Source organism: Mauremys mutica, chromosome 5, assembly GCF_020497125.1.
Source record: "Mauremys mutica isolate MM-2020 ecotype Southern chromosome 5, ASM2049712v1, whole genome shotgun sequence".
NCBI classification, from domain to species: Eukaryota; Metazoa; Chordata; order Testudines; family Geoemydidae; genus Mauremys; species Mauremys mutica.
In genome coordinates this window covers 67,301,678-67,878,393 of record NC_059076.1, presented here as the reverse complement: position 1 = coordinate 67,878,393, position 576,716 = coordinate 67,301,678, and the positions used below count along the sequence as shown (strand labels likewise).

Below are 576,716 nucleotides of genomic sequence, written 5' to 3'. Positions count from 1 at the left end.
GGATGACAGGGGATGGATCACTCGATAAATTGCCCAGTTCTACTCATTCTTTCTGAAGCATCTGACACTGGTCACTGTTAGAAGAGAGGACACTGGGTTTAGATGAACCATTGGTCTGACCAATATAGCCATTCTTATGTTTTTAAGGATTAAAGTTTTTTAATTAAAAATTGGAAAAGAAAAGGTCTGTGTTGCATTCTTTCTCTCTTATTTTTTATAGGTTGTCTACTTAGGCCCTCATCCTGCAAAGATTTCTGCATGTGTTTAACTTTAGGCACTGTGTGTATTTCCATTTAAGTCAATGGGACTCCTCGCAGTGGACAGAGTTGAACATATGCATAAGTCTTTGCAGGATTGGAGTCTTAGATTATAGTCTCTTTGAGGCAAGGACCTAGCTTCTTATATACCTGTTAAACAACTAGAACACTTGAATATTCTGTAAATAATAATAAGAAATAGAAAGTCTTTCTATTGGTTCTATATATGAAACTCCCATAGTGTTTGTCAGTAAAAGTCTTTACTGGCTAATCCGTATTCAGGATGTCTACCATTAATCTTTTTTATTAAATTGTTAAGAATTAACACTTTTGTCTCACCCATGAGTTACCTCCTCCTTCACACACCAACATCAGAGGTGCTAGTTCTTGCAATAATTAACAATTAGTCTTCTGTTTGCCTGAAATAAACATAGTCAGGGAGAAGTATTACTGCTCTGGGACCTTGTGGAAAGGAAATAGACTTTGGTGCAGGATTTAAGTACTTTGTTATTGACGTTCTCTATTCCCTAATAAAACAAACTGAAGAGAGGGAGAACTCATAGGATTAATGAAAGGGGACACTGATTCAGCGTACAACAAACCAAGCTGCGTAACAGGCTGAGAGCCAGCAAGTTATGTACTACAAGAGAGTCCTAACCAGGACTGTGTTACCAAATCCTTTCTTCTTAGCAAGTACAGCTACCCATTAGAAAGAAAAGGAAACAAATTAGACATCACAAAGGCACAGAGGACAAAACCAATTAACTCATTTCAGAGAATACATATATTCTCTGTCATTTGATATATTAGTCATGATATTATCCAGTCATTACTCAGTGGGAGATTCTTGAGGACAATTGCCAGCCCCTACATTTCATCCCCTCGCTACCCCTAAAGCAGAAAGCCTATGGAAGAGCTTCCATGAGAATGGTGTAGTGAAGAAAATGGGACATGCTAAAGAGGCATTTATGATAAGGTTTAATTATCATATAACTGAACATTTTCCACACCTGACGTACCTTTGCTACTCTTATATGCTACTTACCAGAGCAGCTACTGGAGTTCTCTATATTAAGTAACCCACTTTAAAAAATGAAAGTCAGCAGCTGAAATCCAGTAACAGTTACTATGAACTAAGACTCTTTACCATCAGGTGGTGAACTCTATAAAATCAGTAAGGGGGTTTAGTACAATTTCCCCCCACATCATGAAGCCTGTTATTACAATGCCCATCTTTGTTTACACTCCTAGCATATTAAGCTAAGGACTGATTGGCCAAAGCGAATGAATACTCCTTTCATCCCTATGGGTAGCCCTTGTCAGGATTGAAGCATATTGATGGGCCTCCAGGAAAAGCTTGCAGTTCAGTTGCCAATGTTATAAAATAAATAGGATCCACCAGACCCAAAGGCTGTCAAATCCAACATGTCACACTAGCATTTAATTTATATATTGCCTCACTATGTCCTTGTGCTCCTCTGCCTCTCTGTATTAATTTGTCTTGTTTTATACTTTTATCGTAGGCTCTTGTGGCAAGGACCTCCTCTTCGTATTGTGTTTGTAGAGCACCTACCACAATGGGGTCCTGGTCTATGACTAGGGCTGCTAAGCACTACCACAATACAAACAATGATAGAAGTAGAGAGGTTATTTTACCTCTACATTTGGCACTGGAGCGACCACCATGTGGAGGTGACAAAGGCATGGATGACTGTAGATCCATTTCACAGTTCTCTCTAGAGCATCCAAGTCCTCTGTACACAAAGAAAAAAAAAGTACAATTCCACCAAGGAGCTGATGGTTCCGTGTCCTGCGGCTGTTTTCTATACATTCTGGTATTTTTCTCATAGTGCATTGTTAGATACGTACCAGAAGCCACTGGAATTCTGGGACTTGGAGTCATGCCTCCTCTCCTCATGTAAATGTTTAACAGCGAGAGTAATTAATCATTGGAACAACTTACCACGTGACATGGTGGATTCTCCCTCATGGACTATTGTTAAATCGAAATTGGATGTTTTTCTAAAAGATCTGCTCTATAAATTATTTTGGGGAAATTCTATGGCCTGTGTTATACAGGAGGTCAGACTAGATGATCACAATTCTCCCTTCTGGACTTGGAATCTATGAATCTGTTAATGTTGGTAGTCTGGAAAGGTCTATAATGCTAGTATGTTTCAAAACTCTTGCCTGTTTTCTTGCTCCCAGGAGCAGTATGGACATGAATGGTGTTTGCAGTGTTCTAGCTCTGTTGGTCCTAGAATCTGAGAGAAAAAAGGCAGGTGAAGTAATATATTTTATTGGACCAACTTTTGGTGGAAGGGACAAGCTGGGAAAGGTGGTATGATTCCCCTGTCATTTTGGAAGGCCCAGAAAGAAAGAGCTACAAGGCATGGAGTTTGAAGAATTGTGTCATGTGACCACTGACCATTTTAATTTTAAAAAATGACAGTGCAAATAAACCCCTGGCTAGAGAAGCCCTTAGTTGTATATGCAGACAAGAGAGCCAGTGTAAAAATGATTTTAATGTGGCTAGACAGATACATTTTTATTATGATTATTATTTTTTCAAGAGCTGACATTGCCAAAAAAGCTCATTTGGGGCACTCTCAAAGTACTTTCGCAAGTAATGACATTTAAATGGCCTCTGACATTTTTTTAGGATAAATTATTGAGGTGGGTTTTTTTCATGAAAAGTAGCAAAAACCCTTCTTTTCATACGCAGCAATGATCAAGAATTTTCACTCACCATAAAACATATCAAAATAATGGATGGCATTTCCAGTAAAGAAAATTAATTTAAACAAATCGTTGAAATGCATAACTTTCTGCAGAGAAACTTTTGTAGACATTCAGCTTATTTAATGCCTGCAAGGACAACCATAGTATGCATTGTTTGGGGATGGTTTTTTTCCCCCTATTTATTCCTTTGAAAGGAAGCAAACTTCTAATGCTAGATCTGAGAAGTTCTTCTTTTCTATATCTGCATTCAAAACAATTCTCATTTGATTTTTAGCTGGCCTACTAGTAGCAGTCAATTATTGTTAATCAGTACAACTATCTTTATACATCTAACATGTCATCTCTGGCGCATTCTGTATTTGGGAACATGAATATATATAGGACTGTCCATTTATTTATTAAATTTATTTATTGCCAAAATTCTTCAGCAAGTAAAACATTGTGGTGGCATGAATTCTTTCTATCTTGAATGTACAGAGCACAAATAAGGATGGAATGAGGAAATGCTAGTACCTTTCTGTTTCTATAAATTTGGTTTATTTTTCAGAATCTTCCTTACTGCATGAAGCACCAATAAAACACAGTATTAAAAATCTAATCCTATTCTGAGATTCCGAACTACATCTCCCTATAGTAATAGAAATACAAACAACAACAAAACTCATCCATGCTAACTCATTTAGTCCCTGACGGTAGCAATTTTATGTATTAAAGCTGAAGATTTTATTGAGCTCAAAACCATCAGACAGATCTCCACCTTAGGTGTTATAAAACTGAAACATCTCAATTTTTCAATGGCTGATTTTTTTTTCCTCTAATCAAATACAATTATTATTAATACCCTACAGCCATTGAGTAATCTCATCCCCAAACTAATGATCTTTTGGTCATCACACCTGTATTCTAGTTTTTCAAAAGCCTTCAACTAACATCACAGGATTAGAAGCAACATTTAATTTTATTATTCAGTTTAGCTCAGATTTAGATTGTATAAACTTCAATGCATAGACCTGGATATTCATTTGTCTTTTAAGTCTCATGCGCTGTCATGGTGGCAAATACATAATAATGGTAACTTGTTATTTTAAGAATTAAGTATTATATCTGATTAATTTTTGATGCACAACATCAGCAAATACTGCCCTGGGCATCTAAAAGAGGGTCCACATTGAATCTGTACTTATGTGTCTCTGATTAATTCTTTTATCTATGCTTGAACCATTACTTGTCACAATGCTTTACAGAGCTACTTTAAATGAAGCACATACAGTACCTCTGTTCTAAAGGCACACCTCTGTCGAAGTCATGATTTCATTAATTTTGGCTCCATCTATGTAGTACTTTTTGCAGCTTTAGAGTAGCTTCTATAACCTTGATATGAATTTTACTGAGACAATGAGAGAGAGAAAACATCACAGTGACATAGAATTGTTCTTTCTAGCTTTCTGCAGCATGTAATAAATGTCTATATGAATCAAAATAAGTTACTACTCAACATAACAAGTTTAGTTGACTGTTACCCAAAAGAGATTTGGAAATAATGGGCTCAATTCTGCAGTTATGAGAGAGGGTATGCAAGGACTTACAAGAAGCAAAGAGGGGTAGAAGTACAATGATAAAATCCTTTGCACCAGCTACTCGACAGACAATAATTTTGCAATAGTGTATAGAGCATCTAAATTCAGCTGACCACTGATAGCCAAATTATGGGGTCCTATTCCCTTTCTGCAGGATATCAGTAACTCCCATTGAAGCTGATGGAAGTTACTTTCATCCCTGATTTAAGTTATGCTAATTTAAATCCAGAGTCTATTTAGATTCACTTTGCAGCATTGTCTACAAATCATTCCCTCATGAGGGAAAGGTTTGGGAGGCTGTAGAGCAAGGATGAGGGGAGAGATCTAGTTATCTCAGTCCCACAGAGCTTGGGAATTTATGAGCTAGAGACTCTCAGATCCACAGAGAAAGAGGACACTTTTTCCTGGTCTTCCTCTGCCATGACGGTATGGCTCCTGAAGATGTCATTCTGCTATTGGTTAGGTCAACCAGTGGCTACTTAGTGGCAGCTGTGGAAAGGACCTACAGAGATTTCATACAGTGAGTTCAGACTGGCTTGTGAATGTGAGGTTGAGAGAGCAAGAGTAAAAATGAGTGAGACAAAGCCAGACGGGTGTCTGTTCTATTCAGAATTGAGTCCATAATGATATGTTGTGGCTGGGTATACTAAGAGAAAGTAGGCCTTTCTAAGATAAGTCAGCCTCTAAACTAGTCTCAAATGGGTGCAGCAGTGCTCTGAACAAGTTACTATTTCAGGATTGTTGTGAGTTTGTTTTATGTGCTACAGTTTGCTGATATACCTGTGTTCTGCCTTCTATATTTCCCTATTTGTTTTCATCTTGGAATCCCCACTTTGTTTTTCTTAGAGACAAAGTAACTAACTTCGTGCCTTTTCTGAGATACTGGTTTCCTTCCTCTCAGTGATCAATATTGCCTGTGGATGGCTCATATGCATTAGGACAATTGAGATCACATATGATTTTATGGTTGACTGGAGTCTCTACATGGCAGCTTACGTGATGTATGCTTCCTGTAGTAGCCAAAAGCCAAAGCGAGTGTTTGAGTATTTGGATGCCCAGCTCAGCCACATAAGCTGAAACATGTGACATATGTACAGTGGTCCTGCATGTGTTTCTTTCATTCCTCGCAATGGTGGCTAATGTTCGACAGTTCGAATACAAAAGCATGCATCTCTTGCTACAGCAGCAAAAAGTATGCCTCTGGCACCTTTCATTTCAGCAACCTGTCAGTCACTGATCTGTATGCCATGCAGGTCACTGCACATCTTACCTACATTCCCCACTTGTAGTAAGTACCAAATTCTGGTACTGATTTACATTCATCTGACTGAACTGAGTTTGCACTGAAGTAGCAACACTGGCTCCAATGTTTTGATATGAATTTTGAAATCACTCAGTCTCCTTTCATTACTTCCTCTGAAATCTCTTGAAAGAACAAACACAATAGCCATAACATTCTTTGACTTCAGTGTGCTGTTCTGACTCCACAAACAGGAAGTAGATTCTTTTTCATCATTTATATAAGTAAATATAACTGATTAAAACAAGGAAAGGGGAGGGGGGGCAGATTAGCTTCTCCCAAGAAAAATCCAGTGAGAGGGAGCTGCCTGGGGAGAAAAATTCTGCAAGATGAAACTGGTGGAGACAGTCCTTTATAAATCATTTCCTCGAAAGGGTGTATGTGAAGGGACATCATGTGAGAGAAGGGGAAAGGACTTCCAGAGCCACATCCTCTTCTGCTTCCTCTCTCACTTTGTAGCACACTCCTTCTGGAACAGTGCTGCCATTGGGTGGGGCCCCTAGTGGAAATTCAGAAGGTTTGCAGGAGATGGTGCCAATTGGCTCCTCCCCTTGGGACCCAAAAGCATGCAAAGCACCTTCTATGCAAAGCCACAGCAGAGGGGACTTCCACAAGAATCAAGGGAAAGGAAGCTGTGTACACCACTCAGTCACAGAAAGCCTCATGTAAGGGTGCTCTCCTCACATGGATCCCTGGGGAGTGAACAGGAGCATTGAATTAGTTCTGTTATTGACATGAGATTTAAGCAGAAAAAATCAGCCTGGTTTTAGGAGGGTCTTGATTATATCTCCCTTTCCAGGTTACAGTGGCCAGCCTCTACCACAGTTTGTGCAGTATCTTGTACAGGGGCGGCTCCAGGCCCCAGCACGCCAAGCGCGTGCTTGGAGCAGCAAGCCGCGGGGGGCACTCTGCTGGCGCTGCGAGGGCGGCAGGCAGGCTGCCTTTGGCGGCTTGCCTGCGGAGGGTCCGCTGGTCCCATGGCTTCGGCGGACCTCCTGCAGGTGTGCCTGTGGAGGGTCCACTGGTCCCACGGCTTCAGAGGACCTCCCAAAGCCGCGGGACCAGCAGACCCTCTGCAGGCAAGCTGCCGAAGGCAGCCTGCCTGCCGTGCTTGGGGCGGCAAAATGCCTAGAGCTTCCCCTGATCCTGTAAGAGATAGTCATTAATAAGATGTTACTTAGCAATGCTTAGGATACAGCTTACCATAAAAGCTGTCTCAACCTCTCCCAACTATCTTTAATGGAAATTAATAGATCTTCTTCTCCAAACACTTGGGGACTGTGGCCAAATTCACTCTGGTTGGTACAGGATGATGTCAATTACATGTACCAGCCTGGGCCTCTGGGCCCAAAGGAGGGGGAAGCAGCTATAGAAATAGGAACCTTGCCAGTTTAGACTACTGATGGGGATCCAGTGGAACAGTGTATCAACAAGCTGCCCTTGCCATGTCACCTATTCAACAAAGCTTCCTATTTTCTAGGCTTCTCTGGTCCTCTGACAGACCTGCCAGGGCTCAAATATAACATCCCCAATAATAGACTTCCTGCCTATCAGGGTCTTTGCCAAGGTCTATGCCATCTTCAACCATCACAACTTCTAATCTGATTCCAATCCATGTACTGATGAATGACAAGGTGACAGGGTAATTTTGTAGTTACCTTCCTTGAACAATAAGTATAACACACATGACTATTGTTAAAGAAAAGGTTTTTAACTTATACTAAATATAAGTTATATATATAATGGTGCAAGAAATAACAATGAATAAATACTATACTGTCTTTATCTAAGGTAATTCAATGAGCTAGATATAGATACATCTTATTGATAATTAAAGGTTTGATCATACTGTAATAAACTCTCATTGAATCCAATAGGAGCAGTATCAAACCTTTTTTTTTTTTTTTTTTTGCTGACTGAAAAGCAGGCTGGCCTAGAGGAGAACAAATCTAAACCATCAACTAAAATAAGGCTCAAGTCCCCTTAGTAACAACTTCAGAGGAAGGACTACCAACATAGGAGAAATTACTGTTGGCAAAATAAGGACCATGACAATGTGAAGTGTAAGCATTTAAGCAGAGGAATAGTACAGCACTTGAAATCATTTATCTGTACAGCACTACATGTTGTAATGAGACATGCATTATTTATTTTTCTGACTCCAGAAAGGTAACCATGTTTTCTATGCCAGGTTATGATTCAGAACTTGGATGCTATTGTTTCCATTGAAAGCAATAATAGCAGCTGGAGAGAGTTATATTTTCTAGTGTTCCAAGAACACGGCTACAGTAAGTTTTATGGGCGTTTAATGAATGTCACAATTGTTTCTGCTTGTTTTCTCCTTTTTGCTGAAAGCTACGTGGGGAGAAAAGTGCTTTTTCCTCCATTGGGTGGTGAAGAGGAGGAAAATTTTAATTTATCTGGGTCTTTCAGTTAAGTACATTCTTGGGTATTCGAGTATATTTTCTGAAAAATATATAGTTGCATAGTTTTAAAATCTCTTTATATTGTACAGGCACTAAGGTAATAGAGTGATATAATACAGCCCAAACCTTTATTGAGCACCTTTTGTATCAAAGGCATTTTGAATTATTTTTCATAGTCAGATCTTTTCTTTTATGGCCTGAAAAGCATGGATGGGAAGACAGATCTACCAGTATGGCTCCTGACCCACTGCTGCTCCATTGCATCGTTTTCTCTTGTAAGTGAATCCAGACACAAAGGGAATTTAGAAGGCCAAAAACATGCCAAAACCGAGAACAGCCCAGTCTTCTCCATGGGTGTAACCCTAGCTCGAAGGCATTGCTGTAAGTTGTGCTCCATCACTTATAAGCATACATCATTCACAGTACAGAAAAGCCATAGTGGTGCAGTTACTGCAATTTTTGGCACCAGTAACTTATAATGCTATAATCATGGTAAACCCTGTTGGAGTTCAAGAGAAACGTGCAGCATAGAAGAATTGACTAGTACCTCTGGCCATGCACTCTTAATTCATGCAGTGCGGGGCTCCCTTTCCACAGCTCTCGTCCTATGGCTATTCGGCTTTTATAGTATGGGAAAATATTGCATAGCTGTCTCTCTCTTTTATGCAGTCATCTCCTGACACTTCTATTAAATTTTGGCTCGTTCAGTTTCCTTCTGCTAGGAATGTCTGGAAGCATATGGAGCACAGTGAAAATCCCTAAGAGCTATTTTTTCCAGTTAAAATGTGTAGTTAAAAATAAAACTTTCAGGAATGCTGGCAATAAAACCTTCCACCTCTTTAGTCTTTATAACCCTCACCCACCTTCCTGCCCGTCCCCCTCCCACAGTACTCTCTATGCTGGTGCCAACTCCTACAACACTCTCCAAATTACAAGCTCTTGATTTTATTCATTTAGGGCCACATTTTGGAAATTAATTGAAGTCAATGAGATTGCAGGTGCTCAGAATTGTGAATGTCAGGCCACTTGCAGTTAGAAAACTAAATATGGAATTTGGAGCCTAACTTTAGCCATCCAGGTTTGAAAATTTTAGCCTTTGGTGCTACTATAAATTACACCCAGAAAAACCTAGAGCCACAGATGCAGATTGGGTAAACGCATGCACAATTATAAAATTTAACCATAAAATTCAAGAGATAATATTTAAAAATTGAGTTTTTAGATGCCTTCTGTATAACTATAATGCAAGAGCTGTGTTATAAACTAGCTCAAAGATATTGAATCATAAACTTATTTCTTTCTAGAATCCCAGACTTCTTCTACATTGGGCTATAGTTTTGTTTTTACATACCGACTGTTCAAACAACACATCATACAATACAGTGACTGTTGAATTTTACTTAACTAAAATGTGCAGAGTGCTTTCACAATGTAAAATATTCTATAATTATTATGGATTATATTATTTTTATCACATTTCTATTTTTAGTGAGACCTAAACAAGTAGACTAACAAAATTTGGCATTTTCTAGCAAATATAGCATATCCTGCTTTGAGCAGGGGGTAGAACTACATGACCTCCTGAGATCTCTTCCAACCCTAATCTTCTATGATTTAGACCAATAGAGTCCAGAGAATCTAAAATTTAAAGATTGGAAGTCAAAAAAGTAGCTGGTTCCAGTACTAGGAAAATCTTTAAAACTACATGGTCACCTAGAAATAAACTACCTTACTGTTTAATTAATCTTTTCAAGTGAAATGATATTGTTGTCCTCAGTTATGAAACTCATTTTATGTGGATAGAGACCATTAGAATTCTGAGATAAAATCTCTTTTAGAGTAAGTGGTAAACTATGCATTTCAAAGTATTATCCTAATGTGTTTTTACTTTGGGGGAATAAATGATCAAACACGTGTCAATAGTTTTGATCTATGCAGTTCAGGTAAAATGACACATTTTGGAAGTACTATACTTTTTAGAAAAGTGTCTAAATCTGGGTTTAGTTCCTTCAGTACTTCCTATTTTGGCTTTCAATTTGTCATACAAATCTGATGGCACAATAGGTTGTACCAAGTACCCATTCCTCAAAGTCTGAAAAATGATCTGTTGTCTGCAGCATTTGCAAGAGTGTTGAATTTTGTTTGCTCTGTAACTTTTATCTTCATACATACCATAAATGTGCTTACAATATGACCTCATGTTGGCATCTAATCCTGGGAGATCAACAGTCATCTAATTCTAATGCAGATCTGCAGAACATTTCATCTTTCAGCATGTATTCATATATAATTTTCCCCTCTGTATCTCACTAATTTTTTCACTTCTGTGGATTACAGTTTTGAGTCTATTTGGTAGTGGTTGGAATTCCTTAATTACAGACTGCCAGACTGCAAACCTCAAGGATTTTATTTTGCACAAAATCACAGTAATATCAAAAATATTCTTAACTTAAAGATTTCCTTTAAACAGATGTAGAGTTGTAATAGTTCACCACAGATCATGCAGGTCAGTATAGCACTGCAGGGTATAAGAATGGAGCCCCATAAGATCCCTACCTAGACAAAAAATATGGCACCAAACGGTTAAGTTAATATTTTATTGTCATAATAGGTCAAATTCTCATCTAAGGCCATGTCTACACTACAAAGTTGCATTGACTTCACGTAAGTCGACACCGAGCCTCCGATTTAAGTCGATCTTGCGTGTCCACACTACACTCACTGTGTTAGCAGAGTGCATCCTCACTATCAGGGCTTGCATTGATGCACAGAGTACTGTACTGTGGGTAGCTATCCCACAATGCATATAGCCGAGTGAAATTTTGGGTTGGGCTTGCAATGCCTTATGGGACCATGGCATTAGCCTCCCATGATGCACTTACCTCCCTCCCTGAAATCAACGGCAAACAAACTAAGTCTTTTTTGTGCCTTTTTTCATAAGCCTAGGTTACCCGTGTGGTCGCCATAGAACGATAAGCATGGACCCCACTCAGCTGTACACTGTTGTTGTGAGCATTACAAACATCTTGTGCCTTATCTTGAAGTATTTACACAGTCAATACAGGAGCTGCCACATGGAACAATGTGATGCCATGCAAGCAGCCCTGCTGGAAGACATAAAGCTGAGCAATTTGCAGTTGCTGGCAGAGTCACACATCACCTTGACACGTCTGAGTGCCATTTCTGGGCCTGGGAAACAAGCACTGACTGGTGGGACCACATCATTATGCAGCTATAGGATGACAAGCAGTGGCTGTAGAACTTTCAGATGTGTAAGGCCACTTTCCAGGAACTGTGTGAAGAGGCTTACATGCAGCCTTACTAAAATGAGAGCTTTTCTAACAGTGGAGATGCAAGTGGAAGCTTGCAATGCCAGACTGCTATCGCTCAGTGGGGCATCAATTTGGAGTGGATAAATTTACCATGGGATCTGTAGTGATCCAAGTTTGCAGGGCCATCAACAGACTTTTGTTAAGAAAGGTAGCGACTCTGGACAACGTGCAGGACATAGTGGATGGTTTTGCCAAGATGGGGTTCCCTAACTGCGGTGGGGCAATAGACGGAACGCATATCCCTGTCTTGGCACCAGACCCCTTTGCCAAAGAGTACATAAACCAAAAGGAGTACTTCTCAATGGTGTTGCAAGCGCTGGTAGATCACAGGGCCATTTCACTGACATCAGTGTGGAATGGTTGGGAAGCACGCATCTTTAGGAACACAGATCTGTTCAGAAAGCTGCAAGAAGAGACTTTCTTTCCAGACTGCAAAATAACCATTGGTGATGTTGAAATGCCAATCATGATCCTGGGAGACCCAGCCTAACCCTTGTTCCCATGGCTCATGAAGCCGTACACAGGCAGCCTGGACAGCAGTAAGGACCAGTTCAACCATAGGCTGAGCAAGTGCAGAATGATGGTGGAATGTGGCTTTGGATGTTAAAAGGTCACTAGCATTAATTGCTCACTAGGTTAGACCTCAGTGAAAGCAATATCCCACATTGTTATTGCTGCCTGCTATGTGCTCCCTAATATAGAATCACAGAATATCAGGGTTGGAAGGGACCTCAGGAGGTCATCTAGTCCAACCCTCTACTCAAAGCAGGACCAATCCCCAACTAAATCATCCCAGCCAGAGCTTTGTCAAGCCTGACCTTAAAAACCTCCCTCGGTAACCGATTCCAGTGCTTCACCACCCTTCTAGTGAAAAAGTTTTTCTTAATAACCAACCTAAACCTCCCCCACCGCAACTTGAGACCATTACTCCTTCTTCTGTAATCTGCTACCACTGAGAACAGGGTAAATCCATCCTCTTTGGAACCCCCTTTCAGGCAGTTGAAAGCAGCTATCAAATCCCCCTTCATTTTTCTCTTCTGCAGACTAAATAATCCCAGTTTCCTCAGTTTCTCTTCATAAATCATGTACTCCAGCCCTGTTGCAGTGCAGGCGTGCGTGGACAGAGCTCGACCATCAATATGATTTAAAGCAGAGTCATTTTATTTCTCTCCAGCATACATCTTTATACACTTAAAGCAAGCAATCAAGCAATTGCTAATTGGTTAATAAGATACAAACAAGCACAGCTGTAACTTCATTGGCTATTTAACATCCTGGCCAACCCTTTAATTTATTATTCTGTTATTGCCTCCCAGCAGATAAGAACGAGCCTCATCCTTGAGACTTGCATGTCAGTTTCCCACACTCTTATGCAAAACAATCCGACACTTCCCCCCTTTTCTCATAATAAAAAAAAGGAAGGCACAGCAAAACATTTTCAACTTATAGCATCACATTACTACAATCTATTACACAGCAAAACTAAAAGCAAATCTAAACACCAGCTGCCTAACTAAACCGTAACAATATCTTCCGCAGTGCCCTACTTTTACCTATACATCCCTCCTCCAGGTAACACAAGTGGCCCAAGGGGCCAGGAGGGTTCTGCCAATGTGCAAACACCCACAAAGCAGGTTTCCAATAAGGGCTTCCACTGCAGCAACATGGGGCAGCAAGCAGAAGGCCATTGTATTTATGGCACTCTGCGCCAAAATCAGCCAAGGCCGGACCCACTTCGCCGGAATCCACCTGGCTTACTGTCTTCCCATTTCCCATGCACCGTATCTGATCCAGTTAGGCCACCTGGCCTTTGCCTCGCTCTGGCAGTTCCCTACTTTCTCATAACAACATTATCTCATCCCTCTGTTCTCGTAATCACGCAGCTGTAATTTTCCACCAAGGCAGCATAGGGAAATTCTCCCCTCTATTCCAAAAACACATAAAAAAATAACAATAACCAATTAAACAAAACAAAACTAAAAGCCAAATAATACTTCCTCAATCTATAAGGCTTATCCATAACCATGCAATTCATAAATAATTACATGGTACATTAAATGCTATACAGCTAACACCAATTTTCTTTAATATCTAAAAAACAAAAACAAAACTACCCCTACTGGGCAATTAATCATTACTTAAAATATACCAAAACCCTATATAGCTAGCAGGCAAAACAAAAAAATTACTTCATCAGGTAAATCATTTACATTAATACAATTGCTTCCTAGCTTACTCCTAAAATTCAAAGCTAATCACAGCTTAAAATTTCTTACTATTAGCTTCTAATTTTTAACACTAAAAAAAAACACATCACCACTTATATGCCCTTAGCCTAATACAATTACAATTACATAGCACAATATACAATCTTCAACTAATGCAACAAAATATTCATGGCCAAACAATTGCAAACTAATTTCTTGCCTAAATTTATTTACAAACATTTCAAAACACCAAAAACTTTTCTCTAAGCATTTTTACAAAATTCAACCTTTATTCCCTCTGGCAACCATAGAGTTAAACTTTTAATCTCGCTACGCCCTCAAGAGTTTTTCAGCCAGCTTTCCAAGCCTTATCTATTGCCTGTCCGCTTGGGCCCGATCCTTTTTTCCTCTCCAAATACGCTGTCTATTATAATATAGGCCACATCTAATATCAAGCAGTCTACAACGGCCAATAATCAGCACATAACACAAAATTAACAAAAAGTCTAAACAGACTAACAAAAAACACTTTACATAAAAATTCTTAGGGTCACATAAATTCAAAGCCATTCTCCCAAATTACCTAAATTTATGCCTAAACAATCCACAATTCCCCCCTTGAGAATACTCAACAAACCTTTTGGCTGAGTTTTCTCAAACTTGAAAAACAACAAACAATTAAACTCTAAAAAGCTGGGGTAAATAATTTCACATTCATCCTCCCCATGAACCCGGCAGGGTTCGATATGTAAAAGCCCTCACCCCCCAACTCAACCGGTTTACATACTGGGGAGGGGCACTGCAAATATTTACACTTTTACTTAAACAGTGTCTAAATATATTTTTACAACTCCAAATCAAATGGTACTCCTAATATATCTGTAAGGGCAGTGGGCTATCCTGGTGCTCAAAATCACTCCGAATGGCCATCAGCTGGCCATTCAAAAATTCAAACATACTAGCTCCCACGGCAATGCTTTCTCAGCCTCAATAAAATAAGAACATATCATTTACAATCCAATTAGGGTGGGCTATACATACTGAAGGATTTATCCAAAACACAGGGCGCAGCCTGTAGAATAAACCCCGAAATTCAATTAATACCACAGTTCCAAACATAAGTCCCACAAATTTCGTCCTGCCAGTGTGTAATTCTTTGTTTCTTCACCAGGGTCAGTTCTCAATGTCTTTTTAATCAGAAATTTCTGGACTTTGGCAATATCAACAACATAAGTGTTTTTTCTTGTTTTCCACCACCGGCATGGTTCAGCTTCTACGGGGGAAATTTACCAGAACATCATCCCGTAGTAATTTTGCTTCTTTCAAAAAACAACAAAAAAAAATTCCAAATAACACAGTGGGGGCTGCCAAGGGACACCTTGTCCCTTTTTCATGCTGTCCAAAAACACAATAGGACTAAAAAATTACATAGGCCAATCATCAGTAGAAAAATTCTTCTGATGTGGAGGGGTCTTTCTGCAGTAAAAATCATGGGTCCAAGCAGTCAATCTTTTTTGTAGCGTTTCTTTACCCATAAGAAAAAAAAATCTAACACATTCCGGTAGTGCCAGGCCGAATTTTACAGCTATTCCAGCGGCCTGGGCACAGTCAAGCCCCCCCCTTTCTCTTGGCCGTTCGCCAAGTCTTAGTTGCAAGCAATGTCCTTGGCTGGGCCAAAAAAAAAAGGAATGAGCTTTCTTGCCTTGTTAACTCATGCTGTTCCTTTTCCTTCCCTGCTTGGCTTCTTTTAATCTGTAAATCCTGTGTCAGCTATTGCTGCTCATACCGGAGAAGCATAATGGTTTTCCCAGCACTGTCCCAGGCTCAAACCAGCCAGCGTAGGATGCCTTCTCCGGGCTTCTGTAGGTCCGAACGACCTCCGGGGCCACGGCACAAGCCTCTACCTGCGCCGTGCACTCCAACGTCTTCCCGTCCAGGGCTCGCTTCCAGCGGAGCACCTCCTCGTCCTGTGCCTGAAGGCCAGTCAGGAGGAGCCTCCACAACTCCCCCTCTCTTCTTAATAAGTGAATCAGTGCAGCAGGGAAGATCTTTTCCCTTTGTCGGTTCATAATGTGCAAATAAAACTTCTATATTATCTTGCGGTACTCATATCTGAGCTTGGGTGCGCCTCTCTTTTCGGACGCTCGCCCCTGAGCTCAGGCGCGCGTCTCTGTTGGACGCCCGGGGGCGTCTCCGGCACTCTCCCCTGCGGCTCCCAGCCGCTCACCGCGTCTCTGTTGGACGCCCGGGGGCTTCTCCGGCACTCTCCCCTGCGGCTCCCAGCCGCTCACCGCGTCTCTGTTGGACGCCCGGGGGCTTCTCCGGCACTCTCCCCTGCGGCTCCCAGCCGCCCGCCTCTGGGCTCAGGCTCCTGGCCGTTCGCCTCTGGGCTCAAGCTCCCGACACTATCATCACTCGATACGAGTCACGTCGGATAAGCACTCCCCGCCTCTGGGCTCAGGCTCCTGGCCGTTCGCCTCTGGGCTCAGGGTTTCTCCGCCTGGGTCAGGCCACCGACACTTTCATTCGATACGAATCACGTCGGGGTCACCATTTGTTGCAGCGCAGGCGTGCGTGGACAGAGCTCGACCATCAATATGATTTAAAGCAGAGTCATTTTATTTCTCTCCAGCATACATCTTTATACACTTAAAGCAAGCAATCAAGCAATTGCTAATTGGTTAATAAGATACAAACAAGCACAGCTGTAACTTCATTGGCTATTTAACATCCTGGCCAACCCTTTAATTTATTATTCTGTTATTGCCTCCCAGCAGATAAGAACGAGCCTCATCCTTGAGACTTGCATGTCAGTTTCCCACACTCTTATGCAAAACAATCCGACACAGCCCCCTCATCATTTTTGTTGCCCTCCGCTGGACTCTTTCCAATTTTTCCACATCCTTCTTGTAGTGTGGGGCCCAAAACTGGACACAATACTCCAGATGAGGCCTCACCAATGTTGAATAGAGGGGAATGATTACTTCCCTCGATCTGCTGGAAATGCTCCTACTTATACAGCCCAAAATGCCGTTAGCCTTCCTGACAACAAGGGCACATTGTTGACTCATATCCAGTTTCTCATCCACTGTAATCCTTAGTTCCTTTTCTGCAGAACTGCTGCCTAGCCATTCGGTCCCTAGTCTGTAGCAGTCCATGGGATTCTTCCATCCTAAGTGCAGGACTCTTGAACCTCATCAGATTTTTTTTGGCCCAATCCTCCAATTTGTCTAGGTCCCTCTGAATCCTATCCCTACCCTCCAGCATATCTACCCCTCCTCCCAGTTTACGCAAACTTGCTGAGGGCGCAATCCATGCCAGCCTCTAGATCAGAGGTAGGCAACCTATGGCACATGTGCCAAAGGCGGCACACGAGCTGATTTTCAGTGGCACTCACACTGCCTGGGTCCTGGCCACTGGTCTGTGGGGCTCTGCATTTTAATTTAATTTTAAATGAAGCTTCTCAAACATTTTAAAGACCTTATTTACTTTACATACAACAATAGTTTAGTTATATATTATAGACATAGAAACAGACCTTCTAAAAATGTTAAAATGTATTACTGGCACATGAAACCTTAGAGTGAATAAATGAAGACTCAGCACACCACTTCCGAAAGGTTGCCAACCCCTGCTCTAGATCATTATGAAGATATTGAGCAAAACCGGCCCCAGGACCGACCTTTGGGGCACTCCGCTTGATACTGGCTGCCAGCTAGACATGGAGCCTTTGATCACTACCCATTGAGCCCAATGATCTAGCCAGCTTTCTATGCACTCTATAGTCCATTTACCCAGCCCATACTTCTTTAACTTGCTGGAAATAATACTGTGGGAGACTGTATCAAAAGCTTTGCTAAAGTCAAGGAATCCACTGCTTTCCCCCTCATCTACAGAGCCAGTTATCTCATCATAGAAGGCAGTTAGGTTAGTCAGGTATGACTTGCCCCATGCTGACTGTTCCTGATCATTTTCCTCTCCTCTAAGTGCTTCAAAATTGATTCCTTGTGTACCTGCTCCATGATTTTTCCAGGGACTGAGGTGAGGCTGACTGGCCTGTAGTTCCCCAGATCCTCCTCCTTCCCTTTTTTAAAGATGGGAACTACATTAGCCTTTTTCCAGTCATCCAGGACCTCCCCTGATTGCCATGAATTTTCAAAGATAATGGCCAATGGCTCTGCAATCACATTCGCCAACTCCTTTAGCACCCTTGGATACAGTGCATCTGGCCACATGGACTTGTCCTCATCCAACTTTTCTAAGTAGTCCTGAACCACTTCTTTTGCCACAGAAGGCTGGTCTCCTCCCCATACTGTGCTGATCAGTGCAGTAGTCTGGGAGATGACCTTGTTTCTGAAGACAGAGGCAAAAAAAGCATTGAATACATTAGCTTTTTCCACATCCTCTGTCACTACATTGTCTTCCCCATTCAGTAAGGAGCCCACACTTTCCCTCACCTTCTTCTTGTTGCTTACACACCTGTAGAAACCCTTCTTGTTACTCTTAAGATCCCTTGCTAGCTGCAACTCCAAGTGTGATTTGACCTTCCTGATTTCACTCCTGCATGCCTGAGAAATATTTTTATACTCCTCCCTAGTCATTTGTCTAATCTTCCGCTTCTTGTAAACTTCTTTTTTGTGTTTAAGGTCAGCAAGGATTTCACTGTTAAGCCAAGCTGGTCGCCTGCCATATTTACTATTCTTGCTACACATTGGGATGGTTTGTTCCTGCAACATCAATAAGAATTCTTTAAAATACAGCCAGCTTTCCTGGACTCCTTTCCCCCTCATGTTATTTTCCTTGGGGATCCTGCCCATCAGTTCCCTGAGGGAGTCAAAGTCTGCTTTTCTGAAGTCCAGGGTCCTTGTTCTGCTGCTCTTCTTTCTTCCTTGTGTCAGGATCCTGAACTCGACCGTCTCATGGTCACTGCCTCCCAGGTTCCAATCTGTGGAGAACAAAGGGAGAAAAGTTTTCTCCCTATCCATGAAACAAAGGGAGAAAAGTTTTTGCTGGGGTGTGGGGTTTAGGCAGATTGCCTGGCAGCCAATTTTGAGCAGCCAGACACCAGGGCAATAAGAAGAGCACAGTGAAGGGCTATGCATCTCGGTGAGGCTTTGAAAACCAGTTTCAGCAATGAGACAGAGTAATGTGACACTTATCTGTGTTGTTCCTTACCAAGCTGTCCCCTCCATTGTATAGTCTCCCCTGTAAACTCCACCCCTACCAACCACCCTGTGTTGAAAGAATAAAGAACCTTTTCTCTTCAGTCCGTTAAGTTTTATCATGCACACAAACACACAGAGATAGCAAACAAAAGTAAGATAACCTGGGGCAAAAGGGCTGATAACACTGTGGGGGGAGAAACAAGGAAAGCTGGCTTACAGATGCACTGTGTAGAGGTGCAGACTCACCCCTGCAACACCTCCTGCTGGTGACTTCTGGGAATTAGCTCAATTTCCAGCATGGAGCACCCTCTGCAGGCCGGTGATCCACCTGTCCTCTGGCCCCCGTGTCCCTCCCTGGACCCCGGTGCCTTTTTCCCTGGAGTGCTGCCCCCTGGCAGTAACCCCTCAGTCTTAGGGTCTCCCCTCCCCAGGGGAACCCCTAACCCACTATCCCCACTTTGCCCCAGTTTTGGCTACTGCCCAGTCTCCATCTAGCCCCCGTTCACTGGGGCAGACTGCAGTGTCAGCCACTCATCATACGCAAAGGGGTTTGGACCTGCTGCCTTTGCCTACCCCTTGGGCTGCCCCCTGCAATCCCCAGTACTTCTTGGCCTTATGCTAGGCCGCAGCCTGGGGCTTTCCAGGATGGAGCTCCCCAGTTCCTCTGCCTTTCCCCAGCCCTGCTCCACTCAGGTACCCTGTGTCTAGCTCCCTGCAGCCAGGCCCTTCTCCCTCTACAGGCAGAGGGAGACTGACTGGGCTCCTGGCTCACTGCCTCTTATAGGGGTCGGCTGGGCCTGACTGGGGCTTGGCCCCAGCTGCAGTCACTTCCCCCAGTCAGCCCAGGCTTTTAGAGTTGCAGCCCTCTTCAGGGCTGCTTTTAAACCCCTCAGGACAGGAGCGGATAACCACCCCGCTACACACTGCAATAACAATCAAAGGTGTGGGAATGGGTGCCTTCTGGTCCTTGTACCCTCCCCTGGTGTTGAGTGCAAGGGACACCAAATTTACCCCCGCCCCCCACCGCCTCATACGACATTTGGGGGTGGAGGATTTAGACCTGGGCAATGATGGCAGCAGGTTCAGCATAAACTGCAGAGGAATTCTAGCATCCAGCTGCCTTTCTTTAATCTCAACCAGATGCCTCAATGTGTCTGATTGCGCCTTCATAATCCACAGCATCTCTTCCTGCATGGCACGCTCTTGTTCCCTGCATGATCTCTTGTCCTCCCTGTCCCTGTCCAGGTTCTCGGATAGTGTAATTCTCCATGCTCTGAGTTCCATCTTGTCACTCTCGGTGTTGCATTAGTTCACTGAACATGTCTTCCCGAGTCTTCATTTTCTACCTTCTAATCTGGGAAGGTCTCTATCCCGATGTAGAGGATACGCTGACAGACAAGATTTCAGCTGCAAGGAATTCAAAGCACAAGGATAGATTGATAGTGCATACATTGTTTCTGGTGAAAGCAGGGGCGGCTCTAGGATTTCCGCTGCCCCAAGCACGGCAGCATGCCGGTCCACGCCTGCGGATGCTCCACCGGAGCCGCGGGAGCAGCGGCCCCTCCGCAGGCACATCTGCGGGAGGTCCGCCGGAGCTGCCTGCCGCCCTCCCGCTGGGACGCCGCCCCAAGCGCGCGCTTGGTGCGCTGGGGTCTGGAGTCGGCCCTGGGTGAAAGGTAAATTTTTCTTTAAAAAATCCCTCAATACATTTCACTGCAAGCCACAATGTAATCACAACCACTGGCTATTGCAAGAGTCGGTTTGCTGCTCCAGCCATGGTGAGTAAGGCCAGAGGCATGGGCAAGAGATCTGCTGCTGCTGCTTTGGTGAAGACATCCTTGAGATCACAGGTTGGAACTTGAGAAAAGTCCCCTTTCCCCTAGCAACCTGGATGGTGCTTGAAGAGAGGCACCAGTGTAAAGCCCCATAAATAGTTTGTTTTTTATAAAAGTGGCACTTGGTTGTGGGGGAAGGGATACAAACAGGAAGCTGTCATGTCCCCCTCCCTTTTTTTTTTTTTTAAACACAATGCTGGTTGCAATACACGGTGATCCCTTCCAACCAAATCCCTGGTACGTTTGGGAGGGCATGGTTGTGAAACCCAGATTTCACCAAACGGGGAGAATTACTTGTTGAATTGTTTGAGGTTTAAGGGCCAGTATTGAAAACTTCCCCTGTTTCCCCTAGGTGACCCTATGCGATATCACTCTCCTGAGGGTATCTGAGGCAAGCAAATGCTGCAAGTGTCTGAGTACTTATGCTGCAATGCTGTGTGCTGCAATGATGCCAGCAGAGTTAATAATGTAGTGGCCCAGGAAAGTGTCCTGCTGTGATGGACGAAATAAGGCAGCCCTTTCCAGAAACCTCCTTCAAAGGATTGCAGAGTAGTTCCATGAATAGAGCCCTGCATGGATACAAATTTATATCCATGGATGCCGATATAAATTGGAACCGCAGGGCTCTCTCGCAAACCGCAGCAGTGACAGGAGCAGAACGTGGGACTGCCATTCCCAAGAGCCTGCGTCCTACACGGGCAGCTCCTCTGGTATAGCTGTACCATTCCAGCTCTGCCGCTGCCCACCCCCTTCCATGCAGCCCTCTGCATCTACTGTTTGGAGGAGGAGGAGCTGTCAGGATGAGGCACTGGCTCCTGGGAGCGGTGGCCCCACGTTCTGCTTCTTTCACTGATGCAGTTCCCAGGAGAGCCCTGCGGTTCAGCGGATATCGATTTATATCCACGGATATAAATTTGTATCTGTGCAGGGCTCTATACATGAAAGCTTCCTAGAGATCTCACTGGAGGATTCAGAGGTCATCCCCGTGCACATAAACAGTCGTTTTCGGAGAGCACCTCTGTGTATCTGGAGTGGCCACCGATACCCACTACGCCTATTTTTTTGTTCAGATTAAACATAAAAAATAATAGCATGTAACCTCTACAGTTTGATTGGAAATGTATACTTGCCAGGGCTGCCTTCTCTGGCATCTTGCTCCACTGCCAATTGGTCCTGTGAAGGGATGGGCTCCAGGGTTAAAAACAGTTCTTGGCTGTCAGGGAGAATGGATCCTTCTCTTGCCTTCCTCACATTCTCCTCCTCTTCTTCAACAATGTCCTCTTCGTTGTTGCTCAAGGCCATCTGTGGCTCTTGGGAGGTATCCACAGACTGTTTTGTGGTAGTGGTGGCATCGCCGCCAAAAATCATATGCAGTTCGTCATAAAGACCGCATATTTGTGGGGCAAATGACTGTTCACCTCCCTTGTCTTCTGATACACTTGCCAAAGCTCCTTAATTTTCACACAGCACTGCTGCGTGTCCTGGGTGTAGCCCTTCTCCCCCATGTCCCACACAATCTTGACCTAGATGTCAGCATTTCTTCTGCTGGATTGGAGCTCTGCCTACACAGACATTTCTCCGTACACTGTAATAAGATCCACTACCTCCTGTGTACTCCATGCTGGAGCGTACTTGCGGCCCTGAGTCTCCATGATCAGCTGTGCTGTCGAGCTCTCCACGATGATCAAACAGGAAATGAAAATTGAAAAGTCCCTGGGGCTTTAACAGGGGAGCAACTTTTTTCCTGTGTACCTGGCTGACATGCATTGCAGGTGAAAATGCTCTCCAGAGCAGTCACAGCAGAGCACTGTGGGACATCTCCTGGAGGCCAATTCATTCGAATTACACTACACAGTGTCTAAACTATCCCCATGTCGACCCATGGATGTCGATCAAGCACTATGTCTGTTGCAGAGGTGGAGTACAGAAGTCGACTTTACAAGCCACTTAGGGTGGAAGGGACTCAGTAGTGTATACACATACATTATTAGATCGACTTAACGTGGCTTATGTCGACCTAAGTTTGTAGTGTAGACCAGGCCTAAGTTGTATCAAAACACTCAGTGGAGACTGCCTCAGGTTATGTAAGAAGAAAATTTGTCTTAATTACTCCAAAGCAGGCCTTTTAGATGACCGATCATGTTTAAATGGTGTCCATACATCTTTAAACCATGATCTTTGTGAATCCATGGATCCTAAAGGGAACTGCAATGGCATAACTTTTTAGAGGCGAATCAAAACTAAAGCTTACTTTAATATGTGCTTGCTATTTGACCAAGAGTTTCCTTTTAGTTTGGTTACTGTTTCAGTATTGTAGCTAGAAAGTTAGATTTTATCTCCATTTGCAGTACATAACTACTACAACCACACTCTTAAACTTTCTATCCTCTCTTTTTAACCTTGTCCCTCCTTTTGAAGTGCTGTCTAAAGGTGTTAATGACATCCCCAAAATCTATGGCCTTTTGTTTATCCATGGTGCAAATACACTATGGATTGTAGCAATGTAAACTTTCCTACAATGCTCTGCCAAAGTAACTCAAAACTGCCCAGGAGACTCCAATTTTCCATAAGCAGGGAATGAATTCTCCTTACCTACTCAGTATTTGAGTTCCCTGCTAGCACTGTAAACAAGACTATAATGTTTTAGACTGACATCTTATCATATTTCACCCACTTTAACTAAGAAAGACTAAGACTAAGATTGGAGGTGTCACCACGAGAATGGAATTGCTGAACTTTAACTGCTGCGCCTTTCAAAGAGGTTGCTTCACTTCAGTCATTAGTGATGTAATACCTACATGCCTATTGCATGGAATCAGAAAGTTTTTCAAGCTGTTTGGGATCCTTCAGGATTAAGGATGCTGTATAAACATTAATAAGGGCTGCCATTGTGTCCAGACCTTGCATAGGCATCAGGTGAGTGGGATGTAGCCATTATTTTAAATTGAATGAATTGGCAAATTACAGTGAGTCTGGCTTCTGTTTAAAGGATGGAGATTTGGAGGCTCTAGGATCACACAAAGAATGAGGACAGAAACCACAAACGCAATTACAAGTAAAAAATCTTGTTTGTATTATAAGCTAAAAGTTTACACTCATATACCCATTTACACAACCTGAGATAATAGATGCACTAGCCAACGCCATATCCATACTCACATACCCAAAGATTTCATAGGGTCGAGTGGATCTCTCAACAGGTGGCCATCGAGAGGGGTGGTTCCTGCTGGTGTGGTCCCAATGAGGTCTTCCATGGGCATTCCTTGCTTTGGATCTTTCCACTTTTACCCAACCATGGAACCTCTTTTATACTGGTGCTCTGCCCACACCTAACACCTTATGCATCTGCATGAAGATTTCAACCCTCTTTTCCTTATCTGTACTTCCATACCCAATGAACATCGAGGTTCCCCATTTTTATAGGTTGTTTCTTACTTCCCCTTATTCTCATTAGCAGCTGTGCACAACGTGTCCATGGTAACCTGCATTCAAAGCAGGACATTCCATGATGTTACAATCAGGTGTTTTGTGGTTTTGGACAGTACTTTGAGGTCTATTACAGTCTAATTTTCCATAACATCATCTATTGGTGCATCTTTTACAATAATCTGCTAACCTTATTGGTATGGGGTTATTCCTAGGTCACCCACTCATGTCAAGTGTTCTAAAGCCTATAGCCTAGTATGGCTAAGATAAAACATTACAGGCCTCAGCCTGTAGTCCTTGCATTACAGCCAGACTTTACGTATATACCTAATTCACAGTTATCACTCCTAAACACTTGTCAGTCTTATACGTCTATAATCCTACAATTTAAATCTATTTAGCATACATATGCTATCTCATATATAATCAATGAGTTGACCATAACACTAAATAACACAACAATAATTGATGATATGGCCAAATACAATCAAGCACTTAGTAAGTTATTATCTTTGGAGCCATTATATGTTCTTTGGTTTCTATTTTAAAAGCATAAGGATTTAAATGCAGAATTGTACTACCAAAATTACTTTTTCTCTTGAGACTCATTCAGCAGTAATTCATTTAAACAGGAAATGCTACCACATCAAACCTTTTTAAAATCAATGTTATGTTTAACTCCCGTATTAATTGAGATACCACTGCCCAGATTTCCCCATGTTTTTAAGGAGTGAAGATGTGCACATACTTGTTAAATCTTGAGTTAAGAAAACAGCTTTGGATCTCCAAGAGGTCTCTGAAATTGCTATTTTTCACTATACAGCTAAGCCAAGCCATTAAACATTGACTGCTGTTGCGGCTATTTGAGAGTGAAAGTTGAATGAATTCATAATAAAAGTAATTTTATCTGGATGTGGAGAAAATGGAAATTATTAAGTGAAGAGTAATGAACACTTTGCCATCTGAAGATGGATGATAAGCAACAATAGTCAATACCCCATTAGCAAGTCCATTATAACCTTGGAATAGAAACATACTTTATTTTAAAGCTCATGCTGAAATAAATTTGTTAGTCTCTAAGGTGCCACAAGTTCTCCTGTTCTTTTTGCGGATACAGACTAACACGGCTGCTACTCTGAAACCATACTTTATTTTAGAAACCTAAAACAATTGTAAGTGAATGTTAACAGCTGAATAAATGTATACGCTAATCTATGGTTACAGAAGTTAGTTAAATTAGTCATACCACTATTCCTATTGGGAAAAAAAAAGTTAGTGAGTCATTATCAAAACCACTATCAAACCTGTCATTACAACTCTATGCACTGTTATGGTTAATGTTGCATTAGCATTTCCTTTACAAATCTCTGTTTTAAGAGGTTTCAAATTCAGTCATAAGGCTGAAACTTTGCACTGGAAGCTGCAGATCTGCAGCACATTTTTAATAGCAGTTTTAAAAAAATGTTAAATAGCTCCTATAAAAAATTATAGTGCAAAAACAGTAGTAATTAATCAATAATGTCTTCTAGGTCAGGCATTTCCTGGCAGTTAAGGTCACTCAGGGCCTTAACCTGATCACTCATTAACTTCCAGGAAATGCCCAACCCATACATCATTCTATTGCTATTGCAGACTGTGAAATTATAAGAATATAAAGAGATTGTGAAAAACTGGCCTTTTTTGTATAGAAAATTTAAATGTTTTCAGTGCAATTGCCATGCATATGGTGTTCTATACAGAATGCTGATATGTATCTTGCAGTTAAAGTTAAATGTATTAACCAACAAGAGAGCTGGACTACATTCTTGTCAGTCCACTAGATTTACAGTGCCTGATTTAGATCTCACATACACCACCCTAATTCTACTGATTTAGACTGAGTTACTTCCAATTTACAATGGTGTAATTGATCTGAACAATGTCCCTGGTAATCTTTATCATTATCTAGGCTCAAAGTCCCCTGTGCATATTAACAAAATGTAAATAAAACACTTCACAGAAGCAGAACATCCTGCCATCCATCACCATCCCCAGTTATTATACAATAATTTGCACTAAGCGCTATATCCATCCCATCCACACACAGTTTATGTATTCTGGCAGGCTACTCTTGCCTCTGGGCTGGATTAGCAGCTGCAGTGCCTCTGTACCACTTGCATTTAGGATCACTGGGTTCACATAAATGTGGATCCCATAGCCCTTTCTTTTCCCTGGCCTACCCCAATCACAGCCTTCTGCACTATTCTATATGGGCCCAGTGCAGAGACATTTTCTACAGTATGCTAGGAGTAGTCACCCTTCCACAGCTTTTTTGCTTGTAGCCCCCCCTACACAGCCCTTATCTGGGATGTAAATAGTGCATTGGGGGTTATGCTAATTTGTAAGCAAATTCTATCGCTCATTGCACAGGGGGAAAACAATACACCCCCAACAGGATGATCAAGAAAGACGCCTGTGATAGGATCCTCATGAAGAGGTCTTCTTTGTAGCTTCCTCTTGAGGGTTTTACCTTGTGATAGGGGATCTGGCCGCTTGTTTCATGAGCCAAAATATATAACCAAATTCTGCATCCTCTCACATACTCACAAAAGTGAGCTGGGAAGTAGATAACCTATGCACAGTGATTTCATGAGTGCCCTTGCCTTATTCCGGAAGATACATAGTAAGTGAGGCAGAGCATACACACACATGTATGGAGGATGGAGTTAAAACTATGTATTCAGCTTTAACTTTGGCTTTTCCTAATTTAGCTTAACTGTGCAAACTGTAATATTCGTACAAAGTGTTTCAGTGAAATACTGAACGTTATATGGGAGCACCAACTCCAGTACAGTTCAGGTTGAGCCGCACTTTCTATTTAAAGGACAATTTATCTAAGTGTTATAAAATTCTCATGCTTGCTGAGATTGTCTTGAAATTTACAGTGCCCCATGAGGTTGCAGGATAGTTTTAGTAGTCCAAATCTGGAGTCATTTCAGCAAGATACAGGCCCCTGGGGGGTGGGGGGACAGCATTTTACAAAATCACTAGGTCTTTATATCTTGATTTGTAGACAGCTGGGGCTCAAACCAAGGCTCTAATCATCCCCCACGCGATCTGAGTCATTCAACATGTTTCTTAGCTAGTGCACAGCACTCACTGCCCCTTTGGGAAAGCAACATTGGCTTGTGAGTGTTTGGCATGTGCTTTTCCAGAGAACCAGACTTCCTTATATAACATTGCCAATGAGATGGTTATGCTCATGTGCAGCAAGACAAGGATTTGAAGGCAGCCCATTGTCCCATTACTTAGATGTTTCAAGGGGACACGCTGTGGTATTTGAACCTGAGCTATATACATGTACTGTAAGTTTGAAACATATCTTTGGTAGAAATCTGAGATTGATCTGTGGCCAGGTTGCTATCATCTGCCTCTGTTGTGGGTTGTTTTGGGTTTTCCCCCCTTTACTTTTGGGAAATGTACCTTACTAATTTGTACAGCTAATTGAAAGGGCATACTAAATGTTTTCTGAAAGCTTTGCAGATATGAGAGAATGATTGCTGGCCCTGTTGCTACTTTTCCACCTTGGGCATTATTATAGCAGAGCTTCTGCATTGATTAACTAGAGGGAAGCTGAAACAGTTAAGATAATTGAGCAATGGACCTGAGTGTGCTTATGGCCAAGGGGATCCTGATTAGAGCTAGGTCAATAATGGATTTCTCGCTTCACTAGCAATTTAAAAAAAAATGGTTCCAGGTCAAACTGAAAACATTGTTTCAAAATATTTCAGAGAATTCAAGGGTACAAAATAAACTGAGTAAAACCAAAATGTTTGGACATTACTGATTCAAAAAAATTCAATTCAAAACATTTTGGTAATGTTGAAATGAAATATTTTCATTTTCAGGCATTTTGCCAAAGCAAGCAAAGGATTCACAAAACAGCTGGAGGAGAAGGAGGTGTCTCCCTTGTAAGTGTTAGACCAATGGTTAAGACACTCACATAGTATATGGGAGAACCAGGTTTGATTTCCCCCTCTCTGGTATGTAGAAGGGATTTGCACTTACACTTTCCACAATTCAGGAGTGTGTGCTAGACACTGGGCTATTCTCATGTAGGTCTTTCTCAGTCTCTCCTCTTGAAGCTGTTCCACTGTGTATAGATACTGGAGTCCAACATCCTAGATGAGTGCCTTAATTACTAGTCTAGAGATTCATCCTCTCTCATGTCCGTCTGTTTGAGTTTTGCTAAAACAACATTCAGGAAGGGCATGAGATGATCAGGCAGCCTTAGCTCTGCATTAACAAAGATTTTTTTCAGTGAATATTTATACAGAAGGAAAGCTAAAGATATAGCTCTGAGCTGCAGGAATGCAGCTTACGTATTATTTCCTATACCAAATTTCCAGACTTTTTTTTTCAAATAGTTAAAAATAGTCTTAGCTAGGCCTGAATATTATGTGTCAGCTTTTGCCCAGGAGTAAGCAAGTTCTGACAGTCAAGTTATCAATCAGTGAAAAGAGAAGATCCTAATGGAAATTTTTACAGATGCTTATGTGAATAGCAGAATGAATGGTCCTGAAGTATATTACTTAGATATACTGTATAAACTTTTTTGAAATTTATGGCTAGCACTGTCAGAGGGAAATGGGTGAATGAATGGAGTAACATTTTATCACAGCCACAGAGAAGCAATAATTAACACTTCCCAATGTAAATAAAAATGAGTGATTATTTCCTGATTTGGAGATATATTAAGAACATTATTTATTACAGAACTTTTTGCAAAAACTTATTTACATTCATTCTAGGGAAAAGGTCACATTAGCTACCAGACCCCCAACGTAATCTTGACTCACCTTTGTAGTGTAGACAAATTCTTGATGGTTCAAGTGCTGTAGACAGAAGTGGCAGCAATCTAGGATATTTTATTTGTTTAACATGGCAAGAAGGGTTGGGACCTGCAGGAGGCAAAAATGAAGAAATGCCAGCTCCCTGGGCAATTCTCACATTACCTCCAAAAATAAATAAATAAATAAATAAATAAAAACAAAAAAGATCTGCATTGGCAATCAGACAAATTTCCTGGCCATGAAAGATGAGGTCAGTGTATTAAATGTCCTCATTTCTATTGGTCTAATTTGAATGGCTTGTGGGTGAACTACAGAGATTACAGCATAGGTTTAAATGATTCTGCATTATTTCCACATTTAAGAATTATCTACCATTCTTAGCAATGGTCTAGGTTTTGAGAGCAAGAATTGATGTTACTATCATTAGTTAGGTATCTTGCCTAGTATCTAGAGATCATTCTGTTCAGTCAGAGCTGTGATTAGATTCTACTTCCTGCTCAACAACAGAAGCAAGAATATATCAAGTGACAGACTAAAGGGGAGTCTGTCCTGCACCATGTTAGAATTTCCTAACATACTCAGAGCCATTGATGCACTGATCTGCATATACACCTCTACCTCGATACAACGCGACCTGATATAACACAAATTCGGATATAACGCGGTAAAGCAGTGCTCCGGTGGAGCGGGGCTGAGCACTCCAGTGGATCAAAGCACGTTCAATATAACGCGGTTTCACCTATAACAGGGTAAGATTTTTTGGCTCCTGAGGACAGCGTTATATCGAGGTAGAAGTGTTCTCTCTAAAGGATCTTGCAGCATCAGTAAAATTGGCCACAAAAAGGGAGATTTTTTTCATTTTAGTAAAAGAAAGGGGAAATCCAATTTTTTTCACTGATTTTTACATTATAGGTAGCTGTAGTTTAAGAACAGTTTTCACCAGTTTAGCCACACACACGGTTGTTTGCAATTTTTAAAAAATCCCTCCTGCTACCAAGGTGACATGAAGAGGAGTGAGGCTATTAGACCGAGCTTTTTCTTAACTATTCCAACTGGTCTACTATTGCTGGTACAGCTGCACTGGAAATAGCAGTGTTAGAAACTCTAACATAGACAAAGAGCCAGCATTTTTACTATCACGTCTTTTAACACTGCTCATAACCAGTCCATATGCCATGATGGTAAAAATGCCAGTAGCCACCAATGTCCTTTCTCCACTAGAGCTTCCACAAGGGGAGCTACATTAGTGGGAAATTTCAAGGGAAAAAATGAGTGTGTTAAATAAGTGATTAAATGAGTTAAAAACTCAATGCAATCCGGGGCTAAGATTACAGTCAGTTACTAGAATATTTCAGTAATTCATAACTGCTTGGCAAGCTGAGGTCTCTCATGCCTTGAAACTTTCTTGCTTTAAATCTGTTCAAAGTTTCTTAAGGTATTTTAGTAGAATATTTTATTGGGGGAAAAAATCATTCAATCTTCAGCTATGGAAGCTGATTTTGATTCTATCGAATACAATAATAATTTCATTGTTTGCTTTTCTTATTTTGCTTTTATCCCATTTACAGCTTCTGCCATCATTGTGGAAACATGCATCTTGAGTATACATATGTCAAACTCCATAATCAGGAAAACCGCTCTTACATAACAGAAACAATAAGCACAAAAAACAAGAGTAAACCCATAGCCTTTTCTCCACCCAATTCACACAGGAAAACTATCAAAATAAATAGATCTCTCATAACACAAAGAAGTAAATATGTTCTATACTGTGTAATATGAGAACTTGCATTCCTTAGCATACTGAGTCATGGAGGCAATAATACAAATAAGCATGTATGTCTGCTCACAGGGAGAAGTTAGCTAGTAAAGGATAAGATCCTCAGTGGGTAAAAATTGGCAAGGCTTCATAGGAGATAAGCAGATTTGAGTCAAATGAGGATCTGGCACAAAGCCTTTTGTTATCTTTACCCACACTATATCAAATGAATCAATTTAGGTGTATGTTCTACTGGAGAATTAAATAGTATACACGAGAAAGAACTGCTGTCTTTCTGTGTTTCATATTATATACAACTCTGCTTTACAGCACTAGGAAATTTTCAAGGGGTGGGTCAAGATCAATGTAATTATCTAGAAGGCATTACTGAAATAGATTTTAAAACCTTTGATGTAATTGCTTGCTGAGTTTGCCATTAGAGCAGCTCCATCCTTTTTGACTCATTGAGGGCCATTAGTTGCTCAAGTTTTACTAAGTCTGCCAAGTTATCCATAGTATCTGAAGATAGACAGATGCTCTCTGTTTCATTTAACTAATATAGCACATTCAGAATCAAACAAATATTAAAACATAATGCTAGCAGGAAGGTGAGAGGGAAGCAACACAGTTAATCTATTTGCGTTAGCGCTTGGCCTTATTTTCATTGGAGTCATCAATGTGAACTCACACTGGAGAGCCTAGAAACAGTTTAGTTTGGCTCTCTTGAGGAGAAAACATCCCCCAGTTCCTCCATTCCCCTAGCCATTCAGGAGACTCTCTGATGAGAAAAAGACAAGCTCCTCTCCCTTCTCTGGAAGAGGACAATATGTTCTCTTTCCAAGTGTCTGCTGCCTTTATGTCTTCCCCTATTTAGTCAGCACAGATCTTAGCTCTATCTCCCAACCACCTAATAAGCCACAGCTGCCATCTCGTCTCAACAAGTAAGGCAGATGAGGTGGTCTCTAAGGACTGCTTTCTGCAGGGTGAAGGGCTTTATTTCCTTCCTGCCTCACAGGGACATACTCCTTGTGATACCGATAGGAATTAAAAATCACCACTCCATAGGGAATAATGACAGTTGCCATGCTAGCAGCATCCACAGGAACCATTAATATAGCAAACCAAGTTCTTAGCAATGAACGCAATGTCCTTAAAAAATTCCATTGAAAAACTGAAGAGATCAAGACATAGGTCAAGTAATCTGAAAGAAGATGAAGAAAATAGAGAAAACTTGGAACAGGAGTAAAATAAATGAACGGATTTGAAGCACCAGGCTCATTTTGCATATCCAGAAGACTGGAGAAGGGCTAATGTAGTGCCCATCTTTAAAAAGCGGGGAAAGGAGGAGCCAAGGAACTATAGACCAGTCAGCCTGACTTCAATACCCGGGATGCAACTAGAGCAATGGATAAAGCATTCAATTTGCAAATACCTGGAGGATGAACTGCTAATCACGAGCAGCTAGCATGGCTTTACCAAGAACAAATCATGCCAAACCAGCTTGATTCCCTTCTTTGACAGGGTAACTGACTTGGTGGATAGGGGGAATGTGGTGGACATAATATACCTGGACTTCAGCAAGATTTTTGACACAATCCCACATGACATACTGATAAATAAGCTAGAGAAATGTAGGCTCGACATAACTACAATTAAGTGAATACATAATTGGTTAAACAACCACAGACTATTAACGGAATGATGGAGGTCTCATGTGGGATTTCCCAAGGATCTGTTCTGGGTTCAGTGTTGTTTAACATCTTTATTAGTGACCTAAATGTAGGTATAGAGAGCATACTGATCAAGTTTGCAGATGACGCAAGGCAAGGGGTGGGAGGTGCCAATACTTTGGAGGATATAGCTAAAATTCAGAGGGATCTTGATAAACTGGAGAACTGGGCTATAGACAACAAAATGAAATTCAACAAAGACAAATGTAAGGTGCTACACTTAGGGAAGAAAAAACAAATGCACAAATACAGAAAGGGGGAAAACTTGCTTGGCAGCAGCATTGCTGAGAAGGATCTGGGAGTTGTGGTGGATCACAACCTCTACATGAGTCATCAATGCGTTACTGTTGCAAAAAAAAGCAAATGCAATTTTAGGTTGCATTAACAGAGGCAGGGCATGCAAGTCATGGAAAGTGACAGTACCACTCTACTCAGTGCTGGTTAGGCCTCAGCTGAAGTACTGTCCAATTTTGGTCACCAATGTATAGAAAGGATGTAGAGAAACTGGAAAGGATCCAGAGGTGAATGACACAGCTGATCAAAGGGATGGAATGCAAGCCATATGAGCAAAGGCTGAAGGAACTGGGTATGTTTAGTTTGGAAAAGAGGAGATTAAAGGTGGATGCGATAGCTGTCTTCAAATACTTGAAAGGCTGTCATAAAAAAGATGGAGAAAAGGTGTTCTCTTTTGCCATAGAGGGCAGGACAAGAGGCAATGGGTTCAAACTACAACATAGCAGATTTAGTTTAAATCTCAGGAAAAAATTCCTAACTTTAAGAACAGTAGAACAATAGAACAGACTGCCCAAGGAGGTCATGAATCTTCTTCAGAAGGAGGCTGGATAGCCATCTGTCTTGGATGGTTTAGACACAACAAATCCCGCATCTTGGCTGAAGGTTGTACTAGATTATCCTTATGGTCTCTTCTAACCCTATGATCTCTGCTTCTGCTCATAACTAGATAATTCTGGGGAAAAAAAGTAAATTCCATATGCCATTAGATAAAATTTATGGATTGACCTAGTCAGTTACTGAAGATACATGACCACTGAAATCAATAACATTCACATGAACTTGAATGGTTGCAGGATTGAGGGATGGAAATTTGGCCCTTTAAATTTTAAGGAAGTAAGGAGGCAAAAAAAAAAAAGCCAAGTTAAAGAAAAAAATACGCTACTTAACATATTACTAGTTTTTTATTATGGGCCAAATTCTCCCCATCAATGCACACATGCAACTCTTAGTGTCTATTTTTGAAGTACTTATTTATATTTCAAATGACACTGGGGCTAAAGGAAGCCCTATATTATGGAGTTAACTAGTCTAAGGATGATCATATCCTTTAAACTTGGCATTCAAAGCATTAAGATAAACTTTGACATTACTGGTGGAAGTGAATAAAGTGCCTTTGTGCAATTCAAATCCATGTAGGAATCTCAAAAATGTATATTCCCCAGATGTGTTAGCCGAGCTAAGATCCATCTTCTGGTCATCGGCATAATTTACATTCATTTAAATTTAATACATTTGAAAACTAAATTAAATTTAATTAATAAGGCAGGTGTGAAAAAAATCCCATTAAGTACCCAAAATATATAGTGTTGAGTTCCTCTGCAAGACACTGAGAGCTCTCAATTCTCACTGAACTCAGTGACAATTGAAGGTGCTCAGCACCTGTATGATGAGCCTTATGTTTTATACTGTAAGGACAACTATTGCACACAGTTTGTGTCAATTGCTAGTTTCCTCTACTGCTCCTAGTTTCTCTCCACCTTCATGTGTCTGCTCTCAAAGACAGGAGAGAACTACAGATAGTCACAGTAATTTCACATCTAAGTAAAGCTGCAAACAGATTTGCACCTCAAAAGAACAACTTTGGCTTATATGCAAAATTTAATATTCTCAATTTAACATCAGAGTTTTCTTAAAGGATGATATTACAGATGCTGTACAGTTTTTCAAAAGTCCCTTGATTATTTCATGTTAAAAGTCTGAAACCAATCCCAAACTAATTTAGCTAATAGTGAAAGTGCAGGGGAAGTATGATGCAATTTTTAATATAAATTCTGGTTATAAATTTCCCTGTTGTTTTAACATTAATAAATAATTTGTTAATAAATACTATCCAATCATTTCCCCCTCTTTGGACAACTTTACAAAGGTTTCCATTTTATTTCCCAATACTGAGCAAAGATGTTGACTTGCACAGCTCAAAAAAGTAATAATCCTATTTATTTACTTATTTCTATTGCTAAAGATATTAAGACAGGATATCTTAGTCTAATTCTGTTTTCACACCAGTTTTGCCTCATGCGACTATGGTCTGCAACAGAGTTACTCCTGATTTACACTGCTGAAAGAGACAAATCGGGCTCAATTTTCTTGGGAGGATGTCTGCTCCTATCCTTTATTCCTCACCGATGACATAGCCTATGCTGTAATGTCACAGTTGCATCCATAGCAGCTAATTTTCCTCACAATCAGTCTGGCTTAATATAATATTTTCTGTATTCTTCTCTCATCCTTTATTACTAAGAATTACTTTTAAACAGATTGTTCTTCTCAGTTTTCCAGAAAGAAAATTAGTTCTAGCAAAAAGAAAACAAAAAAATTAGCAACACACAGTAAACAACAATGATCTTAGGACATAATTAACACCAGTCAAAATATTAAATAGCAATGTTTCTGTTCATTAGTAACAAATGGTCTTGTTAACTGACCTGACTTTTAAATAACATTGGCAGAAAGGTGGTGATAAAAAATTCAAAGATGATATGACTTACAAGAGTAACCTACATAAAATCTAATACTTAATAGAGTCCTTGAACTCCAAAGAGTGAATAATGTGACAAGGTCAAGAATGGATTTGGGAACAACAAGGATAAGTATCCAAAAGGAGAAATATTTTCTTCATTGGATTCTTATTTATCTCTGTCAATGACCGTCAGAAAAGGACTCTCTGCTCCTGTGAAGTGACTAAAGACTTGGTGTGAAATCTTTACTCAGTGAAGTCAATGGAGTTTGCCATTGACTTCAATGGAGTTAATATTTCAATCTCACGTCTCCCTTCATTTTAAGCTATCAGGTTTTTTATTACTGCTTTTTGTATTTTTAACCTTTGTTTTCTTTGTTCTCAAGCCAGAGGACCAAATTTTGCTCTCACTAGCTCCAGGCATAAATCCATTGAATTCAAATGCTTTTTATGGATTTACACCAAAGTAACAGAGCAGAACTTGGCCCCTGGCATTCTATGGGAACATAAAGGTTTGAAGTTATTTCCAAGCACAGATTAACTTGATGGTATTGTACCTTTCAGATGTGCTACAGTGTAAATCCTGCTTTCATGAATTTCAAACCATTACACATCCAGAAATTCTGAACTCTTTCTGGCAAATGCCAATTAACAAGACACTCCTGACTTCATTGTTGTTTCCCTGTCCTGGAAACGTAACAAGTCTGTTCTGCAAACTGTCTCTTATACTGAGATTTCTGTCCCTTTCCCTTACCCTCTTTTATTCTTCCTTCTTCTTTCACAGGAGACGTTCCTTTCACATGTTCATTTTAAACATGGCTCTGTTTTTACCATTGTGTTTCCCACAGCAATTTATTGTCATTCTAGAAATGTGGCCAAGGATGGATTTTCCTTTCCTTGTGTCTCTTTTTCAGATCTCAGATCAGTTCAAACTACTCAGAAGATCTTTTGTTGTGAAAGGGAGTCTCAAGACAACAATTGAAAAATCAAATTCAGCAATACATATGAATGGTTGATCAGTTAAAAAAAAACATGTAACACAAGGACAAATATTGTGGGTTTAGTGCTAGATTGTGGCTTTTCCAGAAGCATTGTGTATTGGGCAACATATAGATGCACCACCCTAGGAGAACTGCAGGGAGGGAACTGCACATTGAAGATGCTCAGTTTCCTAAATGCTTCCCTCCTTGCTCTGTGGGAGAGGTCTATATCAACAGGAAATTAGGACACCTTCCTTGTTAGCTCAGTTTTACTAGTCAGTATGTTGTAGAGTGGGAGGCTCCAGCCACGTCCCACCTACTCCTCACTCACCTAGTCAAGATCTGGTTAGCACATATAGGAGCATAGCAGGCAAGGGATAATCTAGCCTTAATCAATTAATGTTTATGAAGCTTTTGACAATCCTGAATCTAGCATGTAGCATTATATTTAATATACCAACAACAATGATCTACTAATGTTATTATGTATTATGTCTAACATAGGACCCAATTTTGTCACCATAACTCATGTTAAGTTGCTACTTGTTAACTCCACAAGTTGTCCTACTGACATCGAAAGGACTATTCAGAGTAAAGCTCTACTTAGTGTGAGGCCATGTCTACACTAGAGACCTTACAGTAGACAGCTGTATCAATACAGCTGCACCACTGTAAGATCTCCTGTGTAGCTGCTCTTTGTTGGCAGGAGAGAGCTCTCTCTTCAGCATAATTAAACCACCCAGAACAAGCGGTGGGGATGATGAACCAGAGGAGGAAAGTCCAAGTGTCTAGCAGTTAAGAATTTAGGATCAGGGGATTTGGGGAGACTCAGGACTGGAAGGGCTCTTGGTGTCACTCTCCAGGAAGTAACTAGGCTAGTGGAAGCTATGGTGAGATGTTATGCTTGTGGGCAGGCTATGGCATCAGGGCTCTGAGCCTTAGCAGCACAGTGTTAAGGCACCCAAAGTTACAAGGCACTCTTTACTGGTCATAGCCCCCTAAAAAGAAATCCCACCTCCAACAGCGTGAGCTCCCCATCCCATGCTCACACAAGAATTGGATTTGTAGCATGTTTTGCAGATCAGCAGATTTGGACTATTTGTACCAGAGTGCTGGGAAGGAAGAGGAAGGCACACAGTGCTCTATCACCTAGTTATTAAATAACAGGAACATGACATGAGTTGTTAAAGATTTGGTTAAAGATGAAAAACTGTTGTAGGGAAAATGAACAAACATTTCAGTTGGCCTACATCAATATCATCATCATCAAATGCACATATTCTATGAAAGACTGTTGCACCAGCCAGAGTGACTATGCTTAATGACATTGCATCAAGCATCTTAGAGTGAAGGTGTGGCTCAATCCTGCAGATACACAAGTCTCCATGGTGGCACTGTGAACGACACCAGGTAAGATCAAGATACCCTTTTTTGTGTTGTGATGGAGACTTTGAGAGCACAGTGTGCTGGGATGTTTTTGTCCTTCCATGCAACATAGCCGAAGAGAACATAACAATGCTGTTGAATGTAATGAGTGCTTGGAGGAATGCCAGATCGCTCTGGGATTATGACATTTTGCACAAAGTCAAAGCACTTTATGCTCAGGATTTGGCACTGACAGCACATAGACGGTCCAGACTTCAGACCTGTATAATAATACAGGTATTACAGAGATTTGATAGATCATTAACTTTGTTTCTACATAGAGATGTTTTTGCATCCATAAGCAAGACATGGGCTTCATGCAGGAGGCAGCAAGACCCATTCATCAGAGGTCATCTGGTTTGTTGTGACCATTTGAACTCTGCTTTGAGCCTAGGTATATAAACTCATTAACACTCTCCATGGTGTTCATCTCCATCTGCACCAGGGATTGTGGTGGCCCATGTCTGAGATTCTGGACCTTGGTCTTCTGCCATGAGGCATTCAACCCCACTGTGTGGGCAGCATCGTGGAAACCTTGAAGGATCAGGCAGAAATTGTCTGGCTTCCCCACAAGCAAGGCAGTGTTGTCAGAACAGTTATGGTCAGTAAACACTTCTTGATTGTGATGTCTGGAATGGCAAGTCCTAATATCCAGCTGATAACGCAACAGAACAGTGGCCTACCCTGGGATTATACAGCTGAAACGCGAGGGGAAAAAAAACAGCTGAGAAATTATTTTGGTTGCATGTACTTATTTCATCAAGAGGTAACATCTGAACCAAAAAAACCTCCTTGAAATTGGCACCCCATATAAGGCAGCATAAAAGGAAGTGAAGTTGTAGACTGACTCATGCACTAAAGTGTGTCTCACAGGAGGGCTCTTGGAATACTGAGCAGCACTGTTTGAACTCAGCTGTTGTAAAAGTGTCTAGAACTAAAGTCTGTACAAGGTCAGGCTGTCTAAAAAAAAAGTGATAAAAAGATCAACTGCAACAAGAGCAGCTTACCAACAAAAACCAAATCAAAAAGAACACTGGCCCAAAGAGTAACAGCATGTCAAGACTTGGGTGTGTCAGAAGCTCATCACCACTGTATGAGTTTACAGTACTAATGATAGGTCATATAATGTATGCTTCACAGAACTGCATCCCCCCTCCCCTCCCATATTTATAGCATGACAATTTGTAGTGTACATGGTCCTAGAGCTTCAGTCCCGGGTTCTGTGTACAGCCAGCTGGGAATTTTTTGACAGAAAATTTCAGTTTCTACATAACTTTTGTCAGAAATATTTCTTAGGTCTGGGATGGAATTTCTGGCAAGATAGAGCCCATCCCAGAAGAGTCTGGTGGTTAGGGCACCTGAGATGTGGCAGATCTAGTTTCATGTCCTTGCTCTGCTGATGAGGAATAAAAACAAATCTTGAAAAATATGAATTTTTTCACAAAACAGAATTCTTGTTTTCCAGTCCTCAATATGGGTTTCTCCAAGGATAAATAGTAAAATCATGCATATTTTTACTTTAGACCCTCCAATAGCATGAAATAAAAATGATCACAAATTATTGGAGACACAAGGTGGGTGAGTAATATCTTTTTTGGACCAACTTCTGTTGGTGAGAGCGACAAATGCTCTTCTTCCAAAATCCAATGATGTGTCAATGAAAGCACCCTGTCTTGGTTCCCCTCTTAGTTCTCAAATCAATTCATACATTCCCAGGAGATTTAGTATAATGTTTCCCCACTTGGGGCTAATTTAGTAAGACCTTAGAGAGCAATCAGAGTTCCTTTGCCCCTTTCAGACTCAAACCTTGAAGAGGACCTCTGTGTAAGCTCAAAAGCTTGTCTCCCTCACCAACAGAAATTGGTCCAATAAAAGATATTACCTCTTCCACCTTGTCTCTCCAATATCCTGGGACTGACACGACTACAGCAACACTACATATCACAATTTGTGTCCTATTTGGAAAATGGCCACTTTGTACTGGACACAAAGATTTACTGCACAGATTCAGGGTTAGAGCCTCAGTTTATGTAAATCAGCATAGTTCTATTGACCTCTGATTGACATCAAAAGAGCTATTTTATTCCAGCTGAGGATCTGGCCCTCTGTTTATTGACTGAATGTGGGGTGTGTTCTGAGCAAGGGAGCAAAAAAAAAAAAACCTAACTGTTAATCAAAAATCAGTAGAACAAGAGAGACATGGTAACAAGTAAATGAATAATTTCCCTTCAACTTCATGTTGAATAGGTTGGAGTATTTTCCTCATTCCAGAATCAGTCTGTATTAAATCAGATAATTTGTAGGATGTCCCTGATGTACAATACAGTACAGTAACAACTATAAAATAATCTCATATTCCTTATTCCATAGTGATTACAATTTGAATAATCAGGAGCATATACCTCTAGTAGTTAACATTCATGTTTGAATATCATTTAAGAAAAATTGACGAGTTTGGGCTAAATTAAGGACAAATCTAGTTATGTTAAAAGTCTATCCCAGGAGGCTTAGTAGGTTATAATCAAACAAAAAAAGGAAAAATCTTGATTTCAGAAGCTGCATTGTAAGAATTCCAAAAAATCATTCTTGTGTGTCATTTATCTTCAGTACTAAACAAAGACTCCTCTTTCAGAAAGTTTTCCATCAAATGTCAGATCTGTACTTTTACTAAAATCAGACAAAAATATAACTGAATATAACTCATTTTAATGAGAAATTAAGGTCAATAAAGATGGATATTACAGTTCCAATATTAACTGAAAAATTAGTAAGATTCAAAAAAGTGACCCTTGCTAATAGTGAGAATTTATTGTTTATACATTGCTTAAACATCTCAGTCACTGTTTCAATGTGCAAGGAGCTGTAAAAGCTACATTGTGAATGGCCAAGTTGGTGAAGCTTATTCCTGAATTGAGGAGTAAAATTCTTAATTACAGCAAACCTACTGGGAGTGGCATCTGTGCTGCCAACATAATGCCTGTGCTCACAAGTATCATGTGTTCTTCCCTCAGTGCTGATTACAAATGAAATTGCTTTGGGTCACAGCAGAATAGATGGAGCCATTCCTCAGTAATCAGAAGTTCAGATTACCAAAGAAGTATACAAAGAAGCTGTCCATCTTTTCATCATCTTTAGCCCTGTTGTAGGCTGAAGTCCCAAAGCATGCCCCATGATGTGGCAATGCAGACACTCTGTCTCAGTTCCCCTCTTGGTTCTCAAATCAACTCTCACATCCACAGGAGATTTAACATAATTAATGTTCCGCCACTTGGGGCTAATTTAGTAAGCCCTCAGAAAACAGAGTTCCTTTGTCCCTTTCAAACTCAAATCCTTAAGTCCTCAAGTCTTCAAATTTACCCTTGTTTCAGGTCCTCAGGCTCTGGCTCTCTCTCTCAGCTCCTTATGTGCAGGAAACTTCCGCCAGTTCCACTCTGACTGGTTGGCTTCTCTGGGAAAACTTTCCCCCAGGTTTCTCCTTAGCCCAGTCCCTAAGCTCAAACTCCTTCTGGCATTGGACAGGGACTCCACAGGCCTTCTTCTTGGGATCGTGCATGAATGCAGGCAAGCTTCCCCAGCTCACCATAATCCTGGCTTTACCTTAGTAGAACCCTCATACAGGACTTTTCTAACTCTAGGCTCAACTTTACCTGTAAGTAACATTTAGTTGTCATGTGAGTCAGGCACTTTGCCCCCATTCACAGTCTTCCTCTCTTTCCTCTTGTGTTTTCAGGCTTCCATTCAAGGGCAGTATTTGGTAAGCATTCTTTTTCCATTCTCAGCACATGACACAGCCACTGATGCCTTCTTCTGTAGATTTGTGAGAGGATGCCTTGTCCAGTAATTTTTCTGACTTCATTTGTCTTCCTATCTCTATGTTATTCCCAATATTCTTCTCAGACATTTCTGGTGAAATGCATCTAACTTTCACATATCTTTCTTAGTAAGTTGCCATCTCTCACTGCTATATGTTGTGATGGCAATAACAATTGCTTTGTACATATTCAGTTTTGTCTTGAGGAAAATGTTTTTGAGTTGCCAGATGTTTCTGAATCTTCCAAATGCAGCATTTGCCTTCCAGATTCTTCTTCTTATTTCTTCAGAATTAGGATCATCTTGGCTGATGGTACTTTCAAGATATTGTCCACCTTCTCCAGTTTCTCTTCAATTTTTATTTCTGTCCCTATAGTCCCAATTAACATGACTTTACATTTCTTTGCATTGTATCTCAAACCTGTCTTCTCCATTACTTCTTTTACTTGGTTTGTGCATTTTTATAGTCCATTGACATCTTCATTGATAAGAGCGATGTCATCTGCAAAGTCTAGATGAAATAGCCTTGAACTGTTTCATTTTAGGCCATATGTATCACTGTCACACTGTTTTAATCCATAGTAGATGAGTAGCATAAACAAAAAGGGACAGGATGCACCCCTCAAACTACCTGTTTATAAATGGATCATGCCTTAGAACACTGTTTAAAAAAAATTAAAATATGGAGATATACCTATCTCAGAACTGGAAGGGACCCTGAAAGGTCATCAAGTCCAGTCCCCCTGCCTTCACTAGCAGGACCAAGTACTGATTTTTTTGCCCCAGATCCCTAAGTGGCCCCTTCCAGGATTGAACTCACAACCCTAAGTTTAGCAAACCAATGCTCAAACCACTGAGCTATGCCTCCACCAAACTCCCACTTCCCTTAAAGGGGACTGACTATATAGAATCATTCTCCCAGTCTTTCCCTGGACCAAGAACTATTCATTCCCATTCATAGTGGAAATCCATAGTCATTCACAATAGCTAGTTCAAATCCCTTCTCCACATCCAGGAGAAGAGAGATTGAAACCATGTCTCCCCCATCCTAGGTGAACGCCCTAACCATTGGGCTAAAAGCTATAAGGAGGGAGACTTCACTACCACCACCTCCTCCTTTTTCCTATAGTTAAAATGCCTGAAATCCAAATAAAATATTTTGAGTAGAATCAAACTGAACACTTTACTCAACCCAACTTGAAATGCTTTCTGATTTCTTGATTTGCTGAAAATTTTCAAAAAACAATTGTTTTCAATTCAACCCAGAAAACCCTCTTTTTTTTTAAATTGCCAACAAACCAAAAAAAGCCATTATTTGTTATCGCTAGTCATCAGTATGCTGAAGGCACTGTAATCCATACATCCTGACTTAGCCTCTTAACGGTTTCAAAATGCAATGAACACAGGGAGAATAGTTGTACCCTACAAGAGAGAGCCCCCCCCGCCCCCCACTATCTGGGATTTCTCCAAAATAAAGCAGTGGAGCCACTCAACAACTACCACCTGCAGACGTCACCAAAACCTCATGCAAACTCAAAACCTTTCCAGTTTGTGTACACACACAAAGAAATACCCTTTGATAATACCAAGAACTGTAAGAGTGAAGCAGGACTGCCTTTAGGACAAAATTTTCTACCTGGCATCCAGCCTAAGTAAAATGGCTAAGTACTGGAGAACTCAATGGTTAAAGGGGGTATAGGAATCCTTCACTCATACAGGCCCCAGGGCAGCAGCAGGTCTACTCCAGCTTAGTGATAAGAATACCGTCTGGTCTGCAGTCTTAGTAACGTCCCCAATGGGGTGGAAGTGTAGGAAAGGGATGAAGGCCCCATATTAGAAGCCAGCTATACACAGAGAATTGAAGTGTCTTAGATATTGTTTGAGGCCAAGTTAAGAACTGTAGCATTGCTGTAGGAAAGGGATACGTTTCTCCAGGTATCACTGAGATGGTTCTGGCTTCCTGCATCTCAGGGCCAGCCTCAGCCCAGACATGAATTAGAGCTGTTTCCAGGCAGTTCTAACTTTTGTCACTGATGCAGGGCTGTTAATGGGCTCCATGCCAGTGAAGGATTGTCATGGCAAAACAGCCCCTCTCCCATTCACCTCCTTCTGTCCCCAACATGCTTCCTATATCAGGAAAGTGAGTGACAGAAACGCGGTGCCTGAATGTAACACTGATACCCTATACTATGGAAATTCTCTGCTGGGCATTTGCAACTAGATTTTGCCTCCTTTATGCTACCTGTGCCATTCTGTGGGCTCTGCTTGGAAACCAACATGTGAAGCTGATGATTTTACTAATTCATGATTCGTATCTCATCTACACTTTTTGGAGAAGTTGATTGACAAGGTTGCAAGCTCTGTCAGTTTCTTGAGGCCTCAGATAGCTGAGGAGTGTGTGTCTGTGCATGGACATCTTTCTGAGAGAACCCCAAGAATGGTGGTGAACAATTGCCCATCTGCTCAAGGCTCTCTTGTGTGAGGCACTAATGGGGTCCCTTTTGTCACCACTCTTCACTGAGTATGTGAGGCTGTTAGGAAGGCTGTGATGTGTTAAATATGCTAATGAGACCCAGCTTCGCATCACCATTATGTCTGACCCAATTTCTAAAATGAGAATAATAATAATAATAATAATAATAATAATATTCTCTTGTAACCATCCTTCATTTGTTTTGTTGGTTTTAAATTATAAACTCTTTTGAGCAGGAACATTCTATTATGATGAGTATGTACAGCAGCTAGTACAACAAGGTCCTAATCTTGGTCGGGGCCTATAAACATGACTGTAAAACAAATAATAAATAATAATGATAATGAATTCACAACCGCCACATCATTGTGGCGGTTGTGAATTCACATAGGCTCACTGTGATTCCCTTTCTCCTGCCGCAACTTACCCCTTCCACCCATCCCCAAAAACTTGAAAACAGAACTGAGTTGGCCTTTATAGCCTAGTGAAATTTTGTCCAATCGAATCTGAGTGCACCAAATCATAATCTCACCATGTGACAACTGGCCTTAAAGCTGTAACGTGCTTCAGATTTCAATACTGACAATTCAAAACAATCAGGTTTTGCTGTGGTTCCTTTTGTTTAGTTTTTAAACAGTCAAGGAAGTTGTAATGTGCAGCACAATCAAGAGAAAATATAAATTCAGCAACGATCCTATCATGCTATCAACAAGACCTTTCCTGCTATCAGCAAGAACTTTCCTGCACACTCCAAATTAAAACAGCCTTGAGATTTAAATATTTTCTCCTGTGCTGATTACCATCAGCTTCCTTAGCCTTAGATGAAAAGAACCATAGTGCAATTATTACCCCAGGATCAGGAACAGGCAAAGTGAAACAAAGCAGTTTTAAAGGAAGAATAAGCATTAGTATCACAATAGCCAACCAATCTCAGCTTTCCATCTGTTAACCATTGTTGAACAATTAAACAAAACCTGCTGAGTTCATCAAAGAGAGAAGTACTTCACTGCTACTTCGACCTCCGGATCACTGTGAATCTAATCACAACAGGGAAACGAAAGAACGATTTAATGAATTAGTAGGAAAAGGGACAACTGTTCGCTCATTTTTTCTCTCTCTAGTGGCATGTAAATCTGAATAAAATACAATAGAATCTTGGTGTTAGCCTAAGAATTGGAAGCAGAGAGTGTACACAGTGTCAGATTTAATTGTTAATGGTTTAGATAATTACAGTATATACTTGTTCATCAGCCGAATTTTTTTAGTAAAAAAGGAAAGCACCAGAGAAGGGAGTCGGCTTATGAACGGATATAGAGAGGGAGAGGTGGGACACAGCCCCTCCCCCCAACAGAGGGAGCAAGGAGAGGCAGCATAGCCAACAGACCCAGAAGGGAAGAGGCGGGGCCAGAGTCTCTCTGCTTCTGGCCACGCTGCTTTCCCCCCAGCCTCCGAAGCAGCTGCAGCTCCGGGGCTGGCAGGCTGCAGCCATGCTGCTCGGCCCTGCCCCCCAGAGCACGCTGCAGCCATGCCGCCCGGTCCAGCCTGCTGGAACATACTGTGGTCGCGCTGCCCAGCCTGCCGGAGCAGCTCCAGCCACGCCAGAGACATCCTCCCCTGGTCCTCCCCAGATAGGGTGGGAAGGGATGGGATGGGGATAGTGTGGGGGTACTGGGCTAGGGGTTGGGTCATGTGGGGGGTGGTCACAGGGGTTACTCCCCTGACCCCCAGCTTCTCCCCCCAAAAAACATTTCCCCACCAGTTGCTGTCCCAGCCCATCAGGGTAAGCAGCTGGTGCATCAGGACACTTAGGTTTACTTCTGTGCCTGCTGACACTCAAGGCAAACAAACCATCTCAGCCCAGCAGCGGCTTATCCTGATGGCTCGGGAGCCAAAGTTTACTGACCGTCTTATGAATGCGTCATAAAAATTTTCCATTTTTACTTATCCATCTTGGGAGAGTCGGCTTATAAACGAACCGGCTTATGATCGAGTATATATGGTACATACAAAATAAGCAGCAGCATATATGATTGCATTATCAAGTATATGTAACCATGACGGGCATGCTACTCTAGATATAGAATAATCTAATTTACTGTAACTATAAAATTGAATTATATTCATGCTAGTTCCCCTGTCGGGCTATATAGTATGATGTTTATTATTTTTTCCTTGTTAGTTCCAAAATATAGCTCTCTCCTTTCAGGGGTGGCTCCAGGCACCAGCGCAGCAAGCACGTGCCTGGGGCAGCAAGCCATGGGGGGCAGCCTGCGGGTTGCCATGAGGGCAGCAGTCAGGCAGCCTTTGGCAGCTGGTTCGCCGGTCCCGCGGCTTCGGCGGTAATTTGGCGGCAGGTACACCAAAGGTGCAGGACCAGTGGAGCTCCCGCAGGCATGCCACCGAATCCGCATTACCAGCGGACCTCCCGCAGGCGCGCCGCCGAAAGCCGCCTGACTGCCATGCTTGGGGACGCAAAATACATAGAGCAGCCCCTGCTCCTTTATACAGACAGTCTGATTTATTCATCTTTTGAAAAAAAAAACATTGGTGGGGGGAATATCTATTTCTGGAAAGTTTCAGAAAAAGTTTTAACCTCTGACAAATAGCTGTTAATATTGCATGAGGTTTCATAGTCCCATCTAGTGGTCAGAAAACACCACCACTGCATGGAAAAGACATATACAGTACAACAGCAATAGTCCCAACAGAATGGCAGATTTATTATCTGTTTAAACACAACGGTCATATAATTATTTCCAATGCTAGCTCAAGGCCCACTAGGATCTTGGCAAACATCAACCTAAACATTCGATGTTAAGCATCAGTCATATGCTGAGCATGCCCATTCCCAGTAGTACCTCTCTAGAAACTGATGCATTCCTTCTCTACACTGGACTCAGCTAAGGAATACTATTATTTTGTAGCTGACTTTGCTTCTTGAGAATATTTTCTTGTAGTAAATACCATTCTGTAATGGTATTCTGTAAAGTGCCAGGTGAAAGTAGCAGCATAAACAGAATTTTACAGATATTGTGGGACATATTAAGATTGATATAGTCTTAAAACCAAACAAGATAATTCTATTTTCCTCTCCTAAAGCAACATCTGTCTCTGACTCCACTGCATAGACTTTTGAGACAGGCTGATTCCTACTGTTAGAATGGGTGGTTTCTTCCATATTGGTATGTGCTTTTATTGCCAAGATAAATAGTACTTAAAATTATTTAAGATATTCAATGTTTCAACATTCAAAATTTGCTAAAAAATAACCAGGAAAATGGTAACACATTATTAATGTGGAAAAATAATTCTCAGAAACTCCCATTTCAATAAGCTAATGTTACATATTACTTCCTAACTGCATGTACACAAAGTGATTGGCTGCCATGCCATAGCACGGCTTCCCTATAGGAAGGATAAATTCATGGTGGCTAAGTCCATAAAAGCTAGGATGGGTAAGAATGGTGTCCCTAGCCTCTGTTCGTCAGAGGATGGACATGGGTGGCAGGAGAGAGATCACTAAACAAGAACATTGATTTTAATCATTTTAGGCTAGAGTTTTACTTTACACATGGTGCTAAAAGCAAGGGATGGTGCATAAACTGCATCCTCTCAGAAGTAAGACTACTAGGTGGCTTGATTCAGCAACACACTTCTGAGTCACAGTTACTCAGTTACCTATACTAGCAGCAAATTACAATGTGCCCTGCACCAGCTCAACTGCACTGGCTGGTAAATAGAGCTAAGGCTGCACCCATTCCCTGCCTATTCATGCTTGTTTTCTGCTCACCTGTTCTGAGGACAGAATGCTCACTCACTCCTGCATGCCCAAACCCAAGGTCCTAGTAATCCACTCCTGCTTATTCACTTTGTGAGAGTGTATGGTCCAAGTCACAATCTAACCAGTTGTTAAAAGTCTAATTCAATTACTTTTGTAATGTAACGGTTTCCTTCACAACTTTCAGCATAAGGTGTCTCTTTGAACCATGAAAATGCAGAATGAACATCAATTATTTTTGAAAATTATATTTATTTCATATTACACTATGGATTTGCTCAGTAAGAGAACAGGGAAATGTTAAATGCATAACATACACTGCAAAATAAAAAAGAGTGGTATATTTTACCTCAGAGACCTCTACCACCTTCCTAAGTGCCAACTCATTTTGATCTCACACTCAAGGCATCTGGAAGGAAGGTTGTGCCCAGGAGACAAGCCTGTTCTCTATTCCAGTCAAAACTGAATGCAAATATTTCATGCACTGACAACATGCAGAGGCTCTTTAACATAAGAACATAAAAATGGGCAAATGGAGTCAGACCAATGGTCCATCTAGCCCAATATCCTGTTTTCTGACAGTGGCCAGTTCCAGATGCCTCAGAGGGAATGACTAGAACAAGGCAACCATCAAGTCATTCATCCCATATTTTCCAGTCCCAGTTTCTGGCAGTCAGAGGTTTAGGGACACCCAGAGCATGGGTTGCAACCCTGACCATCTTGGCTAACAGCCACTGGTGGACCTATCCTCCATGAACTTATCTAATTCTTTTTTCAACCCAGTTATGTTTCTGGCCTTCACAACATCCCCTATGTGATACCTGTGTATCCAGTTACAATAAGTCCTAAATGAAATAAAAGACCCAAAGCACAGTCACAACCAGCTTTGTTGTCAAGTCAGCTGACTTGAGCTTGTGGGGCTCAGGCTGTGAGGATAAAAATTGCTATGTAGACATTCGGGCTCGGGCTGGAGCCCTGAGTCTGGGACCCTCCCCCTTCACTGATTCCCAGAACTGAGACCAAACATCTACAAAGCAATTTTACAACTCCACAGCCTGAGCCCCACGAGCTCAAGTCAGCTGACCCAGGCTAGCCATGGGTGTTTAACTGCTGCATAGACATACCCTTACAGACTGGAATACTTACTTTTTGGAAATACATTACTCATTAGGAAATAGCTTTTAAAAATTCTGTCTCTTATTTAGATATTCCGCATCAAAACATAATTGAAAGATTAAAGTAGTAGAAGACATGAATAAAAGCTGCAGAATGCACATTAAGCTTTAATACACTCTAGGTTCATCAAAGACTTGGAACTGACGTGCATAACTGAAATTACATTTAGGTCAGGGAGATTACTGTATTATTATATTGGCTAGCCAAATTGTATCGAGTCAGAGAGAGACTAGTGTCTGAAGTTACATTACACAAGAAGCACAAATTTATTCTACAACTCCCTCATTTATTTAGCTTCCTCTGACATATCAAAGCAAACTTGACTGAAATTTTTATTCAGCTGTATTCAGAATACAATTGTAATTTTTTAAAAAGAAAGATAATCTGTCTGGGAAAAAATACTCTGGCACATTGCACAGAATAAAGAAACCCAGAATGTCTGCTGGTAAAAAGATACTGGTAATGACCTATATTAGTTGCAGACAAATGCTGGAATGTTTATTACAGAACATTAAAACCTGACATACATGTCAAGAGTTAAGTCAAGGACTATTTATCTATATTGAACTAACATAGTTTGACTATAAGATGGACACATTAATGAGATATATTTAGCTGATTAAGGCTTTGGGGGTTGCACATTGGAGTGGGATGTATTTTTCACCTTCTTGTGAATAAATCATGTCCATAAAGTAGTAGTATGGCTTCTTTGGAAATGTGGTTTAACATCTCTGATGCTGGATGCATTATTTTTAAAGGCCACTGCTTTACTTTACCTGTGCCATGCCAATTAATATAGTAATTGAATATATCAGTAAGTGTACTACTGGGGTCTTCTCTTCTTTTTTCTGGAAAGAGATGTTCTCAGTAACACATGCACCAGCAAGAGTGGATTGATCTATTGCTATTGTTGATAGAACCAGCACCTTGGCTTTGCAAATCCCATGACCACAGATTTTCCCAAACACACCATCCTTGTGGTCTTAACTGAACTGTTCATCCAACTGCACTCGATAGCTGTGTTTACACTATGGAATTCTACCAAAAAAAATTCCAGCAGCTCTAACACTGGATGAATATTGATCAATGTTAGCACTGGTAAGACCCATTGTGTACACATCACACTGATGGCTTACAGCATTTTTACCAGCTTGTTAATTCTACCCACTGGAAAGCAAGCTTGATTGACATGCTGGTAAACATAGACCTGTCCACAGGAGCCTTAGTTACATTCCTGTTGCACCGCAGATTGAAAATTGATTGGAATTTTTCTATAAAATTCCTTGGAGTAGTCAAGAACAATTTTACGGAAACAGTTCCACTGAGTAAAATACTGTCATGAGTTCCATGTGACCACACATGGGATAATTATTATTATTCTGCTTTTGTTTACAGTTTGTACAAGCAAAGTACAGGAATATCAATAAAAACAGCAAAGCATGGTTTACAGCCCTCTGAGCTTTAGAGCGCAGCTGTGTCTCATTATAAAGTCTGATTTTTTTCTGTTCTATTTTAGCACATCATTGTTTTTACCCCATCCACTAGAAAATCATTTGTGTTGTCACCATATGCTATATTTGTCAATCAATGTTAGGTACAGGCATCAATGAAAACCACCCTATATGCAGATAATATTGTCTTGCCTTTAGTCTGCCTACATCATGCAGCTCAAAAAAAGTACTCATTCTAAGCATCAGTTAGCATGGATAGGTTTTTCAGAACCAAGTCATCTAACCTTGCTGGAACAAATCTAATTGTCATTGATGCCGACAACAGTGTCAGCAGCCAGAACCCCAATTATGTTAGGATTCCTAACTCTGCTATCTGCTGAACCAGTGTTGTTAACAATGGGAACATGTTCAAAAAGTTTTTCTGGTGTAGACAGGGATTGTGTTTTATCACCCATATGCTCAATAAATAATAGCAATTCCTTAGGATTTGAAGGAACTTCTGCCCTTCAGACAAAAAGTGATGAAAGCGTTCCATCAGATGAATCAACAGCATTGATTGCCCAAATTTCTCACTTCAGCAACCACTATTGGGCTGGAATGGTCTGTAGTGAATGTTAACCCTTTCAAATGGATTTTTTTGTGAACAATTCCAATGGAAGTTTTTTATAAGAAGTCTGTCTGTTTCACCCTATATCTTAGCCACAGTGTTAATTTATGACCCATGAACTTCCACAGCTAACATGGCTATTTCAGTTTTGGTCCTCTTTAACTTACAGGTGGGCTGATTTAGCTGAATGAACTCTAACCCCTCAGAAAGGCAAACATATCCTCTGTGCATCTATTATACTAATCTTCCCTGATATGTTTCTTTGATTCTCCTCTTCTCTTACCTCCCCGTACATCTCCCATTTTCTGTGTTTTCTACTCCCTCCTCCTCCTTCCCATTCTCTCCCCCGATTTATTTGTCCCATGCCCTTCCTATTCTTAATCCACTAATTCCTCCCTATTTCTCCAATTCACTTACTATTTTTTGTCTCCCTTCCCTGCTGCCATTTTCCACCCAAACTTCAACTGCTCTGGTAGCTCTATTGGTAAAGCGGAAAAAAAAAACTTACAAGATTCTTGCTCTCTAAAAAAATGTTGACATCCTCACATAGCTAACTGAGAGGGGAATGAAATGATATAGAGAAAAAAAGGCACCTGCATCATACTGTACCATGTACGTGCAGCCCAGTTCTAATTAAGGTATAATTTACCTGATAACCCAAAACAACTCCTTTGGAGAGACTGTGGTTCCTTGAGTAAGTACATCTTCAATTTGCATACTAATCTTGAGAACTCATAGTAATTACCCAATAGACTTTAATGGCTCCTTCCCAGCTGTTATGTTCTATCATTCACTGTAAATCTGTCTTTTGGCAGTTTTTAAACATGAATTTTTGACCTAAAAGACAATGAAGATTCTTGAGCAGTTGTTTATAAATTACTATGTAAATCATTCTAAGTGCACATGTTTTTGAACTCACTGTAATAGCTCCATCAAAATGACTGTGGTCTGTAGTGCTAATCAGTCTACTGGGTTTAACACACACATTGTATGCACTACAAATTGTTATTTATGATCTCAGAAATCAAAATAAAGTAGCCTTTATAAATAAAATTATCTTTGGAGCTACATCCTCATATGCTATGTTCTTTTGGAACTAGTTTTTGATTGTTTTTTTTTACCAAGTTGTAAACCATGTATAAATAGGATTGATAATGGAACTATCAAGCAAAGAGAGACAGACTTGTGATTAAGGCCCTGTATGAGAACTCTAGCATTGTGGGATCCATTCTTGGTTCTGCTATATACATCTTGTGTGACCTTGGACAAGTCACTTAGAGAAATGAGGTGCAGAGGGACTCTCTCTAAAATGTGAGTACTAATACTTCCTTTCTTATTCCAGGCCTGTCTTGTTTATTTAGACTGTAAGCTCTTGAGGCAAGGACAGTCTCTTACTACATATATACACAAGGGGGACCTGATCTTGTTTGGGGGCTCTTAGTACTATTATAATAGAAATAAAGAATAATAATATAAATGCTGACACATCTATCCTGTTGTTCAATTTGTCCATTTAAGTAGCTCAACTTTTTCTCAAGTGGCAGTTTATATAGGAAAAGTTAAGCCCATACACTGTATAAAAATTACCAGCCAAAAAAAATCAGTTCTCTAAGGCTCAAATCCTTTTATTTAATTCAATTATAATTGAAACTGTTAACATAACTAGGATTAAATGAATACCAGGATTAAATGAATAAAAAAATATCCATTTATCGATGTTCTTTGAAATCTCTCTCTCACACACACACACAGAGGCAAGCTCCCCCATCCTGAGTATAAATTTGGCAATTGTGTAACAAGCAGCAAATGTCCCCAGAAATCATTAAGGTACTGAAGAATTCACATTCTAGCAATCTAATTCTGATCCCACCCCAGTGTAAATCAGAAGTAACTCCACTGAAGTAAATGGAATTAACACCAGTGTAAGAGGTCGAAATTGGGCTGTTGGGTTCCAACCCTTGTTTTGGTAGCTCAAACACAATGACCTGAGCTCTGGGATCTGTCAAACCATGCCATTTTAGGTGGAAAAATTGGAATAGATGCACATACCTAAATATGGTAGTAAATACCTTGAGACAGAATATCCCTGGCCCTAGTATGGTTTTCAGAGTGCAAGGAGACTCCCCTTTTGAGTATCCTGCAGGATGGCTAGGCAAATCACTGTCATTGTGCTTGGGAAGGGCAGGGACTTCTGTGCATTGCTTGGGGCTCACATCATCATAAAGGGGTGGACATGAGGCTGGGCCATGCCACCCTCTTAATGCACCAGCCTGGAGAGTGAGTCTAACAGACTATCTAAACGATTGATGAAGGCAGCAAAGTTCACTGTGTATCCGTGACTTGGGAAAGGATTGTCTCTGAGGCACATTCCTTCCCTGAGTTCCCACGGAAACAGACTTGCATCTGAAGAAGTGGGTATTCACCCACGAAAGCTCATGCTGCAAAACGTCTGTTAGTCTATAAGGTGCCACAGGATTCTTTGCTGCTTCTACAGAACCAGACTAACAGGCTACCCCTCTGATACTTGACACGGAAACAGTGCAATTCCAATGCAGGTTTGTAGTAAAGGTCACAATCTAGACCTTTATTTTTGGCCATTTTCCCACTATATCATATCATTATATAGATGAAGTGTTCTATCTCTAGCCTGGCCTTTTGTACATGTGAAACATTTGAGACTGACACAATTATCTAACCAAAATGATTGCAGCATATCCTGTATAAGCAAGGGTCATTGTAGTGTTGCCAGGTCTCGTGATTTCATTGCAAGTTTCATGAGGTTTGAGGTTTATCTCCAGGCTCTCGCTCCTGCTGGAGTCATCTAATTACCTGACGATCTGAACTTTCATTTAAAAACAAAATAAGTTTCTAGATCTCATGGTTGTGCAGAAAAGCCACATTTATAATTTATTTTAAATATATGGGTTTTTAAGCCAGTCTAATGATTTCTGAGCTCTTGGGGTCGGCAAAACTGTCACTGTTTTGTGTTGTCCTGTACACAGCATACTTCCCAGTGCCAGAGCCAGGCTCCTTCTCCTCAAGTCTCTCTCAGCGTGGTGGAGCAATGCATTCTAGCTGCCCATCCTCTATGTTCCTTCACAATATTTTTCAATTTTTGGTTTCTTTTTTTATACTCTTGCCCATTTGTCACTCAGCCATGGCTTTCATCATATCTCTCTTCTGCATCACAGCATCTGTCCTCCTCCTCCCCACCCCCTGCCACCCAATGGCTCCATTTCACTATCTTTGTTGCCCTCACCCCTCTTCAGCACCACCTGCTTCTCTCCGTGGTCCATTCTGAGCTCCCCGCTTTGCACCCCACTGAAACTGCTCTCACCAAAGTCTCTAATCATAGAGTCAAAGAACTGTAGGTCTGGAATTGTTTACTGCAGGTCTTCTTGCAGCTTTCTTTGAAGCATCTGGTACTAATCACTGTTGAAGACAAAATACTGGGTTAAATGGAACACTTGTCTTATCCAGTATTGCAATTCCTATGTTTCTTTCTCCAACCCACATATAGTCCTGCTTCCCCCTACAGTTACAAGTTTTCAACCTTTCTTAAATAAATTGTGGGAGGACCTCTCTCTTGCCTAAGCTTTTTCACTTGGTATTTTTCTTTAAAGTTATTTGCCACCTAGTTTAGCGGCATTCTTGACCACTGCTGTTTATTTCACCTCGCATCCTCACTCACACATTCCACTTCCCTTCTTCTGACTTTCTTTTTCCATCTGATAGAGTCCAGTGTTATTTCTGGATTGCGTTCTATGAACCTCTTTGCAAGACTTTATTTTTTTCTGATAGTTGGTACATACAAAAGAAGAATATTTTAGCCAACATAAAAAGTACAAAAATGATAAGGATTCTTACAGGATTCTTCTTTTGCCTTCAAAGGAGTTTTCTGCTCAGAATACTCTCATTCTTATACGAACAGTCTCTCTTTATCCCCTAACAAGTCCAGGGACAAATTAATTTTAGTTAACAGTTAAAACCACATTAATCCATATTTCACCAGTTTTAAGCATACAATTCCACAAAGGAAAAAAAAGTATAAAGTTCAAGAGACTCCTAGAGTTGTTTCTCAGCAGGGCTGCATGACACTCACCTCTCATTAGTGCCTCCTGTTATCTGGGTGTGGTGCTGTAATCTTCTTTTTCACTCCTGGCACCCCCTGTAGATTGTCAATTTCATTAGGTGGGTCTTCAGTGGCTCAGATCGCCAGCCAAGTCACACAGTCAATATGAACAAACACCTTCCGAGGTAACAAAAGTTCAACACACAGTCTGCCCTTAATAGGATCTTCAGCAATCAGCACTGTCTCTGGGCCCTTTAAATCTAGCCCCTTTCTCAAACCTTTAGTAAAGAGTCAAACTGCAACTGTTGGTCTACCCTCACCATGGTCTTCAACCCTGCCCTTTAAGTCTTGCCCTTCACTTGGACTTCCCAACAGAGCCTTTCCCTACCACTTGGGGCTTAGGCCACTTCTCTAGTGGCAGGTGTGTCATAAATAAACAGATCAGGGTTACGGTCTCTTTTACCTGTAAAGGGTTAACATGCAGTACCTGATGACCACCTGACCAGAGAACCAATCAGAGACAACATAATTTCAAATCTCTGTGGAGGGAAGCCCACCAGCAGGCCCTAGGATTAGCAAGAGCTAACCCACCTGTTCCAGCCAACCCTAACAATCCTTCTCCAGGCACTGTTCTCCATCCCAAGAAATTTCCCACCTACATGGCAGGTGAGGACACTCAGGCCTTCTTGAAAAATTTTAAAAGGACCTGCCATGGGTACAGCATCCCTGAAGACCAGTACAAGGACTGGTCAGGAAAGTGGACTTTTGCTGTCTATGACAATTATTCCATCCCCATGCTACTGGGGGAAGACTTGGCCAACCATGTGCAGCTGGCCAAGAGGGGGGGAGTGGTCACCCGCAGCCAGGCCAAACAAGCAGGCACTCCCATCCCTGTTCCTGAGCCATCCACCAGGACCCTGTCTGTGTTACCAGAGACCCAGACAGAGGTGGTGGAACCGGATCTCATGCCAACAACTACAGCAGCCATAGTACATCCAGTCCCAGGACCGGAACTGGAAAAGCAACCAGCGGCAGAACCAGCGCCAGCACTGATGCCAGCGCTTACAACTCCACCGCCAGAGGGCGCCAGCGGGCCTGAACTGGCAGAAGCAGCAGACAACTCTACCCAAGAGGCTCAGCCAGAGCCTGAAATATCACCTTGTGCACCAGCAGAGAGCGGTTCACAGTCAACGGAAACAACCTCATCACCTACATCGCTTCCAGAGGGACCCAGCCCAAGTCCACAGTCTACGAAGGAACTGGTGTCTCCAGCTTCAAGGAAACAGTTCCAGACTGAGCAGGAAGCCAATGACAGCCTTAAGACAGCTTGGGTGGCGGCACGGAGCAACCCACCGCCTCTCAGCTCTTCTAATCGATCCCAGTTTGTTGTAAAACAAGGACTTTTATATAAGGACATTCTTTCTGGTGGACACCAGAAAGGCCAGAATCCTCAAAAACAGTTGGTAGTTCCAACTAAGTACCGGTACAAGCTCTTAAGCTTGGGCCATGACATCCCAGTGGGCATTCTGGGGTCAACAAAGCAAAAACAGGTTAAAAAAGTCCTTCCACTGGGAGGGGATGGGCAAGGACGTTGCCAGGTATGTCTGGTCAAATGCATAAAAAGTGTTGTTCAATGTCAAATACCTTGTTGTTTACATACTTAGTAGTATATGTAATAGTGCATGTGTTTTGTTAATCTGTTTATTTTAAAGTTCTAGAAGGAAATCACCGCCAGTGTGGTTCCCCCACTGTCTGCAATTTGGGGGGCGTGTCATAAATAAACAGATCAGGATTACGGTCTCTTTTACCTGTAAAGGGTTAACATGCAGTACCTGATGACCACCTGACCAGAGAACCAATCAGAGACAACATAATTTCAAATCTCTGTGGAGGGAAGCCTTTGTCTGTGTTCTTTGTGAGAGCTCTCTTTGGATCTAAGAGAGGACAGTCATGTCTCCAAGTTCTCCTGGAGTAGTTTCTACTAGTTAATAGTGAGTATTAATTAGAAAGGTGAATTAGTCTTATAATTTGATTTCTACATTTGCAATTGTGTGTTTGCTAAAGGAAATTCTTTATTCCTGTTTGCTGTTACTTTGCTTTCACTGAGAAAGAAAGGGGGAGGGGGGATTCTCTCCAGAGATTGATAAGTTTAGACCCTGTATGGTTCTATCTTGGTTACAGAGACAGTGACTTTTCTTTTTATTCTTTAATAAATTCTTTTCTTTTCTATTAAGGACTTGTTTGGTCTTTCCTTGGGTGGATTCTCAGGGAAAGAGAAGGGGGAGGTATCCCTCTGCAGTTAGATCCCGGTGTCTCTCCTAGGAAAAGGGAGGGGGGAGGAAGCAGGGGGGAGTGGTTTATTTCTCCTGGGTGTAAGAACTCCATGGATTTGGGGCTCGTGGAATCCCCTAGGATTTTGGGGAAGGACTGTGTCTCAATCCACATATCTGATTGAGTGGTGGCAGCTTACTAGATCTAAACTAGGATTTTAGTTTAGAGGGAAACCAAGTCAGGTCCCCACATTGGAGCCCAACAGCTCCAAGTGGGGGTGAGACCTATGACAAGGTGAACCTGGGCGCATTCTCCAGTCCAGGTGTCAACCCAGGGTGCTATAAACACCAGCCACTTTGGGCTGCTCCTAATAGCTGCTGCTGCATTCCCTGGGCTGCTTCCCGCTCAGTCCCATCACCTTCACCAGTTGCCTTAGATTACCTTGATTACCCCTGAAGTTCCCTGTGTGAGTTGGGTCTCTCCCAGGCCTCTTTGCCTGAAGCGTTTTGTAGTCTTCCAGCCCCCTCTCACCCTGTTCTGGTCCCAGCCAGCAACTGACCTGCTCAGGCCCTGTAGCTCCTTTTAACTGAAATGTTGAGCTCTGATTGGCTGCTTCCCTGCAGCCTTTCTAGGCAGGCCTGGAGGAACCACCTTCACTGCTCCTTTCCTGGGGCATGAGGTGATAGGACCATGAGGCCTTCAGCAGGGGGCCACAAAGGGCCTGATTCACCCATCACAGGCTGTGATTGAGGTGAATGGAGGAAAAACAGGAAAAAAATCATATTTACAGATCAACAGGTTGGGCTGGATCATCTATTCCTTTTAAAAGTATCTTATTCTTATGATCAATGCACTGAAACGTCAATAAACAGCAGTAGATTTGCCAGTAGAAAATGAACAGTATACATTAATCGACTTAAGAAAAAATTACCTTCACCACAATGATTAGTAATGTTTCTTTAACATGCCTTTTTACCTAGTAGTTCATTTAAATATTAAATTTAATGCTGACAAAAAAGTATGGACTTTAAATGTGAGGAAGTTGTGTGTATGGAGTGGGTGCAACTGGCTTAATTATTCCCTATGAAAGGAAATAAAATGAAACCTTGCTACAGTATATTATACAAGTTGATCATAAAATAAAATTGACAAGATGCAAAAATTGTATAAATCCTACGACCACAATGCACTGTCATTTGTTACCAGCTACAGCTTTTACTTATTAATATTTCTGGGTCTTTATAAGGTAATACCCACCTTTATTCTTCCACTTTTTAGAGAAATGATCTTCATACTACAAAATGATCTTCATCACCTGTAAAGAGTATGAAATAGCTTAGATAACAGGGGAGCTGGGATGTCTGATACAATGAGAGGACCAAAAAAAAAGTCTTATGATAAATATTTCCCCCAACTTTACTTACCACCAACGTCAAATCTGCCAGGGACTATGAGCGCTGATAATGTCCTTTCAGATCTTTACCAGATTTCTTGTCACTGATCTACTAGATATGAGATGTTCCCATCTGAGACTGGAAGTCATATTGCACTCAGACTACTTACTTGTCTTGGTCACCATTTGGTTTTTAATGTTATGGGTGTAAGGAATAGTATCACTACACAATGTATCTACATGACAGAGCAAGTATGTTTATCACAGGAGCACTCTCTGAATTACTTATGAGAGAGCATGGAGAGCACTAAGCAAATATGAATTTTTGGACCTCTATTCTACTATGAAGGTGGTCTAGTTGTTAAAGCTGCTGTACACTGACTATACAGCATGGACAAGAGACAGAAGAAGTGGTAAAGTATGTTTAAGTTAAAGAGAATTGAACTTAAATTCTGAAATCTAAACCACTTTTAAGCTTTATCAATAATATTCCTGTTCCTTTCATTCAAGGTAATAGAAAATGAGAGGCAGGACTTAAAAGATTCAGCGCAGAGGCTCAGGGAAGATAAACATCCATAAGTTCAGAGGTTTATCCAGAAATTGTCTGAGCTTATCCAAACCTCATTTTTCTAGAAATCAGGCTGGGAATCTTGGAAGTTCAGGCTTTCCTCCAAGATCTCCAGTACTGCCTACTGTCAGCCAGTTTGGAAATACAACACGAGCACCAGTATATTGGTACTTCTGCTTTTACTCCTGACTGAAACCTGAAATAATTGTAAAAAGATAATCATAGTCATACTTATCACATCAAAAGAGCGTCTCATCTTCAATGTAGAGGCGAATGATAACTAATATCACCTCTGTAAGTTAAACAAGTGTTCTTATCCGCATTTTGCAAATTTTTCATCACAATTTAAAATAGAAAGAATTTCTCTGTACCAGCTCATGTGCAGAAATATCTGCTTTGATTCAGTGGGTGAATGGAAGGATGAATGACTGGATGTACAATATTAGCACACTTCTCAAAGAGGTTCCTAAATCGCATAGAATTAGCAACAAATCTACATTTAGTGATACTTAAGCTTGTGGTAGGACACACCCCATCCACCCCAAACCTTAAAAGCGTGGTAATAAGAAATGAAGGGGAAAGACATATGCATTTCTTTCCACTTTCATATTGCCTACAACACAGTTGATAACACACTCCAGTTCTCTATAAGGCTGTCACTTCCATCGCCAACAGATACCCACAAGCAATATATACCACGGTTTCAACAAATTTTCTCTCTAACAAAAAGCCTTAACAGTGACTTCAGACTTTTTATATCCATTATATCAACAGATCAGTATATCTGACTGTCACGTATTCCATGCACGTATTCCATGGTGAGTTTCATATCCTGCACTTCGTGGCCTCTCATCTTCCAGAAATGAGGCAGCCTCTTTCCTGTTGCACTCACCCCTATACTATTTATCCACCTAACCCTCTCACTCCATCTCCAGACTGCTTCTATCTAAATGCCAGTCACTAGCTTCTTTACCTAGTGCTCCCACCTCCAAACATTGTCTCCACTCATCTCACCTTGGTCTCCCCATTCTTTCTCCAGTTGTATTCTTGTGTACAAATGATAGCCTTTTGAACCCTTTCTCCTACTGCTCAGCCCTGTTTCCTCACAATCAGTCCACTTTAAGCCTTCCCATTCTTTCCTTTCCAAAGTAGACCCTCTTTCTGGCAGCTGCTCCATCACTTCCCACCCAATTCTTGCTCAACTTACTCTCTTATCTCTGAAAACCATAAAAAGTAATCTTATGTAACATGCCATCTCTTTTTAGAATTCAGTAATAAGGGGGTTAAACCATTCCTACCAACTCTCCCTTATTCACTTCCAGGAACTCAACAATACAGTATGTTAACTTCAGTATTGTTCTAACCAAGAGATGTACAGCTAATAGTCTGTGTATCTTCAAGGTACGTGGTCTAATGGTTCCTTTTACAGAATATACAAACACTTCTAGTGTAAATCTACTTTTCAAGCCAATAGTCTGAAAGGTTGAGCAATTTACTGTATGTTGCCCTCTTACAGTTCAGTGCTGGGGAAATTAATTTAATCTTGTCCAGTCTTGAAGCAAGTGTTTGACTAAATGCAATTAGTTTCCTGATACATGAACAAAGCCAGAACAAGATTTAATTACATTTGGAGAAACATGATCTAATGCATAAGGCTGATTTTCTTCCAGTATCTAAGGGACTTTGCCAGAATCATTATAGGTAAATCACCCAACATACTAGAGTAATTGCTCTTATATTTCTTTTCAAAGATACAATATGTTTTCTAGAGTGTTTTCAAATTTAGCTGCTGGATAACTATGAAAATTTTTGTGGAACCCCTTTTGTGAAAAAGTTTCTATATAATATGACTATCAGCATAGTATTTGCCAGACTGAGCAGATCAATAGTTCTAGTTAATCTTGTCTCTGACAGTGGACAGTACTATATGCTTCAAATGAAGATGAAAAAGATGCTATAATGGATAATTATGGAATATCCTGTTAATACAGAAAACTTCTTTCTACCCCCATCATTTAGGATTTTGTTTATTTCACTGAAACAAGAGGGATTATATCCTTTCTAATTATCTATCTAATGTAACTATAGATGTCCTCATTATTACTATAAATGTCTAATCCTTTTTGAACCCCACTGAGCTCATGGCTTCAATTATATTCTGTGGCAGTAAATTCCACGGGTTAATTATGTGTTGTGGGGAAAAATCTCTTTCTGAGTTTTATATTTATTGCCTTTCAATTTCATTGAATTTGTTCTTTTAATATGAGAAAGGAAAAAGAGGAGTGCCAAATCTATCTTCTCTGTATCATTATTTTATATAACTATCATATCCCCTTTTATTTGTTTCTTGTCTAAACAGTCCAAATCACTCTTTATTAGTTTAGTCTCTCTCCTTGCTTCTAACCATTTTTATTCCACTTCTATGCCTGCCATAGTTTATGCTTCTTTAAATTAAAGGTTAGTCTACACTAGAAGTGCTACATCTGGTGAAGATGCTTTATGCCAATGGGAGAGCTCTCTCCTGTCAGCATAATTACTCCATCTCTGTGAGAGGCAGAAGCTTTGTCAATGGAGAGCGTTTCCTGCCAGCATAGTACTGGTGTGGACAGTGCTTAGGTCATTGTAACTTGCATCACTCAGGGGGTGGCTTTTTCACACCCCTGAATGATGTAAGTTATATCAATTTAAGCAGTAATGTGGACCTGCCCTTAGTTTCACTAGGATTGGATTTCCATGTGCTGAAGGATAACATTTTGACTCAAATAACCTTTTGAACTTTGTCATATATAAGTGTAATTGTTTTATCATTAGAATTTCTATACCCAAAACAGAACACAAAACAAATCACATACAAGTAAAACTATCTAATCCACAATAATTTAGTAATTTGAAAATTAGCTACATAGTAATATTATATAAATCTAGTCAAAAAATGGTACTGACAATTTGGAAGAGGATAAAATGGCAAAATGTAGTCAAGTACCCAGGACTAAGGATTTCAAGATTAGAACTAGAAAGGTAGTATGTTAATAGTGAGAGATTCCTCTTATTTAGATTATAGTTATTAAAGGATCAACATTGCAATCTAAATACAATGGGCCAAAATAATCCCTTTAACTTCATTGACTTCAACAGAACTTGATTAAGTGGAGTTATACTAGGAATACATTAGGTCCAATATTTTTTGGTCATAGTTTTTCATTAATATAAATGCAAACTCAAGAGAATGAGCTGAAAACTCTAGACCTGGCTGAAGTGTCTTAGTGTAAATATACAGAAGCATTTATTTTGGTCAAAATATTCTGGTTTTCCAAGGGAAAAAACAAACTGAAAATTATTTCTTTTTGCAAAATGTTTGTGGTTTCAATAAAAAAAATTGCTTTCAATTTCTGGTAACTCAAAAATATTACAGAAAGCCAAAAAATTGTCCTGAAAATGGTTTTAGAAAACTGATTTTTTTTCATGGGAAATTTCAAACATCCAATTTCCCTCACACCCACCAAAAAAAAAAGAAAAAAAAAGGGCGGGGGGCATTTTTTCACCAGCCCTATTCTAAATTATCTCTCATGGAGTTTTTCCTATTATCTCTCAACAAAGGATATAAGGCATAAAGGAAAAACAACCTTATTCTTTACAGCAAGAATTCATATCTTAGGAATTCAAACATGCTCTCTGACTATTTTTGGCCTGTATCTTCTCCCACTGAAATCAATGGGGGCATGAACAGGACTCTTGTGCCATTTATATAACAGTAATTGGTCATAACATACCATGGTAGGTAACAGGAATACTATGTTTTCATTATTGCACAGTTTGGCTTTCTCCCAGAGACAGCCTGCCTATAGTGTCATATTGATTATATACCCAGCCTATTAATCTATTGAGCTTCCCCTTCCTAAGGTATCTTGATAAACAACTATTCTTTATATATTACAATTTAAAAAAATCAAGCATCCTCTATCCTTCCCATATGATTTAGTCTCTCAAATTATTGAGTATTTCCCATTCTGTGCCAGAAAAGTAGCAGACAAAAGTTCCAAAGTCAGTCTGCATTCTTTCTTTCCCTTAAATTATTTTAGTGCAGCTTTGTATTCTAGACAAAGTTTTGTTCTCCAACCATTCATGAGCAGTGAAGGCCAAGATGTCACTCTTTCAAAAGATTTATGAGTTGAATGAACAGAAGCTGACTGAATGGAAGAAATGGATAGGCCATTCTGGCAGATATGTCTTGGAAGAAAATCAAAGCAAAAAATAAAATAAAGCAATATTTTGGAAACCAAGAACCAATATTTTGAGAGACTAAATTGTTTGGGAAGCAGAGATGACACCTGATTTTATTAATTTAGAGAAAGGAAGGCTTACACAGAAAAATTGATTGGCTAGGTCAGGTGATGCATGTATTAGCTCATCTTTGCCACATTCACCTGTCATTTGCATTTTGTCAGTGTCTCAAAATCAATAATATTATTGCACTTTGCACTTAATGTAACACTTACTTAAGACTCTTAAACAGATTTAATAAAGATGGTCATGTATAATTACCTGAAATTTACCCAGGAGAAAAATAAGGATAAAGTCTGTGATTAGAACACAGTGGGCAGATTCTCAGATGGTGTGAATTCTCATAGCACCATATTATTTTTCAATAAAAAAGAGTTTTGAACAAAAAAAATTGACTAGCTTTATTTAGAACAAATCTGAGAACATACCATGAAAGCAGCCTTTTACCACTGAGAATTCAATTCTTGCTGGCTGTGTCTGAATAATACAATCTGGAAAGCATGGTGCATCTATGGAGCTATGAGAATTTCCACCAGCTGAGGATCTGCCCCTGGTGTCTAGGTCCCCTGATCTAACTACAAGACAGAAAAAGAACCAGATTTAGATAAATGAGTAGATGCACTGAGACAACACTGGGAGGCAGATCATCAGCTGGTGTAAATTCCCATAGCTCCATGAAAACGCCAATATTTTTGTGTGCTCAGACACAGCAAAAAAAATGAATTTCATTCTTTGACGAAATAATAACTTTGGTTGATAAAGGTAACTGCACAGATATAATATACTTAGACTTTTGTAAAGCATTTGACTTAGAACCACACAACATTCTGATTTAAAAAATTGGCACTAAACAATATCAATAAAACACATGCCAAATGGATTAAGAGCTGGTTTACTGACAGATCTCAAGGTCATGTCAATAAGGAAACCTCATCAAAGAGGGGTGATTCCAGAGGGGTTCTGCAGGGATCAGTGTTAGGCCCAACATTATCCAACATTTTCATCAATCATCTTGAAGAAAATATAAAACTGCTGCTGATAAAATTTGCAAATGTCACAAGGATTGGCAGAGTGGTAAACAGTGAGGAGGACAGGACAGTCAAAAAGAGCAATCTGGATCACTTGATAACCTCGGCCCACTGAAACAAAACATATTTTAATAAAACCAAATGCCAAGTTATACATCTAGGAACAAGGAACTCAGACCATCTCTACAAAATTGTATCCTGGAAAGCAGTGACTCTGAAAAGGATTTAGAGGTCAGGGCAGATAAGCAACTCAACATGAGCTCCCACTGTGATGCTGTGGTGAAAAAAAGCTAATGCAATCCTTGGGAAGGAATGAGCAGGAGTAGGGAGGTGATTTTACCTACGTATCCAGCATTGGTGAGACGAATAGTATAATGCTGTCACAGTTCAGGGGCAAGTTCCACCTGTGATTTCTCTTCCAATCTTCCATGGGTACTCTCTCCAAATGACAGACCTCTACCTGGACTTCACCCTCATTTACACTGGATCACCAGGCTACCAAATTCTCTGTTTCACCAATCATTCTATCATGATTACAGGGAAACTGTACCTTGGACCCCTTTGCAGTTCCTAATGGGGCCACCCCTCAGGTGGAACCCTGCAGTTCTACCAATCTTTGACTGGATGCCAGGGTGGCAGCCCCCATTTTCAATTAACATGACAGGCCCAGCTGAATTTGGCATCTACAAGAAACTTCTCTCCCGAAGCCTGTGATCAGCAGCTGATTAAAGTGACTCAAAACAGCTCCTTCTAAACATATTCTCTGTTCACCCAAGAGTATATAACAAGCAGCGGAAAGGTTAAAGCCACAAAAGATCTGAACACCTGGGTCTTAGCTACAGCTTATATTTCTCTCAAAGTCTGGGCAAACCTAGCTACCACAAACCCATCCCGTCAGGCCTCTGTCTATGCCTGACCACCTTCCACGAACAGCGTCTGACAACTGAACACCCTTTCCTCTCTTTAAAAAAAAAAAAAAAAGAGAAAAAGTTTTTAAACCTGTGAGTGCCCTTTTGATCTCAGGCCCTCAATCTTTGCAAACCAGGTGTGTAACTTTGCCTGGAAGCAACATCTTCCCTTGTAGTGGCCAAGTTATTGTTAACTTAAATGCCATGAAACTGTTTATGCACAGATGTCTTTGACCATTCTTGTGTTTCCTGCTTGCTGTTCTTAACATCCCCTTTAGGTAGTAAGACAGAACAATATCAATAAGGTAAACTGAGGCACAGATAATAGTCATAAAAAATAATACAGATTGTGACACTACACCCCATATTCATCATAGTAATATTATTATATATGATTATGGCATAATTATGATGCATTTTGTACAAGATGGGTCATGTAAGGTGTAATTGGAAAAGTTATGATTTGCTGAATATGATTATCCTATATGCATGTATCATTTTTGTATCTGAAGTTATTAATATTGACTATGGATCTGTATTTCAAATGTGCTTACTCTGGAAAACACCCACAGATAGCCTTTCAGGTACAACAAGAAAGAAGCCAGACAGTAGCTAATGGCTCATCAACAAAGATAATAGTCTGTGGAATAGCTTAGCCTTCCTGTAAACCTTTTGTCCAGCCTGTAAGTAATGACTGCTGTGACTCTTCAAGGGCATGTGACCAGACCACATGACTCTGAACTCCAGTTTGGGTAGCTGTATTTTTCCACAAAGTGGTCTGGCAACTAAGTTGGAAACCAAGCATTCCCGCCATTTGGAAAAGCTATATAAGGCAGGGAGTGACCTCATCTGTTGTTCTTCACTTCCCCACAACTCAACACCTCAAAGAAGCTCTGAAATAAAAGGACTTGGAATGCGGGTGGGGAACCCAAGCTGCAAAGCAAATGCAGCTTGTGTCTTGAGAATTTGCAAGCCTACTTGTATCATCAGTCAGGGTGAGAAATTGCTAATTCATATCCAATCTTTTCTAATACTTTAGGCTTAGTTTTCAGTTTTGTTTATTTATTAGGTAATCTGCTTTGATCTGTTTGCTATCACTTATCACTTAAAAGCTATCTTTTTGTAGTTAATAAACTTGGTTTTGCTTTATCTAAACCAGTCTACCTTTGAGTGAAGTATCTGGGGGAAAATCTCAGCTTGGTTAACACAAGCATATTGTGCATATTCTCCCACATCAAGGGGAGGGCAACTTTATGAGCTTACATTGTACAGGTCCCTGGCGGTGCAAGACAGTACAATTCTGGGAATATACTCCAGCAAGGGTGCAGGGTGGAGGATCTGGGAAATTGGCTGTTGTCTCCTGCCTGTCTTTGAGTAAGGCAGGAAAGGCCAGCCCAGCTGGGAGGTTAAAAGGGCACAGTGGTTCCCACAGCTCTCAAACTGCACCCCAGGGTTGACAGCCCATCAAACAAATATCACCATGTTCTCCACAGTTATGTACAGTTCTGGTGTTCATATTTTTAAAAGGATGTTGAATGATTGGAAACGATACAGAAAGATCCAAAAAGATTATTCAAAGGCTAGAGAAAATGCCTTATAGTGAGAAATCTGAAGGGCTCAGTCTATTTACCTTATCAAAAGGAAGACTGAAAGGTGACTTTATTACAATGTATAAGTATCTTCATGGGAAGAAAATACTGGGCACTGAAGGGCATAACAAGAACTGATGATTGAAAGATAAAGGCAGACAAATTTAAATGAGAAATTATGCATACGTTTTTAACAGTGAGAGTGGCTAACCATTGGAGGTTTCTCGGGTCCAGGATGGCATTTCTGGTCAATACCAAATATATCTCACATCCCAGGTAAATGACCTATGTGTGAGGCTATTGGCAGGGGTGCTGGATGGCTCTCTCATTTTTTCACAGAAATTTTCAAAACATCTTGGTTTCATCCCAATAGGAAACAGGGAAAAAAATGAAATCTCAAAAAGTTTCACACCTTGGAAAACTATTTCCTACACATCTCTAGTGGCTAGGTGCTTTACTTCATTAGTATTTATTATTGGATTGTTACATTGATTGATTGCTGCATTTTCCCCCTTTTCCTTAATGCTACTAGTATTTCTCTTAAGCTAATGAAAAAATATGCAAGCTGGTGCATTCATCTTTTTCTTCTGGAGGAAAAAAAAGGAGGGGATACATTAATTTTTATTAAAAAATAAAGGTTTTAGCATGGTAAGAGACTAAAAGAATGGTGCTTTGTTCTAATATAAAGCTCGATTAATGAGACTCTTGTAACTGTTTTCAGTATACTGTGGTTCAAACCACAAATCTTCAAAAAAAAATTAACTAAGTTTCTAAAAATCATGATGTCTGGGTCTTTAACTGCCCCTTCCTACTCAAGATGTAAGGCCTGATTCTGAACTCACTTACACTAGTGTAAATCAAGAGTAACTTCACTGAAGTCAACCCAGTATAAATCATTATCTGTCCTAGATTGTCTCAGTACTCCATTTAACACAGAAAAATAAAACACAAATTAACTGATATTGACATTCAAATTAATTGATATTTGGAAGAGATTACATACCCTTGGAACTGATTTTAGATTTTATTCCCACAGGCATTCTTCATACTCCAGACTTGCTTTTTCTTTAAACTGATATTTCTCAGACTGAAAATGAAAGTAATTGTGATAAATGCTACATAGCATTACTATATTTGACTATGGTGATGTCTCATATGTAACTTATCCCATGATCCAATTAGTTTTCCATTGACATTTATAATTAAATCATACTGAGTTTGAGGAATTATTCAGCATCCAATTCTTCAACACTGACTCATATTAAATAGCAGTTACTCATGTGAGTGGCCTCATTCAAGTCCATGGAAATACTCGTGTGAGAAAGTGTTAATATATGAGTAAAGAATGAAGAATCATTTAATGCATATATGCTCTAAATGTTATACATGTCATCTTGACAATATAGGAAGTAATTAAATACTTCTCAGATGAAACCAGATTTTCAACTCTGGGACGACAAAACAACAGAAAAGCACTAAAAATTAGCTAACTAGGATATAGCTCTATTAGACAACAATAAGCTTGGACCCTTCCATACAACTAGCTTAACTGATTCAGGGGTAAAGTTATTTTTCTCTTGTTGAAATTTAACACATTCTTAATTAAATGTATTAGTTTACAAGAAAATCAGGAAGAGCTATGTGTAAACTCAAAAGCTTTTCTCTCTCACCAACAGAAGCTGGTCCAATAAAAGATATTACTTCATCCACCTTGTCTCTCTAATATCCTGGGGCCAGCACAGCTACACTGTATACATAATATAATCAATAAGATTTTAGCTTTTAGCTTATGCAATTAAGGAGCATGATGGAACTAATTATTGTACTTAAACAGAGAAATAAGCTGCAAATTTATCTTTCATATATTAGGACTGCTTTCTTAGAATTTTATTCATAGTTATATTCTGTGGATTCCACACCCACTCAATTAACTTTTGAGGACTATTTACAGACAATTTAGGTTGGGATTTTCCACTGAAATTCTATAAGATTTAGGTGCCTGATTCCCTTAGAACTTGGAAAATCCCAGCTGGAATTACATATTATGAGCCAACCTGAGTAACACAACTGACTTCAACTGGAATTTCACCAGAATTTAAATTGGCTCTTGACCCGAGTAGAATCAGTTCATGCTACCATCACTCAGATTCTAAGCAGCTCCCTCCAAATAAAAGTATGCAGACCAAATGGGACCAGGAACAATACCATAACACATCATCTCTTACACTACTAATTAGCTTGACCAGATGTCTCGCTCAATCATTAATTGTCTTCATCCCAGTAGGATACAGCTACAGGTATAGCTCTCAAAACCTTGCATACCAGCAGAGATGCTTGGATCTTATTATCCAATATACTTTTTAAAGCTCAGCTTTTTATTTTCAGATATGGCAAAGTTTAGCTTTGGTGCCTAAAATACAGAGAACAAAGGGCTGGCCTCCTGATCCTATACCATAGAAGTCAATGGGAGTTTTGCTCAGCCTGTAGGATCAGAAGGTGAAAAACAATAGCCACTAGACCATAAACAAGGTACATTCATTGACAGTTGGTCCTTTTATATTAGAGATATGGCAAGTTTGTTCTCTTGCTTTTTGCAATGGTTATTGAACCTCTAGCAGCGGGTATAACAGACTAACTGACAATTGTAGCCTGATTTGGGGTGGATTAGTAGGGTCAGTGGAATTTATCCACTTAATTTAGTTTTATTTAATAATTAATTTTCTAATTAATTAATAATGTTAGTAACAATTAATAGATATTAATAATATGGGTATGGTATGCCAATATGTGTGATTAGAAGATAAGAGTTCATCTTAAATCAGGCTTTGCAGAATTTATACAAGAAGATTGGGGTATATGACAGGAACTTACACTGAGACAAAATTAGTCAATCAAGACCTTTTATTTAAAATCAATGAAACAAGAAGTAAATGCAAAAATGTTAAAAGCAGTTTGAGATTACAAAGTTACAAATATCACAGTTCTATAAGAAATATACCTATGATAATAAACAGTTCTACATTCACTAGTGCAGTAGCACTAGGGTGTTTTTCACACCTCTGATAGATAGAGGAAGTGATGAAAATGGTTATGAGTTAAACCCTCTATAAACTAGATGCTTTAGAGGTAAAGCAGAAATTAGATTCTTTTATACTTACAACTTTGAAAAGAAATAACACCACGATTTATCAGTAGTTGTCAGCTTTCGTAGGTGTAGGCAGGGTGAGACGATGGAGAAGAGAAAGATGGATGTATCGCCTGCCTAATGGTGGATTGTCACCCTTTTTATAGGGAGAAATCCTTCCTCCTATGCCCAAATTTGTCTTTCCCCCATGGAAATGTTAGGGTACCTATTCTCATAGGCTAACCTTTTATGTGCATATTAGTGACAAATATGTACGCAATTTGTGGTGTATGTGTTAAATTTGTGGGCAGGAATCCCCACTTTTCACCCTATCTAGGTGAAAGGTCTTCAGACATTCAAAAGGTCCCCAGACATTTGCGTAGCTTTATATTCTATTATTACTTTTCTGAGTAAGGGTCCTAAAGGTTGCTTTCAGCGTCACGCAGGAAATTGGCCAGGGTGTCTGGCCTGGATATCTGTAGGTATCTTGCATTTCAGCTATTGCAAATAATTCTATATCTATAAAGACTACACACTTATATCAAAAAGACATTTTATACAGACCAACAGATTAATCCTCAGGGCTACACAATCAAGAGTGATGGGATCATTGACAGCACAAAAAAATTGCTGCATATACCAATGAAATATTATTTCTCTTATCTCCCAGCTCCTATATTCCCTGCATTAATTAATTCTCCTGACAAATCTGGATAATTCTATGGTTATAAAATTAATTACAGCAAATCTGAAGCTATGCTATTAGCATTCTCCAAACAACTAAAAGACAAAATTTCTGTTTTCCATTTTGATGTAGCCTTTTGGGACACAAATACTTGGAAATTCCTAACATATCTTATCTCTTCACACAAAACTTTCTCTGTATCCTTGTAAAAAGTTTAAGCACCAAGGCAGATGTTCTTCACAATGCTAGGCCATATTAACACAATTAAAATGAGCTAACCCTCCCCAGACTACATAACTTATTTTTATGCTATCCACAATTATTTCCTTTCTTAAAATGCTACATTATTTATTTTCGGTGTGTTTGGGAAGACAAACTCAGGAATATGCTTTAAAAACTTGTTGAGTTGAGATTCCCTAACTTTTAGTTGCTTTATCAAGGTACCCAGCCTCATGCCTTAGTTTATTAGATGGCAAAACCCAAATCCATTGCCTCAGGGTAAATAGAGGAGGGGCATCTAGGTGCATTTAGTCCAAAAATGTGTCCCGCAAAAGAACTCCCTTTAAAGTCAATGGAAAGACTTCTGTTTTCTTCATGATGTAGCCTCATAGCTTCAGAGATTATTCTATAAAGTGCAGACATGATTAAGTTAAAAAGTACTCTGAGGATTTGGAGATCTGTCCAGTTCAGAGCTGGTATTAAAGATAAAATAATCTCAAATATATCTCAAAAATAAACTACCCCTCTGTAGGATATCAGTTTTATAGTGCAACTGATAAAAGTTTGGTCCACACACTAAAAATGAATGATTTATTATTCTTTTCTCAGTTTATCTAATTCTTACATGAGAACAGCCATATTGGGTCAGACTAAAGGTCCATCTAGGCCAGTATCTTGTCTTCCAACGGTGGCCAATGCCAGGTGCCCCAGAGGGAATGAACACAGCAGGTAATCATCAAGTGATCTATTCCCTATTGCCCATTCCCAGCTTCTGGCAAACAGATGCTAGGGACACCATGCCTGCCCATCCTGGCCAATAGCCATTGATGGACCTATCCTCCATGAACTTAGCTAGTTTTTTTTTTAACCATGCTATAGTCTTGGCCTTCACAACATCCTCTGGCAAGGAGTTCCACAGGTTGACTATGCGTTCTGTGAAAAAATGCTTCCTTTTGTTTGTTTTAAACCTGCTGCCTATTAATTTCATTTGGTGACCCCTAGTTCTTGTGTTATGAGATGGAGTAAATAACACTTCCTTATGTACTTTCTCCACACCAGTCACGATTTTATAGATCTCTATCATATCTCCCCTTAGTTGTCTCTTTTCCATGCTGAAAAATCCCAGTCTTATTAATCTCTACTCATATAGCAGCCATTCCATACCCCTAATCATTTTTGTTGCCCTTTTCTGAACCTTTTCCAATTCCAATATATCTTTTTTGAGATGAGGCGAACACATCTGCATGCATATTCAAGATGTGGTCATACTATGGATTTATATAGAGGCAATATGATATTTTCTGTCTTATCTATCACTTTCTTAATGATTCCCAACATTGTGTTTCCTTTTTTGACTGCCACTGCACATTAAGTGGATGTTTTCAGAGAACTATCCACAATGACTCCAAGATCTTTCTTGAGTGAAAACAGCTAATTTAGACCCCATCATTTTATGTTTTATGTGCATTACCTTGCATTTATCAACATTGAATTTCATCTGCCATTTTGTTGCCCAGTCACCCAGTTTTGTGAGATCCTTTTATGCTCTTTGCAGTCTGCTTAACTTAACTATCTTGAATAGTTTTGTATAATCTTCAAATCTTGCCATCTCACTGTTTACCCCTTTTTCCAGATCATTTATGAATATGTTGAATAGGATTGGTCCCAGTGCAGACCCCTAGGGTACACCACTATTTACCTCTCTCTATTCTGAAAACTGACCGTTTATTCCTACACTTTGTTTCCTATCGTTTAACCAGCTACCAATCCATGAGAGGACCTTCCCTCTTATCCCATGACAGCTTACTTTGCTTAAAAGCCTTTGGTGCAGGACCCTGTCAAAGGATTTCTGAAAATCTAAGTATACTATATCCACTGGATCCCCCTTGTCCACATCCTTGTTGACCCCCTCAAATAATTCTAGTAGATTGGTGAGGCATGATTTCCCTTTACAAAAAAATGTCGATTCTTCCTCAAAAAATTATATTCATCTATGTGTCTGACAATTTTGTTCTTTATTATAGTTTCAACCAGTTTGCCTGGTATCAAAGTCAGGCTTACTGGCCTTTAATTGCCAGGATCACCTCTGGAGCACCTTTTAAAAATTGGCATCATGTTAGCTACCTTCCAGTCATTTTGAACAAAAGCTGATTTAAATAATACATTACAAAATACAATTAGTAGTTCTGCAATTTCACATTTTGAGTTCCTTCAGAACTCTTGGGTGAATACCATCTTGTCCTGGTGACTTATTACTGTTTAATTTATCAATTTGTTCCAAAACCATCTCTAATGACACCTGAATCTGGGACAGTTCCTCAGATTTATCACCTAAAAAGAATGGCTCAGGTTTGGGAATCTCCCCCACATCTTCTTTCATTACTTTTGAATTTTTCAAGAGGAAATGTTTCATTCCTGAAATAGCATTTTACATATCTACACATAAAGAACTATGTTATATAGAAGGGGAAAACTAATCTGAGTGCTAGTAAAAGAAAATTCTTCCCAATCAGAATATACTGGCTTGATGGAAATGTGTTTAAAAATGTATCTGGAAAAAAGTACAAAGCATTACTGAGTATGTTACCAAGCAACCACTCTAATCCAACTAATACTGGATATCCAATTAATGATGCTATGTAACAAAAATCTCACTGATATACAATAATGTGCTACTTCTTGTAATCTCATAAGAGATTCAATACAAAATCCAATTTCAGCTGCACCTAACAGCAGATAAAACTGAAAAATTCACACCAAATGGATGGGGTATTTGCTGGGAGAATTGAGAACACAGAGGTGCTTTACTGAAGTCTTGAATTTGAGATAAAGTTATGCATCAGAGGTATTACTGAGTTTACAATAACTATACAGTACCAGAGACATGAATTCTTGAATCCTCACTAGTATAATCTAAAGTAATTTCCTTAAATGACTGTACAATGAATCTAACTCCCATGATTAAATGAACAACGGCTAAAGAATATAATGTCCATGCTGGAAATGGAAAAAATGCTGCTTTGTGAATGATTAAATGAAAAAGTTTAATGATATTTGGAAATCAGCTACGAAGGAACATAGTATAAGGAAGAGTTAAGAAACATAACAGGACAATAAAATGAGCGTCCCACAGGTTATCCTGGAGATGTAGGTGAAATCCTGACCCCACTGAAGTCAATGGCAAAACTCAGAAACTTCAATGGAACCAGGCTTTCATTGATAATGGATATCCATACCAGGGATTGCTGTCTTTGGACCAGAAAGAACAAAAGATTGATGCTATAGTGCAGTGGTTAGGACACTCACCTACCATGTGAGAGATCAAATTCAACTACAATGACTATTTAAGTATTTTATACAAAGTGGAACAGCTTCAACAGGAGAGATTAAGAGAAACCAACGCTCATAGCCCAGTGGTTAGGGCACCCAAGTGGGAGACCTGGGTTCAAGTCCCCACTCTGCATCAGGCAGACTGGTGATTTGAACCTCAGTCTCCGATATTCCCTGTGAATATAAGGAGAGATCCCAGAACCACCATTCCAACTGTGCATGTGGCCCAATCCAGAAGACATGCTCTAAGATGGCCTCTGAGCATATGTACACTTTGGGTTCTGCAGACAAGAGAACACCTAGTGGTGAATCCTACTGGGGCTTGCTCAGGTGCCGAGCTGCTTGTTGGTGTCAGAATGAGGCAGGTTTGTGCAAGCCCAACAGCAGAAATTTAGGCATGCAAGGAACTTTACCAGTGGAAATTTAGTCACCTAGGGAATTTAAGGCAGCAGCTAAGCAGCGGTTTGTAGGATCTAATTTTGGACTTTGGCACCTAAAGTGGAAAATAAACACCTAAGTACGACTTGTGAATCCCACACAAAGAGAGGCTACAGTGGCTGTCTGAGCACCTTCAGGCCTGGTGGACACACACAATTGCACCGATGTAAGCTATTTTGGTTAGATTTGGGAAGGGGGATTACCAAAATAGTTATACCTGTACAAAGCTTCACAGTGTCACCCATTTTCTTGAGGTATATCTCTGCCTCTTATCGCTAATTAGCAAATTGCACTGTTTGGAGGAAGTCTCTTCCATCTCATTAACAAATTCTTTTTAAAGCAGAAATATTTTCTTTTCTAAGCCTGAGAGCCTAATTGTTAACATCATGTTCATAAGATTTCTTTGGAAAAATTCTAAAGCTTCCCTCATTTACTTTCCCAATTGGAAAAAAAATTCTAAACTTGACAACCATACTGAAGAGTTTTCCTAAATAAACCAAACTACATTTTGGTAGTTGAGATGAGATGAGGATGGCCTTTTCCAGATAAGTGAAAAGGAACATTGTTTGCCCCAAATCTCCTTGTAAAAAACACTCTATATGATCTTTTATCACGTTTATCTGCAGCGTGCCTTGATCTGCAATGAGTCATTAGAGGTCAAACCTAATTCTTAAGTTCTAAGCATGAAAAAGTTCAAGAACTCATAGTACAAACAAAAATTAGAGGAAGTTGAAACATCTATTGAAAGAAATGGGGAAGGTGTGAGAAAACAAAATCAGGTTGTGAAAAGTGTCCCAAGATCATTTATGAGTTAAGACTGCAGTGCTGGGAGAGTAGGAAATCACACTCTTTCTGCTTTGGGGGTGAAAAACAGTATTGAGAAACACTCACATCCAATCACATAGTTCAGATACTGAGGCAAAGATCAAACTAATATTTTGCACAAAACAGGCCAGCTTGTATTGGGACAGTTCTATTTAGTGCAAGAAAAAGTGGGAGATATATCACAGGACCATAACACAGCACATGGTAATGTTGGTGCTTTCCACTAGAAGTAATTCTTCTTCTTCTTCTTCTTCTTCTTATTCACTCCCTGTGGAGCCTAAGGCGCCAACCACTCTCCTCCATTCATTTTGTTCTTGAGCGAGACAGCAGATTTCATCCCACTTCATTCCCATATCTTTCATTTCCTCTTCAATGGTCCTTCGCCACGTCCCCAATGGTCTACCTCTCCTCCTTCTTCCTTGTGGTGTCCATCGTAGGGCAATATGAGGGTGTCTGTCAGCATCCATTCTCAACACATGCCCCAGCCACCTCCATCTTCGTTGTTTGGCTTCATCCACTATATTGTTGATGCCCGTTAATCGGCTCACTTCAACATTGGTGATACGCTGCGGCCAATGTATGTTAAGAATTCGCCTAAGATACCTTCCTTCAAAGCCCTGAAGCCGACTTTCTATCTTCTTGTTGGTCCTCCATGTTTCCGCCACATAGAGCAACACAGAGCAGACGTTCGACCTGTAGATCTCTACCTTGGTTTTCATTTGCAAGATGGCTGACCTCCAAATATTCTGAAGTCTATAGAATGCATTTGCTGCAAGACCGATTCTGGTAGATATCTCCTTCTGAATATTGCCATCAGCCGATATGTAACTACCAAGATATTTGAAGTCATTCACCTCCTCCAATTCTACGTCACATAACACTGTCTTCGTCGAGCTGGCTGTTTTTACTTTCATTATTTTGCTCTTACCGGCATGGATATTAAGTCCTATGCACCTTGCTACTCTACCTACTCTATCAGTCTTCTCTTGGAGGTCCGTCTGAGAGCTTGAAATCAGGGCGATGTCATCCGCAAAGTCACAGTCTTCAATATGACCAGAGGGTCCCCATGCGATCCCTCTTGGCCTATCTTCAGTGGCTTTCCGCATTACCCAATCTATGACCACAAGAAATAGAATGGGCGAAATAACACACCCTTGTCTAACTCCCGTTCTCACATGGAACCACTCGCTCTGCTGTCCTTCATGGCGAACACAACACTTATTGCCGGCATACATATCTTTGAAGATGTTAATCACTTTCGAAGGGAATCCATATATTTTTAAGATATTCCAGTTATAATAGTGATATAAAATACTATTCTCTGTTACCATAAGGACAGGCATTATGTAGTAGGGCATTAGATGGAGACTCAGGGTACCTTGGTTCGTTTCCTGGCTCTACTATTGACCTTCTATGTGACCTGGAGTGAGTCACTTCATCTCTCCAGGCTTCCATTTCCTCTGCCACTCTGTCAGTTTTGCCTATTTAAATGGTTAGTCCTTCAGAGCAGAGACTGTCTTGTTCAATATGAGCAAACAATGCCCAGCACAATGGGGCTCTGATCGCATATGGGGCTTCTGTGTGATACTGTAATAAAAGTTAACAATAGTAATAGCCTAACATTGGACCAAATCCTGAGCCCTTCTACCTAAACTAAACCAAAACTATTTTAATGGTTCAGAGTCTCCACTTGTCCATCTTGGGTTTACCGTTACATTCTTAGTCAATTTGTTAGATTTTTCTGGGCTTGTACTATTCAAATCTTGAGAGTTCCTGAGCTTCCCCAGTTCGGAGGCATGTAATGAATGGTGGGGCTCCCACTAACCAGAGATCATGCACGATGATATTAAAGCAAATAATTCAGACCTGACAGCCAGGCAGCCCTACTGCTGAAAGTCTGTCTGACTTCCGTCTTGACCCCAATGGAAATAATGATGTTGGGGTCATGTTGGGGACAGAACATTGTGGGAGGAAAAGACAAGGAGAAGACGACAATGACTGGGACTGTACTAAGAGGAAAATGATGAAGTCAGAACTTATAAAGAATGGCTTTCAGAGAAGACAGATGGATTTGTTTGAGAGAGAAGAAGAAAGAAAGCAGCATGCATCACAAAGGAGAGGAAACGAGAAAGAATTCAAGAAGTTCAGCTAAGAAGGAATAATCCTCAGGTCAGCATCCAAGTAGATTCTTTGAACTGCTGAACAATTTGAGGTGTGAAGCCTCCACTACTCAGATCAACAGCAATGCTGTGAAGGCTTTCCCTGAACCCCAGCCCTGTCTGGCTGGGCATGGGCAAAGAGGAAATGCTACCCTCTCCACTTCCCAGAGCCCTAAGAGTGGGCAGGAAATCTCAACCCTATTTTCTGCTGCCAGCTCTCTACCATTACTAGGAGAGGACATGTGCTGCTGCTGCAGAGATACAGGAGGCCCAAACAGAGCCTGAGTTCAAGTCAGGGACTGGCCTAAGGGGCAGCCCATGTTTGTGTGGTGCCTCTGACCCTGCATGTAAGAATTGGCCACTACCCAAAGGAAAGGAATTGCCTTAGTTAGGGGGAAAGGAACTATGGCTGAAGGGGCAGATGAGACTGTAACTGACAGTGGAAGAGTTCCTTTTAGGCATCATTAGGCATTAATGTCATATCACCACTGACGTCTTGTTGTTTTCCTCCAATGAAATTGGGGTTTGCCTGTACTAATAAAGGAATTGGGATAAATCTGAGTGATTTTTGGGTCAATTCCGGACTCTCCAAAGGTTGTAAGAATTTTAAACAACCTACCAAAAGGGGAGCTCCCACCATAGACATTTACTCTTCAATACAGCAGATGGAAACTATATCTGTATACTAACACTAGCCTATAGCATTTTGAAATGTATGCTTGACAATATCAGGGTTGGTTTTACAATGTCAAAAGTCCCACTTGTGACTCAGAGATCCCTCCATGCTGTTTTGTCACTGGCATTACCACCAAGAAACCATTCCTCATTCAAGACAAGAGAGAGGCTGTATGTTTTGTTAAATGGTAGAATCATCTTGACATACACGTATTACTGATTAGTTCACATTTTGAAGTCTTGCTCCTGCATAATTTTATTTATTTATTTTCTTGCCCCCGTCCCATGACACAGGTCAAGTTACAAAAGTTTAATAATACCCCTGTCCCATGACAGAGGTCAGCATCCACTGATTCCAGAGGCTGCTGTTAAAAGAAACGAAACAAAAAGGCTGCCTCAGACAGAAGGAGAAGCAGAGAAGCGCTATTGGTGCTATTTCAGATTTTGTTGGGTGGGGGAAACTTTAACCATAGTTCCAGAGCCTACTTAGGCACTTGAAAACTCGAGGTTTTTGTTTGTTTGTTTTCCAGATAATAACTTAGAAATTAGCTGATAGAGCACTTTAGTCTTCTTGATATTAAAAGTGAAACCAAGACATGCGTAAGCATCAGCAAACACATTCAAGATAGTTTGAAGATCTTTCTCAGACTGGGCAAAGATTGTATTGTCATCAGCATGCTGAAGTTCCACAATAGATGTTGTGGAAATCTTACTCTTGGCTTTCAGCCTGCTAAGGCTGAACAGCTTTCCATCCATTCTGTAAATGATTTCAACACCAGCTGTAAACTTCCCAGCAATTAGGTAAAGAATGATGGCAATAAAAACCACAAACATGGTTGGAGCAACGATACAGCCCTGTTTGACTCCTGTTTGTACTTTGAAAGGTTCACTCTGGGAGCCAGTGCTGCTCAGAATAGTCACTTTCATGTTAGCATGAAGCAATTTTAGGACATTGATGTATTTATCAGGACATCCAATCTTAGAAAGTACAATCCAGAGGGCACGAGCGATTCACTGAATCAAAGGCTTTAGTTAGATCAATAAAAGCCATGTACAGTGGTCGGTTTTGCTCCCAACACTTTTCTTGCAGCTGTCGTGCTGTGAAGATCATATCCAGAGTTCCACGACATGGTCAGAAACTCTGGTAAAATTTCTTCTGACAGGAGCAGAAGGCGGGTTGCAGGGATCCGCTCCAGAACTTTGCCTGCAATGGCTAGGAGGTAGATACCATGATAATTTGCACAATCCACTTTATCCCCTTTCTTGAAGAGGGTGACAATCAGGGCATCCTTCATTTCACTGGGTATCTTCTCCTTTATCCAGATTTTAAGGATAAGCAGGTAAAACAGCCAAATTAGCTCTGGTCCACCATCTTTAAAGATTTCAGTGGGGATCCCATCTAGACCTGCTGCCTTGTTGTTCTTCATCTGCTTGGTGGCATTGTGTACCTCATACAAATTGGGAGGGGCTCTGAGCTCATCCCTAAATGGTCATTGAGGGATTTGCTCAAGGACTTCATCTGCAACCATAGAATTACGGTTAAGGAGATCTTCAAAATATTCTTTCCAGTGAGAATTGATGGCTTCGATGTACTTCAAAAGTGTGGTTCGATCCTTAGAGCAAAGAGGATTCATACCATGACAAATTGGTCCATAAACAGCCTTGGTGGCACTAAAGAAACCACATGTATTGTGGATGTCTGCTAGATGTTGGAGTTCTTGTGCTTTCTCAGTCCATTTGTTCTTAAGTTACCTGGCTTTACGTTGGACTTCCACCCTCGCCTTGGCATGGGCTTTTCTCTTTCTATTACAATTATTGTTGTTCTGCCAAGCACGAAATGCCATTATCTTCTCACTGATGTGTTGCTCAATTTCAGCATCATTCTCATCAAACCAGTCCTGATGTTTTCTGGTTTGGTAGCCTATGGTTTCCTCACAGGCATTGATGATTACTGCTTTCAACTGGCTCCAATGTTCCTCAATTTCTTTCGGAAACTCTGATGGGAGCTTTTCTTCTAAGACTGCTTGGAAGTGGACATGCTTAATAGGATCCTTCAAATCTTGAACCTTCAACTTGTGCCTGACCTGCTTTCTTTGCAGGCTCCATTTTGAGAGTGTTCTTAATTTTCATTGTAGATCGAATAAGGCGGTGATCAGTCCAACAGTCATCAGCACTTGTCATTGCTTTTGTGAGAAGTACATCACTACAATCTTGGGAACAAATTATGATGCAGTCGAGGAGATACCAGTGCTTTGACCGTGGGTGTCTCCAAGATGTTTTGAACTTTTCCTTTTGTCGGAAAAGAGTGTTTGTAATAATAAGTTCACGTTCAGCACACTTGGTCAGGAGCAGAATTCCATTTGAATTGCTTTTGTCAACTCCTTCTTTCCTGATTGTTCCTTTCCACAGGTCTGAGTGTCATCCAACACGTGCATTGAAATCCCCCAAAAGGATGATCTTATCTTCTGTACAGGTCTCCGAAAAAATGGTTTCCAACTGAGAATAAAAATCTTCCTTTACATTCTCATCGGCATCCAGTATTGGTCTATAGGTGCTCGCAATAGTTGCCTGTTGATTTTTGGTGAGTCTCAATCCGAGTGTCATAAACGACTCATTGATGCCAACTGGTACCTCAAAGAGGCACCTTACGAGCTTGTTCTTTATAGCAAAGCCATATAAAGGGGTTCATCTATAGATTTTCCCTTCCAGTAGGTGTATCCTCCTTTCTCCTCTCTCACCTGCCCTTCATCAGCTCTTCTAGTTTCAGACAAAGCAGCAATATTGATGTTAAACTGACTCAATTCACAAGCAATAATGGCTGTACGTCACTCTGGTCGGTCGCTGTTTGAGCTGTCCATCAGGGTACATACATTCCAAGTTCCAAAGTTGAAAAGTTTCTTACATTTGTTACATATAGCATTCCTATATAAAGAAAGAAAATTAAATAAATATTAGACCCACTCAGCTCTAATACTAACATGCTCTGACATCTTGTGTCAAGTTACTGAAGGGACTCTGGTTAAATTTAAAATTTTAATGTATATTCCTACTTTGTTACTAACTCTTGAATACAACAATTAAAACAATTGTAGAAAAAAAATAGATTACTCTCTATCATTCTTTTTGCAGCTCACCAAGCTTGGAATAGATCATTTAACTTTTGGAAACATCCTACTAGGGCAAGGCCCCGTGAGTTCATACTGCACCTGCCTATGAGTTTTACCCCACTACAAATAATGGACTAGAAACTGACTTTAAACAGGAGGGAAAGTGATGCTTTAAAGTCACTTTCACAGTATTGTCAACCCCAAATATTCAAAAATCATGAATCAGGCTCACAGAAAATCATGAGGTTGGCTTTAAAATCATGAGATTATGTAAAAATAATAGATTTTATGTTCTTTTTATTTGCCTTCTGTTTTTTTGAGCCTTTAGGGTGCACTAGCTTCAAAATGTGATCCCTTCTCCACAGCCACGAGGGCTAGAAACGTAAAGAAAAATGAAGAATGAAGGCTGAAATCATCACATATCCACTTGACTGCAGGAGCTGGGGCTTTAAGGAAAACAATTATCATGAGGCTCATGACAAAATCATAAGAGTTGGCAACACTGCTTTCACTTCTGTTTAAAGGCTAGTTACTTTACAAAAGTAAACAAACACAACACTGCAGTGATTGAGATGTGGTTCTCACAGGAGAATTTTTAAAAACCAAACACCAAGAAAATTTGACATTTTAAAGTTGAAAACAAAATTGACATTTGTGGTATATCAGGGTCACAGTAGGCAGGAAAGGAAAATAAACAGGCACAATAGCTCTGGGGATCTCTTCCTTTTAATAAAAGTTGGAGGGTCAAATCTTCTAGTCCTTAATCAAGTAAAACTTCTATTGCCATCAGCGCCTCCACTCATAGATATTAATATGTGCTCAATAACTATATACTTCATATTTAAAAATCTGAGCCAGGCTATGCATTTTATACACCAGGATTTTCTGGTATATTCTGAACAGTGCTGAGCACACAGATGGGGCCCAGTGAATAATACAAATCATGACAATAATTGTCAACTTTATAGATGCAATTTCTGTTCTTTGTTCTGGAATTGGCCTGAATACAGCTGAAAACCTAAGAATCTGAGGCATAAACACATCTGATATTCATATGACACTTTCTCATTCCTTCCTTTTCTCAAACTCAGAACAAAAAATGACAAAACAAAATGGTTTTCAGTTAAAATGTAAAATTTCACAGCGGCCATTGCTATACAACCCAGCCCGGGGCAGAACATGCCACCTCTAGGCGGTTAAGTGATCTCCTCTCACCTGACTTTCATTCTTTCTTTCTTCTGCTCTTGCACCAACAGTCTTTGTCACCTGATTGTGTCACAACTTGCTTCCCTGTAATAGGTAATAAAGGTAATAATTGGAGATATACCAATCTCCTAGAACTGGAAGGGACCTTGAAAGGTCATCGAGTCCAGCCCCCTGCCTTCACTAGCAGGACCAATTTTTGCCCCAGATCCCTAAGTGGCCTCCTCAAGGATTGAACTCACAACCCTGGGTTTAGCAGGCCAATGCTCAAACCACTGAGCTATCCCTGTAGCGTGATTATTGTGCAGCAAAGGGATTTGAGTTACTGCAAAAATGGCACACATTCACTGCAAGGGAATAGGACATTCAGCTAACTATGATTAAGTACTATTTGTATTAACCCTTTCAATATTGGGATCCAGCCCATTGTCTTCAAGTTTTACTCGAATAAGGACTTCAGAACTTGGGCTATTGAAATTAACCACGAGAATCGACCGACTGTATGTAGATATTTCACCTATACTAGTTCTCAATATAGTTTAGACCAAGGTTCATCCTTTTTCTTGTTATTGGCTGATTTCTTATCCAAAAACCTGCTCACTCTGCATTGTGAATATTTGGCCTCGAGTAGAAATAGAGTGAACTTTTGCATATTTATAACACAAATTCAGAATACACATTCATAATTCAATATGTTACAAGATATCAAAATAAGTAAACTTAGACTGAATGCCTTCAAGAGAACTATGCCATGAAAAATTATAGAATGTGGTTACCAACCTAATTAATTTATTTCCATATAATTGTCAGATGATATTGGACACTGTAGCCAAATTATCTAAAGTATTTGCTTCTAGTAATTGTATCTGCATTTTGTTTTTCCATTTCTCTTTCAGTTTCTTTTGTTTATTTTCTTCTTCTATCACCTGTTTTCATTTTCCTTCAGGCATTACCAGTTTTCCTTCATCTGTCTTTCTGTTTCAAACTTTTATAAGTGTATAGCAGGTTGTTAGTCATCAACTGTAATTAGAAATAGCAGCAGACAGCCAAATTCACTCACATTTAATGAGGCACAGAACACTCCTGTTAGGGAAGGAACTGGAGTTTACAGCATGACCTACTTTCTCCTTCACCATTATTCAGGTGCACTTCTCTTTACCATTTACACAGATTATTTCTGGCTAAATAATCACTCCCCTTCAGTTCTAAAGAAGATACTTAATAGCTTCTTATCATGAAAGAACATTTTAAGCTAGTCCATAAGTCTTCTTGCAACCTACATTAATAGTTTCTAATGCATCTTTTGAGGGCTTATTTAAAAGATGTTCTGGTGAAATAAAGAAATCTACTAATTTGATTTAACAATTAGAGTAGCCAGATGTATTTTGGCAAAAAGGTTTTGGGAAAAAGGTTTTAATGCCCATAATTTTTGTTCATCCTCAAGAAAAACTAAACCTCACTCTTGCAAGTTCTGGTGAGCTAGATGGTTGAAAATCTATATTTAATTCACTTCAAATCCTCGAAAGGTGCTGATATGGCCTGTCAAAATTCCCTCACTCAAAATATCCGTAGTCTAAAGCCATGCAAAAAATATATAACAGGAAGTGTGTTGCAATACTGCCACTCAGTGGTGACGGTGGATGAAAGAAATGACAAGAAGATGGAGGACAGGTATCTGGGTCCTTTTGATATTCATACTCACATTTGGGAGGCTGATATTCAAATGTATCCAAGTAGCATGATTTTAAATTCCATAAAGTCCAATGGATCTTAGAAAGAGGATGATAGTGCAGTGAGAGAGTTTAAAAAGAGCTTATTACAGGATGTATGAAGTAACCATTTCTCTACATCAAATATGAGCCCATGTTTTACCCCAGGTCTATACTATTAAAGCCACTTAATAGAGTTGCTCGGCAACATTTGACAAAAAGTTAGAAAGCAGTAAGAAAATGGGGAAAAGTAGGTTTTTCCATATTTCCTTCGTTTTCAAATTTTCCTGAGAGAAAATCATAATTTGCTGACTGGACAATTTTGAACCAGGATTTTTCCTATGAAAATTCCCATAGGAAAAATTCCAATTTTCCATCCTGCCATAATCAAAGAAAAATCATAAAATCAGTCTGAAAACTTGTGTAGATCACAGAGCACAGATTTAATTTGAACACGAAAAGAAATCACTTAGACCAAATTCTGCACCAGCTGCAGATTCCAGATGATTTATGATGATTTAATGTACAGTACATTGAATAGTCTAGTCTTGAGGTGACAAAGGTACAGCTGATAGCTGCAAGGTCTAAGAGAAAGTGGTAGCAGTCTCCTAACTATCCCCAGATGGGAAAAAAAGCTGACTCGGTTGTAGCTGATACCTACTCTTCTAACAGCATGTAAGAGTCTCACCAGATGCAAACCTGAACAAAAGGCAGAAGCATACACCTTCACTCAAAGGGGAAGAAATTGCTTCCATTGTCTCTTCTACTTCTTTCAGCCAACCACCACCACCTGAGTTTTAAATGAACTTAAGCTCAGCCATGCCCCAATTTCTCCCAGTTACTGAGTAACGCAATCAGTGGCTACAGGTGGGTCAGTAGAGATAGAGATTTAAATCTTGATGCTGTAACCCATGTTTCATCACACAAACATGAGAGCAGCTACAATGAAACGTAACCGATTCCTCATTTTCAAAGGAAAAATGTGTGGCAGATTCCATCCTCTCCTAGTTAATTTGGGCAAAGTAAAGAATAAACCAAATCATGTTTATATGTTATTTGTGTGCATGTTTACACCCACATGTAAAATCAGGAAAATACTGTTTTAACTACGATGCATCTGTAAGGCTGTAATAGGAAAAAGACCTTTACTGAAGGATTAAAATTTGAAATCCCACATGCACAAATGGTAGGAATACACCATAATTTCTATTTGGACCTTTTGATAGATGACCCTTTCTCTTTCCCCCTAGGCTTCTGTCACATAGGCACTGTCAAGTACATTGTAAGCCTTCAGGCCTTAATTCCTCTCTTGTACTATATACCTCCCCATCCCCTGAGCCATTAAATAGCTCCAGGGCTATGCCTCCAGGGTACTTATCTTATTGCTAACTTTTTTTTCCTCTTCAATATTCTAAAAGCCAGATGGTGAGGGTAACATTCTTTTCCTTGGATTTAATCTGCTTGGATAGGAATAACCTTCAGTCTGGATGATTTTTAACAGTAAATAATGAATTTATTCAGTGCTACAGACAAACCAGACTGACTTCTAGACAGAATCAACAACTATTTCAAAACCTGCCCATAGTTACAAAGCATTTGCAAATCAGCCTGGCTGCAATGAACAGCTATAAAATGCCGAACTGTCATTTCAAATGCAATACACCGCCGATGCTCCTGACAATGCAAATGAAGGCATTTTTACCTCTAATATTATTACTAATATTTCTGTTAGGGCCCTCACAGCCTTAAGACCCATATCCACTCAAGACAAAGGGGTATGTCAATTCCCAATGTGCCTGCAGATTTAGCCCCACTGTCTGGACAGCCACCAGACCGCCAGGAGACACTAGATGGAGAATCCAAATAATGAGTTCAGTAAAACATCTTGCGTTCATCTCAAATGAAGTATAGTTTACTAGAAGAGAGAGCTTCACGGGAGTCAGATTTAGTTTTTGCCCATATGGAAAGATGACAATGCAAACGTCAAATGGAAAGCTGCAGACAAAGCCAAATGTTACACTGCAACAGACCTGCAGAACTGCAATTGTCATCATGTAAAAAGTCACTCACATTGCAAATGGAAACCTGGCTAAGAGTAGTTACCTGAGCCAGGAGCTTGGTGCAGCACTTACAATGGAGAGTGAATGTTACTAGGCAGCTGGTCTATTAAGCAATATACTTAAAGGGCAGGATTCTAGTAAGCTTGTATAACTTCCCGTGATGCTCTATACGTTTTGACCAGGGAGCTGCTTTTCTCTTGTTATTTAGTAAGTCTACTTCTGTACCAGGCCAACCTGTCCTCTGAATATGTCAATCTACTATGACTTTCAGGATACTCAGACAATATATTTGCCTACAAGTAAATAAAGCAAACAATTGAGCTTGTGTAGTTACTAAGAACTGCCTCGCAGGAACAGCTTTCACCTTCCGGATTTCCAGCTCTATCCAGGCAGCATGGCATCCCCTCCTCTATAATCCACACCACCTCATATCTGAAGTTATGAGCACACACATGGCCACCCAACTCACAGGTGCAGTTGCAAAAATTTCACACATATGTTAGTGTCCTGAGGTGCACATTTACCGCAGGTGGTGCCTCCTCCCAGCTGTTCTGGAGATTAGCTCTTTTCCAGGTCTAACGCCTCCCCCTTGCAGACTCTCCACCTGTTGTCCTCAATCTCACTCTGCAGCCCCTCTCTCACTTCAGGAGCTGCAACTTTCTCTTCACTCGGCTCTCTGACCAGGTCACTATGTGGTGTCCCCTTCCAGGATATAGTGTCTCACTTGACCTGCTGTCCAGGCAATGCCACTCTGTCAGTGGCTGATGGGGGAACCCAGGCCTGCTCACATCTCTGGGTTCCAGCTCAGGGACCCTACAACATGCAGCCAAGGTCTGTTCAGTCCTCAACCTGGCTGCTCACTCCCTGAGCTGCTTCCTATTATCCTCCCACAGGCTCACTTCTCCACCCTTCTCTCTTCAGGTACAGATTTCCCTCAAGGACAGTCTCCCAGGCTCCCACTCTTTCCCTGAGTTCCCCCCATTCCTCTATAATGCACAGAAGGTGGCTGCAGACTTCCTCACTGCCCATTTCTTACCAGCTTCCTGGCTTTGTACTAGCCTAACCCACACCTGCTAAGCTGAGCTTCATCTTCCAATCAAGGGCTGCTTCTCCAGCCTAAGCCCCTCATGTGTGGCCTATTACACTACTTGGCCCTTTCTCAGCTTCCTTACTCTTTCAGGGCTGCTGTGCGGTGAAGACCCCATCAAAATTAGGTACCACAATTTCACACAACTCATACCTAGCATCTTTGTAAATCTACCCAATACTACTTACTTAAAAAATGCAAAAGAATATCTGGGCAAAATTCTGGTTTTGTTTGCTCTGTGGTTTCACTGCACTGGGTGGCTGGCTGGCACGCAGAGAAGTCAAGCAGGGAGACTCCACAGTTCCCTGTGCAATGCATAAACGGGGATTGTAGCATTGTGGACCATGAAGGCAGACCAGTCATAAAAACATCTTTCAGTCACAAAACAATTTTATCTTAGGTGGTTTCTAACTATTTCCATGACAAGATGAATATTTTACTTAACAAGATGGCATGGATATACCCAAGGAATCAGGATACATGACATGGATATTTTTAGATTGACCATAAACTGACAAGGTTTGAATTGAAGGACAGAAATTTGCAGGCAATGAATACAGAATGACTCCTAGATTGTGTGTTGAATTCTGTATATTCCATCTTTGCCATTTAAGCTTAATCCTCTGAAAAATGGAGGAGTGGCTTAGAATTGGGTTACAAGCACCTAGACTCGCTGTAGCCAGAAGTTGAGAATAAGGCTGGATCAGTGCGTCCTTTCAAAATAAATTGGGAATCATAGAGTATATTCTGCAGCTGAGATTTTGCCTGCCGTACATAAACTTTAAAGATGCTAGAGCATTTTTCTTAAGAGAAAGGGTTTGCCCCAATGTTCTCTCAATACCCTATAGTGCCTTTGTTGTGCAGGTATCACTCTCCACTCCAGAAAAGGCTGAATTTTACTGGTACCCAAATGGTTATAGCTTGCAAAGTGAGTGAAAGGTAATTGTAAATGTAAATAATATATCATGATATAAGCTGTAATAAGTTCTGAAATTTTCCTTTACAGAGCCATCAAAATTGAAAGATGAATAATATTGACTTGAATTGTTTTTACAACCTTATATGGGAGTTTATAATCCCATCAAGATTTTTCTCCCATCTCTTTGATTTAGTGTAAAGAAGGTTCTCATGGCACAACTTTAGAAGAATGTGATAAGAAAGTTTTTAAAAATATTCTTTCCCTTTCCAAGAGATTTGTCAGAATTACAATCACAACTACTTGCTGGAAGCATTTTAAAAAGCCCATTGCATGTGTATTACAAGATATAGGCTTGCCATTTTGTTGAGATTTTATAGATTATATAGAATCATATTCATGACTCCTGGAATATATGACTTCTAGAATAGTTTACAAAACAATCAGTTTCCTATATTATCAACCTTTATGCCAAGTTAGAATTTTCCCTTACATAGTATCATATCTATTATGAAAGTTTCAGGAAAAGCAGATCTCATCTTCACATCCTACAATCTTCATGTATCTTGCCAGAAGACACTGCAGTAGAGTATGATGATTTTGGCCTTGAATTCCAACCCTAAAAGGAGACTGAGACACACTATCAAATAAACCTGAATGACTAGGCTTTATCAGACTTTATCTGTTTTAAAAAGTCAGCATAATTTTCAAATGCAGGCCAGCAAAATCAAGATGAAATCTGTATAATGCCCACAAACAGGACAGTGTATTATTCTTTCTCATACAGATACCTGTATTCCTTAGATTTATAGTGTAATTTATAGAAATGAAAAATGCAACCCATCCTCACACATAAAATACATTTCATTCCCCAACATATGTAGTTTTAAAACAAACCAATAGGAAAAACCACTCCATTTCACCTACAAAAGTGAACCAAGCTATTGTTTACATATACTTTTGATTGCATATTATCAGTGTCCCTATGCTCCCTCTATGCACCAAGTCCATGAACATGCATAGATAGCATGGTGACCACATTTTTCTTGCCTCTAGTCACAAAAAAATGTGTCTAAGAATACTGTAGAGGATTCCATGTTTCCAGTTTTCTGTGGAAACTATTTATCCAAAAATGAAGCAGATACAACTGGAAATCTATGAGATATTTGTCTGCGTCAGAATGACATTTGAAAGGTATATAATGTAGCACTTAACTTACCCTTAATCTTGTCACTAATGTATGTCTACATTATGAAATTAGGTCGATTTTATAGAAGTCGATTTTTTAGAATTCGATTTTAGACAGTCTATTGCGTATGTCCACACTAAGCACATTAAGTCAATGGAGTGCATCCTCACTACCATGGCTAGCATCAACTTACAGAGCATTGCACTGTGGGTAGCTATCCCATAGTTCCCGCAGTCTCTGCTGCCCATTGGAATTCTGGGTTAAGCTCCCAAAGCCTGATGAGGCAAAAACTTTGTTGCGGGTGGTTTTGGTTACATGTCGTGAGGCCCCCCCCTCCTTCTGTGAAAGCAACGGCAGATAATCATTTCGTGTCTTTTCTTGGGGGTCCCTTCTGCCGGACCTGGTCAGCCTGCTGCCTGCCTGGATGATCAGAACCCCAGGCAGGCAGCGGGCTGAGCGGGGCTGACGGATGGATCCTGGCTCAGCCCACTGCTGGTCTGGGGCTCCGTCCACCAGCTCCTGCCAGACGGGGTCCTGCTCAGCTGGCAGACCTCGGTGAGGTTGATCAGGGTCCCTGGACAGACATGGCTATCCTCCTCTTACAGCACCGAATGGGAGTGACCCCAGGTCATTCTCTTCTTTAAGTTTCATCTCATGGAGTTTCAGTCCTGCCTGGAATATCATGTGAGCTGGAGGCTTCTGCCTCAGGCTGCTCTCCCAGCTGGCATTACCACACGGTTGCACCTACCCCAGCCTGCCCCTTGCTCCCATGGCTCATGAAGCCTGGACAGTAGTAAGGAGCAGTTCAACTCATGGAATGACAAATCCAGAACAAAGGATTGCACTCTATGGGCCACATTAAGATTATTTCAGAGTCCTAGATAGCATTTAGTCTCTATAAATGGCTTCGTGAAAATTTTCCCCCACCCCTAACAAAAATGTTAATTTATCAGAGCAGCTGAAAGGGTAAGTAACCCGGGACTATAACTTAGAGAGAGCATCCATATTATTTAACTCATAACTGATATAATTCAAAGTAAAATGTCACAGCATGGTCTGTTCTAAGACAAAAAATGCAGGAGGGGAGTCAGAAAAAGGAACAGTGACCTGTTTTAAACCTGGGATGTTTTGCGTGTTAGGTAAATGTGATAACCACTACACTACAGGGCTTCTTTTTTTTTGCCACAGACTTTGCCAAATGCACAGGAATGTTTTCTCTAGCTACAGAAGCTACCTAATGCAATCTATGGCCTTCCTGCTCACAAAGCAGTCATGCCCCCGCCCAAGGCTGACACAGCACAGAGTGCATGTGACACAGCAACCTGGCTCAGGCAGGATCGCTAGTGAAGCATGACACTTTTGCCGTTAAGCAAACACAGCAATTCTTTCCTGGCCTCTGCCACTGAATGCCTCCATGCATTATGCTGTGCCCTATCAGTACAGGAGGACTGCATGAGCTCGGAAAACATGTCATTGCAAGTGCGTTTTTTTTGCCTTCTAATCTGTGATAACCTCAGGGACAGAGATGATAGGGAAAGCGTAGAAACATTCTGGGGGGACTGCATGGTCACCTGTGCTGCTGAGTTTGTCATGCTGGCCAAACAGGAAATGAAATTCAGAAGTTCCCGGGGCTTTTCCTGTGTACCTGGCTAGTGCATCTGAATTCAAAGTGCTGTCCAGAGCTGCCACAATGGAGCACTCTGGAATAGCTCCTGGAGGCCAATACCATTGAATTGCGTCCACACTACCCAAATTCGACCTGGCAATGTTGATTTCAGTGCTAATGCCCTCGTTGGGGAGGAGTACAGAAATCAATTTTAAGAGCCCTTTAAGTCGACAAAAATGGCTTCATCGGTTGATGGGTGTAGGGTTAAATCAATCTAATGCTGCTAAATTTGACCTAAACTCATAGTGTAGACCAGGGCTAAGTCTACGTAATGTAATTATCAGATCTAAAAGAATATATTCAGTAGCTGCCATTTTTCCCAATGATAATAATGGCTCAAGATACCCTCCGTTTCTTTTTATTCAAAGTAGAATTTTTAGAAGTGTCTAAATAACTTAGGATCCCAAAGTCCCATTTTCAAAAGTGACTTATGTATTGGAGATAGGCTTCTAACATGTTTAGGCACATTTTGAAAATCCTATTAGGTGCTAGATTTTTACAAATATGAAGGTACTTAACTCCCAGTGATTTTAATGCAAGTTAGACACCTAAATACCATTAAAATCTGTCCCTTAGGAGCCTAATCTCACTGAAAGTCAATGGGTCTTAAGTTCCTAAATGCCCAACTCACTTTTAAAAGTGGGACTTAAGAGCTTTTGAAAATTTTACCCTAGATTTCATGACAAAACTTCCACATGTCACAACAGTAGAATATAGTGAGCATGTAATTCACCCCTCTAAATGTAACTGATTTTACCTGGGTAATTCATGAGAATAATAGACAAGTCAATGATTACTTAGAAGCAAGTTGCCTCACAATAATAAAACAATAAATAACAGTTAAAAACAATAATACTTCATCCAGGTATTTCATTCCAAAATATCATTCTTTTTTATCTCATAATACCGAGCCAAATTTATCCCTGATGCTATGCCATTATAGTCATAGTGTTATAGTATATTAGAGATGAAATTGGCTCATTGGGTCTGATATTAAGCAGCAGCTTCTGTCTTTACAGGTTAATTATGGGCAGGTATGAGTCATAGCACTTACATATCTAACTAATTTGCAGGCACAATCAGGCAGATGTATATTGCTTTCCATTAGGCCTGCAGAAGTTATTACTATTATGTATTATTTGTATTGCAACAACACCCAAAGGCCTCAATCTGGATCAGCCCCCATTGTGCTAGGCACAAAAAGACCTGGTTCCAGTCCAAAGAGCTTACAAACTATAAAGAATAAGTTGAAAAGCAAAACCCCTCTGTATTAGGGCTGTGGTGGCAAATATGATCAGAGTTGGATGTGGATGGGTGTCCTGGACCTCTGCCTAATAGGTCAAAAACTAGGAGCTAGTGTTGGTAGTTATACTGAGTATTTGTCCCCAGTTGTTTCTTTCTGGAAAGAAATTTTGGTCTTGAGTGGGGTGCAGAATATATACCAGATGACCATGCAAATTACTAGTACATAACAAAAAAATAAACAAATAATTCTAACATAGACTACACCCTCGCCTCAAGATACTTGTCTAGGAATACCATAATTATAATGATGATGTATAATTATCTGTATAATCAGTTTGGATAATTTGCTACTCTATTAAGATGACACTTAGGTCATCTGGCCAGTTTTATCCCTAAATTTATTTTTTTCTAAAACAAGATAGAAGTGTTTTCATGGTTTTTTTTTTAATTCCAATGAAAATAGTCTTTTATTGCATGTAAACATTCTTCTGCATTGTTCGCACTCCAGACACTGCAGCCTGGGGCTAGCTTGAGACCCAGAAAGTGACACAGACTAGAAGATTATTAGAAACAAAGTGAAATTGGCTGGAGCGTTATTCATTGTCCAAGATAAATGTAGTGTAAAAAATGGGGGGGAAAATAAACAGCACTGGTGGAGACGAGCAAATTAGATTTTTAATCTTTCAGTTGGACTAATCTGAGGGGTGATTAGGAACACTGGTAAGGAAATGGATTTTGCAAAATATGACAGTGTCATTAAGTTCTAAATATGCTTTCCTAAAAATTTTTCACAGTCCCTCCCAACCAACAGGAAAAGACAGAGAAAATGCTAGTTGAGACTGCTAGCAGATCAACAAATATAGAAAGTAGTTCAACAAGGTCATGCCCATCTTCTCATGATGTGTTTTCTTCAATCAGCAACAGGAAAGTTCAAGATTTTTGTTTTTCAACACAGGTTGTATTCGTCAAATGTGGTACATTTCACACAATTGCCTCATAATTTCAATGGTTTGTGCTGCAGTCAGGCAAATATAGAAAGTGGGATACTGGAGGAAAGAGAGAATGGCCTGGTTCTCGAGCAAAAGAGGCTTAAATGTAATTACCTACAGTATTTTTATAGCTAGTGATTAGAGATTTAACACCTTTATTTGGAATAATATTTTGGGCAGAATGTGTGACTGAACAGAATGTGGGAAGACAAATAGTTATGGGTCTAGGAACTAGACTAGGACTCAGGAGACGTGGGTTAAATTCCCACCTCTGGAACAGAATTCCCATGTGACCTTGAGCTAATCACTTACGCCTGGCTCAAAGCCTATTGAGGTCAATGGGAAGATTTCAATTGACTTCAATGGGCATTGGATCAGGCCCTTGCTTTGGAAATGGGGGATAATACTTCCTTCTCTCACAGGGTGCTGTGGTGATAAAATGCTTGTGAGGTTGCTCAGATGCTGTAGCACAATGATAAGGGGCCATCAAGTACCTGGTTAGACAGATAGCTAAGGTACACAAGAGAGTGATGCCAGCTGGGATAAATTTAGCATAGATTCTATTGGCTAATCTAGAAAGAGGCTCTTCTTAAAATGCATTTGATAAACTGCTTCCTGCAATCTCTGAGGGCCACTGGTTACATCTCAGTTGTATTAATGCATTGGACACTCATGGTGACTCAATAATTTGTACTAAGATGCACTCTGTCCAGCTGCCAGCTACACGACAAGTCTGGTAATTGACCAATAGACTCTACCGCATAGCCACCTTTTTGTGGACATAATAAACAGGGGGTCATCATCTTCACCCAACTCCTCAAAAAGGAGAAAATGTAAGTAAGCAAGATAATAACCTCCAGTGTACTGATGATACAAATTTACCACAACAAGGAAAACAGAAAGATTACAGACTGACTTGTTAACCTGGTAAATTTGTGGAACTATATTTTGGATAGTAATTGACTCACTGAAGCAGATACACAGTATGCCAAACTCTCCCTGCAGTATTCATCCAGAAAGTCTCTTTTGGAATCTGCTATATGCAGACAGACCCCTGAGCCTGTCCAGACCCCCACTGCAGTCAATGGGGCTGGAGCAACTTGCCGAAGTGGAATCTTAATTTGCAACTGGAAAGGCACGTTAAAGGCTCTCTTCTAGTCATTTAAAATAATGAAAGAATTTTAAACATTCCACTAATCAACAAAAATACCTACAAAGAAAACTTTACTTACCATACATCTCTAATTAACATGTATCAATTCAAGCAAGGCTGAACAAAATTTTTACTTAAAAAAAAAAGGAGAATTCAAATGCAGTCAGACATATGCTATTCCTGTTTGGAGAGGTCAGTTAAATGCCAAACGTGTGACTAACTAAAAGCTGAGTACATATTATTTAACATTTAATAGTTATACCCTGTAAGCTGACATATATTATATCTAACTGATGTACTTCATAACCACCATAGAAAGAGAGGTAATAAAATATTTACTAAACAACCATGGTACATTAGTTATAACTAGTTTTTTAAAAATACACTTACAGAAATAGCATGAATTGGAACTAGATTCCTCTTATTTAGGCATGTTTTGATGTGAATGAATAAAGCATCAGCAGATAAAATACCTACTAAAGCTCTGGGATACACATTGAAGCTTGACAGAATATTACCATATGAATGAATTAGAAAAAAAATACTGTATATTTAAAAGATTTTTTTATCTTTGTCTAGTAATGTCTGATACTACATGAGTTGAGTTCACAACAGTACATGAGTTCCTTTGAGATCTACTTCATAAAAATAAAATTGCACATTTTGAAAGCTTTGGTGTAGCTTCTGGCAGATAGACTGTAAACTCAACAGAGTTCATCACAGGCCACCTGATGTCTGCTGAATAGTGGCTAATAATAAAATAAGTACATGAAAGACAGTGTCTCCAGTGCTTTTCTACTTGAAAATCCCCTGCTGAATCATAAAAAGTGTGTGTTTTATAGGCACAAATCCTTCTTTACAGTATATATACACACCATGCAAATCATTCTACCTACTATAAGAGAGCCAGACTCTGATATCTTCACTGATGGTGAATAACACCTTATTTCTCAAGTGGTCCCATTGAAGTAAATGGAACTATTCATGGAACAAGATGATACTCGAACATGAAGTAAGAATCTCAGAATCTGGCCCAAAATAAATAATATAGCTGAAAGCAACCCCAACATTAGATATTTATGTAAGCCAATAAAAAACAGCAATAACAAAACAAGGTACAGTGTAAATTACTGTACTGGTGTAATGGTAATCAGATTTTAATCAAGTAATTAAAATATGGTTCCAAAGGCTATTCAGTGTATTTACATTTATCTCTAAATGGGTTTTTTTTCCACACTGACTTTTTGACAAAGGAACCAGTCTATTGTGCTTTTATGAATTTATTAAAAGCATAAGCAAACAGATATGTTTCTAGAGGATAATAGGGTAATACGTAATAGGCAATATGGATTTGTCAAGAACAAATCATGCCAAACCAACCTACTGGCCTAGTGGATAGAGGGGGAGCTTTAGTCATGATATATCTTTATTTTAGTAAGGCTTTTGACACAGTGCTGTCGCAATCCGATACATAGTTATGGCTCTGTATGGCCAATTGTCGGTCCACGGCCATCTTGTCCTGTTAAAAGGACAAGGCAGCCTCCATCTTGGACCAGGTTCTTGTTGTATAGGAGAGGGCAGAGACTCAATCCTGCCCAGCAACACTGGCTGTGTATGTTCTCCTGTTGTTTTTTCTCTCCTGCTGGGCCATCTAAAGGTCAGGCTAGTTCTGTGTGTGAAGGCCTGATTCTGCCCGGCAACCTGTTTTTTTTGGGTCGGTCGTCTGGAGGTCAGGTTAATTCTGCCCAGCGACTCACTTTCCCGCTCTTTTTGGACCCAGTCATCTAAGGGTCAAGTTTGTTTACTTGTCAACTCCAGTGTGCCGTGTGCAAATCCTGCCGACGTGGGGTGGCAACAGCTCGAAGCCTGAAGGGAGGAGGGACCAGGGAGCCAATCAGATGCTGACACGAGGGAGTGAGACCTTTCTATAAAACTAGGTTTCCCCCCAAAATTTGTGTGGAGTATCCGCGTGTTAGCTGAAGGACCTGATCAACCCTTCGGCCAGGGTCTCCTCCCGGTAAAGTGCACTCGTGTCGTATCGTTTGGATTCGTTGTCGTTTGGACCCGATCCCTGTCAGCTCGTCATGCTTCTGGTGTCTGTTCTGCTGGTCAGCTGCGCCTGGAGTGCGGTATTTGCTTTTTAATATCTGACAGTTAGCTTATCTAGCCTCTTATTTTTTCCCCTCCCTAACTTGGTACCAAATATCTACTCAGGATATCAGGATTGTATTAATGAGCTCAGAATTACACAATTGCTTAGCTAGTTTGTATAATTGTTCTGTTTGTTATTAAATTGTTAATTGCAAACTGTTTTATGTGTGTGAATCACTGCTCTGTCTTTGTCCGGAGTGAATGAATTTGGGAGCTGTCTCCACCTGGAGATTAGCTGACCAAGGGGTTCCTGTCCCCGCGGTCTGAATGAGTCAAATCTGCCCAGCTGCAGCCGCACCACACTCTGGGTTACCCTTAGTGTGAAAGCAAGGGTGGCTGAGGCAGTGGCCCATGGGTCTCTGTTCTGTGTTGCACCGGGCACCGCCCTGACAAACCCGATTCCCATCTTGTGTGATTGGTGTGTCTGCCTGTTTGGTGTGGTGTGGTGAGCAGTATAAAGTGTATTATTACTGTGTTTTGGGGTGTGTTTGTAATCTTGATACCATCCCAGCCAAAGTTGCCTACTCCCCCAGCCCAAGTTGTAATTATCCCCCAAATAAACGCAGCCACTTGGCTTTTCACTGTTATTCTGGTCCTGCCTGTTTTTCCTCACTCAATACCAAGCTTAACGGACCACAATCTATTTCGGACAAGTGCCATATGACATTCTCATAAACAAACTAGGGAAATGTGGTCTGGATCAGTGGTTCTCAAAGCCAGTCCGCTGCTTGTTCAGGGAAAGCCCCTGGCAGCCTGGGCTGGTTTGTTTACCTGCCGCATCTGCAGGTTCGGCCGATTGCAGCTCCCACTGGCTGCGGTTCGCTGCTCCAGGCCAATGGGGAGTGCGGGAAGGGCGGCCAGCACATCCCTCGGCCCGCACCACTTCCCGCAGCTCCCATTTGCCTGGAGCGGCGAACCGCAGCCAGTGGGAGCTGTGATTGGCCGAACCTATGGACATGGCAGGTAAACAAACCATCCCGGACCGCCAGAGGCTTTCCCCCAACAAGCAGCAGCCTGACTTTGAGAAGCACTGGTCTAGATGATATTACTAAAAGGTGGGTGCATACCTGATTGAAAAAACATATTCAGGCAGTAGTTATCAATGATTTACTGTCAAACTAGGAGGACAAATCTAGTGTGATAGCACAGGAGTCTGGGTCTGGTACTAGTCAATACTTTCATTAATGAGTTGGATAATGAAGTGGATAACATGATTATAAATTTAGCAGATGACACCAAGCTGGAAGGATTTTGTAAGCACTTTGGAGGACAGGATTGCAATTCAAAATGGCATTGACAAACTAGACAATTGCTCTTAAATCAACAGGATTAAATTCAATAAAGACAAGTGCAAAGGAAGAAAAAAACCAAATGTACAGCTACAGAATGGAGAATGATTGGCTGAAATGGATCTGGGGGTTATAATGGATCACAAATCGAATATGAGCCAACACTGTTATGCAATTGCAAAAAGGCTTAATATCATTGGGGTTTTTAATAGTAGTACCATATGTTAAATACAAGAGGTAATTGTTCCACTGTATTCTGCTTCAGCTGAAGTGCAGTGTCCAGTTTTGGGTGCCACACTTTAAAAAAAGGTGTGGACAAATTGGAGACAGTCCAGAGGAGAGCTTAAAAAAATGAAAAGGTTTAGAAAACCTGACATATGAGGATACATTGAAAAAAGTGGGCATGCTTAATCATGAGAAAAGAAGACTGATAGCGGTCCTGACAACAGCCTTCAAATATGTTAAGGACTGTTATGAAGAGGACAGTGATTAATTATTCTCCATCTCTATTAAAGTTAGGACAAGTAGTAATCGGCCTAATCTGCAACAGGTTAGGTTATAATTATCTAGATTATAGGTTAGATATTAGGAAGAACTTTCTAACTATAAGAATAGTTAAGCACTGGAATAGACTTCCAAGGGAGATTGTGGATTCCCCATCATTGGAGGTTTTTATAAGCAGGTTGGACACACACCTGTTAGAGATGGTCTAGGTTACTTGGTCCTGCCTTAAGGCAGGGGGCTGGACTAGATGACCTCTCAAGATCCCTTCCAGCCCTACATTTCTATGATTCTGTGAAGCCAAGCAAATATGTCACTAATTTTACTTCTAATTACCCTAAATTAATTAAATATAACACAATGCAATGATGACATCAAGGTTACAATTGAAATTTGATGGATAGATCAATGGTTCAGTTTATCGGCTCACCAAATACTACAGTGAGTAAGTAAATCAGTTTATAAGGTTAACAGGAATTATTTCAATACTTTACAGGAAAATTAAGAAGAAAGTATTTCTTTTAATATAATCAGTTGGACTAAGAGTCTGCCAAAAACAAAAGGTTGACTTTTACCTTTGTTTTAAGGAAGCACAACTCTGAAAAGGATTTTTTCATAGCTTCCCACTTTGATGATCCTTCTAAATTTTCTCTGAACATAAAACCTATGTTATATTTTATTTACTTATTTACCAGCTTAGGCCTGGTTTACGCTAGAAAATTAGGTTGGTATAATTACGTCGCTCAGGGGTATGAAAATTCCACATCCCTGAACAGTTAAACCAAACTAACCCCCAGTATAGACAGTGCTAGGTCAATGGCAGAATTTTCCCATCAACCTAGCTACCACCTCTCGAGAAGGTGGAGTTTCTATATCAATGGGAGAAGCCCTCCCATCAGTGTAGGTGACATCTTCACTGAAGCAGTACAGCAGTGCCACTGTAGCGTTTTAAGTGTAGACAAGCCTTTATTCTCTTTTCCATACCAACACGTCTTCCACTATGTTTCCAACTATAACTCTTACTACTTGCTCTATTTTTTGCCTTCTCCTACTGTACCCCTCTCCACCTTCTATTGCCTAGCTTGACTTATACCTTCCCACAATGCATCTCATCATTCTCCTACTTCTCTGCCTCCATTATTTTACCCATCCCTTTCTCCCTTTCCCCCTTACCTTCCATTTCCAATGACCTCCTCACATAAATGCCACTTCTCCATCACCTCTTTTCTCCCCCTGCCCTTGATTTAATCATGCTTCCTCCTAAAAAAAAAACCCCCACTCTAGAGGGGCTTAGGCAGGCTCGTCCCTCTCCGGGACAGCGGGGGACCACTCCGCCTCGTTATGTCCTCACCGTTGCTGACATGGAATCAGTCCAGTTGTGGGAGTCTCTCACTGGGGTGACTGAGGAGATACCACAAAACAGTTATTCATGCCCAACCGTGGAGTGAGTGCCAGTGGGGCAGCAGATCAGGCCTGCGGGCAAGGCTGAGCAACAGTTCTACAATTACCAATCCCAGGCCCTAGCTCAGGGCGGTCAACAGTGAGGCAAATGCTCAGGCCCTTAGGCAAGGGTGGAGCAGCAGTTTATATATTTGACAGGCCCAGGCCCTGTGCCAGGGCGGGGCCACAAAGAGTCTAAGGCTCAAGCCCTAAGGCAGGGGCTGAGCTCAGAAAGGTTAACAACAAGCCCAGGCTCTTGGCTCTGAAGGGCCTGGGAAAGGGGAAGACTGCCACCCAGGAATGGGATGGCAGGGGGGACGCAGGCCCACCCACTCCACTGTGTCCCAGTCCAAGGCCCTAGCAGCAGCAAAAGGCCTACTGCAGAGTCAGTGGGGATCCTGGCCGCAACACACTGACATTGGCACTGGCAGTGCTGCAGCCAGACTAGGGTTGGCTGCCCCTGGGCCACTTCCTAACTCCTCCTCTAGAGGTACCTGAGTCAGGACAGTGTCCTCAGGGGTGTAACAAAGTGTCATTTGGTGGGACACTACTGAAAGTATCAATTCAGGACAAATTGCTTAGAGCAGGGCAGTCACAGCCCACGGTTGGGGGTCCTTCACTACTAAGGCACACCAAATCAGCCAAACAGAGAGGACTTCTGATTAGCGAGTAGGGTAAAACCGAAGTCATACAAGCAATTCCCTTTGACACTCCAATTTCCCAGTATCACCACCAGCACCACTCATTATGAGGATGAATGGTTATGAAAACCAATACCCCAGTTAAAAAAAAAAAAAGTTCTCCTAAGTTATCCACAAATCATGCTGTTCCCAATCCTTTAGAATCTAAAATCTAAAGGTTTATTCATAAAAAGAAAGAAATATAGATAAGAGTTAAAATTGTTTAATGGAATCAAATACATACAACAATTGCAAAGTTCTCAGTTCAGGCTTGTTTCAGACTTGATGGGATTATTGCTGATTTAAACCAATCAAGTTTCTGGAGTACAAACATCCCACCTTGGATGGGTTGTTCAGTCCTTTGTTCAGAGCTTCAGCTTCAAGCACAGTTCCTCCAGAGGTCTGTAGCAGATTGAAGACAAAATGGAGGGGTTTCCAGGGCCTTTTATATCCTCTGCCATGTGGAAGGACCCCTTTGTTCTTACTGTGAAAAATCACAGCAGCAAGATGGAGTTTGGAGTCACATGGGCAAGTCATATGTCCATGCATGACTCAGTTTGCAGGCGGCAGCTGTTGCTCACATGCTACCTTGAACATTCCCAGGAAGGCTCCTTAGATGTGGATTGCAATGTCCGAAGGCCCATTGTCAGTTAACTGTTTCTTGATTGGGCATTTATTCAGAATAGTCCTTTCTCAAGAAGCTGATCAAATGCTTCACTGATGCTACTTAGAATCAAACACCTTGAGATACAAGTATGTAGCCAATATTCATGACTTCAAATACAAAAATGATACACACATACAGACAGCATAATCATAACCAGAAAATTACAACCTTTTTCATAAACACCTTACTTGACCTCCTTTGTACAAGATTTGGTGCAACTATAGGACCTTGGTTGCAATGATCTATACGGTCACAGTTCATGTCAATAAAGTCACAGGGGGATCAAGCACCATGGGGTCCTCAAGATCTCTGGCAAGGAGTAGGCTTGGCTCCTCTGGGTAACTGGTGAGGGGCAGGCTTGACAGTTCCTCCGGACTCTGGTCAGCACCAGACGTTAGTCGGCTGGGCCAGTCTTCGGGTCCACCGCCAGTTGCCAGGGTCTCCCAGCCAGGAGCTAGGCCAGAGGCATCTGGCCTCTCCAGCAGCAGTGCGCTGAGTGAGCTCTGGGCCCAGGCTTTTCTACTTCCTGTCCTGCCTGACCCTCTGGGGGGCAGGCTCAGAGCTCTCTGGCGCTGCCCACTCTGGTGTCTGCAGGGGGTCATCCTCCTAATTACATCCACACACTAATATGTCAACTATAGGTCTACCTATAAAAACATGCAGACCTTTATGAGATATGCACAGCCAAGACAACTTGCCACATCCTCTTGTATCCCCTTGCCCTCTCCTTCCTCCATTTCATTTCTTCCTTGTTTTGTTTATTTTTAGGACTAGAATGTTGCTTATTTGTTACAGTTCTGGGAAGGTGGCAGTTCAGAGCCACACACTTCTAGGAGGAGTACTGAAGAGGCTATGGGTCAGGCAGGTGCTGCTCCGTGGGTATATGGGGTGCATACTCTGCACAAGCTGTAAGAATGGCATAGAGTGCTCCTCTTAGCTCACCATCTCATCTCAGGTAAGTTTTTCTCTGTGGATTTGGGGCCAGCTGGGGGTTCCTCTTATGCAAAAAAATAAAAATAAAAAATACCCAGACAGCTGGGTATTGGAGCAGGGCAAAGTAGCTAAAGCCAGAGGCAAGAATCTGGGAGAAGCATAGCTCAGCAAATGGAGTCAGAATATTGGCTTGCTCATGCATGTTTTACACTTCAGAATGAATCATTTTATATTACACATTTGAGAAGAGAATTTCATGCACCCTTCATGTCATACAATCATAATCATGCTTAATGGACTGAATTACATTGTAATCCTGCACACCACAGAAATTCAAATGTTTAAATCGCATGTGCAAAATTTGGTAGGGGCTTTCAGCCATGGGCTTCTGAAATATCATTGGCATTTTTTCTGCCTCTCTGACTCTCACAATAAAGGAAACTTGTGTAGGTTTTGGGCTCAATGAAGCCTTCACTTCTTGTTTGTTTTTAAAAAGGATGCATTGCTATAAGAATTCTTGCTGTCAGAATAAGAGGTTTAAATATAAGATAAAATAAAAATAATTATTTCAGTATTGTATGGTGGCAAATAATTAAGCCCATAGTCAGTTGGTTAGTGGAATCGGAGCCACCGAAATGAGAGACCAGCTTGCTTATATTCTAAACACAACAAACACAAACATAAGACCTTTGAAGAGTGTGTGGACCAACACTTCCCTATTGGTGGATTTCCTGGTTTTATCTACCTGTAAAATCAATAATCACTTGGGTTAGACTTACTGGGCCAGAACCTGACCTGCAGCCAAGGAGCAATCAGCACAGATCAAGAGAAGAATTGCAAAAGTTGACTTGAAAGGCCACCTTTACATTCCCCTGATCTCAGAGTCACTCTACACTGGCCAGGCTCTGGTGTACATTAGAGCAGGCTAGAGGCTGCTCTAATGTACACCAGCTGCCATCAGCTCAAAGGGGCCATTTCAGCAACTGGCAATAAGCTGGGCATAAAGGAGTTCCCTGGCTTTTTCCCCAGCCATACCCCCTATGCCACTAGCCAGGAGCAGTGGGGGGTGGCATAGAGGCTACTAAAGTGGCTTTATACCACCTCTATGGTAGGAAAAGTCTCCAATGACTAGCTAAGTTAGCTTCAGGGCAGCTTTGCTCTGCCAGCTTTAGACTTGCAAAACTGTCCCAAGGCATACAAAAATCAGGCCTATTTATTTTGCCTTATAAAACCCCATATAAGACATGAGCCAAACAGGAGTCCACATCATTTTATTGAGGATTTACCATTGCTCAACATTTTATAGATGACATCTGGCCAAGTTACATCTTACTGCATGACTCTGATAGCATAACATTTAATTTCCATTGTTATATGTAACTAGGGTTAGCATTTATAGCTTCTGTCTCCTGAAACCACATGTTGTAATGAGAATCTAATGTCCCTTATATAAACACCATGACAAAATGTCACCAATGAGACATGGCTGGCAAAACTTTGTAGTACATGATGTGTTTGACAAGATGGAAGCTTTGTAACCTATGCAACCATAGCACATCAGTGAATTGTTGTGTGAATTAGAGTTACAGTCTAACTTCCAATTTATCAGCTACATAGGACCAAATTTTCAAACTTAGACCCACGCATGCTCAAGTTAGATATTTGCACACATTCGTTGGTCATGCAGAAATATCCAAGTAATCGTAAAGACCCAGATTTTCAAAATTAAGATCTTTTAAAATCCTCTCACATTTTCATTGAAATTTGCTGACACACAGTGATATCAGTCCTGCCAGATATCACAGAAGTGTGACTGGCTGTATTTGTATACTACAAATTACAGTTGGTCCAAGTACAGAAAACAAAGACTTTGTGCACTTGGTTATTCATAAAGTTAAATGATGGAAATAGGCTTCTTTGGATGATGAAGTGGTTTCTTAAGCAGATTTTGAGGGGAAGACTTGGTTAGGTATCTTAGTTTGGGAGAAGTTATAAATGAGAAAAGAAAAAAGCTTCCAAAAATTTGTGCAACTCAAGAACTTTTTGACAAATATCTTAAAAATGACAAACTGGTCCAATGCATGTAAATCATTAGGCTTCTCAAATAAGAGAATCTGCATGCCAAGGTAAGAGCGTTATCAAAGTAATCTATTAGTTAACATAACACCAAGAGAGTCTGGAATAGATATTTGGAAAAGTCATGTATGTAATACTATAGAAAGTGCCTAATATATGATATGCAGAAATATACATATACTTGTGCTGAGACAAAAAAAAAGAGACATTTTTAAAAACCATGTTGTGATGCTTGACATTATCCAGTACATATTTGCATGCCAAGAATGACTATTTTATAATAGAGTATTTTTCAGGATAGTAGTTCCCATATAAAAATTATTTGTATGTCACTAATTCAGATTGCTCCTATATGGAGAAAGCCAGGGAACATCTGATGACTCGTAGAAAGCAGCATGCCCCAATCAGCATAACAGCTGGAAATGGAGAGGTTGACAAAGCGAGGAAAGAATCACAATAAGATATATTTCCTTCAGCAAGAAATTTCTTTAGGATTAAGCAATCGAAAGTAGAAGTCTCAGTGGTAAGTAGAATCTTAGGAATAGATGAATAGCAGCATTTTATCAGCTCAGCCAAATTCAGTGGGAGTACTTGAAAAACCAATGCCAGCTTGAGAGATATTACCAGATATTGGTAGTATCCCCCTTCTAAGTATAGGGAATCTCTCTGAAACCGGAATCTCTCTAAAACTGGAATTTTAAGTGTACTTGTTGTACTATAAAACTTTCCTGAGTTCACTAACATCAAATATCAGTTGATCAGCAAATATACAGATTGAAACTTAACTGGTCTTTTTACACTCATATCACATTCATGCAGCTCTTTATCAGTATCTCTCTTCTGTAGCACCCATAGTACTAGGGGGTAGCATCCACATGCTCCTCTAACTCACTCTGAGGCCCACCCTAGGTCCAAAGGGTTCTTTGTGCTCTTTGTATTGATGGTAGATCTCAGCCCTTAGCTTGCTGGCCTTCTAGAGCTGCACTAGGTTTTAAATGTACAGTGCCCCTATACATGAGTATATAGCACCTATATTCTCTGGAACATTAACAACTTCTATACTTAAAAGAAAGCAAGGACAAACCAGTCACAAGAAGGAACAAACACTTTACTAGGGGAAAAGAATAAGCTTCATTTGCATGTACAGGTGAGGGTGGGAACCAGGTAAAGGAAAAGGCAGCAAAATGTCAAGGGATTAGAATTATTATTATTGTATTACAGTAGCATCTACAAGCCCCAACTGAGATTGGTGGCCTGACTCTACTAAGGTAGCCTTCTTGTAGCAAGAGTCATTCACTGACTCTTGTAGCAATTACTTTTTCATAGTTTCATTAGTCTATCTTAACTGAGAATGCTCTCGGCAGAAGATTAATACTGCGCCTTTCAGGATATTAAGTTTCAGTTTGCAATGTAATTTTAGTGTTTATACTGTTTTACAAAGTAGTGACTAGAAGGATATCTAGCCATTTTGCAAATCCTTTCTTCTGATGGTGTAGGTAAAGATGGGTGAAATATTTGGCTTGAACATTTTTACTAATAAAATTTATATAGTTGAGCAAATAATTCACAATGAATAATTTGACAAATTTAGGTTCCTTTGCTTCCAGAATATCAGTTCACAGATCATCAGTTCTTCACATTTATTCAACAGTCTTTTTCTAGAAGTATTTTTTTCAGGATTGATTGGTCCTGAACATTTTACTGTGAATAGTCCATATTCAAAATTCATGTGGTGATGGCTATTTATCAATGCTCAGATAAGTGGCATGGCATTGTTTCTGTTTGTCTCACTGCATTAATGTAACTCCAATATAAGGAGGTCAGCTTAAAGAAAATATCACAGCCTGGAGTTCTTCTATTATGAGGATTTGAAGGCTCCTGTAAGAGTTTTAAACTGATCCAAGTATGCCTAAGGCAACGTGTGTTCATGCTCAATTGAATTTAAATATGCAAGCCTTATATGGATCTCTGTTGCCCAGTTCTGCAGCCAATGGAGCTAGAGTGGGACAGAGTCCTCCATTCATGAATAAATCACACCGCCATACCACACCGCACTGTCTTTTTCTTATATAACTTATGACCCACGTTATGAGGTTGGTGAATCCAAGTACACCTATATGACCGCTCTTAATTGCATGAGGTTTCCCTACTGCATTATTACTATTATTTTATTATTATATTTGTACTGCAATAGCAGCTAGAAGGAACAATCCGGGATCATGACACTATTGTGCTAGGCCCTGTAGACAAGTATAAGAAAATAAAGACAGTGCCCACCCCAAAGAATATGCAGCCTCAACTTTGCCAAGATTTATGCACACATGTGCTTAATTTCAAGCAGATGAGTATTATCAGTGACTTCAAAGTAAGTATTTTAAGTAAATATTGTTAAATTCTTCCCTTTTTTTGAACATATGACATTTGGAATGATGTAGAGAAATTACTTGATGTAGCTTTCTGGGCTTCCTGCCCCTCAAACCCAACTACCCTAACATGATGTATAAAGTAGCCAGTTCTTCCTCATTCACTGACTCATGTTATCTGGGGGAATAAATGGAAAGGGCTGCAATTTGAATCAGGCTATCCCTGGCTGCATTCTGAAAATCCTCTTTGAGGATCGCAGCACCTAGATACAATGACAGGAGCTTTGTGAGAATCTGAGACAGTGAAAGTAATGAGATGGAGGAGACAGTTCGCTTTCCCCTTTTCCCCCCAAGAGGACTAGCAAGAAGGAATTGTTTCTATCCTTGCCATCACAGACTACTACATCTATAATTGTGATGATTAGCTGATGGGGCAGTGATACCATAAAGGTGTGTGGCTGGCAAGAGGTGCTGAAGGCTAGATAGTGATGAGCTGGCAACCCCACAGTAGCATGTAATAGGACAGCGGGATTCAGGAAACTGGGAAGTTTACCATGGACTTCAGTGCAGCCAGGATTCCACCCTTTGTGAAAAGAGAGGATTGAAGAGGCCTCTGTGACATTAGAATCTCCAGTAACCTTTATGGAATTGTTTGTAGAGTTGCTTAGTTTCATTAGTCTTTCGGTTTTTCAGATGTGGAATACCAGATGGTATTTGTGTTTCTACCATGTACAGAGAAAATCTAGATGTTGAAGAGAGCTATTTTTCCTTCCTTTTAAAGGAGCAAATCCAAAATGAACATGTGATAAATAAAACTATCATGCAGACTCCACAGTCTGGAGTATCTTTCTGCCAAAAGATGCCTATAAATCTAATTTCAGAGACCTAAACAAATTGCGTGATAATGAAGATACACAAGTCTTCACCATGAGATGAGTTAAATATCTAAATATAAGAATTTTTAAAATGTACAATTAGAAATGAAGGATATCTATACATCTTCATGCCTTCTACTGTAGATGACACAAGGTGTCAAAACCACAACACTGAGATTGTGATAGCATCAGCAGAAATAATCGTAAACTACCTAGGGCAGGGTATGTCTTCTTCATTACTCGTACAGTGCTTACCTTCTTTATTCATTTATGCATCTGACGAAGTGGGTATTCACCCACGAAAGCTCAGCCTACAATACATCTGTTAGTCTATAAGGTGCCACAGGACTCTTTGCTGCTTTTACCTTCTTTATTGTGATTCATAGGAACTACCATAATAGAAATACATAATAATGAGTAATTAACCCATCAGCTATCCGTCCAATTCTACAAACAATAGCATCCTCTTTGACCAAAAGGGGTTCAGTCAAGGCTGGATTAATTTGGTGATACTTATAATTAGGCTACACATCTTGCTAATTGTTTAACTTGATTTCTCCACCACAGTAATTTAAGTTTTTAGCAAAATTTCAAGAGCCTTAATATTTTTTTGTAGTGAAAGATGCAAAGTCCCCTTCTGTTGAACCTTCTGTTCAAGCTTTTGAAGAAGAGGAGGTGCTGCTCCTGTCTTCTTTCCCCCAACTTCCTGAAAGGATCACATGGTCTCATTGACTTAACATAGACTGAGGGATGAAGGAAACTCTTGAGTTCTGCTCTCACTTCTGCCAACTTTTAATAATAGTTGGCATTGATCTAAATAAAAATTCACGTGGTTTTTGACATATGCATATTTAGTTTAAAAAGTGCAGCTTTTTGTGCACATAATTTTTATCACAATAAGGGAAATATTAATTGCCTCAATTGCTTTAAAAATAGAGGGGTTTAGAGAATGAATATGAATAATTAGACTTTAAAGAAACTTCCAGAGAATCTCATGTCTTTATAATGTTCCTCTGATTTTTACTTGAATTCTTTTCCTCTTGTATGAGTATTTTGCCATTCCTTTTAAAGGAATGAATCAACTAGAATAATGTATCTTTGCATAGAAACAAGAAATAATAATGCTGCTAGGTTACTCTTTTTTCCCCCCAGCTTATGTTTTACTGTATAGTTTATGTTTATGATTTACTGCAAACTCCTCCCCTCCAAATTGATATTAAGTTTTAACTTCTAACTTATGTTAAAATTAATTTTGTATTTTCAAAACTATAACAGTTTCTGGTTTAGATATTTTCTCTAGTTTTATAGAATGTTAATAAGACAGTTCTACTCAGAGTGCACTTTATTTTTTCACTAATAGACTGTTTTCTATTATTCCAAAATAAACACACACAAATATCTTAACCACCATCATTGTTCCTTGGTGCTTTTATTTTGATACGGAAAAGGGTGCTCCCTACCCCTTTTTTTCTCTGCTATATTGATTATCTTCAGTATTTCTTGTCTAAAGTACTGTCATGGCCTCTGTTTTACAATGGTGTATTTCAAAAGAAGACTGACCTCTTATGACCCCATCAGAAGCATAGATATAACTGGATTGTACGCGAAGAGCTGATTTCTATTACAATGAACACAAAGAAAGTAATTTCAAAGGGAGGAAAAAATATTAGCTATTTAAACTCTCAGTCTTTTCACTCCCTAATGCATAGCTCTCGCAGGTGGGTTTGAGCCATCAGAAGGGAATCAGTTAGTCTGGGCAGAGGCAGACTCCTGATTCAATGGGAGAACTATTCAGTAGTCAGGGGAAGCACTGACCACCTGCATTAGTATGCTTGGCCCTGGCACTGCAACCCTAATTCTCGCCCAGTGCAGCGGGGAAGCCAGGTGGGGGGAGGGGAGGCACTAGAGTGTGAACCTGCCCCACATTCACCACATAGCAGTCCCACAGGGCTGGGCCCAGATCCCCACTCCAGAAGTTGTCACCTGGTGCACAGGGTCGCAGCACCACTCAGGCTTGGCCATCAGGACAGAGGGGCGGTCAGGCCAAATTTTAGTAAGGATCACTGTGCCACTCAGGTTTGGCACCCCTGGTTTCATGATTTCTCTTGCTGAAATTGAACCTATGAACACACACTAAAGCCATCGCTGCAGTTAGGTGACCCTTAAATTGTTCCTTGTTGAGGCTGACCATTTTTATTCAACAAAGCCTCCTGCCTCTTCCCTGTCACTGTCCAATGGATCTACTAGTGTCTCCTCTCCTATTAACCTTCCAAAATAATCTTGCCAATCCATTTCTTGAGCTCCACCACCACAATGGTCCCCCTCTGCCCCCCATCCCCAACCTTGCAAGCACCATGGCAGTCTCTCTGCTTGGTCCCAACTACTTAAATCCATATCTCACATGCCATGCACTGCCCTCAGGCATACACAGCCACAGAACGGAAACACTTAGGTTACCAAAGGAACTGTGCACTTGCAGGTTTCATTGATTTCAATGCTCAGTATCTCTGAAAAATCAGACCACTTCTTTTTGGTGAATATGGATTTAGGTGCCAGATCTTAGGTACCCAAAACAAGTCTAAAAATATTGACCTCTATTTTAATTACATTAAAAATAAGAAAAAAAGAAAAGGGGGAGTTTGTTGGGAAATGAGTTAAAAGGCAAATGCATTATTTACTACAGTGTATTTCTTTGTATAACCATTTCAGCACCTTATGTGTGGCTGAAATAGGTCCAGAGAAGCTAAATGACTGCATGGCTTCCCCTCGAATGGTTTACTGTTCTTTTAAATTTACCATGCTGTATTACAAGAACTGGTCCCTGAGTGAACTGGCATGTCACATCACTCTATTGATTATAACGTTCTATGGGGGGAGGGGGATGTTCTTTATTCATTGGCAAATGTTTAATTTAAACATAATGCTCTTTGTAACTGAGGTTGTGTTGTTTCTTGTGATTTTGCAGTAACTATGGTAACTACTCATTTTTGTACTGAATAAAAGAGTGTTATAAATCCGTGCAACTTGGTGGCACATAAATTAAGATTGCCTCCAGGAACGAGCATGCCAGAGTTCAGAGTTTTCCCACTTAGTTTTAAATTGACACTTTCATTCTTGATGAAGAAAGTGCCTGTCTCAGCTCAGGAAAAATAGATTTGTCCCAACTAGGTAGAAAAGGTCATTCAGTTCACTGCACAAAACACAGGTGCTGATGGCTAGCAACCGAGGATTGAGTCAGTGAGGCTGAGAAAAGAAAATATCAGAATTACCTTTTAAAAAAATGATGGCAGTAATACCAGCCAAAAAAAAAAAAAAAGAGGGGAGGAGGGAGTTAAAGGTGAAACCAGAGATGAAATTTACCTGCTTTCTGTAGAGAACAATCTAACTCCTAGTAATAAGAACACATTTTGACAGCTGAGGTGTAGATTGTTGTTTGTAGAATAATTGAAACTATCAGTGCCATCCCCTCGTCAATGCAGCCTTATTCCTTATGGTACATTTTCTAGTGCCTAGTCCAGTCCAGAATAAAATCTCAAGAGATGGAGCTTTCATGACTTCCTTTGAGAAACCATGTTTGCAGTGTAGTTTTAGCAATGTTGCTCCCAGGAAATTAGAGAGACAAGGTGGGTGAGTTAATACCTTTTATTGAACTAACTTCTGTTGATGAGAGAGACAAGCTTTTGAACTACACAGAGCACTTCTTATTCCACAGTTTAAAATATCTCAGTCAGTTTTTCTCCCCGAGGTTCAGACTAAATTTTCCCTCTCTTAATTTCATTCTATTATTCCTACTTTTATTAGTTTTCGAAAAGGGACAGAATTTCATTTGAGGTCAAATTTTGCAAAACTTTACAATTTTCCTTTTGCCTTTTTCTCCTATGCATGTGTCACCTTACTGCAAGTAAGTCTTTATTTCAAATATATCCAAACTATCTGGGCCTGATTCTGATCTCTCACCTGTGCTGTACTGGTGCAATTCCATTGATGTCAATGGAGTTACTCAGTCTATACAAGTGTGAATGAAAGGAGAAACAGGTTTATGTCTAACTGATATAATAATACATGTAATACATCTCGATTTCTTTTTTTATTTCACAAAAGCTTATGAACATAGGAATTGCCAAATTATCAGAATTTCTAAAATCCAAACTACAGCTTATCTCTAAATTTTACCTTTTTGTACCACCTGAAATAATTCTTTTTTCTTCTTAGGCTGCAACTTGTGTATAAGTATTGGCAGCATTGGCACCTTGCAGGTTTATCCCTTCAACCTCTGAAAGGCACTATCATGTACTTTCCTGCTCTCAGTCATGTCTTATCCAAGCTACTCATGTTTAGCCCTACTAATATTTCCTCTTAACCCTATGATTCTGATTCTACTACATATGCATATCAGCAATTCCTATTAACTTCAGTGGCAGCTGCTTTCACATAGGGATTGCATAACTGAGTCTATTTCAGCTTTACTAACAGTACTTTTCAAAATAATGCCTGAATAAATATCAGTGTTTTGGTTTACTTTTCTCCAGATTTACCATATTCGTTGTATTGGATGGCCCCCATCTCTCTTTTTTTTTTTTTTTTAAACAGTACAAACATTTTGGTCTGTTGAAGAAATTCTTTCTGGAGAATAGCTCTAAACACCTCTGACAGAAATAGTAACAGCATTATTCACTCTTATTAGAGATGGCACTAGCTATTGTGTGATAGGGACCATACATCCTCATGTATATCAGAGAAATCTTTCAACAAACCAATTTCGCTTCTTTATATCTCTGTGTTTTAGATTCTTACATAATTGGTCAGTGTTGGTGCATTAGTAATAGGCCACAGAAAGGTGAATACCCCCCAAGAGATTTATAGGAAGACTAATGATGAATTAAAGCTAGTTTGGACAAAGCTGCCAATTCATGCACCGTGCTCTCAGGGAGCATTCTGGTTTTAGCAGGTTTGTTGCAGAGTCAGATCACTGCTTCAGTAGTACTCTTTTGCAAAGAGTACTCTTTTGCAAAGAGTACAAATCAGGCAAAGCTTAGTGGAGATAATGCCAGATCAAAGCAATATTCCCTGCTCTGATTCACAAGAAGATGCCAAAACTGGGAAAATTCCAGGTGATGCTGATGCCAAGATCTTTCCCTTCAGTATGCCTAGGGTGGCAAAGAATGATGAAGAACCTGATAAAAATACAAGTTCCCCTCACAGGAACTCATCACAAGAGGAAAAATAGGTGTAAGAGACTGAAGGATGGAAAGAGAGGAGGAAGTGTAGAAATGCAGAGAGAGAATATAAAATCATAGTATAAAAGGGAGGACTGCACTTGTGTCTCCCATCTCCCTATCTGTCAAAATATTCCCATTCACTCTGATACCCCTTCATAACCATACACTATGACCTTCCCTTTTTCCTCCATTCATGGGGCAAGCATCCTGGTTTTTCAACCTAGTATTCTATGCCCAAGGCTGGTGAGAAGGGGTGCAGGGAACCTCATTTTGTCTCCTCACTGCTTTGTGTCTGTGCAGGGGCCAGCCACAAACCCACTAGTCTGAACAAGGACCACATGAACTGCAAGACTCCCACATGGGACAGATTAGAGAGAAAGAGTAGGACCTTCACAGCACAGGAAGTAGCACATACATCCTGCACCCCAGAAACATGTGGCAATGGTCCCATTCCAGCATATACTCACCTAGATTTGACCAGAATGCCTTTGGAGATTCATGCTTCTGCATGACCCATCTATAGCTTCTATCAATCTATTTTGTGGTTTTCTGCTGGCAGTCATCACCACAGTGTCTGAGCACAGTGCAAGCTGTGACTGAAAAACTAATTAAAGCCCTTCATGTCAATTGTTACCTTAATGTAACAGGGGGAAAAACAGCTACAGTTTTAAGGCTTGCAAGTGTTATTTATGCAACTGGTCGAGGGACAGTAATGTTACATGCAGCCCAGTATGTTTTTATATTTGGAGAAGCAATGTGAACAATAAGATACAGCACAAATAGGAGGAGGAGGAAGACACAATCCAAAGCACTGAGGAGTCAGGAAGAATGAAAGGAAAGACTGATTAATACCTGGCCTAATGATCCATCAGGGGAGGTGTCATTGGGAGAAAGGATACAGGAGGGATGTGAAAGAAGCATTTAGGCATTCCAGATATCTCTGAGAGGACTAAAACTGTCAGCATATTCATAGACATAGATTAGATACTCTATTTATTTTTCTAATTGTATCCATTAGGAGTTTGGATTTACATATTCTAAACCATAAATTTGCTTCTGACTGTCAATTTCTTGCATGAATGCAATTTTACATGACAGGAAATAAATATCTGGAATACTCCTGGACTTCTGAGGATACTCTGATCTGCACATGTAAGACTCCCATTAACACTAGCAAACGTAAAGAGGAACAGTGAGAAAGGAATACAGCCCTTTATATTTTTCATTTACTGTTTCTGGCAGCCCACGCTGTCACTTCGAATTTGAGGGGGGGAAATTAAGCTAAACCACAGTTTAAACAAAAAAAGAAAAACCGAAGCAGGATCTATGGACTCATGTCTATGCAAAAACTGTCTGTGATCCATGGCATCAATACTTGATCCGATCAGCTATTTTATTATGCTGAACGCTGTAAAGACCTATAGGTCAGGTATAGGAATGTTTGCCTTGCATTTTATTGAGAGGTAAAACTAACTGAATTTTATACTTAATCATCCCCAAATCCCAGGCTCTCTCTGCTGATCTCTGTTTTGATTTAAAATAAAATTCATTTTATGGTTTTCTGTATGACATTTATTTCAGACTTGATTTAGAGACTTATGACAGGGATATAGCTTTTCTTGCTGATCACTGCAGCAATTTTGGTCCCTGTGGTGATTTCCACAATGTTGCAAGTGGGAAGAAATACTCCTATAAAATCATATGACATCCCTACTTCAGAAGCCAAAACATATGTTCTAAGACTGAGATGTCTGAGTTCAGTATCAGGAATGAGAAAAGCCCAGGAGGTTCTGGACTTTGCAGTATTCTGAGGAACCGACACCATGTTTCAATTCAGTGCTGCTTAATTTTGGAACATAGAGTATTTGTCGACACAACAATGAAATGATCACCACCACTATGGAATCAGGCAGAGCAGCTGGGTAATTCACCAAGTTTACAGTTTCACTTGTAGAGACTAAATTTGACATCTGATTGCAACCACAACTAAAAATGATTTCCTCTGGTGAAAATTGGTCTACACACCACTGCATTACACTAGAACTGCACCCAGTATTCAAGGTATGGGCATACCATGGAATTATATAGTGGTATTATATTTTATGTCTTATTATTTATCCCTTTCCTAAGGGTCCCTAACCTTCTGTTAGCTTTTTTGACTGCCACTGCAGCACACTGAGTAGATGTTTTAAGAGAACTATACACGCTGATTCCAAGATCGCTTTCTTGAGTGGTAACAACTAATTTAAACCCCATCATTTTGTATGTGTAGTTGGGATTATGTTTTCTAATGTGCATTACTTTGCATTTATCAACATTGAATTTCATCTGCCATTTTCTTGCCCTGTCACCCAGTTTAGTGAGTTCCCTTTGTAACTCTGCTTTGGACTTAACTGTCTTGAGGAATTTTGTATCATCTGCAATTACAATTGTTTCATGTTCTTTATGTCATATGAAAATGAAATGGAGCATTAATCACTTATACATTAATGAATATAGAACTCTCATATTTTAATGGGTCAGTGGAAAAAATTACCTTCTTTAGCAGTTTTGCTTTGGAAAGCACTTCCCAAGTAATTAACTTCAAACAACTGATTTTATTCTATTAATGTGGTTCTGACAACCTAATGCTGCTTCCACACTCAGTTTCCAGAATATTTCACATAGAAATGAGCTGAACAGCAGTGTGAAACATGCTCACCTAGAACTGCTGAACTGTTTGGCACTTCTTTAATCACAGAGCAAAATCACAGTGCCAGAAACCTTTATTTATTTCATGTTTCACATTATGGGAAAAAATCCTAATTCGCTGTCTCTTACCCATACAAAAAGAATAATGTAATAGAAAGTAGCCTTTATATAGTGTTGTACGTCTTCAAACACTTTACAAAACATTAATCTGCAACACTCTGTTAAGGTAGGAAAGTATGTATTATTATGCACTTTTTAGATGTATCTATCTTAGATGGTAACTTATATAGCCTCCATTACCTTAACACTTCACAATCTTTAATGCATTTACCCTTACAACACCTCTGTGAGGTAGGGAAGTACTATTATCCTCATTGTACAGGTAGAGAACTAAAACACAGAAACTAAATTACTTGCTGTCTTGGGATTCTCTGCTCACCACTGGGCTGCTCCCTCATGGCTACATCGGGGAAGCAAGCGCTCCTCTGGTCTGTTGCCACCTTACACCATTCGCTCACCCCATAGTCTGCCTATCTCTCTGTATCATGGGGTGCTCTCTCTCTTCAGGACTCAGCCCTCCAACTAAGTCACTATATAGTCCCCTTCCAGGGTTACCAAAATCCCTCTGGACCAGCTGTCCGGTTGGCATCTCCTACAATCCTGTGCCACTTCCCAGTGGCTGGTAAGAGAACCCGGGCCTACCCACTACTTTGGATTCCAGCCCATGGACCCAACAATCAGCAACTAAAATCTGCACAATCTCTAACCTCACTGCTCCTTCCCTGAGCTGCTTCCTGTTCTGCCTCCCACAGGCTTTCTCCTCCACCATTCTGGGTAAAGCCTTCCCTCGGAGCCAGGATCCCAGGGCTTCTCTCTTTCCCTGAGTTTCCTCCTCCTTCTTCTGCAAGGTCAGAGAGTGACTACTGGCTTTCACACTGCACCCCTTTTCTGCTGCAAACTTCCTGGCTTTATATCTTAGCCAGCTTCTCCCCCCGCTGCGCTTTAGCTGCCATTAGTCATTTTCAGTCAAGCCAGACTCTAGACCAGCTGCCACCCAATAGGCTAATTGGCCCTATCCACATCCCTTTAACCCCTTCAGGGCTAGCGTGAGGTGAGCACCCAATCACAGTTGCCCAAGGACACACATAAATAAATTCAATGACAAAAAACATTAACTCAGAGAGAAGGTTGGTGGTATGTCATCCCCTTGCAAAACACTGAGTTGAGCAAAACTCAAATGTCTCAAAACCAGGAAATGCACAGTTAAGGTTGCCTATGCAATCTTAACTCTGCCCTCTTTCAGCAGGGCCCCATTATACCCAGTTAATATACATACCTTTACTCTGCCAAACCTTCATTTTGTATTATCTGCAAATATTACTGATAATATTTGCAGATAACACAAAAATTGAGGGAATGGTATGTAATTAAGAGGATAGGTCACTGACACAGAACAATCTGAATCACTTGGTAAATCTGTGTGCAAACAAACAATATGTATTTTAATATGGCTAAATGTAAATGTATATATGTAGGAACAAAGAACCTAGGCCATACTAACAGGATGGGAGACTCTATCCTGGAAAATTGTGATCGAAAAAGATTTGGAGGTCATGGTGAAAAATCAGCTGACTATGAGCTCCCAGTGTGACACCGTGGCCAAAAAAGGCTAATGTGATCTTTGGATGCATAAACAGCGGATGCTCAAGTAGGAATAGAGAGGTTGTTTTGCCTCTATATTTGGCACTGGTGCATCCACAAAGCACAGAAAATTCTAAGTTTAAGTCTCCCCGAAAGTATTCACATATCTAATTTTTTCTTCCCACAAATACTTAGATTACATTCCCCCAAAACTGTTATTGCCACCCATGACTTACAAATTGTAAAAACATCCAGCCTCAGTCCAAAATTCCTTTTTCTTAGTTGGAAACTTGTGATTTATTCTTAATTCCCTTAATTGAAAGATTCGTTCACAGTAGTCAATCTCAATGAGATCTGGGATTCATCCAGTCATTAATACCTCTCAATTTAATGATATAAGGCAGCAGAGGAAAATTGTTTTGTGTGGAGGTGTCATTTTAACTTGGAAAACCCTCTATGATCCAAATTTGGGGTCATATGGCTAACCACTCCATGAGGCACACCAAGATTCAAAGCAATCCAATTAACCATTTGGATTTTGGAACACTTATAAGAGTGTAGCTTTAAGCCTATAGAAAGGCAGGAATGGAAACCCTCTAGCCAATTTTCTGTATTGGCACATGTGCATTATAAAAAAATTACATAGTCTTAAAACCATCATCAGTTTGAGTTCCCTAAAGATTTAGTGGATGCCATGCACTACCTTTGGTAAAACTCAGCAGATTGAGACCATTTTGACCCACATCACATCAGTAGTTAGATCTCTAGCTCTGCACAAAAAACCCAGCTAGAAATTTTTTGAAAATTTTTTTTTTCAGGGCTTATATCTCCACAACCCCATGCTCAAATGACCTGAAATTTGGATTCCTAATCCTAACCAGCACCTGGCTGAGGCACACCAAATTTCAAAAGCATTGGACTAAGGAAGTCAATTTTAGAGGACTTAAAATACTCAGACTTTAAACAGAAGTCATGGCACAACCTTAACTATAGCGGCGCTGCTGCCCCACTACAATAACGGTCAGATCATATTAAAAATTGAAAAACTCTTCACACACAAGATGCTTTGTAAAGACTTGCAGTTCTATTTTTTTTTAATATGGAAAAAATAGCAATAGTAATTAAAACCTTTATTGATCTCTCTGAGAGATAAATTCCTTAATCCTTGAATCATTTGCTGTTATTTTATAGTAGCTCAGAAAAATTTTAAATATCTGCTAGGCCATGTCATTGTACAGCATGATATACAATGGAATATGTAAACTGCTCAGAAAGAGTAATACAAATATCTAGCAGTTTATAATGAAAATATATGTTGTTAAGAACAAAATCAGGGCCAGCTGTTCAGTACAGAAAACAAGTAGTGTGACTCTCAAGGGAGGGGACTAAAGAGGACCAGATACTGGTCTCACTCCAGATTTAGATCAATGTAAATAACTCCACAGACTCCAACTTGTAATAGTTTAACTGAGATCAATGTCCAAACTTATATGATTTGACTTTCAGTTTGTGCTGTATTCCAAAGCAGCATAATTAAATTTTGGTTTCGGCTTAGTCCAATTATATATCAAAAGACTTAACAACACACCTATATATTGCACAAACCTTAAATCCAAGGAGAAGACAAGTTGAAAAAATTGAAATGAAATGTGAAATGCCAAAATTATACCAAGAAAAACAAAATAATAAAAAGTGTTGTAGTAAGTGATCAAAAGCCAGACTGGCTCCTTGATGTTCTTATCATCCTACTGTATAGATCTTTTTCCTGGGTAATTCTGACCCTTAGTTTGCAGCCCCTAGAAAAGTTCAGCTGGGAGAAACAGAATTGAAGATGACTTTTTAAAAGCTCATCACCAAAAGCACTATATAAATAATGCACACAGAAAACCCCACAGAAGCTGTGGTTCCTTTCTAATGCCTCAATTTCAGAAGTAGTCTCATTATTTCTGTCTCATTCAGCACAATCTATTAAGCATCGGTATCAAAGATTCTTGTGTCAAAGGCTTTGTACTTTTTCCTTTAAGAAAAAACAAAACTGTTCATACAAAGACTTTGACTAGGTAACTTGTTTCATATATAACACACAGTATGTTTATTCTAGAAAGTCTAACATAGAAAGAACCTTAAAAAGAAGACAGAATCTACCACCACTGGAACTTCAGGAATGTTCAGTTCCAGATCAGAACTTCCCACTTGCCACTCAGACAGTAAGTAGGGGAGCACAAAATACAGTTTGGTTACCTTCTGTTCTATATGGCAAAATTTTATTCTACAAACATTGGCTAATTACATGCATTCATAGAAATAGTTCATTCATTAACTCTAGGACATTATCAGATAAGACAGGTAAAAAGACATATAGTCAGAGATTTTCAGAAAACCCTTCCAACACAAGCCTAATGTACTTGCACACCATTCTTATTCAAAGATTGTCTCTTAATATGTTTGTACAGTGCTAAAACAATGAGGTTCAAACCTCATTTGTGCTACTGAACACAGTAACTAAAAATAATGGCCCCGCAATTCACTTCTACCATGCTATGACGAAACATTTTTTTTATATTAATGATCTTTTTCTGTGAGTATTCCAAACTGAAAGTTTCTTCTTCAGCAGCAGTTGATTAATAATATTCTACTCAGGGGCGGCTCTAGAAATTCCGCCGCCCCAAGCAGGGCGGCGCGCTGCGCCGCCCTTCCCCGGTCCCGTGGCCGGGGCAGAAGTACTCCGGTGGAGCATCCGCAGGCATGCCTGTGGGAGCTCCGTCCGAGCCGCGGGACCAGCGCACCCGCCGCATCCATGCCGGCGGGAGCTCAAGCGGAGCCGCGGGAAGAGGGGACCCTCTGCAGTCGTGCCTGCGGCAAGTCCGCTCGTCCCGGGGCTCCGGTGGACCTCCCGCAGGCATGACTGCGGAAGGTCCGCCGGAGCCAAATGCCGCCCTGCCAGGACAATGCCGCCCCACGCGCCTGCTTGGCGCGCTGGGGTCTGGAGCCGGCCCTGATTCTACTTCGGAGAATCCCACAAAAAATTGCCTGTTTCAAGATGGCTGCCATCTATTTTTACTCAGAGAGGCTGAGGCCACAGGCTGCACTTGGCAAAAATAGCCAGTCCTTTCATTTTCCCTTTCCTCTCTGCATCCTGGCAACATAGTGTGCTATCTTCTTTCCTGAGAGCAGTTTGACTAGACTCCCATTGAGAATAATATGAGATGATGGAATTTTGTAAGAAGGCAATTCATGAGTTTCTCATACTGAGAAAATGTTATGCTTCAGTCTCTATTGACAGATAATCTTTCAGTTAGGACAAATGACAAAAAATATAATTAAACAAATATTTATTTTCAAAAACTATTATTTGCACCAGATCGACTCAACTGGAGGGGTGGAAACTAGGGGTGTATATGTGTGCAGGGGAATGTAGGAAGGAATATAAGAGGGAAGGAGAAGCTAGAGTATATGCTCTGACTGCTTTGTATGTTCGGATGATGCAAAGAAAGAACAAATCCAGCGTGACTGGGCAGTACATTCTGGCTGCTTTGCACCACTATAGAATGGCATAAAGCAGTCGCAGCATTCCAGTTAATCTGACAATAACAATATTAAAAATATTCCAGAGATATTTCTTATCTGCAGATAATTAGAAATATTACATGGTAGCATTCTCCTTGGATTTCTTGTTTAACATTTCTATACAAAATTCTTAATTAATTAAAAAAAAAAAGAAAAAGAAAATTCCACACGGAAAGTATGGGGGGACGAAATCCAATCTGCCTTTAATAGTCAATGTAATCTAATCTGTGAATACAAATGCTAAAATGCATGAATCAAAATCATGTGGTTATTGCATGGTATCACTGTATGGCAGAGCTAAGGCTGTCTGAGGTTCTCTAAATGTTCATTTCCATACCCTAACATGTTTTGATTTCTTTTGCATTTAATCTTAAATCTCAGTTCCCTCAGTTCATAATGCTCATTCATTAGACAATTTCAAAATATCTGTACTATATTTTACCCTAACTGAATGATATTTACTCTTAACTTCAACTCCATCTTAGCACAGCTTTTTGTCTCAGAATTAATAAAGTGGGTTATTTATTTCTTTAGCACCAACAGTGTTCTCAGTGCTGTGTACAATGCACAACAATAAACACCACCCCTACCGCAATGAGCTTTCATTCTAAAGGATAGACAAACCGAAGACAGCACACACTCGGAAACCCCAAGCCAGGAAAAACAGTATTTGGTTTGGTTGGTGGGCATATAACTCCAATAACTGTGAAGGATTGATCATAAAAACCCCAGATGCCTCCTTCCACACTTTCTATGTCACTGGAAACCCCTTTCATTTCTGTGACAGTCTCTCACTGCACCCTTAGTGTTTCCAAGTAAACACACACAAGATTACTTCAATCTAGATACCTGCTTGCAATTTATAGGCCATGAAATAGCACAGTTTGCACACATCACTGAATCTCTGGGGTGCTACTTGTCCTGTTGACTGATCCATAAAGTTTGCATTAGTCAACATTTCTCCAGCTACATTATTGGCACCAACTAATACTAAAAGAGATGTGGGAGCTATTCTAGAATTCAAGGAAGCTCTAACAGCTGGAGCACAATCTAGGATTCACATATGAGGCCTTTGTCCATGCCAGGCTACTGGTTTCAAATGCTCCTCGCCGACATTCTAATAGTAAAGATAGAATTTCTTTCAGTGACCATCAGAAATAAGATGCGGACTGTGCCTTTAAGTCTGCAAAACAAAAATACTAAATGTATTGAGAATCAACTCAATAATATTTAAGAGCCTGCAGCTCAAACAGGAGAATCAATATCTTTATAAACATTTTTAGACATTATTCTCCATACAGTGAATGATGCAATGAGAACATCAAGTCATTCATCATCATACTCTTCTCCATAGAAGGCCTGACTCTGCCACCATTACTCTCATGAGTAGAGGACTACCTGTCTCTGTGAGTAACCCCAGTGAAATCAGTGGTGGCCTAACCTGGCGCTAAATGATCTGATGCCAGAACTGTGTGGCACTCAAATGATTAATTTTTCTCCTACAGACTAGCGTAAATGAAAATGGTCTCATTCCCCATGCTGAATTTTTTGATTGAAAGCCATAAATGTTGCCTTAGGCATGCTTGAGTCCATTTAAGTCCTTCAGAGGAGCCTTCAAATCCTCAAAATATAGCACTAGACTGAGGCATCTTACTACTGAATTTAAAGATTTTTTTTTAAAATCAGGTTGTTTATTTTAATAAGTCTATTGAGATGTGGGTTCAGAAAAATTATATTGATCCAGGCTTTAGCAGTTCATAACAGTTATAAATTGATAGTTTTATTACAGAAGCAGACTTGTACCCTGACATAAAAAGGTACTTTGGAGGGTGGGGGACTGTGGAATGTAAATTAAGAACACTGAATATCTCAAAAGTAGAAAAGCACACAATGCAGAAAACATAATGTCTCTTTCCCGGTTTCTTAATATCTGTAGAAGGAAGCCTTTTCTTTTCCTAATATAATTTGAGAAAATAAATAGAACAGCTGACTAGTAGCCTACTGGCACTTTTCTCTTATTAGATTTAATACTTACCAAAGAAATTATTACACAGCCACTCCAAAGATAAGACAGAAAACATATCACTTGGTCTCAAATTCCACATGAGGCTCGTCTTCAGAATATGCATTTGGTTTTAGTTTTTCTTCAATGACCTTTTCAGAAGTCTCTTGCAGAGATTACATCCCGGAACAGGAAAATTTAATCGTCATGAATGCTCCTCTGTAAAATTGAGATAATAAAATTTCCCCCTTTTGGTAAGCGTTTGAGATCTACAGATTAAAAAATAAACATTATAAGGGCATGAACTTTCAAGGTGCTGAGTGACTCCTGGAGATACTGAATATCTTGTGAATTTGGGAGAAGTTGAATGTACTCAGCGCTTTCGGTAGCTGCTCAGCACTTTGCAAGATTGAGCCCCAATTGTTAATTATGTTTAACTTTTTATCATTATTAACATGAATTTTCCGTACAAGTATTCAGAAATTATAACTTTATAACACTCATTTGTGTTTGATCAGTCTATTTTTATCTATTTATTTTGTTCAAATTCCAAATGCTTTTAAATCTTATTCTACCATAAATTCAACTCCTGTTATTTTCAAGTAATTTAGTACTGACTAAGGATGCTGGAAAGAATCTAACAATGCAGTGTACTGTCCTACGATAGATACTACACTGAGAGACAAGATTTTTCTAAATTTTAAAAATACAATGGCCATACTGAACAAAGCTATAACTATTGAACTCTCTCTACTCTGCCTCCCTCTGCCTTTTGGCATAAGGCAAAACCACAAAAATTGATGACAGGGATGGAATAGCAATAGAGCACACCAATCTATCATGATGATGATACATTTTTTAAAAAGGATTAAAACTTCAAGGAAGGCTGAGAATGTGTAGTGCTGAGACTGCTTCCTGTTCACTTGGAAATTCAGCAAGCTGACTGCACAGAAGTAAATGTGCACAGCTAGTGTGTGTTTACTAGTCAGGAATTGCCTGAGTTCCAGTTCTTTGAAAAGGAATAATCCAAAAGCACATTATGGCTGATTTTTCTACCGTGCAGCAGAAAAGTAAAGGGAAAAAAAGCCAGTGAGATATGAGTTTGATACTTGTGATACCAGGAAGTGAAAATGATAGCATAAAAGATAACAGCTTATACCAAAGAACTGGATTTGGGAACAGCGAATCCATTTTTTTTTCACCCAAATGACAAGAAAACATAGTGTAAGACTCTGAGGGGGGAAAACATAGTCTGATTGAAAAATAAAGTATTTCAGAACATAAGAACATAAGAATGGCCATACCGGCTCAGACCAAAGGTTCATCTAGCCCAGTATCTGTCTACCGACAGTGGCCAATGCCAGGTGCCCCAGAGGGAGTGAACCTAACAGGCAATGATCAAGTGATCTCTCTCCTGCCATCCATCTCCATCCTCTGACGAACAGAGGCTAGGGACACCATTCTTACCCATCCTGGCTAATAGCCATTTATGGACTTAGCCACCATGAATTTATCCAGTTCCCTTTTAAACATTGTTATAGTCGTAGCCTTCACAACCTCCTCAGGTAAGGAGTTCCACAAGTTGACTGTGCACTGCGTGAAGAAGAACTTCCTTTTATTTGTTTTAAACCTGCTGCCTATTATTTCAGAATATTCCAGACTATTCCAGCCAACAAAAATTATAAAAATATGTACATTAGTAAAAAGCATCTATACCCATAGTCACTTTTAGTTGCTCAAATTTCATAAGATACAAAAATACAGTGAGTTAGTAGTACAGCTTTTAGCAGAACTAAAAAAGATGGCAGGTATTCATCCACGATAGCTCATGCTCCAAAACGTCTGTTAGTCTATAAGGTGCCACAGGACTCTTTGCTGCTATTGCTACTTTAGACAATTTCCAGAGGATGCTTTGTGGGATAGGAACGTAGGGGTTAAATTAGATGAAACACAAAGAAAGTTACTGTACTAGCACAAGCAGCCCTCACAGGCAAAGGCTATGGACATAGCTGTCAGCTATGACACTGCAGAGAAACATAGAATTGTCAGCCAGAGACTGCAGAGAATTGTTTATTTTGTTCAATAAACCATTTTATATGCTCAGTAACACACTACAGGGTATGCATTCATCAGCCAACATACTCTCAGCAACCCATTTAAAGGGACACTGCCAACTTGAAATAATTAAACTAATTTTTAAAAAAGATTCAAGAAATAGTTTCAGGTTATATGCCTGCCCCTGTGAATTTTTCTGATTTTATAATCACATTTTTTTAAACAGTTTCTCTCTCCTGTTACTGTATGAAAGATCCACTGGCTATGAAACTATTTTGTGCCATCAATAGCACAGTCAAACTAGAACAAATTGGAATTTTTTCTTTCAGTTCAAGAATCTTAGGTGTTATCTGTGGCCAGGGGCGGCTCCAGGCCCCAGCACGCCAAGCGCGTGCTTGGGGCGGCAAGCCGCAGGGGGCGCTCTGCCGGCGCCGCAAAGGCGGCAGGCAGGCTGCCTTCAGTGGCTTGCCTGCGGAGGGTCTGCTGATCCCGCGGCTTCGGTGGACCTCCTGCAGGCACGCCTGCGGGAGGTCCGCCGAAGCCGCGGGACCAGCGGACCCTCCTCAGTCAAGCCGCCGAAGGCAGCCTGCCTGCCGTGCTTGGGGCGGCAAAATGCCTAGAGCCGCCCCGTCTGTGGCAAAAATAGATAAAGAAAAGAACAGAAAAAAGTGATTTCGGTGTTTGTTTTTAACTTGACAGCATCCCTTTAAGAAATGTTATTGGTAGGTGAGCATATATTGTCCGATGAACACATGCCCTGCTGTGCTATATAAAAATAATTAAAACGTCAATAATACTATCCCTTTGGTGCCCTTATTAGTCTAACAAGTGCCTAACAAAACTGAAGTATAAGTACAAACTGAAGTTAAATGTTTTGGTGTATGATATTCAAAATATTATTTGCTGACAATCTGATGGGACCAACAATCTCAAATTCCAGCAGCTGCTAAAGGAAGTGGAATGAGAAGCCCAAACACCAGGGGAGGAGAGAGGAGCAATGAACAAAGCCCCATTCATGTTATGAATGTTACACCTCCCATAAGACCCCCAGGCAGGACAAGCCCTAATGCTCCTGGTTATTTCAAGGGATCTCACTCTCTCTCTTTGGGAGAGGCCTTTTGAGACATACCCTTACCAACCCAGCTCTCCAAGAGCAGGAATCACAGAGCCCATCTCCAAGCCTGGTTCTGCTATAATTTGTAAATTCCTCTTTTCCCCATTCTGAAAGCTTTCCCAAAGTCCCACCCTTGCACACCAAGAGTGGGAGGTGTTATGACTCCCATATATACTCAGTATAGCCAGTTCTCATTGTGTTATTGTGAATCTCACAATATTTGATGTTTTCTTAAAGCCTCAGCTTCTGGAATTATGTAATTACATGAGATTCTCAACTTTCATTTTAAACTTATTTCTAGCCCTCCTTGTTGCAGAGAAAAGCTGGTAAATGTGAACCTTAGGGGCTCAACAACCAGAAGTCTCAGCTATCTCTCACCTGGGTCTCCTCACTGGCACTCTTTCCAATACTGTTCTCCTTCCTTTATGAAGGCCCAGCACAGCCCCCAGCTGTGTTTGATCACCAGTTATGCCTAACACTCCTCCAGGTCCCACCCAGTGGCCTAGTTCACTCAGGCTCCTGTTAATTCTTTCACTGCCTGTGTGGGGTACATCCCACATCACACCATCCCGGAGCAGAAATTGCTGCTGGCTTTGCTGTTGTGTCTGCTGGAACTGCTGTTGCTGTTATTGCAATGGTAGTTGTTGTTACTGTTGCTCTCCCGGACTTTTCAATTGCACTTTTTTGGTTTATTTCTATCTTTTGGGCTGTGGCACCTGCATGCGTTCTGCACCACATATAAGCTGGTGGGCTCCCTCACCAGCCCAGGAAGGAATCAGTACCAGTTTCCTCAGGGCACGGTTTATTACTCAAAAACTCATGAAATTACACAAAACAAAGCAGTTCATCTGGCCCAAAGACCCCTTGCACCTTTCTCAGCCCTGGAAAGACAATAGAACCTGGCCCATATACAAGAAAGCACAATAATAATACTAAAAATCAGACATAGCAAGTAATTATATTAACAGAATTAGATACACACATTCACAGAAATCCAGATATCTATCAGAGATTCTTTCAAATAATGTTGGTTTCTTCTTGGCAATATCCAGCAGTGAAATTAGGACAGTATGCAGGGTACGACAGGATTTGCATTTTTATTCAGTTAGTCTACCGGTGGCTATAGGCCAAATACATTTCTTAGGTTACAGAAGAACATTTTATTTCTTTAGAGCAAATTAAAAGATATCTGGAGTACACTAATACTCCAATATTTCAATTGAAAACCATGTGTGGAACAGGACATTATGATTTTTGCAAGAATTCCTTTTAAGTTTGAATGATGCTTTTAATAATCTTTGTTATTCTCTTGGTTTTAATCTTTCTTTTTTGGGCCATCTTTTATTGTAGTTCACAAAACCCAGGTCATCCCAGGACAATATTGCTCACCTGGTGAGGTTGAAACTTCCCATATAACTCAGTGGCTCGCATGGACTATCTATACTTTATCATCCTAGCTTTTCCACTGACTACATCCTTAATAGGATGTTTCATGAACCATCTCCCCTCTCGTTCTCAATTCTGCAGACCAACTTCCTCATCCATGGAAATCACATGACAGTCTGTGGCAACTACATCAATTGATAAGATGGAAAACTTTTAGGAAATTATTTATATTTAAGTTGCCTATTAATGCAATTTAGCAGGTAGAAATAAGTTGGAAAGCCAGCACCATGCGACCCACCAATGCTCCATAGACTACCAGTGATGGAAATGAGGTTACTCTGGATTTAAAATGGAGTTCAATTTTACCCAGCATGTGCAACTTCAAACAAATACAGCTTTATAATTTCCTCCAGGAGGTTGACTGCAAACCTAATAGAGTAATATAATACTGGAAAAAACAACTCCAGTAAATAAATATAAAGATGGTCAAACAAAATTTTGATTCCACAGCCTCAAAACCAGTCATCCTTCAGAAATACCAGATCTCCATATGCTAATTCACCTTACAGAGAATAACTGGCCTCACTATATGATCTTTTTGTTTCTAACCTCACCTAAAATATAAGTCACATTGCAGAAGAGGCCTGAGCATTTATTTCACAGACCTCTTTAAGGTCTTTGAAAATGAAATTATGGATTAAAAACATGCATCTTTACGCTCATCTTGGTTTACTGACAAAACTGCAATTTAAAAGCATATCTTATTCTCTGCTTAATACAATAACTATCACAGGAAAATATATTTGGTTAAATTTATCAAAACGTTTAAAATAATAGAAAACTTGAGTTTATAGATAAGAAACATTTGGCATAATGGAACAATGACTAGTAATAAGAGATACCTTTTTGTTTACCAGGCTGTTTTCAAATCTGTCTTCCTAACATTCCTTGTCATCACTCAATCAGAAAATCGCAGTGCACCAATCTCTCACATTTAATGGCTAAAAGGATTCCTTACTGTTTTACACTGCATAATCATTTCATAAATGTCACCACACTGAAGCTTCTCAGGTAGAAGTAAAGAGAGGGGAAATTCATGTTCAGGAGTTATTTTATGGGTTGCAGCAACTCTGAAACCAGCAAGTAACTGTAACCTCTAACTTCCTGATGTATTCTATTAGGATAAAAAAATGAAACTCTTGCTTGAATAAAGACATCTTCAGTCTCTGATTATGGTAGTCAAGTCAATGAGTTAATCATAGGTGATGTGATATAGTAACAGCAGTTACTGATTTACCTTATGCAGCATCTGCTCTTTCCCTTCCCCAGAGTTTCTTTACTCATCTTTTCTCATTTTCCTCAGAAGCTCCCCAACTGTACCCTTCCTACAACTGCCATCATCCCCCTGTTGCCAGAGGGAACAGATACATTGGTTGCACCAATCAGTCTTATCTCTACTCAGCAGAAAATATTATTCAACAAAGACCTGCGTTGAATTTTATGTGTGCTCTTCTACTGCTTGTGTTCTGATAAATTTCTTCTTTGCTGGGCCTTTGTCAGATATTCTGTATTTATAGGCCTTAGGGTCATCAATCCTAACCTAGTTCTTAAGGTAAATTTAGAAGCAAGCTTACTCCTGACATTTATTTATACATACTACTAATGTTTATGCCAGCTCATTACTGTGCTCTGTTTAGAATATTTTCCACTATATCAACATTACAAAATGTAGACAGATTGGAGTTCTCATAATTTAATTTTCTCTATGTGTTCTTTCCCTAAGGTGTTGTCATCAATGGAATCATCACCACTTGCATTCTGTAAAACAGGATAATTTATACCCTGGTGGAAGGTACTAAAATCTGCAGATAAACTATTGCCTGTCTTTTGATTTGTGAAAACAACACATCATTTTTAAGGTATATTATGTCATCATCACTGTGTTATTTGCACAATGGCGGTATTATCATCATTCTATCCAGATCTATTTTACAAGCAAATCTTAACTCATCTGACTTCATTGCCAAAATACAGAAATATATTAATAAAAATGATCTGGATACTGTGACATAATTCAGAGAAATCCAAATCTTTCCTGAAATCTAGATTTACATTTACTTGTTTGAGTTGAGAATGAAAGGTGGGTGGAGCATTTTAACTATTTCTCACTCTGTTCACATTATGCAGAATCAGACTCCAACATCCTTATGCTCAGCACCGTTTTACGCCTTGAGGAGTCCCGTTGACTTGACCCTGTCTATTTGTTGAGTAAAATACTTTACTGAGAAAAGGTATCAAAACCAAACTGGGAATTTCAGAGGAGCCTAAGGGAGTAGGGTGGTCAGCTTCCATTGAAACTGGGCCCATAACTTTGAAAATCCCAGCTTTGCTGAACAATGGGAATGCTACAGATTTATGCAGATACCTTAAGATTCTATCCACACTTATTCTATATATATTATAAGTAAGAATACGAATTAGTCATGTTGGTCACAGAAGTCACAGATTCTGTGACTTTACTGGACCTCCATGACTTCAGCTTCAACTGTCAGTGTCAGGGCAGAGCCGGGGCTGTGCATCCCAGACCCATGAGTTTGGCCGAAGCCAGGATTCTGCACCCCCCTTGCAGCTGCAGCAGGAGCTGTGCACTCTCCCTCCCCACGGCTTCAGCTGGGGCCAGTATTGGAACCGTGTGCCCCTGACCTGTGACTTCAGCCAGGGCTGTGCGTCCACCTGACCCCTGTAGCTTCAGCCAGGGCTGTGTGCTTCCACCCTGCAGCTTTGCTGGGGCTGTGCACCACTCCCAATCCTGCCGTGGCAGGTTCTGGAGCCAGGGCTGTGCCCAGCTGTGGCAGTGGGGCTGGGCTATCCTCCCTCTCCACCTCCACCCCCACCCCGCCTCTCTCCCTCATCATTATTTTGGCAGATCACGGACACGTCACAGCTCCCATGAATTTTTGTTTATTGCTCCTAACCTGTCTGTGATTTTTACTAAAAATAACCATGACAAAATCTTACCTTAATTATAAAAGATAACAAAATAGAAACCATATGCAATGCAAAAAAAACTAAACATGTCAAAACCTCAATTTAACATACATCTTTTTGTAGCGCATGAAACGTTACATGTTTCTGATTCAGGGAGTAAGATAAAGTGGCTAATGGGAATTTCAAACATATTATTCTGACAGCATATCTGCACTGGTCAGAATCCTAGAGCTCTGCTATCACATGCCAATGTATAACGAAAAGTATAGTGTGGGGGAAATCTTTAATATGTTGTCTCTCTACTGATTTCTTTTGTTTGATTTTCAGGTCATTATGGGTATAAAACATTGCAACCTTTAAGCCAGTCTCTTAAACTCTTCAGCTGATTTTTGTACATCCACATTTTTATGTACATCAGCTTCCGCCATTATAACGATGAGAGAAAAGTATCTCATATTAACCTCTCTTATTCCCTCATATTAAAATGTTAAAAATATACAGATTTTAAAATATAAACATAATGTAAACATTAAAGGGGAATATAAGGATTTTTTGTGTTTGTCAGGATCTCCTGTCAAATCATCAAAGGCCTTCTTCTGCATCGCTTCTTGCCTGTAGTAAATTCAATGAACCTATCAGGAAACCACAACAAGAATATTCCGTGATGGAAAACCAAATATTGCTGTTCACTATTTTTTCCAAATTATCTGTAACATTGGAAAGGCCCATCATAGGCATCCTCACTGCAGTGAAGCTGTAGGATAGCCAAAGGCACAGGACTTTAGTTAAGAAATTAACAAAGAGCAAGAGTTTTGAGTGAACATCTCTAATCAGTTCAACAATGTTCAAATTAAAGCTCATCCTCCAGCTGAGACAATCTTCACAGAGCTTCTGCTTTCATAGCCAATGGAAGACTCCTTTTTGGCCTTATCTGATAAAGCCATTTCTTTCCACAAGCCAGGAGGGACCCATTTATGTCTCAGCTGTAGTACAGTGCAGGATGCATACATAGCAAAGATGGTCACCAGATGGAAGACTGCTAATTGGTTATGTCTGCACCAGTGTCTGGCCACCAGTTATCAGACATAGCACAGATCCAATATAGTACAAATAATTTTGGAATGTTACTAAATGTTAAACAAATTATGGTATGTATTATTTATTTCTCTCAATACTAGTAAAGAAAGAGAGTGAAAAAGAATAAAATGATGGTTGACAAAAATTACTACAATGTTAATTCATTAGTAGTACAGTTAGTTTAATATGCAATACCCAGTGATGGGCTGAAAAGATAATGTTGGGATCAAGATTTGATTTAGGCTAGACTTTACATTTTGGGTTTGAGGCTAAATTAGAACCCTAGCCCTAATGGTGCTAAAATCTTGTGAGTTTAACTCATAAGATTTCTAACATCTTGGTCTGAAAGCTTGCAAGAACAGCCGTTCCTTTTAGCCACACCTTAACTGAACATTGAATGGAGGCTCTTTCAAATTTTAGATTGGACTTGGAAAAAAAATCATAGAAGCTGGTTCTGGTCAAAGCATTTTAATGCTAACATACCTATATTCACCCTGAAATTCAAAGGGATTTTCTATTGACCTAGTCTTGAGCCGTCTCTATCAGTAACAAAATTTGTTACAACTTGCTATTTGCATTTGGTATCCTTGGAAATGCTAGAGAGGAAAGAAAAGCCAAGACCAAGTAGTTACTTCAGTTCATACACAGAATAACATACCCTGAGTGGATGGGTGTCTCATGTAAAAGAGAAAAGAAAACAACAAAGCAGCTACCCCACAGATAATTATTAGAATAGCAGAAGACTTAAGCTGAATCAGTCACCCCTTACCAACTGTTGCTGATATCTCAGCTGGGAGGAAAAGAAAACAATGACCCACTTATTATATACTGGGTCAATAAGAATGTCAGATTGCATAATCCTGTCACATGTTAAAGTGATATCTATAGCTGGCTGGAGGATAATTCCATTTTGGAACTATTTTCAAGGTTTCAGCATTTGTTTTCGTTCTGCATTGAAATGAAAACTAAACCTTTGAATATTTTTGTAAAATAGAACTGTGTCAAAACATGCACTGTCAGGTTGAAAAGTCAGGTTTTCAGTTTGGGTGTATCTCTCTGGTCAGATGTGAACAGAGAGACCTGGACCTCAGAAACCTTCCCATCGAACACTTGGTTGAAAATCGACACAGCTCCACAAATGGTTTGGGGTTCAATAAAACAGTGTATTTCAACTGAACTACATTTAGCTAAATATGTTCCCATTAATGATGTCTTAATTTTTCACTAGGTACCACTTGTATGACAAGAAAAGAACAAAAAAATGAAAGAAACTAGTGACTTCCTAAATTAAAGCAGCATACAAGAGCACTTTTTTTGTGGGTCCAGTGACAAATTCTATCATAAACCTGTTTCTGAAAGGCGTGTCATTTTCATTTACAGCTTAACATATCTCAGCTTAAATGTGCTGGGTTCTTTTGTTTTTTAATTTCATATAAATCAGTTTGGCTTTATTTTAAAAATAGAAAAGCAAATCACAGTATTCGGTGGCCTCAGATTCTTTTCATTTGCATTCTATTCATTTGCAATAGCTTTGGCCAAAATTGTCCTCCTGAGATCCATGTACTAGATTCTCTAAACATGAATCTTACTCACTCCACATGGCAGATGACCCAGCCAACTATGCACCACTTACCCGACCCCTCCTATAGACTCCCTGACAGGCACTCCACAGCTCCATGTCCCTGCTGGGGAGATGGGGTGGGGCTGGGTATGAGGGTTGAGGAAGGGGAATCACAATCTCCTCTCCAGCTCCTTGGAAAAATACCTGGAAAAATAATACAACCAGGGTTACATTGTTATCTGCAGAGCACCCCTTCAGAAGTCCAGGAATAATGATAGCCAGGTGGAATCCCTACTAGTGCTGATTCAATAGGCCCGTGCTGCCAGGGAGCCAGCACAGATGGCCCTGGCCTTCCCTTGGGTCTTTAAAGTTTGGAGTGTGCTTCACAGCCTTTTCCTCAAAAAGAGAAACACCATCTTATCAGTGGACCAATGTGGGGAAATCTCTGTGAAGTGATCCTGATAGAGATTTCCTCCCTCAGAACACCCTCTCCATGGCAAAACCTGCAGAAGGGGGATGCTTAAGAGAGAGAAGTTTAGCCCTGACAGAAAAGCCTATAGAATTTAATAGTGATGAGACCAGTAGGGTTGTGTAGAAATATAATAGAGTTCTATGGATTTTTTTCTAAGAACCTACAGAATTGAATTCAAAATTGTGTCCCTACTATAGAATTTTATGGGGTGACTTTTAAAATTAAATCTGCGACTTTTTAAAGCACAGAGGATTTATAGCAGGACTTGATTGCAGCCTTAACTATCCAGATACTAATGTTCTCTCCCTAAATACCACCATGATTGTCTACAATCACCCTGTGCATGTTTCTGTCACACTGCTGTCAGATAATTCTATAATTTATACACTCGACAATATTTTAAGGTGGCATTTTGGGTGTCTCTAAAAAACTATTAATTCAGCTTTATGGAAAAGTCAACCCTTAAAAAATTTAAAAAGAGAGACCACTGAGAAGTGAATTGAAAAATTAACCATATCATGACCACTTTAACTATGAAGAAAATCATATTTTTAAGAATAAAGTTTTCATGTGAAAACATTCTCTGTCAAAGAGGGCTCAGACATAATACTTCACACATCAGTTTTGGTGACAAATATTTATGTTGGTTGTATTTTTTTCCACTGATGTCTTCAAGAGAATCATGATAGTTTTCTAATAATGGCAATTAAAATCATTTCACAGTTTCTACCTTTGAAAACTGCTTCTTGTATGAGCCAATATCAAAATCTACCAATGTTTCAAATTTTAAAATATAATGTAATATCACGAGGCTGAGAGTGGGAGACAAAAGAAATATTAGACAATATGCATTTGTTCCCAATATCTACTTTGAAATGTATGGCTGTATGATTTATCTTTATGATAATCTCACTTTCATTAATGCAACAGCTCCAGTTCTGGTGCATCAATTTATGAGACACATGCATTCACTTCCTTCAGTCTTAATAAATCTTTCATCGCAATAGTGTTTTCTAAGAGATGTACTCAGAGTAATTTTAATCTTTAATGCAAATGTATTGTACAAGAAACTTCCATTGACTACACCACTTTTCTGTCTGTCAGCTGAACAGTTATTATTCGTATAATAATTTAATACATGGTTAAGACACCTGATTGATATACCCAGTCCTCGGTCCAGTTGGTCCTACTGTGATCACAATGGACTCATTCCTTATGATGAGTTATTGGTGACATTTGTGGATTCCTGTTCATGTACAACAGACAATTTGTTTCCCATACTTTAAAATACCATTTCCTTTTTTAAATACCAAATGAAAAACTGTTTGTATTTGACCTACTTTTTTTTTTTAGTAGTTCAAGGAGCAGGAGTGCTTTGCTACATTAGGATGAACTTATGCACATGCTTAAAGTTGTGTGCTTAAGTGCTTTGCTATCAAGGCCTACATTCAAACTGCAGGGCCAACTTCTGCCCCCTTACAGTAACACCTATGCAACCCCACTGAAAGCAATTAGTTACAACTGCACAACTACATTAGAACAGTGGGGATACAAGACAGTGTAACAGAAATAATCTGAGGACAGTGGTTATTGTAGCAGAGGAAGACCTAATTTGAACCCACAGAATCTTTTTTATTGATGTTAATGATGATGGATGTGTCAGAATATATAAAGTGGTATACAATGCCGAGTATTCTGAAAAAGTAGGCCCTACAGCATCTCAATTGAGCACCAAGATGAGCTGACACTTTTGGCAATTTTGGCCTTAATCTCATGCCTCAGTTGCCATGTGTAAAATGGGAGAATACCTTCACCTCATCTCCGCAGGCTGTTGGAAGACCAATTAATTAATATTTGTAAAGCAGTAATATACTAGCATGGAAACACATAGAAAAGCCCATAAGAAAATTAAAAATGCTGAACTCCTTGCAAGGTCTGGATGATATGTAGTAAATATTGAATGGGGCCACACATTTAATGAGGAGGATAAAAAGGCATATTGAATAGCTACCCATTTAAGGAGCAACACCTATTGCATATACTAAATGAGACAGGAGTCCTTTGGCAAAAAATTGTATGTGCAATTAAGACTATTATAATCCATACATACAAGGGGGCTGAATTAAGGTTGTATGGACAACCTTAATTCTGGCATTTTCTGTGCTTAACTTTTATAACCTTAATATTCTTTACAACCTCGATGTTCTTGTAACAGCTTTTATGTTTGTTTGGGTTGGGGTTTTTTTTGCATATTTATTACATTAAAAAATACAAAAACAAAGCTATAGAAGAGCTAAATGTAATTATTACTGTTAAGCCAGGAATTGGGCAACTATATTACCTCATAATTCCATTTTGGAACAAAGGGTTTCCCAAGAGTCTCATAACAAACACAGGGGAAGGGGACTGATTTGATTGTAGGTTTTTACATTTTCCCTTGACTTCAGCTGCAGTGGTCAGTAGCATGTCTGTGTATGTGGGAGAGACACAGCAAAAACACCAGTGAAGGCAGCAAGGAAGCCAAGGCGTCCAAAGAAACCCCAGTGTGACCCTGACAAAAGCTAAGAGACAGGTTTTGGGTAAAGTGCTGGCTGAATAAAAGGCTTGGAAGTTGGAACTGTAATCAAAGAAACTGTCTCCTGCTACTTGATTCCTACTATGTTCAGGGGAACAGGCCTTTGTGTATATTCTTTGAACGTAAATAGGGTTGCAACAGAAATACCCAACTCCATCATCAATTTCTCCTCCCAATCAAAACAACCCACAAGACCCAAAAAATAGGCTAATTGCTTAGATCACAAGGAGTAATGCTAATACACAGACAACATGACAATTTTACAGTGATGATGCATCTCAGTTGTAGCATTACCTAGCTATAAATGCATATTAATGCTAGTTACAATTACAGCAAACTTTCTGCTAGGAATCACCAAAGATCTGCTATTAAGGATGTAGCTAAATGTATGTCACCTTGTGACAGAGTACACAAACCTCACACTAGTAAGGGACGGGTTAGGCGGCTGCTCTGGGCCGAGGCAGTCCCACCTGCAAAAAATGCATGGCTTGGAGGAGGAGCTCAAAAGGGGAGCAGACCAAGTCAGTGAGGCAGCAGTCAATGAAGGTTAGCTGACCTAAAGTCTGAGTGCCTGATGCCTTCCAGCAGTGTGGCCAAACCCAAAGGGAAAAGAATTGGGATTTGTAGGAGGTCTGAGACTTTACCTTTGATTTCCTGTTATTTGATGTCTTTACTTTACCAATTGGGAAAGAGGGGATTGGTAGGAAGTGATCCAAGGAGGCAGCAATATAGTACTTTGGTGGGGCAGAATGTAACTTCTTACACTTGATCCTGGACCCAGGGGAGAGGGTGGGCCTGGGTTCCCCTCCCAATCCCTAAGGGGTACCCAAGACAGAAGCAGACCACTGATACAGGGGGAGAGAGAAGGCCCTGAAGAGTAAGACCCTGAGACCTTGATCCTGGAAAGACCCACAATTAACCCAGAGGGTTACCCCGTTGTTGGACTCTTTTTATGCCTCTAGAGAGGCAGACTTAAAACACGTGACCTGGCCAGCGGTCTGAATTATAGAAGGGCTGAATCTCTGCAGGACCAGAGCGGCTGTCAACAGGAGCTCCTGGAGAGAAGAGGACCCGCCAAGCCCTTCCTGACCACTGGGTGGTGCCTGTGGTGAGCAATATCTCCTCCAGGACCCTGCAGGGCATCAGGGAGATAACATAAATTAAATTTGATTATCCATATTGACCTAATTTCTAAGGCTCTTGAAAAATCACTCCAGCTAACCTTGGCCTATAGCTCATGACACTACCTGGTTAAGCAAAAAGTACCTGGGACATTTTACAGAGGTGAATGCTACTTAACTTGACCACAGTGCTAGCTCCAAAGACCCACAGTCTCAGACAGTTATCAAAACATATAGCTCCCATACAGCATTGGAGTGAATGGGCAACAAAATGGCAAATGAAATTTAATGTGGATAAATGTAAAGTAATGCACATTGGAAAAAATAACCCCAACTATACATACAATATTATGGGGGCTAATTTAGCTACAACGAGTCAGGAAAAAGATCTTGGAGTCATCGTGGATAGTTCTCTAAAGATGTCCACGCAGTGTGCAGAGGCGGTCAAAAAAGCAAACAGGATGTTAGGAATCATTAAAAAGGGGATAGAGAATAAGACTAAGAATATATTATTGCCCTTATATAAATCCATGGTACGCCCGCATCTCGAATACTGTGTACAGATGTGGTCTCCTCACCTCAAAAAAGATATTCTAGCACTAGAAAAGGTTCAGAAAAGGGCAACTAAAATGATTAGGGGTTTGGAGAGGGTCCCATACGAGGAAAGATTAAAGAGGCTAGGACTCTTCAGCTTGGAAAAGAGAAGACTAAGGGGGGATTTGGTAGATTTATATAAAATCATGAGTGATGTTGAGAAAGTGGATAAGGAAAAGTTATTTACTTATTCCCATAATACAAGAACTAGGGGTCACCAAATGAAATTAATAGGCAGCAGGTTTAAAACAAATAAAAGGAAGTTCTTCTTCACGCAGCGCACAGTCAACTTGTGGAACTCCTTACCTGAGGAGGTTGTGAAGGCTAGGACTATAACAATGTTTAAAAGGGAACTGGATAAATTCATGGTGGCTAAGACCCATCCTGGCTAATAGCCATTTATGGAAAGAATGGTGTCCCTAGCCTCTGTTCGTCAGAGGATGGAGATGGATGGCAGGAGAGAGATCACTTGATCATTGCCTGTTAGGTTCACTCCCTCTGGGGCATCTGGCATTGGCCACTGTCGGTAGACAGATACTGGGCTAGATGGACCTTTGGTCTGACCCGGTACGGCTGTTCTTATGTTCTTATGAATATAAACTAAAGCTGACATTGAAATGTGACTGGTACTCATTGAAGCATACTCCTATAAAACTTCTCTTCAAAATGGGCCTGATCCTGCATTCCTTACTCAGACAAATCTCCTATTTGGGAGTTTTTTGTCTGAAAAAAAGAAATGCAAAATCAGGCATCATAATAGTTTTGTAAAGAAAAATAAACTTCTTCAAGGCAGTTGTTTGGTGGAATTGAGGAAATAATGTCCATCCTGTTTAAACTGAGATAAAAATAAAACTAGACATTTGACAGTAACATATTATTGAGATAATCTGTCATTTTCTTTGGAGGATTTCCTCCGTGACAAGGCACAGCTGTCAAAGCTTCAACAGAACTTGGCTTGTTTGGCACAGAACCCAGTCACAATCTGCAGTTTGTTGAATCCTTTCCAATTGTAGTTCCTAATTGCCGCAAAGGTAGTAGACATACTGGAGGAGCTCCAACTGAAACAGGAAGCAAGGAGCTCTCAGAGTTGCAAAAATTCTGAGGCTGTCAAACGCTCCATTAGAATCCCACAGTGAATTAAAGAAATGCTGCTTCAGGCGTTTCACAAACCCTTCTGTGGAGCTCCTCTGAAGCCTTCAAAATACATGGCAAGAACTAGAAAACAGGGATATCATACCTTCAAAGCAATGATTCTCTGGGATCTGCAGACAACTGCATTGGTCTAACAAACCCATGCTTCTGGACCAATTCAGAGGAATGCTAGATCAGAATGGCAGGCTACTTTGTGAGGAATTTAAATTCTGGAAGCTCTGGGCACCACTATATGTTGTAACTGGAGCTAAGTAAATAATTCATAAGGAATAGTTTATTCCAAGGTATTGATTTAGCATCTTTGTGCCCATGGCATAACAGCAAGCAGATCACAATTCCTTTAAATTCATTACTCAGCTTTATTAAATAATTTTTTTTGATGTTGTATTTCTATTGTTTAATATATTCAGAATTCAAGCTATTTTTAGTTGTGATTGGTCAGATAAATCACAGGATGTTTTTCCTCTTCTCTGACTTAGATGAGTCCATGAGCATTTCCAGCATGAATATCTGAGTTTCTGAATTTCTAAAATTCCAGTTCCTCTAATACTGTCATGTGCAGCCTTGAATTTTGGTTCTGGGAACATTTTTGATCATTGAAATGTCGGAGAAACAAACCAGTTTGAAGCAAATTCATTTCATAATTCAAAACACATTATTTGTCCAGTTTTAACTATAACAAACTCCAAAAGCTCAAAACTTTAAAAAACATTGTTATTGTACACAAGTGAATAGAAAAGATTACATCTCTTTTGTAACACTCTCAGGCCAAAGATTTCAAAGTGGCGTATGTTTTGGGAGAGGAAGGTGTTGTTAAAAGTGCTGGTGAAAGGTGCCAGATGGGCAACTATTTTTTCCCATAAAGCAAATACAAGGAAAATGCAAGCTTCCCCACTAATGTGTCTGAATCCTGATCTAAAAATCACCTCTGCTGAGACTACAAACCAAATTGCTATAATGGTATGAAGATAGCTCCATTAAGAACTGGAACAAAGAACCATCTCGTTTAACCCATGCTGCTGAACAGCTATCAAATTATGATAATTTTGGTCACTTTTGGTGCTAGATGTAAACATTTATAAGATTGCCAGATTTTAAAAATGTGGTTCCTTTAGATTAGAAGAAAGGCTATTGAGCTGTATCTGTGATCACACAGAGAAGTTACTTTTGCTTTGAGCTACAGTATTTGGTGCATGACTATATGTCACAGTGAATACCTAGCTACCTCAAGCAAAGAGCTTATTAACATGAGCTCTCTTCCTCCTCTAGATTAAACCAATCTATATCTGTGAATCTGGAAAGCAAAATGGCAGCTTCTAGTCAGCCAGCTTGCCCATCTGTGAAATTAATTAACCCACCACAGAGCCAAGATCCAAGACTTTCCCGCAAAAAACTGCAAATATTTTCTGATTAACTACATCCATAGTGTGTAAGATCAACCACTGATTTAAGGTCCCCTTTTATAGATGAACATTTCAGCTACCAAGTCACAGCAGGTGAGATTTTCAAAAAGTGTGAAAGTAATTTAAGAGCTCAAGTCCCTTTGCGCCAGTACTAATTTCTTTTTTAATGGGACTTGAGCTCCTAAATCACTTAGGAACTTTTGAAAATCCCACTCAATGGATTTAAACTTTGAATCTCCTGGCTTCTGTTGGTTAAACCAAATGTTTGTCATTATTTTAAAATAGTCTTTTGGGGGTGATAATAGTCTTGACATTATCTATAAGGGACCTGTGAATCATTTTGTCACATCACAAATCTACCACAAAATTTTACATGAATGACAACCCTTGTTGCCAGTCACAGATAGAGAAGCATGCTCTCTTCAGGATAACACTTGACTCGGGTGGTCGAGATTCTAATCTTAGCTCTAATATGAACTTCCTGTTTGACCTTCAGCAAGTAATTTGGTGTCTCAGTGCTTCAGTTTCCCCAACAATAAATGAGGGATGATACTACTCTGCCTCACAGGGGTGTTGTAAACCTAATCTCTTTAAAGCTTTGACATTCTTGAATGAAAAGGTCTATATAAAGTGCAAAGTGAAATTACTATACATTAGCCTCTCTGCTCAGTGAGGCCCAAGACTGGAGTTACAAGGAGTATTGTGGGGTAGAACTAAGATCTATAGGGAAAGATATGTGGAGTAGCTTACTTGGGTGCTACCTAGTGTCATGAATCCCTCGCTTCCATGAGCAAACCTTCTCACAAATACACTTTCTAAAACAGTCTTAAATATTTTCTAAAGGCTAAATAAAGTGCAGATCCCAGACATTTAGGCAAAACAAATTAAGTAGCAAACTGTAATCTATCAAGCAGATTTGAAAAGTAAATTTCACCTTATATTCGGATTATACAATAGACAGTAATTACTAATCGTAAAGAGTTGGTCTAAGACCTTAAACCTGAAAAAACACATGTGATTAATTTTAAGTATACAAGTGTACTATTGAAATCAATCACTTGATTGGGGCATAACTTTGTAAACATATTTAAAAACAGAATTTGTTAAGGCACTAGAGATTTGATGAAAATGCATATTTAGTTCCTGAAGAATTTTGAATTTCTGATCTTTTAAAAAAAAAAAAAAAACAGATAGTAGTCAGACCATTTGTGTGCCTAGGAATCTATACATGTTTTGTGCCTGTCAGGAAGTAAGGCTTACTTTTCCACCCGATTCTGATCACTGTTTTATTTTGGGATGTGATGATGAGTTTGTTATTATGGCTGGGATTCCCATGTACATTGGATACAACACACAATCTTTTTGTGCAAGAGTAAAATTGCTTTACAGCACTGAACTAACAAATCATGTGCAAAGAAAATAACTAGTGAAGTAAGCAGTTCTGTCTGCTGAGCTTTTCATAGTTGGATGCTGGCAATAATTGCTGACCGTTGCACTGAGAGTTATTGCAGTGCTGGTTGATGGTGCAGCAGCAATGTACTCCTGATAATCCTAACACAGTAAAGTGAATGAAATTTTCTATCTTGCTTCTGGGGAAGAGCAGAGAGATTTATTCTAAATCCAGACCCTTCGTTAATAATTTGTTTGTTTGTTTTTTAAAGTTTGCACTAATTAGTTTTGGCTACTTGAATGGGTTTTTTTAAATTATAATATACTAATCTCATCTAACTTTGTTATTGATTTCTGAACTCTGAAAGTACAGCTGTGATAGTGAAAGTACAGAGATGACTTGAAAAGTTGAAACAGCTTTGAGTTCTTGCTTTTTTCTCCAAAAAGGACCCTAAGAAAGAAACATTCAATGTCAGTTGATTTCTTAGTCTTTAAATAATGAAGATCCTATATATTGGAAAGATACAAAGAGTAACTTCCAAATGAAAAGTTTACGCTAGAGTTAGTTGGGAAACTTTTGGGGGGGGGCACCACAGGAAATGTAGATGAAAGCATAGTTTTGCTTTCATATCTATCAAAATGTTTTAGGGTCTTGTGAAACAAAAAACTAAACCCACAAAATGTTCAATTTTAACCACAGTTTTAGGTTGCTGAAAAACACAGATTTTGAGATATGTAAGCAGGGGGATGGGATGGAAGGGGGTTGTTTGTTTTAATAAAAACTTGAAAAAATAATTGAAAGCTAACATTCCCAGGGAAATTTTTGTTTCAGCAAAAAGCCATTTTCCACTGAAAAGTATTTAACAGAAAATGTTCAATCCACTTTACTTAACACAGCATCTAATGGCACAGTATAAGGCAAACTTATTTTTAGTTCACCTGGATAAGATACTACTTACAAAGTATGAGGTTTCGGGTTCTAAACCTGAGTTCAGTAATATTACGTCTGCTCTGGAAGGTATAAATTCCAGCTCGAGTATATTTACCCATGGCACCTTTGATCAAGCTAGCACACTAAAAATAGAAGTGTTGCTGTCGGAGCCCAAGCAGCTGGACAAAGTAGCCGCCCCAAGTGCATACCTAGAGCTTCAGACAGGATTGTACTCAGGGCGGCTAGTCCCTCCTGCTGCCCACACCATTTCTAAATTTAGTGGATAGTTTGATTAGAGCTAGAGTGAGTATATCTACTCAACCTCAAAATTATACCTTTCAGCTCCAGTGCAGACATATTCCAAAATGCTTGTATGTACAGCAACTGCAGGTCATGTCTGGCCAATAGCTGAAAGAGAATGTAGAGCTCAAGACAAAATGTTTTAAATTCCAAGGATGATTCTCCCAGTCCTTCTCTATCCCCTTCTCCCCAAATAAAAGGGCTGGAATAGTGTGAAGAGGCTCAAGAAGACCCAGCTGTAGAACTGGGGGAATATTCGCCCAGTGCAGGCATGGAGCGAGACAGCCCCCTCATAAGTCCTGGTGTAAGGGATGGACTGGGAGTGGGAGGGGTGTACTGGAGTAGGGTTGTGAAGATTCTGGAAAGCACTTCTACCCACTGGCCAGTGGGGAGACCGCCATAACTTAGACAACCTTTAAGAAGTGTTTAGGGGCTGCTTCCGCCCCAGAGCAGCCCAGGATCAGAAGGTCACAAAGTTGGCTTAAAGATAGCTTAGCCCCAACTCCCCTGGGCTGTGAGTTCTGTGCGTCTTAGAGGTGCAGCACTGGATCACACCTTTTATTTTTAAATAACAGAAATAACACTCTGATTACCTTTTCCAGACCTGAAGAAAAGCCCTGTGGAGCTTGAAAGCTTGTCTCTTTCACCAGCAGAAGTTGATCCAATAGAAGATATTACCCACCCATCTCACCTCAGATCCTGGGACCAATACGGCTACAACTGCAAACAACAAAAATAAAGTCACTTTTTAAAAGCTTTCAAATCAAGCTGAAGATATCATGAGTCAGCAAGTTTATTCCAGTTATATCCAATTTCTGTTTTGTTTTATTTTAAAGGGAAAGCATTTTGAATAGTGGAAATCAAATAGGATAGCAGGATGGACTCAGGTTTTGTAACTGATGAACAACCGCACAGCGATCGTAATCCAAAGCTAGCACCAATGTGGGGAGTGATGGGGAAGACGGGGAGTAAGAATACCACCAGTGATGATTCATCCTGATTTTTTATTCTTTTTTGTATGGTGCTTGGAGTGTATATTGATGGATCTGGTAAGAAACCTATATATAGTAGAATAGAATGACTGCTCCAAAATGAATTCTCTCAGGGGAGGGAAGATGTAATACTCATAGTTTAAAGCATCTCTTAAGGATGGAGGTAATTTGCAATAAATTTGAAAATTGTTTATGTACTATAATCCAGGATTTTTTTATTTTTCTTTACTATAACCATTTAGTCATAATTAAAATTGACATTTTCACACACTAACCTTAATTTTAGCTGAAAAAGAAAACAGTACCACTTAATCCAGCAACATGGTTGCAAACTAAAGGAAGATAATATACCGTATATACTCGTTCATTAGCCCATTCGTTTACAAGCTGACCCCCTAAAATGGATAGGTAAAAAATAGCAAAAACTGTATGACCCTTTCATAAGCCGACCCTGTATTTCAGGGGTTGGAAAACTTTGGCTCCCGGCCTGTCAGAGTAAGCCACTGGTGGGTTGGGACATTTTGTTTACTTGGAGCATCTGCAGGCACCACTTCCCACAGCTCCCATTGGCTGGGAACGGCGAATCATGGCCACAAGGAGCTGAGGGACTCCATGCCTGTAGACGCTCCAGGTAAACAAAACAACAATGGATTAGATATTCAATTCAATGATTCCATAGAGCAGAGATCGGCAACCTTTCAGAAGTTGTGAGCCAAGTCTTCATTTATTCCTGGTAATTTAAGGTTTTCATGTGCCAGTAATACATTTTACATTTACAGGGGCTGGCGGATGGAACCCCAGACTGGCAGCAGGCTGAGCGGACCAGCGGCTGGGACCCCAGGCCGGCAGCAGGCTGAGCAGCTCAGCCTGCAGCTGGTCTGGGGTCTCGGCTGCTGGCCCCGCTCAGCCTGGGTCTTGGCTGCCAGCCCCACTCAGCCTGCTGCTGGCCCTGGGTTCCATCCATCCAGGCCAGCAGCGGGGTGAGCGGGGCTGGCAGCGGGGACACCAGGCTGGCAGCAGCATGCCACAGTAAATCGGCATGCATGCCATAGATTGCCGACCCCTGCCACAGAGTTTAAAATCATCACATTTTGGTGTAGACCCATTTATAAACCGCCCCTCGCTCTTTGACGCATCAATTTTTTATCAAAAATATTTGGCTTATGAATGAGTATATGCGGTAGTAATTTTACATGCTGTACAAACAACAGTGCCACCTCCTGGGCATTTGAATTTACAAATTCTATCACATCTACAAATCAAAACCTGTCTTGTTTATTTCTACCAGTGCTTCAAGGAAGGTCTACAGAAAAACACACAGATATTGAGATAGCATCATTATATGTTTTACTATTTCATGCTGTAGTTTGCAGAGTTAATTTACAAAACACTCAGGGTTAGTTTTCCCCAATCCTTCCCACACACTCCCTGCCCACCTTCCTGGGCAGAAGGTCTAGGCTTCATGGAGGTTGCTTTTTCCCCTGTAGTGGCCTGGGAGTACAGATTGGAAGCAACAATCTTGCCCTTAAATAGTAAACACTCAGATAAGTGTATTTATCTGTATTTTTAGCACCATAAATGTGCATTGCACTTAATAAACAAAAGTCCCTGCCCTGAAAAGCTTGCAGTCTCAGGACCCAATCCCACAAACACTACTGCCCACAGAGTTTACTACTCTGAGAAGTTCTATTGACTTCATTGGGACTACTCACTGTAATAAAGGACTGTGTCTGGTAATAAGAATTTGCAGGATTGAGCCATAGGGTCATTGGGAGGAATAGCTCAGTGGTTTGAGCATTGGCCTGCTAAACCCAGGGTTGTGAGTTCAATTCTTGAGGGTGCCACTTAGGGAGCTGGGGCAAAAATCAGCACTTGGTCCTGCTACTGAAGGCAGGGGGCTGGACTCAATGACCTTTCAAGGTCCCTTCCAGTTCTAGGAGATAGGTATATCTCCAATTATTACATAGGTTAGGGGTTTGTTACAGAAGTGGATGGGTGAGATTGTATGGCCTGCATTGTGCAGGAGGTCAGACTAAATGATCATAATGGTCCCTTCTGATCTATGACTTCATAAGAGATTGTAATAAACCCACCAAGGAGTCGTAAGACAAAGAAATGCTACAGCAATATGAACATATGGTTTCTTTGGCCAGTGAAGCCCACACATCTTTTTCTTATTACTGTCAAGCCAACAAGCGCTGGAAACAGTTTGTTGCTATGGCTTTGTCTGATGGTGCTCTTGAATGATGTGTGATGTCCACCACTGTTTGTTACTAAGCCTACGACTGGATGGTAAAGACAACCAGAAAAAATACATCTAAACTTAACTATTGTCTCTTCATTGTCAATTAAGTGATTTCCTATAGACCATATGACAATATTCATTAATCAGTGCCTTTTGTCAAAGTTTGCAGGACCCTTTCAACATTCACCAAATACTTTACTTGATATATTATGTCAGAGAGTCTTTCATATAGTTCTACCAACTTCCCTTTCATGCATATGAAATCGCTCAAGATAGCTAGAATGTGTCTGGTCTGAAATAGCATAGTCACTGTAGATCATAATTCAAGTGCACTAGCACTTGCTAGCAGAACAATGAGACAGAAGGGAACTTGTATAGCATTTCAGGAGCCTGCACACATTATACTTGTGCCCTTCCCAATGTTTTAGACCCTAGGAATTCTGAATTAACCCACCAAGATTTAAAGGGAGAAAATCAGTTTTTTGTAAAAGCATCTTTGTCAAATTATTTTAAGTTTTGTGAGTTAAATACCTTACTTGGGAAGTTTTGTTAGCATCTCTTTTGAATTTCATTGAACATTGAAATTCCTTAGTGATAAATGCTTGTTAAGGAAGGAATAATTTGAATACTTTGCTGGATTCCTAAATAACTGTAGCTATTTAAGAAAAGACCTGGTTGTCATTGATGACAGCTCAATTAAAACCTCTGCTCCATGCAGGTGGTGTCAAAAAAGCAAACAAGATGTTAGATTGTATTAAGCATGGGATACAAAAGAAAGCTGAAAAATATAACAATGCCATTATGTAAATTGAGTGTATGCCCTTCACATTGAATTTTTTCAGTTCTGGTCACCCCAGCTCAAAAAAGATATAGCAGAAATAGGAGGCAGCCAAAGATGGGGGACAAAAATTATTAGACGTATGGAAAAAATATTTAATAGTTATCCATTATGAGGCTCATCTACCCCTAAAGCATGTGGTACTGGTTATTACAATCAGCCACAGGATAGCAGTCTAGGTGGATTATGGGAGAAATAAATCAAGACTTTGTAGAAGTTCCTCTAGTCTGAGAGAGGGGCAAAACTGAAATGTGCACTGCCATTTGTCATGTGTATTCAAAGTGACATCTATGTAGGGTTGTGAAATTGTTTCCCCCTATCTTTAACCTTTAATTTAGTAATCAGAAGTTACCTCTTTGGGGATCCATGATGCAACTTTTGCTTCTCTTACTAGTACTGCTGCTGCTGTTCTTGCTGCTTATATTGATACATGAGAACATATAACTCAAAGTCTCAAAATGATACATTTAAAAAATGGTGCAATGGACTAATAAAAACACAATGTGAAATTCATTCTCTCTTTATTTAGTATATGCACGTTCACACACCCCACACACACACAAATGTTTAGTGACCAACAATAATTTGTTTAAACTATCAGAAAAATATGTGACAGATATACAAGATCTTCCTAAATGTATACTCTCTTGTAATTGGGACTCTGTTTATAATTCAAATATTGCAGTATAGTTTCCTTTTTCCAAAGATACAGAATAAATCTGTTTACACTACATCATTCCCCACTTTCCTGCCATCTTCTATGTTCTCAACTTGTCCTCCTGTCATTTTGCCTTTATGGCAACCCCATATGGAAGAAATTCAATGGGATTCATTCAATGAGAATCAGTCACTGTCTACCTTTCTTTCCCATGACATTTTAGCCTCTTCTGCTTCTCACGTTCCTGCTCCCTGGCTCACCATGTAGGCCCAAAAGACTCCACTTCCACTGGAGTTCAACCAGAATGTGACTCCTTTACTACAAAATAAATACATATGCATTATCTATATTTACTCTTTGCGGTGCATTTTTAATACTATTTAAGTGAAATTTAAGGTTCTTAAATTATTCTATTTTGCTGCATAATTCCCACTTTGCTGTATATTTTACTACAGCTACGTAGGATACCCTGGGATCTGTGTGAATAATTTAACATCTAAAATGTCACATAGTATATGAAGGCTTGGATATAAGGCATAAGTATTTCCAATATGGTTGCTTTGATGGGACAATTATTGAAAGAAGTGTTTTAACAAATGCTATCTACATTTACCAGATGGTCAATTAAAGGTTATCTCGGTTCCTTGCCAGAATACTATATGATGTTCAATATCAATCTTTATGGGAAAACAAGGTGTCTTGTGATTAAAGTGACTATGACGAAGAAGAAAGCAATTTTCCTATAGAAATAGCCCTTGTACTTTATTTGATTAAGGTGATTCTTATCCTGGTGCTTATCTTTGAATGAGAGATAAGCCAGCTACCAATCCGCAGACTGTATCTGCAGACTCTAAACAGGGAAACATGCAGGGTGGTGACTCATAGTATTTTTAAAATTGAAGTTAGGCTGTCAAATTGTTGCCTTTGGATAATAAAAATACTTCTTCTTCTTTAAATAAAAGTCAAGTGAAGAAGTAGGGGGGGAAAAAGAACATCTTGAGTTTTCTTTAAACTAAACCGAGACAGAAGTGAAGTCAGAAGATTTTAGCAATACATTTAAAGCAACACAAGTCTTTTGATCCCTCTGTTTGAAATTAAATTCAAATTTTGATAGCCTAGTAGGAAATGTCCTATAGATCCTAAAATTGCTTCTTCATAGTGACAATTTGTTATTGGAAAAAAAAACTGTTTATGTAGGACCTATACTATATTATGCAAATTAAGAAATGAACTTCATTCCAGGAGCTCTGCTGACATCACCAATGATTTTGGTGTTCACTAAAACTCAGGGTGGAAAATCAGTTCTTAATGGAAGAGGAACTATATGGCCCCAACTGTCCTTTTCTTCTCTCTGGAAGACAGGGATGAAACCTAGCTGATTTTAGGATTACCATTTCCGTCTGAGTCCTTATGGTTCCCATCACAATAGTATCTAATCACCTCACACACTTTACTAACTTGCTTCTCAACAATCCTTAGGGAGAATTATTTCAATTTTATAGATGGGGAACTGGTGCTTACAGAGGTGAAGTGACTTGCTTCAGGCCACGTAAGTCCCTGGGAATGCCAGGACAAGTACCACTAGTCCAGGCAAAACATGCACTTTGCAATCTTTGGGGTGTACAATTATTATTTTATTTTCCCCATTATCACTGATTCATGCAAATAATAAAATTTTCACCCAAAACCCATTTTCATATGAGCACAAATGGGTTCTACTAATGTTACTTCTGTTTTTTGCGAGCAAGTGACAGTGTGCAAAGTTGCATGCATGCAAATAGAGGTCAACCTAAAAATTTGTTGAAAACTGGACCTTACAGGGATATTAGGAAGTCTGCTTAAACGAGCAGAAGCTCAAGTTGCTATTCAGAATGCTTCCATATTAATTTCTACAACCATTACAAGACATCCTCAAAGCCTGTCCTATTTTTTGGCTTCAGAAACTTAGAAAAGAAAAAAGATAAAATGAGAAAGGTATTTCATTAAAGCAACATAAATGCTACTAATGTCTAAGCTAATACCTATTCTATACCCAACCTTCCAATTTTCTAAACTCAATCTTCAGACAAAGCTAGTTGCTATCTCAGTATCACTCTAATATTTCTGTATAAAATTTTATTTGTTCTTCTGACTTTGTAAACCAGAATATTTCAATGCCATATTTATTCTGAGCACACACAGTACTGTGAAGGGACATGATCCTACAAACTCCTTACTCAGTTGAGAAGTTCCAGAGGAATCACCACAACTACTTGCATGAATAAGAACTTCAGTATGAGTAAGGATTTGGAGAATTGGGCCCCAAGATACATGTGCAGACCATTATCTTGGATAATTATTTCAAATCATTAAAGTATGAGTTTGGCAGTTGATGCAAACAAAAACCAAGTGTTGAGTCAACAGTGTAATGCTGTTGCAAAAAAGCAAACATTATTCTGGGATGTATTAGCAGGGGTGCTGTAAGCAAGACATGAGAAGTAATTCTTCCACTCTACTCCGCACTGATTAGGCCTCAGCTGTATTGTGTCCAGTTCTGGGCACCACATTTCAGGAAAGATGTGGACAAATTGGAGGAAGTACAAAGAAGAGCAACAAAAATGATTAATGGTCTAGAAAACATGGCCTGTGAGGAAAGATTGAAAAAATTGGGTTTGTTTAGTCTGGAGAAGAGAAGACTGAGAGGGGACTTGATAATAGTTTTCAAGTACATAAAAGGTTGTTACAAGGAGGAGGGAGAAAAAATGTTGTTCTTAATCTCTGAGAATTGGACAAGAAGCAATGGGCTTAAATTGCAGCAAGGGCAGTTTAGGTTGGACATTAGGAAAAAATTCCTAACTGTCAGAGTGGTTAAGCAGCACTAGAATAAATTGCCTAGGGAGGTTGTGGAATCTCCATCATTGGTGATTTTTAAGAGCAGGTTGGACAAACGCCTCTCAGGAATTGTCTAGATTGGGGTCGGCAACCTCTGGCATGCGGCTCACCAGGGTAAGCACCCTGGTTAGCTGGGCCAGTTTGTTTACCTGCCGCGTCGGCAGGTTCAGCCGACCACGGCTCCCACTGGCCGCAGTTTGCCGTCCCAGGCCAATGGGGGTGGCGGGAAGCCACAGCCAGCACATCCCTCGCCCGCGCTGCTTCCCACCACCCCCATTGGCCTGGGACGGCGAACCGTGGCCAGTGGGAGCCATGATCAGCTGAACCTGCTGACGCGACAGGTAAACAAACTGGCCCAGCCCACCAGGTGCTTACCCTGCCGAGCCACGTACCAGAGGTTGCTGACCCTGGTCTAGATAATACTTAGTCCTGCCCTGAGTGCAGGGGTCTGTGACCTCTCAAGATCCCTTCCAGATCTATGATTGATCCTATGATGAATTGCCTTCTGAAAGATAAAATGGGCATGGTATTATCTTTTATTGGACCAACTGGTGTTGGTGAGAGACAACCTATTGAGCTACACAGAGCTCTTCTTCAGGTTCTCATTCATATCTTTTTTTTATTATTTTCAGCACAGATACAAAAATAATTCAAGATGCACATTGTCTGGAAACAATAACTGCATTTAATCTGCATTTTAAAATAATAAAAAAAATTATAATTCATTAGAAAGGAACTGAATGTTTACTTGACCAAGTTTAACACTTAAATTGCATCAGAAATACACATTGAAAATTGCAGAATTTATTGAAGTGAAGTATGCATTGTGTTCATATTAGGAAAGACAATTGTTGACTCTCTTCATGTTTCACTGTCTTTGACCCTTGACTCTTTTGCCCCTCTGTCCCATCACAAGACCCACCCTGCCAACTCCCATCCCAGCTCATCCCCAACATTTGCTTCCTCTGTTCCTGTTCTCATGCTGCAGAGCATGTCTGGCAGAAATCCCATGATCAGGATGACTTCCTCCACTACAAATTAATTCTCTTCTCCTTCAGTTCTGCCATCTTCCTAGTTAAACTTCTCCAACTCAATTGAGCCTCACACCTGCAATCCAACTAGTGGTGCTGGAACTAGGAATGCTGGGGGGGGCGCCTGGCTTGAAGTAGTATTTGGTGTTTGTTATTACATGGTTTCCATGGTCAGTTTCCATGGACAGCACCCCCACTATAAAAATTGTTCCAGCATCCCTGATCCAACTGTCAAAAGTGATGAAAAGGCATACTCCTCAAACCCTCTCCTCCTGCCTTCACTAGTCTCTCTGTACAGAATCTTGCTAACCTTGCTAATTTCTTCCAAGAGAAAATTGACAAAATACTGTTACCTTTCACTTCCCCTCAGCTCACCTTCCTTACCCCTTTCTCTCTTTCTTCTTTCCCTGTCACAAAAAAGTTTCTCATCTGTTCTCCTCCGCAAATCCTTCCACTTGCCCCAATGACCCTATTCCATCTCCTCTCCTGATCTCCTTCACACTCACTCTCATTCTCTCCCTTCTTCTTAACCCCCTACTCTCCTCTAGCTCTTTCCCCTCACAATACAAGCATGCTTTAGTCTCCTCCATCTCAAAAAACAAAAATACACCCTTGACTCCACTTTCTCTCCAAGGGCCACCCTTTCTTTCTTCTCCCTTTTATCTTTAAGCTCATTAAAGGCACTGTTCATAATCTGTGTTTGGAGTTCCTCTTCTCCAGTTCCATCCTACACCCTCGCCAATCCAGCCTCCTCCCCTTAAATTCTATGGAAATACTTGTCAAAGTCTCCAATGACCTCTTCTTAGCTCAGTCTCAGAACCAATACTCCTTCCTCTTCAACTTTAACCTGTGAGTGCCTTCAGGAACATCAACCATGCTCTTCTCCTTGAACACTTGTCCTCTCTTGGCTTCTGTAACTCTGATCTCCCCTGGTTCTATCATGTCCTTCAGAGGATCCTCCTGCTCCTCCCTTTAACTTTCTGTGGGGTCTTCACAGGGATCTGTCCCTGTTCCCTTCTTGTGTCTTTCTACACCTTATTTATGAGTAATCTCCTCCCTTATCACAAAATCAGCTTCCATCTCTATGCTACCATCTCTATGCTAATGATTCTCAGACCTATCTCCACACCTGTCTCCTTCTGCTCAAACTAAAATCTCAGCCTGTGTCTCTGACATCTTATTGTGGATGTCTAACTATCAGCTCAAGATCAGCATGAATAAAATAGAGCTCTATCTCCTTCCTGCTACCTCCTTGCTCGATTACTGTGGAAAACAGCACCATCCTGCTTCTCATTCAGACCATATAACTGAGTGTCATATTCACCTCAGACTTCTGTCTAGGTCCTCACATGCAGCGCTAAGCCTAAATCTTACAAATTCTTTCTCCATGACATCTCTAATATATGGCCTTTCCTACCCACCCTTACAGCTAAAAATCCTATTCTCCCTGCCCCTCACACTCTCTCTCCTCATAATGATCACAAAGCTACCTCATTATCTTCCTTCAAAATTCCCCTTTTCCAAGCTGACTACAGAAAAACATGACAACAGTTGGGCCATTGGTGTATCAAGACCACTGCCTAACATGCTGACTAATATTATCTGATGGAATAGTACAAGGAAACAATCAATCACCTGGTCTTAGGTCAGCTCTTCGGGGCAGGGGCTGTTTTATTTTTTGTACTGGGTGTGTACAGCTTCTAGCATAATGGGATCCTGGGCCATGAATAGGATGCTAAGAGATTACAGGCATAAGTGCTTATTCAAAGATATAAAAATCTTTGGAAGTTTTACTTCCTAATTTATGCCACACCTTCCAGACTTTTTTTCTCTACAAAATAAATAGACCATACTCCTGTCTCTTAACACTGTCCTTCCATTTTCCTTCTCCATGACTTTCCTTCCAACACATCTCTGATACCCTATCTCCCTTTCCCAAGCTTTAAACAGATCATGCCCCAGGCACAGTCCCTGTTCCACCAACTCATTTACCTTCTCTCTGTAATAGCTTGAAGACAAAGATTAATTTCAGTTGAGTCTCCTTTTGTGTAGATTTCTGGGAAATTCTTTTCCCCAAAAGGCGTACCCAATGGAAATCTTTTAACTATGTAGCACTCACATTTTTAGTTAATCTAAATTACAGACTATATTTCATATAACAACAATATAATTTACAGTATATCACTTATAAGTTACAACAAACACACCAATGATTAACAATCACTGAACATGTTATTTTTCTCCTTTGTGGAGAACAATAGAAAATCCAATGAAGAATTACAATTCCATCACTCCATATCTGATTTTTAAAATAAGTCAGAGGCTTTCAGGTTGTGAGAATAAATAAGAGCAGAATTAGGCCCTATATTTGTAATACCATTTAAAATTCAAGGTGTGTGCTGCTTGACAATGACATATTGGTCATCTGTCTTCAGAAGTGGTGGTCAGAAAGAGCTGTGTACAAGGCCAAAGAAAGCTCTATATTTCCTGCCTACTCTTCTCTAGGGCCCTGAATCAGCAACACACTTAAACACATGCTCAAATCCCATTGAGGTCAATGAGACTTCGGCACATGTTTAAAGCTGAGTACATATTAAGTGTTTTGTTGAATCAGGTCATAAATTTTCCAGTCCAGAGTGTGTAAACCGATTGGTGGTGGAATGCTTTGTGCTCCAATGTCAGTCTACTTGGAGTGTCAATGCTTAACTGATTACATGTCAGCATGCCAAACTTTATATACTGGAAGGGAGTAATGCCCAGGGATCTAGCTATTACCATTGCCCAGCAGCATCAACAGGAAGATTAGGCTGAAGGCAGAATTTATGTTTGTGAAAAATGCATTCCAACATGAGAAACTTATACTGACTTATACTGACAAGCTCTTTTGAATTTGTATTCTGCACTTGTGGAACGTACAAAGGAATCCATAACTGATGTGTGTTTCATGTTGAAAGTGACACTTTGACCTTGTGGGCATCTGTAAGATCAAAATATATACAGTTTCTGCATGTGTCTTGCTCATGCACCTTCACCATTCATAAGAATGGCTGGGTCAGACCAAAGGTCCATCCAGCCCAGTATCCTGTCTACCAACAGTGGTCAATGCCAGGTGCCCCAGAGGGAGTGAACCTAACAGGTAATGATCAAGTGATCTCTCTCCTGCCATCCATCTCCACCCTCTGACAAACAGAGGCTAGGGACACTATTTCTTACCCATCCTGGCTAATAGCCATTAATGAACTTAACCTCCATGAATTTATCTAGTTCTCTTTTAAACCCTGTTATGGTCCTAGCCTTCACAACCTCCTCAGGCAAGGAGTTCCACAGGTTGACTGTGAGCTGTGTGAAGAACTTCTTTTTATTTGTTTTAAATCTGCTGCCCATTAATTTCATTTGGTGGCCCCTAGTTCTTATATTATGGGAACAAGTAAATAACTTTTCCTTATTCACTTTCTCCACACCACTCATAATTTTATATACTTCTATCATATCCCCCCTTAGTCTCCTCTTTTCCAAGCTGAAAAGTCCTAGCCTCTTTAATCTTGCCTCATATGGGACCAGTTCCAAACCCCTAATCATTTTAGTTCTCTGAACTTTCTCTGAACCTTTTCTAATGACAGTATATCTTTTCTGAGATGGGGAGACCACATCTGTACGCAGTGTTCAAGATGTGGGTGTATCATGATTTATATAAGCCTAATAAGATATTCTCCATCTTATTCTCTATCCCTTTTTTAATGATTCCTAACATCCTGTTTGCTTTTTTGACTGCTGCTGCACACTGTGTGGACGTCTTCAGAGAACTATCCATGATGACTTCAAGAGCTCTTTCCTGATTAGCTGTAGCTAAATTAGCCCCCAACATATTGTTTGTATAGTTCGGGTTATTTTTTGCAATGTGCATTACTTTACATTTAGCCACATTAAATTTCATTTGCCAATTTGTTGCCCAATCACTTAGTTTTGTGAGATCTTTTTGAAGTTCTTCACAGTCTGCTTTGGTCTTAACTATCTTGAGCAGTTTAGTATTTTCTGCAAACTTTGCCACCTCACTGTTTACCCCTTTCTCCAGATCATTTATGAATAAGTTGAATAGGATTGGTCCTAAGACTGACCCTTGGGGAACACAGGGATGCCCAGAGGATTCAGGGGGCCTGGGGCAAAGTAATTTCAGGGTCCCCTTCCATAAAAAAAAGTTGCAATACTATAGAATACTATATTCTCATGGGGGCCTCTGCAGGGCCTGGGGCAAATTGCCCCATTTGCCCCCCCCCCCACCCGGGCAGCACTGGGGGAACAACACTAGTTACCCCTCTCCATTCTGAAAATTTACCATTTATTCCTACCCTTTGTTCCATGTCTTTTAACCAGTTCTCAACCCATGAAAGGATCTTCCCTCTTATCCCATAACAACTTCATTTACGTAAGAGCCTTTGGTGAGGGACCTTGTCAAAGGCTTTCTGGAAATCTAAGTACACTATGTCCACTGGATCCCCCTTGTCCACATGTTTGTTGACCCCTTGAGAGAACTTTAATAGATTAGTAAGACATGATTTCCCTTTACAGAAACCATGTTGACTTTTGCCCAAAAATTTAGGTTCTTCTATGTGTCTGACAATTTTATTCTTTACTATTGTTTCAACTAATTTGCCCGGTACTGACGTTAGACTTTTTAAAAGATGCCTTTTTATCTCTCACTGCTTCTTTTACATGGTTGTTAAGCCACTCAGAACTAAACATAGAATTTCCTCTCCCCTTGTCAGGGGTGGCTCTATGTATTTTCCCGCCCCAAGCATGGCAGTCAGGCGGCTTTCGGCAGCATCCCAGCGGGAGGTCCCACGGTTCCGCGCCTTCGGCGTACCCACTGCCGAATTCCCGCCGAAACTGCAGGACCGGCAGGCCACCCCCCGTGGCTTGCCACCCCAGGCACGTGCTTGGAGTGCTGGTGCCTGGAGCCCCCCCTGCCCCTTGTGGGTTCCTGTACCTGCTGCTCCAAGAAGCAGTCATTTAAAGTATCAAGAAATTTTGTCTCTGCATTTTGTCCTGAGGTGACATGTACCCAATCAATATGGGAATAATTGAAATCCCCCACTATTATTGAATTCTTTATTTTAATAGCCTCTCTAATCTACCTTAGCATTTCATAGTCACTATCACTGTCCTGGTCAGGTGGTCGATAATAGATCCCTACTGTTATATTCTTATTAGAGCATGGAATTACTATCCATAGAGATTCTATGGAACATGTAGTTAAGATTTTTACTTCATTTGATTCTACCATTTTCTTTCACATATAGTACCACTCCCCTCCACCACCACCACGTCACACAATCTGTTCTGTCCTTCCGATATATTTTGTACCCCGGAATGATTGTGTCCCATTGATTATCCTCATTCCATCAGGTTTCTGTGATCCCTATTATATCAATATCCTCCTTTAACATGAGGCACTCTAGTTCACCCATCTTATTATTTAGACTTCTAGCATTTGTGTACAAGCACTTTAAAAACTTGTCACTGTTTATTTGTCTTCCCTTTTCTGATATCAGATTCTTTTCTATGTGAATGTTTCTTGTCTGATCTGGCCCATACTTTATCCTCTTCCATCCTCTCCTCCTGACTAAAACCTAAAGAATCTCTATCAATAGAGTCTCCTCTTAGGGTACGTCCATACTACCCGCCCGGATCGGCGGGTAGCAATCGACTTCTCGGAGTTCGATATATCGCGTCTCATCTAGAGTTCGATATATCGCGCTCCCGTCGACTCCGGAACTCCACCACCATGAACGGCAGTGGCGGAGTCGACGGGGGAGCCGCGGACGTCGATCCTGCGCCGTGAGGATGGGTAAGTAGTTCGAACTAAGGTAGTTCGACTTCAGCTACGCTATTCGGGTAGCTGAAGTTGCGTACCTTAGTTCAACCCCCCCCCCCCAGTATAGACCAGGCCTATGAGAAGTCTCTGTCCAATCCACGTACTCCTCTGCAGCAATTGGCTTTCCCCCATCTCTTAGTTTAAAAACTGATCTATAACCTTTTTAATGTTAAGTGCCAGCAGTCTGGATCCAGTTTGCTTTAGGTGGAGTCATCCTTCCTGTATAGGGTCCCTCATCCCAAAAGTTTCCCCAGTTCCTAATAAATCTAAACCCCTCTTCCCTACATCATCATCTCATCCACACACTGAGACTCTGAAGGTTTGCCTGCCTACCTGGCCCTGTGCATGGAACTGGTTTTCAGTCTCTTTCCTAGCAGCCTAAATTTGGCCTCCGGGACATCTCTCCTACCCTTCCCTATGTCATTGGTACCTACATGTACCACAACCACCGGCTCCTCCCCAGCACTATACATAAGTCTATCCAGATGCCTCAAGAGATCTGCAATCTTAGCACCAGGCAGGCAAGTCATCATACGGTTCTCTCAGTCATCACAAACCCAGCTATCTATGTTTCTAATGATCAAATCTCCCATTACTAACACCTGCGTTTTCCTAATGACTGGAGGTCCCGCCCCTGGACTCTTCCATTCAGACTATGGATGAGTTTCATCAGAATCTTTGACTCATCCTGCAAGAGATATTGCCTTAAATAACTCTGAAATACCTTATAGCACTTTAAATGAAGGCTTTCAGAAAAACCTCAGCAGGGATTTAAAATTGACATATAATTCACTTCCCCCAATTGAATTAGAGTGATAACAGTATCAGGACCCTTTGGGCTGCATAAAATAGTAATTAGTTTTAAGATAAAGGCTTTAATTACGTAGAAATTAATGATAGTTGAAGTTTAGAAAATCCAGCATGGCTAACCAAAATGGTGGCTATAGGAAGAGGGTAGTGGAAGATTCCATCTCTGAGATGTAGTAGGAAATTCCATTTCCTGTAGGTAATGACTCAGCAAAAAAGCCCTAACTTTGATTGACAGTTGGCAGTCACATAGAGGTGTATGTGACTGGGAGGAGCTACCAGGCACATGTAGGTACACATGACCAGGTGGGACTAAGCACTCCTAAAATTGGCATATGCTAATATCTGGAACCTGATTTTCTGAGCCAGGCTAATAAATTATGTTAATGAGCTGACCTTGAGTGAGCACACAGTATATAAGGCCAACAGCCAATAGGCTAAACTTCTAGTGAGTTTGGGACCTGGAGGAGAGCAGAAGCTGCAGGACACCTGCGAGGAAGAAGCTATATGAATACTAGCCACCTGCAAGAAGAAGAAGGTTCAAAAAAGAACTAGATCAATTCATGGAGGATAGGTCCATCAATGGCAACTAGCCAGGATGGGCAAGGATGGTGTCCCCAACCTCTGTTTGCCAGAAGCTGGGAATGGGAGACAGGGAAGTCTAAACTGAGACCAACTCTCTCTTCAGGCTACCCCATCAATCCAAATCCAAATATTTCTTCATATTATCTGACTTGGAAAGTCTTAATTCACTATTTTCATTCATCTTCCGCTCCTCCCTGTAAGTTTTGTGAACTATTTGCCCAGTTCTGCCGAAAATCTTCTGAAAATGTACTTAGGTGAATTATTATAATGACATCACCTGTAACTACCAGTATATTAAGGACACACCTCACATTAACAACTGCTTTGACTGCATAGAAATTTTTGTCTTCCCATATTCAACTAGCAGCATTAACATTGACATATTCTGTGTTAGGGACTTGCATGTCGGTCAGGGCAGGAAGAAAAGAAAGAAATTGAACAACCTGCTCAAATCCCACAGAATCAAAATTCAGAAAACCCTTCCCCCTATTCCTACTGGGCCATTCACATGCTGCATGAACAGATTGTAATCATAACAAGAACAATTGCTATTGTCATGTTGCAGATCATGCATGACACTACTACATTTCTTATTATAAACTCTCTGTTGGTCCCTATTTAGCTGGGAAATCATTTCCTGTAAATCTCCTTCAGCTCTGCAGAACTGATCTGTAAAAGCACAGACATCTCACAATGACAGTTCTGCTAAGCTATCGGCAGAGTATTCCCTAGAAGTCTGACCATAAACTCAGCTGATTTATGACTGCCCTCCAGAGTATCTTTAGCAGTATTCCAACAAATTAAGATTTCCTCAGACCCATCCTGATTTCATTTTTCCATAGAATCCATCAGGTAAAACACCTGTAATCTAATTGAGATTTCCAACCATTGTAAATATTTCACTGTAATAACATAGGTCACAATTCATTAGCTTCATATCATTAGTAATAGCATTTAATATCAGTGCATCTCATTTTTCATTTTAAAAATTGATCACTATTCTCAACCTCTGAAACACCTGAAGTGTAGCAGTGACCTCCAAAATACACAGAAAAAGACTAAAAGTCCTAGCAGCCATTTTATGTCTTAAGGCATTCTATATTTAGGGTATGTGTCTATATGGTGAAAATCTGTTACCTCAGAAACATACATATGTTATTATGTAGTAGTCTGAATAATCAAGCTTGCAAAATCTTTTCCATTATAATTCCTTCCCTTCATCCATTTTGTTTTCATTTGCTCTATTTAAAAAAAAAATTTATTGGTCTGAAATTTTCCATTCTTGTCCTCAACACAAAGCTTTGGAAAATTTAAGAAAAGACATTTAGCCATCTATGAGGTGTGGAAAGAGTCAACCTCCATGCATACTCACTTTTCCTAATATAAAATATTCTACGCAGACTTATTTTGGTCAACTCCAGAGGAGTTAGAGAGGCACAAAATCTGCATAACTGTGACTAAAATTGGTTGTTATCCAGACCAGTGCCATCTTTGATAGAATAAATCAGCAAGGAGTATTAGAGACCAGCTATAAGCCTGTACAAATACAACAAAAATATTCACTGAATAAATTATCTGATGAATAATGGTAATTAATTTGTATTTGTATTTATAATGTATAATAATGAATAATGTTTTTAACAACAGATGCTATTCAACCAGCTATAATAATTATTTGTGAAAAGGAGAAGGGGAGAAAAAGATTTTAAAAAAAGGATGTATCTGATATAGATAAACCTTGACTCTATCCTTGCTGACATGTAGAGTACCTGAGAACATGGCATCATTTGAGATGTCACCAGAAGAGCAGGATAAAAAATAAATCTTTGCATTGTAACAACTGTGAAAAACAAACAAAAAATGGCATGGCATGGCAAGTCCATGCCTGGTGCAACTTGAAGCTCCATTCATCTCAATTCTCCTCCTATGGAGATTGGGACTTGCACATCCAGGCTAAGTCCTTTAACTGGATGTAAGGAGATGGAGGGACAGTTGAGTCCCACCTCCTTTTTTCCACATTGAGGCCATTGTTTCCAGATGAAAACTGGCACTGGGATGGCCCCATCGGTTAATTGCAGGGCACTGTTCACTCCAATTACTGTTTATGTTAAATAAATTTGCAGCTTCTGTATTTAGCTACTCTGCAGCATCTGCGTATCACTCCTTCTATGTTCTCACCAGCAGGGACTGATCATTTTTCAGTATGTCCTTAACTTCCAATACCTTACTCTTGGCCTCTCTAAACTAACTTCTCTTATTCAGGCTAAAGAATCCTAGTCTCTGCACTCTCTCCTCATATGCCTCACATCTAATGACTGTTCAATCTTCTGTAGGGCCTTTCCCATTTCCCTTTGATCATTTTATAGGTGAGACGATCCAGTCAGTATTGGGCACGGGTCTACTGAGCATGTGCCATTGTCTCATAGAATAACATTTTCCGTAGTTCTATATTATTTTTACTACTTCCAAGAATTGTATTTCCTTTAATTGCTGCTTCACACTGTGAAGACCTCATTACTGAACTCCAGGATTGAATCCATGCTTACCTCTACATTATTTTTCCCATCACAGAATCCTTAAAGTTAAAATCCCTTCAGGCCAGAGGCAAGTTTCAATTATTTTTGCCAATGTGCACTGCATCTTTTTGCATCTTGGTACGGTATCAGTTTGAGCAGGTATTCCCTCTGCATATAACAGGGTATTCACTAGAACCAGTAACACCTTATACACAAGTAAAAAGGTAAAATGAAACATTTAATTGTGCCAATTGTCCCATGTTTATATATGTTAACCTGCTATTCATTCCTCCATAGTTTTTGGTGACTCAAAATTATTTTGGTTATTGGCAAGATTCACCAATTTTAGGTCCACTTCCTCCTCCAAATCATTAGTAAATGTATTTTTATTGAAATCCTTACCTTTTAGTTACCCAGATACAATCTTAATCCACAAAGGAAAACACAGTCTTGCATGCACTTCCTTAGATACTGCCAGGTGTGTCTTTACCCTCTTCCTCTGATGGAATTAGAGCAGGCTGTGGCCAACAGGATATCAGCTGTGAAGTAGGAGAATGACTGATTGCTCGTAGATGTTTGGATATCTGGAATCAGACTTCAACATAGGTGTGGCTGTTGTGGTCTTTACACTGCCAGGATTAGCAAAAGGCACTTGACTTTGTGTGTCAGTGTCTGAATCCCCTAGGACAGATTGTAGTTTGTTAAACTTCTCCAGTACAGCTCTCTTAATACCCAAGTTGATGTGGCCCTGTCAGAGTTAATATGTTTTTTTGTCATAATGTCATTTACAAGTATGATCAAATTATTTTTCAGGGCTGAATCAATGCCAAAAGTAGATATATTTTCCTCCAGAGGGCCTGGAAAATAAACTAATTTACACTTCAGTGCTCTGATGGGTTCTTTTAAAGAAACACTGCCTGTTTTAGTGTTCAGCTGAACAAGAGTCTGAAGAGGCTTCATGGTCTGGATAACAATTTTCTCAAACAAATTTGGATCACTAATTTCTTTTGGAATTGGATTAATCAACACACCAGGCTGGACTCAGCTGGAGAGCCATTTGTTTGAATTTAGTTTTATTAAGCAAAAATGACACAATATCAATTTGTTCTCAAACTGCATTTCATATCTAAGCATTAAACAAACAAATAAAATGAGCCCAAATTGCATTCACTTTGATTTTTGAAATGCTGTCCACCAGCTTTGCTACATTCTTATGAAAGTCATTCACACAAGTGTTAAATATGCTTACATTTTACATGCAGTCTTTAGCTGTGCTTTTCCAGGACATCTTGTTCAGACACACAATTAACAAAGTACTGTATCCATAGTACATGATATCCTGGCCCCATTAATGTCAAGAGGAGTTTTGCCAGTGAGGTCAGGATTTGACCCAGTATGTTTAAGCAGATCAGTAATTTCACAGATTCTCAGCTGTGCCCATAGTAGTAGATGCAGCTGAGGAGAGGGCCTCCAGGCTGCTCTAAACTACACTGTTGTTATCATCTCGAAGAAACTATTCCAGTAACCAGGACCAGCTCCAGGGGTTTTGCCACCCCAAGCAGCCAAAAAAAAAAAAGCGCCACGATCGCGATCTGCGGCAATTCAGTGGGAGGTCCTTCACTCCAAGCGGGAGCAAGGGACCCTCTGCCGAATTGCCACCGAATACCTGGACGTGCTGCCCCTCTCTGGAGTGGCCGCCCCAAGCACCTGCTTGCTAAAATGGTGCCTGGAGCCGGCCCTGCCAGCAGCCAAAAATTGCCTCGAACTAGGGACATGCTGACCATGCCTCCTTTTCCCCAGACATGGCTCCTTACATTAGAAGACTGTATCGCAAGAGCTGCAGCAATAACTGATTTCAGGGCATTCTCTAATGGCTGACTTACTTCCTCAATGTCAGGGCAGCTCGCTGTGAAACTGGGCCCCAAAAATCTGCAACATTCCTTCCTACTGGGAGGAAAAAATCTGCTATTTGGATCACTCTGTCCTTCCTCCATGACACATTATAGCCCTGGAGGCTTCTGCAGCCTCAGGATTGCAGTAATCCTCTCCATAGCGGCTCCATAGCTTAGTGGGAGGATTCAGAAACCTAGGATTGTGGGTAAACCATTTAAGAGGAATAGAGGGGCCTTGCAATGAGGTGAATTACACAACGGTTTAAGCCTAGACGTGAAGAACAGCGGATAGCCAATCAAACCTGCAGAAAGATATTTTTTTTAAATGGTTTGGTAGAAAAATTAATTTTTTAAAAGAAAAATCTTTAAAATCCTTGTTTTCTGCCCTTTTGTGAATGACACACAAGGAGAGGAAACAAGACCTAAACCAGTCAGACATCTCCTGGGAAAGATATGAATTTTCAAGAAGTAATACATTCACAAACAAATATCTTAAGGCTGCCTCTGTGTTTCAGAGAAGCTACTCACACCCAAAACCAATATTCCATTTCCTTTATAAAAACTTACACCTCTGAAAAAATCTCAAATGACAGAAAGTCTGGCACTGAACATCTTTGGATCTAGCCAGTTCCATGTAGACTTTCATCCAATTTAAACCATACCTACAACATATCTTTGGCCTCTTTGTTTTGTTGTGTGATCAAAATATGCTGTTGAATGTGTGTGGTAAAATTTTATACATTGCTTATGTGTAGTAAAGATTTTGTAAGGATTATAATCCCAAGGTATGTTAATTTCTGTCAGAGCTATTTAAATTTTCTAATAATGTGATTTGTTGGTGGAGAAGAATATTGCTTTCATTAAAATGATGGCAAAACTCTCATAGACTTCAGTGGGAGTGGGATTTGGCTCTTCCCTTACACAGGCTGACAGTGACTTTTGCAAAACTTCCCAAGGAAAACTGTAAAAATACCGAAGACAAAAGTCTGCTCTTCTGTTCCTATTACATAAAATGTTACTGCATAATAAATTGCAGGAAATATAGCTTAAAATCGCCTAACGGTTTCCTTTAATTCCCACCAGAATCCTCTGAGCTAACATAGGTATCTTCTCAGTCTGTGCTCAGAGAAAACTCAAACACAAAGATTTCTTAAACTGTTTTCAGTCTCACTTTTATTGCCATGATTCTTCTTGTTGCTCAGATCATCCACATTATGATAACAGGTGTTTGCAGAAATGGACTGCTTATCAGAGGAGTATCCAAAACTGAGATCACATAATTTTGGAATGGATTTATTTACTTGCAGAGCTTGTAAATATGAATCAGCTTGCAAACCTATTTTTGTTTGGATGAAGTTTGCATGGGTTATACAGCATATCATGCATTTGGTTAAAGAGGTGAATCTTTGAACTACAATCTCCCCAATTTCTGGGTCCAGTAAGTTTAAAATATTTTTTGAAAGGAAAGACACTCGGGACTATATGCAGCCAGAGTTTGAGTAGTAACTAACTTTGCAAGTTGTTCCATGAAAATCAATGGGGCTAATCCTGGAGGAAGGTATTTACTCAAGTGGCAAAATCTGGCCCTTAAGGAATATACACGTATATATGAAGCTGGAAGTGAGCTCCTCCAGCTTTTTCATATATTCTCATAATTAAAGATTAAACTCATATTTCTTACAATTTTATTTATGAGCAGAAGGTTTTTGAGATCTGAATTGATTACACTGATTATTGTGATTTTTGTTTTAGTGATTCTGGCATCAGTTTTATGCAGTGGGTCGAGCAAATTTCTCATCTCAGCTGTATCATGCTGTGCCAATGGAGATAAAATATATTTGAACAGATAGCAATTTTAGTCAAAATATGCACCATTCAGCTACAATGGGCACTTGCTCCAGTCTGGGATGGCCCATGGAGTTGACCCTATCTTAACATAATTGTAAAGTTTAAAAAGTTAGCCCTGCATATAGTTTACAATTTATTGTAGAGTATATATACCAGCTCTGTAGCAAAGTCAGAGTGGGCCAAATTCAGTCCTGGAGTAAAGCAGGTGCAACTCAATTTACTGCTGTATCTAATTTCTATAACTAAAGCCTGTGTTCAGCTACATCATACTATGCAAAACTTCAATATCATTCAATGCTTGTTTTTGTTTAAGATGTCACAGACAAACTATTGGATGTGAATGAAAACTGATCTAGAGGAAGGTGGGATAGAAGCCAGTTTATACCCTTTTCATCTGTCAGTAATGTCTGCAGTTTAGGCAGTTTTGTCTTGTTAAAATTAAATTAGTTTTATTCATCTGAGTGAATGCAAGTGCTTAGATACTGATCTATTTTGCCAGCCTGCAGTATAAAAGCTAGCTATTCGAGTCCCAACATAACTTTATCAGGAAGTGGCTCTGAATACATAATTTCAAGGTTGCATGCATCTTGCAAGCAGATTTGTAAATCAGCAACAAAAGTTAATTTCTATGGAAATCAGAAGACCCTGGAGTGGTCTTCTGCCCCATCCCCAATCAAACATCAACAGACTTTTGCAGCATGGGCTCAGAAGTAGTCTTAATGTTGTAAAATGTTGCCTGTGGCCTTCTGTATAAATATGCAGACAAAGAGTATATTACATTTAGTATTCCTTTAATTACAAAATGAAGCAAAAAACAAAACTGATATATTTTAAGTGCCTTTCACCAGTGAAAAGTTTTCCCTGGCTGTAGCAAGTGAAGTCTATTTTCTATTTTCTTGTGTACCTACCTCTGTAGCACTTTTAAGGAGAGAGAGAGACTATTTTTGATGCAATAACTAGATGAAATGTCAGGGCTATGATTTCCAGTACTCTTTTTCTTTAAAAGATGGCACTGTGCTGAAGTGGTCAGAGGAACACAGCTCTGGTGAGTAGGGAATGGTCACAGCAGGGTTTGGCACTCCTAGAAGACTCTTCAGTGCCTTGTACAATGGCATTAATACTTCCATATCCCTACTGGAAATGCCTCATCCTAGGATTGCGTTTGCCTTTTTTTCATAGCCACATCACACTGGGGGATCATAGTATTCCTCTGATCAATCCACACATTTAGGGCTGTCTCCTCCTCTGTTGCTTCCAACTGATGAGCCCCTAGTTTGTAGCAGAATTTCTTATTATTAGATCTTGCACTTTGTACTATTGAACTTCATCCCTTTTCTATCACCCCAGGATTTGAGGTCATCTAGAGCTTCCTATATAATATTCGGATCCTCCTCTGTGTTGATGATGCCTCTCAACTTAATATCATCAGCAACTTTCATTAGCACACTCCTAAGACTGGTCCCAGGACAGATGCTCGAAGAGCTCCACTAGTAATCTCTCTCCAGTCCAATAATTCACCTTTCAGCACAACCCATTGTTTTTCCACCTTTAGCCAGTTTCTTATCCACTTTACAATATGATCTCCCCATATTCCCTAATTTCACTAATAATAATTTCCTATGAGTACCATGACAAATGCTTTACCAAAGTCCCAGTATATTAAATCTACTGCAGTTCTCTTATCTAAAAAAAAACAACAGTTATTCTCAAAGAAATCAGGTTAGTCTGGCATGACCTACTCTTGGTACATGTTGGCCTATCAGATTTCCCCATGTGGAAAATGTGTGATTTCTTTGTTTCTTGGTAAGTGCTTTTGTACTAAGAATAAACATGCTTACTTCAGGAGAATGGGTCATCACTGATAAAAACACTGTTACTGTCCTCAGAGAGAAAGTAAAGTACAGACTCTGGTTGTTAGATGGACTGGCTTGCTGGTGATCTCATAGTATATGGCAGGAGGCTGTGCAGCCCTTTAACCCCAGCAAAAGGAAGTGGGACAAGGGTCCCATCCCAAGACAGGTGATGACAGAGATCTGCCTGGGCACTCCTGGACTGGACCATGGGGAATACAGGTGCAGTTACCCTAGAACACTAGAACAATGGACACGTCATAAAACACACAATGAGTGAAGCCATATGATGGGAGACTCTGCAAAGTCTGCTCAGTAGTGTGTCTGGTCATACAGACTAAGATGGCTGCTACTCTGAAACCAACAGATTACAGTGCATTTTCCTCATTTTAGGACACAAATGGATAAATGTAGTTTTTAAACAGATAAAGACCAGGAAGATGAGGTAGACGAGGCTTTCTTCAGACAACTAACAGAAGTTTCCAGATCATAGGCCCTGGTTCTCATGGGGGACTTCAATCACCGTGACATCTGCTTGGAGAGCAATACAGCAGTGGACAGACAATCCAGGAAGTTTTTGGAGAGTGTTGGGGGCAACTTCCTGATGCAAGTGCTGGAGGAAACAACTGGGACCATGCTCCTCTTGACCTGCTGCTTACAAACAAGGAAGAATTGGTAGGGGAAGTAGAAGTGGGTGGCAACCTTGGCAGCAGTGACCATGAGATTGTCGAGTTCAGGGTCGTGACAAAAGGAAGAAAGGAGAGTGTTGTACCAATATAATAAAAAAAAACCAGCAGGATCTTATTAAGAGGGATAAGGCAAAGATGCCACATTTATTGTAAATACCATAACAAAACAAAAGACAATGTTTTTCTACTTATTTCTATCACTACTTATTCCTTATACACACACAGACACAGACACAGACACACACACACATATTCATTCACACAATCATTCATTCAGGTTCTGTATAGATGTTATAGTTACCAGCCTAGATGTTGCTCATGCCAAGTTACTGGCCAGGTACCTTGGTCATGAGGATGGAGCCGAGTCTGTGTCAGATGCATCTGATGCTCCTGGAGGTTGGTATCAGAACCATAGACTCAAAGTCCTCAGTCTTTAGAGTCCAGTTTTATAGGGATTTTTCCCTATGTTAGTTCATAGGAGTTGCCTCATTCTGCTGTTGCTAAATCAATCAGCAGATGGCTGGCTCCATTCTGTCAGATGCTTGTTTTTCCTTCCTTTGAGGTGTGGTGGGTCATCTGGTTGATCCCACTTGACACCTTCTTCAGCCAACACTGAATTCTTCAGACTGGTAACTCCCTAACCATTCAGTCACATACATTCTCTATCTTAATCACATCTATTTCACTGTTTCTTTACTTTTTGGGGTGTTACCAATTTATGTGAGACTCCCTGTCTTTTAACAATTAAAGATAAAGTGAGATGAAAACTTACAGAGGGTGGGGGTCTCTATTTATACACTATAACAGCTACTGTTTTGGCTTACTTAGAGTTAATTAATGTTTAACAAGTTTTATACAAAGTATTTCTTTGAGCAGGCTTCACACAGACACAGCTGGTGGCTTGCAGGTTAGAATCACAAATTTACTTTTAACATAAACCTTTAGTTATGAGGCATCAATTAACAATAAGTCATTTTTCATATAAACCATGTCTAATATAAACCTTCTTTAATATCCCTACAAGAGCAGCAGAATACAGACCCTGGACTTAAGAAAAGCAGACTTTGAATTCCTCAGGGAACTGATGGGAGGATCTCCTGGGAGGCTAATATGAGGGGGAAAGGAGTCCAGGAGAGCTGGCTGTATTTTAAAGAAGCCTTATTGAGGTCGCAGGAACAAACCATCCCGATGTGCAGAAAGAATAGCAGATATGGCAGGCGACCAGCTTGGCTTAACAGTGAAATCTTCGGTGAGCTTAAACACAAAAAGGAAGCTTACAAGAAGTGGAAACTTGGACACATGACTAGAAAGGAGTATATATTGCTTGAGCATGCAGGGATGTAATCAGGAAGGCCAAAGCACAATTGGAGTTGCAGCTAGCAAGGGATGTGAAGGGTAACAAGAAGGGTTTCTACAGGTAAGTTAGCAACAAGGAGGTCAGGTAAATTGTGGGACCCTTACTGAATGGGGGAGGCAACCTTGTGACAGATGATGTGGAAAAAGCTGAAGTACTCTTTGCTTAATTTGCTTTGGTCTTCACAGACAAGGTCAGCTCCCAGACTGCTGCACTGGGCAGCACAGTATGGAGAGGAGGTGAGCAGCCCTCAGTGGTGAAAGAACAGGTTGAGGACTATTTAGAAAAGCTGAACATGCACAAGTCCATGGGTCCAGATCTAATGCATCCGAAGGTGTGGAGGGAGTTGGCCGATGTGATTGCAGAGCCATCTTTGAAAACAACTCATGATGATCAGGGAAGGTCCTGGATGATTGGAAAAAGGCAAACATAGAGCCCATCTTTTAAAAAGGGAAGAAGGAGATTCCGGGGAACTACAGTCTCACCTCTGTCCCAGAGAAAATCATGGAGCAGGTCCTCAAGGAATCCATTTTGAAGCACTTGAAAGGTGATCAGGAACAGTAAACATGGATTCACCAAGGGCAAGTCATGCCTGACCAACCTGATTGCCTTCTATGATGAGATAACTGGCTCTGTGGATATGGGGAAAGCAGTAGACATTATGTACCTTGACTTTAGTAACACTTCTGATATGGTCTCCCACAGTATTCTTGCCAGCAAGTTAAAGAAGTATGGATTGGATGAATGGACTAGTAGGTGGATAGAAATCTGGCTAGATTGTCAGGCTCAACAGGTAGTGATCAACGGCTCAATGTCTAGTTGGCAGCAAGTATCAAGCAGAGTGCCTCAGGGGTCCATCCTGGGGCTGGTTTTCTTCATCATCTTCATTAATGATCTGGAGGATCGGATGGATTGCACCCTCAGCAAGTTCACGGATGACACTAAGATGGGGGGGAGAGGTAGATATGCTGGAAGGTAGGGATAGGGTCCAGAGTGACCTAGACAAATTGGAGGATTGGGCCAAAAAAATCTGATGAGGTTCAACAAGGACAAGTGCAGAGTCCTACACTTAGGATGGAAGAATCCCATCCACCGCTATAGGCTGGGGACCAACTGGCTAAGCAGCAGTTCTGCAGAAAAGGACCTGGGATTACAGTGGACGAGACGCTGGATATGAGTCAGCAGTGTTCCCTTGTTGCCAAGAAGACTAACGGCATACTGGGCTGTAGGAGCATTTCCAGCATATCAAGGGAAGTGATTATTCCCCTCTGTTCAGCACTGGTGAGGCCACATCTGGAATACAGCATCCAGTTTTGGGGCCCCCACTACAGAAAGGATGTGGACAAATTGGAGGAAGTCCAGCAGAGGGCAATGAAAATGATTAGGGGTCTGGGGCACATAACTTATGAGGAGAGGCTGAGGGAACTGGGCTTATTTAGTCTGCAGAAGAGAAGAGTGAGGGGGGATTTGATAGCAGCCTTCAACTACCTAAAGGGGGCTCCAAAGAAGATGGAGCTCAGCTCTCCTCCGTGGTGGCAGATGACAGAACAAGGAGCAATGGCCTCAAGTTGCATGGGAGGAGGTCTAGGTTGGATATTAGGAAAAACTATTGTGACAGTGTACCCCATAAGGCTTTGGGGGGTGCTTAAAATGTATGTCTGATATAACTGGAATAGGGTTTTGCTATATATGCCATGTAACATATCTATGTAAAGGTTATGATCTACTGGTTATATTCATCCTAGTTGTATGCAGGTACCATTTGTGTGTTCAAAGTTATGAACATTGGCTGTATACTTGCTTGATTTCTAAGGGCTTGGCTACACTTATAAGTTGCAGCACTGGTGGAGGCTTTCCAGCGCTGCAATTACACCCCGTCCACACTTGCAGGGCACAACCAGCGCTGCAACTCCCTGGTTGCAGCGCTGGCTGAAAACCCATCCGGGTTGGGGTATAAGGAGTGCAGCGCTGGTGATCCAGCGCTGCTCATCAGGTGTGGACACTCACCAGCACTGTAATTGTCCTCCAGGGAATAAGGAGTTATCCCAGAATTCCTGTTCAGCCACTCTGTTCATCAGTTTGCACTCTACTGCTCTTGCCTCAGGTGACCCGCCCTTTAAATGCCCCGGGAAATTTAAAAATCTCCTTCCTGTTTGCTGCAGCCAGGTGTGTGTGGAGTGCAATCAGTTAATCTTTACAGGTGACCATGCCTCCACGCGGCAAACGAGCCCCAGCATGGAGCACTGGCGAATTGCAGGACCTCATTAGTGTTTGGGGGAGGAAGCTGTGCAGTACCAGCTGCGCTCCAGCCGTAGGAATTACGATATCTTTGAGCAGGTATCAAGGTCCATGCTGGATAGGGGCCATGATCGGGACGCACTACAATGCAGGGTTAAAGTTAAAGAGCTGCGGAGTGCCTATTACAAAGCCCACGAGGGCAATCGCCGATCCGGAGCTGCCCCCACGACCTGCCGTTTTTACAGGGAGATGGACGCGATACTTGGGGGTGACCCCACTGCCAATCCCAGGACCACGATGGACACTTCTGAGCAGGGTGGGGGACAGGAGGAGGAGGAGGAGGAGGCGGCGGAGGCGGGAGGAAAACGCAAGTGAAGCTACTGGGATGGGGGAAGACACCCCAGAGTCCCTGGAGGCATGCAGCCAGGAGCTCTTCTCAAGCCAGGAGGAAAATACCCAATCGCAGCAGCCAGCAGTTGCAGAAGGACAAGCAGAGCAGCGGGTTACCGGTAAGCGGCTTTTATTTTCTGGGTGGAAATGTTTCTGGAGAGGAAGGGGGGTTAAGGCTGCATGCATGCCAGCCTAGATGTGGAATAGCCCATTGATGTGGTCTATCACGTCGCGGTAATCGGCTGCAGTAATCTCCTCAAAAGTTTCAGCCAGAGCGTGGGCAATATGCCTGCGCAGGTTTATAGGGAGAGCCACTGTGGTCCTTGTCCCAGTCAGGCTAACGCGTCCGCGCCACTGTGCCGCGAGGGGTGGGGGGACCATTGCTGCACACAGGCAACCCGCATAGGGTCCAGGGCGGAATCCACATTGCTGTAGAAGAGCCTCCCGCTGTTCCCTAGTGACCCTCAGCAGGGAGATATCTTCCAGGATTAACTCCTGTGAAAAATGTTGGGAGACTCTTTAGTGAAGATAGTGATAGAGATAGGGAGATAGTGAAGATCACCCCTGCAGCTGCATCTTCACTCAACCCCTCTATCACTGCAGCTGTTCGGTGCACTTCCCCGAAGCAACCAGCACCCCTCTATCGCTCAAGCCCCACTTCTCCCTCTATGCAGCACCCCTCACTCACCATTTCGTGTCTTCTGTTGTGTTATGTGTGTGGTAAAAGAATGCTAAAGTGAGGACTAAGAACTCCTTCAGTGTGTGGGAATTACTGTCTGGAGATAGTGAAAACAATGCTACCCTGTTAAATGTTGTCAATTTTGCCTTTCTAAAGTGACCTTGACTGCTGGACTGACCAGATGTACCACAGCACAGAAACTGCAGAATTTGAGGAAAAATCCCCGAAAAAGCAAGGAGGACATGCTGAAAACTGTTATTGCTCACTCTGCTAGAGAGAGTAAAAACTTGCAGGAGCGGAGAGAAAAGGAAAGCAGGATCCGCAAGAGAAATGCAGTGGCCAAGAGGAAAAGCACAGAGCAGCTGCTAAGCACCCTGTCGCGCCAAGCGGACTCTATCGAGTCACTCGTTGCCATGCAAGCAGAGCACTACCGTGCTACTCCCCCCCACCCCCCGTCCCAAAGCTTTTTGCCTTGTGCACCAATGTCAGTTCAAACCCCCCTTCCCCAGCATCCAGGTTCTTACCACCACCAGCTGCCTCCAACACCTGTACATTCACCAACCAGCCCTGATAACTACAACCTTTACCCTCTGTACTCAACCCCCATCACCATGCAGTTTATGCACCCTGAAGTGCAGGATTCATTGCACAGCACTCCAGACAGGACGTATGCAAACTTGTGACTCTGCAGTTTCACCAACCCACACCCCTGCCCTCTTGTGTTCATGAAATGTTGTGTGTGTCTGTCTGTCTGTCAAGGAAGTTTTTTTCTTTTCAATAAAACAATTCTTGGCTTTGAAAACAGTCTTTATTATAGCAGATAGTGAAAGATACCTTAGCCCAGTAAAGAAACAGGCACTGCAAATCATTTTAGGGATAATAGAATAACAGTGTAAACAGTGCACTTCACTCCCATGCAAGGCAGCAAACATTACTGTTGGCTTTCAGCCTCAAATTCTTCCCTCAAGGCATCCCTAATCCTTGAAGCCCTGTGCTGGGCCTCTCTATTAGCCCTGCTCTCTGGCTGTGCATATTCAGCCTCCAGGACTTGAACCTCGGTGGTCCATGCCTGACTGAATGTTTCACCCTTCCCTTCACAAATATTATGGAGGGTACAGCAAGCGGATATAACCGCGGGGATGCTGCTTTCCCCCAAGTCTAGCTTCCCATACAAGGATCTCCAGCGCGCTTTTAAACGGCCAAAAGCACACTCCACAGTCATTCGGCACCGGCTCAGCCTGTAGTTGAACCGGTCCTTGCTCCTGTCAAGCTTCCCTGTATAGGGTTTCATGAGCCAAGGCAGTAACGGGTAAGCGGGGTCTCCAAGGATCACAATGGGCATTTCGACATCCCCTACTGTGATCTTCCTGTCTGGGAAAAAAGTCCCTGCCTGCATCTTCCTGAACAGGCCACTGTTCCGAAAGATGCGTGCATCATGCACCTTTCCAGGACAGCCTGTGTAAATGTCAATGAAACGCCCACGGTGATCGACAAGCGCCTGGAGAACCATAGAGAAATACCCCTTACGATTAACGTACTCTGATGCCAGGTTGGGGGGGGCGCCAGAATAGGAATATGCGTCCCATCTATCGCCCCTCCACAGTTAGGGAAACCCATTTGTGCAAAGCCATCCACAATGTCCTGCACGTTCCCCAGAGTCACGGTCTTTCTTAGCAGGATGCGATTAATTGCCTTGCAAACTTGCATCAACACGATTCCAACGGTCAACTTTCCCACTCCAAACTGGTTCCCGACCGACCGGTAGCTGTCTGGAGTTGCCAGCTTCCAGATTGCAATAGCCACCCGCTTTTCCACCGTCAGGGCAGCTCTCAATCTTGTGTCCTTGCGCCGCAGAGTGGGGGCGAGCTCAGCACACAGTCCCATGAAAGTGGCTTTTCTCATACGAAAGTTCTGCAGCCACTGCTCATCATCCCAGACTTCCATGACGATGTGATCCCACCAGTCAGTGCTTGTTTCCCAAGCCCAAAAGCGGCGTTCAACAGTGCTGAGCATTTCCGTGAATGCCACAAGCACTGTAGTGTCACACGCGGCAACTGTAGGAATAGCTCGACTGCCAAACGTGTTGTGCTGGCGACACTCATCAGCACAGTCCTCAGCAGCTCAGGCTCCATTTCCCACAGAAATCGCGATTCACACACAGAGAGTAAAACAGAAAGACACTCACAATGGCGCCAAACATTGCCGGAAAGACAGAATGCTGGGATGTGAAGCGATGCACCACGGGGCGTTGGCACAGGAAGCGGAATGACCCACACACTTCCTTCCCCTTCCCACAATACTCAGCGCCAAAATGGGACGAGGTGCTCTGTGGGATAGCTGCCCACAATGCACCTCTCAATACAGCGCTGGAAAGTGCTGCAAGTGTGGCCACACTGCAGCGCTGGTAGCTGTCAGTGTGGCCACACTCCAGCGCTGGCCCTACACAGCTGCCTGACCAGCGCTGTAACTCCCAGCGCTGCAACTTGTAAGTGTAGCCAAGCCCTAAGTAGCCTTAGTTAGAACATTTGGTCACTTCTTGGGAAAGGAATGTGCAAGTTAAGTGCTCAATCAGGAAGCATTTAACAGACAAAAGAGCTTGGAAGACTCCAATCCACATAAGACGTCTACCTGAGAATGTTCAAAGTAGCATGTGGGTAATGGTTGCTATCTGCAAGTCCCGAGTCATGCATGGGCATGTGACTTGCCCATGTGATTCCGAATCTCCATTTTGTGACTGGATTCTACACAGGGGGAGGGAGGGGTGTTAACCTAGGAGAGAGAGTCTATTTAAACTCTTGGGAGACCCCCTCCATTTTGTCTTCAGCTGGCTAAAGAGGGAGCCTCTCCACCCCACAGGATACTGGAAAGAAACTGGAACAAAGGACAGTGTGCAGGGGGTGTGAGTGATTGCTGGACCCAGGCTAAAAGGAGATTAGTCTGTAAAAGGGAGCATTCTGGAACTGTATTCAGTTTGATTAGACGTAGATTTGCACATCTTATTTTATTTTGCTTGGTGACTTATATTGTTCTGTCTGTTACTACTTGGAACCACTTAAATCCTACTTTCTGTATTTAATAAAATCACTTTTTACTCATTAATTAACTCAGAGTATATATAAATACCTAGGGGAGCAAACAACTGTGCATCTCTCTCTATCAGTGTTATAGAGGGCGAACAATTTATGAGTTTACCCTGTATACGCTTTATACAAGGTAAAACGGATTTATTTGGGTTTAGACCCCATTGGAAGTTGGGCATTTAAGTGCTAAAGACAGGAACACTTCTGTTAGCTGCTTTCAGGTAAACCTGCAGCTTTGGGGCAAGTTATTCAGACCCTGGGTCTTTGTTGGAGCAGATGGGAGTGTCCGGCTCAGCAAGACAGGGTGCTGGAGTCCTGAGTTGGCAGGGAAAACAGGAGCAGAAGTAGTCTTGGCACATCAGGTGGCAGCTCCCAGGGGGTTTCTGTGATCCAACCCCTCACAACTATTTCACTAGGAGGGTGGTGAAGCACTGGAATGGGTTACCTAGGGAGGTGGTGGAATCTCCATCCTTAGAGGTTTTTAAGGTCCAGCTTGACAAAGACCTGGGTGGGATGATTTAGTTGGGGTTGGCCCTGCATTGAGCAGGAGGTTGGACTAGATCACCTCCTGAGGTCTCTTCCAAATTTAATCTTCTATTATTCTATGATCTTTACTAAAGGCTCTGCCCACATTAACTTACCACAGCTAAGTTTATACACAAAAGTGACTAGCAGGGTTCTCTCATGGTTTCACTATGCAGTAAAAACAGGGGGGAAAAAAATGTCTGCAAACCATGCTATGAGCTACCTACCTCTGAACTCCCTGCAGTATTCTATAACACAGTTGTACAATACAACACAGTCCACTAACCACAGTGTTCAGGGAGACTGTACTAGAACCCTGTAGGGCACAGCTGTGTCATGATTTCAAACATTGTGTTGACAGGGCCTTAAAAAAAGATATTTGTTTTTCAAATTTTCAAACCTCAAACATGTGAAATGCTTTAAGTCTAAGACCTTTTATTAATTTAAGCACAATGAGATCAATTCATGGTTGAAAATGAGGGAAAAGGAGAGAAACAGCAGCTAAGTGAATAGACTGTAAAGGACAAAGTTTCGAATTCAATGTTACGGTTTAAATAGTTCTCTGTAATTCAACACCCAATTCCAGCACTGGGGAAATAAAACAAAACTCCATGCAAAACAATCTCCCTCTAATAGTACAAAATTTTCTCTACAACATGAATTTGAGCAACAGTATTTGATTTCTATGGAGATAAAGAGGGAGAAGTCAGACCAGTCTTGAAGGAAAATGTAAATCCAGTGTTAAAGACTGAAAAGGAAAGCTCTGTATGTGCTGGCTCATTAGAAATTGCTGTATTTTATCCTGCCTTCACTGAACAGCAGAGGTGACATGGGAAGCCTTTTTATTCAATATTGGGGATAATTAAGGAAAGGAAACATTGCCTGGGTGACTGCAGGCTGCTTATTACTGCGTGCTGTGCAGGAGGAGGGTGCATATTTTAAATTTTAAGAACGGATAATTTATACATTTAACTTTGAATTTCAAGGGCACAGATGGAACCGTAACTAGATTAATGGACAAAAAAATTTCTGTACACAGCCAGTTTCCATATTTTAACAGCTCAGTGTCTGATGACAGCATTGTATGTGGTACGTTTTTTTCTGGAAAACAAAATGATTCAAGTATAAAAGGATTTCACAGGTAATACGCCTTCAAAATGTTTCCCAAACTTCTGATTTATTAATTATACACTATTTTAATTGTGCTCATATATCAGTGGCAGTGTTTATTTTTTTTAAAAACAAATTAGCTTCCCCGGGGTAGGAGTGGAAGTTATTACTTACACATACAATTGTATCATACATTTTCTTTGAATACACACACAGCTTTGAAATGTACCTTTCTATGAACAGTTACACTAGTAAAAGATGTCACATGGATGAGCCTAGAAAGTGAACTCAAAAAGGACACAAGCACTGCTTACCAAAAACCTTAATGAGCCGGGTACACTCAAAATTAAGGTTCTTATAAAAAAAACTAGGCAAATTTTCTGAAGTTATTCACTGTTCTTAGAAATGGTATTGTGGCCTTAGTTAAAACTATTCATACTTCTCTTCCACCAGATTTAATGCCTTTACTAGAAATGGCATCTTAACTCTATTACTCAAATACATAAAATGTTTGTTTTATGTGAGATTTGAACTGTCCTTGTTATGAAATGCAAATTTCTTGTTCACACCTTTCTTCCCTTTCCCCCCTCCCCGCCAGAGAATGGCCACTTAAGTAGGTGATAGTCCATTAACATCTGACTGTGGTGGCAGTGTGTATTTGTCTCTGAACACTGGTTTGGACCTTCTTTTCTAACTTAGAATATGTTACAGCAATGTTACACAGTGAAATCTAATAACTTTACATACAAAGTCAGTACACATATTTTACCAGGGCAATAATGTTCAGCAGATTATGAATTTTCAAATGATACCTCACAAGACATACTTTGTTAAAAAATTGCCATATTTCTGTAAAAGTGATTAACATAATGGTATACACTGTCACTGAGTTATTAATGATTTACACTGGTGGATGGATCAGGCCAAATATATTTATGCAAAATTGGAATCTGCTTGTCTACCTTAGTAGTTTGCTGTAAGCAGGCAGATCTTTAAAAATAAATCTTGGTACTTGACCTTGGAGATGTTTGAAGCCAGCATCAGAGGCATTCTATGTTTCTAGTATTCTGTATGCGTCTGGTACACTTCTCTCAAAGTAGCAACATGAAAATATTTTTGATACTATAAAGAGTAATATGAGGCCCAAACGACAAAATTTAGCTCCATATCACAACTTTTCCAATGTACGAGGTTGTTAAAACAGATTTTGATATGGACCTCATTCTAAGAATGAATTATAATGTGGTCTTTTAGCAATACGTTTTCCCATTACTGGTAGAGGAGTTTCCATATAACCTATTACTTTTATCTTTGAAGCCTCTAGTTTTCTTCCTGTGAGTGCAAGAGCTTGTTCAGATATGATATTTGCCTGAAGTCAAGTTGAAATGATAACATTTCTCATTCAGTCGTAGACAGGGTTTTCAATAGTTGTTCTATTTTCTATTATATTGGCATGGAGTTCTTCAAATGCACTTCTTTTAGTTGCTTGTAGTGTACCTTACTTCACTGAATCTTTGATCTGCACAGCGTTGAAGGTATATTTAAACTAATATTCTTGCAAAATGTATTGAAAGCAGGACAATTTTTAGGTCATTGGTGTCATACATCTAATCTGCCTGATGAATTTATGTGACCTGCATGACAGATTCTGCATAATATAACCTTTCATTTAGAAAACATTTAAAGCTCACAGCAGCAAAAATAACATTTCAAATGTAAACTAGGTGTAAACCAATGCAGGGTTTTGGGGATTTGAAAAGAGAGCCTGAAATAATTGCTCAGTGATGTGATCTTTCCCACACCTATTCTTACTGAACTGTTAACTCTAAAACCTAATGATTACACATTTATATTTTGTCACTATTTCATTGCAGATCTTTTTAGCAGATGGAATGGAACAGGGCTGGAAACAAAGTCAATTGGGATGGGAACCAGGAGTTACTTCAGAGAAGGAAATGTAGATGGAAGAATAGAGGGAAAACTCAAAGAAATGATAAAGAAAAGAAGAGAAACAAAGGGCAAAACCAGTCCTGGTCCTAAAGGTGAACATATTTGTCATCTGAGTTTGGCTCTTTGTAACAATAAGATACTGATCACACAACAACGGTCACTCAAGGACATATCCTACCTTAACCTGTGTATAGACATCCCACTGATGTTAGTGAGAAATCCATTGTAGACTGAAAACAACATGTGGACCTAAAAGACCCATAGACCATAATTAACAATAAAATGTAGTCCTTTCCACAGAATGAGTGACCATTCTAGCTTTAGGTCCATGCTATATTCCACAGTAGCCACATATTCTGATTAATTTTTTCTTTCTTTGTGCTTACTTTTATTTTTGTGCTTTTACAACTTTCCACTCCTTATTAAGCATGAGAATGTTTCCCTTTTCATCTGTCTCTGGTTCTTTCCTTTGCATTTGAATAATTTATGCTGACCGGTATAGGTAGGATTTATCTGGTATCAGCTCTCCTTCACAAAGCAGCTTCTCTCTTAACACCTCATCTAGAATTCCAGAGATTCTTCTCTCCTTTATTAGTGAACCTGTCAGCTCACCAGACACTCTGTAGTTCTGTGTCTCTAACTGTTACATATTGAGCTATTATTTCTCCATTGTTCTGCATGTGTGTGAAGAATCTTTGATTCCAAATGTCATTTCTTCTTGAGATGCAACTTTCTACAAAATTCTTCATGATATTTAATTTCAGTATTTCTCCTTCCTCCTATTTAAAAGACACTGTAAATGTTTCATCTCCTAAAACGTGGATCAGGGAAAGACTAATAGCTTCACTTTATCATATTTTCATCTTCACCTATTTCTGCTAAATAGGTTTCAAAATTATGTTTAAAATATTTCCAATTTTCTTGCAACATTATTGGACAACTATACTTTAGGCAGCAGATATATCTATCCATTTTAGGTTTACGTCACTTAGATTAAAAATTTGCAGCTAGACGCATTGATCTAAGCTCAAACTTTGACATTTAATTACAGCTTCAGTATGTGCCTTCTAATTGCTTTTTTATTTAAAGGAAAACTAAAACAAAGCTCACTTGACTGATTCTTTTTTTAACATACTGTTATTGTAAATAGCACCTGAGATTACTACAACCAGAGATTAGGGAGTACTGGGATTCCCTGTGAGACTTTTTCTACTCAGCTTATCCAGAACACCTTTTCCAGTTCTGGGAGAACGCTTCATCCAGTTCTCTGGGATCCAAAAACCTTAGTTCAACTCCAGATTACATCTTGAGGTTCCTCTATTTGGAATACAGCAACATTACACTGAGTTGATCAGACTCAAACACAGGGCGAGTGCATACAAGCTAAATCACAGCTCCAAAGTTACACAGAAAACCTCTCCCTTTACATACATTTACACATCTCATTGCATTTACTATACATTATCACATCACACATTTTTTGATTGACTTAGTTACTTTGCAGGTACCAATCCCAGTGCAGCATGCTCTATTCATGCATTGTATATGCTCCACCTATTCCTTACCTCATGTTTACATTCCCAGTGAATGGTTCCCTGAGTGTTCTACTTCTTATCTTATTTGGCTCAGACATTCTCTCTTCTTCAACCCAATGATCTCTTTACCTTCCTAATTCTATCTTCCAAGAAATGAGGCATCCCTCCATGTGTTAATTATTCATGACAGGACAGGCCTGAGCTACTGGGAGAGAGATTATTTTTCGTTTGTATACTTTATGCATTTCACAGCACTTTGGCTATAGTCAATTTCAACATTTCCTCTTTGAATATAGTCAGTAAGTTTACCCTTTTGTTTGTATGTCATTAACATAGTATCCTAGTAAAAAAAAACAAAAAAAAACAATTTTCATAAATAAAACATTGTGGTTGCTAAGCAGACAAGAAGACTCAAAGTATTACCTGAAACTACTTTTTACTTACTGTTTTTGAAGCTTCCCTTTTAATCCTTTTAGTTGCCTCCTGTGACCCTTTCTTAAAATTGGAATGGGCTCCATCTGGAAAATTCTAATGTAGAATAATCCAAATTTGAGGGTCTTCAAATCTGGGACTCCTGTTTGTGCAATTGAAAAGATAGTAGCCATTTACAAAATTCTAGTTCAGATTTGGGTCTTGGATTTCAAACATCCCCAAAGCCTGAGAGCATTTGGATCTAGAGTTTTGGTTCTAATTCATTTTTACATAAAACCTAATAAACCTTGTAATGGAGTTGGCACCCACCTCTCACAAGCATGCCCTTCTGGCCGGGTGTGTCTGCAGTCTTTCAGTTTAAGTTGACCCCCGTCGGTGCTTTCTCAGGCTTTTTTTTTCAGTTTCTCAGGCCTCCAGCGGAGTCACACACACTGCCTGCATGTGAAACAGAACAAAACCCTTCCAGGGTATACAGTCTATAACTTGTCCAAGCCCTGGAAAGGGGACATACTCCCGGTGCTTCCTCCCTGGAGACACTGTCTTCTTGCGGCTCTCCCTGGGCTCAGTCCATACTCAGTCCCAGCAGCCAGCCAGGAGCTCCTTCTTTGCTCCCCCAATCCCTCTCAGCAGACTGCCCACTTAGGCTCAGTCCCCTCAGCCAGCCAAGAGTTCCTCCTTTGTTCCCCAATCCCTGCCCACACGAAGCTGTCCGTGGTCCTGCTGCCCTTTCAGCCAGCCAGAAACACAGTCCTCTCTCCTCCAGCTCAGAACAGAGCAGCAGTCAGTTGCTGTCCAGAAGCTCCTTTTATATGGTCCTGCTGGGTCCTGATTGGCTGCTCTCTCCAGCCTCTCTCGTTGGCTGCTTCCCCACAACTACTCTAGGCTGCTTGGAGGACGACTTCTTCTACTCATCTCGGGGATGGGGTATGGCAGGGCCCTAAGACCTCCAGCAGGGGACCTCTGGGCCTAGTCCACCCCATCACATACCTTTTTACTCCACACTTCTGATACCCTGTGATGATTAGTTCTTTAATAATCAAATAGTGAATAAGAAAAATAACTTGTTTAAAGTTCAGCAAAAATATACTGTTTAATTATAAACTAGTAAGATATGTTCTTCAAAACTCCATTAGTAACTTTCAAAGACCAAGTCCAAATTCTCACCCTCATATGAAACACACTGTATCCTCTACAAACTCTAGTGCTTAGGATCATATTGCTGGAAGTCCCTGAGATTTTTTCATTTTCTCTCTTCTGCAAAATGGTTGTCTCTGTTCTTAGGCTCACAATTTTCCCACAGATGTCTTCTTTTCTTCCAGCTTCTCTGTCTTCAGACCATCTTCCTCTGTTCTAAATCCTTCCCTTTCCTCCAGGTCTCTGCTCTTCTACCACTGTGTTGCTACTTTGGCTAATTGTGCTATTTCTGAACTACTTATGATAAATTGCATTGAGCCCAATGATCTAGCCAGCTTTCTATCCACCTTATAGTCCATTCATCCAGCCCATGCTTCTTTAACTTGCCAGCAAGAATACTGTGGGAGACCATATCAAAAGCTTTGCTAAAGACAAGAAATAACACGTCCACTGCTTTTCTCTCATCCACAGAACCAATTATCTCATCATAGAAGGCAATCAGGTTAGTCAGGCATGACTTGCCCTTGGTGAATCCATGCTGACTGTTCCTGATCACTTTCCTCTCCTCTAAGTGCATCAGAATTGATTCCTTGAGGACCTGCTCCATGATTTTTCCAGGGACTGAGGTGAGGCTGACTGGCCCATAGTTCCCTGGCTCCTCTTTCTTCCCTTTTTTAAAGATGGGCACTACATTAGCCTTCTTCCAGTCATCTGGGACCTCCCCCAATTGCCATGAGTTTTCAAAGATAATGGCCAATGGCTCTGCAATCAGGAGTAAAAGGGCAGCATTAAACCAGTGATCTATCCACTAAGCCACACCGCCTCCAAGTTTAATTTAATTGTCATCACTAATGCATTTATAGGTTAATTTATTTCAAGTTTGTTAATATGCAGCTTTTGCTAGCAAAAGGTGTACATCAAAATATTGACACTAAGTAAGTAATTATCAGCTCAATAGAATATTTTCATCATGATCTGATTGTGGCAGTGGCCACTATGCAAATATTTTTACTTACCTCTTGGCCATAAGATGATTCACTTTGGAACTGCCTGAAGATTTCTTTAGCCTGGCTGAACATACCATTGTTAATGGGAAAAATCTTATTCCAGCTCCTTTCCTCTTGCACTCTATTTGTTTTGGGTTCAGATTCTTCAGACTGTCAACAATTGCTAGATGCATGTAGTTGTTAAAGTGTACAGAAGACACACTGTGTAAAGGCTTTTCAACTTACTGGTAGGAAGGCCAGGAGCCTCACCAGCCATGCACCAGTTCCTCGCACTGCTCCTATTTCAGATTCCTCTGCCCAACTTCCCCAAGCAGTAAGAAGTGGGGAAAGGGAAAGCTGTGCTCCACCAAGCCAAAGAAAGGATGGAGACTGGGAGCTGTGCTCTACTGTAACTCCCTTTTACTTTAACTGTCACTTGACAGTTCCACTACATGCATCCGACGAAGTGGGTATTCACCCACGATAGCTCATGCTCCAAAACGTCTGTTAGTCTATAAGGTGCCACACGACTCTTTGCTGCTGTCACTTGATGTTACACTTGCCTTTCCTCCCCAACCTCCCTATATTATGTTACTTACTTACCACATGTCTGGATATAGTTTACAAACTCCTTGGGTTTGCAGTGTTGTGGTAGCCATGTTGGTCCCAGGATATTAGAGAGACAAAAATGGGGGATGTAATATCTTTTACTGGACCAACTTCTGCTGGTAAAACAAAAGCTTTCAAGATACACAGAGCCAGATCTGAAGAAGACATCTGTGTTGCTCAAAGCTTGTCTCTTTCACCAACAGAAGTTAGTCCAATAAAAGATATTAACTAACTCAGGTTGTGTCTCTAAACTTCTTGGGGACAGTACTGTCTACCTGTGTTGTGAAGCACTAGTTACACTCTTGATGCTTTAACAGTAGTAATAATAAATGTATATACCGTAGGAGTCATGTAATGTAGGCTAATTGTATTTGCATGTTGCAGAAAATTAGTTGTGTGGATATCATCTATTCTCACAAATGGCAAAGAATATTTGCTGTAGTTCCTGACTACTAAACTCAGATAAATGTATTCTTCAATCCTTTGTCAAGTTCATCCGAAGTCCAGATCGCTGAAGTCTGCACTTTTAGAGCATTCACTATTACTGTTGACATTCGCTGTGATTAAGTGAACAGCCTTCCCTAAAAGATGGCATTTCAAGAATTATTTTCTAAACTAAATGGAACAGCACATGAAGAGCCAGATTCATCTCTTTTTAGAAAACTAATTTGAAGTCCTCTATACCTCACATTAATCTTAATGGGCACACTTGTGCTGCAGCCTCTCTCAGAAGTCCTAATCTGGAATGATGAGCTATATTAGAAATACAAGGAAAACTCTATTACAGATATAAATGGGCATTAATACTATGAAAGTATCCTTTTCTTCCAGTCTACTCCAACTTCCCAATTTTTTCTTCTGGATATTTGGCATATTACACATTATCTATTTATAATGGGTCCCTTCAAATGCAGATTTCTGTTCAAATAAGTGTTGATATTGGAAATAACCACCCAGTTTCACTCTCACATCTATACACACACACTCCACCAGTTTTACATGCAAGTCCACTAGCTATTCCTTTGTATTGCTGATGACTCCAAAGATCACTTTTCAAAGTCCTTCATTATCATGTAGATAGGAGTATGACCTTTACATGAGCCTAGCTCAGGAGAGAAAAATATTTTAAAACGCATAAAGACAGAATACTCTTTATGAAAAAGTGCTTGACAGAATAGAGTTTGACAGAAAATAACCTTTAAAAGACTTTAATAAAATCCTATATAATTTAATAGAGAATGATACACCTGCTATGGAATTCTATAATATGATTTTAAAGAACCTATAGTGAGGATATATCATGCTGATAAATTCTATAGGAATTGAGTAATTTCTAAAGAACCTCATTATATTTCTATAGAACTGTTCACAAGGTGGCTGGCTTCTTCAGTTGGCCCAAACCATTAATAGTTGTTGGGATGTTACAAGGAGGTGCTGACAGATTCCTGCTGACGCAGTGTGGCTCATTAACCCCACCATGGATGCAAGGAAGATAGGGCGTGGCTGTTTGTGCAGAGGTAACAGGGTCTAGGACAGAGAAATCTCTGTAGGGAAACCCTGGAAAACGGCTTTTGCCAGGGGGGAGGGGGCAAGGGGAGAGGAGAGAGAGAACTGAGGCTGGAGTTATTTTTTATTTCATTTCAGGTACCGAAGCCCAGGAAATAGTTACATCTGGAGTAAATATAGCGTGAATATTCTCTTCAGAACAAGGCGAGAATTGCACCTGCTTACAAGAACTCTGTTGGTGCCAGTAGTGAACAAACATTTGCAGTAGGTGAACATTACACCAAATACTTATTGTACAAGTATACACCAGTGCTTATAGCTCTGTTATACTTTAAAAGCAAAAGCTAGTAACTAGCCTTTTTAACATAAGATCTAGAAAACCTGTTTTAAAGTATTCAGGATTTTTTTTTTAATTCTACATCTAAATGCTTTGGCCCAGATTGAGAGAAGCCTTTGCTTAGCCATGAAGCGGCAGAATGATGCAGAAGAGCCTCTCCCCACCTTGTATGGTCATGAAATGACCCCTCACAATAGCAGAAATGAGCAATGCCTGTTCTTCCAGGACCAGAACACCAAAAAAAGAGAGAGGAGGGCTAAAGTCATAACCCAACCCCACCCCACCCACTCCATACCAACCCACAGTATGAAAAGACCGGTGGATGCTAAGCTTCTTGGACAGTTTTAACTCATTTTAAATCAAACTAATTAATGGATTTGCTTGTATATTTGCAGAAAATTAATTCTATACTCAAAGAGTAAGTGCTGTACATTTGAGGATGCAGCACATTTTTTATATATAATGAAGAAGGAGAATCCCTGCTTTAAAGTGCAAAACAGAACTCAGCCGTAGCTATGGAACTACAACCAGCATTTCCATTATATACCCCAAAGTATGTCAGTTGTAGGCAATATTTTGTCTAGACATATCTGAATTGCATGACCAAGGATCCTCACACATGACTATCATGCATTTTAATGAAGCAGCCTTTGAAAATTCTGTAAGTCTAGTAAACATAAATGCTAAAAGCAGCCACGTTGTCAAGGTGCAATAAATGAACTGAACTAAACACTCTTTACTGGTATTACTGTACTTATTATTCAATGTAATAAATATCACTGTCACGGAGAACTCAGACTTGCATTATCTTTATGTTGCTATAATTTCTCGTTTTTGCTAAAAATGACTTAAGTGTGGCCAAAATGATTATATTTTTCGCCTTGAAGGTCTACTGCTAGACACAATGAATGTTTCTATTTAACAAAACAAATGTCGAGCATCCCAACCTGCATTGTCTATAGTGATATTCAGAAGAGTGGAAGAAAACTGAAGGGTCAGGTTAAATGTAATTTTTTTTTCCCCAATAGAGTTCCTCTCCCTGACTTTTTTTAAAAATAACCCCATGGCTTTGGGTCAATCAATAGATATTTTGCTGTGAAGGAAACAAGATAGAAACATGGGTGCTTTGACAGTTGCTAAGAGAATACTGAATATTTTTTGCTCTGATGCAACATAAGGCAATAACCTCAAAGGAGAGCCTCACAATTGTACTTCCCAGCATATGGGGAAGGAAATGGGTCAGTCAGTAGTAGTCATTCTTCTTTAAGTTTCTTTCTAGTTCCTCACCCCAATGAGCCAGAGAATATTAGGGTTTCTCAGAGATTATGGGTTTTCTTTTCCTCCATTATCATTCTCCGAAATAATGGCAAATACCAACAAATTTTCAGTTTAATTCAAAGATGGGACCAAGTCACCATGTGAGGACCAGAACCCAAAATTCCCCCTAATCCAGGATCGCTTAAAATCTGGCTTTTTGCTTTGGGCCTATTTATATTTCAAATGTCTAATTTAAAATATGTTTCAAATAGGGGTCTTTTTCTTTCCTTTCCAAATAATCTGATCCTTACACTGCTGACATGGTGACAAGTGCTCAGAACTCTCACTAACATATTCACTGAGAGAATCCTACATCAAACAATCTGTAATAACCCCCTCATTGACACGTCTGCATTAACCTTTGGGATGCTATCATAGAATCATAGAATCTCAGGGTTGGAAGGGACCTCAGGAGGTCATCTAGTCCAACCCCCTGCTCAAAGCAGGACCAAACCCAACTAAATCATCCCAGCCAGGGCTTTGTCAAGCCTGACCTTAAAAACCTCTAAGGAAGGAGATTCCACTACCTCCCCAGGTAACCCATTCCAGTTCTTCACCACCCTACTAGAGAAAAAGTTTTTCCTAATATCCAACCTAAACCTCCCCCTCTGCAACTTGAGACCATTACTCCTTGTTCTGTCATCTTCTACCGCTGAGAACAGTCTAGATCCATCCTCTTTGGAACCCTCTTTCAGGTAGTTGAAAGCAGCTATCAAATCCCCCCTCATTCTTCTCTTCTGCAGACTAAACAATCCCAGTTCCCTCAGCCTCTCCTCATAAGTCATGTGCTCCAGCTCCCTAATCATTTTTGTTGCCCTCCGCTGGACTCTCTCCAATTTATCCACATCCTTCTTGTAGTGTGGGGCCCAAAACTGGACACAGTACTCCAAATGAGGCCTCACCAGTGCTGAGTAGAGGGGAATGATCACATCCCTCGATCTGCTGGAAATGCCCCTACTTATACAACCTAAAATGCCATTAGCCTTCTTGGCAACAAGGGCACACTGTTGACTCATATTCAGCTTTTCGTCCACCGTAACCCCTAGGTCCTTTTCTGCAGATCGAGGGATGTGATCATTCCCTAGTCTGTAGCAGTGCATGGGATTCTTCCGTCCTAAGTGCAGGACTCTACACTTGTCCTTGTTGAACCTCATCATATTTCTTTTGGCCCAATCCTCTAATTTGTCTAGGTCCCTCTGTATCCTAGCCCTACCCTCCAGCGTATCAACCACTCCTCCCAGTTTAGTGTCATCTGCAAACTTGCTAAGGGTGCAGTCCACACCATCCTCCAGATCGTTAATGAAGATATTGAATAAAACCGGCCCCAGCACCGACCCTTGGGGCACTCCACTTGATACCGGCTGCCAACTAGACATGGAACCATTGATCACTACCCGTTGAGCCCGACCATCTAGCCAGTTTTCTATCCACCTTACCGTCCATTCATCCAGCCCATACTTCTTTAACTTGCTGGCAAGAATACTGTGGGAGACTGTATCAAAAGCTTTGCTAAAGTCCAGAAATAGTACATCCACTGCTTTCCCCTCATCCACAGAGCCGGTTATCTCGTCATAGAAGGCAATTAGGTTAGTCAGGCATGACTTGCCCTTGGTGAATCCATGCTGACTGTTCCTGATCACTTTCCCCTCCTTTAAGTGGTTCAGGATTGATTCCTTGAGGACCTGTTCCATGATTTTTCCTGCTATTACAGCATTGTGAAAACCTCTCTGTGTTAAACAGGAGTAGCAGTGCTCAGGTTAAACACATTGCTTCAACTTTTCAGCCTCAGAGCATGATTCGTTTTATTTAGCATGTTTCTCCACTTCCCACTGTTTAACAAGCACCCACCTAGGGTGACCAGATGTCCCGATTTTATAGGGACAGTCCCTATATTTGGTGCTTTTTCTTATATAGGCTCCTATTACCTCCCACCCTCTGTCCCGATTTTTCACACTTGCTGTTTGGTCACTCTACACCCACCGCTACACAATTCTCATCTCCTTCTCCATTCCTGCTGTGTAAACTAAAGCAAAACACTGGGGAGGGGGGCAGGTTGGTCTAAAATGTGAATAGGGTTTGTTAAGTTTTGTCAAAATTAAGATATACAGTCAGATGTAACCAGGGGTAGGATTTTGACACTGTGAATTTTACAAAAAGCTGTAGTGGTAGTGGAGGGGTTATTACAAGTGAAATGTGTAACAACCTGGATAGTACCACACAAATTGATGCACTAACCTACATCAGTGCAATATTATGACTGAGAATTTAAATCCACTTTAACATTTAAAAGTCAGGAAATACCAAGTTATGGTTCCCACAGCCACCATAACTCACGCTCCTTGCACACACACATTATTTTGTATTACTTTCTGTTAAATTTATGTGCCATATGGGTAAGTTACAGTGTTCTGGAAATAATTATTTTGAACTTCTTGACTAGGACACATTAAGTCACACAGCAGAGGGCCAGTAATGTGATACTTAACTACAAGCTTTACTGAGCATGTCTGCACTCTGTGTGTCTACACAAAGTACTCTCTAAATTCAAAGTGTGGTCCCAGGATGCACTGGGCTCAGTGCAAAACCTGAATGGCTTCTGTGGGCTTGTCTAACTAGCAAATGATATCGTGCTATTATAACATGTTAACTAATATGACAGTAAATGTGTTAGCAGTCAGTGTAGACAAGAACTGTTGTGTTTCATATCATGTCTTTAGCCTTGATTAACCCAATGTGTGGGGGGGTGAGGGGGGAGCAAAGGAGCATAGCCTCCAATCTTCCCTCCTCAACCCCAGAATACCACCTGGACTTGCACCAGAGGGGAAAAGAATATCCAGTAACTGGCAATACTGTATCATTCTTGACTTCCTCTATCTTCACCTGTGAATTGGTCTGTAGATGGAGTTAATTTATGATAACATCCTTGCTAAGTCATTGATTTCAACAGTTTCTTTACAAGTGCATTTGTTATCTCTCAAGTGCCAGCACTCATTAGTTTAGAAAAACCTTGCACAACCAGGTTATGTTGTTTTTACAAAACTTTTATAAGCAAGCTGTGATGTGGCTAGTACATGCAACAAAAGAATAATGTGTAGCTTCATGTTAAAGCAGTTACAGTAATTCACTGCTATACCATGGAATGCACCCTAATGCCATAGTACTTATATTCCATACATAAAAATATGTTTAGATAATAAGAGATACACACACACATTTTCTAGTTGCTCCTTTTTTCTATACTATTATTTCAAGAAATGCCTTTTGCGAGAGGAAGAATTTCTTCATCTGTCAGTCATTCTGCTACAACATCTGGTGATGTCCTCACAGTTAAGCCAGTAGGTGCATTGTATCTACCCACTGTTTACATGACTTGGCAGATAATTAATACAGTGTCATGGGGATATCTTCAGATTCCTATCCAGAATACTGGCACAACCAAAAAGGAGATTGTCCTCAAAAAGTTTGTCTATATTTGGATATGACATCGGCAGTGTTGCCAAGACTCTCAATATTTGGTGGTTTTTTTAATTTGATTCCAGCAGCTGGGGCTTTGTTACTTTAGAATCTCAGCTTTCTTTTAAAAAATAAAAATGAAAAAAAATCTGGCCCCTGTGGCTGTAGAGAAAAGATTGAAAACATGCTAATATTTCAACAACAGAAGGCAAATAAAAAAGAACCCAACATTTATTTCTGTGTATATCTCATGATATTTAAGGGCCGAAGTCTGATTTTTGAACTCTCATATTGGCAATACTTCATTGTGTTATACACATGTTGATTAATATTTAACATGTTAGCACTCCATGTAGAGAAGGACTTGTTTAAAATAATGTCAGCTGTTTCTCAGCTCCTGTGTCCCCAAGACTCCAGACTAAGGAACTAGAAGCTTCCACATCAACAGTAGTGTTTGATTATAGGCCCATATAAACACACTCCTGAAAGAATGGGTAGAATTTTGTTACCAAAACTTTTTTTGGCGAAACATACAAATTCAATACCATCAAAACATTTGGTCAGTATGTGTTGATTCCACCAAATTCTTTCCACTGAAAAAAATCTAAAAAAATCCCCCAAAAAATCAAAACTGCTGGTGACATTTGCTAAACAAAACATTGAGAGCATGCTATAGAAATTAGTCATCTTAATATGCAAGGTACAGTACTAAGACAGTAGTAATAGAGAATAAGACTGCATATGGAATACAAATGGCAGTAACACAAAAATCTGAAGAAACATGCAGCAAAGTGCACCAATTCTCAGAAAACAATACATATGATAATATAAAACTGAGGGAAAGCAATTAAGTGATATTACATGGTCAGTGCACATCAGTCTAGGAGTTCAAAGTTGTATACATAAAGTTAAGCATCTCAATTCATATTTAAATATCTAAGGTGACCTGATTTTCAGAGCAGGGGCACTGGAACAATTTAATGGTGGGGGTGCTGAAAGCCATTGAACCAAACTGTAAACCCTGAATATATTGGAAACTACTTCAAGCCAGGGCGTGCGGCAGCACCCTATTCCAGCACCTATATTTCAGAGGTGCCGTGCACCCACAGCATATACTTGAAGTCAGTTGAAGCTAAGCATTCAGCACCTCTGAAAATCAGATCACTTTCAGCATCCAAGTTTTAAAAAAAATTCAGCATAATGCATGACACATTACTTCACAATGTCTCAGTGAATGAGTGACAGACTTTGGAACAGACCCCAAGAGTCAGTCTTCAAAGTCTCCTGCTGTAACCATTAGACAACACTTCTTCTGAGACCTAATCAATACTAAAGGAGGAGGATCAAAATAGATCTGGGAAAAAAAACAAGGCTAATGAGTGATTTATGCAGTTTAATACAAACGCATGTGATGTAATTAGTTGATTAAAAATGGCAAAATGGTGTTTTAATTGAGCTGGAAATGAATAGGTAAGGGGCAAAGAGACATCAATTTAAGGATATTTTTAATCACAGAAAGAAAATGCCCAGCAATATTCTGGTTACATAAGGAGTCAAAGGGAAAAAGGATGGATGATTCCAGAAAATCATTTCAATTGGAGAACGGGAAGGAAATGTTAGAGGCGCCTCTCAGAGACATTACAGAGACTTCAGTTACTCAGAGACATTACTAATGACTTCAGTGGGTTTTGCATCAGGCCCTGAATGCCCAAAAGCCAGTTTGAATTTACAGGAGAAAAGTTTTGATAAGAGAAGGACAATACCTTGAGATATTAAAAGTGGTAAATAGGCTTAGTGAAGGATTTATTTTCTATTTTCATTACCCCTCTTTCATGGGCGCCAACTTATATGGGCTCCTGGGGCTTTAGCCCCAGGAATATTCACTGTCAGGTGCTCTGCTCCAGCAATATTTGGAGCTAGGTTTCTCCCCTGCTCTGGGCTGCCGGCAGCCGCTGGGAGCCCAGAGCCTTTTAAATCCCAGCCGCGGCCGGGAGTCAGAGGGCTCTGCGCTGCCCGCTGCGGCGGGGAGCCCAGAGCCCTCTGACTCCCGGCCGCGGCTGAGATTTCAAGGGCTCTTGGCTCCCCGCCGCAGCGGGCAGCGCAGAGCCCTCTGATTCCCGGACGCGGCTGGGATTTAAAAGGCTCTGGGCTCCCCGCAGTTGCAGGCAGCCCAGAGCCCTTTGAATCCCAGCCCCTGGCCGCTGATTCCCCCTCCCCAGACCCCTGCCCCAACTGCCCCCCAGGACCCCCACCCCCTATCTAAGCACCACTGGTCCTTGTCCCCCGATTACCCCCTCCCGAGACCCCTCCCCTAACTGCCCCTTGGGACCTCAGCCCCTATCTAAGCCTCCCTTCTCCTTGTCCCCAACTGCCCCCTCCTGAGACCCCACCCAACTTCCCCCCAGGACCCTCCTACCTGTCCCCTGATAAACCTCCTGGACTCCCATGCCTATCCAATTGCTGCCTGTCCCCTGACTGCCCCTCCGAACCTCTGCCCCATCCAACCCCCCCTGCTCCTTCCTTGTCCCTTGACTGCCCCCCGGAACCTCCTACCTTTTCTCCAACCCCCAAACCGCTTACTGTGCCACTCAGACCAGCGTGTCTGGCTCCGTGCAGCTCCAGACAGTTGCTGCCATGCTCCCCATGGAGCCCACAGCCCTATCCCACCCCCAGCACCTGCCTTCCAGATTTGAACACCTCAAAATTCAGGAGTGCTCAAGCTCGGTTTGGGCAGCTTTTACTTCATTTCTCCCAAATCAGTTTCCCCTGCAAGGTGCCAACTGAAGGTGTTGGAGAACAGAGAGATCGGGTGGCCTCCTAATGCCTGGAAAAGAGAAAAGGCTGGAGGAGGGAGTGTCAGTGCCTGTGCGGACTTCTGGGAAGTGCACGGTGTGGAAGGGGATGCTGTGATGCTTTGGAACAACTCCATACAAAGCCAGTCAGGACTCTGGGGGAGCCTCCTCTCTTGGAGCATACTGTCTCCAGGGCAAGAAGCTTACACCTTCCTGGGTCTGACCTCGGAGCATTCAGCATGCCCTTCCACATCATGCACTTTCCACAGTGAGTCTGCCCAGGCTGGTCCTGGGGCAACCAGAGGTCCCTGCACCCCAACTCCGCAGTCAGATGTGACTCTCAGCCAGACAGTAAAACAGAAGGTTTATTAGATGACGGGAACACAGTTTAAACAGAGCTTGTTGGTACAGAAAACAGAACCCCTCTGTCAGGTCCATCTTGGGGGGTGGGGAGCCCAGAACCAAGTTCTGGGTCTCTCCCCATTTCCCCAGCCAGCTCCAAACTGACACTCCCTCCTCTGGCCTCTGTGTCTCTTCCGGACAGGGAGGCCACCTGATCTCTCTGTCCCCAACACCTTCAGTTGGCATCTTGCAGGGGAAACTGAGGCACCCACACAGTATTCAGAGAAAATATTAAGAACATTCCCACTTTGTCACAACAGGTGCAACAAAATATAGTACTGTATATTGAAGTAGGCAAGTGCTGCTTCTGACTTTCCACTTTTAATTGACCCTTGTAATCTTGTGGCACTGACGCGTTATAGCTTCATTTTATATCGGCTTACAGGGCAGGAGCGGGGGGGCACCACCATTTTGGGCCCCATCAAAAATTATACAAACCTGCCGCCTATGCCCTCTTTGAATGGGTTTAATATGACACACAATACAAAAGGAAGGGCAGTCTTGTGATTAAGATCCTGGAATAGGACTCGGGAGCCCAAGACTCATTACCTGATCACCCGAAGTTTTCTATCTGACCTTGACCAAGCGACTTACGGTGAAATCCTACTCTCACTGACTTCTGAAGGGAAAGAATTTCATCTCTGTGTGCCTCAGTTGCCATCTACAAAATGGGAATAATACTTATCTGCTTTGTCTATTTGGATGGTAAATTCTCTTACTGTGTGCATGTACAATACCTAGTACAAAGAAGCCCTGATGAGGTTCACGCCTCAAAGCACAACATAAATCAACAGGATACTAATGTGCTAGTATAGAATTTGTCACAGTTCAGAGCAGCTGCACCTATATTTTCCAGTCCATGGCCCACCAAAGGCACCCACTCTTAGGCTTCCAGCTCCTCGTCACCTCTTGTAAGAGGTACATTTGCATAATTTCCCTTTACAGATTTTCTGAGAAACCCACCTAACTTTGTTTGTCCCAAAAGGTCACACTTGTCTGGCATGTTGTTTAAAAAATAGTCCTTTTGTGAGTTGATAAGTCATCTCTGAACTAGAGCCTGATTAAGCCACACACAGTGAATAAGCAACAAAGAATCCTGTGGCACCTTATAGACTAACAGACGTTTTGCAGCATGAGCTTTCGTGGGTGAATACCCACTTCTTCAGATGCAAGACATCTGAAGAAGATGTCTTGCATCTGAAGAAGTGGGTATTCACCCACGAAAGCTCATGCTGCAAAACGTCTGTTAGTCTATAAGGTGCCACAGGATTCTTTGTTGCTTTTACAGATCCAGACTAACACGGCTACCCCTCTGATACTTGACACAGTGAATAGTCATTCTTGTGTTAGTCTCTAGCCAATCCACAAGCCAGGAGCTGTTCTGGTGACTCTCAGGGCAGGTATATAAGCCTCACAAGAGAGACAGCAGTGCAGTTTGCTCAATGTCACTTCATGGCTTTGGACTACCCTCTGCCTGACAGACTCCACAGGCATTAGCTTGTTGCAGTCCTGCTCCTACTCCAGCCTTGTTCCCAGTCCTGCTCCAGCCCTGCCCTTGGTCCAGTCTAGCTCCTGACCCCACTCTTGATTACTGACTCTGGCTCCGACCTATGGCTCTGGTTCCTGGCTAGGCTGCCATAGTGCTGACCACTAGAGCCAACTGCCACTGCTCCAACCCTTAGGTCAAACCCTTCACCTCTTGGTTTCTGACACCTTCAAAGCTCATATCACCTCCCAGACACCACCAAAGCTCATTTACACTGGGCACATCTCTCCCCCTCCTACCCCACCATCCCAAGAAGTTACATACAATCCCACAATATGCAAACTTTGAATTTTTAATACAATGAACTCTAAAGCTATTTAAACTTAATTCAATAAGATCTCTCAAAGATATTGCAGGAAATTGCCATATTTGTCACAGGGTTGCCTATATTAACATTCTCTGAGAGAACTGTGCTTCATCATATTTGTGCTGTGTACATTTGTGATAGCTGAGAGATATATTAGGGTTTTTTTTAATGGCAAAAGGGATTGAGCACTAAATGGTCCCAGGCTGCAACATACTTTAAATGTCAAGGAAAAAGGTTTGAAGGCAACAGTGGATCAGAAACAAAAATCAAAGCCATGGCAGTATTTGAGAGGGCAAACAGAATACCTGGATGGATCCACAGAGGAATTACACAGATAATAATTAATGTGTGTAAATTGCTATGGTACAGACAGCAACAGAAGCTGCATCTGCTAAGGTATTCAAAACAGAGTTAAACGAGCACTTGCAGGAAAATATATTAGTATAAATACTAGCTAGCAATGTGGATGGACCTAAATGACACCCCTGTCCTCCCCCTAATAGCCGAAAATTCTTGCTATTAGTGTGCAAAATACTGTACAAAGAAGCATCAGAAATATGTACTGCGGACTAGATCCGATATCATTAACTTTTAAGGTTAAACACCTTACCACTAATGTAATGTAAATTACATTAAACATTTAAAACAACCTTTCCAGGTTACTGCATTCATGAAGGTTAAACAACTGGAATTCAATATAATTTTTAAAACGTGGAGACGGGTGGTGATTGGGAGACTTAGAAATTTATCCTTTTTAATATATATCTTTCTTAAACAATGATCCCATGCATATGAATGTCTTGTTTCTCACCTTCTCAGTGTGGTAGTGAAATGCCTGCAGGTTGCAAGTAATGCAAATTAATTACTTGCATTTCATTAGTTATATCCAAAGGAAAAAGAAGAAATAGGAAACTAACTGTCCAAAGACATGGGAAACAGGAAGTAGCAAATTATAACTGAATAAACATGAAAAAAATTAGGGACAGCACTGTGAATAAGAAAAAGGAAGAGGTATATTCCACTGTGGTCCTCCAATATGGAAGATTTGCCAGCATTAGATTACATAAAAAGGGAGAACAACAGATCACATTTTAATATTGCTGTTTTATATCAGTCAATCGGTACCTCTCTGACTGCCAGTCCAAAGAAACTCGGTAACTTCTCTCAGTTGGAAGAAGTGCTCTTGCATCAGACCATGAGGAATTCTCTCTCTTTCAAGTTTCACAGTGGTAGCCGTGTTAGTCTGTATCAGCAAAAAAAACACGAGGAGTACTTGCGGCACCTTTGAGACTAACAAATTTATTTGAGCATAATGTGCCACAAGTACTCCTCGTTCTCTCTTTCAAGTTTATTCAGAGTCTGCAAACTGAGCCCAACTGTACTGTACTGGGGGAAAGAGGAGCTGAAATCCTGCAAACTTAAAAATTGAGTATCAGAGGGGTAGCCATGTTTGCTGCTTTTACAGATCGAGACTAAGAGTCTTGTGGCACCTTATAGACTAACAGACGTTTTGGAGCATGAGCTTTCGTGGGTGAATACCCACTTCGTCGGATGCATGACATGCATGACACGCACCCGACGAAGTGGGTATTCACCCACGAAAGCTTATGCTCCAAAACGTCTGTTAGTCTATAAGGTGCCACAAGACTCTTTGCTGCTTTTAAAAATTGAGAACATTCAGACAGAATTTCAACTTCCACCCATGTTTCTAAGCTCCTGCTTAATGAAGCAAAGAGATCCAGAATGTTATCGGTTTATGTGGTGTTGCAGCATTGCATTGCCACATCTTGTGGAATTGGGACATAATTACACAAGTGCTCTTTAAAGTAAGGGGAAGCCTTCAGACTTCACCAATAAACATTAAAGAGTAACGTTGCAAGAATTTAGTTATGACATATTTGCTTACTTTCATAGAATCTCACAACTAACTACCCCCCACCACACACACACACACACCATGCTCCTCTTTAAGAATGTAACTGAAATAAGGAAAACCCCTATGTAGGGTTCAAATGTATAAGCATCACCCTGTAATGTGGAACAGAATATAAATTTGAAGCACAAATGACTTTCTGTGGGCCTGTCTCTAATTCTTAGTACAGTAAGTGAATGGCTGGTAAGAATTAATTTTGATTTACTTTGTATAGTTGAGGCACTGAGATATTCTCTGTGTTAATTGTAATGCTTAATAAATTAAAAGATTATGATCATTTATATTCAGTGAGGTAGAATGTTTTTTCTTTTCAAAGCACAGACACAAGAATATTAAGATCCAAATGATTGTTTGAATGATACTTTGTGCCTATTATCCCCCTAAAAATGCTGCTAAAATGAATTCATTAATTTTTAATCTAAAAACACTTAATTCAGGATGTGAAAGGTTAGTTTTGAAAGAAGGTGTGATACAAAGGGGATGGAAGGCACCCTGATAAGCACCAGATTGGCTCTGATCTTTCGCAATCCAAGTGAGATGATGATGTTCTGCTATGGATGAAAGGGCTCATTATCTCAAAGATAATTGCCCAGATGCCACACCAGTGAGATCACACTAAACAGGGTTGTGGTTTCTGAACCAGCACTGGGGCTAATTAACACTTAAAGCTACAGGCAGCCATTTTGTACAGACCTCCATGAAGATGAATAGGTTTTCCACCATGTCAGCTTTAACCATTTGCTCACCTTGGTTTTGCTGCTTAGTAAAAAAAGAAAATGCTTTAGTTCTATTGTTACAGAATTAAAATCTTTGTCGTTCAATCATACTGCCCCACTATCCTCCATTTTAGTCCCAAAGTTGCCTACATTCCACACTGCTTTGGTTTCTCTCCTCCCTTTTACTGTTGAAGAATCATAAAACTGAGGTTCTAGAAAGTTGTTTACACTAAAGGAAGGAATACCACAGCATTTTAAGTAAAGCTGAGGAAAATTTTTCAGATTAAACTTTCTTGCCAAAAAATGCAGATTCAGATTGATCAAAGCATTTCACAAATTTGTGTCAAGTGTGCTGAATTATTTTGGGGGAACAAAAACAACTGAAAAAAATTTAAATGTTTCATTTTGATGTGAAATGTTTCAACTTTTTTATTCAAAATTATTTTCATTTTGAATTTTACCTCAATTTTATTTTTAAAAAACACTCAAATGAAACATTTCATTCAACCAAAAACAAGGGTATGTTGCATTTTTTTACTTTTTTGGTTTGCTAAATAAATTGAAAAAAATTCAATCAAATGATTATTTTATTTTTATTTGTTCTGTATGACCAGCAAACTGACAAATTAGTTATTAGCAGAGCTCTAATTTTAAGTTTCATGCATGAATACATTCTCTTGCCTCTCCCATTTTGGATTGTGTCACACACAATGTCTCACATTTGGACCTTGGCAGTTGAGAGATCTGAATTCAATAGTCTACCACCATGGTGGTTGCAGACAGTGGTCACTATTTTGTTACCATTAAAACCACAGTGGTATCCTAGTGCCTAATGCAGACCCCCACTGACTTAACTGGGGGCTCCCTGTGAGTGTATGTATCTGTTCATGTGCAGCTCATTGCAGGATGAGCATATGTAAGATACATATGCATATATATCATCGTCATAATTAACTTAGTTGAAACATCATTTTGTGAATACTCAGCAAGGGGAAACCTCATAAAATTTCTGTTTTCCACCTCTTCCTGTAAAAATAATTAGCACCTGACGTATACAATGCTCTGCACAAACACTAACCAATTAAGCTTCACCCTAAGGTAGGTAGATAAATATAAAATATGGACAATATTTTAATTTGGGGAAACGAGGCAGAGAGATGACATAGTGTGCTCACGTTCACAGAATGAACACATCTCAGCAAACCTGTCACCTGAGGTGTGCACTCGTGTGCACCTCAAAGGAGTCAAAAGTGAAGGTCTCCCTATAACCGAGACAAGGGGTCTGCCAGGTTTGTTTGACCACTTATAGATATCACCAGCCTTTGCTGGATGGAAAAAGTCCAGGCGAAGGCAGTAAAATGGGTAGTTATGACAGATCCAAAATAAAAGTTTCAGGAATGATTGCAGGTACCAAGGGACCCCTCACTGAAGGCCTTCCATTGGGTAGAGTTTGCAATGCTGGGGAGGGAGTAAAGGCAACTATATCGGTCTTGGCAATAGAATTCCACACATTAGTCCAGCCCTACAGAGACTGCCAAGAATGAAATCATTTATCCTTGAAGAGAGAGTGTACCAACGGGAGTGTTTTTTGTGATATATAACATTTGGAATGATATAGTGACCACTCTCAACCTTAACAATGGAATTCTAACCCGCATGTCCTTCATACACATATACATAGAGCTAAGTGTGTATTTGCCATTCCCATTTCTATCAGAGAATCCCAAGGTGCTTTACACATACTAATTAATTCTCACATCACTCCTGTGAGGCAGATAAAAGTGAATGTCATCCTCATTTAGAGATGGAGAAATTGAGGCATGAACATAAGAAGCTTGCTCAAGGTTACAGAAGTCCCAAAATCACAGACCCAGGAATCATCCAGTCACAGTGCTTAGCCACTACACCAACTTTTATGTTAAAAACACATTCTGTATAGTTGGGTTTCAATGCTTCTTGGGATGGGTGACCTGAAGACATCACATATGGGGTCTGAGGTAGACCTAACAGGGTAAATTCTTAACTTACCTAAGGGCTGCTGAATTGCCTCTATATCCAAGTGGTATTTGCCAATCCAATTTGTCAACCTATCTCTAATGAGAAGTTCAGTTCATTGGCAGAATGGATTGCCTGCTTCTTAAATGTTAGAAAGCCAGAGATTTGAAAAGCCTGCTTTTAACAATTATATTTGCATTTTACTGTAATATTCAAAATGTTTTAAAGATTCATGCAGCCTCCTTTTGAATAGAAATGAAGTTTGGGTTTTTAAAATATGGGTATGTTATCAAAGCGAAGCAAGCTCCAGGCTTTCCATGTTTTAATGTTATTATGTCTGACATTACACCACTATAATCTAATAAACCATTATGGTGGGTCACAACACCACAGAAAAATCAGAACAATCTGATTACAGATCAGCAGGGACACAAGCTCTGACAAGATCTGCTGTATACAAACAGGAGTAATGTATACTAGGAACAGAAAATGTCTGCAAGTCTATGCAGTTTGCTTGAAAATGGGAATGAAAGGCATTTATAGAGCTCCCCATATAAACACACGCATGCACACACACACATTGGGAGGAAATTGGTATATTTGAGGTTTATTATTAATGGATTGCTAGTGAGAAGTAGTAAGGCTGGACTCTCAGCAACAGGATGGATTTGAGACCAAATATTTGTAATGTAAACAATGGAATGATCGTATTTGTTACTTTGTTTTTTACATGATTATGGAGATGAGCACCACATTACTGCAATGTTTGGAAACGATGAACAAATCTTAGCAATAAATGCATGCAAAAACCATGGCATGCAAACTAGAGCATAGTTACCTTCAGAAACCATTAGGTGTTAATTTCAAGAATGTGTTTAAAAAGGGTTGTCTGGTGGTTACAAGGGGCATTTGGGAGCCAGGAATCTTGTGTTCTAATCCTGGTTCTCCTAATGCCAAATTGGACAATTCATTTAATCACTCTCTACTCTCATACATATGGGTAATATGGATTTAAAAATATTTTTACCACAAATTTAAATATGGATTTAAAAATATTTTTACCATATGAGGCTTGATTAAGCCTCCCTTAAATTATGAGCATGGATTATCCTTTTGGAAAACACGTAGCAGATACAGGGTGCTACAGTGAATAAACATTGTTTGTTAAATGCTTTGAAACTGTCCAACAAAAGGTTCTATGTAGGTGATAAGCAAATTCACTAAATTTCTTCTGAGCTTGATGGTGAATTTGTACATCACTGGCCTCGTCTTGCCTTCTGTGGCTGCCTGGTTATCCTACAAAAAAGAATATAAGGAAAAGAGGATGTAAAGCAGCAGGACATGAGGATGAGGTTAATGCAGTCTAGAGGTGGGTTGCAGTTGTCCTCTGGGAGCTGGCTGCTGCAGATTGTTACAGATATGTGGCAGTTGGCAAGCCAATTGTTGATGCTGGGGTGATAGATGGGCAATGTCCTTGAAATAATTGCAAACTTTAAGTAGACATGGTTCATTGTTCTGGGTCCAGTGATGGAACATACTCAAAGTACATACAAGTATATAAACAGCAAAGGACATTACTCACTCATTATGGATGCATCAGCAAAGTGCACAATGCCAAGGTATTCTGGAGATTTGGCCTATTCAAGAGCAGGCAAGAAGCTACTTTTGTTCCCGCTCAACTGTATGGATATTAATGGGTTTCTGACTCTACCTACCTTCTAGTTCTATGGATCATAAAGGCTTAACCCTATGTGTGGTGACCTGGCAGAAGGTTTAACTATACACTGACCAAGTGCAAAGTGGTGGTGGAACGTGCTTTTGGATGACTGAAGGCAAAATGGCACTGTATGGACTGCAATGTAAATGATGCCATACATCTTAAAGGGGCATACTGTGCCCTACACAGTGGGAGTATTTTGGATTGGAGAGAATCAATTATTGTGCTGCTTTTCTTCCTGGTTATAGATAACCTTCCAGTGTATCTTTGGGGTGTATGATAGTGTCCCGGAAAGCCAGGAAAATAAGGGATGCCTTGTGCCCCCACATGCTTGGTTTGAAAGGAGAGAACAATGATGATGTGTAATTATATTGAAGCATGATGTGGTACTGTGACCACAAGATTTATCTTTTGTATTAATTTTACAAATATGGAGGTGCTACTGGGATGAATCTGGCACTATGAATGTATTAATTATCTTTGTCCATTAAGGTTGCCCTTGGTAGTTTTTGGAACGCAGCAACATAGGATTTTAAGAAAATTATTAAAGGTATTCCCCACAGACAGCCAAAAACACAAGTGCAAAGGAAAGGAAACCTGACATGCAAATAAAAACAGTATCAAAAACGCCAAACAATGAAAGCCAAACACAACGAAAACCAAAACAAAATGCAAAATAATGTGCAGAGGAAAGCAGACATTGAAACCTTTATTTCACACTCCATCCTGACTCATCCTTGTACTTCTGGGCTGGCTGCCTGCTAGGTCCCAGGGTTCCTGATTCCCAACAAGAAGACTCTCTCATCGTCTTTGCCAGGTATTTATATTTAAATAGGGTAAAGAGTTTAGGAGATGAGTGGGTGGGTGGGGTTCAAAGGCCAGCGAAGCAGAACATTATGAAGTGATAAGGGGTGCTGTAGAAATGGAGATACTTCCATTCATTTCAAAAGCTGGATCCACTATTACAGGCTGCAGCAGGGCAGCTCTGGACAGCACTCTCAACTCAGGTGCACTGGCCAGGTAGACAGGAAAAGTCCCGCAAACTTTTGAATTTCATTTCCTGTTTGGCCAGTATAGTGAGCTGATCAGCACAGGTGACCATAGAGTCCCAGAATCGCAAAAGAGCTCCAGCATCGACCGAATGGGAGATACTGCATCTGATCGCTGTATGGGGAGACGAATCCATGCTATCCAAACTCAGTTCCAAAAGATGAAATGCCGGAATATTTGAAAAAATCTCCAAGGGCATGAAGGTCAGAGGTTATAACGGGGACCTGCAGCAGTGCCATGTGAAGGCTACCAAAGAACCAGAGAGGCAAAGGGCCACTCCGGGTCAGAGCCCCAGACATGCTGCTTCTATGATGAGCTGCATGCCATTCTAGGGGTGCCCCTACAACTACCCCACCCCTGTGCTTCGCTCCTCCCCCGCCCCTCCTGGGCTACCTTCACAGTTATCCCCCTACTTGTGTGACGAATTAATAAAGAATGCATGAATTTGAAACAACAATGACCTTATTGCCTCTGCAAGCGGAGATCAAAGGGGGGAAGGGAGGGCGGTTGGCTTACAAGGAAGTAGAGTGAACCAAGGGGAGTGGGTTTTCATCAAGGAGAAACAAACAGAACTTTCACACCGTAGCCTGGCCAGTCATGAAACTGGTTTTCAAAGCTCCTCTGATGCACAGCACACCCTGCTGTGCTCTTCTAACCGCCCTTGTGTCTGGCTGCGCGTAATCAGCAGCCAGGCGATTTGCCTCAACCTCCCACCCCACCATAAACGTCTCCCCCGTTACTCTCACAGAGATTGTGGAGCACACAGCAAGCAATAATAACAATGGGAATATTGGTTTTACTGAGGTCTAACCGAGTCAGTAAACTGCGCCAGTGAGTTTTTAAATGTCCAAAGGCACATTCTACCACCATTATGCACTTGCTCAGCCTAAAGTTGAACTGCTCCTTACTACTGTCCAGGCTTCATGAGCCATGGGCGCAAGGGGTAGGCTGGGGTAGGTGTGACCGCGCGGTGCTGCCGACTGGGAGAGCAGCCTGAGGCAGAAGCCTCAAGCTGGCATGATATTCCAGGCAGGACCGAATCTCCATTAGACGAAACTTAAAGAAGAGAATGACCTGGAGTCATTCTCATTTTTGTCCAGGAGTCCCCGACCGACATCACCGAGGTCAGCCAGGAGCATCTATGGGATGACGACGATGGCTAGCAGTCGTATTGTATTGTCTGCTGTCCACAAGGCAAGGGGATTCTGCTGTGTAGCACTGCAGCACCGCATCTGACAGCAGCCAGGCCCGGTGCAACCATTTAGGCAACCTAGGCGGTCGCCTAGGGCGCTGGCATTTGGGGGGGCACAATTTTCTTCAGCAGTGACCGCGGCGGCCAGATCTGCAGCCTCCCCAGTCGCCTCCGGCATTTAGGCAGAGGGAGCTGGGGCAGGGGAGCGCGGAGAGGGCCGCCTGCAGCAAGTAAGGGGAGGGGAGGGCGCGGCACACAGGGGAACTCCCTGCCCCAGCTCACCCCTGCCCCGCCTCCTCCCCGAGCACGCCGTGGCTGCTTCGTTTCTCCTGCCTCCCAGGCTTGTGGCACCAATCAGCTTAGGCGCTGCAAGCCTGGGAGGTGGGAAAAGTGAAGCAGCCACGGCGTGCTCAGGATGCTCGTGCGCAGAGCAGGGGTGAGCTGGAGCGGGGGGGGGGCTCAGGGCAAAGCGGGGGCTCAGGGTGGAGGGTGGGGTGCTGCTGTAAGGGGGCGCCTCAGGGCAGAGGGAGGGAGCTGCCGTGGGGGAGGGTGCCTCAGGGTGGAGGTGGAGGGCACAAGGCGGAAATTTCGCCTAGGGCACGAAACATCCTTGCACCGGCCCTGCCAGCAGCACCCAGGAGACATACGGTGGCGGTTAGCTGAGTGGGCTCCATGCTTGCCATGATATGTTGTCTGCACAGGTAACTCACGAAAAAAGGCGAGAAATGATTTTTTGCCATTGCTTTCACGGAGGGAGCGGGGCCTGACGACATGTACCCAGAACCACCCGCGACACTGTTTTTGCCCATCAGGCATTGGGAGCTCAACCCAGAATTTCAATGCATGGTGGAGACTGCAGGAACTGTGGGATAGCTACCACAGTGCAATGCTCCGGAAGTCAACACTAGCCTCGGTACTGTGGACGTACACCGCCAACTTAATGCGCTTAGTGGGGACACACACAATCAACTGTATCAAATCGATTTCTAAAAAATCAACTTCTATTAAATCGACCTAATTTCTTAGTGTAGACATATCCTAAGTAATCCTTACATAGAGATATTGTGGCAAGGCTGGGAATAGAATGGAATCCTGATCTTCAGAGACTCAGTCCAGTGCCTTAACCTCAAAACTGTCCTTTCTCCAGTGAGATAGCAATCACATCATAAAAACAATAGTAATATATGAAACAAATCCAAATTAAATAACTTGGGCCAGATTCTCAGTGCAAAATGAATGTACAACACTGGTGATCTGATTTGGTAGCATTTTACATCTGCTTTGCATAGGGGTAAATGCCTACACAAGCTGCATGGAAATTTAGAATCAGGCTGTGTGTGTACAAAACAAACCCATATCTGTTCTTTAACAAGACTCACTCCCTTTTCCTTGAAATCTTGTGTAAATCTCTTGTTACTAACACACAAACAGCCCTTTCCCTCTCTGTCCACCCACCCACTTTGGTTTGATGTCACTACTTGTTTGCTACCTGTTTAACTGATATTCCTTGGAGCAGTAACCTTGTTGCCTCACATATATATAAAGTGGCCACGCTCACTTATGAATGAGACATTATAACAACTTTTGCCTCACAAGGGACATTGAGGAGGAGGTGCAGGTTTAGCTGCTTTGTTTAGTTGATACAACCTGTTAACACACATGGGGAAGCCTTAGAGTTTTCCAATCAGTGCCTCTTTTTGCATATTTATACACTGAAATACATAAAAACAAATACAATTAATACCAGCAGTAGTAGTGCAGTAGCTGCGTTTCTGAGATGCATAGCAATGTGTGTAATCAGAGAGCAGGAGCTGGATCAGTCCTACTGGCCAGACAGAATATCCTATTTTATGTCATTTAAAATGTGAAGAATAAAACAAAATTAGATGAGCCTGACCCAGATCTAGATGTAGGCTTTTTAAAAAGACATTTTTTTGTGGTGGATTTTACCCTTCATGAAAGCAGGAAGTGATGTACAACACTGACTTGACACCAGGTATATTGTATGCAGGTGTTATGTAAGTTTTCCACTCAGGCCTGCCTTGTGCCCCTCAGTCTGATGTGTCACCACCTGTCCCTTGCTAATACGCCACTGGGCCTATCTGCAATAGACACTGTCATGCATGCTGGAAAAATAGGATTGGCACCTATTTCAGTGAGTTTTGGATCAATTTAATCAGGCTAACCATCTGGGTCATTTCAACTCTCTTTCCAAACCTGTAATAATTACAGCTTTTGAATCAATCATTTCCAACCAGCTGCACTGGACTCGAGCACTATGATTGGCTCATAATTAATTCTAATTGAAATAATTGTAGTTTTTGAGTCAGTAACACTAGGATCAGATGAACTAAAGGACCCTCTCCCAAAACCCAATCATTAGTACAAAACATTTGATGAATCTTTGTTTCATCCTTGCTCAGAACAAATAAGAATGGATCATATTAAGTTGTCCATGGGAAAGAATGTTTATTCACAGACCTACGTGCTCGGAACCATTTCATATTATGTATCTAAGACCATAGTGAAAGCTGCTTCTAAAACAGAAAATAGCATTTGGAAATTTAATCTACATTCAGTCAAGTAGCACTTATATTTTTTTTACAGGATCCATCATATCAAGAAAGCCAGACACATAAGCTGTAGCCTCAGGCACGCCAAAGGGAATGGCACGCTAGAGGTTAATAAAATAATTCATAGCCATTGGAACTCTCCAGGTTTGTGTGAAGATTTAAGGAAATCCTCTGGCTTGCAGTGCCACTTTACCAGCCTCTCTCTTCATGGTGCCCATTAAAAAAAACCCAGTCTTTACAGCACTCCCTGGGAAAATAAATAACTGGGGAATTGAGCCTGTCTATATATTTTAACTAATTCTGCCTCCCCAGAAGAAACCGATTCTTGCCAACAATTCCCAAAGGGTAGATTTAGGAGGGAGCCCCTTCCCATCTCCTTGTCCCTAAATCTCTCTCTCTCCTCCCTCAGCAGTGCCCATCATCACACTCATCTGCACAGAGTAGAGGCCCTCAAGCTCCTGTTTTGTGGGATGGCCAAGCAGAAGCTGCACAAAGAACTCTGTGCTGCACCCAGCTGGCCTTGCACCAGAGAACATGAGCTTTCCAGCTGGCAGCAAGGGGTATTGGCCAAAACAACTCTAAACCTACTCCACAAAATTCATTTTAATAGCAAAAACGACCTGCACGTACTTTGTCTAGCCCTGAAAACAAGTCGATTTTTCACCCTGGCACTATTTACGCTAATAGGTTGCAATGATTTCAGTTCACACTAATGCAGTGTTATGTGATCTATTTATGATCAGTGTTTATCAGAGCATTTGGTGTGCTGATGGAACAAACAATTGCTTGGTTTGGTATCAGTGAGCGCTCTCTGCTGACCAGCAGTAGGTATTACAATCTCTTCTCATTTTCTGCAACACCATAAAGTCAGATTTAATTTCAGGTATTTAAACAAAAAAAAGAGAGAGAAAAGAGAATCCTGTAAAGGAAAATTATCTCGGTATCCATGTGAGCCTCTATATTTACATCTATTATGCTCTAAATGTCATGTTAGCTTAAACCAGCTCACTTTTTAGAAAATCATTTATGATCATGAAATTCAGCGATTTCTTGAGAATTTATTATTTCATTCAGATATCTTAAGGAAAGGGGGAAAGAGGTGGGGGATCAACCCTGACTTTTGTATCCCCTTGAGAAGAAGTAAAGTCAAAACCAAATACTTAAATAGCAGTGTTCTAAAGCAAACACAACAGCACTGAATAGCACTGGCATAAATCCACAGCCTACAGCACCTCTTTGCTGAAGATACATTGCCACCTCGCAAAGGCATAATGTAATCTGCAGCGCACACACTGTCAGCAAAGGCTTTAAAACATCCTGCCACTCTGAAGAACAACAGGCCATTACTTTTGTGCTACTCTGACTATAAAAACTGCAGGTAAAGAGAGACATGAAAAAAGGTGAGGGCGTGAGGGGAGGAGGAAGAGGAGCTATGAACAGAGACATCAAAAGAAATATGGGCAGCATCGCACATTTTTCTGAAGTTTTAATTTACTGTTTTGTACCTATCTCTTATAGTTTTGGAGTTGTTTCCAGTTGTTTCATGGAATTGTTACTGGGATAAGAAAGCTTTTCCCCTATTGGAAGCTGCCTGACAGCCAGTCTAAGTAGTTATTTGGTGGCCTATATCAGATGCTCTACCAGCACAACTGGTATCCTTCGTGGCAGTCCCAGAAGAGATACCAATAGACATGAAAATTAGAGTACATTTTCACACTTCTAGGTGCCTCAGCATCCTGACAGGACAGGGTGGTGCTGCCCTGTTCTGTGAATACCATGCAGATGTCATTAAAAGACTCAACATTACCCACCTGAAATACTTGCAATAACTACATTAATCCTGTCGTCCAGCACCCAGGAAGTTAACGTATGCTTTGAGTAATCCCTGGGGCCATCTCTGCCTGATCTGTGGCTGCTTTATGCAGCTGCTGTGGCACGTGGGCTGGGGAAGAACAGAGTATCAGACCCACCTTATTTATACTTTCTGTTTCTCATGTGCCAGAAACCTCATGATCATACACTGGTCTAGAAATCTATGGGGAATATTTTCTGGAAAAGCAACGATGGGGGAAAAAAAACAATTTTCATTCTCCTACTTCAATTTTTATATATTTTAGGTTTGTTTTTTTTAAGTCCTGCTTCTTAAGTCAAAAAATAAGGAACAACAAGTAACAACATCATTTTATATTTCATCCAGGGCCATCCCTACCCATACGCAAAGTACACAGCTGCATAGGGCACCAGGAAATTTGGGGCATCACATTTCCTGGTGCTCTGCGCAGCTGTGTGCAGCTCCAGCCCCTGCTCTGGCTCTTCCCCAAGGCCTCCACCCCAGCCCTGCCTCTACTCCCCCGAGGACTCCAGAAGCGGTTGGGTCTGCACTCACCAGTAAGTAGAGAAACCCGGCCCCAGCCTGCTCCGCTCCCCTGGCTCTCAGCTGTGCCACCGGCGAGTGCTGGGGAGTGGTTCCCCCCTAGCCTGGGAGTCAGGGAATCAGAGCAGGCTGGGGCTGGGTCACTCCACTTCCTGCAGGAAGTAGCCAGCCCCCCTCCGCCCACCCCATCTCCCCTGGAGGCCTAGGGCCTGCTCCCCCCCGCCCCGGCTCCTGCCCGTGGAGGCCTGAGGCAGGGCCCCACACAGCCCCCTCCCCTTCCTCCCCCCCCCGAGGAGGCCTGGGGACCGTGTAGGGCACCAAAATAGCTAGGGATGGCCCTGCTTTCATCCTAAATGATTGGGGCATTTGGGTGCTATTGGAAAAAAAAATAAGCAGCAGCATCCCAGTTATTTATAAATGTACCTGTATATTCCTACGTACCAGGATCACTTCACTGGCCACTAAATGTAGCCTATTATGGGGTGAAATTTGGCAATTATTTAACTGCACATCAACACCACTTAGCTGTTTGGAACTGGATACAGGAATATTTTATCTGAAAATTATCAGGAAATTTGAGAGAGAATGGAACTGGCAGAATTGGAATTAGTAAGACACCAGAGTTTACCATCCTCATTCTTACTAAAAGTGCTAAAGGAAGGATCTTTAATTATCATATTTGGGCAAGAGTTTCTTTTCATATCTCACACAAGAGATGGCATTGCTAGCAGCAGAGTGCCCTCTATGATGAGATAACTGGCTCTATGGATATGGGGAAAGCAGTGGCCATGATATATCTTGACTTTAGCAAAGCTTTTGAAATGGTCTCCCACAGTATTCTTTCCAGCAAATTAAAGTATGGATTGGATAAATGGACTAGTAGGTGGATAGAAATCTGGCTCAATGGGTAGTGATCAACGGCTCGATGTCTAGTTGGCAGCCGGTATTAGGCGGAGTGCCCCAGGGATTGGTCCTGGGGCCAGTTTTGTTCAACATCTTCGTTAATGATCTGGATGATGGGATGGTTTGCACCTCAGCAAGTTTGCAGAGGACACTAAGCTGGGGGGGACGGGGAAGAGGTAGATATGCTGGAAGGTAGGGATAAGGTCCAGAGTGACCTAGATAAATTGGAGAATTGGGCCAAAAGAAGGTTCAACAAGGACAAGTGCAGAGTCCTGCATTTAGGATGGAAGAATCCCATGCACTGCTACAGGCTGGGGACCAACTGGCTAAGCAGCAGTCCTGCAGAAAAGGACCTGGGGGGATTACAATGGACAAGAAGCTGAATATGAGTGAACAATGTGCCTTTGTGGCCAAGAATGCTAATGGCATACTCGGCTGCATTAGTAGGAGCATTGCCAGCAGATTGAGGGAAGTGATTATGCCCCTCTATTCGGCACTGATGAGGCCACATCTGGAATATTGGACAAATTGGAGAGTGTCCAGCGAAGGGCAACAAAAATGATTAGGGTGCTATGAGGAGAGGCTGAGGAAACTGGGCTTATTTAGTCTGCAGAAGAGAAGAGAGATGGAGGATTTCATAGCAGTGGGGCTCCAAAGAGGATGGACCTAGTGGTGGCAGATGACAGAACAATAAGCAATGGTCTCAAGTTGCAGTGGAGGAGGTCTAGGTTGGATATTATGAAAAACTATTTCACTAGGAGGTTGATGAAGCACTGGAATGGGTTACCTAGGGAGGTGGTGGAATCTACATCCTTAGACGTTTTTAAGGCCTGGTTTAACAAAATCCTGGCTGGGATGATTTAGTTGGAGTTGGTCCTGCTTTGAGCTGGGGGTTGGACTGGATGGCATCCTGAGGTCTCTTCCAGCCCTAATTGTCTATGATTCCCATGCAAGTACTGGCCCAGTAATTTATCCCTACACAGAGAGGAAGTAGAGAATGTATGCAGCTATTATAGTCAACAATGCCCTCTGTTAGCAAGGCCTGTGCACATTTACTGAAGCTAATACATTCCAGCAACCACCTTCTAAGACAGAAGTGAACAACATTCACAGTTATCATTTGGAAATATTCAAACCTGCAAAGAAAAGAACTTATCATTGACATGGAGTTTGTGAGGGATGCTGTACTGGGCTGTGCACTAAATCAGTTTACAGTATAATCTGTCTTGCAGTTCTTACTAGAATGCCTTACATAGCCATACATTTTAACAAGTGATACTGTGTACCTTACAGAGAGAGTTGGGTTTGAAATATTATTTCAGTAGCTTCTCAAAAATGCATTAAAAAAACCTTCATCTGAAATTCTAGCTTCTTTGACCTGTCTCATACACCATTCTAAAAAGAGTGACAACAAGCTAAAAATCTGAAGTAAGGTATCTTCAAGTTACAGGTGCTTCTTCAGTTATATATTGAGCTGTGTCCAAACTGACATGCTGTGCCCTTTGGAACTATGTGAACTGAGGAAGTGCCACCTTGCACATAACTGACAGAAGCTATTTCATAATACAATAGAACCTTCTTATTGTGAAGTTATTTTTCCATAGCAAAACTTTGGTCTGGAGCTAACATATCAGCCTTATATTCTATGGACACAGAAGGCCTTGCAGGGAGCAGGAATCAACCTAACTTAGGAGTAAGGGTGAGCAAGATGCTACAAGCCTACTAGAGGATCTGTAGCCTATACCATATACCAGAACTAACCTTTGAGGTTGGGAAGTCCTATGTTGTGAGGTAGGGGAAGCTGGGGACATAGCTGACAGAATGGTAGGGAAATGTCCAAGGGATCTGCATTACACAGATCTATCAGTCAAATCCCCGCACAGCATGGGAGCACACCAGCCTTGGGAGCCTTTGATTGCCAGGAGGGAGGGATTGCCAAACTCCTATTTTAAAAAGTTTTGCTTATATAGGATGGATGGATAACACAAATGATAAGGGATAGCACAGAATAAGGAAAAGCGAGTAAGCCTGGGATCTGTGATTTTGTTTTTTCCAAGGGTTTTAATGTAGACTGACCTGCTTGGGCCTGTGACATTGTCTTTCAGAGACACTGTAGATATACAGTAATCTCACTGAAATGAAGTGGAGTATAATTTAGCATCTTGCTATCTGATGGAATACTAGTAGCTCCGTAAGAGGTTCTGTAGTAGGCCAGAGGGAGGGACGGCCTTGGAGAGAAAGGAAAAAAGCTATGAGGAGATATCCTGCTTCCAACGGGTTATGGAACCAAGATGATAAATGCTCCATCTGAATGAAATCAGATGTGTGTTTGCCACCATAGAGACAGGCTTCACTCAAAACAGGAGAACACATAAGAAGTAGGAAGTGGGATTTGGAGCTTAATGATGGGGCACAGATTGTATCCAGCATGATACAAGCATGATGCATCATAGGATGCTTGAGATGACACACACTTGGTTACTGGCTACAATAGACTCACTCGTAGACATCCTTATAAAAGAGGGAAAAATGTAGTTCTATACACACTGACAATGGCATTATCACCTATTTAGGAACCAATCACAAATACAGATAGTATGGTAACTATATAGACAGTTGTCGGGTTACCTACACACATGCTTGTAAATTGCTGCTCTCGTCTCTACTGAAAGTTTGAGGGCCAGATGCTGATCTCTCCAACACTAGTGTAAACTCAGTAACTCCACTGCAGCCAACAGAGTTATTCCAAGATAAAACAGATGCTAGTGAGACCAATAACCAGTCTTCAGTTTTAGTTCCTTTTCTCCCAAGAGTATGGCACATCTGCCTGTACGGCACATTTGCCTTTTATTTCAGCTGTCTTTTAAAATGCTGTGGGAGTGGGTATCTTATGCTGTACCTGAGAGACTGCAAAATGCTGTTTATCATACATTAGGGGCACAGTCTTCCCTGTTTGTTCTCAGTCTTGTCACAAGTAACCTATAAATAATGTCCATTGTGCTTGCAGGAACCCAAGGAGAATAGTCAACAGCCTATTATCAGCTGTCTTGTGAGCACAAGATTTAAAAGCACAATGAGACGACAGGGCTACAAGTCTCTCAGGGTATAACGGCCACCTGTAATGCAAAGTTAGATTTTAATAAAACAATAGCAACTCATGTCTCATAGAAATTAGTCTTCTAATTTGTCAACTGAATCCTTAGCAGACATCCATGTTTGCAGTCAAAATAATGGCTTCCTATTACACTAATGACTCTCTCATTGGTAATACAGAGAAAGATGCCATTAATGCATTATAACTTTGTGCCACATAACAGCATTCATGCATAAACCAATTTGTCTGAAGGTGATAGGAACACATTTAGTAGGGGAATACCCCTGATTTGTTCCTGAATGTATATATTAGACTTCCTAAAAATCAATGTCCAATTTGTAGAAACAATGGAGACTAATGATTAATTACAGATATTGGCTCATTATGAAATTGTTGTATTTTCAGCTTATATGCGCAGTCATTACACAGTAGTATAGCCTGGTGCATACAAGACTGATATTGTATGTGAAATTATATAAATTTTAATTTCCTTATATACTGTATTAGCCAAATAATACATAATGATGCAAAGAGACCATCTTTTAAACCAAATGCACTAGGTGGTTTGAACATTCATTGAGGCCTAATTGTATTCGGTGATCTAGAAGCAGAGTAATATAGTCTCTGCCTCAGAGTTTACAGTCTATGAGATTTGGCTTGGCAAGGCAGTCTGTTGACTGTGTATTATTTGATCATGCTCAAATGCTGTCAAATATTCCAGCAAGAATACCCTGATGTAGGTGTCAGCCTAACTTTTTGATTGTATCATGGTGCTATTCTCTTAGTTTTACAGCTTCAGTTCACTGTGCTCCACATTTTTCTGAGTTTAAAATATCTCAGTTAAGTAATTTGTTTTTTATAATTAGCCATAAGTATCTTTTTAAGGTGAAGTGTATTGGAGACCATGAAGTATTCCTCTTTTTTGTAATTATTCTAATAAATCAATGTTTTTAAATATTTGACCATTTTTGACATTTGACCGGTCAGTTGACCAATTATTTTTGGACCCATCAACTGTCCAACCCTATGAGATATTTCATGATTAAGCTACTTTTAATTGGTGGCTTGTATCAATAATTTCTGTAATTTGAACTTTCTATGGTAAGGGATCTATTATGTAGCTCACACAAGTTACAAAGTAAATTACACATAAAACTGTGCAGACTCCCTGGTTAAGAATATGCTGTTTTGGTCACCGTTACTTCATTCATTCTTCATTCGTTCTGTGTACCAGTTTAAGTTCCTATGGTGATCAGCCAGTCTGCAAGCCACATTTTGTGGACACCGTTAACCATCAGCAAGAGGCAGAAAAGCAGCTGTTTTTAGAAGAGCAACTGGCAACTAGAAGGGAAAATTAACAAAGCCTCACAGAAGCCAAAGCAAATATAAACTCTCTCTCATTACTGTCACATTAGTAAAACACTTTTCATGTTTCCAATTCTGAAAGCAGGCAGGACAGCCATAAGAAAGTCTTTTAAAGAGGCAATAAACGGGCCAGAACTGTCACCAAGTAATTGTTTTCAGACTTGAATCCTGGCTGCTGTGTTTGCACCATGCTTCAAATTCCAGAGAATGTGCTACACCGATATTAACAGTTACTTTCTGACCATAAAAAAGTTGTTTCTTTAAAATCACTGTTAATTGTATTATTATTATTGCTATTGATTTCTATTGCAGTAGCACATAGGAATCCTAAAACAGGGATAAAGCCTAATTGCGTTGGAGGGTGAAAAAGCAATAATGAGACGACAGTCCCTGGCCTCCCCCGGAGCTCCCAGCCTTTTGACTGAACATAGTTATGTGCTATATTACAGCAAACCCATTAGCCTGAGACAAAGTTTCATAAAAATCTACCAAGGCAAATATATAAAAGGTTAAATTCACTTCACTCCTAGACAGCCCAAGGACCTGGGCTTTCTGTAATGAAGTGGACAGAGACTGGGGAGTGCAATCCAATTTTGCCCCAATCCTGGTTCATGGTCAGTACCCCTCCTCCTTGCGGCCGTGCCTCCTACCCATTGGACCAGGAGCCTATTTTCTCCACACCATGCAGGGTGATATGGCAGCTGGATCTGCCCTGCCAGTGCACCCACAATAGGGTTGTCAATTGCCTAATCACACAAATCCAAACACCAGTGCCCCATCTCCTCCCCCACCAGTTCCCCGAGGCCATGCACCTGCCCCACCCTTTCTCACTCCATCTCTCCTCCCTCAGTCACTCGCTCTCCCCCACCTCACTCACTTTCACTGGGCTGGGGCATGGGGTTGGGGTGCAGGAAGGAGTGCAGGATCTGGGAGAGAGTTTGGGTGCAGGAGGGGCTCAGGGCTGGGAGAAAGGGTTGGAGGGAGTGAGGTGTGTGGGGGGGGGCTCAGGGCTGGAGGTTAGGGTGAGAGCTCCAGCTGGGCGGTACTTACCTCAGGCGGCTCCTGGAAGCAACAGCATGACCCTGCGGCTCCTAGGCTCAGGGGTGACCAGGCGGCTCTGCGCGCTGCCCCTGCCTGCAGGCACTGTCCCCACAGCTCCAATTGGCCTGGTGATATTCTGCCTTACAAACTAAAACTGAGAGCAGTGCTACTTTGTATGGGTTTTATGGTGGTCCACGCTCTTTTGCCTCCTTGAAACCCCTGCTTGTATGGTCACATTATCTAAGGAAACAACTGTTAACAAATGGGTTTTCTTGTGCTGCAGTATGCACAGGGTACATTTTTTTTAAACAGGTGTTTATAAAATATTCTCAAGCCAAAATTTTTCTTTTTAAATGGCAGATTCCATAACGTAGACAAGACCTATATATTCTTTCTGAGCCCTGTAAATTCTGGCTACTGTCTGCACTGACTAGCTTGGTTCTTCAATGGCTTGCAATCCTTCCTCATGCCATTTAGCACTAGCAGCCTCTGAGCTAAAATACATGGGCTTGCCTGCATAGAAACCTAGTGCATGACAAGCTGGGGTGTGAATGTTGGCTGCTAAGTGCATGGAAAGCTATGTGGACCCTTCTACAGTATAAGTTCTGTCGTGCACTTTGACACTCTGATCTTTCAAATTAGTGATCTGTAGATTTACACCCTGGTTTGCCATGCACTAAGGGTTTTGTGTGCGGCAGCTGGGAAGTGCAATTGCCAGCGCAGATAGACATACCCACACAACCTCACACTGAGCTGGAGCACTAAAAATACCAGTGTGGATGTTGCTGTGCTAGTGGTAGCTCAGTCTAGCCACCCGAGCTCAGCCCCAGGGGGTCAGGTGGGCTTGGACTCAGGCAGTAAACCAGTGTCACAACATCCACACGGCTAATTGTTATGGGCTACCTCAAACTGAGCTAGCATGACTGTCTAACCTTGCTGGAAATCACACCTCCCAGCTGCAGTGTAGACATACCCTACGTCTCCGTATGGACAAGCCCATAAGGGAAGGGAGCACAAGGCAGAAAACTGCATTAGCAGATGATCAAGTGAATCACTTCAGTTTCATATAGTGTCAGGAAACAACCCAGCATGTGAGAGATGACAACAGATGTTGGATAGAGAAGGAATTGTGTGGAGATGAGAGAGAAGAGGAAGGGATAAACAAAGAAACATAGGAGTAGAGCACAATGAAAAAGAAGAGGAAGTGGCTAGAAAGTCAAAGCCCGTGAAGAAGAATGATCTGAAGAGCTGTCTGATTCAGTTTTTGTCTAGAATACTAGAAAAATGATTTAGCTAACAGAATACAAAATATAAGCAATTAAGACTAGAACCCAAGACAAAAAGAGCTTATTGAAAACTTAATAAAGCCATAACGCAAACACTTACGATTGGAGGAAATAAGGATAGTCCTTCTAAAGAAAGAAATGTAGAACATTTTAATCAGAATTTTTTTACAGTATTTCTATGTTCAGAGGTTGAATTTTTGGTGGCACATTAGAAGAAATCTGTTAATTGTCCTGACTCTCATAAGTGATGAATCTGCTGTTAAGTGAGTTGTCAAGGGATTTTCATTTAGAGGTGGAAGGGAAGTAAGTTTTTTTTAGTTGAGGTTGAGAATGAATCTGCTTTTTTGTAAATACTCTGAAAATAAACCCACAGCAAATATTTAAAAGGCCTTGTGCATGTGTACAAATTGAAGATTTGGCTATGCAAACATCCCTGAGCTGCATGTGTGCATCAGATGCTGCAAGCATGAAGTGGTACAGAAGTTTTAGTGCAGACACTTGAAAATTTGAGCCACACACTGTTACATGAAAAACTTTCACCCAGCCAACTGTCCTTACAGAATTCGTCAGCCCACAACCCAAAGAGCCTAATACATTAACTTAAACTCAGTAATTTAATCCCAGCAAAAACTGGCGTGACCCTAATTTGCTTAATGTTGTATTTCATTTAGTCTTTTAGAAAGTTATTACTCCAATAAAATAGTTCAGTTATATATTATTCTTGCTTTAAAACAAGAGTCTTTTGAGATCTTTCAACAGTCACAATATACCGGTACATGAAGCTTTCTGCTCTATATAATGAATCTGGCTACCTCCCCAACAGCAATAAAGATGTACAGTGTGATGATATGATAACAGATTGTAAAACAGAAGAGCTGGATTCACTTGTACAGATGTCTTGTTATAGGCCCCTCTCTCTAATGCAGGAAATTTTTTTAAATTTTTCTGAAAATGTTGTCTAAAAACAGTTTTAGGTGCCTGATTATGCATACAAAATTAGTCAAACTACAATTTGCCAATATTGAATACTTTCAGCAAGCAAGACTGCATATGTGCAAACACAGATAAAAAATCATATGCACAAGAAGTTGGCAGGCAGGTATGCAAAAAGCTATTCAGCGTGCAAGGAAACAACTAATCCACAGATTACATTTAAGCCCATAGCTGAGTGACAAAGAGTTTCAGTTGTTCCATAAGGATAGTCTGTGTTTAAATCCCAAAGGTACTGAATGGCTTTATTTTCTAGAAGGTGTTGAAGAATTGTAGCCATTCTGCTGAGTAGTGTTACACCTGATTTTATGATCTTTAAAGCCGCTGTTCTCAGTTTTCAGGACAGAATGCAATGCCACTCTTTAGCCACAGCTGTCAGCACTTGTCCCAGGTTCACTGATGTTTAGTTTGAATTTAATGACGTTGATAATGTTCATCAGCTCGCTGTTCCTATGTGCCTTCCACTACTGAGAAACCTTAATCTTGTAAATTCTATTTGTTTCCACAAGAAGTGACTAAGGGCTTGGCTACACTTGCAAGTTAGAGTGCATTAAATCAGCCCCAGGAGCCCTAACTCCTGAGGTGTCCACACTGGCAATGCGCCAGCACTCCATGGCTGGAGCGCCCCGGTAATCCACCTCCATGAAAAGCATAATGCTTGCGGCACCAGTGTGGACGCCCTGGTCTATTAATGCGCTCTGATTGGCCTCCAGAAGTGTCCCAAAATGCCTGTTCTAGCCACTCTGGTCATCATTTTGAACTCTACTGCCCTGCCCTCAGGTAACCAACCGTCCGATCCACTCATTAAATTCTCTGGGAATTTTGAAATTCCCCTTCCTGTTTGCTCAGCCAGGTGTGGAGTGCTCTCAGAGAATCTTTCCAGGTGACCATGTCTCCATGTGCCAGGCAATCCCCAGTATGGAGCAATGGCGAGGTGCTGGACCTCATCAGTGTTTGTGGGGAGGAAGCTGGCCAGTCCCAGCTGTGCTCCAGCCATAGGAATTACAATACCGTCAGGCAGATATCAAGGGACATGATGGAAAGGGGCCATGACCGGGATGCACTGCAGTACAGGGTTAAAGTGAAGGAGCTGCGGAATGCCTACCGCAAAGCACAGGAGGCAAACCACCACTCTGGTGCTGCCCCCACGACCTGCCGTTTCTACAAAGAGCTGGATGCAGTACTTGGGAGCGACCTCACCTCCACTCCGAAGACCACCATGGAAACCTCAGAGGCCATAGCAGCACAGAGTTCAACAAGGCAGGAGGAGGAAAGCAGGAGCGAGGGTGCTGAGAAAGAGGGGAACAGCCCGGCATCCCTAGATGCACACAGCCAGGAGCTGTTTCCAAGGCAGGAGGAAGGTAGCCAGTCACAGCGGACAGTGCTTGGGGAAGAACAAACAGCAGAGGAGGTGCCCGGTAAGTGAAGTTAGTTGGGAAGGTAGTTGTTCGGTGCCAGCTCTTGGGGCGAGGAGGGTTAGGGCTGCGTGCATGCCTAGATGCGGAATAGGGTGTTGATGTGCTCTCTCACATCGCGGTAATCGGCCTCAGCAATCTCTTCAAAGGCCTCATGCCGAAGCTGGGCAATCTGTTTGCGCAGGTTCCTTGGTAGAGCTACTGTGCTCCTTGTCCCAGGAAGGCTAACATGTCCATGCCACTGTGCCATTAGGGGCGGGGTGGGGAACCATTGCTGCACCCAGGCAAGCTGCATAAGGGCTAGGGCGGAAGCTGCATTGTAGTAGAAGACCCTCCCTTGCTTCCCAGGTCACCCTCAGCAGCAAGATATCTTCCAGGATGAACTCATCTTGTGGAAAATGTGGGGACAGTGTTCAGTATAGGGGCCCCCTGCAGCTGTTGGCTCTCCCCAAGGCACAGAACCCCAGAAGACAGTACGGCCATGAAACAAATCAGTCCCCCTTGCCCGTGTGCTTACTCACCATTTTGGGGCTCCTGTGGGTTATGTGCACTCGCTTTGGGATGGGCAATTTCTGCTATTGTGTACACTGTACTTGTCTTTAAGTATGGCTGAATTATTATTCTGTCTGGCATGAACAATGCTGTCTCTGTTAAGTGTTGCATTTTGGCTTTACAGATGCAACCTTGAGATCCCAGATGTCCTTGTTATCAACAGCCAAAAATCAGGAAGCATCCACAAAGAAGCAAAGAGAACCTGCTGCATGAAGTCTTTCCCAAAACTCTTTCCCTTGTGCCCCCATGTCACCACCAACCCACTTTCCCCAGCATCCGGGTTCTTATCGCCACCAGCTGCCTCCAACACCTGTAGCTTCTCCACCCAGCCCTGAAAACTACAACCCTTACCCACTGCACTCAACCCCCCTCACCGTGCACTTTAGCCAGCCTGAAGTGCAGCACTCATTGCACGGCACTCCAGACAGGAAGGCTGAGTATGATAAGAGGACATACGCAAATCTGTGATTGTCCCTCTCCACCCCACTCCCTTCCCTCCTCCCACCCAGCACAGACGTGTCCTGCCCTTTCTGTTTCCCAAGCAGTTGTGTTTCTTTTCAATAAATGATTTTTTTGGTATTGAAAACATTCTTTATTGCATTAAGTAAGAAATACCGTAGCCCAGGAAAGCAACAGGCACTGCAAGTCAGTGCATCATATGTAGCAAACACAGATGCCTACTAACATTGGAACCACTGCACTTCACTCCAGTGCAGGGCATCAAACATTACTGGTGGCTTTCAGCATCAAATTGCTCCCTCAAGGCATCCCTAATCCTTACAGCCCCACACTGGGCCCCTCTAATAGCCCTGGTCTCTGGCTGTTCAAATTCAGCCTCCAGGTGTTGAACCTCCGAGGTCCATGCCTCAGTGAAGCTTTCACCCTTCCCTTCACAAATGTTATGGAGGGTAGAGCACATGGCTATAACCATGGGGATGTTGTCATCAGCCAAGTCCAGCTTCCCATACAGACAGCGCCACTGGCTCTTTAAATGACAAAAAGCACACTCCACAGTCATTCTGCACCGGCTCAGCCTGTTGTTGAACTGCTCCTTGCTGCTGTCAAGGCTCCCTGTGTAGGGTTTCATGAGCCATGGCATTAAAGGGTAAGCAGGGTCTCCAAGGATCACAATGGGCATTTCTACTTCCCCTATGGTGATCTTCTGGTCTGGGAAGAATGTCCCGGCTTGCTGCTTTCTGAACAGGCCTGTGTTCCGAAAGATGCGTGCGTCATGCACGTTTCCAGACCAGCCTGCATTAATGTCCACAAAACGCCAACGGTGATCCACAAGCACCTGGAGAACCACAGAGAAATACCCCTTCCAGTGTATGTACTCAAAGGCTAGGTGGTCTAGTGCCACAACTGGAATATGCATCCCATCTATTGCCCCTCCACAGTTAGGGAAACCCATCTGTGCAAAGCAAGCCACAATGTCATGCACATTGCCCAAAGTCATGGTTCTTCTGAGCAGGATGCAATTAATGGCCCTGTAAACTTGCATCAACGTGATTCCAACAGTTGACTTTCCCACTCCAAAGTGGTTAGCCACCAATCAGTAGCTGTCTGGAGTTGCCAGCTTCCAGATTGCAATAACCACCCGCTTCTCCACCAGCAGGGCAGCTCTCAATCTCATGTCCTTGCGCCGCAGGGTGGGGGTGAGCTCAGTACACAGTCCCATGAAAGTGGCTTTCCTCATCCAAAAGTTCTGCAGCCACTGCTCATCATCCCAGACTTGCATGACGATGTGATCCCACATCCCAAGCCCAAAAGTGGTGTTCCACTGTGGTGAGCGTGTCCATAAATGCCAAAAGCAATCTCGTGTCATATGCATTACGTGAATCGACATCATCTGACTCCTCATTGTCACTTTGTAGCTTAAGGAATAACTCAACTGCAATTTGTGACATGCTGGCAAGACCAATCAGCGTATTCCTCACAAGTTCAGGATCCATTCCCACAGACCGAAAGGGAGACATAGCATGCAGTACAAAAAAGTTGAAAGATGGTGCCAAATGTGGACGAAATCACAGGAATTGCTGGGATGTGAAGCGATGCATCACAGGGCATTGGGACAGTACCCAGAATGCCCTGCCCGCTTCCCACAAGCCAGAATGGGAAGAGGTGCTCTGTGAGATAGCTGCCCATAATGCACCGCTCCCAATACCGTTGCAAGTGCCGCAAATGTGGCCACGCCCCTGTGCTTGCAGCTGACAGCGTGAACACACAGCAGCCCTTTCCCTGCTGTGGTCTCCGAGGGCTGGTTTAACTCACAGTGCTCTACATCTGCAAGTATAGCCATGCCCTAACGGAGTGGACACCAGCTTGGGAACAAAGCCACTGAGAGCACATTCCAATTTGTCAGTCCTTCTCCACTCTGCCCTGAAGGCCGCCAGGAAAACCCTGCTTTTTTGCTTGTTGCTGGCAGAGCAATTTGAAAACCACCACCACCTATTGCCAGTATTAACACCTCATGGTCTTATCATGTGTCTTGCTGCGATATTTTGTGTTTTTCCCAAAGCCCCAGCTCCTGGAAATGTAGTTAGCAGAGAATCTCAGCTTTCTCTTTTAATGTAACCCTTCTGCCAGGTATTGTCAGATGCAACAAGGGCCAGGTTCAAACGCCTAAGGTTCAAATACCTTAACAACAACCACCACCCGCCTTCCCTAGGCACCTTAACCAGAATATTTTCCTGACTCAGAACACAGAGTTTGTAAACTTTTTAAAGGGGAAAAGGAGCCACGCATTAATTTGGTAAAACACAACAGCAATAAATCAACTATATGTTTATATAGATAGCAAGTAAAACACCATCCCTCACTGAATCTTTGGTCATAGTCCATTGCCTCCATTTCCTCACTTTCTGGTGAATATCTGATAGATAAACATCCCTTGGACACTTCACTCCCCATCTTTTCCCCTCTGATATGCCCCACTCACTGCTTGTCATCAGTAATTAGTGATGATCCAGAGCCTGGGAATGCACTTGAGCAGGTCCATCTCCATTTCTTAAAGGGAAGGGCCACTGTCTGCAGCCATGATGTCATTTCTACCCACTCATTGTTCACTGTGCCACTGCCACTAGCCACAATGCTGTCTCTTCCCCATCTTGGCAGCATGGCAAGAGCTGAGAGCTACCATCATCCCTTGCCGCACCACCAGATCCAGATTCTAAGGCTCTGCCACCTAGTCCGGTTACTGCGAAGGTTATTTTGGATGTAATTACAGGTTGGAGTTTTGGGGTGTTGGGGGTTTTTTTGTTTGTTTTTTGACATGCACCTTGCTTGCACTTAAGATTGTCCAGGTTCTGCCTGCCATGTCTTTGTTGGATGGATCTAACAAAGTCCATCTCTGGCAGCACAATACTTTCAGTGGAGGGTGCTAGCCTGTGGAACTCTTTCTTAAGGAGTCAGCCGGAGCCTAGGTTTGGTGCTTTCAGACCGTAGTGTAGGCATATTGATTTAACTTGCATTTTGCTTAAATTCCTGCCCTCACCCTTCCCTTCCCCCACCATTTAGAGGAATTCTACTTGCAGTAGTTTTTTAACCCCCTTTTCAGTGGCATTTCTCTTATGGTAGTCCCCAAGAGACATCTGAGAGTGAGGCCCCATTGTGCCAGTTTTATTTGTATGCATTACTCCTCTGAGACTAAGGATTTGGAAACTGACTGCTGCCGTTTGCTCTACAGTATTTGGAGATGGATCTTCCCTGCAGATTTAACTAAAAGTCCAAGTTCAATGAACAAACACAAAGCTTTAAAGGAATCCCCCTCAACCCAAAGCTAACTTTTCTCTGCTTCTCCAGTTATCTCCCTTTTAACAGTCGGGGAGGCCTGCTTCCAATCTGTGTGGAAAAACACAGTAGTTCATATTCACCAAGGCCAAGACTTTAAAAAACAGGTACCTAAGCCCACGTTTAGATGCCTAAATAAGTTGCCTGATTTTGAAATGAGCAGAACATCCAGCTGCTCTCACTGACCTATTTAGATAGAGTAAAGCTGCTAAATTAGACTTAAAAACTGATTTGTTCTATATTTCCTTGTTTAGCATTTATTTAAGTGAATTAGATACATTTTTTGTCATGTATCAGAGGGGTAGCCATGCTAGTAGCCCAAATATCCCACCCCAAAGATGGGAAGCGGGTGGAGTGCCTGTTAGGAAGGGCTTACAAAAATGTATCTATAAAAGCAGCAAAGAGTCCTGTGGCACCTTATAGACTAACAGACATATTGGAGCATGAGCTTTCATGGGTGAATACCCACTTCGTCGGATGCATGTCATACATGGGTGGGTATTCACCCACGTAAACTAACAGGCACTCCACCCGCTTCCCATCTTTGGGGTGGGATATTTGGGCTATTAGATTCTCGTGGGGGCTTTCTGAGAGCTTCATCAGACTGCTCAATGAAGTCAAGCACTAAAGGTGATACAGTCAGACCATTTATTTGTAACAGATTGGGTAGGAATATAATGTAGAGCACTTAATTCCCAACTCTCCTGCACTCCACGGGCATGCTAACTCTGCATACTTCCTCCCTATGCAAGATCAAAGCAAGTCCTACAAACAGCTGTAGGTGATCAACCAAACATTTATACAAAGCCCTCAGTGTTCTGACAAACAGATTGGGAAATTACTAGCAAATGCTGTCAGATTAGCATGGTTGGGGTTTTTTTTGTTTTTTTGTTTTTTTCCACTAAAACTGCAGTACCTGTGAATAAGCACATGAGGTCTCCTATCACACACAAGTTGGCTGTTTCCCTCCAGTAATAGCCACACTCCCTTCAGGCTGTAATAAAAGTAACACTGCATCGAGAGATTAAGGATCTCTCAAACTGTTCTCTCAAGATCTTGACTTGTGTAAGTAACATATCAAACCCTCCAGTCATGAGTTTGGCAAGAAAGAAGGGCAAAGCTGCAAACACATTGTTGTTTTTAAAAAGATGCAAAGTATGATGCCCTCCAGGTCAGGGTGGGGGCACATGAGCAGGATGGAGTGGAAAAGTTTGCGCTGCTACCTTGAGCTTTTTCCCTCCCCGTCACACCTTTCCCTCAGACGGGGTTTCTGCTCTGGAATTTACTCATATATTGCCCATTTATGATGAATTACATGCTTAGTTTACTTTGGTTTAGGTGGCTACAGGTGCTCAGGCACAGACAGGTGGCTGGAAATTTAAGAACATGGTCTTGATTAACAACCTTGCAGGTTGCGTTGTTGCTCCCTCTCTCTCGCTGGGGTTCCAACTTCTGCCTGGGGAGAAATTTAAATTGCTGTTGAGATTCCACAAGAATGTTGTCAGTCCTGAGTTATGCCAGATTAAACCATTTTAACACATGGCTGAATATAGCAGTATTAATAAAGAATTCCACTGTATTTTAAACAATACAGCATGGTTGTACATGTTCTACACCATGGATTGCATGTCCCATCACAGAGAAAAGTCAACTTTGCCGCTCTGGTTCTGGGTCTTTTAAAGTGAGATGATCTTGGTTTTGTGACATAATCCTCGAACAAACATTACAAGGAGAAGCCTCTGAAAATTGGTCATCATATCCTAGAAGATGATATTCCATCCTATCCTGCTCCATGAGAAAAAAAGCCTTTAAATTAACACAGTAAAATAGATACAATTTGTAACAAAGATTTTCTGCGTTTGTTAGAGATCACCAGCAATCATTTAAAAGTGATTTAGCAAATTAGTGTAAAATTAACCTTTACTGACAAGCTAAACAACAAAATCAGGAAATAGGGTTTCTCCTGGGTTTACTGACCTAGGGCATGATCCTTACTCTGGCCAGACTCCCACTGAAGTATATGAGGCCTGGTCTGAGTACGTGGTTTGCCATTGACTTCTACTGGGACAGGAACGGCCCCTTAGACTATACAGAGGTGCATATAGAGAATCTCTGTTATTATTTCTATTCCTTTGGATTCCAGTGTCCACTTCTGACTGCCTGAATCTTGCCTGGGTGCAACTCTGTGCCCTTTTCTGAATCAACCACCACCAACACACACTACTATTCAGTCCTTTTTCGCCAGTTAGTCCATCTATCCAAAAAGTTATACACATCATTCTTTGAATGGGTAAGAATCTGATCTTCTAATACCTTTGTAATGAAGACTAAGAACAGAGGAGGACGTTATAATTCAAATTGTACTGTACTTTCCTCAAGCTCAGTTTGTTCCATGAACTTATTTAACTCTAAACAAACTGTAGGTGGAGATATTTTATTACCTACTACCCATCCAATCAAAGGGAGTACTTTCATGAGATCAATGGTCACATGGCAGAACTTGCCCCCTCTTAACTTCATTTATAATCAAAACATAATTTCAGTGCTACAACATTCGTTAATGAATATAGACTTCTTTACAGTAAAAGCAGAGAATTACAAAACTATTGCCCTTAGTTGTTACTGCTTCTGACACCTGGCACTTTTAAAAAAGGTGGTATTGGGAAGAAACATAATTACAAGTTTCTCTCTCAGCATGGCGGTAGTCTTTCCAATTATCTTATATTGGCTTGGTTTTGGTTGTTCTTTTACACTGGTTTGTAACAATGAGGTTAATTATTCTATTTTTTTTAATTTGTGGCAATAAAGAAGCAATGGAAATGGGATCTCTAACTTCAGAGGTCTGATCTCAAATTACTAAAAGTTTCTAATGCAAATAACTGAAGGCCAAGAACAAAGAGGAATGAATTGCCGATATGAAATTTCATGTTCCTTCTGGAGGATAGTTTTGCTTCAAGAGGATTATATTTTATGTTAATCACTGCATATGTTCATGTGTTGGTGGGAAGGACTGGCTTGCATGCCCCTATATTGCTAACTCATGGAATGTCAGATCTGTTGAAGTTATATATAACCATATTGCATACTACCTTAACTACCATCATTTAGTTCAATGAGTTGAGGGAAATGTTTTTGGAGTGTAAGGTTCTGAGTCTTAACAACAGTGTCGCAAATAGAGCATACGATTGGTTGATATCAGTATTATCTGTATGTATGCCATCTTCAGATCATTACAGTAACATGGGGCCTCATCAGTTCATTATTATCTAAGGGATATTTTGCCTAAATAGAGACAGATAAAGAACACAATGCTAAATAATGTCAATAATTTTAACTGAATCCATATCTGTGTAAGATTTAGAACAAACCACATGGAATTAGAATAAGAGCTACACAGTGAAAAAGCAATTCTGTATTAAGTACATCCTTTTGGCAGATTTGTGAGGTATATTGATTGGTTGCATCTGGCCAACTCTATGTTTTTAAAATCCCAGCACATTTCATTTGTAAAGTCATTTTTCAGTGGAAAGCAAGTGACCTTCACCAAGCAAGCTATATTTTAATACCCATTTGAGCATGCATGCATCCATCCATCATAAGAAAAATCTATGGGGAAAGGGCATGTTTTAACCTTGACTGTGCAAAATATGTTTTCAGAAAGCAAAAAAATAAGTATGTTTTAATCATTTACTCATTGAGCAAAGGTTATTCATGTTTATTAATCTTTTTAAAGACATGGTCCCTGTCCCAAAGAGCTTACAATACAATTTAAGTATCTATACATGATGGAACAGGTGATGGTAACAATCAATAGGAAGGGAATGGAGTGAAAGTCACATGGTGCTGAAACTGAATACAGAGCTTGTATAGTAGACAAATATTTGTATAAGTTAAATATACAAAGATACTGAGAGATTCAAGGCTGACCGGGGAAGGGAGAGAAAAATAAAGCAAAATATAAACCCATTAACCAAAGGGGAAAAAACAGCAGCAACAGCAATTTCTTTGGCAATCCCAGATGAATAATAAGAAAACAACGCTGATTGCTAGCCTTACTCAGCCTTTATGTGTCCTTGTCTTAACAAGGACAGAGTAGACAGGGACTCATAATATACTAAAAGTGGCACAGCCCAGGAGAGAGCCAGCAAACAAACAAACTATAAGGACAGGATACAATTGTCGAGCATGCTCCCTCTGTGAAAGGGAGACGTGATCGCGTTTAGCCGTGCACACACTTGATATGGAATTGACATAAGCAAGCACTCAAAGAACTGAAACTTTTGCAAAAATGTTTTGTTGAAAAACCAATTTTTTGGAAAAGTGTGACCACTTTAGTAATCTGGCTGAAAACCAAGTATTTTTCGCAAGTGTTATTACAAAGACTGTCAAATTTTCCACCTGTTCTAGTGAAAGCTCAGTATAAGCAAAAAAAATCCAAGAATATTCCTAAACCGCTGACTGACTTGATCAATTGTGGGTAGTTATCAGAGAAAACTGCACTGATGCTGCAAACTCCTTCCTATGCCAAAGTATGACTTTTGTCTTATTCAAGTTTAGTCTTCAACCAGCTGTTCTTCATCCATGAGCTCATCTCAGGTAGCTTGGTCACAGTGCTGTTATTGTATGCGGTGAAGGATAGATGGTCCTAAACTTTGCTGCCAGACAGCCCAGGGAATAGAGGATATTTCAGGCTGAAAGGAGCAGAGATGGACACAGTTCACATGGTCCCTCTTATAGCAGGATCTCTGAACTGCAAGAATCAGAGTTCCCTTGTGGAGTAGAGGGGTGAAAAGACAGACTTCCAGTTAGGAAAACAGGCCACTCAAATGTGGGAAAGGATGTGCCAATGTGCCTGCTGCTGTTCTGCATAGAGGGAAGTCCCTGCCCTGCACAGCTCCTGATTAGCTAGATCCTCGGGGGAAAGGGGCAGGCGAGAGGGATAGCCTGACAGGATATGGGGAGGGGCGAAAGTACTCAATAGAAAGAACTATGAGGACTTGCAGCATCACCAGGGGGTCTTAATATCAACAAACATTCACATAGTCAGGATCAGCAATAGAAAACAGTAGAAATAACTTAATGCCCCATCCCTGCTGGAATGTGTTAGGATGTGAGCAGAGAGCCTAGAGTCAAGGAGCCCTATGCCCGACCATGGCCAAAGGGGCAGCTTTCTGAGGGCTGGGCTCAGTGACAGGACCTCCATTTTTCTGTGCAGAGGACATTGTTGACATTGCAAAAACAACACTACTTATCTGTGCATTAGCTGTTGTTTGTTGAGATGTGTTGTGCATGTGTACATTCCAATGTGAGTGTGTGCGCGCCCACTGCACTCAAGAAAGAGACTTTTGCCAGCAGTATCAATAGGTGGTGCATGGGCCCCTGGTCTCCTCGTACTCTCAGGTGTAGCCCTAGTAAGTGATGGCACTGTATAATTTATAGTAAAGAACTGTCAAACACATAGATGAACATAGTTTTTGTAAGGGAAATCATGCCTCACCAATCTGCTAGAATTCTTTGAGAGAGTCAGCAAGCATGCGGATAAGGGTCACCCATTGGATATAGTGTACTTAGATTTTCAGAAAGCCTTTGACAAAGTCTCTCACCAAAGGCTCTTAAGCAAAGTAAGCTGCCATGGGATAAGAGGGAAGGTTCTTGCATGGATTGGTAACTGATTAAAAGATGGGAAACAAAGGGTAGGAATAAATGGTTAGTTTTCAGAATGGAGAGAGGTAAATAATGGTGTGCCCCAGGGGTTTGTACTGGCACCAGTCCTATTCAACATAATCATAAATGATCTGGAAAAGGGGATAAGCAGTAAGGTGGCAAAATTTGCAGATAATACAAAACTACTCAAGATTGCAGTCTGCTTGGGACTTAACTAAGAGCTACAAAAGGATCTCACAACACTGGGTGACGGGGCAACAAAATGGAAGATGAAATTCAATGTTGATAAATAAAAAGTAATGCACACTGGAAAACACCTTAAAAGTCCACAGATCCAGTTGACATCAGTTCTGGGGCCAAGAAAACCCGAGAAACAGGGCCTGGGTGTGGCATTTTATACCGTACTTCAAGGGTAGTCAACAGGCAGACTGGCAAACACTTTTGAACGGACACTGAAATCTTTTTATTTACTTATCATTCTAGTTTTTTATTATTATTTTCTTCTTCTCTGGAGTCTGGACCTATACTATAACTTGACCAAGAAATTTGGACCTTGACAAAAAAAAATTGACCACCACTGCCCTACTTTATGTAGATGTTCCAATGTATATCCATATTTGATCCTGTAATACACCAATTACTACAAGGTTAATATCTGCTCCCTATCCATCTGTGGAATTCTGGGATCTATAATGAACTTTAAGCATTAATATTCATAATTTGTGTCAATCATTTCTTCATTGTTTCTTAATAATTCCTATGCATCAATGTGCTTTAATGCCTCAATAGGGCCTAGCAGCCTAATTGTTAAAGATCCCCAGAACTCCCTTTCTTGCGGAAACTTGTGGTGTAGTGTCCCCTTTGTGGTAACTTCTTTATCTCTCAGAATGAACGTGTAAAATCATTGACCTGGAGTTATCTCCTTAATCTATTGCACTATAGTCAAACCTCGGCCCTTAGCATAAATACCACAAAAGACCTCAAATTAATACAATATGCCCTTACTTATAGCAAGCTTCATAACTCGGTTAGTTACAGTCACTTATTTGACCCCATGCATGTTTCAAACTAATAAGCGAAACGTAGCTGTCAGTTGTATACCCTGATAGTTTCATTGCACTTACAGCAAATACAATAGAAGCAGGGTAAAGGTCAGAGGACAACAGTCACCCCATTGCTGGGGCAAGAGGTACAGTGATTACCCCTGCACCGTATTAAGTACTATAAGGTGGTACTTCCCCAGGAGATCCTCGTCTAGAGGCAAAGTTATCAGAGGTCAGACAAATAGCTGATGGTCAGAGAACCAATACTGTTTTGGCCACACAGGTGCAATCAGGATTAATGTTTGTCTCTTTTCAATTTCCTGAGTATTCTCAGAATGAGAGGAAGTGGAGGGAGATTATTGGACCTTGGAAGAAGAAAGGCATCTGTGATGGAACCTGGCCTGTGGCTTGCACTGGAGCAAAATCTTGTGCATTTATTGTTCAGGACACCTGTGAACAAATCTATTACTGGGTACTCCCAGCAGTGGAAATCTGGAGAATGTGACAATCAGAATGCACCAAGGAGAGAACAGAAGGTTTAACATCAAAAATGAGCAGCTGAATCAACTGATTGAATACTGTATTATTATACTATAAAAGTGTATTGAATATGGTTTTTATGAAAGCTTGCAATGCTGAATATGTTGAATAGGATTGGTCCCAGTGCAGACCCCAGGTTACACCACTATTTACCTCTCTCCATTCTGAAAACTGACCATTTATTCCTACCCTTTGTTTCCTATCTTTTAATCAGTTACCAATCCATGCGAGAACCTTCCCTCTTATCTCATGGCAGCTTACTTTGCTAAAGAACTTTGGGTGAGAGACCTTGTTGAAGGCTTTCTGAAAATCTAAATACGCTATATCCACTGGGTGACCCTTATCCACATGCTTGCTGACTCCCTCAAAGAATTCTAGCAGATTGGTGAGGCATGATTTCCCTTTACAAAAGCTATGTTCATCTATGTGTTTGACAAGGTGGACCATTAGAGTTAATGGAAAGACATTGAGACATCCTGGCTCTCAAGTTAAGAGGGCATTTTCACCCCCTAAGTATGGACTAAAATAGGGGTGAGCAAACTATGACCTGCAGGCTGGTTCGGCCCCTCAGGACTTTGGATCCAGCCCACAGGATTTCCACCCCCGTTGCACCGCGGGCTGCGCGCCGCTCCGGGAAGCAGCCGGCACCACGCACTCCAGTGGCCCCTGGAGGGTTGGGGGGGGGCGCGCCGAGGGCTCCACGCACTGCTCTTGCCTGTGGGTACCTACCCTGATGCTCCCATTGGCCACGGTTCCCCATTCCCAGCCAATGGGAGCTTTGAGGGAGGTACCCACAGGCAAGGGCAGCGCACAGAGCCCTCTGTCCCTCCTCCCCCAGGAGCTGCAGGGACGTGGTGTCAGCTGCTTCCCGGGGCAGGGCCTGCGGGCCTGCCCCAGCCCCAGTGCACTCCGCTGCCACGCCAGAGCCACTCCAGGTAAGTGGCACCAGGCCAGAGCTCTCACCCTTCCTGCACCCCAACTCCCTGCCCTGATCCCCCTGCAGCATCCTAACCCCCTGCCACATGCTGCACCCCTGCTGCACCCCAATCCTCTGCTCTGAGCCCCCTGCTACACCTCGCACTCCCTCCCACACCCCAACCCCCTGCCTCATCCCTACATTCATGGCCCTGCATGCAATTTCCCCACCCAGATGTGGCCCTTGGGCCAAAAAGTTTGCCCACCCCTGGACTAAGAGAAAAGAGAAAAGAGGGAGCTGGGAAGACTCTTACATGAAGGCTTGTGGCTGATGATTTTTTTAATCTAGAAACAGAGGGACAGCATTTAGATGTTAAGTTTTCTGTGAAATACTGAATCCTCTCTATGACTAAGGGCATATTTTGGGAAACTGTTTGAAGGTGGTAGGTAACTTGTATTAGAAAAGGGATTTTATCTAATATAGAAGTATAAAGTCTTATGTTTATTTTCTGTGTAATTTGTGCATATTTGCTTTCCCTTTACTATTTCATCTTTGAATCTGTGACTTTGCTAGTACATAAATGGTTTTTGTATTCTTACCCCAAGCGAGACTCTGGGTTGCAGATTGTGGGGAGAGTGGGTGCCAAAGTGAATTGATAGCTGGGTGGCTGGTTTCACAACTTTGGGGAAGACAAACCAGAGGGAAACAGTCCAAGTGTCTGGTAGTTAAAAACTTGGGCAGGATGGATTTGGGGAGACTTGGGACTGGAAGGGCTGTTGGTATCACCCTGCAAGAAGTAATTACACTGCTGGAAACCAGGGTGAGACATTATCCTTATGGGCAGGCTATTGGTGTCAGAGCTCTAAGCCATAGCAGAAGAGCATTAAGGCATCACAGGTTACAGGGCAGACAGTAAAAGAACCTCTCACTGGTCTGGATGATCCCCAAAATGTCTCAGTCATGTAGTCATTACAAGAGTTGCACCCCAATATCAGCGAACTGAAGTTCACACTCCAAGCAATGGCCTAACAGACCCTAACAGATTCAAAAGTGAGGGAGCAAAGTAAAAGCTTACAGTTTATCATCTTCTTTTGTTTATTTTAGGTTAAGGGAAATAGAGCAAGGAATGGGGGAAATGAGTCAATTAGTCTTTGGATGCATCGGATTAAAAAAACAGCTTGGGAGCTTATATTAGAAAAATGGTTTACCCCAAAAGGGAAAATCAGCAAAGGATCTGAGTATTATAAGCAGGAAGAGGGTACAGGAGGAGATGTCCCAGGGTTGGGACACCAGCCACACCTTGATCCCCAGCAGGAGAGAGCTGCTCAGATACTGCTGGCCACATTGCAGTGCCACAGAGAGAAGGAGGTGCACGAGCATCAAATGCAGTTGGCAGAGCTGAGAAGGCAGGGAATGAGCAGGCAGAGGAGCAGGCCCACCAGCGACAGATGGAAGAGAAGGCACTTGAGCTCAAACTACTGGAGCAACAGAAATGTGTCCCCCAGCGCCTGGGTAATCTCGCCCAAAACTCAATCAGTGGGGACAGACTTTATCCAACTTTTAAAGACTCAGACTGTACAGAAGAAAATTTAACTGCTTTGAAAAAAACATATACCAGGTCGACGGCATCCCGAAAGACAAACGAATGTCTGTACTGGTTCCCAAAAATCTTGCAGAAAGCTTTCCAAGTCTTTATTGGCATGGACAAGGGAGAAGTTATGAACTGGGATAATATAAAGAAGCTGTGTTGCTATAGTTTCAAATTACTCCAGAATCATACTCCTTAAAGTTTAGTGACTAACCAAAGCATGACAATATCAGTTATGAGGAGTTTATGCATAAAATGCATGATTACATGAGAAAATGGGTAAAAGGTAACATGGTAGAAGGGGATTATGGGAAATTGATTTATTTGCCCAAGAACACTTCTTCAGTGCTTTTTCTGATGGAATCAGAGCAGCCATATGGGAAGTCTCCTGAAACAGTACAGGTGGTAACTCAAGCTGCTGATTTGCATGTGAAGGCCAAATGGGTATTGAAAGAAAGCCATGATGGGAAGGGCAAAGGCCTGGAGTAAAAGGGGTATGTGTGTATTCCAGATTTGTTCCCAGGAGGAAGGAGGGGAAGGTGAGAAGAAATAGGCACGCTCTAAGCCACCCGTTACAAGCCCCCAGCCCAGGACAAGGCCCCAAGAAGATAGTGCGTGTGTTGAGCACATAAGGAGACAATGCCCCAAACTCAATCCCCGTCCTGCCCAGGTTAACCCAGTTATGATGAGCTCAGGACACACACAGTTATCTGAGGAGGTGTTAGTAAACTTCATATGGTCTGAACCCATGGAGGCAGACAAAATGTTCATCAAAGATGCCAAGGTTAATGGCAGGATATGCCAGGTATGGTGAGATACTGCTGTGCAGAATTCACTGGTTAAAAGGGAGATTGTCAAAGAGTTTGACATGCTCCCAGGGGAAAAATGTAAAGCTTTTTGCTTTGGGAACTTTTGAAATCACAGCATCCTTAGCCCACGTACAGCTGGATTGGGAGAGGGTGAAATATGATTTCAAAGTGGAAATTTGGGACAGTATTTTTAGTTGGAAATTATATAATGTGTCTAAAGTTATTAATGTGGTAACTGACAGTGGGAAAGTGTGCACCCCAAAAACTCCATTGCCTATCCCGGGGATGAAGAGACAGAGGGAATGGGGAAGGACACTTTTGCCTGCATAGCAGGGCATGGACACATTCCCAGGAACGGGGGCACGGGTGTCACCTCCTACTACATCAGCCCTCCCAATCAGCCAGAGGCAAGCAGACTTTGTTAAAGAGCAGGACTCACACCCTTCCTTAGGGAGCATTACGGAAACAGTTTGTAGCAATACCCCTATAATAGATAATAGGGGAAGGGGTGTAGAGTAGAATATTTAGGGAAGCCCCAGAGGTAAAAACAAGAGCTGCTGGGAACCCCACAAACAGCTCCTAGTGCCTAAAAAGCACAGAGCAGCATTACTACATTTAGCCCATGCGCTGGATAACTAGAAGTAGAGAGGACATTTGAAAGTCTTCAGAAATTTTTTTATTGGCCAGGTATAATCCTAGAAGTAAAGAAATACGGTACTATAAGCCTTGTGACTTGTGCCAGGAGCAGAAGGACTACAGGCATCTGCAAAGCCCCATTGCAACAGTTAAGAACTCAGGGAGAACTGCTGTGGGGAAACTAGGGACTGGAAGGGTTGTTGGTGTCACCTCGCAAAGTGTAAGTAGGTTGATGGAAGCCGGGATGAGACCTTATGCTTGTGGGCAGGCTATTGGTGTCAAGGATCTGAGCCACAGCAGCAGAATATTAAAGCACCCAAAGTTACAGAGCAGATGATGACAGAACCCCTCACTGGTATGGGTGATCTTCAAAATGTCACAGAGAACATCCTTCATGACTGAGCATTCATGCTGGTCTATGAAAACCCTTTTGAGTGAATCTGCAAATGTTTTTCTCACTCCCAGAAGGTAAACAGCCTTCAGGAAAACATTGTGAATTGGTGATGAATGCATAAAATCTATAAGAGGATAGCCTCCTGGCACAGTTGGAGCAATCTTGCACCCCCCTGCTTGTTCAGGTAAAGCATGGCAGTGGTGTTGTCTGTAAGAACTTGTATCACCTCGTTCTCCAATGGTGGACAGACATCTTGTAGGCCCAACAAATAGCTCAGAGCTCTAACATTTATGTGGAGCAAAACTTCCTGGGATGACCAAAGAGCTTGTGTCTGGAGTTGGCAGAGATGGGCTCCCCAACCCTTGGTAGATGTATCTGTTACGAGAGTCAGTCAGTCAGTTCTGGGAACAAGACTGAAACACCTTTGCACACATTGTGAGGACTGAAGCACACATTGTGGGGACTCATGATGTACACAGATCTGCATGCCCATAGGGTGCATGGACGATATACTGAATGAAGCCCAGCCAGCAAACAGAAAGGGTGAAGTCTGGTATGTGGAGCTACATACATACACAAGGCCATGTGACCTGGAACCTGAAGGCAAGCGCACACTATTGTCACTGGGTAGGACTTGAGGCTTTCAGAAAGGAAAACTATAAATTGATAGATTCTGGTACAAGTACCTGTGAAGTAGTAGCTGGAGTGTTGTAAGCAAGACACGAGAAGTAATTCTTCCGCTCTGTGCTGATTTGGCCTCAACTGGAGTATTGTGTTCAGTGCTGGGAAAGATATGGACAAATTAGAGAAAGTCCAGAGAAGAGCAACAAAACTGACTAAAGGACTTGAAACATGACCTATGAGGGAAGAGTGAAAAAAGGGGTGTGTTTAGTCTGTAGGAGAAAAGACTGAGGGGGGTCATGATCAGTGTTCCTGCTAATTTTTTCTATCCATGTGCAGAATGAATTTTGTTATGTGCACCATATCGAGGTAATGTGCAGATGTGCACCACCAGTAGAAATCAAAAACCTAGATATAATATGTATTTTTTAAAAGTTACCATAGGAATAATTACTCCAGCCAGGACAGGTTAGGCATTTTAGAACTCACTACTCGAGGAATTAAATTTAAGCGTAAGAGAGAAATAAAAAGTATGAAATGCACAGACCAGTCAAAAAACTAAAACAACACACTTTGAAAGAAATATTAAGTAACACCACCACCACCACAAGCATGTGTTAGATGGGGAGTGTGAAAGGTAGAGTGTGCACGTGTGTGACAGAGACAGAGATGCGCATTTCCCCTTTAAGTGCACTGACCCCACTTTAAGTACACTGCACTTTCAAGTAGATCAGCAAGTTCAGACAGCAGCAGCAGCTGCCAACAAGCTCCCTCCACCCTGAGCCCTGTCATGTCCTCCCCCCACTGGCTCTGTAGAGATGGAGTACAGGGGCGGGGGACACCCTGACATCAGCACCCCTCTCCCACACTCTGCACAGCAAGCAGGAGGCTCCTGGGAGCAGCTCCAAGGCAGAGGATGGGAGCAGCATAGGGCAGTGGGGGAGGGACACCTGAACTGCACGGCACTTGATAGGCTCTTGGGCGGCCGCCCAGCTGCACAGTTTATAGGGTCTGGGCCATGCCCCCAAAGCTGCATACTTTAACCAAAACCGCTCAGCAGGTTACCTCTCCAGCATCCAGACACCAGTTCCCAATGGGATCCAAACCTCATATAAATCCATTATACTCTGTATAAAGCTTACACAGGATAAACTCATATAATGTCCGCCCTCTAGAACAGTGATAGCGAGATATGCACAGCTGTTTGCTCCCCCAGGTATTAATCACTTACTCTGGGTTCATTAATAAACAAAAGTATAAAAAGTATGATTTAAGTGGTTTCAAGTAATAACAGACCAAAGTAAGTCACCAAGCAAAATGAAGCAAAAACACACAAGTCTAAGCCTAATACATTAAGAAACTGATTAAAGGTAATATCTCACCCTCAGGGATGTTCCAATAAGCTTCTTTCACAGACTAGATTCCTTCCAGGTCTGGGCCCAATTCTTTCCCCTGGTACAGTCCTGGTTAGTTCCAGCAGACATCTCAGGTGGTAAGCAGGGGCTCTCTCATGACTGGCTGCCTCTTTTGTCCTGCTCCACCCCCTTTTATAGCTTTGGCACCACACGGGAATCTTTTCTCTTTCTGGGTCCCCACCCCTCCTTCTAAATGGAAAAGTACCAGATTTAAGATGGATTTCATTATCAGGTGACATGGGTGGTATAGAGAGGCTGGAGTCTGCCAGAGTATTTTTATTGGCTCCCGTAAGCCTTCATTGACAGGAAGCACAATTCTTCCTGGGGCAGGAGTATGTAAATATCTCAGAGTGTGGATTTTTTATAAAAGTTCTGCTTTCACCCCTAGAGAAATGGCCCCACTCCTTATGAGGTCCTGAAAAACTTTAAAGTCCTTGGAAGAGAGATGGGGGACGATGAGGACTCTGGAGTGACAGGGTAATCTGGTGAAGATGAAGGAACGTGTGTCGGCAAGAGCCTGGGGAGATCTAAGGGTTCCCCCTCGCTAATTCTCCTTCCTCCGTTGGGTCCAACTCAATGGGCTGAGGGATGGTAACAAAACATTAAGTAGAGGTTTCCTGAAGTGGGGGAGGAGGAGACTTTCTCCTAGAGTGTGACCATGATGGAGGTCTAGAGTCTCTTGAAGCAGCTCAAGACCATTAAGGCCACAGAGGGTACTGCATAAGCTGAGCCATCCACAGTGGAGGACCACATGCTGGGACTTCACTGTAGGAAGAACAATCCAGATCTTTAGGTCTCGTAGTGGTCAAAGACCTGTAAGATGGGCTAAAGGATCTTGAAGGTAAGACAGGTTCCTCCCTCTCAGAGTCAGAAGAAAATAAAGCCTTCTCAGAATAGGGATGAGAAATTTCCATTGGGGTTCTAGGTAGCCTAGTTATAAGAAAGCAAGGGCTCGGGTAGGTGGAAAGTCGATCGGGGATCTGTGCAGGTGGTGCTGGCAAACCTGGCTGGAGAGATGATTAAGAGATTAAACCAATGGTACCGGGTGTGTCACCAATGCCAAGAACTCTATCATTTAGTGCAACAAAGGAAAGTCCAGTCAGGGAGAAAAAAGGGAGATGCCTTGAGGACCAGAAGGCCTGTGGGATGGAGGGTACCTCAAGTAAATGTGCTGCCAATGCTGGTGAAGATGAGGCAGACTGAATGGAGGAAGAAAGGCCCAGGAGAGTGAAGACACTGATCTCAGCCCTGAAAGAGCCAGAGTCAACAGTGCCATCTCTGACAGGACCAGTGAGTGTTTGGGTTTGTGAACCCTCAAACTGGTACCGGAGAATTTACCAGATTATTTTGGCTAAATGTAAGGCTGCATTCTTTAGTCAGCATTGGAATGCCTGGAAGGCTTTGATGAGGCTGACAGTCAAGACAAAGCATGACATCCATCACCAGGCTTATGCATTACATCAGAAGTTGCTGAAGTGGCACCACCGGTTAATTCTGAGTGCCCTGCCTGAGGATGGGTTCTTGGCTCAGATGCAGGATGGATTACCTCTTTCATCTTAAATTCCCCTTGTGAAAGTTCCCCTATTTTTCAGTCCTGGTGGGAAAGAAGATACAAATAGAACATTTGTCCCTCATGTGGCCCTCACCCAGGCAAATCAAGCAGCCCTGCATGTAGCACACTGTTTAAAACTTGGAAATTTTTTCATAATAAATCCTCCAGGAACTACTAAACTAAACTATACCTACTAACATTCTGAAAGCTGGCTAACTGAAGAAAATGTTACGGGGAGCTCCAACTCTTGCCACATGTGGTTCGAAGACACTGAGAAGGAGGCAGTGGCTACAACCTTTTTATAGCCTCTCCTGAGAGCATATTGAAAGCATTAGTGGTACTTCTGCCAAAAATCTGACTCAGGTACACTGAACACGCAAAGGCCTGCAATGGAACATAGATGTGCACAATCACTTCAAGGAGAACTTGATATTTTTTGTTCAGTTGTGTTTTTGAAGATCAAGTGTCTGAGAGCAGATGCACTGTATATGTAGAGATCAAGCAATAACTAGCATTTGGACAGAAACTGCAAAAGAATTGAACATGTTTCCATTTTTTTCTTTTTCTGTTTCAAAACAAAAATATTTTAAAATTAACCCTTAAGATACTGGACAATACTGAGGCACTAATGGGTTAAGGACTGCCAATTCCTTAGTTAATGCATAAGGGTATATAGCTAGAGCATTGTAAGGTTGAGGCTATCCCCAACACGTCCACCCCAACAGACAAGGAAGAGGTACAAAGGTTCCTTTGCAATAGGCACAAATTTCCCTAATCTGACTGCCTGAACCAGCAACCTGAGAGCTCTACTGTGCAAAGATGTCCAGTGGACACTGGATTGCAGCATCTCTGCAAGTACAAAAGGCATGAGACAGACCATAAAAATACATGACATTGTCTTGTTTCGTTTTATTTTAAATTGATCATTCCCTTTCAGCCCTGTTTCCAGCTCCTATCGTGGAGCATCCAGAGGGGACATGCTCCAATCTCCTTCTTCCTCTGACCCAGCCCAAAAGGGTGGTGGCCTCCTTGCGTTGCTCCAAGATTAATCAGATCTTCCCCCGCATACACACGATTCCAAACAGGGGAGGTGTCTGAATTTGGATGTGGGCCTAAACAAGATGGAATTTTTATGACATCCATTCTAGCAATGTCAATGTTGTTGGTGAACTTTTAGTTCATTTATTTTGCTGTAAGACATGACCGTTTGTTTTCCACACATTCGGTCTGTGGTGTTCAGTGATCACTCACTCCTTAAAGTTCTTGTAAGAGATCTACTTTACTCTAGTTCCAAGGGGCTGCTCATAACAGCAGCTTCACAGAGTCCCAATCCAGAATCTCAGTGAAGCTCAGTCCTTAAAGACCTAGGCCCCCAATACCACACTTTCCGTTTCAAGCCAAAGCCTAACACTCAAAAACCAACATCAATATAACTACAAACACCCATGGACTAAGGGCAAACCCTCCTTCTCTATTTCAGCATGCTGACACTCAGTTTTGGTTTGCGCCTATGATGCACAAGCCACTGGCCTCCAGTTTTGACCATATTGCTGTAAAAGGATTGCACCAATACCCTTGTTGGAGGCATCTGTGGGCAATTTCATTCTGCATTTACTGTCATAGTACCTGAGATCAGGGTCCTTTATAATTAAATCCTTCAGTTTCTCCAACTCTTTTTTAAGACTTGCATCCCATGTCCACTGGACATCTTTGCACAGTAGAGCTCTCAGGTTGCTGGTTCAGGCAGTCAGATTAGCGACCTATATAGGGAAATTTGTGCCTATTGCAAAGGAACCTTTGTACCTCTTCCTTGTCTGTTGGGGTGGACGTGTTGGGGATAGCCTCAACCTTACAGTGCTCTATCTATATACCCTTCTGCATTAACTTCTTTCCCAGGTACGTTATTTCCATTACACAGAACTTACGTTTGTTTAGCTTTGTTCAGCAGCTCTGGCTCTTTCCAATACTGCTCAGAGCCTCTGGTAATGCTTTTCTACTGTTTTTCCCCAGATCAAAACCATCATCTATGTAAACCTTAGTATCTCCATGCCATCAAGAAGTTGCTGTATTTTCCTGTGACACTCCTCAGGTGATGAATACAGCCCAAATGACAGTTTATGGAAACAGTCTCTTCTAAAGATGGCGTTGAATGCGCATATGCATGTGGCTCTGTTTCACTAAGTGCACTGCTAGAACACTGCTAATGTATCAAATATAGAAAAAATATGTCATCAGCCACCTTTCCCAGAATTTCTCCTCTTGCAAGTAATGGAAAATGTTCCCTTTTTACATATTTATTGACCCCAGAGAACTCAATACCTAAGTGAAGGTTCCATTTTCCTTTTCTATAGTGACCTACAAGTATACCCACTTTGTTAGTTGTTCTACTCAGTGTGACTCCAGAGTAGTGAGACTATATTGCCACTCTTTTTGCCTCTGCTTTAGTGCGAGGGGAACATTTCTGGGATCACGAATTGTTGGACGGCTGGGCTCTTTTAGCTCTATTCTGTTGAGAGCTTCCCTAATCCCTGGAAGATGTCTTTAAACTCTTCCTCAATTGTTTTGTTCGCCAGGCCCTCCAAAGGAAGAGCTTGACACATTTTTAACCAAACAGGTACTCTTTTCCCTATTACTATTATAAATTATATAGTTTCCAATTTATCTACCCATACATTTAGTTCACATCCTCCGTTAGTGGGAATAAGCACTCCCCAAGTTTTACCTATTTAACCTTCTACTGGCTCTGGCTTTTCTTTTACTGCCAGTTTCAGTTTCTGGCACCACACTGGCTTGTGTACTTATGTCCAATTTAAAAATCAATAAACACACCATTTGCTTTCAAGTTGATAATCCATTCATCCTGTGCTGCAAATATTGTCCACTGCTGCTATGAAGAATTCATCTGAGCTAGTTGTGCTGCCATCATCTTCTTTGTCCATGCTGTGCACACACTGTTGGAGTTCAAACGGGAGTTCTTGCTTTTTAAAAAAAACAAAAAAACCTCTGATCCAGTTGTATGAACTTTGAAATTTTAGAGCAGATTGCTCATGGCATGGATGAGAAGGGTCACAAAAGGGACATGCAGCAGTGCTGTGCTAAGATCAAGGAGCAGAGGCAGGTGTACCGGTAGGCAAGGGAGGCCAACCATCACTCTGGTACAGCACCAAAACCACACCACTTCTACAAGGAGCAGCACACCATCCTCGGTGGTGACCCCACCTCCGCTGCCAAAAGACCCCCATGGACACTCTTGGGGGGACCAAAGGCAGCGGCCAGTGGAGGCAAGCCCAAGGACCAAATGATGGATGAGGTGCTTGAATTGGAGGAGGATGTGGAATAGGCGACAGGCTCATCCGGTGATGTGGTGAGCCAGGACCTCTTTTTGACTCTGGAGAGGTCTAGCCAGTCCCAGCAGTCCAGGTCTGGCATGCCTGAAGCAGGAGAGGGGAGCTCTTGTAAATACTCATTTTGCTTTGATACTGCACAGTTACATGAGGTAGAGGTGTCCTTTATTTTGTTACATGGTGCATGTACGAGAAGAAATTTAAATGAATACTACTGGGTGCTGTTTGCATCTGCTTCTCATTCCCCTGTGCAGCCATGCAGGGGGGCCCTGCAGAAAAGTTTGTTAATGCACACTGAGATCTCCCAGGAATGCTCCATTGAGATCTCTAGGAAACTTTCTTGCTGATACGATGCAATCTGCTGCCAAAGGTTCCTTGGCAGAGTGACTTTGTTTCTTCTTCCGTTGTAGGAAACTTTGCTGCGCCAATTGGCAACTACTTCTGCAGAATCAAAGCAGCACAAAGGCGAGCAGCACGTGGACCCAGGCTGAAGCTGCACGCATGCAGGAGATGCACCCTTGCATCTTCAGTTACCCTCAGTAGTGTGATTTCAGCTTCAAGCACCCCGTGTGGAAAATGGTGCCAGTATTTAGAATAGTGTCCCTAGGCACTTGTACTGATCCCCCTCTGAAACCATCCAGACCCTTTCTCCCATATTGCACCTTCTCCCTACTCCCCAGCCAAACTCACCATGTTTGGTGCTCTGGCCGTGCTGCATGCTTGCCAAGGGAAAATGAGAAAGAGGTGTATGTAACTGTTATGATTCAAGACCGTGAGCGCACACACAATACTGACTCTCTGTGTTGCTTCTGCGGATGTGTCCTTGAGGGCCTGGTCCTGCACACTAGCAGAGCGCTTCCGTCAGATAAGGAGGTGAATGAGGAGTAGGGAGGACAGGTTTCGCAAAGTGCTGCAATCAGATCAGGCCATGAATGTGGAGAGAGACAAATGAAAAACTAGAAATGGACAGCCAGGAGAGGAGACAGGGTCAGGAGCACATAATAGAGGGTCAGGAGCAGATGATAAAGCTCAAGGATGCTTTCTCAATCAGAAATCCTCTGGTCCCTGATTACACTGCAGTCGGAACACATGCATGCATGCTCCACTCCCCCTGCAGCCCATACAGAACTGCTTTCCACTCCCTTCCCAAACTCCCCCCAACACATTCATTGAATTCTCCCGGCCCTTCCCAGTACCCCTTGCACTCTAACACCAGAGACATTTTCCGTAACAACAGCTGGACTTACACACAGCTGTGAGATCCTCACTTCGACGAGTGCTGCTTACTGTCATGTCCCTTGTAAGAGAAGTTAATTTGTGTATTGCTGTTTAATAAAAATTTAGTCTTACAAAGACAATGATTATTTGTGACCTATACACATTGGTTGCAGCACAAATTCATACACAGTAGCAATCAGCACATTTGCAGTCTACAATTAATGCTCAGGCAGGACTCATTACAGGGGTCATTCAAGGTGGCAAGTAAACAATGCCTGGCTGAATGCATTACAGAAAGACACATTACTGGGGCTCATTTTCAAAATGCTGCTTCAAAGTCACCCTGATTCAAATAGGCACCCTGTTGAGCCCCTCTAATAGCCCTGGTGTCTGGCTGCTTGAAATCAGCCTCCAGGTGACCTGCCTCAATGCTCCACCCCTGGGGAAACTTTCCCCTCTTGGCTTCACAAATATTATGCTGCCATGACTATGGGAATATTTTCCTCATTGAGGTCAAACCTGCCATAAAGCCAATGCCGGTGACCCTTTAATCTGCTAGATGCACATTCTACCATCATTCTGCACCTGCTGAGCCCATTGTTGAAGTGCTCCTTGCTGCTGTCAAGGTTTACAGTCTATGGCTTCGTGAGCCATGGGAGTAAGAGGTAGGTTGGGTCTCCCAGGTCACTATGGGCATTTCTACATCCCCTATTGGAATCTTCTGATTTGGAATGAAAGTCCCTGCTTGCAGCATTCTATACACACCAGTGTTCCTAAAGATGCATGCGTCATGCACCTTCCTACTCCACGCTGATGTCAGTGAAACAACCCCGGTGATGTACCAGTGTTTGCAATATGATAGAGAAGTAGCCCTTTCTGCTGATGTACTCCATCGCAAGATTGTCTGGGGCCAAAAATGCAGATGTGCGCGCCATCTATTGCCCTACTGCAGTTAGGGAATCCCATTGCCACAAAGCCATCCACTATTTCCCACACATTGCCCAGCATCACAGTCCTTCATAGCAGGAAGTGATTTGTGTCCCTACATACTTGTATCACTACAATCCCCAACTCCAAACTGATTTGCGATTGGCTGGAAGCAGTGGCTGGAGTTGCCAGCTTCCACACAGCGATTGCCACTCACTTTTCCACCATTAGGGCAGCTCTCATTTTGGTGTCCTTGTACTGCAGGGCAGGGGCGAGCTCCACACACAGTTCAAGGAAGATGGCTTTGTGCAAACAAAAGTTCTGCAGCCGCTGCTTGTCATCCCAGACCCTGCATCACAATCTGACTGTACCACTCAGTGCTTGTTTCCCAAGCCCAATAGTGACGATCCACCATGTGCAGCTGCTCCGTGAGTGCCAACCTCAATCTTGAATTGTTTCTTTCCATAGCGCACACAGCATGGAAGGCAGCATGGATTCCTGTTCAGATTCACAACTCATGAAATACTGCAGGATTGGCCGCTTTGTGTTTGTAATGCTCATCACAAGGTTAGTGAGCAATGCAGGATGTCAGGCAGAGATGTCGGGTGCAAAACACACAGAGGCATTTGAAAAACAGTGCAAAACGTAGTTGGAAACCCTTGGAATTATGGGATGGAGAAAACTGCATCGTGAGGCAGTGATCCCACCCCATGATGAACTACAATCCATAGCCAGAATTTCTAGCAGGAGAAAGTGGCAATCTGCACCATGGTATAGCTACCCATGGTGCACTACTCTCTCTGTTGGTGTTAGAGCACAGACTATGGACATGTTCCAGGGACACAAGGAGCATTGTGTGAATATGCACAAGCGATGTAATTACAGTGGTGTATAATCGCTGACATAAATCTGTAGCACAGACATGGCCAAAGACTTCCTCAACATTATGCAAGAGAAGAAAACAAACCAGCAACCAAGCAAAGCCAAATTAAAATTATATGATGACATAATCACTATACTATTAAGAAAATGTAAATTACAAGCAGAATACCAAGGAAAAGTTCAAAATTTCAGGTAGTATAAACACTGCAGAAGCCACCTAAAACAATTAATGATCTAGTGACACTAAACCTGGGACAAAAAATTATACAATAGACATACAAACAAAACATAAAAACGCCCAGAGCAGAGAGCTCAGTGGCATCCCTGAAGCAAAGCTGCTAAAATATTATCAAGATGTTTTGAAGGACGAGGATGACTTCCAGGCATGTTACACCTGGAAATACATAAAACAATTCAGCCAGTACAGCGCTTGCCTTGCAGAGTACAAACTGCATTAGCAGAAATAGTGGGAGCAATACAGCAAATGGAAAATGAAGGCATAGTTGCTAAAATCAGACACCACAAATTGGATAAGCAGCACTATAGCCATTGAGAAACCAGACAAGCTGCACATTTTCATAGACCCAAGCAACTTAAAAGCACTTAAAAGATTTGCTCGCTATCCAATGCCTGCAGCTGAGAAATACTACCTTCTGTGATCAGTGAACCCCTCCGTGCCAACTGGCAAGGGGGTTAACAGGAATGCCCTGATCATAGTATGTACATTTTGGTTCACCAAAGAATGGCATGTGAGATCTTAAATGAAAGCCAGGAGCACGCTAGTCATTGATATAATTGTGAAATGTATGTACAGATACTAGGTAATGCGTTATGGATGTATACTGAAAATGTGTTTTAAAGTCTATATCAAGGCAGAGAGTCGACAAACAAGTTTTCTGTCAGACAAAGGATGCTTACTCACCTGTCCATCTCAGTCCACATGTCAATTAAGCATTGTAAGCCAACACAATGTAAGCCCCATTTACATACAAAGTTAACAGAGGGGATATGAAACTAGGGGCAGGAGGGGGGAAGCATACTGGAGAATGAGCTACAGGGGATCATCCTGACTCTAAGGTACAAACAATCAACTTTGGGGAATATAAGGCGGCAAGGAAGATACCCCCTTTTCCTGCACCTAGGAAGTAACTGGGCAGTATGAGTACATGAAAACAGAACCACAACAAATCTTAGCTGAAATGCTGTGAAGGACTTTTGGGATGAAAAACTTCTTTAGACAGAAGGTTAGCCTGTTAAATTTAGTCTAGTCTCTAGAAACTATGTTATGATTTTATTTTATATGTAATTTTGTTTCCATTATCCTTACTCACTATCTCTTGAATCTCAAATGTCTGATGATAAATTTACTGTTTTCACTATAACTGGGATAAGCTGTGGTATTATACATGGAATTGAATCATCAAAGCTGGTGTGTATACTGTTCCCTAGGAGACAGCAGACCTGGTATTATTCTAAATGTTCAGTGGATAAAGGGCGGGAAGGCTTCAAAGGGACTTGGAGACTGGGGAACACCTATTGTTAACCCGCAAGGCAAAGCAAGAGGCTGGCATAGCCCAGAAAATATTATTTGGGTAGCTAACTGGCTGATGAACTCAGGGAGCCGACCCCCTGTTAAACACAATAAGTCTTCCTCTTGCCTTGGCAAAAGCAGAATTCTCAGTACTTGATGCCAAAGACATATATTTCAAGTGCTACTGGATAAGGAAAGCAATGCCCTGATCCTGGTATGTACATTCTGGTTCACCAAAGAATGGCATGTGAGATCTTAAATGAAAGCCAGGATTGTGCTTGTCATTGATATAATTGACTACATTTTGGACATCACCACATAGATACAGATGGTTGAGAATGCCTTTGGGGATCCAACCTGCAGTAAAAGAATAATCAAACAATACAACAGATGCCTACACCTAAAGATGTTAAATCAGTTCAGACACTATTAGGATTTGTAAACTGAGAAAATTTCTCCCGAGGCTCCGATCAACGTGAACCCCGAAGGTGACTACTGAACAAACATACCGCACGGACACTGGTTACCTCAACATGATGCACCTATCTTACATATCAAAGAGCTGGTAACCAGCTATTCCATCCTGAAATATGATGTAAATGAAGATACAACCATATAATGTGATGTCAATGAGATGGGGACTTGGAGCATCACTCCTACAAAAGGGACTGCTGGCAGCTTTCCCATTAAAATCACTGTCACCAATGAGACAGAGATATGCCCAAACTGAACAGGAATGTCTTGCAATAGTGTTCTCGTGAAAAATTCAAAGAGTACATTCAAGGTGGAAGAAATCATAAACCACAGAAAACATTTTTTTAAAGTCACTGCTAGCAGCCCCAAAATACCTTCAGCACATGCTTCTGAAACTGCAACCCAACTTAAACGTACACTACAAGAAAAGAACTGAGATGTACATAGCTTACTTCTTATTCAGAGCAGCCTTGCAGCATGAAAATACAGCAACTGAACAAAAATATGAGAGTCTCAACCTGGTATAAATACAAACAACACAGTAAGACATAAAAAGCAGCAGCTAAGTCAATTATGTTCCAGTTTCAAAGCAGAAGGTGTTCGTCATTTTGCCAGGATGGTGAAACACCAGTGGAGAAGCCCCACTTGCCTTCCAAGAATATTGGAACTATCCAGATGAGCTGAGTATTCAAGATAGCATCAATATATACGGGCAAGTTGAATCACAATACCTAGATCACCGAGAACAGAAATACTGTCAAGAATACATCAGAGCCATTATGAAATGGAAGCATGCCTCCAAAAAGCCAGAGATGCTGTATACTGGCCAGGGATATCTGAGACCTGGTAAGCAGTTGTGATACATGTTGGGAAATGCAGGCCAAGCAGCAAAAAGAGACAATGAAAATGCACAGCATCTCCAACAGATCTTGCAGCAAAGTAGAAATGGTTCTTTCTGCAGCAAACCACAAAACTACCCCATTATTGTAGACTATTATTCAGACTTCTAGGAACTAAATGAACTGTCAGACGCTACCACAGTGACCATCATAGACAAAGCAATGAAGCATTTCAGCCAAAAGATCAGCCCTTGTATCTACAAAAGTGCCCCTTTCTCTCACGCAAAGCCCTGGAACATAATTCTTTGGGCTTGGCAGCTCTAGCTCCTCTTCCAAGCTCATGCTCAGAGGTGCACTTCTCCATAAGGTGTTTCCTCAACTAAAGCTCACGAGCTTCATGTCTTTGCAGGGGAAATGAGTGGCAAATGCTGCACTTGCTGATCAACGTGTCCCACGCCCACCCAGACAGTCGGGGATCATCGCTCACAGAGAAGGATCAAGGGCAAGAGAGACAATTCTTGAATGCCAGGGCTCTGGGACTCCCAGCTGGGGAAAAAACTAAGCTATACTATATAAAACTAACTATGTTAAATATTAAAAACTATTTACAGGCTGGTAAGAAAGAAGCTGGACCCAGAAGATTCCAACTCAGACCATGTGGCGGCAAGAAGGAACTAGCGAGGAGTCAGCCTGGACCGCCTCTTAAGCCCCTGATCTGGAGCACGAGGAGGACAACAGCACATGGGAGGGGCCGGTGGACGTTGCTTGCTAAGTATCTCTAGACTCAGGCACCTGCATATCCACATGTGAAATACACACAGGGACCAACAGTCAAAGAAGAAGAATATTTATTTGTATTGCAATAGCCCCTGGGAGCCCCAAATCAAAATTGGGGCCCCACTGTGCTAGGCACTGTACAAACATACAACAGATATTCCCTGCCTCAAAGAGTTTACAATCTAATATTTTTTCTCTCTAGTGAAATATGGCTTATCTTGCTACTTCAACCCACGCTTTGTGCAAACAAACAAACATACCACAGAGTACATTCATCTTATTATTAGCTCGCCTGTATAAGAATTCGCTGTTCATCGGAGCTTCTGATTCTGTTGGAGCCAACTGATTTCTTGATTGCTATAACCAAAAGCCATCTCTACTGAACTCAGCAACAGTTGCGGGTCAAATTTACATACCTATTACCTTTTTGTGATGTTTTTCTCCTAACGGTTGTCCTAGAGCCACCGAAGAAAGGGAAGGCATAAAGTAGAGGGCAGTGGATCCGTATAATACAGCAGTATGACAAACATTGAGCAAAATGACTCACTTGCAAGTGAATCACACACAGGGGTGGCTCTAGCCTTTTTGCCACCCCAAGCCCGGCAGTCAGGCAGCCTTCGGCGGCGGTCCCACGGATTCGGCGGCATGCCTGCGGGACGTCCGCCTGTTCCGTGGCTTTGGTGTACCCACCACCGAATTGCAGCCAAATCTGAGGGACCGGCGGTCCTCCTGCAGGCAAGCTGCCAAAGGCAGCCTGACTACCGCCCTCACAGGGACTGGCAGGGCGCCCCCCGCGGCTTGCTGCCCCACTGGTGCCTGGAGCCACCGCTGATCACACACATCACCACACCAACTGGGGGAAAATCATTGTCAATCAAAAAATCGGTCATGATTAGTATTCCCTAAGAACTAATGTTTGCAGGAGAAATATTTATAAAGTATTGAACCTAAAAGAAATGTTTATTCCATTTCTGTTAATGTCATAAGAAAAGTTATTACTGTGATAGCCCTGATCTGGCTTGTTGAGATTATCCAGAGGCATGAGCCACAGATTAACATGGATTAGTTACTGCAAAAACAACAAAAATATCACCTCCCCCCAAAAATCCAATCCTATTTAAAATTTACCGGGCCTTGAAGTGGCACATATTCCAGAGATGAAAAGTAACTGCAATGATCATTTGACTCTTACACGTCCAGTGTTCTTTTATGAAAACGGGTACTATACATATTATTTGAGCTTGAGTCTAGGGTGTTTTTTAGGGTCGTATTATGAAGGGTTATAGCGAAAATCCAAACCAACCATTTTTTGCTCTAAAGCAGTAACTTTCATTTGGAAATAATACTTGACTTTTTTTTTTTTAAATACAAGCCAAATATAACCAATGGATAGGCTAAGAAAAGAGTTTTAAACCAGTCTCCTGTACCCAGTTACAAGTAGCTCGAGTTCACAATGCTCACAAAAGAACAAACACTTGTGACATTATATAGATTACAGCATCTGGCTGTTGTTAAAAGGGACACTCAGGTACTTTTCATTACATGCAATAGTTTCAAGTTTCTAAGTAGGTAACACATCTTTCCATACTTCTCCCCACCCCAAATTTTGTAAATATGGATTCATTGCCCCCGATTCTTATGGAGTCCCAAGCCAACATGGCCCTCCTTATTTACCTTGCTTGTCTGTGTATCAACAGCAATGATGTCAGCACAATCCTTGACGCTCTGATGCCTCTGCTGGCCATTTTGGTTTAGTAATGGACATACTAATTTATTGGCAACAACACAGTGGGTTTAAAAAATCTCCACTTCAATTTTGTGCCTGTTACTTGATAGTATTCCTTTAATATTCATGTACAGCGAAGTAAATTATTTTCAAATTTGAATTTGCTCAAATATGATGAACCTATAAAATGTGTAAGAATCAATATGGACTGCATTAATGTTATATTTATTTATTTTTCAGCTTCATACAAATCGGATGTAGAAGCATAAACATAGTACATTTCTACCATTTTCAACAAAAATATAACCAATATGTACAATTATTGTATTAAAAATACAAAAGGGATACAGACTCCACCAATGTCTTTCTAAAAGACATACAGGTACAAGTAGTATCAAAAGTATGAGGAAATCACCAGTTAATTGTACATTCTGCACTTGACATCACAGAGTGAACTGAGATTAGCAGTCCTATGGTCTACAATTACTTAATGCTTATATAATATTTGTGCAACTTGTGATAGAGCTAGGTTTCTGTCTTTCTATATGCACATGAGGTCAATAGCCTATATAATAAAACTGGCAAATAATGCATATTACATGTAAAATTACAAATTCATAATCGACAATGTGATATATAAGCAAATAGACAAAAGCCATGATTACAGGAGAGAGAATAATTAAATAAAGCACTGACATTGTTTGATACAGTGAAAAAACACTGCAATTTGATCTTTAAAGTTGAAGCTATTTACGTTTATCTACTGATCAATATGATCAGCTGAGTTCAATGGAAAAAAAAAAAAACCAAGACCAGCAGTTCCTCACATCTGAGTACTACTCGGATTGGCAGCCTTCACTTTTCCGGAGTCTGTGCAAAAACAACACAAAAATAGAGGGGAAGGATCATTTCAGTCATTATAGGGTTAATAGCAGCTGTGAGCAGGTGGTTGCTACACATTGGCCTTTTCTACACATGCAGTGTTCCATAAAGCCATTAACAGTTGTGACTATTTCTGCATTGCAAAGGCTCGCGTGTCTAAATGTGTTTTTTCATAATTTAAAGGCTTGTTTATTCCCTAATGCCAAGTCAATAGAGAGATTATTAGATCAGAAATAACAGCTGACATTAGCTGTGACATCCCAAATTTCCTTCACTGCAATGTTATCCAGTTCATTTTTCTCTTAAAGTAACTAACCTTCTAACTGTAGTAAGACAAAAATATAATTTAAAGGTGGGGTTTACCATCTGTCTCATTTGAATAGGACTTTAAAAAAACAAACAAATAAAAACTATGCCATCCTGTATTCCACCAGGCACAGGTATACAAATTGTATGGTACAAACTATACAAGTTGTCCTGTTTTCCCCCATTAGATAGTTGCAAGCACTTAGTACTGCACTGATGCTAGACCCATTTCAAAATACTATCCTATGATTTACAAACTTTCTAAGACTCCAGGGTGGGGCACTTTAAGAGTGGAGCTAGGTGGTCAATGAAAGGCTGTATCCTATAACCCTTCCTGCCTTCCATTCGGCCCTGCTCAGCCATATCAGTTTTGTTTTTAGGAGCCCAGGCTGGCAACCCTACTAAAAAGTCTGAAATAATACTGTAATTATTATGCAGGTGTAACATTTGCTTTCTGAACACAACAACATACAGCACTGTAACAAAGGCATTGTAAACAAGCAAACAAGCACTGTATACTTGAAGGGTTTCAATGTGTTTTTCTCTTTGTACGTTAAAGGCTCAATGTCGTTTGACAACTAGCATATCTCATTATCCCAATGAGATGAAGTGCTAGGATTGTGATTAAAATCTAAAAGGAAGATTTCAAAACCCTTCCAGGCTTTGGGAAATGCAGTCAGAGTTAATCATCTTGATGTGATGATCTTGGAATTTGGAATGATACTGTGTGATGTGGCAGACAGCGACAGTGGTAGCTTGGAGATTGCTGCACTGTGCATTTCAAGCAACACAGTTTGAAAAGTGCCAGGGCGATTTCTTCACAGTATTTCACATGCAAGGGGAAAGGGGGGAGGAACGGGGGAGAAGAAGCCCCATGCTGCTTTAAGGCAGGGAAGGAGGCAAATAGGTCTACCATCCTTTAATTATAGTTCCAAGGCTCCTATACTAGGGACGTCTTCTTGTGCTCTCCTTTAAGGTGGCTCACTCTGGATCCAGAAAAGCCCCAATTCTTAGACGGCAGAGACTTGTTCATCTTCTGCAAACAATAGGATGGGGGGAAAATAAATTTTAATCAGTTTAAAACTAGATTGCTATTGAATGAAATAAATTTGCTGTGTCCACACATATTCCATTTCTCTGTAAAAATTAAGCATATATTTATTTGCTACAGGTAATTATTTTTCCCTCCCTTTTCCCTTAAGGTAAAATAATCTCAAAATCATAAATTCAGAGCATGCTTTGTTATTTTAAATGAAGCAAGCCAGCTTTAACTATAGAATCATCAAGAGTGTATTTCTTTGGAAGAAAAGTGTATTTCCAAAGAAAATAAGACATAGAAGCACTGTATCTGTGTGGGCTTGGCTTTCCCTCCTCCTGGAAAGCACAACATTCAACCAGAGACTACTAAATCTTTAATAGCTTAGTGAGGTATCTTGTGGTTGGCCCTGGTTGTAGTTGTCCACAAACCACTTCATTTTCAAATGCTTTTATTTAAATTAAAACTTCTGAGGCCGAAGTGGCTTATAACAGTGTTCACTGGTGGAAATGTCAAAACATCTGTGGGCAAATTCATAAATCTCTCACAGCCACGTGAAAATTTGTTAAAAAAAAAATTAATGAAGCTTGAAATATTTCCTTGGTATCCTCAGCTGCAGAGGTCAACTGAATAAAGACTGCACAAAACTTCTAACAACATTTTTTAAATAAATTAGACACTCTGGAATAAAACAGTAAAGTCAGAAACAAAAAGGTAAAAAAAAACAAACCTAAAAAACCCGATAGGTGGAAAAACAATTACATTTAGAGCCAGAATTTCCAATGCATGTGAAAATGCTCATGGACTGTTTAAATCTAGCCCTTAATTAATGTTTTGAAAACATTAGAAATTTACCATCCTCCTCTGTGGAAAACCCTTGAGACTGATAGTGAGCAAGACGTGGGTCTGACTCATTTGGTTTGTGCCACTGAGGTTTGTTCACAGGCCTGCTAGCTGAGTGACCTTGTGATTGCTGCTGCAAAGTTGAAGTCCCATGGGTCTCACATGTCCGTGCTACCATCCTAGACCTCTGAAGTGCTACGTTGTAATCTGGAGGTTTTCTAGTTGGATGGGAAACTCCTTCCGCAAAGTCTGCAATAGGTATTCCTACATAACCAGGGGGAGTTGGAGGTGGTTCTCGATATCGACCTTCTTTTCGTGCTGCAGAAAAATAATACACTACCATAAGAGACAGTAACTTGGGAAATATGTTCAAAACATAATTTGAGCAATGATAAAGAAAGAAATATATCAACCAAATTGAGATCTGATCCAAATACAAACAGGTTAAGATTTAAATATTATACAAGTATCAACATTATTACCTTAAAAACAGAAATCATGTAAGAAACAATTTTGGTAAAACACAGTATATACAGCATGACTGTGTTTCCAACATGCAGGCAATAGTTATACTTGGCTAAGCCTCTTTTAGTACAGGACAAAATATCTTACTGTCCATTAAACTGTACATGCAGTAGAATTATGCAAATTAAGTGACGTTTCCACTAAAACCCCGAATGTGCAAGAACTTATGTAAGTCAATACAATTACCCATTGAAGTCAACGGGACTACTCACAGCACATGAAATAAAGCACATAGGTCTCTACAGGTCAGGACCTAATATACTATACTCTGAAGCTTTAAAATACTGTCAGTCAAGAAAAAAAGGTAGCACTCACAAATTCAAACAACTCAAGTCCCATCATCTCATTTAAAAAATATGTAGACTTCCCAGATGAAGGTGCAATGGCAGATATTCAGTTGTGAACCAAAGTGCTTGACTTTGGAAAAATTCCCTCTGCTTATTCAGTTTTATGCTAGCTTCTTATTAACATGTCTTTCAGGCTGCAGAAGTTGCTATACCTGCCCCACAGGTGTTAGAAATGCAAATCAAATACTGTGACAAGTAGATTAAAAACTGGAAAATTAAGAAATTGAAAAAAATTTCAGAGGTTAAAAAACCTATAGATATGAAAACCCTAGTCAGGGAGTTTGGAGAGTCTTAAAATCTCTTGAGTAATAGTTTGGTTAGGTGCATATTAATTAAGATCTCAAGAAAAACCTTTCTAATCAGTCATGACATGGGACAAGAAAAATCAACAATGGGAAAAATCTGCATTTCTCGTTTAGGGTCTTCCACTGGTTTTGTGTCATTTACTGAATTAATTCTATCCTTCAAATTCCACCCTAAAACACACTTCTACCATTAAACTTTTAAAAAATGATGACTAATTATTGTTTGCAGTGTTGTTGTATCAGTGTTGGTCCCAGGATACTATCGGTCAATTTCCTAATGTCTGTAGATAGTTTAACTCCTTTGGGAAAGGACAGCATCACATGTTTGTACAGGACTGGTCAAATTGTCAACACAGAGGATAAACAAAATGCACGTATACTGAAAAAGAACTTTTAGTCCTCTGGTAGAAAAGACCAGCAGCAGAGTATGAACTACTACAGAATGGTGTTTTTGAGTCTACATTTAGAATGATTTCACAAGAGCACTAAGGTGGTCACTTTTACTCTTAATTATGATCTTTTAAATTACGGTGTTGACACTAAACATAGAAATATTAATAAACATGTAGCCAATGCATTCATCTAGTGTGACAGAACAGATCTGTTAAACCTTCCTATTTATTTGAAACATAAAGCATAAAGACTGTTTCTTTCTTTCTTGTAGTTGAGAGGGTGCTGAATCTCATGGAAAAAGCTCCCTCAGAATTATATAGTGTGAAATTCACCATGTTAAATAAGGAATCTATTAATGTAACTTGTGCTGATGGGACCTAACAATATTATAAATAGGAAGAAAAATGATTCTGCCATAGGCACTAATCTCTAACATAAGGCCAACTGTATTTAACAACTGTGTTTGAACAGTGGCTCTTTTCCAAATGCAATCTAGGTGGAAGGAGTGTAGAAGAAATGTTAAAGAGGTTTTAAGGGTTTCTGAAACAGACTGGTATCTGAAAATGTCAAATATAACTTTCTCTCCACCAACATTAAACTATTCGCTACTCTCTCCTCTGGCTTCTGTTACCAATTTTCTGCGCTTATTCCTACTTTAAATTTCATGTGTTTGTCTCTTCCCTTCCCTCCTACTCTTCTTTTTTCTCACTCTTGAAAACATAAACCATTTTGTTTTCTCTTAACCTCTTTCCTCACTTCCCTGTTAGTGCCTCAAATCAACTCTGATGTGCTGCCACTAAACTAGCAGGTTGTTCTTACTTCACTCTACCTCCATTTGTCTCCTTGTTTTCTTTTGCTTTGACCCCACTTACTTCTTCCACCCGAGGATTATATCAGTGCTCCTGTTCCCGATCACAGCGCTTCATCAGTTGCATAGGACCAATATAGAGTTAAACTGATATGACTATGGGAAGATTAATTATGCTGCTTCTTTGGGGAAGAGTTGTGCAAGGAAAATAATGCAGAAGCAAGCCTCCACTGATGCTGAATTGGATGGAAATGAAATGACTGGAACTTTCAGGCTTCTCTTATATTTCTGAAATCTTTATAAACTAGATTTTTTTAGACACCGGCCTCCTAGTGGCATGGTGGATGTTTGCTGCCTTGTTCAAGAGCAGAGCCTGGAAGCACATTTGTCAAGCCTGTCATTCCACATGCTAATGTAGAGTAGAACACTGAGAGTCAGGTCACATTTAATGAGATCCATGCATACAGACTTCAGTGCCTTACTTCAGTCACCCAAGTTTGAAAATGGTGACCTAAATACATTAGCATCTCAAAATACCAACCAACAGTTGAGTTGAATTCTTGATTTTATGGCACTTGGGAAGGAAGTACAAGAGGCCACATAACTCAGGAATGAGTATCAACATTACAAAGTGATGCTTTTCTCAGCAGCAAACACACAATTGAAGGGTAAAATTTGAGAGAAACTACAAATTGACTGTGCTTTTTGCTTTAAAAACAAATCAGATTAAAGCAAAATACTTATATAGTAAATTCACATCTATATGTAAATGAACAGGATACTTTGCGGTAAACAAAATATAACTTACCAATAAGCCCCTTTGCACTACTTGATGATACAGTTATATGAGAGGACATGGGAGCTGGTTTTGACTCCTCTGCTGTTACAGATGTTATGCTACTGGTTTCAGCTTCAATTGAAACATCCTTCCCACCCCGCCGCTTTATGGTACCTGTATCACCTTCTGAGTCCTCTCCCCAGTAGCCTGTTGAGGATGCCCAGCTTGCTCTGGACTGTGCTTGATCAAGGCCCTCCCTACCTTGACTCTGCCTGCCATATTTTGTGCCATGATCGGGGAACATCATCTGGTCCATATGACTGCCTGAGGCCCATAATCCTGCCCCATCGCCTGAACTATCGAAATGAACATGTCCAAAAGGAAGAGTCTCCCAGCTTCTCTGGTGTTGTATTGTCTGTATGTTGTCATGAGAACCGCTTGAGCAAGAAGTCCAGCTGCCACGGCCACTGTCTGCGGCATCAAGTGATGCGCGATCCCCCTGATCCTGTGATAGCTCTTCTGTACTGGGAGAAGAAAGCACAGTTGCTCCAGCATACAGGCCTCTGTTCTCTGACAGTGGTGCATATGAACTAGATGTAAAAGATAGAAAGAAAGGAAGAGAAATTTTACAATGATATCATAAATGATAATCAGCAAATCAGAACTGTGAAGCATTCATTGCTTTAAAATCCAAGAGAATTTGATAGCTAATGAAAAACACGTTGATACAAGTATCATCTATAGCATAGCTTTCCTATATCCAAAGTTTAAGGTAATTCAGGGGTTGGCAGCCTATGGCATGCGTGCCAAAGACAGCACGCGAGCTGATTTTTAATGGTCCCGGCCACTGGCCCCGCTCAGCCCTCCGGCATTGGGGGCAGAACCCAGGAGTCCGGAGCCCTAGTCTCCGTCTGCCTCCCACCCCCTCGAACAACTACAGCCCAGCTGGAAACCTAGGAATCCAGAGTCCTCGCTCCCAGCACGCCTCACCCGAGCGTCAGACACCAGCCCCTTCCTGGAGCCCAAGAGTCCCAACTCCCACTCCGCTCCCCACCCTACCCTCCCCACCCCCCCAAGTCCCTGCCCCCCCCACACCCAACCCTCTACCCTGACCCTGCACCCCCCTCACACACCCCCAGACCCCTGCCCTGACCCCTGCACCCCCCACTACCCCAGCCCTGACTCCAGCACCCCCACACATATCCAGCCGCCCCACACCCTATGCCCTGACTCTTGCATCCCCCTCACATGCCCCCAGTCCTCTGCCCTGACTCCTGCACCCTCCTCACCCCCCCAGCCGACTCTTGCACCCCCACACAGAGCACCAAATGGGAGCTCCTGCACTGCCCCCCCATTCCCACCTGCACCCCTCACACCAAATGGGAGCTGTGCAGGTAATCACTCCAAAGCAAAACCTTCTGCCCCAACCCTGAGCCCCCTCCCTCATTCTAGGTCCTGGCCATACCCTACACCCCAACCCCCAGCCTGCTCCTGAGCCCCCAGCCCAGTGCTCAGTGCACTCCCACCCTCAGCTCAGTGCAGAGAGAGAGAAAGAGAATGGGCTCGAACCAGGGAGAAGGTAGGTACCCATTCTATGTGGGCAGGGCCGGAACCTCAGACCAGCAGTGGGCTGAGCCACTCAGCCCACTGCTGGTCTGGGGTCCCGGCCGCCGGCCCTGCTCCGCCTGCTGCTGGTCTGGGGTTCTGGTTGCCGGCTGCTTGCCAGCCGGGGTCCCAGCTGCCGGTCCCACTCAGCCTGCTGGCGGCCTAGGTGAACGGAACCCCAGGCCGGCAGCAGACTGAGCGGGCTGGTGGCGTAAGATCAGTATTTTAATTTAATTTTAAATGAAGCTTCTTAAACATTTTGAAAACCTTGTTTACTTTACATATGACAATAGTTTAGTTGCATACTATAGACAGAGAGAGACCTTCTAAAAAACATTAAAAAGTATTACTGGCATGTGAAACCTTGAATTAGAGTGAATAAACGAAGACTCGGCACACCACTTCTGAAAGGTTGCCGACCCCTGATGTAATTGGTACTAACTAATGACTTGGTAAATTTTGAGTACAGGGCATTCTTTCTGTAAGGCTATCCTTGACAACAAAGCACTTCAGCAGTTACTAAAAAGGTATTGATGAAAATGTGACATACAGTTGAAAGGTTCCCCCCCATCTGTAAAATAAGGATAATACTGTACTTAAAACACTTCTTGTCACAACACTAGCCTGCCACAAGAGTGAGGATCACCTGTATCATTTATAAAGGTGAAGAGCAGGTGCACCTAGTTACTGGCACTGCTGTAGACATTAGAACAATGTGGGATTGGGTATATTTTCTCATCTGAACGTAAAGTATTATAAAAACAGAGGTAATATAGAAGTGGTGACCTGGAAGGAGAGAGTGGAATTCTCTCACAGAAGGGAGAACATTTCTACAACAGATTCAGAAGAGAGAGTTTTTTTAAAAACGTAAACATATACAATTCCTACCCTAAGCTGTATTGATCTGGTTCAATCATGGCTCTTCTATCAATTCTCCCCACACCAAGATTAGTCTCCACAATGCTGACAGAATGCCTCTGTCTCCTCTCATCATGCAGTGACACTGGCATGGAGTCAAATGAGGAATTGCTGACAATACTAGATCTGGAAGAAATTTCGCTGTGACCAGAATCTGAAAAGTTATCCACAGTGCCACTGGGAGCCAAAGTATAACCTGCATAAGGACCAGAATAACATTAAATAGACATTCTAAATTTACAACCAAAAGACTTCTTAAAGAAAAGTTCAAGCATTAGCAGAGATATTCAATATCAGTACTATTGGAGCAAATACAATTATGGATACATTTAATCAAGAAGAGCAGTACTGTATGCAACAAAAATATGCAACAAGACCATCATTCAAATGGGGCTGTTTTATTTCTGAATGTAGGTTTAAAGATCAGCGGCAACATGAAATATTTGTATTTAGAAAAGTCTGATCTCTTCTTTACAAAACTACTGCCAAATTTATCACTTCCTGGTGTTTTTGGATCTCTAGAATTATATTAAAACATTTCCCTTTGTAGGACATAACACCCAATCATGAAGTATTGTTTATGTCTATGTATGTTAACACAGACTAGGGAGGGCTTGGAACATAGGAACTGCCATGATGGATGAGGCCAGTGGCCTATGTAGTCCAGGATCATGTTTTCAACAGTGAGCCACGCAGGAAAGGTGCAAAATACCTTACAGTGTTACCCTCAGTCCCTAGAGAAAGTTTCCTTCTAACCCCCAATAGTTAAAGTTTGCTTTTAGTCCTGAAGTATGAAGAATTATATTCCTTCCAAACCTTAAAGTATTTGCTATAACAACTCTGGACATACATGTTATCTATATAAATATCTTACCTTTTTTCAGTTCTGCTATGCTTTTGGCCTCAGTTATACCTGCAACACATTCCACAAGCTAGTTGTGAAAAATTATTTCCTTTTACCAGTTTTGAATTTACCAGCTTTCAAGTTCATATTATGAAATAAGGTGAGCAGAAGATCCTGATCTACCCTCTCTTATAAAAGTTATTTTTTATCCTATCCCTTCTTATTCATCTCCTTTGTCAGGTAACCAATCTTAATCTTTTCAATCTCTTCATATGAGAGTTTTTCCATTCTCTTAATCATTCCCCTCACCTTACCAAGGGTTCTCAAACTGGGGGTCATGAGGTTATTACATGGGGAGTCACAAACTGTCAACCTCTACCCCAAACCCCGCTTTGCCTCCAGCATTTATAATGGTATTAAATTTATATAAAAAGTGTTTTTAATTTATAGGGGGTCACACTCAGAGGCTTTCTATATGAAAGGGGTCACCAGTAAAAATGTTTGAGAGCCACTGCTCTAAACCCCCTTCCATAATTCTTCCAAAACCTTTTTGGAGGTGGGGTGACCAGAACTAAACACACTATTTTAGATGAGGATTTTACACTGAGTTAGATATCATTAAAGTATTTTCCTTTTTCTCCATCCCATCTCTTGGTCCCATTCTAACATTTGGTTTACTTTCTTCACCACTGCCTGTATTTCTTTTGGACAAAAGAAGTCAAAACAAAGCAAGTGTTTGGGAAACACCACCATTTAAAAATGTTATTGGGGATTTCTCTTGTTTGATGACAGAAGGTAAACAATTGTTGAACACCTAATTCTGCAGTTCCAATTCCAATGTATATGTATGTGTACAGTATAGAGAAGGCAAATTAAGAACTTCTGCTCTCTGTCTCATATCACAATGAAATTAAGCATTTGACAACATTTGGAAAAATTAAACAGTGGCAAATTCAAAACTGATAATAGGAAATACTTCTTCACACAGTGTGGAACTCACGTGTGGAGCTCATTCCCACAGGAAGTAACTGAGGCCAAGAAAGTAGCTAGAATTAAAAAGGGACATTTTTGACATTTATTGTATAACAGAATATCCAGAGTTACAATAATTAATGATAACAGAAATTTTGGATGGGATATTAAGTCTCATACTTCAGGGTTTAAGCCAATCTCTAACAGAGATCAGGATGAAACCTATGTGGGGGAGCAGTTTATTTCATATGTACCTACTGCTGGTTTCTTAAAGGTTCCTCTGATGCTTCTGGTACTGGCCACTGAGAGAGACAGAATACTGGATCACATGGACCTTAGGCCTGATAGGAATGTAGGAGTTGCCATACTATGTACCATTCATCTGACCTTCACTGTCTAATTTATCCAAACAGGTTTCCAAATGTATGTTCTGCTTATGTGAGGGGCTACAAGAGTCATTCTCTCCGAGACAAAGTCATTTACTTTAACATGCTCCCTCATTTTGTCTCCACATTTTGAACAAACAGAGTCAAGAATACTTCGGCACTGGGGCCATTTGCATGATAGCATAGAAAACAGCAGACAATTCACACTTTGCATGTAGGTGACTGATCACCTCGCAAATATGGGCCTTGATTATAGCACTGCATGTGAGACTTGTCAGCTAAACCTGAGCTGGCCATCTAACCCTTTGTTTTCAGGCAATTAACATTTTCTAGGCTATGGCTACACTAGACATCTTACAGCAGTGCAGCTGCACTGACGCAAGCTCTCTAGTGCAGATGATCTAAAGCTGATGGGAGAGAGCTCTCCCATTGACTTAATTCATCTACCCCCAACATAGCTCTCCCACCGACATAGTGCTGTCCACACCAGTGCTTAGGTCAAGGTAACTTATGTTGCTCAAAAGGGTGGCTTACTCACATCCCTGAGCGACATAAGTTATACTGACATAAGTAGTAGTGTACACATAGTCTTAGAAAGTTTATCCTAAAAGCAGTTCTTTAGGAAGGTAAATTATTAAAATGTAATTTTGTGATGAATGCCCTATCAGCTATCAGTAATCAGTAATATTTGTATTACTGTAATGACCAGGATCCCTAGTCATTGTGCAAGGTGCTGTACAAAAAGAATAAAAAAGATAGGTTAGAGGCCATTCAACAACATACTTTTATATGTAAGCATGCAATTATAATTTTTAGTTTGAAAATCACCATTAAGCTTCAAAGAGATTTCAGTGGAGCTATGCAGTTCATACTAGCTGAGGATCTGTCCCTAACACTGTCAAATCTGATTAAAGTTAAGAGAGAAAACACATTAGTTCATGCTGCCACTAAATCTTGGAAATGCTTTGAAGTTTAGAACCATTTTCACGGATTGCTTTACCAAATACACAGTACTACACTTCCTCTCCATTTATCTGATCCCGATTCCTTTTTCAATAAATGCACTGGCCTTGACAGAATGTGATCAAATTCATATAAATTCACACCTTGCTAAAGTCTACAAGATAAAATTATGTTGAGATCTTACAAAGACTTGAACTAATTATCAAAGGATTTTCTGCACAAGATCCTCCTTTATCACACCCTTAAAAAAGCTCACTTCAGCAGTGCTTTTGGATATGTAGTTGTACTTTTGAAGGACAGACCCCTCATCCCTTTTAAAAACATTAGCTAATTGTGTGTGTGATCTTTTTCCTTTTGCTTTTGTAAGCCCCACCTATCCTATAGGTCTGTGGTGCAGTTATTCTTGTTACTGTTCTCACTTCCAAGAGAAGAGGAGGAACTGGTTAGATCCGACTGTCTGGCGCCATAATATCTCAGCTGATTGCCACTGCCACCTAACAACAGGATGAGAACAGAGTTTAGATATCCATTTGACAGACAGAGGAAAGAGTGATACCCAGATGAAATGCACACAAGTTTCAATTTCTCAGCATCACAGTGCAATTTGGTGGGAGTTATTACTACAGTGAAATCTAGAACTGTCCAAGCTCTATCACAAGTCTGAGCTCTTACTGTGTGGGTCTCAACTCTGACACAGATTTTTTAATACAACTTTCTTTCATGCAGCCATTAAAATTGATTTCTATGTTATTCTGAAAAGGATAGGAGGAGAAAATGACCTTGAGGTTACCTGCTATAGGAATATGTTATTCCATTTCTACAGTGACAATTTTTTTTTAAATACAAGAAAGGCAAGTGCTTGCACTTGATCTTTTTACTCTTAATTAACAACCAGAGCCAGTACCATGAAAAAGGAAACAGGACAGAGATTCATCAGGAGTCTTAAATCATCTTCTTTAAATTCATTTGCAGTTTTGGCCAGTCACACTGGACAGTAATCTCTACCAGTATATTTTAAGATAATTTCATAGAAACTAACTCAGCCAAGAAAGCCTCATTGTGCAAAGCCATGTGTCAAACTTCCACCTTGATTCTTGGGATGACTAAGGTGTTCGCATATAGGAAATGTAATGCTTTACTGATCTGAGCCTTTAACACTCTACGGAAAATCCTGCTATCTTGCATGGGTCCCTCTCCATCCAGCACAATTGCACAGCAGGCAGGCATGATTTTAACCTAGTAATTCCTTTAGAAATCAGCAGAGGGCTTGGTTATTATACCCAGTGATGCTCCAAGGTGCCACTATGAGCTCTGAAATTCTGCCCCTGTATGCTGCCTTTGGTAGAAGGCAACTGAAGGAGACATGTTTTTCTCTGAAGTAGCAGTAAGGAGAGTTGCTTAGTGCGATGGCTACAGGATTCTCTAAACCCATCTTCCTGCGTTTTGCTAACAGGATGGCTCCTGAGGCATCCACTTGGGCACCACTACTCCACTTCCCTGCCAATCCTCATGTGGCAGCATAAGTAGGGAAAGATGTCACCCCTAGGGCTTATCTAGACATACAGGTAGCGTGCAGCAAACTGTGGTGTAAATCTACAGTGCGTTAGTCTGCTGTGCACTAAATGTCCGTGTGGCCCATGCTACCACACAATGAAAGGGCATTTTGACTTATTCTGCTTTGAGATGTAAGTAGATCCGTGTGCACTAGTGAACTTTTAGTTTGGTAGCAGAGTCCACATGAACAGTTAGTGTGCTGTAGATTTACATCCCAGCTTGCTGTGCACTAATTGTTCATCTAGACAAGTCATTAGTCTCCAAGATCCCCTCACAGTTATTTCTAAAGCCTACAGGTTTCAGGAAAAGGAAGGGAAAGTGTTGCACATCTTATACCTTTCCTTGGAGAGGTCTGTGGTGATGTGGGAGGAGAAGACAACTGTGAAGATGCATTTGATATTGTGTCTTCAGCTTGTTTCTTGTGACGGTCCAAACTTCCTTCTTCAGACAATGAAAGAATTTTCTTTAACGCTTGTGGGGAGTTAATGCCTTTAAGGAAGAATGAATGTATTAAGCTGGAAATATATACACTTGTTAATTTTACAATGCATTATAGGGACACTGTAAAGATAAAATATTTATCTTCCTTGATTTACTAATACCACTTTGAGTGAACACTTTTACCAAAGCAATCACTCTATATCTGACCTATCAGTTCTCATCCTCACAGGAAACCTGCACAACACTTTCAAAAGACGAGCCTGGGAGCTTAAATTCATAACTTCACTAGACACTAAAAATCATGGACTAAATCAGCCCCTCCCCGCTTTCCTTTCCTCCCTATCACTTGAAGGGTGTTAACAGGCCACTTCACCTTGAATGTTCCCTTGAAACATGTGTTAACTACTTATGCTAAACGATCTGTTCCACCTTGTATTCAGCTATGACACGCTGAGTATGGCTATGTCTACACTAGCATTTTTGTTGGTAAAACTTACGTCACACAGGGATATGCAAAAACACACTCCTGACCAACATAAGTTACAATGACGTAAGCATCGGTGTGGACAGCACTATGTTGGTGGGAGACGCTCTCCCGACGATGTAGTTACCGCCGCTCGTTGGGAGTGATTTAATTATGCTGATGGGAGACCTCTCTCTCATGGGCATAGAGTGTATACATAGACCTTACAGCGGCACAGCTGTGCCGCTCTAAGGTCTCTAGTGTAGACATAGCCTAAGTTTCCCAGACCTGAAGAAGAGCTCTGTGTAGCTCAAAAGTTTGTCTCTCTCACCAACAGAAGTTGGTCCAATAAAAAAAAAAAAAATTACCTCACCCACCTCATCTCTCTAATACCACTTTTAATAATCTAAAATAAAAATAATTAATTTACTCCTATTTACAGTATGCTGTTTATTTCTGTATTTTACTCAGCTTTGACAATGAAATTGGACCACTCTGTTTTAGATTCCAATTCACATCTACTAGCAAAATATTGCGTGTCTGGGTTTCCACCTGTTCATCGAAAAGATCGTCTGTAACTCGTGTTCCAGAATATTTTCTCTGCAGATCTATAGCCTGGGAAATGCGTGTGATGAGTACTGGGAGATCAAAACTAGAAAAAAGGGTGGAGCTGTACACAATCCCTCAGAGATTCCAATTTTATTGAAAGGTTACATAAAAGGACCTCAGCTGCTCTTCAGTTGCTTTGGCTATTCAAAATAGCTTAGAATATCACCAAAGAAAGTGGTGCGGAAAGTTGGGCAAGTGAACATCTGGTGGAGCAATATATTCCTAGAGTTGGCTTTCTTCCTTTCTCCTTTGAGAACTGTCTCTGCATAAACCCTATATTTTGGGAGACTAGCAGTAACAGAGAAGACCTAGAGAGCAAAGACTGAAGAACTGCTCTCTTGAAACAGGCATCAAGTTTGCTGATTAAAAGTGCAGATTAATCTACATGTGACAGCTCTGCAAATTTCAGGGGTGGAGTTATTTTTTCAAGCATGCTACAGAATTTGCATTTGATCTAGAGAACTGCAGTGTTGCAATCAATAATCCAGAATTATTTGATTAACACAGTTTATTTGATCCTCTAGACAGCAGAATCTACAGAACTAGACTAATACTACATTATTTCTTGTTCATTTGGTGTTCATTTTTTAAAATCCCTCTTTTGTAGCCTAAACAATAGGTATGAGAGACCCTAATAGCAAGTGGTGACAGAATAGAGCAATGCTTCTGGAAAATCACTCCCTGTATAAAGGGGATAGCTAGCGTATCCTGCTTAGAAACAAATTTGAGAATACGTTTTTAATTCAAATTACATATGAAAAATTTCAGACTACTTCAAACACTGCAACAGGATGAGCTACTTTAGCTGCCAGAGAGAGACGTGGAGAAATCAAATTATTTTTAAGATATTACCATTCTCCTATTTCAATCTGTGGCATCCCAAACAGTGGAACTTTAGCACTGCAATAGAAAAAGATTTTGGGGAATGTGGTGTCAAATGAAAAAGTTAAAAGCTACAGCCCACATTTTCAGAAGTGATTAGTGACTGGGGGTACTCAACTTGACATACCTTGGACAGGCCTGATTTTTGGAGGGCAGATGCTCAAATACTTTTGAAAATCAGGCCCCTTTATGGTCTCTCAGATTGATCACCCAAAAATGGAGACAAGCAAAATCATTAGTGATTTGAAAATTTAAGCCCAAGGGTCTAGTGTACCAGCCAGAAGACCTATCATCACCGGATGGAAACAAGTCTACAACTGAAAGGATAAGACAGCCAGACCCCTTTACTAGGAATAGTTTTCTCCTGTTTATCTGCTAGGAGGAGGATTTATATATGCTGTCTAAACTGACAGAGGGATAACTGAGAGCACTAACTTGAACTAAATGTTACAATATTTCACCAGTTCAAAAATACACCCGCTTGAACTATACAAAAACATTTAAACCTTTTTAACAAAACACACCCGCCCGCTCATTTCACTTACCAAATGGTGGGAGGTCTTTCACTGGTACTTTCTTGCGAGAGGGATAGAGGGACACAGCAGGGACCTGCAATGCTTGGTTTATTTTATGCTGCTGCTGCACCTTCTGCTGAATTCCTGCCCTAGGTGCCACTGGTGACGTTTCCTGTTTCCCAGACCGTTTGTCCCCTGGATTCTTCGGTACTTTGTAATAAATGGAAGAAACAAGGTATTAACTTCTATTTCAGCAGTCTTTAAGTAAAAGGTTCAAAACTCCTGAGTTTAATTAAAAGGAGTTAAGACACAATGAAGACTGCGGTATCCATACCTATTTAAAGAGGCGAAGGGAGGGAGAGAGCTTTAATTCCTTTAAAACACATATTGTTTTTAATTATAAAATCTTTGCTGACCTTTCCACATAACAGAGCTCAGAGAACAGGCAGGTAAGTGACAGGAAGATATAGCCCAGAAGTTAAGTTACATGCAGATATAAGCAGCTATTTATAATGCTTATTTCATGAAAAAGCTCACATGTGTTGGTGGCTGGCTCACACTGCAGAGACAGTGTCTGGAGGCTCTCTTCATCCATTTCCAGGTCCAAGTTAGAGAGGTACTGCTTCACTTTTCGTGCCATTTGAGCATCTTCATACAGTTTTTTGGCATTGAGAAAGGAGCTGCGACGTACCCGCTTTTTGTGTCCCCCTGTTTGTGCAACATCTAGCACTGCTGCATTTGTACTGCCCTGGCTGAGAGACCTGAAGTGAAGTGGGAAAGAGGAGAAAGATAGACTTAGTCTAGCACAGTATCACTTCATAAACTGGAAACATGCAAAAGGTTCCATGAATGTCAGTCTATGGTCAAAGCTTACATGCCTCATTCCAGTAAGTCAAACAGCTATAATAGATAGAAGATGAGGATCAAGAAATCTCTTTATTTGGTTAAAAATAATAATTTATGTATAATTAAATAAAATAAGTGCCTGGAACCTATTCTACTCCAACTAGGCAATCTCCCTTCACACATCTAGAAAAGCATTCAAGATAGCCCTCTCACAAAAGTCAGCTACTGAGAAGGTTGGAGCATTAAGAAAAGCTCATGCAGCAAGGCAACGCTGACAGACAACTGTAGCTGAGCTTCAAATTTAAATACAAATTATCTAGAAAGTATCTTCAACATAGTCTTAATCTGGGTTTATAAAGACCTCAATTTCAATAGTAATGAAGAAAAATATCTTTTTTTATGCCCTAACTTGAGTACGATGAGCTTTTTGTTAAACAAATGATTAATTAGTCAATGAGGAAATAAACGTCATGCATTTCAATTTGTGTATGTATATATGGAAGCTATTTGTGGCTTCTGATTTGTTAAGAGTAAAAAATGGAGGCTGGATTTAGAGTGAAAATATAGTTAGTTGAGCTGTAAAAAACATGATACTTCAGTTTTTAACATCAGTGGATTTCATCTTCATTCATTTATCAGGCATATGTAAATTAGTTCTAAATTTTAGTTGTAGAGCTATCCCCATTCTATTTTGGAATTTCCTTTCTATTACAAGCCAGACTGGTTATATTAAAGTCAATTGTATTGGTGTGCTAAATAAACAACCCTTCCCCAAATCCCACTCAAAAATATCTGTAAATAGTTTCAAAGCTCTTGTTTTTTTGACCTCAAAAGCAAAAGCACCATTGGATTAAACTTATTGTAAGTACAAAAGGGTTAAAAGAAAAATGTCAAAGCATCAGAAAATTAAAGATAGCAAGTAGAAAAACAATGCAAATGGTCAGAAAAGAATGTTTGTCTGTGTGCGTTGTCTCCAACCACTTACCCCAAACTCCTCCATTTCTTCTTCCTGCAAGTGAGAGCCATGAAGAGTGAAGCATGGGTTTAGGAAGAGACAGAGAAAGATCACAAGCTCAGAAAGAAAAGACCAGACCTCAGGACAAGCAGTACTAGAAGCCCACAAACATTAAAATAGCCTTATCTGAGGCGCACAGTCGGATATTAAAAACTCTTCTCGTTCAAATTAAGCAAGAGTGCATTACACTATCTCTACACAAAACAAAACAGCAATCACTTCACATTCTCCAGCACCACTGATTTATGCTGAAGTTCAAATATTCCTATTTGTAGTAAACTGTGAGCAATTTAGATTGTCGTATGCATCAACATTTCATACATAAACTTTCCTCTAATACAGTACAGAGTGAGATAGAATATCTTTATTCAGACTATGAATTGGTGGGATCTCATCATGGAATCAGGCAAATTGGTTGTCAGTGGAAGAATATAAAACACTGTTTCCTCCATGGTAAAATCTATAATTGCTTTCCTTTTTAAAACTGATTTTAAAATGTAGATACAGTACATAACTGTGATTACCTAAAAGTGGTGCAAGGTAGTGAATGAGACATTGTATATCTATAATGCTGTAATACAACCAGTGATACAGAAATTATACAGTCCAATCTTGTAACTGAAAACTCCCATTGACTTCTATGAGTGTTCCAGGCATAGGAAGAACAAGAGGCCCCACAGGTGGGAAGATAAAGTCTCATCTGTCATCATTTAATTTGCAATGTTTCTTTTGTTAAGGGCTATGGAGGGGCACTAGAGAATTACTTATTTTATTATTGATACTCAACTTTTTGTCTCAATCAACTGAAGCTCTGTTGAAGACAAACCTACCTAGTCCTGAACATTACAGCAGGATCCATGTTAACAGAAGCCATTCGACCAACATGACGAATTTCTTTTGCAATCATTCTCAGCTTCTCAAAATTGACCAAGCCTTCCACTTTTGAGTCATTTCCTATATTTCATAAAAAGAAGACAAGTAAATAATAATGGTATCAGCTACTAGGCTGCAAAATCCATTTTCTGTGGAGATAAAGTACCAAGCTATTTTGCATTTACCTTCATGAAGGAATGTAAGGTCCTTTTTGATAACAGGGAAGAGAGGAATAATGGGAGGCTGTAGGTTTTGGCTGTTCAGGACATTACGATATTTTGCCATGTTCCTAGATGGATCAAACAAGTCTTGAAGATCTTGAAACAGCTTCTCATATTTGCTTGGAAGTTTTTCCCAAGTAGTGCGGAGCCTTGCAACTGGTGCCAAATTCAGGCCACTGAAAACAGTTCATTAGGGTTTGGTTTTGTTTGTCCAATTAAATACAAACTATTTAACTATTTACAAACTATGCAAATTTAATAGAAAGAAAACTGCAACACCCAAATATAAAACTATACAATTTTGTGTAGCAGAAATATCATATCCCATATCAGGCAAAGTGTTGTAGTACAGCAATATACCAATCAAGTGCAAATATTGGTAAGCAAACATTGCATTTTGAAAATGTGCATTATAAAATCTACACAATAAATCTGTTATGAAAATGCATATCTTAAAGGTATGAATTTTTTATTAACTATAATGACTGATGGAATCTATACAATGCAGTATACCCAGATTGGTATCTGCCTCCACTATAGAGGAGTTGTCTGCCCTTTACCATGGAAGTTTACAATCTCTAGGTATATCTGGACTCACGGTCACTCCTGGATTCCCAGACTGTGTCAGTGACCAAGGATGCTTATCTCCAAATCTATATCTGGTGATAGTGCTAAGACCATTTCCTTTGCCACAATCCATGTGCCATGTCACCTCCAGATGGAATTGCTGAAATAGACTCTATACTTAAGGATATACAGGAGCTGCAGCTGGCTGAAAAACCTGTGGTCCACTCCCTTAGTGCTGTTGGCAAAAGGAGTACTTTACACCAGTGGTCCTGACTAGCTATTCACTTCTGGCTGAAAAGGAGGTATTGATATCAATCTATAAAGTCAGCTATTGTTCAAGTCCTAGCTAACCGATAGGCTGCCTCTCACCCCATATTATGAAGCAGGACTTAAGCTCAGCTGAAGTGGCTGAACTAAATCCCTAGATTTAAATGCCTCAGGGGCGCTGACCGATTCCTAGCCAGGGTCTCTGATTTTGGAGAATGTTCTTCCCCTTCTAGTCTGATGGGGTTCAAATCCACTGACCTTCCAGACAAGTGGCAGAGATGATTTTTTTTTTTTAAACAAAGGCTTTTGCACGGAAGGGCGATAACGAGATATGCCAATAGTCTTTTTTTTGTAGCCTGTGATATTTACATTTCTATTATTATGGTGTTATCTTTTTTTATTTCTGCAACCTGAAGTATTCTGAAGAGTTTAAGTATTTCTTTAATACAGGTACTAGACATTTTCTACTTTTACATTCTGTAATTTAAAATTAGAACACAAGAACAGCCATACTGGGTCAGACCAAAGGTCCATCCAGCCCAGTATCCTGTCTACCGACAGTGGCCAATGCCAGGTGCCCCAGAGGGAGTGAACCTGACAGTAAAGATCAAATGATCTCTCTCCTGCCATCCATCTCCACCCTCTGACAAACAGAGGATAGGGACACCATTCCTTACCCATCCTGGCTAATAGCCATTAATGGACTTAACCTTCATGATTTTATCTAGTTCTCTTTTAAACCCTGTTATAGTCCTAGTCTTCACAACCTCTTCAGGCAAGGAGTTCCACAGGTTGACTGTGCGCTGTGTGAAGAAGAACTTCCGTTTATTTGTTTTAAACGTGCTGCCCATTAATTTCATTTAGTGGCCCCTAGTTTTGATATTATGGGAACAAGTAAATAACTTTTCCTTATTCATTTTCTCCACACCACTCATGATTTTATATACCTCTATCATATCCCCCCTTAGTCTCCTCTTTTCCAAGCTGAAAAGTCCTAGCCTCTTTAATTTCTCCTCATATGGGACCCGTTCCAAACCCCTAATCATTTTAGTTGCCCTTTTCTGAAATTTTTCTAATGCCAGTATATCTTTTTTGAGATGAGGAGATTACTTTGGGGATTTAAAAAAAATCCTTAATCTGAGGAATTTTATAACAAAATTTCCCCCAGCTGGATTTTCTGCACATGAAATACAAACCCTTAAGAACAGACAACAGTAATACAGTAACCCAAATTCAAAGAACTGCATTCTAATTACTTCTATTGCTTTCTTCAGCTCCAGATAGGGTAGATAATAGTACACTCTCCCACTGGGAACAATTTTTCTTTTGTCAACAGTCTAAGCAGCTGATAGTACAAAACTACAATCAATAATATACCAAGACTCAATAAATGCAGGGTACTGAGCACCTTCTATGAGGTAATGCACATCCTAACTCCCACAGGAAAGCAGGAGGCGAAGTCAAATAGCACTTCATGAGATGAACTTGGTATCTCGTAAGGATCAAGCACCAAGACAGAAAATACCACAAGCCACCTGCTTTCTTATAACTGAAAATTCTTTTTAATATCCACCCTCCCCTATCACCTTTCCCATAGGCACAACCACAAGAGTAGAACAAGGGGATATGCAATCCTTTTGATATCCTTCCTCCATGCAGCTGCTGGACTTATTCTCACTCCTGGACCCTCTTAAATTTTTTATTTTTTTCTAAGTTTGACTATCTCTAACTTTGCCATCCATCTCAAAATTCTCTTTCCTCCCATGCCACACAACTTCTGTATTCCCTAATTCCTCTAGTTTCAGTTTTTATCAAGCTGGTCAAGTTCCAAGGATTAGTTCAACAAACATTTTAATATCAGGATACAAGATTCTTGGGAGAAAAAAAATCTTTTCCTATCTTTTTTAGGAGTGTCCAAAGCTGACGGTAATAGTATTAGTCAGCTCCCTTTCTGTCTAATGCAAATTTCTATTCAGTTTGAAGTATTACTCCTGAGTAATCTGAACTGAATTCACGGAAAAAAAAAAGAAAAAAAACACCACCACACAAACCTTCTCTTATTTACCTGATAATTGCAAACATGGAGTTGAAGTTCTTGCATTCCCTGCAGTGCAGTGCTATCTTAATGAAGTGTTTAATGATCTTCATTCTTTTTAGCTGGTTGGTTTCTCTTAGAATCTCAGATGCTACCCAAAATGTTTCTTGGTTTATCACTTCTTCAAACTTTTTCAAGTTAGCACAACTGGTTTTAGATTTGAGTTTAAACAGGTCATCTATGTACTCTGTGGGTTCAATGTTACGAAACAGCTCAAAGTTTCGCATGGAGAGCTGAGCAGCCATCTCAACAGTACTGAGCTGCAGTAGGGAAATTTGACTTTCCCGCAGTAACTCCTGAGCATCTTCATCTGAACACAATGTTTCTGTCTCCATGTTGTTTTTCAGATAATACCTATAAAAATCAAATAGCAGAAGAAAATTGATAGCTAAGTTCATCATATACTAGAGAAAAGTTACAGACTGAAATTATGTATATATATGTATATGCTCTAACTAGCTTAGAATAGTAACCTGAAGTTGAAATATTTCTGGGGAGAAAACAGACTGTTACAAGTTTGCAGACACTCATATGCATTCGAATTCGTTTTAAAGTGACATAATATAAACTAAAGTCTCACCTGCCACTTAGCTGTATCCTATCAGCAAGCTTGGATAGCTGATCTGGAAGCCTCCTTTGCTTGATTACACCCTCTGGAGTGACAGAGACTTCACACAAAGAATACGCATCAGGAGTAGCAGTTACAGCAAACTCTCTAATTGCCTGAATGACCACTTCCTTTGCTGTTGTGTCCTTACTAATCATAATATAACGACTTTGCTGGTCTGCCTTGAAAACCCTCAGAACTTGGTCTGGTAAGTCTGAAGAAGAAAAAGAAACAAACCACAAATGCAGGTCAAAGAACAATAAAAGTGATGACACCACAGGAGTATATCTGCACAGTTACTTCTGACATCAGGGTCACTGTGTTTTCATTCTTCTCCCCTTTCCTCTCCTGAAATTTTTTTACAGGGCATAGTTCCTAACTGATATGCATCTGGTGGGTCTAACCTGAATTTAGACCCGAAAACTTCATCTACAAGAGACCATCTGAAACCTACTAATATGGCAGAAAGTCCCAGGCTTAAGGACTCACTTATGGAATCTTTAAAATATTAGAGGAGTGAGACCTGCATAAGATTTTGTGGATGTAGAAGATTGATTTGGATCCACTACAAAGGATAAGACTTGCAGCTTGGAAGTCTGGGTTTCTCTGGTCTATAAAACGGAACTGCTCCCAGTCTGGATTATATGCCGCTTTTAAATAGACTCTGCTCCCAATCCTAAATCCTCGACTCCTATACTGAGAGCCCAAACAGTGTGTTTGTTTTGTTGCCTTAGAGAGTTTTGGAATTCTGCAAAAAGTGAAAGTGTTAGTGCTGAGTTTTCCTCCCCACTACCCCAAAAATGGAACCTCTTACAGGCCAACAGAGCAGCACCTGCAAGGAAGTGGACAGGTAAGGAATGGGTACTCACCTTATGCAGAAACTGGAGTTCGAGATGTGTGTTCCTATGGGCTCTCTAGTTCAGATGTACTTTGACTGGAGTACTGCCCATTTGGCCTGCACATGCACGCTACACATCCTCATACTCTGCACTGAGTATATATAGGCCTGCACTGGTAAACTGCCATTAGTTCCTTTTCCACTGCTATGTCTCATAGAAGAAACTTGGAAGCAGAGGGGAAGGAGGGTGGTAGAGGAACACTCAAAGGTACACACCTCAAAGAACTTTATTCACCTTGTGCAGTAATTTCTCTCTTTCTTCTTCAAGTAGTGTTCCTATGGGTGCTCTACTTCATAACAAAAGGAGGAAGCTTCAGAGTCAAGTCCAATACTGAAGACAAGACTGCTTTCCCAAGGACAACAGGTAGAGGAATAAACCATCATGCGGTTCATGGAAAATATATGTAGTGGGGACAAAGTTGCAGCTTTGCAGATCTCAACAATGGGAACGTTTTTGAGTAATGCCACAATGGTAGAGAGAGACCTTGTGGAATGGGCTAATACCTACGATAACAAAAAAGAATACATCCAGAAATCCATCTGAAAAGTGCTTGGGTGGAGATTGTGGACCCTTTGGTCCTCTCAGCAATTGATACAACAGTCTTGGAAATTTTCTAAATGGTCTGCTTCTGTCCAAATAAAAGACCCTCATCCTCCTGATGTGCAGGGTATGGAAGGCGGCATCCTTTGTCAAGGTGTTTCTGATCCTTATCATAAGGTGTGAATTTTATGTGCTACTGTTCATTCACTGCTTCCACTGCCAGACAGTTGGGCGCAGGACGTGAAAATAAAAATTCAGGGCTCTTGGCTGGGATGTAATATTCTTTTATCAGCATAATTGCATGTTGGTGGTATCACTGCCAGAGTTTGCCAGATAATTTTGTTAGGGTCTAGTAGGGACTCATTAATTTGCAAGCCAACATTAGCTGAAAGTGACAACTAAAGAATAACCAGGAGCTTGACTGCGACTCTCTGAAAACCTCTAAGGGGACTGGTAAAGAGTCTGCAATACATTTAATTGTTTGAAATCATCAGCTAGAGAAAGTGGAGGCAGCATAACTGCCTCATCTGAAAGACATTCATTTGCAGAGAGTCATCCTTATCTTCTCCGGCCTCCTGCTCTTCAAGGGATTCCTGTACTTGAGGTAATGGAGCAGGGATAGATAAAGTAGGAGAATGTCTCTTTCTGTGGTCCCCACTTGAAAAACTAGGGACTCGTGAGAATTGTTGTCGACCTGCAGCCCAAGGACCTCAGTATGGCCACTGAGGGGGTCAATAAAGCATGGGAGGTGTCATCCAATGATGCTATAACCAGTGCACAGGGGTGTGGGTTCATCCTGAATGTAACTCTTCTCTCTCCCCAAAACAGTCAGTAGGGAAGTAGAGGAATCATGCACTGAGATTTGGGTGGCTGAAGAGAACTCCTCCTCATGTAAAGAAGGAGCTCTGCCACTCAGAGTACTGGACAATCAAATGTCACTCTCGCTATTGACAGATGTTTGGTACCCACTAGCAGGGGGGACGCCGGCTCATCTTAAACTAAGACGACCCTGGAGCGTCAAGCGGGCTGGTGGAGGGAAAGGTTCTAATCAATACAGACGGCATAGACTACTTTAGTAACTCTTATCTGATGGAAGTAGATGATACTGATGAAGACAGGCTGGGAGGAGCAGAGATAGTACAAGGAGTGCAGTAACTAGAGTTCTTCAAGATGTATATCCATATGGGTGTACCACTTAATGTGTGCTTACACCCCATGCGGTACCCAGAAATGGGATATCAGGTCTCTAATGCTGTTTTACTTTGAGGATCCCAAGGCTTTCGCAAAGCAGACCCCTTATGAGAATGAGTCCTCTTCTGTTAGTCTTCCCTGAGTCCTCCAAGGATATCTCCCGAATATGCATAGGTGGCTGTGCAGATGTTAATGGGGCACTATGCTCACTCACAGGCTGATGTCTGGGGCAGGGGAGCGGTGGTTGAAAGGCATGGGAGAGGCGGGGGTGTGAGGGGTTTCCTGGCCTGGATCTGAGGCCGTCTGGAGACAATACTTCATCATTAAGTGTTTAAGTTTTATTTTCTGATTCTTCCTGGCTCTGCTTTTAAAAGCTGAGTGGATGATACACTTCTGAGGGAATGTGTGTGTCCCCCAAGCAGCGAACAAACTGGGAAAGCCCATCACTGACAGAGATAGCTTCCCAGAAAATGAGGCAACATTTGAAACCTGAATATCCTGGCATACTCTGGGACAATGGGGATCTTGAACGAAACCCACCTCCCCTACAAAATCAAGGAAAGGAAAGAAAATCTAAGACTAAGGACAGGATTTGAATAGTAAAGTGAGCACACTAGCACTCTGTCTCAGGCCAAGGCAGCTGAGAAGACACGGAGGGCTGTTTCCCCATGCAGCCTTATCTGTCTTTGGCGCGGGGCATGAGGACGCAAGGGTGCAAGTGTGGGCCAAACAGGCAGTACTACCAAAAATCTCTGATCAAAGGTGTTTGGGGTATAAGCACACGTGCAGTGAGAGATCGAACTCAAAGAAGAACTGGCCAGTTACATATGCAAACAGATTTGCATGGATAGTTGTACTAATACGAATGCAACTTGCGCCTAATCTTTTTTAAAAAATCATCCCCTATCTCTTACAGTATTAAATATATAAAACCAAACAACATACATAACATTTATGATTTGAGACCTGCAGCTTCATTAATTTTTCATGCCAGTGTTTTATAATTAGGAATTAAATACATTCAATCAAGGGAAATAGGAATAAATCATTCAGCACCCAAATATTTATAAGGTATTGTTTAAATAGCTGATAATACAATGGTTGTACTGGGATTTTATTACTTTTAAAAAAAGTAAGAAAGAGATATCTCCAAACTAAAACCTTGGATTTGAATATCAGTATAAACTTGGTGGGAAATTGAATCTGGAGATGAACTCACATTTTATCATTCTGGCAATTTCCAGTCAAAATAGAATATAAAAAGCAAAGCTGTAGAAAATCTTGCAGCTCTTTGCCACTGGACTTACTATAAGGGCACAATAATCCTGTCCCCCATGGTATTTTTCATGATAAAGGTAAGCACTTCCACTCTAATCTTTTAACTGACTGGGGAAGTTAATATATTTTTCAGAGGTAAATAAGCTTTCATATTTGTGTGCGTTGTCATGGATTTAAATTCCTGATCTGTTTTTCATCAAAGTAAGAGGAGGGGCAATTTGTATTCTTATTCCGAAGGACATAAAGGTCATATGAACAACATGAAAACAGAAAGCAAAAGAGAAGTCTCCTGGATCTACTGCCAAGATTAATACTTAAATAGACTGATACTGATAAACCAACTGCTAGACAAAAACATTTCCTTTGAAGAAAAGGAATCTTATTTGGAAGCAATTCAGAGAAAAGGGAATTTACTATTAGACCTAAATGTGCACTACATGTATATTTTGTAAAAAACAACCCTACAAAAACAAGTGTATTCATCAACAGAAATGTCAAGATAAAAACAAATATTACAGAATGTTTTCCCATTATTGCATGATGTTACCGAACTAGTCAATTTAGGGAACACGAGAATTCTTCTCTCTCATACATGGCTTGTTTTATATAGTAATATACTATAATCACTACTGGGATGTGCACATTTATTCACTGTTTTGTAACTTGAAGAACAGCAACGAAAAAATATTAAAACTGACTGATTACCTCATAATTTACATATTCATTAGGCTAAATTTAGGCCAATTCAGTCATTTCCTTGAATTTCATATCCCAACTACAATGAATCAGTAATGCCTTTATGTAACCATATTTCTAAGCCTATTTTTAAAAATTATTAATGTATGATAATCAAAACAGAGCACTTCGTCACTATGCCAAATATTCAGGTATCCTAGACCTAGACAAATTGCAAGCTCACTCCACCGGACTCCTCACTGTTTTTGTGGCTACAGAGTAACATGGCTACCCCTCTGATACTTGTTTCCCTGGAGAGTGAGGGTCCAATATGCTTTGCACATTACTAATACAGCTCTTCCTTCTGTGAACAGAGGTTCCTTCAGAAGAAGGCTTTCAGGGACAGAGCATGTTTCTGTAATTTCTGGGTTGCTCTGCCATCTTGGGCAGGAGAAGCAGTCAAACCCTGAAGGAATGCCTCAGAGATTCGTCACTGCGGGAGAAGAAATGTCTCAAATAATGTTCAACCCGGAGTGAATGAAGGACACACACACACTCACACACACACACTCCCGCCAAAGACCTGGACCACCGCCAGCTCAGTAAAAAAAATTAAAAAGGCACCTAAGACGCGGGGCCCGATTCCGGGGAATCGGCCTAAAGCCGGCCCTGACTGAGGGCCTTCCAACCTTTTGGAAGTTACCTAAGACTTTACAAGCCAACAGTCTGTAACATCACTGCTAAAAATCAGATCCAAGAACTTTTCAATTATATTTTGTGTGTGTATATGACTTCTGTGACCATTTTAACTCTCTCCTCTTTCTTTTCTCTTATAAATAAACCTTTAAATAGCAGATACTAAAGGATTGCCAATAGCATGATTATTAGGTAAGATCTGAGTTATATACTGATCTATGTGGCTGATCTGTTGGGATTAGAAGGACCCTTTATTTGATTAAATTAGTTTTAAATAACCACTCATCATAAAGTCTAGTGTCTAAGTGGTGAAATGAGTACTGGAATGCCTAAGGAGACTGCATTTCTGACTTCTTGTTAACTAGTGCGGTGAGACAGAAGTTTACTTTTATACTGGATTGGTATATCTAATGGAAGAATAAGCACCACTTTGGGGTGAGTCTGTCCTATTTTTCAGCAGTTTGTACTAAATCTGGTATCCTCAGCTGTGACCCACTGAGGCACAGTGACACTTTGTTTTCCCAAAAGTCACTGAGGTGCTGCTATAACGCTAAAGCTAAAGCATTATTCCACTGTTCAAGTCACATTTATCATATCTAAGACAAAAGCCTATGAAAATACTTACTTTCTTTTTTACACTTTCCTTAGCTCTTCACATAGCTGAAGCAGTTTTAAGAATTGCGCTAGCTTCCATTTCACTGCTTGAAATTTATTTGATATCTATGAGCAGTGGTGAGCTGCAGCCAGTTCGCACTGGATCGCGCGAACCGGTTGTTAAATTTAGAAGCCCCCTTTAGAACCGGTTGTTCCCCGTGGGACAAACTGGTTCTAAAAGGGCATTTCAATTTAACAAGCGCTCCCTCCCTGCTGCCGCCCCAGCTCACCTCAGCTCTGCCTCCACCTCCTGCCATGAATGCTCCTCCTTGCTTCTCCTCCCCCACAGCTTCCCGCGAATCAGCTGTTCGCGCGGGAAGCCTGGGAGGGCTGAGAAGCAAGCAGGCTTCCCCGGCCCAGGAAGACGACGCTGAGGTAGGAAACTAGGGGGGTCCCCGTGCCCCGGCCGGTCCCCGGCCGCGGCCCGTCCCCGCCTCCCCGGCCTCGACCCTGCCCGGCCACCCGGCCCCACCCCCGTCCCCGGGTCCCCGCCCGGCCCCGACCCTGCCCGGCCGCCCGGCCCCACCCCCGTCCCCGGGTTGCCGCCCGGCCCCGGCCGCGTCCCCCCCCCATGCGTTCCCGGCCGCGACCCTGCCCGGCCACCCGGCCCCGCTCCCACCCGGGTCCCCGCCCGGCCCCGCAACGACCCTCCCCGGCCCCAGCCGCGTCTCTCCCCCCCCGCGTTCCCGGCCGCGACCCTGCCTGGCCACCCGGCCTCCCCACCCCCGCCCAATCCTCCCCGGCCGCGGCAAGGCCCCGCGTCCCCCCCCCCCGTCCCCGGCCACAACCCTACCCGAACCCCCCCTGGCCGCCCGGCTCCGGCCGCACCCCCCCCCCGGCCCTGCCGTGCCCCCACCTACCGGGATGCCCGGCTCTGGACACGGCCCCCCACCTCCAGCCCGGCCTGGCCCCGTGGCTCCAGCCGCCCCTGCTGTTTTGCCAGGGGGCCGGGCTCCGGCAGCGCGGGTCTGGGCGTGGCGGCGGCCCCGGCTGCCCGGCTCCAGCTCTGGCCGCAGCCCTCCCTGGCTCCACCCGGCCAGCCACTTGGCTCCGGCCGCCGGGCTCCCGCCGCATCCTCCGGCTCCGGCCGCGCGACTCCTGTCCCGGCCCAGCCAGGTCCAGGCAGCGCGGTAAGGGGGCAGGGAGGGGGTGTTGGGGAGAGAGGGTAGGGGAGTTTGGGGGTGGGGGGTCAGAGGGCAGGGAACAGGGGGATTGAACGGGGGCCAGGGTCCTGGGGGGGGCAGTCAGAAAGGATCAGGGGTTGGATGGGGCGGTGGGAGGCAGTCAGGGGTAAGGGTTCCAGGGGCAGTCAGGGGACAGAGAGAAGGGGTGGTTGGATGGGGCAGGGGTCCTGGGGGGCCATCAGGAATGAGAGGAGGGGTTGGATGGGGCGGCGGAGGGTACTCAGGGTACAGGGAAGGGGGGTGGATGGGGCAAGGGTCCCTGGGGGGGGGGCATCAAGGAACGTGGGGGGTTGGTTGGGGCAGGAGTCCACGGGGGGGGAGGCATGATTCCTCCTGGGGTGTGGAGGGAACCGGTTGTTATGATTTTGGCAGCTCATCACTGTCTATGAGCCACATACTATTACTACTACGATTACGGTGATGCCTATAGTCTGGGAGACAAAAGATTCATTGTGCTAGGTGCTACACATTCACACGGTAAGAGAGAGACAGTGTCCCAGAGAGTTTATAATCTAAAGAGACAAGGCAGAGCAAGATTGGGAGATTGTCCCCAATTTAAAGATGAGGAAGTGAGGCAGAGAGATACGAAATGACTTGCCTAAGAAAGTCTGTGTCAGAAACAGGAATTGAACCATAAATCTCTGGAATCCCAATGCTAACTTCAAGACCATCTTTCCTCTTTAATGAATTTATTATAGTCTACTTTAGTATACGGTTTGTGTGTGATATTTTAGCTTACTGCAGCCTTGTACAAATTACTGCCTACCGGCTATGTTTGTGTAGCTAGAAGACAAATTAGAATACCATGTACCTGAAGTTTACACACACACACACACAGGTAAATTATATATATAGACAATACATTCCTCATAGAACAAAAATACAAACATATTTGCCTGGAGTTAAAATAAACTGGAGCAATGACACAAGAAAGAACTGTATATTAATACAATACATGATCAGTCTATAGGTTAAAACATATGTAAATATAAATTGATGGGTAGATCCAGACCAACAAGTACCTAAACGTAAAGCATGACTAGAGGAAAATTAGAGGTAAGAGTAAAAATAATTGAAATAATTGATGCTCACCTGGAGTACTATTGAAATCTAAGATGCGGTGATGTGACTGCAATAAATCTGGATTACTGGATGACAGGGTTCCACTGACAGGTAAAGCAGGAGGAATGTGTTTGGTCTGCCTCAATCCTACAATGCTGTCATCCTGCGACTGGCCAATTCCAATGTCACTGTGCCAAGGAGTAATGAGAAAATAAGAAATTTCAAAACTTAAATATTCAAAGCTTTAGTTATGGCTACAGTATTTGCCGTTTAAAAATTAACGGTCCTCAAAAAGAAGTAGCTATCTTATAGTTTCCGCTATGATACATTTAGCCATAGTATCCAAGTGCTATAACACAATAAAATTAGATCTGCTTAACAATAACCAATGAGGATTCTGCTCTTTGCCCTTCCTACTTCTGGGAAAATGGCTAGTTTTGTTATCTCAGCATTTTATTCAGGGTGGGGAAGATTTATTAACAAGGAGTACCATGCAGTGCACTTTAAAACTAATCAGACTTTGGCTCAGTCTAATCTTCTCTTGTAACTTATTCCAAAAAAGATCCCCTCATCCCAGAACAATATTTCTCCAGCTCTTAAGCACTTTATTTTTTGTGAACTGCATTATTCCAGAGGAGCACAACAGTGTTAACAGGTCATAGATGGAGAGATGTCATCTAATGATGGGTACTATTGATGGCTTTGAGTGCAGGAAGATGATCTTAATTGGCAATGGAAATGAATTGGAAGCACTGGAGGGTGTAGAAGCCAGGGTAATGTGCTCTTGATGAGGAGCCAAGCTCTTGAGTTTACATACAGGGATGTAGCTGAGAACTTCAAATACAACATTTTTGTGGGCAAACTTTGAATGTTTAATGACAACTGTTTCAGCAGATGGAAATATTTTTAAAATTTAACAACCAAAGGCCAAGGTTTTCAATAGTGAATGCCTAACATTAGACTCCTAAATCCATATTAGGTTCCTAAATAAATAAGTCAGAACTGCTGGATGCCCAATACACTTTTGAAAATTAGGCCACTAAATTAAAGTACCTCCGGCACTCATTTTTTAAAATCTTGGCCAATTCATCAACAGTCAAACAGAAAATCTACATGGATACCATAGGAAGCATTTGACTCTTATCTATTACTTACATTTTCATTTAGAGTTGCCATAGCACATTTAGCCATGTCATTTTGTGCTCAAGTACAAGTGTTTTGCCCAGTGCACGCAAGCCCCACTTTCTTATGGCCAAATCAGTATTTTGATGAGATACCTCCACACAAAGCCTAGAGTGCTGTGAAAAGTGGTGATAGTAGTTCAGTAGATAACACTCTTTCCTCTAAACCACCACTCAACAATATTTGGTAGGTTATCATCACACATCTGTGGTGCTGGATGTGCTGTCTTCTTTCAAATGCAAAACCCAAGAACACAATCACTTCTGGTGATAACTTCCCGCAGTATTTTTCATAAGAGTCGAGGTGTTAACATCAATGTTTTGGCTACATTCATGCTGAGGTAATGACACTTTGCCTGACTAAATGCCTCTTGCAGTTTCAATGAGATACTGCATTTATTTTTACTTCCTGTCAAACTGTTTAGTTTTACTGTATAATGTTAAACAGATACTGTATTCCATACCAGATATGGCTTCTCTTTGGTGGCCGTTGTTCTTAACTATGGTATTGTCAGGATTAAATAGGTAATATATCTAAAGAGTCTCATATGAAAGGTTATATATGAGCAAAAATATTCACTTACTTTCTTATATAGAGCCTAAGCTGATTTTTTTTTAAACTACATCAAAACTTCTAAGATTTGAACTGTTATAAACAGTAAGTAAAAACCAGGAAAATCACACTTAAAAATGGCAATATTGCAAGATCCTGGGTGCCACAACAACATACTTTCCTCACTGTTGTGCAAAGTATTTTATTTGGGTGTGGTATTGGGAAGGAGGCGTGAAGGGAAAAAGCAAATGGATTCCCATTACTTTATATATTCCTTTATTTTGCACTGAGATACTATTAATATAACAAGACCCAGCAATTAGAAGAGTGCACATTTCTTGCTTGGATAGCAAAGAAGATAAAGAGGTCTTTAAATATATACCTTCCTACCTTTAAATAGTAATTTACCATTTAATTAACATAGGCAAATGAAATGCTTCAGTCCTTTTTATTTGTGGTTTTCAAAATTAGCAAATGAAAATTCTTTAAGTGCCCAATGACAGTGAAATGCTGTTACTTATGAAGATATCTAAACTAGAGGCTTCAGGAAGTGGAGAATATACATGCTGGAAAGGCTATACCTACCCAACCCTATGTGGAGATCATACATTAACAAAGAATTGAAATGTCAGTGGGTTTTGGGAACATACATCGCTAAACATAACACAGGGATTAAGGCTAGCAAAGGGGAAAGGATTTTAGATCAACTGTGTTGTTTTTCTGACTCTTACCCAAACAGTCCCCTACACAGGAATTAGCAAAGCGCAAGGAGGAAGAAAAAAAATGGAGAAAGAAAAAATAAGTGACAGACTAAGAGAAATGAATTTGATGCAATCAGTAAGATTAATAGAGAACAGTACAAACTCCAGCGAATGATCTGTCTGGTTCATCAGAGAACTAAGGGGCACAAATATGCAAGAATGGTTATATAGAGAATGAGAAATAGTTAAGAATCGGATAATATTAAATGAGGCTCTTTTTATAAGGATTTACACATTCCATTTCATCCACAGGAATCAGAGATGCTAATTTCTACTGTAAATCTTATTTTAACACAGGGACTGGAAGGGTGAACACAATAAAAGACCATGAACTAAATCATTGCAAAAGATTAAAACCAAGCATTACTTCAACAGCACACATTGCTTTTAAAATATCTGAAACCTTAATTTCAGTGGCCTACCTCCATTTTCAAGACAAATTCATTTTAAAATTATACACTATTTGCATTTTATAATTTATGTTTATTTATAAAGTAAATAATTTTGTTCTCTCTTCCCTTGCTGCCAATAGCATCTTCACTAATTACATAGTGTTTGTTAGTTTTTAATACCTAAACATTATTTGAGGCAGTTCTGGTCTCAGTTATTACTACTGAAGTAAAAAAATCTGAGCCACAATTATCCTCTCCATTACTGTGGGCAGAAGCACAGCCTTCTTATGGGATACAGAAGAGAAAAGAGGTTCTACAATAGGAAGTACTGGTTCCACTGGATCATCTATTCAACTGGGACCCCACAAAAGCTCCTTGGCTGGAGATGTGGAGGGTTGGTGTTTCATTGTTCTCATCTTCCTACTCTCTATCTTCAAGTGTCAACATTAGGCTCCCCAGACTTCTACTGAGAAAAATTGGAAGAAACTCCCATAAAACAATGTCCAACTCATTCCTCAATTGGTCAAACACACAGTTGTTTATCAGCACAATACATTCCTTCTATCTAGAGTCTAAACACACCATTTCTAAAAGGCCTCATGCCAGCCTATGGCAAGAGAGACTGGGGGACCAAATTTAGTCTTTGTGTAATCATGTCCAGCTCCACTGAAGTACCTGGGTTGAAAATTTGGTTTGGGGATGGTAATTTGGTCTCTCACATGGAAGTGTGCAGATCACATTAGGCCAATGGGTTGGAGAAATCCACAACTTTTACAGCTGCTATGAGTCAAATGCAAACACAATTTGTTTGCCAACCTATTCTCTCTAAAAACAAATTTAGCTCCATAAGATACTGCCTTGTTAATATTCAACTTAGCAGAAAATTCTAACTGATGTAAAACAATTTTTCAAACCTGCAGTGCACTGATGAGAACAGAAACTTAACATCACCATTCCTGATGCCAGCATGTGTAATAGCTGCGAATATTGATAGGAGAATTGTACCTTCTCAACCCTGGGTTTGCCCACAACTGTGAAACTCCATTCCACCAAACCTCAGACCAAATCTGCTATGTTGCAAGCAAGATGTTTGCCACATTTTTGCAACTGCTTTTCCTGAGAGTAACTCAGGAAGTAACTCAATGTGGCTAAGGAGACAGAAGAAAAGGAGTACATAGAAGAAATATCAAGCACACACCACAACAGTGTTTAGGAGGAAGGGATGGAGAACAGTCATATAAGCTTGTATGCTTATATAGTATTAGCATTCTGATACCTAAGGTGATGGGGACATACAGAAAATGGGCAGGTAGTTTTCCAAAAGGAAGAGTAACCAACCCAAATATCTTAGTAAAGCAGGCACAGTTCATAGCGAAAAGAACCACCTACATTTCGCAAATTTAACATTTTTGTCTCAACAGATCTATATCCTTCTATATCAAAAGTTCCAACAATTCAACAATTTAAAAAAAATTTTTTTAGAAGAGATTAAGAAATGCTCACTTGTATGGTTTCTGAGGCAGGATACTGATTCGAGTTTTGTCAAGTATCTTCTTTAGTTTGTTTCTCCCTCCAACAGTGTTGGCTTTACTTTTCTTATTTACTTTTTCTAGTCCTATCACCTGCTCCACATCAACAGCAAGATCTGGGATGGAGTAACGACTGGCCTTTTTAATATCACCAATTTTAGGTAGATGGGGAGCACCATTTCTTTTCTCCTCTGACAATCTTGTTAGAAGTTCTTTAAAAACTGCACAGGAAGAAAAATGATAAACAGTGTATTTTAAAAGAAAATTCTGAGTACGAAGAAAAATATAAAACACCTTGCCAATCTACTGTTAAACATTATAGAAAAGTCTGCTCAGCAAATTCTATCAATAATTTTAAAAACAGACTTAATTTTAATGTAAAAATGTTTACATACTCATTTTAAAAATCTGAAACGAATATCTATCCTCTGTCATAATAAAATAGAAGCATACAAGTAAAGGAGCCTGATCCTACAAGGGCTTACTGCTGGGTATAGTGCTGAATCCCAAAAATAGTCCTATTGAAGTCAATGCACTCAGTCGTAAGGATCAGACTCTAAATTATTAATTTCTGATGGAAGTGAGAGATGATATCCATGTACCACTAGACGTTAGATGTTTGCAACTGGGATTTGCAAGTGGGGGAAATGAGTGAGGTAGGCTCAACTGGTTAGACTGCATTTACTTTGGGTGAGGACTGAAAGAATGTGAGCCAAGCCAAATACAAAAAGAGAAGGAAAAGACAAGTGAAATGAAGACAGATCATCTAAGTTCCAAGAGAGTCCATATCCAGAGCAATGTTTATGTATATACATATGTTAGGAGGTCAGATTAGAGGATTACAATGGTTCCTGATGGCCTTAAAAACTCAGAAAGTGAGAGTATAACCTCTTCATATGTGAGATAATTTGCATTTTTTACAACTGTAATGTAAATTAATCTAAAAATTAGTTGTGTTTTCTCTCAGCAATTTCCACTAAAGATAATTTTTTTTAAATTGTGTTATAAAATGCTTTGGGGACCTAAAAATCTTTTTGTGGTCTTCCCATCCCTAACTCAAATGCTTTAATTACTATTTTTTCTTTCTTTGTTATAAATTACTTCCACAAATTATGTGTAGATAACACTCAAACAAAACTAAAAACTTAATCTGAAAGATTGAATATAGGATTACTAGAGTAAAACAAAAAGTAAAAGGTGCACTCAAACCTACCAAATAAGTTGGTTTTCACAGTGATAGATAAATGAGTATTATTTCTAAGAATTTCCATGGCTTTTGACAGCTGAATGTTTTCAAAGTTTTGACCATTCACCTCCAGTATCTAAAAAAATGTAAAGACGACAATTTACTATTTTTATTTAATGACAAACAGAAACATGAGAATCTCTGGCTCAATGTACAAAGATGTATGCAGCAAGTTACATTGTAGCTCTATATGACAGCACTCATGGGGAAAAAAAGGAATAAAATAGCTCAATCAAAGACATTGAAATTTCAAGTATACACTTAATAAACTTTAAAATTATGTACCTGGTCACCACGTTTCAAGCCTGCTTCTGTGGCTTTGCTGCCTAAATCCACACTGTCAACAAAGATTCCAAATCCCTTTTCTGACCCTCCCAGCAAGATAAAAGGCAAAGGAGCTTCTCGAGATGGCTTTGTTAATGTTATCAATCTTCGTTTAGCTTTAGCAGCACATGCAATATTTAATAGCCTCAGATGTCCACCCATTTTCTGCAAGGGGGGAAAAAAGTAACATAATAATGACGTATATATACACAATAGCCTGAATACTTCTCCTTCCCAAATTCTTTTCCTTTCAAAACCCCATTATTCTTACCTCTCTTTCCAAATTGTTCTCAAATTCCTCTAGAAATCGAGTCATAGCAGGATCTCCTTCAAAATCATTGAAGTGATTGTTCACCCACAATAATACTACCCGTGTAACCTGTAAGTCAATTAATAATATAAAACTTTATCCTGGTACACACTCAGAGAACAATTCTATTTCTAAAGCTTTTAAACAAGTTATTTTCCAGTTTCCATGTATTTTAGTTGTGAAAACTGAAAATTTTGCTCAAGGCCAACTCCACTGACACATAACATTTTACCAGCAGGTCACCAAGGAGACGTAAAATGAGTAAAGACCTAAAACTGTGCTTGGAAAGTTCACAGTTGTTCAAAACGTTAATGTTGGTTACATCAAACTTGTCAGAGGGTAGAAAATTTAAGTCTGCATTTACTTAGTTCACTGCAATTCCTGACAAGTATACAAACGAGAATTGGTGCTAAAGCCTTTCCATGTATGTGTTGTTGTGGCAGTTGTTTATCAATGTGCTATAAATTTCTTTCATTTTAAGAGAATGGCAACTTCCATAAGGAAGGAATTACTCTATTTTAAATCATTCAGTAATTTATTCTCTAGCCTTTAGACAAAAAAGCCAATTAACTTCATAAGGAGTGTGCCTCTGTAAGAGTGTGTAAAATAGGTCTTTACAAAAGGCAGAAGAGATAAATTAGCTTTACTAGTGAATGAATTTATTCTTAATTGTCATCTTTGCAACAGGGGCTGGGTTGCTTTCTTACTTTATCTTTCTGACTTCCCATATTTTAAAACTACAATTTAAGACTATACTACAGAAAAGACTCCTTTATGGCAGCACCACGATAGCTAAACATGTCAGGAATTCAAGTACAATACAACTACCTGTAAACTTTTACTCTAGCCTGCAACTTAACCTATGAAGTTTCAGTCAGCAACATTTTTCCCCATTGATTTAAAACCAGATTTGGTTCAATCAACATATTTTATGTTCTTAAAAAGCAAAACAGTAACCCAAAATGATGACACTATTACTTCTGCCATGTTGGCAAAGTGAGTTACTGAAAAAAAAAATACTAAGCATCACCAATAGCCGCTTTTCATTAAAAAAAACTTGTGCAGATTTTAATCATGTGAAGACAATACAACTGCCACTTGCATGTACTCACACAATACCAAAGCCACATTTGTGTCAATGATCTGAGATTAAAGCATCTACAAATAGACCTTGACATGAATTGGAGCTGTATGGTCTATTGTGTTAAGGATTCTCAGAGTCCTCAAGTAGATTCCTACTTATCTACAAAAGCAAGCAAATTTACCATAATAGCTCAAATTCATAACACTGAGACTAATTAACTATTTTAGCCTAACTATTTTAGGGGTTCTAACAATGAGATAATTGCACATGTGTGCTGCAGTTCCTAAGCAAACGATGTGGGATAAGGACAGGATGGTAACCTTAGCAATCCACAGCCATGCTTTTCAGATTTATTTTTAAAACAAGTAACACTTACAGCTGGGTTAAATCTTTTAGAAATTTTATGGACATATAATTCATTGTTTTAACTGAACAAAACTTGGCATTTCTATGTTGTAAATACAAGTAGCCACAGATACTAAGGTTTTTTTTTTTATTTGAAAACTATTGTACAAAAGCACAAAAGAAACTGCTTTACAAAATCTTTTAGAACACTAATCTAAATTTTAGTGGCAGAGTCGGAGAGAGAAGGAGGATCTGTTGAGCTGAATATTTCACAGCTTTCCTTTCTGACACTGAAGTATAATCAGCGCCTGTGGTGCTCCATGATTTCATGGAATTACTTTCCTATTCAAGAATCACTGCAGAATGGGCCATTTACACAAAATTCCTAGTTCTATTCTAAGGCTTGGAATTACATTTTTTTTTAAATCTTCCCCACCTCCCTGTTCAAAATTTGAGCTACTCTTACTGCAATGTAAGCCATTATTTAATCTCACATTTGAAGAGATTAATACAGCAGCTTCAGGTCATCATAAACTGGATGTTTTAATTTATTTTTTCTTTAATTTATTTTGGGAGGGGAGAAGAGTTATACTCTACTTATTTCATTAAATGTTTTTTATATTTTAAATGGCTATTTAAAGCTTTTTTTATCTGTGTTGAATGAGGTTAGATGGGGAGAAATTTTATATTGCTTTCATAATACTAAACAGTAGTATGCCAAACTATTATTGGACAAGAAAGGACAAGTTTCCAGTATCAAAGTTGATTTTTTTATGAAAAGGTTATTATGCAGAGTATAAGAAGGACCTTTTATTAAAGGGTTTCAATGTATTTATTAGAATAAATTTAAATGACAATATGTATGGTTACAGATTAGGGGGATAAGTATGTAAGACAATGCACATTAAAAACAATTATATAACAATGTTTTTTCCCTTCAATAAATATAGAGGAGGCAACAGAATGAGATGGAAAGAAAAAGTGGGGAACAAAGAGGGACAAGACATGTAAGTGTAGGTTTGGGACAGAGGAGGAACTAGTGTTGAAATATACTATAATGGCAATCTCAATATAGACATCACAGTGGATGTTGTAAGTTACTGACAAAATAGACATTGCACTGAAAAGAGCTGTCTACTAATGGATAAAAGGGGTATATTACACATTAAAAAATCCCTATGTTTGAAGAACATAACATAAGAATGGCCATATTGGGTCAGACCAAAGATCAATCTAGCCCAGTATCCTGTCTTCCGACAGTGGCCAATGCCAGGTGCCCCAGAAGGAATGAAGAGAACAGGTAATCATCAAGTGATCCATCCCCTGTTGCTCATTCCCAGCTTCTGGCAAACAGAGGCTAGGGGCATCATTCCTACCCACCCTAGCTAATAGCCATTGATGAACCAATCCTCCATGAATTTATCTAGTTCTTTTTTTAACCCTGTTATAGTCAAAGAACGTTAAGGTTGCAAAGTCAAGCACCCACAAGTTAGCAAAGATTGTTTTGTGCAACCTTAATTCAGCCCCCTTGTACCTCTCTCCCCAACTGGCTCCCAGTCCCACTCTCCTTAGCCCAATTCCCAGTTCCATTTTCCATCTCCTTTCTTCATGTGTCCAGGCTCAGTCTGCCCTAACTCCCAGGTGTCCCTGTCCTAATCTGCTCACCTTTGCTCCTCTCTCTACAGGTCTGGCTCTTGCCCCCTCTGCATTTGAATAGAGGACCTTCATCCTCCACACTGTCTGGGCTTCAGTAGGTGGTAGTTACTGAGCACCCAGAAGAGATGGGTTCATTGTTTTCAATTCTGGTGCCAACTGCAGAAAAAGTCCTGCTCAGCCCTGGCCTGGAGCTCGTTCAGTGCAGAGGGAATCTTCTGGGAATGTGGCATTGGAGCTCAAGCAAATCCATACTAAAATTCTGGGGTGGATTTTCATGGGACAGCAAATGCCACATCTGTCACTTGAAGGCAAACGAAATTTCATGGCAAATTTCAAGTCCCTGATCTAAAGTTTGGGGGGGAGGGGAAGGACTACACTTTCTTAAAGAAAAGTTCATCCTAATTTTTTAACATGGACAAACAATGTATTTTCTCTAATCTCATTTAGAGAAACAACTGAACTGTTTTAGTTGAAATTTTTCCTCCCCCACTTACCCCCACAACCTCCCCTAAAATAAATAAAAAATAAAAATTAGCCTGAGGTAAATATCTGGCATATGCAATTTCACCCAAACAGTTAAAGTTTGGCAAAACTATAAGCAACTGAAAACAGGATTTTATAAAGTGAAGTGCTGGGCAAACTTAACTGCAGACAGTGTTATCTGCCCCATATATAATTGGATATGGTGGACCTGATTCTCCTCTTACTCCAATTTTATACTCTTGATTTCAATGGAGCTACCCTAATTTTCACCATGGGAAGTGAAGGGAGAATCAAGCCTGGTGTCCTTCTGCTTTTATTTATATTTAACAAAATTGTTAGGAGAAAGCGTTTGCCAAATTGCATTAAACCATTATTGTGCAAAGAAAACAAGGAAATATTTCCTGCCATAGATTTAGGCCCTAAGTTACCACAGAACTATATTGGAGTGCCCCCCAGGGGTTGGTCTTGGGGCCAGTTTTCTTCAACATCTTTATTAATGATCTGGACAATGGGATAGATTGCACCCTCAGCAAGTTCGCGGATGACACTAAGATGGGGGGAGAGGTAGATATGCTGGAGGGTAGGGATAGGGTCCAGGGTAACCTAGACAAATTGGAGAATTGGGCCAAAATAAATCTGGTGGTTCAACTAGGACAAATGCAGAGTTCTGCCCTTAGGACGGAAGAATCTCATGCACTGCTACAGGCCGGGAACCGATTGGTTAAGCAGCAGTTCTGCAGAAAAGGAACTGGGAATTACAGTGGATGAGAAGCTGGATATGAGTTAGCAGTGTGCCCTTCTTGCCAAGAAGGCTAATGGCATATTGGGATGCATTAGTAGGAGCACTGCCAGCAGATCGAGGGAAGTGATTATTCACCTCTATTCGACACTGGTGAGGCCACATCTGGAGTATTGTGTCCAGTTTTGAGACCCCTACTACAGAAAGGATGTGGACAAATGGAGAGAGTCCAGCAGAGGGCAACGAAAGTGATCGGGGGCTGGGGCACGTGATTTATGAGGAGAGGCTGAGGGAACTGGGCTTGTTTAGTCTGCAGAAGAGTGTGGGGGGGATTTGATAGCAGCCTTCAACTACCGGAAGGGGGGTTCCAAAGAGGATGGAGCTCAGCTCTTCTCAGTGGTGGCAGATGACAGAACAAGGAACAACGGTCTCAAGTTGCAGTGGGGGAGTCTAGGTTGAATATTAGGAAACACTATTTCACTTGGAGGGTGGTGAAGCACTGGAATGGGCTACCTAGGGAGGTGATCCTTAGAGGTTTTTAAGGCCCGGCTTGACAAAGCCCTGGCTGGGATGATTTAGTTGGTGCTGGTCCTGCTTTGAGCATGGGGTTGGACTAGATGACCTCCTGAGGTCTCTTCCAACCCTAATCTTCTATGATTCTATGACTAAAGTCTACTGAAATACTGATGACTTTTTAAAAGGATTGATACTTCTACAACCAATTATTTAATATACAGAGTTGACTGAAGTATGGGTACATGAATGATAAAATACCTCCCCCGCTCCCGCTTTAGTGTTTAACAGTAGTGCCTTACACGTTTTTAATAACTATTCGCCTGATTTAGCATACATTTTCTACAACTAACATTTCTTCATATACTATTAGCTGGTTGTTCAACGAAATCTAGTTATCCTGGTTTAAAGACATAAATAAAACTTTGTATTTAAATACACATTAATTCACAATTGTAAGTTTTAAGTAGTTATCTTTTCAACCTTATCCCTGAGGCTAGGGTCATTAAACCACTCCAACAATTTCTTGCCCACTTCCATTGGGCTGGAAAGAAAAGTCCTGTAGGTCAAAAGGAAATCCTCAATAAACGTTGGATCCACCACTGAGTGCTCTTCCACCAAATGCATTGTTAACCTTTCTGATGTTCCCTATAACAAATAAAAGCTTAATTATTAACTAGCATGAATGCTTTTTTATTTTCATCTAACATCTTGATGGTACACTACACATAATAGTATCATTAAACCTGTCTAGTCACCAATGTGTTAAACAATAAAAAATAGCTTGACCATTGTAATAAAGAGATTGATAAACTTTACTAAATTAAAACAATCAAAGAACCCTGAAACAACAGCAATTTTTTGTGTGTTTAATTTTGAATAGCTTTTTAGCTCTTTTATTTAAGAATCTTTGGAAAACTTATATTTCAAATACACCTCTACTCCGATATAATGTGACCCGATATAACACGAATTTGGATATAACGCGGTAAAGCAGCGCTCCGGGGTGGGGGTGGGGGGGGCGGAGGCTGCGAACTCCGGTGGATCAAAGCAAGTTCGATGTAACGTGGTTTCACCTATAATGCGGTAAGATTTTTTGGCTCCCGAGGACAGCATTATATCAGGGTACAGGTGTATATGGCTGAATTAATTCTGGACTTTGGTCACTAAGGAAGAGCTCATACAAATCTAGAAAGCATTTGTTTTTTTTTGTTTGTTTGTTTTTGTTTTACCTTGATGACAATGTGACCCTTTCTTGTTCCAGTGCGATCAAGCTCCCTGTGCTCCTTCACCATAACAATCTCCCCCTCCTCTTCTACCTTCTGCATGTTTTTTTCCACTTGATTGAGGATGCGGCAGTAATCTTGTTGGGCTATGCAGACAAACTGGAAAGAATCGTCAGGCATAGATATTAAAAGGTAGTGTTCTGAGACCTCAGAAAAACTGTCTGGACTTAAAATACAAGTACTCTATGATTAATGAAGATAAAGTAACTTCTCAGGCCATGGATGGCCAAAATTGTCTTTCCAAGAGCTCTGCTGTAGTAAACAGCTGAATAACCAAGTGTGATAAATTCCACTATAATTTTTGCCTCATGAGAGTGCAAGATTCATTGATTCAAGATGATTTAATATCTCCATAGAATAATTCATATAGTTGTATTTCGTCCGCCATTAAAAGTAAATCCCACTTGCAAAATTTTCCTCAAGGAAACCTCTTCCTCCTCCTCTTCCTCAAGGCCATTTAAAAAGGGAACAACGGAAGGAAAACCCTATCAATAATTATGGTGCCACTATTGCTATGGGTAAGCAAACTTTAATTTTTGTTCTTTGAGTAATCATAAATATATTAAGCCAGCCATTAAGAAAATTCTACCATTCTGATTTATGAGTAGCATAGATACACAGAAAATAATTACCATATATACTCGATCATAAGCCAGTTTGTTTATAAGCCGACCCCCCCCCCAAGATGGAGAATTAAAAATGGAAAATTTTTATAACCTGTTCATAAGCTGACCGAGGGGTTAGCAAACTTTGGCTCCTGAGCCATCAGGATAAGCCGCTGGTGGGCCAACATGGTTTGTTTACCTTGAGCATCCGCAGGCACGGAGGTAAACCTACGTAAACAAAGTGTCCCGATGCGTTAGCTGCTTACACTGACAGGCCGGGACGGCAACTGGTGGGGAAATGTTTTGGTGGGGGGGGGGGGTTTGAAGCTGCGGGTCAGGGGAGTAACCCTGTGACCACCCCCCACATGACCCCACCCCTAGCCCGGGACCCCCTCACTCTCCCCATACCATCCCTTCCCACCTTATCTGGGGAGGATGTCTCTGGACTGGCTGGAGCTGCTCCAGCGGGCTGGGTGGCGCGGCCACAGCCTGCTCTGGGGGGTGGGGCCAAGGGGCACGGCTGCAGCTGCTTCGGAAGCTGTGGGGAAAGCAGCGTGGCCAGAAGCAGACACACTCTGGTCCCGCCTCTTCCCTTCTGCCTGTGCTGCCTCTCCTTGCTCCCTCTTTTGTGGGGGGAGGGGCTGTGTCCCACCTCTCCCTCTCTATACCCGTTCACCCCTTCTCTGGTGCTTCCCCTTTTTACTAAAAAAGATTTGGCTTATAAACGAGTATATATGGTACTTTTAAATGAAAACATTTACATTTCAACATGGATCATTCCCTTTCAACGTAAGACAGCTATCTGTTTAATATGCAGCATTTTAAGGGAAAATGCCACTTACAAAAGAAATCAAAAGAATCTCAACTTATATTTAAGACAGCAACAAAAGTGCTATATAAATACATTAACACCACTATGCACTTGGATAATTGAGATATAACCACCTTTTACATTACACTAGTCAAAATACCAGACCGTGTCTACTGGACAATTGGCATTTCTCTGGAAATTCACTGCAAGTAAAATAATTTGACATATGGTCCAAACAGAACCATAAATCCTTTTCCTTTTAGACCCAGATGTTTTTCTCCTGGGCTTTTGGCCACATAAATCCATTCATGCAGTAGCTGTACATTTCATTTTATTACCTGGGGATGTCAATCTCTAATTTGAACTGGAATCATTTTTTTATGAACAATTACCAAACACTTATCTGACATTTCATTTGCAATCATATTAACCAAACATAAGGGTAGTGATAAATTATGCTGCCTTTTCTTGATAGGTCCTCTGACATTGTTTGTTTGAGACTTCTGATTGATTGCTTTGATGAACTCATGTGTTACCTTTATATTTTGCCCCAATATAATTCAAAATGAATTTAGTTTTTTTCAGGTAATTTCATAAATAATATCAAATTTCCAGCACACAGTACTAAACAGAATACTCTATTTCACCTTTGTCAATTAACCTATTAGAAATGTACTCAAAGATATCGCCTGAACTAAGCACAAAGCCATTCTTGCATTTAAAATGAAAGAAAAGAAGGAAACTGATTTTTGAATAAAATGTATTGGAGAGAAAATATCCCTGTTAAAATTACTCTATAGAACAATTCCAAGGCCTGTCTCTGCACCCTACCTGGTAAACTTAACATGAATTCTGCCACAAACACTTTTTAAATTGCAGGTACGTTGTAAGGACAGTACTATATATTTTATAATTGTGTTTTGCAAATACATGCATAGTAAAATACTCTACCTGGCAGTCATCCACTTTGGTTCTCATCACTCCTTTCATGTATTCCTTGTCCATGGTAGGGGAAACACCAAAACTGTTTCCCATGCACAGTATCTCTGTTCTTCCATCAGGATATGTCACTTCCACAGAACCATTCAATATAACTGACCAGGAGTCCAGCTAGAAATTGAACAGTGCAGGATAGGTGAAAAGAACAATCACCTACTCACTTAGCATTTTAGCATGGTACTGTATAAACACTATTCCCAGAATTGCTTATACATTTTTAAAAAGTTAGTTTATTTTTAGCAACTATTTATGAAAACAAGAAAGGAGGAGGATGAACTAGTTTACCTGAAAAATTATAATTCCTTCCATCTCCTTAAGGAATCTAATATTTAGCCTTTAATAAACTCTTGGAATTATAAAACCTATACAATTCATAAAACCCAGGGCAGTATTTAAATCATACTGAAAGATCAAAAATAAGAAGCATTTGAAATCAGCTCTGATCATTAACAATACATGTGTTTGTATAGCCTTTATTGAGAGCATTTTCCTAAGTTCTATTGCACGTATCTTGTAAATTGATCTGGGTGTTTAAACTGAAAAATCATTTGCAAATTGAACTGAATAAAACCATAATTAACACAACACAAAACAGGCATACAAACAAATTACTTCCTAGTGCTACTTTCGGGCAACTAGAAATTAATTTCCAAACTTAAAAAAAAAAATGTTTTCAGATTTTTTCACGTCTGCACAAAAGAAGATTCAAAGCAAATTCTACTGACCTCTTCCCCATCATTTAGTACTATGGTTCCTGCCCTCTCCACAACTGCAAATACCATCACAGCACAAAGTTCTCTCCTCACTGACATTGTCATGTTGGCAAAAGCAGGCAACTGATGCATGAATTCCAATAGTTGTTCTGAAAGAGAAAAAAAGCCCACTGAGTCATACACATCAAAACAACAAAACTAAGTAAAGGCAGCTCTTCAGAAAAATGCTTTAGGGTTCTTTAAGTTAAACTACTGTACAATGCTGTCTGTATACTGATAAATAATGTACAGAGAGCTGTTATAATTACTTGGTTTTTTTTGGCAACAGACTAGCTTATTATAATATCAATGAAAGATCTATAAAGTAAGCCAGTATAATGAAAATATTGTAATGTAACCATGTGCCTTGAATACATCCAATGAAATCACAATGACTCCACAGAGCCATTGTAATAGTTCTATTAAAACCATGTTGGGTTCTTTTAATCAGAAGAAATTAAGTTTTACAAAGTATTTTTGTGGTAGTATCCTATACTTAAGCTATCTACAGGACAGTTGGATCCAAACAACAAAAAAGTATAATATATAACTAATATAAACCCAATGTCCAAATAAGGAAATTTAAAGATGTATTAAGGCAGAGGTGGGCAAACTTTCTGGCCGGAGGGCCACATCTAGGTATGGAAATTGTATGGCGGGCCACGAATGCTCACAAAACTGGAGGTTAGGATGCGGGGGGGGGGAGGGGGGAACGGACTCTGGAGTGGGGCTAGGGATGAGGGGTTGTGGGTGCAGGAGGGTGCTCCAGGCTGGGACCGAGGGGTTCAGAGGGCAGAAGCGGGCTCAGGGCTGCAGCAGGAGGTTGGGGCACGGGAGGAGGTCAGGGGTGCAGGTTCCGGGCAGCACTTACCTCGAGCAGCTCCCAAAAGCAGCTGCATCTCTCTTCTCCGGCTCCTACACGGAGGCACAGCCAGGCAGCTCTGCACACTGCTTGCGTGGCCAATGGGAGCTGCAGGGGTGGTGCTTGGGGCGGGGAGGGAGCGGGACACATGCCGCTGCTTCTGGGAGCCGCGCGGAGTGAGGCAAGCCCTGGACCCCGCTCCCCGACTGGAGCACTGGAGCAGGGCAAGCCCCGGACCCGCTCCCTAGCGGGAGTTTGAGGGCTGCATTAAAAAAATGTCTGGGGGGCCAGATGCGGCCCCGGGGCCACAGTTTGCCCACCCCTATATTACAGTAATAAGATGAGAGACAATTTCATAAAAGCAGGCAAGTTCATATCCCTAACCTTAGCCAGCCCTTTTGGGTTTAGTTTTGCAATGATGCCTGCTGTACAATATCACACAATATATAAACAAGACTCTGTTCAGAAGGACCAGTTAAAAGCATGGTTACAGTAATCTGAAGTGACTCTTAATGTCTTACACTTCATGTGTAATCAAGTTCTATCTGATCCCTTTATTAACAAAAGTAAGCCTGTACTCCTTTTCATTCCTGTTAGCACTGCTGAATCAACACAGACATGAGAGAGAGCTGGATTCTGTCTGATCTCAATGAACAATTCTGCTGAGGATTCACACATGTAGCACAAAATTCTGGTTTTAGCCACACCTAAGCAACCCCAATAAAGAGACAACATTTGAAGGACATGGTCTTGCACAGGTATAGCTAAGGGTAAAAAATCTGGCCTGAAATACTTGTGATAACACATGGGCGCTCCCAGCAGCACAGGAAAAATTGGACCCAACTCCACAAGGCTCCTCCAACTGCAGGAACCTCTGGAGCTACTGCCCAATCCCAGAGCGTCCTGAAGCAGGGGGAGCCCCCTTCCCCTCCCTCCAAGTGGCTATGCAGGGGATGGACAAATCCTGTTCCTCCCCAGTCCAGCTGGAGATAGTAGCCCCCTTTGCTGGGGGGACTCCTAGGAAGAAGGGGACATCAGATTTCATGGGGAAGGGCTTAATTTCACGGTCCATGACGCGTTTTTCATGGCCGCGAAATTGTTAGGGCCTTAACTGTGATCAACAGGAATTCATTTTCATTGACTTGATATGCAATTAGTATTTCCATTATTGTGACAATTTTTGTTAATTTCAAAATTCTCTAGAACTCCGTGAATGCCTTTTCAGTCACCAGAGATTCTTACGTGACACACAAGTCTCTGGGTACGTCCAGATTACCCGCCGTATCGGCAGGTAGCGATCGATTTATCGGGGATCAATATATCGCGTCTCGACACGCTCCCAAATACGTTCCCCGTCGACTCTGGAATGCCACCGGAGCGAGCAGCGGTAGTGGAGTCGACGGGGGAGCCGCGGCCATTGATCCCGCGCCGTGAGGTATTCCCATAGCTGAAGTTGCGTATCTTACATCGACACCCCCCCATCCCAGTGTAGACTAGGCCTGTGTGTCAAATTACAATCTACAGTCTCTCAGCTCTAGCAGACTACAAGCATTAATATTCATCAATAGCACATTTATTTCCCCTTTTTTCTCGTACCCACCCTCTTTTTTGCTAAACAAGCATCTGTAATATATTAACTTGTAGGGTTGCCAGGTGTCCAGTTTTCGACCAGACTGTCCGACTGAAAAGGGACCTGTACAGTGTATGGTCAGATATACCGATCGGACACCAACAGTCTGGTTACCATGGGGGATTGGGAGAGGCACTTGGTCATCAACCCATGCCAGCCCCTGCTCAGGCGGGGCTACTTCTTACCTGCATCTCATGGGCAGACAGGCTGCATTTCAGGCTGTAGCTCCTATCTTAGGAGAAAGCAGGTATGGGGCCTTAGGGGAAGAGGTGGAGCGGAGTGTGTCTCTCCAGTTTTCAGACATTACAAAGTTGGCAACCCTATACTTGGGAACCAATAGCTTAAAAAAATCTAACAACAAATTCAAGAAGTCCATTTGTACAGTGGAAGAGGAGTATCTTAAATCATATCTTGCTATTTTCAAAACCTTGCGTTACAACTGAATATTTGCTTCTCTTTTAGGTTATTAGTATATTTTTGTGACATTAATTTTCAACCCAAAATCTATATGATGTCAGTGGAGTATCTAGTTTAAAATTAAATTGAGTTGCTTCATTAATTTTGTTTTCAGCTTATCAGCTGTTATTTTTAGCATGATTCTAGTTATCCAAATGTAACTTGTAAAATCAGTCATTTGGTATTTTGAACAATTAATTATTTCACATGAAGCTAGATATTTGTTACATGGATTCATTCTACTAAGTTTGGGACTAAGAAACAAGTTAGAAAATGTTAAATAATATTAGAGTGTGCTGAGGCGCAATTTCCCACTCCCTCCTGCTAGTTTCCATGCCAACTTACCAATGTCATCATCTGTCCTGTCTATTGGGTCTTTCTCCAGGCAGTCTCTAACAATATCCCTGCTCATCAGAGGGTCTGACGCCCTCTCAATATCTTCTTCATCATCATCATCCTCAGAATCCACTGCAGTCTCTGGTAACCCACTCAGATCCATATCACCAGCCTCACTTTCTGTGGCCTAAATACACACACAGATAATTCAAATTTAAACATTCAGATGTGCCCTCTAAAGCCATTCTTTTCCACTTAAAATATGTAAATGAAGTGAATTTTACTTTGCTTTGTGGAAGATCAAAAAGTCAATTTGACATACCACTTTTTGTTCTGATTTTTTCCTTCACTATATTTCTAAAAAAGGAAGCCAGTAATTTTTTTAAACAGAATGTCTTTGGTAAGATTTAAGATTGGTCTGAATAAAGTAGACATTTATATAAACATGTTATGTGCCTTTTTAGGAAGCAGGTCTAAGGAGAAGAAGAGGACAATTTAAATTCACTAGGTCAGTTCTTTACAAAATGACTAAAAATGTAAGTTGTTAAATAAAACTTTAATATTAGAGATCTCCAAAAATTAGTGTTTGCAGGAACCTCTCAATATGGTATAAATAATACTGTCATTAGTTCACAGAGAATATTGGTATCAATCAGTACTATCAAAATACCACTAAAGACTAAAATGGCTACTGTCTGTCTACATAGAAACTGCGTAAAAAAGCTCAGCTCTGAAGTGGTGAAGCTAAGATTTTTATTTATTTATAAGTATAAAGGCATACGAATTTACAGATGCGGAAAACATGTGAAGTCAGTGCTGGAGCACCACAGAGGAAATACACAGAATATCTGCAAAATTTAATCTGCTTTAGATCCTATGAAAATGAACAAAAATCCAGCCAACACACAGCTCGAGGTCATTAGTATAAGACCTAGAGGTAAATACATTTTAATTATTCAATTTTAAGACCAAACATTTAATAAATCCCATAAACATATTTGCCTGTCATTTCAGATTGAGCTGCTTTTTTCTCAGAACTTGATTTAATGCCACAGCAGCTGCTAAACTTTTCTTACTGTGATTTTTTTTTTTTAAGAAACATAAGCTGCTAATGAGAATATTCTAAACCACTGCTTCCCAAATCAGCACTCTCCGCCCCAAAGGAGTGTCAATTTCAGAGATTCTGGAGGTCAACAGCACAGCCAAATGCATTTAAAAAAAAAAGAATCTGGACACCGCAGACTTTACATTTGTGATTCTCAAAAACCATCTCTTGTGCAAACGGGCTTTACGTTGAAAAGAACTGAAGCTGTTCTCCAAAAACAGCAAAAGGGGAGACAGAACATGCCTGCCAAAGACATAAGCTTGTATTTGTCTTCTATAGCATCCTCACCTTTACGTCTATGTGTTTTTTTTAAATTATTTAATACAAACAGTATCTTCTTTGATAAAATATAAATTAAAATAAAATCATTTTTACTTCATTTCCCTCTCTTCTGATAAAAAAATAATAATCAGTCTTGGTTTAGTGAGACTGCTGAGTATAAACCAACGGTACATTTTAAAATGGCAGCCAGGTGGCTCAACAGCTTGTTACACAACTCTGTAAGAACCTCTGATTCTGAAAGTGTCAATTCCGGTTACTGAGCCACTGACTAATTAATTGGTCTGATTTGCAAATCGTGATATTGCTAGCAATTGTCATTCCCACTGGTCAGGACAAGGTTATGTTTTTCAAAAAGCATCATGGTTGACATGGATGCTAAATTTCAGTTAACCCCATTATACTAAAAAAGAGAAACAGGAAATATTTTGTTACAATTTGATTATTTAAAACCCCCAATATCACTGTAATAATAAAAAAGCAACTGATTTTTGAGGGATCACATGGTGCTCCAGCCAAGGGAACAGTGAATTACGGAGGACTGTCTTTTTTATCATTTAATTCACGGGTGGGCAAACTGCGGCCCAGGGGCCCCATCTGGCCCCCCAGACATTTTAATCCAGCCCTCAAGCTCCCACTGGGGAGTGGGGTCCGGGGCTTGCCTCAATCCGCACGGCTCCCGGAAGCAGCAGCATGTGCCCCCTCCGGCTCCTATGTGTAGGGGCAGCCAGGAGGCTCTGCACGCTGCCCCCGCCCCAAGCGCTGCCCCTGCAGCTCCCATTTGCCGCACAGGCAGTGCGCAGAGCTGCCTGGCTGTGCCTCCGTGTAGGAGCCAGAGGAGAGACATGCCGCTGCTTCTGGGAGCTGCTTGAGGTAAGCGCAGCCTGGAACCCACACTCTTGACCCCCTCCCATGCCCCAACCTCCTGCCTCAGCCCTGAGCCAGCTCCCACCCTCCAAACCCCTCGGTCCCAGCCTGGAGCACCCTCCTGCACCCCTCATCCCTAGCCCCAACTCCAGAGCTCATACCCCCAGTCGGAGCCCCCTCCCCCCCCCCGCACCCTAACCTCCAATTTTGTGAGCATTCATGGCCTGCCATACAATTTCCATACCCAGATGTGGCCCTTGGGCCAAAAAGTTTGCCCACCCCTGATTTCATTCTTTTGCTGTCTTAAGATTGTATTTTAAAAAATAGCAGTTTTTCCTGCTTTTTTCTTAGCTAAAACTATTGTGATGGACATAAATCTCTCAGACCATGATATCCCCATTTTACTGGAGAACTCTGTCATCCTTTGGAGGATTGTGAATATGACACCGTTTGTGGCTGACAGCCTATTGGGGAGGGATAGGATGATCAAATTCAATTTTTAAGACTCAATATCACTGTGCTCAATTAGGAGCTGGAAGATTTGTGACTCAGATTTGAGCTACGTCACAATCCCACTCCTCAAATAGAGGTAATAAGGACCTGGTATTTCTAATATAAAAACAAGCAGGAAAGTGAGGTCATAATTTTCATAAACCACAAAGGAACTGCAAAGTAATTACTTAAAATTATATTTCTTCTCTTAGTAATCCTACTGATATTTGTCTTAGGTTAGTCAGACAACAGGTTGGTTCTGTTCTACGAAAAACAGGTGTTTACTGAATATTACAATTTAGCTGAAGTAAAGAAGTTAGATAACAGGAATGGGTTTTTTTGTTTGTTTGTTTGTTTTTTTGCAGAGTGTCATCAGTACATGGAATAAATCACAGCAATCATTAAGGAACTGAAATCTCTTATAATATAAGACGACACTGGAAAACTGGATTTTTAGCTTTCCAAAGAGGCATAATGGATTCATTTCCAATCCTGGTGGTATGAGGACTACAAGGAAAGTAATTGTCATTACCACCTTGAATACCCCCTTTGAAGGAAAGTTACTTATCTTATTATAAGTGGAGTTCAAGATGCGTAGTCCCTGTGGGGGTACACAGGAACTCTAAGCACCTGAGACTGAGAAGTTATTGCAAGTCATTTCTACTGGACCACACCCGCGCACTCATTATCCTTGTGCTCCACATCGAGGGTATCAGGGGCAGGGCTGACTAAAATCCTCTCCACTTCCTTCTCTACCACAAATCTTGTCATGATCCAAAGCAGATGGAAGAAGGTTGGGCAGCTGAATGAAGACAGGGACCATACATCTGGAAGAACTCCAGTTATAATAAGGCACGTAACTTCCCTTTCTTCCACGAGTATTGGTTCCTATGTATATCCCACTGTGGGTGACTCACAACAAGCACTCGGGAGGAAGGCACGATAATTAAGTTTATAGAGCTGCTTTAGAACCGCTTCCCCAAAGGATGTGTCAGTGAAGTAGTCCTGGACCAAGACATAACGTCTCATGCACGTGTCGCTCGAACTCCACATAGTGGCCCTGTAAATATCAAACACGGACACCTCTTGAAGTGATGCTAAATGAGGTTGCATGTACCCTTCTAGAGTGAGCCCTTGCCCCATGAGGAGGAGGAAGTTGTGCCAACTAATGGAGTAAGACTGAAAGACTCTGAGAGGATACAGCTTGTCCTCACACTCATTCTGCTTTGGCAACCAATAGTCTGGGAGATTTCCTGATCTGTTTCATTCTCTGCAGGTAAAATGCCAATACTCATGTTGAGGGAATGAAATCTCTACTTGCTAGAGGCATGGGGCTTCAGGAAAAACACAGACATGTGATTAACTCATTTTTGTGAAATTTCTGAACTATTTTAGGAGTGAATTTTGGGCTTAGGTGTAGCAAGACTTTGTCCTTGTGGAATATTGTGTATGGTGGATTGGCCATTAGGTCCTCATGTTCACCCACCCTTCTGGGCAAGGTGATTGCAATGATGAACATGACCTTCACTGACAAGTGAGACACAGAACACATACCTAATGGTTCAAAGGGTGGCCTAGAGTGCTGAAAACACGAAGTTAAGATCTCCATGAGGGTTGTCTCCCTCCCCAAGCAGCAAGGTTTTGATCAGATCCTTCAAAAACCTGGCTTTACTGGATGAGTAAAGATCAAGTAACCATCTGTTAGCAGGTGACAAACACTGATTGGCCAGATGTGAATCCATAGCAGGCTACGGGAAAGGCCTGTCACCTTGAGAGCAAGGAGATAATCCAAAATAGCAGACTTATCCATTGTTTTTGGTGACAACGTTTTGCTAGATCCGGACAGAAAAACTTATCCATTTGGCTAACTAATATTTCCTGGTGGAGTCCTTTCTGCTATTAAGAATGGCTTGCACAGCATGAACGTTTTCAGTGTGATGCCCATCCAAATACCAGGCCATGAGATGAAGAGACTCCGGGTTGGGATCCTGGCCTTGCCATTCTCCTTGGTCAGAGATTCAGGAAGGAATGAATGCTGATGGGCAAATGGGTTGACATTTGTCAGGAACATGGAAAAGCAGAACTACATAGGCCATTTGGAGGTGATGAAGATAACTCATACTCTGTCCTGTTCAATCCTCCATAGAATCTGAGAGAGCTGTACGATGGGAGGAAAGGCATAGTTCAAGGAGAGCACCCCCTCTGGAATACTGTCATTGAACTCCTCTGGAGCAGTATATGTTGCACTAGCTGTCTGCTTAGCAGGCAACAGGTTCCAAGTGGGGGTTCCCCGCTGAGTGAAGATGTTATCCACTACTGAACTATGTAATTCTCACTTGTGGCAAAATGCCTGCTGAGGCTGTCTGCCAACGAGTTTTGGGCACCCAGAAGTTAGACTGCACACAGGGTGATGCGGTTCTGGATATACCAGTTTCATAAACAGACCACTTCTATACACAGGGGAGGGATCTCACCCCTCCCTGCTTGTTTATATAGAAAATGGTTATTATATTGTCCAATATTATCAGGTCATGCTGGGAGCGTATGAGTGGTAGGAAAAGTTTGAGGGTCTTTCAAACTGTTCTCAGTTCCAGAAGAGCTATGTGCTTTCTGGCTTTGTGAGGTCTTAGAGTACCTTGCACTGTATAATTGTCTATGTGGGCTCCCCAGCCTATCAGAGTTCATCTAATCATCTTGTTGAGCCCGGGGGAAAGAAATGGAACTCCCACATACACAAGTCCAGGCCCCTCCACCACGTCAGTAAGGCCCTGACCTTGAGGGGATTGTTCCTATGGTGTTCATGCTGTGCTTGCTCCATGTATATACTGTTTAGATCCAAGCCTGCAGGCCATGAACATGGAGTCTGGTGAATGGCATCATAGACGTACATCACACCATATGCCCCAGGAGAGGCAGACTGAGATTTAAGGGCTATGTGTAACTAGATCTATCAGAGTGCCCTTGGTGTGAAATCTGTCCTTGGGGAGATACGCCTTCATTCTGGTCAAATCTAAGGTTGTTCGTATAAATTCTATGGTCTGAGTAGCAGTCGAGTTAGACGTCTCTACGGTTGCCCAGATCCCAGGGATGTTAGATGGTGGAGCTGCCTCATCTGATCTGAGCAAAAACTCTGCTCTCTTTACAAGGACAAAGTAGTACTTTTCTTCCCTCTTGAGGGTAGGAGCATAGGTAGCCAGTGTGAGCCATACAGCCACTGACAGTTCTAATTTGGTTTCATTTACCGAGCTGGATCCCTTAGCCTGTAGGATATCCAGGAGCTTATGCTGAGAATCCTGGACCTCCTCTAAGAAGATCTGGAGCTATTTCACCTTAACAGCTCCTGAAATTGTCTACAATCATCTAGGGGAGATGGTGAGGCTGGAGCAACTGCCTCATCAGATGATGAGGATGATACCCTGGCTGGTACTGGTGGATTCAGCTCATCTTCCTCTCCTTCCATAGGCTCAAGAGGCAGTCCTGGTTAACACTTTGGAGGAGAGCAGTGGTAAGACTCTTTGCTGGATCACACAGATTTCAGACAGCATGCATAAGTGGCACAAGGGACCCAATAAGGCCAGTATGATGGGTCAAAAGTAGGTTGTGGTGGTCTCCAAAGCATTGGGTACCATCAGTCCTGAGGAAGTGGTCCCTGCTGGTGTGACAGAGGCTAGTTCCAAGAGACCCATGATCTCCTCTCTAGGTTGATCTCTCTAGGTGGAGGTGAAGCTGGTTCCTCTGGTAAGTCCAATTCTCCTGACAATTAAAAGGTTGGATCAAGTTACATTAGCAGTGCTGTTGGTCCCCATGAGGGGAAACTGTGGCTAGTTTCCAGAAAGGAAGATAGAATTCTTCAGAGTACTTGATTTCCCCTGGTGTTAGTATCTGCTTGGTGAGTATCAGTCCCAATAACAAGAGGAGGATGAAGATATCCTCTGGAGCGATGTAAGTCACTGGCCCCTTCGGAGGCTTATCTTGTCACTCCGTACTGCCAGGCAGATTTAGATGTCGGTTCCTTATGGAGCCGTGACAGTACCATCAGTGAATGAGTCTCAACCTGGTGTTTTTTTGACAGCACCAGCAGTTCCCAGTTCTTCAGGAACCAGTGTTTAATTTTAGTTAGTACCACAATTGGTGTTGAAGGTGATGCAGAGAAGGTGATGCAGTGCCAAAGAAACCTTGTTTCTAGGTGCCTTCTGATCATGCCCATAAGGATTAGGAGGACCTCCTAAATCCTCCTCTCTTGGGTGCAAAGGCTCATCCAGCTTGGACAAGATCGGGGATGGATCTCTTGTCTTAGAAGATCCTGGAAGGGATCTGTTTTTTTGTTTGTGAGAATGCCCCTTACTCATGAGAGGGCCCATATGAAAGTTTCTTCCTTCTGCTAGCTTTCCGGGCTGGAGTCAGACACAGTACTAGGGGGCATGTGCCTTAATGATTCTAGGTGGGGTATGGGGGCGGCCTCCTCAATCTGGGTCTGACTGACACATAACTGTGTGCTCAGAAAGGTGCTTCTGAAGCCAAAGTTCAGCCACATTTATCAGGGAAAACAGCAGCAGATATTGCACTTTAGCCAAGATAGGAGCTTCTCTGAGGCAACAGAGCAGTGGTCCCCAAACTTTTTACCTCATGCCCCACCTTGAGCCTTGTCCACACCCACTGCCCTGAGCTGGGCTTGGGCTTGGGGCCATGGCTTCAGAAGATGTGCGGGGGGCACAGACAGGGGTAAGGGAACCACGACTGGGGCCACAGCAGATACTGGGATCGGCCGCCAGGGCCAGCAGCCAAGTCTGGGGCCAGGAGCTGGGTGGCGCTCCCTTTCTGCCCCACGGGGGGCTGACCCCCCCCTTAAAATGTTCCACTGCACACCCCACATTTCGGGGACCTCTGCAACAGAGGCACTGACTGAAAAGGAGGAGACGATAGTTTTTGAAGCCTGTATCCTAAGTATAATTTAAATCCCGTGCTGGGAGACAGGCAGGGTTCCCACTGTACGGATTCTAACACTGACTAACTGGGGAACTATAAAAACACTAACAAAAAACCCCCATAGACTATAAAACTGAACATTTACAAGAAGAGAAAGGATCAACTCTGGATACTGGAGAATTCCAACTCAGGACATGTAGCGATCAGAAGTACCTGGAGAGGTAGTTCACCCTGTCCCTTATGCCTTCGGTGTGGAGCATGAGGAGAGCAGGGACACTGGCACAGAGCAACAGAAACTGCTTGCAAGAATTCCCTGATCTCAGGAGCATGGACCACATGCATACCCCATAGCAGAATATACATAGGGACCAGCACTCTAAGAAGAAACATACACACCCCAATTCTGACATTTTAGCAGGTGCTCTCATGTAATCAATTAGAACTAGAAAACACTCATTCATACCATCTAATAATAAACTATCTTTATAAGGATACAGGTCATTAATCTCTAATATTACCAGTTCATGAGATCCATTCAAATTCATGTCACACTAAAGGAATAAAAAACAAGAGCAATCAGCTCTTTAAAAAAAAAAATCACTCTACCCGTCAGGGATAGAAATATTTTTGCTGACCACTGCAAACACTTTGAGAAATAGTAATTTCCTCCAGTCCACCCCCAATACAAGAATCCTACTCTGGTGACCAAAAAGAAAAAACTCAAGATCAACCATTTAATCTTTTTTTTTTTTTAAAGTCTCTACAAAAGTACCTAAAATTAACTGCTCCAAATAGGGAGCTTCAAAGACAGTTTCAGACATCTTTTTATCTGAAAATAGACATTTGACAGAACAGTAAATATTTACTCATCTCAAGCAGTCCAAGACATTACCAGGTTGGCCACATCCAAATGCTTGCTTTTGGAAAGGTATACTAATTAAAACTAAAGAATTGCCTGAAGAATTTTTCACACAACTGAATTTAAATGTAACTTCACAACATACCTCATTAGTGCGTGCTTCTAGATATCAAAGAATCTGCAACCAGATGCAACATAAAATGTATCTGTGAAAGCAGGTTTTACAAAGGTAATTAATCTCTTCTACAGCTGAAATCAGGGGTGGATGAATGTACAATATCCCCATAAGGAATAGAGCAGCAGGCCTTAATTTATTAGCTGCTATCACCACAAATTAGAAACTTGACACTGATTTTTAGAATCAGTGCAGCTCTTAACTTTGTTTTAAAAAGTAAACATGTAATATATAGGGTAAGTATTGTCACCTGTTTTCTGTAATGGAAACTGCTGGATGCCCTTGTAAGGTAATATTACTAACCTGATCTCTCACCTGTGTACGACAGCAGTAGCTCCACCTGAGTCAATGGACAGAATCAGGCCCCGTAGCTTAGTACATTAAGATCTAAATAACAAAATCTATAATTTATTTATTTAACTAAATTCTGAAATCTCTGGAGTGTTTACTTTCAACTATGTCATACTATATGTGAATCCTATAAAAGAGGTTGCACTTATAAACAAGGTCAGATTACTGTTCAATATTCTTTATGTAAAATAAGCTTGCCATGCGACATCACTGCTAAAATGTCCATCTTCTAACCCACTGTAAATTAGAAAACAAACTAAATTTTAGACTAAGGGGGAACCTGACAATAGTCTTCAGACATGGTAAGGGCTGGTATAAAGAGGATGATGATCAATTGTTATCTATGTTCACTGAAGAGAGGACAAGCAGTAATGGGCTTAATCTGTAGCAAGGGAGATTCAGGTTAGATATTAGGAAAAACTTTTTAACTAGGGTAGTTAAGCTCTGGAATAGGCTTCCGAGGGTGCTTGTGTAATCCCTGCCACTGAAGGCTATAAGAACAGGCTAGATACGCACTGGTCAGGGATAGTCTAGATTTACTTGGTTCTGCCACAACACAGGGGGCTGGAATAGATGAACTTTCAAAGTCTCTTCCAGCCCTACATTTCTATGACTCAAAGCTATTTAGGCCAGAGATTGAGTTCTACTGTGTGCTTGACAGTATAATGATGTTCCTGATTTGATGACTCAGACACAGTAATAACTGTGGTCTAGCTAAGAACAAAGGGCAATTCACAAATACAAATTTAACCAACTATATTTTGTAGAAGTAGCAAAATGTACTATTTTATATTAGAATGTAAATATCTTTATCAGATTTTTTTAAAATAATGAAAAATGCCAAAAGCAACTGATTAAGTGTAATTAAATAATTTCTCCAAAAAATGATGACAAAAATATAACTACTAATTAAAATAATTCCATAGAAACAATAAACACTCAAAGTGGGAAGAATTTTAGTTTTCCCTCAGAACACACCTAACAAGTTTGCACATGCCAAAACATATATTAATTTACTGTCAAAATACAGTTGTGTATTTTGGTCTCCTTGCTAGAGCCACTCCAGAATTTCTTCAAAACTACATTGCAGACAATGTGAAGTCCTTCAAACTTAGTGGATTCAGTTTGACATTACAAGTTTGCAGGATCCTCTTGCAGGCATATTAAAACCTTTCAATTGATCTGTTTCCAGATTTGTGTCTTCATGAATGTGTTATGAGGTCAGGGGAGTGCCTGTGTGTGTACATGAAGATGTGTTGTGGCAGTGGCAGGTTTTCCCATGTGTTGTAAGGGAAACACTTGGACTGGTCCCTATGAGTATGTCTATACAGCAAAGAAAAACCCACAGCTGGCTTATGCCAGCCAACTTGGGCTCCCAGGGCTCAGGCTGCAGGGCTGTTTCATTGCTGTGTAGAATTCCGGGGTCAGGCTGGAGCCCGAGACCTGAGCCCAGACATCTACATAGCAATGAAAAAGCCCCGCAGCCTGAGCCCAAGTCAGCTGGCACAGGCCAGCCACAGGTTTTTCTTTGCTATGTAGACATACCCAGCAGTTTCTTTCTAAAATCTACTGGTTTCTGTCAGGGCCTAAAAAATCCAGAAGGCACCATGCAGATATCATATAACAGATGTTAGACTTCCAAGATGTTCATGATCAAACTCCACAGAAGCAAATGCATTCTGTAAGCATGTTGTCCTCTCTGACTAAAGACCTGGGAAATTTGAAAAATAAATTAGCTTTCTAAAGACATTAAAAGCAGGCTACAATTTGTTTCATAACAGAAACCTGGTGACAACCTAAACTGTGAAGTGAACAGTGCTTCTCCATAATCTAAGGTTTCTAGACAAAGCCATTTTAAAGATACGTCTTTCCAGAGAAAAGTAGAAGACTTTTCCAAAAGTGAAAAGTCCTTTCCCATCCACCACAAAACAGTTCTATATCTCAGGAAGCTCTGCCCAATGAACCTTAAATAAAAAAAGAAAAATTTCAGCTGTGATGCAATAATTCATGACAAATTTTAGAAACAGGGGAAATTTGGGGTCTGGAGGACCTCCCAGATAAGTGGGAAGCAAGGAGGACATATAGGTAAACTCTCCTGTCCAGAACTAAGAAGCCATCATAAATCCAAGCATTTAGGTTGGGGCATCTCCTGCAATAGCTCTGCAGAAAGTGATTGGACTGTGATGCAAGCAGGCCCAAAAGGGGAAAGTTGATGCAGGAAACAAGACTCCGAAATGATGAAAGACTTTCCCACTGAATAACTATTCCCCTGGATAAAGAACGGATTTGCTCAACAGTTAGCCTGGGGCACAGAAAGCTTTCCCAGATGAGATGTTCTTCTTGGACACTTGGAAAAGAAGAGATGACTCCAGCAACAGGGCTTTGCCCTCTGTTTAGTCTTGTTTGTTGAGACAGACAACCATCACTGGGTTTTCTGCTCTCATAAAAGTGAGGTGGTCTTTTAAGAACTTCTCAAGGAACAGAAGGGTTAGCAAGATTGCCTGCAGCTCCAAGATAGCTTTGTACATCCTTAGTTCAAAGGAAGACCCTTGTCCCAAGACAGTCTGCTTCAGGTGTGCCCTCATCCCAGGAGACTGGCAATAGCTAGATGAAAATCAAAAAGATCTTGAAGGGATGACCTTTCAGGGTGTGCTTTTTGAACACCACCAAGAGTTTCTCTTCTGGACCACCTGGTTGGAAAGCTACAATATCTAATGTATTACTATGAAGTTCACTCCACATATATCATCTAAACAATACATGTATGTCATATGTGGATTATACAGTGTTGTAACCGTGTTGGTACCAAGATATTACAGGGACAAGGTGGGTGAGGTAATATCTTTTATTGGACCAACTTCTGTTGGTGAGACAGAGAAGTTTTTGAGCTTACACAGAGCTTCTTCAGAGAAGATCTCTGTGTAAGCTTGAATAAAAGATATTACCATGCCCACTTTCTCTTTCTAGTATGTGAATTATGGCTATCAAAAAAAAATTTCTCCATGAATAGCTGAGGATAATGTGAATGATGCAACACCATGAAGCTAACAGAAATATAAATTTTCAGTCCACTCAATAAGTCATACTGATACAATTATGTAATGATTTAAGCAACTAATCTGTTATAGGAGTGAGTTTGTTTTTAGCTGTATTCTTACTTCAGAATCTAAAAGAACATGCTCCAGGAAGACTAGTCTTACCTCCAGCTATCTGACAATTTGCTTTTTTGAGGTAGCACAACATACTATTCACTAACACCAGGTGTATGTCACACTACAACGCTGACTGCCAAAGGCTGATCTGTTTTATTAAGGTCTGAAAGTGACAGTGTGTTTCGTACTTGTATACTACAGAAGCAGGGTTTGCAAAGAGATGGGTTACATTAGTTACCTTGACTTAACAGATTTTAAGACTTTTGGTTCTTTTTTTGAAGAGCATTTTTTGGTGGTGGAGTGCATTTCTTTTTTTCCTCTAATAGTCATAATAGTAAGAAACAAGCTCACATCTTGAAAAGTACCAAGGGATGTGTGTATCCTGGGAGGGTCACAAAAAGGATGTTAGCAGTTTCCTTTGCTGTTCCAGACAATCTGGAGCAGATGCAAGAGGGCATGTCAGGCTAACAGGAAGCTGTGCAATCTGATTGCAGGATAAGGGAAAGAAATGCTGCCAAGAGAAAGAATCTAAAAACAGTTTCCACCTTTTCAAAACAGGGGGAGGGGAGAAAACAACACAGAACCCTTATAGTCTCAAGTTTCTTGATTTCCAAACTTGGCTTGTCAGCCGGCAGCATAAACCACAGGTGTTGATAAAGGAAGCAGTTATTGCATGTGAGAAGCAGTAGTGACAGGCAGTTTTCCAAAGTCAGCACAAGACAGAAGTGGGTATTACGGTATAGGCTCATGTGTGTGCCAAGAACAATCTCTTAACATACAGTTTCCCCTCCCTCCCCAAAAAGTAACATTAAATAGTATGGCACTTTATAAACCTGCTTCCTGAACTAAGGTATAAAACAACATTAAGAAGTCTTATTCAAAGCACCTCAATGATCTCTATCTCAGACGGAGTCGGAGAAAAGATTACATATGATCATCCTGGCAAGTAATATTTGTCTTAAATGAATTTATCTTTCATGTGCAGCACTTGACATATAAATTTAGTCATGACATTAATACTGAAACAGGAATATTCTAAGATCAATGCTGAAAGCATCTGATGATTCAGCTTCATGATTTATTCAAATTAAAAAAGATCTATGAATCTATTTTCATTACAATCAGCAGCTCTTGAGGCCCCACCACCACCACCTTGTATTTGCTTCATAGCAAATACAGAGCTACAATTAACTGAGAAAATGTGCGACACCATACACTCAGATTTGCAGTAAAGGGCTAGTTAATAATATACTTCACAATTAAACAAAAGAGAAACATTTTTATTGATTTGTATTACCCATTTGAAACAGAAGGCCTCTTTAACCCAACAATCTTGCTAAGAAGTTCTTTACAGCATTATCTATTCTAGAAAATGTATACATGTCCATTTTAAAGACAAACACCATGATACGAGCTCGAACCAGAGCAAACAATACTGATAACCTAATGCCCAGTATATGATCAAAACAAAGATACAGTAACAAAGTTTAAGTAAGTATAAGTTTTAGTTTACAATATTTTGTTTTTAAATAAAAATGGAGAGGATAAAAGTGAAGGTAATAGTCTGTACTTATGAGAGACTAATTGTACTAGTGTCTCAGTTCTAACCAGTATTTTTCATGGTTTATAAATCTTTGACTTGATTCAAATGAACTGCAGCTGCAAAAAAAGAATAGTAGTCTTCTAACCTGAATATGTATCCACTGCAGCAAGATGCCATGCTCATTTCCCTTATAAACTAAACTAGAGGTGAGAGATTAATGATTTACCCTCAACTGTGAACAGTCATAACACATACCCTATTTCTACCCTGTAGAAAATAAATGAAGTATGTAAATGTTGTAGAACAGTGGTTTTCAACCTGTGGTCCACAGACCCCTGGGGAGCTGCAGACTATGTCTACGATTTCCACGGGGTCCGCACCTCCATTTGAGCTTTTTAAGGGTCCGCATATGAATAAAGATTGAAACACACTGGCATAGAATATCTATCTTGAAGATCTATGCATAAGAATGCACATCACTGTATCTGAGTGTATACACAGTTTTTTATTTGGAAAAAGCACAGCTTGAAGAGTTTTTGCACAAACTCTTCAAAAAATAAAAAAATCATGGAGTAATAGTCAATTTTATATTTTCAAGTTATCTGAATTCTTTATTAAATAGTGATTATGGGTTATTAAAATAACAGTTTGGAAAATTTATCTCATTAAACGGTAGACTGAACAAATTTGTACCAGGACATTTTTAAAAAATGCATAATTTTAAATCTCGTTTAAAAACAGGCACACAAGAATAATTGCAGCTTTCAGGTTAAACAATTAAGACAATATATTCCTTAAAATATAACGAATAATAATGTACCTGGAACTAGCAGATTAAAAGATTAATTTAAGAAAAAGTATTAGAAAATTTCATTTGAGAAAAATCACATGGATTTATAGGTATAAAATCATTTGGAACTAAAAAACCATCAGCAACGAGTTATAAATTGCTGAAAAAAGGTAATTACAAGAGAAGTGCTGACACAGCACTAACTATAGCAATTCCCCCCATCAGCATTTCAAAACTCAGAATCCCCAGAATGAATGATATTTTTGGCTATTCACAGACTGAAATTCACCCCCGCACAGAAGGCCTGGCACTTCACTTAAAAGCAAACTTCAATGGGGCTTAAGCCTTGCATAGGCCCCTCTGCACCAGGGTAAATTGCATCCGAAGAAGTGGGTATTCACCCACGAAAGCTCATGCTGCAAAACGTCTGTTAGTCTATAAGGTGCCACAGGATTCTTTGCTGCTTCATTCCCTACTGCATGAGCTTTAATTTTTCTTTCCCGGTGGAAAAGATTTGACACACATGAATTTGATAGGAAGAGATACATTATTTGTAACAAGTGTCCACAAAATCAAAATGGCTTTAATGTCAATGATCACTTTCATAAATTACTACTTATTTAAGCACAGGCTATGGACCTCCCTTAGCATAACTAAACTAGCCTCTTAAGTGAGGCCTTTTAACAACTTCATTTACACTGATTGGCTTGTGCAGGATTCAGAATAATATTAAATTTGTATGTGAAGGATTTTTAGATTGAGTTTTTTCATGTTCTAGAATCTAAATAAAAGTAATCAGCCTCATTTACAACAGAGCATTTAAAGAGTCCTGGCTGGGATCTGCAAAGGAGCCTAAAGAAATTAATTGCCAAAAGGCCATCCCTAACTCCCTATGGTTCATTTGAAACCCCAGCCAGATGCTATGTAAAGGTAATTCCATTACTGCAAACTTAACTTCAGCAGATAAGTTCCACGCACTGGAAAATAAACTACAGTACAAGCTCTGTTATCCGGCACTCAATTGAGCAGAAAGCTCAATTAACTAGCATTTCTGATATATCCCAATACAAATCTTCAATCTAGTAGCTGGGACTAGTATACTGCCCAGCACATTATGCAATTGCATATTCTGCACTCTACTTTTATGCAAAAGAGGCAGAAGACAAGTAAGCAAGCTGATATCAGGGATTTATTTTAAAAAAGCAGCTCCCAGGGTGTGTAATAGGGTCATAATAGGCCCAATCTCCTACACCTTCTACATCTACAATGATAATTGATGTTGATAATGATGACCCTGAGGCACTGCAAGATCCTGAAGTGCCTTCTGAATCATCAAAAAAAGATTAAATTATGTTCAGTATAGTTTTAGTGTGAAGTGTATTTTTAGTGATCTGGGTGTACGCCATGCACTGCCCATAGTGATATGTAGTGTCATAAGAGAACCTACTGTACAGAAAACTTTAACTGTATACAGCTAAGTGCTTCAAGAAACCAATCACTCTGCAGTGCAGAACTACTACTGGATTGGTGAGTATCTGTATACTATTTTATACTTTATTCATTTTATTGTATACTAATTCTTTGAAAATACTCTCAGTTAACCAGAATATTCAATTAACCAGCAACCGCTATTCCCCCAACATGCCAGATAACAGAGCTTTTATTGGGGGGTAACTATTCCTTTGTAGCTTCTATGAACATGGGATTTTGAATTCCATGAAGCTGAATGTGGGGAAGATCTTTTGGACAAGATCTTTCATGACCATTAAAGAGCCATTGATATGGGTTGGCTTAAGGCTCTGCCAAAAGTTCACTGCCATTGTTCAGTGGAGTACCTATGTCCATGTTGTATACCTAATTTAACCTGCAACTAGCTCCCAGAGACAGATGCATTCCATTGCTATTATGTGAATAGAATTTGTAAGGCACTTTGGAATCTTTAGAATAAAAACACACTTACACTGTGAGACAATGTATTAATTCCCCAATTCCACTCAGTATATTCCCAAATCCTGACCCAGAGGCACCATTCTCTTAGAGAGGCAAAAATTCTGATTTTGAAGGTAAATTCACTGTACTTGTTCATAGAGAACACGTTGGCTTGTATTATGGTCATTTCTCTAGATGCTGCCAAGTGGCTCTGATAGTTACAAGTAAACATTAACACCAGGTCTATACGGCAAAGTTTTATCAGCACAGCTATGTGGGATAGGAGTGTAGGGAAAAAACAAAAACAGCACTCCTAAACTATGTCTCCTTTACACCGCCTCCCACCACTCCGCCCAATATAGAGGGACAATTATACCAGCATATGCTGCATTTTCACTAAAGGGTTTTGCTGGTATAGTTATACCAGCACAGCCTTTGTAATGAAGACTAGAGCCTGGTCTACACTAGGCGTTTAAACCTGTTTTAGGAGCGTAAAACCGATTTAACGCCACACCCATCCACACTGAGAGGCCCTTTATATCGATATAAAGGGCTCTTTAAACCGGTTTCTGAACTCCTCCCTAACGAGAGGAGTAGCGCTAGTATCGGTATTACTATATCGGATTAGGTTTAGTGTGGCCGCAAATCGACAGTATTGGCCTCCGGGCGGTATCCCACTGTGCACCACTGACCGCTCTGGACAGCAATCTGAACTCGGATGCAGTGGCCAGGTAGACAGGAAAAGCCCCGCGAACTTTTGAATATTTCCTGTTTGACCAGCGTGGAGCTCCGATCAGCACGGGTGGCGATGGAGTCCGAAATCAAAATAAAAAAAGAGCTCCAGCATGGACCATGCGGATGTGATCGCAGTAAGGGCAGGCAAATCTGTTCTATCAGCGCTCCGTTACAGAAGACGAAATTCAAAATCATTTTTAAAAAATCCCCAGACAGACGCCATAGCAGGGACTCAGCGCACTGCTGCGTGACAAGCGTAACGGAAAGCCAAAGAATCAAATGGACGCTCATGGACTGGAGGACTCAAGCTATCCCACAGTTCCTGCAGTATCCGAAAAGCATTTGCATTCTTGGCTGAGCTCGAAATGCTTCTAGGGTCAAAAACAGTGTCCGCGGTGGGTCAGGGCATAGCTCGGCAATTTATGCACCCCCCCCCAACCACCCCCAGAAGTGAAAGGGAAAACAATCCTCTCTTGACTCTTTTACATGTCACCCTATCTTTACTGAATGCTGCAGATAGACGCGATGCTGCAGCACTCAACACCAACATCCTTGCTCCCCTCCCCCGCCATGGGTGGCTGATGGTGCAGTAAGACTGATACCCATTGTCATCATCAGCCTATTGGCACATGGGGCAGTGCAAAAGGACTGGTAACCATGCCGACTAGTATCCGTTAGGTCTATCAAGGGCGCCTGGCCCTAATTTTTCCTGGTAGATAGTACAGTATGGCTGGTAACCGTCCTCATCATAGCAACAGGGGGCTGAGCTCCATCAGCCCCCACCCTTCATGTGTAAAGAAAAGATTCAGTTGCCCCTGGACTAGCAGCGTGATGCTGGGCTCCTCTCCTCCACACTTCTTAATGTCCTGTCTGGACTATCATAGCAGCCTTCCACTCATTTCTCACTAACAAGTCACTGTGTCTTATTCCTGCATTCTTTATTACTTCATCACACAAGTGGGGGGACAATGCTACCGTAGCCCAGGAAGGCTGGGGGAAGAATGGAATCAACAGGTCGGGTTGTTGCAGGAGCACCCCCTGTGAATAGCATACAGCTCATAATTTCTGCTGGATCTGACACAGAGCAGCTGTGCTCTCTGGTTCTATGATACAGTGGTTCTCTAGTACACTTGCCCAAATTCTAGACAGGACTGATTCTATTTTTAGATACCAAAAAGGAGGGATTGACTCAGGGAGTCATTCCCAATTTTGGCTTTTGCGCCCCTGGCTAAGAGCAGCCAGGGGCACTTATGACAGCAACAGATGGTGCAGTGCAAAAGGACTGGTAACCATGATCATCTTTTTACCAATTTATGGATTGGTAGATGGTACAGTATGGCTGGTAACCATCTCTGCTGTCATGCAAAAGCAAAAGCATGCTGCTGTGTAGCGCTGCTGAATCGCCTCTGTCAGCGGCATCTAGTACACATACGGTGACAGTCACAAAAGGCAAAACAGGCTCCATGATTGCCATGCTATGGCATCTGCCAGGGCAATCCAGGGGAAAAAGCCGCGAAATGCTTGTCTGCCGTTGCTTTCCCAGAGGAAGGAGTGACTGACGACATTTACCCAGAACCACCCGCGACAATGATTTTTGCCCCATCAGGCACTGGGATCTCAACCTGGAAATTCCAAGGGGCGGGGGAGGCTGCGGGAACTATGGGACAGCTACGGAATAGCTACCCACACTGCAACACTCCAGAAGTCGATGCTAGCCTCGGACCGTGGACGCACACCACCGATTTAATGTGTTTAGTGTGGCCGTGCGCACTCGATTTTATACAATCTGTTTTACAAAACCGGTTTATGCAAATTCGGAATAGTCCCGTAGTGTAGACGTACCCTAGACCTAAGTATTACCTTAAAAAAAATAGGAGAATGTGCATCAGATTCATTAAGTTACCAATATGAGTTACCTTTAAATGTTAGACTAGTATATGGATCAAAATCTCAAATTGCTCCATTTTCAAAAGAAAAGGTACGTCCTTGTAAATAATTTGATTTTTCTTTTGTTTCACTAGATGAATATTGATAAAAAGCAATGAAATGTATATTCAACATTAGGTACGTCAAAATACCTACATTACAGTTCATGTAATCACTTCTAGGCTGACATTTTGGAATTAAAATATTTATCTTAAGAAAACTGTTTGAGGAGCTGGTATTTATGAAATACTGTCTTACCTGGTAGATATCAGAAAGGCTGCTGCTTCCAGAATCACTAGTGATGCTACATCCTGAGTGACTGGAGGTAACGTGGGTCACCTGTGGGTGGAGACTGTCAGTAAGATGCAGTTTTGTGAAATCTGCAGGAAGCTACAGATAGGGTAGAAAAAGCAGCATTACAATATAGATCAGGTATGCACTCCAAAACGCATTTAAATTGTTCATGCCACATTTTACTCCCTGCCAGGATCAAAAGCTGTACAAAACGTATTAAGAAGGCCCTTGGAGTCTGAGGATACAGCTTGCAACTTTAAGATTTACAGTTAAATTTGCTAACAGTTCAACAAGTATCACAAGTGTTGGAGGAAAAAAAAAAGACTTGCTTCAATGTAACAAGAGATACAAAGACCATATCTAAAAACAAACACTGATGAATAAAATGCACTTCAATTCCAATGCTATGTTTAGATATAACTAAATTCCGTGAGAGCCTTTTGTCAGTTTAAACAGTAAGGGTTTCTTGAAGGATGGGATTAGGAATGACCAATGTTATATAGTAATTCTTCACTTAACGTTGTAATTATGTTCCTGAAAAATGCAACTTTAAGCAAAACAATGTTAAGCGAATCCAATTTCCCCATAAGAATTAATGTAATTCTTATGGGGGGGGGGCAGGGGTATGTGTGTTAAGTTCCAGGGAAAAAATTGTTGCCAGACAAAAGACATTATATGCTGTTTGACTCTCAGCTGTGACTAGGGTAAGTGAATATCCTCTGGCCCCAGGGTGAGGGTGTGGGCCAACAACACCCCCTCTCCCCCAGGCCAGCAGAGTCCTCCCCATGCAAGTTCTGAGGGTTTGGGCTCGATAGAGGAGCCAGGCAGAGCAGGCAAGCTGCAGCACATAGGAAGGGACACTGTGCTGCATCCTTCCCCAGCACCCAAGAGGGATGTCTCTACTGGCCTCTGAGCAGCAGATCACACAAATGCCTGCTCCAGATAAGTCACTGCCCACCCTCCCCCACACTGGGGAGACCAGTCATCTCCTAAGGCAGTGGTTCTCAAACTTTTGTACTGGTGACCTCTTTCACATAGCAAGCCTCTGAGTGAGACACCCCCCCCTTACAAATTAAAAACACTTTTTAATATATTTAACACCATTATAAATGATGGAAGCAAACTGGGGTTTAGGGTGGAGGCTGACAGCTCGTGACCCCCCCCATATAATAATCTCACGACCCCCTGAGGGGTCCCAACCCCCAGTTTGAGAACCCCTGTCCTAAGGGAGCCAATCTGCCGGGTTGCATGATACGCTCGGGACACACAACACAGAGGCACTGGGCCTCTAGATCCCTGCAGAGCTGGAGACATCCATAGGCTTCTGGCAGACCTTCCTCTCAGAGCGGCAGCTAATCCCGAGAGGAGCAGGTGAAGGGAGCAGCAGCAGCGATCTCGCGAGAGGAGAAAGCAGCCCTGAGGCAGTCGCTTTGCTGGGGCAGGCTGCCCTCAGTGGCTGCAGCGTCTGGGAGCCAGTCAGAGGCAAGAGCCGCGAGTGATGGGGTCCCAGGGCAGCTTGGTGCTAGCGCAAGGGGTGTCTCTAGGTGCAGGAAGTCTGGCGGCAGATCAGCAGTTCGCTCTGCTACTGGGTGAGTAAACCTGCCCTGGGCAGCAGGGGAGAGAGCCTGTAATCCACAGGTACTGACTTTTCATACTGACTGGGTGCTCGACCCTCAGCTCTGCCCCAGGCCCTGCCCCCACCCCACCTCTTCCCACTCAGTTCCGCCCCCTACCCCCAACACACCACGTCTTCAGTCTTCCCCTCTCCCTCCGAGCCTCCCTGCATGACGCGAAACAGCTGATTGCGGCGGGCAGGAGGCGCGGGAGGGGGAGGGAGGTGCTGATCTGGGGGAGGGGGGTGGAGGGCATTAGAACATTGTGCAACTTTAAATTAGCATGTTCTCTAATAGAACAGTGACTAAAACAAAAGAACTTTAACCAGGATGACTTTAAGTGAGGAGTTACTGTAAACTTTTCAGTAGTAAAGCACTTTGAATATGGATTTTCTATACCTGTGTCACTGAAATCAATTATTATAGCACAAGTAAAACCTGCTTGACTCAACTATCAGTCACTCTTTAAACCATAAACTCAGACAACACATAGGAAACAAAGCAAAACTAATAATTTGCAGAACTACAAAAATTATTCAGCAATCAACGTAAGTGAACAATTTAAGCAACTGCAGAATCCTATTTGGTCACATTCCAATAAAGGAATAGGCATTGCTGTAATCACTTCAAACACCACCAAACTGATTAAAACCCTAGCAACTTAAACGGTTTACTCACCAAACAAGCCCTTATTCAACCCTAGCTGCCCTCCATTACCTACATTTAAGGTCCATATTTTAATGTGGTTCCATGTGTGTAGCTCCCATGGAAATCAATGTAAATTGTGTATAAAAACTGGTAGTTCACTAAAGGCCTTCATAAAGCGAAATAACAGCCAACCTAATTACAGTACAATCTGAAGAAATATTTGAATAGTTGTTCAGTCATATTACTGAAGAGCTAATATCCCAATCCTACCTAACCAAAAGCATAAAAGTCTATTCCCCATTTACACCATAATACACATTGCAGACAGGCAATTTAAATATTGCATTTTTTGTAAATATATACAGCCAGTAAATATTAAAATGATACTGGATATTTAAACCATTTTGTGTGTCCAGCAAACTCTATTACAGCGGTTTTCAAACTTTTTTTCTGGGGACCCAGTTGAAGAAAATTGTTGATGCCCACGGCCCAACGGAGCTGGGGATGAGAGGTTTGGGGTATGGGAGGGGGCTCCAGGCTGGGGCAGGGGTTTGGGGTGCTGGAGGGGGTTAGGCGGCTGGGGTGCAGGAGGGGCTCCAGGTTTGGAGGGGCTCAGGGCTGGGGTGGGGGTTGGTGTGTGGGAGGGGCTCAGGGCTGAGGCAGGGGGTTGGGGTGTGGGAGGGGGGTCAGGGCTCTAGGCTGGGGATGAGGGGTTTGGGGTGCAAGAAGGGGTTCCAGGTTTGGGGGGCTCAGGGCTGGGGCAGCAGATTGGGACATGGGCACAGACTTACCTCTAGCAGCTCCCAGTCAGTGACGCAGCCAGGGAGCACCGCAGACTGCACTGCACCCCGGAAATGGCCAGCAGCAGGTCTGGCTCCTAGGCAGAGGTACGCAAGTGGCTCTGCAGAACTCTTGCCCGCAGGCACCGCCCCCCAGTTCGTATTGGTCAGTTCCCAGCAAATGGGAGTGCGGAGCTGGTGCTTGGGCAGTACGCAGAGCCCCGTGGCTCTCCTGCCTGGATGCAGGACTGCTGTTGGCCACTTCTGGGGCACAGCGCGGTGTTGGAACAGGTAGGCACTAGCCTGCCTTAGCCAGGCAGCACCACCGACAGGACTTTTAACATCCTGGTCAGCAGTGCTGACCAGAGCAAGACGACCCAGCACCTTACATGCCACGACCCAGTATTGAGTCACGACCCACAGATTGAAAAACACTGCTCTATTACATATTTCAAATTAACAACAATGTTATTATGGGGGCATTGATATGAACTCTATAGTTGAAGTTGCTTTGAGATTTTCACTTATAATAAACAGGACTAAACTTCTGTTTCACAACTCAGTGTTTGATTTAAGTCTCCAAATTTGGCATATTAACTCTTCAGAAGGCAACTCAATTTACCATAATTCTTTTAAATAATATTTACTCACTTCTGCCACAAAAACATTTAAAAAACCAAAAATGATCTGTATTCAAATTTGCTTTGTATTGCTCACAATTCTTTGGAACCCTCTAGCTAACCAATCACAATCTGCACAAACTCAGAACTTCTCACACCGTATCCTGATTGGAGCTGTGTAAATAACTGATTTTTTGGTTTGCTGGCTGAAATGAAAATTCTGGAAAATATTTCAGATGAGCCCAAAACAAAAAATTGTTTTCGGTTATATACAACATTCTGTTTGATCTGAAATGAACTGTTTAATTTGAGGCATTTATACCTTTTTTTCTATTAAAAGTAAAGCTGTTGATTAATCACAGTTAACTCATGCAATTAACTAACAAAATTAATCACGATTAAAAAAATTTATCATGATGAATCGCAGATTTAATCACACTGTTAAACAATAGAATACCAATTAAAATCGATGAAATATTTTTGGATGTTTTCCTACATTTTCAAATATATTGATTTCAATTACAACACAGAATACAAAGTGTATGGTGCTCACTTTACATAATTTTTAATTACAAATACTTGCACTGTAAAGATGAGAAATAGTATTTTTCACTCCTCATACAAGTACTGTAGTGCAATCTCTTTATTGTGAAAGTGCAACTTACAAAAGTAGATTTTTTTGTTACATAAGTACACTCAAACACAAAACAATGTAAAACTTTAGCGCCTACAAGTCCACTCAGTTCTACTTTTTCTTCAGCCAATCGCAAAGACAAACAAGCTTATTTACATTTACGGGACATAATGCTGGTAAATTATTATTTACCATGTCACCTGAAAGTGAGAACAGGCATTTGCATGGCATTTTTGTAGCTGACATTGCAAAGTATTTACGTGCCAGATCTGCTAAACATTCATATGTACCTTCATGCTTCAGCCACCATTCCACAGGACATGCTTCCATGCTGATGATGCTTGTTAAAAAAATAATTACAGTTGTGACTCAACGCGATGGGGAATAATTGTATGTCTCCTGCTCTGTTTTACCTGCATTCTGCCATATATTTCATGTTACATCAGTCTCAGATGATGACCCAGCACATGTTCGTTTTAAGAACACTTTTACTGCAGATTTGACAAAACGCAATAAAGGTACCAATGTCAGATTTCTAAAGATAGCTACAGCACTCGACTCAAGGTTTAAGAATCTGAAGTATGCCAATGCAGAAACTACAAAACCCGGACCACTAAAAAAGAAAATCAACCTTCTGCTGGTGGCATCTGACTCAGATGATGAAAATAACCATGTGTCGGTCCGCTCTGCTTTGATCATTATTGAGCAGAACCCGTCATCAGCTTGGACGCATGTCCTTTGGAATGGTGGTTGAAGCATGAAGGTACATATGAATCTTTAGCCCATATGGCACATAAATATCTTGTACCGCTGGCTACAACAATGCCATGCAAATCCTGTTCTCACTTTCAGGTGACATTGTAAACAAGAAACGGGCAGCATTATCTCCTGTAAATGTAAGCAAACTTGTTTGTCTGGGCAACTGGCTGAACAAGAAGTAGGACTGAGTGGGTTTGTATGCTCTAAAGTTTTACACTGTTTTATTTTTGAAAGCAGTTATTTTTGTACATATTTCTACTTTTGTAAGTTCAACATTCATGATAAAGCGATTGCACTATAGTTTTGTATTGGATGAACTGAAAAATACTACACCTCTACCCCGATATAACACGACCCGATATAACATGAATTCGGATATAACATGGAGGCTGGGGCTGCACACTTCAGCAGATCAAAGCAAGTTCGATATAACGCGGTTTCGCCTATAATGCGGTAAGATTTTTTGGCTCCCGAGGACAGCGTTAAATCGGCGTAGAGGTGTATTTCTTTTGTTTTTTACAGTGCAAATATTTGTAATAAAAATAAATATAAAGTGAGCATTGTACACTTTGTATTCTGTGTTGTAATTTAAATCAACATATTTGAAAATGTAGACAACATCCAAAAAATATTTAAATAAATGGCATTCTATTGTTCATCAGCGCGATTAATTGCAATTTTGTAACTTGCTTGATAGCCCTAATTTAAAGTAAAATACATTTGAAAATGTCATTCACAACACCCTTAGAGGAGGTGGTGCTGCCTCCCTCACACCTTATAGCCACGTGTCTAGATTTCTTTGACATGAAGGAAAACGCAGAGCACTCACATGTCCAATACAAGCTCTCAAAAATCTTAATACCCCTTTGTGAGAGTTTATGTTATTTTTTAAAGTAATAACAGCTTATGCAACAATTGCTAATATATCCAAAATCCAGTAGATAATGCAAACCAGCACAGTCTGAACCTGAGTAAGCCAATCACCTTCTTTTTTCATAATTCCTTTTAGATAGCTTTGCTACTAGCTACAGAATTCCCTTCATCAGCATTTGTACAATTCTCCTCAAGTCATAACCTCTAAGGACCAATTCCAAAAACTCTGACCAAAAGTAGTAGTTAAATAATATTCAATTCCGGAATGTACAGTGGTTAAATCTCAAAATATTTTATGCGAACAGCAAGTCTTTAGTTTTTAAGAGACTCAAAGAACATAGGCACAAAGACCGCAGTATAATTGATAAAATATGGTGTAAATCAGGGGTCGGCAACCTCTGGCACGTGGCTCACCAGTGTAAGCACCCTGGTGGGCCGGGCCAGTTTGTTTACCTGCCACGTCGGCAAGTTCGGCCGATCGCGGCTCCCACTGACCGCGGTTTGCCATCCCAGGCCAATGGGGGTGGCGGGAAGTGCCACAGGCTGAGGGACGTACTGGCTGCGGCTTCCCACTGCCCCCCATTGGCTGGGACGGTGAACTGTGGCCAGTGGGAGCCGCAATTGGCCGAACCTGCCGATGCGGCAGGTAAACAAACTGGCCCGGCCTGCCAGGGTGCTTACCCTGGTGAGCCGCGTGCCAGAGGTTGCCAACCCCTGGTGTAAATAAAAACAAACCTCCTGAATTCCTAATACTTTACTAATGTAGGCTACTATTTATGCGTATACTCCAGCATCTAGTCAGTTCTAAAGGAGCATATTAGAAAGTTCTCCACACAATTAAAGTAAGGTAATTAAGGGATTAGAATATTTCCAAATAAAAAGTCAATCTGAACTAATTAATATCGTACCTCTTCATTCTAACTTTTCAAGAGAATTCAAATAAAATTATATCTATTACTAAAATATCAATTCTACAAAATTAGTCTATGTAGAAAAAATAGTACACTGATTATACAGTAACTCCTCACTTTAAATCATCCCGGTTGACGTTGTTTCGTTGCTGATCAATTAGGGAACATGCTCATTTAAAGTTGTGCAATGCTCCACTCTTACGTTGTTTGGCTGCCTGCTTTCTCCACAGCTGGCAGCCTCCCTACACCCTCTCCCATCCACAGCGCCTCCCGCCCGCCGGCAGACCCCAACTATAGTACTATATTGTATGTACAGTATGTTTGTAAACACATAGCACAAGCACATAACTCCCTCCCCCCCAGCATAGTATTAAATTGCTTATTTAAAATTGTTTAAAATGTATATAATGCCTTTTGTCTGGCAAAAAAAAATTCCCTGCAACCTTAAACCCCCCCATTTACATTAATTCTCATGGGGAAATTGGATTTGCTTAACATCGTTTTACTTAAAGTCGCATTTTTCAGGAACATAACTACAACGTTAAGTGAGGAGTTACTGTAGTAAAATTCACTCAGTGCTTTTTTTGGAGTTCAACACAACATGCTTATACATTAGGACCTTTCTTATTCCAAGATGTAATTTTCTTTAGACTAAATCTGTACTTTCCAAGATCTAAAATAATTTAAATTAAGAGGACTGCAACTTTTACACACATTCTATGTGCTTCTGAATAAAAAATTACGGTGTAGTCCCAGGGCCAAGGTTGGTGAGTCAGTTTCAGAGAAAAAAAGATTGTTTTTTTAAACTCATCCATCTATCAAAATATTCATAATTTTGTCCCACTTTTACACAACAAGCACGGTACTGTATCTGGAAAAAAATATTTTCTGTGATGTAATCTAAGGGAACACCGGCAAAGGCAATTTCTTATGTACTACTGGTCCTTTGTGGGAGAGGCTTCTCACATCTTTTTTTCCCTTGAATGTTCAGAGGTATTAGAGAATGTGAAAGAATATATGGCTGACAGAATTGCACAGAGGCAATTTAGGAAAATCATTATAGTATCCACTCTTACACATATGTAACTAACTCTGACATATCTTTATTACACATGCACCAAATTCAGTTAAATTTTTACGGAGTTGTTGACAAGTTATCCATTTTCACACCAAATCTACCTGACAGAGAACCACACTGGTTACCTAGATAGATTTTAAAAAATTAAGATTATGGCAAAATGCAGGGGAAAGTCTACTGCCTATAAGATACTTGAGAAAAATAGATTCCTATTGACTAAAGGAAAGATGAGCCCATGAAAGTATGTCTATTAATTTTCTATTAGAGATTAATGTAAGTCAAAATATCATTTCGCATGCACAGAATAAATAAATGTTCAAATAAAACAATCACCCAGCTAATGGAGCATGCATCCCATTTCAGAGAACTCCTTAATAGAATCAGCACAATTTCTTTTTAAAAGTGTAAAATTAAATAGTATTTTTTCCATTTTCTTTACCAACAATTATGTGAAATTATTGTTCTTGGGACAAAAACTATCTCAGACATGAAATAAAGTGTTATACCTTTAAACATATAATCATATCAGTTTTTGCTGATACAGACTAACACGGGTACCACTCTGAAACCTTCCTACCCTTAAAGCAGTATTTTATCACCACCACTCTCAAAGTGAGTTACTACTTAAGTGAGTGCAAAACCAACAATTACTTCTCTCTATAGATGTTCCTCCTAGTTTAAGAAGAGCATGATCTTTCTCGTCCTCTAGAACATGCCTTGTCTATGCAACAAAAGATAGGACTTGATATATTCTGTATTCTAGATCATAATGGACTTCACCCTGGGTTTCTTATTCACTAACTTCAATGTCACCTCTGGCCGAGTAAGGAGCTCAGGATCGGGCTCTTGCTGTATATTTCTTCATATTTGTTAATACTATGCTTCCAAAAATATTACAAACACAATGTAGGATATCAGATAAATCTGAAAATTTACAGTTAGTGGGACAGGGGGAAAAAAACAGCAAATATGCACTTGCAGTGTGATATAGTAATAGAAAAGGCCAATGCAATTTTCTACTACATAAATAGTCCTCTCAATGTCTTTGGTAAACACCCACACGTAATGTTGCATTCAATTCTAAGAACTAGATTACCAAATAAATAAAATAACAGGGACAAACAGGAAAGAAGTTCAGCGAAGAACAAAATATACCAGGAAACTTATGAGGAACTACCTTATGATTAAAAAGATTGAAAGAGTTAAATTCATATAAATTGACTAATATACAACTAAGGGGTGGAGGAGTGCTAGAGACATGTTATTAGCCTAATGAGTATCAAGAAAAATGTCCAATTACGAGGTAGAATCTCCTCCTTAGAGAAATGATGGAAACTTCCATTCCTTGAGATATTAGTCTCATGATATTTGGTGCTTTTCTTCAAGTTCCAGCTCCTGGAGTCAAGTGATTTTATGAACATCTCAGCTTTTGTTTTAAAAGAAAGACAGGAGGAGGAAAAAAGGCTCAAAATCCAACAAAGAAAAAACTATTTTTTTAAAAAGTTTCATGATTTTTAAGGCAATATCATGATTGTTTGGGGTTTGATTCATGATTTTGAACATCTGGCATTGTAACAGATATCCTACACTAAACTCGACAAAAATACTAGAAAATGTACAAAACAATTCTGCATGATTGGGGATGGAGAGAGAAACATGACAAGGGATTTTTTTTATCTTTAACTTTTATGATCACAACATATTCCAAGGGTGCCAAACTGCAGCTCTTGAGCCACATGCGGCACTTTTACAGTTAAACTGCGGCTCCCTCCATTCCTCCTCCATTCTCTACCTACCAGACTGTGGTGGGGAGCTTGGGGCTTCTGCCCTGTGGCACCGGAGGGGGGGGCACAATGGGGCTTCTGCTAGAGACAACTGATGCCTACGGGGGGGGGTGTCACAATTTAAAGGTTTGCCCCTCCCAACAGCTTGAGTCTTGCCCTCAGCTCACCCTCAACAGCCCCTCCCCGCAGGTTCCAGGTGGTAGCTCTGCATAGAGAGGCCACTGCAAACAGCTGGAAGCTGCAGGGAGGGGCTGCTGTTTTAGCTCCTTGGGAGAGGCAGCAGCAAAAGCAGAGACTCTCCCAACAGCTCCCCGCTGTTTGCCACTGCTTCTCCCCATGGCCACAGCTCCCAGCTTGCTGGCTCCACCAGTTGCTGTGCAGAGAGGGGATCTGGTAGCACCATGTGATCGAGTGGGGCCAGCAAACCCTGGCAAAAATCTGAGGGGACCATGTGCTCCTCCACCCGTCCCCTCTGGCTTCTGCCCAGCAGGGAGGAGGGTCTTGGAGCTTCAGTTCCGTGGGGCGCACCTGCCGGAGCTTCAGCAGGAGCAGGGCTGAGACCCCAAGCCCAGGCTGAAGCCCCAAGACCCCCGTCCCTGCAGGGCTGAAGCTCTAACCCCACCACGCCGCACTGAGGCTGAAGCTGTCTCATTGAAGAAAAAAAATATTTTCTACAAGATGACATTGGTCAAATAGGGAGGGTATTAATGGTTATTCCATATTCCTTTCTCATTGCTACTAAAGGAGAAAGAGAGGAGGATGAGCTGCAGCATATGATTATTTTTATGATTTGTATTGAGATAGCACTGTGACTCCAATCAAAATGAGGCATTGTATGAAGACGGTAACATAAAACATTTCATTGTTTGATTCTTCCACAATGCTAATACACTTGCTTGTCACCTATAAGAAAACATTTATAAATATTTGGTTTGTTACATTAACCTAACCAGCAGAAGCTAAATGAACACTACCCAAACTGCGGGAATAAGTGACTGTAATAAAGATGATGGGCATTAATCTCACTGGCTACTTCAATATAATTCTTTCACTAACCAAGGGAGACATCAAGGGAAACATTAGTTCTATGGTTCAGTGATTTTAAAGACAGCAGTCAATATAAGTAATTACAGAATAATAAACTAATTTATATTGATTTTTGTCTACAGACATGATGCAGACTGACATGTGCAGTGCAGTGTTAAATTTAAAATAAATATTTAAGTTATACAAGGTGTCCAACAAGGATGCTACTCCCTAGTGAGTCTTTACTCATTATACAGCTATATTGTGCACAGAATTTGGTATCATCCAAAAATGGAACACTCAAAATTAAGACCAACACACTGAATGATCATTTTTAAGCAAGTTTTTCATCTCTCTCCTGCACTAATAAACTTGTATATTATATACACACTATAAAAAGAAACACAGATGTTGAAATTAAACCAATGGCTTATGGCCAGCTGATCTAGAAGCTATGCAAACAGTATGAGGAAAGCTTGAGTTCTTTCCATCTCAGGTTGTTCAGGGCTGAAGACTGCTACATACTATGCACCTCGTGCTCTGCAGTAACCTCTATGTAAACTTAGTGGTCTGAGTACAATTTTCCTCAGCCTGAAGGACTGACCGGGTGTGGGTGTGGGTGCGATGGTAAAGTAATTTAACAGGGTGTATTCAGGGTGAGAAGAGAGTTCTTGTGAGCTCTAAGGAGTAACTTTCCTCCAGGGACAATTTATGAGGTGCACCACTGGAACTCAGTAATTGTTCATTCATTGTATAAACTTAAATTTAAGACAAAAAGCTCTTTGATTACCTCTATTTTCTCTGTGCTTAATCATCATAGGTAAACTGCTCTTTTTTGTATACAATTTTTCAGTCCATCACTGCCCTTTTTTAACTTGTTTTTTTCCTTTGCCAACATTACTGACACTGCTTTCAAAACAGCGATTAGCATTTGCCTGTTCATGGAGCTCAACAATTTCTTCTTTTAAAGAGCAAGCATAAACATTCCTTTTAGTATACACAAAAAAAAACAACAACAATCAATGGATGGAGAGCACCTTATAAATGGGTTAAACCCTCCCCATGTTTTCTCACACAAGCAATTAAAATGAACATGAAGAGAAGACGCAAATAATGCATAAAACCTGAGATGGGGGGAAAGGAAACAAGTTGAAATAGTGCAATTACCTCAAATTAAGGTTAACATTGAGATCTTTTCAAACTAAAAACAGCTTTCTATTGTGCTTGTATTGAATGGCTACAATTAAATGACAAAACCATTTAATGTAGGTTTTTATGCAGCTGTTAGTCTTATTTCCTCCGCCCAAAGTTACAGGGTCAAGTTTGTGCTCAGATACATGGGTGCATCTCCCAGTCACTTAAGTGAAAATTACACTCGTGCTCCAACAGAAGAATTTGGACAATCTTTACAGCATTTTCTAGGACATGTAATAATCAGATTGGAGTCATGATTCCTCATACAATGTTATTTACTACTACACCACAAATAAATGAATTAGTCTACCATGAGTGCACATGTAAACCAGTTTCTGTTTCCACCAACATGCCGGAAACTCCGACAGTGGGAAGGAGGGCGGGTTGTGGAATGGACATGAGCAACACATCATCTCAAAGAACACCAGTTACGGAAAAGGTAACCGTCTTTTCTTCTTCGAATATTTGCTATGTCCATTCCATATTAGGTGACTCCAGTATCCCTGGAGGTGGACAGGAGTTCACAGGACATGTGGATTGCAACACAGCTCTGCCAAACCCAGTGGTAAATCTGCAGACAGAGGACCACATTGCGGCTCTACAGATGTCCTTGATAGGGATGTGCACCAGGAAGGCTGCCAAAGACACCTACGCTCTCATTGAGTGAGCTCTGACGATCGGTGGCAGCGAAACCCCCACCAGGTCGTAGCAGGTCCTTATGCTGTAGCGATGAAGAGTTGAGTCGATTTACAGAAAGGCTTGGTATGATCTAAGTAAAAAGCCAAGGGCCTCCAAACGTCCAGGGCGTAAAAAAGCCTCTCTTCACCGGTCTTGTGCGGTTTAGGACAGAATACCGGAAGGAAGATGTCCTGGTTCATATTGAAAGTGGAGACAACCTTTGGCAGGAAGGCTGGGTTGGGCTGCAACTGAACCTTATCTTTGTAGAAGACCATGTATGGCAGTTCTGAGGTCAAGGTTTAATTTCCGAGACCCGTCTCACCAACATCACCCTCACCAGGAACGCGACCTTCCATGACAGATGGGAAAGGGAGCAGGAACCGAAAGGTTCAGAGTGAACCTAGAGAGGACCAAGTTAAGATCCCACTGCGGGATGGGAGCCCGCACCTGCGGAAAGAATCTCTCCAGCCCTCTCAAGAATCTGACCGTCATGTCATGGGAGAACACTGTCTGTCCTTGGATTGGCAGGTGAAAAGTGGAGATGGCCACAAGATGCACTCTAATGGAAGAGTGCGCCAGGCATTGGTTCCTCAAGTGGAGCAGGTAGTCCAGGACAGCCTGTATGGAGGAACGTGAGGGAGAGATGCCACATTAGGATGCCCACTGGGAAAACCTCATCCACTTGGCCAGGTAAGTCAGTCTATTTGAGGGCTTCCTACTTTCTAAGAGGACCTGTTGGAATCCTTCCAAACAGGTCTGCTCCTCCGGGTTCAGTCATTCAGCATCCATGCTGAGAGGTGGAGGAACCCGAGGTTGGGGTGTAAGAGCCAACTGTGGTCCTGCCACAGCAAGTCCAGTTGGTGGGACAGGGGCCGGGGAGGGGCTGCTGACAGGCTCATGAGCGTGCCAAACCAATGCTGTCGAGGCCACACCGGGGCGATCGTGATAACCTGTGCCTGGTCTCTCTTGATCTTTGCCAGGGTTCTGCTGATGAGTGGTATTGGAGGGAATGCGTACATCAGGCTCTCTGATCACAACAGGAGGAAGGCATCGGAGAGGGAGTCCTTGCTCAGATCCTGTCGAGAACAAAAATGGTGGCATTTCCTGTTCTGTCTGGTAGTAAATAGGTCCACTTGGGAAGTTCCCCACCTTTGGAAGATCATGCAGGCTACCTCTAGATGGAGCGACCACTTGTGGTGAGAGAAGAAGTCCCTGCTGAGTTGGTCTGCCAGCGTATTCCTGATGCCGGGAAGGTGACAAGCTTCCAGGTGGATTTCATGGCTGATGCAGAAGGCCCACAGACAGAGTGCCTCCTGACAGAAAGCTGACGAGCACACACCCCCTTGCCTCTTGATGTAGTACATTGAGGCTTTGTTGTCCATCAGGACTCTTATCACCTTGCTCAACTGGTGGGGCAAGAAGACTCTGCACGCCAGCCAGACTGCTTGGAGCTCTTTGACGTTTATGTGTAACCGCGCCTCCTCCAGGGACCACATTCTTGTGTCTGGAGGTTGCCGAGATGTGCCCCACAGCCAAGGTCTGAGGCGTCTGACACCAACTCGATAGAATGAGGTGGGTTGTCGAACAGAACCCCCTCTAGGACTGTCCTGCGGTTGGTCCACCATCTCAACGAGGTAAGTATCACCTGGGGAATGGTAACAATCTGCTCCAGGAGGTCTTGGGACTGGGAATAGACCATCACCAGCCATTGTTGCAGGGGCCGCATCCAGAGCCTGGCATGATGGACCACGCAAGTGCATACTGCCATATGGCCCAGAAGGTGCAGACAGACCCTGGCTGTAGTCAGAGGGAACGCGGAGACTTCTGCGATGAGTTTGGCCAATGTGTGGCACTTTTCCAGCGGCAGGAATGCTCTGGCACAGGTAGTGTCAAGGACCACTCCAATGAACTCTTATCCTCTGCACTGCTGCTAACGTCGACTTTTTGTCATTCGCCAGTAGGCCCAGAGAGCAGCATGTGGCTTGAAGCACCGGGACATACCTTTGGATTTGAGACCTGGAGCCGCCCTTGACGAGCCAATCGTCGAGGTACGGGTAGATCTGGATACCCCCAGTGCCTGAGGTAAGTCGCTACCACCAACATGCACTTGGTAAACACCCACGGTGTTGTCGCCAGGCCGAACAGGACCACCATAAACTGGTAGTGATGAGGCCCCACCATATACTGGAGGAAGCATCTGTGTGCTTGAAAGACTGCTATGTGGAAGTATGCATCCTTCTAGTCGAGGGTGGCATACCAGTCTCCCAGATCCAGGGAGGGGATAACAGAAGCCAGAGAGACTATGCAGAACTTTATCTTCTGTAGGTACGTGCTGAGGTCTCGCAGGTCCACGATGGGCTGTAGACCACGCTTGTCCTTTGAGATTAAAAAGTACCCAGAATAGAACCCCTTGTTCTTGTACTCAAGAGGAACTTCTTCCACTGCACCCAGCTGTAGTAACCCCTTTACCTCCAACATGAGGAGACTCTTGTGAGAGGGGTTCCCCTGAAGAGGGACCTGGAAGATGGTTGGGAAGTGTGAGGGTAAAAAGGAACTGGCGGGTATAACCTGTTGCACAGTGCTGAGGACCCAGCAGTCCGAAGTTATAGCAGTCCAAGCCGGGAGGAAAGGTGAAAGGCAGTCGGAGAACACTGGGAAAGATAGATCGGGGGAACAGTCTGGTAGGTCACCCTCAGGCACACCCTCAATATGACCATTTGGGCCCCTGCTTATTACAGCTCTAGCCCAAGTGGGCAGAGGCTGGAGGTGGGCGGCGCTTGTAACCCTTGGCTCATTTATGGGGCTGGCCCTGCTGAGGCTGGCTCCCCTGGCCCTGAGGCTGCTGCGGTTTGAACCGCTTATGCGCCAGGGCTGGGACATGGAGACCCAGGGTTTTCAGGGTGGTTCGGGAGTCCTTGATGCCATGCAATTTGTTGTCTGTTTGCGCTGCAAATAGGCCCCCTCCATCGAAGGGCAGGTCCCAAAATGACTGATAGGCCTTGGTGGACAACCCATGAAGATAGCGGAAGCCATGGTATGGGCAGCAGCATCAACAGCATCTGATGCCATCTGGAGGGCTGTCCTGGCCATAGTTGTGCCCTCATCAAGGATCGCTCGGAATGCCTCTTGGAAGCCTCGGGGAGCAACCCTTCAAACTTGGCCATGGCTTGCCACATATTGAAGTCACATTAGACAAGGAGGGCTAGATGGTTGGCTACTCTCCGCTGAAGGCTGGAAGACTAATAAACTTTATGTCCAGAAAGATCCAGCCTCCTCACGTCTTTATTTTTTGGGGTGGCCCTGGGTTGCCCTTGTGTTTAACCGCCTCGACCACAAGGGAACTGGGGGCTTAGTGATTTTGGAAACCCCTTCATGAGGGGGTAGGGCCACCCTGGCGGGAGCAGAGGAACAAAGAACATCAAACAGAGTCTGAGGGCTCTTCCAATTCCTCTGCATGAAGCCCCAGGTTAGAAGCGACCCTATTCAAAAGTTCCTGGTGCACCTTGGCGTCATCCTGAGGAACTGGGTGAGAGGCCACATGATAGCCTTATCTGGTGATGACGAGGATGATGCTAATGCTGCGGAAAGCTCCACGTCTATTGGTGGTCCAGCAGCTTGCTCCCCTGGATCCTCCTGAACCTGCGGGGTCTTACCCCCTAAAGCTCCAAGCACCCGAGGGGGACAGGATACCGAGGCTCCTGACACTGGGAAGGTTGGGTGAACCCCTAGGGGTTCCATGGGTACCATGGTGAAGGCCACTGCGTTTGGAGCCATGGGGCAGGTTTCGGTGCTGATAATGTAGTCGATACCACCAGTTCCGGGGCTTGTCCCGCAGTCAAGGAATCTTGCTCCGAGCCGGAGCTACTAGCGGAGTGGTAGGTACCAGGCAACCAGGATCAGGCTGAGTGGTGGGGCTCTTGTCCAATCTTTGCCGATCACTGCATCCTGAAGCCGACCTGTCCGAGTGAGATTGCTTTGGTTGGGCTCTCTGGCACCGATGGCGTACAGTGGATCTGCATCAGATCAGTCCCAGGATTGGTACCAGGTTCTTGGAGACTGTCGGGACCAGTCCCAGAATTATCAGTGGTGGTGCTGAGCTGCCCGGAATGGATTGCAGCTCACCGCCAGCCCTCTGCTTTCCCTAACAGGAGATCTTCTCCTCACAGTCTTTTTTGGCTTCTTCACTGGAGCCGTGGAGGTGCTGGCTTGTGGACGGCGTCAGGCGGACCACTGCTCTGGTGCCGGAGTGAGTGCCGACTGCATCAGGAGCGCTTTCAGGCGGATATCGCGCTCCTTCGTCCTGTGTTTGAAGGACTTGCAGATACGGCACTTGTAACTTATGTGCCCTTCACCTAAGCACCTTAGGCAGCTGGTATGTGGATCACTGATGGGCTTAGGCCGTTTGCAGCGATCACAGGGCTTCAAGCCTGGGGACTAGGGCATGCCCGGTCCCCTGGCTGAGTTCTGTTTGGGACTAATGAAGAGTTGAGAACTACTACTAAGGGTAACTAAGAACAACTAAGTACAACTGTATTACAGGTTTTCAAAGTTCGCAAGAACTGAAAATAAAACAGCACTAGCCGAAGCAGCAGAGATTCCAGCACCGTCACTGGTGGCAAGAAGGAACTGAGGGTCTGCAGGGAGAGCCGGTGCCGCCCCTTATATTGCGCCATGCAGGCACCACTCCAGAGGGCGCCAGAGCCAGTCCCCTAAGGATACTGCTAAGTGAAAAACTTCCGGCACTGGTGCATGTGGCAAGCACACACACCTAATATGGAATGGACATGAGCAAGGACTCAAAGAATTATTATCAGTATATTCAGCTTAGTCACTTTCAGAGTGCATTAGTTAGCCAATTAGATGCTATAAAAAGATCATTCACGTATCAGTTACTAATTAAATTGAATCTGAAATGAGTGACAATGGTCTCAATTCTGTACAACTGCTTTAGATCTCAAATACAAAATTCATAAGTGGCAGGACTCATTTCAGCAAACTAGTGACATCTCAGCATGTTTAAACATAGCTGTTGCACTGGTCTTATAAGAGCACTTTTTGCAGGAAAAAAAACACATACTATGGCATTCTTGTACATCATACTAGGTTGCCCACATATATAGCTGCTCTGAACCAGTAGGATGAGCACAAAGCAGGGGCGGCTCCAGGCCCCAGCACGCCAAGCGCGTGCTTGGGGCGGCAAGCCGCGGGGGGCACTCTGCCGGTCGCCGGGAGGGCAGCAGGCAGGCAGGCAGCCTTCCGCGGCATGCCTGCGGAGGGTCCAATGGTCCCACGGCTCCGGTGGACCTCCCGCAGGCGTGCCTGCGGAGGGTCCGCTGGTCCCGCGGCTCTGGTGGGCGACTGGCAGAGCGCCCCCCGCAGCATGCCGCCGTGCTTGGGGCGGCAAAATGTCTAGAGCCGCCCCTGGCACAATGGAAAATAATCCTCAAAAGATGGGTTAGATCTACTCTGCATACTTGAGGATATGAGGACTAAGCAACAAATGCAAATGTTTTTGCACATACCACAACTTTATCTCCAGCTGAGAAATATAAAATCACTATGATGGCAGAACCATGTTACACCCAAGATGTGGACTAAAAGTAATGGGATTTTGCTCAGTTAGAGAATGACTTATCTAAAAGAGAAAGTATAAGACTTTTACAAAATATGGAACTTGTTTCTAGCGAACTGTAAAAAGATTACAGTATCTCTGGTAACACACAAACTGTGAAATTAGAATAATCACAACATTGTATACATAGTGGCCCACACCATTGTGTCTAAGAAGTTTTTGTACGTTTCTTTTTACTCTGTGTATATGCAGTGGCGGCTCCAGGCCCCAGCACGCCAAGCACGTGCTTGGGGTGGCAAGCTGCGGGGGGCGCTCTGCCAGTGCCGCGAGGGCGGCAGGCAGGCTGCCTCCGGCGGTTTGCCTGCGGAGGGTCCGCTGGTCCTGCGGCTTTGGAGGACCTCCCGCAGGCACCGAAGCCGCGGGACCAGCGGACCCTCCGGAGGCAAATCGCCGGAGGCAGCCTGCCTGCCGTGCTTGGGGCGGCAAAATCCCTAGAGCCGCCCCTGTATATATGAAACACTGGCTCACCAGTGTCCTACTGGAACAATGTATAGCATAACTTAAGTTTGTCTGACATTTGAAGTTTTTCATGATATACCTACGATTTACACTGGGTATGGTGAAAGGCTATAGCTGTATTGTGTGTTCATTTTTTCAAAACTGAATAGAAATGAATAAAATACTATCCATTTATGGCTGTGTTTCAAGAACTTTAATGACAAGTGATTATCAAGATTTAACCATAATGGATAATCAACCTTTCGTATTTTTTAAAATATACTCATTGCCCCAGAAATACAACCAGTCATTCTTCAAGGGTTGAGATATACCGTATTGTCCCGAGTATAGGCCGCACTTTTTTCCCCTAATGTACCGGTAAGCCTAAACTAGCTTCTGCTTGAGTAATATAGAACCATACATTTAACCCAGTTGTAAAATTTCCAGGTCTATACACTGTATAAATGAAGTTTATACGAATACATCAGGGGACTGTCACATACCCTTTAACAGACTGCAGCCCTGTGTTATTGTAATTCTCATATGACCTTCTAACAATAAATTTGGACATGAGCTATGTTAGTGAATTATTTCTGGTGGCCATTGGAGGGATTGCTGTTACTTGTATGATCTATTGATTAGAATTCTTTTTGCCGAGAAAAAATAATAACAAATCTGCTGAGGGGGCCAAATTCTATTCTTAGCTATATTGCTTTAAATTCAAAGCAGCTCTATCTATACTAAATGCCTTACACTAGTTTTCCAGCACTGTAAATGAGAGCAGAGAACCTATCCCAAATAAAATATACCTAATAATCTGAAGTACGTATTTATCTATTATAACCGAGTATTTCATTACACAATTGCAGCATACTAAATAATCTACTCTTATCCAATTTCCAATCACTTCAGTGGGACAGGTTAGGACACCGCAATTCTGAATTGCAACGGTTTATGCTTTCATAAACTAATTGGACTAATATACATTTCAGAATGCACTTGTATGTTTTCAATTCATTTTGGTTTGTTTTACTATTAGCTTTAAATTTCATATGCTAATGGAAAGCCAAAAAGCCAAAATGTGGCTGTCCAATGAAGCAGTGTTCACCACGAGTAAAACTTTTAAGAGTGCATGTGAAAGTGCTGTATTACAGTAAGATGATCTCAAAATCCTCTCTTTCCTTTCAGCATAAAATGGCAAAATGTATTTTGAAGTCAACAAACATTCATGTGAACAGGAAAGAGGCGGTCTTCCCTCAAAGTTAAGTCATTCATATAAATAAGATATCATGATGCAACTTGTTTCCTTACCGATTACTGTGTAGAAACCTACAGGGTATGAGTATATAGCATCTCAGTGTGAGAATCCCAGTCCAGGTCAAAAGACTCAGGGAAGCAGGGCTCACGCTAGCACTTTAAAAATAGTGGCACAGCCAGTGTTTTGAAGTTGCGTCATGGGCTAGAATTTGAGCTTTGAAGCCATCCCCTCCCTAGGCTTTCGAGCCAGAGCCTCAGGCTGAGCCACAACTTCAAAGCACTGTGTCTACACAGCTATTTTTACAGCACTAGCTGAACCCGCTGGCCAGTCTTTTGACCCAGGCTGCGAAGCTCACTCCAAAATGCTGTGCGGACATACTCGCTTTGGGTAAGAAACAATAGCCAACAAAATGTTCACTTTAGATATTACTACTAAGATAAATGATCCCTTAATATACAAAATACATGTTTCTTTCGTATTTCTAAGGGATGATTAAAAAAATTAGGAAGTTTCCTGTGCAAGAAAGAAAGCTTGAGGTTTTAATTACCCCCCCCCCTCCAAAAAAAGAAGCCTCTAAAATTAAGTGGAATATATTAACTTCAAATTTAAACGTAGACATGAGATAACCAGTTAAGGACAGTTTCACAACATTGTTGTTCAGTTATATGATCTAAATATACACCACCAACCAGGAAATGTAGTTCAAACACATTTTTAAAAGATAAGCAGCTTCCTTTATACATCATTAATATATAATCAGAATAAATATTATCTTGTTTACGCATTCACCCTGACTAATTTTTTAGGTTTGACTTCACAAAATCAAAAAGTTTACAAAATGTTATAGCTATTTAAAGAGTAATAGTACTGGAACTATCAGCAATAAAATGGAAGTTTTATTGTAGGACCAGAGGATTATTCACTTGTTTTGGGTTTTTGTCCCAGTACAGCTGCAAAAGAAAATTCATGAAACCAGCTACCCTTCATTTTGCAACAAACTCTTTAAAAACATGCATGGTAACAGGAATCCCTACTACCTACAATAGCTGTCCTATTCCTTAAGCCAGCCTTACAAGACTTCAGTGAACATCTACCAGTCTAGACAAAATCCACTTCCCAATCCTTACCATGATTATAGAAAAAATTAATGAGAATTAACCCAATCTTTAAAAAACACGTATATGCTCTTCAGGTGAGTGAGCAAGTAGAATTTTCCAAGGCTAGAGAGCTCCTCTCAAAATGGCACAGCAGCAGGTATTGAACAGGATTTTTAAAACTGCTTTGTACTAAGTAGTATAGGATAAGCTTTCAGTTCTTTAGTCTTAGTCTATAATTTATTTTCTTCCAATTTAGAAAATTAAGGAGCACTTAGATTCCAAGTACCCTGCCAATTATTTAAAAAAAAAATAATCACAAAATCAAAAACAAATTTCAATCACCCCTTCTACCAACCAGTAGCTGTAAATGAACACACTCCAACACGTAGGCCAGCACGCTCCCTTCAGTCTCCCCAAAATACCAGGCAAAGCAAATAGTGCTTGTAGTGTGTGCCCTGAAAATCAATAAGCAAAACCAGCTATCTGAGACCAGAGGCAGGAAGGCATTCCAGAGGCCTAGGGTTCTTTGGAGAAAATCTTGCCAGCATCCCCATGAGGTGGAACACAGAGCGAACCAGCATCAGTGTCACTGCTAACCATACCAGTAGCAGTGCATCATGGGGATAGAAAGGTAGACCTTCAAGCAGAGTTATGACTGGCTTTTTAGAGCATTATAAGGTCCAAAGCAACATCTTAAAATCTATCTGGAAGCTCACAGGTAACCAGAGTAAATCTTTCAGCACAGGTGTCGTGTTCTTTACAAGACACTCTGATTACCAAGTGGGCAGTCAACTCAAGCAACAGCTTCAGTTTCCAAATCAATGTAAGATTTAACCACATGGATGATCCGCATCCAAAAGATAAGGCTGCACCTCTTTCTAGCCAGGCGTAGATGGTGAAACACCTTCTTAACCCTGCTAATATCCGATTCTCTAAACCGGCATTTCCAAAACTGTGGGTTGTGCCCTAAAAGGTAACAAGGAGGTCGCAAGACTCCTGTGGTTCCCATCCCACAGGGCTGGCTCCCCACTCCCCGTTGTTACCTGGTTCCTGGCACATGGGGTCCCAACACCATTCACTCAAATTTGGCCCAGCCTTCCCCATCAAGGGGACCAGGACAAATCTGAGCAGTACTGTGACAGGAATCCATATGCTGGTGCCAGGTTGCAATACCCAGAGCAGAGCCATCCCCCGGGGACAGGAGCCAGTCAGTGGGGGGTCAGTATAGGGTGGGGTCACTCTGCATCTCCTGCATGGCCTCCTAACCCCTGGGGATGCATCTGATCCTCTCATGCCTCTCCACCTGGGGGCAAGATCCAACCTGTTTTAGCCACTTAAAATGTTGAGACATCCCCATCTCTGAAACACCTGAGGGTTCCATTAACAGAGGTGAGCCTGAAGGGTGTCGCAGCATGAAAAAGTTTGAGAACTACTACTCTGAACACAGCAGTTGGTCTAGCTAGAACTCTAAGAACCTAAGTTATAAACTCTGATTGCCAAAGGTGGTTGAATACCATCAACCTTAGGGGCAGTAACTTCTGTTTTTTCTGCTAAACTCAGTTTTATTTTTACTTCTTCCACCCCCACATCCTAACTCCTGTTGGTCTTTCATCTACCTGTTGAGTCCTATCTGAAATACAGATGAGCTCTCTGGGGCAGGGACTGTCATCTCTGTTTCTTGTCCATATAGTACCTAGCATAACTGGATCCTTGATTAGGATTCCTAGATGTTTCTTGTCCATATAGTACCTAGCATAACTGGATCCTTGATTAGGATTCCTAGATGTTTCTGTAACATAAATAATGATATAACGGGAGGAGTCATCATTTAGTTTGCTAATGCAAGGGTCCTATGTAGAGGAAGTTGTTGCCAGCAGCAAGAAAGGCTGGCTTTCTGCTAGGATCAGCTCTTGGTGCAAAGTTGCTTCCTGGAAACCTGTCATTAGTGTGTGGGCTGAGATTTCTGGAAGAAGGGATTGTATGTATGCCATTTGCAAATTTCTCTCTTCCAAGACTCGTGTGCCATGTGAAAATAAAGCATGTTTCACTTTGGTGACATGGGCATATTCTATTTCTCCTCCACTAGGAGCCAATCTGCGAGGCCCTGTAATTGTGCTACTGCTCAGCAGAGGGGCAACACTAGTGTCAAAAAGGACACACTGGTGACAATGGTATTAATGACATATGATCTCCATCAACTTGTGATTTTCTCCCAACCTACCAGCAGAACAAGTCTCTTTTTGATTAAGTTCCAGCTATATGACTTTAGAAATCAGTAGCTCTGAGACTCAGTGAAAAGTTAACTTTAAAAGCTAATAAATCAAGCAATTGTGTTATGATTGCTTTAAAAAACAAAAATCAGTAGCCATCTCTGTGCTTAAGCAATTATACCACTTCAGAACTCCTCATCAGAGCTTCTCTTGAGAAAGTCCACTGTATAGTATTTATTAAAGGTTTCAAACTGGATGAGAACAAAGGAAGTGTTGATTCCGCTACAATTTCATTTCGCCGTCTAAATCTGGAGGCTGGTCAAGCAATTGCCTCTCTCGAGTCATAACTTAAGTATTGAAAAACCAATGTATCCCTTGTCTGTGTTATCAACACTTTAGGTTACAGTAGAACCTCAGAGTTATGAACACCTCGGGAATGGAGGTTGTTCATAACTCTGAACAAAATGTTATGGTGGTTTTTCAAAAGTTTGCAACTGAACATTGACTTAATACAGCTTTGAAACTTTACTATGCAGAAGAAAAATGCTGCTTTTAACCGTCCAAATTTAAATGAAACAAGCACAGAAACAGTTTCCTTTCCTTGTCAATATTTTTAAAACTTTCCCTTTATTTATTTTTAGTAGTTTACGCTTAACACAGCACTGTACTATATTTGCTTTTTTATTTTATCTCTACTGCTGTCTGATTGCATACTTGCAGTTCCAAATGAGGGTGTGGTTGACTGGTCAGTTCATAATTCTGATGTTCGTAACTCTGAGATTCTACTGCACTGGAATTGAAAGTTTTAAAATTCCAATACACTTCTCACTATTTTAGATGGGTGTTTGTTTGTTTTGTTTTTTGATTAATTTTCTGCTGTTAATTTGTATCTTCATTTCATTGAGGACAGTGAAAAATCAGTGACACTAGTTTCACTTTCAAGTTTTCACTGTTCTAAAAGTTGGACTGCAAACACTATTGGGGAATATGAAAAACACCTATAAACGTCTATGTTTATATTTTGTAACTTTTTAAAAAACAAAACCTAAAGTTTGAACCAAATTTGAGGTGATGTCGTCTCAGAGTATTCTTTCCAAGACCAATACAGTAATTGACAATCTTATATTTCCATTGAATATACTGGATCTTGGATCTGATCCATAAAAGGTAGAGATAATTAAGGTATGTCTTCACAGCAATGTAAGCCCAGGGTTAGTAAAACTCAAGTTAGCAGATCCTCAAGTTAGTAGGTTTGTTTATCTAGGGCTTCAGAATCTACACCAGGGGTCGGCAACCTTTCAGAAGTGGTGTGCCGAGTCTTCATTTATTCACTCTAATTTAAGGTTTCGTGTGCCGGTAATACATTTTAACATTTTTAGAAGGTCTCTCTCTAGAAGTCTATAAACTATTGCTGTATGTAAAGTAAATAAGTTTTTAAAAATGTTTAAGAAGCTTCATTTAAAATTAAATTAAAATGCAGATCAGTTTAGTTGAGTGGTTCTTAACCTGGGGTGCACGCACCCCCTGGGGCAGGGACAGTGCAAGGATATTTTGCACCCTAGGCGAAACTTCCACCTTGCGCCCCCACCCCCCTCCTTGCACATTGGTTCATTGAGGGCAAATCTCAACAAGCCTTTATAGATCCCAGGGGCCAGCCATGCCCAGGGTCTGCACCCCAGACAAGGTTCCCCCCTCCCCGCCCCCTGAGCACCCCTGGAAGATGCACAGCCCTCCCCCCCCACGAGCCCTCCCCAGCCTACCCAGGTGGCCCCTGCCCCGAGTCCACTCACTGGCTTTGCCGGGCTTGGGCCACTGCAGCAGCTCAGCAGAGAGGAGCTGCCTTCTGGAGGCACCAGAGAGCCAGAGTGTCCCACTTGCGGCAGCAGCGAGCCCCAGCCATGGAGGAGCCAGCGCGGTGCAGGGGGGCAGCAGCCCTGCAAAGGCGGCGGCGGCGCCCCCCTGCCCCTCCTGCCCAGGCTGCAGCCCGGTCCCCCCCAGGGGCTCCTGCAGGCTGCAGTGGATGTATGTGAGCACCAGCCCTCATGTGCCCCCCGGCTCCCCGCTCGCCTAGGGTTACCATATTTCAACAAAGAGGGGAGAGCCCTGCCCTAGCCCCGCCCCCATCCACTCCTTCCCACTTCCCACCCCGATTACCCCGGTCAGAACCCCCAACCTCCCCCCCCCCACTCCTTGTCCCCTGACTGCCCCCCAGAAACCCACCCCCACCTAAGCCTCCCTGCTCCTTGTCCCCTGACTGCCCCCTCCTCTGACCCCCCCACCCTAACTGCCCCCCTAGGACCCTACCCCCTACCTGTCCCCTGACTGCCCCAATCCTTATCCACCCCCCACCCCCAGACAGACCTCCAGGGACCCCCACGCCCCATCCAACCACTCCCTGTCCCCTGACAGGATCCCCAGAACTCCCGACCCATCCAACCCTCCCCCTGCTCCCTGACTGCCCCCGGGACTCCCCTTACCAGGCCCATGCCAGTCAGACGCTGGCTCCACGTGGAGGCAAAACTCCACGTGGAGTGCTGAGGCAGTGGGACAGGGGGAGCTGCGAGAGGGGCAGCAGCAGCGACGGCTCACATTTCCGGGAGCTGCAGAACCCGAGCGCAGTGACGGGGAAGCCGGGGGGGCGCACCTGCCTGGGCTGCAGGGGGACTCCTGCATCAGATGCGGGAGGCAGTCCCTGTGTGCCCCCCGGATCCTCCATCGCCGTGCTTGGGCTCTGCGGATCCCGGGAGTGTGAGCCGCTGCCACCGCCCCTCCCACAGCAGACTCAGGGCCCCGCGCCCCGGCTCACACTCCTGTTGACAAGCAATCTCCTGAAGAGTCTTGCTGCTATGATTCTGTGTGCACCTCTTGGTAAAGCAAAGGGAACTTGTCACGGAGTGTCAGGAGGAAAACTGAAGGTCTTGGGGGTGGAGTACTGTCTCTTGCACACCACAATTCTTGCTGTCCATAAAGGGCTTCTAGTGCTGCTCCCTTACTCTGCCAAAACTGTGCTGAACAGCTTCACTTTTTAATAGTTGGGGGTCTCTCCCCCTATTGCTACCATGAAAGAGCCTGTGATCTAGACTTATTCCTATGTAGGCAGAGTGCCCCACAAAGGTTCCTAAAAACCAGGGCTTTGGAGAAGAGCCCGGAGCTGGAGCGTGGAGCAGCTCTGGAGCTGCAGGTTTTTGCCTGGAGCTGGAGTGGAGCCGGAGCACAGCTCCAATGCCCTGCTAAAAACATCCCAATTTTTTTAAATGGATCTATATTGGGCTATTACTGGGCCCCAACTACCCTTTTAAAGTGAAAGTAAAAAATAAAAATGAGGACAACCACCCTTGATTGTCATTTAAGAAGATTTCAAATGTAAGACTTACAAAATTCTATGACAGTAGTTTCTAAAAGAAACTGTACAGCATCACAAGAAGAATCAAAATGTAGTCATTTTTCTACTCCTCTCTGACCAGAAACTTGAACTTTATTTCTCAAGAGATATAAAAACAGAAAAAGAAAAATCTTAAAGGCAGACAAAAAAAAACCCAACTACTTAAATTTCTTTTGTCCAGCCCCACTTCCTTTAGCAAATGAGCTCAAATGGACTGTGCAACAGGCAGGGACAGACACTAATGTTTGGAACACACCATTATAAAAGCTGTGGCAAAAAAGGGTGTTGACAAACAGTCTGGAATAAAAAGAGTTAAAATTTGCCAGCTGGTGATTTTTATTTGTGGGGTTTTTTTTGGTTATTTATTTGTTATTTTATTTGTTTTTATCTGTATAAATTTGAGCCCTGCCCTGGTCAGAGGATAACTGGAAGCAGAGCAGCACACCTTATGGTTGTTGAAAAATACTTTTGGTTGCTTACTTGAAAGAAAGATCAAGGACTCAAGCGCAGAGTTGATACAGGTGGATGAGGAGGAAAAATGTCTGAGGAGGGGACCCAGTGCAGGGAATGCCAGCCTTTGAAAAATCTAGGAACGCTTCTCAACACAGCACTATGGGTTTTCATGTTTATTGTATTTCAAAAAATTAATTTACCAATCAAATGTGTTCAGTTTACAAATACATTTTTTTCTAACTGCCAGCCCTACATTCTGAATATAGGATCAGTCTCCCCAACTGTGTTCTCCTTCTCAAGTGTCATCTCCTGTAATAAATGTTCTGCAGACCAAATTAAGCTATACCAGGGGTTGGCAACCTTTCAGAAGTGGTGTGCTGAGTCTTCATTTATTCACTCTAATTTAAGGTTTCAAGTGCCAGTAATACATTTTAACGTTTTTAGAAGGTCTGTTTCTATAAGTCTATAATATATAACTAAACTATTGTTGTATGTAAGTAAATAAGGTTTTTAAAATGTTTAAGAAGCTTCATTTAAAATTAAATTAAAATGCAGAGCCCCGACGGACTGGTGGCCAGAACCCAGGCAATGTGAGTGCCACTGAAAATCAGCTCGTGTGCCGCCTTCGGCACATGTGCCATAGGTTGCCTACCCCTGGGCTATACTGACACTTGTGGAACTCCAAGAGCATTCAACAGGTTTGCAAAAATGTGACAGACTGGAATTTAGTAAGCAATTCTATTTATGGTGTAGAAAGATTCCAGCTCACACTCTAAGCTCTGCAGGGCTCAGGGAAGCAAAAAGCAATAAAAAACTATTTTTAACTCTAAAGCAAGCAGATGTGACTGAATACACAAAAGGACCAGACCTGCAAAACAGCATGATGTAATTTATATATCCCCAACTCTTCAGAATCGAAATATGCTTTCAACTGTTCTTCCCTGCTGTAGAGTCACAATATTAGAGTCGACCTTAAACTAATAAATCCAACCCAGTTGTGTGTCCAAGTGGTTTATGCAGTGCCCAACAGAGACTGGAGCTTGGAAAAGAGCAAGCTGGGTGAGATTTCAGACATGAAACTGAGGATATAGGTCGGGGTTCTCAAACTCGGGGTCGGGACTCCTCAGGGGGTCGCGAGCTGTCAACCTCCACCCCAAACCCCGCTTGCCTCCAGCATTTATAATGGGTTAAATATATAAAAAAGTGTGTTAAAATTTATTAGGGGGTCGCACTCAGAGGCTTGCTGTGTGAAAGGGGTCACCAGTAAAAAAGTTTGAGACCCACAGATAAAGGCTGAGTGCAAGAAATGGCAGAGATTATATTGAAATCTTTGACTGAGTATGTCTGCTGTTTATTATCCATTACCAGAAGTAGTCTACAAGTGCCAAAAGTGCAGTTTCTGTAATTAGATTGACAAAAGTCAAGGAGATCAACTTGGTACTTCAGAATAATTTCCTCTGTGATCTCAACCCAACACAAACATGTGATACTGGCAGATAGTTACTTGGATTGTTAATATCAAGCACATTTCTTGAGACAAAGACACACAACAGCTTCCTCAAGAGAAGCCAGCACTTGTTAATGAATGCACTGAATCTCCACCAGAAATGGACCCAGTCCTTCCCCACTGGTTTTCTCTAGTCAAGGACATGAATCTAAAGAAGAGGTGACAGGACAAAGTGCTAACATCTCTGATAACTTATTGAATGTCAGTGATCTAAACTCTGTTCAAAAAGCCTTGACATTTGTCTTTTCAAACATTTTCTCTGCAATCAAAGCAGTGCAGCCCAAATCTACACTGTTGGACACAATAAGAAGCACAATAAAGGTTACAATTGGTCACTGAGTACTAATACAGTCTGGTGTCGTGGGTCACTTAATACTTTTGTTGCAAGAGAGAAAACATTGATGGTTTACAAAAAGATGCTTTAGTTTCCAGATGGGGTCAAGACGATATATTACCAGGTTCGTATGCTGGAGACCATCTGTGTAGATCTTCGTAATACAAAACGTGTTATCACACTAGTGACCAATATTTTTTCATTAATTCTACAAAGTAAAATGTGTCAGGTACAAGACTGTTTCATCATGGCTAAATCCTGAAATATTCATGTTTCCCAATTTTCTCTTCTAAAACATTTAACATTGACTCTATTCACCACAAAGTATCTTAGTCAGTGGGACTTGTCATCAAATACTTGTGAATAATGAATTCTGGCAACAATTTGTGTTTCTATGCACTTAAATGTATTATAAGCATCTAAGCTACCCAAAATCGAGAAAAACTGTGTAACTTTACTTCCACTAATTTTGCAACATCTCCAAATTGAAAAACAGATTACTGAGAAATTCACAGAAAGGCTTCATTTATTATGTTTTACAGAGTAAGCATTTTACCTATACCATATTTTCTACTAGCAGTACCTGAGGAATCAAAAAATTAAAATCCTCATAAGTTTTATTAAAGAATTCTGATACCCTGAGAAATTTAGTTATATGCGTCTGATATAACCAGCCTATTAAGTGCTTATTATGAGAAGCTAGGTTCCAGCACCTTCAGTAAAATTAGTGAAAAGGCTGACCTAATGAACATTCCTTATACTAAGGTGCTCTTGTTACAATTTTTTGCCTTATAATGTGCTAGTTAAGAAAATATTTATTGTGAAACACATACGAATTTATTTCCTGATAATCACTTCTCTTTGACTAACATTAACAAATTTGGATTTAGGAATTTCCAATGTATAATCCAGGAATGACAGCGATGAGTTTAACATAATATAGATATTTAACCAATCCAAGTTTATAACTCATAAATATGGTTCCTCAATGGATAATTTGTCAAATTACGAGCTGTTACTACATTTTGATATACTGTAGTTAATCACATCACTGATTCTGCAACCAATTCACATGCCCAGTAAGACCAGAGTTATGATTTCTCAGATGTAACAATCATGCAACATGATATACAGTATACTAAAAGTACAAACCTTTTGACATGTGGGAAAACAAATAATTAGAAACTGAGACACAAGACTTCAGCTGACTAGGGGGTGCTCTTATCTCTAACAGACATTCTGCTGCTTCAGGTACATACCCTTTAACTGCCAGCCTTATTTGCTGGTTGTCACCGAGTCCCCGGGTGATGCTCTGGCACTGCTCCCCACAAAGCCAGTCAGGACTTTGGGAAACCTCCTCTCCCTTGGAGGAGACTGTCTTTAGGGCAAGAAGCTCACACGGCTTCACCTTCCTGGGTCTGACCTTGGAGCATTCAGCATCCTTTGCCCTTCCGTGCGCTTCCCACAGCAAGTCCGCCCAGGCGGGGTCCTGGGGAAACCAGAGGGTCCTGCCCGCACCCCCACTTCGCAGTCAGATGTGACTCTTAGCCAGCCAGTAAAACAGAGGTTTATTAGATGACAGGAACAGGGTCTAAAAAGAGCTTATTGGTACAAAGAATGGGACCCCTCAGCTGGGTCCATTCTGGGGCCCAGCGAGCCAGACAACCCCATCTGTCCTCACTTCCTGTCCCCAGCCAGCTCCCAACTCCAACCCCCTCCTGCCCCTCCTTTCTGGCCTTTGTCTCTTTCCCAGGCCAGGAGGTCACCTGATCTCTTTGTTCACCTTTAGCCATCCCCTTGCAGGGGGGAAGGGCCCCAGTCATTTGTTGCCAGGAGATAGAGTGTCAACCATTTATGCATGCTGGAGACTAAAGAATGCATAGGGGAAACTGAGGCACCACATAGTATTCAGAGGAGACATTAACAACAGTCCCACTTCATCACATTGATGTTTTTATCCTATGCTATTTTTTTTTGTTTTCTCACTTTTTAAGCACAAAACACTTCATTTATTTTTTGCACTTGGGCTTGTGATCTGCTTTTGTCCTTATTAACCTGTGCAACAGAAGCAAATTAAGATAGGCAATTACATATGAAGGGATTTTATTTTCAGAGGGGATGAGCACCTGCAGCTCATATCAACTTCAACTGTATTTGCAAGGACAGTAGAACCTCAGAGTTACAAACACCTCGGGAATGGAGGTTGTTCGTAACTCTGGAAAAAACACTATGGCTGTTCTTTCAAAAGTTTACAGCTGAACACTGACTTAATACAACTTTGAAACTTTACTATGCAGAAGAAAAATGCTGCTTTTAATCATCTTAATTTATCTGAAACAAGCCCAGAAACTTTCCTTATCTTGGCAATTTTTTTTTTAATTTTCCCTTAATTTTTTTAGTAGTTTACATTGAACACAGTACTGTACTGTGTTGTCCACCTCCCCCCACCCCCGCCACCCCTGGCAGCTGCCTGATTGTGTACTTCCGGTTCAAAATGAAGTGTGTGGTTGACCAATCAGTTTGTAACTCTGTTTGTAACTCTGAGGTTCTACTGTAAAATCAGGCCCAAAGTTTCTACAACTTATTAACCATCCAGAGCCAGCCTCTAAGGCAGTATACCAGACTAGGTGGACTTCCCATGTAGGCCCATTTCTACATTCTGAATACTGAAATATATATGTACAATAGTCAGTGTGTGAGAAAGATGTGAAAATATCTAATACACTGAGCATTCTTATAAACCTGACTTAGGAGCACTTAACACCACTGGATCGGCCAATTATGATATTATAATGAGTGGCTGGGAGCACCGTTTATTATTAAGGTTGCCCAACATTTCCCATTATAAGACACTGTTTTCAGTTGCTTATATCTTTGCCAAACTTTTAACCATTTCACCTGAAATGTGCAACATCTGCCTCAGACTGATTTTTTTTTTTTTTAATTTCAGTCAAAAAAGTTCAGTCATTTCTAAGAAAGAGGCTAGGAAAAAATACATTGTTTTGCCCATGTTAAAAAATTCTGGTGACTTTTTACTTAGAAAGCTCCAACACCTCCAATGCTCTGAATCAGGAATGTGAAACTTGGCAAGGGATAGGGTTACCAGATAGCAACTGTGAAAAAATGGGACAGGGTGGGGGTAATAGGTGCCTATATAAGAAAAACTCCCCAAAATTGGGACTGTCCCTTTAAAAAGGGACATCTGGTCACCCTAGCAACGGATGGCCTTTGTGTCAGAGATGTGTCTTTTGTTGTCTCTGTAAAAACCCACCCATATTTAGCCAAGTTATAAACCTTTGGAAAAATCACAAGTTATAAGCTTTTGAAAAAAATTTCAGTTTGCATATGTTCAGTAGAGACCTGGATTTTCAAAACTAAAATCTCTCAAGATTTCCATCCTCACTGAGCATGCTTCAGACTTCCACCGCTCCTAATGTTGACCAGATTGCATGTGTGCCATCATGACAGAGCAAGTGAGCATGCTGCAGCCCAGGGATACAGGGGCAAAGCCAAACTTCCCCTGTTAATTGCTGCACCAGGCCAGGGTAGGGCTAGACACCAGAACCGAGTGCAGGGAGACAATCTATCACGGGCTTTCAATAACCCCCAGCTGTTCCCAAGAATGTGGAGGAGGAAACCGCCCACTAGCTAAATCCAAGGCTAATTTCATTGGCCTTAAGAGAGAGACTACTTCAAAATGAATGTAAGACATGGATAAGAATAAGTGGATGGGACCATCCAATCTGGATGCATTGTTCAGTTTGTGGTGGTAAATAAGAGATGTCAAATACACAAAAATATCCACAGCAAGCCCCAATGCATATTTCATTGAGACGAGCTAATATCAACCAACAGTGATAGCTACGCTGTGCAGCAGAAAACAATAGTGGAATTTACTGGTTTTTTTTAAATGTTCAGGTAATAGCTAACCCATGTGACCACATGATTATACTACAATTATTCTTGTCCTCTCCCCTCCATCTCATACTACATCACTCATGTATTACATACATCTTGTTTCCAGAAAAGTGAATGTATGAATAGCCATTTCTCCTCCAGAATTAAAAAGAAAGGTCTCAATTTCCTCTGCACAGTTTTGTGTTTATATCTGATTAATATATGTACTAACCCATAGTCTTAAAAAAATGTACAAAATTAGAATAGGAAATAAAAATGATCAATTGACACAATGCTGACTAAAAGACTCTTCTCATCCCGACTCAACAGCTCACTCTCATTCCTGTAAAAATAACCCATAATACCCCATATTAGGATTATCAGATCCACGCTCTGGTGGACCAAAAGAATGAGGTGAGTCCGATGCAGAGCTGAGGACCTCACAACACTCTGCCAGTAGCCCCACCAGTTTAAGCCATGTACTTCATATGACTGCAATGGCTACACAATCACATAAGGAGAAAACAATTGAGCTAATCTGCCAGGGAAACATGCCCGTCATTACTACATTGTATTTTAAAGCAATAACTTTTATCCATTAGACTGGATTGTGCACACATGAATCCAGTGTATCCTGCAATTCATGAGTTAGTCATCATGCATGAACAATAGTGTATAAATATAATGGTTATTTCATACCCCAGTTTTCAGAGGAAGATAGGAATGGGCTTTTTGAATTTAGTTAATACAGTGTTAGCATTCCATAGTTAAACAAACAAACAAAAAAAACAAGACAGGGAAAAAATAAGATTCTCAAAGTGACATTTAAATCAGTCACATTGTACATGCTGTATATATTTACATAAACTACATTTAACAGTAGATGTGTAACTAATTTCCAAAATACAATATGGAGACAGTATGGATAAATGAGCATTATATGAGAACCTTAACATCTCTACCCCTTGACTTTTTGTTTAAATACATAATCTTAACACTGAACTATTATTATTAATATTGCTTTGCATTTCCTTGGCTTTTTAAAAGAAAACAAGACACATAAAAAGCTCATGCATTCTAGAATTTAAGTGATCTGAACCAGACTTTGTAGTACACACCTAATTTTGATTAGTTCTGGGGTTTAATTTTCATAACTCACTGATGTATGCAGTGTAGTTGTAGTGTCGGTCCCAGGATATTAAAGAGACCCAACTTCTGTTGGTGAAAGAGAGAGAACAAGGTTTTGAGCCACACAGAGCTCTTCGTCAGGAATGGAAAACCTGCACAACACTTTCAAAAGATGGGCCTGGGAGATGGAATTCATGACTCTGATAGACACTAAAAATCATGGACGGAATAGTCACACTGAATTTATGACTTATTGCCACATTCTGTAGCCCGCTACCCCCTTTTTTTTGGTCCTATGACTGTAGAAGTGTTACTGGGCCACTCTACCTTGAATGGTCCCTTAGAATATGTGCTAACTCCTTATGCTAAACAATCTGTTCCACCTTGCATTTAACTGTAACACTTGGTGTATATTTACACCGCAAAGAAAACCGCAGCTGGCCCATGCCAGCTGACTCTGGCTCCTGGGGCTTACGCTGTGGGGCTATTTCACTGTAGTATACACTAACAGGCTCAGGCTGCAGCCCGAGCTCTGGGACTCTCTCCACCTCACAGGGTCCTACAGCCAGGGATCCAGCCTGAACTCAGAAGTCTACACTGCAATTAAATGGCCCCTTCGCCAGAGTCAGCTGGCACACTGCAGGTGTCTAATTGCTGTGTAGATATCCAGACATGAAGAAGAGCTCTGTGTAGCTCAAAAGCTTGTCTCTCTCTCACCAACAGAAGTTGGTCCAATAAAAGATATTACATCACCCTCTCTAATAACTCACTGTGGCAGAAGTGGCAAATTTAAAGCTTTGTGTTTTCTATTAATTTCAGTATCAAGACATTTTTCTGCAGCAGTGGGCTAAAAGAGCAACAATACATCTGGAAAATAAGTAGCTATAATGGTAGGAACTAAGGGTATATCTACACTGTTTTAAAACCAGCAGCAACAAGGTGGAGCCCAAGTCTGACTATCTAGTTATCTTTAGCACCATAGCGTGCAGCAGCGGCTCCAGGCACCAGCACAGCAAGCACATGCCTGGGGCGGCAAGCCGCGGGGGGGCGCCCTGCCGGTCCCTGCGAGGGCAGCAGTCAGGCCGCCTTCGGCAGCTTGCCTGCGGGAGGTCTGCTGGTCCTGCGGATTCGTCGGCAATTCGTCGGCGGATACGCCGAAGCCGCGGGACCGGCGGACCTCCCGCAGGCAAGCCGCTGAATCCGGAGGACTGGGGACCTCCCGCAGGCAAGCCACCAAAGGCAGCCAGCCTGCTGTGCTTCGGGCCGCAAAAAAGCTAGAGCCGCCCCTGACAGCGTGAGCCTGAGTCTGTAGACCTGGACTCTGAGACTTGCTGCCTCAGCTTTTAAAATGCAGTGCAGACATACCCTAATTTAAATTCTTACACATAGAGCTAAATCCTGTGAATCGATGCGACACTTGCACTCTGCCATTTGCAAATTGTTCGGGCAGGTCAAGCTGGGAAAGAATATCCTAGGATGTCACAAAGGGGATAGGGCTTCTTTAATAAGACATAACATTTTGCCATATGCTAACAGGGCCTGCTCAGCAGTGATTTTTCAAATCAGAACATTTTCATATTTTCTTTATTCTCAGTTCCTGTCACCTACCAACAAAAACTATGTGCATTTTTTTTAGAATAGCAAGAAAAAATTTTATATCTTGAAACTTTGAAGTTCTTCCCTCACCAATAACTCACTAACCAGTTTTGAGATTTTCCCTCCTGTTTTCCAATGAAATCACCTCTGAGCTGAGAACAATCATTGAAAGTTTCAACCCAAAGAAGAAATTTTCATGTTATGAACATGTGACAGACTTAAGCTTACATCAAGGCTTTCATTTTAACTACTACTTTTGTTAATACAAAATATATATATAACCTTGTACTAGGATTATGTCATGAAATATGATTCTTCTCATTTTACATGCATATGGTGATCTTGTTAGGTTATGTTTTCTGATTTATCAAGGTATCATTTGAGAGTTTAATTTCTCACTCCTATTTTCAATTTTAAAAATTATCTAGAATATATTCCTTACAGTGAAATTCTTGATCCATGTGATTACATTAATCTGAAATAACAATATTAGAGTATAAGACAGGCACAATTTATAAACATTTTGATTTGCAGGATAACAAGTTTATCCTTTTTTCCCCCACCACCCACAAGTAATTACTGCATTTTTTTTAGACTCTTACTCTATTACTACAGCATACCTAAAGCCTTGAAAGAACATTCTTAGAGGGAGAAGTGGAAGGAACGAGGAGAATAATGAAGATGACAACTGAGTGAACACTAGCACCAAACACAACTTTATCATTTTCAATTCAATTTGTAATCTTACAAACATCCTCAATCAGATCTGGTAGAACTTATTTGAGAGTAAGAAGTAGCTCAGTCTCCATGATATTTCAATCTTTTCATCAGTATCAAACTCTTTAGTGCACCATGAACAACCAAGAGTTTGGTAATGTGAACTCTTTTATAAGGAGAATGAAACAAGGCCATTAAATTCATTACATTCAAGCTTAACAGCATGAACCAATATAATTTTCAATAAGCGGTTCCACACTATGTCTGCTACATACTTTATGGAAATCTATTCAACTTTTTGTGAGGCATTTCTAGATTAATTTCTGCTTTTCTATGCATTTCAAAGTCACTGCATCTTACCTACATTGAATGTATGAATAAAATATTTCCATATAAAGTTTCTCCCATCATATCCTTCCAGTACTTTTCATCTCTAAATGTGTCTCATACACAGTACACCATTTCTGTGTACTGTATATTCTACTACATTACATACACATGCATATCTATACACATTCACACTATCTGTAAAAACCTTTCTGAATTACTGAAGAGACTGAAAATTGTACTGCATAAACTGATAAAGCTGTAAGTATTAAGTAACAGCACTAACTGTTAGAAAATTAATTACAGTTTCCAAGGTTTTTCTTTTATAAGAACAGTCTACCAACTCTCATTTTTTGACACTTGAGACTCAGACTCATAAGATTTGCTGTTCTCACAAACAACAAAGAGTGGTTGCCTATGGGATTACAGCATGGCAAAAGTGTAGCTGACTCATGGGATCAATTATAAAGCACCAGTACTTATGGCTTTTGTTCACTCTAGTATTTTCACCAATGGTTTTACATTTTTAAGCAATTAGTGGGATGATCATATTATACATATTACCAAACTAGTTACTAAGGCATCCTCCCAGGCTAGAAAGCTACCATATTTTAGCACCACACACTACTGAACAAGCTTATCCCCACCATCTTCTATAATATAGGTCACTCAGTGTTCACCTGATGTATGTTTTTGAAAAGTTAAGAAATACACAAGTGAAAAGTTGAAATAGAATGTTTATAAGCCTTAACCAAGACAGCGGTCTTAACATTTTTTAATTTAAAATTGAACAATTTAAAAGAATCAAGTGACGTATGTCTTTTCTAAACTAATACACTATGAAATACAATCATTTAATAAAAATGTTAATATTGTCGCAGGTGCAACTTCCCCCGCCCCCAAATACCACCATTAAATACAATCATTACAGCAGATCAGCAATAAAAGAAGCAGCGCCAATTTAAAAGCAGTTAACTGTGACAGGTTATTCATAGAACAAACAGAATTTGCAATACTTACTGAATGTTTCTCCTGCTGGCCCATAACTCCATGGTTAGCTGGGATCGCTAGTGGTTTCATAATGAAGAAACATATGCTGAACTGAATTTACACATCATGTACCAATTTTTCATGGATGGAAAGTCACCCTCTATAGCATTAAATTACAAAAAGAAGGGGGGAGGAACCAAGCTGGAGCTTAAAGTGTCACTACCACTAAGCTCAAAAAACCTCTCACACTTGTAATACAGAAAAGCAATCCAAACAACAGCATTCGTCTCCATTTTTGTAACACTGAAAGTCTAAGCATATCAGGATGTAAGGAGTCTGATGAAGCCCTAAACATCCAGCATTCTTCCAGAGAACAAGATCATTCCCTGAGACTGAAGAATGGGAGGAAAAGAAAAAAAGGAGGAAAAAAAAAAAGCTAAAATGGCTGACTGCACAGAGACTCCCTTAAAAAGGCTTAGTACGGTATTATCTTAGTCAGGTTGTCGGAACCAGCCTCCAGAATTCAGCCAAGCATTGTTAATAAACCTGTTTCATTTGCAATCACACACACACACACACCCTACACAGCACACCCCAAAAAATCAGGGCAGAGCATGTGCATAGGGACCTCCTCCCTGGCTGCTAATGATGCTGACAGAGTGGTGACCAGTGATCTCTGTTCCACTCAACTAACCAAGTTTGCACAATTAATCTTAGCAGCATGACATTGATGGACATTTAATTTCATGATGTCTGACCCTCACACTCAAGGCAAGCATGTCTACTAGCGAGAGCCAGTAACAGAAATACAACACAGTTACACACACAGAAACCTAGAGAATCATGAGTCTGAATGTAATATGCCAATATAATTACGTTATTGTGCTTACTTTGGAAGACCATGGCTGCAGGCAGTTGGCATAGCAACGCACAAGGAAAGCCATTTCCTGGGTAGAAAGAATGCTTCCTTTTCTAAATAAAAAATTCCTCTTAGGATACAAACGGCATTGCTGCTTCCTGCAGAAAGCAAAGACACTGTAGTCTGTCTCTTAACCTGCACAGACAGGCACTCTCAATGCAGTTCTAGTGATGTAAGTCGATTTCTCTCTCTCTCCCTCCCTCTCCCTCTATACACGGAAATTTTGACTCAAATGGAAGACATTCCTTGAGGCTCACCCCCTCAAATACTTAAACCATTTCACCTCATTAAGGTAGAGATGGACAAGTCAGATAAAGTAACAAGCTCTTGCCTGTATTATATCAGCTTCTGTAGGTCAAGCAAGTCCCAGAGGGAAGGAATCCACTGAGAGCTCGCTCCAAAAGAGTATAACTGAAGACAGGGTGGTAATAAGGAGCAAGACTTACTTCAACACAAGCTCTAAACTAAATATGATTTTTCACCCAGGTGAAGATAAAGAAATGTGTTAGACAACATCTTCTCTTTCCCACACCCAAACATAAAATTGCTGCAAAGCTGTAAAATATCTCTGTCAAGTATTTATAAACAGCACACTCGACAAGCTTTCATGGATTTTGAACAGTTTAAACACTACTCCAACTGCAAATATCTATGGACTGGTATAGGTAAGGTCCTGAATTTCCACAGATACCAATACCAATCTTTTTGGTACTTCTATATGGAGATTGAGTAATTTCCATTAAAACAATGGAGTGAACAATCCAGGAGATATAAAAAGACTAATTTTGACAGTTTCAATAATGTACTTCTTGTATGAAAATTACATTTTAAAATGGAGCAGTTTACCCAGAGACTCCCATAGACAACACATGACTTCCAGTTTTATATCTGCAGCATCGTGCTATAGAGAAGCTATAATGCAACAGGGAAAACACTCAAGCAATAAAATAAATATCATCTGTGTACAATACACATTTTTGGAGGGTCACAAACTGATGACAGTGGAGACCAAGTGATTGCCAACAAATAGAACCTGCTGCTCAGCCATTAAGCTGTCATGTTGCTAGAATTTGATCTCTGCTACACATTTACAATCAGAGACCATCACTGATGAACTAAACAAAGAACTTTTTTGCTGCTGCTCTTGTAAAAAAAAATTATTATATATGTAGTCTATGAAGCTAAAAGCTATTAAACATGCATAAGCACACATGAAACATGAATCCTGAAAAATATTAACATGTATTCTGCAGCTGTCTCCACCAAAATAACTCACCCTATGTTAATTAGTCTAACTTGCTACATAGTGATGATTTTCTGTACTGACACTGATTGCTGGCAAATTAGGCTAAACCAGGGGTCAGCAACCTTTCAGAAGTCGTGTGCCGAGTTTTCATTTATTCACTCTAATTTAAGGTTTCAAGTGCCGGTAATACATTTTAACGTTTTTAGAAGGTCTCTTTCTCTAAGTCTATAATATATAACTAAACTATTGTTGTATGTAAAATGTTTACGAAGCTTCATTTAAAATTAAATTAAAATGCAGAGCCCCTAGACCGGTGGCCAAGATCCGGGCATTATGAGTGCCACTGAAAATCAGCTTGTGTGCCGTCTTCGGCACGCGTGCCATAAGTTGCCTACCCCTGGGCTAAACACTTAGTGAAAATTAAGTTTAATAAAGAAGGATTCTGAGGCAACTAAGAGCCACAGTCTATTTGATAACATTATTTTAGGGAAAAATTATTTCATATCAGGCCCTTTTTAAAGGGAATATATTTATCTTTATGGGCCCGTCTAATATAGCACACATCTCCTTGATTTTCTAATATATACTAAGAGCAGTTCTTTTAAAGCTGAATTACATAAGTTCTTCTTGATACAACTGTTTTATAAACAAATTTCTGCAAGGGAAAAAGCGTGGGTATTTACAGTATTTTGTAAATGGCTATAACATTCTTCAATAATTGACTAAGAATTTTAAAACGTTAAATTTAAGTTTCATTCTTGCAAATGCTGAGCATGAGCATTTGTAAATGAAGTTCTGCCCACTGATACTGTAAATTATCCAATTTATGAAACTTATAAAAAGTAAAAAGTAAAACAAGATTATGAAGTAAAGCAAAAATATTACTTCTCGTCAAAGTAATTCTAGTTTGGCTTGGTGGCCTTGTAGTTAGTACCCTGCACTAACGTGAGTTTGGTAGTTCAACTCCTGTCTAGTAGGTGATGGGAACTCTGCCAAGGCAAAACATTTCATGCCTCGGTGAGGAAACAGTGCACCACAACTAGTTATATATTAAACTGTATGTGTACATGGTCCTTTACTATCTCACTTAGGAGCAAAACTGTTGGTCCCCAAAAGAAGTCCAGCCTAGCCATCTGTGTTAAAACCCTTGAGAGAAATAGGAAAATATGACCAAAAAAATTAGAAGGATGGGAGAAAGACAGGGAATTCTCATACTACCCCCCTCCATATTATTTACAGAAAATTACCTTGTCACCAACAGCAAATCTCCACTCTCACATGAGAAAATAAAGGACTGACTTTATAAAAGGATAGGAAACATAACAGCCTAGCCAAATAGACCCATAGTTACTTAAGTGGTTTCAGTAGCTAACACTTCCATGGATTGCAAACCCGATAAGACTGTCGTCTCTTAAATTGGACAAAAACCTGTGTCACCGCCCTCACTGTAACTTAAACTAATAAAACAGCTGTTTACTGTTTCATGTACAGGGTATTAAACTATCTTTGGTAGTTACTTTGTTGCTTAACAATATGTATAAAACATAAGATATCAAGCCTCTTGTTTCTTTCTCTCCTTCTCCAAACCCATCTCCTGAATATCAAAGCATCTTCATATGGAGCAATTTTATCTACAATTGTTGTTAACAAAGTAATTAAAATCCTGTAATTACACTTTACATAAAATGATTAAGGCAGAAATCCAATCAACATTTTATAAGTTTTAAATCCTATTTCAAATATAACTGGAATTCATTAAAGTACCTCTTAAAAAGTTCACATACACTGGAAAGTATCCTATCTTAGATAATTATGAATAGTTAAGTAAAATGCAACTTTGCTTTAAATAACAATTTTCAAAAGATGGCTAAAGAAGAAAGGGAGCCAAAAGCAACATTCAAGCCAAGTTTAGTTCCTAGTGTTTTGTTTTGTCATAAGGTAGTTATGAGTCTTTTAGTCATCCAACACGAGTTTTACAGTCCTCCTAGAAAAATTGCGTTCTGCAGAGAAATGTGAAAGAGATAAGTGGAAAGAATGGAAAATGAGGTCAGGGACAATATGCAATGCAGGTATGAGTTGGAAGAAAAGGAGACTTGTTAGTTAGGAGCAGACATTATCAACACACTAAATTTTCTGAATCTAGAATAGAATATCCCTTTAACAAGATACCTGTTTTTTATCCTTTTCACCCATTTTGAAAATCTGCGGAACACCCAATAGTAGTACATCATCTTAAATGAATGAATGGAAATTTTTCCTCTTTAATATAGTGAAAGGCAAAGGACAAGTGTAAAAATTTATTTAAAAAAAAAACTGTTTTGTTGGACACAAATTTCCTGGTGCCCATGGGAATATCAAACTATTTCTATACCATTTTTCTCTCTCCCACCTAGCCTTCCCCAACAATTTGTCTCCTAGGATATGGCTGATAGGAGTAAAAAGGAGCGGGGAGGGGGAGGGAGAAAGAAATTTGCTCTGAATGTTGCAATAAGGTACATGTTTAAATGTCTCATATACCACACAGGTAGAGCCCTGCAAATCTGCGGCTATCCGCTTTATATCTGCAGATATCCACATCCGTGGACCATGTTTGCAGACTGTGGATAGATGTGGATCCAAATTTTATATCTAGGAGCCCTGCAAATCTGTGGAGATCCACTTTATATCTACAGACCATGTTTGCAGATCACAGATAGGATGTGAATACACATTTTGTATCCATGCAGGGCTCTACTCACAGGGCCTTTTCCTCTAACATGCTGTAGTAAATTCAGAATTTACATAAACACCTATGTGATTACTTCAAATTTACCCACAACTTTTCTCTAAACACTCAGAAAACTTCACTGAAAAAAAAGTTACCTACCTTTCATAACTATTGTTCTTTGAGATGCGTTGCTCATGTCCATTCCCAGTAGATGTGTGCGCACCATGTGCATAGTCGCCAGAAGGTTTTTCCCCTAGCGGTACCCACCAGGTTGGCTATGGAGCCCCTTGGAGTCGCGCCTTCATGGTGGTGAATATAGGTCCCTGCCGACCTGCCGCTGCTTCTGTTCCTTCTTGCTGGATACTCCAACAGAGGTGAGGCAGGTGGGTCTTGGCATGGACATGAACAACACATCTCAAAGAACAACAGTTATGAAAGGTATGTAACCATTTTTTCTTCTTCAAGTGGCTGCTCATATCGATTCCAAGTAAGTGACTCCCAAGCAGTCCACCAGAGGAAGGGGTTGGAGTTAACCAAGTCACAGACTGCACCACTCTGCCAAATGTGGCATCATGTCTAACCTGCTGAGTGATAGCGTACTGCAACATAAAGGTGTGAATAGATGACCATGTCGGCACCCTGCAGGTGTCTTGAATAGGAACCTGCACCAGGAACGCTGCAGATGAAGCTCACGCTCTTGTGGAGTGCGCTGTTAATGCTAGGGACAGTATCTTTGCTAGGTCATACTACACCTTGATACAAGCCGTGAACTATGAAGAGATCTTTTGGGGTGACACCGGGAGCCCCTTAATCCGTTCAGCAACCGCAATGAAGAGCTGTGTCAATTTCCAAAATGGCTTTGTCCGCTCAATGTAAAAGGCTAACGCTCATCTGACATACAGGGAATGGAGTATCTGTTCCTGGTTATTAGCATGTGGCTTAGGGAAGAACACTGGAAGAAAATGTCCTGATTCGTGTGAACTGCTAAACTACCTTCGGGAGTAAAGGTGGGTGAGGCCACAACTGCACCTTGTCTCTATAAAACACACTATAAGGGGACTCAGACATCAGGGTCTTGAGCTCAGACACGCTTCTGGCTGACATTATAGCTAGTGGGAATGCCACCTCCCAAAAAAGGTAAAGTAGAGAGCATGTTGCTAGGGGATCGAAGGGAGGGCCCATCAGCCTCCAGAGCAACAGGTTGAGATCCCATGGGGGAATCGGCTGCCTTACTTGAGGGTACAGTCTATCTAGCCCTTTGAAGAAGTAGCCAACCATGGGGTTAACGAATACTGACCGTCCAGCTGAGCCAGGATGCAAAGCCAAAATAGCGGCCAGGTGCACCTTTATTGACGAGGCCCTGCTGTTTTAGGTGAAGTAAATAGTCCAGGATGAAGGGAATCAGTGACTGTAATGGAGTGTCCTTCTGCAGTAACCAAAATCCAGAACCTCTTCCACTTAGCCAGAGAAGTGGCCTGAGTGTATGGCTTTCTGTTGCCCAGGAGAACCTCCATAACCAAGTCTGAGCATGCAAGCTCTAATGAGTTCAGCCGTGGAATTTCCATGCAGGTGGAGGCACTCTAGATTGGGAAGCTGGAGGTGGCCCTAGTCCTGCGTGATCAAGTCCGGGACTAGGGGCAGAGTTATAGGTATGTCCACTGACAGGTTTAGAAGCATGGTGAACCAGTATTGACGTGGCTATGCTAGTGCTATCAAGATTATTGATGCTCCCTCTCATCAGACCTTCAGCAGGAACTTGTGAACGAGTGGGAAGGGCAGGGATGCATACAGCAGGTGCCCCTTCCAAGGGAGGAGAAAGGTGAGCCCAAGCTGTGATTCAGGAAGGAACAGAACTTCTGACACTTCCTATTGTGCCATGTCAGGAACAGGTCTATCTAGGGAAATCCTCACCTTTGGAAGATGTTGATCGTGACATCTGGGAGGAGGGACCACTCGTGACCATGAAAGGACCTGCTGAGGTGATCAGCCACTTCGTTCTGCGAGCCCGGGAGTTAGGATATCTCCAGATGTATCGAGTGGGCGATGCAGAAGTTCCACAGCCTGAGGGCTTCCTCACACAGGGGAGAGGAGCTAGCACCACCCCACCTGTTTTTATAGAACATCGCTGTGGTATTTTCTGCCAATACCAATATGAATCTGCCCTGTAGATGAGTTTGAAACATCTGGCAAGCGAGGAGAACCGCACACAGCTCCCTGACATTGATGTGCAGCGAACTTTCTGCCTGGGACTAGAGACCTTTGGTCCTGAGTCTTCCTAGGTGTGCCATTCCCCCCCCCCCCGCGCATCCCATCGCTGATGCATCTGTGACAAGGGACAGCAATAGTTGAGCCTAAAGAAGGGTATTCCCACAGATACTGCTTGTGGGTCGAGCCACCACTGGAAGCACTTGAGGACTCGAAGAGTGAGTGTGACCAATCTGTCTAGGCGGTCTCGGTTTGGCCTGTATATCCGGGGCTAGCCAAGCCTGTATGGAACAGAGACGCAGCCTGGCATGCCGTACCATATATGTGCAAGCAGCCATATGTCCGAGTACTTTCAGGCAATTTCATGTCACAATAGTGGGGAATATTCTGAGATCCTCTATGATGGCGCCCATGGCGAGGAAGCAAGATTCTGGGAGGAATTCCCTGGACTGACTGGAGTCTAGGAGAGTGCCAAGGAAACCTATCCTTTGTGGGAGTTATGATTGACTTTGTCATGTTCAAAATAAGGCCGAGCCTGTGGAACGCTGTCTGTGTCAGGCTCACGTGGGCCTCCACTTGGGCCCAGGAGCGACCCTTGATTAGCCAATCATCTAGGTATGAAATATCTGCATTTGCCGCTTCCGCAGAGAGGCTGCCACAACCACCATGCACTTAGTGAACACCCGGGAGGCTGTCGAGCAGTCGAAGGGGAGGACAGTAAATGGATAGTGGGTGTTGCTGGCCATGAAATGGCGGAACCACCTGTGGGACGGGATTATGCACACATGAAAGTATGTGTCCTTCAAGTCAAGAGCAGCATACCAGTTCCCCGGATCCAGGGAGGGAATAATGGAAGCCAGGGAGACCATGCGTAACTTCAACTTATTTGTGAATCTGTTTAGGTTTCACAGGTCTAAAATAGGCCTGAGCCCACCCTGGGCCTTTCGGATTAGGAAATACTGGGAGTAGAATCCCCTGCCCCTGAACTCCAGAGGAACCTCCTCTACCACCCCACATTGCAGGAGCATTTGCTCTTCCTACACTAGAAGTTGCTCATGAGAAGGGTCCCTGAAGAGGGAAAGGGAGGGTGGGTGGGAAGGTGGGAGGAAATAGAATTGGAGAGAATATCCCAACTCTATCAGGCTCAAGACCCATTGGTCAAGGTGATTTGAGCCTCGGCATGGTAGAAATGGGATAGATGATTCAAAAAGAGAGGAGAAGGATCCGGGATATGAACTGGTGCATTGCTTCGGGCGCACCTTCAAAAGTTTGGTTTGGAGGCTGAGGGCTGCTTCACTGTGCCTTGGTCCTGGTTAGAGGAGGACAGAGGGCCTCTACCTATTACTCCTGCACCGCTTCCTACTTTAGTCCTGCATAGGAGGAGCTCAGGGGGGTGGGTGGCTGGCGTATGAAGACCCAGGGGACTTCAAGGTTGCCTGCAAGTCTTTCAGGCTGTGGAGCCTAATGACTGTTTGCTCCGAGAAGAGTCCTGAACAGTCAAAAGGCAAGTCCTGGATAGTGTGTTGGATTTCAAATGGGAGTCCTGACACTTGAGCCATGAGCTCCATCTCACGGCTATTGCAGTTGCCATCATCCAGGTTGCTGAGTCCAGGGAGGCCTGTAAGGAGGTCCTCACAATAACCCTGCCCTACTCCAGGACAGCTGCAAACTCCAAGCAGGAGTCTGCCGGAAGTTCCTGAAATTTGGACAGCATGTTCCAGGAATTATAGCTATAGTCACTAAAGACTGCCTGCTGGTTGGCAATGCGAAGCTGGATCCTCCCTAGTAAAATACACCTTCCTACTGAAGAGAGCCAGCTTCTTCACCTCTTTAGATTTAGGAATCGGTCCCAGTTGTCCCTGCCTTTCTTCCTAGTTGGCCACCTTCTCTTCCAGAGTACCTGGCTGAGGATGAGTAAACAGGTGCTCATACCCCTTAGAGGGCACAAAGTATTTCCTCTCTACCCCTTTCGCCGCGGGGGGGGGGAGAGACAGGTGTTTGTCACAACACCTTAGTGGTGTTATAGGCAGTCTTCATGAGGGGCAAAGCCACTCTCAAAGGACCTTCAGGGTCCAGAGTGTCAACCACAGGGTCAGTCTCCCCTGAGACCTCCTCTGCCTGCATGCTTAAGTTTTGAGACACCCTCCTGAGCAACTCTTGGTGTGCCCTGTTGACCATGGCAGGCAGTGTGGTGCAAGTGCCCGCCACTGCTTCATCCAAGGAAGATTTGGAAGATTCCCCCAGGGGTTCGCAGCGATCCCCTTGTGCCAAAACACCCTGAGCGGTGCTGGGAGTAGTGCTGGTTCCTGGGCCTGTGCCCATCTCGGTACCGGCCCCGGTGCCAGGTCCCACAGCAGACTCTGTGCCAACCTGCATACCCATCTCCTGCCCTAGCAGAGGATCCCGGGCTACCAATGTTGATGATGGAGGGATCTATGCTTCTGAAACCACCAACAACAATCTGGACCCTGGCCCTTGGGCATGGTGGTAAGCCCACGGGGTTCAGAAGAGCCATTGAGCCAGCATCTGCCACTGCAGAGGCCAAGACATCATGGGTAGCAGCTGCCCTTCCTCCTGCCAAGAGCGGTGCCAGCTTCGCCTAGAGGCATAAGACTCCACCTCTGAGTCCAACAAAGACTCCAAACTCGGCGACCAAAGCGGTGCGTAGCGAGGCAGTTTCAGGAAGCGGTACCAAGGTGAGGGGGAGCAGTGCCTCACCATCATTGGCTTGCCCCTAGAGGCCATGGTGCCTCTTTGCGGCGCTGGTGCCATTGCGGGTGCAGATGCAGGGGACTGCACTGTCATTGCTATGAACTCCCTAACCTCAAATGCATCCGGTGTAGATAGAAGGTTTATATCCTCCTCCCGACACTCCCACACCGGGGAGTCCACTAGAACCAGACCCGACGGACCTCCCCGTGAGGCCGGAGTCAATGGTGCCAACTGAGTTGGATCAGGGTGTCCTGGAGAAGTCCACTAGGGGATCGTTTGCTGTTAGCAAGAGAGGGCTGCTCCAATGACTGTCACTGGTGGTAAGAAGGAACTGAAATGGCAGCAGGTCGACAGGAACCTATAAACACTGCCATGAAGGTGCCAACGGGGGGGCTCCACAGCTGACTTGATGGGTACTGCTAGAGGAAAAACCTTCCGGTGACTGTCAACGTGGCGCACACACACCTACTTGGAATCCACGTGAGCAATCACTCTACGAAGAATAAATAGATTCATAGAACTGGAAGGGACCTCTCGAGGTCATTTAGTCCAGTCCCCTGCACTCAAGGCAGGGCTAATTATCTAGACCATTCCTGACAGGTGTTTGTCTAACCTGCTCTTAAACAAACATCTTATCAAATTCACCACAGAGTTTTTCCTGTTAGAATGTTATTACTTCAGCCAAAACATAAAGGATTAAATATGATAAATATCACCACTTTACCTTTTAAAACAGACAGGCAGTGGCATTATTAAATTAATGAAGCTCATTGCAATCAATTAATATCCCGGCAACACCAAAGCTACACTTACTTCATTGTAATGACTGCTATTTTGATAACCCATTTACTAATGTTACAGAACGTTTGAACAAATGCCCTTATGTTGAGCTATTACTGCAGATGAATCTATAATCCGGATCTTTAATATAATGACAAGGCCGGAGTACAGTCAGACTGGTGCCTCAGCTGGGCTTGATGCATTGTGGTCTGCAATCTTCCCTTTGATTACAAACCGATTTGTCACCTTGTGTACTCAGCTCTCCGTTTTTAGTAGAGAAAACATTCTTATCTTTGTATGTCATATTCCTCAAAACATCAGCAAGGTGCAAAGCGTACAAAAAGTATTCTAAAACCATCATCAAGTCTTCATTTCTGACTGTTGACAATTGCTTTAGAACAAAAATATGAAGCAACTGTGGAACTGCTTGTGGCACTCTTTGTAGTGAGTGTTTGTGTCCCATTTTCAGGATTTATAATTTAGCTGGAAAAACCTACTTTAGATAAAACCTTCCCACAAAGACTCAGCATGCAAAAACACTTTTGTATTTTATTTTTAATTATGGTTTATTCCAAAGAAGTGTGTTTTTGCACTAGTGACCTTTTTTCCATTCACTGTTTTGCACTCCTGTAACTCATATATCATGGTTCAACTGTCTAAAATTTTATTTTAAAAGATTATTTAAAGCCTATGCCATTAATATTTGATATAACCTCTATGCTTATCAGTCATTTATGTAAAAAATTCATGTATTCTGATTTTAATTTTATATACATTTTCCATAAAAGCAATTTTTTACCATCTACATAAATCTAGATGGAGTTTAATACTGTATTATTAACATTATTGGTTTTAAAGGAAATATAGACCTGCTTTTATTATTACTGTTAAACACTAAAAATGTAATAATAATTTTGGATTTATATTTCTGGCCATAAAGGCACAATGATTAGAGTTTTAAAAATAATTTTTCCTTCAACCATTATCTTACAATAACCGCTGTGAAAAAAAAAACTATTTCTTCGCAATATTTTCTTCCACTATACAAGCAGTTTGCTTCTATATACTAACTCTGCGCACCTATAACGAAATCTGTCCTTGACTAGTTCATTCTGAAGTGGATGACTATTTTCTGGATGTCAGTAATTACTGTGCAGAAAGAGCTTTGTTGCTTTAACTGTCTCCTTTCCATATCCAAACAGATAATTGGAGTCTCATTGAGTCTGGATGGCTATGAGGTCATCCCATTATTTAGCAGGTTCTCTCATCTTGGTAGGTGGAAAGTAGTTACAAGAATGTACTAATCAGATAGGAAAACAAGGATCTCAATGACAGCATAAAAACACTAGGACTACTGTGCCTTCTGCTTTCTAACTGTGAAAAACAGCAGGGTGTGTGGTGTGGGAGGGAAGGCATACATGACCCTCTGAGGCCAAGTTTGATTGAGGGCATTATAAGACTGGAGAACTCTGATTCTTGTGTCTTGAAAAGAATTTGGCATTCCGATTTGGGCGGAAGGATAAGGGAGAAGGCTCAGTAACGGAGACCCAAATCTCCATGTTGTTAGCTTGAAAGAACATGGGATAGAACACCTACTCCATTGGGTCCTTATTTTGTCTTCTATTTACCTGCTATGGAATTGAGTTCTCCAGAGATGTGGAAGTGCCCAAATGAATTTTAGCTTCTTCTCTATCCCATGCATAAGAATTTCCTTGTTGAGAGTGGATGGCTGTGTACCTCCTTGCTTGTTCATGTACACCACAGCTGTCCCAGTTGACTGTTGTCATGAGGATACAGTGGTAGGATATTTTTGAGAACCAGGTGGATTACCTTGAACTCTAGCCAATTTATGCTCTTCACTGCTTCCTTGGACCAGAGTATTAGTGTTAATTACTGGGCACCATAGGCTCGTCACCCAGACAAGATGGCTTCCTTTATGACTGTAAGCCCGATGGTTTTGAGAAAGTTCAGACTTGATCCTTTCCATTTGAGACCACCGAGACAGAGAGGAAATGACCTTATGGGCTACCAAAATGTTCTTTCAGAATTAGGTGAAAAAAGGAGCGAGTGTCTGTCGTCTCTGGTCATCCTTGGAGACTTGTTCTCTCTTACCCCAAATTTTAGTAAATGGGACATTGTTTCTAACATTTGAGTATGCCTCGTTGGATTTTGGCTAAGAAGAGAGGTATCTGAAACTCTTATTACATACCCCAACCAACTCAGTGTTGTGTTTAAATGGAAGGGTGTAGTTACCCCAGTTAAGTTAATAAGCTGTAATGCACTTTTGTCTCTTTAGAGGAACAAATTAACCTTATTATTTCCCTGAATTGTCCAAGAGAGGGCTGGACATTGCAGAGCACATGGTTTTGGTAAAATTCAGGACTGAGAGTGCACTGAAATCACCTTGCTAGTTGTAGACAAGGCTGATGGAAGCAAGAGTGGGGCTATAGACAAGCTGCTCGGGTAAGAGCTGCTGAAGCAGGGCTGTCCAGCACACGGATGCTTCAGGGTGTGACCTGCTTGCTCATAGGCTGGTTATGAGCATACCAGGCAGAGAGCTTCACCAGCAGAACATCGTAAAGGTATCCAGGGTTGCAGAGCAAATGGTGACAACTCTTCACTGGATTGCCCCCTCCAGTAACAAGGTCAATTAATTCAAACATCAGTAACAAAATAGAGTTATGCTATATTAACAATTTTAACTTATTTAAAAGAATACTAAAACACTTTGCAAATTCTATAATCTATCAGTGAAAAAAAAGCAAGTAACATCTTAGTCCTACCAAACATAGAAATTGTGGATGTCTAGTTTTAATTCTACACCATTTTGTTTTCTGTTATTTATTGTCAGTGTGGTTACTGGTATGCTAACTAAGTATCTTTCCTCTATTGTCATGGATATTTCCATATCTTTCAAAACTCACTAGGTAACTTGGGGAGGTGAAAAAACGAGTGAGATATAATAAAAATTAAAAATATAAATTGGCATTTTAACAAATTATTTTTAGTCCAGTATACCCTAGTTTTCATATCTCAGCTATGCTCATTGATATAGACAGCACTATTGGTTGTGCTGGTTTTGTGCCAAGCAGCACTAAAATTGTACTGAATCTCTCTGAAAGTTTAGCCAGAAAAAAGACAATTTCTAGATGAACAAAAAAGAAATCTGTGAACATAAGTTATTCAAATATACTAAAAGCAGAAAAGAGTCCTGTGGCACCTTATAGACTAACAGACGTATTGGAGCATGAGCTTTCGTGGGTGAATACCCACTTCGTTGGATGCATGTCAAATATACTACAAATAGCTACACCTGACATTTAACTAAACTCCATATTTTATTCATTTTATGTGGTCATCTTAACTCGCTTCAGAGATATGGATTAAGATGAGTTTCTACAAATTCATGAGAATTATTTTTAATTTTGTAGTAGTACAAGATACATATAGCCTTTTGAAAAATTAGAAGTTATTAGTGCTCTGATACACATGGGTGAAGTTTACAAACTTCATACATGTCATAGACTTGGCCCACATTGAAAACAAAAATTAAAATGTAGTATTGCAGTGTGCACGGTCAGTACATTTTCAAATGCTTAGAAATGTATTTGTAAATCAAACTTCTACAAATATATTGCAGGCACTTTTTATCAATCTCAACATTTCTGTTAGTAACAATTTCTTTACACTAAGGCTATTTCTTCACTGAAAGCTATATGTGGATTGAAGATTTTTTTCCCCGTAAAGGGGACATTAAGTAAAATTTTTGAAAATGCCTAAATCTTATTTACAAAACTGACTTAGGCACTCAAAAATTTTACTTTACATCTTTATTTATGGATAAATAACTCAAATGGTAACTGATTTTTGTTCAACACTTACACTAAATATGCACTTGTGGACATGATGAATTTCTGTCCAAAATTTTACCAAGTTAAGACTCTTTGGAAACAAAGGTTTATAATGGAATGTGTATCCATGTTTAATAGTAGATGTGATGTCACTCAGCCAGAGGAAGCAGCACTCTGAGTTGCAGACATCCAAAAGACTTGAAAATTTTGTTAAAATACAATGCTAATTACATGTTTAAACAGCTGCATTTCCTCTTTTGGAATCTTACAAACAAGTGTTTTTGAACACCTGTGATTCACCCTTAAATACCACTTCTAATCAAGTAGAGCTTCTAAATAAAAGAGATGCAACTATATCCCACTAAAATTAATCTGATTCCTATTCAGGTTCTGCAAGCACTCTCAGTGTGCAGTAGTACATCACAAATGATAAACTATCCTGCTATCAATAACCTTAAGGATCCATCCTGAATAAACCTTAGACAACTTCTTTTACATTGTTTCAAGTCAGACACGCTCTGGACGACTGGCACCAAAGCAGTTGATTGTAAGGATTTCCCTATGTTTAATTTTTATGAACTTTTAAAATAATTCCTTCAGAACAAACAAACAAACAAACAAACAACAAAGCCAGAAAAAATACAAGGGAGCACATGAAATACAGGGCATATTTAGCCCAAATACATGGAATATCCTTGTGACAGTGCAGTGTATTTGACAGGGCATTTGACTGGGAGCTGGAGTTCTAGGTTATGATCCTGGCTCAGCCACTAATCTGTTAGCTGACCTCGGGCTAGTTACATCACCTGTCTGTGCTTCTGTTTCACCTTCTGCCTTTTGTGTGTCTTGCCTGTTCAGACTGCGAATTCTTCAGGGACCATCTCACTATGTGTTTGTACAGAACCTAACAAAACAGGACCCCAATCAAAGTTGAGCCCTTTAGATATTGCCATTAACTGCTAATACTAAGTAGGCACAACAGAGTTAGACAATTCTGATTTTCCTCTGAAGTATTTGACAGTTGCAAGGACTGCAAGGCGCCACTGTTCTCAACCATTGTTAAAACTCTGAAATTTGGGAAGAAAAGTATCATATGCTGAGCTTGAGTCAAGATCTACACTTAAAACTTAGGGCTGGGTTTTCACCATGGGGAGATCGTCACTGTTGCAACTGACGCAGGGATCGATTTAGCAAATCTAGTGAAGAGCTGCTAAATCGACAGCAGGGCGCTTTCCAGTCGTCCCCGGTACTCCAGCTTTCCGAGAAGAGTAAGGGAAGTTGACCAGAGAGTGTCTCCCATAGATGCGGTGCAGTGAAGACACCGGGGGTATGTCAACCTAAGGTATGTCGACTCCAGCTACATTATTCACGTAGCTGGAGTAGTATATCTTAGGTCTACTTATCCCCATAGTGAAGACAAGCCCTTAGACAAAGACAGACATAGCTATATCAGTCAGGGGTGTGGAAATGGGTAAATTGACAAAATAATTCTTCCATTAATTTAGCTACTCTGCTTGGGGATTTGGATTAACTACAGCAATGGAAAACTCCTATGTCATGGCACTACAGCAACATAGCTGCAGCAATGCCCTCCTGCAGTGTGGATATGCCCTAAGTCTTGGTAGTAGGTGAAGGAGGAATAGGTTTTCTAATACACTGTTCTGAAATGTGATGGCTCATGCATTTTTAATTGTATATTTTGTTAGTAATGCTTAGTTTAAATGCTTCATTAAAACAAATATTTTACAAGAGCTTTGAACTCTACCCTTTTAAGTAAATTCTTTCTGTAAAATGGTAATTTAAGAAGATTCAAAATAACTAAAAAACCACCTTAGGATTAGCACCCTTATTAACAATCTTTAAAGAGAGAGCAAGTATTAAAGGACCTGGATATTTATTATCTTTCTATTTATCTAAATGGTGTTGATATCCCAACAAAGTCTGCATCTTTTAAAGAGCTGTGCAAACAATATAAAAAACCTCAAGTCTATTCACACATAGACCACCCCCCATAACAATACACATGTAAGATATTGTTTGATACTGTATAACCTTAACCTGAAGGTAGATATTCTATACTAATTGTTAAAAAAAACAAAAGAAAATGCCACAATTACAATTTTTAAAGATAAATACCAGAAATTCTAGCTATTTTTTCACTGGGAATGATCAGCTTAGGAGACCAGAGTTATGCATGAGAACTTGATTTTTCTGTTGAAACAGTGAGCATACATTTTGTTTTAAAGATAAACCTAGCATTTAATGCTACATCAATAGCCCCATGTCAGCTAGCCAAAATTATACATTGTAACAGTAAAAAAAGAAATCCACCTCATAAGCCAATGACGATAAAAACTCATCCCTATTGTGGTAAATCTATATTTTTCTTAAGAAAGTTCTTACATGTTTACAAACAGAGCATTGTCAATATTCACAAATTGAAAACAGAAACCAAACTGGCAGTATTATTACTGACAGCTAAATTGCCTGAAACACGGTATGACTTGATACACAGTACTCTACTTTGAATTTCCAAATGCAACCAAAAGATGGGTCCAATTATGACATCAGTACAAGCTCTCTTTCCAAGGGGAATGAAAGAACAGCAAATCCCAATGGATACACAAGTTCTGCAGCAGAGATGATGTAATATACAAAAATAGACATCTTCAGACAGAAGCTGAAACTTGGATAAACAGCACACTGCATACAATTCTGAACTGCTTTGCATTAATTTGCAATTGCATGCCACTAACAGGAAGAAAGAACAATCTCTGTTTTAACAGACGCATTTCTGATTTACATTACCTATTTAATCCATCACCTGTATATTCTATGGAATAAAATGATAATTTTACACATCCTGATTAAAAAACAGAAATACCTTAAAATAGTAAAAAGACAGAAGTATATCCTGTTAACCAATTCTGAGGCTAGGAGGCCATGATTTCCTGGAAGCACACATGAAACAGTACTGTATGTATGTATATTCACCTATTGTTCCTTGGCATCTCCACAGAGGACCATTGTATTGCAATTTCTAGACAAAGCAAGGTTAGCTAAAGCTGTACTAGTCTCAGAAATCCTTTGCTTTCTGGGCAAATGGCATCGTAACCCAGAATTTCCTCGTTTTTGTGAGTTTATGTCTCATTCTTAAAGATACACACTCACTTATACAGTACATACATACACACACTTCAGAAACAAGTAATTTTAATATTATATATACACATTCAGCATTTGATTATTTATGTTAGAGTAAGTTAAATATATTTTATCTTGATAATCTCTGCAAATTTGAGATGATATCACCATGAAATTATATTAAAATAAAGCTAGCTAAAAACAGAAGAATATTTTAAAATTAAATACTGATTCTTTAAAAAAAAAATACTAGGCATAAATATTCTTCCTGATAAAAGAGCCTGAAGGTTCTACAGCATTATGGACCAACCCTCACTCCTTTGCAAATAGACATAACCTTTAAATCATTTTAAATTTTTAAGTTTCAGATGTTATATAGACATTTATACAAATATGTATTCATGTACAAAAGTGTGGGCATTAAACCCCCTGAAAACTGTTAAAATTGTAAGCCATCACTTTAAATTCCCCAGTGGTTTTCCTGGTCCTGCTTGCATGCTACCAGGCTCTGTAAGGAAGTGTGTGATCTGGGATTAGCAGCAGTCTGCAGAGAACCAGCCTAGAGTAAGGTGGGGTGAGTTTGTGTCTGTTTCAGGGAGCAGCCTGCTTTGTCTTTGTTTTGGGGTTCTTGAGCATTACAGCTCTGAATGCTAAGAAATAAAGTAGTGTTATGTTGTAACCTTCCAGCAAGAGTATTATGTTTTTTTCCGTGTGCATGCTGTGAACATAACACTTTCCTGATCCATATTCTCTTTATGCTTGCACCTTCCCAAATCCCTCACTGTATTCTTGCTTCATCTGCACAGCTCTGGCAACATATTTACTCATCTTCTGCAAATAAACTCAGTGAGAATGGAGGAACTACATATGAAATCAGCATTCTGGAATGAACACACGCCTGATATAAGGATTTTTAGTAAAAGAATCTATATTAAAATAAAATAAATAAATAAATAAAATATATTAGAAATTTGTTAAGATTATGAGGAATATGAAATTGAAGCTGTTGGGGTCTTGAAGAGACTAACAGTGGTCTTTTCATATTAACCTCATTTCTTGTGATTGATATAAAGTGCATGTGGGCTGACAAATCATGTTCTTAGATTCACTTTGATACAAAACTATGATGGCTGAAGTATTATATAAAAATCAAATTGGAAAGTCAGCTTTAAGTATATGACTATATTGGCATCAATTTACTGTACAAAATAAGGAGCACTGAAATTAGCAGACAGAACATTTGAGTTTAAAAGCAAGGTAATTGCATTAGTGAAGCATATTACAGTGCCATAAAGTCTGGATTGTTGAGGAATATGCTTTGCATTCTTACCTATTAGAAGTGAATGCATTTTTAATTTCTTTAAATTTGCTTTCTTTATAATTGGACTTAGTGTTCTTTTATGATATCCCTTTTCTAATCCCTCTATTCTTTTATTCTGATCCTTTATTCTTTTTATGTGAGGTCATGGTGGCATTTCCCTGGGATCTGAACAGGGACTTTCCCTCATTCCATATAGTCCTAGCTAAAATGCAGAGAAAGGCCCTTGACTCCTAAGACAAGAATCAGGGCTGATCTAAAGAGGCATCACTTCCCTTAACTCTTCCAAAACTCAATGTATTAGAGGGTGCCCATGAATGTCACAGGAATCCCATCCATCCTAAGACTGGTAGCAATACATGTATAACCCCCATTCCTTACATCTATCTAATCCATTAATATCCACACCTCCAGTTTAAACATTTTTTTCCATACAATTATACATCAAATCTTTTCCTCCTGTTTAAAATTTACATGTATGTGCTACTCCAAAAGCTCGAGAACTAAGTAAACATTAGCCAATATCACAAGCATTTAGACTGTTCACTTTTTTAAAAGCTTGAGATATTCACAGTGTAGTTGGATCAGCCAGTCATGTAACTCTTATTCTTTTAATATTAAAATGTCTTGCCTAATATCATATAGGAAGCCTATGGCAGAGTCTGGAATAGAACACAGCTCTCCTGGGTTCTATTCCAATTTATTAAATACAAGAGAACATCCTTGGTCCTTAGCTTCAGTCATAGTCTATCCTGTGTACTGAATGAAGCAGGAGTCCTGCAGAACAAAGAGTATATGATCATGTAATTAAAGATTGTCATAATGCATACACACAAGGCAGATAAATTAAGGTTACCCGGGCAACCTTAAACCTGGTGTCCCTAATCACTGAATGCTTGAATTTGCAACCCATAACATTTTTAAATGTAGTTTTCTGTATTTGATTTCCTAAGCTTTAGAAAAAGAAAAAAACCCAAATTCCATCATATAGACTCCTACCGACACCACAGGGGTCATTAACAAGTGCTTGAACCCAGGACCTTTAGACCAAAGCAAACCTCTAGGCTGTTATCTTCTATGTGGCTCAACAAACAGAGTTAGATGCAACATACATTTTGGCAGTGGTTTACACCAGTCGTTCTTAACCAGGGGTACATCAAGGTCTTCTGGGGTACATCAACTCATCTAGATATTTGCCTAGCTTTACAACAGGCTACAACAAAAGCACTAGCAAAGTCAGTATAAACTAAAATTTCAGACAGACAATGACTTGTTTATATTACTATATATAGTATACACTGATATGCAAGTACAGTATTTATATTCCAGTGGATTTATTTTATAATTATATGGTAAAAAAACAAAGTAAGTAATTTTTCAGTAATAGTGTGCTGTGACACTTTTGTATTTTTATGTCTGATTTTGTAAGCAAGTAGTTTAAGTGAGGTGAAACTTGGGGCTATGCAAGGCAAATCAGACTCCTGAAAGGGGTACAGTTGTTTGGAAAGGTTGAGAGCCACTGGTTTACAAAACAATCTGCTAGACTAGCAGTTGAATGTCAGGATTCCTGGGTTCTATTTCTGGCTTTGGAGGGGAGTGGTTCTGGTTATAGAGAGTACAGCAAAGTACACAGATTTGATTTATTTATTCTGAAAGTGTTGCTGAGGATGAGACTCAGGGCTAGTCTACACTTACCGTCCGGGTCGACGCGGTGAGTTCGACTTCTCGGAGTTCGAACTATCGCGTCTGATCTAGACGCGATAGTTCGAACTCCGGAAGCGCCGCGGTCGACTCCGGTACTCCACCACTGCAAAAGGCGGTGGCGGAGTCGACCTTGGAGCCGCGGACTTCGATTCCGCGGCGTCTGGACGGGTGAGTAGTTTGAACTAGGGTACTTTGAATTCAGCTACGCTATTCACGTAGCTGAACTTGCGTACCCTAGTTCGACCCCCGCCCTTAGTGTAGACCTGCCCTTAGAAACTCTGTTCTGTTCCCAGTTCTGCTCAAAGTGGCCTTGTGTGAACTCTCATTTGCAAAACTGAGGGAGAGGGAGGGCATGATATTTGTCCAATGCCTAAGGGGTAGAAGGGCTGGCTCACTAATAAGGACTGAGAAGTTTATATAATTATTAAAAACCTTTAAGTGAAAGAGCAGAGACTAGAATGTATGACTCCCTACCCACCACTCCTTCCCATAGGCCAATGGAATTGCAACTGCAGCCATCATCAAGCTCAGTGGGTTGAGGAGCATGTCCAGTGCACTAGGAATTTTTCCAAAGACTATCAGCAGCTAGTTACTTAAAGCTTTATTGATTATGTTCAAATGGCAATTTTCAATCTTACAACTTGTTCCAATCTGAACAGATTTTCATGGGGACAGTAGAAGATATCTGTCTGACCCTAGCACTACCCCTCCCGGCTTATGTTCATGCTCCAAATCATGGATGTACTAGACCAGGGGTGGGCAAACCACGGCCCACGGGCCGGATCCGGCCCCTCAGGGCTTTGGATCCGGCCCGTGGGATTGCCCCCCGTGGTGCTGCAGGCCCCACACCGGTCTCAGAAGCGGCCGGCACCACTTCTCTGCAGCCCCCCAGGGGCGGGGGGGCAGAGGGCTCCATGTGTTGCTCTTGCCGACAGGCACTGCCTCCCGCAGCTCCCATTGGTTGGGAACGGGGAACCATGGCCAATGGGAGCTTTGGGGGAGGTACCTGGAGGCGCGGCAAGGGCAGCGCATGCGGAGCCCTCCACCCCTCTTCCCCCAGGGGCCACAGCGCTTTCCGGAACGGCACAGCGTGGGGCCAGGGCAGGCGTGCAGGGAGCCTACCCTGGCCCCGGTTCGCACCGCTGCCACCCCAGAGCCGCTTTAGGTAAGTGGCACGGGCCGGAGCCCGAACCCCTCCTGCACCCCGCCCCCCAACTCCCTGGGCTAAGCCCTCTGCCTACACCTCTCACCCCTCCTGCACGCCAACCCCCTTCCGAGCTCCCTCATATGCCCTGCACCCCTCCTGTGCCCCAATCCCTTGCCCTGAGCCCCTTCCAGCACACCACACCCCCTCCCACATCCCATACTCCCTCCTGCACCCCAACCCCCGCCCCGGCCCTGCATACAATTTCCCCACCCAGATGTGGCCCTCGGCCCAAAAAGTTTGCCCACCCCTGTACTAGACCGTCATGGTTACAGGCCCAGCCGCACCTCTATCCCTTTCTAGTCTCTGGGTGCAACCCCTTCAAATGTCAGGCCTCATGCCTTTACCTATTCCAGGTTATAATTCTGCTATTCTCTCACTCTTACACCAAACCCTAGGCTACAGATCCTTGTGCACAGCTGTGTTTACCCTGCACCTAGGGATTGGCAAATGAGGTTCTTCCTTTCAAGAGACTGAAACCATAGCTTACAAAACAATCTTCTAAAACCAAAGTATTGTTTATTTTAGCAGTGGGAACAAAGCATGTAGGGAAAAAAAGGATTTTAGAAAAAAAGCAATCTATATGAATATCTATCTTACCTAAAGGCTTACCATTCCATCATGGTAACCTAGGAACACCCAACTTCTTCAGACACCCCGGCACGTACCTTTGTCAGCTCAGTTCCCCCAAACAATCCCCCCTCTCGAGAGTCCCTTTTTAAACCCTGCTACAATTCTCTTTCCTGTTAGGTATTCACAGGCCCTTTTATCACCAGGCATTGTCTCCTAAGAACCCTCAAGTGTTTGTGAACATGTGGCTTATCTTGAGACATTCTTTTTCCTGTCTGCTTGTGTTTTCTTACAGACCCTATTAATCTAAACCAACATATTCAGATACTAAGCAAACATCAACACAGTTTTCATAAATTATTACAGAGCAGCCCCAATTCTGGCACATGGGCACTAGAACACCTACAAAAATTGTACTTTGGTAAACCTATCTAATTTTCCCTAATCTTATTAATGGAAATAGCTGTTTTTGCTGAAGTTTTAAAAAAAATCTCAAGAAGATACAAAGCATGAAAAATTCCAGCCCAAATGGTTAAAGTTTGGCAAAGTTGTAAGTCACCAAAAATAAAGGCTTATAAGGGAAAATGCTTTGTTGAGCATCTCTAACTATAGGCAACCAGCTCTGACTATAATACATGCAAAGACACCAAAATCCCCATTTTAAGATCAACTTTAAGCATTCCACCGGTTAGATTAATATGAAACTCTTGCATATTTAACTATCTGAAGCTATTACTAGAATACCTCTCCTACACTGTTCTATTCTGATCCTCTTAAAAAAAACTGTCTAGAAAACTACATTAATTTTTAAGGGTCATACTTAAGATCAGAATCCTGATCTATTTCATATGATCATTCATATTTAAGACTATTAAGAAGGACTATTAACCCAACATATTGTATCAATGATGAAGTATGCCCCCTCACATTCTAGTAAGAATTTGAACTACCATAGTTAACACTGGACTGTATTTCCCTACTATTACTGTGCATTTAGAGCTCAATTTTTACCCCACCTAAGTCATGGGGAGTTTTACCATTGATTTCAAAAGAGATGAGGATTGGGCTCCTAGAAAGATAAAAATATATTTTTATTGTTACAAAAAGATGGTATTTCAGCACAACAGGCTATTTCACACCTAACAGCTTTGTAAGAAACAGCACTGAAGCCCTTTTGATAATCCCAAAGAACAAGAAACCTTCAAACACACAAATGAATTGAGTGCCAGTACAATAGTTCATTAGCAGTGTAGCGTAGGGTTAGCTAAAAAATAGTAATCAAATTTCCGGCTATAAGGTCAGAAGGATAAAGCAAAAAAAAAAAAAAGAATATTTTGCTCAAAGCAAGGATCTTAAAGAAACTTGTTCTTTTAATTTGTCAACCAAGCTCTACATACCAAAGGGATTTCTTTATGTTTTACATCACTAACTCTGTGGCACAAAATATACCAAATACATTCCTATAAAGTATCACATATAGTATATGATTAAGTGTTTTTTTTCCATTTGCATCAATGTAATTAAAAGTAAAATTTAAAATCATAAAGCATGACATCTAGGTCTTCATAGCATGTTGGTATTTAAGAGTTGATCTGAGACAGAAATCCTACAATCTTTTAATTTTTGTTCAAGTGAGACAGGCTCCAATCTAGAACTTCACTTATTCACTCAGACATGACTTTCCCGACAGTGATTCTTCAACATGTTCTGGTAAGCCCATTCAAACTCCTTCCTCATTTCAATCAAGAGCAACTGAAGAGTGCCGTAATAAAGTCTAATCTCACTTGTCTCATGCTGAATCAAACAGCAGCAAAATGGCAAAAGCAAAACCTACAAATTTTCAGCTAACAAAATTTCCACTGCCTACTTTTTCATTTCTCCAACTTATTTTCCTGACCTTACAAAGTGCAAGGGCAGAACAGCTACAAATGGACTTTATTTTTGGAACCAATACAAAAGTCTAATAAGTTATCTATCCTGAGGAAATACATAAATGCATTATGTTAAATATACTATTTTCTTTATTTCTGTGCATTGCACATCATCCTCCAGTGATATCGCCTCAATCTTGTGATGTCATGAAGGCAAGGAAGAAGGTAAATTACAGTAGATCATCAAAGATACGAACACCAGAGTTACAGTCTAACTGGTCAACCAGACACCATGTGAAACCAGAAGTAACCAATCAGACAGCAGCGGAAACCAAAAAAAGCAAATACAGTACTATGCCTGTATTGAATCTTAAAGATAGGCACATATGGGCTGCCTGTCCCCACCTCTACCCTCACCCCCACCCACTTACAGTTTCACAGGGGAAGCTGTGAGCCCTCACTGCCAACTCAAGGCAGCCAGAGCAAGAATGGCACTGGGGTCTGTGATGCTTTCATGTGAGCCATGGGTGCTGTTTTCACACACACCCCTTGGGAGGGAGGTTGCTGTTTTCACCACTCCCAGTTCCCCTGCGGGGAAGGAGATGCACTGTTTTCACCACCACCACCCTTCCCAGCCCACTGCAATCACGGGACAAGCTTGCTCCAGCAGAGAAAGAAGCTACCTGCAAGGAAGCTGCCTATGGAACCTGGAGCCGGAGCTGAATTTTGTCAGTTATGGAACATTTCAGTTACGGACAACCTCCATTCCTGAGGTATCTAACTCTGAGGATCTACTGTAATCAGGTTAAGGAGACTGTGTGCTGTCACCAAATCCCGCATTTATTTTAAGCATTCCCACTATAGAAGAAATACAGAAAACATCAATAAAGAAAACAAAGGTAGGACATAACACTGCATTGGTATTATGACACAATTAATCACACTGGAAACTTACAAGTAAAACTGTTAGTGGACCATATGTATAAATTACAATACCTGAGGTTTAGTGCATTCCTGTGAGCCAAAATGAAATGAATGCCATATAGGAAGAAAGGAAAAGATGAACATTATCAGACATGCTATAGTACATACCATCATCAGATAATGTTAAAATTATTTTAAGGTGAGTCCTGTTCCCTGATAAATTGGCTGTTTGTGTAAATGTTCTGTAATCCATGCAACAATTAAACATAATGCACTTAGCTTTATTTACAATTTTTGCAAAGTATTGTCATGCATTTTCCATTTTATAACTATCTTTATATAATTTCATCAACATTTTCACTATAGCCAACTTCCTTCAGAAATGCTATTTTGCATGTCATTTTTTGACTATTATGAACACCAGCTTTTTAGGTACACAATCACTTGGGCCAATGTGAAGTAAAATATTGATAATCTTTCAGCAAACATTTCAGTGATGTGGTAAGTAAGGAACTTGTATAAAATAAAATTAAAGAATCTAGTTTACTCTAAAGCTATGCAATCTATTTTCTGGATGAAGTTATTTTATTTTATTTATTTTTTATTATTGAGCTTAATGTATTTAACACGCAAATCAAAACATACCCACAATGGACACTAAATTAGATCATGCAACTGAAGACTAATCCAATATACTTGACCATTCATTTCATATGGGGGTTTTCAAAATCTTTTTTTTAAAATGTGTTAGTTTATTCATGCCAACTTCTAAATTTTAGATAACTGAAGGCCTATCCTGAGAGCTGCTGACTAATGGGAATTGTGAATGGTCAGAACCTCTCAGGAGTTGTACTAAAATAATGTACTTTGCATTCCTATCAGTTTCAGAGAATACATTTCAGTACCATTTTAAAGACACATTTAGATTTTCAAACAATTTTGATTTTAAAACAAACAAAAAGCCTTTTGGGTGCCCAAAAGGCAGAAGAGTGAGGAAGCGACAATCTACACAGATGTGACTGACTGGAAAATGCAGTATATAGAATATAAATAATATCAATGTGATAGGAATGTAAATAATGAAGATATTTTTATAGTGCTTGGTAAAGTCTTCAATTTCCATAACTTCAATTTGAACTTGCTGCTCTTAATATTTTCCCCCAAAAGGATCTCAAGTAATTAAATAATTAATTTAAATTATACATTGATTTTTTACAAAAAATAATTTGTCAGTAATTATTTCAGGTTTTACTGACAGTCTACCTGGCATTCTCATAATGTATTTCCCAACAGACTTGTAAATTCATTATGAACTTAAACAGAATGATTAACGATGAGCTTTTGCTCTTATTACTGGATTTAAATCTACACCAACCCATTACGTATTCTTAAAAAGTAATTTATACAACAGGTGTAGATTAGATGTATAAGTTACATCTATAAAAAAAACCATCAACAATTCCTTCCTCCACATGACCCAAATATGCTTGCCACATAAAGGCGGTTTGTGACAAACCAGTATAATCTCTTATCTTAAAACTGCAGAAGAGTTATACGAATGAGCCAAATGAAATGACTTAACTCAGAAATTCATAATAAATTTGGAAAAAATCAAAATTGCACAGAACATTAAACCATTAAAAGGGGCCTGTATTTAAACAAAATACATAAAGTGTTGATGTAAGATATATTTATTTAACTCATGAGGAAAAATCTCTAACAGTGGATGTAATCAAACATCTACACATTTACAGTCATGCAATGAATTACAACAAGGAATTGGCAACAAGTAAAGGAATATGGATGGAGAAAATGAGGGGAAAAAAAAAAACTACTTCAAATCAGAGACAGCATTTTTAAAACAATCAAGCCCTGATTCTGCAAACACTTGTGTGCTTGAGTAACTTTATACTCAATATGACCAATCACATGCATAAAGTTATCTATGTGTATACTAGTATATTTTTTTATGTTCAAGGCCATAAAAAACAGCTGAATACAGGATCTGAAGCCCACTTACTTTTCTGAGTATTTTGTATGCTGCTGAAGTTAACACCAAAACTAATTACTCCTATCCTAGTAGACCCTTCCTCAACAGAAAAATAAAATAATCCAACAAATAATTTTGTAGAACACCTTTAAAATATTAGTACTTATGATCTTTCATCTTTTATGAAGGAAGCTTATAATTTTCAATCTGTAAAATTATACAAAAACTATTTTGAAGAAAATTCTGACAATGCTTTGTCTGACCATAAAGGACAGACTGCAGTATTTCGCTCTGGGCAAAAATATCATGGTTCAGACTGATACTTCTGGTCTCTCATTAGTCAGCAATAAAAGTTAGTTTAATATTCCCAGCTCTGGGTCTTGCATAGAGAAATGACAAGCTAAATCATGGACTATTTCTACCACAATGCACAGGAATACGGTACACCAAAATATTTCTATTACATTTTCAATTATTGAAAGGAAATTTGAATCACACGTATTAGGTAACTGATTTGTTTCAAAGTTGCCAGAAATGACTGAAATAGTGAGTAAAGATATGTGCTGTCCTCTTGCCAGCATTGTTTAACAACAATAAATGTGCAACAAACTAAGTGTTCTTAACTCTCAATCTGAGTTATGAAGCAAATTACATGGGCACACGCACACACCTTGGGCCACATTCACTGATACCCTAAGGAGAAATTCCCACACAGAATTCCACCTGCTTAGGCCAGCAGTGAATTCGACCTTTCAGGTGATTATTTTTGTAAAAATGTTTTTCCCTTGTCTTGTATTTAAAACAAATATAGGTAACTTACCGTATGATAACCTCTAGGTAAAGGTGGCTTCCCCACAGGATAAGGATCCACAGTATCAATAATGGTTTGTCTTTCTCCTTTTTGATTGATTTTCCTAAATCTCCTTCGGGATTGTCTATGGGAAGCTTGACGCTGGAAATATTCTTCATTTTCATCCATATAGTCCACCTATAATCAAATAAATACAATGAAGGGTCATTTCCCTACAAATTAAAGCTACTGCATATTCTGCAATAAAACAGAAGCCTATCTTTTCGTCTGCTCTTAGCTTTTATTTTAGACAATCCTTAAGTATAAGTGCCACTGCTACTGAACAAGCCCACTTTAGTTTAATTTTTAAGGGCCATACTTTAGTTTAAAATTTAGTTTATGAAAGGGCACTTTGAACTCCATTTCAGAAAACGTGGTTGGTTATGAATTTCCTGCATTTTCAACAGTGAAAAGCATGAAAAGCATGAACTCGGTGCCAAGAAATCAAATGTCCGCAGGGATGAGAAAGAACAAGTATTACTATGAAAAGAGTTATTGAGCAGACACTTTCACATATTATATAAGTGCCTTACTCTATTTAAAAAAAAAAAGTTAACATCCTTTTCCTCAATTTTTATTCTTACACAGTGATGTTTTTGTCTATGTAATAAACTGGCAAATGAAGCTCTCCCATGGGAAGGAACTTGTAGCTTTCCTACAGATTTCAATGGGTCATACTGGGACCTTCCACTCCAATCCTGCCTCTCTTCAATAGGCAACACTGTTTGAATTATGTATTTCAAATATTTGAGACTTTTAAAGAGGAATTTTCACATCAGAGAAATTTGAAAAAGATTAAATTTACATAAAAGGAAATTTTATTTGTAATAATAGGAAAGGAAAAAAACCCAGAACATTTCTAGTAGATGAGTGTATGAATAAGGAATTTCCCGCTCAGCAATATCAATAATCTCTCTCTGTTCTGGAGGCTGCAGCAAAGTCACAGTCATGTTACTACATAGTAATGTATTGCTATGAAAAATGTTTTTACAATTCAGAATACTGACTTTCATGCAAGATAAGAAAGTTGTAGTAATTTGGCTTTTTGTATCTCTCTCCCCTGTGCCCATCTTACTACTGAAACATCATCATTTCATGCTAGAATTACGCCACATCTAGAAGGAAGCAGAAAGTGGCAAAAACTGTCTAGTATTGTCCTTGTGTGCAGATTAAATCCATTCACATTCCTCAATCTGTATCCCAAGGCCAAAAAGATTATTCCCCAAGGGAAATAGGACATAAGTAGGTGGGTTAAGAAAAGAAGATGACAAACTACCACCATGCAGGTGATTTTTTTCCTTGTCACATTTCTTTTCACCATCTATACAAATGAAACACCATTACATTCTGCTGACATGACAAGAAGTTTTAATAAGAACTAGTCCTACCCTAACCAGGTGTATAAAGTATGACTAAACATAAACTATTAAGGGTATGTCTACAGCACAATTAGACACCTGTGGCTGTCCCATGCCAGTGACTCAGGCTCACGGGGCTTGGGCTAATGGGTTGTTAATTGCAGTGTAGACGTTCAGGTTTGGGCTGCAGCCCAAACTCTGGGACCCTCCCACCTCATAGGATCCTAGAACTCAGGCTCCAACCCAAACCCAAAAGGTCTACACCATAATTAAACAGCTTTGCCTGAGCAAGTTGGCACAGGCCAGCCACGGGTTTTTAATTGCAGCGTAGACATACCCATAGACACTTATGGTATGCAACAGATGTGTGGTGATGACTTGGTAGCTGCTCCACATGTTGTCCTCTGAATATTGAGTTCTTTCCATTCCAAGTGCAGTCAGTCCTCCAAAAGGTTGGGCCAAAGTATACTTCAAAGGCTTAACTAAGAGGTTCCAAAGCTGCTCTTATTCACGATCTACTTTGGATGGATTGTCAGCTAAGTGCTCTCATCCAACACCCACTACAGGCCCCTCTCATCATGCCTTACCATAGCTGCAGCTTTTTTTTTTTTCAGGTCTCTTTTCCCTGTCACCCCACTAGGCCCCTTTTCTTATTTTTTCTGTCCTCTCCTCCTCGCCCCCCACATTTTGTGTCCCTCCCTTTCCTCCAACCCATCAAAGAGCTGTGTACCAAAGGCATTCATTGGTACCACCCAAAGCTAAAGATGGGTAACATAGCAGCAGGAATTGTGGATAGCAAGCTGCTCCTGGAACCTGCAGCCACATAGACAAGGTACAATGGGAACAGGGAGACAAAGTGGGTGGATTCACACCTTGAAAGGAGCTGACTGCCACTTTCCCCACAGCAGAATTATGGGGTTTGGATTGGAGGGCGGGGGTAGGAACAGGCATTTCTCATTTCTACTTCCCTCTATGCTGTGACGTCATTAAAATAAAATGCATCAAAGTTTTATTAGCAGGATGGCGACAGAGGACAAGGTAAACTGCTATTACACAACCAAAGTATTAATTTAGAGCAAGGGTCTCAAAGTCCCAGCCCATGGGCCATCTGTGGCCCAAGAACCTGCCCAATGTGACCTGCGGGGTTCCAGCAATGTTGGGGCCAGGTCTCTCCCTTGGCACCACCTGCTGCCATGTACTCCCTTCCCCTCCACCCCTCGAGAGTCCCCCAGGTGATTTAAAATGGCCCAAGGCCCCGTTCACCACTGGCAGTGCAGCGGAGCAGCTTCCTGCGCACTCGCTCCACATGGCTGCCGGCTCCTCCCTGCAGTCCCAGGGCGGGGCTGTGCCTCCGTGTGCTGCCCGCACCCCGAGTGCCCCTGCATCAAATGGGAAACTGCAGGGGCAGTGCCTAGGGGTAGCAGCATACGGAGGCCCCCCGGCCCACCCCGCCTTGGGGCCCCAGGTAAGCACCACACTCCCCAACCCTCTCCCAGAGACTGCACCCCCTCCCCATACCCTCCCAGCCCCTAAACTCCCTCCAACAGCCTGCACCCCCTCCCACTTCCCACACACAACCTCCCACCCCCAACTGCCTCCCAGAGCCTGCAACTCCACTCCCTACCCCAGTCCAGAGCCTGAACCCAGCACCCAAACTCCATTCCAGAGCCTGCACCACAGGCCCCCTCCCCCACCCAAACCTCCTCCCAAAGCACAACCTCTCACCCCTTCTGCACCCAAACTCCCTCCCAGAGCCTGGACCCCTACCCCAGACCTCCTCCCCCACCCACACTCTCTCCCAGAGCCTTAGGCAAATGGGGGGCAGAGTTTGGGGGGGCAGAATTTGGGGGCAGGTTCTGGGCGACATAAGTGATATTATTGGCCCACTGGGAGGATTTGAGGACTGGCACTGGCCCTAAGGTAAATTGAGCTTGAGACCCCTGATTTACAGTGAAAGTGGCAAAGAATTTTAAAAACTTGAAGACTAATGGACAGGGGCGGCTACAGGCACCAGCACACCAAGCGCGTGCTTGGGGCGGCAAGCCGCGGGGGGCGCTCTGCTGGTCACCGCGAGGGCGGCAGGCAGGTTGCCTTCGGCGGCATGCCTGCGGAGGATCTGCTCGTCCCGCGGCTTCGGCGGGCCTCCCGCAGGCGTGCCGCCGAATCCGCGGGACCAGGGACCTCCTGCAGGCAAGCCGCCTTTTAAATAAGTTAGAAAGTTACACTTTGTGTGAATGCTATTCTTTAATGCTTCGAGAAGTCAGGACATTTGGATCTCCATCCTTGGAGGTTTTTAAGAGCAGGTTAGACAATAACCTCAGGGATGCTCTAATACTTAGTCCTCCCTTGAGTGCAGGGAACTGGACTAGAAGACCTCTTGAGGTCCTTTCCAGTCCTGTGATTCTTTGATATACTGCAGGTATGAATAACTCATTTCTTCTACAATACTGCCTAATTCACTAATCCTGATTTCTAAAACATCTCCAGTAAATACAGATGGCATTATTTTCCGCAATTGAATATGATTTGCCCTGCATTTGGATAATATGGTGTACGGATAATATGGTGTTTGGATAATTTGGTGTATGGCTATATGGTGATTATGTCTGTGTTATGGTGTGAATACCACATCCTTCAGAAAGAGAGCAAAAGCATTTAATCTCTCCTGTCATGAAGGTATATCTGTTTGGATGATGTGCCCAATGACACTTATGGAAGTGTTGAATTTGAGAACCCTCTGGGGAATAAAGCTATTCTGCACTGGACCACAGCAGGTGTTCTAAATAACAAATATGTCTTTATACTAGTGATGCCGACAACATTTTAACTATAATAGTAAAAAAATCCCTAAACTGCATTCTTAAGCCTGACATGTCTGGAATAAAACAGAATTTAATCATCAACTGTTAATAATTCTTAAACTAAACTCAGTTTATCACTTTTAAACAAAGATGCTTAATTACCATGTCACAAATACTCGTGGATAATCATAGCTGCCATCTCTACTTCAAATATGATTGTCTTATCCTTACAGGCATTTTTTAAATTGACTTTTTTTAAACTTGTAGTTTATCATTATTGAAAGATTTATTTCATTCATTTAATTAAATGGTATTTCCAACTTTTGTGCGATGTATTATGATTGCAAACTAGGGTATTGAATTAAAGAAAACCACACACACTAAATTTAGTACTACCTTAAACTGAGTATAGTATAGACAATTCAAAGTAATTTCAAGCACTACCTAATTTTGTTTATTCTTAACGAGAACTTGAAAGTGTAATTTAATTTGAAAAAATATTGTGTGAAAGAAATGGGCACCACAATCTTACCACAATCATTTCAGATGGCTCTAAAACAATGCATTCACAGCCACGCCTGAAGCTTCCTGCAGAACGCTTGCCAAAACTGAGGAAGAAAAACACCCAATCAGAACAAAATCAAAACTGTAATACAACTCAAGAAAGTATTTAAAAACTCCCCAGACACTTAAAAAGACATAAAAAATACACACATGCCCAGAGCAAAATTTTCGTGCAGATTTTCCCCCTTTGATTAACTGGGGCCAATGCCAATACACTTTTGATTTGTAGAATTTAGGAAGAATTGTTTGTACAGCACCTAGTACAACGAGGGCTCCTAGGCGCTATGGTAGCTATAGTAGTAGCAATAATTGTAGATGTGAAACAATTACATTGGTATATATGCAAATAACCAAGTCACAATGTACAAAATTACACCAATATCAAAGAGGCTTTCTAACACCTATATCTCCTTTATAGTTAAATGTAATGTGCTATATTTAAAGATTCTTCTTATAGCTATAAGAAGAATCTTTAAATGTAGCACATTACATTTAATGGATGGGGTTACACAGCTATTCAGCTCTTTACCACATATCCTTCCTTAAAATAATGTCATATGTTGATTCTCCATTGCTTTCTACAAGAAAAAACAGAGTATGACTGTAATGAGAAATAGTTTAAATATTTGCCCATTTAAAGGAATAGGAGCATACAGATAGATCTCTAAATGCTACAAGACTTAAAAGTTGCATTTGGTGTCAAAATGTTACATTATATTCACACATTGCTGGATGTAATTTTTTTTTAAATACACTGAAATGTGATAAAATTGCAAATGGCTGTACCTATGATAGCAATAAAATATTTTGCTGTAAGTACAGATATAGTATAAAGAGATACACTGAATGCCATGTATTAACACAAGACAGTATAAGATCTTAGGACCCACACTATCAGGATGGAAAGCTGGCTTGAACAACATGGAGACTGACCCCTTCCATTGGGGAATTCCTGGATAGTGTATAGAAGGTATAGTCAACTTGATGCTGCCCCTGATAGGAGATACTGAGATAGGAGGGGGAGTGGCTGGAACACCATTAGATCCTCAAGTCCTAGACCAGTGGAGCAGCTGTTGGGGGCCTTACAAGCTGGCATAACATTGATCCAGTTTGTGCCAGAAGCAGAACTGCTCTTTACCCTTTCTGCTGCTTGACCCCAGGATTATGGGAAAGGATATGGAAAGATAAGGACATCTGCTCCACTTCCTACATTCCTGCACTGGAAAGAGATTGTCCAGATTCTAGCACCTGGTCCTTGATATTCAAATCAAATATTTTGCTGGTGATGTCCAACTTCCTTGAACTAAAGTGATCCAGCCACAATGTTTTCCAAAATACTGAATCCCTTTTTCAGGATGTGCACTCTGACAAGACTTTTGAGGTTGTCTTACGTGTTAAAAATGCATAGTATGTATGTATATATACACCTGTACCCCGATATAACGCTGTCCTCAGGAGCCAAAAAATCTTACCGTGTTATAGGTGAAACCGCGTTATAACTAACTTGCTTTGATCCACCAGAGTATGCAGCCCCCCCCGCGCTTTACCGCATTATATCCGAATTCATGTTATATCGGGTCACGTTATACCGGAGTAGAGGTGTACGTTTTGTTTTGTTTTGGGGGTTTTTGCGCAATGTAGTGCCCAAAGATGGCTTTTTTCAAAAGCTTGATAAAAAATTTTGTACTTCTCTCATCAAAACAAACCAACAAACCTCAAAATTTTCAATAAACATTCTCCATGTCAGAAGAGTATCATAAATTTGAGTGGGAAAATGGAGATTAAAGACATTTTTGGAAAAAGATATCAAAAATCAAACTTACTGTCCCAACCTTAAAAACAGAGTTACTAATGTAATTCCAGACTTTGAGATTGTGCCTATTTATCTGTTACACAACAATGCTACTATGCATCATTTACAGTTTTATTTAAAAAAAAATGCTTTCTTGATTTTTCTCAATTTCATAATGAGGCTAACTAGGAACTTAATGGGTCATTCTTAATGGTATTTCTAGTGAATCTACTACTACGCTACCACTCTGCAGGGTGATTAGTAAAGAATGAAAAATGTCACTTGTTGTCCAAATGGTGATTCATGCACAACAGCATTTCAATAGCTTGCAAAGAAGGCAGTCAAATATTGAAAAGCAATACCAGTTGTGCTCTTTCACCATAACAATGTACATATTGAATGGTACATGAGATTTTTACAATAGACAATGATTTTACAAAATACTGAGCCTTTTTAAAGATTCAATAATAAAAAAAATCTAAAATATGCTCAATAAGATGCACACATTTCCAGAGGCAAAGATAAGCATTCTTCTATTACAGAATACTAAAAGAATGTGTGCTGCCTTACTCATCCACACATTCTTGAATTTTATTCAAATTGCAGCTACCTTTAAAGGGAGAAGGGAAAATTAAACCGTTACTTCATTAATTCTTTGGAAAAAATGCCTTTAAAATCTCAACTATTTGATTTTTTGTCATCACCCACACCAATAACCAAATCAGCTACATAAAAAAATCTCAGGACAAAAATAAACACCTAATCAATTGACTGTAATCAAGACGTGGTGGCAAGAATATAACTTTGTATCCTAACTGGAAAAATCAATCAAGGTAAGATCTCTTTGTTTCCCTATCATACCTCAAAAAGATTGATTTCTAACAGTACAGTTTTTACTCTAGGTTAGAAATCTGTTCCTGTCACTAGGTTTTTAAACATAACCTTGAAGTAATGTTTTTTAATACACCAGAAAATGAAACAAATACTTGCCTTTCCACTCTACTCTCGCCCCTCTTCTTCTGGAGTTTTTTTGCTGTCTCTTATGGAGAGGAGCTTTTAGTTTTCAACCACTGAATTTGGCCTGACATCACCCTCTTGCCTAATTTTCAAGTTTTAGGAAAGCAAATACAGGAAAACGACACATTCCAAAACTCACTCCTGCTTATTTACCACAAGTCTGAATTACCTGCAGGGGCTTTAACTACAGCACAAGGGAGCAGTCAATGCATTAAGGCAGAAAGCATGCACTGAATCAACACTTGTGAAAAAAATTTCAGTTGTTAAAAGGCACAATATCCTACTAATAATAGGATAGGATGTTAGGAACTGACGGCCAGTATATTTACCACAGTTTTGCCGTTGCACTTAGGAATTATCATTAATATGTATACAGTTAAAATATACTGAATTACTCACATTCCTATAAGCAACAGGGGGTATACCCCTGGCACTTAAATATAATAGAATTATGGCTGTCCATTAATCATAGTTAACTCACATGAGTAACTCAAAAAAATTAATGGCAATTAAAAAAATTAATCGCACTGTTAAACAACTGAATACCAATTGAAATTTATTACATATTTTGGATGATTTTCAAATATATTGGTTTCTATTACAACACAGAATACAAAGAGTACAAAGCTCACTTTATATTATTTTTATTACAAATATTTGCACTATAAAAATGCTAAATAAAAATATTTTTTCAATTCACCTCATACAAGTACTATAGTACAATCTCTTTATCATGAAAGTATAATTTACAAATGTAGATTTCTTTTTTGTTTCATAACTGCACTCAAAACAAAAACAATGTCAAACTTTAGAGGCTACAAGTCCACTCAGTCCTACTTCTTGTTCAGCCAATCGCTAAGACAAACAAATTTGTTTACATTTATGGGAGATACTGCTGCCTGCTTCTCATTTACAACGGCACCTGAAAGTGAGAACAGGCATTCACATGGCACTTTTGTAGAAAGCGTTGCAAGGTATTTACATGCCAGGTATGCTAAACACTCGTATGCTCCTTCATGCTTTGGCCACCATTCCAGAGGACATGCTTCCATGCTGATGATGCTTGTTAAAAATAATAATGTGTTAATTAGATTTGTGACTGAACTCCTTGGGGGAGAATTGTATGTCTCCTGTTCTGTTTTACCCACATTCTGCCACATATTTCATGTTATAGCAATCTCGGGTGATGATCCAGCACATTTGTTTTAAAAATACTTTCACTGCAGATTTGACAAAATGCAAAGATACCAATGTGAGATTTCTAAAAAGAGCTACAGCACTCGACCCAAGATTTAAGAATCTGAAGTGCCTTCCAAAATCTGAGAGGAACAAGGTGTGGAGCATGCTTTCAGAAGTCTTAAAAGAGCAACACTCCAATGTGGAAACTACAGAACCTGAACCATCAAAAAAGGAAATCAATCTTCTGCTGGTGGCATCTGACTCAGATGATGAAAATGAACATGCATCAGTGAGCTCTGCTTTTGATCATTATTGAGCAAAACCCATCATCAGCTTGGACGCATGTCCTATGGAATGATGGTTGAAGAGGAAGGGACATATGAATCAATAGCGCATCTGGCACGTAAATATTTTGCGACGCTGGCTACAACAGTGCCATGAGAACGTCTGTTCTCACTTTCAGGTGACGTAAACAAGAAGCAGCCGCATTATCTCCTGCAAATTGTAACCAAACTTGTTTGTCTGAGCAATTGGCTGATGTCGGACTGAGTGGACTTGTAAGCTCTAAAGTTTGACACTGTTTTATTTTTGAATGCAGTTATTTTTTGTACATAATTCTACATTTGTAAGTTCAACTTTCATGATAAAGAGATTGCACTATAGTACTTGTTGAGGTGAACTGAAAAATACTACTACTTTTGTTTTTTACAGTACAAATATTTGTAATAAAAATAAATATAAAGGAAGAACTGTACACTTTGTATTCTGTGTTGTAACTGAAATCAATATATTTGAAAATTTAGAAAACATCCAAAAATATTTAAATAAATGGTATTCTATCACTGTTTAACAGCACAACTTATTTTTTTAATCGCTTGACAGCCCTACATACAATCATAGAAGATTAGGGTTGGAAAAGTTCTCCGGAGGGCATCTAGTCCAACCCCCTGCTAAAAGCAGGACCAACACCAACTAAATCATCCCAGCCAGGGTTTTGTCAACCTGGACCTTAAAAACCTTTAAGGATGGAGATTCCACCATCTCCCTAGATAACCCATTCCAGTGCTACACAACCCTCCTAGTGAAATAGTTTTTCCTAATATCCAACCTAGACTTCCCTCACTGCAGCTTGAGACCATTGCTCCTTGTTCTGTCATCTGTCACCACTGAGAACAACTGAGCTCCATCCTCTTTGGCACCCCCCTTCAGGTAGTTGAAGGCTACTATCAAATCCCCCCTCGCTCTTCTCTTCTGCAGACTAAATAAGAACAATTCCCTCAGCCTCTCCTTGTAAGTCATGTGCCCCAGCCACCTAATCATTTTCGTGGCCCTCTGCTGGACTCTCTCCAATTTGTCCACAACCTTTCTGTAGTGGGGGGCCCAAAACTGGATGCAATACTCACCAGTGCCGAATACAGAGGAATAATCACTTCTCTCAATCTGCTGGCAATGCTCCTACAGCCCAATATGCCGTTAGCCTTCTTGGCAACAAGGGCACACTGTTCACTCATATCCAGCTTCTCATCCACTGTAATTCCCAGGTCCTTTTCTGCAGAACTGCTGCTTAGTCAGTCGGTCCCCAGCTTGTAGCAGTACCTGGGATTCTTCCGTCCTAAGTGAAGGACTCTGCACATGTCCTTGTTGAACCTCATCAGATTTCTTTTGTCCCAATCCTCCAATTTGTTTAGGACACTCTGGACCCTAACCCGACCCTCCAGCATATCTACCTCTCCCCGCAACTTAGTGTCTTCTGTGAACTTGCTGAGGGTGTAAATCCATCCCACCATCCAGATCATAAATGAAGACGTTGAAGAAAAATGGCCCCAGGACCGATCCCTGGGCACTCCGCTTGATACCGGCTGCCAAATAGAATCAAGCCATTGATCACTACCCATTAAGCCCGATGATCTAGCTAGCTTTCTGTCCACCTTACAGTCCATTCATCCAATGGACATTTTAAACTTGCTGGCAAGAATACTGTGGGAGACTGTATCAAAAGCTTTGCTAAAGTCAAGATATATCACATCCACCGCTTTCCCCATATCCACAGAGCCAGTTATCTCATCATAGGTTGGTCAGACATGACTTGCCCTTGGTAAATCCATGTTGACTGTTCCAGATCACATTCCTCTCCTCCAAGTGCTTCAAAATGGATTCCTTGAGGACCTGCTCCATGGTTTTTCCAGGAACTGAGGTGAGGCTGACCAGTCTGTGGTTCTCCAGATTCTCCTTCTTCCCTTTTTTAAAGATGGGCACTATATTTGCCTTCTTCCAATCATCTGGGACCTCCCTCAATCACTATGAGTTTTCAAAGATAATGGCCAATGGCTCTGCAATCACATCAGGCAACTCCCTCGGCACCCTCAGATGCATTGCATCTGGCCCCAATGACTTGTGCATGTTCAGCTTTTCTAAATAGTCCTTAACCTGTTCTTTCACCACTGACGGCTGCTCACCTCCTCCCCATACTGTGCTGCTCAGTGCAGCCGTCTTGGGGCTGACCTTGTCTGTGAAGGCCAAGGCAAAAAAAAGCTCTGAGTACTTGAGCTTTTTCCACATCGTCTGTCACTAGGTTGCCTCCTCCATTCAGTAAGGGTCCTACACTTTCCCTGACCATCTTCTTGTTGGTGACATACCTGTAGAAACCCTTCTTGTTACCCTTCACATCCCTTGCTAGCTGCAACTCCAATTGTACTTTGGCCTTCCTGATTACACCTCTGCTTGTATGAGCAATATTTTTATACTCTTCTCTAGTCATCTGTCAAAATTTCCACTTCTTGTAAGCTTCCTTTTTGTGATTAAGCTCACTGAAGATTTCTCTGTTGATAGCAAATGTGGCAGGTGACCAGCTTAGCTTCTTTCTGTACACTGGGATGGTTTGTCCGTGCACCCACAATAAGACTTTAAAATACAGTCAGCTCTCCTGGACTCCTTTCCCCCTCATATTAGCCGCTCAGGAGATCCTGCCCATCAGTTCCCCAAGGAAGTCAAAGTCTGCTTTTCTGAAGTACAGGATCCGTATTCTGCTGCTCTCCTTTCTTCCTTTTGTCAGGATACTGAACTCAACCATCTCATGGTCACTGCTGCCCAGGTTGCCACCCACTTCTACTTCCCCTACCAATTCTTCTGTTTGTGAGCAGCAGGTCAAGAGATGCATGGCCCCAAGTCGGTTCCTCCAGCACTTGCACCAGGAACTTGTCCCCAACACTCTCCAGAAACTTCCTGGATTGTTTGTGCACTGCTGTATTGCTCTCCCAGCAGATGTCAGGGTGATTGAAGTCCTCCATGAGAACCAGGACCCGTGATCTGGAAACTTCTGTTAATTGTGTGAAGAAAGCCTTGCCTACCTCATCCTCCTGGTCTGGTGGTCTATAGCAAAGGCCCATCATGACATCACCATTGTTGCTCTCGCCTCTAAACTTAACCCAAAGACTCTCAACAGGCTTTTTTCCAGTTTCATACTGGAGCTCTGAGCAATCATAATCTTTCATCTAAAGACCTCAAAGTACTTTGTAAGCCTGAAACATGCTTTACATTGTCTCCATGAAGTACTGTATGCAAGAGATGGGTAAACGATGGCAAAAAGAAGATTAAGTGTCTTGACTATAACCACTGACTTGCTGTGACATTGACAAGAACAGAATTCAAATCTCCTGACTCCCATGCCCTGATCCAGCAGTCTCCAACAAGGAGTTTCACACAGAGGAGGGAATGGCAGAAGACAGATATATTGCACCTTGGAAAATTAATCATAATCAAAGAAATTGGAAAAGACCTAAACAAGCTTGTCTTAATTGAACATTAGTGAATAGGACTTTAAAAATTCAGCCTAAACAATACCATTATTCATATACACTATCAAGCAATAGAGGCAACTCTCATAATCGGAGCAAAGAATCCTGTGGCACCTTATAGACTAACAGACGTTTTGCAGCATGAGCTTTCGTGGGTGAATACCCACTTCTTCGGATGCATCTGTTAGTCTATAAGGTGCCACAGGATTCTTTGCTGCTTCTACAGAACCAGACTAACACGGCTACCCCTCTGATACTTGATCTCATAATCGGTGCTCCCTTGAGCTGATTATAATACCTAATGAAGCCTTATGTAAAACGCTAGGAAAAAAACCCTCCACAAGAGACCCTAATCACCAGGCAGGTCTAATTTTAACAGAACACAGGTATCCAGCAGGTTAACCCCTTTGCCAGCGGGTCTATCACTAGATACCTGTCTTCTGCAGTCCTTTGGTTTGCTGGAGAAAATTAAGGGGAAAATTAGATATTAGCTCTTACAGACTAGAGATTCAACACTCATTTATTCTCTCTCTCCTCCCAACATGGAATGATAAGGCTGCTGGTAGATGGAGTTTCATCCTCTGCTGTTGCTAGGGAGCCAGAGACCCAAACAGTATTCTTTTGTTTAAAACTGAAACACACAGTTCTTTCAATTCCTGCTGTAGAGACTTTTATATAATACTACTTTGCATTTGGTTATACTGTATCATTCACACACGTGACAACACGTAACACGGACTGAAGTGATTAAAAGCTAAAAAGCATCTCTTCCTACCCATGATGTATAAAAACTTTTTGTTCCTAAAATAACTCATTTTCAAGTACGCTCAATAGAAAACAGACTCACAGCCTAAGGAAAGGCAAGTCTAAGACAGTATTAAGCCACCTTTACGTTCTCCCAACCCTGGGCTGCCCCAGAGACTCAAGAAATCCTCATCGTAACTGCTGTGGGGGCCTAAATTACAGCAACCATAGGGCAGACCCACCTATAATCCCTAGCACACTGCATGCTACATGCCGCTGATGAACACAGTGCTACTGTCAACAGAGGGGCTTGTAGATACTTGGAGGGGCAGCCTTCCAGCTGTCTTCCTCTAGGTCAATGGTCCCCAAACTGTGGGCACACCTCCCTAGGGGGGTGTTGTGGGGCCCAGAGCAGCCCCCCCGGGGGGGGGAGGAGGGAGCACCACCAGCTCCTGCTCTTGGCTGTGGCTCCCAGGAGGAGAGGGTCAGATTCCATTAAGGGTAAGGGGGGGAACATGACAGAAAAAGTTTGGCGACCACTGCTCTGTGCTGGGGGAACTCCTCCTGACAGCCCCTTTATACTGCTCAAGCTCTTTTTCCCAGCATGAAGAGGCTAGAATGGGTGTGAGAATTTCACCCCAGTTATTTAAATATTTTTAACAGTTTTAGAGACCAAAAAGGCCCTTATCAGCAAAATCTTGTATTAGCTACAGGCACCTAGTTTACAATCAAATACCAGTTAAATATAGTGATGTGTAAAAGAGATATTCTTAAAGGGAAAAAAACAACAACAAATTAAAATGACACAATATTAATTGCTCTCTAAACAAGTTTTGGCCATGCTATTTCCAAAGTTATATGTTTCAAATGAAAGCTAACTTTCTGTATGCATAAACTTTTTCTAAATAAGTCTTTAGAAAACATTGTGGAAATTTAGTCAAACCTCCATGATAAATTTCTTATTATAACAATAAATATTAATGCAAGAACATCAAATATTAGCTCTTAAAATCTTCCAACCAAACACTGGAAATGAAAGACAAAATTATAGTTTTCTACAAAATTTTATATCTCTGTTCCCTCAAGACTATGTGATCCCACAAAAAGAATTTCACACATCTTTCCTAGTTAACCACAAGACCTGCAATTATCAGACACAACTAATTAATTTTTTAAGAAAACTCAGATGTGCAGACCAGTCAAAAACGTGGGCAGACAGGACAACTCGCCTTCATTTGCTACATGCTATTTACAAGCTTCATGAATGTGGCAGGACAAAGCAGGTTTCTCCAAATGCGCCTCTGTCCATTTAGTCAAATTCTGAGATATGTTGGTACATACACTTTTTAGGGTTGTCAGGAAAGAAGACAGTAGCTGATCACAGAAGTCTCTCCTGTATTCAATACTGTTCCCTTGCCAAGGGCCTCCACATTCCATTTTTCACATCAGTCTAACTCCCCTAAGGAACATTATTTCTCAGCACTGGAATGTAAGCGTATTCATCACAAGCAACACAAAGTTGAGAAAAGCTCCACTAACTAGAAATACTAAGAACATTGTACTAACATTATTCCAATAGATACACATTATAAAAAATAGGGTTAACTCCCTAAATCGTTCCAAAAAGCCCACTTCTACTATATTGATAATTATAGAAAGATGAACATATCCCCTCAACAGATTTGTTTTTAATTTTTTCTGAAATCATAGTGCATTTGTGAACTTTAATTAAAAGTGCCATTGGAATGAAGGATACATAACAACGAATGGTTCATAAAAAGAACAAACAGCAACACAGTATCAGCAGGTGCATAAACAGCATTCTCTAGAATATTTGTAAGTAGCGTTTAAAAAACATTGTAAACGCACCTTATTACACCTATTATTTAGAGTGAAAAGACACTACCTTAAAAAAAACATAGTGAAGAAAAATATACATCTTTTTAATTGATTTTATTTATAGTCATTCCATATATACTTTTGTTGTAGATGTTTATTAAAATTGTTCTAAATTATCAAACTAAAAATGTGATATAAACAGATATTTGTAATTATTCCAATTAACTTTTAACTAGAATCCAGAAATTTGATGTACAAAAGCTTAACTACCATTCTCTGAAGCCCTAACGCTAGATTTTCACAAGCAGTGTGTACTTGAAAATTAGTGCCGTGAAACTACTGGTAAGTATTTTTTAACAGTTGCTGATCAAAACATGCAATCTACAATACATATTATTAAGAGCTGTGTATACCAAAATACAATACGGGGGATTAAGATAACTAGATTCTCCCTCTCATTCCTCCAAGTTACATTTTTTATTATTATTCTGCATTTTGAAGTATTCTAAGAGTAAGTCTAGTTAGTATCTTCCTTCCTTAGCTTTCTCAGGCCATTCACATATTCATAATAAAAATTAGCCAAAAAAGATTAAAGTATATATTGAGCATTTCATGCTCACCACTTCATATCCAAAACAGCTAGATACTTATCTACAAACAATTTTTCTGCTTGTTATATGGCTCCTTACTGCTCCTTATTACACTGCTGTAGCAGACAGTAACTTCTGAGTCTCCCTCAGTAGAATATTAACAAGAAAAATTACAGATATCCCTTGTTTATGACTTTAGAAATTAAAGTGGTGTAACCTGCACTGGTCTTCATTAGCTTTCAAGCAGCAGCAATGCTGCTGCTACTGCTATCTACACAAATGCATTCTCTTCCCATTTTCCCCGTGTTTTTTTCTTTCTAAGCCTGAATGCATAGAGGAACAACATTCTTTTTGATGTTTAATTTCCTACTTGGGTGACTCAACCATCTCTTCTGCTTGTAGATATGTGCTGCATGTGTCATATAGGCAGTGCTTCCACATACCAGCTTGATGACCTCAGCAACTCCCAGACAACTGCTTTTTATCAATTTCTATTAATTTATTCATTATTCTTTGATAATGCAGTAGTAAATAACTATGGGCATTTGGAGTGTCTGATCTCTTATGAATCCCAAGGTCAAATCCTGGCATATAATCAACAACAAATTTACTTATGCCCTGCTATAACCAGAGACCACTAGAGCATGATAGACATAAATTCCAAAACAAAGCATACTGATTTCTGCCATGCTAAATTCCAAAATAACTTTAAATTTCTAGGCCAGCAATTTAATTGACCTCTGGGAGAAACCAGGGACTCTGTTGTTAACCTGCCATTCAGGTGCTATTCATGCGTAGATTGGATTTGGAGCAGCTCTGCCTTTCCCCACTGTTTATTTGACTGATGCCATATCTTCACTGCTTTAAAAAAAAATTTAAATCTAGGAATGACACACACAACACATCTTTTTATTCTAAGTTAGACCTATCCTGGTCTTCAGGATAGGTCTAACTAAAGATGTGTTTTTAACCTGGAGGTAAGGACGGCTATGTCTACACTGCGCACCTTACAGCGGCACAGATGTTCAGCTGTAAGGTACGCAGCATAGCCACTCCTTGTCGGCAGGAGAGCTCTCTTCTGCCAACAAAATAAAACCACCTCCAATGAGGGGCGCTAGCTTTGTTGGCGGGAGAGCATTTCCCACTGACAAAGCGCTGTCCACATCAGTGCTTTTTGTCGGTAAAACTTTTGTCAGATCAGGGCTGGGGCAGGGGGTTGGGGAGAGGTCCTGGAAGCAGCCGGCACGTCCCCCCTCCAGCTCCCACACAAAGGCATGGCCATGCAGCTCTGTGCACTAGCATGCTGCTGCCCCATCCGCAGGCACTGCCCCCATAGCTCCCTTTGGCCACTGTTCCCAGCCAATCAGGGCTGTGGGGGCAGTGCTTGGGGTGGGGGCAGCGGCAGCATGCAGAGTCCCCTGACTACCCCTACATGTAGAAGCCAAAGGGGGGACATGCAGAATGCTTCCCGGGAGCCACACAGCATGGAGGCTAGCAGGGAGCTGCACAGCGCTGCCAACCAGACGGTGCTGACTGGAGCCGCCAGGATCCCTTTTCAACTGGAACATCCAGTCAAAAACTGGACACCTGGTCACCCTTCCCTGGAATCTTTAATGCAGAAGACTGAATTCCATTCAGTGACAATGTCATTGAATTAAAAAATGGGTTTTCTAACAAATTAAATGTGAAAACAGATGGTAAGAGCAGTACAACAAACATTTATTTTCATATTAATTTTGAAATTTTAAAATTCAACCATATTTTCAGCATTTGATATGCCTCAGGTTTTTGGACTGACAACATAGCTGCATTGTAGAAATTGTTGAGAGAAGAGGAGGAGAATTTTAGCAACTAGATATGAGACATTTGGGGCCTTGATCCTCTGAAGAGGCATGTAAGGCAATTTAGGATTACAGGATAAAATGATCAACAGTGGAATAGTGTTGAAATTTAAGTTTTTGTCTTCAAAGTTCAGTCAATATCCCATTAAGATGAAAAGGGCAGTTCACACCACTCAGCTATTATTTCAGGCCCTACAGACCCAGGAGGACACCACTGCATCCATTTACACATTCCTATAACCTTTAAAACATGATTGAATTGCCAGATCAGATCAGAGCAGTGGACACCAAGTCTGGTAGATTATCTCTGATAGTGGCCAGCACTTTTCAAGGAAGGTCCTAGAAAAAATGAAGTGGACAATTTGAAATAACCAGATTGGGGATTCTTCATAATCCATGTCCTTTATGGTATATCCACCCCATGCTAGTTTGAATCCAGCAGCGAAAACAGCACAGAAGGGGCTTCAGCATATATGGTACAAGGTCAACCTGGACCCTGGGTAAGTATTCTGCTCATTAGCCCGTGCTGCGCTGTTACTCACACTAGCTGAGTTCAAAATAGCTTGAGTTGGCTTGCACTGCTCTGCTGTGTGGACACACTCAAAAAACTGACTGATGCCCTGAAAAATATGAATTTATTTCTCTTTTTAAAAGTCCTATCTAATGAAAATGCCTATTTTTATCCCATTTTGAATCCTACTAAGCTTTTGGCTTTAATATAGTGTGGAAGTAAGTTCCCCGAGTTAAATCTACATTGTGTTTTAAAAAAAAAAAAAAAGGAGTTTCTTGTGTGTCAAATTTTATACAAGCTGCCTTTCATTTTCATTAATCATTTAATGTTCTTTTGGTTTTACAATTACACTAGTAGTTAATCTGAAATGTTGTAAAACTCTGAAATCTGCAGATGAAGTGCTATATAAGTCTATGTATTGTTTTTGAAAATCTACTGCAGATGATGGTCATCTGTCTACAGACTTCAAAAACAGCAGGTGACCTTGGAAACTATTCAAGCTGCAGTCACACAACAGGGTTCTTTTTATGGCTGTTTCAAGTATTCTAATAAGAGACTTATTTTATGGCAATCTTCAGTGAATTTTTTAAAAATGCATTAATCGTCTGTACAAACATCTGGAAAGTAGTTTAGAAAGTAAATAGCAACAACAACAAAATTCCCAACTTGATCAACTAACTAAAAACTGCAGCTGAGAATACAGCATACTAGAAGTCAGCTACACTCATCAGAACAAGGTTGAGAAAGAAAGCCCTTCAGGTGCACTAAATAATTTAAGTTTTATAAAAAGGGGGAAAATTTACAGTACCACAAACATGGAATACATTTATAGAAAAAAAATTGACCAATATTATTGCAGATATTTCTATTTTGATAAAGGCATTGATTCAAACAACCCAGCTTCTGCCTGATTTTGCAGAGAAGTCATGTGTTTATTTCATGACATCAGTGTTACCATGGAAATATTGTGATGTCACAAAATAAGCATTATGAACTTAATGAAGGACAAATAGTAGGAAAACATTATCTGAGAAGAAGACAGACCTTGTCTGAACACACAGTTAAACTAATTAATATACATTAAATCCTTTTCCTCCCTCCCCCATTGTGATACACATTTGAAAGTTCTCGGCCGCATGAAAATCTTTTAATTCAAAGTTGAATATTCAATGATTTTTAAAATCCTTTCCTCAGCCTACAAGTCACAATTCAGAAGATAGAAATAAAAATTGATCAAATGTTTTTCAAATCCTAGAAACTGAATAAGATTAAGAATGACAACTCAGCCAAGATTTTGCTAGTAAAAGAATTAGGACACCCCAAAGGGAAAGCGGAAGTGCACATGCTGAACACAATGACAATTCTAATTCATTTACATTAAAAACCATACATATTAAAATCACAAATCTTAAATAGCCCCACTGACTTTGCATTTCACCCAGAGTCTGTAGTTCTCTAGATTTCTACTCTATATTTGGATATATATATGCACTCAAATAAATCCAACTGCACATTAAAATAAATTTTCTATATTCAATTAACACAGGAGTAGTATGACGTCTGAGAGATCAGCAATTGTATCAGGTGTAAACTAAATTCCTTTCTGAAGGAAAAATCAGAGGGGTTGAGCAGTGGTGGCTATCCTGCTCTGCCCCTAATTACTGCAGCATTTTGTAGTGAGAGGTGCTTAATCTTGGCCCCCAGTTCCTACCAACTGTAGGGAAACATAAGCTCCGAAATTCCAAATTATTTGTTGGTCTGAAAAGCTTCTCTGTTCAACAGCTGGACTGACTTCTGCCACTTGCAGCTGCAATGAAGACACTTATGGGACTCTCTCTTAGATGTCATCGTTGGGGACAGTGTTTACCCCTCATAATACAGGAGGGACCCCTAAATTACCATGCTTCCCCTTTTAAAGAAGTTATAGCCATAATGGTCTACTCCAAGTGAGAGTTGTAGGTGCTTAATGGGTTACTGTAGTTTCCGTCTCTCCTATTCACCTTGTTTTGGCACTTTTTCCCTACCACCACCATTTGGATTGTGTGTGTTTATGTTCCTCAGGCCCTTATTGCTGCCATTTTCCCTCATTTCCACCTCCTTCTCATCTGTATTTCAGGTACCCAGTACCATCAGCATGTCTGTGTTTATACAGCATGAGTAATCTCTGCCCCAAGGAGATTACAGTCAGTTTTACAGACAATGAGGTTTAGACAATACACCAGATGACTAAATAAAGGTAAATCTCAAAACAGTGGCAATGCTCCTTTTTAAACATCTCTATTGGATTATTGTTAAGAGCTTCCAGTGAAGAAAAATTGTTTCATAAAAGAAGTGAAATGGAGCAGAATTTCAAGGGGCAAAATAGAGGTAGTCTTGTTCCAAGCATAAGAGGCAGTTTCTAATTTAAAACTTGATATTCCACTTCCTTTTATTTTTAAAGGAGAATGGAGAAGTTGGTGGGGCTATTGTCTTTCCCTAGCCACCCCAAAAGAACAACATAATGATTAATCTCCCCCAGGGTGAGGGTCAGAAGTGGCTTTTGGTTGCTAGTCAATGTTGCATCTCCAGACAAAAAAACTTTAGGACCAGACTTCAAAGAGAAAGTGCTGAGCTCCAGTTCATCTGCAAATTTGACACCATCAGCTCAGGATTAAATAAAGACTGTGAATGGCTTGCCAACTACAGAACCAGTTTCTCCTCCCTTGGTTTTCACCCCTCAACTGCTAGAACAGGGCCTCATCCTCCCTGATTGATCTAACCTCGTTATCTCTAGCTTGCTTCTTGCTTGCTTATATATACCTGTCCCTGGAAATTTCCACTACTTGCATCCGAAGAAGTGGGTATTCACCCATGAAAGCTCATGCTGCAAAACGTCTGTTAGTCTATAAGGTGCCACAGGATTCTTTGCTGCATCTCCAGACAGAAGTCAATAATAGGTTGACATATCTTCACACCACTGCAGAAGAGTGTGTTTTCTGTAACTTGCCAGTACTATGACCTTGTTATACACTATAGTTGGACCATGGCACAGGACCATTCCCTCTTTAGTCAACATCTTCCCTCCATGTCTGTGGATTTCCCTTCTACCTACATTTTCTTCTGTATACCTTCCCTTCTGTTTCTCTCCCTTCCCAAAAGCCTGTTCAAGTGCCGCCCCCCCCCTTTTTTTTTTTTAAAACACACAGTGTTCACTTTGCTGTTCCATTCCCGCAAATGCTGACTAGTAGCATGTCAGTTTCACTCTGATTCTGATCTTATCAGGGTCCCTAGGAAAGTACAATATGTATGATAAGTAATACAGTGGAAGTCCTCCCTTCAGTACTGAGAAAGTAATCTTTCAATGCCGGTTGCTGCAAGTAAACTTTAATTTTTACAATCCCAAACTAAAATTTAAAATTGTTATATTTAAATCTAACCTATACTTTAACCAACGTCTTTGGTAACTGCTACATTTTTGCTGTACCCCTTCTCCTATTTTTGACTCTCAGGCCATAAACTCTTAGTGATAGGGACAGTGACTTTCCCTTTGTTTGGCACAGTGACTATGGTGCTACCAGAATAAATAAATACAGATTTCAACTATGTATCAATTCAAAATGTTTCTAAGTCTGTTCCTTAAATGGACACAAAATGTTTAATAAGTGTCAGTTCAATCTAAAACAATGTTACACATCCTTTCTATGCCACTTTTCTTGTTAGACTGTAAGCTCTTCAACACAAGGACTGCACCTTTGTATCTGTTCCACATATGCCTAGAATAATAGGTCTACCAATTCCAGTTGCGGCCTTTGAGTGCACCACCAAACATTTTTTTCTGTTTTCCAACTTGTTTATTTTTGTGCATTTAACAGCACTTTGATGTATAGTCAATTTCCCCCTGTGTGGATCTTTCACTCAAACTGAAGAGAGATACTTCGAAAGATGAGAAAATAAGATTGTATAACTGCAAAAAATGACAAGAAATACTAAAGGTATAACCTGACTACTTTTTAAAAAACTGACTAGCATTCCATTTCATGGTGTTCCTTTAAAATATACAGATATTTAAATAGACATACCTGCTCCTTGGAAGAAACATAGACTCTTTGATGAATACTGAACCAGACAGCAGGATATACCAACAGGAGCCAATATCATCAGGGCTGGAATAAAGAAGAGAAATGATGAGAAGCATAATTTAGATAGTGGGTAGAAATTGCAAAAATCTGTTAGGAAGAGCATCACAAAACCAGACGCCAAAAATGCATAGCAAACTATGAAGGAAAGCTACTGTTTAATCATATGTATCAAAATTCCTTAAACAATTCTAATTGCCTCCTAAAAACACATATATCACCAGAACACCTTGAATTACTTAACAGTATTTTTTAAATTACAACATCCACCGATTTGGTAGCACTGGCCTACAGCACACAATCACAGCAGCCCAATAAAATAATACTGAACCTGATTATAAAAGATCAAAAACATAGTCAAGCTTAGTAATATTGCTTTGCATTCTGCAGAATCTGTTACCCCTTGTTGGAGGACAGAGCCCCTTGCCTTCAACATGAGCTCCTTCTCCATTTCTGGACCATCCCTCTTTCCCATCCCCTTGTCCAAAAAAAAGATTTACTCACTTCATGGCTCCGTCTTGCCAACCCGCAGTGTAGACAGAGGGCTCACATTCCAAGAGTACCTTCACTCACTTGTCAGCCCACCCACACCAAACAATTCTGGGCTGCCCATGCATCTGGTGCTACTTTGTGCTGCTGTTCCATGCTTCTTTCTAGTACGAGTGGGGTGGGGGGCAGCAGGGAAAGGCAGCTTATTCTTTTGGAGATCAGGACAAGTGATAGTGATTAGTTACTGGCAGGAAAAAAGGAACAAGTTGCAATTTGCTTCTCTCAGGGCTTGGCTACACTTACAAGTTGCAGCACTGGTGGAGGCTTTCCAGCGCTGCAATTATTCTCCGTCCACACTTGCAAGGCACATCCAGCGCTGCAACTCCCTGGCTGCAGCGCTGGCTGTGCACCCATTCGGGTTGGGGTATAAGGAATGCAGCGCTGGTGATCCAGCGCTGCTCATCAGGTGTGGACACTCACCAGCGCTTTAATTGGCCTCCAGGGAATAAGGAGATATCCCAGAATTCCTGTTCAGCCACTTTGCTCATCAGTATGCACTCTACTGCTCTGGCCTCAGGTGACCCCGCCCTTTAAGTGCCCCGGGAATTTAAAAAATCCCCTTCCTGTTTGCTGCAGCCAGGTGTGGAGTGCAATCAGGTAATCTTTCCAGGTGACCATGCCTCCACGTGGCAAACGAGCCCCAGCATGGAGTAATGGCGAGTTGCTGGACCTCATTAGTGTTTGGGGGGAGGAAGCTGTGCAGTCCCAGCTGCGCTCCAGCCGTAGGAATTATGATATCTTTGAGCAGGTATCAAGGTCCATGCTGGATAGGGGCCACGATAGGGACGCGCTGCAATGCAGGGTGAAAGTAAAGGAGCTGCGGAGTGCCTATTACAAAGCCCGCGAGGGGAATCGCCGATCCGGCGCTGCCCCCACGACCTGCCGTTTTTACAGGGAGATGGACGCGATACTTGGGGGTGACCCCACTGCCAATCCGAGGACCACGATGGACACTTCTGAGCAGAGTGGGGGATAGGAGCAGGAGGAGGAGGAGGAGGCGGCGGCGGGGGGGGGGGTGGAAACCGCGAGTGAAGCTACTGGGATGGGGGAAGACACCCCAGAGTCCCTGGAGGCATGCAGCCAGCTCCTCTTCTCAAGCCAGGAGGAAGGAAGCCAATCGCAGCAGCCAGCAGTTGCTGAAGGACAAACAGAGGAGCAAGTTACCGGTAAGCGTCTTTTATTTTCAGGGTGGAAATGTTTCGGGAGAGGAGGGGGGTTAGGGCTGCATTCATGCCTGCCTAGATGTGGAATAGCGCATTGATGTGGTCTATCACGTCGCGGTAATCGGCTGCAGTAATCTCCTCAAAAGTTTCAGCCAGAGCGTGGGCAATGTGCCTGCGCAGGTTTATAGGGAGAGCCACTGTGGTCCTTGTCCCAGTCAGGCTAACGCGTCCGCGCCACTGTGCCGCGAGGGGTGGGGGGACCATTGCTGAACACAGGCAAGCTGCATAGGGGCCAGGGCAGAATCCGCATTGCTGTAGACCTTCCCGCTCTTCCCTAGTGACCCGCAGCAGGGAGATATCTTCCAGGAGTAACTCCTGTGGAAAATGTTGGGAGACTGTTTAGTGCAGATCCCCCATGCAGCTGTTTGCTGTCCCCAACGCACAGAAACCCCTGCACAGCCCTGAAGCAATCTCAGTACCCCTTACTCACCATTTCCTGTCTCCTGTTGTGTTATGTGTGGTCTTATTTGGTATGGGAAAAGAATGCTAAAGTGAACACTGAAAACTCCTTCAGTGTGTGGGAATTATTGTTTGGATGAGATAATTAACAATGCTACCCTGTTAAATGTTGCCATTTTTGCCTTCAAGAAGTGACCTTGACTGCTGGACTGCCCAGATCTACCACAGCACAGAGACTACAGAATCTGAGGAAAAAGCCTCGAAAAACCAGGGAAGACATGCTGAAAACAGTTATTGCTCACTCTGCTCGAGAGAGTAAACAGCTGCAGGAGTGGAGAGAAAGGGAAAGCAGGATCCGCCAGAGGGACAGCAGGATCCGCCGGAGAAACGCTGTGGCAAAGAGGAAAAGCACAGACCAGCTGCTAGGCATCCTGGCGCGCCAAGCGGACTCTCTCCAGGCACTCGTAGCTATGCAGGCAGAGCAGTCCCGTGCTGCCCCACAGCCCCCCCGTCCCAAATTTTATTCTCTTCTGCCCCAATGTTATCTCCAAACCCCCTTCCCCAGCATCCAGGTTCTTACCACCACCAGCTGCCTCCAACACCTGTACGTTCACCAACCAGCCCTGAGAACTACGACCCTTACCCTCTGCACTCAACCCCCATCACCATGCAGTATATGCACCCTGAAGTGCAGCAGCCATTGCACAGCACTGCAGACAGGACACATGCAAACTTGTGACTGCACAGTTCACCCACCCACCCCCCTGCCCTAGGTTCCTGAAATGTTGTGTGTCTGTCAATGAAGTATTTTTCTATTCAATAAAATAAATCTTGGCTTTGAAAACAGTCTTTATTATTGCATAGTGAAAGATACCTTATCCCAGTAAAGAAACAGTCACTGGAAATCATGTTAGGGATAATAGAATCCTAACAGTGTAACCACTGCACTTCACTCCCATGCAAGGCAGCAAACATTACTGTTGGCTTTCAGCCTCAAATTCTTCCCTCAAGGCATCCCTAATCCTTGTAGCCCTGTGCTGGGCTTCTCTAATAGCCCTGCTCCTTGGCTGTGCAAATTCAGCCTCCAGGACTTGAACCTCAGTGGTCCATGCCTGACTGAATGTTTCACCCTTCCCTTCACAAATATTATGGAGGGTACAGCATGCGGATATAACCGCGGGGATGCTGCTTTCCCCCAAGTCTAGCTTCCCATACAAGGACCGCCAGCGGGCTTTTAAACGCCCAAAAGCACACTCCACAGTCATTCGGCACCGGCTCAGCCTGTAGTTGAACCGGTCCTTGCTCCTGTCAAGCTTCCCTGTATACGGTTTCATGAGCCAAGGCAGTAACGGGTAAGCGGGGTCTCCAAGGATCACAATGGGCATTTCGACATCCCCTACTGTGATCTTCCTGTCTGGGAAATAAGTCCCTGCCTGCATCTTCCTGAACAGGCCACTGTTCCGAAAGATGCGTGCATCATGCACCTTTCCAGGCCAGCCTGTGTAAATGTCAATGAAACGCCCACGGTGATCCACAAGCGCCTGGAGAACCATAGAGAAATACCCCTTCCGATTAACGTACTCTGATGCTAGGTGGGGGGGTGCCAGAATAAGAATATGCGTCCCATCTATCGCCCCTCCACAGTTAGGGAAACCCATTTGTGCAAAGCCATCCACAATGTCCTGCACGTTCCCCAGAGTCACGGTCCTTCTTAGCAGGATGCGATTAATGGCCCTGCAAACTTGCATCAACACGATTCCAACGGTCGACTTTCCCACTCCAAACTGGTTCCCGACCGACCGGTAGCTGTCTGGAGTTGCCAGCTTCCAGATTGCAATAGCCACCCGCTTTTCCACCGTCAGGGCAGCTCTCAATCTTGTGTCCTTGCGCCGCAGGGTGGGGGCGAGCTCAGCACACAGTCCCATGAAAGTGGCTTTTCTCATACGAAAGTTCTGTAGCCACTGCTCGTCATCCCAGACTTCCATGACAATGTGATCCCACCACTCAGTGCTTGTTTTCCGAGCCCAAAAGCGGCGTTCAATGGTGCTGAGCATTTCCGTGAATGCCACAAGCACTGTAGTGTCACACGCGGCAGGCGACTCGATATCATCGTCGGACTCCTCACTGTCACTTTGGAGCTGAAGGAATAGCTCAACTGCCAAACGTGTGGTGCTGACGACACTCATCATCACAGTCCTCAGCAGCTCGGGCTCCATTTCCAACAGAAATCGCGATTCACAGACAGAGAGTAAAACAGAAAGAGACTCACAATGGCGCCAAACGTGGCCGGAAAGACTGTGAATGCTGGGATGTGAAGCGATGCACCACGAGGCGTTGGCACAGGAAGCGGAATGAGCCACACGCTTCCTTCCCCTTCCCACAATACTCAGCGCCAAAATGGGACGAGGTGCTCTGTGGGATAGCTGCCCACAATGCACCTCTCAATACAGCGCTGGTAGTTGTCAGTGTGGCTACACTCCAGCGCTGGCCCTACACAGCTGCATGACCAGCGCTGTAACTCCCAGCGCTGCAACTTGTAAGTGTAGCCAAGACCTCAGTTATCCTGACCCAGCTTATATCTCAGCTGGCCTTCCCTCCTCTACAACACAACCACCCCTTCATTGCCCTCAGAACCTCCAAGAAACAAGTCTGTAAGTGACACCTACATGGGGATTAAACTAGTTTCTAAAGATTCACAGGGAATAACCACATTAGAACAGCAACTAGTTTGTGCCATCTTAATCGGTGTAGGCTAGGCTGTGACCATTCATTCTTTGCTTCTTCAGCTTTCACCACTCCTACTGCTTGTTACCCAGATACTTGAATCCAGTCAATATATGTACATAACATTTTCATCAAAAAAACAAAATTACTGGGGTACACTTTTAAGGATGTAGAATTAATCATTCTATAGCACTTCCTACTTCATTCTTTTAATTACAAGCCTCAAGTTTTTAGCAACAATTAGCTTGTTCAAACTTCAAGCAAGCCTAGCCCACGTATCTTTTAACAAAAGGTGACAGCATAGTTATTAAAATCCAATATTTAAGCTAAGTAAGCTATTTACAGCTAGCTGCACATTTCTCATTTTAAAAAGCAAAGCTGCAAGTACATGTGACAATGTCTTCCAAAAAGATTCCCGCATTTCCACAGTGATGAGCGCTGTAGAAATGCATGTAGTAATTTTTAAGAAAAGAGGATAATGTGAGACAGAAAAAAAGCAACAATCAGAAAAATGGCTAGAAATGACTAGAAGAGCATAGAAATGGCAGAGTATTAACATTCATACTTAGGAAGTAAATTTTCTTTCAGTTCTTCCCTGAACATATAGCCATGATAGAAATAAGTCACTTGCAGACTTAAAAATGGAATTGTTTGCCATGAAGAGACATCAGATACCTGGATGATTAACAAATAGATCACAATCTCATTTCCCTCAATGACCAAGTACAGACTAATTGATTGAGATGGCCATGTGGCCAAAAATAGTTCTTTCTTATTTTCACCAAATGGGCCACACTATTGTGATATGGGAAACTACATGCTACGATAACTTATCCTGGAAGACACATTCCAAATGGGGCAAATTAGAGCATCATCACAGGACATAAGAACAGAAAATAAGATGTGTGTCAATGGCAACATGTCGTGCTTACTGTTCCTTGCATACCAGGAACAAACTGGTGTTTTCTTCCCCAGGCATGTTGTCAAGGATCTCTATTCTCTTTTTTTACTGATACAAATAGGCACTGAGAAATGATGGCAACAGAAGTTTGAATAAAACTGAAAACAAATTAGGAAAAATAAAGAAAGCTTTAATCTGACTGAAAAGCTGAGTTAGAGACAGACTGTAGAGGAATACAGAAACATGAGCATGAAATGAGGAAAAGAAACATGAGCATGAACTGAAAACAGCTGGCATGGTGCAGTAGAGAAAGTTTGCAAGTACTCAAACTGATCTGTGATGGCAGACACAGCAAAATATGAACATAGGACTTGGAATTACTGTTTTAAGATTAAGAACTTCTCAGAAATGGAAGCAGTGGAAGGAAGAGCTCATGTTGCATGTTGAAATGACAATTTCTGAAAAGGAAAAGCTGAAAGTCAAACTAATTATTTGATTGTAAATTAGGATAGGATATTTCAAATAACTTGGGCCCTGAACTGCCCAGAAGCAACACAAATTAAAGTCTCCATGTATGTCTTCACTGCAGAGTACTAACAAGCTCTCTTAGGCCTGGTCTACACTAGGACTTTAATTCGAATTTAGCAGCGTTAATTCGAACTAACCGCTCAACCGTCCACACCAGGAAGCCATTTAATTCGAACTAGAGGGCTCTTTAGTTCGAATTTGGTACTCCACCCCGGCAGGTGGAGTAACGCTAAATTCGACATGGCTAGTTCGAATTAGGCTAGGTGTGGATGGAAATCGAACTTAGTAGCTCCGGGAGCTATCCCACACTGCACCACTCTGTTGACGCTCTGGACAGCAGCCCGAGCTTGGATTCTCTGCCCAGCCACACAGGAAATGACCCGCGAAAATTTGAATTCATTTTCCTGTCTGGGCGGTTTGAATCTGACGTTCTGGTTGCACATCGGGGCGAGCTCCGCAGCACCGGCAGCAATGCAGAGCTCTCCAGCAGAGGAGTTCATGTAATATCTGAATAGAAAGAGGGACCCGGCATAGACTGACCGGGAACTCTTCGATCTGATCGGTGTGGGGGGCGAGTAGTCTGTGCTTTCGGAGCTGCGCTCCAACGAACGGAATGCAAAGACCTACGAGAAGGTCTCCAAAGCCATGATACAGACAGAGGATACAGCCGTCATGCAACGCAGCGCCGCGTGAAAATCAAGGACCCCAGACAAGGCTACCAAAAAATCAAAGCGGCCAACGGACGCTACGGAGCCTGCCACCACTGCCCCACCAGTGACCATGGACTCTGATGATGGGACAGTGTCGACGGACAGTTCCTCGACGATGTTCACGGACGGGGAAGATGAGGAAGGGTTTGTGGAGGACGAGGCAGGCGATAGCGCTTACAACGCTGGTTTCCCCGACAGCCAGGATCTATTCATCACCGTCACGGAGATCCCCTACCAACCCTCCCCGGCCAGGAACCCGGATCCTGAATCAGGGGTAGGAGCAGTCGGTAAGTGCTTTAACCATGTTAACTTTTATTCTTAATATAACAGGAATCTGAAGTGTGTGAAAAGGAGGTCTCTGTATATATGGTGATAGAACAGAAATCCTCCTGGGAGAACTCCACGAAGCTCTCCTGCCGTTAATCGATAAGCCTCCGCAGGAGGTTCCTGGGGAGAGCTGCCTTATTGGGTGCTCCGTGATAGCACACTTTTCCGCGCGAGGCTTTCATGCGGTATTCAGGGAGCACTGCCTCCCAGAGCATGGCTGCATAGGTCCGTGGTTCGTGCTAGATTTCACGCCGCATGCGCTCTCTATCTCCTTCAGTGTCCGTCCTCACGGTGATCTCGCTCGGAGACTCCTGCATCTAAGTAGGGGAAGAAATGTTACGTTACGCCTGGTCCAAAGTATTTTTAATAAATAAACGGACAGACAGCATAGCACAGACTCAGCACGCAGCTGCGTGACGAGCGTAACGGAAAGCCAAAGAATCAAATGGACGCTCATGGAGGGAGGGGGGAACGAGGACGCAAGGTATCCCACAGTTCCTGCTGTCTCCGAAAAGCATTTGCATTCTTGGCTGATCTCCAAATGCTTCTAGGGTCAAACACAGTGTCCGCGGTGGGTCGGGGCATAGCTCGGCAATTTACGCACCCCTCCGACCCCCAGAAGTTAAAGGGAAAACAATCCTCTGTTGACTCTTTTACATGTCACCGTATCTGTACTGAATGCTGCAGATAGACACGATGGTGCAGCACTCAACACCAACATCCTTGCTCCCCCCACGCTATGGATGGCTGATGATGAGGATGCATTTCCATCTTTTTGTACCATCAGCCTATTGGCACATGGGGCAGTGCAAAAGGGCTGGTAACCATGACAACCATACCAACTTGCTTGGGACCGGTCGGTCAAGGCCGCCTGTTGCTAATTTTTCATGGTAGATGGTGCAGTATGGCTGGTAACCGTCCTCATCATTGCAACAGGGGGCTGAGCTCCATCAGCCCCCACCCTTCATTGTAAAGAAAAGATTCAATTGCCCCTGGACTAGCAGAGGGATGAGTGGCTCCCTCCTCCACACCCCTTAATGTCATCTCTGGACTATCATTGCAGCTGGAGGCTTCCTTCCACTCATTTCTCACAAACGACTACCTGTGTCTTATTCATGCATTCTATATTACTTCATCACACAAGTGGGGGGACAATGGTATTGGAACCCAGGAAGGCTGGGGGAAGAACGGAATGAACAGCTGGGGTTGTTTCAGGAGCACACCCTGTGAATAGCGTTCAGCTCAAAATTTATGCAGGATTGGACAGAGAGCAGCTGTGGTCTCTGGTTGTATGATACAGTGGTTCTCTAGTACACTTGCCCATAATCTAGGCAGGACTGATTCTATTTTTAGATACCCAAAAAGGAGGGATTGACTCGGGGAGTCATTCCCAAATTTTGCTTTTGCGCCCCTGGCTGATCGACCAGGGGCACTTATGACAGCACCAAATGGCGCAGTGCAAAAGGACAGGTAACCATGACCATCTTATTACCGTCTTCTTACCAGTTCATGGTATGGTAGACGGTGCAGTATGCCTGGTAACCATCGCTGCTGTCATGCAAAAGCATAAGCATGCTGCTGTGTAGCGCTGCTGGTCCGCCTCTGTCAGCGGCATCCAGTACACATACGGTGACATACACAAAAGGCAAAATAGGGTCCATTGTTGCCACGCTATGGCGTGTGCCAGGGCATTTCATGGAAAACGTGCTCGAAATGATTGTCTGCCGTTGCTTTCCCGGAGGAAGGAATGACTGGCGACATTTACCCAGAATCCACCGCGCAAATGATTTGTGCAACAGCAGGCACAGGGGTCTCAACAAAAAATTCACAGAGACAGCCTAGACTCAGTTAATTGTTCACAAAAAAGTATCATTGCAAGGAATTAACTAACTGTTTCCCATCTCACAGCTTCCACTGTCTCCAGACCTTCCACAGCATCCACCTCGCAGAGGCTGGCGAAGATTAGGCGGCGAAAGAAAAAGACAAGGGACACGATTTTCGATGAATGTGTGGGCTGCTACCTAGCCGAGGCGGACCAGCAGAGGCAGTGGAGGGAGAAAGTCTCTCTGTACCAGCGCTCACACAGCGAATGGGAGGAGAGGTGGCGTGAGGAACACAAGCAGGCGACTCAAGCAATGCTTGTACTACTGAGGGAGCAAACGGACATGCTCCGGCGACTTGTGTATGTTCTGCAGGACCGCTGCAGGACAGAGCCCCCGGCAGTATCTCTGCAACCGCCCTCCCCCGCCACAAAGTCACATACCCCCCTCACCCCAAATAACCAGGAGGATGCCCGCCCTGGGCCGTGAATACTGTCACTGCACCCCAGCAGAGTGCTCAAGTAACCAAAAGCTCTCATACCCTACGTTTGCATAAGTCCTTCCCTTCCGGACTCAAACAAGTCCCAATCCCAGTCCCATCCCATAACTGTGTACTTAAGTAATAAAAATACTTTGCTGTTAAGTACTGTTTCCGTCATGTTTCTTCACTGAAGACTGTGTTTGAATGGGGTGCGTGGGGAAGTGCGTTGCTAATTGCATAGGACAGGCACCTTTCGCAGGGTACAGACACGGGGGCCGGATCAGCAGCGGGTAACACACACAGTGCAGTCAGCAGGCACCGTGGTCGGTATGGGAGGTGGTTTCCAGGTTCTGTGTGGGCGGTGGGGATGTGACTTTTTAGCGGGGGAGGGCGGGTACAGATCTTATACAGCGGTCCTTGTCGTGGACCGCTGAGTCACGCAGCAGAGGAATCTGTATCCGTCCTCCTCCGCCACAAGGCCACATAGCCCCCCGCACACAGAATCCCAAAAAGGAGGGATGGCAGGCTCCGTTGAAACAAGCAGTCCGGCAACGCGGACCGCTGTAGGAGCAGGAGCCTGTCATTCCTTGAGTTTAGAGGTGGTCTTTACATCAGCGCACACCCTACCCACCGCAGTCTGCGTTCCAGTTTCGACCCTTTAACGAAAAGTCATGAATAAAGAAACCTCTCCTCAGTAACAGTGTGACACGTGTCTTGGAAGTGGAGGAAACGGGGAGAACGGGGTATTTAACCGAAGAGGAGAGTCAACAGTAACTGGGTAAAGAAACAGGGGCAGGTTCAGCTTCTCTGTAAAGAAACTGAGCAGTCACAGGTCATGCTGCTCGCTGCTCGCTGGTATTTGAAGAGTTCCTTGTCGCTGTCCCAGGCGCCTGTATAGGGCTTCATGAGCAAGTGCATTAGCGGGCAGGCTGGGTCACCGAGGATCACTATAGGCAAATGCACATCCACAACAGTTATTTCGTGGTACGGGAAGAAACTACCTTCCAGCAGGCGTCTGAGCAGCCCACAGTTCCTGAGAACACACGCATCAGGAACCTTGCCCGGCCATACGACGTTCATGTTGGTAAAAAGGCCCCTATGGTCCCCCAGTGCTTGCAGAACCATTGAAAAGTAGCCTAATTTCTCAGCAGCTGAATGTGGAAGAGGTGGACGATAAAGTGCGAGGAGGAGAAAACGGCGAGGATCGCAGCAGGCTCCATGCTTGCAGTGCTGTGGCGTCCACGCTGTCACTGACCAGAAAAGTGCACGAACAGATTGCCCGCAGGCGCTTTCAGGGAGGGAGGGAGTGAGGGCGTGATTGACGGTTCAATGACGACAGTTACCCAAAACCACCCTCGACACATTTTTTCCCCCAGCAGGCATTGGGGGCTCTACCCAGCATTCCAATGGGCAGCGGGGACTGCGGGAACTGTGGGATAGCTTCCCACAGTGCACCGCTTCGAAAGTCGACGCCGGCCCCGTTAATGTGGACTCAGAAGTTCGAATTAGTGTATTTAGTATGGATACACAAATTCGACTTCATAAGGTCGAATCCACAAATTCGAATTAAGTAGATTTGAAATAGTCCTGTAGTGTAGACAAGGCCTTATGGTGATCTCCATTTAGAAGAAAAACTTTACTGTTACCAGTATGCACAAGGTTGTAGTATGTCAACACTGGGGGACTGTTTTTTTATCTTGGATTGTGCATACTTACAGCCTATAGCCTAAGTATGCACAAAACAAGGGGTAGTCTGTGTGTACATTATAACACATATAAAGAAAACTATGCTTGGATTTATTTGAATTTTAAGGAAAGTCTTCCATGTCACTCTTTCTGCAACCACCAACCTCACTTCCTATAATAAATGTTACGTAGCCAATGAGTAAATAAACTGTTATTGGTGACTTGTGCAATCTGCACCCTAAACTTATCTAAAGCTGGACTGCACTAGACTTGATACTATTTCAGAGCTATATTTTTGGTACTGCTCCAGATTATCTTCTTTGTGATGGTTTGTGGCACCACTTAAGAATACTGAATTACCAAGCAAAAGAAAGCCATAAAGGGATTGATGCATAAATAGGTCAAAGTTTCATGAACAATAACTCTGAGACATGGCAAATTTTGCCATATAATCAACATTTGGGACATCTGATTTTCTCTTTACTTTCTCTCCTGCCCACCCATTTCCCCTACGCCGATCACTCCTTCCTCCCTTCCAACATTGCCTCTATGACGTTTAACAGAATCTAAACTGATTTTTTCTTTAATTACAATTGCTGATTTTGGATGTGGGTGAGACATTATGGCAGAAGTAAGTGGTGGGTAGGGCTGCTGGTCAAGGAACCTGCTGGTCAGAGTTATGGAGGGAAGTTCTTGGCTGTTGGGTGGGATAGGATTGCCAGCGGGATACCTCCCCTTCACCCCAAATTCCCACCAGCACAGTAGCGTGCTCCTGCGTAGCTCTAGTTCAAGAGGCTATAGAGCCAGCTTCACAGCCTTTTGAAATGGTGCTTCCCTTGCAGCATAGCACTGTGTAGGTGAGAAGATGCACTTGAATTGTGTTGGAGAAGTGATGAGGTCTGGACAGCCAGAAAGCAGCAGAAGGGAGGAAGGGCAGGGAAAGGAACAGAGCATCTCCATCCCTCTTTTACTCTCGCTCCCTGTTGGGTCTTAACATGAATCATTTCTCAACATGTGGGGTGCAAACAAGTGGGCAGCCTTCTCATTACCCACTTCTGGAGTCACGTTCTACAGTTTGAATGTACTGCTCACTAGACCATGTATACTCTAGGAACTCTGCAATCACAGTCGCCCACCTCCAGCCCACCACACTCCACACTTGCCTTAGGAAATCCACATCCACAAATTGTGGGCTGCCTAGAATAACAGTAATAGTAATAGTAATAAAATAATAAATAATAAATAATAATAATAATAAACTTAGGAATTCTGCATGGTGCAACAGCTCTTCTGGATTTCTTATGGCATGCATGGAAGTTATGCATGATGCAAGAAGCTCACATCTGGCTACTGCAGACTTAATTGCACCATAATTGCACCCTATGAATCTATGAAAATAGATAATTGCACCCTATAAATCTAAGAAAACAGCCAAAGCAATCGGGTCTCACCAATACAAACAGTTTAAAAGAGATCTGGAGTATTTAGACCAAGCCATTTTTGAGTTACGACCAGACAACAGATTAACAACAAAATTTTGCCTACCATCTCTCCCAAACATACCTTCTAGTCTCCAGAAAAAATAAAAATTATATATCTAAATCTAACTTGGCATAAAATCCAGGGTCAGCGCCAGCTTTTTTACCAGCCCCCGTGGCTTGCCGCCCCAGGCACGCATACCTAACTGCCACTTCGGCGTACCTGACTGCCACGTTCGCAGGGACCGGAAGGGCGCCCCCCACGGCTTGCCGCCCAGGGCACACACTTGCTGCGCTGGTGCCTGGAGCCGCCACTGATAAAATCTTATTTGTAAAATCTCTTGTAGATTGGTTTCTTTTTGACAAAAAGGAGTGCATGGGAGAAGAGGATCAAAACCGATCCTATAGCATGTGGAGGACGTGCATCTCTCCCTTAAAAGCTCTTGCTGCACGATTATAAGTTACACAACAACTATATTCAATAATATTACAGGGAATGTTTTACAGGCATTTAGGGAATAATAAGCTTTTGGGAATACTAAAAGCTATTGTTTGTGGTTAGATACAGTCTTTGAAGTAACAGATTATTATTGCAGAAACTCTAATATTACAGTATTATGTTCTCGACAGAAGTACAGTATTGTACAGACACAGGTTTGAAAGCAGCACTAAAATGGGCACAACAAGACAATGCATTTGTAAGTTAAACTCTCCGACACAGAGGTGTGTGCGTTAATAGCAATATACTCAACACCCACTTCTGCAATATACTGAGCACTCACAATTGAACCGACAAGAGGTGCTCAGCACCTTGCAGGAGCAGGCCCAAAGCAAGGAAAAAGCTTTTAACAATGCTATTTGGAAATGAAGCTTTTCAGTAATTCACCTACAGCAGAAAAAAGCAGCTTATTCAGACCACAAACCAGCCAAGAATCCTCTAGTTCCCCAAACCAATTCTCATCAGATGTTACTTAGATTACACAAGTAGGTGATATAACAAGGTCCAGGTGAAAACAGAATATTTATTTTTTTTTTTTTTTTAAACACACACTAAACCAGGCATATTTTCTTATGGACCGTCTAATTCCTATCTCATTCGCACTAGTTTTATATTGATTTCAGCTGAGGTATTCCCGAGTTACGCAGCTGAAATACAGTAATAAGGCACAGAACAATGAAGCAAATGCTGAAACACACAATCTGTACCAGTAGTTGTTCTTTGCATTAAAAGATTGATTAGACTAAGTCATCTAGATAAGGACGACCATGAGAATTTGCAACTACTAAAAGAAATTCTGCAAATACTATTATCCTCTAATGTAGGTGCACAATCAAGCTGCCATGTATTTTGTATTACGTTTAACCCTACTTCTGCGGCAAGACACCTTGCATTCTGCAGCACTTTTGTGCATAAGACTGGAGATTCTGCAGCAGCTTCAGGTACATTTTAAAAATTAGGTTAATGAAAATATGAAAATGAATATAATCACTATAGTATATCCTTATTTAATGTGATACTAAATCCAGTTTATTTTATGCTACTACTTCCTTTTTAATTTTAAACATAATATAGAATTTTGTATTGTAAAAGCTTATTTGCATTTAGGAAGTTATTAGGAGGAAGCTGGAGATTTTGGCAGTTGGGTAAGACATGTTGGGCTTCTGGTAACCCAATAGGCAGTTTGAGATTTTAGGATAAGCACATTAGCTAATGGTTAAATTATCAGCACTGAAATAGTTAACAGCATCACTGATACCTGCATCACTAATTAGCACCTCACTGAGATAAATAGGGCAGTTCAGACTTCTCAGAGCTATTGTTCCATGACCCATTGGGCAGATAGTACTTCACCAGTTTACACTGTTCATATTTGGTAGGTTCTCTTTGCAACCACAATGGCTACATTTTTTTTAAAACGAGAGTTTAGATGCGAATGTAAAATTCTGGAGCATGGGTAGCTTCAGTGGCTTTCACAGCCACAGATTGAGTATATGGGGTGTTAAGTGTAGTGCTTGCCCAGTCAGTTCACAGTTAGGGGAGCCATTACAGTTTCTGCAGAAAAACCACTCTGGCCAGGTGATCAGAGCAAATTGCAAGGAAGAACATTTACAGGCCCTTTTTTGCCTGGGTCTCTGTAAGGACCCATTAATCTGGAGTTAGCTGAGGCAGAATGGACACTGGTGGCCTTTCCAAAAGTATCCACTACAGTAGTGGTGGGCAAACTTTTTGGCCCAAGGACCACGTCTAGGTGGGGAAATTGCATGCAGGGCCATGAATGCAGTGCTGGGGCAGGGGCTTAGGCTGCGGTGTGCAGGAAGGGTCTCAGGGCAAGGGGTTGGGATGTAGAGTGTGGAAGGGGGCTCAGGACAGGGGGTTGGGGTGCAGGAGGGGTGCGACAGGGGCTCAGGGCAGGAGTGTGGGGTGCAGGAAGGTTCAGGGTGTGGGCTCCGGCCTGGCTTACTGGGGTGGAAGCGGCTGGCACCATGTCCCTACGGCCCCTGGGGGTGGGGGGTCAGAAGGCTCCATGCGCTGCCCTCGCCAGCGGGTACCTCCCTAGAAGCTTCCATTGGCTGCGGTTCCCCGTTCCCAGGTGCCGCAGTGACATGGTGCTGACCACTTCCAGGAACGAAGCAGGGCAGGGAGCCTGCCTTAGCACCGCAGCACCACGGGGGTGGCAATCCCACAGGCCGGATCCGGCCCGCAGTTTGCCCACCCCTGCACTACAGGGAGCTTTTTGAGGTAAATTATTTGGAGTCCAGTAATAGGTTAACCTTTCAGTCAATCTGATGTTAGAAAGTCCACTGACCTCAATTAATATATTGCAACAAGAAGATATAGTCCTTCAGATTGTGACATTTCTTAAAGACAAAAGATGAGACTAATATTACAGAAAGGAACAAGTGTTTGACATATGCTGTTTTTGTTTTTGTTTTAAAAAACACACACTTCTCACTTGCTCCATGTAACATGAATTCCAAGCAGTGGAATTGTTTGATACACCACCAGCTGGAAATGACAGCTGCATGTTTGTTTTAAGAAGAGGGCTCCAGATTCTTCTGTATTTGTGGAACTTCCAACAACTACCACAGCGGACAGTTTTTACCAATACGGATAATTGAAAGTCCACAGAGGCATTCTGCTGGTGGAACAGTGTCAATAAAGGGGCGGGTCTGTCATTCTGTGAGCCGGTTAATTTTGACCAACAGGAAGTTAGGGTTTTATTGATAAGAGTCAAAATCAAATGTGGATGCAAACAAGGATGTACCAAAATATGGCAAGTTTTGCCAACAAAATTTTGGTGCATAGAGCGGCCCTAACAGTCGGAGAAGAATGGGTATGGACCTGGGAAGCAAATAACCCCCAACTCGGAAATATCCAGCTAATATTTTAGAATCATAGAATATCAGGGTTGGAAGGGACCTCAGGAGATCATCTAGTCCAAACCCCTGCTCAAAGCAGGACAAATCCCCACACAATTTTTTTGTTTTGGTTTGGTTTTTTTGCGCGCTTATCCCGTGATAAGCAAACTGCCTCCTATATGCTCAAATGCAAAAGGTGCAAGCTGACAAAAGCACCAGCTTCCCATTACAACTTCTTCAACACAGACTATGTATTGATAAAAATCTGCAGCATTCTGAATGCAGTGTTGGAACAGTGTAAAATTGAGTTTAACATAAAAACATAAAACTGGTATTATGCTGATTTAATTCATGCTTTATATTCAATACGGTGAGATTTTATCTTAAATTAAGCTATTGTGGAATTTCCATTCTATTGTATCACAACACTGCAAACACCAGGGGACTTGCTGAAACATTTAGATTCACCTTGCCACAGTGTATGCAAGCCTTTAATTTACAGGAATTATGGACTTGTAAAAGGAACTCCAGAGTCAGGGTTCTAACCTGGTTTCCATTAGATGCATGACTATGGTTCCCTCTCCAACTTTCTCAAAGAAGTCCTTTTTACTTGAATATGAGGTCTGTAGCTAGAGGGATTTTTTTTTCTTTTTTTTTTTTTTTCTCCTTCACCTGAAAAACTTGAGATAAATCAGACAGTCATTTCTGAAACATGGAACTCTGAGACATGACTTTGTAAAGTTGTCACGCAAATAACTGTTTGGAAACTAAGTTTCTTTTTATTGAACAGTCCCTGATGACATAAGAAGCACACTTCTAACTGCTGATAAGGTCAGATGCTTTTTTCAGGACTTCTTCACAATACATTTTCTAATATATGAATGCTCTCTCTCAGATACAGAGATTCATAAAATTCAAAGGTATGGTAGAGTTTATAAAGGTCTTCCAACATATAGCTGTACTGGCTGAGCTCATAAGCTCCACTTATCACATTGCTGTGGTTCAAAGAAGTTGTAGACTCTCCCATTGAGCCTGTAGTATTCAGACAGCCAAACTGATCAAGCTGAAAGAGGTTAAAAATTCTGCTGTGAGAGTATCTGATTTTAATATTACATTGTCCTGTGTTTAATTGAAAAATACGTATTTTCTTTACATCACGAGTCACTTGCCCAAGTGATGCAATAGCTACAACTTCCACCTTGTCCCCACAATCTCTGGGACAGATATGGTACCTGAAACTACTTTAACATTTTTCAATTGACTACGTTCAACATAACTGTTAAGATTCAAGGTGGGTTTCTATTTAGCAAAGTACGTCATCATTTCAGGTTTCTAAAAGAGAACCCATACAACATTTTAACTTTTATTATAAACCCAATCAACACACACAGCACTCATGCATGTTTGCCTTGGGCATGCTCACATTAAGGCCAGGGACTACAGACAATGGCTCAATAGTTAATAGTATGAAATAGTTTTAGCACCATCTGTAAAATGATTTGGATTTGTTATTTGGATATGCATGCCTTCAATAGAAATACCCGCCTCACCTAGGTGATAGCCAGGACATTAAATGCTATAGTTTCTGAGCCAGAGTGATTCAAAATTATAACCAAGCTTTGACCTTCAAGGTTCTGGACTGTACAAACTGCTGAATACCCTCAATCCCTGGGAAGTCACTTGAAATTAAGGTACTACTCAGTACCTTGTGGGACCCAACAAATTACGTGTGTTATCTCTAGCAAGACTTTCCTGAACATGGCCTAAAATTTCTTTTTCTCTGTTAAAATAGTGCCATAGGATTTAAATGGCCCACTTAAATATCTGATTCTCCACTCCAGCCACAAATAGCATCAATATAAATATAATCTTTGTAACAATGGATTAAGAGTTAGGACAGTACTGTAGTAGAACTGGAAATAAAATATTTAGGACCCAATCTTGCAAACACTTAAGCACGTTTAACTTTATGCATGTGAGTTTTCCCACTGGTTTAACTGCGATAATGTGTGTGTAAAGTTAAGCACATTCATAAATGCCTGCATGATCATATCCTTAGTCTGATGGAAATCAAATCAGCAGAGAGCTTTCATGTATTCACGCCCTGGATTGTAAACTTGAGAATCTCTACCCTGAAGGGGAGGGAGAAGGCTTAAAGAGATTTACTTTCTCTTCAAGTTTCATAACCCAGGCTCCATAAGGACCATCAACTAAATAGTATACCTATAACTTCCAGAAGACACTGAGAGAATCAGTCTCAACTTTAAGAGGTGGTCTTGCATTTCCTTACCCATTTCTGACTTGTAAAGATTACAAGAGCAGCAAGAGCCTAGAGAAACGTATCTTCCTTGACTCTGGAAGGAAACGTGGAACCCTCAGGAAATCACTATGGTTCCAACAATCTAAAGGTTTGCCCACACACCAAAACTGTACCTCTTAACCATAGAGTTATAGTTAAAGCAGTACAACTCTACTTTTGTGTGACTGCAGTTATCCCAGTGCTTTACATTGAGAGATTTATTGGTTTAACTACCCCCCCACACACACACACACACCCCCAAACAATGATACCAATAAATACATTGCGTGTAAACCAGGTCTCAGAACAGGTTCAAGGCAACAACTGAAGTTGCTCCTCAGTTATATGGACTGGGATACGTATACCCAGACTCCTCTTTGTTGAGAGATGTTTGAAAAATGAGAAAAGACTACTTGTGTTCCAACATCTATTTTGAATAAGCAGAAAAGATGGGAGAGAATTAGTCCAAGCCATAGGAGAGAAGCTGACATATTGGAAATGAGAAACACCTTTCCAGTGTCAAGTATCAGACATTACGTGATGGAATTAAAGGAGAGCTTATTCTATAAACCCATACTTTGAGGGTGTTAGTTTCTTCAGATTAATCTCTCTTGTGTTTGGGTTTTCCTCACATATATGTAGTTCTGAAGATAACAGCTTTTTCCTTGCCCATCTCATTATAGTCAACATCTGTGTGTAGACAGCTGGCTTTGGGCCCTCCTTTGTTTATGTAAGCAACTACTATCGTATTAGATGTTTCCCTTTAAGTGATTGGTGATGTTGCATTGCAAAAAAACTTCTAAATTTTTCAGTATTTTCCCAAGTACTCAGCTACCATCTTACCTGAGTTGTTTGATCACTATCACGTTATCTGCAATCAGAAGGGGAGTTGTTCACGTTTTTCATCTGCTCTGTCAACTAACTTAAAAATAATAATTGGCCATCAGATATCTGCCACATCACCACACTTGAGCTCCTGATGCTATATGTAAACAGTGTTTAAAGAATAAGGTACATCCCAAACAAAGCAATATGTACTGAAGGTACAACTGATGGTCCATGTGTCAGCTACAACCCTACCTGTCCTACCCCTACCGCAAATACCTGAACATTTTAACTTGATGTATATTAACCAAATAATTATATTACTGTTGTATATTTCTCCTTATCTGTCAACCTTATACCAAATTTAACAAAATAGAAAGATCGCAAACATCAGAAGGCCTGCTCTTAAGTAAAATGGGCAACAAAAAAAGACGTTCCTAGCTATCACTAAACTTGTAATTTTTAAGTGGCATTTTTATTTAAACTGATGTCCACAGTTGTGACTCGCTGATTAAATGAGATGAAAGTTGGCAAAATTTGGCTCGTGGTATCTAAAAATGTAAACACAGGACGTACAAAACACTAGGCCAACACTTCAGGAAATAATTTCTTTGTAGATTTCTGCACACATAACCAATACATCTTTCTCTGAAAGATCTCAACAGTATTCTTCTATCTTTTTTAATCACCAAAAATAGCACCAGTTACTGTAAGAATAGCATAAAACAGATTTTGTAATATAAAAAGTAAGCCTCTACAGAGACAGGTGCTTGTAAAAAAAACAAACAGCTTACATAAGTCTGTTTTTAACAATTAGTGAACAAGCTTTTTCATACCTGTCTATAGACAATGAGCAGCTCCATTTCCCTGCATAAATGATCTAACACTGCATAAGATTGATATTAAAATATTCAGCAATTATATAGCACTTGAGATTACAGATAGAAATTCAGGAAGAAAAAGCAATAGATTCTTTCCTTAACAAAATTCCATGCAAATTTACTGGCAAAACTGTGATGGAAGTGGTATATGATTAAATAATCCTACATACAGATTTTGTGGACACAGTCCTACTACTTAGTAAGTCCTATGCCCTGGCATTATTTGTCTAAAACTACCTGTTATTCCCAGCACTGCTGCAACAATAAAATATGACCGTCTTTAGTCAAACATTTATCGTAAAAAAGAAGGTGCAACCTATAATTCTTGTAGAAGCCTTAATTTCAATTTGACAAAAGGCTCACAAAAGCATGTCTAAAACAATAATGTAAAAAAATCTAGTAGAACTCACTGCACTGCAATGAATTGTCTATACTATTAATTCTTTATTCAATAACATTATTTATGCAGAATCAACTACCAAGTCCTTGAATGTATTTGTCCTAATGGCAGATGTTGGCTAAGAAGCTCCCCATGGCAAATGCCCTCCCAATAAAATATATAAACATGAAATCCTGATTTACTGCAGTGCAGACCTGGCAGGATCCCAGTACAACTTTGCCAAGTGTCTGGCTAGCAGAAGGTATAATACACCTTCAGGAGAGCAAAAAAAGCAATAAACCAGCCGTTCTGCAATGACTCTCTGCATTATGAAATATCCTGTTGGATGACCTTCACAGGAGCCTATAGAAGCACAAGGAGAATGAATATAGATTTCCTGAAGAGGCCTATCTGAAAATCAGTATGCTGATCCTGACAAAAGTTTCAAAACTTAATCCTGAGTATGATGTTTATTTAGAGGGCTTTTAATCAATCATTTGCAAAATGTCTTCTGTGGCCTTGGAAATATAGGGGTTAAGAGGAAATCTGTTACTAACTCTGAAATCAAGGATCTTCACTGAACATTAAGGACAGTAAATTCTGAAATATTTCCAAAGCCTCCATGAAGACACACACAATGTTCGGAAAAAATAAGTTTAGAGTAAGAGTAGAGAAAAGTGTCAAAGAAAACAGGAGGAAATAATTATACTGGGAACCTAAAATATCAAGCATGGAAATTCTGACTTCTCTCAAACATCCCAGACCTTTCCCAAGTATGTAAATGGTGCACAGTATAAGTCTGAACTATTAAATGTTAATTAACAAAGCATTAAATTTGAAATTTAAATTTAAAGAGTAATGTTTATTTAGTATTCAATACCCTGCCCAGGCTAAGAGTCACCACAAACGCTAAGGGCCACCTTATGCCTTGCACGCATCCACCTCCCACTCCATAGCTATGTCAGACTATGCATAGATGGAGGGGCTCCTTCAAGCCCCACTCTCTTGCATATGTTGCCTCTGCCCTATTGACCAATCCTGAAGACACTCAGGCTGGCAAGGAGGGGCGATGGAGGTCCTACTGGCTGCTCTACTGTAGGATCCAAAGAATCACTCAGGGGAGCACATACAAATAAGTTCCCCACACTCATCCCCAAGAACCCTCTAAATCCTGTGCCTCACCTCTCATTGCACAGGATTCATGGATATTACACAGACCTACAGCTACAATGAAATAGCTAGGGTTTTTGTTTTTGTTTTTAAGAACAGCTGCTATGGGTCCTCAGCTACTTTTCAAAATGTTTTAATACACAAGCTCCAAAATATATTAAACTATATTAATTTTGATTCTATGTAAAATCTTTATTTCAATTAGATTTTGCTCATGAGAATTGGAGAGGACAGCAGTTTGGGAGCAAGAACTGTGAATAGATCTTCAAGCATGCTTCCTTCTCCCAAACACCATCCTTCTCCAGGGGTTGCTGGGGTCCGCACACAGATATGAAACATCCAATGATTGCTTCTCTTGGTATTTGTCAACAGGTACATTTTGAGGCTGTCAGCTAGTAGCACTCCATGCAGGGCCGGCTCCAGACCCCAGAGCGCCAAGCGCGCGCTTGGGGCGGCGTCCCGTGGAAGGGCGGCCGGAGGGTCTGCTGGTCCCGCGGCTTCGGTGGAGCATCCGCAGGCATGCCTGCGGGAGGTCCACCGGAGCCGCGGGACCAGCAGACCCTCCGCAGGCACGTCTGCAGGAGGTCCACTGGAGCCGCGGGACCGGCGACCGCCAGAGCGCCCCCCGCAGCGTGCCACCCTGCTTGGGGCGGCACAAATCCTAGAGCCGACCCTGACTCCATGGGCCGTTTAAGTTACTTCATACCTTCCTCTCTGCCATCCCTCTCTCCAGCTAATTAGGGTCTACACATATGCAGGGCATCCACAATTTCATTTCAGTGGACCCAGAGGCTGCATGCAGAAGGAAAAGGGAAGATTTTGGCAGCTGCAAAGACACTATTGTCACATAGTTTGAAAGGGCTAGCGACCTGGCCCTACTTTAAAACAAAACAAAACACGGAGTCCTGTAAAGACCCATTAGTGGGTTTCACTGAGTTGCAGCACCCCAGACTATGTCATTCTGTGATATCACAGCTACAGAACAAGAGCATTTGGATCTAATCTTAGAACACAGAGCTGCCCAATGGGAGCACAGGTAAAAATCCTTTTCTCCCCATATATGATATTGCTTTCAGCTTATTAAAAATTAAAACTACGGTGCATTCATCACAGAAATATCAGTTACCAACAGCTGCCAACCATACTCTAGTATTAGCAATTCCATAGTTATTTCTTACTCCAAATGACCAACTCTACCTTTTTTTTTTTTTTTAAATAAAGAAGATGTAGGCAGGGCTGCCCAGAGGGGGGGGGGGCAATAGGTCAATCTGCCCCAGACCCCAGGCCCTGCAGTGGCCCCCCACGAGAATACAGTATTCTATAGTATTGCAACTTTTTTTATGGAAGGGGCCCCCCGAAATTGCTTTGCCCCAGGCCCCCTGAATCCTCTGGGCGGCCCTGGATGTAGGATGGGGGAAATGAAAGATGGGAGACTGAAGTATAGTTTTGCAGCTAAACATTTCAGTAAGAGATACGGTGTAGCTTAATCAGAAAATCAGCCAACAAATTGTAAGTTCTCTTTTGAACTACCTGAAACAGTGGATCTTCAGTTTATCAAAACAACTTATTCTATCATTTAGAAGTCTTCTCAAGTCACCATTTCTGTAGTAATGTATGTATTTAATTTTTTTAGTCAAATAATGTCCATCACTGAAGACAGATTAAGGGTTTTTTAAATTAAAAATGCACTTGGTAGGAGAACTAATGGAGTATTGTATTAGGAAAAAATAGGAAAAATTCCAAATTATTATATTTAAAATTAGGGAATTTTAATAAGTGTTGATGGAAGAAGATTATTCTTATTTAGAATTAGTTCAAAACATTTAAAAGGTGGAGAACACTCATCTAAGGCATTTCAGTTTTAGGAGGCAACCCTATTGAAACCACTAATCTATAACTAACAATCAAGCTCTGAAATATTTTCTTATTGGCAAGAATTTAAGAAGTATTTATCAAATATATTAGTCTTGGAAATTTTGTATTTGATACACATTCTCAAAAAAGAAGTTGGAGAAGGAAAGAGGCGCTAACAATCATGCAGTGGCTAGGAGGATCCTCTTATCAAAGGTCACAAAGTATCAGAGCAACCTGCGTTTTTTTATCAATCATAAAAAGTTGATGCAATAAATTCATCTATAGTTTAACTCCACTGAAGTCAAACACTAGAGATTAATTTGGCCCAATGTACCCAAGTCAGTGTCACCTCCCCAGCATGCTATTTCAGCCATGTGTGAACTTTGATGATTTTAATCTCTTTAGATGACAACCTGCCATTAAAATTCAAAAGTTTTCTGCCAACATAACTTATTCTGTAACGTATTCAAAGGGGATAAGAGAAGCATGCAAGTTATTTAACTTATTTGAATACACACACATTGGCTCCATACAAGTCTCCTTATAAGAATAAAAACTGCTTCCTAGTAAAACAGAACCTTATTATTAAAACTTTATATTTTAAAGACTCGGCTTTTCAATCTAATCAAAATTAAAATTGTAGGACTACATCCCCCAAATAATTTTTGGTACACCGCTCACTCCCTTCCTCATAACCAAAATCCTATGTAAAAATGTCAAACTGCATAGCCGTATATCATGTATCAACCATGTTCAATGGGAAAAAAAAATTTATAGTTGGGGGTTTTTGTATTTGTATTTTTTAATTCAGAGAAGTTTAAAAAAAAAAAAAGCTTTTATAGTCAGAAAGATCCCTCATTTGCCAAATATGGCTGAGAAGATTTAATCTAACTTGATCATAAAAACGAAATTGTATTTTGGCTGCCAAGGTTAAGCCTGATAAATTAAATGGCAATGTATACAACTATTAAAAATTAGGTTTCAAATAAAAATGCTGACTCTATCTCATCTATGGCAGTGCCAAGTGTTAATATGATGTAGAGGTGAAGAACAAGAATCTTTTTAACAAGTAATTTGACAGAATGCAGTAAGCAGCACACAAAAAAAAATTTAAATCAGACTTTGGGGTAGGAGTGTCTTGTCAAGCAGGTAAGAAAATCAGATATGCGTGTGTGTGTGTGTGTCAGGAAAAACTTCAAACCTGAATTTTTGCCTCAAAGGCTTTTAGCCCTTCTATCATTAACTTCACATCAAATGAAACTAGTAGAGATGTCTGGCAAATGAAGAATAACTGGAGCTGAACTGCCACTTTTAATAACCTAGTTCCCATGTTAAACAAAGAGATGGCCCTAGGGTTTGAGAATTTGTTGTATGCACATACACCCACTGATAGTAAAGTAAATGCAGATGAGCTAAGTCAATTTTAACAACATGCTCTGTTTTTCCCTTTTGGCCATCTAAAAAAATTAAACATTTATATAGGTATTATGAATTCTTACAGCTTATTTATATTAGGGCAAAGATAAAAATGGATAGCATGGTGGTCAGGTTTTTGATGATTTTTTAAATGTGTACCTCATAACTTTAGATGATAAAATTGGTGCCTCTCCCCTCACACACATCCCCCTCCCCCGCCCATGTAGTGCTCTCTCCCCCTTAGGTAAGAAAACAAGGCTTCAGTCCTTTATTTAGAAACATGATATTTACAGTGAATGTATGTTGCTTCTATGGGTAGTTTGTTCCACCTGACAGCAAGTATATTGGTTTTCATCTTCACATGAAGAGAAATAAAGATTTAGCTTCCCAATATTGATACATTAAGTTGTGCCTGGGGGAGGTCATTCATATATACATGAGGGAAAAAAAAGAGGTCAATCAATCATTTATAGCTCAGTCATAATTGCACTACTTCCATAGAGACTTTTTTAAAGTATTTTAGAGCTTGTGACAAACCATCACATTGACAGCACTGAAATCATTGTAACACTGTATTGAACAGGTAGAAATTCATAGACTTTAGAAGTTCAATCTCCATGCCTACGTAAATCCTTGGCCTTTGAGACTACAAAACAAGGGCTACCAGTTGTGAAGTTTTGCAATGTCCACTAGAAAACTGGATTAATGCCCAACTCATTTCATTCAGGTCAAAAATAACTTTTGGTCACTACTGACCTAGAGATAAAAGAGTGTCTCTGTCCCATTACCTAACCCTTGAAACACACAGATACAAGGGCTAGTGAATGCATCTCTTTTACATTTTAATTTTATAATCCTCAATAATACACACATGTGTCTTGCCAGACATATGCTAAGCTTAGGAAGGACACAAAAAAAGAACAAGTTCCCCCCCCCATGAGGTTTACCATACCGAAATAAGATGGAAATTAACTAAACTTACAAGTGTACTGAAAATACCAGAATTTCAGAGCCACTCTCAAGTAGGGATGTAGTGAACATAGGTAGTAGTCAAGGAGAATTTGCCAGATTTCCTTACGGATCCATGTTTGATCTCACAACGTATCAAGATGCTAAACTACAACCTAGCCAGGTGTGTGTATGTGCGCGCGCATTATTTGCATTTGGACTTCAATGATGAAAGCAGTGTAAAATGTTGAAATAATGTAACCTTTTCATTTAGAAATGCTGACATGTCAGAGAGAGAGAGAGAGAGAGTGTGTGTGTGTGTGTGTGTGTGTGTGTGTGTGTGTGTGTGTGTGTGTGTGTGTGTGTGTGTGTGTGTGTGTGTGTGTGTGTGTGTGTGAGAGAGAGAGAGATTTGACAAAATTCCAACAATTTAAAAAAATTATTCCAGTACTGTCTAGATTTTCATAGAGTCCAAGTGTACACAAATTGCTCATGGTAAAACCAAAAACATTTTGCACTTGTGTGTATAGGAAGATATTGCCAATTAGACCAACTGAATGGAGTGAAAAAAAGGGTCAAACGTAAATAAAAAGGACAGACAGAAGATCAAAGTGAAGATAAAATCACATGAAAGGCCTGACAAAGGGAATCAATGCAAGGAATGGGAAAGGCACTTCAAATTAACCCAGATTTCAGGATTTTCCACTTGCATGTTACATTTTCCTCAGAATATACACTCTGAATCCTTATTTAAGTATTACCACCACCATAAATTCTGTGAATAGCAGCATTTATTTCGTTCACAAAAAACCAAAGACAGGGTATCTACGATACCTTCCTGAGATTTAGAGTCTAGATGATTATTATTAAACATACGTACACACAAAAAAGGAATGCAGTCAAACCAGAATGTAACAAAAACTGCCACCATAAGTTTCACTGATAAAACAGTTATGTACAATCAATCATTTAAGATTACGCTGGCTACATAATGATATGAGAGTATGTTAGTTTCTACTGATCTTTCTTTAGATACAATTGTTTAGTTTATCCAGTTTCAACCTTGCAATCATGAAAATTTAGCATATAAATATGCTCACCATTCTTTGTCATGATTGATAATGAAAATACAAAAAAATAATTTGCCTGTGCAAAAACAAAATTAGAGGCTCTGGGCCACGGGATTAGAAGAATTTGCAAGGTTGCATTATTCATACACATTTCAACTCATCCACTCATGAACACTGTACTGCATTGCAGGTTACCTGCTTTACATTAAAATCTGGAAAAAAAATTAGCCCGGGGGGAGGAGGGGCAATTAATGGCACCCGTAGGATGTGTGTTAAGAGATCTCCACTGTATCTGAAATGACATCAATTCACATCCCTGCTAATTATCACCCATGCTAGATTTGTTGATCTGGCACCTATGGCAGGAAAAAACTGCTCACTACTGCTTTATCTTGATTGATATAAATCCAGATGACAGCTTAATCTGAGGAGATGACATTCCACACCCACTAATTCTCTGCCCTTTCACTGACTACAATGTTACAACAATGCACAACAGCTCTATTACTGACACCAGTTTGAACCTGCACATTTCTATGCTATGTGATGAAGAAGTTAAGGTGGCTCATTTGTTTACACAGAACACACTTTTAAAACACACCCTTTAGCATTTTTGGAAAGATTTGGTTCACTGAACTGCACATAGTAGAAGACAGGAAACACTTACTAGTACAGAACTTCGTTTGCTTCATGCCTTTCATATCTCACAGTTTCACACATCAGCCTGTAAGAGAAAAAAAGACATTTTTTTCCTTTACCACCTTCATAGTTTATCATTCAAAGGAAGCCTCAATGTCTGAAAAAAGTTTTATTAAAATATTTAATCAATATTTTCACATTTGTTCTCAGCCCTTAATGAAAATAATATATGTTTGAGTTTAAGTTGTTTACCAACATATCTAAACTGGTGAGTTTACAGTACTGAAATTGCCAGTTTACCTAGTGGGATGTAACTTCTCCCATTAAATGTTTAGGCTCTGTAAAATGGGGATAATGATCTTGACCTCCTTTATAACACACTTTGAGATCTGCTGATGAAAAGTACTGTAGAGGAGTTAAGTATTATTTCACTTTTCAGTGTAAGCTACTTCACAATATAAAGCACATTTTAAGAAAAATAAAGCAATATGCAATACTAAGCAGATGTCTTTTGTGAGATTTCCAGTACTTGCTTTTTCAGGTCAAGCCGTATATACCTCAAAAAATTGGCTGAAATTTTGACACTTTAGCATTAAAATCCCTTGCTCATTTCCAATTCCAAAAGGGCAGTAAGTTACAAAAAGGTGAAAAGATTTTCCTGCAGATTTCAGGAAAATCCTTAATGCCCCTTTCACATCCAATACGTGCTACTTTTCCTTCAGGTGCACTTATTTCAGACAAAACTTTCCTAAGTCCTGAGAACAGTAACGTTCCTCTTCGTGATGAAATCAGTGAGGATTCATAGAACCACTTTATCTTCATGAAATACACAGCATTGAGGCTCAGTGACTTACACCATTTCACCCACCCCACCCCCCACAGGTAAATATTGTATACTTACAGAGCAAACTGCAAATAGAAAGGCTACTTGCTGGACAAGTATAAGGAGATTTGCTTAAGAGGCTAATGTGAGTATTTTATTAAAACATTAGGAACTATATTTGAATTCCAGGCAGAAATTCTCAGTCGCTAGGGGTGTGATCATTTCTGTTGCATCTTGCTATATGAAGATGACCCACTAGCTTCTGATGACATATCAAGATAAAGTTTCCCAGCACTATGACCTTCATTCCAACAGGGTGACTAAAAATTGATTTTTTTTAAAACAAAATTTTAAAGTTTTTAAAATTTAATTTAAGTTATAAGCTTTTTCTCTTTAAAAATAGACATTTAAAATTAAATATGAATTTAATACAAAATATGTTAAGGCCTAAACTTATTATAATCTCTTAGAGTATTTAAATAAATATGCTGAATTGAGGGGCCTCTATCAAAGGCTGAGAAAGTTTGTTTTTCTGTGTAAAGACAGGATCGGGGAAAAACAACTAACTTTTGAGATCACGCTTTATAAATAAGACAACAGGTCAGCCTAAGTAATTTAGGAGACTGTCTCATTTTCAAGAGACAGAGATGAGACTAGGAATTTAATCTCCAGCCACTTTCACTTAGGCATATTTGAAATTTTTTCTAGGCTGACCTGAAATAATCAATTTAATTCACTGATTACAGTTAATCCCTCTGGTTAATTTAGATGAAAAATGTGAAATGTGTTTTGATAAAAGAAGTTTATGTATCCTAAACATTGATGTTGTTTTGCTTGATAAAAATAAATTGTATATGCTGTTGTGTGTGTTCAGTTAAATTCCAGTTGCCACCCTAACGAAGCTTGACACAAACTCATGAGGAAAAAGTGAATTATCTAATAAATAAGCAATATATCATTCACCATTTTCTAACACACTCAAAATGCACAATTAATAAGAATTTGAAAATATTAAACTATATAATTTCTTGAATGTATCTAATTATAGTATGCCCTTGTAGTAGCAAAAAGATGTACCAAATCTAATGTACAGACTCCATTTACTTAAAATGTTTTAATGGTTATATTAACCAATGAGAATGCACCTTTCTTTAGAAAACGAAGTACAAATAAAGTTGATTAAAACTGATTATATAAATTGAGGCTTCCCACTTGGTAATTGGTAAAATGTCTGACAGTATGGCTTCTCAATGAGCGGAGGGAGAAACTGGTTTGGGCCCCTGGATCAGTTAGATTTTTCTATTAAAATGCAACAAGGTTTCCCCATGGCCATTGCTATTGCCTCCTAGCTTCATGGCCTCAATAGCCAATTCGGTTCTACTAAAATTACCCCTAAACCCACTCTCTCACAATAGCTTTTTAACAACTTTGGCTAGGATGGGGAAACAAGAGAGTTTTTCCTGTTAATGGATAGGGCCTGAATTTTTCCCTGCTTATGAACAGAGGTAGTTGTGACCATTCCTTTCCCTGGCAATAGACTGTCCGCTCCATATCAAACAGTCCACTTTGACGTTGAGAACCTCTCTGGTCTGCATCTCCTGCATCAAGAAAAAGTTTCTGCTCACTGGAAGGCCACTTTTGCTTCCTTGTGCAATGAGAAGCTTATTGGGCCTCACTACTTATTAATACATCCTATTGCTGAAATACTGTCCATTGTATCACATGGCTTTCCATGAGAAGATCCTGCAACCTTTAAAAAAAAAAAAAAAAAAAAAAAGATGACTGGTCTTAGTTCTGGGATCTCAATCTTCAGTTATTTAGCCTCTTGGTCTTACTTATCATAAATCAATCTGTGGAACGGAGAAGCTAAAAGAAGGTACAGAATAGGAAAATCGCTACTTCTGGAGTGAAAGTTTAAAAAAATTGAAATATTAATAAAGGAACCTGATAAGTTCTTCTATAGTCTCTGCTCTGCTAGCAGAGTTCTGTGTGATGCGCAGGCTAGGATTAAGGAATTATAGGAGACTCTGGTTTCCCAGTGACAGTGCAATTTTATTTGGCATGTAAATTCAACTTTGATTTGAGTTTGGGGCAAAGGTTGAAATCCATTCCTCCTTAAGTTAGACAAATTCACCCTTCCTTAGTAGCACTATGGCTGAATTTTCTGTAGATAAACAAGTAACACAATCCTCTTGCACAAGGTGGCACAGTGTTTTCAGTAACATATGTATGTGTTTTGTTATAATTAATATAATTAAAGCTTTTTCATAATAGGCAGTTGATTACTTCCTTCCTATATATAATGTTTCTGACAGTACTGTGGGTGTGCTGATATTTATTTGAATGTTACATCTATCTCCTACATCACAACATATTTTAGTCAACCAAGTTCAGAACCAAAATCAACTTCAAAAAACCCAAAACTTTAAGATAGCATTTTTCAGTAGTGAACAAAGCTTGCTGTTTAAAAAACCCCACAAAAACAATTAATCTCCAAAAACGGTTTACAAACTAACCAGCACAAAAAGAGTGTTACTATCCTAGAAAATGCGATAAACCTGCATCTGGATGAAGTGAGCCTTTTCTATATATGGTGCTGTAAACAGAAGCTCTCCTCTAGGAATTCTCTGTGTTAGTAAAGTTAGGATAAGTTCCACACATTCCTTAGAAAGAATCTCTTGACTTAATTCCAATTTACAAGCCAAAGCCATGCATCAATGTCTCAGGCCACTAGGATCCTTGTTTACAAGTTATAAGGTCAGTTTAAGCTTAGTATTCTTGAACATGGATAAGTTCGCTAAAAATGTTACACATCATTTCATAATAATTAATACTGCAACAGATGGTGAGTGACCAGAGCTGACCTTCCAGAACAAAGTGAAGTGAATTTTGTATATACATACAAGTTGCAAAACATATTCTGACTGCTTTAGGATAAAAAAAATCAATACTTGGATAAAACTGCATAAAATGACACGTGAAGGACAAAGTAACAGTCTAGAGCAGGGGTCGACAACCTCTGGCACACAAGCTAATTTAATGTGGCATGCTGCTGCCGGCTTGGGATCCCTGCCATCGACCTCGCTCAGCCCGCTGCCACCCTGGATGAACGGAACCCAGGGCTGGTAGTGGGCTGAGCAGGGCCGGCGGCTAGGACCCCAGCTGACAGGGGTCGGCGGATGGAACCCCAGATCTGATTTGTGTCAAAGTTAATTCAATGCATGAAAATAAGGTAACAACAGTAATTTGGCATCAATTGCCGGGCAGTTCAGGTGTCCCTCCTGCCACTGCCATGTGCTGCTCCTGCCCTCTGCCTTGGAGCTGCCCCGGGATTGCTGTGCAGAGCGGGGGGAAGAGGGGTGCTAATGTCCTGGGGGGACACAACAGGGCTCAGGACGGAGGGAGCTTGCTGGCAGCAGCTGCTGTCTCAACTTGCTGATCTACTTAAAGGGACAATGTGTGTGTGTTTCACACACACACACACACACACACACGCTGTGTCTCCTCCCTTCATTTGTGCTGCCTTGTAGAGTGTGAGGCTATATTAACAGCAATGTGTTAACCCTTGAGGGCTCAGCCAAGTGCTAGTTCATCATTTAGCAGTAAGACATTCGCAGAGATATATCCCACCCTCTGATTCCACCACCTCAACCAAGCTTCACACTCATCATTGCTGTGTACAGTACTAAGTTGTTTGTTTAAAACTTATTTTGTGTGTGTCTGCCTGTCTATATATTTTCATTCTTTTGTCTGGTGGAAAAAAATTCCCTGGAACCTAATCCCCTCCCCATTTACATTAATTCTTATGGGGAAATTGGATTCGCTTAACATTGTTTCGCTTAATGTAGCATTTTTCAGGAACATAACTACAACGTTAAGTGAGGAGTTACTGTAATAGTGAAAGACACTTATATGCATAACACTTTCACTTCTGTAGCAACCAATCCAAATGTTTAAAATGTGGGCAAAAAGCACCCCAAAAAGTAAGAGTGGGAGAAAGCAATAGGAGATACACATAGAAGATGAGCCACTAGTATACTATTTTATAAATTATTTTATGAAAAAAAGAATAAAATGTGGCCCCTTTTATACAGTTAGTAAAAAAGTGGGAGGATTTGAGGTTACATGCATGTAACTATCCTGATTTAAAGAAATTCTTGAATATTTTTTCCTAGTTGGCATTTTATTCTATGGACACATTAGGAATGTTAAAAAAAAAATTTAGAAGTGTTTAACAGATTTCTAGATTGCCACTAGCTTCACCCTTCACAGTATGGTACTGCTGTATCCTTGAACACCTCTTCACCCAGGGCCAGATTTATACTTTACATGCCCCTAGGCACAGCATCTTCAGCACCCCTCTCCTCCCTGCACCTCCGCCTATATAGTTGTCCGTAAAAAATGGAACAAGAAATATAAAAAATAATGTAAGTACTTTTTAACTTTTAAACACACTTTTAACTTTTAGGTGCCCCTAGAACACCTGCACCTCTAGTCACATGCCTACTGTACCTAACTGGAAATCCGGCCTTGACTTCACCTGTAACCTATGTTAACATTAATTATTTTTATTAAACATTTATTTTCAGAAGTGCTCAACTCTCTTGACACTTTTTTTTTCAATTAAAACTAAAGAGGATGTATTGCACTTGCAAATGAACAGGTATTTATATATGATGGAAAGTGGTATAATAACTGCTCCTATAGTGGTCAAGGACTCCTAGCTTTGGCTTTGCTTCAGGCCTCCCTTTGCTAACACCACTCAAACAATGTGATTTTTACAGAACAGCAGTAGTGACATTAGTCATGTCAAACTCTACACATCAATTATAAGAAATCATATCTCCAGCAATTCAGTTTTAATTAAGTTTAGAATCTGGCACTGCAACATCCAAACAGCTATTTTTAGCACACAGACTTGAAGACTCCTCCAAAAGGCAGTGTAGACATACCCTTAGTGACCACCTACAAAAAGCTGGGCTTAAGTGACTTTCTCACACAGGAGCTTTGTGGCACAGGTAGGGATAAAATCATTCTTCAAGGCAGTATTCAACTGCCTTAGTCACAAGATCATTCTTTTACCCCATGCATTCTCCTGCATCATTCACCACACACTTCCCAGCTTCAGAAACAAATGAGGCAGGATTCCTACAGACAATAACCTCACTGACTAAACAACTGAGTCATTCCTGGCACAAAGTCCGTCGTGTGAACTGAATGAGGTAGGGGTCCTATAGAAAAAAGAGTTTGTGATCATGTAGTTAAAGACTGTATCATAAATCATACAGAGCAGGGGGGCAAATTAAGGTTGCATAAGCAAACACAGCTGAAGCATTTTCTAACTTCTGAATATGATAGAATATACCCATGTTCACATCCTCTACACTGTTATAATAATGTTTGTATGAAGTATGGCTTGTAAAGTATCATTTGAAAACTCAATTTGCTGATCAATGATATCATGGCAAAATGCAAGTAGCAGTGTTGCATGTGAAGTTATAAACATAAGTTGAAATCATAACTAAAAGTACAGTAGAACCTCAAACACCTCAGGAATGGAGGCTGTCTGTAACTCTGAACAAAACATTATGGTTGTTCTTTCAAAAGTTTACAACTGAACATTGATTTAATACAGCTTTCAAATGTCACTGTGAAGAAGGAAAATGCTGCTTTTCCTTTTTCTTTTTAAGTAGTTTACATTTAACACAGTACTGTATAGTATTTGCTTCCCCTCCTCCTTTCCCCCCCCCCCCATCTCTGCTGCTGCCTGATTGCATACTTCCAGTTCCAAATGTGGCATGTGGTTGACTAGTCAGTTCATAACTCTGGTGTTTGTAACCCTGAGGTTCTATTGTATGTTTCCCAGATAAGCCTGGGGAGCGGCCAAATCAGTTCCTCATAGACAAAGGGCAAGCGGATACCTCAGCCAGGTGTCAAGTAGACATTGAGCATTACCGATGGAGCATTACCTGCTAAGTGGCCATTCTTTGGCAGGAAAGGGGTCAAGAGCAAAATTCTACATTTTGGCAAAGAACCAGCATGGAGTTTCCTTCCACACAGACTACTTGTCACCTTGCTTCCAGATGGAAATGCTTCTCAAAGTGGGACAGGACTACAGAAAGAAGGGACAGACACCGCAAGATACTCCTCTCCCCATCCCCTCCAACCCATTACATTCACTGCACCTGAAGAGACAAAGGAAGCAGCTGTTGGACTCTAGGGGAGGGATCCTGACCTGAGAGTTTGGTCAGCTGCTGGAGCTTGTGGTGAGAAAGTTTTCATTGCAACTAAGATAGTTTCTTAAGTAGATACTAGAAATCTTTATTTTTCTTGTGAACATTTCTGACTTTCATGCCTCATTACTTGTACTCACTTAAAATCTCTATTTTATTATTTTATGTAACCCAGTGTATTCAAGTTGAAGTGTCAGGGTAACTCCATTTGGGGTAACAAGTTATGTGCATATTATTGCCTTTAAGGAATAACAGACTTACCATATTTATATTGTCCAGGAGAGGGCTGAGCTGTATAGGACATATGTTTCTGGGGAAAATCTTGGACTGGGAGTGTGTTGGAGTCACTCTGTGGTAATCCTTAACATGGGTAAGAGCCAAGGTATGGCTGGCTGGCTGCAGCACACACAGATATAGCTGACAGCAACTTTCACGCTGCAGGCTGTTTCTGAGAAGTCTAGGTTGGAGACTAGGAGGCACTGTAAAGGGCACCCCAAGTGACAAGGCGGGGGTGACAACTACTCATTGGTTTGGATTATACCCTGGTGTGTCACACAGAGTGCTTGACTTTGCAATCTTAAAATTCTTTTTACATTGAAAACTTCATAAAAACAAAGTTTTCATAAAAGCAAACTGAAAAAATTAAGATATCATGTAGAATCATGCTGCCTCTGCACAGGGGTCATCAGCAAAATTGGAACCTTTGGATCTACAGCAGAAACCTCTAGCACCTGAGCTAACAGAGCAACTCATAGTAATAGTAGGCTGTTATCCTCTGTGTGGGTCAGTCACTAAAGGGGGATGCGACACTATCATCAAACATTATGAGACCTACTGGGAAATGAGAAATGTTGGAACTTGAGAATCTTGGGTTCTATTCCAGATACTGGAGGGGAGTATGCTTTAGTAGTTATATATACTTCTGCCCTGACCCCAAAAACCTGCCTGCTTATAACCCATCCCCTACCATGTTCCCTACATACCCAGCCTGTCAGTTTTTGTCCATCTTCTCTGCTTCTATCCTCCTCCAAATTGTCTGTGTTGAACCTTTTATTCTATTCCTGACTCCGCCCTTGCTCCTGGTCCAACCACCAAGCCTGTACTCTTTCCCCCCCATGCTCTTCTCTCCTCCTTCCCTGTCCTCTCTGCCCCTCACCCTTCTGCATTCAAATAGGGATGCTTCCTTTCCTCCTCCTCCAAATTGCCTATATTCCAGCATGAGGAGCACTAACAGCACAGGAGTCTCCCTGTTCTCAGTTCCAGCAACAAAAAGGTACTCCAGAAGGAATTCTGTGCCACTGCACAATGCAGAATTCTGCAGAAATTTATGCTGTGTGTGCAGAATATCCTTTTTGATCACGCACCCCTATCAGTAAAAAAAATTTGAGCACGCACCCCCAATATATGTATATTTATTTATGTATAAATTATATACATGTACTACACTAATATATTATGTACATTATAAAACATGCAAAAATAGAAATTAAAAAAGGATGTGATAAACATGAAAAACAATATTTTTTAAATAATTTTTATTGTATTTTATTTATTAATGGTACAAAAAACCTTTTTGCTCTCACAAAAAAAATAATAATATTTTTAGTGAGAGCAATGTGATTGAATATGCTTCATTATTTCTGAAAATATTGTTTTAACACCGTGATACAGCGATTCGAAGATCTAGATTAGGGTTAAGGTGCAGGAGGTGGCTCGGGGGGGGGTACAGAGTCTGAGAGGGAGTTAGGGTGCGGGAGGGCGCTCAGGCGGTGCAGGAGGAGGCTCAGAGCTGGGGCAGGCAGGAGGTGCAGAGCACTTACCTGGGGCAGCTCCTGTTTGGTGCAGGGGGTGTGCAGGTGGCTCTGCACAGCACAGCACCGCCCCCATGGCCGCAATTCTGGGAGCCATAATTCTGGAAGCTACTCCTCCGCCCCTCCGGCAGGCAGGGCCACCCGGAACACAGGGGCTTTAGGGGCTGCAGGGCCCTGGGCTAAGGGGACTCAGGGGCCCTGGCCTGCAGCTCTAAAGCCCCTTTCAGAATGCGGCCCTGCGAGCCCGGACTGGAGGACTCAGGAGGAGCAGGGGCAGCCGCGCAGCCAGCGGCCGGAGAGAAGCACAGCTTTCCCCTTCAAACTGCCGCTTCTCTCCGGCCAGCTTTGAAGGGGAAAGCACCGTTCTTTCCCGCCGTTGGCTGTGTGGCTGCCCCTGCTCCTCCACAGGCCGGAGGACTCAGGGCCGCATTCTGAAAGGGGCTTTAGAGCTGCAGGCCAGGGCCCCGGGGCCCCCTTAGCCCACGGCCCTGCAGCCCCTAAAGCCCCCGCGTTCCCGGTAGCCCTGCCTGCAGGGAAGACGGGGGGCAGCTTCCCCGCTCGCTCATTCCCTCCCTTCTCTGGCCACCCTCCCCCCGCCCCCGGCAGTGCTCCTCCTGCTGCGCCCCCCAATGGATTGTCTTGCGCACCCCTGGGGTGTACGCACCTCAGTTTGGAGGCCACCGAGCTAGAGGGATCCCGGCAGCTGCAATTCCCCACATGCTCTGACAGAAGGAAACAGCGGCGTGCAAGAAAACTCCATGCAAGTCTGGGACTGAGCATCAGGCTATTTCTCCCTCTGGATCCCAGGACTCTGAGAGGTCGGGGGGAGGCAGGTGTCTGGGCTCTGGGGGAGGGGGTGCAGGTATCGGGGCAAATGGGGGCCATAGCTGGGCTGGGCTCGGGGGGGCAGGGGGAGGGGAGAACAGGACCTGGGTTGTCATAGGGGTTTCCTTCCTTTCTATTCCTGGGGGAATTAGTGTGCATCACTGTATTGTTACAAACATACTTGCTGACAGGTATTTTGAGATAAATTACCAAAATAATTGAAACTGGCCTGATTATGTAGTATTATTTTGACAATTAAAATTTGCAAAATTTTAAAATATTTTGCGCAGAAATTTTTTTTTTAAATATTTTGCCCCAGGAGTAAAGAGGTCCTCCTCAGCCAGAACCAACTGCATGAAAAGCTCTGTCCAGACACAGGTGGGAGCTCTGTTCAGGTGGAGCATACTCAGTGGAGACAATGTTCACAGAACTTTGCTGACATTCTCTAACAAACCAGTACTACCTGTATACAAACAACAATTTTCAGAGTCTTAAGTCAGCCAAATTTGGGTAGATTTTCATTGGGACAGCAAATTGTACCTCTCTGAAAACAGGGCAATCCTCATGCAATTTCAAGTCCCTTCTCAAAAACATGGAGGCGCTACAGCTTCCTAAAATAGCTGTAGGAGTGTAATATTAGGAAAAAGCTTTTTTTTCCCTCAACTTCATTCTCAGAAGCAGTTCAACCATTTTGGCTGAAGCAGTCCAAAAAAATTCAACCTGAGCCAGATACCTGGCATGGAAAATTTCATCTTAAACAGTTTAAAGTTTGGTAAAGTTACAGCCAATTGAGAACAGGGTCTTAAAATGGAAAGCATTAGACAACCTTAGCTATAAGTTGGCACTGCCAGCTCTGCCTCTAATACAAGTTAAAATTTCTGGTAATATTTAATCTAAAATTATTCACAGTAATATTTCATATAAACGGAATTTATTTATTTTTTAACTAAAATACACGAGTGGTGGTAAAAATCTAGCAACCAATTTTCTACAAAAGTTTATTACTCTGGTTTTAAAAAAAACTCTATATTTACAGCTGATCGCGCTGATAAGTAGTAAATTAAAAATCTGCATTATTACTGCCAAGTTTATAAGATAAAAGAAATCAAGTATTATTACAAGTATTAAGATATTTATCACCATGATATCTGGGTAAAAAAATATTTTCTAATTCACTACTAACAGATGCCTCTTTAGCACGTAAGTAGCATAATATTAGCGTTAAAATACCATACCTGAGTTGGTGTTCCCTCAGATTAGACAAAGCTTCCATTCCATGTAAATAGGAATACACTATCTCCAAATCCTGCAAACAGACAGAAAACATTTATTATGCTTCTTGTATCAGCATACGGTATCAAAATTATTACCATCTTTACAGAGCTCCCAACAATCTTCTACTGAGTTTGCTAGAAATATTACAAATACATGTTCCAAATAGTATGTTTACATTAGGCAGAGCGTGAAAGTTTTGTTAGTGTTCTGCATTTACATACAAGAAACTTTTAATAGAACGTTATATACAAGCATGCTTTCAACTTCACTAAAAGTATAAACAAAAAGAAAATCTTTATGTTTTTGCTGTGGTTCAAGATTCTTGTCTTTGATTTGACTATAAAGACAGAAGTCTGGCCCGTGATTTTAGTTGGCTGTTTTCATTTAATAATTCAACTAACATCACAATTCCTCTGCTTCCTTCTATCGAGGTATTTTAGGACCTTCTTTTCTTGCGTGAAAGCAGGCTCAGGGAAACTCAGTATCTACAACAGAGGGCATGTCTACACGTACAGCACTGCAGCACAGCTCCAGTACATCTAGTGAAGACACTATATGCCGATAGGAGAGCGCTCTCCTATCAGCATAATAAAACCACCTCCATGAAGGGCAGAAGCTATGTCAACAGGAGAAGCTGCCCACACTGCTGCTTATGTCACTGTAACTTATGTCCCTCAGGGGGTGGTTTATTCACACCCCGAGTGACATAAATTCTGCCGACATAAGCTGTGGTGTAGACATAGCCTGAGTGTTTTAATAGGGGGGAAAAAATCAACACTTTAAAAAAAAATGTTAACCTCATGCCCAATATTCTTCTTTTCATCCCAACCCACTTCTTAGTGTTTCTAAAAATAAACACCACTATATGAGAAAGCACAGTTACAATCCTAATTACATGAGAAAGCTTGAAAGCCAGGGCAATGAGAGGATCTACCAAATTAATTACCATAGCCCTCAGATATCCAATTCACTACAACAGTAATGTTTAAGAAGATAAAAAGCTATTAAACGTGCCAAGATTTTACTACGGGAATACCAGCCTGAAATTACAGAATTTGGATCATATCCTAATTGTCATCCTCTAAAAACCAGTACACCCGAGGACACTTCATTCAGGCTCATTCCATGCCACATTTGGCACTATTTAACTATGGTAGAGGGTTTGATATTGTTGTAACTGTCCACTTTTTAAATGGAACTTAGTCATAGGGGACAATTGCTTATCTGCTCTTTTTAAGAAAACCATAACAGAAGCTTGCTACTTGAGGTCGTGGCAGACATAGATGTCAGACAGGTGGAATTTTCTCTAATATATTTTTAGATATGAGGTGAAAAAATAAGTACTAATAAAAACGCAAAAGCATACAAGTATTACCATCACATTTGTTTAAACCATAATTGTGCACCCAAGAAAGTAGAACAGTAATTACACTCAATGTTTGAGACACTGGACAAAAAAGGATGATCCCCTGGAGCTAAATTAGTACTAACGTGAAAAAATGGGTATTCCTACTGAGAAAAATCATTAAGAAAAGGGAGAGATAACAGGCTGAAGAAACCCAGTGAGATACATGAGTAAGCCACGGAACTCCAACAGTATTTACTAGCTCCTAGGACTTGCTCTTCAACCTTCTACTCTATATAGATTCCTATGCCACCCTCATCGCTGTTGAATCCAAGTGCCCTCCAGAACTGCATTAAGCAACATGACTATCATTTATCACATGTGGTTCATATTCTCTCCAAGGGAAAAATTGTGCGTACAGTGTAGTGTTTGGTGGCAGGTTTTTTTTTTAAATTAATGTACATGCTGCTATATATTTTTGAGAATGCAAAGTTGGAGAAATATGCCTTGCACTTGGAGTATAAGATGCAAGGTTTTTGATGGTCCTTAGTTCCTGTGGGACTTGTTCCTGTCTTGGACTTCCCTGAGAAAGGTCTGTCTCCTGCAAAAGACTAGCTTTTGTTCTTATGGTAACCAGTTCCATTGTGCCTAAGGAGCAGAGCTGTTTACCAGAGTTTTCATCCCAGAGTTTTAGGTCATCTTTTAGATATGCTGTGCCCAGGTCACTGACCAATTTTAAGATAAAATGCTGGGACCTTAAACTTGACTCAATATTCTACGGAAAGGCACTGCAGAGACAGAACAGGATTGATGCGCTCACAGTAGCCCATGTTGCTGAGATGTGCTGCAGAATTCTGTAGCAGCTGGAGTTTTCTTCAGGCTGATGGCTTCATGACCAGGTGTACTGCATTGCTATAGTCCAGATGGGAGTTGATGGAAGTGTATAACTGAGGCCAGGTCATCATCCACCAGGATGGGATAGATTCTCAGGTCAACCAGAGGGCTTTCTTCTGCCCCCAGCATAATCTCTGCCTTGCTTTGGTTGAGCTTCCACCAGCTGTTCTCCTCCTATAAGCAGGATCTCATCTAAGCAATGGTCCATCTTTGTGGTAGCGGTATGATCATATGTGCTGAAAGATGAGTAGAGCTGTCTCTCATCTATATCCTGCTGGCACTTGAGTCCACCTCATCTTATCAGTTCACCTAGTGGCTGCATGCAGATGCTGAATAAGACTAGAGAGCTACTGATCCTTGTGAAATTCCACAAGTGAAGAATCTAGTGCTACAGATCCAGTTTCCCATTACTGCTCTTTGGGTGGGACTCAGAGCAGTTTAGCACATTTATCCAGACCACTGCCATCTCTCTCAATTGGGATCAGCAGTACCTCATGGTCAAATACTGCTGAGAGGTCCATGAGAATGAGAATGGATGTTTCCCACCAACTTCATCTTCTCCCCTGACCCCCACAAGCTCCTAGCAGAAGCTAACATTAAAATGATGTGCTGACAAGATGTGTCATAATAAATTTAAACGGGAACAGAAATCTCTCCACAAAATTCAGAGATATTCCAAGAATCCTATTTTAACTAAAGGTCAAAGTCAAGACCTGTATTAAAGCCATCACAATAGATTAAAATTAAGATTTTTTTTAAAAGGTGGATGACTTTTTAAAAGCGGAATTTTACTTAGGTATTTACCAAATCAAAATCAGAACTGTTAACACTTACTGGATGGTAGTTTCTTTCCAAAAGAAGAAAAGACAACTAGAGTGAGACAGAGATTTAAAAAAGTAAAGTAAATTTCTATTTAGAGCACCATTGCCTACCACATTCTGAAGGTACTTGGAGCATAGTAAGAAATTAAACAGAATTACAGAAAAACAACAAGGGTCCAAAGAGGCTGTAAAGGTCAGCATGGCATAGCTGAAGAAAAAAAATGCAGGCTGATAGATTATTGAAAGAATAAATTGAAAAACACTGATGTTTAAGTGTAAACCTAAACTTGAGAAATATATAGCATGAAGGGGAAGTTCCAAAGATTTGTCTCTGCAATTTCAACAGTAAATTTTCTCACTTTACAAATAAAGGGACGGACTTAGTGCTCAATCCTTCTAATTTCTCATTAATTTGGGGGTTGGGGAGGAATTTTTGCTTCACAAATTTATACTTGATGGTGCAGAAGCCATATTTATATGGCACAACAATGATGGCTGCTGCCTGGGGCAACAAGAGAAAAATGAGAAAATGCGGAGACAGCCCACAATCAGGAGGGTCTGAAAATTGTCTACATTTTGGCATGTGAAAAACAAGCAGGAATGAAATAGCCAGTACCTCCAAGCAGCAGAATCCTATGAAAACAAAACGAACTATTGAACACGAATTTCAGCTGATGCTTGATTTAACACTATTGCATGACCAATTCCTTGCAACACCGCTGTTACCTATTTTAAAAGGAGTGTCTTTCAAGAGACCAAAGCTACTAATAGGAAATAGCTCCCCCTGGCATTCACAAAGAAAATCAAGTAAAAAAGCAAAAGCTTTTCACAATATCCTCCCTTAACTTGTCAAGCTCTGTTAAACCCATAGAATGCTACAATTTGTGTAATGATTCAGTGGAGCCAGACATGAGGCTGAATACATTTCTATCTGTTATCAATATATACTCTGTACACTTGTGTGTGGTTGGGATCATTGCAGTGCTAACAGGAGAAAAACGCAGTTATAACTTTAAAAATTCAGGAAAAAAATTAACTGTAAAATCCTCATTGAACATTATATCCACCACAATATCTCACCAACAAGAGGATAACTATACAGTCCCTGAACTTCAATCACCAGATAGCAATCAAATCAGCAGACAAAGGGAGTGTCATTGTAGTCCTTAACTGTGATGACTGTGTCATAAAGGCCAGGAGACAAGACTCTGACTCCATGCATCTGAAGAAGTGGGTTTTTCACCCATGAAAGCTTATGCCCAAATAAATGTTAGTCTTTAAGGTGCCACCGGACTCTTCATTTTTTTTGCACCAACTATAAAGAACTCAAATACAACCCCACACCACAGTTCACCCAGTAATTTAAGGATACCATCAAATCCTTCCCCAAACTCCTTCCAGAGAAACTCTACAACCTCATCCCCCACAACTTCTACATGCTTCCCAAGACACCCAAACAAGGAAACTCAGGCAGACCCATCATACCTGACAGCACTCTTACTGAAGGAATACTTGGAAAAGGCCAAGACTCTACAAACTTCATCCAGAAACTCTACATCAACAGCCTCCCCCAAAACATCATGCTTGCCACCATGGAGGTCATCTCCCTGCATACCAACATTCTTCACAATGACTGCATCACTGCCTGCCTCAAAAATCTACAAGATAATGTACAACACTCAGAAATTGACCCTAACCATATCACCAACTCATCCATTTCATCCTCACCTGAAACAACTTTAGATTTAACAAACACTTTGTCTAACTTGTGTGTAACTCAGACAGTTTGGTTCCCAGACCTGAAGAACAACTCTGAAGCTCAAAAATTTGTCCCTTCCACCACAGAAGCTGGTCCAAGAAAAAGATATTACCTCACCCAACTTGTCTCTTAGAAATTCAGTCCATTTTCTTGTTTGACCAGGAGGCAACAGGCTCAGAGCATTGTAAGAGCCAGCCGCTACCTCAGAAAGTTTTCCACTTAGCTCAGAAAAAGCTAGAGTTCCCATTTCTGTGGTCCAGAGGATAGAGGGAAGTAAAAACTTCAAATACTTCCATGTAAGTGTCCATTACCTCATCTTTTTATCCATGAGATATGTGTTTAAAAATTCCTTTTCAAATATTTGTATAGAAGTCTTTTTAACATTATGGATTTACAAAGGCACAGGAGCTCCACAAACTCTGAATTAGACTGAACTTACAGAAGTCATTTTATAAATAACAATGTAAATGATGGCTATCAAAACCCCTTTCAATTTTGATATTCCATATATAACTGCCAAAATATTAAGGACTATAATTCTCAGTAAAACAGCTTAATTTTGTCCTTCAAAAAATATGTTATGCAAATACATCATACATTCATGAACATTTGACCAGAACAGTTGTGCAAAACCCCTATCTTACTGATGTTAAGCAGCTACTGAACTCAGCTACATTGTACTTTACACAACTGTACCCAATGAACAAGTCATATTTCTGAAAACTGTTCTACAAATCAATCTACAGCCAATACAAAACAAAAAGTGTGCAGTTAACGGTCGGTTTTCTCTATTAGTTTTCAAAACCATAATATAAACAACACTCAAATTACCACAAGGTGGCAGACTGAGCCATCTATAGCCTTCAAAAAGTTCAGAGATAAATACCCTCCCCCCTCCCCTGACACACGGTTCTCTGTCAGTTTTCCAGTTAGAAGTGCGTGTATATAGCTAGCAAGAAGAGCCAGCTTTGCTTCTGTTCCCACTGGAAATAAAATCACAGTTTACATAGCTACTTAAATATTCTACCAGGACTAAGACTTACTGCACAAAGGCACTGACAAGGCATTAGATATTTTTTCACTTTGGTTCTGGGATTTTATTCACTCAGGGCATGTCTGAATGACTGCAGCAAGATTGCAAACTTCACCTGAGTTGACTATAATGATTCAAGTCCCAACCCCAACCCCTATTTTGAATTTAAAAGAACATTTAAGAATTCTTTCTGCCATCTTATGCTGTGTCTACTCTAGGGGGTTCTGCAGGCACAGCTATAAAGGCAAAGGTTCTTCAGTGTGAACGAGCCCTATATCTGGCCTCTACCAGCTTAGCGGTGCACATTAAACAAAAAAGCCAAGATTAAACCAATATAAAAGTGTCCACTGAAAAACATGCAAAAGTTTAACTAAACTGTGCTAAAGAGTCCTGACACATGAGGTGCAGGAGTTGCCATCCTACAGAACTGGGCAAAGATATGCCATAAATATACTATTACTGGACTGAAGTGTGCCCTCACCTCAACAGCTCACACCAAAGAAAAGCTACCCTCTCTACTGTATGTGCAAAACTTGCAAAGCAGTACTGGTTTCCATTCCTGCCTGTGGCAGGATGTGAAACTGCTGTCCTAGCTGAATTTTTTGTCCTTGCTACAGTAAATCAAAATGCTTCATTCTAAGAAATTCAATGCTCTATTGCGAAGGCAAAACATACTCCTTTCTTTGCAAGAGTAATGTCAACTATCAATAGAGGAGCAAGAATGAAGCTTCCCACTTGACAGTTATTCTTTTTATTTCAAGTTAAGGCATAAAAATGGAGTACAAGCTTATTTTCTTTTCCATCAAGATCTGGGGGAGGTAAGGAACCACAAATTCCAGACTACCTTCTGTTGCGCTAAATGCATTATTTCCAAACTAGGGGTATGGTTTCTATTTTTCAACCTAGTTAACTGATTGCCCATTAACTTGAGTTAGCTAATACCTCTGTAAGTGCTAATCCTTATTTTGTCTTCACTAGGGAAAAAAATATTTTAACCAATATTAAGATGCCACATGTTAAAATCCTAGTGAAAACAAGGCTGTTGAAGTTTAGGGTAAAACTTCTTTAGGGTAAAATACACTTCTTTCTTCTGGTGAAGACAGATTGTGTGTCTTGGAACAAATGTCTATGCAGTATCTAAATCAGCATTTGCAAAAGTGTAGGTTAACTCACTCGATTTAATGTGTAATCAACTCAAGTTAAAACAGATTTAAAAAATAGCCTAGAGGGAATGTGCTACAATTACTAGAACCCCTCATCCCCCCCCACACACATATACTGGAAGTACAAGAGTGTCTACTCTCAATTTTCCAGCAAACAAAACTTTTACACCTAAACTGGCCTAATCATGTGCATAACACCCTCTCAGTATGCTGCAAATAGAATGACCAGATGTCCCGATTTTATAGGGACAGTCCCGATTTTTAGGTCTTTTTCCTATATAGGCTCCTATTACCCCCCACCTCCTGTCCCGATTTTTCACACTGGCTGTCTGGTCATCCTAGCTGCAAATGTCACCTTAGGATGACAACTATGGTACACACACACACAGCTGTCACCCAAACACTATTATCAGTTCTTAAATAGTGAGATATAACAAAACGGGGGGGAGGGGGCTAAGAGTTTGTCACATATGTTTTGGTTTTTTACATGTCATGGTTCAATCCCAGATTCTTCTAACTCTTTCTGCCGAGGTACATATCTACTGAGTTCAATAAAATACTGGGTTTTTCAGACAAATCATGAAAAGCTTCAACAGTAGCTTTTTGTTCAAGTTGGGGGCTCTCCCAATGCTCTTGGAGAAAAGAGTTGCCTCTCCCCTACCACTGTACTCCACTCCATAGGTGGCTGTCTTGAAGTGTTACTCTAAACTGGTTGAATGTATTGACTTTATGTATGAGTAATACACTGCTACCACGATATAATGCCACCAAATATAACACAAATTTGGATATAACGCGGTAAAGCAGTGCTCCGGGGGGGCGGGGCTGCACACTCCGGTGGATCAAAGCAAGTTCAATATAATACGGTTTCACCTATAACGCGGAAAGATATTTTGGCTCCCAAGGACAGCGTTATATCGAGGTAGAGGTGTACTATAGCCCACAGACACACAGAGGACCAACTGCTGGCAGTTAAAAGAGAGTTATGGTCTGTTTTTGGAGCTGAATTCCCAGGGTTCACAGTCACTCAAGTATATACACGTGCACAATTTAGTCAATTGTCTGCAGCATTTGGATTCTTTACAGCTCATATGGACCAACAAACTGTGTTAAAAAAACGTTTTATAAATCCATTTTATTGTTGTATTGTAGTTTCCTTGTCCTCCAATTCCTGGTTATAAGTCTCTCCAAACATAACATTTTAATTAACTTGGACAGTAATTTGCAAAAATTTCCAGCTGGGTTGTTTAAATATTTGTGTGGGAGAAAGACTGTGAGGGAGATAGTAGAAAAAGATACAATGTAAAGTTCCAACATACTTGACAGATCAGCACATTTTAGATTTTGTATACGAGTAAATATACGAGCAGATTAAAGCATGAATCAGATGTAGTACTATTTTATTAACTCTAAGAAGTTTGAACAAGTTTTAAAATTACCACTAAGTACAAGAAATATTAACTATTACAAATTTTGTTTAGAGAAACATTGTATAGTGATATATTAATCAAATGTTTCTATTTGGCAGGAGATTACATCATTGACATCAAAATTTACAGCAGGGCCTACTAAGACCTTACATATCTTGAAAAATGAGAGAGGCAGGGTGGGTGAGGTAATATCTTTTATTGAACCAACTTCTGTTGGTGAAAGAGAAAAGCTTTGCCACCTGAAATAGCAACTTCCCTCACCCATCTGTCTCTGTAATATCCTAGGAGCAACATGGCTAAAACAACATTGCAAATATCTTGCAAAACTCATCTGGAAAGGCATCACATCACAGAATGAAACTTCTTTACATCTCCCAGGGCATGTTTCTGTGAATTGTCTTAAACAGAATGGCAGTTCTGTCTTCAATCACATATAAACCCAGGTAAGTCTCCAATTTTTTAATATTAAAAAGAAAGATCAAGTGTGATGGATTTTGTTAGCAAATGCTGAGTATTGCATAGTAACAACATATTTCTCATACACCACATATATATTTGAGGCATTGGATTTTTCCATAACAATAACTTCCTTTTTTATTAATCCTCCACTTTAAGTGTGACCATATCTGCTACAGCAAAATCCATTTGAGGAACTAAGAGGCAGAAGGACAAACAAACAAAAAAATTCCTCTCAATCCTATTAAAAGCCTTTTCTACATCAAAGGTAACAAGAAAAATGGATGGCCTTTTGATAAGGTGATATGAATTATTTTAAGTATGCTTGGACTTTCAATCATTTCCCATCCTTACTGAACATAGTTTGATCCAGACATAAACAGACAGGCAGAATGGACTGCAAACAGGTGGCTAATATTTTTGCTAGGAACAATAGATTATGGCTCACCAATAACATACACCTGTAAGGTCCACAAGAGGCAATATTTTTTTCCTAACCTCAGGGATAAATGCAACAGTAGTTTTCATAAACTGAGGAAATTCCTGCCCCAATAGAAGAGCATTAGAGGTATCTGCTAAACAGCCTGCTAAGAACTCCTTAAATATCTTTCACGGTTCAGTTGGAAAGGCATCATACCTTCCTGGAATTCTGCCATTCTTCGTTTGCACTACTGCCTCTAGAATCTCCCTCATTTCTTCATCTAAAGTATCTTTACCATTCTTATATCTCTGGCAAGCCTATACTTCCACATATCTTTCAATTACCTCAAGAGCGTGGAGTTTCTGAAGTGTACAGATCACTATAGCATATTTCATTAGGATATGTTATCATTGCTTATTTTCATCAAGCAGAATAATTCATTGCTCTTGGCCGCCTTTAAACTTTCAAGACAAATAATTGTGTGTTTTTCATAAAAATTCTTTTTTGGTAGCACTTGTTATCAAGCATATTCATTTTCCCCAGTATTATCCAACTGATTTTTTTTGAGCCTGCAGTTTTATGAGTTTGTTTTGAATCCTTGAGCTCATGTCTAATTTTAATTTTCAGCTGACCCCTTCATATTGCTTCACACAGAAACCTCTTTATATGGTCTTTATCTTTTTTTTGTTTTTGTAATGTATAATTTAAAATTGGGACAAATATTTGATTGCAGCAAACAATTCATTCTTCAAAAAGGTTATCTTTGAGTCCCAAAGCCAACTATTGAATATTACTTCCAAATGGGCAGGATCTCACCATGTAATACTGCCAATTTCTAAGATCTTGCCCACTTGGTTAAGGATTTAGAAATTAAGATTAAATATGTTCTAGTATATCAATGATATGGTGTAAATAGATAGCCTCATTCTCCTGTGCAATTTTCTCCAACAGTCAGAGATTAAACCAGGGGTCTCAAACACACGGCCCACGGGGCTCTTGCATGTGGTCCACCAAGCTCCCCACGCTCTCCCCCCCCACCCACGGGATTGCCCCCTGTGGCATTGCAAGCCCTGCACTGCTGTCTGAAGCAGCTGGTAGCACGCCCCTTCGGGCCGGGAGGAGGAAGGAGGCAGAGGACTCCTGCATTGCCTCCTTCCAGGCACCACCCCCTGCAGCTCCCATTGGCTGGGAACAGGAAACCGCGGCCAATGGGAGCTTCATGGGCGGTACCTAGAGGAGCGGCAAGAGCAGCACACGCACAGAACTCTGAGCCCCTCCCTCAGTTCCAGCTGCTTCTTGGAACGGAGCAGCGCGGGGCCAGGGGCCAGGGCAGGCAGGGAGCCTGCCCTGGCCCCGGTGCACACCGCTGCAACCCTGGAGCCGCTCTAGGTAAGCGGCGCTGGGCTGGAGCCTGCACCCTACACCCAAACTCCCTGCCCTGAGCCCTCTGCCACATCCCACACCCCTCCTGCACCCCAACCCCCTGTCCTGAGCCCCCTGCCACATCCCACACACCTCCTGCACCCCAACCGCTGCCCTAAGCCCCCTGCCACATCCCACACCCCAGCCCCCTGCCATGAGCCCCCTGCCATATCTCACACCCCAACTCCCTGCCCTGAGCCCCCTGCCACATCCCACACCCCTCCTGCACCCCAACTCCCTGTCCTGAGCCCCCTGCCGCATCCTGCACCCCTCCTGCACTCCCTACCCTGAGCCACCTGCCGCACCCCTCACCCTCTTGCACTCCACCCACCAAGACTCTGCCCTGAGCCCCCTGCCGTACCTTGCGCACCACCTGCACCCCCTGGGGGCAGCGTTGGGGTGGGGACTTCAGGGAAGGGGTTGGATTGGGGCCTGGAAAGGGTGGAAAGATGTGGGGCAGGGGCGGGCACTAATGGAAGGGGTGGAGTGGGGGCGGGGCCAGAGGCAGCAAGGGGGGGGGTGTCAGTGATGCAGCCCTCAGTTCAATGCAACAGTCTTCAGGTGGCCCTCGTGGTCATTTGAGTTTGAGACCCCTGGACTAAACTGCTGGGATAAAGAGGTTAATGCAGTTGTTTCCCTATCTATTTTCTCTTTTTAGTTCAGATCTGTCCTAAAACCATAGCATTTTTACATATTTAAATTTTACATTTAAACATAGGGATTGGGTGACGTAAACAGGCCATTTATCACATCACGTCCTTTAAACAGCATAGTGTATGTCTATGCAGGACATACACTAGATGTTTTTTATCTTGAATTAATCAATTGCCCATAAAGTCAGTTAACACCTTTATAAAGACTAATGTGAATACTCCCTAAATATTTGTTCCAAGAAAAAATCATTTATAGTTTATCCTAGGCTGACCCCACGGACAAGCCAAAAGTGGTTTATGTCTGGTGTAGACATACCCAGAGTAGTAACAGCAATATGAGTGCAACAGCAGCAAAGAATCCTGTGGCACCTTATAGACTAACAGACGTTTTGGAGCATGAGCTTTCGTGGGTGAATACCCACTTCGTCGGATGCAAGTATTCACCCACGAAAGCTCATGCTCCAAAACGTCTGTTAGTCTATAAGGTGCCACAGGATTCTTTGCTGCTTTTACAGATCCAGACAATCACGGCTATCCCTCTGATAAATGAGTCCAACAGATAGCATAGCGGAAGGAGGACTGACTAACTCAGATACATAAAGTGGGGGAGGGGCACTCATTTGCACAACAAAACAGTGCTTCAGCCTGTTTATAGGGACAACCATCTGTTAGCCTGTTGGCAGGAGTGAAATACTATTAGCTGCCATTGTCAGCAACAGTATATAAGCCATATCTAACCAACCGTGTCTTAACTTGTCACATTCTATTAACACGTTAATACAGTTAATACCCGAGGAGTCCAAGCTTTCGTTTAAGGCCAGACCCTACACAGATTCAGAATATTTTATATTTTATTCATTTCTTTACAGCCAAATTCTGCATAAATTCACACTGCCTGCAATCCAAATAGACTTACAACTTCTGCAATGCAGTGAAGCATCATCAGAAATTTGGCTCTTAAAATTTGAAAGAGAAAATACTTACCAAATACACCAAAACTTTTTTTAAAAAATTCAATGTTTTAAAATTAACCACTTGGAAATAGGCTTGTAAAATCATAAACTCTTCAGCGCAAGAGTTGTTATTCTTAGCCAGCAACTAACTAGGTAAATAAAAGTGCTATGAAAATATCTAAGAGTAATAAAACTAAATATTTCTGCAGTAGGTACAAAAGATCAAATTGCTAAAATTGTGAACAGTCATCTACGATAATATCTAAATTAGGAAGTATACAAGTAAAAACATTTTAGCTAAGCTGTGCAATAAAGCACTCGAACATTTTAGTACAAGTCAAATATAAACAAAACAGAGGCCAAAATGGTCACATGTATGAAAATGTGCCAAATATTCTGCATAGCTAGTATTTTGCAAATACAGTCTCTTAAATCAAATCATAAAAGATGTTGAGTATAAAAGCAAATCTGTCAGAAAAAATGTAAACACTTATTTGTAACAAATGTTTCAAAATAAGTTATAATTAAAATTGAAATAAAATGTATACAGTAATTACAAGCTACTGGTAGAGAAACAAAACTACACATGTAAACTGAAACTGTTAACTGTTCACGCTGATTTAATTCAGTCATAGGATGTAAACCTTGTTGTAACACTTCTGTGCTGCAGCATTCATCCAGAACTTCTCTTGTGTAAGTTTGACGCCAATAATGCTGAGGCCCAATGCTGTAAAATGTACAAACTACCGGAACCACGTGATACTATGTTCAATGTGAGTTGTCCCTGTCTTCACTGACTATGGTCAATGGTCAACATGGTCAAGGCCATGGTCAACATCATGCTAGGTCACTGGTTCTCAAACTGGCGGCCACCACCCCTCAGGGGGTTATGACATGGTTATGTGGGGGTCACGAGCTGTGAGCTCCGACCCCAGCCAAAGGCACAGGGCTGCTTCCTCCCAGTGTAGGAACATAGGGGGTGGGGGCAAGGGATGACACAGATACTGCTCACCCCCCAAAAACTTGCTGTGTGCCCCCCTAGAGGGCTGTGAGGGAGGAAGCAAGGAACACCACCAGGGCTCCCTGCATCCAGGTCACTTTTCCTACCTGCGCTGTGCTGTGAGGCAAGCAAAAGGAGCACAGTTGCCAACTTTCATGCAGTAAATAAGCACTCCGACTTTCACAATAAGCCAAAAATCAAGCTAACCCCATTTCAAAACAAGGCCAAAACAAGCCAATCCTTAAGAACCCCAACACTCTGTCACTAGATCCCCTGAGCGTGCAGTCTGGGACTGTGGTGGGCCTGCCTTGCCTTTGCTTCCTGGGAACTGATCCAAAAAAGGAAGCAACAAGCTACAAGCCAAACAAGCAACAAGCTACAAGTCAAACACTAGCCAACAATCAACTCACAAGCCAATTGAGCCAAAAACGAGCCCAATTTCTGCGCTTTCTTTGCAGGTTTGGTATGTCTGATCAGGAGCTGCTGTTCTCTGCCCTCCCCTTACACAGCTCAGGTGGGGAAAGGGACCTGGATGCAGGGAGCCCAGATATTGCCAAGGGCGGCTCTAGACATTTCGCCGCCCCAAGCACGGCAGCATGCCGCGGGAGGCGCTCTGCTGGTCGCCGGTCCTGCAGCTCCAGTGGACCTCCCGCAGGCGTGCCTGCGGAGGGTCCGATGGTCCCGCGGCTCCACCGAAGCCAAGCACGCACTTGGCGCGCTGGGGCCTGGAGCCGCCCCTGGATATTGCACTCTCCCCTTATACAGGCCATGTGGGAGAGTGAGAAGCAATACCAGCGCCTCCATGCAGGCAGGTCAGTTTCCCCCATGGGCACAGGGAGCCCATGGGGGCCAGGGGTGAAGGGGGCGCCTACATTTATATATAAACATATGTTTTTAATTTCTAATGGGGGGGGTCGCACTCAGAGGCTTGCTATGTGAAAGTGGTAACCAATATAAAAAGTTTGAGAACCACTGAGTTAGGTAATGTAATTTTGAGAAGCCATGTTCTAACTCAATGCGGTCTTCTAGTAAAGACAACCATTTGATGACAATTGTGTTCAGAATTGATAACGTTTCATAGGGTTTTGTCTGAGTAGGGTAAAATGGGGGTTTTCATTTTTTAAACATATTTTAAGCCAGCATAATTAGGGTATATCTATAATATGAGAGAGAGGGAGAGAGAGAAAGAAAAACCCACAATAACAAGACCTGCAGAAATGAAAGCCTTGATTAACTGACTCAGGCCTAACATGGGGCTCATGCTGAGGGGCTAAAAGTAGCAGCGTCGGCGTTCGGACTCAGGTTGGAGCCTAGGCTCTGAAACCTGGTGAGTGGGAGGGTCTTGGAGCCTGGCCCCTTCCTCTAAAACTCACTGCCACAGAGGAGTCTTTGCAGCATAGACATATGCTAACTCCAGTTAGAAGTGCTTAAGCACAACTTGCCTGTCTAGAAGTGAAGGTTACTTACCTATAACTGACATGTCTGGTCCCCATCTGTATTCCTCTGAGGGGGTTATGCCTGTGCACCATGCGTCCAGAGCTGGAGAATTTAAAAGTAGTAGTATCCGTTGGTCCACACCTGCACCCTGACTTACCTCATGGTTTCATACAAAGCAATAAAGGACGGGACAAACTGAATGCATCTCCAGTTCCTTCACCACCACAAAGGGGAAGGAGGGCGGGAAGTGTAATACAGATAGGGACTACACATCTCAAAGAACTTCCAATTACAAGAAAGTAACCTTCTCTTCTTTAAGTGATGGTCCCTACTGTATTCCACTGAAGGTGATTAGCAAATTGTACCTAATTCAGCAAAGGGTACAAGGATGAAGATGGGAGGGCAGAGCGAAGGACAGCCGCACCAAGGAGGCAACCACCGCCTAGTCTTGCACCAAGACATAATGCATAGCAAAGGTGTGTTCTGAACTCCATGTTGCCGCTCTACATATGTCCTGGACAAGCATTCTGCAGGGAGGCCATGGCTGAAGCTTGGATTCTCGTGAAATGGGCTCTCTCATCAGAGGGCCCAGGCAGGCCAGATAATTTGATAGAGTGTAATGTACTCCAAAATCCACATGGAGAGTCTGTGTGAATATTGCCTGACCCTTAACTCTTTCAGCTATTGCCACAAATAGCCTGGGGGATTTCCTGATTGGTCTCGTTCTCTGCAGGTAGAAGGCCAAGGCCAAATGCACATCGAGGGAGTGGAGTCGTTGGTCCTCTTCTCAGGTGTGCTGCTTGGGGAAGTGAAGGGGTTGATTAACATGGGCCCTCATGGCCCCAAACTCACCTACCCTTTTTGCTGAAGTGATAGCAACAAGGAAGGTGACTTTCATGCAAAAGAGGGGCATAACACATGATTCCAGAGGTTCAAATGATGGTTTTGTAAGTACAGTTAGAACCAGGTTAAGGTCCTACTGTGGAGCGACGGGTTGTATGTGTCTGAAGGTACTGATGAGGCCTTTCCAAAACCTCACCCTCAAACAGATGAGTAAAGACAGAATGTTCTTCCATGGCAGGGGTGAGGCGGTGTGTGAAACCACATCAATTGCCACTACGTGGACCTTGAAGGAATTGAGAGCAAGACCCGATGCCTTCAAAGACAGGAGATAGTTCAGAATAAGGGGAATCCCCACCACTTCTGGGGAACATCCCTTTTTGTTGTACCCAGGAGGCAAAGCATTTCCACTTGGACCGGTAACAACGCAAGGGCATTGCCCTGAGAGTGATCACTGCTAGTGTGACCATACAAAAATTGTGCTTGCGAACGAAGTGATTGAGAAGGCAAAGATCCAGAACTGGCCTCCACCCACCCTTCTTTTTTGGTATCAGGAAGTAAGTTGAGTAGAACCGCATCCCTTGGTATTCCGGAGGGACCTGCTCTATCACTCCTCTTTGTAGTAAGGAGTTCACCTCTTGGATGACGATGCTGTTGTGAGAGTGGTCCCCGAGGAAGGATATGGGAAAGGGGGGAGTGCCTGTGGATCGGGTAGCATGATGAACTCGATTGTATAGCCATGGTGGATGATGTTTAGCACCCATTTGTCCGTTAATATTGCACTACGCTGGTAGAAAAAGTGCTAGATGACCTCCAAAGGGAGTGGGGAGGCTGTATGGCAGTAGGCAAGGTGGTTGATGGCTCTCTGTTTTCTCAGAAATATCATTTCTGTGCAGGTTGCATGTGAGAGGAGGAAGGCTGTGAAGGCAGAGGGCAAGATCTTTGGAAATGTTGATGCTTGTGTGGTGGTTCGTAAGGTCCCTAATGGAAAAACTTGTAAGTCCTATAACATTGTGTGGGTGAAAGGCAGTAGAATTTACACTTTGGCACAGATGTGTAAATACCCAAGGAACCAAGTGTAGCTCTTGAATCCTTGAGGATGTGGAGGGAATAGTCAGTTTTTGGAGGTCTTCAATTGCATTTTGTACTTCCCTGGGGAAACCAGGGGAATGGAGGCACAATTCCCTCCACACGATAATGCCTGTAGCTATACAGCATGATGAAGTGCCTGCCGCATCTACCGCTAATTTAAGTGCTGTCATTGCCACCCATTCCCCCTTCCTCCTACACTGCCTAGAATCAGGCCCAGTTGTGTGACAGTTTTTCAGTAAATTCCTCCAGTTTGCTGTAATTCAGGAAATCTTATTTGGCAAGCTATGGCTGATCATTTGAAATCCTGAACAGAAGGCTATCTGAAGAGAAGACCTTGCGGCCCAAAAAGGTCCAACCACTTGCCCTCTTTATTGGCTCAAGTGGAGTGCAGGTGCTGCTTTCTGGACCAAGCAAATTGGGGAGAAGTGAGAAAAGAAACTCAGACCCCTCAGCTTTTCTGCCCTTTTGAGGGTAGGCATACATGTGACTGGTTTATGCCACGCTGTTCTAGCTGGCTCGAGAATGGCATTCTTGATTGGCAGAGCAACTCTACCCGATGCTAATAGGCGAAGGATGTCCAGTAGCTTATTTTGTTGTATCTTGGATCTCCTCCAGTGGGATGTGAAGTTCACCTGCTACCCTACACAGGAGATCCTGGAAATACCCAAAGTCATCTGGAGACAAGGGGAATGCCAAAGCCACTGCAGCATCTGGTGAGGACGAATGGGAATTGCTCCTGCTCTGGCAGTACCATCTGAATCGGACTGACTGGCTCTTCCTCCATCAGCTCTGAGCATCTACTCAAGAACTCTAGAGACGGGGAGAGAGGCAAAGTGTCCCTCGCAAAACAGGCAGATTCCAAGGATGAATATTGGGGCCAGGATGATGGAGCCAGAGAATGTTGTGGTTCAAACCAGAGGCTCCTTGTCAGTTGAAGTGGAGGATATTGCCACAATGTAGACAAACTCGCTAAGTACCCAGAGTGGTGGTAGGAGATGGGTTGTCCCTGCTCTTCATCCAACTCCTCCAAAGACAAAAACTTTGACACCAGTTCCATCGGCGGTACTGTTGGAGCCAGTAGAAGCAGACAGACCATCGTAGCAGGAGCGAACGGTGCCTTGGCTGTGTTAACTAATATGTTCATTTTATCCTGATCAAGACAAACCTATAGTGTGGACCTTTGAATGAAGTTTCACATAGTTTATGATGAAATTTGACTCCACTATAAGCAGGCTTCACAGTGCTAATCCATTTGGAAATCAGCATTTATCACCCAGCAGATAGGTTACAGTGCTGCATTCCAAGATGATTATTCACCTCCTCTGCTTTAGTTAAGCAAACTAGAAGGGAAACAGGAAAGTTGCAATTACCCTGTTAGAGATATTGTATCAAACAATCCTGTGTTCTTTGTTTTGCTGCAGCTGTTCCCAGCAGAAAATGAAAATGAGGCCTTCCAGAGATCCTAACTTTGCACAAATACCAGTGCCTTTAGTATCAGAGACAGACATCCTTGGATGCCGTTATAGGAGCCATGGGGATGGACAGGAAGAAAGGCAGTCTTTCACCAAATAAACCTTCTTGTGCTACAATTAAACTCTGTTCACAGTTAGCTTTTTTTGACAAAAAATAGATACCACTGCATGTTTATTTTATTACATTTACTCAATGTTTTTCTAATGCAAACCAGAGGAAAAAACATCTATTTCTGTTTTGTAGGACGTCTAACCTGGTAACATACATGCACAAAGAATTAGCAGACATTACTAGTTTCCTAAAACCATTTTTCAATCTCACCAGCACAACCTGTTCAAATACGAGTGTGCTACTGGAAGGTTTAATGATCTACTCACACCAGCAGATTTTAAACATTCAGATCAACACAATTGATTTAATATATCATGCTGCTGCTAAAGCTTTTAACAGAATAAAGACGAAATTAAGACATTCATGATTATAATGATCCATAAGATGGGGGATAAATGTAAAAAGGCTAGATGGGAAATTAAAGCCTGCCACCTCTTACACTCAGCAAAAAGCTAATGAACAGAGAAAATTATAGGGTGCAGTTGTGCATTTCTTGTCTGCTCTGGAGACTCTCAAAAGTCAGACAAATGACTTAACACAAAAGCACAAGATCTGGAGTGAGATCTCTGTTCTTAGATATTGTGTCCTCCCATAGACAAAATGGTTTACCACGAAAGATGTCTCCTACTGACTGCACATAGTCCATAATTATGAAGGTCTTTCTTGAGTTATTTACAAATTTAAAATATTGTATGCCTCTCTTCCCTTAAATATGTTAATAACCATACCCTAGAATCTTGTAGTAAAAATGTTTTACCTATTTTTCCATTCACTGCATACATATATTGGTATACTATTTTAGGGTTGCACTGACTTCTAGGTTCTGATGATGTTGGAAAAACAAAACTGTCAAGCTCAGTAGGCCAAGTATTTGCTCCCTTTTAAGTTTAATATCTGTTCAGTGACCCTATATCATTTATAAAGCTAGCTGTCTGCCCATTATTCAAGGGAATAAAACTCAAATATACTGATTGTGGAGGTCAAATCAGTGACAACCAACAGATATTCAAAATCAGATGTTCTAGAACTACTAACCACCATTTGTTTTTTAAATGGAAATTATTTATGATGGCAGAGATCTGAGCTTTCTACAAATGTCAGTATGTAAATAAAAATAAATGTATGTAATACAAAGTTATGTATTCTGAGCTGAAATTAGAATATTTTAAAGGTATATTTCATGCTACTATATCTCCATTCTAACTGAGGTACATTAGGCTACAAAGTAATCTTTCCCCAATAAAAGACATCTGAAAGTATTTGAATAAAACTGTATTATTCACATTAGCAGAGCTAAATTCACTATTAATTTTACCAGTGCACTGAACTCAAATGCAATGTTGCTACACAGTCAACTTTAGTTTGCCAACTCCTCTCATGCCGAATCCATTAAGTATTATCTAACTTCTCCTCTAGGATATGAAAGCATCTACAACTTTAAAGATAAAACATTCTGAAAACAGATTCAACAGGATGTTTTTTGCAATTCCTAGGAGTGCTGTGGGTCACTGCCTCTTTTTCAGTACTGTCCTTAGTGCTGAAACTCAAACAGGCAACTTTACCTGTTTTCTACATTTTTCTTATGTGGATTAAGGGAAACACTTTAATCAGCATCTAGAACAATCAATCGTCCCTAGAAGTAGCATGCACCTATTACTTCTGGTGTTTTCATACTTGAAGTGTGTTAGTGACTGGGCAGTGCCAGAAAAAAAAAATTCTTTACAAGCTGAAGTTCTGCACTAGATACCCAAAAGGAAGAGAAACATTTCTATAAATTATATGTTAAGAAGGAGCTGAGGTCACTGCACTGATGAGTTTAATGGTGTGTGAGCACTTGCTGCTACAATAGCAAGCAGGCTGATTTGCTGCCATGACAACTCTCAGAAACAAAAAAAAAATTAACATCTGTGGTAAATATCGGTCACCCACCAGAGTTGCCACAAAAATACCATCATCATGGTGGTTTTATTACTACCAAGGATGGAGGGCCAGATTTTTATTAGGCACCTAGTGGAATTTTCAAAAGCACCTCGGCACCTAACTCCCATTGACTTCTGAAAATCCCACTAGGCACTTCGTATGTCGCTAAGACACCTAGATATCTTTAAAAATATGTCAAGTATCAGAGGGGTAGCCGTGTTAGTCTGGATCTGTAAAAGCAGCAAAGAGTCCTGTGGCACCTTATAGACTAACAGACGTATTGGAGCATAAGCATGCATCCGACGAAGTATATTCACCCACGAAAGCTCATGCTCCAATACGTCTGTTAGTCTATAAGGTGCCACAGGACTCTTTGCTGCTTTTAAAAATATGGCCTGTAGAACATTATGATTTTCTACTGCTAGACTACAAAAACAGTCAAAAGTTTCACCCTTCAAGCTCCTGAAGTGCAGGTCAGTACACAAATGTAAGAAGTAAAAGAGAAGTCAGTTTTTTGTTCTGTAAAATTAACAAGAACTCAACTCAGCTCTCTTTCCATTACATTTAATAAAGAAACTCCAAAAAATCCAAATATAACAAAACACGGGAGTAGTATGGTTGGTCCACTACAATTAATTGTGCAATCATTTTTTTGTTCCCTGTCATTATCTTAATTAACATGGCACAAAGCACATTTAAATAGATGTTATTTCAGGCTATGAAACTTGTTCACATTTGAACATGCACCTTTTCATAGCTTACTTATATGCTATCAGACGGTTATACTTTTCATTTTTAAACATCAAGGAGTCATTTGACATGAGATTTTCTTATATTTAAATTTATTATAGCAACATAATATTTCAAGGTATTTCTTTCCAAAGGACACTGATCTTACTGTGGCACAAGTCACATGAAAGCCATTTCCAATCTATCAGATATGCTGTACTGTCGACAGGTATGTAGTTTGCCAACTCCTCTCATACCGAATCCATTCTCAACCAAGAACAAAAATGTGGTTGTTGGCTTACCACTATCTAAATGAGTAAGGCATCAGAAAAAAGGTAAGGGGTAAAAATTAGACCTAGAAGTTGTCAAAGAGAACATGCAGTACAAAATTCACATAGCCATAAATTGCATATTCCAGAAAATTACTTCATCTGTGTTGCATAAATATAAATTGAGAATTAGCATTAGCTTAAGTTTGGTTAAGAAAATACCATATTTGCTTTATAGTTTGTGGCTAGTAGAAAGAAGGCCGCAATCAGCAAGTAAAAGAAGACTGTGAGAATAAGAACTATTACTCGTAGTGTGGGAAGAATGTATCATTCCAAAAGTAACTAATAAAATAAAGAGCTACAGTAATAAAACAAAGAAAAAAACTGTTTTAAAAGAAACAAGCCCAAACCTTCCTTCCCACTGTTCTGCTGGTAAGCAAGGATTGCAGGAGAACAGTGTTGCTGGAACTAGGGGTGCTGCAGGTGCTGCTGCACTCCAGCTTGAAGTAATACAGGGATCGGCAACCTTTCAGAAGTGATGTGCCGAGTCTTCATTTATTCACTTTAATTTAAGGTTTTGCGTGCCAATAATACATTTTAACCTTTTTAGAAGGTCTCTATCTCTAAGTCTATAATATATAGCTAAACTATTGTTGTATGTAAAGTAAATAAGGTTTCAGAATGTTTAAGAAGCTGCATTTAAAATTAAATTAAAATGCAGAGCCCCCTGGACCAGTGGCCAGGACCCGGGCAGTGTGAGTGCCACTGAAAATCAGCTCGCTTGCCACCTTTGGCACGTGTGCCATAGTTTGCCTACCCCTGAAGTAGTAATAACAAATACCAAATGCATGGTTTCCCTTCATTACCAGCCCCAATATAAAAATCTCGGGTGGGGGGGAGACAAGAAAGGAGGCTGTAAATCTTATTTGGATTAAGACAGGAACTGGCGCAAATTGATTCTTAGCTTAAGTCACTAATTGGCAATGACATCACCTGTATGTTAAAGGGTTCATTGTTAATACCTGCCTGACCAATAAGCTGACCAATAAGGGTCTAAGCACCTCTAGGGTTAGCCCATTTGTAAGTATCTTGACAAATGGTTATAAATGTTTTGTTACTGTTTGGATATAGTAAATTGCTTATTATTTAGGCATATTTAGAGCAACTGTATAAATATCACTCGGTCTTTGGATTTAATACAGAAGTTTCTGGTTAAATTAGTGTTCAGTGATTTCCCATATCAACATTCATAATATCAAATATTAATAATTCCAACAACCTCTTTAGGCACTGCAACAGCCTAGCCAATAGATTCAACACTGAAGTAGCAAGAAGTGCCTATACAGGACAGAAAGTTGTCTTTACTTTATGTCTTAAATGTTCAACTATGTAGTGGATAGTAAGTCACCTTAGGTATGCTAACACCGTTTTCCATTATTAAAAATCACAAGATCCTGGAAAGATTTGGCAGTTGCAAATAAAGTTAAGCTATATCTTGCTCTATCACCTGAATCTATAGGTTGGGGGGAGGCACTTTTTTGTGTTTTAATAACTATATCACCAACATTCCACAAAAAGATGGACTACAAGCCATCAGGAACAGTATCCCCGATATCACGGCAAACCTGGGGGCTGAACTTTGTGATTTTGTCCTCACCCACAACTATTTCACATTTGGGGACAATATATACCTTCAAGTCAGCGGCACTGCTATGGGTACCCGCATGGCCCCACAGTCTGCCAACATTTTTATGGCTGACTTAGAACAACGCTTCCTTAGCTCTCGGCCCCTAACACCCCTAGTCTACTTGCACTGCATTGATGACATCTTCATCATCTGGACCCGTGGGAAAGAAGCCCTTGAAGAATTCCACCATGATTTTAACAATTTCCATCCTACCATCAACCTCAGCCTAGACCAATCCACACAAGCGGTCCATTTCCTGTGCTAATAAGCGATGGTCACATAAACACCGCCCTTATCAGAAACCTATTGACCGCTATACTTACCTACATGCCTCCAGCTTCCATCCAGGACACACCGCACGATCCACTGTCTACAGCCAAGCTCTAAGATACAACCGCATTTGCTCCAATCCCTCAGACTGAGACAAACACCTACAAGAACTCTATCAAGCATTCTTAAAACTATAATACCCACCTGCTGAAGTTAAAAAACAGACTGACAGAGCTAGAAGAGTACCCAGAAGTCACCTACTACAGGACAGGTCCAACAAAGAAAATAACAGAACGCCACTAGCCGTCACCTTCAGCCCCCAACTAAAACCCCTCCAGTGCATCAAAGATCTACAACCTATCCTGAAAGATGATCCCTCAATCGCAGATATCTTGAGAGACAGACCAGTCCTCGCTTACAAACAGCCCCCCAACCTGAAGCAAATACTCACCAGCAACCGCACATCATACAACATAAACACTAACCCAGGAACCTATCCTTGCAACAAAGTCCGATGCCAACTCTGTCCACATATCTATTCAAGTGACATCATCACAGAACCTAATCACATCAGCCATGCCATCAGGGGCTCGTTCACCTGCACATCTATCAACGTGATATATGCCATCATGTGCCAGCAATGCCCCTCTGCCATATACACTGGCCAAACCGGACAGTCTCTACGCAAAAGAATAAATGGACACAAATCCGACATCAGGAATCGTAACATTCAAAAACCAGTGGGAGAACACTTAAACTTCTCTAACCACTCAGTGACAGACTTGAAGGTGGCAATTTTACGACAAAAAAACTTCAAAAACAGACTCCAAAGAGAGACTGCTGAACTTGAATTAATATGCAAATTAGATACAGTTAACTTAGGTTTGAAAAAAGACTGGGAATGGTTGGGCCATTACACTAATTGAATCTATTTCCCCATGTTAAGTATCCTCACACCTTCTATGGATCATCTCGATTATCACTTCAAAAGTTTTTTTTTTCTCCTGCTGATGATAGCTCATCTCAATTGATTGGCCTCTTACAGTTGGTATAGCTACTTCCACCTTTTTATGTTCTCTGTATGTATAAATATCTTCTTGCTGTATGTTCCAGTCTATGCATCCGATGAAGTGGGCTATAGCCCACAAAAGCTTACGCTCAAGTAAATTTTAGTCTCTAAGGTGCCACAAGTACTCCTATTCTTTTTGCAGATACAGACTAACACAGCTGCTACTCTGAAATATACCTTAGTTAAAACCCAACAGCTTTATAAACAAAATATCTTCTTTTCTCATATGCCTCTAAAACAGCTTTCATATACAGATAACATTGGCTATATAGGATAACTGTCTAAATACAGATTCTAATAAGTGCTTATTTATGCTCTGAATTACTAAAAAGGTGACTACCGCTATGTGCGTAGTACATCAGCACTGCTGCTGATGCCACAGCTGACTTGAGGTACACCTCTACCCTGATATAATACGACCCGCTATAACATGAATTTGGATAGAATGCAGTAAAGCAGCGCTCCGGAGGGGGAGGGGGCTGCACACTTCGGCAGATCAAAGCAAGTTCAATATAACGCAGTTTCACCTATAACGCAGTAAGATTTTTTGGCTCCCGAGGACAGTGTTATATCAGGGTAGAGGTGTATCTTCACAGAGACATGCAGACAAGACTGAACATACTCTGCAATTCTTGACTGAAGAAAGCAAGCTGTTGCTGCAGTAATGTGCTCCAGAGTGTAAGCTTGAATTTTTTAAAAACTTGCTTCTAGCCTTTTTCGGTTGTAAGAGCCTTGATAATTTGAACTGAATAAAAATGATGCAGTTTTGACATCTTGAATCTGCACTCAGTGGGACACGATAGTTCTGAGAGGTGGGAACCACCCTGTCCATTTTATTTAATTGTCAGTTCTGAAACCTTAAAGATAATTAACTTTGTGAGAATGGTTATTTCATTGCTGATCATTTTAGCAGAGACATCCAGTTGATGCACATGTCCCTCAATCTGCCTTTCATACCTTCACAAGGACAAAAAAGAGGAGGTTACAGATGGTTGTAATAAGCCATAAATCTGGCATCTCTGGTTAGTCCATGATTTTTGGTGTCTAGCAAAGTTATGAATTTAAGATCCCAAACTTGTTTTCTGAAACTGCTGTGCAAGTTACCTTTGAGGTTGAGGACTGATTGAGGACAATGTTCACTGTGAGAAAAGTGATAGGGGGTATGGCTACACTTACAAATCTGCAGCGCTGGTAGTTGCAGCGCTGGTCGTCCAGCTGTGCAGGGCCAGCGCTGGTGTGTGGCCACACTCACAGCTACCAGCGTTGGTGTGTGGCCACATTTGCAGTATTTGCAGCGCTATTGGGAGTGATGCATTATGGGCAGCTATCCCAGCATTCAAGTGGCAGCAACGGTGCTTTTCAAAAGAGGGGGGTGGGGTGGGGCGTAGTGTGACAGGGAGCGGGGGGAGAGAGAGAGAGTGGATTTTTGGAGCCAACACTGTGTGTTAGCTTCCTGACTTGAAAAATCAGAACATGTTCCCGATCCCTTACCCTTAACTCTTAACTGCAAACAGCCTGCAGCCAACACAACTCCCTTTCTCCCCTCTGCCCATGTTTCTGTCAAGCAAACACTCACTCCCTGCCTGCCTCATTATCTCATTTGATTGTTCACAGATTGATCACAGCAAACAGGAGCTGTGTTTGTAGATAAACAGCTCCAGGATCAACGGAGCTACGGAGCTCGGAGTTCACAACAAAACAAAGAGAGTAATTTATAAAAGCATTCTGGGATACATCCTTATACCCTGGAGGCCAATCACAGCGCTGGTGTGTGGCCACACTTGATGACCAGCGCTGCAGCACCAGCGCTGCAATCCTTATTCTCCATGCTGAGTGAGGTGTACGGCCAGCGCTGCAGCCAGGGAGTTGCAGCGCTGGAAGTGCCCTGCAGGTGTGGCCACTTACTAATTGCAGTGCTGGTGGAGGCTTTCCAGAGCTGCAACTCGCCAGTGTAGCCATACCCAGGGTGTTTTTAGTGTCTGCTAGCCACTAAAAATCATGGATTGAACAAAGACATTGGATTTACGGTTGATTACAGCCATCTGTAACCCACTAACACCCTCTTTTTGTCCTATGACTGCAGAGGTGGTAACATGCCTCTCTACCTTGAATGGTCCCTTACAATATGTGCTAACTACTTATGCTTTTCTATTCCACCTTTAATTTACCTGTGACAGAAGTACCTTTCCCAGACCTGAAGAAGAGCTCTGTGTGGCTGTGGCTTGTAAACTCGTCAATCTCACCAACAAAAGTTGGTCTCATCCATCTTATTGCTTTAATAGCCTGAGACCAACATGGCTAGAACTACACTGCCTGAACAAAACTGGTCAGTTTCACTTAGGGATCTGGGGCAAAATCAGTACTTGGTCCTGCTAGTGAAGGCCGGGGGCTGGATGCCATGACCTTTCGGGGTCCCTTCCAGTTCTATGAGATAGGATAGGTATATCCAAGCCCCGTCTCCCCACCCCCCTTACCATGCCCAGGGGCGGCTCTAGAAATCAGGCTGCCCCAAGCAGCGCGGTGCGCTGCGCCGCCCTTCCCCGTCCCGCGGCGGGTCCCCTCTTCCCGCGGCTCCGGTTGAGCTCCCGCAGGCATGCCTGCGGCAGGTCAACCGGAGCCCCGGACGAGCGGACCTGCCGCAGGCATAACTGCGGCGGGTGCTGTGGTCCCGCGGCTCCGATTAACCTGCCGCAGGCATGCCTGCGGGAGCTCAACCGGAGCCGCGGGAAGAGGGGACCCGCCGCAGTCATGCCTGCGGCAGGTCCGCTCGTCCCGGGCTCCAGTGGACCTGCCGCAGGCATGCCTGCGGGAGCTCAACCGGAGCCAAATGCCGCCCCCCAGGGAAAGGGCCGCCCCACGCGCCTGCTTGGCGTGCTGGTGTCTAGAGCCGCCCCTGACCATGCCACTCAGAGCAGCAGGATTGGCAGCCGCACCGCCCCACCGGAGCCAGCTAACCCACCGCACTGCCCGGCAGGAGATCACAGCTCCGCCACCCAGAGCGCTGGCAGCACAGTGAGCTGAGGTTGCGGGGGATGGGAGACGGGGGACAGCCTCCCGGGGCAGGAGCTCAAGGGTCGGGCAGGACAGGCAGTAATTTGCCCACCTCTGGTCTAGCCTGAACAAAACAACTTTGGTATACTCTCTTGTTTACACACAAACAAATCTAAGTGTTTTCCCTTGAACCATTGTTGTTTCTCTACAAAAACTCCTACCCATGCTCAAGTAACTGGTCTGATGCCTGGATCCAAAATCTGCATCAGTTCCATTGGGACTTCTTCTCCTGACTGATCATGCTGGGGGCTCTGCCTGACTCCATCACTCCAGACCCTCAGCTAACGCCACAACCTAGGACCCCCTGATCGAGTCAAGCTTCATGGAGTGGTGAGAACCCAGCTCGGTCATGCTCTCTCTCTCGCTCTAGGTACAGCCTTCTGACCCTGACTTGTGTGATCAGTTATAGTTTTGTAAACCTGACTTATAATCAAATTTAAGTTAGATTTAATATTATAACTCTCTTGTTTGTTTGACTCCCCTCCTAACTGGCAATAAATAACTTTCATGATTAAGCTGGTTGCTTCTCTCTCTCTGTCTCATAGATGGGGTTCTTTTGGTTTCCTCATTTGCTCTGCAGCAACACTCCTCGTACCTAAACTAAAAGATCCCTGAAGCGCCCAAAAATCCTGTGGGGTTTGCTCATCATGTGGGTTACTAACAGAATTGTAACGTGAAAGTGGAGATAGAGACATGCTGAACCTGGGACATATGAGGGTGGCAGCTAGGAAGTGCTGCTCGAGGTGCCCAAAGCATATGAGGGTGACAGCTTGGAGGTGCTTTTTGACCCAGCCTCCTGAGTCCAGGGACATATAAGGGGTCAGCTTGGGAGTGCTGATTAACCTGGTCCTTTCAGATGCACTCTGTGAGTGAGTGAGTGTGCGCGTGCCCGATTCTGGGGCTGGAAGAACCCAGCCCTGGGGAACCTAGGTCCTGCAGGATAGCTCCATTGGGAGCGAACTTGCAGCAGGGAGAAGTAGAGCTCCATATGAGAACATAAGTGACATAAGCAGTACATTGATAGAAGTACAGAATCCCCCCACCCAAAGAGTACCCCTAATAAATGAGTATACCGCAAAGTAACGGGCAAAGCTGGTAACAGAATGTACAGGCTCCCAACCCCAAGGGAACCCCCTCAGGTTGTTTTTTTTTAAATCTTGTGACTTTTAAGCCAACAATATGATTTTTGGGTGGTTGGGGTGCTGTGTGATTTTTTTGGGATGGCGATAGTAGAGCAGCAGAGCCAGGCACTGAAATTACTTGTAGAGGAGGAGGCCAACCCAAAAATCAGAGACTGGGTGAAAGTAATAGGAATGGAGCAAGGAGCAGCAAGAAGGCTTTGTGTGTGGGTAGCTGACTGATGGTCATGGAATTTAACATTTTCAAGATCCACTAATGGGAAAGATGGAACATTAAATTTAAATCCCACGGTAGAAGTTTGTTAGAATTTCCAGTATCCTTCGCAATAGCAGAACAAATTAGGGGGATGGGTCTTTTTGCCAGGATGTTGACCCTTTATCTACTTCTGGCTACTAGTTTATTCCTCTGACCAGGGTCTTAGTTTCATCCAGAACTTGGAAAAACTTTTACTAGTATCATAATGGGAAAATTTTGTCTTATGCCTTACTTAAATATTCAACCAAATTTCACACTGCATTGCAAACCAATCTGGTAGTTAAATTTAAAAATAATCACCACCATAATTTGAATGTATCTGCTTATTTTTAGGAGAATTCTGTGGAACCCTGGGCCGCAGGAATCCTCCCATCCCCACCCCACCTCCTCCCGCAGAATTCCTGGGCTTCCCTGCAGAAAATGGCAGGAAAGCCGTGCAGGGAAGGAAAGGACAACCATGGGTGCAGGTTTTTCAGGGGGAGGGGAATTGCTCCCCACAAACAAACAGAGGTGAGGCATAAGAGTGCCCACGGGTCGTTAAGTGCCACTGCACCCCCCTCATTTCTGCAGGCACAGAGTTGCCCAGCTGAAGAAGGCTGCATCTCAGCTCCACTGACTCTGCAGCTGAATGCCACCTTCTGGATCCTAGTGCCAGTCATACTCTCTTTCTGTGTGCTCAGACCCTTCCTGTTTTCTGTGCAACAAGCCCACCCACACCTGGTGCAGATGTTTCTGTGGTAGCTGCACCCAGACGCCCCTAACAAGCCCCAACCAGCTGCACCCGGACCCCCCCACACACACAACTAAGTCCCCCGCACCCAGACCCCCATACACACACCAAGCCCCATCTCCCCACACCCAAACCCTTCCCTGCTGAGCCCTAACCGCCTTCATCTGGATTCCCTGCAGACTCCCAGCACCTCTGCACCCAGAGTCCCGCAAGCAGCCTCTGTGCATTCAGATCTCCCACTGAGCCACCTGCACCCAGATTGCCCCACACAGAAACCTCTCACCCCACACCTGGATCCCCCCACACTAAGCCCCTCCACACTTGGATCCTGCTGGGCTGAGCCTGTCCACCCACATCTGGTGCAGATGTTTCTGTGGCAGGCCCAGCCCTTGCTTTGTGTTATGGTCTCACTGCTGAGTTCCTCTACCAGGGGAGGTGGGAGCTTCAGGGTGATGTCCCACCTCAATGCAGCCAGTGGACTGTGCTCCCCACTGCCATGCTGGAACCACATTTATTTATTGACAAATAAAATTTGCAGAATTTTAAAATATTGTGGTCAGAATTTTTATATTTTTGGTGCAGAATTCCCTCAGGATGTGGTTCTCTGCTGTAATTTAGAGCAGCCCACAGAAGAACACTGTACCTATTCTACAGAGGTTCTTAAATCGGACTTACTATAGTAACCAAGTGCCTTCCAGTAGTGCATTAAGCAATGTGACTAATATCCATTGCTTCAATCTTCAGGGTCATCAAATTAACACACTGCATGAACAACAGAGTGGAGATTTTCAAGGATGTACATGGGAACTAGGCCTTATCTACATGAGAAAGTTGCATCTGTTTAAACTTTAATTGTTTTCTAAATCAATTTATTTAAGCCAGCATAAACTGCAGCATGGAAGCTTACTTCAGTTTAAGTGTAATTTATCTGATTAGCATAAATGGATTTCTCACTGATTTAAGCTAAACTAAAAAAAGCCTGGTTTGAACCAAAATAAGAGTATCTACAAAGGTTTTTGCATTGGTTTAATTATATTTATTTTAAATCATACCAAAACAACTTTCTCATGTAGATAAGGCCTTAGTCCCTCACCTCTCATTGACTTCCAATGGGATCAGAGCTTAGCTATACCCTAAATTAATTAAAAACACTAGAAACAGAACAATAACTGACATGCAATACTGAGAGTTTATTGTTCACGTACAAAAATTTACCCTGGATTTTCATTTTGGCAGATCTCTTGAATCAAAACACTGCAATTCAGATGAATTAGAAACTTTAAAGTTTCTTCCTCAAAACAAAGCCAAGATATTTTTGGAATGGCTCATGACAGAGCTCTTAACTACAGATTAAATACATGAATGCTCATTGAAATTATTAACTTGGACTCTAAACCAACAGTTGCTTACCAAGCTGTTTTGGTCTATAAGCAGTTAACTATTTACTAGTTTATGCTGTACATTGTGTGCAATTCAAATGCATTAGCCACTGAAGTACACAACAGGCCCAATTATACTTCAGTGAAAAAGCTGGAAAATAAATATTTGATAATTACAGACAGATGTATGCATCCTATTAATATAAGAAGTATGTTCCACAGATTGCTCTTTAAAAAGCTATTGCTAACACTTTACTTTGGAGCTGGACACCTTGTCCTTTATCCAATGCTTATTTGACAGTTGAGAAGAAAGTTTTTCCTGTGTCACACATATTTTAGGTGTGAATTTAATTAAATTTACTGCTTATGAAAGTGATGGTCTCGCTAGACTGAAATTTAATGTAGGCAGCCACTGTTAAAGCCTTTTCACACAATACTGTTAACCGCAACTCATTCCTAACTTACAACACACTGAGTCGTAGGCAAAAATTGCCCATTGCAATGAACTGCAACAAACTATATTATAGCGCCTTTTGGTTTTACAATTTCAAGGTATGGAATGTATCTTGCTACGTAGTTGTCTCAACATGCCTGTGCTTGGCGCTGTTCAAAATATTAAAGGAGGCATGGTCCCTGCCCAAAGGATCACAAATGCAAATTCAGACAAAGACTTTCTTTCAGTAACAAAATGCCCTCTGACAAATTGATGGTGTCAACTCAGAGCACAGCAGACTTTAACAGTTAAACACTGCCTTTTTGGATGGGTTTAACTCTGAAAAGCCACATGAAAAAAATGTATTAAGGAGAGACTTCAATTATGGCTCATTCCACCAGTAGAAAAAGGGACTTCAGAACTAAGGGTCAGAGAAGCAGGCTTGAAAACAAGTGGAAAGGAGGATGAACAAGGATCACTATTTCACTAGCGACTTCAGAGGAACATAGGTTATGAGAGGGGAAAATATAATGAAACAAGAGAAAAGACACAGGCAGAGCAGAAATGGGGGCCTTAAAAAAAACAAGCAGGGTATATCTTCAGAACTGCATTTCATGTAAACTGGTGGAGGGATCTATCCCTACCTACTCATTACAAAACTTTTTTTTAAATATTAATATTTTATACCAAAACCGATGACTTTGAACAAAAAAGACTAAGCTCTGCATTTTCATACTTTCCAAATTTAGTTGCATTTTTTCGGTGGAATATTAACTCCTAATATTAAGGTTGTGTTTTCCAAACTAAAGTATTCTATAAAGCTTTCCTGATTCAGTTATTTATATGATTTACATTAACTCCAATTCAAAGGTGGCCAATTTTTTTTAAAAGGGGGGATTTTTTTATTTTAGAAATATGAGGAATGTCTTACCTAGTTTTAATGGAGAATTTCCTAGATGTGCACTGTGTGCTCTCCGATGATATTTGAAAGGACATGTTTGTTGAATCTTTGATAGAAATCCTTTCCTACAAAAGGAATAACTCAGATTTCACTCTCATGGCTCTTGTGATCAAAGGGGAACATATTCTAATAATTTGGCAATAGGCAACTAAAATGTCAATATTTGTTGTCTGACAAAAAAAATTCTGGCTGTGATCCCATTCTCAGGTAAAATGAAATACTGTTGCTGCCTTTACTGTTAAAAGGCATTCTATTCATTTGAACAGCCTCCAGATGGACACTGTCACACTGAGTGCTCATGAATACATTGTTTCTGGTCTCCATTCAAGCCAACAAAGAAAAGCCTAACAGACATGGAAAGCACTTATACTTGGGCTGTTAACATTATCTGCACCAGCTCCTAGAGCATGCTTTGCTGTTTAAGTGTGGACCTGACTCTTTTGAAAAAGACAAAAAAAATTAAAACGCGTCGATCATTTAAAAAAAGTCAGTGGTGAACAAAGCGCTTTACATTAAGGCTAGCAAACAAGTTGTTCTCGCAGTCAACAACAAAAAAGAATCAAGACAGCACACTTCAGTAACAAATAAACTAAAATTTAAGAGTGTTAGCCGTGTTAGTATCAGTAAAAAGGAGGAGGAGTACTTGGGGAACCTTAGAGACTAAAATTTATTTGGGCATAAGCTTTCGTGGGCTAAAACCCGGTTTAAACCACGAAAGCTTATGCCCAAATAAATTTGTTAGTCTCTAAGGTGCCACAAGTACGCCTCGTTCTTTTTACTAAAATTTAAGTAATCAGAAGAGGACTTCAGAGTGAAAAATTAAAAATGATGTACAAAAGGATGCATATGAAAGTTCATTTACTTACAAAAGAGTGTTACATTGCCATCTGAACCCATATGATAATTTATAAGACAGTTTTGACTCAGATCTTGTCTATACTTGAAAAGTTTGCCAGTACAGACATACCATAGCTACTCATGCCAATTCCCCTAGTGGAGACCGCTTATAATGGCTAAAAAGTTCTTTTAGCAGTATAACCTTCCTCATTCCCGGAATGGAATAAGCTGTACTACCAAAAGGATCGTTTTAGGGCTTGGCTACACTTACAAATTTGCAGCGCTGCAGCAGGGTGTGAAAACACACCCTCTCCAGTGCTGCAAATTGTGGCGCTGCAAAGCGCCAGTGTGGTCAAAGCCCCAGCGCTGGGAGCGCGGCTCCCAGCGCTGTCCGTTATTCCCCACAGGGAGGTGGAGTACGGACAGTGCTGGGAGCGCTTTCTCCCAGCACTGGCGCTTTGACTACACTTAGCGCTTCAAAGCGCTGCTGCGGCAGCGCTTTGAAGTGCTAAGTGTAGCCACAGCCTTAGTCAGAATCACCATCTATACTAGGGATTTTGCCTGCACAGCTATGTCAGTTAAAAGTGAGATTTTTTTTTTCCACTTTCTAGTGTAGACTGGGCCTCAGACAGAGGCTATGTCTACACTGCCACTTTCAGTGCTAAAACTTTTGTTGTTCAGGGGCGTGAAAAAACACCCCCGAGCGACAAAAGTTTTAGCACTGAAAAGCGCCAGTATAGACAGCACCTTATCGCCGGGAGCAAAAGCTACCACCACTTGTTCAGGTGGTTTGTTTTTTTTAAATCGCTGGGAGAGCTCACCCCTGGCAATAAAGTGTGTCTACACTGCCCACATCATAGGTAATAATTGGAGACATACCAATCTCCTAGACCTGGAAGGGACCTTGAAAGGTCATTGAGTCCAGCCCCCTGCCTTCACTAGCAGGACCAAGTACTGATTTTGCCCCAGATCCCTAAGTGGCCTCCTCAAGGATTGAACTCACAACCCTGGGTTTAGTAGGCCAATGCTCAAGCCACTGAGCTATCCCTCCCCTTTGCCGTGGCCACACTGTAACAGGGGTAGTGTAGACATATGCAGAGTGTTGTGTTTAAGAAAGGCCAGGAAGAGCAAGTTTAATAACCTTTCTTGTAATATTTTTGAAGTGATCACAAATATAATGTAACCATAAATATTTGCATCTGACGAAAGACAGTAAACATAAGCAAGCAGTAGCTCAGAACAGTCCTCCACTGGATGAACCTTTGAAAAGCAAGATAACAAATATAGCACATACAACAGACACTTATTTGGAAAATAAAAACAAGTTGCTTGCATTTTATATATACACAACAACTATTACTGTTCAAAAACAGGAGTACTTGTGGCACCTTAAAGACTAACAAATTTATTGTAGCATGAGCTTTCGTGAGCTAAAGCTCACTTCTTCGGATGCATCCGAAGAAGTGAGCTTTAGCTCACGAAAGCTCATGCTACAATAAATTTGTTAGTCTTTAAGGTGCCACAAGTACTCCTGTTTTTTTTTGCGGATACAGACTAACACGGCTGCTACTCTGAAACCTGTTATTACTGTTCAGTAGCACAATTTTTCTATACTGTAGGCCAGCAGTCTCCTACAATAGCCAATAGTTTGTTTATAGAGCTTTTTACACCAATTTACACAGGTGAAATAAATGCTGCCAAAGGGCTAGCCCCCACTCATTCATGGGACATCTGGTTGGCTCTACTATTTCCTACTCTGCCCTCTGAATTCTGAGAAAAAACAGTAATCCTTTCAAGAACAAGCACAAAGATGTCCTAATTATTAGCCAATCCTACAATAAGATGAAAGAACAGAGCAAGTTTAATACAATCACAAGAACCAGAGATTAATCTCTATTTACCAGAGAATCTGTGAAACAAACCAGTTTACCACCAAGATTACTGAACTGAAACTAGATTTCTAGCAAGATAAACATCAAACTCGATAAATGAGAAGAGAACAGGATGATGCCAAAATCTAAGATAAGGAGGGCTTCTAGTAATAGCAAAATATCTTTTGCTTCACTCTACCTGTTTATAATTAAAAACCGGCTCAAAAAAGTATACAGCATATACCTCTACCTCAATATAACGCTGTCCTCGGGAGCCAAAAAATCTTACCACGTTATAGGTGAAACCGCGTTATATCAAACTTGCTTTGATGCACTGGAGTGTCCAACCCCCCACCCCCACCCCCGAAGCAATGTATTATATCCAAATTCGTGTTATATCAGGTTGTGTTATATCAAGGTAGAGGTGTACTTATTTGAATGAAGGGATAAAAGTACTGTAGACACGTTCTGTAGGTGAAATGACAACAGCACACTGCTTAGTAAAAGTATAAAACTGTTCAGTTTGTGATCAGATCCAAGGCACAAGAATAAATGTTATACAATTAATGCCAGTTTAAACCTGGGCATTACACATAAGTGTCCACAAACTCAGAGCAGCAGAAGCAACAGTTCTATACCAAGACGATTTTCAAATGCCATAAAAATGCCAACCAAAAAAAAAATCTAAAACTAAAGCAAACTTATGATTGAAATCAACTGTAGAGAAGAAATCCCAGAGTTCTGAGCAAAATTTATTTCTGCCACATTTCAAATATACTATTAAAGAATGTTTTATGCCCATTTTCCAGAAAGGGAAAACAATGATTTGAGAACTAGAAAACATGCTCTGTAGTGAGCAGAGGCAGCTCTAGACATTTTGCCGCCCCAAGCATGGTGGCATGCCGCGGGGGGGCGCTCTGCCGGTCACCAGTCCTGCAGCTCCACCAACGGACCCTCTGCAGGCACGCCTGCGGGAGGTCCACCGGAGCCGCGGGACCAGCGGATCCTCCACAGGCATGCGCGCTTGGCGTGCTGGGGCCTGGAGCCACCCCTGGTAGTGAGAAATTAAAGAAGCTTAGTCTCTTTAGTTTATCCAAGAGAAGATTAAGAAGTGATTTAGTTACCATTTACAAGTACTTACTTGGAGACAGGGTGGACTGATGTAAATCAAGGTTATTTAAATCAGTAACTGAAATCACCGCATAACATATTAAAATCATGGATTTTGAGCAAGTTTTCCATGTGTACTTCAGTCATTCTCTAAAGAAAGGTGTATTCTCACTGGTTGATATAACCATGAAAGCATGTTAATTTACAACTAAATAGAGTCTTTACACTAGATTTGGTCATCTTTTTGCTACCTAGGAGGGTACACTATAACTATACACATTCGTCTAAGCAATTATATAGCTTACTATTTTCAGATTTTTATTAATTGTACATTTTAAGTATGTTAGAAAATGGTGACTGATATATTGCATATTTACTAGGTAGTTAATTTTTTGCTCATGATTTGTGTCAAGCTGCATTAGGATGGTAACTGGAATTTAATTAAACACAGAAAACAGCATATATATTTTATATTTATTAAATAATCTTCAAACGTATTGGATACATAAACTCTTACCAAAACGTATTTTGCGTTAACAACTAAATTTTGGCCTTAATGTATTTTGTATTAAATTCAGATTTCATTTTAATTTATTTTTTTAATGTAAACATCAAAATACAAAAACAAAACCATTTAAATAAAAATAGCATTGATTTTTATCCACTCTGCTTGGAGAAAAGATTTCTGATAGTAAAGGTCTCTAATGTAGAATAAAACATAACAAGATCCAAAGACTGGAAGCTGGAGTTAGACAAATTCAAATTAGAAATGAAGGTTTGTTTTTTGGTGGTGGGGTTTTTTGGGTTTGTTTTTTTTTTTTTAAAAACACTGAGTGCAAATAATCACTAAAATAACTTGCTAAGGAATGTGGTAGATTCTCCATCCCTTTAAGTCTTTAAATTAGATATCTTTTTAAAATATATGCTCAAATGGAATTACTGGGTGAGATTCTGTGGCCTGTTTATGCAGGAAATCAGATCAGATTATCTGAATGGTCCTTTCTGGCTTCAATCTATGTAAAGTAGACATCTAAGGCCAAAGTTTCAGAAGTTTTGATCACTTATCATACCCACCACTCTCGCAAAATCAGGCCTAAAATTTGAGGAATCCAAATAAATAATACATATTAATATATCTTTACTTTAATGACTCAGCTGGACTGGTGTGAAGAGGGAAGGAAGTCAGGTCTGTTTGTGATGCAGGTTAGTGGGAGGAATTTGAAGAAGGGAATGCTGGAAGGCTGGCACACCTATGAGGGCAGAGTTAAAATTGTTTATTGATATTAAGATACTGCTTTTTACTCAGTATCTTTTTTATGGCACTGTGTATCATGTGAAACTTATAATCAACGGCAACTATCTAGCACTTCTTTCATTTAAAATTTGCAGCATTTGGGGTGTTTGTTTTCAAGAACGTGTTTACTCTTTTAAGGTTCTTCTCCCCAACTATTTTAAATGTAGTAAACTCTTAGTCTTCTCAACTTGTATAGCATGAATGTTGAAGAGGGATATCCAACTTGTGGATCCTGAGATAAAATGTACTAAGAAACAATGTGTTTAATTATGAATTAAAACTCTGTTCCCTGAGCCATGCACTGATTTTTAAACTGAAATTATGCCAGCAATGCCCCTCTGCTATGTACATCGGCCAATCTGGACACTCTCTACGGGAAAGGATAAATGGACACAAATCAGATATTAGGAATGGCAATATACAAAAACCTGTAGGAGAACACTTCAACCTCCCTGGCCACACAATAGCAGATCTTAAGGTGGCCATCCTGCAGCAAAAAAACTTCAGGACCAGACTTCAAAGAGTAACTGCTGAGCTTCAGTTCATCTGCAAATTTGACACCATCGGCTCAGGATTAAACAAAGACTGTGAATGGCTTGCCAACTACAGAACCAGTTTCTCCTCCCTTGGTTTTCACACCTCAACTGCTAGAACAGGGCCTCTTTCTCCCTGATTGAACTAACCTCGTTATCTGTAGCTTGCTTCTTGCTTGCATATATATACCTGCCCCTGGAAATTTCCACTACTTGCATCCGACAAAGTGGGTATTCACCCACGAAAGCTCATGCTCCAAAACGTCTGTTAGTCTATAAGGTGCCACAGGATTCTTTGCTGCTTTTAAAGATCCAGACTAACACAGCTACCCCTCTGAAACTGAAGTTACTGAATCAGCCCAGTCATCACAGAGAAGAGATACAAGGGTTTATTAATGGGCTATCAGAGCCCCAGACAGAAGAGTATGGAAGCTCAGATGGCTCTCCATGAAAAAGACACCTTCCCTCTCCCACATCATCACCCAGGGCAGACGAGTAGAGGAAAAACAAGGGCAACCCAAGGACCACCAACCAATTACAACTCACTGATTCTCTGACCCTGTTCTACCTTGGACCAACTAGCTATAGCGCCCAACAGATCATATGCATGTTGAGGTAACTGGAGCACCACACAATTCCAGCCACACCACCTCCATCAACCCACACAGGTGTACTGGGAAGGCATAGGAAACAGAGTGAGCTGTTAAGGCTATGCTGGCTGTAGGCCTACTAGAGACTCCCCTGTACCACGGGAATTCCAATAATAGGTGGTGACTTATAGGTGACTTATAGGTGGTTTCCATTCTCTTACATTCCCTTTGCACCAATCAGGTAGCACAACAGGGCAATGAATCTGCCGCCAAAGTATTGATTGAAGCTCCCTTATTTATTAATATATTTATTCTGAGGCCTAAAAAGATTGGACATCAATGACATGGAGCATTTCTTCAGAAGATGATATGCTCAAGCAGCCCCAAGAGTTATGCAACACAAAAAAGCAATTGAGAAGAACAAAACATAATTCACTAATAAATCTATTACCATATTTTATCATAATGCCAGTTCAGTAGCACAGATAGCCTAAAAGTTACACAATATTTTCAACACTCAATTTTAAGAGCATAATCAAAAAGATCCCCACCCTCCCTTCCCTTGTGTGTGTTAAAAAAAATTGTTTAATAATATCTGTAATAGTCCTACATTTTCCCACAGTAACACTAACTTGATGATTTGAGAACAATAGGATTTCTTGAATGTAAACGCAGAGGATGCAGCTGTTTCCACCTATAAATAGGATGTTGCTATATAAGATGTGATTGCTATTGTTTCTACAGTCCATCTTCCAATCTCCTAATGTAAAGGTCAAGGTGCATTTTTTAAAAATAAAAATTGATGCAATACAGATAAAAATACATATGCAATAATTTTATGGAAATTTCCCAGCATCCAGCAAAGCTTACTACATAAGACTGACATAACAAAAATCCAACATCTTTCAGAAGATTGTGTACACAAAACTAAGTTACATTAGTCACACTGGTTCAATGTGTACAACAGCATTTTAAAGATACCTGAAAACACCAGATGCATCAATTCCAAACAATCCCTCTTTTTAATATGAATCAGGACGTTTCATAAGTGGACCCCATATCAACTATGAGTAAGTACAAGAAAATATATAGAAACTATATTCAAGTTTTACACTTGACCAAAGGTTTTAATAAGGAAACAGAAGGATAAAGTAAAGTAATACAGTATATGGGCTAATATTATTGGCCAATGGACATTGAGACAAAGTTAGGGAGCATCTTGAGGGTTTCTGAACACACACCCCACACCACGCAAATCAGGACAGACCTGATATTTTGAGTTGACCTTTGAAGTCCTCAAAATTAGAAGCCTAGGGTGCTCACCCCATTGTGAAAGAATCTAGAAAAGGAAAATCTGAGTTATTTAAAGCCAAAAAGTAACATTTTAACCCTTTTGCTAGTACAAACTGCTTTGTTTTATATTTTCAAGACCAAATAACTGTTGGAGTTGAAAACCTGTCAAACAAGTTTCTGTGCACCAGTAAAAGTCCATTGATAGCAACACTAACAGGCATAGACATTTCAATAATGTGGATTTGAAAAGGTCTTACACATGCCTATGCCCAGTTTACTGTAGCACTATCACCTGTGAAGCTGCACTAGAAATACTTACGTTTGCCAGCAAAAGGCATCCTCAGTTTACAACAACGGAACACAGTCTCTTCTTACAGAGAACTATTTCGATTTCAGCATTGCTGTGTGTCACCCAGAGGCTCCAATCAAGGTTTGGCCCCTTTATGCTAGGTGCTGTATGAATCCCGAAGAAAATGTAGTCCTTGTTCCAAAAAGCTCACAATCCACTTGAAGGCCTGGTCTACACTAGGACTTTAATTCGAATTTAGCAGCGTTAATTCGAACTAACCGCTCAACCGTCCACACCAGGAAGCCATTTAATTCGAACTAGAGGGCTCTTTAGTTCGAATTTGGTACTCCACCCCGACAGGTGGAGTAACGCTAAATTCGACATGGCTAGCTCGAATTAGGCTAGGTGTGGATGCAAATCGAACTTAGTAGCTCCGGGAGCTATCCCACAGTGCACCACTCTGTTGACGCTCTGGACAGCAGTCCGAGCTTCGATGCTCTGAGCAGCCACACAGGAAACGACCCGGGAAAATTTGAATTCCTTTTCCTTTCTGGACAGTTAGAATCTCATTTCGTGGTTGGACATCGGGGCGAGCTCAGCAGCACCGGCAGCAATGCAGAGCTCTCCAGCAGAGGAGTTCATGTAATCTCTGAATAGAAAGAGGGACCCGGCATAGACTGACCGGGAACTCTTGGATCTGATCGGTGTGTGGGTCGAGGAGTCTGTGCTTTCGGAGCTGCGCTCCAACAAACGGAATGCAAAGACCTAGGAGAAGGTCTCCAAAGCCATGATCCAGACAGAGGATACAGCCGTCATGCAACGCATCGCCGCGTGAAAACCAAGGACCCCAGACAAGGCTACCAAAAAATCAAAGCGGCAAACGGACGCTATGGAGCCTGCCACCACTGCCCCACCAGTGACCATGGACTCTGATGATGGGACAGTGTCGACGGACAGTTCCTCGACGATGTTCACGGACGGGGAAGATGAGGAAGTGTTTGTGGAGGACGAGGCAGGCGAGAGCGCTTACAACGCTGGTTTCCCCGACAGCCAGGATCTATTCATCACCGTCACGGAGATCCCCTACCAACCCTCCCCGGCCATGAACCCGGATCCTGAATCAGGGGAAGGAGCAGTCGGTAAGTGCTTTAACCATGTTAACTTTTATTCTTAATATAACAGGAGTCTGAAGTGTGAGAGAAGGAGGTCTCTCTATATATGGTGATAGAACAGAAATCCTCCTGGGAGATCTCCACGAAGCTCTCCTTCCGTTAATAGATAAGCATCAGCAGGAGGTTCCTGGGAAGAGCTGCCTTATTGGGTGCTCCGTGATAGCACCCTTTTCCGCGCGAGGCTTTCATGCGGTATTCAGGGAGCATTGCCTCCCCGAGCACGGCTGCATCGGTCCGTGGTTCATGATAGATTTCACGCAGCATGCGCTCTCTATCTCCTTCAGTGCCCGTCCTCACGGTGATCTCGCTAGGAGACTCATGCATCTAAGTAGTGGAATTACTGTTATGGTGCGCCTGGTCCAAAGTATTTTTAATAAATCCACGGACAGACGGCATAGCACAGACTCAGCACGCAGCTGCGTGACGAGCGTAAGGGAAAGCCAAAGAATATAATGGACGCTCATGGAGGGAGGGGGGAATGAGGACGCAAGGTATCCCACAGTTCCTGCTGTCTCCGAAAAGTATTTGCATTCTTGGATGAGCTCCAAATGCTTCTAGGGTCAAACACAGTGTCTGCGGTGGGTCAGGGCATAGTTCGGCAATTTGCGCACACACCCCACCCACCACCGGAAGTGAAAGGGAAAACAATCCTCTCTTGACTCTTTTACATGTCACCCTATCTTTACTGAATGCTGCAGATAGACGCGATGGTGCAGCACTCAACACCAACATCCTTGCTCCCCCCACGCTATGGATGGCTGATGGTGCAATATGGCTGGTATCCGTCCTCATCATCAGCCTATTGGCACATGGGGCAGTGCAAAAGGACTGGTAACCATGCGTACTAGCATCTGTGAGGTCGATCAAGGGCGCCTGGCCCTAATTTTTCATGGTAGATGGTGCAGTATGGCTGTTAACCGTCCTCATCATTGCAACAGGGGGCTGAGCTCCATCAGCCCCCACCCTTCCTGTGTAAAGAAAAGATTGAATTGCCCCTGGACTAGCAGAGGGATGATGGGCTCCTTCATCCACAGTAATTAATGTCCTGCCTGGACTATCATTGCAGCTGGAGGCTTCCTTCCACTCATTTCTCACAAACAAGTCACTGTGTCTTATTCCTGCATTCTTTATTACTTCATCACACAAGTGGGGGGACAATGGTATGGTAGCCCAGGAAGGCTGTGGGAAGGCCGGAATGAACAGGTGGTGTTGTTGCAGGAGCACCCCCTGTGAATAGCATACAGCTCCAAATTTATGCAGGATCGGAACAGAGCAGCTGTGCTATCTGGTTCTATGATACAGTGGTTCTCTAGTACACTTGCCCATAATCTAGGCAAGACTGATTCTATTTTTAGATACTAAAAAGGAGGGATTGACTCAGGGAGTCATTCCCAATTTTTGCTTTTGCGCCCCTGGCTGCTTGGCCAGGGGCACTTATGACAGCACCAAATGGTGCAGTGCAAAAGGACAGGTAGCCATGCCCATCTTATTACCATCTTATTACCAATTTATGATATGGTAGATGGTACAATATGGCTGGTAACCATCTCTGCTGTCATGCAAAAGCAAAAGCATGCTGCTGTGTAGCGCTGCTGGACCGCCTCTGTCAGCGGCATCTAGTACACATACGGTGACATACACAAAAGGCAAAACAGTGTCCACGGTTGCCACGCTATGGCGTATGCCAGGGCAATTCTGGGAAAACGGGCTTGAAATGATTGTCTGCCGTTGCTTTCCCGGAGGAAGGAATGACTGGCGACATTTACCCAGAATCCACCGCGAAAATTATTTGTGCCCCAGCAGGCACAGGGGTCTCAACCCAGAATTCACAGAGACAGCCTAGACTCAGTTAATTGTTCGCAAAAATGTATCTTTGCAAGGAATTCACTCCCTGTTTCCCATCTCACAGCTTCCACTGTCTCCAGACCTGCCACAGCATCCCCCTTGCAGAGGCTGGCAAAGATTAGGCGGAGAAAGAAAAAGACAAGGGACAAGATGTTCGATGAACGTATGGGCTGCTACCTAGCCGAGGCGGACCAGCAGAGCCAGTGGAGGGAGACCGTCTCTCTGTACCAGCGCTCACACAGCGAACGGGAGGAGAGGTGGCGTGAGGAAGACAAGCAGGCGACTCAAACAATGTTTGGACTAGTGAGGGAGCAAACGGACACGCTCAGGCGCCTTGTGGATGTTCTGCAGGACCGCAGGAGGACAGAGCCCCCCTGCAGTGTATCTGCAACCGCCCTCCCCCGCCACAAAGTCCCATACCCCCCTCACCCAAAATAACCAGAAGGAGGGGCGCCAGAGGCCGTGTAAACTGTCACTGGACCCCAGCAGAGTGCTCAAGTACCCAAAAGCTCTCATACCCTACATTTGCAGAAGTCATTCCCTTCCGGACTCACACAAGTCCCAATCCCAGTTCCATCCCCTAAGTGTCTACTTAAGTAATAAAAATACTTTGCTGTTAATTACTGTTTCCGTCATGTTTTTTCAAAGAAGACTGTGTTTGAATGGGGGGCGTGGGGAAGGGGGTTGTTAATTGCATAGGACAGTCACCTTTCCCAGGGTACAGACACGGGGGCAGGATCAGCAGCAGGTCACACACACAGTGCAGTCAGTAGGCACCATGGTCGGTATGGGAGGTGGTTTCCAGGTTCTGTGTGGGCGGGGGGGATGTGACTTTGTAGCAGGGGAGGGCGGTTACAGACCTTATACAGCGGTCCTTGTCCTGGACCGCTGAGTCACGCAGCAGAGGAATCTGTATCCGTACTCCTCCGCCACAAGGTCACATAGCCCCCCGCACACAGAATTCGAAAAAGAGGGATGGCAGGTTCCGTTGAAAGAAGCATTCCGGCACTGCGGACCGCTCTAGGAGCAGGAGCCTGTCATTCGTTGAGTTTAGAGGCGGTCTTTACATCACCGCACACCCTACCCAGCACAGTCTGCCTCCCAGTTTCAACCCTTTAACGCAAAGTCATGAATAAAGAAACCTTTCTTCAGTAACAATGGGACATGTATTTTATTTTTACACGTGTGTTGGAAGTGGGGGAAACGGGGTGAACGGGGTATGTAACCGAAGAGGAGAGTCAACAGTCAGTGGCTAAAGAAACAGCGGCAGGTTCAGCTTCTCTGTAAAGAAAATGAACAGTCACAGGTCACGCTGCTCGCTGGTATTTGAAGAGTTCCTTGTCGCTGTCCCAGGCGCCTGTATAGGGCTTCATGAGCAAGTGCATTAGCGGGCAGGCTGGGTCCCCGAGGATGACTTTAGGAATCTGCTCATCCACAACAGTTATTTCGTGGTCCGGGAAGAAACTACCTTCCTGCAGGCGTCTGAGCAGCCCACAGTTCCTGAAAACACACGCATCATGAACCTTGCCCGGCCACCCGACGTTGATGTTTGCAAAACGTCCCCTATGGTCCCCCAGTGCTTGCAGAACCATTGAAAAGTAGCCCAATTTCTCAGCAGCTGAATGTGGAAGAGGTGGACGATAAAGTGCGAGGAGGAGAAAACGGCGAGGATCGCAGCGGGCTCCATGCTTGCAGTGCTGTGGCGTCCGTGCTGTCACTGACCAGAAAAGTGCACGAACAGATTGCCCGCAGGCGCTTTCAAGGAGGGAGGGAGGGAGGTTGTGATTGACGGTACAATGACGACACTTACCCAAAACCACCCTCGACACATTTCTCCCCCCAGCAGGCATTGGGGGCTCTACCCAGCATTCCAATGGGCAGCGGGGACTGCGGGAACTGTGGGATAGCTTCCCACAGTGCACCGCTTCCAAAGTCGACGCTGGCCCCGTGAATGTGGACTCAGAAATTCGAATTAGTGTATTTAGTATGGATACACAAATTCGACTTCATAAGGTCGAATCCACAAATTCGAACTAAGTTGATTCGAAATAGTCTTGTAGTGTAGACAAGGCCTAAGACAACAAACTAGTACAACAAACAATGGCAGTCAAAGGAAAGGGAACACACAGGCAACACTAATAAATGTACAATCACATAGGGTAGCTATGTGCACAATTTAAAGGTTCTGAAACATCCTCAAATTAGGGTTGCCAACTTTGTAATATATAAAAACAAGATACTCCAGCAGAAGTGCCAGAACCTCCCCTGCCTCACCTCTTCTCCCAAGGCCCCATGCCCCGTTCTCCCTCCTCCCCTGTCACTTGCTGCTCTTCCCCTCTCCCCCCCTCCCTGCCCTGGTCAGGAGGGACTCCCCTGCAGAGTCGGGGCTGGGAGCTGCAGCCACCCAATGCAGGTAGGAGGTGGCCTTGGCTGAGTAGGGTCTGGCAGGGTTGATGACTCTCTGCCTCCTCCCTCCCCACCACAGTAACCGGAATATTGGGTGTCCTGTAAGTAGATCTGATCAGACACCATAAGGTCCCCTTTTTGACTGGACTTTCCAGTCAAAAACCAGACACCTGGACACCCTACCTCAGACCTTTAGGGGGCTCTAGGCAGAGCACAGAATAGAACTATGAAATAAAATGATATATATTTTATAAAATATCTTCAATTTGCTATTAAAAGTTATCAGGTGGAAATGAAGTAGCATTTCTGATTACATATTTCTCCAAGAACAACAGAAGATTGTGAAAAACAGATTTTTTTTAAATTATGGAAGTTATGATGATTCAAATATGCCCCGTTGGGGATGAAAGCTGCTTTTGTGTTTAATAAAGGGAGGTTTGAGTTCTATTCCTAATTCTGACTAGGACTTCCTAAATCAGTCATTGCACCACTCTGAATTTCTTCAATGCTGAGACTAAACTCAATATTTATCAAGTGTTTTGCAATATTCTTTAACTGGCTACTTTTCACATTTTTCACAAAAGAGGGCCAGGAAAAGTATGTACTTTTAAGGAACAAATATGTTGCCTCCGCAACACTCCCACCCTCTGTCAACTATTTGAATGGCGGACCAGACTCGCATTCCAAACCTAGTTCCCTGTGCCACTAATTCATTCCAGATAGTCAAATCATATCAATTAGTTCATCAGGCTAGCCTGAATAATTTCTTTTTAATTGTAGCCATATCACTTTGGAACTCACTATGTTTCACATAGGAGTAAGTTTATAAACACACACAGAAATGTAATAAGACTTCCAATATGCAGCAGGTGAAAATGCTGGTTAATGCATATATAGTTTGGCTTAGAGTAGGCCACAAACAAGACAAATGTACACACATTATACTGCACATGGAGTGATTCATGTTTTCAGGTCATCTTTTCAGAGAAAGACTAGACTTTTTGGTTTTTAAAGTTTATTTCAATGACGTGAACACATACAACACTAATATGTATAAACATACAGAGCTTCCACCAAGTACTCAATTCATTTAAATGATTTCCAGCCATGTTAAAATCAATCTTTGTGTACAGTGGTTAATTTTAGAGCTAAAGCTCAGATAAATGCTCTAATATAATACAGAGCCAAATATCTGTTTTGCTGCTATACCCATTTGTCAAAGAATTTTCTACCCGCTTCATGTAGCGGTCCAGTATTTTATTACATAAGCCATTATATGCCATGCTTGTCATATTAGGAAAGTTACCAACCTCCAGTACATATCTGTATTTTGTCTGTTGAAAAAAATCTGCTTACTATTAGAATCTGACATATTACAAACACAATAAAAACAACTGATAGTTTTGCAACTTCTCAGTTACTTTCTTTACATAGTTTTCTTTTGCAAAGAGCTGTTCTCTATGCTAAGAGAAAAACTGCCAAATCTCAACATCTGTCTTCAATATTTTTCGAAGTGATTGATCAGTTTGTTCAGGCTAGGGTCCTGATAAAAACCAACAACAAAATTCTATCACCTGCTCTTCAAAACAGCAGGCAACGGTCTTTTTGCTACTTTCCAGAAAAAATTTTATGTGATCATTGAAAAAGGGTTAAAGAAATTACATGTTTTCAAAACAATGAGAAAAACAGAGTAATTACAATTTATAGTCAGTCATTTAAAATTAGAAATTAGAAATCTGATGAGCTACATTAGAGGCAATGACAGTAATTCTGGTAGTACTCTACGTCACTTTATTGAACAGAATGTAGACCTCTTTCTGGACTTTTTGTTCATATTTTCATTTTTATATGTTAATTAACTAGAACAACCTATCAATTTTGTATTTTCAGCTGTCAAAATAACAAATGCTGGTTATATCGCTCTGGTTGTTAAGCAGAGGTTTGCAGTGCTACTATTGCTGCAGATGCAGTATTAAATAATTTATCACAATGCCAAAAAAAATAATGCTAAACTCACTGGTAAAAATGAACCATGACTTTTCACTACTTTCATCAGTAGTGCAAATGTCTCCTCCCCAGCTTTAGTTGACATTTGCATGCAAGAGAATAACGATACTAAGAGAAATAAATGTGTGAATAGTAGCCTTCTACGAATACAAGTTGTAAACATGACGGTCCTATTCCCTTCATGCTAATTGCTTCACCTTGCTTTGTAATTTTTGAGACGTTATATTTTGCACATTAGCTATCAAGAAGATTCTCCTCTCCCTCCCAGATTTTCATCTTCACAGAAAAAAAAATAGTATTAATGCATGCATGATGTTGTGCATTTTCAAAGGGAATACGGCTCTTAAGAATAGTTTAAAAATGAAGGCATGAAAAGTTCCAGATGAAATACGAATTTGATCCCATCCATAAAAAATAACTGATCTTGGAGCACAACAGCTTCATACTGTAAATCAAATCTAAAACCCAGGAAGACCTGTTCATGTCCTTTTTCATACATATCTGATAAATCCAAGCAGTATTGAGTTACTCCACTAATACTGAAAGCAGAGATCTTCTGCATATGATGAAAGGAGAAAACCCTACAACATTTAAGTTATTTATAGAAACAAGACAGAATGCTGATATCATCTAAATGGAGTCTTCCCCTTTGACAGTCATTTTTATAGAGAAAGGCAACAAGAGTTTACAAATAAACACCTACCTATTCACAGAAATGACATCTAAACTAAGCAGATGCATAATCTTAACTTGATTATCACTCACAATGTTGAAGTAAAGGAAGTTAAGAAATAGGAGTGGTCATTTATCCTGCTGCAACTAAAGGCATCTCTATTACAGTTACACATATTACAGGACAATTTTTAGATGCTATTCTTAAAACTTTTGCCTAACAGTTGTTCGAATCAGGCAGAATGTAACTTAGCAATTCTACTAAAAAGATTTTAAATTTTTTTCCACCTCCTTTCGTTGATAAGGACTTCTACAAAAATCTCTATCTAGTATCAAAGAGAGTTTTAAATTGTTGCAATACCAGCCAGCACCACCAAACTAGTGCTCCAAATGTAAACATGAGAATTTGGGCAACATCAAACGGAGCACCCAAGAACTGGAAGACAGCAGGGGGACTCACTTCCCCCACTACACAATGAAAAGTCCCCAAGGGACTTTGGGGGAGCATGGATTATGGCAGCCATTCTACCATGGGGAACAGAGCATCTGAAATTAACATGGTGGTTTGATCACTATACAGCAACCCCGATTCACATATCTCACACTGCCAGCAAATTAGGAGGGTCTAGATCAGGGGTCGGCAACCTCTGGCACGCGGCTCGCCAGGGTAAGCACCCTGGTGGGCCACGCCAGTTTGTTTATCTGCCGCGTCGGCAGGTTCAGCAGACCGTGGCTCTCACTGGCCGCGGTTCGCTGTCCCAGGCCAATGGGGGTGGCGGAAAGCCACGGCCAGCACATCCCTCGGGCCGCGGCGCTTCCCGCTGCCCCCATTGGCCTGGGATGCTGAACCGCGGCCATTGGGAACCGCGGTCTGCCCAACCTGCCAACACAGCAGATAAACAAACTGGCGCGGCCCGCCAGGGTGCTTACTCTGGCGAGCCGCATGCCAGAGGTTGCCGACCCCTGGTCTAGATAATACTTAGTCCTACCATGAGTACAGGGGACTGAACTAGATGACCTTTCAAGGTCCCTTCCAGTCCTATGATTCTATGATTCCCCCCTGCCTGTTCCAGAGGGGTCAAACCCCATCCACAAAAATTAGAAGGCAAAGTCTTCATAGTGAATCTCAAGTTTCCTGGCTGTGTAGGGTTTTTCCCACATGAACAAGGCACAATAGGTTTAGTCACAGAATCAAAGTTTGTGCTTTTGTTCAGGATATGGATGACTCAACAATACACAAGAGTGCACAAATATTATTGCCATTCTTCATTTGTATCTGTGGTAGAAATGACAGCACCTTAAGTGTGGGGGCTGTTATCTGGCTTGCCAGGGTAAAGGGATTACCTCTTTAAGAGGCAGAGAAGCATGGACAGGGCTGCCTCGCAGAGCAGGTCAGTATGGGGACACTGACTCATCTCTCCAGGTGGCCTGACCAGAAGGGAGGGGAAAGTATATAGATGTAATCCAGGCAGGAAAAGCCTTCTCTCATCCAGACCAAGCAGAGCAGCACCCACTCCCATCCTTGTAAATAGAGAAATACCAGATTTGATCAGGATCTGCTGTGGGCATTACACTAGCCACTCCTTTCTCAGGCAGCTGGGAAGTAATTTTTCCTTCACTGCTAGACTGGCCAAGGCAGAGTGGGGTATTTTTGCCTTCATCACTGTGATTTTAGGGGGTGTAGTTGGGGCAAGCATAGAACGAGAGTTAGGCTATGATGTCACAACTCATTATATAAGTGTGTGGCAGATGTCCAGTGCAGGTGCTTCAGAGAAAAGGGATACAGTGTTCAGATAAATGGATTGGTAAAGATTTAAAGGAGATGTTTGTTAAAGGGTCAGAAATGTGGGGGGATCCCATGACTGGCACAGCAGGTAGCCAAGCCCCCCACACACACACCTTTTATAGCTCACCTTAACCCTATTCAAGGGGGGGGGTGGTAAGGTTCCAGTACTGGGTTGGCTGGGGACAAGGATGGAAAAGGGGGGCAGGATCTGACAGAAGCCCCCAGGTAATACTGAAATTACCATGGATTTACCTGCACTGTACACTAATCTGCCCAGTACTCCCAGACAGTTTTAAGTTGTGGCCTAATTAAACTGCATCCAGTGTCTCCTGTGGTCCTTCTGGTATAGCCACACAAGGGGGATGGATCACAAATTCCACCTAAATTGTTTATATAAATTAATTATTTTCTTTAAAAAAAACTATACTAATTTTTCAACCTTTAAATAAAACCAGAATTAAATATATTTACTCCACTAGTTAGAGCTAAGGTTGTAATTCTGGTTTGTAACAGCTATTGCGCTTCTCTTGAAATAACATTCCTATGCAAAAAATTTCACATCTAGTTACAACATACAAAAACAGGTGTCTTCAGAATGGTTTTTGCTCACCTGTGGGACATCACTCTTCCACAATGTGGATTGCAGATGATGAGAAATTCTAAGATGTATACGTCATATAACAGGAATCTTTTTTCTTTTAATTAAGAGCAAGTGCCTTACCCCTACATGGAAAGGATACAGAATCTGATTCCTTTTCAAATCATGCTACCCCCTCTTTCTGCCCAAGTAACTGAAAATTTAGTTTCAGGTTTAGTACTATGAAGTCCCAGATTTATTACAGAACATTTCAGTATGTTCTCCTCTCTTAACATGAGCCTTGCATCATTCTATTCACCACCTCTGACGTAATTTTTTTTCTTGACGTGCAAGTCATTTATTGTTCTCTTCAACATCATGGTGAGAAGGTCAGGAGACTACCTTTTATGGCTTTTACAAATTATTTTGTTTTATGTTGCAAATATTATCAAGTGCTAACAAGGCTAGCCTACTTAGAAACAGATCACCTGGATCACCAATGGCCCCTCTGCAACTTTTCCCCCCCCTTCTAGAAACACCGGACCATTATTTTTTTCTTCTCTACAAGAATGTAGGTACGTACTAACAATGCTCCTTAGATCATCCACTTGATCTTCTTTTCTAAATAAAAGAAACACTTCATTTTTTTTCTCTACTTGTCCAAAAAATAAAGAATAAAAACTATTGGAGAATTTATTTTACTCTTCCTAATGAGAAAAGATCAAGGTCCAGCAGGCCAGCCACCACTAGACATTAAGTGAACATAAGTATGTACACACTCTATAGAAAGTATAATATTTACTTTTATATTGTGAAACATTTTTGTTGTGCTTAATAAGTCTTAAATAATAAAACTAGCAGAGTCTGTGCACATAAGTCAGCACTGCTAACAAAATAGGTGTGGTACTCTTGAAATACACACATCGGTTTTGGTTCTAAAGAGAATGTGCAAAAATATGTATTTTAGAGAACTGAAATGCACTATATGTTGCAGTTCACTATGATTTCCCTATTAGCCAAAACACTTAAGTTTTATAGTCAATCTGCTTGGTACATTGAAATCTATAGTCAACTCTTTCGTTGCTAACCACCTCCAGCATACTCTATACTGCCAATCTAAATGGTTGTTTTACCAAAATCAGAGCCAGCGCTAGACATAAGCAGACTAAGCAATTGCTTAGGGCCCCAAGCAGCTCAAGTGGGCCCCTCTATTAATTATTAATATATGTTTGGGGGGGGAAGTCCTCCAACAACATTCCTGCTTAGGGCCCCCAAAGGAGTAACATCTGACCAAAATTATCAGATAAGATGAGGCAGATGTGTTTTCTCCTATGCTCCAGGAACATAACGCATAATCTAAACAAACCAGTAGTAAAATGGTTAATGCTTCCAAATTCTGACACGACACAGCAAGCAGTCAAAACATCTTCACAAAACTTAGTTAGGATCCAAGGGGTCTAATTCTAATTTTTTTCCCTCTTCTACCATGTAATCCTGAAGGCACACACTTAGAATTTTTTTTTAATGTCTAAATAAAATTATCTTCCATGTGTCAAAATGAAACTCTGACCATTCTTTCGAGTGGTGCAAATAAAATTCAGTGGTTTAGAATAAATTCAGGTGCAGCCTATATGTTTTTAGACCTGCATAAAAAGAACTGTTAATTAAAAACACTCTCTTCCTTTCTAGAAAAGGTATGTCAGAGACCAATACTTTTTCTTGAACTAAACATTAAGAGTATGCCTTACAAGACACATGATAATTAACTGTTTGCAATCTAAAAAGGTATTCCTTTTATAAACTGCTATGGCGATGAATGCAAAAGATAATGGAAATCTACATATGTGGATTTTTCATTGATCAGAAGAAAAATTATACCAAACTTGCATCAGATGAAAGCCATCAAATACCAGAATACAACCATTTTATATCCTAAGGTAGATGAACAATGTACTCCTCACCGTAGGCAACATTGTTCTAAAAGATCTAAATTATATCAGGTTAAATGAGTAAAAACTTACAGTTTCATCCTACACATTATGTAACTGAGGTTTTTTTTAAGAACTTTCAACTACAATATTAAAAGCTTTAAACAATATATAGTATAATGAAGGGCATTTCCTTGGAATCAGAGATCAGCGAGGAGTGACTGGCTGAGGGCCATTAGTTTTCCTGGAAGTGCCATATGTTAATATCATTAATGCTCTAATACAGTCTAAATTAAAATGGCAGATATGCTCTATACCCATTCCTCTTCTATTTCAGAACAAAATTTGATGTGTGATATTGGCACTCATAGCTTGTCTACAGGACCTGTCAGACTACAATACCAAATATTAAATATTTTCAGCGCAGTACATGCTCCTGTATTTAAGGCAAATGGTCAGAGTCCATCTGTGGTCTTATGGCCAGGATGTAGATGCTCTTAGAACTTACTGTACCACAGAAAGATGAGGAGGCTGAAACAGAAATAGAAGTACTGTTTTTTAACCCTCTCTGGATGTTGCGCTTCAATCTGTGTGTGTGTTCAGGTCATTTCTAGAGATTCAGTTCCCTATACATTATTAGTCAGATTTCCTGACTCTCTCCACTTGCATAAGAATGACAAACTTTTAACACAGGGGTAGGCAACCTATGGCACACATGCCAAAGGCGGCACGCGAGCTGATTTTCAGTGGCACTCACAGTGCCCAGCTCCTGGCCACTGTGAGTGCAAACATTTTAAAAACCTTATTTACTTTACATACAACAATAGTTTAGTTATATATTATAGACTTATAGAAAGAGACCTTCTAAAAACGTTAAAATGTATTACTGGCACGCAAAACCTTAAATTAGAGTGAATAAATGAAGACTCAGCACACCACTTCTGAAAGGTTGCCAACCCCTGTTTTAACACATAATAGCAATATTAAAGCATAAACCATGACAGACAAGAAAAGTATTTCCAACTATACATTTTTACCCATCTCTCCCACTGTAACAAACTTTTTTTTCTTTGGCATTAGCCTATGCCAGTGGTTCCCAAACTGGTGTTCATGAACCCCTGGGGGTCCGCGAAATGTTACCGGGGGTCCTCGGGAAAAAATTCCCTAATGGCGGACAGAGCTGTCCCTTGGGATCCCGGGCAGCATGGGGCCTGCAGCCCAGAGCCCCTAGACTTCCAAGAGCTAAGCAGATTAAAGCAAGCATATCTATCACACTGAGGAGACAATCTTCAAGACTCCTTATAAGAAACGGAAAGGGAGGTGAATATTTTTTGCTGTTTTTATAATTAAATAGGCAGCTAGTACTGTTTTTAAAATTATTATGAAGAACAAGTTTAAGCTTTTTTGTAACGTGTGCTGTTTGCCTGGACTGAGTGCTTGTGTAGGAGGAACTCTTTTGAGTGAGATCTTGGAAAAGTGAGATCTTGGAAGAGTGTTGCCGTTTTCATAATGTAATAACAATACTGTAATGATAAATAATTAATAGTAAATAGTGTGTAATAAGCATGTCATAAAAACAAATTTTATATTTCCAAGATCACTGCTTTTATAAATTTATACTCAGGTACAGGAGAAAATCCTTGGAAATATTCATTTTTAAGAGGGGGTTCGCGAGACTTGACGTGCTAGTGAAAGGGGATCACAGGTTGTTAAAGTTTGGGAAGCACTAGCCTATACTGAACACAGTGTTGTAAACTCTACATTGAGAGCATCTCAATATTTGGTCTTTTACATCAAGCCCCAATTCCTTGAGTCAAGTGATTTTAAAAATAATAAAAAAAAAGGTTTACATAAAAGTAGCCTCATGGTTGTGGAAAAAAAAAACCTGAAAGTGTGGCTCAATTACATTCTAAAGACTCAAAAAACAGCACACACACACACACACACACAAAAAATCTAAAAGCTTTAAAAAAAAATCCTGTTTATAAGCCAGTCCTATGGTTTTTTGGCCTGACAAGATTTTTGAAGATTTGGGGCTGTGATGATGACTATGATGACAAAAATAATCATATGTCTGCAGGAAAAAGGCACTAAACAGATAAACACAAAACATTCAAACAATGCAATGGGAAAAAGAGCCCAAATTTTTACTAAATATGAAATCATGTATTATGGAAAACAAATAAATGTAGGTTGAAGGGTAGGGAGAAGTTCTGTCCACCTCAAAAGCAACAGTATTCTCAAACAATTACTTTGTGGGGGGAAAAATGGCTATGTTCCTTTCCTCCCCCATATCTTGCTGCTGCTAAATCATCTGTACAAATCTAAATGTTCTAGTAACAGTTACTTTTTTCAATAATACAATTAGAAAAAAGGTGGAAAATACCCACACAGTTTACCAGACATTTCAAAACCATAATGAAAGTATTTAACAAGATTAATTCCTATGGCTGCCAAATGAAATTATCCAAAAGTTTTTGTTTGTATATAAAAGACAGCATCTTAGTAAAACTAGCAAAAAAGAACTGGCACTGGTATCCTTCAAACTACAGTACACTGTTGAAGTAAACATTTACGCTAAAACAAAAACATGAGGACCAGAATAAAAACTCATTCATACTTAAGCAGCCTCTTTAGTCCCTTTTCTCAAATGAGTGTTCGCAAAACAATCTTTTCTTACCATATTACCTTCTTCCATTTGTTATTTTATAGTAGTAATTCATAGTAAACAATTATGTACATCTGCCAGTGCAAATAAGACATTAAGGTTAGGATTTTTCTACAGAACCTAAGGGAGTTAAGATACGCAGGCAACTCCCCAGAATCCCACCCTAATTTCAAGTAAGGGTTATAGCTTTATTCCCCGCACATGATTTATGAAAGTTACCAGGTCTATAAAACATCTCATGCACTCTCCGGGTGTAATTAAGTATATGGTGATATTCCACTCTCCTTCCCACCCTCCATTCTGTCATCTGCCTCTCTCTTCCCCATTCTCTGTCCACCACCTCTTTACCCTGTATTCTTGTACTTGTTTTCAGCTGATTTCACCTCCTTTCTAAACATGCCTGGACAGAGACTGCCACTGCATTTCTTGGAGTTTAAAAAGCTTGAAGTTTTAACTTTAACAGAAAATACAATTTTAAAATTTGCTGTAAATGAAGTGTTACAAGAAATCCCTTCCTGTTAGTCCAAAAAAAGTTTCATGCCAACTGGTAAATTTGAAGATTAGTATTAGCTGGAGGGTTTCAACTGTACTGCTTTGTCTTAATTGGGGCATTTCTCTTACCATTCGGTACTGATCAAAACTAGTTTCCAGAGTCTCACTGGAGCCATACATCATATTACCTCAAGTTTTTTCCCTCCCAGAGATGTTACAGACCGGGTGTCCCACCACACTTTCATTTCTACCTTTAATCCACTCTTTTCTCAAAGCTTCCCTTCTTTTTACCTCCATATTAGACAGTGACACTCAACTTTTAGACAGCCAATGCCACTTCATCAAATGGAATTGCAAAAGGCCAGAAAAGTAGTAAACATTTAGGATACAAAACTGCATGCAGCACATTGAATGCACAGTTAAAACAATCAATATAGAAAAAATAAAGATTACACTGGAAACAGTATTGTCTAAAACGAAACAAGGGTGCTTAATTCAGTGTAATCAATTTCAAGAAACCTCGTTCCTTTTGTCCTAATTTCAATTACCATAATTATCCTGCACTACAGGAACTTTTTTCAAAAAGTTGAGAAACAATTTTTCCCTTACTTTAATTGACTGTTAATGCAAACTGATTGAACTGATCAATCTTAGTATATGTTAATTTATATCTTCCCTCTGTAAGACCAAGTGGACTACTTCATTGCTGGCAGGCTGCAACGTGATGCTATTCTTAAACCACAGAAATGAGACACATGCTCAGATATGAGGGAGGATAACTAAACCTGGGTGTGGGTATAACAACTGAATCGAGGTGGCCAAACCGTAGCTCGTGAGCAACATGTGACTCTTTTACAGTTAAAGTGCAGCTCATGGAGCTCCCCATACTCCCCTCCCCATTCTCTACCTACCAGACTCGGGGGTGGGGGAGGGCACTTGGCGCTTCTGCTCTTATGGCGAGGTGGTGGGGGTAGGAGCTTATGCCCAACAGGGAGACGGGGTTAGGGGTTTCAGCCCCAAGCCCCACTACCGGGCAGAAGCCCCGAGCCCTGGTGGACACACCTGGCTCTTGGACTGCTGAAGATTATTGTGTGCGGCTCCGAGGGTCAGCAAGTTTGGCCACCCCTGAAATGCCAACAGAAGTCTACAATGAATGGATTAAAAATTGTGAACAGTGATGGAGGAGAGTCATTGGAACAAAATATTTAAAAAATCAGATGAACATGATGCAGAAAGTAAGTTGGTTAATTTTTTACCACTTTAAAAAACAGTAAGAGAATTCTGCCTTCCTGCTGGTCATTGTGGGTAGATTGCACATTGAACCTCACCACAAAGATATCATGAAGCAATCACATTCCAACTCCTATCATGGCTAGTGACCAATTAGAATGCAGGGGGTCTTGTTGCTATCAGATCAAATTATAATGTAGCTATCTTTGGCATTTCTGCAAGCAACTGAAACTAGATAAAGTTTGAGCTGAAGTCTGATGAACGGTTATATTTTAAAACTTTTTTGTATAGTTTTCCTGTATTCTCCCTCCCCCAACATCCTTCAGAAAACATCAGTAGTGTTACAGACCGCATTGGTGAGCTTGAATGATTGGAATAGACTCAGAACTGAATTCAGTCTGAACCTCTGACTCCTACCATTGCTCCCATACCCCCTCCCCCATGTACTCCCCTGTTGCCATGGAAACTCGGTCTCTAATCTTATTCTTCCTTTTTGTACCAGAATGCCTTCAGCAGCAGGCAAGTGCATGACATTGTTAGTTTGTTTCAGGCTGCAAAACAAGATCATAGCAGAAATGGAGCCAGTTCTAAATGCTTCTGACTAAGCTATAATAAGCATTATTATACTGTTGGGGAAAAATAACACTCCCTGCTGCTTCCTGAATTATGGCCCATCATATTTTGTTGCATATTATTTTCTGGTACACTTTCTTTCTCTGTCTCCTCTTTTAGTCCACAGAACATTCTTAGCCTTAACTATACCAGATTGTGGCAGTGTTTGCCCTCATTCCTCTTAACTCCAAACTTTGTTCCCACTTTTCCAGCCCAAGTGTTCTCTCTAGGTTTCTCCTGTTTTGATGGACATTACTATGCTGTGCTGGAGTGGTAATGGTGCATGATAGTATAGTAGCGCTTTCTCCAGTGAACCCCAGTAGAACAGAGAAGTGAAGAATTTGCATGGAGCAAGGATCCTGCTGCTGCTGCCAAGTGGTGGTGTGTGGCATGGAAGTGGCAATGCTGACTTTCTTTGGTGTGTCTCAAGTGAGAAGATATGGCTAGAGAGAAAGTTGCGAGAGAGAAAAAAAACAGACTCTAAATTGGATATATGAATATTTGAACATGAGAGTAGAGAACATTTTTAGTTTTAGATAATAAATTGGTGGATGTTCATTTTTTGGAAAACATGGATTTAAAAGTAAACTTACAAAAAACCTTGCATTTGCTTTTATAGTTGTTTATAATGGGGTGTTGAAGTTCTCTCAATTGTTTTCATTTGACAAAGGTATCATTAGCAAGAAAGCAATTTCAAACAAGTGGTGTACCTATAACCTAGAACACTGGTTATAATGAAACCTTCACGCCAAGACTTTTATGGCTTGTTTAGATGTGCTTTGAATCTGATGCACTTACTGTATTTTCTTTAATAGTTTATTGCTGGGCAACTTGGTGGCTGGAGGGTGGTGCTATCACAGAAGAGATGAGTTACTCTTTTCTTTGTGGGCTACTAGTGGATAGATTGGTTGTATTGACAGAGGTCAGAGCCTGGGAAGGAAATCCCTTGAAGTTCAGCCCAGAAGAATTTCATCACTTGAATTTCGGCTCACATAACCTAAAGGGTAACTATAAAAGAAGAGGAAAATGGAGAGTCCTCATACCAGTGATGGTGATGGCAACTTCAAAGTAAAAATAATAATAAAAAAAGGACCACCAGGGGAGGGAGAAGACGGGAAAAACAGCCAACAACTGCTCCAGCCCTGCAGCTGTGGCAGGGTCTGACAGCTCCTCCAGCCCTGACACTGACAGATGCGTGGGGCTCACAGCTGGAGCCCCCGCTACCCGTTTGCAGCCTCAGGGATGACAGCCAGAGCCTGAGACAAAATGTGAAATAGCAGGAGCCATGAAGCCAACAAGAATGTCAATTTCACTGCTGGTAGGCTCCCTGCTGTGAAACTGAGCCCCAGTCTGGACTCAGAGCTGGAACTGTCAGCCTCAGGGATGGGTGGGATGCTCCTATTGTGTGTAATATAGCTGCAGCAAAATGTCTGGTTATCAAAAAAATTAGTAGACATAACATAATACTTGAATGTTTATGTTGTTCCTACAAATATTTCTTAAACAAATAGGTCTCCTTTGGTTTTTCCAAATTATTGTAATTAATAAAGATCCATTATCACTTTTCTGCAATTTTTCATGTGTTGTCTGCAACTCAGCAATTATTTCACAATTGTCCCACAATTCAAATGCGGCCTTACCTATATTTCAAATGCATGTCAGTCAGTCAGCTGTGACAGATCGTAAAGCTCACTTAGTATAGTTTTGTCCCCTGACTGAACAATTGTAGTTTATCAGAGTGAGTGTTTAAAGAAGGCAACAAAGATCTGAATCTCTCAGAAAAAGGCAGCTGTTTTAGGGGGCAGTATAAGGTACGTAGAATTTTTTTTTTAAATGTTTACTTTTCCTTCTGAGCCGATGCAGACTTTAATTTTTGTCTTCTCACATTCACACAAAGTGATTGCACATGCATGCATAATCTAGTTGTGAAGTATGGTCGTATTCTTGTCTGGTTTAATTGTTTGCCTCTACTGCTTCAGGTAGTGCCTAGTCACATATAAAATATCATTTAGAGTAAATATTTGAGCATGTGACTGTAAGATTCACTTTCACAGAGTATTTAAAAATACAAATAAAAAAATATATTGCTCAACTGCCCATGAACCAAGAAAGCTAATTATTTTTAAATTAGAATTAATAACTGCAGAATTTTTATTTTTTTACAACGTTCATCCAACTCTAGCTGTTACTTGATTATTCCCAGGCATCAATTACAAAGTACACAAAGTAGTAAGACACTGGCAAGTTTTGTGCTTGTTGAACTACAAACTGTTCCCTTTAAAGGAAAAAAATTGGAAGCACTGTACTTATACAAGAGAGCAGGCATACAAAACAACTTTAGAAGAGAATTATACCCCATGAAATTATATTTTTAAAACATCTATTTGTTACCCACGTAATGAGGTTCAAATGAGTATTGAGTCATCTCATATTATAGTGAATGAATTCTGAACTGGATAGCTCTTGTCCCCTCCAAGTAGTATCTTCCTGTTGGTTTTCAACTTTCCACTCCCATCTGCTTTGGCATACAGTTGTTCAGGGGATGTCTACACTACGGGATTATTCCGATTTTACAAAAACCGGTATTTGGAAACCGATTATATAAAGTCGAGTGCACACGGCCACACTAAGCACATTAATTCGGCCGTGTGCGTCCATGTACCGAGGCTAGCGTCGATTTCCAGAGCGTTGCACTGTGGGTAGCTATCCCGTAGCTATCCCATAGTCCCTGCAGTCTCCCCCGCCCATTGGAATTCTGGGTTGAGATCCTAATGCATGATGAGGCAAAAAACAGTGTCACGGGTGATTCTGGGTAAATGTCGTCACTCAATCCTTCCTCCATGAAAGCAACGGCAGACAATCATTTTGCGCCCTTTTTCCTGGATTGCCCTGGCAGATGCCATAGCATAGCAACCATGGAGCCCGTTTAGCCTTTTTTCACTCTCACTGTATGTGTACTGGATGCTGCTGACAGACGCGGTACTGCAATGCTACACAGCAGCATTCAAAGCAGAGACGGTTACCAGCCCTATTGCACCGTCTGCTGCTGTCACGGGTGCTCCTGGCTGGCCTCGCGGAGATTGGCCGGGGGCGCATGGACAAAAATGGGAATGACTCCCCAGATCATTCTCTTCTTTACGTTTTGTCTAAAAGTAGAGTCAGTCCTGACTAGAATATGGGGCACGCCTACTAAAGAATCAGAGAGGACAGCCGCTCTGGGTCAGAGCCCCAGACATCCCGCAGAAATTATGAGCTGCATGCCATTCTACGGGGTACCCCTGCAACTACCCCACCCATTGCTTCCCTCCTCCCACACCCCTCCTGGGCTACCATGGCAGTTATCCCCACATTTGTGTGATGAAGTAATAAAGAATGCATGAATAAGAAACACTGACTTTTTATTGAGATAAAATGAGGGGGAGGCAGCCTCCAGCTGCTATGACAGTCCAGGCAGGACTGAATCTCCATTAGACATTAAAGGGTGTGAGAGAGAGGAGCGCAGCCTCCAGCTGCTACGATATTCCAGGCAGGACTGAATCTCCAGGAGACAAAGCTTAAAGAAGGGAAGGACCGGGAGTCATTCCCATTTTTGCCCAGGCGCCCCCGGCCGACCTCACCGAGGCCAGCCAGGAGCACTCACAGGATGATGACGACGTTATCAGTCCTATTGCACCGTCTGCCATCAGGGAGAGGAGAGGAGGGGATGCTGCTGTTTAGCACTGCAGCACCCCGTCTACCAGCAGCATCCAGTAGACATACGGTGACATTGAAAAAAGGCGAGAAACGATTTTTTCCCCTTTTCTTTCACAGGGGGGAAATTGACGACATATACCCTGAACAACCCGTGACAATGTTTTTGACCCTTCAGGCATTGGGAGCTCAGCCAAGAATGCAAATGGTTTTCAGAGACTGCAGGAACTGTGGGATAGCTCGAGTCCTCAGTCCCCCCTCCCTCCCTCCCATGAGCGTCCATTTGATTCTTTGGCTCTCCGTTACGCTTGTCACGCAGCACTGTGTTGAGTCCCTGCTGTGGCCTCTGTCTATCATAGCCTTGGAGATTTTTTCAAATGCTCTGGCATTTCGTCTTTTGGAACGGAGCTCTGATAGAACAGATGTGTCTCCCCATACAGCGATCAGATCTAGTATCTCCCGTACGGTCCATGCTGGAGCTCTTTTTGGATTCTGGGACTGCATGGTCACCCGAGCTGATCGGCGCTCCATGCTGGGCAAACAGGAAATGAAATTCAAAAGTTCACGGGACTTTTCCTGTCTACCTTGCCAGTGCATCCGAGTTCAGATTGCTGTCCAGAGCAATCACAATGGTGCACTGTGGGATAGCGCCCGGAGGCCAATACCGTCGAATTGCAGCCATGCTAACCGATTTCAGCGTTACTCCCTTTGTCGGGGAGGATTACAGATACCAGTATTAAGAGCTCTTTATATCGATGTAAAGGGCTTCGTTGTGTGGACGGGTGCAGGGTTAATTCAGTTTAACGCTGCTAAATTCAGTATAAACGCGTAGTGTAGACCAGGCCTCAGAAGTCAGCAAGAATGTATATACTGATGATAAGAGAAGTGCTAGCTTCTTTCTATTCTAGTTCTCTCCCTGCTACTCTGCTCTGGTAGGTTTTTTCTTTCTTCTCTACATAAATCACAGTAACTCTAGAGCTTTAAGGGGGACAGAGGAGATGTTGACCCCCATCCACCTAGTGAGCCACCAGAAGGTTGCTTCCAAAACTGTTAAATTGTACTTAATGTGTCATCTTAACACTGACCAAGTGAGACATTAACTACATATGCACAACACTTGTTAAAGCTCTAGAATTAAATGAGAAAACATTTGTAACAATTAATGTTTCAACTGGGTAGGATGGCTCAGTGGAAAGATTTCCAGAAGAAAATAAATTAGCAGGAGTGTACGTTTTCTATTCTCCAATATAGCTCTCCAATAATCTCAACTAATGGGGAAGTATGAAACAGTGAAGATAAAAGGGAGAGAAAGACAAGGCCAGATAGAGAATTATTTCTGAATCTTACAGAATACCCAGCCAAAGCATCTCTATGGATGCTTGCTGATCTTGTTTATAACATATGGTGAATACAGGGATCGAAGAACAGATTACTGTTTACATATATCTTCCACTCCAATAGTTGCCCTCGCAGTCCAGGAACTGCAGTTTTGGGAAATGGTCTTTGATCCCCTGGGGAACTAGGCTCCCTAAGGACTTACGTACATCTTCAATAAAACATCTTACACACCTTACTTAGAAAAGCCTTAAATGATTTCTTCCTTGTACATTGTGCGTGGAGTGACCTGAATAGAGGCAATTATTTTATTTTATTATTATTTGTATTGTAGTGGCCCCTACAAGCCCCAATCTTGGAACAGGACTGGGGCTTGTACACAGGCACTGTACAAACATAGCAACAAGATGGTCCCTGTCACAAATTACTCACAATGTAAGTCAGTTATCTGACGTTCTGTTCACTGCATTCACCTTTCATGCATCTAATTGGTGCCATTCATTGCCTGACCAACCTGATTGCCTTTTATGATGAGATAACTGGCTTTGTGGAAATGGGAAAGCAGTCGATTTGATACATCTTGACTTTAGCAAAGCTTTTGATATGGTCTCCTACAGTATTCTTGCCAGCAAGTTCAAAAAGTATGGATTGGATGAATGGACAATAAGGTGGATAGAAAGCTGGCTAGATCGTCGGGCTCAACGGGTAGCGATCAATGGCTCAATGTCTAGTTTGCAGCCGGTATCAAGCGGAGTGCCCCAAGAGTCGGTTTTGTTCAACATCTTCATTAATGATCTGCATGATGGGATGGATTGCACCCTCAGGAAGTTCACGGATGACAATAAGCTGGGAGGAGAGGTAGATACGCTGGAGGGTAGTGATAGCATCCAGAGTGACCCAGACAAATTGGAAGATTGGGCCAAAAGAAATCTGATGATGTTCAACAAGGACACATGCAGAGCCCTGCACTTAGGACGGAAGAATCCCATGCACTGTTACAGGCTGGGGATCGACTGACTAAGCGGCAGTTCTGCAGAAAAGGACCTGGGGATTACAGTGGACGAGAAGCTGGCTATGAGTCAACAGGGTGCCCTTGTTGCCAAGAAGGCTAACAGAATATTGGGCTGCATCAGTAGGAGCATTGCCAGCAGATCGAGGGAAGTTTATTTCCCTCTATTCAGCACTGGTGAGGCCACATTTGTCCGGTTTTGGGCCCCCCACTATAGAAAGAATGTGGACAAATTGGAGCGAATCCAGCGGAGGGCAACAAAAATGATTAGGGAGCTGGTGAAAGTGACTTACGAGGATAGGCTGAGGGAATTGGGCTTATTTAGTCTGCAGAAAAGAAGAGTGAGCGGGGATTTGATAGCAGCTTTCAACTACCCAAAGAGGGTGGAGCTAGGCTGTTCTCAGTGGTGGCAAATGACAGAACAAGAAGCAATGGTCTCAAGTTGCAGTGGGGGAGGTCTAGGCTGGATATGAGAAAAAACTATTTCATTAGGAAGGTGGTGAAGCACTGAAACGGGTTACCTAGGGAGGTAGTGGAATCTCCATCCTTAGAGGTTTTTAAGGCCCAGCTTGACAAAGCCCTGGCTAGGATGATTTAGTTGGGGTTGGTTCTGCTTTAAGAACCTGAGGTCTCTTCCAGCCCTAATCTTCTATGATTCTATGTTCATTTCCATTATCTGAGTCAGATGCCACCAGCAGACGGTTGATTTTCTTTTTTGGTGCTTCAGGTTCTGTAGTTTCCGAGAACATCGGAGTGTTGCTCTTTTAAGATTTCTGAAAGCATGTTCCACACCTCATCCCTCTCAGATTTTGGAAGGCACTTCAGATTCTTAAACCTGGGGTCGAGACCTGTAACTATCTTTAGAAATCTTACATTGGTACCTTCTTTGTGTTTTGTGACATCTGCAGTGAAAGTGTTTTTAAAATAAAATGAACATCCGAGACTGCTATAACATGAAATATATGGCAGAATATGGGTAAAACAGAGCAGAGGACATTGAACTCCTTGGGGGAGAATTGTGTCACAAACTTAATTAACTTTTTTTTTTTTAAACAAGCATCATCAGCATGGAAGCATGTCCTTTCGAATGGTGGCCAAAGCATGAAGGGGCATATGAACATTTAGCATATCTGGCACGTAAATACCTTGCAATGCCAGCTACAAAAGTACCATACAAATGCCTGTTCTCACTTTCTGGTGACATTGTAAATAAGAAGAGGGCAGCATTATCTCCTGTAAATGTAAACAAACTTGTTTGTCTTAGCGGCTGGCTGAACAAGGAGGAGGACTCAGTGGACTTGTAGGCACTGGGGTTTTGCGCTGTTTTGTTTTTGAGTGCAGTTATGTAACAAAAAAGTCTACATTTGTAAATTGCACTTTCACAACAAAGAGATTGCACTACAGTACTTGCATGAGATGAACTGAAAAATACTATTTCTTTCATCATTTTTACAGTGGAAATATTTTTAATAAAAAATAATATACACTTTGATTTCAATTACAACACAGAATACAATATATATAAAAATGTAGAAAAACACCCAAAATATTTAATAAATTTCAATTGGTATTCTATTGTTTAACAGTGCAATTATAACTGCAATTAATCATGATTAATTTTTTTAGTTAATCGCGTGAGTTAACTGTGATTAATTGACAGCCCAATCTAAAAGCTTAAATTTGTCATATAATAGGAGAAATTTACAAAACCTTAAAGGGTTGCAGAGTTACACGAAAATATACATCTTCACTGAAATGCAAAGCTGGGCACAGTAAATGTATCCTAAAGTCAGTCTCAGCTTCCAGTACATTTGCACTATAGCAATGAACTATTTTAGTATGAACACAATTGAAGCTTGATCTTGAAAGATACTGCGCACCTACAACTCCCATTTGTTCTCAGCAAAAAGTACCTCAAGACAACTTGCTTCCAAAATTAGTGCTCCAAATCTGGTTGTATTAAGAATAAACATTCTTACATTAATTGAACATAAAAATCAGAATACATGTTAATTTTTTCCTCCTCCTTTGAGAATGGGACACAGGTCCTCATTTCCCTATCAAGATCATCTATCTTCCTGTTCAACAACCCTCACTTCCTGTCCCACAGAAAACAACAAGTAGCATTTATTTTTAGGAGATATCCACTGGGTAATTTTACATAATCAAAGAATGTATTGTTTACAATCACACAAAATCTAGAGCTACATTCTTGGCAGTACTCACAAAGACAGGTAAATATTTTCTTGATACAGCCATTTTACCTCCATATTTAAAAGTAAAGCTATCAGTACTGTTCAGCATGTTACATACTTCATTAGTGAACACCAAATTACAAGAACAACACTAGAGAAAAGATTTGTACATTTGAACTCAAGTAAGGTTGCTTACTTTATCATTTTAGTGACTCCATTCCTACAGTCTACACATTTTGCTTGTATAAAATAAGGCCATGGAAGCTGCTTTTCTAAACTTTATCCAGTTCTCTGCAGCATCAGACTGTAAGCTACAAGTGCCTGACAGTAAGTCTTCACAACATTCATAGCCGGGCACACCCTCCAACTGAAACACAAATTATTCCAGCCAAAGACTGGTAACTTGAATATTACTCAAAGCTCCATCTCTTCTATTAGAAAGGGAAACCCTCTTCACCAGAAATGCCATATTGGCACTGAACAATAAAACTTTAGTATCGCCAAACCTCAGCATGCAAAAGACATGAGTTAGGTCCCCAAAATCATGAGTTTTTTTTAAATCTCATAATTGTGGCATCTGTTCCTTTTTATTTGCTTTTTGGTTTAATTTTTTAGGATGAATTTGGATCACATTTTCAAGCTTCTCTCTGCAACCATGAGGACAAGAAACTTTTTAATTAAGTAAAAACAGATTAAAATTGTGAGACTTGGCAGTTTGGGCCCAAAGCTATACATATTAACAATAAAGACAACTAAGGAAGCAGAGGTGACAAGCATTTGTAGATATTAAATTAGCAGCAATGCAGCAGATGCCCAGGAAACCAAACAAACAAATCAGATAGCAAAATACAAGATTCTTCACTGAGCGTGTGGGCAATCTCACAGTGACAATGCACCCTTTACATATGCACCTGTAGAAAAATATAGCACTCTGCCAATGATGCACATTTGACTAATTTTTTTTAATTTGAATCTGAAATATTTCACTAGGGCAAAAAAAGACTTTAAAAAGGTATACATTTCCGCAACAGGAGTTCCCTTACTTTTCCTAGTCCTCAATGATGTGCAATATATAAGCCAGCCCTTTTTCTTACATCACAGTCAGGCAATATACGGGGCGGGAAGTCAGTGTTGTCATCACAATACGGAGATCAAAAATTCCTATTAGTCACTTGACAGGCATTTGCAAGAGAGTCTTTGCATGTCCTTTTAAAAAGCTGTCCACTGCAGTAGCTTAACAATATGTCTACTCTGCAATAAAAAACCTGTGGCCTCAAGTCTGAGAGCCCAAGTCAACTGACTCAGGCTGGAAGGGTAAAATTCACAGTGTATATCTTCAGACTCAGGCTGGAGCCCAGACTCAGGCTGGAGCCCAGCCTCTGAAACCCACCTCCTGAGACTGAATATCTACACTGCAAAAATGTAGCCTCACAAGCCCAAGTCAGGTGACCTGGGCCAGCCACAGCTGTGCCACACGTCTTTATTGCAGTGTGGACATACCCCTAGAGCAGGGGTGAGCAAACTTTCCAAAATTGTATGGAGGACTGGTTAGGGGAGGCTGTCTCCCCCCAAACAGCCAGGTGGGGCCAGATCCCCACCTCCTATCCAATCCCCCCACTTCTCATCCCCTGACGGCTCCCCCAGGACTCCTGCCCCATCCAACCCCCCTGTTCCCTGTCCCTTGACAACCCCCCCAGGACTCCTACCCCATCAGCCCCCCCCCATGCCCTGTCAGCCCCCCTGGGACTCCTGCCCCATCCATCATCCCCTGCTCCCTGGCACCTGAACGCCCCCTGGCCCCCCACCCCTGACTGCCCCCTGCTGCCCCATCCAACCCCCCCTCATTCCTGACTGCCCCCCCAGAACCCCTGTTCCCCACCCTCTGACCGCCCTGACCTCTATCCACATCCCCACCCCCTGACCACCACCCCAAATTCCCCTGCCCCAGGCAATTGCCCTTAATGCCAACTTTGGCTTTTATACGCAGAAAACCAGTTGTTGTGGCACAGGTGAGCAATGGAATTTTTATAACATGTTGAGGGGGCCTCAAAAAGAAAGTTTGAGAACCCCTGCCATACAGGACCTGGAGACCTGTGGCAACAGCCTCATCTTTGCTCCAGCCTTTTTATGCTAGGTAAAGGGCCAAAGAGGCATAAAGAGGGCCTAAAAAGTCCCAGTTCTGGCTGGAGAAGGATTCCCCTGGCAGAGACACTGCAGACAACAGCCATAAGGGTCCCTTCTGACTCATTCTGAGAACCCCTCGCAAAAGCCATGCCACAGAGAGATATTTGGGAGCAGAGGGCTATGGAGATTCTGGATAGCCCTGCAGTCCATACAATAGCGTCCTGGGGCTACCCTAACTTAGGAAGCTCCCATAACTTACATGGGCCTTGCTCATCAGGTGTTCCATCAGCCAAAATTCATATTAAAAGGTGTGGCATAAGCTCCTTGACCTTATCAGTGAAGTAATTTATTTATCTTCTTATAAGGATGCCTGGGTTAGTATATGAAGAATTCAACTCAAATTCTAATCAATAACAAGTTTAAGTGACTTTTGGTGCAACTGGGAGAGAAAAATAAAGTTAGTCAACAGTTAGAAATTAGTGCTGTTATTCCCCAACTTCTACATGAACTGGGCCAAAATAAGAAGCAGAAATGTGGGATAGATATCCTTTCTCGGGGAGAGATTGACTTGCATGGTTTATTTAGATACCAATAGGCACAGATATATAAAATGTTAGAGCAAGGTATTAAGCCCAAAACGCATAAATGCATGCATGTTTTTATTTTAAAATACTTTACTTATTTTCCTATTTTGCAGCAGAATGGTCATTATCTCTTATAATTAAACACTATTTTAAGAAAGATTGGCATAATCTGCATCTATCCAACTCAACAACGCAGTCATGCCTTCTTTAGAACTGAGAAGACTGTAATTTAAACTAATTCACTGATCTGACATTCAAAAGTCCAAGCCTCAGGGTACGTCTACACTATGGAGAATATACTGGCATAGCTATGTCAGCAAAGCCCCATAGTATAGATACAGCCTATACTGGCATTAAGGGTTTTCCTATTGGTGAAAGAACATTGATAACTTCATTCAGGGAGGTTATGTAAATCGGAGCACATCCTGGCATATATGCAACTGTGTTGGCATAACTATGTGGGTCGGGGGTGCACACCCAACTGACACAGTTATGCCAATATAACTTTTCAGTGTAGACCAGGCCTAAAACCAGAATGGTTGGATACCGTCGCTGTCCAGGTCATCCATTTTGCAAATAAAAAAAAAGTCAATGTGGAAAAGAGAGAGATGAGAAAGACGAAGTGTTTGTGATACCCCTTTTTGCATACTTTGATTAGATTATAATCTAAAGTTCTTTGCCATGAAGCTACCCTGGTGGCCATCATTCCCGCAAAACAATAGAGAATTATGTAACTTTGTACTGGTGCTTTTCCATACCTAGTTTTTCTCAACAGATGGTAGTACTCTACTCTAGTCCAAGCTTCCACTTCCAGAAGTGGTTTTCACTCTCCAAATTAGCTAAGAGATTTCACTTCCTAGATTCTGACCTCAGTCCACATTAGAGAAGTTCTGTAGCACTTACATGTATATTAAGCACTTAATTTTTTTTAAACCCATTTACTTACAACCAAAGATTTCACAGCATAGGAAGGCCTGTTTTTCTCTAATTGGGATTCCAAGAAATAATATAGCTAAAACAAACTTACAGAAACTAGATAATTCGCTATGTGTGTATCTATCTGAGAGGCTTTATAGAATTGCATGTCCTAGTCACACGAAAGTTCATTCCATAAACACAATGGTGCCCACTTGAATTAAGAAAGGAGTAGAATCATTGGAGCAAAGCATTGCCTTTTGTGCAGGATATAAAAAATTCGTAAGATACCTGATGGCCAGAAGCCAATAAGAAAGATTTTTTTTCATAGAGGTGTGTATGTTTGGGTGCATTGGGGTGTTAAGGGGCTGCTGAAAAGCGCAGTGTTTCATTCCCACCCCAATCCAGATGCTAGAATTCCTACTAAAGTGCTAACCCTCTACCCTATTCAGGTACTTCATCTTTAGTATCTTCCTCTGGCTAATAGCTATTTGATACTTCTCAAGCATCCAAATTCACCTCTGTAGGAGATGGATCTCTTCTTTATTTTCCCATCCTCCTCCATGAATACTTTCTGTACCCTCCTCTGCTGCTGCCTGATGAAGCTATGAAAATATCAGCTGTGTGAATGGCATCATTCTTGTCAGCTTCAGTGCTGCTCAGAGTGCTCTGCAAGCAGCAGTGGAACAGATTGGTTTTGTCATTGTTACTATAGTAACAAGGAAAACTATGCAGCAGCAGACACACTGAAGTTATCTGAAGACTCTGGGCATGTCTACACTACAGACTTAAGGTTAAGTCATTTGGAGTCCTTCCATCAACTGAGGCATCTCCTCATTCTATTGCTGAAAATTTATATCAGATAAAAAATCATGAAACAGGTTATATAAAAGTTGCTGACACTGAAGAAATAATTTCCACAGCATTTTAAGTTTTCTAATTATTGTGCCTCTCATTTTGGGTTCTTGTCATATACTGCATCCCGTACTTGAGTTTTGGCCAGTTGTGGGGTACAGACATCTTATTCGCAAATCAGATCTTTTGCAGAGCTCCAGTTGCTACTTTGTGTAACACTTTGACATCCACTATGTTGGTAAGAGCACATAAAAGAAGTCCCTATTCTGCACTATTGGGCAGTTTATTTAGAAATTCCACAATATTGTTTAAGTGCCCACATGGTATAGAACAAGGGTTCTCAAACTGGGACCCATCAGGGGATTGCAAGGTTATAGCATTGGGCGGGGGGATCGCAAGCTGTCAGCCTCCACCCCAAACCCTGCTTTGCCTTCAGCATTTATAATGGTGTTAAATATATAAAAAAGTGTTTTTAATTTATAAGGGGGATCACACTCAGAGGCTTGCTAAGTGAAAGGGGTCACCAGTACAAAAATTTGAGAAGTACTGGTATAGAAGGAAGAGATGTGGAGGCGGGGGAGTGTCTGGATTTGCAAGACTGAAAACACCAAGAGCAATTTTTAAGTTAGAAACATGGTGAATGACCCTTTTACCCTGTCCATTTGGGACATGAAGCTCATACTTTTCAAGCATTCTTTAAGAAATATCTTTGCAGACTAAGAATCTTTAAAACAAAGAACCAAAGGGCCTCAATTAAGCTCTAAAGCCACCACATGTCAAAATACTTAACAATGAATGAAGTCTACAAAAGTAAAGCCAAATAATCTTTGAAGCAAATGTAGTGGGAACTCTGCTAGTTCAACAGTTTAAACCCCCAAAAATAGAAGTATATTTTTCTGCTTAGTTGGTTAAAAGCATCTCCCCTCCCATTGCCCTAAAGCTTTTTTTTTTTTTTTTTTTTTTGCGCCCATAGCAGAGCTGATTAATACCAATGGCTTAAAGCCAGCCTACAGTTCTGGCAGCTGAAGTCCAATCACTCTTCCACTTGCTATTCTCTCCCTGCTATACGCAAACACATGCCATCAAATAGTTCAAAGTCATAAAAATATTCACTTTTAAATCTGGTAAACCTAAGATGATCAGTGAAAAGGAGCTGTTCTTTAACTTAATACCAGAAGCAAAATCTACTACAGTTTTGTTGCAAAACTTGACAATTCTTTTTATATCCTTAAAAACTAGCCTGTCGGGTAAATAAACTGACAACCCCTTCAATTGTTTAGAAAGCAAGCTCTAATTACATAACGTGCGAACCTTCATGCAAGCAATGCAAAGGCCACAGAAGATGTAAATAAAACTTGAAATATTTGAAGTTTATTTTATCTGTATACTTCCTAGAACTAGTCTTGTCCCAAACCATTGCTGTTTAGTTTAGTCAATATGAAAAAAAAGTCTGAATTTCAATGGCTAGTCTTTTGGTAATGTCAGAGAGACTGTCCTAAAAATAGAAGGGGGATACTTTCAAGTATGGAACATTTAGGTGAGTTTCTATGACCATTCTATTCTATAGTCCTGACTACACTACAGAACTGTAGGAAAAAAATCCCCTCCAGTGCTAATCTCTCTCAAATACCAGTGTCAGCCATAGTGTGAATAAGGATCCAGCTGCTTCAATTTTTTTTTTTTAAATAAACTCTGAGCAAGTTCGATCAACACTAAATTTGGTAGACACACACTACTTCTACACAGCAAGTTTTAACAAAGTTAAATGGGTTACCATCAACTTGGAAAAAAACCTTCCTTATGAAAATGTTCATCTGCTATTGTACATAATACTATAACACCGATGATTACTCTAACTGAAAAGCTACAGAATTTTTTTTTCCAGTCTCATGACACCATGCATTCGATATCATTCTGTCTAATCAGTTACACTGTTTTCTTGATGGTCAGTTTACCTGTTCTGTCTGAGACATTTACAGTTTGGTGGTGGTGCTGCCCTTAGGCCCACCCACTCTCCACTGCTCCAGACATATATAGCATAAGGGGAGCAGAAAAATCACTTGTTATTTTTTAAAATAAATTTAAAAAAAAATATCTGGGCCTACTGCTCAGTATACTCTACCAGAAACTTGGGGTGGGGGGCTGTCTTATTACTAACTATAAAAGCCTCCAAGTTGAGAGTATCCCTTTTGCTGCCATAATGACGCATTTAAAAAAAAAAAAAAAAAAGAGTCAACAGAGCTGAAGACTCTACACCAAAGCCTAACTCCTGCCCCCCCCCCCCACACACACTATACTCCCTATTGAAAAAGATAAAGCGAGCAGATTGCTACAGACCCTTTCATACCAACAGACCAGTATGCTTTACTATAGTCAAATATTCAAAGCACAAATATGAAGTGTGATGTCACTCATCACAAACTGAAAACAAAGAGGAAGATACGAAAGCACCAAAGACGACAATTTATGTAACCAATAAATTCTACACCAGGGGTCGGCAACCTTTTAGAAGTGGTGTGCCGAGTCTTCATTTATTCACTCAAATTTAAGGTTTCACGTGCCAGTAATACATTTTAACCTTTTTTAGAAGGTCTCTTTCTATAAGTCTATAATATATAACTAAACTATTGTTGTATGTAAAGTAAATAAGGTTTCAAAATGTTGAAGCTAAACTTAATTTTAAATAAAACTTCAACATTTAAAATGCTGAGCCCCCCGGACTGGTGGCCAGGACTCCGGCAGTGTGAGTGCCACTGAAAATCAGCTCGCATGCCGCCTTCGGCACCTGTGCCATAGGTTGCCTACCCGTTCTACACTGTTCCAGAGACACTTTCTACTTCTACTTGAAAGATATGCCAGAGACTTACAAGTCAGAGACCAAGATAAAAGAGACTTATAAGTCAGAGAGAAGCCTACCAGTAAGGTTGACAGCAATGCTCCAAGAGGCCCAGTCTCAACACACATCCTCCAGTTGCATGGAAGGTTGTGGGCATTTCTTTAGTAGTGATGTCTCTGGACCTTCCTTTGGGACCACATCCTTACTCTTATTCTACCTCTCCTCCTCCTGTGCCCCTGCCCCCCAAGTCCCTTGACTAATTTCAATCAGTCTCTACTGTTCTCTCCTGAGTTGTTTGCACAGTGAGAGGGAAAATGTGGAAGAGGTCTCCGCTACTCTATTCCTCTCAGTCTGTTTTTTTGAGTCCTCTCTCTTCATGAACATTTCCAGTGTTTGCCTAAGTTTCTGCTGATAGCTTTAAAAGCAGCAAAGTGAGATTGACATGATTATTATTCAGTTCCACAGCTGCCCAAAAGTTTTCGAACACTGGAAGCTGATCAATTATGTTCATTTCACTCAGAGATGCATCTGCAAATGGAGGAAGACAACAGCATATTTGTTTAGACTTTTTTGCAAACAACAATTCAAAACTTTTTTCTTTAAGAAAATTTAAATGCAAGAAAGGTACTTCATCAAGCAGTTGAACAATGAAAAAGTTGACATTAAAAAGCACAGGAAGGAACCCTACGGTAATTCTGTTAGAAAAAGAAGGCAGAAACGGCTTCACCTGTTACAAAATCAGAAACTGACAATACTTAAAATCATAATGGAATTTTAAACCAGGTCAGTTATGAACAACAATTCTCGTTTAAAACAAAAAGAATTTGTCTCATATGTTTCATATACTGGATTAACTTTGACAACACTTGTATACCAGCATGCCAATAAAGTTATTTAAATTGAGTAACTGCATTATCAAGCATGAGTAATCCATCAGGAAGCATTAATTAAATATATATGTTATCTTCAGCAGAAGACAAAACTCAGTTAAATACATCAAACCTTTAATAAGGGGTACACTTTTCAGTCAAGTAAGTAGTAGATAATATTATAAACTGTGCTAATAAACTAGAAATCAACCCCAGCACAAACAGACTGCAACAAAACCACAGTGTTGAAGAATTTTCAAATATCACCATTCCAAGAAAAGAAGAGCCGTTGTTTGAAGATTAAAGACTTTAGGGAAACCTTTGCACTGCTGAGTCAGCTCTCAACACACCAATGTGCTCTACAGCAAAAAAGCTCTGGTAGCATTTAGAAAACTCATACCGGAGAGTCAACAATCAATGCTCGTTGCTAAAGTCATATCTGTTACCTTGAAATAAAACTATTCTTCTCCCCAACCCCTGCCAGCTGAGAATGGGTGTTTCATTCAGAAGCTGCCTAATAGTGAGCCACAAGAATCTACCGGTACGCAAACCTGTGTCTAGCAAGAGAGGCATGGCAATTATAATAGTGCTCCCTCATACAAAGTTTGAGGAGAGAAATAATGGAAAGATGTCCACATGGGAAGAGGAAAAACAGATAAACTGAAAGGGAAAACACAGACATAGTCATTTAACATCTCAAAGTAAAAACCTTTCTCTTATCACGGCATTACAAAACAGTGAAATCAAGTCTGTGAATTCAGTGCTGATGAAGTACTTAACATAAGTTTTGTGAAATACCAAGGAGACTACAAATACTTCACTGAATACCATGAAAATGAAGGAGACTGCTACTGAATTCTCTCAGGATAGCTATGTAAATAAATACATGCATATATATTTTCAAAGAGAAAGCCTCATCTAACACTAGAGACAGCTTGCTGGAATAGCTATACCACCAAACTCCCTAGTGGAGACATTTTACAATGGCAAAAATGCCTTTAGCTTACAGAGTTGTCCACAGTACAGAATTTTAAGGCAAAAGTCACCTCCACTGCTAAACACAGCTTCAGTACTAGGTGGCAGCCTTAGCATAGAAAAAGATCCATAACTGAGGCTTTGGCTACACTTACACTTCAAAGCGCTGCCGCGGCAGCGCTTTGAAGCACTAAGTGTAGTCAAAGCGCCAGCGCTGGGAGAAAGCTCTCCCAGCGCTGTCCATACTCCACCTCCCTGTGGGGAATAACGGACAGCGCTGGGAGCGCGGCTCCCAGCGCTGGGGCTTTGACCACACTGGCACTTTGCAGCGCCGCAATTTGCAGCGCCGGAGAGGGTGTGTTTTCACACCCTGCTGCAGCGCTGCAAATTTGTAAGTGTAGCCAAGCCCTCAGAAGAGTTCAAAGAGTACTGAGTGGAATTAAGACAAACACTGTGTCTTCACCGCAAATAGTTTTTTGTTTGTTTGTTTTTTATATACAGGGAAACAGCTGTCTCCATGTAAAATTCCAGTGGAGAGGAGACACTGCAGATTTTCCATTGATGTAACTAATCAAGGTAAACCCCAGGTGGGATGATAGGATATGGGGCTAATTAACTTCAACTAGCTACAGGGTCAAAGCTACTTGCACCTTGTCTCTCCTTGGCTTTTACACTGAGATAGCGATCTTGATGTAACACACACATTTTTCCCAGTGATGACATAGCCAAAGTGGTTGTATCAGACTCTCTTCCATTGTGAAGGCACTCCAGAACAATTATTATAGCTCTGTTCTTTTCTGTTGCTGCTAACTTTGCTCACTGAATGACATTAACTCTGCAATAAACTATCTTCTGTTTATAGCAGGGGTCGGCAACCTTTCAGAAGTGGTGTGCTGAGTCTCCATTTATTCACTCTAATTTAAGGTTTCACGTGCCAGTAATACATTTTAACATTTTTACAAGGTCTCTTTCTATAAGTCTATAATATATAACTATACTATTGTTGTATGTAAAGTAAATAGTGTTTTTTAAATGTTTAAGAAGCTTCATTTAAAATTAAATTAAAATGCAGAGCACTCCGGACTAGTGGCCAGGACCCAGGCAGTGAGAGTGCCACTGAAAATCAGCTTGCGTGCCACCTTTGGCACGTGTGCCATAGGTTGTCTACCCCTGGTTTATAGCTTTGTATAATGTAAATTGGTCAGCAAGTTTCTTCTGTGCCTCTACAGAAATACTCTAAAGTAACTGTAATCTGACCCCTCCATATAAACAGAAAAAATTAATCTGTTCCACATGAGAAAAAAAAATTGTCTCCTCTTCATGCAATTTCAAAGGCTAAGAAAGTTTATAATGGAGTTAATTTTTCCACTTTCCTTGAAAAGGGCAAGAGAAAGTCAAAACGTATATTTTAATTTGGAACAAAATTTAAAATACAACAGTTTATTTGAAAGGCTATGAAATGAGTTGCAAAATACTCAAGAAAATCTTTACTGAAAATTCATTCTGAATTTTTAAGCTTCTGAAAAGATACGTTTGCATGTCAGGCTGGTAAGGGAAACAGACAAGCCTTAAGAGATGACTGCATCCTACGTACAAACAGGCACTGTACTTCAAATGTCCACCTACTAGTAATTATAGGACAGCTATCTAGTTTTAATGCACAAACACTAACAGATTTATTCTCCCTTCCAGTATGTACACACAGCTCCAGCTGATGCCTCATAAGTCCAATTCCTGTAAAGACATCCCAAAAGGGTCAACTTTGAAAGTCCCACAGACAAAAAACAAACAAACAAGCATTCTGTTTAATAGGTTCACTACTCTGCTCTTTTAACTTCATTGATCTGAAGACTGTTTCTCAGCACAAGGCAGCTTTTGTTGATAAAACAGTGAACGTGTAAACACTGCAATGTGACTTTTGGCAGCAAAAGTGCCCCATTTTGTCACCAAAATAAAACCCCAACAAGAGACTTAAGACTTTTTGTTGACAAAGTGCCAGTGTAGACACCACACTTGATTTTATCACTTTAATTGGCCTAATGGAAGTGTCCCACAATGCCCATCATGACCGCTCTGGTCAGCAGTTTGAACTCCACTGTCCTGCAGCCAGGTAAACAACCATCTGCCCCTCCCCATTAGAAGCCTCAGGAATTTTTGAAATTACATTTCCTGTTGACTTCCCATGGAGCGGTCTCATCGCATCTTCCCCAGTGACCACGGTGGCTTATCAGAGCAAACACTCTTCCGCTTGGACCACTGCGGAGATGCTGGATCTGCTCTATATATATGGGGAGAGGAGGCTGTGCAGTCCCAGCTGCACTTGAGCCATAGGAATTTTGTAAAAAGGGCTATAATCAGGACACACTGAAGTGTACAGCAAAGATAAAGAAGCTGAGGCAGGCGTACCATAAGGTGAAGGAGGCAAACTGTCGCTCCAGTGCTGCACCTAAGACCTGCTGGTTCTCTAAGGAGCTGGATGCTATCCTCAGTGGCGATCCCACCTCCATCGCCAAGAGCCCCATCGATACTTCAGCGGGCCTGGAGGTGGTGGAAAGAAGACCTAACCCAGAGGATGAAGTATTGATGAAGAGGTGGAGTTAGATGATGATGTGGTGCTCCCAGAGGGGTCACCCGGTGGGGCACGCAGCCAGGAACTGTTCACCATTCCGGACATATTTAGCCAGTCTGAGTAGTTACTCTCTGGAGAGCAAGAAGCAGGACAGGAGATGCCTGTGGCTGAGTGGCCGTGGTTTGTATAGTGCGGAGGTGGGTTCAGGGTATAGAAATATAAAGGCTAGCTGTGTTTCTGTGAGCTCAACATTTCTCTGTGCAGCTCATCAGTATGGTGGAACAGAGTGTTCATGCACGCCGAGATCTCAGGGAATCCTCCAGTGAGATCTCTAGGAAAGTTTGATATGGAGATTCTCAAGAATCCTCTGCTGAAGGGAGGGATAGCTCAGTGGTTTGAGCATTGGCCTGCTAAACCCAGGGTTGTGAGTTCAATCCTTGATGGGGCCATTTAGGGGTCTGGGGATTGGTCCTGCTTTGAGCAGCGGGTTGGACTAGATGACCTCCTGAGGTCCCTTCCAACCCTAATATTCTACGAAGGTTCCTGGGCAGAGCTGCTTTGTTCCTTCCTCCATTGTAGGAAACTTTCGGCAATCACTTTTGCAGGGACCAAAACAGCACACAGGTGTGCAGCATAGGGAACAGGGCGGAAGCCACAAGCATGAAGTAGATGTACCCATGTTTCCCTGCTTACCCTCAGCAGAGAGATATCTGCTACAATGATCCCCCGCCTGTAGAAAAGTGAACGGATGATTAAAGTCATAGAGGAGCAAATGCAGATGCTGAAGTCCTTAGTAATGCTGTTTCCCACACACACACACACTCCACCCGCACAGTCCTTTCCACTTTCCGGGACTTCTCAGTTTCCCCTTCACTCCACCCCCTCAGACAACTTTCAAAATGACAGCTGGACCTACACACAGCTCTGAAAGTCTGCCCTTCCCTGTACCTCCTTTCCCACCAACCGTCTGTGTATGTGTTTGTGTACTGTTTCTTGGGCAATAAAAGCAAAGTTTTTGAACAGTAACTCATCTTTATTTGTTTCCTACACATTGAGATAGCAGGCACTACCAATACATACACTGGCAGTTTAATCCAGGGGAGGGATAGCTAAGTGGTTTGAGCAGTGGCCTGCTAAACGCAGGGTTGTGAGCTCAATCCTTGAGGGGGCCACTTGGGGATCTGAGGCAAAAATCAGTACTTGGTCCTGCTAGTGAAGGCAGCGGGCTGGACTCAAAGACTTTTCAAGGTCCCTCCCAGTTTTAGGAGATATATGTATCTCCAATTATATATATATTAAAAAAATCATTTGCTTACTGGAATAGAATGTCCAAAATTTCACTTCCTAGGAAAACTACATGTAATGCAATATTGCAGCACCAATCACAGAGATATACATTACTGATTCTCATTTTCAAAGTGTTGCCTCAAAGCCTCCCTGATTCGAATTGCCCCCTTCTGATAGCCCTGGTATCTGGCTGCTCAAAATCAGCAGCCAAGTGGTCTGCCTCAGCACTCCACCCCTGAGCAAACCTTTCATCCTTAGCTTCACAAAGATTATGCAATGTACAACATGCAGCTATGACCATGGGAATATTATCGTCATTGAGGTCTAACCTGCCATAAAGGCATTGCCAGTGCACCTTTAATCTGCCAAAGGCACATTCCGCTGTCATCCAGTACCTACTCAGCCTGATGTTGAACTGCTCCTTACTGCTGTCCAAGTTTCCCGTGTAAGATTTCATAAGCCATGGCTGTAAGGGGCACACCGGGTCTCCCAGGATCACTACGGGCATTTCAATATCCTCCACTGTAATCTTCTGGTCTGGAAAGAAAGTTCCTGCTTGTAGCTTTCTGTATAGGCCAGTGTTCCCAAAGATGCATCCATCATGCACCTTCCTGGACCTCCCCATGTTAATGTCAGTGAAACGTCCACGGTGATTCACAAGCACCTGCAACACCATGGAGAAGTACCCCTTCCTATTGATGTTCTCCATTGCAAGGTGATCTGGTGCCAAAATTGGAATTTGAGTGCCATCTATCTCCCCTCCACAGTTAGGGAAACCCATTTCTGTGAAATCGCTCACTCTTTCACGCACATTTCCCAGAGTCATGGTCCTTCATAGCAGGATGCAATAAATTGCCCTGCACCTTGCATTAACGCAACCCCAATGGTCAACTTCCCGACTCCAAATTGACTAGCGACTGACCAGTAGTAGCCTGGAGTCACCAGCTGCCACACAGCAATTGCCACGCGCTTCTCTACTGATAAGGCAGCTCTCATTCTGGTGCCCTTGCGCTGTAGTGCTACAGTGAACTCCGCACACAGTTCCAGAAAGGAGGCTTTCCACATCCGAAAGTTCTGTAACCACTGCTCGTCATCCCAGAGCTGCATGATGATACAGTCCCACCATTTAGTGTTCTAAAAGCAACATAATTCTGTCAACAATTGCATATTATGCAATTTCTAAATATGTACATCAGAAAACTTTGTTCAAAATCCAAGATTAAACAGCTAAACAAGGCTCTGCTCCTGCAGAAATTTAGATATTGGGGTTTAATTTTAGATGTAGTGAGTACAATTGAGAAATCTGGGTAAATGTTTGACTACTGAAAAGTGTGGTATTTTACTTCCCAACTGAATCACTGTAAATATGTTACTAAACTGTACGTTGTCCTTTAAAAAAAAATAATAATAATAATTTTAAAAGGGGCAGCAAAAGCAACCTCTTTCCCCTTCCCCATGCTAATAACCTCAAATATGATCTACCAATTAGGAAAATATGCCCTAGTTATTACAAATACAGTGGAACACCACACAATTATAGAATTTCACATTCCTGATAGGCTACATTCTTATAAACAAAAGGTGCTTTATTCATCTAATCTGTGGATGATTATACAGTACTACCAGTTTCTAATACATTTGAATATAGTGTTTTAGTTACAAGTTACATAATATACCCTTCTGTTTTACCTATTTTTGATCTTACATTTCAATATTTTTAAAATTCTTGTTTTCCACTTTCCTCAAGTTCCAGCTATGAGAATATTTCAAAATGTAGACAAACTAAAACAGTTTGCTAGACGTAACGTATTAATGTTATTTTAAAAATATCCTGGTTTTCACAATGGAATAAGTATATTTATGGATAGTTATGCCCACAAAATAACAGACTATATTTGAGTAAGAAAAAATGTTAGTTTATATGCAAAGGTTAAATTTTATAACTAGAAGCTGAAAACTATTTACAATGCGTGTGACAAAAAAAAATAGAGGATGCCTTATATTTTAAGTTCAGGGAGTAAGTGAACAACACAGGACAAGAGCACAGTGTAGTGAAGTCCATTACAAATAATTTAAAGTAGAATCATTTGACAATACAGACCTTAATTACAAAGAAGAGTCATCTGAGATGAAAATATGAACAACATTTTAATGGACTAGAAACACCACATATTTTACACAACTGCTTCCTTGGTTCTGAACAAACTATGCTTTGTTCTTTGTGACGATAGATAACATAATATTGCTGTTAACTGGCACTTAGATGTTTTGCAGTCTGCATTTGCTCTTTAATAAAAGATTATGTTGACATAATAGCAATAACAGAAGACAAAAAAAAGGATTTACTAGCTATGTAAGTTTAAAAATGCACATCTATAGAACCAATACCTTGTTTTCCAAAAGATTTTTGTCACCACATGTTGACAAAAAAATTCTACTTGAAAATTCTAGTCAATTGTCTGCACGAACTTATGCCTGGTGATTGTGGAGGACTAAATAGCCATTTTGCTGTAAAGTTAGGTTTCTTGCCTTTATTGTTGCAAAGATAGAAAAAAGTAATAATTTGGACTTCTTGTGTTCCCTGTATTCAGAACTGCAAGAGAGAAAAATAAAGTGCACCTGCACTGAGAAGCCTGCGATGTAAAAATCTTCTCTACAACTAGACTTTTTTGCCATGATTCCCCTTACCACTACCAACACTTCAGCCACATTGGTGGTATTAATTCTTCAGCATTTACAATTAATCAAGGAACAATGTTTTGTGGTTGTTTTTCTAGCCCATCACTGTATGTCATAGTACCTCAAATAAGTCAACCAGAACTTCATAACAAAATAAATCTTTATACGCAGGTTAGTTAAGAGTTTACTACATTCAAGAAGAATGACTATAATCAAAAGTGTCCCGTGACCACACCCTGGCAGATACCATACACGACCTTCCCTTTTCCCACTATGGTAACTGTACACCAGGGGTCCGCAACCTTTCAGAAGTGGTGTGCCAAGTCTTCATTTATTCACTCTAATTTAAGGTTTTGCGTGCCAGTAATACATTTTAAAATTTTTTAGAACATCTCTTTCTATAAGTCTATAATAGACAACTAAATTATTGTTGTACATAAAGTAAATAAGGTTTTTAAAATGTTTAAGAAGCTTCATTCAAAAATTAAAATAAAATGCAGAACCCCCCAGACCAGTGGCCAGGACCCAAGCAGTGTGCCACTGAAAATCAGCTTGTGTGCCGCCTTTGGCACGCGTGCCATAGGTTGCCTACCCCTGCTGTAAACAATGCACTTGCCACTTCTGTCATTTTAACCATTGCGTCCCATATGCATCCTCCAACTAAGGCTAGATGAGACAGTGCTCAAACTGCAGGCAGCCAGCTGGAGCCCTGCCTACACCAGTCCTCCCACCCTTGCTATCACTGGACTCAAGACCCATTTGTAAATGTTGATGGCCTGTTGTGACCCAGTAAATAGTCTGGGAACAGAGGCCCTAGGACGATTTCAGTAGGATTCTGCCCAGAACTCACTTCACAGTGGCGGCTCATGTGGGGCTGGGTGGATTTGGCTCAGCTCTCTGCTCCGGGTGTCGCAAATCTCTGCGGTTCCAATGGTGCTCAAGTTTGTCCTTGTCCCCATGACTGAACCAAATTGCTATGAGTGGAGTGGAACTCGGCTCATGGAGTTGCAGTGCCACTCACTCAAATTTGGCCTACTCCTTTCATCATGATGTCTGGGTTAAACCTGAGTGGCATTGGGGTCCCAGAGGTTGCAGTGCCTGGAACAGGGAAGCAAGCTCAGCCAGTCCCATGGGACAGGAGCTGCTATGCAACCCTTTGAAACATTCTGAAGACTCTATTGTGGGTTCCGATCCACAGATTGAAAAACCCTGTCCTAGACAGAAAAGCCAGGACACACAGAGATATCCCAGGGATGGAGCTGCCTTAGAGGAGGGGTTAGTTATTAATTCCCTTCCTATGGCCATCACAGAAAAAAAAAATTCAGGAAGGGAACTAAGTGAATAGTGTAAAGTGTTGTTTTGAGTTCAGACAAATAGCTTCTTTGCTCCTGCTATTGAACACTTAGGGTACGTCTATACTACCCGGCAGATCAGCGGGTAGTAATCGATCTATCGGGGATCAATTTATTGCATCTCGTCTAGACGCGACAAATCGATCCGTGAATCGACACCTGTACTCCACCTCGGCAGGAGGAGTAAGCAGCGTCGACAGGGGAGCCGCGGCAGTCGACTCGCTACCGTGAGGACGGCCAGGTAAGTTGAACTAAGATACTTCGACTTCAGCTACGCGAATAGCGTGGCTGAAGTTGCATACAGGTCTGTCGCATCTTACGCGCATTTAACATGAGCAATTTCAGCTTTATGCGGTCGGCAAAAGCAAAAACAAAACGAAGAAAAATAACAATTTTAATATTCTACCTGTAGTGCGGGCAATTCTGCCCGCCATTACACTCAATGTAATTTTGACTATATGCGATTTTCGCTTTATGTGCTGGCTGTGGAACATAACCCCAGCGTAAGATGCAACAGACCTGTATCTTAGATCAATCCCTCCCCTTAGTGTAGACCAGCCCTCAGACAAATAGCAGCAGAGTGAAACTAACAAGAGCCTGACAGCTTTCAATGCTACAACTGATAACTTTCTTGGCAGCAGTAACACTGAAGAATCATGTCTTCCACACCATGCATGAGGTTATGAAGTCATTCACAAAAGTCGAGCGCCCAAAACAATATTGCTGCAGAAATGGTGGAATCATGAATCAGCTTATTTTTTCTACTCCAGAACCTCCTGGCTGCTGTAAAGAAACCAGTAAGTCCTTCTTTCTTCCGACAGGTAGACAGAGCTTTAGATGTATAAAACACCTACTAACCACAGGCTGATATGAAAAATAGTCCCTGGACACTTCTTTGGAGCTTTACACCTGCTAGGTATCCCAGCACCTTCCCTTTTCCTACTAGCCAAGTGGTGGGAAGACTATAGACTTCTCACTTGGGTTGCTCTCATTGAAACCCTACTTATTCCCCCATCTTTTATATTTACTTGTGGCAAACAGGTTTAATCTTCTGGTTACCATGTCTGATACAGGTTTTTCTTCTTTTGGTGGGGGAGGCGTTTGTTTTTTAAAAGAGTCCTACCTTATAGCTAAAGAAAGTGATATACCACGAATTTTCTTAGCTAGCTGAAGTAAAAATAAGATTAAGTAACCTGAATAAGCAAGTTAAACAATTCCCATAAAACACATTCATTTCATTCTCTTGCTTTGAGAACATTAATATTTCATGAATGAATGGGGTCTGCAACTATTTGAAATGAAACTGCACGTAAATGGTTGTTCATTAACAATAGGCTGTCCATTAACAAAACTTTTTTACAGCTCATTACTGCAGCATCTTAAGTCTTGCAAATGTAAAACACCCAAGCTATTGACATTTTTTCCCCAAACCCTATCAAATTCAAGCCAATGTCAATGCAGATACCACACGTCAATACTGCCATTACAACTGAATGCCTGCACATTCAAATTCCTCAATACTGCTGATTCATCAGTGAACATTCTTTTGTTGGTATTTTTATGGTCCAATCACTGGATGCAGTAATATCTGAAATCAGAACTACATTTTCATACCAAAATAAGTAGTTATAAACACTTATGCTTTCACGTTACATTATTTACATTCACTAAAGCTAACAGCAAATGCTACAACTTTCAATGCGAGTGATTACAATCAAATGCTTTCTCTAAAATAAAGTGGTTCTTTAAACCTGAACAGTATAATCTTGAAATCAATTTTCCTATTTCACTCACAGCATTACCTTCTTTTCTCCTCCTCTTCCTCCCTCCCCACGCATGACTTCTGTTCATTCCTTAGAACACAGTCTCAATGAAGAAGTTTCCTAACATGGTCTGCTTTAAAACTACACATCCACAAAAATAAATATTGATTTGCCAGATAAGGCTTGGAAAGTTTACCAAAAACCTACTAGCATTGCCTAGAAAACCTAATGTATTAGCCATATGTCATTACCAAAGAGGAAAGCTCTCAAAAGAGGTTTACAGAGGAAGCACCCAGGTGGAAAGCCCTCTCTCTCCCATTTTCTGGATATCAGGAGAAAGTGGGTGTTGTGTTTCCCACTAGCAAGGTTGCTCCCAGACCTTGCTGGTCCACCTATAGGGCAACCTTTCCCACAGCCATTAAGTCTTCAAAAAATTGCTTGCAATTTTAGTGGTAGTATCACCATTTAAATTTCACAATATATTTAATTACATAAAAAATACATTAAGGTTGCACATGCAAGCTCTCAGAAGTTAGGAAATGCCAGACTTAAGGTCGCATGTACAATCTTATTTTGCTCCCTTGTGCATATGCATGATAGATTTCAATTACATGGTCATGTACTATTTCTTCCACAGGATGCCTTCTTCTAGGGTGACCAGACAGCAAATGTGAAAAATCGGAATGGGGGTGGGGGGATAATAGGAGCCATTGTAAGAAAAAGATCCAAAAATCGGGACTGTCCCTACAAAAATCGGGACATCTGGTCACCATACCTTCTTCATTCAGTGAATCAGCATTTATTCAGTATTTCTTTTTTTCCCCTCCACATTCAATGTGTGGGCCCAGGTCATAGTTAATTTATCTTCATAACACTCCTGTGAGATTAGGTGGTATTATCTCAGTTTTACAGCCATGAAATGGAAGCACAGAGATTAAGGCCAAAACTGTCAGTAGCATCCACTAATTTTGGATGCTCGGTTTAGAGACATATAGGGTCTGATTTTTCAGACTATTTCTTTTTATAGCATTTTATATGTTCAAAGTACTGCTTTAATTAACTTAATTGCAACTGTGAGTGTTCATCACCTCTGCAAATCTGGCACCATATGTCCAGAAAACGTGGAATATGCTATTGTGGCCAATTGTGAACATTTTGATTTAGTGACTTGCTAGCATCACTTAGGAACTCTGTGGCAGAGGCACGAATAGAATCCAGTTCTCCAGTGACATTCAACTGTCTTCACCATGAGAAAAATCCTCTCTCTTGCTGTAATTCCATCTCATTCACTACACACCTTCCAATTTCTGTAACAAATGAAGCAGAGGTCATACAGACAACAGCCTCCCTCACTTGTTCATCCTCAAAGCTCAGTCCATCCTATGCAAAGAATAAGGCAGGAGTCCCATGAAATAAAATAGTACGATTATATAATTGAAGACTATCATAATGCAAATGCACCCGGGGAGGGGGTCAAATTAAGGTAGCAGAGTGCAGAATTTATCTTACCAGTGGTGGTGAACAATGCAGAAAGAAAATAGCTTGACTTTCAGACCCCAGGTGGAGTTTACAGAACTAGCAGTTAGGAAAAGACATTTTTTAAATAATTCAGGTCTTTTCTGCACAGGATGACAGATTGTATATGCTACAAAATTAAATCATTACTGTGTGTTGCTGTGAGCTACTGGTTGGCTGAACAAGTATTGTGAACAGGTAAAATGAAAGCTTAAATAAGAACAACCCATGTTTAGTAAAAACACTGCTTCAGTTAAAAAAGCCATAGTTATTGAAGCAGTATTGACCACTGTTGAACAGTGCCTGAAAATTGCAGCTAAAACATGTTCAGCACTAGCTCATCTGTATTTTCTAACACAAATAAGCACAGTCATGACTGGAGAACTAGTGGAAGTGTGGCATCAAGAGAGGAGGAGGAAATTTTTAGTCCAACTGTTTAATATTGTTTTACATTTGTTTTTGTTAACATCTATTTAGCTTCAATGACTTCCAAATGTTTTGGATAAAAACATCTTTATTAAAGATGCTTGAGCTCTCTCACTTTGAATAGTATAGCATCTTCTCCCTTAGACCTCAAACTTTGCACCAGGGCTTTGGCGCGGAGCCCTGAGCAACAGGTTTTTGCCTGGACCAGAGCCAGAGCACAGCTCCAAAGCCCTGCTTTGCACCCTGAAATCAAGACTTCCACTACTCCCCTGACAAGGATAAAAACAGCACCCTCCAAGAGCCTACTTTACTCTTATAGAAGGACCCATGTACTGGCGGTCCACTAGAGAGCAGAATTTTCACCTATGGCAATGGTTCCCACACTTTTTACTATGGCAACTCACTGTCTTTTCCAGCAACTTAGCCAGGGTCCACATTCATGGAGGGCACAAATCATAGGTCAGAATCCTTCTCCTCCTGCACCACCACTGCCTTATATAGCCCACCAAAGGGCACCAACCACCCACAAAGCATTCGCTGCCCTGGGACTGCAACCCCAAATCCCAGCCCTGTGAGGGAAGTCTCTGTTTATATCAAGCAGAGGTTCCAGTCTCCCACACAATAAATCAGAATACTCTGAAACCAAAGGGCTACTTTCTCACAGAGCAATCCCTGCCAACTAGAGGAGGCAAAATACACAACAAACAAGAGATCAGCCTTTACACTGTGAGCTATAGAAACAGAAATAAAGAAAAAACTTCACTTAAGGTTTCCTCAACAGTAATCTAACCTTGACAGCAGAAAACATTGAACAGGGGAGGGGAAGGGCAAGGTACCAAAGAAAATGTTAAGAAACAAGGAGTCTACTCTCCTTCTACAGTTGATACAGGAAAATTATGAACAGGATCAGCCAGCCAGCCTCCTATCATAGAATGATGTCAAAAGAGATTGCCTCTTTCCTGTTCCTTCTTCTGTTAGAAGATTTATACCCACTGAGAAGAAAGAAACATTAGAGAAACAGACTTCAGAAAACAAAAATGAACAAAAACAGACGCCATTTCTAACTCTAATGAATATTATATTACCAGTTGGACTAAAGTTTAAAAAAAATGGACTATGCTTGCAAGCTTAATAGCTAAGAAAATTTTCAATTATATGTTCCAATGGGGATCAATGAGCATCTCTTGCACAACTCTGCACATTTAAATATACATTAGAAACTAAACTAGTAATTAATTTTCCTGAAGACCGCTAAATACACAGATTGCACACATTTGGATTTTATCATACTTAAGCAACTTTCCAAAGTAGAAAATGCAAATAAAGGTCAGCAATATATATGGCAGCAAATTATTTCAAATTTAAAATAAAGCCACAAATCTGAATTTTGTTGGTAGTTCTATTTTTAAACAAAAATAGTGCAATACCTACAGCAGGATGAAACAACTCATCAATAATAAATTGCAATAGGTGAAAAAGCAAGATATCCAATCTCATTTGTGTACTCCAAAGGGCTAAATTAAGTACTCACTAACTTTTTAAAAATCACAGTCAATTATACAATTGTAAAGTAGTTAGCTTTCATTCACAGTACCTTAGGGCCAAGTACATCAGAAAGAACAGGTTCCCTTTAAGGGTTTATTGTGGAATATAATCTTTAAAAGATTAGAAAACAGAAAGAGGCTTTTGATATTTATATTGGAATGACCATTATATTCCATGTTATGAGCTCCTCAACTCATGAAACTTCCTTAAGTGTTTGGAAAGCTCCAAGCACATAATGGGCAGTACCACAAAAATAACTTCGGGCTTGGCTACACTTACAAATTTGCAGCGCTGCAGCAGGGTGTGAGAAAACACCCTCTCCAGCGCTGCAAATTGCGGCGCTGCAAAGCGCCAGTGTGGTCAAAGCGCCAGCGCTGGGAGAAAGCTCTCCCAGCACTGTCCGTACTCCACCTTCCTGTGGGGAATAACGTACGTTATTCCCCACAGGAAGGTGGAGTACGGACAGTGCTGGGAGAGCTTTCTCCCAGCGCTGGCGCTTTGACTACACTTAGCGCTTCAAAGCGCTGCCGCGGCAGCGCTTTGAAGTGTAAGTGTAGCCAAACTCTTCAGCTACATAAAATGATGAGACTGCACAATCTTAGATGACAATGGTGGGGGTTTGGTAGGTTTTTGGGGAAATAAATCAATAATTTAATAAAAAAAGAGCACACAATTTTCCCTACTCTCTGGGGTTTTCATTGGGCCAATGCAGCCATATCACTCCCACAACCTGGTTGCCTTCAGGTAGACGTGCTATATCTCCAAAATGCCAGGAGCTCAACCAATTGTCTTTTGAGGGCCTGAAAGGGATTTTTCCCTGCATGTAGTATTTGTAATGAGCTCTATGAGTATTTTCACCTTTTTAATTTTGGCATCCAGGCCTGGTTTGGGATCTAGAGCTAAACTGTTTCACTCATTCTCCTATTTCTTATACGGCAGAAGATGGGAGAAAGGCAGGGTTGTGGCATCCAGACTAAAATACACTGAAGCCACTGCAGCCAGTGAAAATCTGGACTGGAATAGCCCTGGGAGGTAGGGGTAGGTTGTTTTGTTGTTATTGGGTTGTTGGGGGGGACGGGACATGTGGAGGTTCAAGAGAGCACACTCTTCAATCAGTTAAATTACAGTTCAAGTTAAAATAAAATTGTGGCCTCTGCATTTAACCAGACAGCTGTTTTATTGTCTCCATGTCCACATCAAAGTTAGGATTCAAAACTAGAGGCAAAACCAGCCATGTCTTTGCTACACCATTTTCACTTCCCAAGTCAGATATTGTGGAGTTGATGGTTTGGGCTTCCACACGACAAGAAGATTTCTAGATGGACAGGCCCTTGCAACAAACATAAGTAGCATCATTGAAGGAGGCAATTTCCTGGTCCCAGTTGTCAGGTAAGTCCTACATCCACGACATTTATAATTGGAAGGGGTTAGAGAAGGAAAACAACTGCTCACAAACAAAGGGATGAAATGTGAGGACCAGAAATCAATCTTATGTTAATCTTAAATTTTGTTGCAGAGATGCACAAGGACAAAAAAAAAAAGTATGAGTTGTGCCAGCCAAAACACACTTGCACAATACGGTCGCTATTTTCTCCATATAGGCTGAACTGTTCAGGAGCAAGTTAGTTTAGAAATATGTTTCAGTACTGGTGACTAACATTATCCCATCATGTGCATAGGAAACTTACAGGAGCCTCCTATAAATCACACATACACATTTTACCATATTAATTCAATTTGATGTAGTATAACTATTAGAGTTAAACAATTAAATAAACACTGCATTAAACTATATTTCTACCTGTTTGTGCATTTTACAAAGGCTGAATAGTTTCGTCTGTGCATTTCCCAACACCCTACAACTCTCCTTGATGCATCAGGCTTAATTATTATGCACAGTTCAGGCAAGTCAACTCTGGACTGCATTGTAACAACTGTAGAACTTTAAAGTTGACAAGCCAATACTTGGCTGACAAATACTGAGGAACCAGACCTAAAAATAAATTAATGTTCTAGTGTAAACATCATGAAGCTGCTGTTAACAAGATTTGTTTTTTTAAGATAAGAATCTAGCCCAAAACACAGAATATTTTATTAAATTATATAACCACTTAAATGAAAACACACATCACTTTGCAGTTTTAACAGAAATGGCACTTAACATAAAAGCAGTTCTTTACCTAAGGGACATCATTAGAGTGGACCTATTTTAAACAAACTAATCTCTGTTCAAGATTTATTAACAGTAACTATTACTCTTTACAGCGTGAGCATATATACCTGCGTACGCACTGTGCCAAACCCACACTGCCGCATCTCAAGAGCAGACACTCCACGTAGATTTTGCAACTCACTTACTAACAAAGGTAGACCACATCATATTTTGCAGAAAGCAAATCTTTCCCATACATCTGTAATTGTTCAATTATTACAGCACACTAACAGTTTGAGACTCAAAGCAGCTCTCACTGTTTTGTTTCTACCAGACTTTAGTCTTAATTTTAAATACAGAAAAATACATCTGCACTATAATCGCATCTTCCTGTATGACATGATAATTTTGAAGAACATTAGTTAAAATACAACAGTATACCCATAAAAATCTATACACAAGTCAAATTATAGTAGTTTCTCATGCAAAATTGTTAAATTCCCTTAGCATAATACTGATGCTAGTTTATCTACCATACTACTTTAATGCCATAAAAGAGAACTTAAAGTACACAAAAACAGTTCACAGCATAGTGTGGACTTTTTTTGTTGTTGTTTAAAGAAAAAAATGTAAATAATTTATGAAGAATGTACTATGAAAGAATTTGTGAAAAAAATAAAGGATTTATTTTCAGCACAGACATAACATTTTTATGTATATGTATTTATATGAATTATACACAAAAATAAAACAGTCAGCCAAGAATACTTCTCTACTTTTCTTTCTAGACCCTTTTCCAAATCACCAATTTATCGGTTTTCATCTATTGCAATCAAATGAAAAATTAAACAGGATAAAAAAATTAAAGACAGAAAATCATAATGAGGAGTTTAAAAGGAGGAGGAGCTCTAAGAGGCCACACTAATAGAACAGAGACTAATGGAAAAGAGAGGCTAGATACAAGAGTGAAGAAAAAAATGAGAAAAAATTCATATTCTGTTACATATCTATTTACAGATTCAGATGGTATGTTTGGCATGCATAGTTCTCTCAGTACTTTTGAGGGGCAACTGTTAAATAATGGGAATTCAATCCACACAAAATTCCCTTAGCTCACCAAACGAAGATTCCTTGGAACCATTATACCATCTCAGAACAATTTTGTTATCGTTCTCAAAAATATTTAGTGGTCTGGTGATTTTTCTTGAGTACAGAAAAGAGATGCTGCATATTCTTGTTTTGTAACCTTCTTTAAAATAGTTAAACAATCCTACTTCAATGATATTTTGGGGAGGTGGGGGGAGTAAGGATATGTCTACACTGCAATTAAAAATCCATGGCTGGCCCATGCCAGCTGACTGTAGCTCATGGGGCTCATGCTAAGGGACTATTTAACTGCAGTGTAGATGCTTCGGCTCAGGCTGGTACCTGAGCTCTCAGAGCCTTTCACTTCAGAGGGTCCTAGAGCCAAGGATCTAGCCTGAAGTCTACTCTACACCACAGTCAAACAGCCTCTTAGCCCGCGCCCCTTAGCCCAGGTTAGCTAGCACGGGCCAGCCGCAGGTGTCTAACCTAGGAAATTGACTACCTCCTAGTTACCCATTACACACACACACACACACACACACACACACGAGACAGCAGTGATCAAGTGACCTACTTTAATAAAAGTTCAGGGAACAGAACAGTCTCCACAATTAGTTAGGTCAAACCCAGCCGACATAGTAGTAACTAAAATTTATTGCCACACGATGGCTATTCAGTGGCCTATGTCCAATGACCTGATTTTCTCAGTCTAGTTCCTAAATGAACACCTACAAAAACAAAGCACCAGTACTAACAGGCCCACTGCAGGAAGTTTCTGCAGAGAAGCCAAGGAATGACGATCTAAACTCAGCTACCTTCTCATTCCAGAAAGCAATCCCTCCAAAACAGATCTGTAGGGCAGCATGAAGAAACCAGTGCCAATTCCAATTCATAGGGTCAGAGTTTAAGGCCAAAAGAGAAAACTTGACCATCTAATCTAATCTCCTGTATGTCACAGGTCACCAACACCACCTACCACCCACACACTAAACCAAACAACTGAAATTAGACCAAAGTATTACATCCCAAAGGAGACCAGACATACGTGTCATAAGCAGATAACAGGAGTGACCAAGGAGCACCAATGCCTGAGACCCTTGCAATGGCAGGGAAATAAGTAAGATATACCCAGAAATCCAGGCAAGTGACCCTCACCCACACACTGCAGAGGAAGGTAAAAATATAAGGTCACTGCCAATCTGACCCCAATCCCACATATGGTCATCAGTTAGACTCTGAGCATGTGAGTAAGAACCAGTCAGCCAAGCACCTGAGAGAGAATAGTTTGGTGCCACGTCAGACCACTGGCGCACACCATTCAGTGTCCCATATCCAGCCATGACCATCTCTGATGCTTCAGAAGAATGAGATCAAAGGGGGGGGGAAATTGTTAATCTCTTTCTGACCCTACAGGTGGCTGGCTAAAGCCCTAAGCATGAACTAGCCCTTAGGAATATAACACATACCAATGTTGATTATAAAATAAAATATTTTGGTCTTCAGGACAGTCAGACCAGCACATTTCTCACACACTGAATTTGCTGACATCTGTACTGTGTTTATTAAAAAGAGCTCCCCTAAGCAATAGCAAAAAGAACGAGGAGTACTTGTGGCACCTTAGAGACTAACAAATGTATTTGAGCATAAGCTTTCGATAAAGTGGGTTTTAGCCCACAAAAGCTTATGCTCAAATTTGTTACTCTCTAAGGGGTCACAAGGACTCCTCATTCTGTTTGCTGATACAGAGTAACACGGCTACCACTCTGAAACCTAAGTAATAGGTTATCCAGAAGCGTGTATACAATAGCTCTAAATACAACATCAAATGTCTCTCACTCTGAGATCTTCATATAATAGGTTTACTCTCTTCCTAATTTAGAGTAAGTTTAGGCTAGTTTGTTCATTCGTACTGTTTCATGACTGTTCATTTCCTCCTTAGCAGGAAGAAAGTTCAGTAAACTGCTTAGCATCTCAAACAGTAAACAAGGATTTCGTCAGAGCACATCAGACAACCTGACCAATATCCCCAGAAAGTCTCTATAGAAAACTCATGTTTCTGGCTTCTGCATAATTCCTTCATGTAATAACCTCAACTTGTTTGCTTATGCTCTTATTGGCATAACCAATAAGCTGTTTTTTTAAAAATTGAATTTCTTTGTGAAAGGTCCTGGATCAACAGCCCTGAAGACTAGAGGTTTCTGTTTTCCCATAGTTGGGCAGCAATAGTGCCAGTTTCTCCACAATATTCCAACCACGAGTTGGGGGGACTACACATCGACATACCCATTCAGTCTTTACTGTCTCTGAAGAGATGGCAAACAAGTATGACAGTTTGGGGTTTGTGTAATACATATACCTGCCAACTAGGAATTAAACAAAGGCGAATTTATTTCACATAGACAGGGTCCTATGTATTAAACACCTGTGGAATTTGCCACTGAAATCATTCCTTGCTCCAAATAGTGCTCCAGAGTCTCAATTTCCATTTTTTTTAATGTTTCTGCCCCAGTGGTTGTGCAGACAACACTGAAAAGAGGAACAGAACAAACTGATGCAGTGATGTTTTCAGAGTGTGCAAGCAATCTGAAACAGCCATGAGAGATTTGAGCTGCCTCGTTTGTTTAGGTTAACTCCGAAACCTAAAGATGATAACCTGCAACATACTGAAAGTGTGGCTGGTGTAAAATAAACTGAATATCAAAAGAGGTACTACTGAACTAATTGTATTATTCATGTTAATAATTCAATCCTATATATTAAGTTTACCTGGAGATATCACAGAATTGAGATTTTTTCCAACATACACATACAATGTACATTGCTGCAAGATCTATATCCCTTACTTGCTAAGAAGTACACTGTGCCTTGTGTACAGGCAACATGAAATGCAAAGACTCATATTTTTCTGTACCTGCTCACTTTTAAACCCTAATATCTACCTTTCAGAGCAGTTAATATTCAGTCCTAATTATTCTTTTGTCCAGTATTTTTACTATATTCTGAACTGAAACCCCTTTCACAAAGGTAGCCAAAACCTACCCAGCAATTGAAGCTGGTGTTTGTTACTCTTACGTTGTCAAGGTATTGTTAATCCTCTTTTTAGTAGGGTTAATGTTTGGAAGAGGGAATTCTGGCCTTAAAATAGAGTATTCTCTACGTAAGATTTCAGCAGCAGTATCTTGTAATAGTCTTCAAAGTTAGACACAACATGGTATATTATGTATTTTCTAGACTTAAAGGATACTGATCTGATTTCCCTTAATCAACATGTGTGGTTATTTGCATGTTAATTCTGTTTGCATGCCAATAAAAATCAAATTACACTTCAAGTTCTGGGTCCCTCAAGATGCTCTCCAGAATGCCACTTTTCTCACCTCTGCACAGCAAGTAGCTGTTTTTCACTTACTGCAGAACAGAGTAGTGGGGGAGCAGACAATATCAGACAAGGTCCAATCTGGAACAGAAAAGTATCATTCACTTGTGATGTCATTACACAGATACCAGATCCACCCAACACGCTATATGCCAAGATACTGCTACCTCCTTCTCAGTCTCTCTCTCACCAACGCAGGATCCTGATGAGAGAAGACGTTAGAACTAATACCCATTACAAAAATTCCTTCCACAACAGTAATTCTCAGACAAGCATGTACAGAATATTTGTATGTCTGAGAACTCTGTCATATGTCTTCTGTAATAATACTCACATCCTCCATATTTATATTTACTTCATTAGTAAGCCCTCTCCAAGTTTTATGAAATTCCTCAACAATAAGTAATCTTGCAGTATTTCACTCAAATTACACTATTTTCATTTAGCTGAAAAACAGATTTTTCAAGGACAAAATGCTTCTGAAAAAATATTGCCATACTGTAACAGCTTTGGTCCTTCATTGTAACAGCTACTTTCAGAGAACTACAAGAAAGGTATACTAACTTGCTACCCCTAAAATCTATTAATTTTCCCATATCTTTCATCATCTGCACATAACATTCCTTCTTCACTGAGAATAATGGACAATAGGACTTCAAATATTCACAGTAGCACATTTTCCCCCCTCCCCCAAGTCTTTGTTTTGGTCTTCAGGGCTATTTTAAAACTGAACATCTACAATTAGTCTTTAAAATCAAAGTCTGAACTACAGCCTTTTAGTTTCAAAGTGAGAGAGACTTCTTGTCAAGATGATATGCTGCTACTTCGGAAAAAAAAATACAAAGGAAAGAATACGTAGAGACAACAGAACAAATAGGGACACCATTTAGCTATGAAAATCCCATTGGGGAACAGGATCATTTTGCTCCCTTTAGCACAGCCTACAAAAGACGTTATGTGGTACATTTACAAAACAAAACAAAAATCTTCCAACTTACTACTACTACTTTTCTATTTTTAAAAATACCTGTAAACACTAAAATGAACAAGGAACTTGGCTATGAGATATACACAACTCTAGTATGTCTACACCCTACATATTTTAATTGTTTTAATCAGTGTCAATAGATGTCTATCATAGACCTTCTAACACAGTATAGATTATATTATATTAAAATCATATATAATTACTACAAGTATTTATTAGATGCCCATCACTAGTGCACATGGGTGCCTTCTGAGTCAAAAATATATTGCAAACCAAGTTTCCTTGCTTTCCACCCATGATGACAGTTGGTTCAAACACTGATGGACTAGATGATTCTTGAGAAAACATAAAAGTTTATCCTTCTGAAAATACAAAAATGAACTTGCTTTGAGAGCACTCTTCTCTAATGATTTGTCCAATGAAAAAGTGAAATTAAAGAGAGACTGTTCATCATTACTATTGCTGTTCAGAACGCTTTGGACAGCAGTGAAATTGCCATTCATCGACTCACTTTCACTCTGCTCAGGCTATGTTTGGGAACAGCACACCTTCAGACTATATTGACCACTGTTTATATTTTCTGTGAAGAGATGGTAAAAATATATATTTTAACCTCACTCTAAAAAAACCACAACTGCATTACCACCTAGTCATCTGGTCCTTCACTTCTTTTGTGAGGAAGTTTCCTGTAAAGTCAACTGGAATTTTACCTGGGCAGGAACAGCTGAATCAGGCTAAGACATTATGCTAAAGAGGCACCCAACACCCATCCATAGTTAAGGGCATAACCAGAATTCCATTATAATGACAAGAATACACACACACACACACCTTCTTAGATGAAACTATTGACCAGAATTTGTATAGTAGATTTTTATCATATTTTTAAAGGTGTAGGTTCAGAATTATTTTTACATGACAAAGAGTCCCCAATTTTCACATTAATAAATTATTGGGAACTTTTTTACAGTCATTTACTGTACATCTGAACATTGATTTATTGTAAACTTTTTGAAGATTCATGAACACGAATTCATTTTCATTTTTACACATGTACATTTCCCAAAATTCTGAAATGAGAAAGTTATAGAATTATATTTTTCAGTTATGCAGTTATACAACTGGCATTTTTGACAAGAGCATATGACATGACAACACACACACATTCTGCAGAATACAAGCTTTCTTTTTTAAAAAGCAAATTTCCATCACCTATAGTTGAGTAAGTAGCATTAATCAGTTCACATTCAGGATGTCTGAAACAGTATGAAACATAGGGTAGACAAAATGGGTAGGTGACAAGAACTTTTGACTTCTAGAACTTCAAATGACAAATGGTCCTCCACTTCCCATTTCAATGTTATTAACATGCAATATTATAAATACTTTTTTAAAACCTAGAATATTAAAACAAAAATTAAATTATAGTAAAAATTCATGGTCATGATACAAACTAAAGAATACATATGGTTTGCATACTCACCTTCCATTTTCAAAGACTATTTCTACTCCCTTGCCATGAATTAACATTAGTTCTAGATGATTAAAAATCATTAACAGAACTTTTCTTCAGCTAGTAACGTACCAAAATGGGGATGTCTTCTATAGGAAAGAGTTCCCCAGTACAACCAAGAGAAAATAAAAATTACTTTCATGTTTGCAATACTTTTCTCTCAGGGACAAGATACTATATATTACAGAAAATGATTTATCTTATTAAAAGTAATTTTAAGTTCTTACAATGACTGTTCAGTGTATGTATGATGGCTTTAAGAGCTATCAACTGAACAGAGACTTGCACTTTTACCCTAGAAAAGTGAGTTATGAAAACCTAAATTATAGGGACCAAGCCATTGGTAAAATGAGCAGAGATCACTTACCAATAATTCACCTGAGCAGACAGCTTATAAGAGTTCTGGAAGTTGAGAACAGTAGTTGTTACAACCAGTTCATCCACTGGATTTTATAATAGGCTTAGAAGACTACCTTTTCTGAAAAAGGATTTAAAGCTATTCTAAGCAGATGAATAAATGTACTTGCTAGGTAACGTTTGGTACAGAAGCCTACATACACTTCTTTTTTTAAAACAGATTCATAACAAATATCAAGAGCTGATGTTTGTCAATGGAGGAAAAAAACATACAAAAGTGTGCTGCAGTAAGCATTATGCCATTTACTTGCATCAAGCTTCAATTTTATTCCCACAGTGAGCAAAAAAATATTAAACAGATTATGATTTTTCTCCATTGCTAGTTCTATCAGCAGACAGGCATGAAAACTGGTAATTTCTTCTGCCCAGAACTGATTTTTCCACTACTACTACAAATTTATCATTCCAGCATGAGTCTTGATACTGAGATTCCAACTGCTGTCTCAGTAATACAATGGTACTACAACAACCTTTTTGTGCTGCAGTTCTCTCTTCTCCTGTCCCATCATCACTCCAGTCTTGTTTTCTCTCCCTTTTTACTCAGATTTTCCTTCTATTGGTTGTTCACTCACTCCCCTTGCTCACCAGAAGGTTCATGCTGTTTGGAGGGATGGGGGTGTTCATTGCTACTTCTGTGGGTAGGGACACATGCTCCCAAATCTGAGATGCAAGTTGAGATAGCAAACATAAAAAACTTGGGCTGATGAGCTGCTTCCTGGGCTTGTAGCCTGGTAAATACAAACTGCTCGCTCCTGAGGCCACCTATATTAGAGATCAGTGCAAGAGCAGGAAGGGAAGGTGGGTTTCAAAAGTTCCTTACTGCTAACTTTAAATGTGTCTGAATCTACTGACAGCTCCTCTGTCATGCTGCTGCTGCTCATAGCTTTAACAAGAAGAAAAGTAAAGTTCACTGCTGCTACTGAGGGCACTATGGGAAGCAGTGAAACTGTCAGGAATCGTGTTAATTTCATACTGCTGCAGCTTGGAGAAAACTATCAGTAGAGGAAGGAACTGGACCACTACTCATAGGGGAGGACCGCACCAAAAGACAAATTGGCAGAATAACTGAATCTCAACCTCCTCACAGCAGTCAGGAAGATATGAAGGACAGATGAGGCAAAAGAAAGGCTCTTTCTCCCTTCCAGAAGATATGAAGGCATAGAGTTTCAAGTTTATAAGACACCTAATAGCCATGTTGATAGTGGCTGATGCTGAAGATAAAACCCCAAAGCAGTGTCCAGGGCAGGGCCAGCTTTAGGCACTGTAGGGCCCGATTTCAAAGAGCTGCTGCCGAAGACAGCGGCAGGACTTCGGCGGCAGCTCAACTGGCTGCCGGTGCCTTCGGCGGCACGTCGGTGGAGGGGCTGGCCCGATTCGCGGGAATCGGGTGAATCGCCCTAAAGCCGGCCCTGGTCCAGGGACTGCACTCACCAACTAGGAATAACATGTCAGGAAGGAATTAGACTTTTCAGCAGACTGCTGTCTCAAGATCCCACTAGTGATTTTATATTTGTTCTAGTTTATCCCCCCAAAAAGGCTGCTTCTTTCCCATTCCAATTCCAACCTCCACTTCTACTCTGAACAAATCCCTTCAACTCTGCTCTCCTCACTACACACAGACACACACACACACACTAACCCATCCAAGCATTTTCCTATCATATTTTCCACATGTGGACCTCATGCCTCTCCAGTCTCCAGCCCATTCATAGCAATGACTTTTGCCTCTCTGTACCATCTCTTCCATACTCTCTTTTCTTGTGCTCTGATGACTCAATTGCTGATTCCTCCTGCTCCACAATCTCCATCACCCTGGACCTCTTCAAAAATCTATCGGGCCCCCACTCTTGTCTTCCTGCCTTCCAACTCTCTTTCACATGCCAGTGGAACCCTCTGGAAAAAGTACCACAACCATGCTCTGCTACAAATTCATTCTCTCTTTCACTTCCATCAGCTTCCTGGTCAACCAACACTAACTTCCCCTCTTCACTAATTCACACCCACAATCCCAACCCCTGGTAGACCACTTCTAGCTCCCTCCTCCTCTATGCAAGACCCTGTTGATATTTTGAGTAGTCTTGCCAATCCACCATCCAAGTTGAGGCCCCATCATATGGGACGCTACATAAATTCTCTATCTTTCTGAGCACTTCCCCCAGGCCCCTGATACCAGCCTCAGCCACCTGTTTGTTCATGGTTCCTAGAAAAACCTTCCCATGTTCTTCCATGCTGACTATTAAGCATTGAACACTCTCCTTGAACTAGTCTAATGAAGTATTTGATGTAGAGGAGTGATTTTAAGACAAACTTCCTCCTATGATTCTTACAGGAAATGACAATGTGAAATAAAAGGCAAGTGTGGGTCATTATAAGCAGAGTAGACATTTATAATTAAGGTTGTTCTAACATTTTCCATGAAAACTTGGTTTTCACTTCTAGTTTTGTCAAACTAACCATTAAGGAGGAAAAAAAAAAAGTTTTGCATGCTTGGTCTCTATCTCAGGTTGATTTTGGGGGGCATTTCCAAGAGCAATGTTAGTGAAAAATAGGGAGTTTTGACAATTTTTTTTTTAACACAAAACTTTTGGTGTCCTGAGAGGTTTGAAGTAGGAAGCTGAAGTCTGGCAGGCAGACAGCGCTGAGATGCAATGTTTCCTATAAAATTATGTTCAAATTTGGCCAAGTTGTAAGCCAGACGAAAATCACCATTTTGTGTATGCCATAGAATTTAGACAGTAATTCTTCATTTTGAGTATTCCAACTATGCAGAGCATACTCCCAGACCACACAGACTCCATCTCCAACAAATGCAGTTACAGTTCAAGCTGGAATGGTGGTGGCAACATTCCTTCAGAGTATCCTAAGGGAATTTTCATATACCAACCTAGGAAATAGGAGGAGCATGAGTTCTAACCTTCTCTTTCACTCACAGACTCATAGACTTTAAGGTCAGAAGGGACCATTAGGATCTTCTAGTCTGACCTCCTGCACAATGCAGGCCACGGAATCTCACCCACCCACTCTTGTTACAAACCCCTGACCTATGTCTGAGCTACTGAAGTCCTCAACTTGTGGTTTAAAGACTTCAAGGTGCAGAGAATCCTCCAGCAAGTGACCCATGCCTCACGCTGCAGAGGAAGGCGAAAAACCCCCAGGGCCTCTGCCAATCTGCCCTGGAGGAAAATTCCTTCCCAACCCCAAATATGGCAATCAGCTAAGCTGTGAACATGTGGGCAAGACTCACCAGCCAGACACCCAGGAAAGAATTCTCTGTAGTAACTCAGATCCCACCCTATCTAGTGTCCCATCACAGGCCATTGGGCATATTTACCGCTAATAGCCTAATTTTGGCAGTTCATTGATCTTTGACTATCTCATCATACCATCCCTTCCATAAACTTATCAAGCTTAGTCTTGAAGCCAGATATGTCTGTTGCCTCCACTGCTCCCCTTGGAAGGCTATTCCAGAACTTCACTCCTCTGATGGTTAGAAACCTTCATCTAATTTCAAGTCTAAACTTCCTGATGGCCAGTTTATATCCATTTGTTCTTGTGACCACATTGGTACTGAGCTTAAATAATTCCTCTCCCTCCCTGGTATTTATCCTTCTGATATACGGTATTTATAGAGAGCAATCATATCTCCCCTCAGCCTTCTTTTGGTTAGGCTAAACAAGCCAAGCTCTTTGAGTCTTCTTTCATAAGACAGATTTTCCATTCCTCAGATCATCCTAATAGCCCTTTTCTGTACCTGTTCCAGTTTGAATTCATCCTTCTTAAACATGGGAGACCAAAACTGCACACAATATTCCAGATAAGGTCTCACCAGAGCCTTGTATAATGGTACTAACACCTCCTTATCTCTGCTGGAAATACCTCACCTGATGCATACCAAGACCGCATTAGCTTTTTTCCACAGCCATATCACATTGGTGGCTCATAGTCATCCTGTGATCAGCCAATACTCCGAGGTCCTTCTCCTCCTCTGTTACTTCCAAGTGATGTATAGTTTATAACAAAAATTCTTGTTATTAATCCCTAAATGCATGACCTTGCACTTTTCACTATTAAATTTCATCCTATTACTATTACTCCAGTTTACAAGGTCATCCAGATCTTCCTGTAGGATATCCCAGTCCCTCTCTGTATTGGCAATACCTCCCAGCTTCGTGTCATCCACAAACTTTATTAGCACATTCCCGCTTTTTGTGCCAAGGTCAGTAATAAAAAGATTAAATAAGATTGGTCCCAAAACCAATCCCTGAGGAACTCCACTAGTAACCTCCTCCCAGCCTGACAATTCACCTTTCAGTATGACCCGTTATAGTCTCCTCTTTAACCAGTTCCTTATCGACCTTTCAATTTTCAAATTGATCCCCATCTTTTCCAATTTAGCTAATAATTCCCCATGTGGAACCGTATCAAATGCCTTACTGAAATCATCTGTTACCTTCTCAAAGAAGGCTAGTGTTACAAAGAATAGTAATGTAGGTACACCACAACCCGCCTTGGGTAAAGCCTCACCCATATTTTCCTACTTTCTCAGATATTTCCCCCCTCCATTTTATATATAAGGTAACTAAATCTGAAAATTTTTTCACAAGATCATACTGGGTAGGACAGAAAATAAAGCCCAAGACTCATCCATTCAATTACATACTTCCTCTCAGAATGAATATGCTAAATCTATGCACATGACTATTGTGTATGAAAAACTGAACTGCTCCAGCGTACCCATGTTCACAAAGTGCTTTGAGCCTTACAGATGAATAAGCACTATATAAGTATGCAAAGCATCACTAAGCAACTGGCACCTAGGATTTTACTCTTAGTCCCTTGCTTTAATCACTAGACCACACATCTTTCTCCACAGCCATCAATAAAACCCTATAATCCTGATTCCTAGGATTATACTGCTATCTGGCAAACAGTTGCTAGTAGGCTACTTAAAGCGTGCACTACAACGTCCTCCATTGACCGGGACAAATAGAGGACAACAACTCACTACTGTCTTAGCTAATGGAGTTTCTTCTTTAGATCAAACTGCAGTTTGTGATGTGTATATGAGGGGTTGCTATACATGTGGGGTTGCTGAAGTTGTACTGGGTGGAATGTCCATTTCTCAGATTTATTTTTTAAAAACTCAAAATTCCATAGGGGAAAAAACACACTTAAAAATGACATTGTTAAAGCTACGAAGTCAAACATTCTGAAGCTGGCAAATACCAGGACTAAGGTTGGGTATATAAACTTGGTTCTGCCCTCATGTGTACGCATGACAATCTTTGATTTCAAGATCACATGCAATTTTTTTCTACAGGACCGATGTCCCATTCAATGGAAAAGTTTAAGGGTGCATAGGGCATGGGGCAGAGGACTGCAGGAAAAAGGATTGTTTTGTGGTAGGGCTCTGGACTGGGACCTCAAGAAAACTGGCTTTTATCATTGGTCTGCCAGAGACTTCTGTATGATGTTGGCTAAAAAAATTTGAAGTGGCCACTAACTGTATTCTCATTTTCTGGGAACCCAATTTGAGATATCTGCTGCCCAATTTTCTGAAAAGCTGAACACTGGCAACTGCTTCTGAAGTCAAATGGAGCTGCAGATGCTCAGCACCCAGTCATGAAGGCACCTGAAATTAGTGTACGCTTTTGCAAGTTTTGTCCTTAATATTTTTGTGTCTGTTGTAAATCTCTAAAATAGCGACAATCAGTATATCACTGCCTCACTGAGGTTTTGTGAAAATAAATTAATTAATATTTGAGGCGCTCAGATGCTACCATCACATAACACAAAAACCCACAAATAAAAATTCCATATTCAGTGCAGGCTTTGAACAGTGTGGGTCAGACATTGAATGATAGGTATAAAAAACACATACTAAACCACTGTCTCGCTTACTGGGCACTACACATCTATACACTCGATGAGGCATGAATCATAATATGCCATCATGTACTTAAAAACTATCATCTTGTATACACATAAGGGGGCAGGATTTTCTAACTTTTGACTGGTTGTCTTTGCAACCTTAACACATTTAAGTCAACATAGCACTATACAAACTACCACTTATGCCGGTTTGGGTTTTTTTGTTTTGTTTTTTCCCCACACCCCTGAACGACATAAGTTTTGCCAATATAAGTAGTAGTGTAGACGTGGCCTCAGATTCTTTTTACTTTAACCCCTGCCTTGCCCCACCCCCCACTACTCTTCCAGGGGTCTTCTTCTGTGCCTGGGAGCATGCACATTGTGGTTATCACATAAGGAGGAATTGGGGGCTGACACATGCTCAGAGCAGGTGGGGTGTTCAGGGATTTAGCAGACAACTTTTAACTAGCTCTGAACGTTTGCAACTGGTGATTTTCAGAGACCACAAGCAGCACTAGCCACTTCTCCTATCCCAAGGAACATCCTCTTGCGAAACCTCAAATATTTGTCTCACAGTCTTGAGATGCTAGGACTTTTCAAAGAAACTTGGGGAAAAACATTACATTGACAAGAGCTACCTATTTTCCCCCCAACACAATTTTCAGAGCAGTTAACATGTAATGGAAGTGGAAGTGTAAGACAATCTTAACCACAGACATTGCTACAAGCTCTGCCTATTAGAAATGTCTTGGAATCATCAAGTTGTGCACATAGCTAACCTATGTAACCTTATCACTATTCTCCTTATCCTCCCTTTCCTCGTATTTATTACACCCACTTATTAGGTCTGGTCTTAAATTTAATTCTAAGCACTTCAGGACAAAGACTTCATCTTCCCATGAATCTGAATATCAGTTAGCTCCACAGGGCCAGTTCCTGACCCTCTGGGCTCCAATAAAATACAATAAAAAGGTGGTTTAGTCCTTCAGCAGGCAAGTGCATGGCAAGTTTTTCAAGCCCTGCCAACCAAGCCCAAATATCAAAGCGCTAATAATCTCACAAATTTTAGTTACAACTGCCACTATTACTAAAAGTTGACAAAAGCCATTTATTGAAAGAATATTTTATTTGATCCATATTAACTTTTTACTAGTTTCAGAGTGGCATGAAGTATAAGCCCAGAAATCTTTATAAACAAGCTTTTTTTGCTTTAGTTTTATTGTATCCAGTTCAGAGATTTTGAAGTACATATCATGTAAGTGAAACCACTGCATTTCTCATTCTTCCATTGGACAGGATTGGAAGTTTGCAAGTGCATCAGGCCAGGCTAAATAATAATGGGATCAGTGTTTCACCTGTCCAGGACTAAAGATACTCATGTTATAAATATTTATGTCAATTACAGTTTAGCTTTTTTTCCTTTTTACAAATTACTCTGCATTTTTATTCTGAAAAAGAGAAGTGTAACACTTAATGTCTTACATTAGGGGTTCCCAAATCTAAAACGTTACATTGCTGCTCATTGGGCTGGCTCTCTTCGTTTCCAACTGCCCATGTGCATTTAAAGATGGTTAAAAATACATTTTAACATAAACATTCTCCTGAGGTATTTGCAACCCAAACCTCACAGCATGTTGCTAGTGCAGAAGAACCTGAAAGTAAAATTAACAACAGTTGTATTTGCATATTGTTATTGTCCAAGCTAAATGCAAAAAGTAGACAGCAAAATAAAAAATGCTTTTTTAAAAAATTAGTTTTAATCTTCAAATGCATTTATAAGATGGCTAAGAGATCTGCATTTTAAAAATATATCGGACCTTGTCCTTTTAACCAAGTACCACATACAATACCATTTGAAACACTTGTTTTCTATGACCATGTAGCACTACAAACAGCTTTACACTCATTTGGAACGATTCAGCAACTTAATGCTAGATCAAGAAGTGAATGTTCATGCCTGTCCTCTATTAATGAGTTCTCACACAATTAAACTCTTTCATCAGTTACCAGATAAAAGAATGCTGTATTCCATAAACAATGCTACTGGAGAACATGCTGAAAATTTAATTAGAACAAATATAGGTACCTCCTATAGTTAAACCATTGTTTCCCTCAAATACTTGGCAATGGAATATCTGCCAAACAGAGGCATCCTCTCTTGAGGTATTCTGACATTAACAGATGTCACTAGTATTGAGCTATCGGTAACTAGATAACCCTCCCCTTTCAACATTAAGCATATTGCTAATGCCACTCCTCTGCTACTAATTATTCTAGTACTGAATTTGTTGAATGTACCAGACTGACAAATTCCAGAAGAGTGCTTTAGCAACTTGTCCATGGGTTTAGGAATTATTTGTATCAAGTTCTTCCCACAGCTCTAATCTTACTGTAGGTGATTTAAGTAAAATTATGCAAAAATTAACAATTTACATCTGACCACTCTACTCATCAGTTCATGTATCATATAGAAATGGTAATGTAAAAACCAAGTAGTTTAGGTTTCAAGTTCTTTTTAAAGAGGACTTTTATTCTTCACAGTAAGCTGCAGACAGCATAATATTTCACTCAACTAGTTTTACTTAACTATTAAACCATTAAGAAATTGTTTTCAAAAGGCTCAAAGCCACAATATAAAAAGGGTTTGAAAAAAAATCACTTCATTACATAAAGCTTAGGGGCATAAATCTGTTTGTAATTCATTAACATTTAGAGGTTTAACTAACTTGTTTGGTGACCAAACTTTCTATTTAAGTCTTCAAAGAAAACAACATGAATAGCTTAATAAAGCAATTACATAAGAGTTATGTTATACAATACACACAATGAATAACGCACATGTAAAACAACTGGCCATATGCATTTTGGGTTTTATTATTTTCTAAGCTTCTTTGTGAATTAGGATACAACACTCCATTGACTAGAATAGTTCAGGTAGGCTTTGAATACCCACTGCATAAGCAAGGACACTCTCGCACAATATTAAGTGAAAGATTTTTCTGCAATAATCTCCGAAGCAATGCTCTGAAAGGACCTTTTAAAATCTGTCCAAATTAGAAAAGGACTTCTGCACTAGGGAAAAGTACTAACAAGATTTCACTGATTCCTCCCCTTCATAATTTAATCATATATAATAATCATCAAAGCTGTGTGTTCAAACAAGGGCTTGCTATCCTGCAGTCAGTCCTCTGTTCTCATTTCAACTCACAACGAAGTCATTATAGTAAATTTACATCACAATTGAGGACAAAACACTAATATCAAATGCAGAATTACAAACGTCACAGAATAAGGATGAGAAGCTGGTCACATATAGAGAACTCTTGTTAAAACAGAAATATATTCAATAAGCAGTGAAGGGAACAAAGAAACATGACTTACAGATGCTTCCTTGACTATGCACATTTCTGTCAATATAAGAGTGTACATTCTCCTCCCAACCCTTTTTCATAACAGTCAGAATCATGCCACTTAAGAATATCTGAAGATTCCTCAAAACAAAATGAAATGACTACCTTGCTGGGAAAATCTGGATTATTATTTAGGGAAGACAAAAAGCAAAAGACCAAGGCCTTTATGGCTTGATAAAAATACTGCTTTTCAAAGTTTTGCTTGTTAACTGCAAAGTATTCAAGAAAGAAGCTTACTCACCGCCACATTGTCTGCCCTAAGATTAAACTGAAGTAATTCCTTCTCAGAAAGAAAAAGAATATATAAATGATTTTAAAAAAAAATAAAAAACCTCAATCCACTCAATTCAGAAAAAAACAGATGAAAATGAAGGTGTAAATTTTCAAAATATAAGCCTTTGCCTCACAACTACTGTTAAAGAAAATGAGTTTAAACATCTAAATCTCAAAAAATATATATACATTATACATTCTAAAAAGTATAAAGGAATTTTCCTCTTTCAAGCCTTCTCCCCAGAAGCAATAATAAGGACATTTGATCACCAGCCTCAAAGACTTCCAGCACTGCCAACGCAGCATGTTTCCCATAGATCTGGTCTTATTTGTTAACTATTTTGGCCAGTCAGAGCCTAATGGATTTAGGGTTTCTTTCTGTGTAGACTGCTACAGTAGGCTTTTGGTGTACCGATACCTGAAGTTTTGCAGCGTTAATACAATCCCAGTGTTCTGGATTTAGCGTTCTACACTGCGTTCTTCACACTGGCTCTACCCCCTGCATTCATGCTAGTGTCTTCACTGCGTCATTTCTTACTCTTTTGTTTTGTTTTTTAAAAAAACAGATTGGCAGGGACACCGGAAAGTTTAACAGTTCACTTTATTTGGCACAGATATACGACTGTCACAGTGGAAGTTTTGTCTCTCACAGGCTGGTTTGAAGGCCCACTACCTGACTGACTGATTTCTGAGCAACTGCCAATATCCCTGCTGCTGACCAACTGACAGTCTTTTTATAATCTTCTCCCAAGATCTCTGACATCCCTGTCTGACTCCCATTACTGGAATTTAAGCTTCTCCCAGAACAAGGGATCTTGCTACGTTAACAAATAGTATCCTTCTGAAATAACAGCACTCTGTTTCCAAATCTAACTTTTCAGTAACTATGTGCTACTTTGATACCTAGAGGATTTCATACTGGTGCCAACATTTAAGGCAAGTACTATAATAGACATTTGTAAAGGTCAAGCAAGGACACAGGAACACAACTTTATCTTCAACATAATAAAAGGAATTTGTTCTAGAATGAGATAATTTTCTCTATGTTTTTTCATAAAAGCAGGACCATCTTTTCTAACTGTGATACACATATATATGTGCCATACTTTTCCATATGTGATCTGACTTTGTCACAAACACCAGGATGAAAAATATCCACAATGTATCCACAATGACTTATCTGAAGTAGGAGGAAGGAATTCTGGATGCTGCCTAAAAAGTCAAAGTTCTTTCCTCGCCCCCAATTTAAAATGTCAACAGCCAATCAGAAAACTGGCATAATCATGGTAATTAAAAATAAAGCCCCTCACTAAGATCAGGACACACTGAGATCTGAGAGAAACAGGACAAATCTTTAGAAAACAGGACAGATGGCACTGCAACTAATGAGCAAAATAACTCCTTGAATCATTAGCTACTGAACTACAGCTTGACATAGGGATCAGCATAAAGCTTATTTGTGTTTAGATGGTTGGCAGCAATAGCATCCAGTCACCACTCCAAAGCAGAAAGAACTCACTCACCTTGACGTGATTTTAAAAAAACAATTAACGGTCAAAACATTTTTACACATTTTCTTACCCTTCTCTCTCTAATGTTTATAAAGCCCTGGGTGCTTTCAATCCTGCAGGAGCAAATGACTGCATCAATTTTTATTTATCCCACACATACACACACACAACCCCACCCCAAGTAAAGCCTGATTCAAGTATTTCAAAAATCCTTCTCCCATACTACTGTGTAAGATTTCACCCTATTTTGGGGAGGATAGATTTGCCAAAAATACCACACTCACCTCTCCTATAAATGTATGGGCCAGTAATGCTGTAATGAGCTATAGATGTACAAAGTTAATTCAATTCCAGAATTAAACTACTGTACTTGTGTTAGCAGCAAAGAATCCTGTGGCACCTTATAGACTAACAGACGTTTTGCAGCATGAGCTTTCGTGGGTGAATACCCACTTCTTCGGATGCAAGACAGATACATAACCTCAGTTAATCAATGGCCAACAATATAAAAGGCCACTCCATTGTGCAATATGAAAAAAATGTATTCAAAATATTTCCTTCTCTTTCCATGAGCTAGCAATCCTATACATCAACATTTTGGCTGAGTAAAGTTTGTATAACAATGAATATGTTGTATCATGCACTCCTATGTGCACACTATGGTATTCAAAGTTTCTATTAACAAAATAGTGTTTTCTTTTAAAACAAACACTTTTCAAAAGGAAAAGAGGAAAACATAGCAGGAGTTACTAAATCTGAGTGTTTCCCACAGAGTCAGCTTTCAGGATTTATGAAACTCACAGCCAAAGAGGTGCCCCCCTCCCACCGACTCTGCTGCTGTCTGACCACACAGATGGGTTCTCTGCCCAATTTTAGGCAAAGAAAGAGCTGGTGGGAATGGAAGGACAGACTAAGGGGATGTGAGCCCCAAAAAGTAACAACACTACGAGGGGGGGGGGAGAGGAAGAGAAATCCTAAAACTAGTGCTGGTTGTGAATTAATAGGACTGTTCCTCCAGCCCGTGAGTGGAAAAGGGGATTAGAGATGTCTGAAAACAGATTAGCTAGTGTGCGTACGCACAGATCGAGAAAGGAGTACTGGAAACAGATGAAATGTTTGCGATATGTGTGTGAGACAAACAAGAGATAAACAAGTAGCAGCTATAGGAAATGTTGGCAAACGGAGGACTCGTTATCCGGGGGCTCTGGTCGGGGTGAGTGGAGGGTGAATAAGGAAAACTGCACTCTGGTACCTGGAAGCACGTATAGGAAAATAGTTACCTGTTGCCCCTGTGTGTGAGGTACCCAGGGGGCACAGATCAAGTCGTGCCTGCATGTACCTTGGGGCTTCTGGGCAGGGGAAACAATGGGGGTAGGTACCCGAGATTAGGCTCCTCTTGAAAGGGGAGCGAATAAACAAAGGCTGTAGGGGCTCTTCTCCAGCCGATACCTGGGAGGTTGGGACAGTGCGGGGTAGGTCCAGGGCGCGGGGGGTCCCCTCTGGGGCAGTCTGCGGGAGCGAGGGAGCAGGGCCGCTGGGGGGGACAGGGAGTACCGGGGCTCCCCTCCGGGCCGCTGGGAGGAAGGAACAAGGGGGTGGGAAGAGCAAACGGGTACCTGGGGGCTCCTCTCCGCCGGGTTTTTCATCACCGCCTGGCGGAAGCTGTTATCCACGTACGACGCCATCTCGCCCCTTCTCTGCCCCGGGCTGCAGCGCCCCGGCCCCGCCGCCTCCTGCCTCGGCTCCGGCCGCGGAGCGGGGTCGGAAGCTGCGCCGAGCCCCGGCCCAGGCGGCGCGCGGCGGGAGAGCGGGGCTCGGTCCCGCCGGGGTCCCGGCTCCTGTCGCTGCGCGGCGGGCGCGGCCTCTCGCTGCTCCGGCCCGGCTCCGGGCTCGCGGCCGCTGGGGTGAAACACCGGGACTCAGCAGCGCCGCCGCCCGGCCAAGCCCGGCCGGCAGCGGGGAGAGCGGCCCGGGGGCTCCCGCGGTCCTGGCGCCAGGCGGCGGCTCCCGGCTCCTACTCTACTGGGCTCCGCCGTCCAGTTCCGCGGCTGCTGCATCCCCGCCGGCGCCTCCCATCCGGGCTGCCGGGGGCTGCGGGGCTGCGCTCCCGGCTGGGCGCGGGGAGGTGGCTGGCTCGGCGCGGGCGGGGCCGGGCTCTCAGGGGGGGAGCGGCCTCCTGCGCTGGCGGCTTTGTGCTGCTGCAACCATGGTGAGGAGCGAGCCACACCGGCGGCCAGCGGCTCAGCAGCGCTCGGGGAGGGGCCGCGCCCAGCTCCCGCCCCCCGGCCCGGCTGGGCTCGGCTCGGCTGACACGTCCCTGCCGTGCCCGCCGGGCGCCGCCCGCTATTGTTAGGGGGTTACCAGACAGCTGTACCGTCCCCCCAGCTCAGCCCCCTCGCACCTGGGCACTGCTCTCAGCACCCCGGAGCCCTGCCCTCCCTCCCACAGGACACACAGACCAGGAGGGAAGCTGTACGGCCACCTCTCGGCCGCGAGATGCGGGGCAGGCGTCAAAGCCTAGTGCCCCTACGAGCAGCCACCAGTCCCCATGGGGCGAGAGGCCATCTCTGGCAAAGACAGGACTAAGGCCACTAGGGTTTATACCGCAAAATCAACACCTTAACTTGGTAAACCAACAGGTGAAAGGTGCAGGTACCTATTCAGAGGATTGTAATGTGGCATAACCAGCTATAGAAGCAGATTGCCAGACTCTGCATCATATTCATTTCATAGATGGATTTAAGTTATGGCCCAATGCGGAGGACATTGCAATAATTCATTTTAACCCTGGCAAAACTATAGATTGTCAAGGCTGGGAGGGACCATTATGATCATCTAGTCTGTTTTACATTTAACAGGATTTAGAATTTCATTCAGAAATATCTGCATCAAGCCATAATTTCTGATGATAGCATATTGTTTAGAAAGACTTCCAGTCATGATTTAAAGATGTCAATTGATAGAGAATGTACCACATTGCTCAATAAAATATCCTAATGATTAAACGCTTAAAGGCCAAAGAATGTTGATTACTTATTCAAGAGAACTGCCAGGGATTTCAGTCTGTGACTATTCACACACCAGTGCAGGAACCCTTCCAGTATACCAAGGAGCTATTGTATAACAAGATTAGTTCCATGGGTTATAGTAGGCAGGTCACAGAGGAAAGGCTGGATTTTCTAATAGGAGCCAGAAGTACATGCTGCTGCTGTCATCATCTAAAAGCAGCTAGGAATCTAACAAGATCCCCAAATTGCAAACAAATATCTTCAGCAGGGGCCCTATAGAATCTAAACCAAATCCTCATGGCTTTCCCCAATTCACCACAATAACCTCAGCCCACATCCTCACTGGTATTTAGGTGTTGTTCCCCCTGACACCAAGTGAAATCCTCAGCCCTGGACTAGCAGCTTAGGCTCCCCATACAATGTGTGGGAGGAGTTGTTCACATAAAAAAGGGATCTTCAGAAGCTAGCACATTGACTAGGGAGTTGCCTAAACTAGCCAGGAGTGAAATGCCAGGGAGAGGGACTTAGGATGTTTAAACAGCTGGCCTGATGCACAGGCCAGAGGTAGGCACCTCCCTCTGCTTGGAATCTTCATCTATAAACCTTCTCCTAAGCCAGCTCTGCCACTTAAGTAGCCTATGCTCTTCTAGACGAGTCTGTCTTGTGCTCAAACTTGAGATATCTCTTACACTTGCACTACACTTCCCTGAGCTACTGGCGGTTGTTTGGGTGGATGGGTGGTGTGCTATGTTTGTGGTCTGTATCCAGGCTGCTTGCTTCAGGGTCTGACCAGTTTTAGGCATGCTCAGAGAACACCTACAGAATTGTGCCCTGTTGATAAGATAGGCATTCCACGGCCTTGTTTGAGAATCCTGCTTCAGGGCCTCCAAAGTTTCAGCTTGAGCTAGAACACTGAGCTGCTTGGTATCTGGGAATGGTGGCATCAGGATTTTAGGCAGCTTTTTGAATGCTGACCAGCAGAAACTTAGGCTCACAGGGGACTTTTAAGCACCCTGACTCCTATTGATTTCATTGGGAGTTTGATGCCTAAATACTTTTTTAAATTTGGTTGTAATTTCTTTGGCAAGGCCACTCTTGTCACTCGTCTCTATGCTAATCAGCATCAGTCAAATGTCTTCTTTACATCACCATTATGTAAGAGAAGAACAGAGAAAGAAAAACAGTGTAATGTTTTAATTTTCTTTGGGTCCCCTAATGGATTTTGTCTTATAGGAGCCTTACTTTTAAACTATGAGGTCCTTGCAGCAATAACTGATGTCATTTGTATTTACCATAACATTGAGCATACCACAGATGCTTAACAAATAATACTTGTTAATTACACATAATAATTTCAGCAATGTAGAAGCTCCAGGGATTTGCTTTCCAATTACAATTTGTATTCTTTGCTACTGTGTTATTATGTGCTGTAAACATTGTTAACATTATAAATATTTAAAATTTTTCAAGTTGCAGATTTTCAAACACTAGCACAAGTTTGCACCTTTTAAGTTGCAAACACTACAGAGTAATGTTTATTTCTAATTTTTTGAAATTTAAGGAAATGAAAATTTATTTAAAAGCTTATTTTTTTACAAAACCTAAATTTGGGGCTTAAAGTGAACTAACACTATCCTTGTAATTTACAGGCTAGTTTTAGGTAAAACTGACTGCTTAAGAAGTCTGTGGATTCAGAGGGAAATTTACTAAACCTAGTCAGTTTCTACATACAGGTCTTTACCAATACAAGGAGCCTTAAAAGTAAACAAATTAGAGTCTTGGGGCCTGATCCCATATGCTCCCAGCTTAATTAAATGTTTTTGTGGCCAGTGTAGAGGATTCTGTTTAGAGCGTTGGAGCAACTGGAGGTAGCTCCAAATCTCAGCTTCTCCTTGGTTTTCAGTGCACATGGAGTTAGTCCTTAAAAAGACAAGATGTTGTTTAAACTGACAGAACAAAAATGTAATTTCCTACTCCCTAAAAATATTAGTTTTAAATATGCCTGAGACCCCCCACAACAGAAAAAATATATTGTTCCTTCAAATTAATGAGGTAGGCTGCAACTGTGTGAAAGTGCCAGTTTCTCTTCTGAGCAACCTACCATCAAGCCGGAGTGCTGAAATTTTCTTTGTGAAGTTTACACATAGTGGAAGTGCCACAAAGAGCATATCAAACACTCACTGGCTCTGTTCTTGAAGCATTTGAGAGTGCACTGATTCTTGTATATTACAAGCAGAATAGCTAGTTTGACCTGCAGGTAGAATGATATGCAAATCAAAACAAAACTACCCACTCTATTTTAACATACAATTGTCATTAGTAAGCTTAAAATCAATAGCTTTAACAGAGTCTCTAAGTATTTTACTTTGGTGATTAATCTATTTTATGGTGTCTATTACCATAGTATTTGAGAGTCATAATGATGTTTGGTTTCAATGAGAATTTTTTTCAACACTTGTTATTTAAATTGTATAGAAAACTTTGGTTATAAGTGTATGGCAAAATCCCATCATCCCACAAATAAACAATAAGGAATGGGAATTGCTGGGACTACTGGAGAACCATATCTAAATATATTTCATTACTTTTCTGACACAACAATCATGTACACAACAATCATGTATCTAATTAAAATGTGATAACCTACTCAGTGTCTACAAGTGACATATTTAGAATTTAATGCAGATGCTTCCAAATGTTTTTATCCACCTCGGGATCAGAGAGGCCCAAGTCAGGTTCACTTTGAGCACCTCTCTTGCTGCTAGTCAGCAAAACATTTAGAATCATAGAATATTAGGATTAGAAGAGACCTCAGGAGGTCATCTAATCCAATCCCCTGCTCAAAGCAGGACCAACACCAACTAAATCATCCCAGCCAGAGCTTTGTCAAGCTGGGCCTTAAAAACCTCTAAGGATGGAGGACTCAATCCTCCAGTTTGTCCAAAAGAAATCTGATGAGGTTCAACAAGGACAAGTGCAGAGTCCTGCACTGAGGAAGGAAGAATCCCATGTACTGCTACAGGCCGGGGACCGACTGGCTAAGTAGCGGTTTTGCAGAAAAGGACCTGGCGATTACAGTGAATGAGAAGCTGGATATGAGTCAGCAATGTGCCCTTGTTGTCAAGAAGGCCAACAGCATATTGGGCTGTATTAGTAAGAGCATTGCCTGCAGATCGAGAAGTGATCACTCTGGACACTATCCCTACTTTCCAGCGTATCTACCTCTCCCTGCAACTTAGTGTCATCTGCAAACTTGCTGAGGGTGCAATTCATCCCATCATCCAGATCATTAATAAAGATGTTGAACAAAACTGGCCCCAGGACCGAACCCTGGGGCACTCCGCTTGATTCTGGCTGCAAACTAGATATCGAGCTGTTGATCACTACTCGTTGAGCCCGACAATCTAGGCAGCTTTCTGTCCACCTTATAGTCCATTCATCAATACATACTTCTTTAACTTCCTGGCAAGAGTACTGTAGGAGACTGAATCAAATGCTTTGCTAAAGTCAAGATATACACATCCACCGCATTCCCCCAGAGATCACAAGAGAACTTAACAGCTAACAGTAGCCCAGCTGTAAAACAATAATTGTAATAAAATCAATAGCCAAGTAAAAGAAAACATATGAAAATTTATTACAAGTTGATACTTCTTGATGAGTAGCTGCTGTTAGTCCAGAAAAATTATTAGTAGAATAAAATCTATAATCTCAAACCATTTTCTTTTTTACAGCCTTATACATTCTCTTACTCTTACTTCCTATTTTCACCACTTGCCAGCAATTCCTACTAACCTTAATTCAAACATATCTGCAAGGGCCCTTGTGCTGCTCTCACTGGAGAGTAAAAGTCCTTTAAAAATCATTCCCCTCTCAATTTCCTTCCCAAATGCTCATAGGTTTCTATTTCAATCAGTCTGAATGCTGGCAGGACAGTTGACATCCAATATAATTAATAATTTAGGTATCAGACTAAACGGATGTTGGAATGAGAATATAATAATCTGCTATAAAACACCAGCTCCATTTTATGTAGAATCCAGTAAAGTTCCCACCCTCATTTCCACAGTCCACAGAAGATTCTGTGACAGTCTGTTAATTCTACAGCTAATTTTTCAACTGAAGAATCACAGAAGTTTTATGGTTCTACATTTTGACTACACAAGATGAACAGGGATACATTGAGAGACATAAGGCCACACTTCTTCAGAGGAGTCAACTGGATCACGGGTCCAGGCAGGTCAAGAGAGAAGAGAGCAGTCTGCCAATTCTTGATTTGAATTGACTAGGTACAAATAAATGGGGCCTAATGCAAATGGATGTTATCTTTTTCACACATGCTGGCATAGAATCTGTTCCCTTCCCCTTAAGATTTTTCACTTGTCATAAATCTTAAAGCAGGGGTAGGCAACCTATGGCACGAGTGCCGAAGGCGGCACGCGAGCTGATTTTCAGTGGCACTCACACTGCCCAGGTCCTGGCCACCATTCCAAGGGCTCTGAATTTTAATTGAATTTTAAATGAAGTTTCTTAAACATTTTAAAAACCTTATTTACTTTACATACAACAATAGTTCAGTTATATATTATAGACTTATAGAAAGAGACCTTCTAAAAACGTTAAAATGTATTACTGGCATGCGAAACCTTAAATTAGAGTGAATAAATGAAGACTCGGCACACCACTTCTGAAAGGTTGCCGACCCCTGGCTTAAAGGCAGGTACTTAAAGCAAGGGATGCTATTAGCTTGGTAGTATTTGAGACTCACATGACTTAATAATGCTCACTGGGAAAATAGGTACAAAAATACTTAAAACTACAAAGAGTTCTTTTTTTAAAAAAAGCTAGTCCAGCATGGAACTCACACACAATTTCTGTCAAGAATAAGATGTCATTGTAGAACCCCATTTACATGTATTTTGTATGCAATTACACACACAAGTAATTGCATACCAATTGTATAAACAGCTATATAAGCTACAAAATACGTTTATTTTCAAAGATGTACAACATGTTTGTATATTTGTAAACAGGATACAAAAGGACATCCCGTGAATTATCCTGTGTGTACTTTTATTTACTAAATTAAGTACTGTATATTTTCTTCACTCTAGTTTTTATTACAGCTTTACATACATTTTGATCCACTTTATTACGGTATATAATAGATACAACACTGAAGTGTTCAATGTCAGTAAAGTCCACCTCAAAAGGCAGACAATTCCCATCGTTTTTGAACAATTATAATTACGCACTAATTTTTATGACTTGTAGATTTCCTAGCAATGTAAAGTTTGTTCCTTTCTGCATATTTTCATTTCTTTTTAAGATCAGAAATTGTAAGGGCCAAGGTCAGACAGTTATTAAAACTTCAGGGGAAGAAATTGAATGATTCTAATGTTATTAAAACAAACTTTAATTTATTGCTAGACTTCATTAAATATTTTGAAAGACATTTCCACTGTCAATGGCTTGTATTGGATTTAACCACACAGCTTCCATTTATGACACAAATTGTTGACCACCAACAGCTGAAACAGAGCTATTCTTAGTGTAGAGGGCACTGGTCAGGAGAAAGGTCAGAAAGGTCAGTCTGGTACAAAGACAGGGCCAAAAAAAACCAACCACATTTATGTCCTCCAGAAAGTTTCATGGCAGATCAAAAGAAACTGAGCTCATACACATGAGGTCCCACATTTCAGAGCTCATGGTCTTCCAGCAGTCCCTCCCATAGACTGCTACAGACTAGGGACCGAATGGCTAGGCAGCAGTTCTACAGAAAAGGACCTCAGGGTTACAGTGGATGAGAAGCTGGATATGAGTCAACAGTGTGCCCTTGTTGCCAAGAAGGCTAACGGCATTTTGGAATGTATAAGTAGGGGCATTGCCAGCAGATCATTCCCCTCTATTCGACATTGGTGAGGCCTCACCTGGAATACCGTGTCCAGTTTTGGGCCCCACACTACAAGAAGGATGTGAAAAAATTTGAAAGAATGCAGTGGAGGGCAACAAAAATTATTAGGGGGCTGGAGCGCATGACTTATGAGGAGAGGTTGAGGGAACTGGGATTGTTTAGTCTGCAGAAGAGAAGAATGAGGGGGGATTTGATAGCTGCTTTCAACTACCTGAAAGGGGGTTCCAAAGAGGATGGATCAAGCCTGTTCTCAGTGGTAGAAGATGACAGAACAAGGAGTAATGGTCTCAAGTTGCAGTGGGGGAGGTTTAGGTTGGATATTAGGAAAAACTTTTTCACTAGGAGGGTGGTGAAGCACTGGAATGGGTTACCTAGGGAGGTGGTGGAATCTCTTTCCTTGAAGGTTTTTAAGGTCAGGCTTGACAAAGCTCTGGCTGGGATGATTTAGTTGGGGATTGGTCCTGCTTTGAACAGGGGGATGGATTAGATGACCTCCTGAGGTCCCTTCCAACCCTGATAGTCTATGATTCTATGATTATAGTAATTGGACCAAGCAAATTCTGACTTTACCCTGGGAAGAGGCAGCCATAGGTTTTGAAGTACCTAAGCCAGTATTAAAGGGCTACTATCAAAAGGAAAATATCCCCTTAGAATAGGGATTAACCTCCACAGCTAAGTAGATAGGGTGGTCTGCAGAGTTTCCATCAACACTGCCTCCCATCCTTCTGGGTTTATAAAATGAGACTGTCAGCAGTTCTAACTCTCCTGCATTATTTAAGACTGTGAGTGGCACTGTCCCTTGTATATCCTCTGAACACATGGGACTAGATTCTCACTTGCATCCAATATACATTGCATGAAACTAGAGGAGAGAAGGCACAAAGGAGTGCTTTGTGGCTCCACAATCTTGGTGCTGACTTATCCCTGTACAGGGCCCCAGTGTAGTTTACCACAGCCGTGGGCTCATCTATATTATACTGACTGTGCAGCCACAAACGGCCATTATGCCAGATGGAGATGTTGAAGACCAGCAACTTTCCCCTTTTGCACCCACATCCCCTATGCAGGAGGTTGGGGGTGGAAAGATGGCACTGAGCTGGCACAACCCCTCCCAAGAGATTCATCAGCTTGATAAGCCACTAGTTTTATGGCTCTTGTGCACCAGCACAAAAATCAATCCAGCATAACAGAATCTAGCCTGTAATGTAGCTCAGAAGTTATTTTTACAAAAGAAGTGATGACAGAAGAATCCTTGATTGTTATGATTTATTTCATGTATTTACTTTGTGCATGCCGTAACAAGCACAGATATGTTATCTCTCAACTGTGGAAGCACTGAAACCGAGAGATCTTCCAGATACAAAATTAACTACAGACATCAAATCATATGGTGAAACCAACCACATTTAATCATCCTTAGGTTGGGTAGGAAGGAAAGGCCTTAAGCACATGACAGTTAGTAAGTACCGTGCTTTATAATTAGGATACACTCCATGAAAATTGGCCAGTCAGGGGTGAGTGTGTGTTTGTTAACTTTCAACCACTGTATGATGACAAAGATACCAGAGGCAGATTAAGGGTGAATTCACATTCTGATGGATCTACATTTATAAACTGAAATCTTTATTCATTTCCATCTCTCCTGTTAGGGCTGTGGCTGGTTTGGATATATTATACCAGCATCAGTGGTTTCTGGAAATAGGTCAGCTAGTGATACAAGCCACCCAACTCCAATCTATGTGTGCTCAGCCTGACCAATCCCATCATTCACAGAACTTGCAGTCCCCTACTGGTTTGTTTTTTAAATCTAGAGCTCTGCAAAAACAGTTACCACCCCCAAGTGCTGCCTTCTATTCAATATATCAGTGCTCCTCTCTGCTTTTTAGAGAACATCAACTATGGCCCTCTTTTATCTCTGTAAACATTATACCTCACATAATGTTTTTCCTTTAAATCAGACACAATTAATACAGTATACCTTTTAAAACATTACATGCTAGATCATAACCAAAACCAGGAAAAATTATATTTGAAACTAACATTCTCTTCTGAAAGAGGTCTGGCTGGACAAATTTGGCCCCAAACGTATATTGTTCTAAAACTACCCAGGCTTTTACCAATACAGTATATATGTTTCCATTTTTTTAAAAAAAGTTAACTTCCATATGAATTGTTACAAAACATTTTCTTGCCATTCTTGCAACCCAAACATTGCACAAATGTCCTGATGCATGAAAAACAAAAAGGTCAATTGACTGGAAGTTAATTTACAGCAATGATTTTTCATTTGTACTGCAGTAGCACCTATAGGCCTCACTCAGACATCAGGGCCCATTGTAATAGGCACTGTACAAACAGAGGAAAAAAAGATGGTCCCTGCCCCAAAGAGTTTACAATCTGAGTATTAGATGACAGACAGGCAAATACAACAGAAATAATAAGAGTATAGTGGTCAGGGAGATAAGCAGCAATCACAGCATATCAGCTGACTAGTAGTCCATTTTCATTGTCCAAGCTAAGAGAACTGCAAAGAATCCAACAAAGAAATATAAGGATATTTAGTAGAAAGTAAATTACATTTCTGGATTTTTTTTCAGTTTTAATAATCCAAGGTGGTGTTCATAATATAGGTAAGACAATTCGTGAAGTTTGTTTATAAACCCGGCTTTGTCATTTAAGAACTTATAACAGCAAATGAGAATTATAGTCAATTGTAATATTTTTTTCTTGTTTGATACTGCTGTAGTAAAACACTAAAAGATTCATAAACTTACCTAATGCAAAGTAGAACACTGAAATACTTGTAATCAAACTGGAAGAGATGGAATCAAAATTCCACTCCTGCAAAGAGGAGTGGAATAATTTGTGTTGCATCCTTTGCCATAAATGCCCCATCACTATAAGAATACTGTTTCCATTTTGAGGATTCTAGCAACAGCTTAATTTTCAGAGTCTTCAACCAGAACCCCATAATTAAATCACTACCTTATTATATGCAATTAATATGATTCCATAGGCTATGAGAGTTACAAATTTTTTACTTCAGTCCATACTATGTTTAAAATTTGTAATGGATTTATCACCTTTATTTTTACTCTAAGACATAGTCTGTAAATCAAGTTTACAACTGGTAACTTTTTTCTATAAAGAATTATTGATTGATTATTCCAGATACAGTATTTCTTATCCAGACAGAATCCATTGTTTATTGTATTGCTTGTAATATAACTATTTCTTGGAACCAATCCCTTAATTCTGTATACATACTTAGTCTGCTCTCATAATTGTGTGTTTTATAGGACTCCCCATCATTGTTCTCTACTGCAGATTTTAGAATAGTATATTACACAATGAATTGTTTCATTATAGTACTACCAATAGTAATTAGACAAGCATTTGGCAGTATTACTTTCTAAAAGCAGTCATAAGTCATCCTGTTGCTTTAAAATTACTAATCAGTGTATAGAATATTTATGTGGCTCATGCTTCTTCATCATGTAGTTATTGCTCAAAGCTGTTTCTAGCATATGGGTGTGTGCGGGTATGATCATGAGTGTATGTCTCTGTATGCTATACAGTATACATGCATGTACTTACAGTACACTCACACCTACATAATAGCATGACAAGCACTACCTGGTATTAATCTCAATGGAGAAAGAATCAGATTCAAAATTTAGTAAATGCTGCAAACAAATCAGACAAGTAAACATCCACGTCATTTATAAACCATTGGATACTTTGGTTCACCAACTTCCCCCCATTTATTTTTCTAAGCAGCATACATCTCTCTGCATCTAAATAGTTCCAGGGATCAGCTAGCATTAAAACTAATCACCACTTCATCCCAGAAAAGTTTATTCCACGTAGGTCAAAGCTGAGGTGAACTATTAAGGAAATCTAAGCTTGTCATGGAATTGTCCAGACTACTTCTGACAAGTTAATGGTACTATTCCTACACTTGTGTACGTGAAAAGTTTGACATTGCATCTGTAATGTAAAAGCAATATTAGAAAAATGACAGAGGTAAACTGTATGGGATTTCACGGAATGTGTGTTGATTGTTTGCTTTCTGAAGTGTCTATGATCCACTGATAAGTCCAGTGTAAATTAAGACTGTCTCTGACTGTGTGCATGTGTACAACACCTAGCACAACAGGACTCATCTCATTTGGGGCCACCAGGCACTACTGAAACACAAATTAACAATAATGCATCTGTTCCTTAAAAGTAAAATGGAGCACCAAGTCTTTGATCAATATGAAAATAAAGATACAATGAAAACTTTTGAGTAATGGCTCAAAATAAGTTGCTTAACGCAGATGATCTGCTAATAAAGGCATAATATAATTTTACACTTTACATTTGTGGATACTTGGGTTTGTTTTTAAGACAGGAGGCTACCTAATAAAGCTCTTGTTGTCAGTGAAAATGATTATGGCTCTCAAGACTGTCTGAAGTTCTTGTTATAAATAAAATATTTTAATGACGTTATCTCTCAATATTCGGTGAGAGTTTCACCATTCTTTTCATTTATTAATTAGTCAGGAATTTACAATACCAGACCAGTAGTGACAGGCTGCAACAAGCAGTATCTCCTCTGCAGCCTTCTGTGCTGATTGATTAATTCTGTGCTATCCCAAAAACATGTACCATCATCTTGAGCTTTGTTGAAAGAAGCTGGGAACCTACCCTCAGGTTATTTCTTCTTCTTTTCACAAACAAATGATTTCAAAATCTACATAGTTTCCAAAGATTACAAAACTTGCTTCTCCCATAGTGGTGGTTCCTAACCCAACAATTAGCACCAGACAGGAATCAGACAGCAGTCTCTGAACCATCAAACCCATTTTGCAAATTCAATAGGGATTGTTTTGTAGATCAAATCTCCTCCCATTTACAATTATATGGACCATTTCTACTCCTGTTCATGATCACATAATATCCCAATGAAAGCTGCTTACATGGAAAGTATTCACTGAATTTTGCCTGATATCAAATGTGATTTGATGTGCCAGAAAAAAGGAAGATGTACCATTTGATCAGCCAGCCAGCACAGACCACCAGCCTGGACTACAGTTTCAGAACTGCTGATACTTGCTGATCTCTGAAAACAAATCACAAGCAGTTTGGCATGGTGGTTAGTACACTACATTGCCAGCAGGAAGGAAACCTGAGTTCCTTTACCAGTCTCTGCTTTTTGTGCACTTGGCCAGCTGGGATTGGAGGAAGCTACAGAGGCAACACACTCAGTCTTTGGGGTAAGGATTTCTTGAACTGCTCCTGATCTCCTCCAAGTTAGATGGGGGTGGGGGCCCACATCTACTCAGTTGTTTTTGTGACAACAATCAATTAGCACTGAGAAAGCTAGATTCTCAAGCTAGGTAAGGAATGCAGAACACCACTTTCTAGGTATATCCTCATTTGTTGCAAATCAGTATAAGTCCATTGAAGTCAATTGAGCTATGCTCATTTACACTAACCAAAGATCAAAAGGCATAGGATTGTACCTCTATTGCTCTTTGATCTTAAATAAGATCATCTGTTTTAAACAGTCACTAAAGAGTCCTATATAATTGTGGTGAGGGACATTAACCTCTCATGAGTGCCTTCTGTTGGCTGGGTGTGATACTGCAGTCGTTCCTGGTCCTTGCACCCCTGCAGCTTGTTGACCTTACTTCAGTGGCTTAGCCCTCCAGCCAGTCACACAGTCTGAAATGGATGAACTAACCCCTTCCAGGGTATTCAAGTCCACAACAAATACAAACAAAAGTCTTCCAGTCCCTGTCTCAAGCTGGACTCAGACCCTCCTTCCTCCGGGTGCCTTCTCTCTTCAGCCCCTCTTGGGCTTCTTTAAATCCAGCCCTCTGCTCAGGTGTCTGAAATAAATTTATTCCCTTTTCAGGGCTTAGTAAAGAGTCTTGGCAGAACTGTCGGTCTACCCTCACCAGGGTCTTCAGCCCTGTACCTTGGGGCCCTTTTAAATCTAGCCCTTTTTCTTGGGCTTTTAAACTATCCATGTCCCCTTTCTGGAACTTAGGCCATTGCAGCACTGCAGCCCATTCACCACTTCAGGTCTCAACCCAGGAACCATATAAACAGCAGCCACATGCTGCTCCCTTTACCTGGTTGCTGCTACATTGCCTGGGCCTCTTCCCACCTGGCCTCTTTACTTAAGCTCCCATTGAACACCGTTTATCCAGAGCAGAACACCCTTCCTTGCCTATCTGACTCCAGCTGGGAACTGAGCTACTCACTCCCTGAAGCTCCTTTTATCTGAGCCTGCTGGGCTCTGACTCACTGTTTCTAAGCAGGCCTGGAGGACCCACCTTCACTGCTCCTTTCCTGGGGTGGGGTGTGGTAGGACCACGATGCTCCAGCAGGGGGCCTTGAAAGGCCAGGTACACGCCCTCACAATAATATATGTTCATATGCACCTTGGAGTTCCTCTTGGCCGCTTCTGCTGGCTCCCTAGACATCTTTGAGGAGCAGTAGGCACTGTCCAGGCGTCTCTGCTTGGTGTCCCCTTCCAGTTCCCTGCTTATGGCCCTATGATTTCACTCTTGTCCCCATGGCCCTGGGTTTAGTTGCTCCTCCTCTTAGGCTAGGCGAGGCGCCTTCAGATGTGGGCAGGTTTGTGCACACCCACCTCCTGGAACTCAATAGGTGCACCTTGGAATGAATGCATAATGAATGAAAAAATTATCTTGCTCCTGTTCATGTGATGAATACATCTGTGACTTGATAGCAGTGCACAGGCTTCCAGAAGAAAAGCCTGGAAGATTGAAAGTTAGCTGCGTAACTTCTTTCCATTCATGGGTATAGTTTAGAATTTAGCCTCCACCCTTTACATTGCAATGGAATGCAGCCAGGAGATAGAGAGGAAGAGAAAATTAGATCTAGAGTGAGCTTCACCCATGCTTCAGCCCTTATGCACCAGCGAAAAGGGCAGCAGCAGCATATAAGGGCCTTGTGGCTGTGTTCCACAGTTCCTGCACCTGGAGAATCCTCCTCCAGATACCAAGGTTTTAAGACGCCTTTTTGCCATTCTGGCCCTTTCATGTGATTCTGAGGGGACAGAGCTGGTGTGAGGATCTAATCCTTTATTCTTTTGTCTGGGTCCCTCTCCTATATCATAAAGATACATATTCCACATTTGCTCCTTAGCAAGTGGAGACCTATGGTGGATCTTGCCTATAGTGTGTGTGTGTGTGGGGGGGGGGTTTCAAGATATTGACACATAGGTAACCTGTTAGTCCAGGCTTCTTTAGGCCTTTGTTGACCGTTTATTATCATATATGCATACAAATTGTTTTAGCACATAAATGCCTGTTTGCTGATATTACTACTTTTCCTTGAATTTACTACCATTTCTAGGGGGTAAATCTGGGAATTTGTTTATACTTTGTATACAAAGTAGATAAAGGTGTCTTTCAAAAGAAAAAAAAAGAAATTCTAAAATTAAATAATCTGAATTAGCTTGCATTAATATTTTACTACTTGCATTGCTTTTCTGAAGTTGTATTTGAAACTTATATATTTAATTATTTTTAACACATCATCATTAATACATATTTTAAAAAATACTTAGTGGGAAGAACACTCCCCATATCTGGGAAGTCAGGATCTATCTATCTTAGGAACTTACAAGGTCCCTATCACTGTAGTATATAAGCATTTCACCAGCTTATCCTCACAACATCCCTGGGAAGTAGGGAGTTGCTAATCACCCCATTTTACAGGGAACTGGGGCACAGAGAGGCTAAGTGACTTGCCCAGGGTCACACAGAAAGCCTGTAGCAGAGCAGACACTTGGGCCTAGATCTGCCAAGTCCTAAACTAGTGCTCTAACCCCTCTCCACAGGGCTCAGTGATGTGAGAATCAGTCAGAAATGATGGGTAAGGTAAAGGCAATGAATTAAAAACATACATCACCACATGTATCACATGTTAAGTTATAAAAGAGGTCTTTCAAGCAAGTGTTCAATGCATTTTTAAAAGCCGACAATAGAAAACCAGAATCCTCAGCTTGTATAAATTGGTAGTGCTGCACTGAAGCTGGTATTGGGAGCACAGTTTCTCCCTGTGCTTCCCCGGAATTCACGTAGAAGGTGGTGGAACTGTGGGGCTTCAGAGTGGAATTCCAGTTCATTTTCGGAGGTTACACACTTGACCCATTTGAGAATGATTTGGGAAAAACTCTTTGAGTAGATTCATATACGGAGCATCAGTGGTGCCTCAGAAAGACCAGTCCAAATAGTTCCCTGACTGTTACCTCATTTCTAAGTGCTTGCAAAGATTTATCATGTCTCGTATTTTAAAGAGTAGTACAACTGCTGAACAAAACTGAAGAACAGAACAGAAGTTGGCTGAAACACCTCCTGGATTTGCAGTGAGAATACAAGTAACTTTGTCACTCAGTCCTTAGGTAGTTTTGTGACCCTAGTTAGAACCCAGGAATGTTAGAGCATCTTTGTCCTCAGCAATCAGAGGTTTATTCTTAAATCTTCCAAGAGAATAACAGTTTTCCAGCTCCATTAGAATTTTGCTTTTTTTTTTTAAAGGACTAAACAACAAAAACTGCCTAATTGGTCCAGATGCATTTACTTATGCTATTGTAAAGTAAAATAGGATAGTTGATGTTGAATGCTGTGGACGTGGAATCCATAGAAATGTGATAATTTATTCCAGCTGTAATTTCCCATGCAATGATTTTTATGAACTTCCCTGCCTATCATTTCCATGACTTAACCTGCCATTGTGGATAATGAAAAGAAAAAAACAAAAAACAAACAATAACACCCCCCCCCCGACACTTCCCTTTTCTCCACATTGATCATTGGAGGCCAGATTCTCTCTCTCACCCAGCACAAAAGAGGTAAAAGCTGGAGGTGCCTGGCCAACTGAGAATTCCACTGGTGGGTGAGTGGAGGACCCTCAGTTGGGGTGAAGCCACTATAACTGGCTCCTGTACCCCTCCCAAGCTAGCATATGGAGCATGTCATGATGGGCTCCTTAACTAAGAGGAGAGTATGTGTTCCAAAAATTGTTTAAGTTCTCTTGTTTTTGGGGATGTCTGTGTGCAATTACCTATACAACAGTAATTCTAACAAAAACAAGATTGAATAAAACTGGAGGGAAATTGAATTAAAATAAATGGTTTGCTTAACATACCTTGTAAAATTAACTATATAAGACATTGTCATCTTAGTTACACAGAATGAACTTTGTCTGAAAAGCAAGTTCCTGTTCTCCTATTCTCTTGTCAGAGTCAGCTCCTGCTGCTGTGTCCAGAGAGAGATGAATGACTCCCTCTCTCACTCAACCAACCAGTGTCCCTAGAGCCAGTGTCACTACCTCTGGTTTACAAACCATTTTTCTCCAGTTACCTATGCACACAATAGGGTTTGGACTCCCTATTTTCTCTATGGGTATGTCTACACTTAAAGCTACAGTGGAGCAGCTGCACACCTGCAGCACTTCAGTGTAGACTCTACCTATGCTGATGGGAGAGGTTCTCATGTCAGCATAGGTAATCCACCACCCCAAGAGGCAGTAGCTAGGTTGACGGAAGAATTCTCCAGTTGACCTAGCACTGTCTACACCAGCGGTTAGGTCAGTATTGCTAGTGTACCTAGTGATGTAAGTTCCTAGAGTAGAGTAAGGCCTTGTATTGTCCTTTCAAATGGGCAGATTGGGGTGGAGTGAGGACAATGCCAAAGTAATTTTCCATTTTTATGAACTATAAATTAGAAACTGAGATCCAGACCTTCTATCACAGCTGGGGCTCTGTGATAGACCTCTGGCCCCTGAACTTCTTTGCTACACTGGATCTTAGTGCAAGAGAGAATTTGGCCGTATGGTTTTCAGAAGTAGATTAAGTTTGTCTAGTAAGCTCTTACTTAAAATACATTTTCATGTTGATGGCACATATCACCTCTTGTCACCTGGAAAACAATGTGTTGTCAAGTGAACCATGACCATTTTTAGACCGAGAGGCATGGTGTAGAACATCACTGGAGCATCAAGAACTCCTGAATTCTAATCCTGACTCTTATAACAACTTGTGTGATGTGTCCTTGGACAAATAACCTAGTGCATGCCTCAGTTTCCTTGTCTTTAAAAAGAGTATAATAAAACCTATTTCATACCTATTTCACAGGGATGTTGTGAGGATTCATGTTTGTAGAGCATTTTGAAGATGAAAAGCACAATATAAATATTTAGTATTAGTCTCAGTCTTGCAGGCAAGCTGTGCATATTCTTGGTTAAAATTGTTCTAATGGCATCCATCTGCATCTTGAATACAAGAAAGAAATTGTAAGACTGCCTGTCTATGATCAAGACTTTTTTATGCAGCTCACCCTACTGTTTGGCATTTAGCCAATTGCAATAGCCTATTGAGGAGGGAAACAGCTCTGAAGGAAAGAATGTGCATGTTAAGCAGAAGACGGCTTTTGCAAAGGGTGAGAAAAATAAGACAAATATCACCAACTGCCAAAGTACTCACTGGTATACACAAGAATGAAGCAAGACAAAGGGAAGGAAAAAAAATGTAATAGGCCCCTGACACCTTCCTCCTCATATCCCCCACTAAAGTGAATATCAGCCCATGTGCACTGCAGGCTGCAATAAAGAATTCTTCTACCTCAGGACCAGGTCTGCTTTACATTAAGGTTGCTTCTCTGTGGAAAAATATGGGCGGGATTAGTTTGGAGCTACTTAAAGCAATCCAGAATGTGACTAAACTTTCATCATTACAGCAATGATGCTAAAAGTTTTAGGGTCAGCTAGGTAAGGCCAGATCACATTGAGAAGGCACCCAAGTGATCTGCTTTTCTAATAGCATGACAATGACCTTTTTATTTAACTGGATTCATCTCACTGTCAGATGCACTATTTTGTTGCTGATCCCCAAGTCTTCCTAAGAATTACAGGACACAGTGCAGAATCGCAAGAAATTTCTGTTGCCTGATACATATCCGATGTCAGAACTAGTCTCCTTACTTCCTCTCTCTAGTCATCTATGGATTCATTTCACTCAAGCTGTGCTGCAGCTGTACATTGCTGCAGAGCCGCAACAAACATATAGTGTTGCAGCCAATATGTCCTCCTCCACTTCCTACAAGGTTTCAAGCCAAGAGAGGTCAACAGGTAGCCACCTTCCCCTGATGCTGTTTTCCCTTTTATAAGGCTTGGTACCTTCTCTTAAGCCCAACTGGGCAGTAAGTATTGTAATCTTTCACAGGTGCACTGGGCCCCACTCCCTCTTAAAGGGGTTAGTCACCCTGTGACAAGCCAACAGAAGTTCTGGATCTGTAACAGACCTGGCTGAAACCCTGGATTACTTTTTGGCAAAACTTTTAGCAAAAAAACTTGTCCCTATTTTCTGCTGGATTTTTTTTAACTCCCTCTCCTGCAATCACACTGTCCCTGTAGGTCTACTCTAGGAACTTACATCACCACCATATTTGGGGTCAGGAAGGAATTTCCCTCCAATTCAGAGTGGCAGAGACCCTGGGAGTTTTCACCTTTCTCTGCAGCATGGGGCATGGGTCACTTACAGGTTTAAACTAGTGTAAATGGTGAATTCTCTGTAACTTGGAGTCTTTAAACCATGATTTGAGGACTTCAGTAACTCAGACAGAGGTTAGCAGTCTATTACAGGAGTGGGTGGGTGAGGTTCTGTGGCCTGCAATGTGCAGGAGGTCAGACTAGGTGATCACAATGGTCTCTTCTGACCTTAAAGTCTATGAGTCTATGTCTTCACTGTAGATTTAACCTGGTCTGGGCACCTCAGTTAGCCTGGGGCCGAGCAGGGGTCAAGCACCCCCGGGGAAATCAGCAAGTCGGCGCCTCTGCAACACCCCCAAACTCCTTATGCCCAGTGCCCCCCCGGACCTATCAGGGGCGGCTCTAGAAATCAGGCTGCCCCAAGCAGTGCGGTGCGCTGCGCCGCCCTTCCCCGTCCCGCGGCGGGTCCCCTCTTCCCGCGGCTCCGATTGACCTGCCGCAGGCATTCCTGCGGGAGCTCAACCGGAGCCGCGGGAAGAGGGGACCCGCCGCAGTCATGCCTGCGGCAGGTCCGCTCGTCCTGGGCTCCGGTGGACCTCCCGCAGGCATGCCTGCGGGAGCTCAACCGGAGCCAAATGCCGCCCCCAGGGAAAGGGCCGCCCCACGCGCCTGCTTGGCGCGCTGGGGTCTAGAGCCGCCCCTGGGACCTATTATGCTCAGCACTCCGCCTCCACCCACTCCCCACAAATTCACAGCACCCTGCACAATATCACCTCTGCCCAGTGCCCCCCTGCCCACAGCCCCACCACTACTGCCTAGCTCCCCACACAGAACCCCCATTCCCTAGTGCCCCAACACACAGATCTCCCCCACCCCCTCACAGCCTTCACCCCCAGGTTCCCCAGAGACCCACTGCCCATGTCCTGCCTCCCAGCCACACTCACTGGCCCTGCTGGGAGGTGACTGTGTCTGCGGGGCTGAGCCGGCAGCGCAGCCAGGGCTCCGGCCCCTTGGGAGTGGCATGATCAGCCAGGCCAGGACCTGCCCCGGCCGGGCTCCTTCAGGACCCACTTGCCTGGAGAAGCCCAGCCAAGCCTCTCAGACTGTCCCCCGACCCCAACTGGCCAGGCTTCTGCAGCAGTCCGAGGTGGCTCAGCTCTGGGGAGACAGGGCCCCACAGGTGGTGGGAAGCAGAGACTGCACAGAGCTGGAACTGAACTGGGGTCCAGCCAGGGGGCACTCCCAGAGTATTGCCAATTTAGCTACTTTCTCACTAGATTAGGGACTTTTTGGTTTCCCCAGCAAGAAAATAAGTGTCAAAGTGGCCAGTGACAAACTAGTGACTTTCACTGCCAATTACAATGACACTCAAAGAAGTCACCAATATCTATAGTCACAAAATCATTCACAAGCAACTCAGTAGTGTTAATAAAATCCATTCCATGCTCTTTTTACTTCACTCTTTTGCAAACCAAGTCAATATATTATGTGTCAATTGAGCATGTCCTCGGAAGGAATCACATTCCAGGGCTTCTTAGGCTGAGATCACTATAATCTGCAGGTCAGGAAAAGTAGTTTGTGGAGGCTAATTAAATACTTTGCTAAAGCCACGCACACGTTGGAAAGAGCAGCACATTAGCCCAGGCTTGTTTTTACCCAAATGTGTTCTTTCTCGCTGCTCTGTAGTAGGTAGCGCAC

General features: G+C 41.3%; 1 protein-coding gene and 1 long non-coding RNA gene across 2 annotated transcripts; one reads left to right on the top strand and one right to left on the bottom strand.

The window, feature by feature from the left end:
• Nucleotides 1-248,835: 248,835 nt before the first annotated feature.
• RAPGEF2 (Rap guanine nucleotide exchange factor 2) lies at nt 248,836-556,763 on the bottom strand. The gene is made up of 29 exons (XM_045019477.1): nt 556,199-556,763; nt 446,018-446,088; nt 435,119-435,175; nt 407,367-407,450; nt 389,970-390,045; nt 385,249-385,416; nt 319,685-319,816; nt 300,307-300,484; nt 296,987-297,123; nt 296,214-296,372; nt 293,793-293,945; nt 293,044-293,208; nt 287,702-287,809; nt 287,392-287,595; nt 287,074-287,182; nt 285,835-286,081; nt 281,475-281,632; nt 273,239-273,479; nt 272,629-273,012; nt 269,694-269,905; nt 269,466-269,589; nt 267,312-267,535; nt 266,805-266,984; nt 264,201-264,353; nt 262,730-262,804; nt 259,116-259,341; nt 256,653-257,212; nt 253,479-253,784; nt 248,836-252,623 (listed from the first exon to the last, which is right to left on the bottom strand). The coding sequence occupies exons 1-29, from the start codon at nt 556,265-556,267 to the stop codon at nt 252,598-252,600; spliced, it is 4,986 nt and encodes a 1,661-aa protein (XP_044875412.1). The 5' UTR covers nt 556,268-556,763; the 3' UTR covers nt 248,836-252,597.
• On the top strand, nt 382,171-464,322 carry LOC123371691. The gene is made up of 4 exons (XR_006579905.1): nt 382,171-382,413; nt 454,601-454,687; nt 454,788-454,945; nt 464,198-464,322. It is a non-coding gene; the product is annotated as an uncharacterized LOC123371691 (long non-coding RNA).
• Nucleotides 556,764-576,716: the final 19,953 nt, after the last annotated feature.

Bases quoted from the DNA above. Each gene is read 5' to 3' on its own strand.
- RAPGEF2 (XM_045019477.1), bottom strand. From the start codon at position 556,267: ATGGCGTCGTACGTGGATAACAGCTTCCGCCAGGCGGTGATGAAAAAC. The intron at 435,176-446,017 runs GTATGGTATTTT...TTTCTCTTACAG, and splicing joins CTGAGGGAACACCAACTCAG to GCTGATGTGTGAAACTGTGA. The intron at 257,213-259,115 runs GTAGGAATTGTA...TTTTACATCTAG, and splicing joins CCAGATCAATACAGCTTAGG to TTCATATGCACCACTGTCAG.